Here is a 490,702-nt window from a genome sequence, read left to right as displayed (position 1 = left end):
AATGAATCTGTCAGACACTGGCAGAACCTCTCAGGAGACAGCTATATCAATCTCATGTCAGCAAGCACTTGTTGGCACCCACAACAGTGTCTGGGTTTGGGAACGGTATATGGGATGGATCCCCAGGAAGGGCAGTCACTCAATGGCCTTTCCTTCAGTTTCTGCTCCAAACTGTGTCTCTGTATCTCCTCTCATGGGTATTTTTATCTCCCCTCTAAGAAGGACCAAAGTGGTATTCCTTCTTATTAAGATTCATGTGCTCTGTAAATTGTTTCTTAAGTATTTCAAACTTCTGGCCTAATATCCACTTAATAGGGAGTGCATACCTTGTGTGTTCTCTTATTGGATTACCTCACTCAGGATGATATTTTCAACTTTCATCCATTTGCCAAAGAACTCCATGAATTCATTGTATTTAATAGCAGAGTAGTACTCCATTGTGTAAATGTACCACATTTTCTGTATCCATTCCTCTGTTGACGGACATCTGGGTTCTTTCCAGCTTCTGGCTATTATAATTAAGACTGCTATGAGCATAGTGGAGCATGTGTCCTTATTACATGTTGGAGCATTTTCTGGGTATATGTCCAGTAGTGGCATAGCTGGGTCCTCAGGTAGTACTATGTTAAATTTTCTGAGGAACCACCAAACTGACTTCCATAGTGGTTGTACCACCTTGCAATCCCACCAGCAACGGAGGAGTGTTATTCTTTCTCTACAACCTTGCCAACATCTGCTGTCACCAGATCATAAAGATCTTATCCATTCTGACTAGTGTGAGGTGGAATCTCAGGGTTGTTTTGATTTGCATTTACCTTATGACTGACGATGTTGAACATCTCTTTAGGTGCTTCTCAGCCATTTGGTATTTCTCAGTTGAGAATTCTTTGTTTAGCTCTGCACCCCATTTTTTTAGTAAGGTTATTTGGTTCTCTGGAGTCTAAGTTCTTGAGTTCTTTGTATATATTTGATTAGCCCTCTATCCGATGTAGGGTTGGTAAAGATCTTTTCCTAATCTGTTCATTGCCATTTTGTCCTATTGACAGTGGCCTTTGCCTTACAGAAGCTTTGCAATTTTTTCCATGGGGAAAGGGTTTATTGGAGGGGCAGGGAGGACAAAGTGGGGTGACGAAGAAGAAGAAGGAAAGAAAGTGAAGCTTTGCAATTTTATGAGGTCCCATTCATCAATTCTTTATCGTACAGCATAAGCTATTCGTGTTCTGTTTAGGAAAATTTTCCCCTGTGCCCATGTGCTCCAGACTCTTCCCCACATTCTTTTCTATCAGTTTCGCTGTGTCTGCTTTTATGCAGTGGTCCTTGATTCACTTGGACTGGAACTTGGTACAAGGAGATAATAATGGATTGATTTGCATTCTTTTAAATGTTAACCACCAGTTTAACCAGCAGCATTTGTTGAAAATGCTTTTGTTTTTGTTTGTTTGTTTTTGTTTTTGTTTTCTCCACTGGATGGTTTTAGCTCCTTTGCAAAAGATCAAATGACTATAGGTGTGTGGGTTCATTTCTGGGTTTTCAAATCTATTCCATTGATCTTCCTGCCTGCCAGTGTACCAATATCATTCAGTATTTATCACAATTGCTCTGTAGTACAGCTTGAGGTCAGGGATGGTGATTCCCCCATAAGTTCTTTTATTGTTGAGTATACTTTTCTCTATCGTGGGTTTTTTGTTATTCCAGATGAATTTGGAAATTGCTCTTTCCAATTCTATGGATAATTGATTTAGAAGTTTGATGGGGATTGCATTGAGTCTGTAGGTTTCTTTTGGCAAGATGGCCATTTTTACTGTATTAATCCTGCCAATGCGTGAGCATGGGAGATCTTTCCAAATACAAATACTCTTCAAATTATTCCACACAATACAAACAGAAGGAATGCTACCCACCACAAAATAGAAACAGAAAGAATGCTACCCAATTTGTTCAATTACTCTGAGACCTAAACCACACAAAGACCCAGCAAAGAATGTGAACTTCAGACCAATTTCCCTTATGAATATCGATGCAAAAACACTCAATAAAATTCTTGCAAACTAAATCCAAGAACACATCAAAATGATCATCCATCATGATCAAGTAGATTTCATCCCAGGTATATAGGGATTATTCAATATATGAAAATCCATCAATGTAATCCACTATATAAACAAACTCAAAGGGGAAAAAAAGCACATTATCATCTCATTAGATGCTGAGAAAGCATTTGACAAAATCCAACAGTCCTTCATGATAAAAGTCTTGGAAAGATCAGGAATTCAAGGAACACACATAAACATAGTAGAAGCAATATACAGCAAACCAGTAGTCAACACAAAACTAAATGGAGATAAACTTAAAGGAATCTCACTAATTTTAGGGACTAGACAAGGCTTCCCGCTCTCTCCCTACCTATTCAATATAGTATTTGGAGGTGCCCGCCCAGCTGGGGAGGCGGCCTAAGCCACAGCAGCAGCGGTCGCCATCTTGGTCCGGGACCCGCCGAACTTAGGAAATTAGTCTGAACAGGTGAGAGGGTGCGCCAGAGAACCTGACAGCCTCTGGAACAGGCAGAAGCACAGAGGGGCTGAGGCAGCACCCTGTGTGGGCCGGGGACAGCCGGCCACCTTCCGGACCGGAGGACAGGTGCCCGCCCGGCTGGGGAGGCGACCTAAGCCACAGCAGCAGCGGTCGCCATCTTGGTCCGGGACCCGCCGAACTTAGGAAATTAGTCTGAACAGGTGAGAGGGTGCGCCAGAGAACCTGACAGCTTCTGGAACAGGCAGAAGCACAGAGGCGCTGAGGCAGCACCCTGTGTGGGCCGGGGACAGCCGGCCACCTTCCGGACCTGAGGACAGGTGCCCACCTGGCTGGGGAGGCGGCCTAAGCCACAGCAGCAGCGGTCGCCATCTTGGTCCCGGGACTCCAAGGAACTTAGGAATTTAGTCTGCTTAGGTGAGAGTCTGTACCACCTGGGAACTGCCAAAGCAACACAGTGTCTGAGAAAGGTCCTGTTTTGGGCCTTCTTCTTCGGCCAGGAGGAGGTCCAAATACAAGATATCTGCGCACCTTCCCTGTAAGAGAGCTTGCCAGCAGAGAGTGCTCTGAGCACTGAAACTCAGAGGAGAGAATCTGTCTCCCAGGTCTGCTGATAGACGGTAACAGAATCACCAGAAGAACAATCTCTAAACAGAGTCAACTATAACTACTAACTCCAGAGATTACCAGATGGCGAAAGGTAAACGGAGGAATCTTACTAACAGGAACCAAGACCACTCACCATCACCAGAACCCAGCACACCCACTTCGCCCAGTCCAGGGAACCCCAACACACCTGAGAACCTAGACCTAGATTTAAAAGCATATCTCATGATGATGGTAGAGGACATCAAGAAGGACTTTAATAAATCACTTAAAGAAATACAGGAGAACACTGCTAAAGAGTTACAAGTCCTTAAAGAAAAACAGGAAAACACAATCAAACAGGTAGAAGTCCTTACAGAAAAAGAGGAAAAAACATACAAACAGGTGATGGAAATGAACAAAACCATACTAGACCTAAAAAGGGAAGTAGACACAATAAAGAAAACTCAAAGCGAGGCAACACTAGAGATAGAAACCCTAGGAAAGAAATCTGGAACCATAGATTTGAGCATCAGCAACAGAATACAAGAGATGGAAGAGAGAATCTCAGGTGCAGAAGATTCCATAGAGAACATCGGCACAACAATCAAAGAAAATGGAAAATGCAAAAAGATCCTAACTCAAAATATCCAGGAAATCCAGGACACAATAAGAAGACCAAACGTACGGATAATAGGAGTGGATGAGAATGAAGATTTTCAACTCAAAGGTCCAGCAAACATCTTCAACAAAATTATTGAAGAAAACTTCCCAAATCTAAAGAATGAGATGCATATGAACATACAAGAAGCCTACAGAACTCCAAATAGACTGGACCAGAAAAGAAATTCCTCCCGACACATAATAATCAGAACATCAAATGCACTAAATAAAGATAGAATACTAAAAGCAGTAAGGGAAAAAGGTCAAGTAACATATAAAGGCAAGCCTATCAGAATTACACCAGATTTTTCACCAGAGACTATGAAAGCCAGAAGAGCCTGGACAGATGTTATACAGACACTAAGAGAACACAAACTGCAGCCCAGGCTACTATACCCAGCCAAACTCTCAATTATCATAGAGGGAGAAACCAAAGTATTCCACGACAAAACCAAATTCACGCATTATCTCTCCACGAATCCAGCCCTTCAAAGGATAATAACAGAAAAAAACCAATACAAGAACGGGAACAACGCCCTAGAAAAAACAAGAAGGTAATCCCTCAACAAACCTAAAAGAAGACAGCCACAAGAACAGAATGCCACCTTTAACAACTAAAATAACAGGAAGCAACAATTACTTTTCCTTAATATCTCTTAACATCAATGGTCTCAACTCGCCAATAAAAAGACATAGACTAACAAACTGGCTACACAAACAAGACCCAACATTTTGCTGCTTACAGGAAACTCATCTCAGAGAAAAAGATAGACACTACCTCAGAATGAAAGGCTGGAAAACAATTTTCCAAGCAAATGGTATGAAGAAACAAGCAGGAGTAGCCATCCTAATATCTGATAAGATTGACTTCCAACCCAAAGTCATCAAAAAAGACAAGGAGGGACACTTCATTCTCATCAAAGGTAAAATCCTCCAAGAGGAACTCTCAATTCTGAATATCTATGCTCCAAATACAAGAGCAGCCACATTCACTAAAGAAACTTTAGTAAAGCTCAAAGCACACATTGCGCCTCACACAATAATAGTGGGAGACTTCAACACACCACTTTCACCAATGGACAGATCATGGAAACAGAAACTAAACAGGGACACACTGAAACTAACAGAAGTGATGAAACAAATGGATCTGACAGATATCTACAGAACATTTTATCCTAAAACAAAAGGATATACCTTCTTCTCAGCACCTCATGGTACCTTCTCCAAAATTGACCACATAATAGGTCACAAATCAGGCCTCAACAGATTCAAAAATATTGAAATTGTCCCATGTATCCTATCAGATCACCATGCACTAAGGCTGATCTTCAATAACAAAATAAATAACAGAAAGCCAACATTCACATGGAAACTGAACAACACTCTTCTCAATGATACCTTGGTCAAGGAAGGAATAAAGAAAGAAATTAAAGACTTTTTAGAGTCTAATGAAAATGAAGCCACAACGTACCCAAACCTTTGGGACACAATGAAAGCATTTCTAAGAGGGAAACTCATAGCTATGAGTGCCTTCAAGAAAAAACGGGAGAGAGCACATACTAGCAGCTTGACAACACATCTAAAAGCTCTAGAAAAAAAGGAAGCAAATTCACCCAAGAGGAGTAGACGGCAGGAAATAATCAAACTCAGGGGTGAAATCAACCAAGTGGAAACAAGAAGAACTATTCAAAGAATTAACCAAACGAGGAGTTGGTTCTTTGAGAAAATCAACAAGATAGATAAACCCTTAGCTAGACTCACTAAAGGGCACAGGGACAAAATCCTAATTAACAAAATCAGAAATGAAAAGGGAGACATAACAACAGATCCTGAAGAAATCCAAAACACTATCAGATCCTTCTACAAAAGGCTATACTCAACAAAACTGGAAAACCTGGACGAAATGGACAAATTTCTGGACAGATACCAGGTACCAAAGTTGAATCAGGATCAAGTTGACCTTCTAAACAGTCCCATATCCCCTAAAGAAATAGAAGCAGTTATTAATAGTCTCCCAGCCAAAAAAAGCCCAGGACCAGACGGGTTTAGTGCAGAGTTCTATCAGACCTTCAAAGAAGATCTAACTCCAGTTCTGCACAAACTTTTTCACAAGATAGAAGTAGAAGGTATTCTACCCAACTCATTTTATGAAGCCACTATTACTCTGATACCTAAACCACAGAAAGATCCAACAAAGATAGAGAACTTCAGACCAATTTCTCTTATGAACATCGATGCAAAAATTCTTAATAAAATTCTTGCTAACCGAATCCAAGAACACATTAAAGCAATCATCCATCCTGACCAAGTAGGTTTTATTCCAGGGATGCAGGGATGGTTTAATATACGAAAATCCATCAATGTAATCCATTATATAAACAAACTCAAAGACAAAAACCACATGATCATCTCGTTAGATGCAGAAAAAGCATTTGACAAGATCCAACACCCATTCATGATAAAAGTTCTGGAAAGATCAGGAATTCAAGGCCAATACCTAAACATGATAAAAGCAATCTACAGCAAACCAGTAGCCAACATCAAAGTAAATGGAGAGAAGCTGGAAGCAATCCCACTAAAATCAGGGACTAGACAAGGCTGCCCACTTTCTCCCTACCTTTTCAACATAGTACTTGAAGTATTAGCCAGAGCAATTCGACAACAAAAGGAGATCAAGGGGATACAAATTGGAAAAGAGGAAGTCAAAATATCACTTTTTGCAGATGATATGATAGTATATATAAGTGACCCTAAAAATTCCAACAGAGAACTCCTAAACCTGATAAACAGCTTCGGTGAAGTAGCTGGATATAAAATTAACTCAAACAAGTCAATGGCCTTTCTCTACACAAAGAATAAACAGGCTGAGAAAGAAATTAGGGAAACAACACCCTTCTCAATAGCCACAAATAATATAAAATATCTCGGCGTGACTCTAACGAAGGAAGTGAAAGATCTGTATGATAAAAACTTCAAGTCCCTAAAGAAAGAAATTAAAGAAGATCTCAGAAGATGGAAAGATCTCCCATGCTCATGGATTGGCAGGACCAACATTGTAAAAATGGCTATCTTGCCAAAAGCAATCTACAGATTCAATGCAATCCCCATTAAAATTCCAACTCAATTCTTCAAGGAACTAGAAGGAGCAATTTGCAAATTCATCTGGAATAACAAAAAACCGAGGATAGCAAAAACTCTTCTCAAGGATAAAAGAACCTCTGGTGGAATCACCATGCCTGACCTAAAGCTTTACTACAGAGCAATTGTGATAAAAACTGCATGGTACTGGTATAGAGACAGACAAGTGGACCAATGGAATAGAATTGAAGACCCAGAAATGAACCCACACACCTATGGTCACTTGATCTTCGACAAGGGAGCCAAAACCATCCAGTGGAAGAAAGACAGCATTTTCAACAATTGGTGCTGGCACAACTGGTTGTTATCATGTAGAAGAATGCGAATCGATCCATACTTATCTCCTTGTACTAAGGTCAAATCTAAGTGGATCAAGGAACTTCACATAAAACCAGAGACACTGAAACTTATAGAGGAGAAAGTGGGGAAAAGCCTTGAAGATATGGGCACAGGGGAAAAATTCCTGAACAGAACAGCAATGGCTTGTGCTGTAAGATCGAGAATTGACAAATGGGACCTAATGAAACTCCAAAGTTTCTGCAAGGCAAAAGACACTGTCTATAAGACAAAAAGACCACCAACAGACTGGGAAAGGATCTTTACCTATCCTAAATCAGATAGGGGACTAATATCCAACATATATAAAGAACTCAAGAAGGTGGACCTCAGAAAATCAAATAACCCCCTTAAAAAATGGGGCTCAGAACTGAACAAAGAATTCTCACCTGAGGAATACCGAATGGCAGAGAAGCACCTGAAAAAATGTTCAACATCCTTAATCATCAGGGAAATGCAAATCAAAACAACCCTGAGATTCCACCTCACACCAGTCAGAATGGCTAAGATCAAAAATTCAGGTGACAGCAGATGCTGGCGAGGATGTGGAGAAAGAGGAACACTCCTCCATTGTTGGTGGGATTGCAGGCTTGTACAACCACTCTGGAAATCAGTCTGGCGGTTCCTCAGAAAATTGGACATAGTACTACCGGAGGATCCAGCAATACCTCTCCTGGGCATATATCCAGAAGAAGCCCCAACTGGTAAGAAGGACACATGCTCCACTATGTTCATAGCAGCCTTATTTATAATAGCCAGAAACTGGAAAGAACCCAGATGCCCCTCAACAGAGGAATGGATACAGAAAATGTGGTACATCTACACAATGGAGTACTACTCAGCTATTAAAAAGAATGAATTTATGAAATTCCTAGCCAAATGGATGGACCTGGAGAGCATCATCCTGAGTGAGGTAACACAATCACAAAGGAACTCACACAATATGTACTCACTGATAAGTGGATACTAGCCCAAAACCTAGGATACCCACGATATAAGATACAATTTCCTAAACACATGAAACTCAAGAAAAATGAAGACTGAAGTGTGGACACTATGCCCCTCCTTAGAAGTGGGAACAAAACACCCATGGAAGGAGTTACAGAAACAAAGTATGGAGCTGAGATGAAAGGATGGACCATGTAGAGACTGCCATATCCAGGGATCCACCCCATAATCAGCTTCCAAATGCTGACACCATTGCATACACTAGCAAGATTTTACTGAAAGGACCCAGATGTAGCTGTCTCTTGTGAGACTATGCCGGGGCCTAGCAAACACAGAAGTGGATGCTCACAGTCAGCTAATGGATGGATCACAGGGCTCCCAATGGAGGAGCTAGAGAAAGTACCCAAGGAGCTAAAGGGATCTTCAACCCTATAGGTGGAACAACATTATGAACTAACCAGTACCCCTGAGCTCTTGACTCTAGCTGCATATGTATCAAAAGATGGCCTAGTCGGCCATCACTGGAAAGAGAGGCCCATTGGACACGCAGACTTTGTGTGCCCCGGTACAGGGGAACGCCAGGGCCAAAGGGGGGGAGTGGGTGGGTAGGGGAGTGGGGGTGGGTGGGTAAGGGGGTCTTTTGGTATAGCATTGGAAATGTAAATGAGCTAAATACCTAATAAAAAATGGAAAAAAAAATAAAAAAAAATAAAAATAAAATAAAATAAAAAAACATAAATCTGACTTCATAATAAAAAAAAAAAAATATAGTATTTGAAGTCCTAGCCAGAGCAGTTAGACAGCAAAAGGAGATCAAAGGGATACAAATTGGAAAGGAAGAAGTCAAAATATCACTATTGGCAGATGATATGATAGTGTATTTAAGTGACCCAAAAAATTCCACCAGAGAACTCCTAAACCTAATAACTTCTGCAAAGTGGGTGGATATAAAATTAACTCAAACAAATCAGTGCCTTTCCTATACTCTAAAGATAAACAGGTTAAGAAAGAAATTAGGGAAGTGACTCCTTGGACAATAGTCACAAAAAATATACAATATCTTCGTGTGACTCTAATTAAGCAAGTGGAAGATCTGTATGACAAGAACTTCAAGTCTCCGAAGAAAGAAATTCAAGATCTCAGAAGTTAGAATGCTCTACCTTGCACGTGGATTGGCATATTTAATATAGTAAAAATGTGTCATCTTAATAAGTATGGGTTTACTTTCTTTTAAAGAACCAACAAATCTCAATGTGACATATATACCAGCATCACATTTTCTTTTGAGAAAAGACGAAAAGATTAGATGACATTTTACAGATGTAATACAGGCAGGCTATGGATAACATTGATACAAGTTATGGAGAACATTGTCAAAAACATAACAGTTTAAGTCTAGACTCAAATTTGTATGTCATTTAAAGACTTATTTCATAAATTGTATAATTATACCCAATGCTAAACACCTTTTTAAAAAATATTTTTTATTATTACGTATTTTCCTCAATTACATTTAGAATGCTATCCCAAAAGTCCCCCATACCCTCCCCCCCACTTCCCTACCCAAAACATCTTAATTTAAATGTCTTCTTCTTTTTGTAGAGAGGCGACAGTTTTATCATGCTCTTGGTATGATGAATTTTGAGATTGACAATTTACCACTTTTCATTAAAAAGAAAAGTATCTCCAAAAACTTTTGAAATCCAATACATGGCATCTCACAGTCCTGACATAGACAGTAGCCAAAAACTTACCAAAAATCCATTTATAATTATGCAGCTCCAAATATCAAAGTTGAATAAACAAATCCCTGATGGGACAGTCTCTGCATGGTCCTTCCTTCCATCTCAGCTCCACACTTCATCTCTCTAACTCCTTACATGGGTATTTTGTTCCCCATTCTAAGGAGGGATGAAGTATCCACACTTTTGTCTTCTTTCTTCTTGAGTTTCATGTGTTTTCCAAATTGTATCTTGGGTATTCTAAGTTTCTGGGCTAATATCCACTTATCAGTGAGTGCATATCATGTGAGTTCTTTTGTGATTGGGTTACCTCACTCAGGATGATACCTTTCAGATCCATCCATTTGCCTAGGAGTTTCATAAATTCATTCTTTTTAATAGCTGAGTAGTATTCCATTGTGTAAATGTACCACATTTTCTGTATCCATTCCTCTGTTGAGGGACATCAGGGTTCTTTCCAGCTTCTGGCTATTATAAATAAGGCTGCTATGAATATAGTGGAGCATGTGTTCTTCTTACCGGTTGGGACATCTTCTGGATATATGCCCAGGAGAGGTATTGCGGGATCCTCCGGTAGTACTATGTCCAATTTTCTGAGGAACCACCAGACTGATTTCCAGAGTGGTTGTACAAGCTTGCAATCCCACCAGCAATGGGGATTTAATTATTTTTATGCAGTACTCTCTGTTATGCAAGATGAAAGCAGTAACTTCAACCATTGCATTTAACACAGAGCACTATGTTAAAATATTATAAAGGTATTAAGTAAAATTTATCAAGCAATGTGTTGAAATGGGGAAATAGTTTGCATTTGTGTGGGCAGAAGCATTCCAAAAGTCACATCCTAGAAAATGTTCATTACATGTATTACATTTTTCTTATCCCTAAAGAGAAAAACCATGTAAAGTGTTCTCATTAATATGGATATGCAAGTTGCATGGCTCAAGCATTTAAGTTTTCTGTAACATTCCCAAGGGAACAGAACAGAGAGTATAAACTATGAAAGAGAAATCATCTAGGAAACCTTTAGAACCATAGCAGGCTGTTTCTATTTCTACATACAACTTTAGGTTTATCACCATACCTACGATCCTTTAAGAGTGTTTTATTAAGAAAGTCTGATGAACGACTGTATATCTACTGCTTTATTAAAAACCTGCCTGGTTGGGTTGGTTCATATTATCCCTTTGCTTCTTTCATTGACTACATATATAATAACTATCCCTTGAAAAGTTGCCATGAGCCATGATGGGATTCCAGAAAGATTATCAACACACAGAATAAAATGACCAGACCTAAGTCTCAGCATGTGCTAATTCAACTATTAGCATATACAGTATTGATACTTGACATCAGTAGGCCATAGGCATTCCAGTTTAGATATGCCATTCTGCTATGTGCACAAGGAGCCTGAAATAGCAGTGCTCTTTGAACTTGTAAGGGCACTGAAAGAAAAGGCACACATGGAACAAATGGACTTTCTTGGTTTTAGCGGAGGAAAACAGCTTCCAATGTGCTACTGTAATGACTGGTCATTGTTCAGGACTTCATATTGGGTGGATAAATAGAAAAAAAAATCAGTCCTTGTCTTTGCAGCATTATTAGCTCACTGACTGACTTTACAGTCTGAAGAAGAGTTTTCATGCACCCAATAATTTAGTTCATAAAAATCCAGAGGTTACTTAGTTCCACACATACTGTTATGAAGCTTGTTATTTAAAAAAAATATGGGAATGAATCTACCTAGACTGTAGATATAAAACAAAATTTAATTTCTGCTCAAATTAAACCTATTGTTCAAAGGAATACAAATGTCACTATAGAAATGAAAATCATTAAGAAACCAAATTGTTGTAATTATTGCATTTTAGAGCAAGGGTTGGTGAGTATTGACAATGTAGAAGGCATTTGCCATTATTTGATTCAGTTTCAGATCTCCATGCAAATTTTTCTGTACTTTATGTTTTCAGAATTGTTGATTATGACATTGTTATTTTTGTGAATAAAATAGACATAGATTAAAACCTCACTAAAGTTAAACAATATCTTTAGCATGACCCAGTCCTCAACTATTTTGAAAAATCTCAAAGATATCTACGTGACTGATACCATCACAGGTTCAAGCCATTGTCTTACTCCTGATCTAGCTTTGTTTTAGACTTTGTGTTATCGCATGATGTTTTTTCTAGCTGCAAATTTTTATAATAAACAAAATATATTTAAAAATAAAGCTAAAAGTACACATTCTTTGTCCTTAAGATTCCAACAATATCTACAACAAAATTATACAAGTGTTGCAAAAGTTCCAAACACTTTATTATTTGGCTTAAATTTTTAACTGTTTCTATTACATATTGTTTGTACTCCGTTTACTATTTGATTTCTTGAGGGAGTTCTTTGTGGCAAAGCATTATGGTAAAACATATCTCTTACCTTCTAAGAGACTAAGAGTTTTGCAGGACTTCATATAATTAATAATATACTTTGAGGTCACTGAAGATTTAAGAATGCTATCCTCCTGTGTGCTCAGCCTGTTTGTTCAATATTCTCTGATCAATGTAACAACCAATTCCAATTGCCTTGAATTTCCCAAGTAATCAACTTTTGCAATCTATAATGCATAGCTGTAATCTTATGTACTCTTCCATGCCCTGACATAGAACAATGCCTTTGTATCATTTGCTGAAAGCAACAAATAGAGTTGTTGAAAAGAAATGAATATCCACCATGGATTTTGATCATAAATTTGGACATTGATTAAGAAATAATGTTGTAACCTCATCCCCACCCCCCAAAACCCTAAACAAACAGAAGAAGAAATAATGTTTACTTAGTACTGTTGTTTGACCAGTTGGGGTATGTTGAAGCCAGTGCCTTATTCCCTTGTAAAACCCTGATAAAGATTTCTGTAAAATATCCCTTATTCTTTCTCCATTAGATGTTTTCTATGCTGGTAAGTAAAGCAAACCAAATCCCTTTGGTAGACACAGAGACAGTTACACAAACAAACAGACACACTAGAGAGAATCACAAGACAGTCTTCAATCAGGGACAAATTCAGATTCACATAATGGAGAGACAGAAGCCAGAAGATACTGGGGAGCCCAGAGAGTTCAAATATGGACTCTTTCTTGGTTAAATGACTCCAAAGGGAAATGCTTTTATTTCTTTTCTTAGAAACGTGAGAAGGATACAATATTAGTAATCTCGAGTACATTTTGATGAGTATAATGTACTCAGTAATTTATTCTAACAGAATTAAAAATTGAAAAAGTTATTTTCTTTTTTAAAATATTTATTTATTTATTATATGTAAGTACACTGTATCTGTCCTCAGACACTCCAGAAGAGGGAGTCAGATCTCGTTATGGATAGTTGTGAGCCACCATGTGGTTGCTGGGATTTGAACTCCTGACCTTCGGAAGAGCAGTCGGGTGCTCTTACGCACTGAGCCATCTTACCAGCCCAAGTTGTTTTCTTTTAAGAATACAGTTCTGTCAAATATATTTATTTTATATAGGTCATCCATTGAGTTTGTAGGTGTTGGATGGGCTACATCTGAAAAACAAAGATGGTTTCTAGTGAAACATATTAAAAGTGCACAAGAACTTTATTTAAAGAAATTATTCTTTCCACCTTAGGCAGGAATGTTTCATCTTCTCTAATATTTGTATATTTGAAACAAAGAGAAATATATAATTCACTTTATTAAGATGCTACTTAGCATCTGACCACTTTATAATCCTTGAACAGAGTGTGAAGAGGTAAAACAGTATGTACTGAAGAAAATAGCCTTATACATGGCATAACTATTACTTCTTCTTTTTTTTTAAATTTTTTATTAGGTATTTAGCTCATTTACATTTCCAATGCTATACCAAAAGTCCCCCATACCCACCCACCCCCACTCCCCTACCCACCCACTCCCCCTTTCTGGCCCTGGCGTTCCCCTGTACTGGGGCATATAAATTTTGCGTGTCCAATGGGCCTCTCTTTCCAGTGATGGCCGACTAGGCCATCTTTTGATACATATGCAGCTAGAGTCAAGAGCTCCGGGGTACTGGTTAGTTCATAATGTTGTTCCACCTATATGGTTACAGATCCCTTTAGCTCCTTGGGTACTTTCTCTAGCTCCTCCGTTGGGAGCCCTGTGATCCATCCATTAGCTGACTGTGAGCATCCACTTCTGTGTTTGCTAGGCCCCGGCATAGTCTCACAAGAGACAGCTACATCTGGGTCCATTCGATAAAATCTTGCTAGTGTATGCAATGGTGTCAGCGTTTGGATGCTGATTATGGGGTGGATCCCTGGATATGGCAGTCTCTACATGGTCCATCCTTTCATCTCAGCTCCAAACTTTGTCTCTGTAACTCCTTCCAAGGGTGTTTTGTTCCCACTTCTAAGGAGGGGCACAGTGTCCACACTTCAGTCTTCATTTTTCTTGAGTTTCATGTGTTTAGGAAATTGTGTCTTAAATCTTGGGTATCCTAGGTTTTGGGCTAATATCCGCTTATCAGGGAGTACATATTGTGTGAGTTCCTTTGTGAATGTGTTACCTCACTCAGGATGATGCCCTCCAGGTCCATCCATTTGGCTAGGAATTTCATAAATTCATTCTTTTTAATAGCTGAGTAGTACTCCATTGTGTAGATGTACCATATTTTCTGTATCCATTCCTCTGTTGAGGGGCATCTGGGATCTTTCCAGCTTCTGGCTATTATAAATAAGGCTGCTATGAACATAGTGGAGCATGTGTCCTTCTTACCAGTTGGGGCATCTTCTGGATATATGCCCAGGAGAGGTATTGCTGGATCCTCCGGTAGTACTATGTCCAATTTTCTAAGGAACCGCCAGACTGATTTCCAGAGTGGTTGTACAAGCCTGCAATCCGACAACAATGGAGAAGTGTTCCTCTTTCTCCACATCCACGCCAGCATCTGCTGTCACCTGAATTTTTGATCTTAGCCATTCTGACTGGTGTGAGGTGGAATCTCAGGGTTGTTTTGATTTGCATTTCCCTGATGATTAAGGATGTTGAACATTTTTTCAGGTGCTTCTCTGCCATTCGGTATTCCTCAGGTGAGAATTCTTTGTTCAGTTCTGAGCCCCATTTTTTAATGGGGTTATTTGATTTTCTGAAGTCCACCTTCTTGAGTTCTTTATATATGTTGGATATTAGTCCCCTATCTGATTTAGGATAGGTAAAGATCCTTTCCCAATCTGTTGGTGGTCTCTTTGTCTCATTGACGGTGTCTTTTGCCTTGCAGAAACTTTGGAGTTTCATTAGGTCCCATTTGTCAATTCTCGATCTTACAGCACAAGCCATTGCTGTTCTGTTCAGGAATTTTTCCCCTGTGCCCATATCTTCAAGGCTTTTCCCCACTTTCTCCTCTATAAGTTTCAGTGTCTCTGGTTTTAAGTGAAGTTCCTTGATCCACTTAGATTTGACCTTAGTACAAGGAGATAAGTATGGATTGATTTGCATTCTTCTACATGATAACAACCAGTTGTGCCAGCACCAATTGTTGAAAATGCTGTCTTTCTTCCACTGGATGGTTTTAGCTCCCTTGTCGAAGATCAAGTGACCATAGGTGTGTGGGTTCATTTCTGGGTCTTCAATTCTGTTCCATTGGTCTACTTGTCTGTCTCTATACCAGTACCATGCAGTTTTTATCACAATTGCTCTGTAGTAAAGCTTTAGGTCAGGCATGGTGATTCCACCAGAGGTTCTTTTATCCTTGAGAAGAGTTTTTGCTATCCTAGGTTTTTTGTTATTCCAGATGAATTTGCAAATTGCTCCTTCTAATTCGTTGAAGAATTGAGTTGGAATTTTGATGGGGATTGCATTGAATCTGTAGATTGCTTTTGGCAAGATAGCCATGTTTACAATGTTGATCCTGCCAATCCATGAGCATGGGAGATCATTCCATCTTCTGAGATCTTCTTTAATTTCTTTCTTCAGAGACTTGAAGTTTTTATCATACAGATCTTTCACTTCCTTAGTTAGAGTCACGCCGAGATATTTTATATTATTTGGCACTATTGAGAAGGGTGTTGTTTCCCTAATTTCTTTCTCAGCCTGTTTATTCTTTGTATAGAGAAAGGCCATTGACTTGTTTGAGTTTATTTTATATCCAGCTACTTCACCGAAGCTGTTTATCAGGTTTAGGAGTTCTCTGGTGGAATTTTTGGGGTCACTTATATATACTATCATATCATCTGCAAAAAGTGATATTTTGACTTCCTCTTTTCCCATTTGTATCCCCTTGATCTCCTTTTGTTGTCGAATTGCTCTGGCTAATACTTCAAGTACTATGTTGAAAAGGTAGGGAGAAAGTGGGCAGCCTTGTCTAGTCCCTGATTTTAGTGGGATTGCTTCCAGCTTCTCTTCATTTACTTTGATGTTGGCTACTGGTTTGCTGTAGATTGCTTTTATCATGTTTAGGTATGGGCCTTGAATTCCTGATCTTTCCAAAGCTTTTATTATGAATGGGTGTTGGATCTTGTCAAATGCTTTTTCTGCATCTAACAAGATGATCATGTGGTTTTTGTCTTTGAGTTTGTTTATATAATGGATTACATTGATGGATTTTTGTATATTAAACCATCCCTGCATCCCTGGAATAAAACCTACTTGGTTAGGATGGATGATTGCTTTAATGTGTTCTTGGATTCGGTTAGCAAGAATTTTATTGAGGATTTTTGCATCGATATTCATAAGAGAAATTGGTCTGAAGTTCTCTATCTTTGTTGGATCTTTCTGTGGTTTAGGTATCAGAGTAATAGTGGCTTCATAAAATGAGTTGGGTAGAGTAACTTCTACTTCTATCTTGTGAAAAAGTTTGTGCAGAACTGGAATTAGATCTTCTTTGAAGGTCTGATAGAACTCTGCACTAAACCTGTCTGGTCCTGGGCTTTTTTTGGCTGGGAGACTATTTATAACTGCTTCTATTTCTTTAGGGGATATGGGACTGTTTAGAAGGTCAACTTGATCCTGATTCAACTTTGGTACCTGGTATCTGTCCAGAAATTTGTCCATTTCGTCCAGGTTTTCCAGTTTTGTTGAGTATAGCCTTTTGTAGAAGGATCTGATGGTGTTTTGGATTTCTTCAGGATCTGTTGTTATGTCTCCCTTTTCAGTTCTGATTTTGTTAATTAGGATTTTGTCCCTGTGCCCTCTAGTGAGTCTAGCTAATGGTTTATCTATCTTGTTGATTTTCTCAAAGAACCAACTCCTTGTTTGGTTAATTCTTTGAATAGTTCTTCTTGTTTCCACTTGGTTGATTTCACCCCTGAGTTTGATTATTTCCTGCCGTCTACTCCTCTTGGGTGAATTTGCTTCCTTTTTTTCTAGAGCTTTTAGATGTGTTGTCAAGCTGCTAGTATGTGCTCTCTCCTGTTTCTTCTTGGAGGCACTCAGAGCTATGAGTTTCCCTCTTAGAAATGCTTTCATTGTGTCCCAAAGGTTTGGGTACGTTGTGGCTTCATTTTCATTAAACTCTAAAAAGTCTTTAATTTCTTTCTTTATTCCTTCCTTGACCAAGGTATCATTGAGAAGAGTGTTGTTCAGTTTCCACGTGAGTGTTGGCTTTCTATTATTTTTTTTGTTATTGAAAATCAGCCTTAGTGCATGGTGATCTGATAGAATACATGGGACAATTTCAATATTTTTGAATCTGTTGAGGCCTGTTTTGTGACCTATTATGTGGTCAATTTTGGAGAAGGTACCATGAGGTGCTGAGAAGAAGGTATATCCTTTTGTTTTAGGATAAAATGTTCTGTAGATATCTGTCAGATCCATTTGTTTCATCACTTCTGTTAGTTTCAGTGTGTCCCTGTTTAGTTTCTGTTTCCATGATCTGTCCATTGGTGAAAGTGGTGTGTTGAAGTCTCCCACTATTATTGTGTGAGGTGCAATGTGTGCTTTGAGCTTTACTAAAGTTTCTTTAATGAATGTGGCTGCCCTTGTATTTGGAGCATAGATATTCATAATTGAGAGTTCCTCTTGGAGGATTTTAGCTTTGATGAGAACAAAGTGCCCCTCCTTGTCTTTTTTGATGACTTTGGGTTCGAAGTCAATCTTATCAGATATTAGGATGGCTACTCCAGCTTGTTTCTTCATACCATTTGCTTGGAAAATTGTTTTCCAACCTTTCATTCTGAGGTAGTGTCTATCTTTTTCTCTGAGATGTGTTTCCTGTAAGCAGCAAAATGTTGGGTCTTGTTTGTGTAGCCAGTTTGTTAGTCTATGTCTTTTTATTGGGGAGTTGAGACCATTGATGTTAAGAGATATTAAGGAAAAGTAATTGTTGCTTCCTGTTATTTTTGTTGTTAAAGTTGGCATTCTGTTCTTGTGGCTGTCTTCTTTTAGGTTTGTTGAGGGATTACCTTCCTGTTTTTTCTAGGGCGTTGTTCCTGTTCTTGTATTGGTTTTTTTCTGTTATTATCCTTTGAAGGGCTGGATTCGTGGAGAGATAATGTGTGAATTTGGTTTTGTCGTGGAATACTTTGGTTTCTCCATCTATGGTAATTGAGAGTTTGGCTGGATATAGTAGCCTTGGCTGGAATTTGTGTTCTCTTAGTGTCTATATAACATCTGTCCAGGCTCTTCTGGCTTTCATAGTCTCTGGTGAAAAATCTGGTTTAATTCTGATAGGCTTGCCTTTATATGTTACTTGACCTTTTTCCTTTACTGCTTTTAGTATTCTATCTTTATTTAGTGCATTTGTTGTTCTGATTATTATGTGTCGGGAGGAATTTCTTTTCTGGTCCAGTCTATTTGGAGTTCTGTAGGCTTCTTGTATGTTCATAGGCATCTCTTTCTTTAGATTTGGGAAGTTTTCTTCAATAATTTTGTTGAAGATGTTTGCTGGTCCTTTGAGTTGAAAATCTTCATTCTCATCCACTCCTATTATCCGTAGGTTTGGTCTTCTCATTGTGTCCTGGATTTCTTGGATATTTTGAGTTAGGATCTTTTTGCATTTTCCATTTTGTTTGATTGTTGTGCCTATGTTCTCTATGGAATCTTCTGCACCTGAGATTCTCTCTTCCATCTCTTGTATTCTGTTGCTGATGCTCAAATCTATGGTTCCAGATTTCTTTCCTAGGGTTTCTATCTCCAGCGTTGTCTCACTTTGAGTTTTCTTTATTGTATCTACTTCCCTTTTTAGGTCTAGTATGGTTTTGTTCATTTCCATCACCTGTTTGTATGTTTTTTCCTCTTTTTCTGTAAGGACTTCTACCTGTTTGATTGTGTTTTCCTGTTTTTCTGTAAGGACGTGGAACTCTTTAGCAGTGTTCTCCTGTATTTCTTTAAGTGATTTATTAAAGTCATTCTTGATGTCCTCTACCATCATCATGAGATATGCTTTTAAATCTAGGTCTAGGTTTTCAGGTGTGTTGGGGTGTCCTGGACTGGACAAAGTGGGAGTGCTGGGTTCTGATGATGGTGAGTGGTCTTGGTTCCTGTTAGTAAGATTCCTACATTTACCTTTCGCCATCTGGTAATCTCTGGAGTTAGTAGTTATAGTTGACTCTGTTTAGAGATTGTTCTTCTGGTGATTCTGTTACCGTCTATCAGCAGACCTGGGAGACAGATTCTCTCCTCTGAGTTTCAGTGCTCAGAGCACTCTCTGCTGGCAAGCTCTCTTACAGGGAAGGTGTGCAGATATCTTGTTTTTGGACCTCCTCCTGGCCGAAGAAGAAGGCCCAAAACAGGGCCTTTCTCAGAAGCTGTGTTGCTTTGGCAGTTCCCAGAAGCTGTCAGCTTCTGTGGTGCAGACTCTCACCTGTGCAGACTAAATTCCTAAGTTCCAGGGAGTCCCGGAATCAAGATGGCGACCACTGCTGCTGAGGCTGAGGCCGCCTCCCAAGCCAGGCGGACACCTGTCCTCTGGTCTGGACGGTGGCCGGCTGTCTGCGGCCCGCCAAGGGTGCTGCCTCAGCGGCTCTGTGCTTCCGCCTGTCTCAGAAGCTGTCCGGTTCTCTGGTGCACCCTCTCACCTGTTCAGACTAATTTCCTAAGTTCTGCTGAGTTCTGGAACCAAGATGGCGACCGCTGCTGCTGAGGCTGAGGCCGCCTCGACTTTTACTTCTTCATAGAAAATAATTGGATTAAGCAAGAGTTCAAATTCAGAAATTAGGATGATAAGAACCATCTACATTTATTTCAATAAATATCATTGAAAATAATTTCAGGAAGAAATATTAAGTAAAATGAAAACATTCAGCCTGACTTAAGAGTTAGTATTTTCCCAAATTTTCAATTTTTTATTGTGTGTTTGTGAATGTGTATATGTTTATGTGTTCAATCATTACCTTAATGTTTCTTTTTCTTTTCTTATACAGCCTATTAAATCAATGCAATGTTTCTCATTTAGTGGATAGTTTCTTCAAAATACAAACTACATTAAAATAAGTTAAGATCATCAAATATTAAGCAGGGGGCAAAGTACTGGTTCAGAGAGGATTAACTGTGAACACATGCACATGTATGTGTAGTTTTACTTCTATTTTTCTTTTATTGAAACATTTTTATACAATATATTCTGAATATAATTCCTCTCCCTTAGCTCCTCTGAGGTCTTTTCACCTCACCCTCCGTCTTAATCAGGATTCTTTCTGTATCTACTTAGAAAACCAGTAGGCATCTAAATAAATAAATAAATAATAATAATAATAATAATAATAATAATAATAATAATAAAATAAGATAAGATATAAAACAAAACAAAACAAGCTGGAATTGGACAAAATATCCAAACAACAGAAGAAAAAAGAGACAAAGAAAAAAGCATAAGAAACATATATAGATTCAGAGACACACCATGGTACATATAGGAAGCTTCATTTGGGATGAGAGATGTTGGAGCAACATCATTTAGATTGCCTTCATACATGTACATAGGTTTTTGATTTTTTTATTGGATATTTTATTTATTTACATATCAAATGTTTTCCACTTTTCTGGTTTCTCCTCTGCAAACCCCCTATCCCATCCCTCTCCCCCTGATTCTATGAAGATATTCCCTACCCACCCACTCCCAACTCACCACCCTGGTATTCCCATATATTGGGGCATCGAGGCTTCACAGGACCAAGTCCTCTCCTTCCATTGATGCCCGACAAGACTATCCTCTGCTTAGTATGCAGCTGGAGCCATGGGTCCCTCCTAGTGCACTCCATGTACATATTTTAAGAAGTATGTACTGTATTAGATTTCATATGGCCTTCAAATGGCCTCTAATTTTATTTGTCATTCCCCAAATTTCATCCATTGCCCTCTCTTTTCTTCCTCTTCCTGTTTAATACTCTCATTCCTGTGCCACTCTCCCTCATGCATCCGTAACTATCTATTTTATTTCCCTTGACAATCTGTCCCTTCTATTCCTGTACTACATGCCTAACTTCTGTGGTTATACATATTATAGCTTGTTTATTGAAGAGTTGGCTTAATTTGCTCCTTAACGCTTTGCATTGTCATTGTGTTTCTTTTCTTCTTCTTTTTTTTTTTTTTTTTCATTTCAGTCCTCAGTTTGATTTTCCTCCTTACCAACAAATCCTATTGGATTTCATTTTTTTTTTCTTTTGTTCTAGAGCTTTCATATATGCCATTAACTCACTATTATGAGATCTTTCCAATTTTTAGGTAGTCACTTAATTCTATAAATTTTTTTATAACCTTTACTGAATCCCATAAGTTTGGGTGTGTTGTATATTCATTTGCATTAAATTCTAAAACCATCTTTAATTTCTTTTCTAATTTCTGCCCTGCCCCATTTTTCATTAATTAGTGAGTTATTCATTTTCTATGAGCTTGTATGATTTCTGTTGTTTCTTTTGTTACTGATAGCTTTAATCCAAGGTGAACAGATAGAATACAGAGAGTTATTTCAATTTTCTTGTGTCTGATGAGACTTACTCTTTGTCGAGTTTGGAGAAATCACCATGAGCTTCTGAGAAGAAGGAAATTTTTGTGTGTTTGGGTAAAATCTGTAAATACTGGATATGTCCACTTGATTGATGATGTCATTTAGCTCAGGAATTTTCTATTAAGATTTTGTCTGGAAGACCTGTCTATTGGCAATAATGGGGTATTGAAATCAGCCACTATTATTGTATGAGGGTCAAAATGTTATTCTACCTGCACTAGTGCTTCTTTTCTTTCTCCATTAATTAATTATTTATTTTACATTCCCTTCACAGCTCTCTCCTCCAAGTTCCTCCTCACAGAGTTCTTACCTCCATTCCCACTTCCTTTCTTCTCTGAGAAGTTGGGACCTTCTGGATATTTGTCCACCATAGGGCATCAAATTTATTCAGAGTTAGGCACATCCCCTTTCACTGAGGCCAGACAAGGCAGCCCAGTTAGGGAATGGATTATACAGATAGAAAATGGCTTTAGGAATAGCCCCCATTCCATTCATCATGGGACCTACATGAAAACTGAGCTGATGTTCTGCTATTTATGTGCTGGGGAGGGGAATTCACTTTGGTCCAGCCCATGTATGCTCTTTGCTTGATGGCTCAGTCTCAGAGAACACACAAGGGTCAAGGTTAGTTGACTCCTCTTCTATCCTCTTCAGGGCTTCTGCAGGTACTTCCCCCCCCCCCCCAACTCTTCCATTAGCATTCTTAAGCTTTGTCCAATGTTTGGTTGTGAGTCTCTGTACACGTTTCAGTCAGCTACTGGGTGAAGATTCTAAGAGAAGAGTTATGTTAGACTCCTGACTGCAAGCATATCAGAATATCACAGATAGTGTCAGGGATTGGTGCTTGCCCATTGGATGGGTTTCAAGTTGGGCTAGTTATTTGTTAGCCATACCTGTAGTCTCTACTCCATATTTCTTGTAAACAGGACACATCTTTGGTCAAGGGTTTTAACTGTGGGTGGGGTCATCCCTATACTATAGATCCTGCCTGGCTACAGGATACCTCCTATTTCTTTTATGAACTTAGATGACCTTGTGTTTGGTTCATAGATGTTTAGAATTACAATATTCTCTTGATGAATTCTTCTTTCATTGAGTATATAGCACTTTCCTATCTCTTCTACTTAGTTTTTATTTGCAGTCTATTTTGTGAGACATGAAAATATCTACGCCTATTTCCATCTTGGTCAACTTTCTTAGATTTTTTTTTTTATCATTTTACCCTGAGAAGGTTTTTACCTTGATGTGAAGGTCTGTTTCTTGAGTGCAATGAAAGGATGAATTATGTTTTCAGATTCAATCTCTTAGTCTATGCCTTTTTGTTGGTGGATTAAGACCAATGATAAGTGTTGCCAGTGACCAGTGATTTTTTTATTATATTATTTTGTTGTGGTGGTGTGGGTTTCCCCCCTGTCTTTTGATTTACTGATCTGATTACTTATTCCTTGTGATTTTTCTTGGATGTGGTTTTTCTTTCTGATTAAAGTTTTCCTTGAGCATCTGTTGTAGAGCTGGATTATACATAAATACTTCTTGAATTTGGTTTTATTGGGAAATGTCATTCTTTCTCCATTTATTGTGATTGAATATTTTGCTGTATTATCTGAGCTGTGTAATCTGTGGTCTCTTAGAGTTTGTATAACGTCTGTACAGGCACTTTTGGCTTTTAAATTCTCCATTTTTAAAGTCTGATGTCATTCTAATATGGACAAAACGTGGAGCAGAGACCGAAGAAACGCCTTCCAGAGATTGCCCTACATAGGAATCCACCCCATCTGCAGACACCAAACCCAGACACTATTGCTGATGCCAAGAAGTGCTTGCTGAGAGGAACCTGGTATTGCTGTCCCCAGAGAAGGTCTGCTAGAGCCTGATCAATACAGATGCAGATGCTCAAAGCCAACCATCCACTGGACTGAACACAGGGACCCCAATGGAGGAGTTAGGTGAAAGTCTGAAGGAGCTGAAGGGGTTTACAACTCATAGGAAGAACAACAATATAAACTAACCAGAACACACAGAGCTCCCAGGGACTAAACCACTAACCAAAGAGTACACATGGAGGGACCCATGGTTCCAGCTGCATATGTAGCAGAGCCTTATCTGACATCAATCAATCAGAGGGGAGGCCCTTGGTCTTGGGGAGGCTCAATGCCCCAATGGAGGAGAATGCAAGAACAGTGAGGCAGGAGTGGATGAGTAGGTGGAGGAGCTCCTTCATAGAAGCAGGGGGCAGGGGGATGCAGTAGGGAGTTTGTGGAAGGGAAACTGGAAAGAGGGATAGCATTTGGAATGTAACTAAATAAAATAACCAATAAAAAATGTTATTCTGTCTTTTCTCCATACAGCTTTTTGTCCTGTATGTTTTGTATTTTGATTATTATTTGTCATGGGAAATTTCTTTTCTGGCCCAGCCTATTTGGTGTTCTGTATATTTCTAGTATCATGATAGGCATCTTCTTTTTTTGGTTGGTTTTGTTTTGTGATTTTTTTTTTTTGGAAATATTATTTGTGCCTTCGACTTGGATTTTGTCTCCTACCTGTATTCCTATCATTTATAGGTTTTGTGTTTTCATAGTGTCTTAGATTTCTTGAATGTTTTGTGCCTGGAATGTTTTTGGATTTAGCATTTTCTTTAAATGAATTTTACACTTCTCCTGTCTTGCCTATAATGGACATTTTTATTATGTTGGTTGGCTTGTCTCTGAGTATACTTCTTGAGTTCCTAAATTTTTCATTTCTAGCTTTCCCTATGATTAGGTTTCCCTTAGTGTTTCCATTTCAACTTTTATATCTTGAACAGCTTTCTTCATTTTATTCCTTGCTTTGTATTTTCATAGAGTTTATTATTGGATTTATTTATATCTTTCTGAAAGTCCATAAGCATATTCACAGTAACTTTCTTGAAGTCATTTTAAATGCCAGTTATGTTCCGTTTCTTAGAGCCTACTGCATAAGAGAAGCTAGGATCTAGTGGAAACATATTTTCCTGGCTGTTATTGATTGTGATTTTATACTGGTATGGGTTGTGTCTTGTGTGGGTTTGTTTGTGTGTGTGTGTGTGTGTGTGTGTTTATGTGTGTGTGTGTGTGTATGCTGAGTTCCTTGGTTTCTGTTACCTTTTCTGGTTCTTAGGACATGTGGTAACTATAGGTTGTCTGGTAAAATGTTTCTGATATTCTAACAGACTTGACCACTGAGGGTCACATGTAGAATGTGTTTCTATGCATTATGCACTGACACTAATGTATGGGATGGAATATAAGTGAGGAGACTGAAGTGGTCCTTAGGACTTGCTTGTTGCACAATCAGGACTTAGAAAGACTTCTTGAAATGGGGATGGAAAGGAGGGAGAGGCCACAGTCAGGGTCTGCTACAAACTGTATGTCAGTTTGGTAGATTATAATTGGAGAAGAGAAGGGAAAGGGAAGATAACATACCTTACTCATTCCCTGGCTAGTCTTACTGGCAGGATTCTAAGGAGTTCCTGTTGGAGTTGGTGGCAGAGATAAATGAAAAAGGTGATGGAAAAGGCTGAAGGAGATCTGTGTGACCTACTGGAAATAGGGCAGAGAGAAAGGGGAGGGTGCAGCAGGTGGTCTTCTGCAGAACAGGGAATAAGATTGTGAGTTTGGAATTGGATAGGAGGAAGAGTGCAAATAAAGATAGCCTATCTAATTTCCTGGCTCCAGTGTCTATCAAGTTTCCAAGGAATGCCTGCATTAATTAGTAGATTAGATAAACTTCTATATTCTTTTTTATTGTTTTACTTATTAATATTCCAAATGTTGTCCTTCTTCCTGGTCCCCCATTCAAGAGTTCTTTATTCCTCTGCCCTACCCTTGGCTTTGAGACGGTGCTCCCCACCAACCCCATCCATCCCCGTAACCCACCCAACCACTCCCACCTCATCCATTCCCCACCTCCTGCAAACTTGTATATTCTTGGAAGACAAGTTGGGTAATGAGATAAAATAAAACATTTAGCTAAATCTCTCTGTAAGATGTTTAATGACTTTATTTGACTCAAAACTAAGATTTTTTTTCATGTGTGGATTTTGAGATTATTAAGAATCAACACTGTCTGTGGGATTGCAAGCTTGTACAACCACTCTGGAAATCAGTCTGGCGGTTCCTTAGAAAATTGGACATAGTACTATCAGAGGATCCCACAATACCTCTCCTGGGCATATATCCAGAAGATGTTCCAACTGGTAAGAAGGACACATGCTCCACTATGTTCATAGCAGCCTTATTTATAATAGCCAGAAGCTGGAAAGAACCCAGATGTCCCTCAACAGAGGAATGGATACAGAAAATGTGGTACATTTACACAATGGAGTACTATTCAGCTATTAAAAAGAATGAATTTATGAAATTCCTAGGCAAATGGATGGACCTGGAGGGCATCATCCTGAGTGAGGTAACCCAATCACAAAAGAACTCACATGATATATACTCACTGATAAGTGGATATTAACCCAGAAACTTAGAATACCCAAGTTACAAGTTTTGAAACACATGAAACTCAAGAAGAACGAAGACCAAAGTGTGGTCACTTTGCCCCTTCTTAGAACTGGGAACAAAACACCCATGGAAGGAGTTAGAGAGACAAAGTTTGGAGCTGAGACGAAAGGATGGACCATCTAGAGACTGCGCACCTGGGGATCCATCCTATAATCAGCCTCCAAACGCAGACACCATCGCATTTGCCAGCAAGATTTTGCTGAAAGGACCCTAATATAGCTGTCTCTTGTGAGGCTATGCCAGTGCCTGGCAAACACAGAAGTGGGTGCTCACAGTCAGCTAATGGATGGAACACAGGGCACCCAATATCTAGAGAAAGTACTCAAGGAGATAAAGGGATCTGCAACCCTATAGGTGGAACAACAATATGAACTAACCAGTACCCTCAGAGCTTGTGTCTCTAGCTTCATTTGTATCAGAAGATGGCCTAGTCAGCCATCATTGGGAAGAGAGGCCCCTTGGTATTGCAAACTTTATATGCCCCAGTACAGAGGAATGCCAGGACCAAGAAGTGGGAGTGGGTGGTTAGGGGAGTGGGGTGGGGGAGGGTATGAGGGACTTTTAGCATAGCATTTGAAATGTAAATGAAGAAAATACCTAATAAAAATAACAAAAAAACAAAACAAAAAGAATCAACACTGTCTCAAGTACAAGTGGATCAAGGACCTACACATAAAAACAGATACACTGAATCTAATAGAACAGAAAGTGGGGAAAAAAACTTGAATACCTGGGAACAGGGGGAAATTTCCTGAACCTAACACCAATGTCTTATACTCTAAGAACAAAAATCAACAAATGGGAACTCATAAAATTGCAAAACTTCTGTAAGGCAAAGGACACTGTTAATAGGACAAACAGCAACCAACATATTGGAAAAAGATATTTACCAATCCTAAATCTGATAGAAGGCTAACATCCAACATATGCAACAAAGTAAAAAAGCTAGACTCCAGAGAACCAAGTAACCTTATTTAAAAATGAGAAACAGATCTAAACAGAGAATTCTCAACTGAGGAATACGGAATGGCAGAGAACCACCAAAAGAAATGTTCAACATCCTTAATCATCAGAGAAATGCAAATCAAAATAACCCTGAGATTCCACCTCACACCAGTCAGAATGGCTAAGATCAAAAATTCAGGTGACAGCAGATGTTGACGAGGATGTAGAGAAGGAGGAACACTACTCAGTTGCTGGTGTGATTGCAAGCTTGTACAACCACTCTGGAAATCAGTCTGGCGGTTCCTTAGAAAATTGGACATAGTACTACCAGATGAAATACCTCTCCTGGGCATATATCCAGAAGATGTTCCAACCAGTAAGAAGGACACATGCTCCACTATGTTCATAGCAGCCTTATTTATAATAGCCAGAAGCTGGAAAGAACCCAGATGCCCCTCAACAGAGGAATGGATACAGAAAATGTGGTACATTTACACTATGGAGTACTATTCAGCTATTAAAAACAATGACTTCATGAAATTCACAGGCAAATAGATGGAACTAGTAAATAGCATCCTGAGTGAGGTAACTCAGTCACAAAAGAACACACATGGTATGTACTCATTGATAGTGGATATTAGCCAAAAAAATAATAATAAAGCGCTGAATACACACCATACAACTCACAGTCCATATGAAGCTCAAGAAGAAGGAAGACCAAAGTGTGGATGATTGAGTCCTACTTAGAAGAGGAAACAAAATAATCACAGAAGGTAGAGGGAGGGGGAAACTTGGGAGGGAGAGAGGAAGCAGAAAAAAAGGTGGGGAGCAGGACCAGGTATGGGAGATGTACAGAGGGCCAGGAATTTGAACAGAGGTGTGTAGCAGTGGGAGATAGGGAACTGAAGTAGCCACTAGAATGTCCCAGATGTCAGGAAAGCAAGAGGCTCCCAGGACCCAACAGAGATGACACTAGCTGAAATACCACAAAGAGGAGTAAGAACCTATAGAGACCATATCCAGAGGTTAGGCACAGTGTCTGGTTGCAGGATTGGGCCACCCACTCATCTCAAAAATATTAACCCAGAATTGCTCTTGTATAAAAGAAATACAGGGACAAAGATTGGAGCAGAGACTGATAGAAGGGCTGTCCAGAAACTGTCCCACCTGGGCATCCATCCCACATGCAGCCACCAAACCAAGACACTATTGCTCATGCCAAGAAGTGCTTGCTGACAGGAGCTTGATATATCTGTTTCCTGAGAGGATCTGCCAGAGCCTGACCAATACAGATGTGGATGCTTGCAGCCAACCATCAGATTGCGCATTGTGACCTTAATGGAGGAGTTACTGAAGGACTGAAGGAGTTGAGATGTTTGCAACCCCATAGGAAGAACAACAATACAAACCAACCAGACCTGCAAAAGCACCCAAGGACTAAACCACCAACCAAAGAGTATACATGGAGGGAGCCAGGGCTCCAGCTGCATATGTAGTTGAGAATGTACTTATCTGGCATCAATGGAAGGAGAGGCATTTAGTCCTGTGAAGGCTAGGTTCCCCAGAGTAGGAGAATGTTTAGGAATGGATGGGTGAGTGGGAGAACACCCTCACAGAAACAGAGGGGAGGGGTATGGGATAGGAGATTCATGGCATGTACTTACTTATAAGTGGATATTACTATTCTATTCCTATACTGACACTATATTCTGCAGAATCAAAGAAGTTAACCAAGAAAGAAGACTCAAGCAAGAATGCTTGAATGTCACTTAGTAGGGGAAATAAAACAGTTATTAGAGGCAAATACATGGAGGGAACTATGTGGGAGAGAGAATGGAAATGTATGTTGGGGATCATGATTCAGGTACGTTTAGGATCAGGTGTGGGAAGAGAAAAGGAGAGAGGGACATGGGCTTGGAGAATGAATGGGAATTGGCTGTTGGTGTGGGGAGGGCTCCGGGGGGGGGCATCTCTAGGACATGCTAGCAACCTGGGATGGGGGAAGCTCCAGGAGTCTATGGGAGTGACTTTACCAGAGACCTAGCAGTAAGGATATGGAACCTAAAATGGTCACCTCCTATTGCCAGGCACGACCACTAGTGGAGGGATAAGGACACCAATCCACTCACAAAACATTTGATCCTAAATTTGTCCTGTCTACAAGAATTGCAGGGAGAAAGATGGAGCAGAAGAACGATCAAGCAAAAGCCAACTCAACTTGAGACCCACTGTGCAAGTACCAGTCGCAGAGACTATTAACGATATTCTGTTATGCTTGCAGGCAGGAACCTATCCCCTGAAAGGCTCCTCCCAGAAGCTGACTGAAACAGATTCAGGGACCCACAGTCAAGTATTAGTCAGATCTCAGGGACTCTCTTGGAAGAATTGGGGGAATGATTAAGGGCCCCAGAGTGTGAAGGAACTTTTCCCTAATGAATTTATATTACTAGAGGCCAATTACTGGGCGAGTAGGCAGGACTTCCCAGTTGGGAAGAGGAAGAGCGAATGCAGCAGAAAGGAACAGCTCTTTTGGACTGCAGGAGCAGGGAGGCAGGCACAGTGTAGGAACCTGGAGACTGTCAGTTCTAGTGGTGGATCCACCAGGATCCTCCATAGGAGGATTTATAACATAGATTAGTTTATAAAAGTAGGATGCTAGGTTCTGCGCCTAGCGAATGTGTTACCTGTTGATTCTAAACTAAGGTTGTGTTTTGTTTTCCTTTACACGGGTGACTCAACTGGGTTCCAGAGAGAAAGGTAACTGCAGCAGAGCCTAACTGTGCAAGAATGCACCCAAGCCAGCCATGGGAATTTGGAAGCATGGGGCAAGCGTGGCAACAGTCAGCCATGGGGACTTAGGGAGCCAGGAGGAGAGAGCGATTTCAGAGCACTGAGTCGGAGAGTCTGCTGGGCTGAGAACAGGCTGGGCTGCCTGTCAGTGCTTAGCCAATGATATCATGGTTGACTAAGATTCCAGATCCATTTGGCTCTGAAAGAAGTGGTACTAAACACATCTTATTATTTTCTTCTTCAGAAATTTAATCTCAGAGACTAAGTTGCTCATGGGCCGAGAGTAAGGAGAAAAATGACTAGAAAATGTGAATTATTGAAGTCTTAAATGAAGTCAAAAGTGATGAACTTGACTTTACTTATTTATTTTTTACTATAGAATAGGTTTGTTTTTTTCAAAATTAAGAAGACATATTATCTAATTTCTATCTCAAGTCTCGAGTGACAATGGGAGGGATCTAAGACAGCCAGGATCTCAAAGAGAGATTGTCAAAGATCTTATGTTTGAGATCTTTGGTGATTTGAAAATCATCATTCTTAGCATTTTACTTCTTTCCTTGCTATCCAAAAATAGTTCTCAGACTCCCTCTAAAACAGGACATGCTGGTATGATTGAGAAAGTGGTCATGCAGAAAATGTTCAGGTTTAGAGTTTTATATAGAGAACGATTAGTGTACACAGGAATCATGCTTAAAATTATTGTAATGAGAAGTTAATACCCTCATTATACTACATAATTTATACAATATGAAAATTAGTAGGGCTGCAGATTAATTACTGTATTAGGCACCAGTGACATAATTTTTTGAATTATGTATTGTTATTCTTCAGAAGCTTGTAGGGCCTTGTGAATCCCATACTCAGATGACTACTCACTAGGAGTTGTCAGACAAGTAGACTACAGAATTATTATAGATTGAGAAATGATTTTCTTAATAGTTTAGAAGAAACATGTTAATTTTAGGTAAAATGCACTGTTTTTAGAGGATAATATTACCAGGCTATTTTTTAGTTTAAGACTTTAAAAATAATTAAAAGGCCAGATTAAGAGAATGCATCTGTAATACTGATGACAAATTAAGGACTTAAAACAAAAGCAGGGATTCCTATATTATAATAAGTGACAAAAATCCAACTAGCAACAGTAAAAAGAAAATCCTGCGCTGTATATCAAATAGGCTATTCAAGTAATTAATACAGATGGTAGACTTCTTTAGATCACCAGTCATTGGGGAAACTAATTTAAGTAGATAATCGTGTTTATTTTTATACTCACATTAACGTTGGTTAAATAAGAGGCTAGTAAGTAATTGCAAAGGTGTCAAGGAATGGGAACTTTTACAGTATGCTAATTCAGTTTCACTAGGAACAACTAGTTAGAAAAAATTTTAAAAGTATAGGTGAGTATTGTCATACTTAAAATCATAGCAATTCCACACATATGTACAATGTCTTATTTACAGTAAATACAGCAAATACATTGATGTGTATCTTTAACATGTTATTTTAATAGACAAATATAGGAATAACCTAATTCCCACATAATAGATCATATAAATAATTCCTTTAGTAATCGAGACAATAATGAGGGATAAATTACTTGTATTTGCACTAAAATATATTTTTCTTTAATGTGTAATGTTAAGAAAGAAACTTGGCATAGAAACTACAATGTTTACTATTTTATGCATGTAAAAGTCAAATTTTATGCAGAGTAAATTCTATGATGATAGATACCAGGATGGTTGCCAAGGAGGCATGAGTAGAATACAAACAAGGCTTTGGATGTGCTATTAGTGTGCTATATTTTGCTCTGTCTGCAATTTCTTAGATGTGCATAGTTTTGTATTTGTAATGCTTACAAGATACTATGGACAGGAGACTAATCTGTACCCTTGTCTGTATTTCTCAATAAAGCACTGTATACACTTATATGGACATATAATCTAGTCCATATTGTTCAGAAAAGGAGGTAAATGTGTCTCTTAAATGGAATATTTTAGTAAGAAAATAGTAAGTATGCACTTGCACTTTGTGCAGCACTATAAAATGGAAACATGACTATAATCAGGACTAGCTGTAGGATTTAAAAAGACAAAACAGGGAATAGAGCCAGCAGGAACAGAATAACAGTGCTTAATCTTCATTTCTAAAACTATTTTGGTTTTAAAACAATGTATGTACTAGTTGCACTCTCCCTTCTTAAGACTATAGGAACTAGTTGGGTGTGGTAGGCATGTCTTTAACCCTAGCACTTGGGAGGCAGAGGCAGGTGGATCTCTGTGAGGTTGAGGACAGCCTGGTCTACAGAAAGTATTCCAGGACAGCCAAGACTACATAGAGAAACCCTATCTCTAAGAACTTAGTATGTCTCCTATTAGTAGAAAACATTGCCTGTAGTTTGAAGAGTACAACTTCTATATCAACTATATCCATGTTTATAATAAATATACAAAAAGATTAGCATTTAACTCCGTGTGTGTGTGTGTGTGTGTGTGTGTGTGTGTGTGTGTGTGTGTGTGTGTGTATGAGAGAGAGAGTAATACAGACAGACAGAGACAGAGATAGATTGAGACAGAGGAAGATACTGAGACTGAAAGGAGGAGGTTGGAGGATGATGTAACTTCTTTCTTAAGCAAAATAGAATGCTACAGATTCAGAGATTCTATAGATGGTATTTATTTCAGCCCTAACCTTTTGAACAGATGGTTGGAACAATCTGAGACCTATAATTTATTACTAAGTTTATGTCAGTGACTTTGGGCTATGTGAGTCCCTGTTCCATCTTAGCTTTTCATTCCAAGTGCTGATCAAATGGAGCGAACGATAATTCTGTTGCCATTGGTTTTATGCAATTCATGAGCACATAACAGCGATTACTTTAAAAAGAAAAACTGTTTACTAGTGGCAATGCTTCTATCTTTGTGTTTTACTCTAAACGTCCTGATTGTCACGTGTTACTCTTATTTATGTGACTTAGCTACACTAGGTTTTTAGAGCAGGGTAACATGTGGGTCAATAAAAAGTTGAAGAGTCTTAATAACAGCATCACTGCATAGAGTGCTTTCTTACCAAGAGATGAAGACATGGTGTGGTGGTGAGATTTTTCTTTTCATTTTGTATTGATACAGAGAAGCATAGAAGTTTAGTGATCAGTGTTGTTCTAGCATCAGAGTTGGTGGCCCCATATGTACAAGGGTTTGTGCCACAGCACTTTTGCAACCATTTGGGCTTTTCTATATCTACCACATTTCCTGAATGATGACAAAGAAGCTTATTTATTTATTAACTAATTAATGACTAGGCCTTATATTGACTTTTTCCCAACTACTCACAACTCAATAATCCTATTTATACTATTGTATGGCTGCCATATGGCCAGCTACACACACACTCACACACACACACACACACACACACACACACACACACACACACAATTTTGGTTTGAAGCAATGATTGGAATTTTGATTGAAATGACTAATAAGATTTTATATAGTTAAATAGCTTGTGGATGCTAAAGCTCTTTATTTTGTGTATAAAGGAAAGTTCCTCCAGGAATATCTGGATGTTTCTAAGCCTATTTGATTAATAAGGGTAAAGAAACTGTGGAACACAGACACAAAACTGAAAAAAAAAACTCAGCAAGAAGAATTCATAGAAAGTTGTGCTGAGTTCCCATGTCTTAAGGAATTTTCAAATAACAAAAAGAAACTCAGGTAACAAAAGGTTATAACATAACACAACATAACCTTCTGATAAGCAAGGTACCACTATTCTATTCCCTAGCTCCTCTAGGGTCCATTTTCTTTTTTTTTTACATAATGTAGAAGGAACATTGCTGACATTTCTCAGCTTTTGAGTAGAAAAAAGTAAGTCTTTGCAGAGTGGTTTACAACATTGATTATGATTCTAAAGATAAATTTGGAGGCTACTAGAAAAAACAGTCTGAATTTGTTATAAAAGCTGAAATGGCCAGAGAGGTGGTTAAATTGTTAGTTTATATGGTGCTCTTCCAGAGAAACAGAGGTTGGTGCCTGGTATCCACAATGTACAGCCCATGACATCCCATAATTTCAACTCTAGGGGATTTATACTCTGATTCTGTTTTCTACAGTACCTTTAATCCAGTTATACTACTTTATGCAAGTACATGGACAATGCAAATATAATTTTTAAGTAATATAAAAAATTTAAAAATACCCCAAGAACTAGGGAAGGACAATTAGAGTTAGCTAAGGTTCAAGTCCTAGCTATGAAGGTTCCAATAACTTCTACATGTTCCACAAAAATCCACAGTTATGTCTTCTTCTGAAGTCATGATTATGAAGGGTAGCCTCTCTTTTCAATTCTACTCACTATTAGTGTAATAGAAACTAGGCATGACTAGTTATTGAATACATTTCTCACATTGACCCATTTAAAAATGGTGATTTTTTAAAAAAATGTCATTTTATATCTCTTTGCATTTTCATTTCTTGAAGATATTAGCTGGAGTAGATGAGTTCTTAGTTTTCTACCAACAATATTTGTTATTCTTCTTGCCTTTTTATTCAGCAAGATTATTCAAGAAATAGGCAAAGTTCTTACATATACAGTAACAATTCTGAAATATTTCCCTGAAGAGTTTAGACAAGAATATATCAGAATGGGTCCACAGAGAGGTCCTTTTCATGAGGAAAACACAAAATAACTTTGGTTATATTTGAAAAATGATGAGCAGAAGTTACATAACTGTAGAGAACTAAGAAAACATGGGTTAAAATAAATGTTCTTATTGCTGAATATTTTCAAATACCAAGATGGTTAAAAGATGAGAGTACGCAGGAGTAGGGAGGACTCAATCCCACTAGACAAAGCAAAAATATTAAGCAGTTATTTACATATTTTGAACGATATGGAATAAACCACGAAAGAAATTTAAAATAAAAAATTAACTATTCATGCCTTTTCTTTTCAAGATACAAACCATTAAACTCAAGAGTCAGAAGTAGTTTACTAATGTAAAAATATAACAGAAAACAGTTTAGATAATTTTTTCAAATTAGACTAGTTATTCAAATTTTAGACAAATCTTAACAACTATTGTTAACTATTACATCATATTTTTTTCTCTAACTCACACCCAAATTTACAATAACATTTGTTATATTTTGTCAATTTGTTTCACAAAGAAAATAGATGATGATATTTAAAAGTTGGTAGAGATAAGATTAATGTAATCTCCAAAAACATAATTTCAAAGAATGCTTTCAAACAAACCCGTATTAAGACACTTTATCTAGCTACAGAGTAACTCTGTGAAGTGCTGAGCTGTTTGTTTTGATGGTTCTTTGAAACCTGGAGATACAGACCTAATACATATAATGCATTTTTTGAATGTTACTTACTGTGCCAGAATAACATGAAGTAGAATCTATTGCTGTACTATGTTTCATGGTCTATAACCTGAAACAGTATAGAAAGACTAAGTGCATAGTCATTGAAAGATAATAACTTAGTGGATAACCCATTTGGTAGTATGTGTTTTAAAACACATTTATTCTCTGTCCCATACTCAGGAAATTAGTGAAACTTCAACTAAGTAGAGCACTTTATCCACTGTTCTCCTTGTAAGTTTGAATTGTTGAATGAAGCTCTGGTCAATTATGTACTCCTTCCCCTCCAAATGGCTCCATTAATCTAGTTCATTGTAGTGTTGACATTTTTGGTGTGAATTCAGTCTGTCAGCATCTGGTTGAAGCTAACTTTCTTATAAAAGTCACCGATATCCCATCGTTAATGCTAAGTACATGGTCCATATCCTACCTGAATATTGATAAAATGGACTTTTGTCTTAGACCTCAAGAACTATGTTTGGCTGCAGTGTTTGAAACCAATCACACAGCTAGTTCACAAAGTCAGTAGCTCAGCATTGGCTGAGCTTATGATAGTGCCAGAAATGGTAACTCAAGTTGTTTTGTGAGTTAATTTGTCATAAGTTCAGCTGCAAGTAGAAACATGATGAAAAGATTCAATTATGTTTTCTAGATAAGAAAAGTTCATGAAAATCTAGTGTTTGTATTACCAAAAGGATGAACATTCTCAACAGTTATTTTCAGTGATGCATGGACAAGTAAGTTAAAAACTGCCATCATTTAACTGGCATTACTGTTCAATTAGCCAGAAGAAAGTAAGACATCTCATGAACATGTATGGACCCAAAATATCTCACTTAACGTTTTATGTCATTTGTATTGTTTCCATTTCAAAAAGAAAACATCTAATCTCACAGAAAGTATGTATTGAGAAATAACTGTTTGGATTGATCAACCATAGTTGTTGTTCTTTGAACTAAACCTTCATCCAGGTGATGGATTTAGTGAGGCACAATCTGGAGAGATGTGAAAATTTCATATCTCATTAACTTGCATATTAAACAAGTTATTTACCAAATGTGCTTAATTGCAATGTCCACAAGAGAGAATGTCTTAAGCATAGCCCAAGACAACCTCAGAGATAAGATCCAACAAGCACTTATTCTTTGTCATGTCCCATCTTTTAGATAGTCTGATCATTAAGAATATTGCAAGGGATTTAGAGCACTCTGGTGTAAGATATACCTATGTAGATCCTTGCCATAACTGAACTAGAAACAGACGTGAATATAATGATGCACATAGGTTTTTTTGGGTAAACTGAGTCTACCCACATGATGCAGAAGAATAACTTTTATATATGTTCCTGTGCTATTTAAAATTAGAACACAGTCTATGTTACCAATTTAGAAATTCCCTGCCTGAAATCATAAATCTCATTTTGTAATTGTGCCAATTATATTTAAAAGTAAACTTTAATGAACATACTACCTTATAACAGCTAGAAGGAGCTTAATGTAAGTATCCCTCCTATAGCAACAGACACAAATGAAGATTCTCAAGTATTAGACCCTGAACACAATTGCTTATTAGTCAATTCCTTTGTCTATGTCATCTCTTTATGCCAGGCAAAATGTTTACAATGGAATCTCAGCATCAGATAGTTTTGATTGCCTGTGCCACCGTGGACAAAAGAGAACATTCCACTTTCACCATGTAAAAGCAGTTGTCAGGGTCAGGCGTGGATGTCTATTGTTCTTGTTGCTTCTGTCCTGGAGAGTTTGTTTTGCCAGGGTTCTCTCCAGGTTGTTGGACAGGAGTGACAGGAAACTGAAACCCATAGCCATTGTACCCATTCAAGTACACACATTGGAAGAAGCTGATGGGACCTAAGGAAAAGAGTATGATTTTTGTTATAAACAATTAGTACTTGTATAGTAATACAGTAGGCTCACTGATGCTGTACACCACAGTAGACATAGTCCCTGACTACTGAAGAGAACTGTACTTCATTGTGACATGACTTCTTTATACAGAGAATCAAGACAACATAAATCATAATGGGATACTAAAGAAAGGAAATGAACCAACATAGAATGTTGTGTTCGTATGTATGTGTGTTCCTGAAGTAGTGAGTTATTCTATTTATCTTTATTCTGGAGGCATGAGATCTACTGAGGAAGTCTGTTTTCTTCTTGAGGCAATGCTCTAAGGCAGATGCTTCACATATAGAATAACACAGAAAAATAAGATGAATATGGCACAATGCCAGTGAGATGACTGTGTATAAAGGTATTCATTGTCAATACTGACTACCTAAGTGGAACAAGGGAATCAAATCCTAATATGGTGTCTTCTGAGATTGACAAACTAAGATTCCTCTTCCACACCTCCACATAAATAAATAAATAAATAAATAAATAAATAAATAAATAAATTTAATTATTTTTAGGGAGCATGGTGCAAAATATTATGGGCAGAACCTGAGCTGTGGATATTGAACCAGTATCCCTGGAGGCAGCTGTGTTCAAATACCTCTCCTATAACCACAAACACTTACTGACTCTATTATTTTCTATCGTATCCATGTACATTATTGCAAATAATCATAGACATTTTGCTGAAGGCCTACAGGAAAATGATAATTGAAGAGCATGATATATAGGAGATAGGAAGATGGCCACATTTGTATGAATGAAATGAAGTATGGTAAGGAAGCTTAAACAAGTATTAATAGTATTAATATTTCTTAGGCTGGTCTCACAAAATTTCTTTCTTCTCAATCTCTCAAGAACTGATATTATATGCATGAGTCACATTAAGGATATCTTCAGATTCAAGTGAAGAGACATTGCCTAGCCTTAATAACTGGCTAATAATTTTCAGAAATTAGCTGTTTTTCTGTTTTGTTGTACCTTTGTGGCACAAGTCCTCTTTCCCTAAAGCCTTTGAAACTGTAAGCACTAATATACATTAGTTGGAGGTAGCAAAAAGCTGCCAGAGTCAGGTAGAAATAAACAACTGTTGTTAAAATCAAGAGCATCATTATATATGTCCATCTAAGTTGAACCTTTGCAGATGAAGACACTGTCCTGGCATATGCATCTAACTCAAGTTGAAAGAGCTATTAGCAAAAATATCATTAGTTCTAAAAAATTTAGACCCTACTTAAAGATTCATGAAGAATAGGATGTAAAACTGCTATTTTAAGATGAAAATGTGAAAGAATGCTTGATGTAATAAATTCCACACGTGGAAAGTTTTACTAAACAATATTTCATAAATGTTTAATTTATTTTAATCACATTTTAATGTGAAATTTTTTCTTTGAGGAAAGATTTTTCTCTGTAACAATGGTTAGCCTGGGCTACTTACTGACTTGGCACAGTAAGTTTTGAACTCAAGGCAATATCATGCCTCAGTATCTGGAGTGATAGTAGAAACATGACCCATCGTGCCTGGAGACTTTTAATTACATTTCCTTTCATTTTGACCTAATTTATATTCACATAAGAAACAAAACAATGACTTTTCATGCATTTTTACCCAATTTCTCACACTAGTGATGTAGATTCAGCAGGAAAGTAGTATTGATACAATCTACACATTGCATTCTATTTTAAAGCTTATTACTGGAATAAGAGATTTCAGCTATTGATACAATCTAATTGAAATTATTAACAACAGTTTGTCCATTAAAAGAGCATGGCAGCTCATATCATAATTGTTTTTTCATGGATTTCATTGACATATAAAATAATTATGTGAAGATTGTTTATGCTCCTGTATCTCTCATAGTCTGATTGTATGAAGCATCACCAGCAACATTTACATCATAGTAGGAATCCAAGCCTCTCTATTAATAAGCCTCCTCAACAATTTCCTTCAGGAGGCATGTAGGAAACAATGCAAATACTACAGGAATTATTTTCTCAGATAAGTGGTTACTTATTTAAAGCATTATGGGTCGTGGTTTTATTGGATCTATTTAAAAAATTGTTTGCTCTAGTTAGTGATGATGATGATGATGACGACAGTGTTTGTGTGTGTGTGTGTGTGTGTGTGTGTGTGTGTGTGTTGTTTTACAATATGAACAAAATTTTCTCACTTGAAAGCCCTGGGATAATGATTATCTTGAGCACCAAGTTCTGGAACTCCATGTGAATACGGATTACATTCTAGGGAATCAATGATTACAGACACTGACACTTAAAAGTTTGCCAAATGTACAGGAACGTCAAAAGGAACTTTTAATTTTAGGAGTGAATCTAAACAACTGAATAGATAAAAATATTTTCACATTTTTTGTACTTTTTAAAGAATTTCAGCATTCCACTTCAACTAATCTGTTACATCGCAGACAGTAACAAACATTTAAGCAATATTCAGGTAGAGAACCCAGGATCAGAGCTGTGCCAAATAGCTTACAATAAATGGCACTTCAACCATTAGTTGGAGTTATTTCAATCCTGTGCCTCTTGACAGACAAAAATGACAAGTTTCTATTTGAAATATGAATAGTAAGCTTTAAGGTGATTCATCAGATCAGTGCTGAAAATCATTTTCTACTAATACTGTTTTTGAAGGCTCTAAAGTTTAATTATCTAATTAATATCATAATTATTGGGGGAGTTAGTTGTTTCTAATTTAATTATAAACTTACGTGTTTGCTTCTTTGGTGAAGATACATCATCAGTTACTTCTAACGATAAAACAGTAGAAGGGAATTATTAATACATGCAGAGGTCAGTAGCATACAATTGGCTTTGTGTCTTCTATATTTGAGCACAGTATTTTAGTGACAGAAAATACCATTTTTTTAAAATTTATTTTTTATTAGGTATTTTCCTCGTTTACATTTTCAATGCTATCCCAAAAGTCCCCCATACCCACCCACCCCAATCCCCTACCCACCCACTCCCCCTTTTTGGCCCTGGGGCTCCCCTTTACTGGGGCATATAAAGTTTGCATTCTTATACACTCCAAGTTTTTATTTAGATTAACTTCAGACTTTCTTTATAAAAACTGTGTATTACTCAGTATTACTGTGTATTAAACAGTATTACTCCAGGGTGTTATAGCAAACCAGAATTCTTCCTTTGTGAGTTTGGTTTTTTTTTTTTTTTTTTTTTTTTAGCTAACTCATTCTTTACTTCTCTTCTGTTGTCTCCAGTTTATTACAAATGTCCCATTTTTTTTCTTGCATGCAATTGAAATTTACTTTTAAAATCTTAGTGATGCTAGATGGCATTTGTCTTATTTCACTTAACATAGTTATCAGATTCCATGCTTTTGTTTGGTTGCTTCTTGTTTTGTTGATGTTGTTTTGTTTTTGGATAAATCATAATGCATTGTATATACATGACACAATTCCTTTACCTTTCACTAACAACCTAGTATTTTGATTCATATACTGGTATACTATAGCTATGTAATTAATATGGAAGTACAGGTATTATTTTGTAATAATGATTTGTCTCCTTTGTATATATATTCAGCAGTGGAACTGATAGAAGATGTCGTAGATCTATTTTTAGTTTTAAGGGGAATCCCTTTATCTTTAAACTGCTAAATCAATTGTCAGTCTTATCTATAATATATCCAATTTCCAGTAACACATCTCATTACAAGCTTCAATTCAAATTTGATTTTTGCAAGGCACAGATATCCATTTATCTGACCTTATCTTTACTCAAGGCAATGCTTCTCCCATTTTTAATGGAAACAATTACAGATCTTACACTTTCATAGCAAGAACAGTTTGTCACCCCTTACTATCCACAGAACACATTAGAAGAAGTGCTTGTGCTGTAGCAGTTCCAAAGTCAGAAGCTAAGAGCCCTTCAGCAAATGACACTGACAAAAATGGACAAGCTACTTTCAACTCTCATTTTTTCCTGAGACAGGCATTGGGAAATGTTTGGTTAATATTAAACACCTGGAGGTAGAACATTTCTTGGGTGTGTGTGTGTGTGTGTGTGTGTGTGTGTGTGTTCTATCCTTCCTTCTCTGTTTTCTTCTTTTAGAAGATGGCTTTTACCACAGGTGACTTTCTTAATAGGAATAATTATTGATGAAATAATAGTTTTGCACTCAATGAAGTGATAATTTGTTATCCTTAATATTATATATTTTTTAAAAATCTGAGTTCTTTCCAGCTTCTGGCTATTATAAATAAGGCTGCTATGAACATAGTGGATCATGTGTCCTTATTGCATGTTGGAGCATGTTCTGGGTATATGACCAGGAATGGTATTGCTGGGTCTTCCAGTAGTACTATATCCAATTTTCTGAGGAACCACCAAACTGATTTCCAGAGTTGTTGTACCACCTTTAAATCCCACCAGCAATTGAGGAGTGTTTCTCTTTCTCCACATCCTCATCAGCATCTGCTGTCACCTGAGTTTTTGATCTTAGCCATTCTGACTGGTGTGAGGTGGATATCTCAGTGTTGTTTTGATTTGCATTTCCCTGATGATTAAGAATACTGAACATTATTTAAGGTGCTTCTCAGCCATTTGGTATTCCTCAGTTGAGAATTCTTTATTTAGCTCTGTACCCCATTTTTAATAGGGTTGTTTAGTTTTCTGGAGTCCAACTTCTTGAGTTCTTTATATATATTGGATACTAGCCCCCTATCAGATTTAGGATTGGTAAATACCTTTTTCCAATTTGTTGGTAGCCTTTTGGTCTTATTGACCGTGTCCTTAGCCTTACAGAAGCTTTGCAAAAGGACACAAGCTCCGCTATGTTCATAGCAGCCTTATTTTTTTGGTAAGGTTTTTTTTTTTAATTTTTTAAAAATTTGGTATTTATTTCACTTACATTTCCAATGCTATCCCAAAAGTCCCCCACCCGCCCCCCCACCCACTTTCCCACCCACCCACTCCCACTTCTTGGCCCTGGTGTTCCCCTGTACTGAGACAGATAAAGTTTGCACGACCAATAAATAGCCAGAAGCTGGAAAGAACCCAGATGTCTCTCAACAGAGGAATGGATACAGAAAATATGGTACATTTACACAATGGAGTACTACGCAGCTGTTAAAAACAATGAATGTATGAAAATTTTAGACAAATGAATGGATCTGGATTATCATCTTGAGTGAGGTAATCCAATCACAAAAGAACACACATGATATGCAGTCAAAGGTAAGTGGATACTAGCCTCGAAGCTCAGAATTCTTTTTAGAAGGGGGAACAAAATACCCATTGAATGAGTTACAGAGACAGTTCAGAGCATAGCCTGAAGGAACAACCATCCAGCAACTGCCCCACTTGGGGATACATCCCATAAACAACCACCAAACCCAGATTCTAGGCAGATGCCAACAAGAGCTTGCTGACAGGAGATTGATATAGCTGTCTCCTGTGAGTCTCTGCCAGTGCTTGGCAAATGTAGAAGTGGATGCTCAGAGTCATCCATTGGATGGAGCACAAGGTCTACAATGAAGGAGCTAGAGAAAGTACCCAGAAAGATGAAGGGGTCTGAAGCCCCATAGGAGGAACATCAATATGAACTAACCAGTACTCCTAGAGCTCCTTGGAACTATACAACCAATCAAAGAAAACACATGGTGGCACTTGTGGCGCTAGCTGTATATGTAACAGAGGATGACCTAGTCTGTCATCAATGGGAGGAGAGACCCTTGGCCTGTGAACGCTCTATGTCCCATATAGGGGAATGCCAGTACCAGGAATGAAAGTGGGTGTGGGTTGGGTAGTAGGGGGAGGGGATAGGAAAATTTTGGAGGGTAAACGAGGAAAGACAATAACATTTGAAATGTAAATAAAGAAAATATCTAATAAAAAATTAACTAAAAATATAGGTAATAAATATACCTGATAAATATTGGTAACTAATGCTAACCTAGCTTTTCTTCAATATTCAAGGAGAATAATGATTTGTAAATAACGTAGAATTACTAAAAAGGAAATGTACCATATATAAAGTGCTCAAAAATGCCTACAATTATAGAAAGATCAAGAATATTAGACTAAAATACATAACAAAAGGCAGAACACAGAGTTATTGAGAGAAAGTGTATAAATGAGCAAAATGTAAGGAACACACCTTTATCTTTCTTTGAATGTGGGACATCTTTGGAGTCTTCTAAAAAGAACAAAAATGAAGAGTCAGTAGAAGAAAACATGTCAGAAAAAAAAAAGAAAAGAAAACATGTCAGAATGAATATTATATAAACAATGCTGAATAAGCAAGTACTTAGAGAAAAGGAAGCCTTTTTACTTTTTTGGATGGAAATTAAATTGGTTAATAACTCACCAGAGAAAAGTTATGGAGTTTTTCAAAATCATGAAGAATTTGTCTGTCATGCAATATTCAGCGGGTTCACTTAGGAGTACATGTTATCATGTGCTTAAACTTTTCTAAGACAGCAAATGGTAAGATTGTTCAGTTATTTAAGTGTGTGTAAGTACGAAGGCTTGTGTCTAGCTGGCAAGAATTAAGGTAGCATGACATGGTTCACAACTATAATCCTAACACTATAAATGAGGAAGCAGGGAGATTCCTGGAGCTGGCTGACAGCTAGTCTTCCCAAATCAATGAACACCTGCTCAAAAAATCACGGTGGAGAGCTATGCAGGAAAACACTGATATAGACATGGAGGTTCAACAAGCTTGTGCACACACCTGCAAGAACCTACACATGTGCACACAAAAGCAAACCTAAAGCCATAACACACACACACACACACACACACACACACACACACACACCACACACGATTCTCTAAGACAACTAATTATAAAGTTCTTAATATAAAGGTTTGCATTTAATAAATATATCTCAAGGAAACTAGAGGAAAAAAAGACATTTAATCTAAAGTGAAAAATCAGAGACACTATTTATGTAACAATATTACTATAAATAAGTTATATTATTAAAGTCAATTGGTCTTTTATACATTCTGACTTGCAGGCACATATGGACTCCTGTGGAAGTAATTTTAAATCAGAGATAACACTAACAAAATATACTTGAGCCATCTTTTATTTTCACTGCAAACTTTTAGTACTGTTTTATTTACTAAGAGTTTGCATACCATATTTTAACTGATAAGTTGAAAAGGGGAAAGATAGCTCAGTACGAGAATTTTTTCTGATACAAAGAAATGTGATCTTCAAATAGAAGTATTAGTGTGGGTGGTGTGTGTCCATGTGTGTGTGTGTGTTTGTGAATGGTGTATGTGTACACTGTGTATTTATATGTATGTGTGTGTGATATGTATGTATGGCTTATGTATATGTGTATATCTATTCTGTGTGTGGTGTGTATATGTTGTTAATATGTATATGTATTATGTATTTATGTATGTGTATGTATGTATGCATATGTATGGTTATATGTGTATATATATATATGTGTGTGTCCAGGTCCTATTCTGCCTTTTTTAATTCTCTGGTTTCTCCCTTTATGAGAGGGCTTTTACTATAGTTAACTTTTTTGAAAGCAGTTCCTGATAAAATAAGAGATTTTCACTTCTTGTTCAAGTTATCCTCATACATGATAATGTTAAAATAATGTTTCTGAATATTTGCCAATAAATGTATCTAATAACTACTTTTAAATAATGCCATCCTAGTAATTTCCTTATATACAAAGATATGTATAGTTTAGCAATTATGAAAGTGTCAAAGTATTTCTATCACATAAATGTTACTTAGAAATGTCAATAACTATACCAAGAGATCAAAAACATTAGACTAAAACAAACAAACCACATAATACAAAATATTTAATTTTTAAGAGAAAGTGTGTAATAACCAACATTTAACAAACTCACCTTTATCTTTCTTTGAAGTTGGTGCTTCTTTGGAATCTTCTAGAGAAAAATAAAAAATAAATCACAGTCTAAGTTCTTTTTGTTTTTTTCTAAAAGAATATTTTTTACTTTACTTAAAGGTTTTTTTTTGGGGGGGGAAGCAGTTAGAGGTCTCTCTAATCCTAAATAAAGTTTCCTCTTTTTTATATAAAAATTTAATTTTTATATTTAAACTATAGATTATACATGATTTTGCTAAGGAGACTGCACCAAACAATATCTTCTAAAAAGAACAAAAATGAAGAGTCAGTATAAGAAAACATGTCAGAATGAACATTATATAAACAATGCTGAATAAGCAAGTACTTAGAAAAAAAAGAAGCCTTTTTACTTTCTTGGGTGGAAATTAAGTTGGTTAATAACTCACCAGAGAAAAGTTATGGAGTTTTTCAAAATCATGAAGAATTTGTCTGTCATGCAATATTCAGCGGGTTCACTTAGGAGTACATGTTATCATGTGCTTAAACTTTTCTAAGACAGCAAATGGTAAGATTGTTCAGTTATTTAAGTGTGTATAAGTACGAAGGCTTGTGTCTAGCTGGCAAGAATTAAGGTAGCATGACATGGTGCCCAACTATAATCCTAACCCTATAAATGAGGAAGCAGGGAGATTCCTGGGGCTGGCTGACAGCCAGTCTTCCCAAATCAATGATCACCTGCTCAAAAAAATCACGGTGGAGAGCTATGCAGGAAAACACTGATATAGACATGGAGGTTCAACAAGCTTGTGCACACACCTGCAAGAACCTACACATGTGCACACAAAAGCAAACCTAAAGCCATAACACACACACACACACACACACACACGAGATTCTCTAAGACAACTAATTATAAAGTTCTTAATATAAAGGTTTGCATTTAATAAATATATCTCAAGGAAACTAGAGAAAAAAAGACATTTAATCTAAAGTGAAAAATCAGAGACACTATTTATGTAACAATATTACTATAAATAAGTTATATTATTAAAGTCAATTGGTCTTTTATACATTCTGACTTGCAGGCACATATGGACTCCTGTGGAAGTAATTTTAAATCAGAGATAACACTAACAAAATATACTTGAGCCATCTTTTATTTTCACTGCAAACTTTTAGTACTGTTTTATTTACTAAGAGTTTGCATACCATATTTTAACTGATAAGTAGAAAAGGGGAAAGATAGCTCAGTATTAGATTTTTTTTCTGATACAAAAGAAATGTGATCTTCAAATAGAAGCATTAGTGTGGGTCAGTGTGTATGTGTTTGTGAATTGTGTATGTATGTATACATTGTTTATTTATATGTATGTCTGTGTAATATGTGTGTATGGTTTATGTATATGTGTATATGTATGTGTGTTTGTGTGTATATGTTGCAAGTATGTGTATGTATGTATGTATGTATATGTGCATATGTGCATATGTATATGTGTCCAGGTCCTATTCTGTGTTTTTTAATTCTCTGGTTTCTCCCTTTATGAGAGGGCTTTTACTATAGTTAACTTTTTTGAAAGGAGTTCCTGATAAAATAAGAGATTTGCTCTACTTGTTCAAGTTATCCTTATACATGATAATGTTAAAATAATGTTTCTGAATATTTGCCAATAAATGTATCTAATAATTATTGTTAAATAATGTCATCCTAGTAATTTCCTTATATACAAAGATATGTATAGTTTAACAATTATGAAAGTGTCAAAATATTTCTATCACATGTTACTTAGAAATGTCAATAACTATACCAAGAGATCAAATCATTAGACTAAAACAAACAAACCACAAAATGCAAAATATTGCATCCTTAAGAGAAAGTCTATAATAACTAACAGGTAACAAACTCACCTTTATCTTTCTTTGAAGCTGGTGCTTCTTTGGAATCTTCTAGAGAAAAATAAAAAATAAATCAGAGTCTTAGTGTTTTTTGTTTTTTCTAACGGAAAATACTTAAAGGTTTTTGGGGGGCGGGGCAGTTAGAGGTCTCTCTAATCCTAAATGCAGCTTCCTCTTTTTATATATACAAAATTTAATTTTTATCTTTAAACTATAATACATGATTTGCAAAGGAGACTGCACCAAACAGTGATCACAGAAGAATCATCCGATCTAAGCCTTTTATTTTCTCTGGTCATTCAGAAAAATAATGTTATCAGCCATAATTGTTGTTGCTTGCCGCCTCCCATTGTTGTTTTCCATTTATTTACTATAGTCCACTTTCCCTAATATATTTCCTCAAATACAGGAGCCCCCGTTTTTCACATACTGATATGCCACATGTCTGAGACCTGATCAAAGCACTGATATTCTGTCCCATGCTGTGATTTTAAATGATGTCACACATTTGGTATACTGTACTGTCCCCTGATCACCACATCTCATTTGTTGCTAGAGAAAATATCGTGACTGGGTTTTTTCCTTCCTCCTGTCTCATGCCAGGGTCCTGACTTACTCAGCCAAATAAGTGAACACGATCATTAACGAACCAAACTGCTGGCTACTTCAGACCTATGTCTTGCAAAATGATGAAATACTTGTAACACAGGGCTTTGAAACATGGCTTCGGTTTTTCTTTTTCTTTTTCTTTTTTTTTTTCATTTTTTATTAGGTATTTAGCTCATTTACATTTCCAATGCTATACCAAAAGTCCCCCATACCCTCCCCCCCACTCCCCTACCCACCCACTCCCCCTTTTTGGCCCTGGCATTCCCCTGTACTGGGGCATATAAAATTTGCAAGTCCAATGGGCCTCTCTTTGCAGTGATGGCCGACTAGGCCATCTTTTGATACATATGCAGCTAGAGACAAGAGCTCCGGGGTACTGCTTAGTTCATATTGTTGTTCCACCTATAGGGTTGCAGTTCCCTTTAGTTCCTTGGGTGCTTTCTCTAGTTCCTCCATCGGTTTTTCTTACAAACTAGTCTTTAGGTGTTTCCTTTGTTCCAGTTAGCGCCAAGTTATCCCGGCTCCCATGCCTCGCTGTGGGGATAAGCAGGTGCTTTTCCCCCAAAGTGGAGCTTGCAGGCAGCACAGGGAACCATGAGGACACTAGGTCTCCTGCGAAGAGTCACATACCTCCTCCAGAGGCGCGCATACGCTCAAGCTCTCCAGGCATACAACTTTGTGTCCCTAAATGCAGTTCCTAAACGCAGTCAAGCATTCTGACTTGGGTAATGGATGTAGAGGGGGCAGCATTAAGCTTCTCTAAAACCAGAGGCATGAGAGACAGGAAGCATGATATTAAATGTTTCTAATATTCTGCTCCATCCCCCATGCCTGCATTTCTTATAGATAGGATAAATTTTGGGTTGAAAGTTTTGCGGGTGGATTGGTGCTTCTAATGCTCCACTGGGGTTCTTGCCTGGCTACAGAATATGGCCTCTTCAGGTTTCATATCCCTAGGATAGGGAGTCACAGCTAAGGTCACCCCCATTGATTCTTGCTCACCTGTCTTATCCCAGGTCTCTTTCCCCCACCCCACCTCCTCACCCTCATCACTTGCAGATTTTCATTCATTGTCATGACCATATAGCTTCTTTGGCCTCAGTGCTAGAGGGAACCCCGAGCCTCACAGAGACTTGAAGTGCCACTGGCCTGTTTTCTAGGGAAGAGAGGTAACCCCTGTTAAAGGGTTGTTCAACTCTCCAAAGGGGTCGTGATGCACAGGTTGAGAACCACAGCTCCAAGGGAAACTAGCAGAATCCCAATACTAAACAAATAGATTTGGCTTGTAAATTATGTCTGATACCGTAGATGTCAAAAAGGGAGAACCGTTCTAGAAAGGCAGTGAATCCACAGCAAAAAATGTTTCAGAACCGCTAGGCATGGTCACGGAGCATTGCAACTCCGAGTTCCATGATGAAATTTAAGCCATATATTAAAAAAAAAATGTAGAGTAAGGAGATCAAGAAGCAGGGAGTTAGAGCTGGTGGGATGGTAAGGAATTGTTGAGAAAATGCTTGTAGAAGAATGGTTATATGGAAGGTCCTGGAAGCTAGCAAGGCGCTAAGAATGATACAAAAGAATAGGTGTACATATATGAGTCCTGCTTACAAGATACACAGGACACAAAGAGACTGAGGGAATGGCCAACCAATGGCCGCCCTAAATTGAGACCCATCCCACGGGCAAGAACCAATCCCTGACACTATTAAAGGTACCCTCTTATGCTTGCAGACAGGAACCTACCATAACTATCCTCTGAAAGGCTCCACCTGCAGCCAATGGAAAAGGTGCACAGAACCATGGCCAAACGTTATCGGGAGATCTGGGAGTCTTAGGGAATAGTTGGGGGAAGGATTGAGGGACCCACAAGGACTCCACAGGAAGAACAACAGAGTCAACTAACCTGGACCTTGTGGGCTCCCAGAGACTGAATTAACAACCAAAGAGCAAGTGTGGGCTACACATAGGCTCCGTGCACATATATAGCAGATGAGCAGCTTGGTCTTCATGCAAGTTCCCCAGCAACAGGAGCAGAGGCTCTCCCTGAATCCGTTGCCTGCCTCTCTATGGATCCCATTCCCCTAAATGGACAGCCTTATCTGGCCTCAGTGGGTGAGGAAGGGATAGTCCTGCTAGGGAGTGGGGGGAGTAGTGGGGGTGATATCTAGAGGGGGCCTTTCTCTTCTCAAAGGAGAAGGAGAGTAGAATATGGGAAGGCTCTGTGTGAGGGGGTACTAGAAGGGGCTGCTTTAGGGTGTAAAGTAACAAATAAATTTAATAGAAAAAGACAGTGAAACTGAAAGAGATGATGGATAATAAGGAGATCATAGTGATGGTATGGATGGTTAATTTTGTCTTCCCTACTTTAAGTCAGATTTCTGTAGGGGGCACCAAAGTATACAGAGGACAACTTTAAAATATGAAATTTCAAAGCATTATCAGTTAGCCTTATTGTATCGGGCTTGAGTAAGATTGGACATCAGAGTAATATGGGCATATGACCAAGGATGGTCACTTTATGAGACAAGTGCCAGGAAAAAACAACGATATCTGTGCTGTGTCTCTCATTTCTATTCTTTACTTCATGTGTGCATCAAGCCTATCACATGATTCTGTTGATATTTTGAACATATCTTCCTTGTCTAGCTGATCCTCTCTAACTAAATTCACAGAGACATTGAGACACATGGTTCCCTAATCTTGAGACACATTCTAATCTAGTCAAGTTAGCAATCAATATTAACCATCACACATTTTTAAATATACAAATTTCCCCTGCGATGTTCATAACAGCTCTGATTATTCTTAGCAAACACAATAAATAAATAAAATCTAGCTAAATAATATATGCATTGCCTCCACAAAGTCTCTGTATCTTTTCTCTGCTAGCAATGTTTGAATTGCTGCAGTCCCACGAGATACTCATTATTAAGCATCTGGGAACCTTAGGCACAAACACAAAGGAAATTTAGCCTGGAGTTTTTTGTTTAGTTTTGTTTAGTTTTGTTTTTATTCTCCACTCCTGTTGTTTCGTTAGATTCAATGCAGCACTTTCTATTTCTAGAGATATTCAATGCTTCAAATTAGTCTTCAACTGACTTTCTGAATTGCTTAGAACAAGTTAATACAATAATATATTCTATGAATTTTTATTTTCCCAAGAAAGTCAATGCATCCACCATGGTCCAGAACTAGAGTTAGCAGCTAGTTTATCTTAGCCCTTAAGTGGGAGAGGCTCCTCTTATACATTCAATTATTCAAAATGATCATGAGATTTAAAGAAAATTAACTGCCAGACTAAAATAGACACAGCCTTCTTGAAAATGACTCCAGGGAATAAATAACAAAGTATGCAGAGGCACTCATATTGGGAATTGTGCACACATCACATAGTGAAGACAAAAATGATAAATAAGCTTATATAGTTCTTTCAGAGTATCCTTACAGTCACTGAGAATAAGATGACTGTCTTAAGGAGACTGTCAGAATAACTTAACATCACCCATAAATGAATGAGTTCCAGTTGCTGTGACCCAGAGACTAATAAGGAACAGTGGCAAACATTTCACCAAATGAATCTCTACATTGAGTTTCTCAGGATCAGCAAAGAGGAGAGTGTTCAGAATGATATTAGTGTAGCTGGTACACCAAAGACTTCAGTCAAAGGTGGATATTCCATGGATAACTTGTAGAGCAAAATGAATTTAATTACATTTGCTCCAAGGGTTAAGATGGTTTCAAACCAAACCTAAAAGACAGAAAAAAATATTCTCCCTAGTAATTTACTTTATAATTTTACTCGCATTAATACCAAAGTGGAATCTGCCCCTAGCATGGAAAGTAGCAGATCTACATGAATGGTCAGTGTCATAGTCCTTATTATTACCTTCAAACCCACTGGAACTAAATGATTAATAATCTTCATTATATATCAAACTATATATTTACATACACATGCTATTTTATGTTATTTAATGTTCCCAAATTTTAAACTAGATATCACTACAATGCATAAACTTAACAGAAACCTAGACATATTAAATAAGTTTTCCAAATTTATGGTGCTTTATTTGAAGATTTCTGAAGTTGTGACCCCTCAGTAGCAAGAGCCCTGACCCATTAAACAATTTGTAGAAATTTGATATTAATTTCATTACATCAAAATATTGATACTACTATTTTCAACATTCCATCCCACAAAAATCAGCCTCCAAGTAATTAAAATTTAAGATTTTATAATAGGATTCTCTAAATTTTTAGTTATACATTTAGCTATTAAAATAGTCCAAATCTCTGATTGATAATACTTCTCTTTTTAATTACAAGTGTGTGATAATGTTCAGTTAATATCAGGCTTAGAGAAAAATAAGAATGAATTTTCAGGCATTAGTAGTTTGGATGATATGCTCCATTGCACACCTGAGAGATTATTCACCAAACAAACAGCACAAAAGAGAAGACTCCATATTATTGAGGTTCTGAACTCAAAGATGATAAATATAATTTTATCTTATACTGGAGTGGGGCAGAAGACTTCAGCAGGTGAGACATGGGCCCCTGTGTTGTACAGGATTGTCCATTGTCAGTTAAAACTCACCACGTAGGGTACAGAGTCTGAGATGCTTTGTGATCATGGAATAGGGCAATGAAAATACATTTAGAGGATTCTGAAAATATAACAGCAATAAAATTTAAATATTCTCCATGCCTCTCAATGTAATAAAATAGATAAATACCAAAACACATACATTTAACAAAATTAAAGGAACCCACAAATATCTGTGAGTGGAAACAATGATTAAAACAAAGTGAATCAAATGCATGAAGGAAGAGTTGAGGCAAACAATCAGGAACGAGAGACTGGAGAACAGCAATTTCCAAAAGGTGGACAGACATCTTCCTGAGTGTATCACACTGTCTGCCATGAGACCATTCATTGACATTGGGCAGGAATCTTTCTCCAGTTCAAAAAGGCAAAACGGCTGCCTTCAGAGCTAAAACTACAGAAGCAAGCAGGGCACCTTTAACTTCTGGGAACTAGACAGCTGTAGTTCATTTACACAATGAACCTCACCAATGGTAAGAAAATTCTGAGCTTGTAATAAACATGTGGAAGACAGGACAATTGAAACAAAGACCAGCAAGAAAAATGAGAGGACACTGTCATTTTTAAATGTAATTTTCCAGTGGGATCTTAGTTTACTTTTCAACGATCCTACAGTAAATATGCTTGGATTTTAGCACAAATCTGTCAGGAACCATCAAAGGACAAGCTAGCAGGTGATCTTCCTGGGATGACTTCACCTTAGATTAAAATCTACAACAAAGCTCTGGTAGGCATGCCCCATGGGAAAATCATTTTAGATAAGATTCCTGCTATTAATATTATTTTACTGTTATTATTACATATATAACAATCACTAGGTATTAGCCCACCCCATTTTGAGCAGATCTCTGCAGAAATATGAAGATGTACTCTCTTGTAGTGATGATGTGTAGACCAATAAATGACATTTTAATTCTTAATGCTGATCCTGTAAGAATTTCTAAAATCGTATCAGTATTTATTAAGCTTTCTTTTTCTTTCTTTTTATATAATGGTACTGCTATTAGGTCCTTTTCTGATAGTCAAAACTGCAACTCTGCCAGTCTCCAATTGTGTCACAAGTTAATTAATTCTAGATAGTAACCAGACTGTTTACTACTTAGAACACATTCCAAAAGGTTATAAAATCATTAACCAAAGGTTATTAAAAGGAACTAACGATTTATTAGGTGCTAGGACAGAAGATAAAAATATTGACTGTGTTTACCTATACAAAACTTAACTAATAACTTAGTTATGGTTTTCAACTCTCAATGCACCTGTGGACCTGTGACAGGTAATGACTGTTACTCCTAATGGATATGGATGCAAAACATTCTATGCTGTAAACTTCTTATCTGATTTATGATTTGAATTTATGTAAACTTGTGATGAACCTTTTCCCGTGTGGTCATGTATTCTGAAAGACGTATAATTGGTGAGGACAAACAGAAGAGTCAGAACTGAGCTGAGGAGAGCTTTTTAGACAGAACAGTTTTTAGACAGATCTGAACAGAAGTTTTAAAAACAGAACTGAAATCTGGGCATGGTGGCACACGCCTTTAATCCCAGCAGTTGGGAGGCAGAAATCCTGTCTCAAAACAAAAAACAAAAACAAAAACAAAAACAAAACAGAACTGAAGATTTTTTTTCTAATGAGGACACAAGAGAACTTTTGAGACAGAACTGTTCTCAAGAACTTAGAGGTAAAGGCACAGTATTGGAGGTAAGAGCATTACCGTGAGATCAGAGCAGGAAGGGAGAGGAGCAAAACTGGAAGGAGAATACAGAGTGGAATAACTTAGAAACTATAAATAACATAAAAAACCAAGAGGGCTATATGCAAAATGCAGAGGGGAAGAAGAAGAAGAAGAAGAAGAAGAAGAAGAAGAAGAAGAAGAAGAAGAAGAAGAAGAAGAAGAAGAAGAAGAAGAAGAAGAAGAAGAAAGGAGAAGGAGAAGGGGAAGGGGAAGGGGAAGGGGAAGGGGACGGGGAAGGAGGAGGAGGAGGAGGAGGAGGAGGAGGAGGAGGAGGAGGAGGAGGAGGAGGAGGAGAAGAAGGAGAAGGAGAAGGAGAAGGAGAAGGAGAAGGAGAAGGAGAAGGAGAAGGAGAAGGAGAAGGAGAAGGAGAAGGAGAAGGAGAAGGAGAAGGAGAAGGAGAAGGAGAAGGAGAAGAAGAAGAAGAAGAAGAAGAAGAAGAAGAAGAAGAAGAAGAAGAAGAAGAAGAAGAAGAAGAAGAAGAAGAAACTGCAGAGAGCAGAAGGAACAGGCAGACATCTCCTTACCATGGGATAGGACAGGTCTTTTCTTAATAACAAGGCAGGCTTAGTTTCACTAAAAAGAACAAAGCTTTCCTTCTTACAAACTTGAGTTTAATGCATTTAGCATTAAACAGGTAAAAGCTTTTTCTTTCTCTATTCAAAAAAGATTGGAGCTCATTAATAGTGAGTTCTTTCTTCACTGGTGCTTGGTCTTTTGCTTTAAATGCTTATGTAAGTATGGGTGTGTGTGTGTGTGGTGTGTGTGTGTGTGTAAGTATGCAATTGTGAGAATGTATGCAAGCTGTGACCAATTGGTTGAATGGAAATGTATAAATGTGCATGTGTGAATCTGTATAAGAATTTATGTGAGTTTATGCCTATTTGCTTATGTAAAGGTTTTCCCTTCTGTAAGCATTATTCTCTTCTTGTTCAATAGAAGTTTATTGCCCCAAACTTCCCCCTAGCCTGACAAGCAAGAGGCATCTGGACCAAAGGGAAAAGGCTCTAGCAATTAATCCTTAATCTCCTTCTGTTTTAGGATGAGGTGCTAAATGCCAAACTGCAAAGAGAGGAGGGCTAATTTTTCCCTTACCTCTTTTAGGATCTTTCCATTTTCCCCCTTTTTCTAGAGCGCTTTTACAACTAAGAAATAAATGCTTTTTTTTTTTTACAACTAAGAAATAAATTCACTTCAAAGTTTCCCTTTTTCTTCCTGCAACTTATACTAGCAGCCGGAAAGTTAAAGCAGCGCGGTTACTGCTGAGATAGAACAAAGGCTACAGTTCTTTTTTTTTTTTTTTTCCATTTTTTATTAGGTATTTAGCTCATTTACATTTCCAATGCTATACCAAAAGTTCCCCCATACCCACCCACCCCCACTCCCCTACCCACCCACTCCCCCTTTTTGGCCCTGGCGTTCCCCTGTACTGGGGCATATAAAGTTTGTGTGTCCAATGGGCCTCTCTTTCCAGTGATGGCCGACTAGGCCATCTTTTGATACATATGCAGCTAGAGTCAAGAGCTCCGGGGTACTGGTTAGTTCATAATGTTGTTCCACCTATAAGGCTACAGTTCTTAATCACTCTCCCCCCAGTAGGCTATAGGTGTTAATGGCCTAAGCCAGCAACGTTTAACCCTCAGAATTAGCAAGAAAGTTTTTAGGACTTTTTAGAAGTTATAGCCAGACCAGAGTCCTATTCTGTGTTCTGTTTCAACATGCTCCAGGCCAGAAGCCTCCCAACACAAATCCTTTGTATTATTCTATCATGTAGCTGTACCTAAGGTGATGTATCTATTCTGTTGAAGGTGTGTGGTTCCAGTTTGGCCAGTTACTAGGTTAGTTCTATAAATATTCATGCATAGCCTTTTGAGAGAACATAAGTTTCCATTCCTTTCATCCTCCATAGAGGTAATAGTGGAGTTTTAATGTAAACCCGATATTATAAAACAAAACAAAAAACAAACAAACAAAAAACAAACAAACAAACAAAAAAATTATGATATCAGACCATTTTGCATTCCCAACAGCAATTATAAAAGTTCTGGTTGCTAAAAATCCTGTTTTTGTTTATATTTAAGTCTTTAAATTTTTCAAAAATTTGTAATTAAATTGTAATTATAAATATGTAATTGTAAACTATGTAATTAAGTTATAATTTAAAAATTACATATGAAATGCTATGTAATAGTGAACTAATCTATATTTTATTGATATCTAATGAAGTTTAATATTTTCTAACACTTAATGTTTGCTTATACATGCTCTTTGGCAATTAATGTTGAAATCTTTAATTCTGAATTTCTTAATATTAATTTGTAATCATATTAAGTCATATGTAATAGGTATTAATTCCTTTGTGACAATCATATATATATATAGTTTCATATATGGTCTGAGAAAGAAATTATGGAAACAACACCCTTCACAATAGTCACAAATAATATAAAATTGGGGTAACTTTGTCCAAACAAGTGTGGCAAGAACTCAAGTCTCTGAAGAAAGAAATCGAAGATGACCTCAAAAAATGGAGAGATCTCCCATGCTAACCGATTGGTAGAATTGACAGTAAAAATGGCCATCCTAACAAAAGTAATCTACAGGCTCAACACAATCCCTGTCAAAATTATGACACAATTCTTCAAAGACATGGAAAGAGAAATTCTCAAATTCATCTGGAAAAATAGAAAACCTAGAATAGCAAAAACAATTCTTACCTCAGTTGCTGCTTACCTATTCACCGAATCATTAATAGTAAAACTGTTATTTGAAATGTTATTTATTGCTTCAACCATAGATTAAATTCGCCTTCTGGATTGATGGAGATTTTGAAATATTTCAGTGTAGGGATGCTCATAAAATTATTAATGATTTAATGCCAAATGCTATATATTTGTTATATAGTTAATTCTATTCTTTAAAATAATTAATAGACAGCCATTTCAGAGGTGAATTTCCAGACCAATGTATATAAAAAATATACATTCAGGGAAAAGCATTATCATACTACCGAAAATCTTACTTAATTATGCCTGGAACTCTTAACACTTTGTGATAATTTCTAGGTAACTTGACACTGACAGCTTGGTAAATCATCCTACTCTAATATGGAAGCAAACTATTTATTTTACCACACTCGTAGAAGATGAAGATCTTAAATTTATATACTAAACAAAAACAAAACCCAGAACACATATGATTTAATGTGGGTCAAGTAGAACCATGTCACCAGACAGAAAAAAACTGGTAAGGTCAACCATATTAAGGAACTGTGGCAATTCTCATAATTGAAAACTGTAGGCATTTGTATCTGCCCCTTACCAGATTCCTATCCTGGAGCAGGTGACCACAAAATCCAACTAAGAAGACTATGATAACTGGTCACATAGCAGATTCCAGAGCTGTCCATGTTAACAAGTTATCTAAATGATCTTGCCGCAAGGGTTTAGCTAATAAATTTCCATTCCCAGACATTCCTTCCTGCAAAAGTATTTAATCTGTGTTCCACGCTTCGTAAATTAATTGTATGCACACTTTTCACCATGAATAAACAATTTGGACAAGCAAGGATTATCTTTTACATCAAGAATCACCATTGGTGGACTAGCCTTCCTTATGGAGCCTTACTACCTAAGTGTGTCCCACAGAAGGCCCCTCATGTCTTGTTGCCTCAGAGTTAGATAGAGAACCACAGCCTTAGTCCCAGTCTGGACCTTTCCTCACCCAGAGACACACAGACTGGTACCTCTATCTTAGGCTGCGTTATGTCTCTCCTGAGTGGGTTTTGGCATGCTACTTACAAGCACCTAGATGGTGGAATGGAAGGGACATAGCCTAGTACCCTACTTTTCATTTCTCTGGGCAGAGATCACACACCCCAGCTCCGAGATGAAATGCAGACCCATAGTTTACTCCATAATCCTGTTTGAGACCTGGAATACACCACTCTGGTGTGTAACCTGCATTGTTGCCTCCCCTCAGAATCTTTGCTATGCTATTATTGAAGCCCTGATTGTGAGAATGCAGACCACTGGGAAGTCTTCAGCCATGGCAGAATGAGCACTCTGAGGCAGTACAGTGCAGCTTGTGCTTGTTCTCAAACTATGTTTTTTTTTCAATTGGCTTAAAATTTATCTTGATAATTAACATGTCCATTACGATTGTCTCTACAAAAGGTTTTATATTTTCTTTTCAAACTATGAGAAATGTTTTTGTAGAACTTGTAAAGGGTCATAAATACAAAACTCTGGGTTCTATATTAGTCTTTTACAAACATTGTACATGACCTTGATCATGTCATCTTTCCTCATCTTAGCTATGTGTTTACAAAATAAAAATAATTTTAAGGCAACTCCTCCAGTCACAAATACCTATGATGATTAAATATATAATACAGTTTTCCTTATCCTATTAACACTCTCAAAGTTGGAAGGATTTTAACAAAAGAAGAAATATTGATTGTATCAATTGAATTGTCACAGTCACATCATACAATTAAAATTAATATAAAATTTCAATCATTCATATTAACATCAATTTGATGAAATGTGACAAATATGGAAGTCATCAATTAGTCATCAGCATATTAATAAAAAAGTTTCTTATGTACAGTGTTGATTAGATCTACACATGAAACAGCATTCTAAAATAGTGATTATCTTGCTTTATAAAAGCAATGCTTTTATGTATAGTTGCCTCACAAAATAAATTAAATATTCTACAGTATTATTTATTTTATATATATACAAATTCAGTCATGTCACAAGCCATGATATGAAAATGTGAAATACAATAAAAGCAAACTGATTTTCTTTTCACATTTATTTATTTATTTATTTATTTATTTATTTAGATATACAACATTGCCTAGTTGGTCATCAATGGGAGGAGAGGCCCTTGGTCCTGTGAAGGCTCTATGCCCCAGTATAGGGGAATGCCAGGACCAGGAATGGGAGTGGGTGGGTTGGAGAGTAGGGGGAGAGGGAAGGGGATAAGGGATTTTCGGAAAGGAAAAAAAAAAACTATGTATTTTTTTATTAGATAGTGTTTCTTTCCATCTTCAGCACTATGGACAGTTTTTATAAGTACTGAAACACAACAGAAAAAAGGGGACCTAATCTGTTAGTTTAGTTTGAGAACCTGATCCAAGCAGCAGACAAAAACTGTAGGTAATTATTTCAAACATCATTATTCCTTAGATCTCCTTTAGCAAGAGAGAAGTAATGACAAGTATATTAGTATACTTGTCATACTTAAAACATGGCCACCCTTATCTCAATATACTAAATAATATCAAGATTGACAGATACAGCAGTCATTGCTTGGTACAAGTGATAGTTACTGCACTCTGTCTTATAAATCTCCCACTTTGATCATTTACTCCAGTCCTACAGATCCTATCTATTCCTCAAGGCACTGCTAACTCTACAGCATGTGTTCTTGTGATCCTTGGCTTTAGGGGCTATAGAGACAGGGCTGCTATAGAGAAAGTAGCTTCCTAGGGCTCTTCTTGAGGATCAATAAATTTTGTCCTTATATCTGTGAAAAAATTCATTAGTCACATATTTTTAATTGCTGGTGACTATATGAGGTTTTATTAATTTCAGTCAAAGAATTTTTGAATGACATACTTGGTGAGTTTTATTTATTAATTATTCATTTATGTTCTCTTCTCTACTTATCCATTGGGTAAAATATTAAAAACATTTAGGCCCACACAGTCTATAGAGCAGGCACTGTGTACACAGGGTGTGAAGAACTGAAATGTGGGTGTGTAAATGTGTCATAAGTATAAAATACACATACAGTTTCAAAGTTGTAATTTAAAAGATGTGAACTTGTATGCTTATTACACATTTAAATGATATATGTATGTATTTAATTACACATCATATTAAAATTATTTTGCCTATTTTGATAAAACTTTGTTGTATAACTATTGAAAGTTACACATTCAGCTAACAGTATACATGTTTTTTAGTAATAGTAATTTTCAATGATTTGTTTTTCTTAAAATTGGAAACATAGAAGAGAACAAGTTTGATTATTTCAATGAATTCTCAAAACGTTAATAAATTTATAGCAGGTTTATACATACTTAGAATGCTCAGAAAACTCACCATGTTTATTATATTCAATTGAACAGGGAGGCAGGGTTATAGCATACATATACACAAGATATCAGAGCTATTATATTATCTGAACAGGAGGCAGGCTTCACTAATATCAGTAGGAGCAATCTCTGTGTGGGAGTATTCCTCAGTTCATAAACTTCCCAGGTTGGGAAGACAGCTATGATGGAATTTTTACTTACATACTATCAACACTTATGCAACTGACATTCATTCATTCAGGACCTTACTAACTCCAAGTAGATGAGTCCATAGTCGAATGAGTTATTAGTATGCAGGACTGAACTGGGAAACTGTATTACTAAGGTTGTCTCTCTGCATCTTAGCTGCCCCTGAGGAGAGCAGCCTCTTCCACCGCTTGTGTTCACTACCATGATGTTCCACCTTACCTCAGGCCCAAAGTGATGGAGCTGCTGACCACAGACTGAAATATATTTTATTCTTTAAATGCTGTTTCTCACATATATACCACAGCCACATACATGTACCAGAAAGAATTTGTTGCCAATACAAATTGTACTTACTTGGTATTTTTCCAGGTTTTTCTGCTAAAAAATAGAATAGACATTTTGTTTTACTATCATAATAAGTCAAGGAATTTATAGAATGCATCAATGGACTACGTTGATGTGTCTAATTGCTTTGGGTCTCTTCCCTACTAATACGTCTTCATGAACAAATACATCTCTCTATTGCCAACAAATGTGTTTTTTTCAATAACTCAGTCTCTTTTATAGAAGGTGTCTATTCATCTCAGTCTCTTCATCTCAGGTGTCAAATAACCTAAGTTTTTAAGCACTATTACTAAGATCAGATGGATCTTTTAAAAATTATTTTGAGTCCTTCTGGTCGGTGCCAGCTTCCGTCCACCTTGGGCATAAACTAGGCAGATGGTCCCATGGTCCCCAGTGATTTTTCTGTGACTCTCCACGCCACAGGAACACTAGCATGCCCAGGATCTTAGGATCACTGATGAGTGGAAAACAAAATCTGTTCCAAACCAATTGTGACAGGCCTATGACAGCAGGAGCAAGGACAAGGAAGCACTGTCTGTCCAGTTGCTCCCTTTCCTTCTGATCAGTGCTAGTATACTTTGGTTTCAAATATGCCAGACAGCCCCACAGTCCCCAGAAGAGACATCAGTTCCAGGCACTGTAACATGCCCAGGATCTTAAGATTTTAGGATCCGAGAATCCCAGGAGCTTGGTCACACCAGAATCTCAGGATCTCAGAGGAAGCTTGACTGCCAAGAACTCTGACACACCCAGAATCTCAGGTTCACAGGATCCCAGAATCACAGGATCACAGAGAAAGCTGGACTCTTAGGAGTTCTGAATCAAGTGGGATTATAGGCAGGACAGGCTCCAATCAGATATATTGAGGGCAGCAAGCACTTGAGATAATCAGATGACAGGAGGCAAGCATAAGAACAGAAACATCAGAAAGCAAGTTACTTGGCATCATCAGAACCCAACTCTCCCACCAAAGTAAGTACTGTATAAACAATCACACCAGAAAAACAAGTTATGGATCTAAAGTCACTTTTCATGATGATGATGGAGGACATTAAGAAGGAAATAAATAACTCCCTTAAAGAAATACAGGGGAACACAGGTAAACAGAAGCCTTTAAAGAGGAAACACAAAAATCCCTTAAAGAGTTACAGGAAAACACTACCAAACAGGTAAAAGAATTGAACAAAATCATCCAAGATCTAAAATGTAAGTAGAAACAATAAAGAAATCACAAAGGGAGAAAACTCTGGAGATAGAAATCCTAGGAAAGAAATCAGGAACCATAGATGCGAGCATCAGCAACAGAATACAAGAGATGGAAGAGAGAATCTCAGTTGCAGAAGATTCCATAGAGAACATCGGCACAACAATCAAAGAAAATGGAAAAGGCAAAAAGATTCTAACTCAAAACATCCAGGAAATCCAGGACACAATGAAAACACCAATCCTAAGGATAATAGGTATAGATGAGAATGAAGACTTTCAACTCAAAGGGCCAGTAAATATCTTCAACAAAATTATAGAAGAAAACTTCCCTAACCTAAAAAGACAAATGCCCATGAACATAAAAGAAGCGTACAGAACTCCAAATAGACTGAACCAGAAAAGAAATTCTTCCCAACACATAATAATCAGATCAACAAATGCACCAAATAAAGATAGAATATTAAAAGCAGTAAGGGAAAAGGGTCAAGTAACATATAAAGTAACATATTACACCAGACTTCTCACCAGAGACTATGAAAGCCTGTATATCCTGGACAGATGTTATACAGACCCTAAGAGAACACAAATGCCAGCCCAGGCTAATATACCCAGCAAAACTCTCAATCACCATAGATGGAGAAACGAAAGTATTCCATGACAAACCAAATTCACATAATATCTTTCCACAAATCCAGCCCTTCAAAGGATAACAAAGGGAAAACTCCAACATAAGGAGGGAAATGAGGCCCTAGAAAAATCAAGAAAGTAATTTTTCAACAAACCTAAAAGAAGATAGCCGCAAGAACAGAATCCCAATTCTAACAACAAAAATAAAGGGAAGTAACAATTAATTTTCCTTAATATCTCTTAATATCAATGGATTCAATTCCCCAATAAAAAGATATAGACTAAAAGACTGGCTACATAAACAGGACCCAACATTTTGCTGCATACAGAAAATACTCCTCAGGTAAAAAGAAAACACTACCTCCAGAGTAAAAGGCTGGAAGACAATTTTCCAATCAAAGGGTCCGAATAAACCAGATGGAGTAGCCATTCCAGTGTTGAATAAAATTGACTTTCAACCCAAAATTATCAAAAAAGACAAGAAGGGGCACTTTAGACTCATCAAAGGTAAATCTTCCAAGATGAACTCTCAATTCTGCATATCTATGCTCCAAATACAAGGGCATCCACATTCATTAAAGAAACTTTAGCAAAGCTCAAAGCACACATTGCACCTCACATAATAATAGTGGGAGACTTTAACACCCCACTCTCATCAATGGACAGATCATGGAAACAAAAACTAAACAGAGACACATTGAAACTAACAGAAGTTATGAAACCAATGAATTTAACAGATATCTACAGAACATTTTACCCTAAAACAAAAGGATATAACCGCTTCTCAGCACCTCATGGTACCTTCTCCAAAATTGACCATATATAATTGGTCACAAAACAAGCCTCAACAGATACAAAAATACTGAAGTTATCCCACGCATCCTTGCTGATCACCACGGAGTAAGTCTGATCTTCAATAACAATATAAATAATAGAAAGCCAACATTCACATGGAAGCTGAACAAAACTCTACTCAATGATAACTTGGTCAAGGAAGAAATAAAAAAATAAATCAAAGACTTTTTCGAGTTTAATGAAAATGAAGCCACAACATACCCAAACTTATGGGATACAATGAAAACAGTCCTAAGAGGAAAACTCATAGCTCTGAGTGCGGCCAAAAATAAACTAGAGAGAGCATAAACTAGCAGCTTGACAGCACACCTAAAAGCTCTAGAACAAAAGGAAGAAAATTCATCCAAGAGTAGTAGAAGGCAGGATATAATCAAACTCAGGGCTGAAATCAAGAAAGTAGAAACAAAAACTATAGGAAGAATCATCCAAACCAGGAGCTGTTTTTTTGAGAATTAAGATAAAATGAACTCTCATATTTTCTCAACTCACTGTGAGTTGGAGCTATGCTTTGGGAATTAACAGTTCTTCTATACTGAATGCCATGGTACTGTCATGGATATTAGTAGACCCACTGCCAATTAAAGCATCTAGGCACACCTTACCTTTTGACTATGGATGCTACAATAAGCAACAACAAAAATCTGTGGAAAACAGGGCTTGGTTTCCTCTTGATGAGAATTTACATGCTTATTTCACAGGAATATAATTGGCTTTGGTTTTACTTCTCCACCATCTTAATTGAGCTGGCCTGAAATTATGTCACCCCACTACTTAATTAGTAAAGTTTATTTGTAATTTTGTGATATCACTCAAACACATAAATTTATTTCAATTGCAACACTCTTCCCTAACATGTTGTCATTTGCAGTTTTTTGCAAGGTTAAGTTGGTTCTAAAAATCAATTTATAAATAAAATACTTGCATGACACTAATTTTCTTTTCTCACAAATAAATTTCAGTTGAAGTTGTTTTAAAATATTTTAAGTATATAACTTTGGATATTAGTTATTCAGCTAATGTTTTTTAATAGGACATTTTATTTTCTGGTATGAGTAAAATATTTCACTGAATGCAATCACTAATAATATTTCTTCATATTTTATAATATTTTGTTGAAGCATTATCTTTCTACAAGATTTTTTTGTCTGTGTCTCTCTCTCTAGTGTATTAGCAGAAAGGCATATTTACAAAACCTCTTTTAAAAATATTAGTTTTAATAGTGATATTATTGCATACCATGTGAATTTCCATAGCAACAGAGAATATGAATATTCATAAAGTTCAAGCTTACCTTTAGTCACATTGTACACCTGAAGATTTTCTTCTCTTGTTGGAACTGTTTGTTAAAAACACAAATTAAAATATGAAACTTTAAAATAACTGAATTAAATGAATGCCTCATTTTTTAAAATATAAAATGAAATAGTTGCATCGTTATAACTAGTTTCTTAAGGTAATTTTCAATTTAATTTTATATTGCATTAATAACTAACAAACATAAATGGTAACAAAAGGGTTGCTTTACTATTATAACGAATTACAATGATTTGGAGGGTAAGGAGGCATTGACTATAGGTCACCCTGATCACTCAAATTTGAATGAACATGCCTGTCATTATCGTTGTGATTGTTATTATTATTATTATTATTAATATTAGTAGTAGTAGTAGTAGTAAAAATAGTAAGAGTAGTAGTAGTAGTAGTAACCATGCTTTCTTTCTGGCCTAGTATGTATTTCTTACATAATTAAGGCCTCTGTAAGTTTTCCAAATTATTACAAAAAAAAAAAAAAACCCTACCCTAAATGTACAAGAGTAAATAGTTTACTAACATAAGTCTAATTTTAAAGAGAAAGAAAGGAGAACTGTCATACAGTTTCCAGATTGTCCACCAGTGGCAAAATAAATAAATGCTTAATTTCAACAACCGATCTTTCATTCATTAATCTCTTTATAATAGCATCAGTACATATTCAACAGTGACTTCTTCTAATCAAAATATTCAAGATGCATATATTAAATTTTACTTAAAGATGTATGAATAAATTATGACTCAAATAATTTGTGCTTCAAAATTTAGTAAAAAAAGTATATCTTACATAAATGCCTTTTTTAATTTTATTTTTTATTTTTTAATGCCTCTTTTGTTTTTTAATATTTTTATTAGGTATTTTCCTCATTTACATTTCCAATGCTATCCCAAAAGTCCCCCATACCCTCCCCCCCACTCCCCTACCCACCCACTCCCACTTTTTGGCCCTGGCGTTCCCCTGTGCTGGGGCATATAAATTTTGCATGTCCAATGGGCCTCTCTTTCCAGTGATGGCTGACTAGGCCATCTTTTGATACATATGCAGGAGAGGTATTGCGGGATCCTCAGGTAGTACTATGTCCAATTTTCTGAGGAACCGCCAAACTGATTTCCAGAGTGGTTGCACAAGCTTGCAGTCCCACCAACAATGGAGGAGTGTTCCTCTTTCTCCACATCCTCACCAGCATCTGCTGTCACCTGAGTTTTTGATCTTAGCCATTCTGACTGGTGTGAGGTGGAATCTCAGGGTTGTTTTGATTTGTTAATGCCTCTTTTAATATATTTTAAGTTTGGTAATAGATTCTGTGTCATCAATACCCACGATTAAATAGACATATGTATGAAATTCATTTATCAGTAGTAGTTAAAGTTTGCTTCAGGTTATAAATTTCTATTACCTTTATACTTAATAGTAATCGTGGGAAGCCTGGAGTAGTTGAATGTTGAACTGAAACTGATATATGCTATAATGTCAGCATCTGTATTTTCATAAATTGTTTTTTGTGTTTTGCTTATTGTTCATAAGACATACATGTATACATTTGTTACGCTTACCTTTACTTTCCTTTTCAGATTTTTCAATCTTCTTCTTCCCTAGCGAGAAAAAAAAAATAACACGATGAGATCAGCATATGAGGCACAATGTTCTCGTTCAGCCTTGGACCCTGAAGCTGAGACTTGAGCACATGTAAAGGGTAGGTGATCATGACTGAGCCATTTTGAGTAACACAGGTACATTCTGTATATGATAACTGTGCTTCTCATAGTTAGCTACCTGTATGTATAGTGACCTTGCCTTTTTTCATAAGTATTTTGAAAAACAAGACTATGAATTTAAGAGAAATTCAAAATGAAATACAAAAACAAAAACAAAAAAACCTAAGTTTTCATTGTCACCGCTAATTAGGATTTGACCTTGTCTAGTAGTTTCTCAAACATCAATGAAATCATACATTGCATAGACAAGTAGATTGTGGACATAGATTGGTGAGTCAGGGTTTTGATTGATGATTTCCTTTAGTGTAAGTGTCGAGAAGACAGAGAAATAATAAGGCTAACTAAATTTGGGAGGAAATGTGAAGAAGGCTTTTCGCTCACTCTTACAGAGGGTTTGAGAAGTCTTGGGCTTGTCTGCCTTTGAGGACACTGAGGATTTAAATATTTTGGCAACTTTATGCCTGCTATTGCTACACAGTTAGAGAAAGATTCAGGTTGAAACTGTTTTGCACAATTCAGCATTTATCCCAGAGGTGAAATATTTACCTGAGTCTGGAACTTCTGGTGCTCCCTCTTTAAAAGGAAAAAGAAAAATGTTAAAAGAGAAGAAAGATAGAAGATAATATTTATTTCAGTAGCTCATTGAACTTTATTTTCAGATATTCTTATCAAATCACAATAGATAAAATGCTCAAAATTACAATGAAATGTTCTAATAATTGGTGCTTATAAACTGTAATGAGACATCTACTGTAAAAATGGATTTAAGGTATGAAGTAGTTGCATACAATAGGCATACATTCCCAGGAGTTAATAAATACCAGTATCCCATGTCAATCAAAGTCTGTTTTTCCATAATAGTATAATGGTCTTTATATTAATAAGCCTATTTTTGAAATTTAATTTACCACTTATGCACATTGTAAATTCAAAATCTCATAATAAAATATTCTTTTTAAAAATTATTACCTAGGAATGTGTGAATGGTGTGTGTGTGTGTGTGTGTGTGTGTGTGTGTGTGTGTGTATGTGTGGTTGTGTGCATAATTATGTGCACTTGAATAAAGATCAGAGGACAACATTGTGAACTCAGTATTTTCTGTCCATTTTTAACTGGGTCCATGGGATTCAACTCACGTCACAAGGCCTGATGCAGCAAGTACATTTACTCTAGGAGCCATCTCATTAGCTCATATCCTAAAAGTTCTAAGTAATATACTCACTTGAAGATGGTTTAGGCTTATCTAAAAAAGAAAAAAGATAAGTAAAAATTTCTCCTAATATTTAGCATGTTAAATCTATAACTTCTATTTTTCTCTTAGAGTTAAAATTGAAAAAAATGAATGTATATTAAAATAAGTAATAGGGGAATATTTCATAAATCTTTAAACTATTTTCCAACAGGTTCCCATAGAACAGATATAGAACTTGGTAGTATTGAATTTCTTGGTTTTCTCTTCATATGCACAATTTCAGTCATTGTTCTTTCTGGGAATCCATTAATATTCACTAACAATTTGAATTCTCCGAAATAATAATGAAAACTGACATAAAATGTCAAAAAGAATAAATACATGGTAAATGAAAAATCTTCACTTTCTAAGTATATTTCCTCTTTCTCCAATGCACCATGTATCCTGAAATTATTGATTAAAATATTATTCAGCTTCATATGTAACATTTCCTTTTAAAAAACAATATTTCATTATTATTTGGGATAATTTAGGGTAATTGATTATATAGAGAAGAGAGGAAAGGAGAAAGACATTTTTTAAGTTATCATCCTTTATATCACATCATCTGAGCCTTATAAAGTAGTTCATATCATGAAATTAAGTAAAATTATGAAATAATAAGGTAATTGTTACATACTTAAGTGAATTTATTTTAAGAGGGCTGACTGAGAGGGGGATAATGACTGGATTGTAAAAATGATTAAATAATAATAATAGTAATAGTAATAATAATAATAAAAAATTATAATTCCTGCTGAAGTTTACACTCAGTCACATTTAACATGTATAATTTTAAATAATATTCTAAAGCCAAATAAAGGGATTCTAATCCATGAGAATGATAAATGTCAATAACTCTAATCTTGCCAAACACCAAATATTATGGAAAGAACCTGTACATCATGAAAGCAAATACAGGTTGCTAACGTCTCTGTGCTATGTAGCAAGCTTTGGTAATCTTTTGATTGTCTCTAATACCATAGACCTGCTATCAGATAATAAAGATTATAGTACAAAACCCAAAACTTAACAGTACTAATAAACAAACAAAAAGTGCCTACTTTATGTTTTTATGGTCAGACTTGATGAACGTGGTGAACAAAGACAGCCAAAGCAAAGGTCAAGAATACCTTTTTTTATAGATGGGTGGCCTTTTTCTTGGTGTTCAGCTTTTTCTAGAGAAAAAAATGAAAATTCACAGGAGATATAATCTTGGAGCAGGGAGTGTGTCAGCAGATGGTTTTCACTCGTACAAGATGCATGCTCCTAAAACTACGTCTATGCAACTTGTAACACAGAAGTGTATTGTCAAAGAACATATTATAGACAGGGTTAGGATAATCCTCAGATGTGTTTTCTAGCAAGATGAGGAACAGTATCGGGTCGTTTGTTCTCTTCATAACCAATAGTGTAAGAGCACAAGATGCCAAAGAAAATTAGAAGAGAAGCTACTTTCTTAATGAACGTTTCCATTTGGGGGAGGCGAAGCATTTGTCAAGTCTTTTACTTCCTCTCTGACCTTTCTGTTTTCAAATTTCCTTCCTTCCATTTCAGAAACCACTTAATTCATAACATTGACTCTTGTCTTTTTAAAATGTAATATAGATGTGCCTTACTCTGGAGTAGACCATATCTCATATCCTACACATCACTGTGCATTGCCAGGTCTAGTCAGAAGCATAACAGCTGAGTCTCAACTGGATCCAGGATGCCGCAAATGGAACCAAAATCTGTGAGCATAAGATACCTCTCTAAGCCCTTTGAATATATCCGGAGTAACACTGTTTTTGTTTTTGTTTTTCTGAATACTCCCTTCATAAAACTCAGAATTTCAGAATATCATGGTGGAATATTTTGGAGCAAAGTGAGAATATTTGGAAACTAAACAAAAACTAGAGCAGACTAGACAAAGGTTCCCACTATTGACCTTCAGAGTTAGCCTTTAGTGTTTCTAGTCTCTATCTAGACACAGAAACTTACATGGAAAACAAGATCACAAAAGAATTCCTTTACTTGTCTTTTCTGCTGTAATAGCTTTTACCTGCTTGGGAACTTTTTGTCTTGTGATAGGAGAAAACAGTAATACAAGGAGAAATTTAAAGCATATCAATAGAAAGCAATGAAGAATTTGAAGCCGGAACTTTGTTTAAAGCACAAAATAAAAAATTGGTATTTCCTCAATAAAGCAGCAAACTACAAGTTCCTTTAGATCAAATGAAAACTCAAAGAGAAAAGTTTTGTTTCAAAGCAAAGTGATAATTCCAACAATTCCATATAAAATTAAACACCAGAAATATTGTTGGTTGGAATGATCTTTCTAGTTAAATATCCTATGTATGACGTTTTGCTGGATTTGTAGTGAGCCATTGGACTGAGTGTGGGGTCCCCAGTTAGAGAAAGGACTGAAGGAGCTGAAGGGGTTTGCAACCCCACAGCAAGAAAAACAATATGAACTAGCCATTACCCCTGAGCTCCCAGGGACTCAGCCATCAACCAAGGAGTAGACATGGCTCCAGCTGAATATATAGCAGAGGATGGCCTTGTCAGGCATCCATGGGAGAAGAGGTCCTTGGTCCTATGATGGCTCAATAGATCCTCCAGTGTAGGGGAATACAGAGCAGGGAGGTGGAAGTGGGTGGGTGGATGGAAGAACACCCTCATAGAAGCAGGGGGAGGGAGGATGGGATAGGGAGTTTCTGGGAGAGGGGGGACCAGGAAAGGAGATAACATTTGAAACGTAAATAAAGAAAACATTCAATAAAAAAAAGAAGTTAAAATAAAAAAAGATTATTTATTTATTTATTTATTTATTTAGGATATTTTCTTTATTATATTTCAAATGTTTCTCCTTTTGAGGTTCCCCCTTCAGAATCCTCCTATCTCATCCCCCTCGCCCCGTCTCTGTGAGAGTGCTTCCCACCCATCCACCCACTAACGTCTTCCCACTCTGGAATTCCCCTAACTGGAGCATTGAACACCTTCAGACCCAAGTCCTCTCCTCTCACTGATGTCCAACAAAGCCATCCTCTGTCACATATAAGGCTGGAGCCATGGGTCCCTTCATGTGTACTCTTTAGTTGATGGTCCAGTCCCCTGGAGCTCCAGAGATCTGGCTGGTTGACACTGTTGCTTCCTCCATGGGGCTACAAACCCCCTCAGCTCCTTCAGTCCCTTCTCCAACTCCTAAATCAGGGACCCCACACTCAGTCTAGTGGTTGGCAGTGAGCATCTGCCTCTATTTGTCAGGCTCTGGCAGAGCCTCTTACAAGATGGCCATATCAGGCTTCCATAGGCAAGCGCTCTGTTCCGGTTTGGTGGCTGTATAAGGCTTGGATCTCTAAGTGGGGCAGTCTCTGGATGGCTTTCCTTCAGTCTCTGCCCCCCACTTTGTCTCCATATTTCCTCCTGTGAGTATTCACCTTTCTAAGAAGTACTGAAGCATCCACATTTTGGTCTTCCTTCTTCTTGAGCTTCATATGGTCTGTGAATTGTATCTTGGGTATTCTGAACTTTTGGGCTAATATCCACTTTTCAGTGAATACATAACATGTGTGCTCTTTTGTAATTGAGTTACCTCACTCAGGATGATATTTTCAAAAGGCATGAAGTTTGTATTAGATTGAGAACTATGGGAAGAAATCATGTGCTCGATATATACCCATTTCTGTGAATTTCTAAAAATGGCACATATTTAAGACAAATTAATGTTTCAGCACAGTTTTTAACTAGGATATTCTAAGATTGTATTGCTTGATTTCTGTCAATGAGACAGCCATTCTGATCTCTACATTCTATTGCCTTCATTTTACTACTCTTGTATTTTCTTATATTTCTCTCTCTCTCAAACACACACACACACACACACACACACACACACACACACACACACTTGTTTGTGACATGACATGGTCTCATGTAGTTCGGACTAGTTTTAAGCTTGCCAAATACCTGAGAATGCCATTGAACTAATTCTTGCTTCCAGCTACCAAGTATTGGAATTACAGGCATGTGCATATGTCACCACAGCCTGTGGGATTTCATATTTGAAAAAGTATAGATGCATCAGATCAAACTGACTCAAATCCACTACATATGAACTTTCTCACATACAATTTAAAAATGTAAGCAAATGTTTTCTTATGTTTTATTTAAACAAATTAATATTTTTAACTTTCCAACGAACTCTGCCTACCCATATTCACAAGATTGAATAGCACTTCATGGGATTGATGGGTAATTTTCTATGCAGTAACTGAAAATTAATTTCCTACTAAAAATTTCTACTCTTAAATAAAATCTAGCTATTAAGTTTTTCTGTAAATTCTACATCTTTATCATCATGCTTTATCATTTCACTTATAATTTCTGCATACCCCAAGGGAAGGAAGGTTAGAGTAGAAGAGAAGATGGGAGCCAAGGATGTAGGACATATGTGGATTTACTCAACATTCTTGGAATGGAGAACTTTAAGGGGATAGGAGGAAATCTAAAACACAATTTTAGATGCCTATCTTGTCTTAGGTAGTAGCAGGCAAATCCAAATGAAGAACCCATTTACCTCAGTGCTGACTGGATGCTCTTTGTGACTGATAAGCCCGGGTCTGCTGGGAAATGTAGGCAGGCTGTCTATTTGAATCCGACCATTAAACCCTCAGTTCAGTGAATAGTGAGATAATCACTTAGTGGGATAATAACTAAAATTGGAAAAAGGCCTTTAGAAGCTGATGACTTGAGGCAAGAGTTATGACAATTGGTTTTAGATCTGACTTCACAATCTTTCCTTTGAGATGACTCGGACAGTGTGAGACAACTGGATGCAGTAACACCACATGAGAAATACCTGGTTTAACATGAGGAATAACTTGCTCTGGTCTGGTGATGTTCTGTTCTGAAAGTAATAAAAAAGATGTTTCAGATATTTTTAAGTTTTCTAATATATTATACAATGAGTATTCTCTATGATTTAGGCCAATGATTTATAAAATTGAAAATAACAAATGTGACAATAGAAATAAAATATTTTAAAACTTCGGGCTATCCAGTCTCATAATAAAGGCTTTGTTTTGAAAAAAAAAACAGTATGCACAAAATTTGTATTTACATGGAACCTATAATTTTCAAGTCACAGGCTTTTTTTGTAAAGCAAAAGTGTTGAAGCAAGATTAAACTTTACAATTTTGGAAATGAAAAACACTTTCTAAAGAGATTATATTTGAAAATTACAGAGGAAACCTATGTACATACTGCGTGTTTGGCCTTTGTCAGATGATGCTGAAAGGATAAAAAGTTAATCAGTTAATTGATAAATACACTATATTAATACAACTAATGTAAGTTCTAAATGGTATTGTGTATAACTAGTCTTTAAAGGCTCTCTTTTTATTGCTGGATCAGTGATATGGTTCAACAGGTACAAGTGCTTACTCACCATCAAACCTAAGCTTGCTTCTCCTAACCCACAGGATGAAAGGAATTAGTCAATTCCAACAAGTTGTCTACTGACCTCAATGTGCTAATTGTGGCATAAGTATTTGCGTATACACTCTCTGTCTCTGTCTGTACCTCATCTCTCTCTAAAGAAATAAATGTAGTTGAAAAAATTAACATTAAAGTCTCATAAATAACACTTACCTCTAATAAACAAACAAACAAAAAACCACCAGAAAATAAATCATAAAAGGGTAGATGGACATTTATATGCTCTGTTGCATGAAAATATATTATTTACAAGAGCAGATACAAGTTATGACTAGCGGCAAGGTAAACTCTAGTGAGTATAGCAGCATGACAATGCTAGACATATATCTAGATTTGAATTCTTAGATTAGGTTAATAGGAAAGATTTGACTGTATCACTTCTCATAATGAAGGAATGCCTTCCATAGGGCTTGAGGGCTTTTGTTAACTTGCCTCAGGTCAGTAGCTAGTTGGTATCTCAATTAGGACTTAATAATGACATTATAACTTAAAAGAGCTCACTCTGATGTTTTGGTCAACATTATTTGGTTAATAAAATAATACAGTCAGTCTAGGATGATTTCTTTATATAATTACTGAGAGTTCAGAAAATAATTAGACACATTGTAGAATTTTAGTCCAAGATTTGTTAACTTGAAAATATCGAAGAGTTAATTGAATGGATTTGACCTTTTAAACCATCTGCATAACTACTGTATTGAGGATAGCACTTGCCGTGCTGTATGCCTGCATAATGATGAAAGTTAAAAGTGGTGTGCTCAATCGATACTTCACAGTGATCAGGATGTAAAATGAATGAATAAATAAACTAATGGAAGAAAAATAAAATACTGTCACCTAGTTTTGCTTCCTTTTTCACTTGTGGCTCTGAAAAGAGAAAGAAAAAAAAACAGAAAAAATAATTCTAAACCATAAACTAAACTATAGCAAAAATATATCATTTTCAATAATTTCTATTTATTTATCTCCATAAAATGGAGTTTGCTAATAATCCATTTCTATGGTGCTTTGTTAAAGAAAGATTATTAAGCACAGTAGTTAAAAACTCACTATACACTTGTTTGTTATTAAGCTGTTGTTTTTAAAATGTGCCTCAGGTGAACAGATACTTGAGAGTTTGTTTAAACCTAAATTGTCTCTTTAATTTCAAACTACTTATAACAAATTGTTCCAAAATAGCATTAGACAAATCATTTCAAGAACAAAATTGGAAGAAACTGTTTCAAATCTAACAGAGATCTGTGTAATTAAGAAATTCAGGTATATTATGGTTTGAAAGTATCCCCTAAAGACAGGTTGAGTCTTTATCTCAATACCTATGAAGTGACATTATTTAGAAATTGGGTCAGTGCAGATAAAATTAATTAAGATGGGATTCAAATGACATGAGATGTTAGGATAGGGTGAGTCCTCTTAAGAAATAGAGAGGGAGGAAGTGGATATGTGATAATGGTGGTAGAGAGTGACATCATGAGCTTAAATCCCAAGGAATTCATCTGGTTACCACTAAAGGAATGGCAAGGAAGGCATTTCTGCTAAGCTTGGTAAAGTAGTATTCAGCTTGCAGAACTATGGTGGAATATACACGTTGCTTTAAGAAACACTCTGAACTATTTTATTCTATGCATAGAAACTCACAGATTGCATTAGGTTGTGCAATACTGCTCTGCTGTAACAAGTAAAAATTTGGAAGTAGTCTGTGGAATACATACTAAGGAGATACTGCAACATTATCGGAAATATTTGATAAGAGCCTTGATTGCCTTGAGGAAATCAATACTTACTTACTACTGATACTTAAGACAGTTATATTAACAAATAGTTTATTGTACAAGTGTCCCAGTGAGCAAGTATGCCACATCTGCCTGTGACTTCTTGTGTTATCTTCAACTTCCTAGTCTCATTTGACCCTCCTCCTCTTCTGCCTTCCAAATTTGGACCTTGAAGAGATCTATATATAAAAAAAAATCTATCTCCTCCTCAGGTTTTGTTGTTATTGTTATTGGTGGTGGTGGTGGTGGTTGCTGTTTTGAGGGAGCTTTTTTCCCCTGGAATAGCAGACAATCACACAGTGGTTGTTTTATGTGGAATAAGGGCCCTTTTCACAGTATTGGAGTGAATAAAGTCCAAGACAAGAGCCAGTTACTGGCACATTTCAAAATTGTGTCTTGCTGCAGATAGGAGGGGTGTTGTGCCACTGCATGACAGAGGTAGAAATAGAGCAAGCATGCAAGCAGAAACTACATAAGAGCCTTGATCTCATTTTTAAAACAAGAAACTTCAGCGTCTAATCATCAATTTGTGGCCATGACCTAATCCTGTCATATAGATAATACCAGGGCTTTGAAAGAACACATCCAAACTAAAGCAAATTTACTGCTGTAAATTAAAAAAAAAAAAAAAAAAAACATGCTGCTTGGAACAGAGATGCTAAAGGAGACTCTTGCTTTATCTCATTAGAAAATGTGAAAATGTGACTATTGGATATTGAAGGAAAGAGGATGGGTCTTTTAAGGAATATACTCTTCTCCAAAGACAATACCCATTCTCAGGTGATTCTTCCACACAGGATACAAGATTCTTTCTACATAATATGGTCCAGAAAATAGCTGTGAGGTACTTTATCAATGATTATCATTGCAGATTGAATATAAGATGAATCAAACTATTGGAGCTTTTAAATTAAGAAATGGTAACATGCTTTTTCCCCAGCCACCACTGAGTTGTGTGGGGGTGGAGCTCGGGTGCATTCAAGTTTCATCGTCACCCATAATCCACCCCCATGGCAGGAGAGATGGTGAAGACTGCCTCATCATAATGGCCTAGCACGTGGCATACAAGCACCAATTCCATCTCTATGTACTTGTATTCAATTGTGATGAGCACCATATATGTCAAGCTGGTGGATGCACTATGTGCCAAGCACAAAATCAACCTGATTAAGGTTGATAGCAATAAGAAACTAGGGGAATGGGTAGGCCTCTGTAAAATCAATTGAGAAGGGAAGCCACAGAAAGTGGCTGGTTGCAGTTGTGTACTGGTTAAGGGCTATGTTAAAGAATCTTAGGCCAAGGATGTCATTGAGGAATACTTCTAATCCAAGAAATGGATACATGAAATTTTGACTTAATAATAATAATAATAATAATAATAATAATAATTTTTAAAAGCCAGAAAGAAAATGTAACACCACTAATGGGACAGAGATAAGATAAAATGAAGAGACAACTAAAAAGGGTGACACATTCCTCTTTAGGAAGGGTAAGGCCACTGTCCCATCAAGCCTAGAAGAAAAAAGACAGACCCAGAGAGAATATTCTTTAGACTTGAAATTAACCAGGATTGAAAACTTGTTTATGAAACACATCCTTATTTTTCCTTCTAATTTTTCCCCTTGAGATGAGAATGACTGTCTTATTTTATTTGGAAGCAGATCATTATAGACTCAGATGTACCCAGGTAAAGAATACTTTATATAATTTTTTTTTCTTTCCCCAAAGCTGATGTAGATCATCTAAAGTAATTAAGTGAAATTAAGTGTAAGTGAAATTAACAGGTAGAAATACAGTAGATGTTGTACTAACTAAGATTTGACATTGTAGGTATGGTATCAAGATATTTGCACATAGGAAAGATGTGAATTTTGGCAGGATATGGGGTAGACTTTAATAGAATCAACTGTGTACTCAAAAAATGTATGTTTAAGTCCTAACCTCTAAGATCTGAAAATGTTATCCTACTTTGAAATTGTTTTCTGCAGATGTAATTAGTTAGGGTATAACATCAGGGTTGTATGCCAGGGTGGTGCATGCCTTTAATCCCTGCACTTGGGAGGCAGAGCCAGGCAGATTTCTGAGTTCGAGGCCAGCCTGGTCTACAGAATGAGTTCCAGGATATGCAGGGCTACACAGAGAAACCCTGTCTCAAAACCCACATTGCCCCCCCCCCCAAAAAAAACAAACAACAACAACAAAAAAAAAATAAAACAAAAACAAACAAACAAAACCAAAAAAACCCATCAGGGGTGTAAGTAGGTCCTTCATTAACTGTGACTGGTCTTTTTAAGAGGAAAGCAACTGAGACAAAGATGCTTATGGAAAAGATGGCCATGTGCCTATGGAGATGGAGGTTAGTCTGTGGGGGGACAGGGGGCGGACACGGGGAGGGCGGGGGTGAGCACAGCAAGAACGAACGCTGGTAAGCATTAGCAGTTCAAAAAGGCAAGGATGGATATTTTTTCTCTGTGAGTTTCAGGAAAACATGGATCAACAAGCCCATTGATTTAGGATTTTTAGACTCCAGTAAGTAAAGGAGTAAAAATACATTAAAGTAAATTTATAAAATCTGGAGTAAAAAAAAATAAAATTAGAAATATTTATCCAGTTTGTGATATTTTATTGACAGCAATTCTACAGCATGAATGCAGTTGGCAAGAATGAAGTCTGTGGCTCCAAAGTTCAGAGAAGAGATTGTTTGAACCATAGAAACTTCTTATAGTTTCTCTCTCTCTCTCTCTCTCTCTCTCTCTCTCTCTCTCTACTAGTATGTTTTTCTGAAAATTGGTATCTTGGATGCATAGCATTATTGTTCTATATTTTCCCTCAACAAATAAATAATATGTCTTAGTAATTATTCAAGTACATTTTTAATGTATAAATGGATACCCTAGGACTGTAACAAAGTCAGGAAGACAGTTTCTCTTTAAAAACAGCAGCATAGTAAACTTTTCTATAAAAGACTGTTGTTTTTTTAATGTTGTTTTGGATAATATTTGTCATAACATTTCAAAGAGGTGTGTTATTATTCATTATGAATACAGAATGCATGCATAAGCTTAGACATGAAAATACATACTTGACTTCTCTTCGTTTTTTAGTTGTGGCTCTAAAAATGTAAGTAATAATGGTTACACAATGGTTTCAATCACTTTTTATCATCAATTATATTTTAATCTGTCATATTTTAACCAACTATGTTTTCCTTGTGATTATGTCTATGTAAGAGATACAGAGAAAAGACCCTTCTATCTCAATCTTAATATGAATTATTTTGAGAAAACATGGTAAAACAAGCAACCGCTTTTAGTGACAGTCTTACAAAATGCTGTTTCCAGTGAATAAAGGAATAAAGGAAAATTTCAGCATAGCATAGTGTCAGAAATATAGTTGGATAATATACATATATCAAGAAAGCAACCAGCTTGCTTTCAGCAAAATATTTAAAATGGGCTCAGAGAGATAGTAAAAACCATGCATTTAATATTTTTCTAAAATTGTTTTTACTTACTAATTGGATAGGGTCATAACATATGTGGTGGTTTAGGCTTTACATCTCTGCCCATGAAAAGTTGAAAAAATTATTTTAATCATGTAATGCTCACTGAATTGTTATTATTCAGTATCCTATATTGTCAGATATATCAATAAAAACAAAACAATATAGACTTCAGTTAACCTTCTTAACTGAGCTCCTATAAAGTTTTTATTTATTGCTTATGATAAAGATACTAATTGATGATTTATTTAAATCATAAAACTCTAAGTGTAGTCACATTAATTAATAACATTAGGATGTTCACCAACTCTTGTTCAAGTGTTAACTTTCTATATAAAGTTAAGGGGAAAAGCACACCCATTAATTTTTCAAAAAAAAAAATTAAATCATCATGGTGCTAGAAAAAGAATTCAAAGGGGAGAGGGGATAGGGTGGTTGTGGGATGGGGGGCTTGTTGAGGGATAACCAGGAAATGGGGTATCATTTGAGATGTAAGTGAATGGAATGATTAATAATAAAAATATAAATAAAATAGTTTCAGCTAAAACAATTGAACTAGAAAAATAAAATAAAATAAAAAGTGCCTTAAATGTAAGGAAAGGGGAATGTCAGGACTTGACAGGGGGATGGGGGAGAAAATAGGAGATTTTTGGAGGGGAAACTAGGGAAGGGGATAACATCTGAAATGTAAATAAAGAAAATATCTAATAAAAAATAAAATTTATTTTCTGCATGAAAAAAAAGGAAAGCTTTGCCATGTCAAGAACAGTAATATGCTAACTGTGGCAGGATTTTCCCTATTCAAAAAATTTAAATATTAGTGAGGCAGGAGGCCTGGGATTGGACAGGGTAAAAGGAGGCAGAGCAAGGAGTTACAGAGACAGAGAGAGAAGAGAAGGACAGGGAAAGGAGAAGGAAGCAAAATGGAGGACGAACAGGATGGTTCAGGTTCTGTGTGGTTATATAGAACCACAGGTAGATATAATATATAGGGATAGAATAACTGGAGTAATTTGTCGAATCTAGGTGAGCAGCTTGTACCATTATCAATTGGCCCTGATTTTATTGTGTGGGCACCCTGTGTATTGAGAATTTATTGATATGTAAATCTGATTAATTATAAGCTTCTAGAGTTTTGATTTTACCGGTTACAGTGAATTGTGATAGCTAACTGCAAAGTGGGTGGTCATTGCATTGAGACTGGCATGGCAACTACCCACCAAGGGAACTAGGGAACTCTGGGCCAGAGAATCTGCCAAGATGAGAACACCCCACTGGAGCCATGTGGCCTACTGGTGCCCAGCATAGCCCGAGAACTTGCCATTCTTTTTTTTTTTTTTAGGTATTTTCTTCATTTACATTTCAAATGCTATCCCAAAAGTCCCCCATACTCTCCCTGCCCACTCCCCTACCCACCCACTCCCACTTCTTGGCCCTGGCATTCCCCTGTACTGAGGCATATAAAGTTTGCAAGACCAAGGGGCCTGTCTACCCAATGATGGCCGACTAGGCAATCTTCTTATACATATGCAGCTAGAGACACGAGCTCTGGGGGTACTGGTTAGTTCATATTGTTGTTCCACCTATAGGGCTCCAGACCCCTTTAGCTCCTTGGGTACTTTCTCTAGCTCCTCCATTGGGGGCCCTGTGATCCATCCAATAGCTGACTGTGAGCCATTCTTTTTAATATCCTTGCAACAGCTAACAGGTATTATTATTATTATTATTATTATTATTATTGAAATCTAGAAATATTGTGTTATAAAATCAAATTCATGTAATGCAAGAATTATTTTTACAATAGAAATCATAGTAACTTTGATTCTTTCAAATAGGTAGTAATTGATATAATTATATAAGTATTTTTTAATGACCAATAGTCTAAGGATATACATGTTTGTAGTTTTGCTCATTTTACTAGTTGCTGCTGTATAATTTATTGTGTTTTTAAATTATTTTAGCTAATATAAAAATGTCAGTGCAATATTTCTCTTTTCTATTTCTAGTATAAGGACTAAGGTCACAAGGAACTAATTATAAAGTCAGTAGAAGATAATAGTTATGAATCAAAAAAATTTTAGACACACAAATTATGAGTTATAATGTGAAATTAGGGCCAAAAAAGTATACAGAGTCTACATTTGTATATTCAAATGTTGAAAGAATGATCAAATTGATAGTTTTTCACATAATATATTTAACAAATGATCTGGAATACACTAGCTGGCAGAAGCAACTGATAAGAACTTTCACCCCCGATGATTATCTACTGGCAGTTGACGCTTTCTGGGGAAGGGAGATTAGTTTGGGGGTCACTGGAAGGTTCACTTTGCAGCAACTAACAGTCCCATACACATGCCCATAAAGTTCAACATCAATTGTACGTAATGGGTTATTTTATAAAAACAAAGACACATAGAGTTGGGAGGGAAACACATAGAGGAACTATGGGAAGTGGAGGAGAGAAATGTGGCCTGGATATTATCATATTTCATTTATACATAAATGTATATCTCATGCAATACATTTTAATAACATTTTTGAAAGAAAAAGAATTAGGTTTTGTATCCAGTTCCCATTCAGAGACAAACTACAGATTGGGAAAAATATGAGCAAACCATATATCTTTAAAGGGACTGATATTATGTCCAATATTCCCTTATAAATATGGTATAAAAATGACACAATAACAAGAACAATATATCTGATTAAAATGTAAACAACGATGGGACTGACCTAGGCCCTCTGCCTATCTGCTAATGTTGTGTAGTTTGCTCTTCTTGGAGGATTCCTGACAGGGGACAATGGCTGTCTCTGACTCTGTTGTGAGCTTTTGGGACTGTCTCCCTCATCCTGGGTTGCCTCATCCAGCCCAGTATAAGGGATGGTGCTTAGTCTTACTGCAACTTGATGTGCCATGTTTGGTTGATATTTATGGGGGGAGGGCTTCCTTTTTCTGAATAGAAACAGAGGAGTAGAAGGAAATGGGGAAGGAACTGAGAGGAGAAATTGCATTTGGTGTAAAAACCAACAGTAAAAAATGTATGGATAAAAAGTAAGCAAAAGTCTGGGGAAACTGGGAAAGGGGATAACATTTGAAATGTAAATGAATTAAATATCCAAAAAGTAAGCAAAGTGTTTGAAAAGTATTTTCAAAAGAAGAGATATAAATGGTCAGAAAATATGTAGAAAAAAATGTTGTCTCTATCTATTCAGAAATGCGAATTAATACAACAATGCGATATCATCCCATACCTGTTAAAACAATGTCATTAAATGGCAAGTTACTAAGCCTGCCTGATTTACTTTTACCTAAAGTTTATTGTTTATTTAAACAATCTCTACTATGCCACGCTTAATTAGCTTGTAAAATGAATTGAAATCGGGAAATCAATTTTAATGTACTGTGTTAAGGAGTTGAACTTTTGTAATTATCACAAACTAATATTGTGTAAAACTTAAAAAATGTAGTTTGGCCTTCTAAGTAGAATTGAAGCATCCACACTTTCATCTTCCTGCTTGTTAAACTTCATGTGGTCTGTGAGTTGTATTGTGGGTATTCTGAGCTTTTGGGTTAATATTCACCTATCAGTGACTACATATCAAGTGTCTCCTTTTGGGTCAGAATGATATTTTCTAGTTCCATCCATTTGACTACAAATTTCATGAAGTCATCATTTTTAATAGCTGAGTAGTACTCCATTGTGTAAATGTAGCACATTTTTTAATCCATCCATTATTCCATTGAGGGACATCTGGGTTGTTTCTAGCTTCTGGCTATTATGAATAAGGCTACTATGAACATAATGGAGCAAGTGTCCTTGTTATATGTTGGAGTATCCCTTGGGTATATGCCCATCTGCAGACACCAAACCCCAAACTATTGCTGATGTCAAGAAGTGCTTGCTGACAGGAGCCTGGTATAGCTGTCCTCTGAGAGGCTCTGCCAGCACTTGATAACATAGATGCAGATATCCACAGCCAACCATTGGAATGAGCTGGGGAACCACAATGGAGATTACTACCTCATCAGAAGAACAATAATATCACCTAACTGTACCTCCTAGAACTCCCAGGGTCTAAACCACCAACCAAAGTGTATACATGGATAGGTACATGGCTCCAGCTACATATGTAGCAGAGGATTGCCTTATCTGACATCAATGGGAGGGGAGGCCCTTGATCCTGTGATGGCTTGATGCCTCAGAGTAGGGGGATATTAGAGGGGTGAGGCAGGAGTAGGTGGAGTGAGCACCCTCTTAGATGCAAATGGGGGGAGGAGGATGAGATAGGGCTTTGCTGAGGGGAGACTGGAAAGGGGGGACAACATTTAAAATGAAAAATAAATAAAATAACCAATAAAAATTGCAGTTTGGGAACCTGAAATTATGATACATGTATCTTCAGGGTTTTTGTTTTGTTTTGTTTTGTTTTGTTTTGTTTTGTTTTGTTTTTTGGTTGTAATTTTTTGGTGTGATTATCACTCCAGTCTGTGTCATTTAGATATTTTCTAATAGATACTGGCAACATGATATACACATTAAATTACAAAAATTATATTGTTCAACTATCTCTCCATATCTCTTAGAAAATGAGTTGTAAGATGTCATTTCTCACAATGTGTTCAACTGAATACTGTCTTCACACTAAAAGATGAACCATGATGTAATAATTTGTGGAAACATTAACTTAAATAAAAATCTGTTTCTTTATCACTACCTGATATCCTATGTAGGCTATATGATATATTTCAAAAGCTTTTGTCAAATTTACTTAACCTAAAGATTCTGGTATCAGTAATTAAAACTAGAATTCTAAGCATGGCATTATTTGAAATGTAAAGATCCAATTTAGCTTTGATCCTATAGAATATTCATCTTGTTCACAACAAAGTTAGTAGTTTATAATCCTAGTTGACCTATAAGATTCCCTATTAAAGGCATCTGAACTTAATAAAATGCTTTTCAATTAAAAGTGACATCACTGCGTTTTAAACAAACTATAGCCTTATACAGTTGAAAGAATTGTCCTTATTTCTGTTTGGATTAATCAAGAACCATTTGAAACTACAAGTTATTTTCTGCCTACTTCCATCACCATGTTTCTACTCCTTTTCCTTCTTGAGACTGATATTTTGTAAGAGTATCTTAACATGTATAAAAAATAAATTTTCTTCCATATTCTCTTCATTCAATTTTTGAAGTGGTGTCTCAAACCTGATAATTTAATATCTTCTTCTTTTATTAATTTAATATCTTTTTATTCAGCTCAAGGAACTTTCTCTAAGATTATTCATGGCTCCAATTTCTGCATTCCAATGAGTGCCTTGTAGTCATTATCTTTTCAGTAAGTTTCTGCTACATTTAACAGTTTAAAATTATTTCCTCCAGGATTCAAAACAATATTTTTAACTTTTAAGACACTCTGCCTTCCTGCTTCTTCATATCTTTTAAGTACGTTTATAGTCCAACACTTCTTTTTCTCTTTCCTAAATCATAATATCTTTCCTGGTTATTCACTCAGTCCTCGCTGCTTTCCCTCTTCACATGCACTGTGAAAAAATTAAGACTGTCTTGTAATCTTAGCCAGTATACCTGGGGTGGGATATTCCAGATCTAATGTGGTTTTTTCCCCTATATTTTTCATAAATGTACTTCCATGCATGTTACACAGAAACCTTTGCTTTAGGCTGTCATTATTCTCTTCATAGATATATTGTAATCTACAAGGACAGAGTTTTTGTATCCATTTTATGTCCCTATATCACTTTAAACAGTGAAAACTTGACATGTACAGGGTTAAACAGTCAAAATTTATTTGACAGAGAGATATGTAATTTCTTTTGTAAATTTGGATCATGCTATATAACATTGACAACCACAAATTTTCCTAACACAGAATATTGGAAGTGATCCTAGACTTCTCTTAGTAGTCTCTTCTATGTCCATATATGGAAACCTTTATAATTTTTCTACAACCTCTTTTTTACCTTACCTCACTAATGGTCTATAAAAACCTTACACTGTCTTGAAATGATAGTCTAAGAGTCTGTGCAGAATGTGATTTCCTTAATTCATTGTTCTCTGTTTTATTTCTAAATTTTATGTATCAACAGAAAGAGCAAATGGAAACTATTAGTTAAGCTGAATCTTGGTTTTCTTAGCAGCACTTGATCCTTCCAATTTCACTTAAGAATAAGAACAGAATCCTTGGGAACCCGAGGCTGATTCCACTGCTGATGATCTCTAATGTTACCCAATTTCATTTTCTACTTTATATTTGATGCTTAGCAGTGCTGAAACCTTGGTGACTCCTGGTTTACTCCACCGTTTCCTACCATGGGCTAGAGCTTTTGCACTCTCTTGAACATCTCTTCCTAATAATTACTCATTTTCTGAAGCTCTCATTTGAGTTGTTGGCCAGAGCTGTCTAAGAAACTCTCAAAATATAGAGCCTATTGTTGTTACACTTGGTTACCCCCAAGAGGTTGAACGAAAATCTCTATTGCTGAACATACTACACACTAGAAAAATAAATACCACAGGCCCTTGAGCTGGAAGTGACTTGAATGACCTCTCCCTGAGGACTAGCTTTACATGATCAGAATGAGCCATGCAAAGCTTCCAAAGGAGAAAATCAACCAACTGTCCCTTTCAGTAGATTATAGTAACCTAGTTACAAACCTCATTTGTTGGATATGTTGAGTTAAGATCTTTTTGCATTTTGCATTTTCTTTTATTGTTTTCATGTTTTCTATGGAATCTTCTGCACTTGAGATTCTGCACTTCCATCTCTTGTATTCTGTTGTTGATGCTCACATCAATGGCTCCTGATTTCTTTGTTAGGACTTCTATTTGGTGAGTTGTCTCCCTTTGGGTTTTCTTTATTGTTTCTACTTCCATTTTTATATCTTGGAGGATTTTGTTCAATTCCTTCTCCTGTTTTGTTATCTTTTCCTATAATTCTTTAAGGGATTTTTGTGTTTCCTCTTTAAGGGCTTCTAGCTCTTTACCTGAGTTCTCCTGTATTTCCTTAAGGGACTTTTTACTTCTAGTATAGATTACAATAGTTCTTCCATCTGGGACACTACCTCTAATTAATATTTTTCTCAATACATTATTACTATCCCTCTTCCTAAGATTTTTCTCTCCTAACAAGAAATATGAAAATAAAAATATTTCAAACTTTCCTTCTGTGGCAATCTCACTATTTCCCTTGGGGTACACTTAAAAACCAAAGTAATCTGTGCTCAGTTATAATAGATGAATTCCCCTGCTAACTCCTGTAGTAGAGTTTCTGTTCTCACGGCTCTTCTGAAAGCATTTTCTCAAAGGTCACAGAATGACAGCTTAATTTGTCAACTATAACAGCCCGTTTTCTGTCATCTTGCCTCTTCACCTTTCTAAGAGAGAGAAATACCCTGGGAATGTTTACTGCTTGGATTCCTGCTGAAGCACTTCCTGTTTCAATCCAGTTTCTATACTTTTCCAGGAGGTGGGTCTGTCAAGGTCCCCACCTTTTCTATTCTCAGTCTTCATTTCCTTTTGTCTAATGCTCTAAAGCCTTTAACATATGGCTACTATCCAAAACCATTATGTCTCATCTTTCAAGGTCTATAGACTCTTGTGTGAGTTGTCAAGGGCCAGCCCCAGCGTGGTGTTTCTTCTTTCTTGTCAGTTGTTCTTGAGGCAGTGGAGGGGGACAAGCATAGGCATAGCATAGAAGGTAAGATTTTGTCTTATGAGTTTCTGGGGTAAAACTTTGTCTTACGAGAAAGTTAAGGTTGCTGTATAATAAAAAGTTTACTTATCTAAGTCTAAGTTACTATGCTATTGTATCTGACCTGCCTTCCATGATCTTCTGAGACCAGAAACTTCAGTCTCTGGCACTTAGCTCATCCTAAAACAGCAGGAGATTAGGTAAAGGATCAATTGCTAGAGCCTTTTCCCTATTGTCCAGATGCCTCTTGCTTGTCAAGCTAGGGGGACGTTTGGAGAATATATACTTCTATTGAACCAGGAGAAGAGAATAACCCTTGCAGAAAGAAAACTTTTACATAAGCAAATATGCATAAGCTCACATAAATTCATATTCTGCTTCATTCATGCTCATTTATTCATTTTCATTCAAACCCAGTTGGGCCCAGCTTGCATGCATTCTCACAATTACATAATTACACACAAACACACACACACACACACACACGTATACATTCTCACAGTTACATAATTACACACACATACTTACATATGCATATGGAGCAAAAGACCAACCACTGGTGCAGAAAGAACTCACTCATTCTGGATGAAAAATGTGCTCCAATCTTTATTACATAGAAAAAAAAGGCTTCTTACCTTTTTAATGCTAAATGAATTAAACCCATGTTTGTAAGAAAAAAGCTTCTTTTTTTATTTCTGATATCTTCTTTTTTTAAAATTTATTAGGTATCTTCCTCATTTACATTTCCAATGCTATCCCAAAAGTCTCCCATACCCACCCCCCACTCCCCTACCCATCCACTCCCCCTTTTTGGCCCTGGCGTTACCCTGTACTGGGGCATATAAAGTTTGCAAGTCCAATGGGCCTCTCTTTCTAGTGATGGCCAACTAGGCCATCTTTTGATACATATGCAGCTAGAGACAAGAGCTCCGGGGTACTGGTTAGTTCATATTGTTGTTCCACCTATAGGGTTGCAGATCCCTTTAGCTCCTTGGGTACCTTGTCCTTACCATGGGACCTGTTCTGTCCCGTGGTAAGGAGAAGCCTGTCTGCTCGTTCTGCTCTCTGCAACATCTTCTTTTTTCCTCTTTCCCTCTGCATTCTGCACATTGCTCTCTGAGTATTTTATGTTACCTATAATTTCTAAGTTACTCCATTCTGCGTTCTTCTTCTAATCTAAAATGTGTTCTGTCTAAAAACTTCTCCTCAGCTTAGTTCCTCTCTCAGTTCAGTTCTTCTCATCTCTGTTCCTCTCACCCCAGTGTCTCAGTTCTGAATCTCCTCTTCATCCTCAGCCCTTAAACATCATTCAGAATACACGATCACATGTTAAAAAGTTCATCACAAGTTCACACAAAAAAATCAAATCATAAATCTAGATAGACGTTTACAACAGCGAATGTTTACATGCATATCCATTAGGAGTAGTTATCTAACTAAACATCCATCACTTATCACAGTTCCACAGGTTCACTGAAGGTTTAAAACGGTAACTAAGTTATAAGTGATGTTTTGTATAGATAAACACAGTCAATATTTTATCTTCCATCCTAGCACCTATAATAAATTGCTAGTTCCCCTTTTATGACCTTTGGTTAATTGTTTTCCAACCTCTTGGAATTCGCTCTGAGTAGGAGAAAGTCTGGTTACCATCTAAGAGTAATTAGCTGCTGACAGTTGAGTCTGGTGATTCCTCATTGCAGCTTTGATTATCAGAAAAGGACATAATAGCAGTCCCATTATAAAAAAAATTATATATATGTATATATATACATATATATATACACACATATATATATAATTAGTCACAGATATAATTTTAGGAATTCTTATAGGATCATCATTAAGACTTAAGTCTTAATGATTTATTTGTCTATATAATATCATTACAAGATAGTACATCTTCATTGATCTGCAGAAATCTGCTCAAATGGGATTTTTTACTACTTAGTGATAGTTATATATGTTTCATTATAACAGGAAAAGCATATTAATAGCAGAAATCATTCCTAAAATGAGTCCCTCACAGCCATGCTTAATGAGGGGGTCACCTGTCACCAATTATATCATAATCCGAGGCAGGCCACTTCAGGATGATCACCTGCTAGTTATTAGCTTGCCCTGTTATGGCTTCTGACAGTGAATATCCCACCTCTATCTACTGTATATTTGTAACTTGTATAAGTGGCAGCCATGGCAACATTTTCTGCTTGAGATTCTGAGGTTATAAAAATATTAAAGTTGCCTGCATCTATTCTCTGACCAGGAAAGATCTTGACAATGATGGAAGCAGCTATGGCACACTAGAAAAAGTTAAGATGCTGCCCTATCCACCTGCCCATTCACATTTCATCCCCATTCTTCATGTCCCTAGAGGAATTTATGACATACATCAGAGGTTTCCAATGTGTTCCAGGGATGAATGATTCCTAGAGAAACCCTACTGAACATGAATCATGGTTGTAAATAATATTGAAAGTAAATAATTAATTAATCATAAATATGTTAAGATCATTGTTGGTTTTTATTTTTAATACTCAGATTATTATAAGGGACTTGAGTTTGAATCCCCAGTTATAAGTATTTTCTACACAATGTTACTCCCCGTGATCTGGTAACTATCAGTGCCCCTCTTCTTTTCTCAGGTCCTCAGTTATTTCTGCTCCTCAGCTCCAAGGCCTGGGTTTCAAAGACCCCTTCTCATCAATGGACTTCATCTCATTGCTGCATTCTCTCCATCTTCCACTTTTCTCATGACATTTCTTGGAGTCTCTTGGAATGTTTGATTCTCTCCTCTTGCTTTCATGATAATATGAGACTCAACTTTGATTCTAGACCCCCTTCTAAATACAAGTATCACATACTAGGGCTGTCTCATATGACAAGCAACATATCTGTTGCTTATAACAACCTTGGTAAATGAGTATCATGACTTTCATGCATAAGATAAGGACATTGCAGTTTAGAAGCATTGAGTCAGTTAATTCACGTCAATGTCTTTCTAATATAAAGTCAACACTGCCTCCACCATTATTACAATGAGCTTCCTATCTCAAGAGCTTTTATGTATTCCAAAGGTAATAGTTTAAATTCCTCCTCACCATGAAGATTTTGCTGATGGTTATACGCTGTAGGAATTCCTTTACAACATAACAACCTAAAACACTCTTCAGTATTATCATACCAGGTCAAAACAGTTCACGTAGTTCTCATTATATGTTCTTTGAAAGAAAATATCACCTTTTCACATGTTTGTAAATTTTATATCAAAAACAATTGCAGACATATGATAGTAACATTAGCATGCTATATGTTCTCAATCATTTGCTGATTGGTTTTATTAAAATGCTTATTCATTTTTTTCTTTTTTCTTTTTCTTTTTCTTATTCTACAAATTTTTATTTATTATAAAATATTCCCTAGTTCTTCAGATCACAATGATACACATCATCAATAGAATTATGTGCATAAATTTAAGTTAAAATATTCTTTGTTATAATTAATAAGTTTTAAATGGTTAAGATATTCTTTATAATATAAGCCAGAACTCGGAAGACAGATATTCCATGTTTCCTCTTATCATCTGGGAGAAATACAATGAGATATTGGAAGACAAGAAAGAAGTAGTTTACCATAGCTGAATGGCAGTAAACATTTCTGATATACAGATTAGAAAGAAAAATATCACTTAAAATTCTTTCTGCTATTTACCTATTGCTAGTTCAAAATAATCTAAAGGTCATAAAGTTAAATAAAAAATATTTCTTTTAGTTTTTACAAGTTACCTTTCTTTAAAAAGTTAGAAATAAATATCTCATAGAGCAGAAGTAAATATTTAAAAAGATGTTAGTTAGGTAATAGGTAGGTGACAAAATGTATACTGCCTTTCGTTGTAGATACCAGTGTCACCATACAGGAGGAAACACAGCACTGTGCTTCCGGGAAGTAATGATGCACCTTTGCTTTCATGACTAACCAGGAAGAGTGCTGACAACACAGCATACTTTATACACAGTTCTTATTTTTTGCATTTATATCTGAAGTTTAGTGAAAACTTTTGATTTAAACATGGAAGAGGAACAGATCACTGCTTCTTGTCTACAATTTAAAAATGAAAACTTTCCACTGACTACAAAGCTGACGCTATCATCTTTGGTTCTCTCTTGGAGTCTTCCTGAGACCAAGAGTTTTAAGTTTACAAGTCACTTAAACTGGTTGCATTCACTCATCAAAAATTAGAAAATCACTACCTTTCTTTCCATGCTATGGTATTACTTTTATTAAAAGTTTCAATACTCTTTCAGGTTAAAACTAAATATTTGATGAAAAAGAGTATCATTTTTTTAAACTATTACATGATTATATGCTAAAATGTGTGCAATTTAGACTATGCTGATATTCCACCTATTCAATGTGTCTTCTTAAAACTCTACCAGTTGCTCTAAAGTACTCAGTTCATTTTGATTTTTATATATACTTGATATAGAATCGCCAAACACAAAAACTATTGTGGATTCCAAGAAGTGCTTGCTGACAGGAGACTGATATATCTGTCAGATCCTGACAAATACAGAGGAAGAAGGTCACAGCCAACCATTGAACTGAACATGGGGTCCCCAAAGGAGGAGTTAGAGAAAGGACTGAAGGAGCTGAAGGGTTTGGCAACCCAACACCAATATCAACCAAGCAGATCTCCCAGAGCTCCCAGGAACTAAACCACCAACCAAAGATTACACATGAAGGGACCCATAGCTCTGGCTGCATATATAGCAGAGGGCCTTGTAAGGCATCAATGGGAGGAAAGGCCCTTGGTCCTGTGAAGGCTTGATGCCCCAGTGTAGGGGAATGCCAGGGCAGAGAGGTGGGAGTGGTTGGGTAGGTGGGAGAACAGTCTTATAGAAGCAAGGATAGGGGTGGTGATATAGGGCGTTTCAGGGATGCAAACCGGGAAAGGGGATAACATTTGAAATGTAAATAAAGAAAACACACACACACACACACACACACACACACACACATATATGTGTAATTTTCTGGATTTTCTGGTTCATTATCTATATAATTGAGCTCTCCTGGGATTTATGGTTCCTATTCTGGAAACAGAAACTCCTTCTGACTAATTCACAGTACATAATAGTTGTCTTCCTTCAAAGAGCATAAAAGCCAACTTCATAATTGTGCAATTCATTGATCACAGACTACTTATAAAGTTCATATTAGTCATTTCTAATCAAGGTTTTTTCCAGTCGATTTCCCTTTCTTTCTTTTTTTCTTTTCTTTTCTTTTCTTTTCTTTTCTTTTCTTTTCTTTTCTTTCTTTCTTTCTTTCTTTCTTTTTTAGTAAAAAGAACTTCATTGTAAAGATTTTACAAATAAAAATTAACACTGAGATTAACTTAGTCACTCAAAAATGCATCCGTCCAAACCACGATTTTATGCATCTCAATATACCTCCCTACAGCTAGATAGCCATTCTCTACACAATAATTGTATAGTTACGTACATCATGCCTGTTAAACACTCAAATTTACATCATATAAAACTGTTATTGATACTAATGTTGAATTTCAGACACCTTCAGTGCATATTACTCTTCCTAAGTTGACACATTGGTTCTCTAGAGTCACAGAACTTATCAAATGTCTCCTGTCTTGAGGTCATTTATTATGATGATTTACAGTCTGTAGTCCAACTTCAATCCCACAAGGCTAGTTGTTTCAGCTGGTCTTCTGTAGAAGTAGATTCCAACAGATGTGCTTTAAGTAAATTCAAGTGGCGAAAAAGAGGGAATCTTCTTTTCTCCAATGTCCTTATGCAAGTCTCCAGCAGAATGTGTGGCCCAGATTAAAGGTGTGTACCACCATGACTGGATCTGGGACTTGTTTTGTCCTTTGCTGACCCTGAACTCCCCTTGAGATCTGCTTGTCTTTGCCTCCTGGGATTAAAGGCCTACACTACTTTGCCTGGGCCTAAGCTTTTCATAGTCATTATGCCTCAAGATCTCCATGCCAAGATCCAGGTCAGAAACTTGTGACTTCCAGCCCTGGGGCTAATTATATTTGATGTTAATTCAGTTCTCCAGTGAGTGGCTTTGAACAAGGAATGAATCAACACTCAAGTGATTTCCTGTAAACCTGCTTCCCACCTTAATTTGTAAAATAAAAGAGAGCTGATGATTGGGCAGATAAAAGGGAAGGTGGAGAGGAAAGTAAGGAGAGAGAAGGAGAAAATGGAAAAAGGAGAGGATGCAGAGGAGGAGGAAGACAAAGAAAAGCGGAGCAGAAGCACATGGCCTAGAGAAACCGCAAGTTCTAAGGAGACTCAAACTGTGGAAGATGGTAGTGTAGTGGTAGATCTGCCCAATCTAGGTGCACAGCATGTAATCATATTAACTGTGTTTGTATTCATTGCTGGGGCATATTTGCGTGGAGATGTACCATAACATACTACATTGCCTGGGCCTAAGCTTTTCATAGCCACTATGCTTCAAGATCTCCATGCCAAGATTCAGGTCAGAAACTTGTATCTTCCAGCCTCAAAATCTGTATCACAGGTGAGACTTCCAATTCTAGAATATAGTTCATTCTAGATATAGTCAAGTTGACAAGCAGAAATAGCCATTACACACATTCACATTATTTTGGGGAGCAAACATGATATTAATATTTATATGAGGAAATATCAATACAATTTTAAATAGTTTTATTAATATTTTATATCTGCTCTTGAGATATTTCTCCATCAGAGTAAAAACTTAACCTAGAAAACACAAGCTTCAGAATTTGATGATACATAAAATGTGTGGCAAATGATCAATGAATAGCATCTTAAAAATTTAAAATAACGGGTTTTTTCATACAATATATTTGAACAGTTTTTTTCCTCCCTCATCTTGTCCATGATATACCACACATCCCCACCCTTTAAGCTCCATATCTCTCTCTTGAGAGAACAAATAGGCAAATAGAAAAGACAAACAAGAATAAAAGAAAATGAACAAACAAATAAGAAAGTTCAGGAGAAACACACACACACACACAACATAGAATCACAAAATCAGAAACCATAATATATGCCCCCCTCCAAAGAAAACAATAAAATACAAGAAAAAATCTCCAAAGTACCTTTGAATCCATACTGTATTGGCCATTGCCTGCTGGTCATGGGACTTGCCCTTACTGTGGATTGCATACCCAGCGAGACATCTTTGGAGAACCTAAATATTTCATTCTGAGCGGTTGTTTATTGGAGCTAGCTTTTTAGTTGGGTGTGGGAACTCATGTCTATTTCCATATCTCAGATCTGGTCATATCTCATTTGAAACCCTTTGTATGATGATAGTAAGTTTCTGTTTTTGAAAGGAACAGTTACATATCTCATTGTACATGCAGAAGGCAAGCTGAAGCCTAACTAAAGCCTTCATTCCTACCCCGTAGAGATTGTGAGAAGTCATATAGGCTCCAGTCTTGTTGTGTGTAGAAATCAATATTCCCTTGGTATTATACTCCTCTTCTGGCTCTTATCATCATTACCCCTATTCTTCATAGTTCCATGAATGCTGAAGGGGGGATTTGGTGGAAACATTATGTTTAGAATTGAGTATTCCAAGAACTCTCACTCCCTGGACACTGAAGAGTTGTGGGTCTCTGTATTTCTTTTCACATACTAAAGGAAGAAGCTTCTATGATGATGTTGAGTGAGATCATGATCTATGAGTGTAGCAGAATGTCATTAGGAGTCATTTTGTTGTGTTTCTTTAGTATTAGAGAAATATTTGACTTTTGAATGAGTCTATGGTCCATCTAGCCTCAGATTCTTGGCCACCCAAGCAATGTTAATCATGGCATCTATCTCATGCACAGGGCCTTCAATTCAATCATATATGGTAGGTAACCCACACAAAATTGTGTCACTACAACACGAGTGCATCTTCCATGCAGCATACCATTGTATATCATAGTCTATCTATCTTTTTACCTGTCTCTGACTCTGACTCTGTCTCTGTCTCTCTATCTCTCTCTCTCTGTACAAATCAGGGTATTAGGATGTAGCTTCTAGCTGCTTCCTCAGCACCACGTCTGCCAGTTGTCATGATAATGAGCTAAGCATCTAAAACTTAAATACTTTCTTTTATCAAACTTGCCTTGGTCATGGTATCTCTTCACAACAACAGAACAGTGACTAAGACAGATGTTGGTACCAGGGACTGTTGTATTGCTATGACAGGAATGATCCTGGTATTTTTTTTTTTTGAAATCTATAGGACTTTGAAACAGAAAAGAAGTTGGACACTTTAATAAGGGATTACTAGGCCATCCATGTATGTATATGCAAAGCATTGCTGAGTATGATTTAAATGTGGCAAACATTAAGAAGTTTCAAAAGGGAAGAATGTTAGTAACTGTCGTAGAGACCATTCTTGAGAGATTTTGCAAAGAATATGCTGCTTTCCCCTCCCTGTCTTAAAAACCTGACTGAGGCTAAAGTGGAGTGTTTTAGATTAATAGTGATAGCAGAGAGGGTTCCAAGACAGCCTACTATTAATTTTGTCATGTGGTTATTAGTAATCACTCCTATGCATATCTATAATGAAAGGGAACAACTGGACAATGAAAAATGCAAAATAATGAGCACCAGGAAATGTTTGTTGAAGCCAAGTCTTGTGACCAAGGGAATAAAATGTTAAAAGAAAAGCCCAATACTAAATGGAATAAAGGGAGATATAACCTTACAACAAGACACCACCTCCCATCTGAGTTTCCCAATCGTGAAAATGGAATTAAAGGAAAGATTAAACAGTGAAAGAAACTATCGGAAAAAGAAAGCTGATGCAAATGTAGTTGAAAAAAAAAGGGGTCAAATTGCAGCCCTAAACAAAGGTGCTTGGCAGCTTTAACCATGTCCTCGTAATAGTATAGTAAGTAGTACTATAGTAGTAGTATAGTAGTAGTAGTAGTAGTAGTAGTAGTAGTAGTAGTAGTAGTAGTAGTAGTAGCAGCAGCAGCAGCAGCAACAACAGCTGCACAGCAGCAAGCAGCAGCAGTACGAGAAGTAGCAGTAGTAGTAGTTCCTAGTTCTGGCTTCATTGTCAAGAATACCAGAAAAAGTTATAGAATATCTTTCCAAGTCTTTTGACTGAGGAAAGCTGCTGAGGCCCAATCAGTGGCAATAGATGGAAGTCCAGAGAGGCCATCATATGAAACTTTGAAAGTGAACAGTGGATTGTGAAAACCTGGAATATCTGCTGAGGAACCTGCAGAATAGGTTTGGAACTAGTCTAAGAAACAGAAGTATGAGGCAGTCAACAGGAGTTGGAAATCATATGAGCACTTTGACATCAAACATTGAGATGCAGAGTTTGGAGTTTATCCTGCTGGTTTTTGGTTTTGTTTTATTCAAGTCCCTTTCTTCCCTTTTGGAATTCTAACATGCATTTTGTGCCATTGTATGTTGAAAGTATGTGATCCTTTTATTCGGATTTTACATGGGGTTACAATTAAGAGTTTGCCAGCAGTCTACAAAGAAAATTTGAACTTTAGATTTCTAAACAATGTTGAGACTGTAATAGACTATCAGGACTTTTGAAGTTGGCCGGAATGCATTTTGTTTTGCATTTTGATATAGCTACAAGCCTATAGGAGTCAGGGAGTGAAATGTGGAGGTTTGAATAAGATTATGAAGTGGAAATTTCCAGTTTCATTGGAGACCCATTTGTGATATGTGATGTTTTTCTGGAAACTGTCTTATGAGAGGATGTTTTGCTAAAGCAGACACATGAGAACAAACATGTGGTTGTTTTCTGGAAGCTGTCTTGTGAAAGGGGAGGTGTTGCTTGCTATAGCAGATGCTTAAGAGGACACATGATATTTGGAAAGGGTATTTTTAAATTTAATTACTTGTATCCTGATGAAAATTTTCTTGAGTTATTTATATTTTTAGATATTAATTATATCTCAGGTATATAATTGGTAAAAATATTTTTCTTTTATAGAGCCTGAAGTTTTGTCTACATGATAGGGTCCTTTGCCACACAAAAGCTATTTTATTGAGCAATTTTTGCCTCTATATTCATAAGAGAAATGGGTCTATAATTCTCTCTGCAGTACTCAAAGAACTGACTCTCCTTTCATTGATTTTTTGTTTTGTATTGTTTGTTTCTATTTTATTTTTTCAAAACTGACGTATATCATTTCTTGCCATCTGTTCCTCATGTGTGCTATTTATTTATTGTATTAGAAGTGTGCCATTAAGTTACTACTATAAAGTCTCACCATTTATTTTTATGTAGACAGTGCTATGACTTGCTTCTTAGAATCAACTTCACTGTGTCCCATAGGGTTGGGTACATTATATGTTTTTTATTCAATTCTAAAACACGTCTCTATCCCTTCCTAGTTTACACCTTCACCCATTTTTTTTAATGAGTAATGAGCTCTTCTGCTGCCATGAGTTTATAAACTTTCTTTGCTTTGTGGTGTTGCTTATGTCCAGCTTTAAACTATGTATGTCAGAAATAATGTGGCCAAATTTGGAAAAAGTTCCATGAGCTGCTTAGAAGAATGTATATTTTTGTTTTTTGCGTTTGGGTGAAATGTTCTGTGTAGGTCTATTAGGGCCATCTGATTGATAACATCATTTAACTCCAGCATTTCTCTGTTTAGACATGTTTCTTAGCAAGATAACATATTAAGGTCATTCACTATCAATGAGTGAGGAACAATATATGATTTTAAGCTGCAGTTGTATTTCTTTTATGAAATTGGACACTGTGTGGTTGGTGTATAATTGCAATATCCTCTTGGTGGATATTTCCTTTGATAAATATGTAGTGTTCTTCCCATCTCTTCTGACTTGTTTTGGTTTCAATTCTATTTTGCATGTATAAAATAGCTATTAAAATGTTTATGTTTACTTGCTTCCTGGGTTTATTTGCATGGAATATTGTCACCCTTGCATTTACCTTGAAGTGATGTTTATCCTTGACAATAAGGGGTGATTTTTGGATGCAGCAAAAATCTGGATTCTGTTTTCTAATCTATTCTGTTAGTCCTGAATTTTCAGTGAGTATTTGAGACCATTCTGGTCAATAGTTATCAGTGTGCAGTTTTTATTTATTCTTGTTATTTTGTAGTTATAGTAGAGTCTCCCCACACATGTCTCTTTGATTTGCTAGCCTGCTACTTTTTGTCCTTTGTCTTTTCTTGGGTATAGTTGAACTCTTTAGATTGTTCTTTCCCTTCTGATGCTGACTTCAGTGCTTGATTGGTAGATAGATACTGCTTTACTGCTTTAATTTGTTTTTTTGTCTTGAAAAGCTTTTTGTCCTCCATCAATTATGATTGATAATTTTGCTGACACTTGTAATCCCTTAGAGTTGTAGAACTAACCTCTCATAGCTTTTAGAGTTTCCACTGAGATATCAGGTGTTATTCTAATGGGCCAATCTTTATGTTAGTTGATTTTTCCCTTGAATTATTCTTTCTTTGTTCTCTCTCTCTCTCCCTCCATATATATGTTATATACATATATATATATATATATATATATATATATATATATATATATATATATATAAAACAGTTGATCTGAATCGATCACTGAATGACCAAATATTTTATTTGTTTAAAGGCTATATCATCAAAGTCATGTCTGGTACCCATAATTTACTGCAAAAATGGCAGCTAGTGCTTCTGGATCATTGTATGAATATCTCAGTCAGTGGCTAGGACTGTATCTTAACAAATATGCAGACTTCTGTTCCAGTCAGGTTGACTTCATAAACTGTTTTTTGCAGCAGTCCTGTGTAGGTTTAGGATGGAGCCAGGGCCTCCTGAAAATCTGGCTAGAGTGTCATATTATACATGACAGAGTAATCACCCTAGAAAGAGCCCTGAACTTGTCTTTGGCATCCTTCTACCTGTTCTATTGATGTTGGAGGCCATGGTGATGGTACCATGCAAGCTCATCTTTGAAAAATGAAATCATGCTTCAGATTGTGTTGAGGGAGTTCCAGTGATCAATCTCTCAGACCTAAAGCATGAGTTCAAATAGACTCCCCTGAATCCCCCAAAGAGGCCCAGGAGAGACAAGGTTTTCTAAACCACACCAAACCCACATAGGCAGTCAATGAAATTACCTGTTTGTTTTCTGTCAAAGAAACACAGAACAAAGAGGCCAGTAGGTCCAGAGGCACATGTCTAGAGCCCTGTGTATTTGAGAGGTAAAGACTGAGGTTCACCAGGAGTTCAAGGCTGGCCTGGGTAACAAAGCTGGACTGTATATAAAAAACTAAAACAAAACAAACTAAAAACCCATGAGCAAACGGAGAAATGAAGGGTGTATCGTGATTACAAAAATTATTCTAGAAATGTCTCCCTGCCAAGTAATTTCCACAGGTGGAATTCACAGAAACTATGTGAGAAAGGAGCCCCTTCATAGGACCGGGGCTGAGAAAGGAGGGGCTGAGAGCCATTTATTTAGTACTTGAGACCTCATCTGTTTATGTCTGGTGGGTGTCAGCAGCCCTTCTGTGTATTTGGGGGGTTGGGGAGGGGGGCTATGAAATTAAAGTGATTCTGAATACCAGAGAAGTCCAGTCCGCAATTACAGAACTGCAAAATCTTTAAGGGGAGGTCTCCAACATTAGGGATGGGGAGAGACAAAACAGATTAAGCCAACCACTGAAAAATAAGGCAGACTGTGGCTTTGGGTTTGAGACTGGCACAAGAGCCCACTGAGGAAAAGGAGGCAGCCAATGGCAAATCAGCGGAGGAGATGCAAATGGAGATGCAAAAGGAGATGTAAATCACAGTTAGTGGGATTGATGTAAGCAGGTGGTAAACCCTTGAAACAACACACAAGGTCCACGTTTTTGCATGTGCAGAGCACCACTCTATCAGAAATTTCTGGGTTTGGAGGTCTGTTACTTTTCCAACTTTTCCCACCCGCTAAAAGACATGAAAATGGAGCCCAGGAAGAGATGACATCAAGCTCTTCGGGCTGTGCAGGACAAGGGTCAGGTGACTTGTCTACTATCTCTGCTGTGGCTGCCTGGCCAAGTCCTACATATGCTTGTAGATACTTGGGAGTGCTTTGCAGTTGGAGCAGTAGTGGTCCACATCCCGCAGGGTGTCTATACAGAATGGATGAAGCAATGTCCAGCAGACACAGACTGCCAGAGGAGAGCCAGGTGAAGACTCCGGTATTGTAGGATAGCTGGGTCACGAACACCTTACTGCAGGAAGGACAGCACATCTGGACAGGGTAGTCATAGAAGGAGACAGGCTGCTGCTACACATAAACCGTCTGCACAGCAATTGCGTTGGCATTTGGAACAGGCACAGGCTGGGTGTAGTAAGGAGGTGGATTCATGCCCTTCCCATCTGGGCCTGTAAATGAGCCCTGTGGTTGGGGGCATTGGGTAGTAACTGTTGACACCCACTGTTTCTTCATAGGATAAGGGTGTAGTGGGTATTACAAAAGGACCTGCAGCTGCTTGGCAAGGACCTGGAGCAGACATTTTATCGCTGTCCCCGTGCTGCCAGTTGAGCCGGGAAGTCTGCGCTGGCCACGGGCACCTGTTCTGTATATTTAGTGTTTTAATTACTATGTGTCATGAAGAGTTTGTTTACTCGTGCTTTTTGGTGTTCTGTTCTTTTTGTATGTTTATAGGTACCTCTTTCTTTAGATAAGGGAAATTTTGTTTATGATTTTGTTGAAAATATTTTCCGTGTCTTTGACCTGGGTTTCTTCTCCTTTTTGTTGTTCTCCTATTACTTAAATTTGGTATGTTCATACTTCCCTAGATTTCCTGGATGTTTTGTGCCAGAATTAAAAACAAAATTAATGTTCCCTTTGTGTGAAGAATCCTCCTCCCCACTACCCTTTCCTTAGTGCCTGGGATTCTTTCTTCCATGTCCTGTACTTCCTGGTAATGTTTTCCTAGTGGATTTTTGTTTGATTTTCTAAATTTGCATTTGCAGTTGTATCCCAATTTGAAACTGCCTTAATGACTTTATCTCTACTTTCATGACTTGAGCTGTTTTTATCATTTCATTCCACTGTTTTGTTTTCACGGACTTCATTAAGGGACTTGTTCATATTGTTTCCAAGGTCCTTGAACACATTCATAATCTATACTTTAAGTCTTTTCCTTGTGTTTCTATGTTGAATCTCCCTGTCTTGATTGTTAAGGATTGTGTTCAGAGCAGTGGTTTCTGGTACAGTTGATGGATGTAAGTCTATGTCTTATTGTTATTGGGCAGAAACTGTGCCTTAGTTTCTTTTGCCCTTTCTGAACCTTTGGTAAGTGTTGAGGCTGTGGGATGCCTGGTAGGGAGTGTTTCTGCCAGCTGATGGGTAGCAGAGAGTGATAGGGGTGAGCTCTGAGATAAGCCTAACATAAGTTTTAAGAAAGATCTAAGTGAATCCTGTTCACACCTGATGGTGTCTTCCACAGAAAATTGGATATTTGGTGAGTAGAAGTAAGACAAATATTTATCTGGAAAGTCAGGGATGAAATGGTTAAGGGAACTCTGGTTCTGTAGTACCAAGAGTCAGAATTGCAAGTGGATGAAGTTGAGGTTTGCTGAGGAAAGCAGCTGCTATTTAGAGCCCTTTGTTGTTTTAGAGCTTAATGAATAAAAGCTCATTTTACAGATGACTTTTTCTATCATTCAGTAAATATGTTTTATGTTAGAATAAAGTGTAGTTTTTAAGTAGGTCTTGTGTGATCACTGAAATTAAATTAACCCCAAAATATTTATTAAAAATCAGTAATCAAAGGATACACTTTGAAGCTTCAAGAAGAAAGCATGGCTTGTGAAGGTATTAGGACTTGGATGCCAGAAAGCAGGGCCTTGCTTCTCTTTTCACCTTTTTTACTGTTTATTTTTCTCTCAAACTAAGTGATGCATAAGAATACAATATCTCATTTGGATAAACATTTGACACTGGATGTCTTCATTTTGAGCATTTTGGAAACTTAGAACCAGCCCTTTCATGCCAGGCATTCACTTTGCTAGTCTGTTGGTTTCCTTTATGAAATGTAAATTGCTGTTGGGCGTAGGGAGTAGAGCTGCATTAATGAGTTTTCAGCATCATCAACACTGTGTTCTGAGGTAGAACACACAGGCTATAACTTCAAAAATGCATTCCAGGAAAAGAAGAAACAAGACCAACTTTGTTTAGGAGTTTCTGCTTCAGCCACTTAACAAATCGGTGTATAAATTAAAGAATCTTCATTTGTAGAACCCTTCTATTTAAATACTTGCAAAACAAAACATTAGTATATTTGATAACTTTTATTATTTTGTTGATACCTAATAGTTTCTTTTAACTGCTTTAGCACACATAAGGCTTACATGTGAAATAAAGTGGAATAATGATCAATATCATAGTAGCCAGTGATATTTTGCATTTGGCACATAGTATTACCTCCCAAGTAAGTGTATTAAGTGCATTATCTATTTTATTTTATTTATATAATGTTAATTAGTAATCATTAGCACTTTACCCTCAATACCATGTGCCTTAGCTGTTGTGGGTGGATTTTTATTCTTTGTTGAAGAAATTGTCATGCTATATAATATTCAAATGTAGTCCGTTTAAGTAAAGAGTGAGCCACTTTACAAATGACAATATGAGGCTCAATGATCCAAACCCATTTTGCTGAGTAAAGAGAACAACTTTGATTCAAAGATAGATTATTTTTCTCTAATTCTAATGTTTTGAGGGGAAAATCTCACTTCTTTAGTATTATTGCTATATTAAAAGCAAGTCATGACAAATCTAAAACAATAATAATAGTAAGCTGAACTTTATATAGGTAAACTATATTACTTAGATTTTATTTAGAGTTAGGTAATTGCACATACTTGAGTCCAGCTACTGAGGTGTCTGTTTTGGAGTCAAATCATAAAATCACAATCTATGTTAGTTTGCTTGTTAAATTGAGTCGGTAAGAAGAAATAATTCTGAACACCAGTAGAAAATTGTTAGCAACCTCACATATTCAAGAGGTAATAATGCTTTGAGAACATTTTCTATTGAAACAATAGATTACAGAACTTACTTACAGAAAGGAGTATTATGTATTTACCATTTGTTCAGCATATTGACCTTTTGTCTGAGGCTTTAAGGAAGCGTGGTGGCTGAAGACACAAGTCTAGAGTGACTCTTACGATGAATTCTGAGTCCACTGGGATAATTGTGTAGGGGGCAAGGTATTCTTAGAATTTCCATTTTCACATTAAGAAAACCAGTATTTCTGTGAAAATGCAACTGAATGTTATGCATGAAGCCTTTCAAAGTTCCTGGGTACTAAGTAGTCAGTGTGCCTTTGCTATCTTACTAGTATTTGTTTTTCTGCACTCAGAAATTAATTTTAAAAAGTAAGTATTTAAGTTTATTTTAAGATAAATCGGTGGCACTTTTGTTTGAATTATATTGATGATATTCTCTAAACGCCTGGTTTCCACATCATCTGAGTAAGCATTCTCAAGCTGTTAGGTCAACATAGAAAAACAATTATTCTCTGTAAACCCAGATAGGCACAATTTTAATTGTTGTCTTTGTAACTGAAGTGCTAATATTTTATGCAGTCTTTTTCTGGGCAAGATACACAAGGAGTTTGGTGGTCAGATTGGTTTGTTGAGTAGACTGAAAACATATACTAAAGACAGAGGTGCAGCTCAGATTACATACACACATTGTTCCTGGTTCATTCAGTCATCACTTCATCCCCTGTCTTCTTTGTGTGCTTGTAAGGTACCATGTTTCTGATAGTGTCAGCCTGTCTTTATTTCTATTTTATTTTATGCCTTTTTATGTATAGGCTCATTAGTCTTTCTTTCCCTGAAGCTTCCAAAGTGTGAAGTATTTAAATAGATAAGATATAATTGGGACCCTGTCTTGAAAAACCAAAAAAAAAAAAAACCCTCAAAAAAAGATATAATTGGGGTTGGTTACACCCAATGCTTGTCAATAAGAGCAAGACCCTGAATTGTTTAAAGATGGAAGGAAAAATTGGATGTAGTGCAACCAATGATCCTTTTAAGACTTAAAGGATTCAGTAATTTTACAACAGTTACTTGCTAACGTGATAAACAAATACACTCTGTGAGTCCCTTTGGATTGTTTGTTTGTTTGTTTGGTTGGTTGGTTGGTTGATTCAATGGTATGAAAAAGTAAAGTCTCTAAATAAACTTGTCTTTCTTTCTCAGGATAGTGGCTTGAACTTAAGTGGGAGTAATTACCAATACGGATTTCTGGTATAAATATGCATCACCTCATATCTGGGTCATAATTGTAAGTACAGTATATGACCCTATATGAAAAATGATTCATTCAAAAAAGCTTAAATAACTAATTGGATTGATCTGACATTTAAAAATTACTTCAAAGAAAGGACCGTATGTGAGTGATGAGGACAGTATATTCACTAAGTAACAAGTAGTTTTCAGTTTCAGTTTACTCTCTCCATTTTAGTGAGGGCTTAAGTAGAAAATGTTTATATATATTTGTGTGTTCATGTGTGTATGTGTGTGTGTAGAATACAATGCTGTAAACATTTAAATGCTTACAACTATGTACATTTAATATATATAATGCTGCACATGCCACATATTTTCATTGTCAGCATGGCTCATGCTAAGTACAGAATTTAATTAAAATAATTTTATAATAAACAACCACACCTGAATAGACAAGTTCCCAATTAACTCATTGTCAAGACCCTTTCCTTCATTGTTGTTTTCCCTTACAAGGAAAATTTAGTAAATGCATTATGTTATATTTTAAAGCAATTTATTGCAATATATGTGTTACTTTAGAAGGAAATAATACATTGTCTTTAATTTTAAAATATATAAGTCACATTTTGTTTATTTATTTTGTGTACCTTTGTCAAGGACAAAGGAAAACTTACAGTTGTCTGTTCTCTTTTTCTACCATTTTGGTCCCAGGAATCAAATTAAAATTGTAAAGCTAGGCAGAAGGCATTTTCCAATACTAAGGCATCTTATAGGCTTAGAAAATGGTATATTCTAGATATAAAAATGTACCACCTATTACTTATTCCAGTTCTTTTTTATGCATTTTAGAAGTTGTTTCATGGTTTCTATGTAAAAGTGTTACAAATATATAGTTAAACTTATTCTTTATACATAGACATTTGTTTCTGTTGTTAATAGTATCAATTTAAATAATAAATATTTGTATTACCTATTGCTGGACTTATGCAATAGTTTGATTTTATACCTAGGAATTTTTTAAGGTTACCTTATGCTGGCTAAATCCTTATGAATATAAATGACATGTTCATGGGCATAACAATATACTCTGCAAAGGCAATTCCCCAATATTTCTATTTTCAGTTATGACCCATTTCTTCCATGGAGGCTTTGTGTGATACAATGTTCAAATTTAAATGACAGTTTTAGTGTATTCTTCACTGTTCTAGATATGCCTATGATAACAGAACTGTTTTTCAATCTTTGTCATCTTGATTGCTAATCATTGATAATGAAGCAATGCTGGAATTTTGTCAATTTTTTTATAAAAATAATTTAAATATCTGTGTTCATGTATATCTCAGGTATCTATAACTAGGCCGTTTTCATGTCCTTATTTGTTATGATTTAAGAAGTCATTATGTCTTACAAAAGTCTTATACAATTAACTCTTTTATTTATATAAATTTTGTGTTATATTGTTAAGTGGAAGCTTATATTCTGAAAATGTCCTTTTATGCCATTGACGAAGAAGACTATCATGGTGCTCATTTTGATCAAATATTTGAAATGATTTTTCCTAACAAAGTCCTGACTTCTGTTTGTCTAAGATAAATATACTTTAGAAATATTACAATGCCACCTTCTCCTTTCCTTTTGCAGTGTAGATAAATCTCCTGGCCTTGTACCAGCTTTGCAACTCAGGTATGTCTATGATTCACCCTTTTGTTACAAAACTATGGAGACAGGTAGGGCTTCTCTTCAAGTAGGAGTCTGATAACTGCCCATGTGAAAGAATATTGTGAGCGAATCACAGTTATTCTGCCTCCTGAAATCAATTCTATAGAACAGTAAAGTTGGTGTCAATAAAGTTGAACACAGTTTCTCTTTCCTAAGGCACTAGTCTCTCTTACATTTCATAATCATAGTGAATCAAGACTTCTAGCAAGTTAGACGCTGGTGTAGTTTTTCATTGATGTTATGATTGTCTCATAATAGAGCAACTTCATAATATTTCTCTCTAATTTTATCATCTGATGCAATTTTTTTAACATAAAAGAAACTGCCAACAAATCCATTGAGTGTCACTTTGAGAAAAGTGATTTCTTATTTATTCAAATTGTCTAAATTTTTTTAGTAAATCATTATTATTCACTTTGAGGAAAATTTCTTTTTCATTCAAATTATCCTCTTTTCAAATAATTTTTGTTATTTACACATATTTTCCAAACTGCCTTTCTTATCTAAACGTTAAATGTATTTACATAAATTTCAGTAACCTGTCTATCCATGATTTAAAACTTTGTTTTGTCTGAAAAGCATTACTGATTTTCTTCATCTCTCATCTGCAATCCCTCTCTTTGTTCCCTCCCTTTCTCCCTTAATCTCTTTCTGTTGCTTCTTTTCTGTGGTCAGTATTGCCAACGATTTTCTATTTCATTAATTCTTCAAAAATTTTCCCAATGACAGATGTTCATCAACACCATGGATAGATATTGTCACCTTCCACATGCTGGGTGAGGTAAAAAAAAATGAACAAATTATAAAAATTTGGCATATATAAAAATTGGAAGACTATTCAGTCCTATAGAAAATATTATCACAAAATACTCATGAAAATGAATGCACTTAGTATGAGGTCACCCACTCTCAAAAGGAAAAGGAGGAATATGCTTTTTCCATATGCTTAATATGGTCCATAATATATGTGTATTTGTATAAACAAGTGAGCATGTAGATACAGTATAACATGTAGAAAATAGACTAAGAAAGATTAAATATTCAGAGACACTGAAGAATTGAAGACAATGAACATTTTTTAAAAGAGAGTAATAGCTACTTGCTTTTCTAGTTATAACTCTACCTTGGATTTTTCATTTTGATGGTGAATATATTCATACAAATATATTTAATGGTCAAAAGATAAAATTCAATATGAATTTTCACAGCTTCTGTCTTGAATGGCTAGTCTAACTGTGTGGAAGATCATTTAGATGTATAGTTTTTTGTTTGGATTGGTTAATTTTCATTCTGATATAATATTATATATACATATATAATATCCCCCATGATAAAAACATAAAATATGTTTATGTATTTTAAAATAAACTTTAAAATTTATAAATATAACCCCTACCAACATTTTTCTGTTTATCACTTATGATAACATTTTAGGATTCTTTTTGATCTTAGATAATATGAAGGCTTCACAGGGAAATTTTATTGCTACATCCCTTTAGCAGAACATTGCTATTTGCATTTAATCTAGGCACCTGGCCTATCTAGTCTCAGGTTCTTGATTATCCAAGTAGTCTTGGGAATGGTTTTCATGAAGTAGATCTCAAATGAAATCAGATGTTAGTTGGATTTCTACTATCAGCTTTATGCCACTATTGTACTAGAGCATCTGGCAATCAGGTTACCATTGTAGATGGAAGTTTATAGCTGGGTTGGTAGTGTGAAGAGTAATTTCCAGTACTATGGACCCTAGACAGTGGATGTTAAATAAGGATTAATGCAGGTACCAACTCACGTTCTCCATGTTCAATGAATTTAGTAGGTATTATCTTCAGAAATAGGGCCTTATAATCCTTGGTTATTTTTATTTTCACTAAGCATAATGTCGTACAATCTATATTTGTTCATTTAAGAGAAGAGGTATTTGAAAGTATGAGAACATATTGATTTGTGATTTTTTTTTAAAACACTGGACCACAATACTTGAACACCTCCTCAAAGAATTTAATTAACACTAAATACATTTATGTCTTTTGAGTTTTGTTTATTTGTGCTTTGCTTAAAAGCAAAAATAAATGTTTAAGTAAAAAATTCTGTATTATGTAAGGAGCATCAAAGACCTAAAATGCAGCCCATTGTTGAAGAAAGATAAACAGGAAAATTAGCACTTTCCCCGACAAACTTTCATCCAGTATTTCATAAAATGCTGTGCACATAACTGTTGCTCCTCAACGACCTATACACACACGGAGGGTAAATCAATTTTTTCTCCAATATGAAGGCTCAATAAATCCTTTGCAGATTAAATAACTTTTTTGCAACAGAAATTGGAAAAGTATGAGACCTACCTTGGTTGTCCCTTTATTCTTTCTACCTCAGGGTTTGGGTTTGGCTTTAAAAGCACTATGGAGATGAACTCTACCCATGGCTTAGAATATTCTGATTCAAGGTGGCTAAAAGTATGTCAAGAATGAGTGAAATAAGCTAGGTACAGAATAAAGACAACACACCTCACTAACACATATAATCAAGGTCAACAAATATCTATTTTGTGATCTTTGATGCTATGGGAGAGGTGTCTGGTGGGACTGAGGGGGAGAATGGTGATAGCTAATAAAAGGTGGACAGTTTCAGTGAGGTGAGTGAAGTTAGCAGCACAGCTCTATTGCTCAGGGGAATGACTACAATAAATATAGGCACATCTTGTAGATTTTTTTAAAAATAGATTTTAATATTACTATGAAAGTAAATGCATGGCAACAAGTTTGCTACCAACTTTGATCTAATATTCCCCGTGATAAACACATATAAAATCGGAATATATCCAAAAATGTACATAATTTTTTCAACTAACAGAAAATTTGAAAATTGTCATGTCCTTCAAATCCAGAGTTTTCTGGGGCATAATCTAGACTTATAAATGACATACAAAAATTTTGAAAATTGATTGGTGACAGTGTCCATACTGCTATTTATAATGCTAAAAATAAGTAGACTCAGCTTTTATATTTATATTTCAATATGTAAAATTGATATCAAACACCCTGGATGAAAAAACGCACCAGATTTTTTTTCATTTTGGTTTGTTTTTCATTTATTTGTTTTTGTCAAAGATGGAGTAAGTCAGTGCTTGCAGATATATATATATATATATATATATATATATATACACACATATATATTAGAAATATATATATTTCTGCTATATATGATGTCTACTGTGGTGGTCTGAAGACTTCAAGGTCCATATTTTATTGTGTTGTTTGAAGGAGGCAAGTATATGTGTTTGTATGAAATTAAAGTAGTTATACAACATAAATTAGACAGAAACCTCAAAGATGACTGTCTTTACTGGAGAGAGAAGCAATGTATCAAAAATTGCAAGAAAACTAAATAATAACCATTATTACCAGCATTGGGCTTGTTTGGTTTGATTTGGTTTTGGTTTAAATGTACCAAGGCCACATAAACTTGTATGTCTTTTGAGGTTTTAGGAAAAATGCTTAAGTCTTGGATCTACCATTTTAGTAGCAAAACCAGCAACAAAAGGCAGCAATGTATGTTAATTTTCCTTGGCAAAAGCTTTTTACTTTTTCTTCCATAAAGACACAAGTCTAATGATACTATTCTCTAAATGCCTAATTTATTCATGCTATATGTCCTGTAAATGTGGTTGCCAATGTCTTTTCTGTAGTGATGCTGCTTTTAGAATTTTACTGTGATTCAACATGGGTTTGGACAATACATGTCAGAGGATCGATGTGATACTAGTAAATGCTGAAATTTCCTGCGTAATAGAAATAACTTCTGAAATACGAAGCCCTTTAACAAGTGAGATCCTTCATCCTTCTTCAGAGATATCTCCACAGCAGGCTTCAAAGAGATTCTCCAGGAAGAAAATTTTGACTGACACTTTCAAATTCCCAAATCTTATATGAAATATTACATTTTTCTTTGAGTATTTCTTAGTAATGAAAAGTTATGTCAAAAAATGAAAAAAATTATTTCTCTGAAATAAATATCTAAAAGACATTTTGGTGCTTTATTCTGAATTGTTTAAAAAACAAAGAGGTATAATTCTAAATGAATAAATATCAGCATCAAAATTATATATTTAAGTGTGTATAGATACATATATATTTATAGGATTTTCTAATTAGTGTGAAGATATTTGCAAAGAATAGATAATAGTAAACAATAATGCATGAGCTACACATTCCCATGACACAGATACCAAGTAAAATACAAGTATCTCAAACTGTATTAGAAGTAAAGCATAGTCTTTGTAGATCATGAATTGCAAAAGATGTGTTTGAAATCGCAGAGGCCTATATAAATACGTGTTGAGAGAAGATGATAGAAGGGAAGTAGAGATGGGGAAACAGGGGAAAGTAAAGATGAGGGGAGAGGAAGGAATGGAGTGAGACAGACAGATAGAGTGATAGAGAGACAGAGAGAAGAGAATGCTGAACCTATAAAAATATTACCCTGACTCTCCTGTTTTACCACCATGTGATGTTTTGGCAAAGAATGCAGCTTCTTTTTGCCATTATCCTAAAAAAGTTTCAGAGGCTAAATCGAAGAATTTTGCATTAATGGCATTGGCAGAGCAAATTTCAAGGCAGCCTAGTAATGATGGTCCTACTGTTGTTACTGACCACTCTTACACAGATCTATAATAAAAAGGAGAAAGTAGAACAAAGAAGAATGCAAAATGTACTGTTTGAAGATAGAAATCAACACCAGGAAATGTAATGTTGGAGCCAAGCCCTCTGCAGCAGGGGATAAAATGTTTAAAGGAAAACTCAACACTAAATGGACTAAAGGTAGTGGTGACCTCAGGCCAAGACTTTACACAGCTGAGCTTCAACTTGTAAAAGGGAATTTGAAGAATGACCATGCATAGACTGCTTACCTGAGGATCCATCCCATATACAACACCAAACCCAGACACTATTGTGGATGCCAACAAGAGCTTGCTGACAGGAGCCTGATATAGCTGTCTCCTGAGAGGATCTACCAGTGCCAAACTAATACAGAAGTGGATTCTCACAGATGTTCATTGGATGGAGCACAGGGTCTCCAATGAAGGAGCTAGAGAAAGTACCCAAAGTGCTGAAGGGGTTTTCAGCCCTGTAGGAGGAACAACAATATGAACTAACCAGTACCCCCAGAGCTACCTGGGACTAAACTACCAACAAAAGAAAACACACAGTGGGACTCATGGCTCTAGCTGCTTATATAGCAGAGGATGGCCTAGTCAGTCATCAATTGAAGGAGAGGCCCTTGGTCCTGTGATGGCTCTATGTCTCAGTATTGGGGAATGCCAGGGCCAGGATACAGGAGTGGGTGAGTTGGTGAGCAGGGAGTTGGGGGCAGGGAGAGGGGGTTTTCGGAGGGCAAACCAGGAAAGGGGATAACATTTGAAATGTAAATAAAGGAAATATCTAATGAAAAGGAAGAAAAAGGAAAAAAAGAGAAAAGAAAGCTTAAGCAGTGAAGGAAATCAAGATACTGGAAGTTTATGTAAATACAAGTCAAGGAGGGATCTAAGGTCCAGTCCCAGCAAACAGAACTTGGCAGAAGCTTTTGTTCATGTTGTTTTACTCTTATTATTAATGATAATAGAAAGATGGGGTAGAATTTTCCTACATGATTTTGGAGAAGCTAAACACCTACCTATGAAGTTATGAGGCTATGAAGCTATGAAGCTATGAAGCTATGAAGCTATGAGGCTATGAGGCTATGAGGCTATGAGGCTATGAGGCTATGAGGCTATGAGGCTATGAGGCTATGAGGCTATGAGGCTATGAGGCTATGAGGCTATGAGGCTATGAAGCTATGAAGCTATGAGGCTATGAGGCTATGAGGCTATGAGGCTATGAGGCTATGAGGCTATGAGGCTATGAAGCTATGAAGCTATGAAGCTATGAAGCTATGAAGATGATGAGCAGATTGCTTTGGAGATTCCAAGATGTTAGAGACACCAGAGTCATGGAATACATGCCATGACAAGCTATAGGCTCTGTGAGAAAGCAGCTCAAGTGAGAGAAGTATATTATACTTAACAAAGCTTAAAGGAGCTGTAGTTTTGAAAAGAAAATTTACATCAGACATGAAACTAGGAAATGTGGAGTTTTTACCACTGCTTTTCAGTCTTACTTTGGTCTCTTATTCTGTTCCCTTTTCTCACATTTTGGATATATAATATATATTCTGTACCAGTATATATTGAAAGTATATGATCTGATTTTGAATCACTATTTTACAGATGATCATGAAAATATTTTAAGTTAAACCAAATGTATTTTGCATTATGATATGACTAAACTCTATGGGGGATAGGGAGTGTAATATCGTGGTTTCAATAAGAATGTCCTCAGTAGGCTCTAATATTTTCATGTTTACTTCTCATTGATGAACTATTTGGAAGCATTAGGGAGTATGACCTTCTTGGAGTAGATATGTCTTTGTTGAAGAAGGTGTGTCCTTGTATAAGTAGATGAGTCATTGCGGTTAAACTTTGAAGTTACAAAAACCCATAGTAGGTCCATCTGTCTGCCTGCTGCCTGGGGATGAATGTATAAAACTCTCAGAAACCCTTCCATTATGATAATAGCCTAATCCTCTAAATTGTAACCAAGCCCCCAATTAACTACTTATTTTTATAAGAGTTGCCTGAGTCATAGTCTCTTTCCAGCAATAAAATCCCTACAAAAGGTATATTATATATCTAAGAAATGAAAATATTTGTGTATTAATTCTGAATATAGGTGACTGAGGTTAATATAGTTATATGAAGTCAATGCTTTATGAAGAAATTATTTTTTAAAAATAAGACTAGAATTGTGATGTGCAGAAAAGTAGCCTATCTATCATAAGATGGAAATCATGATGTTTAAATAAGGATTTTGTGTTTGCTATAGCAATATGAGTCTGACAAGGCTAAAACACACAGAATTAGCCTGTGAGTATTGAAAAGTAAGAGGACTCAGAGCTCCAATTACTATTTCCTGCTCTCTGTTCTTAGCTTTATCCTTTTTCTTTTTCAAAAGATTCTCAAGGATTTCAATAGTGTAGTTCGAGAGAGAGAGGGAGGGAGAGAGAGAGAGAGAGAGAGAGAGAGAGAGAGAGAGAGAGAGAGAGAGAGAGAGAGAGAGAGAGAGATTAGAGATTAGATGATATTAGATGTTAGAAAGGGGAGAGTTAGCGGCTGTAGAGACAAGACCCCATTAAGACTTTTTTTCTTATCTTATTATCCATAATACTTATTGTTAAGGAAATCCCTTCTATCCTTTATAACTGCCTTTCCCCTCTCCCACATCTTTACAAATGCTAGTATTTTAAAAGTATGATATTATAAACAGACTGTGTAATTATGGTTTGCAGAACTGTGAAGATAATGCCCCAAATGTACAAGGCACGTTTTCAGATACTCTCACTTAAAATTATGCTGGTATAGTAAATGAATTCTATTACCTTTATCTTTCAAATCTGAAGAACTCTTCCCAGACTTTTCTTTTTTCACTTCTAGAAGAGATCATGAGAAAGAAATCATAAAACAACATATTATTTTATCATAAGATTTTTTTTCCCAAGTTCTGTTTAGGAGAGGTTTAAATATTGGAGAACCTCTTCATTGATATTCAAAATCTAGCTATCTTCTGATCTACATTAGATTACATGGTTCTAACAGGTTATATTTAAGAATACATTTGTATGTATAAGTAGACACATGCATGAAATAATAATTACTAAAAAGGAGACTACATATTTGAAGGGGAGAGCACATGAGAGTTTTGAGAGGGAAGAAAGGGGAGGGAAAATATAATTAAATTATAACAAAAATAAAAGTTAAAAATACTACAGGTGATAGTATATGAAATCCAGCATCATATGTTAACTATGTATGAGATTATGTCAGGCTCTGTGTTGTCAGAAATCCTATAGGACACATATGTTTTCTTAATCCTTCTACTGCCATGAAAAGTTTAAACAATTTCTGTCCTTTATAATTGCCTTCCTCCTTCTCTCACATCCTTATAAATGCTAGTATTTTTAAAGTATGATATTATTAACAGACTGTGTAATTATGGTTTGCACAATTGTGAAGATAATTTGCCAAATGTACAAGGCACCTTTTCAGATACTCTCACTTACAATTATGCTGGTATAGTAAATGAATTCTATTACCTTTATCTTTCAAATCTGAAGAACTCTTCCCAGATTTTTCTTTTTTCACTTCTACAAGAGATCATGAGAAAGAAATCATAAAACAACATATTTTTTTATCATAAGATTTTTCCAAGTTCTGTTTATGAGAGCTTCAATTATCAGAGAACCTCTTCATTGATATTCAAAATCTAGCTATCTTCTGATCTACATTAGATTATATGGTCCTAACAGGTTATATTTAAGAATACATTTGTATGTATAAGTAGACACATTCATGAAATAATAATTACTAAAAAGGAGACTACATATTTGAAGGGGAGAGAGGAGGGGCACATGGGAGTTTTGAGAGGGAAGAAAGGGGAGGGAGAAATATAATTAAATTATAACAAAAATAAAAGTTAAAAAATACTATAGGTAATACTATATGAAATCCAGCATCATATATTAGCTATATAGGGGATAATGTCAGATTCTGTGTTGTCAGAAATCCTATAGGGCACATATGTTTTCTTAGTCCTTCTATTGCCATGAAAAGTTTAAACAATTTCCCCAGGCTTGTGAGTTAGGACTCCTGCCACTTAAACTAGCTTTCTTTGGCTTAACTTCAACATCAAAAATACTTAGGGCTTTAGACACATAGTGCAAAGGCAGATTTGGAGAATGACAGGTCTTAGAGTCAGAGTGATAACTTGGAAGATTTCTGCAATGAGATAATATGGAAAGATGAAGACATTTTAGATGAATAGGGAATCCTAGGCTGGACAGGTCCATCAGCAAGACTTTGGCTGTGTACGTTATTTGTAAGCAACAGAATGCTGTAAAAGTAATACTGTGCAACTGGAGAGCCAACTCTGACATGGCCATGCCATTTCCATCTTGAAAATCTAGAGACAGCAGCTCTGAGAATTTCAGCTAAATAAATTCAAGTTCTGACACTGTACTGATAAGTGTACATAAAGATGAGCAGGTGCTTTTTCTTATTGGAGTGTTAGAAACCAGCTAGCATCCATCGTCAGTTAATGACGGAAAATCTTGATACACACAATAGTGAGAAATTTCACAAAAGTTTTACAAACCTGATATCTAATTGCAATTTTATTAGTTACCTCAGTGAAAATCATTTAGTTTATCTTTTCCCAATTCTGATTAAATTACACACAAAATCAAGCAAATGTCAAAACAATTAAATTGTGTTCTCCACATACAGCTAGTGAATGGAATAATAGTTACTTGAGCAAAAAATATTGTATCATGTCTCTTTTTAGACATGGAAAGGATTTATTAAATCTACCTTTTTAAAGTGACAAATGAGAAAAATCCTTGCAAGTTTATCTTTAGGCAAGAAGAATTTTTCTGGACAGCAAATACTGTCTTAACTGTGTAACTGAAGGTAAATATATGCTGTCTTTTTAAGTTGAGAATGTTTCTTAGGTCTATAGTAATATAATATTCCAGTAAGTTAGATCCAAAACACAGGACTGAAAAATCCATAATTTTTGAAATATGTTAGCAAGATCCTGCAAAACAAGTAATTCAGAAGGGAACTGAAGACATGGGTTGGTGCAGCTTATATACAAAGGTTATTGTAGAGAAGCAAGTCCATCGATAAATGAAAATGTTAATATAACTACTATCATGTTATTTTTAATTATCAACAACCCAAAATCCTATTTGTTCTTCAAATAGATTGACTTTACTTAGTAGGCAAACTGAGTGAATAAAAGGACAATAAAACAAAAGTTAAAAATACTTCCCATAAAGATACATGCAGATTTTTATTAAAAAAGAAACACTATTGCCTTAAGATCTAAAATTTAGCTATATGTTTCATGCATACTAATAATCCATACTGACATACCATACATGGTATTAAGAGCAGTAATTTGAAATTATACATGCTATTGCTTTATATTTAAAGAAAATATTTATAGATTGTGATTTAAAAAAGTACATTGAGCAAAACGAATATGATTAAAGATTTTTCAGTTTGATCTAAAAACACTCAATTGCAGTGAATCCAGGAAATGTTTTATTGAGTCTGAACATGACTGAAAGAAGAAAACTGAAATTAGTTTTTCTTCTAACTCTATCCTGCGGGTCAAATGCATGCATATAAATAGTACTTCATTTTATTAGATTTAAAAACAATAAGGAATATCATCAGAGAGGAAAGGGACTTATCATTCCTCTGGGAAAAGTTTAACAATTTCCACTCCAAACAACCAGTATTCAAGTGTTTTAAAGGAAACAGCAATGATTTCATTATGTATTGCTCAAAAGGATCATTTTCAGTAAGGATTTGATACACATATTGAGTGCTCTCTAAAAATAGTTTTCAGATGTTAAAGAATAATTCAATCACAAATTTTTATTTGACTACATTCCCATCTTGTTGTATTTTGTTAGCCTTAGAACCTAATTTGGATTTATAAATCTTTGTGTTTTATGTTTTAAAAATAAAATTTTGCAACCTTGATCTGTGAATGACAATTCAATTAAAACTCATAGGAAAATTTACTTGACAAAATGTTCTCAGTCCTTGGAGACTGTGGTGATATGTTGTCTGACAGGTCCTTGTAAACAAAAGAAAATATAGTGGTTTCTGAAAGGTAGTCGATATAATCAGACTGGAGAGACAGTGAACTCTCAAACAGATGACTGTCCCAACATGGTGCAAACAAACCTGAAAAACTTCCTTTAAGCACTGGATATGTTCCAGGAACGCTGGGGTGCACTTGCGCTTTGGATATCCAACATACACTATAGTCTGAGAGTTTAAGCAGCTGATGAGTGTGAACCATATCTAAGGTATATTTGGCCACCCCAGATGAAAAAAAATTTTTTTTCTCAATCCACTTGACATTGTAAATCATATGACTAGCTCTTTTCTCTTATTAGATAGAACTCTTCAAATTGGTTTAGATTAGAGATGTCTCCTGAAGTAATTTGAGTGCTCAAGTTTTTTGACTAAATTCTCAGCCCCACAGACTAGAGCTCTCTTTGCACATGCTTATTGTGATGGCAGAATCACCTTTAGCAGAACACTTCTGGATCTGGCATGGCTGTGGAAGGGGAGTTGTGACAAAGTTCCTACCCCTGGAGCATCGACTGATTCTTGATCCCATGACCCAGACATATGCTGGTGGTTGCTGTTGCCCAAAAGTTGATTTGCTGTCTTTACTACTCTACCTTCTTTCTGCACCCCCCTTTTTAAAATTAGGTATTTTCTTCATTTACATTTCCAATGCTATCCCAAAAGTCCCCCGTGTGCTCCCCACCCTCTCATCTCCCCGCCCTCCACTCCCACTTCTTGGCCCTGGTGTTCCCCTGTACTGAGGCATATAAAGTTTGCAAGACCAATGGGCCTCTCTTTCCACTGATGGCCTACTAGGCCATCTTCTGATACATATGCAGCTAGAGACACTAGCTCTGGGGTACTGGTTAGGTACTGGGTAGTTCATATTGTTGTTCCACCTATAGGGTTGCAGACCCCTTTAGCTCCTTGGGTAATTTCTCTAGCTCCTCCATTGTGGGCCCTGTGTTCCATGCAATAGCTGAATTGTGAGCATTCACTTCTGTGTTTGCTAGGCCCATGAATAGCCTCACAAGAGACAGCTATATCAGGGTCCTTTCAGCAAAATCTTGCTAGTGTATGCAATGGTGTCAGCGTTTGGAGGCTGATTATGGGAACAAAACACCCATGGTAGGAGTTACAGAGACAAAGTTTGGAGCTGAGATGAAAGGATGGACCATCTAGAGACTGCCATACCCGGGGATCCATTCCATAATCAGCCTCCAAACGCTGACACCTTCTTTCTTTTTTAATTTTTATTTCAAATGATATCCCCTTTCCCAGTTTCCGCTCTGCAACTCTCCTATCTGATCCCCCAATACCCTGCTTCTATGAGGGTGCTTTCACAGCCACCTACCCACTCCTACCTCCCTCACTGCCCTAACATTCCTCTAAACTGGGGCATCAAGCCTTCAGAGGACCAAGGCCTTCCCCTCCCATTGATGCCAGATAAGGCTCCTTCAGCTCCTTCTGTCATTCCCTTAACTCCTCCACTGGCTCCACTGTGGGAGCATCCACATCTATATTGGCAGAGCCTCTCATGACACAGCTGTACCAGGCTCCTGTCAGCAAGCACTTCTTGGCATCTATAATAATTTCTGGGTTTGGTGTTTGCATGTAGGATGGATCCCCAGGTGGGGCAGTCACTGGATAGCTTTTCCTTCAGTCTCTGCTTCACTCTTTGTCCCTGTATTTCATATAGACAGGAGCAATTCTGGGTTAAAATTATGGAGATGAATGGGTGACCCCATCCCTCCACTGGGGAGTCATGCCTTGCCTCTGTATATGATCTTGACAGGTTCTCCCTCCCCTTTGTAAGGTATGCCATCCCCTTGGGGTCCTGGGAAGCTCTTGCTTTCCTGGCACCTGCGACATTCTGGTTGCTACCCTCAGTTCCCCACCCCCCATTGCTACGCACCTCTGTGCAATTTTCTGACCTTCTGTACATCTCCTCCATCTCTACCCATACATGATTCTGCCCCTCCTTTTCCCCTCCCTCTCTTCTCTTCCTCCCAAGTCCCTCCCACCCTCTACTTCCCTTGATTATTTTGTTTCTCCTTCTAAGTAGGACTGAAACGTCTACTCTTAAGTCTTCATTCCTCTTGAGTTTCATGTGGTCGATGAGTTGTGTTGTGGGTATTCCACACTCTTTGGCTAATGCCCACTTATCAGTGAGGCCATACAATGTGTAGACTTTTGTGACTGAGTTACCTCTATTAGGATGATATTTTCTAGATCCGTCCATTTGCCTGTGACTTTCATGAAGTCATTGTTTTTAATAGTTGAGTAAAATTCCATCGTGTAAATGTACTATATTTTCTGTATCTATTCCCCTGTTGAGGAACATCTGGTTTATTTCCAGCTTCTGGCTTTTATAAATAATAATGCCATGAACATAGTGGAGAATGTGTCCTTGTTACTCTGAGGTAGTGTCTGCGTTTGTCACTGGGGTGCATTTGCTGTATGCAGCAAAATACTGGGTCCTGTCTACATATCCAGTCTGTTAGTCTATGTCTTTTTATTGGGGAAATGAGTCCATTGATGTTAAGAGATGATAAGAAATATTGATTGTTGATTTCTGTTATTTTTGATGTTATTTTTATGTTTGTGTGACTATTGAAAGGAAAATACTTTCTTGCTTTTTGTAGGGTGTAGTTTCCCTCCTTGTATTGCCGTTTTCCATCTATTATCCTTTGTAGGGCTGGATTTGTGGAAAAATATTGTATAAATTTCTTTTTGTAATGTAATATCTAGGCTTCTCCATCTATGGTATTTGAGAGGATTATTGGGTATAGTAGTCTTGGGTGGAATTTGTGTTCTCTTAGGGTTTCTATAACATCTGCCCAGAATCTTTTAGCTTTCATAGTCTCTGGTGAGAAGTCCGGTGTAATTCTGATAGGTCTGCCTTTATATGTCACTTGATCTTTTTTCCCTTACTGTTTTTAATATTCTTTCTTTGTTTTGTGCATCTGTTGTTTTAACTATTATGTGATGGGAGAAATTTCTCTCCTGGTCCAATCTATTTGGAGTTCTGTAGCTTTCTTGTATGTTCATGGTCATCTCTTTATTTAGGGTAGGGAAGTTTTCATCTATAATGTTGAGATATTTTCTGGCCCTTTAAGTTGGGAATCTTCATGCACTTCTATACCAATTATCCTTAGGTTTGGTCTTCTTATTTTGTCCTGGATTTCCTGGATGTTTTGTGTTAGGACCTTTTTGCATTTTGCATTTTCTTTGACTGTTGTGTCAATGCTTTCTATGGTATCTTCTTTAATTGAGTTTTTCTCTTCTATCTTTTTTATTCTATTGGTGATGCTTGAATCTATGACTCCTGATCTCTTTCCTAGGTTTTCTATCTCCAGGTTATCTCCCTTTGTGATTTCTTTATTGTTTCTATTTCCATTTTTTAGATCCTGGGTGGTTTTGTTCAATTCTGTCACCTGATTGGTTGTGTTTTTCTGTAATTCTTTAAGGGATTTTTGTGTTTCCTCTTTAAGTGTGTCTAGCTCTTTACCTGTGTTCTCCTGTATTTCTTTAAGGGAGTTATTTATGTCCTTCTTAAAGTCCTCTATCATGAACGTGAGATGTGATTTTAAATCAAAGTCTTGCTTTTCTGGTGTCTTATGGTATCCAGAGCTTACTGTAGTGGAACTGGGTTCTAATGATGCCAAGCAGCCTTGGTTTCTGTTGCTTATGTTCTTGCTCTTGCCTCTAGCCATCTGGTTATTTGTGGTGTTAGCCAGTCTTGCTGTCTCTGACTGTGGCTTGTCCCTCCTGTAAGCCAGTTTGTCAGCACTCCTGGGAGACCAATTTTCTCCTGGAGGAATTTTGGTATGGAGAGCTGTGGCACAGAAGGAATCTGGAAGGATCCTGTCCCTTGCTTTTCCTTGGTTCCATTGTCTTGATGGCTCTTGGTGTGTACCTCTTGGGCCAGGAATTTGAGCAGAAGTAGTGGTCTCCTCTTTGTTATCAAGTTTGTCAGCATTCCTGGGAGACCAGGTCTCTCTAGAGGTGTCTAGGTATGGAGAGCTGTGCCCTCAGGTGTGTCAGCACTCCTGGGAGTCCTGCATTCTCCTGGAGGTGTGTGTGTATGGAGAGCTGTGGCACAGGGTCAGCTCTGGGTGCAGATTGAAAATGGAAGGATCACTACTCTATTTTCAATCTTTTTTTTTTCCCCTGGGTAGTTTACTTCCCCTAATTACTCAGAACTAATCATGTTGAATAATTGAAATAGGTGAGATTTTTCAGGAATGAGTAATGGATATGGTTAAGAGGATGTTGGGGATGAGGAACAGGCCCCCTGATGGGCCTTCAGGGTCAATGTGAAAGGATCTAGACAGCATAACCACAGAGGCCATAAAAGCCTACATGATCCTTTGTAAAAGTAGTTCATTGCAAAACTTGGCCTTGAATTTGCAATCATAAGGAGACACATGTACCCTAATGGTCCAATGACTGCCTCATTAATTATCCAGTATGAACTTGAGGTCATCAAGAATAGAAAGTTAAGTGGTTTCAGGAAAAAATAAAAGCATGTATATAAAAAGTAGAAATTTTGTCTCTGCAACTCCTTCCATGGATATTTTATTCTGTATTCTAGGGAGGAATGAAGTATACATACATTGGTCTTCCTTCTTGATTTTCTTGTGTTTTGGAAGTTGTATCTTGGGTATTCTAGGTTTCTGGGCTAATATCCACTTATCAGTGAGTGCATATCAAGTGACTTCTTTTGTGATTGGGTTACCTCACTCAGGATTATATACTCCAGATACATCCATTTGCCCAAGAATTTCATAAATTTATTGTTTTTAGTAGTTGAGTACTACCCCATTGTGTAAATGTACCACATTTTCGGTATCCATTCCCCTGTTGAGGGACATCTGGACTCTTTCCAGCTTCTACCTATTATAAATAGTGCTGCTATGAACATAGTGGAGCATGTGTTCTTATTACCAGTTGGAACATCTTCTGGGAATATGCCCAGGAGAGGCATTGCTGGATCTAGCATTAGTACTCTTTCCAGTTTTCTGAGGAACCGCCAGACTGATTTCCAGAGTGGTTGTACCAGATTGCAGTCCCACCAGCAATGGAGGATTGTTTCTCTCCCCGCCCACCCCCCATCATCTGCTGTCACCTGAATTTTTGACCCCAGCCATTCTGACTGGTGTGAGGTGGAATTTCAGGGTTGTTTTGATTTGCATTTCCCTGATGATTAAGGATGTTGAACATTTTTTTCAAGTGCTTCTCAGCCCTTTGTTATTATTCTTCAGTTGAGAGTTCTTTGTTTAGCTCTATACCCCATTTTTAATGGGGTTATTTGAATTTCTGGAGTTCAGCTTCTTTAGATCTTTGTATATATTGGATATTAGTCTCCTATCAGATTTAGGATTGGTAAAAATTCTTCCCCAATCTGTTGGTGGCCTTTTTGTCTAATTGACAGTATCTTTTGCCTTACAGAAGCTTTACAATTTTATAAGGTTCCATTTGTCAATTCTTGATTTTACTGCACAGGTGAAAGGATGGACTATCCAGAGACCCCACCTTGGAGTCCATCCCATAATCAGCCACCAAAAACAGACACTATTGCCTATGCCAGCAAGATTTTGCTGAAGGGTCCCTTATATAACTGTCTCCTGTGAGGCTTTGCCAGTGCCTGGAAAATACAGAAGTGGATGCTCACAGTATCTATAGGATGGAACATAGGGCCCCTAATATAGGAGCTAGAGAAAGTACCCAAGAGCTGAAGGGGTCTGCAACCCTATAGGTGGAACAATAATATGAGCTAATCAGTACCCCTGGAGCTCGTGTCTCTAGATACATATGTAGCAGAAGATGGCCTAGTCAGCCATCATTGGGAAGAGAGGCCCCTTGGTTTAGCAAACTTTATATGCCCCAGTACAGGGGAACGCCAGAGCCAAGAAATGGGAGTGAGTAGGTAGGGGAGCAAAGCAGGGGGAGGGTATAGGGGACTTTTGGGATAGCATTTGAAGTGTAAATGAAGAAAATATCTAGTAAAATAAACACTAATCTGTATGACAACTGAAAAACTAAATTTTAAAATAAAAAAGTAGAAATTTATATATAATTTAGAGATAAATATTATTAGAATGAGAGTACATGAGGCTATGAAATTGTTAGGATGAGGAAATGAAGATTAGAGAATTACAAGTTGATGTAGAAGCAAATAAAATCTTAGTATTCTGTTTTCCAGCTGATTGAAGAATTGAAGATAACAGTGCCTGAAAAGATGTTAGAGATAATTAACCAGTTTACCAACATAAATTTAAAATATTGTAAGAGCTCATTTTAATTTCAGTTGTTTGCCGTATTTCTATTTTTACATGGAAGTAGCTACTAAAGACTGCTGACTGCTATACCAGGATATTGCAAGTGCTCTGTTCTCTCAGGAAACAGGAGTTGGCACTATTGATCCAGGACTTAAATCTAAGAATTTTTGATGATTACTAACAATGATCAAAGCCTTGATGATGTAGTTTTAGTAAATAAAAACTGGGTTCAGACTCTCTAATTATTAAGCTTAAGTTGAAGTTGAAGAATAAAGAATATGGAGAATCATCAGGGAACAGAGCAAGTACCTGAACTAGCAGCTTACATCTACTACTGAGTCCAAGTCATTGAATCAGCAAAGTTTCCATTTGTACCTTTCTTAGGTCTCATCTTATGCTGATGCTGGATCTCAGCAGAATACCTATTAGAATTCTAGAAATCCTTATGGCATCATTTTTGTTCTCCTCTGCATCTCTTGCAGAAATTTAAGTAATATGTAATTGTATACAAATAAAATCAGGAAGGCTATTGTGTAAGGTTTTAGATAGCATATTAACTTCTACTTCAATCTTTAGAGAATTAAATCTACTTCAAAATATTTTTCAAGAAAACTTTATTATATATGTAATTTTCTTCCTTTCATGCTCTACCTCCAATATCAAATCCCTGTGTTGACAAACAATATAAGCCACAAATGGTCAAAGCAGTTCCTGAATCCTAAAGAAAAATCTTTGCTTTCCATGGTTATGTATTTACATAAAGTCTCTTTCATATCATGTATATGTACAGTGAGTTGAGTGATATTAATATGATAGCTAAAACTACGAGATCATGCATTCTGAAGTTTGTCCAAGATCACACCTAAGAAGAATTGATGTCAACCTGTTCTGCCCTGTAGCCTATCTGCTAATTGCATTGTTTGCTTTCCTAGTTTTAAGTTTTTGAGTTTATTGTATATTCTAGATACTAATCCATTATCATATGTAATCCTGTCAAATTATTTTCTTAAATATATATTTGTAGGCAAATTATTTACTTAATTGATGTTGTTCTTTGCTATATAGAAGCCCTTGTATTTCCTTTTTGTCAATTACTGGTCTCTTTCTCTATGCTACAAAAGTCCTAAAAAAAAAAAAAAAGCCAATATCTGTGGATACTATTTGAAATGTACCACCTATTTTTTTTTTCTTCTAAAAAATCAGAGTCTCAGGTCTTACATTGAGTTCTTAAAGTATTTGTGATTGTGTTTTTGAGGAGTGAAATTCAAGAATTTAGTTTTATTCTCCCACTTATAGCTTTTCAGTTTTGCTATCTCAATTTGTTAACTACACCATCATCACTCTAATGTGCATTTTTGTTCTCTTTGTCAGAAGTTGGGAGCTTTAAATACAAGAACATCTATTTGGACCCTCAATTTTACTCTATTGATTACTGTTTTCATGTTTTATTCAAGTACATCGCTGTTTATCATTTGGAGTATAACTTGAAATCAGGAGTAGTGGTGATACTGCAAGCAGAGATTTTATTGGTCAAGATTGTTTTGACTATCTGAGGCTTTTTGTGTTTCCTCATGAACTGACTTTTGAATTATTTTGACGAACAGAGTTGGAATTTTCCCAAGAATTGCATTGATTCTATATTGCTTTTAGTAGGTAGGCCATTTTCACAATGTTAGTCCTCTCAATCCACAATTATAAATAAGTTTTGTTCATCTTGTTTCTTCTTCAGCTTATTTTTTAGTATTTTTACAGTTTCAACTGTTAAAAGACTTTCATATCTTTGCTTACATTTAGTCTGAGAAGTTTTTCAATTCTTTGAGACTTTTATGAATTGGATAATATTCCTGATTTCTTTTCCAGTACATTTGTCATAGTACATAGAAAGGTACTGATATTTTGTATAGTAGTACTATATCCTGCCATTCTGGTACAATCTTTAGTGTTTTTTATGTATAGACTCTTTATGTATTTTCATTTTCCTTTCATATTTGCATCCCTAAAGTATACATCTCAACAAAATTTGACTCCTAAGAGATATAAATATAGTGCTTGAAGCCTATCTTATCTTGTTAGGCTTCCAGCCCTCTATTGAAAAAGAAATGGAGAAAGTGAATATTATTATCCTGTTACTGATTTTAGTGGAAATATATCAAGGTTTTTGTTTGTTTCTTTAGCATCATGTTAGATGTAGGTTTGTTCACAAGAAGAAATACAAATGACTAAGAAATATTTTTTTTTAAAAAAAGTCAACACCCTTATGAAGAAAATAAAAATTGAAATGACCTTGATATTTCATCATTCTTCAACTTAGCTACGATATGGAAAACAAATGACAACAAATACTGAAGAGGATACAGGAATGGAAAACCCCTTTTTCACTCTTGGAGGCCTATTAACTGGTACATTCTCTATGCAAATCACTGTGAAGACTCCTCAAGTAATAGAAATAGGTCCAGATATAGCATGTCTTTTGGCATATTCCCAAAAGATTCTCATCCATGCTCATCAATATTCATAATAGCTAGAAAATAGAACAGCCTAGATGTTCATCAATTGGTGACTAAGATAATGAAAATGTAGATCATATAGTATAAATACAGTTAAATTTTATTCAGAAGTAAAGAAAATTCTAATTCTGAATATTCCTTAAAAAATCATGGACATGGAAATAATCATAGTGAGTCAAGTAACTTAGGCCTGGAAAGACATACACCAAACAATGAAGAGTATAGGTTTGAGATTTTCTATGTGAATGTTCTAATTGGAGTACCTCTTCTGGTCAAAACATTAAATCAAGATTTTAGGGAAGAAGAATAGATCACAGGTGTTATAAAGATGAGGGAGGAGAATAATCAGAGTGACTGTTCAAGTGGGAAGTGTAATAGAAGGTGAGGGCACTCAACACACATAAACAGACACACACATACACAGATACACATCTAAATGAAGTGATCCTTTGTGGAGAGATAATGACTTTAAACAGATGTCATTTGTTATAAAAACAATCAAATCAACAACAACAACACCAACAACAACAACCCAGTGCCAGATGTAGGCCATCTTCCTTTTAGTGATTGATCAAGAGGTTCCATAGACCACCCAAACAATATAAGCCATTCCCATTGCTCTATGTTTTGCAACTAGAACTTGATCAGAGACACTATTGCTAAAGACAACACATACTTATGTCACATGACATGGAAGCATCTCAAGCTGGCACTGACCTCTAGGATTCTTTCTTACTAGCTATTTTTCATAGTACCAGAAAGTGTTGTGAAGGCTGCTGGGAAGAAAAGTAATCAATAGTAATCTAGATGTGAGGAGTGCAAGCTGCAATAATGAATGGTCTGGTGAGATAGACATATTATGCTATACTGGAATGGAGTATGCATAATCAATAGTTTTCTGATGAGACTTAAGGATTGATCCATTCTAATAAATTCATGGATAGCACTGTAACATGACCATAAACCCACAGCTGAGGAGATCATAGAACCTAGGGGAGAAACTACTGCTATTATTTTACCAGATGATAAAGTATTAAACTACCTTTTTGAGATTTATGTTTGTGTCCCTATGGGGTATGCATACACAATGAGAAATGTGAACCCAGAAGATTATGTAAAAGTATTATATCTACTGTGGCATAATGTGGCTCTGGGACAGGGTGGTCCCTCAGAATGACATTGAACATATTTGCATTGCTAGTATTTGCATTGCATGGCTTCTTTTCAGGGCTGCTAGTCAGCACATGCTTAAAGAAGTTGCTTTCAAACCAGTAATATGTTTTCTAGAACTAAGATTTTAGTAACTACCTTTTGAGTAAAATAATACATTCTCTTAATTAATTGATGACCATACTATATAAAAAAAAACCTGTACACAAAACCTTTATCATTATGATAATCTTTCATGATTGTTTTTTCCACTATTCATGCAGTCTGACAATGCTGTTTAGTAAAAAGAAATTATTAGTATTCAATAGTTTTTCTTCGGGCCATAAAAATAAATAGTATGTAGTATTTACTGAGAGTTTTACCCTTTTATCTAAAAAATGTTGAGTGAATTTCAAAGATAAAGTAAATTCAAAACTAAATGTTTTTATAATCAAAACACGATAGTTTTGCAATTGTTGTAGTTTTGCTTTCTATTGTAATAAAGTCCATGATTAAAAGCAACTTGAGGAAGAAAAGGATTTATTCTCCTTATAGTTTACAGCCCAGCCGGAACTCAGGGCATATACCTGGGGTCAGAAACAGAAGTAGAGACAACGGAGAAACTCTGCTTAAGGATTTGTCCTCTGGGTGTGCTCATCTAGTATATTAGGACTAAGTATCCAGGACTACCGAAGTAGGGATGGCACTGCTCATAGTAAGCTAGAATTTCATACATTAATTATTAATCGAGAAAACAACCCATAGACTTGCCCATAGGCCAATCTGATGGAGATAACTGGGCTCTCTCTTCCCAGATAACACTTTTTTTTCAAGTTGACAGAAGACTAACCACAACAGTTATAGTTAATAATCATTAACTCAAGGTAGTTCTAATATATACTTGCATTTTTATAATCATTTAGATGCTACTTGTATTCTGTATGGCCTCTGCAACTTTGTTTCTTTATTTAAAATCTTTTGCCACAACACATTTGTGTGTACTATCAAAACTAATCCTCATCAACATCTAAATACTAAATGAAATGCACTTTATGATATAACTAAAATTTGAAATTTATTGTTAGTGGGTTTGGATACAGGTAAATGTTAAGTTGAAAACTATTAATGTCATAAAATTAGGGTTCTTAAATATATTTTTTACCTTCTTAGTACAGAATTTCAAAATACAGTGTTTTAAAATTCATCTACTAGTCTAATTCATTAATATTTTTCTATACTGATTTAAAAGTTAATACTTTCATAAAATAGAAGATTTAGATTTATAGTAAATTTGAGCAGAAAGGAAAGTACCTATATTTTCCCTATGTTATTGAATGTGACAATTCCTCTAAAAGTAGTATTTTCAATCCTAACACTTAATGCAATGTATTTAAGTGAGTTTTTTTTAGAACATAACTAGATATTCTAGGTATAGTATGAAAGAAAATACTGCCCTCAAATAATCATAAAGTACCCTGTGTATTTGTAATAACTGTCATAAGGAAGACACCCTCCCCCAACACACAAAAACTTCCCTACCACTTTCTTCCTTCTGAAATTTAGGGCATTTAAGATTATTAATGAACTTCTATTTTATGTTATTAGAGGAAATATGTAGTTCACATATGAGTTTGTAATTGGTAGTTAATGATTTGCAAATTCTGATGTACTTATTTTCATCTATGTTCATCACTATAGTGTTGTATACAATCGATTCACTCACTGCCCTAGAGAATCCTCTAACTCTACATATACATCCATCTTTCTTCCATTCCTAAGAATCAATGAAATTTTCAAAAGCAATACACTATTTTAAGTAATTATTTGAGAATTTTATATAATGTATGTCAGAGAATAAATAACCTTTTAATGTTAATTTGCATCTAAAACTTTAGTTTTAAGATGTTTCCCTCTACTTTTGGGATTTTTCATCAAGACAATTATGATATATTTACACAGTTTCAATTGTTTCTTCTCAACTTTTATATATTTTAAGTTATTTTTCTGTTTTATTGCAATGAGGAAGGCAGACTTATGATACTAAATACATTTTGTGAAATGGTACATCTTTTTCTTCTTTCTTTATTATTTTTAATAGAATTTTAATTTCTCACCATTAAATATAATGTTGACTTTATTTTTCTAGACATTTTTAAAATATTTAAAGCATTTCTAACCTATCTTTTTATTTTAAAATTTTATTTATTTATTTATTATTAATTAATTAGTTAATTAATTAAATTTTTACACAACATATTTTATTCCCCCACCCCATCTCTGACTGTTCCACATCCCATACATCCTCCCCATCCCACTGTCTCCATGTGGATTACCCCCCCCCCCCCCCCCCCGCCCAACTCCACCTGACCTCTAAACTCCCTGTGGCTTCCTGTCTCTTGAGGGTTAGTTGCAACATCTATGAATAAACATAGACCCGGAAGTCCTCTAGTGTATGTGTGTTGGGGGCCTAATATCAGCTGATGTATGCTGCCTTGTTGGTGGCCCAGTGTTTGAGAGATCTCTGGGGTCCAGATTAACTGAGACTGCTGGTCCTCCTACAGGATCACCATTCTCAGATTCTTTCAGCCTTCCTTAATTCACCAACAGGGGCCAGCTGCTTCTTTCCATTGGTTGGGAGCAAATATCTGCATTTGACTCTTTGCTTATTGGGTCTTCTGGAGTGCAGTGATGCTAGGTCCCTTTTTGTGAGTGCTCCATAGCCTCTGTAATAGTGTCAGGCCTTGAGACCTCCCTTTGAACAGGATCCCACTTTGGGCCTGTCACTAGACCTTCTTTTCCTCAGGTTCCTTTCCATTTCCATTCCTGTAATACTTTCAGAAATGAACAATTATGGGTCAGAGTTGTGACTGTGGAATGGCAACCCCATCTCTCACTTGATGTCCTATCTTCCTGGTGGAGATGGACTCTCCCTACTGTCTGGCATTTCATCTAAGATCCCTCCCTTTGAGTTCTGAGAGTCTTTCACCTCCCAGGTCTCTGGTGCATTCTGGAGGGTCCCCCCAACCTCTTATCTCTCAAGGTTGCCTGTTTTCATTCTTTCTGCTGGCCCCCAGGACTTCAGTCCTTTCCCCTCACCCAATACCAGATCAGGTTTGCCTCTCCCCCCACTTCCCACTCCCCTTCCCCATCCATATTTTTCTCCCAGGTCCCTCCCTCTCTCCCTAATTGTGATTGCTTTCTTCTCTCTCCCAAGTGGGACTGAGGTGTCCTTACTTGGGTACTTCTACTTGTTGAGCTTTTTGAGTTCTGTGGACTGTCTTGGGTATTCTGTACTTTTTTTTTCTTTTTCTTTTTTGGCTACTATCCACACATTAGTGAGTACATACCATGCATGTCCTTCTGGGTCTGAGTTACCACACTCAGGATGAAACTTTCTAGTTCCATCCATTTGCCTACAAAAGTCAGGATGTCCTTATTCTTAATAGCTGAGTAGTATTCCATTGTGTAAATGAACCACATTTTCTGGATCTATGCTTCTGTCATGGGACATCTAGGTTGTTTCCAACTTCTGGCTATCACAAATAAGGCCACTATGAACATAGTGGAACACCTACCCTGTGGCATGGTGGGGTATATTTTGGGTATATTTCCAAGAGTGGCATAGCGTTAGCTTTATTTAATCTTTTTTTTTTTACATTCCAGATTTTATTCCTTCCTGGTCTGCCCTCTGACTGTTCCCCATACCATATTTCCTCCCAACCCCTCTGTCTCCAGCAGGATGTCCCTATCCTCCCAACCCACACCCCAACAGACTTCTAAACTCCCTGAGGCCTCCAGTCTCTTGAGGGTTAGGTACATATTTTCTGCCTGAACACAGACCCAGCAGTCCTCTGTTTTATATGTGTTGGGTTCCTTGTAACAGCTGGTGTATGCTACCTGGTTGGTAGTCCAGTGTTTGAGAGATCTTGGGGTTCCAGGTTAATTGAGACTACTGGTCCTCCTACAGGTTTGCTCTCCTCCTCAGCTTCTTCCACCTATTTCCTAATTTAACCATAGGGGTCAGCAGCTTCTGTCCATTGGGTACAAATATGTGCATCTGACTCTTTCAGCTGCTTGTTAGGGCTTTTGGAGGACAGTCATGATAGATCCCTTTTTGTGAGCGCTCCATAGCCTCAGTATTAGTCTCAGGCCTTGGGGCCTCCCCTTGAGCTGGGTCCCACTTTGGGCCTGTTGCTGGACCTCCTTTTTCTCAAGCTACTCTCCATTCCCATCCCTTCAGTTCTTTCAGACAGGAACAATTGTGGATCAGAGTTTTGACTGTGGGATGGCAATCCCATCTCTCAATTGAGGCTCTATTTTTTTTTTTCTGGATGTGGGCTCTACAAGTTCCTTTTTCTCAGTGTAGTGCATTTCATCTAAAGTTCTTCGCTTTGAGTCTTTAGAGTCTCTTACCTCCCAGCTCCCTGGTACATTCTGTAGGGTCCCCGCAACCTCCTACCGCCCAAGGTTACCTGTTTATATTATTTCTACTGGCCCTCAGGTCTTCAGTTCTTTTTCCCCATCCAATACCAGATCATATTCACCTCTTACTGCCCCCTGTTTCCTTTCCCTTCCAGGTCCCTCCCTCCTCCCATGTAATTGCTTTCTTCTCCCTCCCAAGTGGAATTAAAGCATCCTCACTTGATTCCTTCAACTTATTGACCTTTTTGAGTTCTGTGGACTGTATCTTGGGTATTCTGTACTTTTTTTTGGCTAAAATCCAACTACATACCATACATGTCCTTTTGGGTCTGAGTTACTTCACTTAGGATATTTTCTAGCTCCACACATTTGCCTGTTTTGATAAATTTTAAAATTATGAATGCGATTTTAGTTTAATTAAATAATGTTTGTGAACATCTTTAAAATTGCTCCTTTTTCTTCTTAAAGTCATATAAAACCATTCACTAGATCAGTTTGCATATTTCAATTAGATATTATTGTCTATATGTAATGCTTTTCAGAGTTGATATACTAATTATTTAGAGTTCTATAATTTTAATTCACCATTATAATATTTTAAACTTTGCATATATATATATATATATATATATATATATATATATATATATATAATGATGATATTTTAGATTTTTGGAAAAGACATGGTTAGAATGAATCAAAACCAAAACTATAAACCAAAACCACAGTTCTCCCACACACACACACTGGAATTTCTTCCTAGCAATATTAAGTGTAACAAACCAATTTTCTATGCAAGTCCCTGCAATATACTATTATGTTAAACATATAGTTTTTTAAAAATAGAAAACTAGATAGATTTAATATTTATTCAAGATCTCTTCTATCTTTTGAGTGAGAAAACATAAAAGAATGCATACAATCCATTCTATGCCATTACCTCACTGAAGGGAGAATGAAATAAGATTTCATTGAAATACTTTCATTTATGTTGAATACTGAAAGTGATATTAATTTTGTATTCAAAGAATAAATAGAAATCATCATAGGCATATGAAAAATATGTGAAATCTGAGGAATAAAAATTCCTGTTGCTTGTCCCTGGCTATAGAATAGTGGCAAAAGACTGTGAAATTAACACTGTGGTGTTGTGTTTAAAAGACCTAAAATTTACATCATTATACTGTTGAAAAATCTTTTTATTTTCTATTTTTATTATTTGAATCAATTTTTAAATTTACATATATTTTATTATATTTTCCTGTCCCCTTGTTCTTCCAGACCCTCTTCCCTTCCCTACCCACATAATTTTTTTTTCTAAAAGACCAACCAAACAAAAAAACATAACAACCGTAGAAACTCCCAAAACTAGTAAAATAAAACTATACCCAGAAAAACAAACAAACAAACAAACAAACAAACAAACAACAAAATGTACCCAAATAGAAGTACACACAAAATTTGTGAACAACCTCATTTGATGGTCAACTACTCCTGTGCCACGTACTTTGGTTCAGTCAGTTTGACAAAGCGAAAGCTGGGAAGCTGGCTCGTGAAGCAAAGAGTTCCAAGGAAACTCTCTTCCTGGAGTCTGGCACTCTCTTCCTAATCTATATAAACCACAAAATCAATTTTCTACTCCCGCGTTAGTCTAGTGTATGGATCCACGTGCTCTCTATTTAGTATTACCTTATTGTAAATGCCTTTTAAGATTGTATCCTGAATTAGCTAAAGCCTCTCCCAGTGTTCCAAGATCCCAGATAGCAGCAAGGAGCTTAACCTATTCAGTAACTAATTAAGCACTGCAATAAATCAAAGCCATTAACTCAGTTGTCTACAGTAAGAGACTAAAATTCTCACTGAGATAAAAATTTTATTACAGACTACATTCCATACCAAGAGTGAGTTTATATACTATCCTAATAATGAGGATTCTCCAGACAGGATAAAATTTAACAAGGCCTAGAGAATTTCGGTGTCAGTGACACTACATTATTCTTGAAGCTTGTCAAGAGTTAATAACCCCCTGGTGCTATTAACACTAAAGTGTAAAACTCTTGCTTGGCACAGGGCTGATCCGAGGCAGAGGCGCTAATCTCTAGTGTAAACATTTATCTGGTTCCTTTTGAAGTCACTCCTCTTGCATCTGGAAAACTTCAATATACCTTGCCTGTTATGATTTACAATTTATGATATTCGCTGTAATATAATTAGTCTAAAGCTCGATCAGAAGATTACATTCAGATTCTGCACAACCTCTCCTGTGTATGTCTGTTTGTCAAATTCATCCGACTCTTTGTCCACCTGCTCAAGAGACTTGTTTCACGCAGACAAAGGGGGGCCAGAGGGTCTGCGGCACTCCTGTTCATGAGATCTGTACTGTAGCAGTTTATATACACATGCATACCTCATATCTCTATTGGAAAGAACTGATTTTTCTTCTCTTAGTAGATATAACTGATAGTTCAGTTGTTAACTGTTCCCTTAGTGTCTAGGTTTTCCTTCCTTTCTTCCTTCCTTCCTTCCTTCCTTCCTTCCTTCCTTCCTTCCTTCTTTCATTCCTTCCCCAACTTTTAAAAAATAGAAATAAAAACTGTCAAATCAGGGTTGGACAAGACAGCATCAAGGGTAAGAAATGGTCAAAAAAATCCAAAGAAACAAGTCAATCATTTATTATTCAATCCAATCAATCAATCAATCAATCAATTAATCAGCCAGTCAACATATATTGTTTCACAGTGTGTTGGCACATGTAACTTTTTAATGTCCTACACTATTTCTAATTAAATATATCCATAATTTACCTTTATTTCTCATCTGCTTTCATAAAGAGAACTAATAGATATTATATACTTTCTCATAGTATTCTTTTCTTGTGTTTTCTTCCTGTTTTTGATAATGGCTTCTTATCTCACCTAATATATAATGATTATGGTGTTTTCTTTTTTTTTTTTTTTTTTTCATCCTTTGCCAGAGCAGCAGGTGCTCTTTTTTTTTTTTTTTTTTTTTAAAGATTTATTTATTTATTATATGTAAGTACACTGTAGTTGTCTTCAGATACACCAGAAGAGGGCACCAGATCTCATTACGGGTGGTTGTGAGCCACCATGTGGTTGCTGGGATTTGAACTTCAGACCTTCGGAAGAGCAGTCGGGTGCCCTTACCCACTGAGCCATCTCACCAGCCCCGATTATGGTGTTTTCTTTCCATACTCTTCTCAGTTCTTTCCCATTTCTCCTTCCATCTGGATCCACTCTTTTTCTCTTTCTTTCATTAGAAAATAACAGACTTCTAAAAATAATACTAATAAATATAACAAAATAAAATGTAAAACAAACAATATTACACTGAAGATGGACAGAATAAACCAGCAAAATAAAGAAAGCCTAATAAAAGATACAAGAATCAGAGACCTACTCAATAGCACCTTTTAAAAACATTAAATTGTAAGTCATAATCTATGTGCCAATGACCTGCTGCAGACCCACACAGGCCCCGTGCAAACTTCCTCAGTCTGTGTGTTCACATAAATTTTGCTTATGTTGATTTTTCTTGTTGTATTGGTGTCTTCCATTCCTCCTGGTTCTTAAACTCTTCAGGGTCTTTCCTTGAACTCTGTAAGGAGGAATTTGATGGATATGTCTCATTTAGGACTGAGCCTTCGAAGGTCTCTTACTTTATGCCTAATGTCTGTCTGTGGATCTCTGTATTTGTTTCTATCTGCTGCAGAAGGAAGCTTTTTTGATGATGGGTGAATTAAAAACTGATCCATGTGAATATCATTAGGAGTCATTTTATCACTGCATTTTTTCTTTCTTTTCTTTCTTTCCTTTCTTTTCTTTCCTTTCTTTCCTTTCTTTCTTTCTTTCTTTCTTTCTTTCTTTCTTTCTTTCTTTCTTTCTTTCTTTCTTTCTTTCTATTTTGGACCAGACTTATTTGGTTTTACCATATGACCCTGGGCTATATAGTCTCAGGTTCTTGTTCACCTAAGCAGTGGCAGGAATGGTTTCCATCTCTTAGGGTGAGCCTCGAGTCAAATTAGTTATTGGTTGGTTACTCCCAATAACAATGTGCCACCATTTCCCCAGCATATCTTGTAGGCAGTACACTGTTGTAGATAAAGTATTTGTGGGTGGCTTGATATTTACACTTCTCTTTTAAAAGCATCTTCAGTACCAAAGACAATGGGAAGTAGGAGATAGAGATTTATGTAGGCATCACCTCAACATCTTTATGCTTAATGAGTTGTCTGGGTATTATCTTAAACAATGAGCACTTTCAGTTTGTATAGAGCAATCTATAAACTTGGCAACATTCTGAGTTTGGGGGATTCATGTTGAGACTCTTTGGCCAACAACTTAATTAGATGTAACCCAATCCCAGTACTGGAAGTTTCATTTGGTGACAAGAAATGTCCAGTTGAGAATCATTCTCCTCCATTATTTGGTGATCGCATTTATATTTGCTTCATGTGTATATATTTTAGAAAGCTTCTAATGAATTAAGCCTCCACACTACCCCTCAATAGATACCTTTTAGCTGTCTCTCCCTGTATTCCATACAACTCATATCCTCCCCATTTGATCCTCCTAGTCTAGTCTCCGTTCATCCATAATTATCTGTTTTATTTTCCTATCTGTTCCCTTTACTTTCTTTCTCTATATCTATCCTGTTATTCTACAGATTGTAGATTGAATATTATTAAATTGGCAGCCATTATCTTCACATAAGTGAATGCATATGACATTCATCTTTTCGAGTCTGGTATACCTCACTCTGGAAGTTTTCCATCTGGTTCCATCCATTTGCCTACAGATTTCATGATGTAATTTTTTTAGCAATACTCAATTGTGCAAATATATTATTTTTTTATTCATTCCTCTGTTGAGTGACATCTAGCTTATTTGCAAATTCTGGTTATTGTGAATAGAGCAGCAATCAACATGGTTGTACAAGTGTCTCTATGGTAGGATGAAGCAGCTACCACAAGAGTCGTATAGGTGAATCTTGAGGTAGATTAATTCCCATCTTTCTGAGGAATCACCATACTAATTTTCATAGTGGGTGTGGTGTACAACTTTGCACTCCCACCAGCAAAGGATGAGTGTTCCTCTTATACCACATTCTATCCAGAATGAGCTGTCACTGTTTTTTGTTAATTTTAGCCATTCTCATTATGTGAGATGAATATTCAAAGTGCTTTTGATTTGCTTTTCCCTGAGAAAATAGAAGTTGACCATTGTTTTACTCTTTTTTTAATTAGATGTTTTGCTACATCCACTCCAGTGAAGTCTGTTTGACAGGTCGAGAGGCCTGGAAGCACTCACCAGGCAAAGAGTTTCAAGGAAACTCAACCTCCTGGAACCTTGGCATTCTCATAACCCATATACTCATACCCTATCCCCACGTTACTCTGGTATATGGATCCACATGCTCTCTTTCAGTATTGTTTTATTATAAATGCCTTCAAAGAAAGAATTCTGACATAGGTAAGGGTCCACCAGTGTTCAATGTACTAGAAAATCCTTGAAGCTCATGAGCTTGGAATTCAGTAGGAATTCAGTAAGAATGTTGCCTATTCAGTAACATTCAAATTTACTTCTAGTAGAGACAGTGAAACTAATTAGGCATTACAAAGAACTGAGCTAGAATATCTCAGGGCTAGTCTGCAGAGTGAGTACTTAGGACAGTAGCCAGTCTCACCCAAACAAAGGAATACACAATGGCCTAGTGAATGGGTAGGTTTACCATAAAAGAGTTAGGGAATCCCCCTGGGACAGATTTCTTCCCTAGGCCCAAAGAAACAGCATAAATCAGGCATTTACTAAGAACCCCTGGTGGTGGGCTTAACAATAGACTAGCATTTACTTAGTGGTAAATAGGACCTGGCCCCAGCCATCTTTTGATGTTTACATTCCTTTTGTATTGTGTCACTGTAACTCAGCTGATGAGTCTCTCCTTGTTTCTTGTTACTCTTCTGTATAAAAAATTTGATGCTCGATTTGAAAAATTACACTCAAATTCAACACGTTCTCTCATGTAGTATTTGGTTGTCATTCGCTGATTCCTTGCCCACCTGAAACTAGAGACCCGTTCCATGAAGATAGGAGACCCAAAAAAGGGGTAAGTCTCCAGCAATGTTTCTTGGTTTACATTTTAAATGCTATCCCCTTTCTTAGTTTCCTCTCTGAAATTCCCCTATACCCTCCCCCCTCCCCTGCTCCCCACCCACCCACTCCCACTGGCTGGCATTATCCTATACTGGGGCATGGAATCTTCACAAGACCATTTTAAAAAGTGTTTCTTAGATATTTTAAGTTTCCTCTATTGAGAATTTTGTTTAGAGTTGTTCTTCATTTTATAATAGGGCTACTTTCTTTAAATGTAGCTTCTTGTGTGCTTTATATGTTTTGGATGTTACCTACTATCAGATGTGTATTTGGTGAAAATCATTTTCCATTTTCTAGACTGCTGCTTTGTCCAATTGATACATCCTTTGCCATGTGGATTCTTCTAAGTTTCACGAGGTCTATTTAATAATTGATTATCTTAGTATCTATGCAAACCTATTCTGCTAAAAAAATTTAAAAAAAAAAGTTCTGTTCTTCTGTGCCAGTGAGCTCAAAGCTTGTTCCCATTTTTTTCATCTATTAGATTGAGTGTATATGGATTTATGTCTTTTATCCATTTAGAGTTCATTTATATGCAACCATCCAGGTTGGCCATCATTATTCATTGAATATACTCCTTCCTTCCAGAATGTATATGGCCTTCATATGAAAAATGAGGTGTCCATTGGTATATGGATTTCCATCTGGGTCTTGCATTCAGTTCCACTTATCAGTGTGTCTGATTTCCTGCTATTACACCTTTTTTAAAGCATGCTTTTTAGTGTAATTTGAAATTAGAGATGGTAATGCCTCCCATAGTTCTTTTATTATTCAGTATTGTTTTAGGTATATGGGGTTTTTGTGTTTTCATGTGAACCTAAAAATTTCCATGATTTGTGAAAATTTTGTTAGAATTTTAATAAGAATTTCAATGAAACTGTAGATTGCTTCTGGTATGATGACAATTTGAGGACTTGAGATCCTTCTATCTGCAGATATCTTCTTTCATTTATTTCACAGAGACTTGAAGTGTTTTCATCATACAAGTCTTTTACTTGTTTGTTTAGAGATACTCCCAAGAAACTTTATATTATTCAAGGCTATTGTGAAAGGTGTTATTTCCCTGATTTTCTTTTTTTGTTTGTTTTGGGTTTTTTTGTTTTTTTGGTTTTTTTTTTGTTTGTTTTTGTTTTGCTTTGTTTTGGTTTTTTTCGAGACAGGGTTTCTCTGTATAGCCCTGGCTGTCCTGGAACTCATTCTGTAGACCAGCCTGACCTTGAACTCAGAAATCTGCCTGCCTCTGCCTCCTAAGACACCTGGCTTCCCCCCACCCCCCGATTTTCGTTTGAGAATGTTTGTCATTTGTATATAGGAGGGCTACTGATATTTATTAGTTTGTTTTGTATCCAGAACCTTGCTGAATTTATTTGCTGTAGGAGTGTCCTGGCAGAACTTTTTGGCTCAGTTATGTATACAATCATATTCCAATCTTCCTTCTGTTCATAATATTAATTCAATACAATTTTGATGAAAGAATGTGGTACAAACTGACAAACTAGTAGTAATTCATTATTACATTCTTGCATAAGTAGTTACCTAATAATGGTTACATTGCTTACAGCCTTCTTCCTCCAGAGACAATATTTTTTTTGGCATTCTTTATTATTTTATTTTTTATATAATGAGTATGATATGTGCAATACAACTTATGTCATTATAACAGAACCTCATGCTTGAATTTGTGTTTTCAGGAATTTCATTTACTTTATTCAATATCTACTAGTATGTTTTTTTTTTTGTTTTCCTTTGAAATTAATTATAAGTGAAATATACCCAAATATTTTAGATATTAGGATTTTGATCAGATTATTTCCAGAATTGCCATTTATCCATTTGGAGTTCATTTCTATTCAGTGTGATAAGTATGAATGTAGTTAGTTAGATTCTTCTACAAGCACCATTCAGGTTGACCAGCATTGAGGATTCTCTTTTTTCCAATATATATATATGACCTTCATATGATGAGGTGTCCATTTTTATGTGGATTTCTATACCATGCTTTGTGTGCCTAAGCAAGAAGATAACTTTTGGAAGTAGAAAGCCTTTTTCCATCTTTACACAGGTTGAGGGGGTAAAACTCAGGTCTTCAAGCTTTCATAGAAATCCCCTTTATCCACAAAGCCATCTTGCAGGCCTTACAATATTTTTAAACTATTTTTATTTTGGAATCTGAATCTGACTTTGATACTTGTATTTCCCGTAGACTGTTCTTGGATCAATAATTCAGGATATTCTTTGGCATTTATGGAAAATATGAATGATTTAGATATAGGATATTTGTCTTTAAATTGAGAATTATATAATGTCATAGCTTTCTCATAAAATGAAATGAGAATTCATGAGATGATTAATAAAATAATTGATCTATAAAAGTAGCTAGAATAAGACTACCCAATGTCACAAAAGAAGTGACTAATAAGAATAGGCTAATGACAATTTCATTTTGAGGTAGCTTTATATTGAATTAGTATTTTACAACTATCAAAAAATTCCATAATTTTTTTCTTATAATCCATAAATCAAAAGTTCTAGTTCAGTAATTTTTCTCCATAAATATTATTTTCAGAGCTTTTGATGAGAATATAAAGCTGTTGGCGACTAATTATCCTTTATTTCAATTAAAAATCAAATGAATAAAATCAAAAGTTTCAAACTATAATGCTAAAAACCTTTCCTTTGAGCAAGATTTTGCCAATACAAGCTTGCACAGGAAACTGTGAATTGATTCTAAACATTTCAAGAAATCTCTAACAACCTTAGTCTATCAGTCTACCCAAAAGTAAAGTAAGAATACATTTTTTATGCTAGGAATCATACTAGTCCTTGACATACCTTAAAATGTGTAATTTCGTTATTCCAGATGAATTTGCAAATTGCCACAACTCTGTGAAGAATTGAGTTAGAGTTTTTATGGGGATTGCATTGAATCTATAGATTGCTTTCAGCAAGATTTTTACTATAATTAATCCTGCCAATCTATGAGTATGGGAGATTTTTCAGTCTTCTGAGATCTTCAATTTCTTTCTTCAGGTTTGAAGTTCTTATCATACAGATACTTTACTTCTTTAGTTAAAGTCACACCGTTTTAAAGGGTGTTATTTCCCTAATACTATTCTCAACAATAAAAGAATTTGTGATAGAATCACCATCCCCAAACTCAAGTTGTACTACAGAGAAATTGTGATTAAAAACTGCATGGTAGTGGTACAGTGACAGACAGGTAGATCAATGGAATAGAATTGAAGACCCAGAAATGAACCCACACACCTATGGTCACTTGATCTTTGACAAAGGAGCTAAAACCATTCAATGGAAAAAAAAGACAGCATTTTCAACAAATGGTGCTGGCTCAACTGTTGGTTACCCCGAAGAAGAATGTGAATTGAGCATTCTTATCTCCTTGTACAAAGCTCAAGTGTAAGTGGATCAAGGAACTCCACATAAAACCAGGGACACTGAAACTTATAGAGGAAATAGTGGGGAAGAGACTCAAGGATATTGCTACAGGGGAGAAATTCCAGATCAGAACAGCAATGGCTTATGCCGTAAGATCAAGAATCGTCAAATGGGACCTCATAAAATTGCAAGGCTTCTGTAAGGCAAAGGACACTGTCTATAGGAGAAAACACTAAATAACAGATTGGGAAAAGATCTTTACCAATCCTAAATCCGATAGGGGGCTGATATCCAATATATATAAAGAACTCAAGAAGTTTGACTCCAGAAAACCAAATAACCCTATTAAAAATGTGGTACAGAGCTAAACAAAGAATTCTAAACTGAGGAACACCGAGTGGCTGAGAAGCATGTAAAAAATGTTCAATATCCTTAATCATCAGGGAAATGCAAATCAAAACAACCCTGAGATTCTACCTCACACCAGTCAGAATAGCTAAGATCAAAAACTCAGATGACAACAGATGTTGGTGAGGATGTGGAGAAAGAGAAACACTCCTCCACTGCTGGTGGGATTGCAAGCTGGTACAAACTCTCTAAAAATCAGTTTGGCAGTTCCTCAGAAAATTGGACATAGTTCTACTGGAAGATATGGTAACTCCTGGGCATATACCTAGAAGATATTCCAACTTGTAATAAGGACACATGCTCCACTATGTCCATAGCAGCTTTATTTATAATAGCCAGAAGCTGGAAAGAACCCAGATGCCCCTCAACAGAGGAATGGATACAAAAAATGTGGTACATTTACACAATGGAGTACTACTCAGTTATTAAAAACAATTAATTCATGAAATTCTTAGACAAATGGATGGATCTGGAGGATATCATCCTGAGTGAGGTAACCCAATCACAAAAGAATACACATGATATGTACTCACTGATAAGCAGATATTAGCCCAGAAGCTCAGAATCCTTCTTAGAATGGGAAGCAAAGTATCCTTGGAAGGAGTTACAGAGACAAAGTTCATAGTATAGACTGAAGGTATGAACATCCACTAGCTGCCCCACCTGGAGATCCATCCTATAAACAACCACCAAACCCAGACACACTATTGCAGAGGCCAACAAGAGCTTGATAACAGGAGCCTGATATAGCTGTCTCCTAATAGGCTCTGCCAGTGCTTGACTAATACAGAATTGGATGGTCACAGTCATCCACTAGATGGAGCACAGGGTTCTCAATGAAGGAGCTAGAGTAAGTACCCAAGGAGCTGAAGGGGTTTGCAGCCCCAGAGGAGAAACAACAATATGAAATATCCAGTAACCCCAGAGCTCCGTGGAACTAAACCACCAATCAACGAAAACACATGGAGGAACTCTTGTCTCTAGCTGCATATGCAGTAGAGGATAACCTTATTGGTCATCAGTGGGAGGCAAGGCCTTTGGTACTGTGAAGGCTCTATGCCCCAGTATAGGGGAATGCCTGGGCCAGGAAGCAGGAGTGGGTGGGTTGGGGAGTAGGGGGAGTGGGGAGAGAATAGGGAATTTTTGGAGGGGAAACTAGGAAAGGGGATAACATTTGAAATCTAAAGAAAGAAAATAATTTTTTAAATATTCACTAAGAAAAAAATAAAATATTGTTTTAAAAAATATGTAATTTCCTTTAGTGTGATAAAGTAGAAGAGTTGAAAATTTCAGATGTCTTCTAAACATTGATTCTAGAAGATTATGCTAGTGATCTACAAATTTATACAAAGGTAAGTCATATAAGCTAAAGGCAAAAATATGGTGTATGGAAATTTATTTCTTTTTGTTATACTTAAGTCTTTAGTAGCAAACCAATATGTACATAAAAGAATTAAGAGAATATGTTAAAAAAATCAAAGATTTACCTTTGCCTAACCAATCAACTTTATAGGGCAGTCATTGTGCCATATTTTCTGTTCAAAGAATATAAGCAATATATGGGTTCAATTTATTGGCATGAAAGAAATAGATTTTTCATAGAAAAGAAAACATAAGAAGCAGTTGGATACTGCTCTTGAGACCATAAAGTAGCATTTATTTGCTGTTCTTTATGGTAAAGCCTACAGTCGATTTCTTCAGCCTTCCATACCACTCACTGTATAAAGGCAAAGAATATGCAAGGCTAAATTTTCTATGTGCACCTGAATCCTTTAATCTTCAGTTATCGATGTGAAATACTCAATACTTATGTGCCAAACTTTACCAATGGTTATCAAAATGATATTTGAGGGAAAATAGATATTTGTGGTGAAAAATGAAAACGAAACCTTCACCTGTGATGCACCTGATCCTGACCCTGAGGTTTGGGGGTAGACAATGATCAAAATCACTTACCTTTTTGCATTGATTAATTTTTTTAAAGTGTATTATCTAATGTCAAGGGAAATGTAAAATATTTTGTCATTAACTTAGGAGGTCACATGAAATTTCGCATCGTATTTATAATTAGATTCGACCTTGCAATAAGAAATGATTCATATTTGTAATCTTTAGTTTTCACATTTGGTCAAAGTGTAAGATTGATAAATGGTACAGGGACACACAATTAATACAGAATGTTTATAGCTTTTAGAACTGAAAACACTGAAATATTTTATCAAGAAACTGCTTTAGTGAACCACTGATGGAACAGAATGAAGGCAATGTACGACTGATGCTTTATTCATAATTGTGTTTCTTGCCCTGATAAACAATGTATCTAGTGCCATCTACTAACTATCTCCTCTCATATTTTTGTTACTGAGGTTCCTGGATGTACATAATAGTGCTTCACATAGTTAAGACAAGGCAAATGACCTAGAAAAATCTGATAAGTATAGAAATATCTTTTTGTTTTGAAAGAAATGAGTATCATTATCATAATCTCTAAACCTAATCATTGACTCAGGTGGGCAATTACCTGGGGGAAAATTGTCTTCAGTGTTGGGTAGTGATAATACCAATAAAAAAGTCACATACATCAAACATTGCATGACAGATAGTGTCACTTTGTGAGAAACAAACTCCTTTGAGTGATGTGCTATTCTGTGACATATGGAATTTAGACCTGATTATTTATTAAAGGAGTAATGAAGTAGAAAGGAGAAAAAGTGAGAGAGCAAGAACTGGAAAGGAATTTCTTACAAATCATGTCATTGTAAAAGTATCAAATAAGTATTAAATAAGTATAAGAGGTAAAATGTTTATATGAGCAGAGAAAATGATAAAATGCTAAGTATTCACAGTGGGTGGGTAGGGGATTGGGGGGTGGGTATGGGGGACCTTTGGGATAGCATTGAAAATGTAAACGAGGAAAATACCTAATTAAAAAAAAAGAAGTCATAAAAAATTGCTAAGTATTCTATCAACATACTTAAAAATATGATTAAAAAGTCATGATGGACTTATTTTCATGCGTTTCTGGGGTTGTTTGTAAGCCAGCTTCTCTCTTGAGTCCACCCATTGCCCCTTACATCCCTTACCCAGTGCCTGGCCTGTTGTGGGCACTCAATAAATATTAAACAATTGTGGTACAAACTGCTTTCAAACACGTGAAATTCACAGAAATCAATCATATTGTTCTTATCATTTAAAATTTATTGAGGGTCAACAACAAGACTTAATCTACATGTGCAAATTAATCACACATCACACAAATCATTAAACAAAGTTGGATCAAGTAGGCCTTTAGTTTTACTCTATTGAATTTTTAAAGGTTAAATTTGACATATCAGGAAATATAAATACAATTATTAAGATATGGAGGATTGTCTCAGAAATCACTGTTCTCAGATATCTTTAACAATCTCTTAAAACTACAGGATAAATCTACAATAATTTCACAAAGCAGATTAAAAAACAATATACACGCGTAGATAATGGAAGTCTACTGCAATAGAGGAAAGTAATGTACCACATACAAAGGACTTGTTTTCCATCTGCTCTGACAAATTTCCAAACGTTTACAATTATATGGTAACAGTATTTTCAGAATCACATCCAATCCAAAGAAAAACAGAAATCCTTCAGGTACTATATACAGATTAGATTACTCATGAGGGTTGCAATGTTTCCAAATCTATGGCAAAACTGAATTTCTTTTTAGAGGAAACTAAAAACGTTGATACAGTTTTGATCTATACTCTCCAATTTTACCCTTCATAAATTGAGTAATTTTGTTTAAATTCATATTCTTAGCTAATTAGATATCAAATGTTTTTTAAAAATAATTGTCATGTTTCAGATTAATTGGTTTGTAAAGTCATACTTATTTTCTTTCTTTTTTCTCATATTTATTTTCTTTCTTTTTTTCTCATATTTATTTTCTAAGAGGATAGAACACTATGCTTAATAACTCCGTGATCACTTTTAGACTATCTTTGAGGTATTGAACTGTTCATAAGCATTTAAGATTATAAAGTATGGTTTTCAATCAAATGTTATAATTAAAAAATAGGAGGTTTCCTTGACAAATTCTCCTAAAAATAACAATGTATTACTATAAAACATATATCATTTAATAGCTTTTGGTCAGATTATTTTCATGTGCAAAAAGTATTAGCCTTTTGTAGTTCCCAAACTTTGTAAATATGTTCTAAAAGCTAGGATAAGGCATACTTTCCTGAATATGGCATATCATTTGACCTAATTAAATAATTATTTAATTTTTCTTCCATTTGACATTGTTAATAAGTTCTTACTTAACTTATGTGCAGTTAGTAAACTTAACTATAATTTCCATATTCTTTCCATATACCATTCACCACACGGGACTTTTCCTTGATGATTTCTACTTTTAAATATATAAGGGAAAGGCTTAATCTAACTTCTGAAATAATTTCATACCTTCAGTGTTAGAACTTTGACTTGTAGACCATTCCTTTAGCTTCACACTGTGTTCGGCACAAGTTATTAAATTCTCAGTCAGCTAATATTCCTTTCTTGACATTTTTCTCTGTGTTTGCAATCAACTAACCTTTTGTAAAATTGAGTACTTGCTGTTTATAGGCCACAGTGATAGGCTCTTAGAACAAATTCTAAAGAAGACATCAATAATGTCATGGACCAAGTGAGTGAATAAATAACTACTTGTGAATGATTACTTCATAGCTATTTTTTCCACTTTTTCCCTGTTGCAGAGCAACATACTCCAAGCTTATCACTGAGACCCAGAAGAATTGTGTTAATTGGTCTCTTCTTGTACATCACAGCACTTCCTGAGAGTGGGTGTTTTGCCTCCCTCCACTAGTACTAAGAAAATCACATCCCTCTGTTCCTTCTGAAAAAGAATGAAGTGGTATTTAAGACTGTGGGTCTATTTTGAAAAAGAACACATTCAAAAAACCATATAATCTCAGTAAATTAAATTCAACAAACTAGTAATTTTCAGTAATGAGCATTACATCAATGAACTACAGTCCACTCTTTCAAATACATCATGAGAATTATAGTGACACAGAACATGTGTGATATTTTTATTTTTGGCATGCTGGTTCTCCCCGTAAGCACAGCCATATCAGGTGGAGGAAACATGTTGTAAGAACCATACTACATATAACCTTGTTATTGGTTTCCTAATCAAATGGCTTTTAAATGTAGCGATATACAAAATCTTTCTTAACTCTCAAATCTATTATGTATCCAACATAAGATCTGCATGAGAAAAATAAAAATAAACCACTATAAATTAAAATAAAAATCACATTTATTTTAGTTCTGTAGCTCTTAGGCCTTCAAGTGATCAAAGCTCTTCTTCTCAATTAGACTCACTGGAAATTAATTCTACCTTTTCCAAATAATGTACTTCCTATAATGTAAAGTAGTGCTGAGTTAATTTATTCATGCATAGCTGGGATGCATCTACATCAAGATGTTCAATGTGCACAAATAGATTGAGGCCATACTGCATATTGAAATCTGATAGGAATTAGAACAATCATGGTGTATTCAATAAAGATTTCCACAAGTTAAAACTTAAATGAGTGAAAAATGAATCTCTGATGATATTTAATTAAATATAAACTCATTTTGTATAATGAATATTTCCAAAGCTAGCTAAACCTACCCACATAAAAGTGAAAAGACAACAGAGTCTTAAAACATCCTCTTAGGAATAAATATTAGAATTCCATCATGAAACATAGAGCAAAGTAGGTTTGTTTTTGTTTTTTGTTTTTACATGGAATATCCTGGCTTTAATCATGTCTTAAAATACCTATTTTAATCATCAAGTATTTGTGTTAGCTATACCAACAAAGGAGCATTATATTTAAATATATTATTTTCTTTTATATTTGTACTTTAATATATGAGAGTGCACTGTCCCAATTAAAATCAAAATCTTTTATAAAAATTATAACAATAATTGTACTTCATTTTATATAAGCCAACAAACAAAAAACCCGAGTTTTCATAAGATTAAAAATGTAAGTTTAGGAAAATTATAGTAAAATTCACCTGAAATAATAAGTTCACAAACTAATGGGCCATTGTCCATTTGAGAAAACATCAATGAGTTAATAAAAGTGATACTTTCAGAAATAAACAGTCAGTATTCCTGTCAATCATGTTAGGTACCATTGTATTTATTGTGTTGTCTCTATTATTAGCCAGTGTACTTTTAACATGTTATAGTGATTTAAAACATCCTGCTAGGGTGGGGATGTTGCTTAATTTTGCGCTATTTGCCTGGCATGCTTTAGACCTTGATTAATAAAACAAACAAGCAACAAAAAGCAAAGCAAGTTCTGATAAATAATTTTTATGTCTAGAAGACAGAAAATCATGAAGCTTGGTGAATTAAAGTATGCTTTGACAACTTATCAAAATTGTTTTTATGAAAAAAGACCTAAATGTGAATATATACAATTTGGGCCTTTATAGTTTGTTTCACTCTTTATACATATAACTTTTTATTTGGGCTACATAATACCTAAGTGAGAAAAGCAGATTGGAAATGATTGTCTTCATTTTGGCTTAAGAAATTTACATTCTGAAAGCTGTATAAATGAGCAAGCCAAAACACAATGCTGTGTTTGTGCTCTATATTTCAAACACTAACAAAGACATTTTGTTTAGATCGAGCTGCTTGAAATATTGCATTGCCTCTTAAAATTGTGGATGGTAACCAGACACCAAAATAAGGACAAAAGCTTTAATGATATAACTATCATATTATTGTCATTTTTCAAAGCTCCCAAATCCTTAATATTTTTATTTAGTTGAGTTTTAAGAAAAGGCACAATATCATTTTCAATGATTTAAGACAGTGGTCAAGAGCATGTTTAAAGCATATTGTAGAGAGATAATGTGGTATTACGGTATAGTGATACATAGTGAGATATATGTGTGTGTGTGTGTGAGTGTGTGTGTGTGTGAGTGTGTGTGTGTGTGTAAATCTTTCATGACCTTACAATGTATCACAATAAATTTTCAGGCCTTTTGGGTGAATCAACCATCAAAGTCATCATAGCAACTCTAATAACTTTTATGCCCCAGTGTCTTAATACAACAAATTATTTTTAAAGCAATATAAATTATTTTTTCATAAATAGGATTGAATTGGACTGTTATCTCTGAGGTGGTATGAAAAAAAAAAAGCCAGACAGAAAAAAAAAGCGTCTACCAGTCATCTAGCTCATCTTCTTCTTATCACTCTTCAGCATGTCTGATGATGTAAGGAAGCAGTTTGTACAGATTTTCTGTTCTGAATTATACTCAAAGCTTGATGCACAATAGTAAAACAAGGTCAGATAGTTACCCCCATCCTCCCTGTACTGAGAAAAATGCAAGGAGTTTGCTATGGAGCAAGAGCTTTAAAGGTTATTGTCTTCTGCCTGTCTGAATCCAGTTTTCCTCCTCATGTAGTTTTCTTTCTAAAGAAGATAATGTCAACCTGCTTCACTTTTTTTTTTACCTTGCTCGACTGTCTTGGCTTTCTCTTCTTTCTTTCCATGCAGGGCTGCAAAGCAAAGATAAGGTTTAAATAAGGGTTCCAATCTGAAATGTTTATTCTACACATAAAAGCATTTGGGGAGGCATTCAATACCAAATATTGCTTCTAAACAAGCTATTCTCAAATACTTTTAAAAATACTTCTCATCTCTTTATAACATAATTTAAATCTGGGTTAAATCTAATCTTAAGGAATTAGAACAAAAGCAAAATGCAGAAATCCCTTCACTCTCGAGGCTAATTCTTCCACACTCTTTTCTATTTTATTCCTTTATTCTGTGCTTTGATAAACAAGCTACAAAGAATAGCACTTGACAGGACTATGATTGACTTAAACTCAGCTTATGGCTGTAGTCACTTAGTGTCATACAAATGTCACTAAGATACTTCTTAAAATTCAGATTTAGCATGTCTTAATCAACTGAAAGGACCATGTTGTTATGCTTGAAATGCATTAAAGTATTAAATAAACCCATTTTACATCACAAGTAGCCAAAGAGAGATCTGTGAAAGCATTACACTCTGATTCAAATTTTCTCTAAGATTTATGGCTCTCGGTGGAAGATTTGCAGTCTACCGAGTTAAATATGAAATAAGCAGAAATTTTCATATGAACTCAGTGCCTGCAGCTGAAGTAACTGATTTAAGAAAGAATCTTCAGAGAATTTGAGCAACAGCTAGATTTTATTTTTCATAAAAAAGAAACAAACACTTTGTATTAAAATTATCTTCCAACATGAGAATATTTTTATTAGATATTTTCTTTATTTACATTTCAAACGTTATCACCTTTCCTGGTTTCCCCTCTGAAAAACACCCTCCCCATATCCTAACCCCTTCCCCCGCTCACCAACATACCACTCCTGCTTCCTGGCCCTGGCATTCCCCCATACTGGGGCATAGAGCCTTCATAGGACAAAGAGCCTCTCCCACTATTAATGTAGGATTAGGCCATGCTCTGCTGCATAAGTAGCTGGAGCCATGTGTCCCACCATGTGTGCTTTTTGGTTGGTGGTTTAGTCCCTGGGATCTCTGGGAGAACTGATTAGTTCATATTGTTGCTCCTCCTATAGGGTTGCAAACCCTTTCAGCTCCTTAGGTCCTTTCTCTAGCTCCTTCATTGGGGATCTTATGCTCAGTCCAATGGATGGCTGTGAGCATCCACTTCCCTATTTGTCAGGCACTGGAAGAGACTCCCAGAAGAGAGCTATATCAGGCTCCTGTCAGCAAGCACTTGTTTACATCCACAACAGTGTTTGGGTTTGGTAATTGTACATAGGATGGATCCCCTGGTGAGTAAGCCTTCTTCAGTCTCTGCTCCACACTTTGTCTCTGTAACTCCTTCCATGGGTGTTTTGTTCCCTACTTCTAAGATGGATCGAAGTAACCACAAAATGGTCTTCCTTATTCTTGAGTGTCCTGTGATTTGTGAATTGTATCTTGAGTATTACGAGCTTCTGGGCTTGTAGGCTAATATCCACTTATCAGTGAGTGCATATCATGTGTGTTCTTTTGTGATTGGTTTACCTCACTCAGGATGGTATCCTCCAGATCTATCCATTTTACTATGAATTTCATAAATTCATTATTTTTAATAGCTGAGTAGTACTCCATTGTGTAAATATGCCACATTTTTGGTATCCATTCCTCTGCAGAGGGACATCTGGGCTCTTTCCAGCTTCTGGCTATTATGAACAAGGCTGCTATGAACATAATGGAACATGTGTCCTTATTACATGTTGGTGCATATTCTGGATATATGCCCAGGAGTGGTATTGCTGGGTCCCCAGGTAGTATTATGCCTCACTTTCTGAGGAACTGCCAAACCGATTTCCAGAGTGGTTGTACTAGCTTGCAATCCCAACAGCTAGATTAAGAACTGCTGTGGAATTGAATAACGGAATCTTGCACTATTCTACATAGAGTTGTAAAGGGGAAGTTCAACTTTAAAATGAATAAACACATCTCCCACTGGCTTTAGTAATTTTGCACACAGAAGTTTTTATTCATTAGACCATCTAGAGAGATGCTACTTCCTTTTGAGAGAGCATGTAATGTATTGAATATTCTGCAATGTTACTATCAAAAACATCTAAGTGTAATTAAGTTAAGCCAGAGGTCTGGCTTTCAACTTAATCAAATGCAGGGTGTTGTGAGCACATTAAACAATATTAGGAAGAAGCCATCAGGCGCATAAGTACATCATTGGTAACTTCCTCTAAATAAAGGAGAAAGGAAGAGTAGGAGAAAAGAATAGATAGAGGAAGAAAGGAGGTCCAAGTAAAGACTTAAATAATATAAGAAAAAATCAAAACAAAAACAAAGGAAATGTGATGAATTTCATCATTGCATGCATCTACTTCAAAAATACCCTAAAGTTTGTTACTGTTTATTAGAAATAAAAACAAGTAGGTTTTAAACAAACATTGTACTCTAACCTCCAAATGGAACTCTTAACTGAAGAAAACATTTAGCTCAAAGTAAATTAAGCTTTCTGACTTTCACAAATCCCACATGTACAGAAAGATATGAATAAGGGGAACTTACAGGCCTTTCAGGGGATATCAATGAAGTTATGATCTTATTTTCTGTTCCTATTAAACTGAAGTCAGTATTAGGTTAGGACCACTCAAGGAGGGGGTGTGACCTGGCTTCCATACAGGATAATGAGTGCTGCCATACTTCTACAGTAACCATTCCTACGCACTGAATTGCTCTAAGAAATGAAGGGCATGGTTTAGATTTTTGTCAAAAAATTGTTCAGGGGGTTATGAATCCCAGGAAACTAATCAAGGCTCTCAAGTGTACATTCCCATTTTTTTCATATAAATGCTGTTGCAATTACAGCACATTATCTAATCTTGAGCCTTAATATTTAAGTGATAAAGCAGGTAATTACTCTAGTTCTTGGTTCTAGCTGTCACTTCTTGTATTCCTTTATTTGTCCCCTTCTTCCCTCATTCTTCTTGCTTGGTCAATGTGTCTATCCATTTTTGTAGTTGGGACTGTGGCTATTGTTACTTCCATTCTTCACTGATTTCAAACTCTAATTTCTTTGACTTTCTAATAGAGACCTCCCTAGGAATTTTACATACTTTCTGAAGCAAATTGAGATTTCTGAGGTACCCATTATTATAAACCAGGCAGCTATTAGTTTCTCAGTGTCTCTCATATCTTCATGGCATTGTTGAACTCCCCAGTCCCTACCATATAACCTACTCTAGTGAATCTCCATTAATGACATGCATATTTTCAATTGGTTCTCTTTCTGTAGAAACTCCTGCACAATATGGATTGATACATCGTGAATGGCTTTAGAAGAATAGAGTTATAGGGACAAGCTTCTCTAACAAGCATTATGGTATCTGTAGCTGGCTCTCCAATTCAGCTATAAATAATGCTGATTGAAAAAAAATCTCTGGGTCTGGTGAGATGGCTCAGTGGGTTAGAGCACCCGACTGCTCTTCCGAAGGTCCAGAGTTCAAATCCCAGCAACCACATGGTGGCTCACAACCATCCGTAACAAGATCTGACCCCCTCTTCTGGAGAGTCTGAAGACAGCTACAATGTATTTACATATAATAAATAAATAAATAAATCTTAAAAAAAAAAAAAAAAAAAAAAAAGAAAAGAAAAAAAATCTCCTAGTATCAGAGACAACACTGATAATCCATGATGCGAATGGTTCAGTGGTCTACCATGAGTCTGTAAGTGTTTATTGCCCTTCTCCCCTGTTTGGCCCTTGTTTCATGGTTTTATCCCATCCTGATTTGTTTTTCTTTTTTGTATTTTATTTTATTTATTTTATTTTATTGTAGTTTAGTTTAGTTTAATTATTCCTTAGATGTCTGTTTTTTTTTCTCAGAAAATGTATTGATAATGATAGAATAGAGAGTTGCAAGATCTGAGAAGAGTAAGGGAAGAGAAAATGACAATCAAAATACATTGTATAAAACATTTTCAGTAAAAGAAAACAAAATACTTATCAATTGTTATATGTATTTATGATTAAATCTGGAAGGAGAGGGAATGAACATGATAAAAATATATATCCTATTAAATGGCACCGTGCAGAATGAAAAAGGATTTTCACCAATTCCACATCTTATAGATGACTAATATCCAAAATACGTAAAGAGCTCAAAAAGCCAGACATCAACAAACAAATCAGTTCAATTAAAAATAGGGTATAAATTTTAACAGAGAATTCTCAATAGAGGAATCTCATATAGTTGAGGAAAACTTAAGAAATGCGTAACATATTTAGCCATCAAGGAAATTCACACCAAAACTATTTTGAGACTCCTTCTTACACCTGTCAGGATCAACTCATAGTGCCAAGGATTTGGAGTAAAAGGAACACTTTTCCATTGTTGCTTGGAGTGCAAATCCATAGAGCCACTATGGAAATCAATATGGCAGTTCCTTGGAAAAATGGGAATCAATCTTCCTCAAAAACAAGCTATTCCACTCTTGGGAATATAACCAAAAGACACTCCATCCTATCAGAAAGACACTTGCTCAACTCTGCTATATTCATGCTAGCTTTATTAATAATAGACAGAAACTAGAAACAACCTAGGTGTTCCTCAACTGAAAAAAAAAGATATAAAAAATGTGGTATATTTACAAAATTGAGTATTATCCAGCAGTTAGGAAAAAAAAAAAAAAAAAAAAAAAAAAAACAAAGGGCATCATGAAATTTGAAGGCAAGGAGATACAAATAGATAAAAAATCTTCCTGTGTCAGGCAACACCAACCCAGACAGACAAACATGATGCATACTCACTTCTAGCTGCATATGTATCAAAAGATGGCCTAGTCAGCCATCACTGGGAAGAGAGGCCCATTGGACTTGCAAACTTTATATGCCCCAGTACAGGGGAATGCCAGGGCCAAAAAGGGGGAGTGGGTGGGTAGGGGATTGGGGGTGGGTGGGTATGGGGAACCTTTGGGAAAGCATTGAAAATGTAAACGAGGAAAATACCTAATTAAAAAAAAAATAAGTTGATACTATCTGATAAGTAAAGTTCAATTAAACTACAATCCACAGATTCAAAGAAATTAGATTAAAAGGAGAGGTTTAGGAAGGAAGAAGCATGGATCTCCTAAGGAAAGAAAAATTGAGTAGATTTCTTGGGTAGACTAGGAGTAAGTGAAGATGAGAACCAGAGGAATTGGGTAAGGGAGAGAGGGACAGAGGGAGAAACATAGGCCAGAAGATTGGAATAAGTGAGCTAGTGGAAACTTCCTGAAGCCTATGAGGGTAACCCTAGCTAGAACTTCTACTAATGCAGGATATGGAGCCTGAACAGGCCATCTTCTGTAACCAAGCTAGTCTTCCAGTGGTGGGACTAGGACACTAATCCAGTCACAAAGCCTTCCACCCACATCCTGTCCTTACTGAAAGATATGCTGGGGAAAAGGTGGTTCATAGCTTGGGGTAATGGTCAACCAATGATTTGTCTACATTGAGACATATGCCTGACATTGCCTGAGCCAGATAGCTCAGAGTAGAACAAAACATGACTGACAAAAAATTAAGTAAATAAGTAAATAAATAACATAAAAAGTAAATGAAATTCTTCTTTTTTTCTTTTTTTTCCTTTTTTCCAATTTTTATTAGATATTTTCTTCATTTACATTTCAAATGCTATCCTGAAAGTCCCCTATCCCCTTAACCCCCCCCCCCACTTCCCTATCCACCCACTCCCACTTCTTGGCCTTGGTGTTCTCCAATAATGGGGCATATAAAGTTTGCAAGACCAAGGGGCCTCTCTTCCCAATGATGGCTGACTAGGCCATCTTCTGCTACATATGAAGCTAGAGACATGAGCTCTGGGGGTACTGGTTAGTTCATATTGTTGTTCCCCCTATAGGGTTGCAGACCCCTTCAGCTCCTTGGGTACTTTCTCTAGCTCCTCCATTGGGGGCCCTGTGTTCCATCCAATAGATGACTGTGAGCATCCACTTCTGTATTTGCCAAATTATTCTTAATGATATTCTGTTATGTTCTTAGATAAGTGCCCAATAATCATCAGAGAGGCTTCTTAGCAGCCAATGCAGGTAGACGCAGAGACCCACACCCAAATGTTAGACAGAGTTTGGGAAACCCAGCAGTAGAGGTGGAGGAAGGATCACAGGAGCCGGGAAAGGGGGCTGAGGACATCAGAACACAGCCCACAAAATCACCTAAGCAGGGCTCACAGGGTCTCAAAGATGCTTACAGGACAATCATAGAACCTACATTTGTCTGTGCTAGGCTCTCTGCATACATGTTGTAGTTGTATTGGGATTTTTGTGGAACTCCAAAGCGTGGGAACAGGGGCTTTCTCTGATATTTTAAAACCCGTTTATGGAGTTCTTTTCCTCCTACTGGGTTGGCTCTTCTAGCCTTGATAGATAGGTTTATTTCTAGACTTTTTATATCTTTTTTATGCCATGTCTCACTGATATCATTGTGATGGCTGCCTTTTTAAAAAGTGAAATGGAAGAATAATGGGTCTAGGAAAGAGGGTAGGTGGAGTAGGGAACTGGGAGGAAGGGAAGAAGGGGCTGCAGTCAAGATGTAGTCTATGAGAGAAGAATAAAAAATTTAAAATAAAATAAAATTTGGAATACTTAAAAAAATCCTTAAAATTAATAGACTTATTTTCTTATTTTCTTTAATTTAAAATGTTCAAACGAATCCCAAGAGGAGGAAAAAGAGTCAGAGATATGCCCATGCCCAATGTTATGAGTCCCCCCATGAACAACAAGTTCAAAGTCTTAACACATATGCAGAAGACCCGCCCAGGCACTGTGCTTGAAGCTTCAGACTCTGATGTGCATCCCAATCTAAAGTGAATATTCAGCTTAATAGATAAGCCTGCCAAGGAGGAGAATACTTGGACAAAATGGCCAGGTGCGAAATTGTGAATTGTATTATGGTGAACAAACAAGTGTCTTGCCAAAGGATAATTCCTTTATAGGTTTGTTTATAGGTATTTAAGAAGTAAATAAAATACTTTTCTCTTAAAAAAAAAACAATGTGCATGATTAAATGCCTTTGATAATTCTGACATATCACTTGTGAGGAGCAAAAAATTGTGTGACACACACACACACACAGACACACACACACACACACACACACACACACACACACAGACACACACACAATATCCTAAGTCTAAGAAACATAATGATGTTGATCAACTACTTCTACTATGTACAGACAAAATAATAAAAATAATAAGCATAATAGAGATAAAACTTAATCTTTCGTGATATATATTTAAACAATGCAAAGACTTTTGCGTGTGACTTGAGAAAGAATCATCTCTCCCATAGTAATTAGGCTGAAGTATTTTAAAAAAAGTCTAAGAACAAGAACTGTAACTCCCCCAGAAATAAGTACAGCAATTTCTCATATGATTGGCTGAATTATAATACAAGTATATGCCCTAGCCTCAAAGAACATTCACAAAAAATAGGACCCAGTAACTTGAGGTGGAGCTTAAGGGCAGGATCTGTAGAGACTGAAGATACTGATCTCTGAGATTTTCATGGGTCATTTTGACTAAAGCAAGTTTTGTCTCTGTTCTATGCAGTATTCCAGTCTTGCCAGGGGGAATTAATCTACTGTCTATCAAGCCAGTAATGAAGTTTTCTAAATGTGATACAAAGCAAAATGGTGCTGATGCTTCACACACACACACACACACACACACACACACACACACACACAATCTCACGCACGTTCACGTGCCTCTGTGTGTGTGTGTGTGTATGTGTGTATGTATGTATGTAGTATATATCTGCCAGTGTATATTCATGTGTAATCATGCACACATGTGATATATGCTTGTGTACATATATATGTGGTTGTGTGACATGTGCATGAAGGTGCATATACACAGAAAAGATGTTAACATAAGTTGCCTTTCTCCATAGGTCTTCACTTTATTTTTTTAAAGCAGAATCATTCCCTGATGCAGGAGATGAATGGTGTGTTAGCACTACTGGGTAGTGGAAACCCAAATATCTTCCTGCTTCTGTCTCTCTAGCATTTGGAATATAGACACATGCACATCTAGTCATTCCACAGTTGATGGGATCCAAGCTCAGGAATTCTTTATTTTGTGGGAAGTATTGGTTCTAAGTAGAATATTTAATTGCTCTTTTTATGTCATATTTTATGGTGGGAGCCACCGCTGTTCAACTGAATAATTAAAATATAACAAATCTAATTGCATTTCACACTAGCAATGGATGGGTAATATAGGAAAACCATACAGGAGAACACAGGAAATGAAATCATTAAGATGTCTGGTTCACATATACCACTGGCTAATTCATCATGGTATTTCTAGAAGTAGATAGAGAGCTACTAAATGTATGCTCCATCTAGATAAGCAGAAAATTTTCAGGAGAAGTGAATTAAAGGCTGCTTTGAGTCAGAGCAACAAAAAAATCATGACTCTTGAACAAATTGAGCCAGTTTCTAGGCCCAGAATACTGAATATAAGAGTGGCTAAGTTCTATTAAGGAAACACCTTCTTATAATACTGAAAGTTTTGCTTTGAATATTTATCCTCAAAGAGACCTATTACTGGGGTAATTGTACATTGGTAAAATACAATAAACAGACCTCTAAGAGCCTGCTATAGACTGGCAACGAGTCAACATTAATTACAGACGACTGCACATAGTGTTGTATCCCCCCAGTTGATGCAAAATCATAAGGAGATCAGAGTCAGTTTAGCCAATATCTGACTAATAGTGCGTTCTTATGGTCTTCAAACTCAACCTGTGGTTATTTCTACAGTTACAGAGTGCATAATTTGTATAGATACAGTTTTAATTTGAAAAAAAAATGTTGGTTCCCTGATCTATTTTTGAAACAGCTAAGTAGAAGGCATTAAAAGAAAATCTATGAGAGAAAATAATGAACCATAAATTACCTTTCATCCTTAGAAAGTTTACACAAATTAGCATTATCATTAAAGACCTGAATCATAGTTTTCACCATGTATCCATTTATTTCTATTTATCTTGTATATAAAATGGATGGAGAATGATAGATGATCATATTGAACTTAATCAGATAGTGACTCCAGCTGAATCTCTTCTATTACATGGTGGTTACTAAGGAGATTAACATATCTCCTAGTATATCTGACATATATCTACTAATCTTGCATATACACTGTTTTCTTCATTCCTGTCCATGAGCAAACAAGCAATTTGCTTTCAGATGGAAAGACTGTATTTGACAACCTCAAGAATGTAGTAATTCTCTAGCCCTGCATCACTGCTTACTGCATAGGGATGTTGCTCCTCCATACCTTCAACAGGATATTACAATGGTCACTCATACTGATACTCAAGCAAGTAAACAGGGGTAGCAGCTACTATTTACTTGTTGATAAATCCCATGAGTGTCAAGAGGACTGGAAGAAAAGCCAACAAAATCCAAAAGCCAGCTATATTACTAAAATTTCTGGAGTTCCAGTGATATTCAGCATTTAAATGTTCATGTTCTTTTTAAGGTGAAGGATAAATTGTTGCATATGGGACCAGCTACCATCAGGAAGGAACTGCAGCATTTAAAAGGAGTATTTGAATTTTGAAGGAAGCACATGTTTCAATTTTGGGTGTTACGCTCCTCAATAAACCAAGAGACTCTAGATGTTTCTATTTTGTCATGTAGGCCCAGAAAAAGAGAAGCTCTGTAGCACATCCAAGCCACATCATACAATAGACCTGATAGTATTTGAGGTGCTAATGTCAGTTAGCAATGCTATTCAGGGAGTATAATTAACTTCTATAAGAAATACAAGTTGAGGCCAGTAGAATTTGCCAAAAAGGTTTGGTCATCATCTACAGAAAGCTAATCTCTCTCAAATAGACATTTCTTGAACTGCTTCTTGGTCTTAAAGGAAACCAAACATCTGAAAATAAGAAACAAGCCACCAGGTTAACATTCAATTAAAGTTGCCCCTTGTGAGCTCTGTGTTACCTGATCCACTAAGCTGTAACAGTGGATAAACACAACATCAAATATAAGTAGTATACATAATATGCCCTCAGTAGAATATGCAGTGAGTTGCATGGAGACTATTCAAATGTCTATTATGCATACTCCTGCTATGATGCCTTCTGTCCCCAGCCATACACCTATGGCCTCAGGATATATGTCTTAACAGATGATACTACATGTTCTGCAGGCACCACCCAGAAGTCGAGAGTGGTAGGAGTATACCCTCTTTCTAGGACAATCTTGAAGGTCATCAATGAAGAGAAATCAAGACACTGGGCAGGATATGACACTGGTCCATACATTTTTCTAACAAGGAAAAAAATCAGGTATGTGATTACATATTGATTTAAGAGTTGTAGTTAATTGTGTGGCTATATGGCTGAGGACATAAAAGAATGTGAAAATATTTGTGTATTGTGTAAATTCTCACCAAAAGGTGACCACAGCAAAGAGAGACTTTTTGGCTATCCTTAATTGTCCTATGGGCCTATCAGCAAAGTTGACATGTGTGGAGAGCCTTTTTGGGGTGCCTCTTGGCAGGAGTCTGACATTGGCCAAGGACAAGGAAATGGGATTCAGGCAAGACTCTGACATTGGCCATTGCAAGGAGTAAGCTCAGGTAGGAATCTGACTTTAAAGAATAACAACAAAGAAAGTTCAGGGAGGTACCTGACATTGGCCAAGGACAAGGAAGTAAGAATCTGGTTTTAGGTTAGAACAAAGAAGTAGGCTCAGATATCTTGATCATCCATAGAAACAGCTATCACTGGAGTGACCATGGGGTTTTGTGTTTATTGTCTTGCTTGTTCCATGACTATTGTCCTTTTAGTTTCTTATTGTACTGCTCTCCCTTAATACTTGCATGTAATTAAAATGGTATAAAAAGCGGAGTGGGAAAATTAAATTTGCCTTCAGTCTCAGAATTGACTGGGGTCACACTGCAGCATTGTCTAATTGTCTCTTTCTTTTCAATCCTTGCTCCTGAGCGGGCTTAGTCAGACATGATGGCAGGCAACATAGACTTCTACTCAGCAAAGAGCTGAACTGATGAATACTGCTGAGTGCCAAATCTGCCAGCAGCAAAGACTATATAATTAAGCCCCTAATGTGGTACTGTGTTCCAGGGTGAGCAGCCAGTGAAATGGTAATGGTTGATTGTATTGGACTTCTTCCATGATAGAAGTATTTTGTCATTTTAAAATATATTTAAATCTGGCATGAGTTTGCATTTCCTGCATGCAATGCTCCTGCAGAATTATTATCCATGGACTGACACTTCTGCAGGTAGGAGTGTCATTAAGAGTGGAGAAAATATGAAATGAATAGCTAAAATTAATAGTCAAAACTTCGAGTACCATATAGAAGCCTTTCAAGTCTTCAGGTTGAGGTTGGGTCTGCTGAGGCTATGAGCTTAAATGACTAACCATCTAAAGGGTCCTTTACCTCTAGATAGATGTCTATCACTGGACTATACAGTTCCTATAGTAGCTTCGAGTCTAGTGAATCATCTTTTGTATTATGCACATTCTACTGGTTCTGTCTCTCTAGAAAATTCTTGTCCAATACATTCAAACAATCTTACTGAAAATGCTGATATTCTGTATGGAAAAGAATGACATCTTGAATATCATGTTTATCTTTTAATTTCAAATTTTAATGGAAAATTCATCAAGCCTTGTTTTATGGTTAATAAACTTTAGAAATAAATGATTCATTTAAGTAAGAAGACTTTTCTCTCTGTCAGGTACCAAAAGAAAGACCTAATCAATCAAGTTTTCTTCATAAAACATAGAGTACCTCAAACTTTCTTTTCTGTTGAAAGAATACATTTACTTTTCTCTACTTTTGAAGATATTTATTGTAAGAAGGTGGGGAAAGTAGATTTGTATTATACAACTTCAGAAAAGTCAATCATTGTATTATAAAACATATAGAAATGCAATCAATGACAAAGAAACAAAAGCTTATTTTATGTTTATTTATTTATTACAGGGGCAGGGCATACGTAGCTCTGAGTGTTTGTAGAATATAATTTTGCCTGAATTGTTTTGTTCCTTCTTCCATGTGTGTTCCAAGGATCAAATCCCAGTTTCAAGACTTTTCAACAGGCACCTCTACCTGCTGTACAATCTTAATGGACAACTACCTTTACTCTTAGATGATAATAATGGATTTAGCTAGGCTTGAGCTGGAGTAGGAAGAAAAAAAGGTTTGCTTTATTTTCATTATTCATTGAATTTTATTATTGTTCTTTAAAGATACCTTAGACCTTAAATGTTCCCTATCTTCCTTTCTCACTCTATCACCCTCATAGTTTAATGTATGTCCTTAAAATCTCAGGCAATGAATATTATCTAAATGTGGAGGATGCTGGTAAGGAGGTGGTGAGTTGTATGTGACTTTAAAAGTACCTGATGCCACGTTTACATACCTGTCTAGGATGCAGTCCCCTAGCTTGGAATAATATAACACTATTTTGATGTATGTAATGTCACCAGTCAAAGGTCACTTGTATGTTAAAGGTACTATTTGAAAAGGACAGAAACAACAGAATGTATCAATATCTATAGAACAGAAAGTACTATTCATTAGATCCTTGCATGTATATGGTAGAAAGGTAGGAATGTCACTTTTCTAATCAATTCTCAGATGAACGTAAAATATTTAATAGTAAGTGCATCCATCTGCATTGAAATATAAATATACATCTAACAGATCTGTTTAGGAGTATGTGCAATATAGTGCATATATAAAACTGTATCATGTATAAAGGTCAATTTAAAAAACAATATGCAAGACAGATTATGGGGATTCTATTAGCCATTTTAATGAGGTTGGACCTTATGAATAGCTAGAAGAAAGAATTTCAAGTGATTTGTTCAGTGTTTTGGCTCTGGAGATTTCCTATGGCCTTTGCAAGTTTTAATATAAATATACGTATGTGAGGCCAGTCACAGATCAGAACAGTAATCCAGGAAGAAGACAATAAAGGTTTGACTGTACTGATAGGGTTATGAATACAAACACACACACAGGAAATATTTATGAAGTAAAAATGGGAATACATTAAGATTATATGAAAATAAGGACGTATTCGAAATAAAGAGAAAATGGAAAATTGTTCTCTCGTAAGGTAAAGAGTAGATAATGAAAAGCAAATGGGGAGGAAAGAGTAGCCAGTTTAAGATAACGAGGGAAGAGCCTTAAGTTGTTAATTAAACAGTTGAAAACAGAAGTCTGAAATGCATAGTAAAATCAGAAATGGAGACACAATTTGGATCTTCAGAATTTAGAGTAGATTTGTGATCTTGGCATATGTATACCACAAGTCAAGACAGAATTTAAAGCCTAAGTTAATAATAGAGTCTCTGGGATGCCAACTGTTAAGTATCTACACAGTAAAAGTACGTAAATATTTCATAAGTTCAGATTCTGATGAAAATTAAAGAATAGTTTGCCTTAGAAAATTCTCCCCAGACAAAGGTGCAGAGACAAAAAGTGAAATTTCATGCTGAGGAATTTAATTATTCACAAACTAACAGGTTTCCTTGCTTCAGAGAAAGAAAGAGCATTAGCATTCACCATAGCAGCTCTGTCATGCCACATCTTGAGACCAAGTTCTCCTCCTGAGTTATGGATCCTCATATATGTCCTGCAAAGCCCCACTGCCTTGCCTTGCTCTATTGCTGAGACCCAAGGTGCTCTCACAGATCATTCTTACCAGGATCACATTGCAAATACCTCTGTTATAGAAGGCTTGCTTCTGAAGTCACTGCAAAGAAAATCTTTTGATGATTTCAAGGAAAGAATAAATTATAAACTGCTATGTCTCTTTATCTGAATTTATCTCCCATTTGGACTTCAGCCTCGAGCTACAGCTATACTGGAACATTTTTTACTGATAGTAAAAATAGAGTACATATTTTTTGAGTATTTTAGATTCAAGGATAGCATTATCTCCCATGTTTTATTTTATACAGAAAATGATATCCATAAGTTTATGCTGAGTGACTGTGAAAATAAGTAGAGATTTTTAAAATTCAAAACAGATGGTGTCAAATGAGGATTTAATATTATTCCTCTTCAAATAAAACATTAAATTGAAGCAATTTATACAGATTTAAGTTAGTACATTATACCTTAATTAGTACATTATAACTGAATTATTTGTAACTTTGAAAACATTACAACAATCACAAAATCAACATCATGTACAGTCTTTTGTTCAAAGTCAACTTGGAGACAAAAACAACCACTATTCAATTTCTTGTTTTTGTTAACTGTGAGAGATTAGAAGGTGGCAAATGCATGAGACAACAATAAATGTGCTACCTATGAGAGGAATGGGAATGTGTACATTATTAACAGTTGAAAAAAATCAGGTTTAATGTTGTTTTTAAATTTGTCAGCTATATAATTCCCTAACTGAGTTTGTTTCTGAGAGCTTTGGAAGCAATTTTCACTCTGCTCATTCTTTTCATTATCTGTCAAACTAATATGCAGAACCATATTTAAACAATAACAGAGATATAAGATTAAGATAAGATGGCAAAGTAGTTGGTTATAATTCTTGTTTATAAATATATTTTTCCTCTGTCATTTTGACTCTAAGATTTACAAAGTAAGCTCATTCAAACAAAAATATTTGCTAAGTTAAAAATTCATGACATCCTTAGTTAAGGACTCTTATGAGGTCCATAATTGATTATACAGTTTTGATTTTATATCACTGTTTATTCTACTTTGACATAGTGAAACTGCAAACTATGAATGCTTATATTTATGCCATGTTCAAGGTAAAAAGATTCTATCCTGCAAAATTCATCATGTCTTTGTTATTTATTGGTTATTTTATTTATTTGTGTTTCAAATGTTATCTACCTTTTCAGTTTCCCTTCCATAAGCGCCTGACCCCCTACTCCCTCCGCCTGCCTCTATGAGGGTGCTTCCCCACCTGTCCACCCACTCCTGCCTCAGCAGCCTAGCTTTCCCCTATCCTCGGTCATCAAGCCTCCACAGGTCTAAGGAGTTCCCCTCCCAGTAATGCCAGATAAGGCAATCCTTTGATACATTGCTGGAGCCATGTACTCTTTGGTTGGTGGTTTAGTCCCTGGAAGCTTTGGTTGATATTGCTGTTTTTCCTTTGAGGCTGCAAACCCCTTCAGCTCTTACAGTCCTTGCCCTAACTTCTCCATTGGGGCCCCTGCACTCAGTCCAATGTTTGGCTTTGTACATCCGCAATGCTATTGGTCTGGCCCTGGCAGAGCCTCTCAGGTGACAGCTATAACAGGCTCCTGTGAGTAAGCAGTTACCTGACTTGTTATCCACTGTGTAGATGTATCACATTTTCTTTATCCACTCTTCAGTTGACAAACATCAAGGTTGTTTTCAGTTTCTGGCTATTATGAATAAAGCCACTATGAACATAGTAGAGAAAGTACCCCTGATGTATAGTGGGACATCTATTGGATGTATACCCAGGAGTGGTATAGGAAGGACTTGTCCTGGTTTTCTAAAAAACTACCAAATGATTTCCAAAGTAGTTGTACAAGTTTGCCCTTCCACCATCAATAGAGGTGTGTTCTTCTTGTGCAACATCCTCAGCATGTGCTATTACTTGAGTTTTCCCACTAATTTATTTATTCATTTTATATTCCAATCATAGCACTGCCCCATCCTCCCTGTCTCTCTTCTCACAGCCCCTCCCCTTACCCTTCTACTACAGCAAGGGGGTAGTCCCCACCTTCATACCAACCCACCCTGGCATGTCAAGTCTCTGCAGGACTAGACACATTCTCTCCCATTGAGACCAGGCAAGTCAGCCAAGTTAGGGGAGCAGGACCCAGAGACAGGCAACAGAGTCAGGGTAAGCCTCTGCTCCAGTTGTAGGGAGTCCCATGTGAAGACCATTTTGCACATCCACTACATATATGCAGAGCACCTACGTCTAGCCCACATATGCTTTTTAGTTGGTGATTCAGTCTCTAGAAGTCCCCAGGGGTAGAGGTGTTTTGACTACCTCTGAGGTAATTTATAATTTATTCTTTCCTTGAAAACATAAAAAGATTTTTGTCTGCATGTGAGAGGAAAGGGAGTGTGTACACACGTGTTAAGATGAGAAAAATCAGTTGAATGTTAGTCTTCTTTTGGAGGCCCTAACCCTCAAACATTCCACAAGGCTTCCCAGAGCTCAGTGTAATGTTTGGTTGTGGGTCTGTGTATCTGTTTCAGTCAGCTGCTGGATGGAACCTCTCAGAGGACAGTTATATTAAGCTTCTATCTGTGAATCCATGCTGAGAGAAAAATATAGCCCAAGGCTCTAATGTAGTTGAAAAAGAAAGGCAAGCCAGCAATGTGTCCATATAGATCTTTTCAACCTTTCCACCCACACATTCCCCACCCCCACCCCAGCCCAAAATTAGCAGGGACTGCTATTATATTCATCTATGTCTGTCTCAAACAGGGCAACTGTGTATGTAACAGTGACAAATATAGCTGTCAACAGTGTCTTCATATGTTGTATCATTGTAACAAGGTTTTGAAGAACAAACAGACATCAAAGTTTCATAGTCTATCCCTGTGAATCCACTACCCATGAGTTTTTGACCTGAGCCATTCTGACAGGTGTAAGATGGAATCTTAGGGTTCTTTTCATTTGTATTTCCTTGATGACTAAGGACATTGAACATTTCTTTAAGTACTTCTTGGCCATTTGAGATTCCCCTTTTTAGTTCTGTAACCTGTTTTTAGTTGGGTTACTTGGGTTCTTGGTACCTAATTTCTTGAGTTCTTTATATATTTTGGATAGATCTTTTCTCAATCTGTAGGCTATTGTTTTGTCCTATTAACAGTGTTATTTGCCTTACAGAAGGTTTGCAGTTTCATGAGGTCCTGTTTATCAGTTGGTGATCTTAGAGCCTGAGCTATTGGTTCAGGAAACTGTCTCCTGTACCAATGCATTCAAGTTATTTCTCCATTTTCTATTCTATTCTATTCTATTCTATTCTATTCTATTCTATTCTATTCTATTCTATTCTATTCTATTCTATTCAGAGTATCTGATTTTATGTTGAGGTATTTGACCCACTTGGGCTTGAGACTTGTACAAGGTGACAAATAGGGATTTATTTGCATTTGTATACAGGCAAACATCATGTTAGACCAGCAGCATTTATTGAAGACACTTTCTTTTTTTTTTCCATTGTAATGTTTTCTCTTCTTTATCAAAAATCAACTGTCCATGGGTATGTGAATTTATTTCTGGGTTTTTGATTCTATTCCATTGATAAATGTGTCTGTTTCTATACCAATACCATATAGTTTTTATCACTATTGCTTTGTAATACAGCTTGAAGTCAGGTATGTGGATTCATCCTGAAGTTCTTTTATTGGTCAGGATTGTTTTAGCTGTCCTGGGTTTTTTGTTTTCCATATGAAGTTGATAATTGCTCTTTTAAGGTCTCTAAAAATTGTGTCAGTATTTTGGTGCAAAATGCACTGAATCTGTAAATTGCTTTTCGTAAGATGGCCATTTTTACTATGTTAATCTTATTGAACCATGAGCATAGAAGATCTTTTCATCTTCTGATATCTTCCTTGATTTTTTCTTCAGAGATTTGATGTTCTTGTCATGCAGATATTTCACTTGCTTGATTAGAGTTACACCAAGATATTTTGTATTATTTGTGACTACTGTAAAAGGTGCAGTTTCTCTAATTACTTAGCTCATTTATCATTTTATATAAAGGAGAACAACTGATTTTTTTAAGTTAATTTTTATCCAGCTACTTTGATGAAAATATTTATCAGTTGTAGGAGTTCTATGATAAAATTTTTGTTCCCATATGTATACTATCATGTCATCTGTAAATAGCGATACTTTTACTTCTTTCTTTCCAATTTGTATACGCTTGATTTAGTTTTCTTGTTGCTCAGTGGATGGATATTGAGGATATTATCATGAATGAGGTAACCCCGAGCCAGAAAGACAAGAATAGCATGTACTAGCTTATAAGTGGACATTAGCATTAAGTAAAGGATAACTATGCTATAATCGACCAGCCCTAAGAAACTTGGGAAGCAAGGAAGGAGGCATTAGCCTCACTCAGAAGGGTAAACTATACAGGTATTACAGGTGGATAGAGAGAGGGAACTAGGTAGAAGAGGGGATGAGGAAGCAAACTAGGGTGGCAATCATGCATGAGGAGAAGGGCATAGAGTGGCTGGGAGGGAGAATGCCAATCAGTTGGGGGCATCTCTGGGACTAGCTGGAGGTCTGAGCCAATGATATAGGGAGTCTAGCTGAGATTTCTATCAGAGGGAGACAAAGAAACTGAAGTGGCCACCTTCTGTAGCCAAGAAGGACTTCTAGAAGAGGTCCCACAAAATCTTCAACTGAAAATTTGTCCTGCACACAAGATGTGCAAAGATAAAGATGGAGCAGAGACTGAGGGAAGAGCCAACCAATGACTGCCTCAACTTGAAGCTCATTCCATATGAGAGAGTCAACCTCTGACACTGTTTAAGATACTCTGCTATGCTTACAGACAGGAACCTAACATAACTCTATCTGGAGAGGCTTTATCTAGACCCAGATGGAGGCACATTCATAGACCCACAGCCAAATATCAGGCTGATCTTGGGAAGTCTTGTGGAAGAGTGGGGTATGGAATTAAGCTAGCCAGAGGGTCAAGTATACAACAAGAATACCTAGAAAGTCAAATAACTAGGGACCATTGGGTCTCAGAGACTGGGCTGGACATAGACCATTTATACATTTGTGGCAAATATGCAACCTGTTATTCATATGGGTCCCTTAATAAGTGGAGCAGAGGCTAATGCAGTTTCTGTTCCCTGCCATTGGATCCCTTTTTGGACTGGTTGGGCCCCAGTGGGATAGCATATGCCTAGTCCTGCTGGTACAGATGTCCTAGGGTAGGGTGGTACCCAAGAAGGGACTCCCCTTCTCTGAGAAGAAGGGAAAGGGGCCATGGGGAGAGGCATCTCTAAGAGTAAGACTGGGAGAGGGGGTGGAGGACTATGATTGTGATATAAAATGAATTTAAAAAAAATAATTTTTGAAGAGGAAAAAAGCCTCAATCCATACATGTATCCAATGTCAGTAGCTCAATATTTGCTTATATAGACATAATTCTACTCTTCTCCCCCATCATTAATTACCCAAAGAGGATTATCCATAATTAAATTGCACAACAAAGCATATACTGGTTTCTGGACACAGTGTTGGTGTCACTTTTAGCTACAGATATAAATGCAGCATGTCTTCATCTTCCTTCTTGATCTTAAATTTTATCAGTAACTTGATCTTATTGACAGCATGTGAGGCCCAAATACCAATTTCCAGATTAATGACTTTACCTTATTCTCTATTAATACTTCCAGCCTATTCACAATACTATGACATCTCTTATTATTTATATCAACAAAAATGTAACAAGCCATGCCAGCACCTGACTACTACAGATGCAGACACTCACAGACAACCATAAAACTGAGCCTGGGCACCTTAATGGAAGAGCTAGGGGAACTATTGAAGGAGATGAAGGGGATTGCAACCCACAGGAAGAACAATATCAACTAACCATAGCTCCCAGAGCTCCTAGGGACAAAACTAACCAAAGAGTATACATGAACAGATCCATGGCTCCAGCTATACACATAGCAGAGGATGGCCTTATCTGGAATCAGTGAAAGGGGAGGCCCTTGGTCATGTGAAGGCTTGGTGCCTCAGCATAGGGGGATGTTAGAATGGAGAGGGGAAGAGTGGGTGTGTGGGTAGAGGAGCAACCTCATAGAGGCAAAGAGGAAGGGGGATATGTTGGGAGTAATGTGGAGGGAAATCTGGGAAGGGAGACAACATTTAAAATGTAAATAAATAAAATAATTAAAAATAATATGATACAACATAAAGCTACTTTAATTTAGGCTTCTGTCACTTATGGTTAAATTACACCAATTAAACATAATATGTACCTACATAGCACCATATAATCATGCCAATATAAATCAACTAATAGTAATATATGGAACACATTAATGAATGTGGTACATATGTTTATACATATAATGTTAGAAGGAACATGTAAATTAATGCCATGCATATTTTTTCCTTTTTTTATTACGTATTTTCTTCAATTACATTTCCAATGCTATCCCAAAAGTCCCCCACACCCCCCTCCCCACTCCCCTACCCACCCATTCCCATTTTTTGGCCCTGGCGTTCCCCTGTACTGGGGCATATAAAGTTTGCAAGTCCAATGGGCCTCTCTTTCCAGTGATGGCCGACTAGGCCATCTTTTGATACGAGAAAGTATCCAAGGAGCTAAAGAGATCTGCAACCCTATCGGTGGAACAACATTATGAACTAACCAGTACCCCAGAGCTCTTGACTCTAGCTGCCATGCATATTTTATTAGCTTTAAATTTTTATGTGTGTTTTATTTTTATATGTATATAGTATAGTATATAGTCTTTTAAATCTATGTGTTGAATCCAAATTCCTTATGGATAAATGAAATCATACTGCATTTAAGCAGAATACTTATAAAATTTTTCAAAAACTGTATTTCAATTTAGATATAGTTACAAACATTAATTTATAGATCTAGTAGGCCAAAACTGACTACAACAATGAACTAACCACAAAACTTTGTTAATGCAGATGCAGTAATAATCATGCAAAGTTTGTTTTTGTGTCAGTAAAATAGCAAAATCAGCAAGCAGAGCTCCTCTAACTGCACTACATAGACAGTAGTTAAAAGCTTCAGGATCAAGTTATAGTCATGTCAGCTTTATTTTTTTTTTCAGCTGTGTTTACCCTTTTTTGTTGAGGCAGCAGCAATCTCTTCCTTGGCTTGTTCAGCTTCTGCAAATTCAGTTATTTAAAGAATAAGCAATGGCTATCAGAGTCTTCTGAACAATAGCATAAAGTATTATAGTCAGACTACAATGTATTTAATCAAAACAAAATGCATATAGTGCCTGAGACACACAGGGGGTGGGGGAGTGGAGATAGGAAAGAGAAAGAATAAAACATTTGTATCATGTTTTGCTTTTTAATAAATGAGCTCTAGGTAAAGTTCCTTCCATGGTATAACTTTATGATATCAAAATTGTATTCTTATGTACTCTTAGTGCCGATAAAAAGTGCCTTATTAAACAAAAATAGTTGTTAAAGTATTAGTATTTAATTACAGTGTAAGTGATTTACAAATTTTGGAGAAGACCTTATAAAGGCCTTCTTTGTTCAGTTTTTAATTAGGTAGATGGTCAAGAATATTTGACTTAGGAAGCTGAGTATGAGCAGTATTAAACATTAGTCATAATATTATTTTTTTAAAAAATTCCATTGCTTCTTTCAGAAATAATAACAATTTAAAAGGCAAAACCTTTGTCATGTGGGACGCTTTTTTGAATATCTAATAAAGAAAATAAGAAGGCTGCACTAAAGATAAAATATGGAATCTGAGCCTAGAACAAAGTATTTCATTTTGAAACAAAAATAGGTGAAGCTTTCTACAGTTTGTAGGGGGAAGAGAAAGCATTGATGAAGTAATAAATCTTTGTAATGTTTCTCTTCTCATTTTATAAACATTTCATTATTTGAGGTGATTTTTATTATCATATATTTATACTTTTAGTTTTATTAGCATTTGCATATTATAACTACTTGTTATAGCATTTATTGGCAAAGATCTTAATTTTAGCATAACAAAATACATAATCTTTTTAAACTTACAGCTTAGATATTTTCTTAGAAGGTTTAAACCTCTCCCTGTGTTTCAAGAAAAATGTCTTTGTACTTCTCTACATATATATTTTAATGGACTTTTCTCATCTGGGGTGACAGCACTCCCTCTAATAGCCAAACACCCCCTAACTTAAAGCTCCATACCAGACATGAGAGTCTTGTTTTGAGTTGTTGGCCAGAGGGATCTATGTAAGCCCCTAAAACCTATTGCTCATGTCATTGGCTACAGCCCAGAGGTGAAAGCTAAGTCACTACTGCAGAAGATGCTATGCACTTCAGAAACAGGGTCCAGAGTTCCCTGAGCTAAACTTTACCTGAATGCTCCCTCCCTGCTCTAGATTCCATAGTACCAGAAAGCGCCTGACAAGCTTCCAAGGAAGAGAAGCAATGAACTGTTCTATCTAGCTATGATGCCTACAAATCATATCAATGATCATCATGGCTGAACAACTGTACATATTGGACATAATACCCTTTCAACAAGAGACATACCATGTCTGGTACTGAAAACCTAGCTAACTTTTCTTAGGAAGTCATGGTTACTGCGGAAGACTCTACAACTACTAGTTTAGTAAACCAGAATAATACCATATCCCTTGTTCTTTCAGAAAAACTTCAGTGGTTTTCAAATAATATTCCAATCTCTTGCTGCTCTTCCAATGATAAATACATAAATTCAAAATTCCCTTACTGTTTCTTCAGCTCCTCATCTGGGGCTGCTCCAAAATAATTCTGAAGTACATTTTAATAGAGGAGGACACTGAAGTTACTAATGTTGGCTGAACATATGAAAATATGTGCAGGGCTAAAATCAGAGAATGAAAAAATGTTTGTTGGCATTTTAAGTGAATTGATATAGACAACAGTTCATTTTTTTCTGGCCTAATGTAAATATTTGGTAATAACTCAATTGACTGAAGGTTATTTGTAGATAGCGTAAACTATGTGATCTACACTCTAAGTACTCAGTGTGGAAAGAATTAAAAACAGCCGCATTTCCAAAGACCATCAGAGAACTGATGTGTGGTATAACCTTTCACAATAAAATAGAGATGATGCCATCATATTTTTAGTAAGTAGTGTGAACATATTGTCCTTTGAAGAACCACCATGGATAGTATTACATTTGTTACATAATCTATACTCTAAAATCCCAACTGTCTTGCCATCTTCCTATTTAGAGATAACTAGTCATACTATCAACCACAGTACCATTCTATCCCATGTTAAAAGTGACACATTGTGGGACCATGAAAGGCAGCCTGTTTTCTGAGCAAACTAGGTTTAAACCCTGGAGAACCAAAAGATGAATGTGCAAGGGATGGAAGAAAGTTTGCCATATGCTCCCTGACACTAGGCTCCTGATATGAGGCCTCAGCTCCAAAGTTCTGTGGCTATCAGTCAAGTAGGTTATCCAAACTCCACCCCCACAATTATCAGGCAACAGCCAGGTATGATCCTCCAAATGGTTACCTGGTAACAGCAAGCTGCTTGCCCCTTCCTTTCTCCCTTGCTCTCTTACCTCTTATTCTGTTGCTCCCTTGCTGTCTCTTTCTCCGCCTTTCCTCCCCCCACCTCCATATTTCCACATGACCATGGCTGCCCTCTACTTCTCTACACTTCTTCCTTTCTCCGGCTTTCTACAATAAATGCCTGAAAACCATGGACAATCTCTTTTCGTCGCAGTGCTGGGGCAATGGAGCAGGTTTCCCTCTAATGAGCCACACATCTAACCTTCCTCCAGGAAGCCTCCCTGCTTTCCAGCCACAGCTGCGACCAACCCAAGCTACCCACTGAGCAAGCTGCCTGAGCCAGCCAGACTCTCTAGTCCCCATAGCAACCACACGGAGCTCTCTCCCCTTACCCTTTGTCCTTTGTCCCCAAGACCAGAGTCTGCATGAGGGTCCCCACTTTGTTCTCAGCTCTTCTGAGACATGCAGTGGCATCTGGAATGTCCAAGAACAAGAACCTGTCTCCCCTAGCCTCCGTGCAGTTCGGGGACCCAAGAACCAGCTCTTTCATGGTGTCCAGAGGTCTGTGGTACCCAAGTGTGAGAGCCCTAGTCCAGCAGGTCTGCAGGGACCACAGATTATGCCCTTTCCTCACCTCCAGAACAGGATCCCATGGCTTCTCACACTCCAATGCGGTTCCATGGGGTCCATGGCACAGTCAAACTTCCCGTGTCTCACCCAGTGGCCCTAACTTCGAGCAGGCATTAGACCCAATTTTTTACCCCACATCTGGCGACCAACATGTGGTAGAACCAGCTAAAGTGTACCCTCAGTCCAATGCCTGCCCAACGGCCCCTAGCCCCAAGAGAATGAAGGGCCCCATCTTTTACCCCACAACACATACATTCAAGTGAATACTTGAGGTGAAAAATGGGTCTTTGGACACATTTTTGGCTTGTGCTTGAATAGAGAAAAGATTCTACATCAACTTGTGGACACTCTGATTCTAGGTTTGGCATTTTTTGCCTCACTGAGGAATCTTTCTCCATCAACTTCACTTCATGACATTGTAGGGGTACTAAGAGCGCTTCATTAGAACTGTATCATTGAAACATGGAGGGGTTCTATTTTTGTCAAGTAGTACCCATAAGAACCTTTACTTTAAACCAATAAATGTTTCTCCTACAGCGATATTAACTATTCTGCATTACCTGAGGTAAATGGTCCCCTCCCCAGTAGTTTAATCTACTTTCTAGCTATGAATCCAGTTTTCATGAATTTCTCTTTCCTGTCAATCCCACCTCTCATTTTAAATTCAATGCTATTACATTGACTCACATCCATAATTGACTAGTGTTAATTTATCTGGATATCTGTCTTATATACCATTGTGGTTTAAAATAATAGAAACCATATTACAGATAGTCAGGTAATACTTACAAATGCAAAATACAATATGGACAAGCTAGAGCATTTTCAAAACTAGCCATAGTATGCAACTTAAGGCCAGTTAATAGATAAATATGTAACTTATGAAATATTCTAAATTAATTTTGTAGTGAAGATTAATGTTCATGTCAAGCTCAATGCTCTCAATTGCATAAAGGATTGAATACTACCTCTTTGAATTTTAAGTAGGATTTAAATAATTTGACAAGCTAGTCTAAAAGCTTACTGCAAAAGATGCTTATCTCTTCAAAATGTGATTGGACAGTGTTTTACAGACGTATATAATTCCAGGCTCTTTCCTTGTAGATGAATATTTTTATCTGTGTGTCATATTTCCTCATGAGAAATGCTAAATTTTAGAGTGGTTTTCAATCTAAGGCTTTCTATGAGTGATGCAAAATTATCAGTTTCATTTTATACATTTTCTTGATTATGCATTTCTGTGGCTTAGCATACTAAACAATCTGTGGCACAAAGTTCCAGTTAGCCTTACATTCAACTTTTAAGTCCAGCTTTGTGTGAAAAATAAACAGAATTATAGGTAATGAATATCTTTTATTTTTTTAAAATTTTTATGTGTTTATATGTGAACATGTGTGAGGATGTATGTATGACTGTGTGTGTGTGTGTGTGTGTGTGTGTGTGTGTGTGCCTGTGCATGTGCATTTATGGTTTTGTATACCCATTGATGGCAAAGAAGGACATTGGAAGCCCTGGAACTGGAGTTATAGGCAACTGTAGACTGTCGCGAGTGTTGGAAACTGAACTCAAAAATTTAATTCTTATAGAAGAGCAGCAAAGAGCAGCAAGTATTCTTATCTGATGAATGAGCTCTCTAGCCTTAACCTAAGTTGCTCTTTTTTAAAAAAAAAATAATCTGTAGGTTTTTTAATGCCTTTGTGATAATCACAACTGCCATGTTCTATTTTTAAATAATATCAAGCTAACTAATATTTTCTAATTATTCTGTGATATATCCATCAACAATATACTGTTTCAAAATAAACCATTGAGCTCCTTTATGTATCATCACTAGGGTCAATATGTATGCATTTGTAACTCAAAACAGAAATACAAATGGTTTCTATAGTGTATTCTGCTTATTTTCTACTATTCGTCTTCTACATAAAGCATTAGAAAATTAGTAATAATGAAATTATATTATTGACCTCAATATTTATTAATAAGTATATTTATAAGTTACAGTATTGAAATAACTAATTTATCCAATAAAAATAATAAGCAAAAAATCAGTATTTCTCCCTAAGCATGAAAGCTGCTACTGATAACTTTTCAGTTATCAGAAAAAATTAATCTAAGGATACAAACATTAAAAAAGAATTGGAATTCTACAAAAAAATTTAATGAAGTTTTAGGATGTCTACATTTCATTAAAAATGAAATTTCATAGTAGACAAATTTACTATTCTATTCATTGGGATCCTTAAATTATTAGAAAATGCATACGACAATAAAACTATAGTTAATTCTGTGGGAGAAAAAAGATGAAGATAGGAATTACAAAGTAACTCAAAACTCACAAATTTAAGCTTTCTAGACAAATTCTCATAAGAACAAGCAGACAGGACAGAAGATGAGTTATTTTGTATGTTACTTCACCATAACAATTCATCATATAGAAATGCAGACAAGTGGGATTCAAAAATCAGCATTAAGAAGGTCTACAGAAGAACTTGTAAGCAAGTAGGCTGCTAAACCATGCTATTCTTATCAAGCGTTGTTCAACTTACTTGCTTTTTTGAGTTTTTCACTTGGACCTGCAATGACAAGAGAGAAACAGGCCTTCATTAATTAGTAGTCTACCTTCATTAAAAATAACTTTGAGGCCTTCTTGGTTGAAAGAAAGTATAATATTAGAAACTGAAGCAAATTATATCTGAGAAGGAAATGTAGCTTTGCAATTTTCTTTGCTATGCTCTAAAATGGATTTCACAGCCCACAGATTTGTCAGGAGAGTCCAAGCATCTTTCATTTACAGGGCTTTCAATAGTTATCAAGTGGCCTGATTGCTGCCATGTTTAGAGCAGTGCATCTTCCAGTCTATAACATTGCCCCAAAAGTATAAATTAAGTTGATAAGTGATCCAATAACATCATTTTAAAAAATATCTAAGTAGCTAGAGATGGTGGTGCACACCTTTAATCCAAGGCCTCATGAAGCAGAGCCAGGAGCATATCTGTGAGTTTGAGTCCAGCATGGTCTACATAGTGAGCTACAGGATAGCCAGAGCTACCTGGAAACAACTTGTGTCTAAAAACAAAGCAAAATAAAATGAAAATGCCCAAGTGTTAGAAAGCTGCTGTACTGTATTCAAACCTGAGGATGAATGTAACTCACAGTAATACTGATCTGCTAAACTCTTAAATTGCTCATATCAATACTTGTGTATAATTCTGCAGGTTTTCAATGACTTTCACTCTGTTTTAGCTTTCCTCATATGTGTATAAATAGGAGTATGTGTTGAGTCACTTACCGTGGGAATGTATTTCTACATAAATAGGCTTCACTGTATATTGTAGACAAAATATTCCCTTTCTGTGTTGCAGTAGCTTGACCATTGATGTGAAATAATAAAACATACTATTATTTCATCTCTTAAATTGTATATCTGAAAATTACTCAGTTTTTAAAAAAACTTTATAACCAATTATTCATTTAATATTCTTCTCTTCAACTAGTAAACTTAACTTATAGATAGGCTATAATTTAGCCACATATACTTGACTATTGGCATAATAGTAAATGAATGTTGTTTACATTTAATTATAATTAAATTTGATTGGAGCAGTTGGCAGACAATAATTGACACTACATCTGCCTGCACACATGCACACTCACTGTATGTATGCATAAGACTTAACACATATACTACCCAAAGGTTAAAGCTTACAGCCTGTACAAACATGTACAGTCACATATCTTACACACTTAGACACATTCACATATCCTACACATACATACATACACACACACACACATTCACATATCCTATGTGTGTGCGTATATATACGCAGAGACAAAGAGAGCACAGAAGCCTCAAAAACATTGAGTAATTTTCACTAAGAAAAAAATTATAGGTAGGGTTTAATGCAAGATCCAAAAAATGTATTTAGAAATTTTCATTTTAAATAACTTACTTGATCTGATTAAAGTTTAGAAACTTTGTGAAAATGATTTTTTGTCTATATTAACTATACTCTTTTCTGTTGTTTTATTTGTCTGGTCTGTTGGTTCTAATTTCAGTTTTCTAATCTTAGGATATTGAGAACAACACCACAGAGCAACAAAAAAATGTTATTATGTAACATTATGAATAGGGAGAGAGAATTTTTGGAGTTTAATATTTTATATTTCAAAAGTAAAACAATGTGAGATGCATTTACAGAAAAAGTTTTATTCTTACATTATTTTGTTAGCTTTAATTATAAATATATCTATCTATAAAGCAGTGTCTCTAATGGTTGTTCCTGATCACCAGCTTCATATAGACTCTAGAACCACTAAGGATACAAACCTTTGTGCATATCTGTGAGTCATGATCTAAGTCAGATGAGTGGAAATGGGACAGCACACACTAGCTGTGGGCATCCATGGGCTGTTGTACTGGATTGAGGAAAAGGAAAACCAGGCTAAAAACAACAGTCATTACTTTCTCATGACTGACTGTGGATATAATGTAACTTACTACCTTAAGGTCCTTTGCCTTGAACTGTGAGATAAATAAACATTCTTCTCTAAGTTGCTTTTGTCTGGGTGTATTTTCACCAACAGTGTTTCTCAGACACTCTATAAATAGATGCCCAATGATCTTACTAAGATGCAGATTTTTATTTAGTTGCTCTGGGGTAGAACCAGATACATGCACTACTGATGTCTCAGAGGATCTGTTACTGCCAATTCATAGACACATGTTTAGCAATGAGGAGACAACAAAACACTTGCTCTCCCTTTTCTCAAACTGTAGTGATATTGATTCTGGCAAGAGCTCAGAACACAGTCAGTGAAATGAAGAGATTTCCTGTCTTTATGTGGCATTGCATTTATAAGCCCATATCTTGCTTGCCTCCTGGGAAGATCAATTGATGTACACCAGTCTCACTCACCTGGATGTTCCTTTTTTGGTGTCTTTGCTGTGTGAAACAAAAAGAAAGTGGGGAGAGGGTGAATAAACAGTCTGTGACAGCCATTAAAATTCAGTATTCAGATATGAATTAAATAACATAAAAATTTAAAAATAGAACATTAAAATTGTTACCTGGTTCTATGTGCTTTTCTTTCTTTTCCTGTTCTAAAACAGATTATCATTGTTAACATAACTATAATTTATGTTTTCTAAATAATTTGTTTTAATACAGACAAACATGCATTGTTGATGCTAGACCACAGCAACCCAAGAGTGCCACAAAATGATAACTATCTCATCCCCAGGAGAGCCTTTTCTCCCGAGTTCAACGAGTGTGTTCTCTTAGCACAGCATTGAAATATTCTGAATAGTAAGACTTGTTGGGGGGGGGGATAGAAACCAGAAATATAATGTAAATCCCTTAAGGGAGGAAAACTTCAACTTGCCTTTATTTTATAATAACTTCAATGATAGTTTGGATAAAAAATAAGCACAAATTATAATTACTATAGTTGCCTTAAAATAAGTTACAAAAAGTTAAATCTGGATGCGTTTTATGTGTAATTCCTCTCCTAATCCTTTCCTTGGGGATTTATTTAGTGACAATAAGGACTTTGATGGTAATATTTAAGTGCTAAGATAGAGTAAGGAGGCAGGCGGGAACAAACAAAGACATTGCAGGATATATGTTAGACTAGAATCCTCTTTAGGTGGTATTCCCTTCAGAAACTCCCTTATCCACATTAAGAGAATATTAAGTCCTAGGTAACTGTTACCTGGCTAGCCTGCCATTATAAAAAAACTTTCTCATATTTTGTCTATGTTGTTACCAAAATGCTTTCTGATGGCCAAGTTGATTACTTATTGTGTTATGTGCCCCGGGAATAATAAGCTCGGCTCCAAAGCAACAAACCAGTAGCACTTCCTGCATCTGTGTATTAGCTTTTTATGATATTTGCTTTCACAAGTTGCCCCTGGGATGGACCCAAACATCAAAGAGCACCTGCATCAATGTAAGAAACTATTTTGTATAAGACTTCAATTTTGAGTTATTGTCAAGTAAAGTTTAAGCTCCCAAGACCTCCCTAGGAGCTGACATCCTATTTGGAAGAAAGAGACATGTATGTAGGTAACTTATTAGGCAAGACAAGTTCCATCCTCATAGAAAAGTTAAGACATGAGTATTAGACAAGGCAAGTCCCCTGCCACAGTTGAACATCCCAACCAATAGCAAGAGAATAAATATACAACAGAAACATGTTCTTAAGGAAATTCCCTATCCATAAATTCTGATTGGTAGAATAACTTGACACAGATATCTGTGGATTTTAGGCTTAAAAACCATGCAAGATCTTAACTCAATGTCACAATTTAGTTCCTGAATCTGGATTGTGGTCCTGATAAGTCCTGGGGCATATGCTCAACAAACTTCCCCTGTCTGACTGAGATCGGTGATTATGTGGTCTGTGAGATAATTCCTGGACCTAAACAATGAGATAATAGGAAAGAGTCTGGAAACCAATACTTAGTGTTTTTTAAGAATGGAGAAGTAACTAGACATCACCACTAAACTTACACAAACATTACATCATGGCATCAATGGAATGCAGGTATGGTAAAACATTCGAGGTTTTATTAGCTACTTCTATGAGTCAAATGGGTGTGAGAATGCTTGCTATGATTTATATGCTACTCTGATCTACAGTTTACACATTCTTATGGATGTAGAAAAATCAATAAATAACATAACCCCCCCCCTAAAATATTCAAAGCAAAACTCAAACAAAGTCCACATGTATTAAACACTGAAATTTGAAATCTAATTACACCAGCTGGCCAATTCTATATAGTGGAGGCAAGTTTGCACAAACTTTAGACTTTGCATGCATTTCCTTACTTTTTCCCTTGGGTTGTTCTGTTGAAAGAAAAGGATTTTGAGATACATTTACTACACAACAAAGGATAGAATGGAGTCTCCCCGAACTTTCCTCCCCATTAGTTCTTTTGAATTTCACAGTGTGTCCTGCTTTGAGGTATCACTAATTATCCCAGGTATTGACAGAAACATTTTTCAACAACGAAAAGGTCTAGAATTATACTGCTTAATAACCTGAGCGATTTATATCTGGTAGTCTTAGTGTACATGAATAAAGAGCTTCTACATGTATAAGTTCAGAAAACAGAGGGTAACTTGCCAAGTGGGTAATGATTGAAATCAAGAAAAAGAAGGTAAATTTCAATTACTAACTGAGTTGCTATGTTGAAAAGAAAACAAAGTAACTAAATTTATGTATTTAATATGTAATATTGTTCATTGTCTCATAAAATAATCATATTTTTGAAATAATTAAAAAGGTTCATGATAGGTGAATATAGCACTATATCATAGCTTGATATCATTATTATTATTGGTATTGTTTTATGTTTGCTAGAATGTGAGCAAACGTGATTGACAAGTATGCTTGTCCCTGAACTAAAGCACTCCCCTCTCTCTCTTTCTATCTCCTCTCTCACTCCCTTGTTCTTGCTCCTTTTCTTTTTTTCCTCTTTTCAATTCCATATAAAGATTTTTCTTCTAGCTGAATCATTAAGGGGTAAACATTCAACTTAAGGGCTCATTAAGTACCAAGTACTAGACATCCCTAACCCCCAAAAGAAAATATTTCAAGTATTTCTTTTACCTTCTGTAGGTTTTCTCATTTTCTTTGATTCTGAAAATTCAGAGATAAATGATTGATAATGTAAATATAATTAAATTAACAACTGAACAATTAACAAGATTTTATAACCTCAAAATATTTTAAATATTTTAAAATTAAACTAAATATACAAGTTACAATATATATATATATATATATACACACACATAATATGTATATGTTCATAATATATGCCTATACAATTGCTGAGTTTTGAACACAATTATTTTAGAATTTTGAACCTTAGTTAACATTTTTGTTTAAAGTATCTTGTTATTTTCTTTATTTTAACTATATTTTAAACTATATTTTAAATTTTTTTCTTACTGAACTTAAAAACTAATGATGAGCAACATTTTTTATTTAAAAGGGGTGACTACATTGTTTTCTGTATGATGTTTATTTGCATGAGAACCTAGAATATTAGACTGTCACAATCTTAGGACTTTGTGTGGTCTATGATAGTATCATAACTTTGTTCCAATGGCAAAGCAAGGGAATAGATATAATTGAAGGATGACAATTTACTTTTATCTTTTTATGAAAGGAATTTAGATGGTTCTTTCTATCTAAAGGACAGCCAATGCTGTTAACAATTTAGTATATTTTATAGGAATATGAGTTAGAAATACGTTTAAAAATGCAACAAAAGAAAGAACCCCACATCATAAAAATAACTTTCCTTTTAATACATAAATTTCTAGAAATCCAAAGAGAAAAAAGGAAGCATAAATTCACAAATGACTATGTGAGAAGATGCTCCTGGTATGACAGTGGGTTTAAAGTTCAGATTGTGGATATACTAAAACAGTAAGAGGAGGTGGTTGAAGACTTGTACTAAATTTGCATAACAGAAAAGGTGCAGATTGTCTAGATAACTCAATGCTGTCCCGAGGAAGGTAAAAAAATCATACAGTATGGAACCAATGCTACTTTTTATCTATCTTCCTTCTCAGTTCTGTGTATGAACGATGCATTATATTAAGTATAAATGGTATTAAGATGATAATATGAATAGAAAGTATTAGTCTTTTGAAAGAAATAAAGTATTTCAGAAATATATTGTAGAAAATGACATGTGATTTCACCAAGATTACTTTATGGAATGAATTGTTGTGGTAAAGTATACTTAAATTATTATTTGCTTAAATGCAATAGATGAAAATACTTACACATGATAACTATCTATGAAGCTAAAGTTATGTTCCTTTTATTGAAAGACCTCAGACTGACCTCAAAGGGTGGTGATCAGAGCTAGCTATTAATATTAATACTATTAAAACTCTTTATGTTTTCCTGTTATTCTTTTCTGTTGTCAGCTTAAAATACTTCCAAGGTTTATTTGGCAATCCTTCATCACTAAAGATCACCATGGTTGACCATGTTCTTAAGAATACTGAGGCTCTAGCCCCTGTGGTTTACAGTGATATTTTGCACTGTTTGCTCCATTACTCATCATCTTTAGTATTTGGTATACTGCCTAACATTTGTACTTAGGCCAGAAACACCCACATATTAAAAAATATTAGTATTAATTGTGGTATTATATCAACATTGGTCATGAAGTATTCCTCTTCTTGCCTAATTTACATATTGCTTCACTTATAGCTCCAAACATTTCACCTTTGTTCAGAAAGATTCTTCTTGAAAAATTACTTGTTGAGTGGCAGAAATGGAGGATTCTCATATGGATTCAAGCCTACATAAAATAATTCTGGTAAGCATTGAATCTCATTTGGCTAGCCCCTAGTGGAGTTCTGTACTTCAGAAGATAAAAAGTGATTATTAAAATTCTGATCTCAAGAATTTCACTAATTTCAGCCAAGTTTAAATGATGATATTGATCCTGACTTACTATTACAGCACACGTAGCAGCTAGTGGTTACACATATGCTTCGGCTGACATAGCACTTGGTAATGACTTCTCATAACAAAAACCCAGGATCATGAAAACTATTCTTAACAATAGGTAGGATACCCAGTAGTACCTCTAAAACAGCATCATGAAAGGATTGTGAGGAACTGGTGTGAGACCATTGTCCCAAACAATACTTCATTTCTTCTCTGTGACTGTGAAGACAGTTTTTCACCTCCACCAGAGTCACCTAGCCATGGACCCTAGGAACACAGCCCTAACTCACAAAATCATATTACCTTAGTGTGGAAGTAGTTCTTTGACGTATTTCTAAATTGTTTTCTGAAATTAATGTTTCACCTGGTTTGTTTTGGGGTAAGAGAAAAACAGAAGGCAGGCACCCTTGGCTAGTTTTATTTTTTATGTCTAGAAAGGCAATACTTTGTCTCAGTCTCAATGGACTTCCCATGCGTAACTCCTGAATTTTTCAGACTTTAGGTTTGGGCTTACCATGATCACTTGTGTGTCTGATAGCAAATACAAAAAGCAAGTGTGAATTTGAAATTGAAAAGTTTAGTTTCGGGTTAAGATTAGTATAGTATATTCTGTAGTAATGCTATAGTCATTCAGTATTTTAGACAGCTAATGATTTAACCTTTTTAATTAACATGGCTTAATACTTTATAATGAATAAGAACTATAGGCAGAATATATATTCCTGTTCAAAATTTTTCACTTCAGGATTCTTTTAAATTCCTAACAGCCATTAAAGACCACAATCAGCTTTTATTTATGTTTTAATTAATATTTGTAACCTTAAAAAAGTAAAGCTGAGAAAATATCAAAAATTGTTATGACTTATTACAAGTAATAGATTAAAATGAATATTACAATTATACGTTATAACATATTTACCTCTTTTGACAAAAATAGTGAGATGAATGATTTTGTTTCTGGAAATCTTGTTAATGTCTAGCCTAATTAAAATACATTTGATTTGTATATTTGCACAGCTATTTAGTCTGCTGCAAAGTCAGGCATCTTTTAACCACTGGAAAATTCCAGTAAAATTCACATAAGAAAGAGAAAGAAGAACACAAAAATGCGCGCACACACACACACACACACACACACACACATTTACACACAAATGTAGTATGTATATGTTTAAATATATAAATGTATACATAAATGCAGACACACAAATATGCGCGCGCGCGCACACACACACACACACACACCAGTTTTTGTCCAGGGGCCATACAAAAGGTCTCAGGCATTTTCTGAAGTCACTCTGCTACATTCTTTGTTGAGTTTTAGAAGTCACCATGCTAGTTGATCTGAGAAGTCAGATAGAAATACATGAAATCAAAGCAGCCATGTAGGCAGCAAGAGCATTTCTGGAGCCTGTACTTAAGACTATAGTTTTATTTTCTTTAGGAAGAATGAAGTCGACTCTGCTCAAGTGAGAGTGTGGACTGCAGAGACTGACAGCTTCTGCGACAGGCAGAGGCCACACAGCTTCTGGGTCAGATATCTATGCACCTTCACTGCAAGTGGAGAGCTTGCCTGTAGAGAGTACTTTGACCACTGAAACTCAGGAGAGATCTAGTCTCCCAGGTCTCCTGATAGAAGCTAACAGAATCACAGGAGGAAAAATCCCTAACCAGAGACAACTATAACAACTGACTCCAGAGTTTACCAGATGGCAAAAGGCAGACATAAGAATCTTACTAACAGAAACCAAGACCAATTACCATCATCAGAACCCAGCACTTCCACCTCAGCCAGGTGTGGGCACCCCAACACACCCGAAGAGCTAGACCCGGATTTAAAGGCATATCTCATGATGATGGTAGAGGACATCAAGAAGGACTTTAATAACTCACTTAAAGAAATACAGTAGAACACTTCTAAAGAGTTACAAGTCCTTAAAGAAAAACAGGAAAACACACATCCAAACAGGTGATGGAAATGAACAAAACCATACTAGACCTAAAAAGGGAAGTGGACACAATAAACAAAACCCAAAGTGAGGCAATCCTGGAGATAGAAAACCTAGGAAAGAAATCTGGAAGCATAGATGCAAGCATCAGCAACAGAATACAAGAGATGGAAGAGAGAATCTCAGGTGCAGAAGATTCCATAGAGAACATCAGCACAACAATCAAAGAAAATGCAAAATGCAAAAAGATCCTAACTCAAAACATCCAGGAAGTCCAGGACACAATGAGAAGACCAAACTTATGGATAATAGGAGTAGATGAGAATGAAGATTTTCAACTCAAAGGGCCAGCAAATATCTTCAACAAAATTATAGAAGAAATCTTCCCAAACCTAAAGAAAGACATGCCCATGAACATACAAGAAGCCTACAGACATCCAAATAGAATGGACCAGAAAAGAAATTCCACATAGTAATCAAAACAACAAATGCACTAAATAAAGACAGAATATTAAAAGCAGTAAGGGGAAAAGGTCAAGTAACATATAAAGGAAGGCCTATCAGAATTATACCAGATTTTTTTAACAGAGACTATGAAAGCCAGAAGATCCTGAACAGATGTTATACAGACACTAAGAGAAGACAAATGCCAGCCCAGGCCACTATACCCAGCCAAACTTTCAATTACCATAGATGGAGAAACCAAAGTATTCCACGACAAAACCAAATTCACACAATATCTTTCCACGAATCCAGCCCATCAAAGGATAATAACAGGAAAAAAACCAATACAAGGACGGAAACCACGTCCTACAAAAAACAAGAAATTAATCCTTCAACTAACCTAAAAAAAGACAGCCACAAGAACCAAATGCCAAATTTAACAACAAAAATAATAGGAAGCAACAATAACTTTTCCTTAATATCTTTTGATATCAATGGACTCAACTCCCCAATAAAAATGACATAGACTAAAAGACAGGCTACACAAACAGGACCCAACATTTTTGCTGCTTACAGGAAACCCATCCCAGGGAAAAAGACAGACACTACCTCACAATGAAAGGCTGGAAAACAATTTTCCAAGCAAATGGTCTGAATAAACAAGCTGGAGTAGCCAATCTAACATCTAATAAAATCGAGTTCCAACCCAAAGTCATCAAAAAAGACAAGGAGGGGCACTTCACACTCATCAAAGATAAAATCTTCCAAGAGGAACTCTCAATTCTGAATATCTATACTACAAATACTAGGGCAGCCACATTCATTAAATAAACTTTAGTAAAGTTCAAATCGCACATTGTACCTCACACAATAATAGTGGGAGACTTCAACACACCACTTTCATCAATGGATAGATAGTGGAAACAGGAACTAAACAGGAACACAGTGAAAATAACAGAAGCTATGAAACAAATGGATCTAACAGATATCTACAAAACATTTTATCCTAAAACAAAAGGATATACCTTCTTCTCAGCACCTCATGGTACCTTTTCCAAAACAGGCCTCAATAGATACAAAAATATTGAAATTGTCCCTTGCATCCTACTAGATCATCATGGACTAAGGCTGATCTTCAATAACAACATAAATAATAGAAAGCCAACATTCACGTGGAAACTGAACAATGCTCTGCTCAATGATACCTTGGTCAAGGAAGGAATAAAGAAAGAAATTAAAGACTATTTAGAGTTCAATGAAAATGAAGCCACAACATACCCAAACTTATGGGACACAATGAAAGCATTTCTAAGAGGAAAACTCATAGCTCTGAGTGCCTCCAGAAAGAAACTAAGGAGAGCACACACTAGGAACTTGACAACACACCTACAAGCTCTAGAACAAAAGGAAGCAAATTCATCCAAGAGGAGTATACAGCAGGAAGTAATCAAACTCAGGGGAAAAATCAACCAAGTGGAATCAAGAAGAACTATTCAAAGAATCAACCAAACCAGGAGCTGGTTCTTTAAAAAAATCAACACGATAGATAAACCCTTAGCCACACTCACTAGAGGGCACAGGGACAGCATCCTAGTTAACAAAATCAGAAATGAAAAGGGAGACAAAACAACAGATCCTGAAGACATCCAAAACACCATCAGATCGTTCTACAAAAGGCTATACTCAACAAAACTGGAGAACCTGGATGAAATGGACAAATTTCTAGACAGATCCAGGTACCAAAGTTAAATCAGGATCATATTAATGATCTAACCAAAAAAGGCCAGGACCAGAATGGTTTAGTGCAGAGTTCTGTCAGACCTTCAAAGAAGATCTAATTCCAGTTATTCACAAACTATTCCAAAAAATAGTAGCAGAAGGTACTCTATCCAATTCATTCTATGAAGCCACAATTACTCTGATACTTAAACCACAGAAAGACCTAACAAAGATAGAGATCTTCAGACCAATTTCCTTTATGAATATCGATGCAAATTAGTCAATAAAATTCTTCCTAACCGAATTCAAGAACACATCAAAACAATCATCCATCCTGAACAAGTAGGTTTCATTCCAGGGATGCAGGGACAGTTTAGTATATGGAAATCCATCAAAGTAATCTATTATATAAACAAACTCAAAGACAAAAGCCACATGATCATCTTGTTAGATGCTGAGAAAGTATTTGACAAAATCCAACACCCATTCATGATAAAAGTCTTGGAAAGATAAGGAATTTGAGGCCCATACCTAAACATGATAAAAGCAATCTACAGCAAACCAGTAGCCAACATCAAAATAAATGGTGAGAAGCTGGAAGCAATCCCACTAAAATCAGGTACTACACAAGGCTGCCCACTTTCTCCCTACCTATTCAACATAGTACTTGAAGTCCTAGCCAGAGCAATTCAACAACAAAAAGAGATCAAGGGGATACAAATTGGAAAGGAAGAAGTCAAAATATCACTTTTTGCATATGATATGATAGTATATATAAGTGACCCTAAAAATATCAGGAGAGAACTTCTAAACCTCATAAACAGCTTCACTGAAGTAGCTGGATATAAAATTAACTCAAACAAGTCAATGGCCCTTCTCTACACAAAGAATAAGCAGGATGAGAAAGAAATTAGGGAAACAACACCCTTCACAATAGTCACAAATCATATAAAATATCTTGGCATGACTCTAACTAAGGAAGTAAAAGATCTATATTATAAGAACATCAAGTTTCTGAAGAAAGAAATTATAGAAGATCTCAGAAGATGGAAAAATCTCCCATGCTTGTGGATTGGCAGGATCAATATAGTAAAAATGGCTATCTTGCCAAAAGCAATCTACAGATTCAATGCAATCCTCATCAAAATTCCAACTCAATTCTTCAACGAATTAGAAAGGGCAATTTGTAAATTCATCTGGAAAAACAAAAAAATCTAGGATAGCAAAAACTCTTCTCAATGATAAAAGAACCTCTGGTGGAACCACCATGCCTGACCTAAAGCTGTACTATAGACCAATTGTGATAAAAACTGCATGGTACTGGTATAGCGACAGACAAGTAAACCAATGGAATAGAATTGAAGACTCAGAAATGAGTCCACACACCTATTGCCCCTTGATCTTTGACAAGGGAGCTAAAACCTTCCAGTGGAAAAAAGACAGCATTTTCAACAAATGGTGCTGGCACAACTGGAGGTTATCATGTAGAAGAATGTGAATTGATCCATTCCTCTCTCTTTGTACTAAGGCCAAATCTAAGTGGATCAAGGAACTCCACATAAAACCAGAAATAGTGAAACGTATAGAGGAGAAAGTAGGGGAAAGTCTCGAAGATATGGGCACAAGGGAAAAAATTCCTGAATAGAGCAGCAATGGCTTGTGCTGTAAGATCGAGAATCCACAAATGGGACCTCATAAAATTAAAAGCTTCTATAAGGCAAAAGACACTGTTAATAAGACAAAAAGGTCGCCACCAGATTGGGAAAGTATCTTTACCAATCCTAAATCAGATAGGGGACTAAAATCCAACATATATAAAGAACTCAAGAAGGTGGACTCCAGAAAATCAAATAACCCCATTAAAAAAGTGGCTCAGAGCCAAACAAATTATTCTCACCTGAGGAATACTGAATGTCTGAGAAGCACCTGAAAAAATGTTCAGCATCCTTAATCATCAGGGAAATGCAAATCAAAACAACCCTGAGATTCCACCTCACACCAGTCAGAATGGCTAAGATCAAAAATTCAGGTGACAGCAGATGCTGGTGAGGATATGGAGATAGAGGAACACTCCTCCACTGTTGGTGGGATTGCAAGCTTGTACAACCACTCTGGAAATCAGTCTGGTGGTTCCTCAGAAAATTGGACATAGTACTATCGGAGGATCCCGCAATACCTCTCCTGGGCATATATCCAGAAGATGTTCCAACTGGTAAGAACGACACATGCTCCACTATGTTCATAGCAGCCTTATTTACAATAGCCAGAAGCTGGAAAGAATCCAGATGTCCCTCAACAGAGGAATGGATACAGAAAATGTGGTACATTTACACAATGGAGTAGTACTCAGTTATTAAAAAAACTGAATTTATGAAATTCCTAGGCAAATGGATGGATCTGGAGGGCATCATCCTGTGTGAGGTAACCTAATCACAAAAGAACTCACAGGATATGTACTCACTGTTAAGTGGATATTAGCCCAGAAACTTAGAATACCCAAGATACAAGATACATTCTGCAAAACACATGAAACTCCAGAAGAACAAATACCAATGTTTGGAAACTTTACCCCTTCTTAGAACTTGGAACAAAACACTCATGGAAGGAGTTACAGAGACAAAGTTTGGAGCTGAGTCGAATGAATGGACTATCCAGAGACTGCCATACCAGGGGATTCATCCGATAATCAGCCTCCAACCACTGACACCATTGCACACACCAGCAAGATTTTGCTGAAAGGACAGTGATATAGCTGTCTCTTGTGAGGCTATGCTGATGCCTGGCAAACTCAGAAGTGGATGCTCACAGTCAGATATTGGATGGAACAGAGTGCCCCCAATGGAGGAGCTAGAGACAATACCCAAGGAGCTTAAGGGGTCTGCAACCCTATAGGTGGAACAACAATATGAACTAACCAGTACCCCTGGAGCTCCTGTTTCTAGCTGCATATGTATCAGAAAATGGCCTAGTCAGACATCATTGGGAAGAGAGGCCCCTTGATCTTGCCAACTTTATGTGCCTCAGTAGGGTGGACCACCAGGGCCAAGAAGTGGGAGTGGGTGTGTAGGGGAGTGTGGTGGGGGGTGGTGGGGCCTTTTGGGATAGCATTTGAAATGTAAATGAGGAAAACACCTAATTTTAAAAAAAAAGAAAGAATGAAGTCAAGAAAAGGTAACTGAGACTGAAATGTATGGAAGAATAAATGTCAGTGTCCAATGGAAAATTGGATGGAACATAGGTTAGCAGAGTCTTTGAGTCCATAACAAGAGTTTTCTTTTTCCATGAGATATTTTCAAGCTATTCTAAGTACCATATAGTATATTTGGAGAAATTTTCAAGAATAGTGGCTTGAGGTATGCTAGTAAGCAAATTCAAAACTAAATAAATGTCCCGGTGGCATAACAATTGATGGAGTATAATTATTTGGCTTACATATATGAAATTATAATATGACTATGCTTTATATACCATAATTTTCTTAATATTTTGATTTTAGTGTTAATGAATTAAAATTACTTCTAAAAGTAAAAATCACTTCATCATAATGAGCTTACAGAAATACCACACAGATACATTTGTATGACTACCTAAAAATGTAGTTATTAAAATTACTTCTTTACCAAATTAAATGATAGATTGTATTTATTTGTGAGATCCTATAGAAGAGACAAACAAGTAAACATTTCTGAAGCTCTAGCATGTTGAAAATTGTGCTGGCAGCTTACTCCCTCATTGTTATCATGACATTTCTGACTCAAAGTGTTTACAACATAAATGACAATGATGGTTTACTACATGCATATGGAAAATTAATACTAATTGAAATGTCATTAAACATTCATTGTGTCTTAGTGGTCTTTATCATGACATTATGGCTCCATTATCTCTAAAATATTAAACAAGATTTTATATTTTGTTTATTTTTCTTTTTCATACACAATAACTCTTAGTTTTCTATTTAAAGGAAGCAAAATGCAGGCTTCAAGATATTGTGATAAGTTACTAAGGAAATTAGTCATAAAATATAACCCATACTTTCTTTTATCATTCTCTGATCAGATGTACACTAATTAGATTAGAGGTGTCATTCCTGCATTAAGAGTGTTTTCTTGTATTTACTGTCATGAAAAAAAGCTAAGATTAATTATCAGCAGTGCAGCCTTTTGCAAAGTTATATGAGAGTTCATTAGAAACATTTGTCAGAAGAAGATGATAGGAAATAGAGTAGTCTTCTTGAATCCTACACTTCTTGAAACATTGCCAGATTTCATCTTGGCTGTAATTTGTGTTCTCTTTTTTAGATATTTTACTTTAGATTTCTTATCACTGGAAATATCCTGACACCCTTTGTGAAATATGAACCCCTTACAGCCCTTTGGATTATAATAATTAAAATTAATACTAATGATGATGAGATAATGAAAAGATATCACCATTATCTCTTAATCTCTTGGCAAGAGAGGAGCCTGAGGCTGATAAGTACCTATTATGAGATACAAACGGCCTAATCTTACTGATCATTGATCAGTTTCTTCTAGTAGTTTTGGCCGACCAAAATACACAGAATATTCCAGTTCTGGATTTCTCTGGGGTTGTGTTCTTTATCATCCAGTTACTGTTACATATATACTTTAACTGGATTGCAGTATTTGTGAATGAAATTTTGGCTTTAATAGTTCATTCAGTGTAACATTATAAAGAAAATATATTTTATTCTATATTGTGGCAAAGTAAAATAGGGATGGACATGATATTCGAGGGACTGATTATTACATATTTGAAATTTAGTAGAAGAAAATAAAATCAGGGTATTTTATGTATAACATGAAAGGACTTAATATAGGAGAATGATATTTTAGAATTATATAAAACTTTATCAAGTTTCCAACCAAGAAGGAGGACTAAGATTTCAACAAACTATATTTTATTCTTTGTCTTGAAAACAACTATACTAAAATTATTTTAAGAGAAACTCATCACTTTTGGTGAGATGAAATAGAAAAGAGACATTCACAAAAAATGCCTGCACATAATAGACCCAGTAATTTAAAGGAATGTTGGTAGGAGAGCAGTCAAATACAGTTCTACATATTGGTAAATTGTTCTAGGAAAATGCACAATGATATTTTGCATAAAACATTAAAACATACCTTCTTTCTTCTCATCCTTTCTAGCTGCAGCTGAAATAAAGGAAAGCAAACGGTGTTCAAACATTAATTGAACATTCTTTAGAATAAACACCATAATATGGAAATCCATCCCAGGAACTCATAAATTCAGTGACCACCTATGAATTTCTTAACTCATAAAAAGCTATAAGGTTGTAACTATATATAGTGCTATGCATGAAGACTTCTTAAAATTCAGAAATAGGAATATAGTGAAAACAATACACATATTGAGTAACACAAACAAGAATACACACTTATGTTTAATGTAATTCATTTTTCATATTTTTCATGTAAGATTTACACATTGTTGTACCTGAGAAACTACAAGTATTCTTAGAAGGTCATAAAACATCTTTCATGTCTGTATATATCAAAAATGTAAATGATTCTCTACAAAAATATCTACACTGGTGATCTGGATGTTGGTGTTATTTTTCATTTGTAGTATAATATCTTAAATATACTATTTAGAAATTCTACATGAAAATGATAGTGCCTGAACTGAAGCTCTGATTGATGAGGTAGGAAAAGGAGAGATTTTGGAAAATATGCATGTGTACTCAGAGAATAAAATGGCAGATCCAAAGGCATGTTAAGAAAGAACATGGGATATATTAGGTATTAGGACAGAGCTGAATGCCTAGATTGCACAATGACACCTGAGGGGAAAAAGGGACATTAAATATGCATACAAGGGTGACATTTTGAGTAGCAATGGTTTGGGTCTAACTTTCTTGGGTTAAGATACAGGTGAATTAACATTCTCTGCCTGTTCACACATATTAGGAAGGAAATCAAGTGATAATGTCTATAATGGAAATTATTCTGTTAATGTGTTTGCAATATATTAATTATTATATAATAACTTAAGCAATTGAATATAAGTACTTTAAATGCTAAGTCCCTGACTTTTATTTTTAACTTCTTTTATTAGAAATTTTATTTACATTTCAAATGTTATCCTATTTCCTTGTTTCCCCTCCCACCCCACCTCCCATCTCCTCTACACCATTCCCCTGCTCACCAACTTACCTACTCCTGCTTCCTGGCCCTGACATCCCCCCTATACTGGGGCATAGAACCATCAAAGAAGTAAGGGCCACTCCTTCCCTTGGAGAACCTTCTGGGTATATGCCCAGGAGTGGTATTGCTGGATCTTCCACTAATACTATGACCAATTTCCTGAGGAACCAACAAACTGATTTCCATAGTGGTTATAACAGCTTGCAATCCTACCAGCAATGAAAGAGTGTTCCACTTTCTCCACCTCATCCCCAGCAACTGTTGTCACCTGAGTTTTTGATCTTAGCCATTCTGACTGGTATGAGGTGGAATCTCAGAGTTGTTCTGATTTGCATTTCCCTGATGACTAAGCAGGTTGAACATATTTTTTAGGTGCTTCTCAGCCATTCTGTATTCTTCAGACGAGAATTCTTTGCTTAGTTTTGTATCCAACTGTTTTTCCATTTTTTATTAGGTATTTAGCTCATTTACATTTCCAATGCTATACCAAAAGTCCCCCATACCCACCCACCCCCACTCCCCTGCCCACCCACTCCCACTTTTTGGCCCTGGTGTTCCCCTGTACTGGGGCATATAAAGTTTGCAAGTCCAATGGGCCTCTCTTTCCAGTGATGGCCGACTAGGCCATCTTTTGATATATATGCAGCTAGAGTCAAGAGCTCCGGGGTACTGGTTAGTTCATAATGTTGTTCTACCTATAGGGTTGCAGATCCCTTTAGCTCCTTGGGTACTTTCTCTAGCTCCTCCATTGGGAGCCCTGTGATCCATCCATTAGCTGACTGTGAGCATCCACTTCTGTGTTTGCTAGGCCCCTGCATAGTCTCACAAGAGACAGCTACATCTGGGACCTTTCAATAAAATCTTGCTAGTGTATGCAATGGTGTCAGCGTTTGGATGCTGATTATGGGGTGGATCCCTGGATATGGCAGTCTCTACATGGTCCATCCTTTAATCTCAGCTCCAAACTTTGTCTCTGTAACTCATTCCATGGGTGTTTTGTTCCCAATTCTAAGGAGGGGCATAGTGTCCACACTTCAGTCTTCATTCTTCTTGAGTTTCATGTGTTTAGCAAATTGTATCTTATATCTTGGGTATCCTAGGTTTGGGGCTAATATCCACTTACCAGTGAGTACATATTGTGTGAGTTTCTTTGTGAATGTGTTACCTCACTCAGGATGATGCCCTCCAGGTCCATCCATTTGGCTAGGAATTTCATAAATTCATTCTTTTTAATAGCTGAGTAGTACTCCATTGTGTAGATGTACCACATTTTCTGTATCCATTCCTCTGTTGAGGGGCATCTGGGTTCTTTCCAGCTTCTGGCTATTATAAACAAGGCTGCTATGAACATAGTGGAGCATGTGTCCTTCTTACCCGTTGGGGCATCTTCTGGATATATGCCCAGGAGAGGTATTGCTGGATCCTCCGGTAGTACTATGTCCAATTTTCTGAGGAACCACCAGACTGATTTCCAGAGTGGTTGTACAAGCCTGCAATCCCTGCAACAATGGAGGAGTGTTCCTCTTTCTCTACATCCTCGCCAGCATCTGCTGTCACCTGAATTTTTGATCTTAGCCATTCTGACTGGTGTGAGGTGGAATCTTAGGGTTGTTTTGATTTGCATTTCCCTGATGATTAAGGATGTTGAACATTTTTTCAGGTGTTTCTCTGCCATTCGGTATTCCTCAGGTGAGAATTCTTTGTTCAGTTCTGAGCCCCATTTTTTAATGGGGTTATTTGATTTTCTGAAGTCCACCTTCTTGAGTTCTTTATATATGTTGGATATTAGTCCCCTATCTGATTTAGGATAGGTAATGATCCTTTCCCAATCTGTTGGTGGTCTTTTTGTCTTACTGACGGTGTCTTTTGCCTTGCAGAAACTTTGGAGTTTCATTAGGACCCATTTGTCAATTCTCGATCTTACAGTACAAGCCATTGCTGTTCTGTTCAGGAATTTTTCCCCTGTGCCCATATCTTCAAGGCTTTTCCACACTTTCTCCTCTATAAGTTTCAGTGTCTCTGGTTTTATGTGAAGTTTCTTGATCCACTTAGATTTGATCTAGTAGAAGGAGATAAGTATGGATCGATTCGCATTCTTCTACACGATAACAACCAGTTGTGCCAGCACCAATTGTTGAAAATGCTGTCTTTCTTCCACTGGATGGTTTTAGCTCCCTTGTCGAAGATCAAGTGACCATAGGTGTGTGGGTTCATTTCTGGGTCTTCAATTCTATTCCATTGGTCTACTTGTCTGTCTCTATACCAGTACCATGCAGTTTTTATCACAATTGCTCTGTAGTAAAGCTTTAGGTCAGGCATGGTGATTCCACCAGAGGTTCTTTTATCCTTGAGAAGAGTTTTTGCTATCCTAGGTTTTTTGTTATTCCAGATGAATTTGCAAATTGCTCCTTCTAATTCGTTGAAGAATTGAGTTGGAATTTTGATGGGGATTGCATTGAATCTGTAGATTGCTTTTGGCAAGATAACCATTTTTACAATGTTGATCCTGCCAATCCATGAGCATGGGAAATCTTTCCATCTTCTGAGATCTTCTTTAATTTCTTTCTTCAGAGATTTGAAGTTTTTATCATACAGATCTTTCACTTCCTTAGTTAGAGTCACGCCAAGATATTTTATATTATTTGTGACTATTGAGAAGGGTGTTGTTTCCCTAATTTCTTTCTCAGCCTGTTTATTCTTTGTATAGAGAAAGGCCATTGACTTGTTTGAGTTTATTTTATATCCAGCTACTTCACCGAAGCTGTTTATCAGGTTTAGGAGTTCTCTGGTAGAATTTTTAGGGTCACTTATATATACTATCATATCATCTGCAAAAAGTGATATTTGACTTCCTCTTTTCCAATTTGTATCCCCTTGATCTCCTTTTGTTGTCGAATTGCTCTGGCTAATACTTCAAGTACTATGTTGAAAAGGTAGGGAGAAACTGGGCAGCCTTGTCTAGTCCCTGATTTTAGTGGGATTGCTTCCAGCTTCTCTCCATTTACTTTGATGTTGGCTACTGGTTTGCTGTAGATTGCTTTTATCATGTTTAGGTATGGGCCTTGAATTCCTGATCTTTCCAAAACTTTTATCATGAATGGGTGTTGGATCTTGTCAAATGCTTTTTCTGCATCTAACGAGATGATCATATGGTTTTTGTCTTTGAGTTTGTTTATATAATAGATTACATTGATGGATTTTCGTATATTAAACCATCCCTGCATCCCTGGAATAAAACCTACTTGGTCAGGATGGATGATTGCTTTAATATGTTCTTGGATTCGGTTAGCGAGAATTTTATTGAGGATTTTTGCATCGATATTCATAAGAGAAATTGGTCTGAAGTTCTCTATCTTTGTTGGGTCTTTCTGTGGTTTAGGTATCAGAGTAATAGTGGTTTCATAAAATGAGTTGGGTAGAGTACCTTCTACTTCTATTTTGTGAAATAGTTTGTGCAGAACTGGAATTAGATCTTCTTTGAAGGTCTGATAGAACTCTGCACTAAACCCGTCTGGTCCTGGCCTTTTTTTTGGCTGGGAGACTATTAATAACTGCTTCTATTTCTTTAGGTGATATGGGACTGTTTAGATGGTCAACTTGATCCTGATTCAACTTTGGTACCTGGTATCTGTCCAGAAATTTGTCCATTTCGTCCAGGTTTTCAAGTTTTGTTGAGTATAGCCTTTTGTAGAAGGATCTGATGGTGTTTTGGATTTCTTCCGGATCTGTTGTTATGTCTCCCTTTTCATTTCTGATTTTGCTATTTAGGATTTTGTCCCTGTGCCCTTTAGTGAGTCTAGCTAAGGGTTTATCTATCTTGTTGATTTTCTCAAAGAACCGACTCCTCATTTGGTTAATTCTTTGAATAATTCTTCTTGTTTCCACTTGGTTGATTTCACCCCTGAGTTTGATTATTTCCTGCCGTCTACTCCTCTTGGGTGAATTTGCTTCCTTTTTTTCTAGAGCTTTTAGATGTGTTGTCAAGCTGCTAGTATATGCTCTCTCCCGTTTCTTCTTGGAGGCACTCAGAGCTATGAGTTTCCCTCTTAGAAATGCTTTCATTGTGTCCCATAGGTTTGGGTATGTTGTGGCTTCATCTTCATTAAACTCTAAAAAGTCTTTAATTTCTTTCTTTATTCCTTCCTTGACCAAGGTATCATTGAGAAGAGTGTTGTTCAGTTTCCACGTGAATGTTGGCTTTCCGTTATTTGTGTTGTTATTGAAGATCAGTCTTAGGCCATGGTGGTCTGATAGGATACATGGGACAATTTCAATATTTTTGTATCTGTTGAGGCCTGTTTTGTGACCAATTATATGGTCAATTTTGGAGAAGGTCCCGTGAGGTGCTGAGAAGAAGGTATATCCTTTTGTTTTAGGATAAAATGTTCTGTAGATATCTGTCAGGTCCATTTGTTTCATAACTTCTGTTAGTTTCACTGTGTCCCTGTTTAGTTTCTGTTTCCACGATCTGTCCATTGATGAAAGTGGTTTGTTGAAGTCTCCCACTATTATTGTGTGAGGTGCAACGTGTGCTTTGAGCTTTACTAGGGTGTCTTTAATGAATGTGGCTGCCCTTGCATTTGGAGTGTAGATATTCAGAATTGTGAGTTCCTCTTGGAGGATTTTACCTTCGATGAGTATGAAGTGTCCCTCCTTGTCTTTTTTGATAACTTTGGGTTGGAAGTCGATTTTATCCGATATTAAAATGGCTACTCCAGCTTGTTTCTTCAGACCATTTGCTTGGAAAATTGTTTTCCAGCCTTTCACTCTGAGGTAGTGTCTGTCTTTTTCCCTGAAATGGGTTTCCTGTAAGCAGCAGAATGTTGGGTCCTGTTTGTGTAGCCAGTCTGTTAGTCTATGTCTTTTTATTGGGGAGTTGAGACCATTGATATTAAGAGATATTAAGGAAAAGTAATTGTTGCTTCCTGTTATTTTTGTTGTTAAAGTTGGCATTCTGTTCTTGTGGCTGTCTTCTTTTTGTTTTGTTGAGGGATTATCTTCTTGTTTTTTCTAGGGCGTGGTTCCTGTCCTTGTATTGCTTCTTTTCTGTTATTATCCTTTGAAGGGCTGGATTCGTGGAGAGATAATGGGTGAATTTAGTTTTGTTGTGGAATACTTTGGTTTCTCCATCTATGGTAATTGAGAGTTTGGCTGGGTATAGTAGCCTGGGCTGGAATTTGTGTTCTCTTAGTGTCTGTATAACATCTGTCCAGGCTCTTCTGGCTTTCATAGTCTCTGGTGAAAAATCTGGTGTAATTCTGATAGGCTTGCCTTTATATGTTACTTGACCTTTTTCCCTTACTGCTTTTAGTATTCTATCTTTATTTAGTGCATTTGTTGTTCTGATTATTATGTGTCGGGAGGAATTTCTTTTCTGGTCCAGTCTATTTGGAGTTCTGTAGGCTTCTTGTATGTTCATGGGCATCTCTTTCTTTAGATTTGGGAAGTTTTCTTCAATAATTTTGTTGAAGATGTTTGCTGGTCCTTTGAGTTGAAAATCTTCATTCTCATCCACTCCTATTATGCGTAGGTTTGGTCTTCTCATTGTGTCCTGGATTTCCTGGATGTTTTGAGTTAGGATCTTTTTGCATTTTGCATTTTCTTTGATTGTTGTGCTGATGTTCTCTATGGAATCTTCTGCACCTGAGATTCTCTCTTCCATCTCTTGTATTCTGTTGCTGATGCTGGCATCTATGGTTCCAGATTTCTTTCCTAGGGTTTCTATCTCCAGCGTTGCCTCACTTTGGGTTTTCTTTATTGTGTCTACTTCCCTTTTTAGGTCTAGTATGGTTTTTTTCATTTCTATCACCTGTTTGGATGTGTTTTCCTGTTTTTCTATAAGGACTTCTACTTGTTTGGTTGTGTTTTCCTGTTTTTCTTTAAGGACTTGTAACTCTTTAGCAGTGTTCTCCTGTATTTCCTTAAGTGAGTTATTAAATTCCTTCTTTATGTCCTCTACCATCATCATGAGAAATGCTTTTAAATCCAGGTCTACCTTTTCAGTTGTGTTAGGATGTCCTGAACTGGGCGAAGTGGGAGTGCTGGGTTCTGATGATGGTGAGTGGTCTTGGTTCCTGTTAGTAGGATTCTTACGTTTACCTTTCGCCATCTGGCAATCTCTGGAGTTAGTTGTTATAGTTGTCTTTGTTTAGAGATTGTTCCTCTGTTGCTTTTGTTACCCTCTATCAGCAGACGTGGGAGGCTAGCTCTCTCCTCTGAGTTTCAGTGGTCAGAGCAGTCTCTGCAGGCAAGCTCTCCTCTTTCAGGGAAGGTGCACAGTTATCTGGTGTTTGGACCTCCTCCTGGCTGAAGATGAAGGCCCAAAACAGGATCTTTCCCAGAAGCTGTGTTGCTTTGGCCAGGAAGGTGGCCGGTTGTCTGGAGCCGAAGATGGCGCCGCCTCAGAAGCTCTCTGGCTCTTGCCTTTCCCAGAAACGGCTGTCCTCTGTATTCCACACTGTCACCCATGCAGCCTGCCCTCCGCGGAGTCCTGGAGCCAAGGAGACTCCCGCTGCCAGGGCCTGAGGCTTGTATCCAATTTTTAATAGGGTTATTTGGTTCTCTGGAGTCTAACTTCTTGAGTTCTTTGTACATATTGGATATTAGCCCTTTATGGGATATAGGATAGGTAAATATCTTTTCCAAATCTATTGGTTGACTTTTTGTCTTATTGACAGTGTCCTTTGCCTTATGGAAGAGTTGTAATTTTATGAGGTCCCATTTGTCAATTATTGATCTTACAGCATAAGCCATTGCTGTTGTGTTCAGGAATTTTTCTCCTGGGAGACTCTTCCCCACTTTCTCCTCTATAAGTTTCAATGTCTCTGATTTTATGTGTAGGTTCCTGATCCACTTAGACTTGAGCTTTATACAAGAGATAAGAGTGGGTCAATTCTCATTCTTCTACATGCTTACCCCAAGATGAACCAGCACCATTTTTTGAAAATGCTATCTTTTTTTCCACTGGATGGTTTTAGCTCCTTTGTCAAAGATCAAATGACCATAGGTATGTGGGTTCATTTCTGGGTTCTACAGTTCTATTTGATTGATTTCCCTATCTGTCACTGTACCAGTACCATGCAGTTTTTTTTTTTAATCACAATTGTTCTGTAGTAGCTTGAGGTAAGGGATAGTGATTCCACCAGAAGTTCTATTATTGTTGAGGATAGTTATTGCTATCCTAGGATTTTTGTTATTCCAGATGAACTTGCAAATTGCCCTTTCTAACTCTGTGAAGAATTGAGTTGGAAATTTGATGATGATTGCATTTGATCTGTAGATTGCTTTCAGCAATATGGCCATTATTACTATATTAATCCTGCCAATCCATGAGCATGGGAGATCTTTCCATCTTCTGAGATTTCCTTTGATTTCTTTCTTCAGAGACTTGAAGTTCTTATCATACAGAGCTTTTACTTCGTTAGAGTCACACCAAGGTATTTTATATTATTTGCGAATATTTTGAAGAATGTTGTTTCAAGAATTTCTTTTATCCTTTGTGGAGAGAAAGGCCACTGATTTGTTTGAGTGAATTTCAGCTACTTGCTGAAGTTGTTCATCAGGTTTAAGAGTTCTGTGGTGGAGTTTTTGGGGCACCTAAGTATACTATCATATCATCTGCAAATAGTGATATTTTGACTTCTTCCTTTCCAATTTGTATTCCTTTGATCTAATTTTGTTGTCTAATTGCTCTGGCTAGAACTTCAAGTACTATATTTGATAGGAAGGGAGAGAATGGGTAGCCTTGGTAGTCCCTAGTTTTAGTGGGATTGCTTCAAGTTTCTCTCCATTTAGTTTGATGTTGGCTACTGATTTGCTGTAGATTGCTTTTATTATATTTAGGTATGGACCTTGTATTCCTGATATTTCCAAGAAGGGATGTTGGATTTTGACAAATGCTTTCTAAGCATCTAATGAGATGATCAGGTGTTTTTTTTTTTTTTTCTGAGTTTATTTATATAGTGGATTATGTTGAAGTATTTACATATGCTGAACCATCCCTGCATCCATGGAATGAAGCCTACCTGATCATGATCATGATGGATTATCATTTTTGATGTGCTCTTGGATTTAGTTTGTGAGAATTTTATTGAGTATTTTTGCATCGATATTCATAAGGAAATTGGTCTGAAGTTTTCCTTCTTTGTTGAGTATTTGTGTGGTTTAGGTATCAGAGAATTTGTGGCTTCATAGAGGCAATTGGGTAGAGTATCTTCTGTTTCTATTTTGTGAAATAGTTTAAGGAGTATTGGTATTAGTTCTTTGAAGGTCTGACAGAACTCTACACTAAACCCATTTTGTCTTGAGCTTTTTTGTTTGGGAGACTATTAATGACTGCTACAATTTCTTTAGGGAATATGGGACTGTTTAAATCATTATTGTCATCCTGATTTAACTTTGGTGCCTGGTATCTGTCTAGATAATTGTCCATTTCATCCAGGTTTTCCAGTTTTGTTGAGAATAGGCTTTTCTAATAGGATGTGATGATTTTTTTTTAATTTCCTCAGATTCTGTTGTTATGTCTCTGTTTTCATTTCAGATTTTGTTAATTAGGATACTGTCCCTGTGCCCTCTAGTTAGTCTGGCTAAGGGTTTATCTATTGTGTTGATTTTCTCAAAGAACCAGCTCCTGGTTTGGTTGATTCTTTGTGTAGTTCTTTTTGTTTCCACTTGGCTGATTTCAGCCCTGAGTTTGATCATTTCCTTCCTTCTACTTCTTTTGGGTGAGTTTGCATCTTTTTGTTCTAGATCTTTCAGGTGTGCTGTTAAGCTGCTAATGTATGCTCTCTCCAGTTTCTTTTTGGAGCCACTCATAGCTATGAGGTTTACTCTTAGGACTGCTTTCATTGCATCCCATATGTTGTGGCTTCATTATCATTAAACTCTAAAAGATCTTTAATTTCTTTATTTCTTCCTTGACCATGTCATCATTGAGTATAGTGCTGCTCAGCTTCCACGTGTATGTGGGCTCTCTGTTAGTTATATTGTTATTGAAGATCAGGCTTAGTCTGTGGTTATCTGATAGGATGCATGGGATTATTTCAATAATTTTTGTATCTGTTGAGACCTGTTTTGTGGCTGTATATGGTCATTTTTGGATAAGGAACTATAAGGTTATGAGAAAAACGTTTATCCTTTTGTTTTAGCATAAAATCTTATATAGATATCTGCTAAATCCATTTGTTTCATAACTTCTGTTATTTTCACTGTATCTCTGTTTAGTTTCTGTTTCCATGATCTGACCATTGATGTTAGTAGGATGTTGAGGTCTCCCACTTTCATTGTGTCCTGTGCAATGTGTGCTTTGAGCTTTAGTAAAGTTTCATTAATGAATATGGATGCCCTTTTATTTGGGGCATACATGTTCAAAATTGACAGTTCATCTTCATAGATTTTACCTTTGAAAAGTATGAAGTGTCCCTCCTCCTTTTTTGATAACTTTAGGTTGAAAGTCAATTTTATTCAATATTAGAATGGCTACTCCAGCTTGTTTCTTGGGGCCATGTGCTTGGAAAATTGTTTTCCAGCCTTTTACTCTGAGTTAGATTCTGTCTTTGTCCCAGAGGTGGGTTTCCTTTATGCAGCAAAATGTTGGGTCCTGTTTACATACCCAGTCTGTTAGTTTATATCTTTTTATTAGGGAATTGAGTCCATTGATATTAAGAGATATTAAGGAAAAGTAATTGTTACTTCCTGTTATTTTTGTTTTTAGAGTTCATGTGGCTATCTTCTTTTATGTTTCTTGAAAGATTATTTTCTTGCTTTTCCTAGGGCCTAGTTTCCCTCCTTGTGTTGTTCTCTTTATGGTCCTTTGAAGGGCTGGATTCATGGAGACATATTCAGTAAATTTGATTTTGTCATGGAATACTCTGGTTTCTCCATCTATTGTAATTGAGAGTTTTGCTGGGTATAGTAGTCTGTTCTGGCATTTGTGTTCTCTTAGGGTCTGTATGACATCCAGGATCTTCTGACTTTATAGTCTCTTGTGAGAAGTCTGGTGTAATTCTGATAGTTCTGCCTTTATATATTACTTGACCCTTTTCCCTTACTTCTTTTAATATCCTTTCTTTGTTTTGTGCATTTGGTGTTTTGATTTTTATGTGACAGGAGGAATTTCTTTTCTGATCAATCGATTTGGTGTTCTGTAGGCTTCTTGTATGTTCATGGGCATCTATTTCTTAAGGTTACAGAAGTTTTCTTCTATAAGTTTGTTGAAGATACTTACTGGACCTTTAAGTTGGAAATCTTCCTTCTCATCTATACCTACAATCCTTAGGTTTAGTCTTCTCATTCTGTCCTGGATTTCCTAGATGTTTTGGGTTAGGATTTTTTTGCATTTTATATTTTCTTTGACTGTTGTGTCTGTGTTTTGTATGGAATCTTTTGCACCTGAGCGTCTCTTTTATCTCTCTATTCTGTTGTGATGATTGCATCTGTGGCTCCTGATTTATTTTCTATGTTTTTTATCTCTAGAGTTATCTCCCTTTATGATTTCTTTATTGTTTCTACTTCCAGTTTTAGATCCTGGATGGTTTTGTTCTGTTCCTTCACATGTTTGGTTGGGTTTTCCTGTAATTCTTTAAAGGATTTTTTCATTTCCTCTTTAATGGTTTCTACAACTCCACCTCCTTTTTCTACTTGTTTATCTGTGTTCCCCTGCATTTCTTTAAGGGAGTTATTAATGTCCTTCTTTAAAAATGCTCTACCAGTACCATGAGATGTGATTTTTATCTGAATCTTGCTTTTCCAGTGTGTTGGGGTATCCAGGACTCATTGTGTTGGGAATACTGGGTTCTGATTATGCCAAAAAGTCTTGGTTTCTGTTGTTAAGATTCTTACATTTTCCTTTCACCATCTGGTTATCTCTGGTGTTAGATGTTCTTGCTGTCTCTGGGTGGAGCTTGTTACTCCCTTGAGTCTGTAAACCTGTGTCAGCACTCCTGGGAGTGGCACAGAGAGCTGTGGAACAGCCCCACCTTCTGGATGTAGATGTAGGCCCATAGGACCTTGTTCCAGATGCTCTTCACTTCTGTGGTCTGTGCCCTTCTCAGTGGTTCTACCTTAGAGTGTCCCTGGTGTGAAAATTGTGATCTCCCCTGAGTCCTGGGGTCAGAGAACTCTCTTGAAGCAAGCTCTCCTCTAGCAGGGAAAGTGCACAGAGGGCTGTGGAACAACTCCACCTCCTGGATGCAGGTGTAGGCCTGTAGGGCCCTGTCCCAGCTGCTCTGCCTGTGAGCTCCTGAGTGGTTATAATTTAGTTTTGTATCACATTTCATTTTCATTTTCAATTTGTTTACTTCAAAATTGTCTACTATGAACTTATTGGCACTTGTGCATAAACTTTGTCTTCTCATGTATTACTTGAAACACCAATTATATCTTATCTACTAAATGAAAGATCTATGGAAATTCTGCACTTCTGATTGTTCTCATTTTGCTATTTCTTACATTAGTGCATCACTGTCATTTCTTTGAATATACTCAACAGTATCTGACCCTGCTGAATCAACATGGGCAACCACTTTTCTAATGAGTAGGGCTCTCTAACATAAAGATGAAACTCTAGATTATTGGTCATTCATCAGTAAATAGTTTATTTGAAAGCAAAAATTTCAGATATCACTTTGTATACTGGCTGGTTCTGTGTGTCAACTTGCCACAAGCTGGAGTTATCACAGAGAAAGGAGACTCCCTTGAGTAAATGCCTCCATGAGATCCAGCTGTAAGATATTTTCTCAATTAGTGATCAAGGATGGGAGGGCCCATTGTAGGTGGTGCCCTCCATGGGCTGGAAGTCATGGGTTCTATAAGAAAGCAAGCAGACAAAGAGTGGAGCAGAGACTGAAGGAAAGGCTATCCAGAGACTGCCCCACCTGGGAATTCATCCCATATGCAGCCACCAAACACAGACACTACTGCTGATAACAAGAAGTGCTCGCTGACAGGAGTCTGATATAGTTGTCTGTTGAAAGACTGCCAGAGCCTTACCAACACAGATGCATATGCTTGCAGCCAACGAATGGACTGAGCAAGGGGACTCCAATGTGGAAGAACTGAAGGAGCTTAAGGGGTTTGCAACCCAGTAGGAAGAATAGCAATATCAACCAACCAGATTCCCCCCCCCCCCCATCCCCCAGAGCTCCTGGGGACTAAACCAACAACCAAAGAACACAAATGAAGGATCCCATGGCTGGCTCTAGCTGCATATGTAGCAGAGGATCGCCTTGTCTGGCATCATTGGGAGGGGAGGCCTTTGGTACTGGGAATAATGCTAGGGCATGGATGCAGGAGTGGAGGAGTGTGGGAGCACTCTCATGGAGGCAGGGAGAGGAGGTATGATGTCTTTTTCCCCCCATAAGGGAAATTAGGAGGGGGGGATAACATTTGAAATGTAAATAAACAATAATTTAAAAAAAAAAAAAAGCAATCTCAGCAAGCCAGGGCAAGCAAGCCAGTAAGCACCATTCCTTCATGGCCTCTGTATCATCCAAGTTCCCGCCCTATATGAGTTCCTGTCCTAACTTCTTTTGGTGATGAATAGCTATGTGGAAGTGTAAGCTGAATAAACCCTTTCCTCCACAACTTGCTTCTTGGTCATGATGTTTTGTGCAGGAATACAAACCCTGACTAAGACACCTTGCCTAATGTAGTTTAGTGTAAAAGCACTGAACCCATAGGCTTCAGTTGATATTTTAAGTGAATTGCCACATATATTTCAATGCTTCTGTTTCAACTTCATTAACATCAGGCTCAAGAAAATTTGATTCATGATTCAAATTGCACTTCAACTATTGTGTGGCTATCAAAACTTCCAGGTAAAATAGAAGGAAATAAAACCTTCGTACTTTTTATAAGAAAAGTAACACACTTTGATATGTCTATACATATCACATAGACACATCCATATATGAACACTATAATAACTCTTATTACAAAAAGTTATTTGCCTGTGGAATTTACCCTGATACTCATTTTCACATAGACTCACTATAGTTTTCTATCTCAGATAATATTTATTGCATTCCACGTCAAAACTTTCATAAAAGAAACAATTTTATTTCAGCAAGAAAACTTAAAACTAGCTCTATAATCTTTAACTATGCTAGCATAAATTGCTTATAAATAAGATTTTGGTCAGATGCAATGCATTCAGTTGTATCTCACAGTACTCTGTATGCTAATGAGTTTTCTGCAAGGCACTTCTACCCAGAAAAAATCATATCACTGTCCAAAGACATGTCTTTTATTGCTAAGTACTGCAGTACTGAATAATCTAGTGTAGAAGAGAAAATGGAAAACGTGTCCCCCATGTATTCCCCATCGTTTTCTAAAAGTGTTCTCTAACTATTCAGAGGTAACAATGGCAGAATACCTGTGATCCTGTTTTATGTTTTGTCAAATTGATTCTCCTATTTGAGAATATACTCCTTACACTGTGTAGGCCCCAAAGATGTCATTGACTGATGGAACTGATTTTCTTGCATGGTTCATAAAATTAAGGTAATTATTTTTGTAATATATCTAGATGCCAGCTTTTGGAATATGAGCATTTAGAAAGCAATATTGATTTTATAACATTCCAATAGTTTCTTCTAACATGAAACAAATCATAAAATAAAACCAGTTTAGCCAAACCATTAGAAATATTTGGGTTAATAGTGAATCTGTGTATTTTTATATACTTATCTGAGGTTTACTTTTTAAAATATATATTAAAGCATCATGAAATAAACTTGGAGACAATGCACTGATTTATTTTTTTTTTTTTATTTTGGAATGTAAAGTTAGCACCATTATCAATAGAACTTTTCCAATGGATAAGGAAATGCTTGCTTTTAAGACTTGCGTTTCTGGTACTGGAAGCTACTCTACAAGGTAATAGAGTAGAAAATAACCACCAACCCAGCCACTAACCCTGCAGTCTAAAATCGTGACCTTCCTACAAGATACTCTGGTGCAGTGGTGGCACAGAGCTTGTTGAAATAACCAACCAATATCTGACTGGATTTAAGTCCAGCCCATTAGATGAAACCTGCTTGAGGAGCCAAGAGCCTGAGACTAGATCAGCCAACTAATACTGCTTTGCTAAAGAACATACCAACAAGTCAACATTCTGCTACACTAACAAATCAGTAACTTGTTCAGCCACCATCAGCGAACTTTCCTCCTGCAGTAGATGCGGACAATACAAAGACACACAGGTAGACAATGTGAAAAACTTTAAAGCACTGCCCTAAATGTGACGCTTCTGATAACTCCTACCCCTTAACAGCTTAGGAAAGCCTGCAGGAAAGGAGGGAGAAAGATTGTAAGAGCCAGAGAGAATAGAGGACACCAAAGAATCAAAGCCAACCGTGAGGACACACAGGAAACCTATGAACTGATGCAGTCACAAAGACTGACAGTGTGCACAAGATCTACACAGGCTTGTAGCTTATGAGGTCCCAGTGCTGAAAAATGAGCTAAATACAAGATCACATCCTTAGCCTAGAAGCTTTCTCGAATTGGTTACTGCATGCAAATAAAAAAAAAGTTTTTCTTTTACAGAGTCTCACTGAGTATAAACACTACTCTTAGGACATGACCCCATCCCTAGCCATAGATGGCCAGCACAAACAATCAAAAACTTTAGTGGTATATTTGAGGGTACTTTTATATACAATGCTTTGGCCAGTTTTGTTTGTTTGTTTGTTTTTCTAACAGTTCTTTTACTTATAAGTTAAGGTTTCTGATTTTGTGTTTTGGGGGGATTTCTATGTGTGCCTATGTCTATATATATTTTCTTTTCTTTTCTTTTTTTCCTTTTCTTTTCTTTTCTTTTCTTTTCTTTTCTTTTCTTTTCTCTTTGCTCGTTGTTTTTCTGGTCATTAGTTTGCTTTGTCCCATCCAGATATGTTTCTTCTTATTTTATTTTACTTTATTTTATCACTATTTTTAGATGCATGTAAAAGAAAAAGAGTGTGGATTTAGGTGGATGAGGATGTGGGGAAGATCTGGTAAAAGTTGAGAAACATAGGAATCATAACCAGAATGTATGTTCTATTTTCAATAAAAATTAATACTTGAAAGTTTGTTTACTGAAGAAGAGTGGCCAGCAGATGGTGCCCTTCTGCAATAAACAGTTCTTTCTTTGTCAATAAAACGCTATGAAGTTACAAAAGGAAAAGGCAAGTAATATATTTAAAGAGTTGATTTCTTACCTTGTGTTGTGAGTTTGGCGGTCATTTGTTTGGTTTCAGGAGGTTTGCCTGGTTCTTCAAGGAAAAAAAAAGGATGAATAATTTACCATTCACAAGTGGTTCAAAACAATATAGAAAAAAGATGAAAAATTACACAATAATGATTATTAACTTTGATTTTTCATTTTTTTCTTTTGACAATCTCATACATGAGTATTGTATTTACATCCATCTTACTCTTCCCTTTATCCTCACCAGCTCCTCCTACACCAATACCCTCTCAACATCCATGGCATCTTTAGATTTAATTACTGTTGTTTTACACACACACACACACACACACACACACACACACACACACACACACACACCTACTGACTACATGTAGTATTGCTATTATGTTCACAGATTTATAGATGACCACTTGGAACTGAAGAATCTTATTGTATTGTCATGCCCACTGGTTTTATTGTTCAGGTGTTTTTAGGAAACATTGTTAAGATTTCATGGGGGCAGCTTTCCTGTCATATCTACATGACACTAATTCTCAGTTGGCATCCATTCCTCTGGCTCTTACATTTTTTTCTCCTCCCCTCTTCTGTGATGTTCCTTGAATATAGGGCTGCATTATTGATGTGTCAAATGGGACCTGGCTTATTCTATGAGTTTTTGACCCATTGTGTTTTTCTGTAATATTTCCTATCTGCTGCAAAATGAAACTTCTTTGTTGAGGCAAGGGTTATCTGTGGATATAAGGGCAGCTATTAAGAATACATGTGAAAATTATACATAGAAGCTTTGTTTTTAATACTCAGATTTTTTTCTTAATAAATTTAGTCATTAATGGAATTTCAGACATAAAAAAATTCATGAAATATATTAAAGCATAAGAGATTCTAAAAACTGTTCAACCTCATTGTTCTCTATTTAGCACCAAGAATCGAAGACTCTCAAACTCCTTTATGAATTATTTCTGTACGGCCAGCCTTTTATATTTAGATTAAAAACTGGTCCACTGAAAGTCACTGAAGATAATATAAGAATAATTCCAAGGACAATCATTTTTAATCTGGAGCCTGCCTGTATCACTAAGATGCCACTACCCACATTACTGTCCTTTCCATCACATTTACCATGGCCTTGAGCAAAAATATATATTATGAAGAGAGTAATTTGAGTCTTTCTTCCATGTTATATTAGAGATTTTTGTTGTCATTGCTTTTCTCCATTCCTTATTTAGCATTTTATAAACAAACATCATAGAGAACTCCACTTATTTGACAGACATATAAATATAGATTTTAGAATAAATAACAAAATTGAGCTTTCATAACACAGTTCATTTCACTTAGCATGTTAAATGATTGCCTTTATTAACATTTTTTTATAGAATCATTCAACAATATGGAGAGAAAGATTTATCCCTTCTGGTCAACTATCTTCATTCATCATTTAAGACTTAGAGTACATACTTTAGTCTATATGTAAATATCATATATTATTTACATATATGTAAATATCATATGGATGACACATATGTCTTCAGTCTTTCATTTTAGATCAAAATATTTAAAATTATACTAGTTAGAAGTATAAGAGCATCATCAGAAGATATGACTGAGTGATCAGGCACTGACAGTGAATGCTCAGCCTTATGTGGGGATTTGTTTTAATCTCTCCCGCACCCAAGGATCAGAGAACATTATGAAAGAGGGAGTAAAAGATAATAAGTGCCTGTGGATGGAGAGGAGATTTGGAAATGTTGACTTCTCTACAGGTTAGGTCCATCAGACTCATGAATGGCTGTACATGCCTGCACATAATTTGAATATGATCACACACATCAGTTGAAGCATGAGAGGACTGGGACCTTGAAGCTCATCATTGCTGAGAAACTATTATCAGTTTATAGCTTCTGGCAGAGGGAGATTAATTTTTCCCTGGGGATGTGGTTTCTGGTAAGCTACCCATTGCATGGCCCTGCTCACATGCATAAATGGACATCCTTATTGGACTCAGTAAATTACTAATTTAAAATCAAACAAATAGAGGTCAAAAAGATGGTTCAGGTGTGAGACCATCTATTGCTTTTCCAGGAAACTTGAGTTTTGTTCTCATAACCTAAATCAAGAAGATCACAGCTTTCTGTAGTTCCCCAGTGATTGGTTTACTCTGGGCTCTGAGAGTAATTGTTCATGTGGAACTGGAGTTAAGTTGAAGGAACAAATAGAATCAATATACAATGTAGATAATGATAAGCTAAACTCATCAATATAATAATAGCAATAATGTAATAATATAACATAATAATAGCAATAGCCAGGCATGGTAGCAATCACTTGTAACTGTAGCATTGACGGGACACAATCAGATCCCTAGGGCTTCCTATCCAGACAGTCTAGCCTACTTGGCAAGTTCCAAGCCAATGAGAGAACTTGTCTTGAAATCAAGTGAGCTGTGTTGCTATGAAAGGACACCTGAAATTGTCGTCTAGCCTCCACACACACATGAACACACATACATATTTATATAGGAACACACATGTGCAAACCTACATATACTAATTCTTTCCATCCTTCTCTCTCTCTCTCTCTCTCTCTCTCTCTCTCTCTCCTACTCTTGCCATAAATATACCCCTGAATCCCCGCATCAAAATGATGATGATGATGATGGTGATGATGAAAAAGGATTTTATATTCTGTGATAAATGAACTTGTTTTGTCTTTTGTTTCAGAGATAAGTTTTCATTTATATCAGAGTCATCATTACAAACATGCTAATACTTCAGTTTTTTTATATGAAGAATATTGCTTATTTATCATCATCATCATAGTTATAGTTACTTATTCAAGGCCTGGTTTCTGATTAATCATGCCTTATTCAAATGACATGTCTATCTGTAAGGTCAGTAACACATGAATGGAAAAATTTAAGACCATAGTCTCTGTCCCAGGCCCCTCTCTGAGATTTGCCTTCATCTGTTTCTTCACCAGAAAAGCACATTACCTTATCAATGCACATTGGTTTATTTTTAATACTTTCAGTGGATTGATGTTCATTTCTTTTAAGTTTTAAGTGTTCTTCTTGTATGTATGTATGTATGTATGTATGTATGTATGTATGTATGTACTACATCCATGCCTGAAGGTCTCTCAGACCAAAAAAGGGTGTTCAGTATCCTGGACACATACAGGTGTGAATTGTCATGTGGATGCTTGGAACTGATGAGGGGCCTCTGCATAAACATCAAATGTTTTAACAGCTGACTGAAGCATCTTTAAACATTCCCAAATTCATTTTGGAGAGAACAACTTTTAATGTCTACTTGTAAAGGGGCAATTTTAACAGAAGCAAATTTCAGGGTATAATGACAGCATGAGTCCCTCACAATATCATGTTGTCCTTCTCTGAGTAAACTCTTAAGTTAATACATGATAATTCACAACCTATTATGTGAACTGCATGCCAGGAGAAACTAACAACTTAAAATCAAAATGCCTTTTCAACAACTCTGACAATTTGCTTCCACTAGGCAGCAGTATCAGCCTCTGAGCAACCAAGAACACGTGCAAAGACTATCAGATTTGACATCTGGCCTGTACGTAGCACTTCTGTCTTCAAAACCATATGGTTTAAAGAGCAAGCTCAATCCTGAGACTATAAATTCACAAGAAAAGTGGCAATGAGTAATCCTTGAATAATATGTTAGATCTGTCACTTCAGCAAATAACAATAAAATAGAAAATAAAGAGTACACTAAATAAAAGAACAACCTGGCACAAGAAATGAAATAAACACGAGCAAGTGTGAGGCCAAGAAATGAGAATCAATACCATTGTCTACACATTCATCATTTCTCAATCCCAGTCTATTGAGCATGACAGTGAAAACTTGAGTCTCAGAGCAGTCATACATTTAAGTTACTTACACAAATGTTTCTTCACACTATCCTACACATCCCTTAGTATTACTAATTATTACTTACTCATCATTGTAACTCACACTTAGAAGACTACTGACAAGATTATCACTAATAAAGCCATAAAAATTGTATTTAAAAAATTAATGATAATAATGGGAAAAATCAACTGACCAGACTGATATAAAAATACAAAACAAAAATTCCTTTCTCATTCTATTAAATGTATATTATACAGAAATCCTTTTCATTTTAAAGTTCAGAACTTGATTTTCAATAGATTATGTAGGGACCGGAGAAAACTGGTGAATTTTCTACAACGAGACTATTAATGTCTCACTATTCCATAAAGAAACTAGTTCTTTATGAAGCTAATTATGAACCAAATTCCTTTTATTAATTTCTAAGAAAAGAAAATTCAAAGTCAGTATTTAGTTTTGCAATGCACATCTAGGTTAAGGTTAAATTTGAAAACTAAATACAGAGCCCCTCACTGGGTACTGGGTGGGTTGCTGTGGTCTTCTGGTTCATTCAGCCTACCTCAGCCACCAGCAGAAGGGGCTGCCACTATATAAGGCTTTATAAGTACACCATGCAAATGAACAAATACTGGTACTTTGCTTGTTTGTGGAGCACCTGGTTTGAAGAATATAAGAATGAGATAGATATGGCACAGGTATCACATCTACTGAGGGAGGCAGAAAAAAATCTGGAAAATTAGTATCCTCAGCCATATATCTTTCTTCAATCTGCTGGGGGCACCTCCTATGAGAGATAGGAGCGCTACAAGGTTCCAGAATGGTGCTTACATTTAGAACATCCTGATCACTTTGAGGAAGGTAGAAAGGGAAAAGGGAAGAAGGGAGGAAGGGAGGCAGCTACAGAGACTGAAACAGACAAAAGAGACAGGAAACAGAAGAAAGGGGTAATTGAGTGGAGAAAGCTGGGAGCAGAAGGTTAAGCAGAGGCAGGGGAAAACACCACTAGAAGGTTATATGCCTGAAGCTTTGCTTATTGCTAGAATGGACTTGCCTCCAATATGGTGGCATTTTTTGACCAAACCTCAGGAATAACTATGGTGTACACAGGCACCTCACTGCTTATATTTGCAAGTGAAAGAGATGGTGGAAAACATTTGTATTTGTATTAATAAAAATAAATAAACTTTGGGGTAGGAACTTTTATGTAAACTTCAAGAGAAATCCATAGTAATGAATACAACAGTTAAAGTTGGATCAACAATATAACATTTTTCAAACCCTCAAAGGGTACACATTCTTTTAAAATAAGATACTAGTTGTCCAATGAGCTGCTCAATCAAAGTCAGACTTGTTGTTCTCTCTACTTATAAAACTATAGTTTCCTATTTTCTTATAAAACTACTACCCAACTGGAGAAAGATTAAACATTAAAATAAGAATTGTATGCTGCAGGGGCGTGGTGGTGCACTCCTTTAATCCCAGCACTTGGGAGGCAGAGGCAGGCGGATTTCTGAGTTTGAGGCTAGCCTGGTCTACAGAGTGAGTTTCAGGACAGCCAAGTTACACAGAGAAAACCTGTCTCGAAAAAAGAAAAACAAAACAAAACAACAAAAAACAAACAAAAAAAAAAGAAAACAAACAAACAAACAAAGAATGTATATGCTTAAAAATTCTTAGGTAACACTTCTTGTACTTAGTGCTCTAGGAAAGCATATTTCTGAGATAATACTACATTTTAGTATAATAATCACCCTATTGAGATGAAACTAATAATGAAGCAGTCTTTCGCCACTCTCTCTGGCCAAGGGTGCTGAGGTCTGAAGGGATGGCCCATGTGCTGACAGATATGCAAATTATAAGACATACAGAAATATGAACAATTTATGAAAAACCATCTGTTATTGCTAAAGGTTACAAAAATCTAAATTGCCTGCCAGCACCATTTACAAAAGGTAATGCAGTTGAGCCAGAACTCCTTTTCTCCCCGCAGAGAATCCTCAACTAATTATTGTATTTTTCCTACTCTAAAAAGCTTTAGATGGGTTAACAGTGAACAGGTGAGAAAAAAAAATAAATATGTTCGATGTCTGTTAAAACAATTCCTATTATTTCTGTTATGACCCTCTAAGGAACCAAAACGATGTTCTTCTCACTGAAATCATCCTAAACATTTCTTGACTTGAGGGAAAGAAAAAGAACTTTGCTGTTTCAATTAAATATTAAGCAAAAAAATATCTACCCATAGATTGTGGAGAAAGCATCAGCCCTTCACAGCAGTACTGGAAAAAGCTAAGTATAGGAAGACAGATAATTGAAGAGCATCAGTCAGAACCCTATGCTTGAGGGTATCACCTAGCTGTCTGAATTGGACAAGTCGGGGGTGGTGCATTTTTAATCAATTACAATTTTAAATGAACTACATTTAAAGGATCAAACAAAGTTTTGTAATTAAATAGGAAGTTACCAAGGGACACAGAAACCCCTGCCCATCCAGAGGCACATTTTCCTTCTGGTTTACACCTGAGCCTGGAGTAGACCATGGGCTCTGGCTCTCTACCCACCCCACCCAACCAAACCCAGAGGCAGCTTGACTCTCAGGAGCCCTGACACACCCAGGGTCTGAGGATCAAAGGATAACAGGATCAGAGAGACCTGGAATCCCAGAAGTTCTGAAAACAAAACAAAACAAGACAAAACAAACAAACAAAGAAAAAACCCAAAAAACAGGATCATAGGTTAACAGGAGGGACAGATTCCAGTCAGAGAGAGGAAGGCCAGTTAGCATGAGATATAACCAGATGGCAAGAGGCAAGCACAAGAACATAAGCAACAGAAACCAATGCTTCTTGTCAACATCAGAACCAAGTTCTGAGGTTATTTCTGTTGTCATCAGAACCAAGTTCTTCCACCAAAGCAAGCCCTGGAAACACCAATACACCTGAAAAACTAGATTCAGACTTAAAATCCCATCTCATGAATATGATAGAGGACTTTAAGAAGGACATAAATAACTCCCTTAAAGAAATACAGGAGAACACAGGTAAACAAGTAGAAGGCCTTAAAGAGGAAAAACATAATTCTCTTAAAGAAATAAAGGAAAACACAACCAAACAATTGAAGGAATTGAACAAGACCATACAGCATTTAAAAATAGAAATAGAAACTTTAATGAAAACACAAATGGAGACAACCCCCAAGATGGAAAACCCAGTAAGGAGATCAGGAGTCACAAATTCAAGGATTACCAATAGAATACAAGAGATAGAAGAAAGAATCTCAGATATATAATATACCATAGAAGACATTGATACAACAGTCAAAGAAAATACAAAAAGCAAAAAGCTTCTAACTCAAACATTCAAGAAATCCAGAACACAATGAAAGGACCAATCCTAAGAAAAAAGAAAACAGATTCCTAAATAAATGGGCCAGTAAATATCTTCTACAAAATTGTAGAAAAAAACTTCCCTAACCTAAAGAAATAGATATCCATAAACATACAAGAAGCCTACAAAATGTGAAACACATTGGACAAGAAAAGAAATTCCTCCCATCCCCTAATAAAACCGCCAAATCTACAGAACAAAGAAAGGATATTAAAAGCAGTAAGGGAAAAAAGTCAAGTAACATATAAAAGCAGACCTATCAGAATTACACCAGACTTCTTACCAGAGACTCTAAAAGCCAGAAGAACAGGTGTCATACAGACCCTAAGATCAAAAATGTCAGTGAGGCTACTTTACCCCACAAAGCTATCAATTACCATAGGTGAAGAAACCAAGATATTCCATGACAAAAACAAATTTAAGCAATATCTTTCCACTGATACAGCCCTACAGAGGATAATGGAAAGAAAATTTCAAAGCAAGAAGGGGAATTACACCCAAGAAATAGCAAGAAATTAATCTTCTCAAACAAAAACAAAAGAAGAGAACAACTAAAACATAATTTCATAACAAAAATAGCAGAAAGCAACAATAATTGATCCTTAATATCTCTCAACATCAATGGACTCATTTCACCAATAAAAAGACATAGGATAAGAGACTGTATATGTAATAAAGACCCAAACTTTTGCTGCATACAGGAAACACACCTCAGTGACAAAGACAGACTTTAACAAAAAATAAACATCTGGAAAACATTTTTCCAAGCAAACAGTGCTAAGAAATAAACTAGTACAGCAATTTCAGTATCCAATAAAATAGACTTTCAATCAAAAATTTTCAAAACAAACAAACAAACAAAAAGTAGGGAAGGATACTACTTATCTCATTAAAGAAACAATCCATGAAGATGAACTCTCAATCCTGAACATCTATGTCCCAAATGCCAGGGCAGTCAAATTTGTAAAAGAAACATTCCTAAAGCTCAAAACACACACTGAACCTCACACAATAATAATGGTAAACTTCATTACCCCTCTCTCACCAATGGACAGATAAAGGAAACAGAAATTAAACAGAGCCACAGTGAAACTATGAGAACTTATGAATAAAATGGATTTGACAGATATCTACAGACCATTTTACCCTAAAACAAAGGAATATAACTTCTTCACAGCACCTCATGGTACCTTCTACAAAATTGACCATATAATTGGTCACAAAACAAGCGTCACCAGATACTAGAAGACTGAAATAATTCCATGCATCACTAAGGTCTAAGGCTTCTCTTCAATATCAGCAAAAACGACAGAAAGCCCACATACATATGGAAGCTGAACAACTCTCTACATATCTATAACTTTGTAAAGGAAGAAATGAAGAAAGATGTTAAAGATGTTTTAGAATTTAAGAAAAATGAAGGCACAACATACCAAAACTTACAGGACACAATGAAAGCCATGCTAAGAAAAAAACTCATAGCTCTGAGTGCCTCCATAAAGAAATTTGAGAGAACATACACTAGCAGTTTAAGAGAACACCTGGAAGCTCTAGAACAAAAAGAAGCAAATACACCCAAGAAGAGTAGAGGCAGGAAATAAATTAAGGGCTGAAATCAACCAAATGGAAACAAAAAGAATGATACAAAGAATCAACCAACCAAATCAGGAGTTGGTTCTTTGAGAAAATCAACAAAATAGATAAACCCTTAGCCAGACTAACCAGGGGCCAAGTGACAGTATCCAAATTAACAAAATCAGAAAAGGAGACATAACAACAGAAACTGAAGAAATTTTAAAAAAAAAGTATACTCAACAAAACTGGAAAAATCTACATGAAATGGATGATTTTCTAGACAGATTCCAGGTATCAAAGTTAAAATAGGATCAGACAAACCATCTAAACAGTCCCATAACCCAGGGCCAGATTGTTTTAGTGTAGAAAGTTATCAGACCTTCAAAGATGACCCAATACCAATATTTTTCAAGCTATTTCATAAAATAGAAACAAAAGGAACACTACCCCATATGTGCTATGATGCCATAGTTATACCTAAACCACACAAAGACCAAAGATAGAGAATTTCAGACCAAAACAATCATTCAACATGATCAAGTAGGATTTCTGCCAGAGATGCAGTGATGGTTCAATATATGGAAATCCATCAACATAGTCCATTATATAAACAAACACAAAGAAAAAAAAACACATGATCATCCCATTAGATGCTGTATAAGCCTTTGGCAAAGTATAACATCACTTCATGTTAAAAGTATTGGAGAGATAAGCAATTCAAGGTTCATACCTAAACATAATAAAAGTTATATATAGAAAACAAATAGCCAATATCAAACTAAAGGGAGAGAAAAATGAAGCAATACCACTAAAATCATAGACAAGGCAAGGCTATCCTCTCTCCACTATCTACTCTGTATAGTACATAAAGTTTGAGTCAGAGCAATTAGACAACAAAATGAAATCAACGGGACACAAATTAGAAAGGTGGAAGTCAAGTTATCACTATTTGCAGACAATATTATAAGCGACAACAAAAAATCCACCTGAGAACTCCTACAACTGATAAATAACTTCAGATGGATATAAAATTAACTCAAACAAATCAGTAGCCCCCTCTACTCAAAGGACAAACAGGCTGAAAAAAATCAGGGAAATGATACCCTTATAATAGTCACAAATAATATAAAATATTTTGGTGTGACTCTAATCAAGCAAGTAAAATCTCTATATGAGAAGAACTTCAAGTCTCTGAAGAAATAAATCTAAGAAGACCCCAGAAGATAAAAAGATCTCCCATGCTCATGAATCTGCAGGATTAACACTGTAAAAATGGTCATCTTACCAAAAGCAATCTACAGGTTAAATATAATCCTCAAAAAATCCCTACTCAATTCTTCACAGAGATATAAAGAGCAATTATCAAATTCATCTGGAATTAAAAAAAAATAAAACAGGATAAGGAAAACTATTCTCAACAATAAAAGGACATCTGGAGGATTCACCATCCCTGACCTCAAGCTGTATTACAGAGCAATAAGTGATTAAAAACCACACAGCAGTGGTACAGAGACAGGCAGGTAGATCAATGGAATAGAATAAAAAACCCAGAAATAAACATGCACACCTAGGTCACTTGATCTTTAAGCCAAAACCATCCAGTGAAACAGACAGCATTTTCAACAAATATTGTTGGTTCAACTTGTGGTCAGCAAGAAGAATGAAAATTGGTCCATTTCTATCTCCTTATACAAAGCTCAAATCCAAGTGGATAAAGGAACACCATGTAATACCAGATACACTGAATCTAATAAAAGAGAAAGTGGGAAAGAACCTCAAACATAGGGGCACAAGGGAAAATTTGCTGAACAAACCACCACTGGCTCATTGTCTATGATCAACAATTGACAAATGAAGCCTCATAAAATTGAAAAGGATCTGTAGGGCAAAGTATAATGTAAATAAGACAAAACAGCAACCAAATGATTGAGAAAAAAATCTTTACTAACCCTACATCAAACAGAGGACCCATATCCAACATATGCAAAGAGCTCAAGATGTTAAACTCCAGAGAACCAAATAACTCTATTAAAAATGGAGAACAGAGCTAACAAAGAATTCCCAACTTAGGAATCTCAAATGGCTGAAAAACACTTAAAGAAATGTACAATATCCTTAATCATCAGGGAAATGCAAATCAAAATGATGCTGAAATTCTACCTCACATCAATCATAATGACTAAGATCAAAAACTCAGGTAACAGCAGATGCTGAGGAGGATGTGGAGAAAGAGGAACACTCCTCCATTGGTTGCAGGACTGCAAGCTGATAAAGGCACTTTGGAAATCAATCTGGCATTTCCTCAGAAAACTGGAAATAGTTTTATCAGAAGACCCAGCTATACCACTACTGGACATATACCCAGAAGATGTTCCAACAAACAAGGACACATACTCCACTTTGTTTATAGCAGCCTTATTTATAATAGCCAGAAGCTGGAAACAACCCAGGTGTCCCTCAACAGAGGAATGGATACAGAAAATGTGGTACATTTACACAATAAAATACTACTCAGCTATTAAAACAATGACTTCATGAAATACTCAGGCAAATTGATGGAACTAGAAAATTTCATCCTGAGTGAGGTAATCCATACATAAAAGAACATACAATAAGTGTATTTTAGCCCAGAAGTTCAGAATACCCACAATACAACCCAAAAACCATATGCAGATTATCAAGAAGAAAGATCAATGTATAGATGTATCAATTCAACATAGTACGGGGAACAAAATAATCATAGGAGGTAGAAGAGGGTGGACCTAGGAGTGAGAGAGGAGGGGGAGAGAAAAAAGTGGGCCAGGAACAGGTATTGGAATGGACAGGAGGGAAGTAGAGAGGGTCAGAAAAGTTAATAAAAACATGTAGCACTGGAGGATGGGGAAATGGGGGCAGCCACTAGAAAGTACCAGAGTACAGGGAAGTGAGAGGCTTCCAAAAGTCAATGGAGATGACTTTACCTCAAATACCCAAGCAAGGGGAAATTCTGTAGAGACTACCTCCAGGAGATAGACATGGCCACAGGTTAAGGGATCTGACCACCCACCCATTTCAACATTTTAACCCAGAATTGTTTCTGTCCAAGGAGAGACGGGAACAAAAACTGGAGCAGAGAATAAAGGAAAGGTCAAGAGACGGCCCCATCTAGGGATCCATCTCATCTGCAAAAAATAAACCCCCACACTATTGCTTATGTCAAGAAGTGCTTGCTGACAAGTGCCTGATATACCTCTTCCCTGAGAGGTTCTACCAGCACTTAACCAATACAAATACTAGGGGGATACTAGAGCAATGGGGCAGAAGTGGTTGAATGTGTGGAGTAGCACCCTCATAGAGGCAACAGGGAGTGGAGGTGTGGGGAGATGACTTGGGGGGATTTTGGAGGGGTAACTGTGAAGGGGGTATCATTTGAAAGGTAAATGGATAAAATGATTAATAAAAATGTAATCAAACGGAAATGAAGATGTAATTTAAGATGCAATAACCTAGTTTAAAAAAAGTGAAAGACAAAAAACAATAATCATATCATTAGAAGGTGAGAAAACATTTGACAAAACTGAATACCCATTCATGATAAAAGTCTTGGAAAGTTCAGGAATTCAAGGCCCATACCTAAACATAATAAAAGCAATCTACAGCAAACCAGTAGCCAACATCAAAGTAAATGGTGAGAAGCTGGAAGCAACCCCACTAAAATCAGGCACTAGACAAGGCTGCCCACTTTCTCCCAAACTATAAAATATAGTACTCGAAGTCATAGTGAGAGTAGTTAGACAACAAAAAGAGATCAATGGGATACAAATTGGAAAGGAAACAACACCCTTAACAGTATTCACAAATAATATAAAATACCTTGGTGTGGCTCAAACTAAGGAAGTGAAAAATCTGTTTGATAAGATCTTCGAGTCTTTGAAGAAAGAAATTTAAGAAGATCCCAGAAGATGAAAAGATCTCCCCGCTCATGGATTTGCAGGATTAATATAGTAAAAATGGCCATCTTATTAAAAGCAATCTACAGATTCAATGCAATCCCCATCAAAATCCAACTCAATTTTTCACCAAGTTAGAATGGGCAATTTGCAAATTCATCTGGAAAAACAAAAACCTAGGATAAGCAAAAACAATTCTCAAGAATAAAAGAACCTGTGATAGAATCACCATGCCGGACTTCAAGCTGTACTACAGAGCAATTGTGATAAAAACTGTATGGTACAGGTACAGCGACAAACAGGTAGAGCAATAGAATAAATTGAAGACCCAGAAATGAATCCACACACCTATGGTCACTTGATCTTTGACAAAGGAGCTAAAATCATCCAGTGGGGGGGGAAAAAAACAAACAAACAAAACCCAGCATTTTCAGCAAATGGTGCTGGCACAACTGGTGGTTATCATGTAGAAGATTGTGAATTGATCCATTCTTATCACCATTTACAAAGCTCAAGTCTAAGTGGATCAAGGAACTCCATATAAAACCAGAGACACTGAAACTTATAGTGGAGAAAGTGGGGGAAAGCCTCAAATATATGGTCACAGAGGAAAAAAATTCCTGAACAGAACAGCAATGGCTTGTGCTGTATGACCAAGTATCTACCAATGGGGCCTCATAAAATTGCAAAGTTTCTGTAAGGCAAAAGACACTGTTAATAAGACAAAAAGCCCACCAAAAGAATGGGTAAGGATCTTTATCAATCCTAAATATGATAGGGGACTAAAATTAAGTATATATAAAGAACTCAAAAGATGGACTCCAGGAAATCAAATAACTTTATTAAAAGTGGGGTACAGAGCTAAACAAAGAATTCTCAACTGAGGAATACTGAATAGCTGACAAGCACCTGAAAAAATGTTCAACATCCCTAATCATCAGGGAAATGAAATTCAAAACCACTCTGAGATTATACCTCACACCATTCAGAATAGCTAAGATCAAAAATGCAGGTAAGAGCAGATTCTGGCAAGAATGTAGACAAAGAGGAACACTCCTCTATTGTTGGTGGGCTTTCAAGCTGGTAAAACCACTCTGGAAATCAGTCTGGTGGTCCCTCAGAAAATTGGACATAGTGTTACTGGAAGATCCAGCAATACCTCTCCTGGGCATATACCCAGAAGATGTTCCAACTACTAATAAGGACACATGCTCCACTTTGTTCATAGCAGCCTTATTTATAATAGCCAGAAACTGGAAATAATCCAGATGTCCCTCAACAGAGGAATGGATACAGAAAATGTGGTACATTTACACAATGGAGTACTATCAGCTTAAAAACAATGAATTTATAAAATTCTTAGGCAAATGGATGGATCTGGAGGATATCATCTTGATTGAGATTACCTAATCACAAAAGAACACACATGCTATGCACTCACTGATAAGTAGATATTAGCCCAGAAACTTAGACAACCCAAGATACAATTTTCAAAACCCATGAAATTCAAGAAGAAGGAAGAAGAGTGGAGCCTATCCTGAAGGAACGACCATCCAGAGACTACCCAACTTAGGGATCCATCCCATAAACATACATCAAACCCAGACACTAGGCAGATGCCAAAAAGAGCCTGCTGACACGTCTGATATAGCTGTCTCCTTTGAGGCTCTGCCAGTGTCTGGCAAATACAGAAGTATAGCTCACAGTCATCCATTGGACGGGGCATAGGTTCCCAATGAAAGAGTCAGAGAATGCACCCAAGGAGCTGATGGGGTCTGAAGCCCCATAGGAGGAACATCAATATGAACTAGCCAGTACTCCCAGAGCTCCTTGGAATTATACCACTAATCAAAGAAAACACATTGTGGAACTTGTAGCTCTAGCTATATATGTAGCAGAAGATGGCCTAGTCAGTCATCAATGGGAGGAGAGGCCCTTGGTCCTGTGAAGGCTCTATGCTCCAGTATTGGGGAATGCCAGGACCAGAAATGGAGTTGGTGGATTGGGGAGCAGTGGTAGGGGGTAGGGGATAGGGGATTTTCAAAAATTTTTATAATTAAATCAACAACAAAAAAGGGAAAAAAGTAGAGGAATTAAATCACACAAGCAAAGAATATGAATATATAAAAACACTGAAGGGAGCACGCAGTAACTGTGGGACAGCATGAAAAAACCAGTCTTCTAATTATAGGTATATAGGAAGGAGAAGAAAGCTAGGTCAGTGGTACAGATTAGATCTTCAAAAAGACCATAGGGGCAATCCTGTCTCAAAAGAAAGAGACAGTTCATAAGAAAAACTCTTCAATTTAACCTCTGGCCTTTACTCAAGTGCAAAATGTTCACTTATATTAGTATGCACTCACAGGGAGCTTATTCTGATAAAATCACATTAAGTTCTCTTTATTACAAGCTTGACCTTGGGCCCCCAATAACCCTATCACAGCAGGACAGGAAGGCAGAACCCTGAGCCTAGTTTTAGGCAAGCATTTACAGAGGCAAGAAGAGGGTATCTAGCCTGGCACACATCTAATTGGTGGACCACTATAGCCTTTAAAATAATTAGCTGGTACTGGGAACCAATCCATAAACTTAACTTCTGCTTTCCTCCTGATGGGTGGTTGTTAGTGTCAGGGGCAGCCTTGTAACCTGGAGATGCAGATTTGTTGGGGACAACCTGGAAACCAGTGCTAAACATAGGTTTTGTTGAGAGGTAGCCTGAAAACTTTTGCTAGATACTGAACTGTCAATTAACTTGAATTAATCCTTAGGTCACATTCTCTAAGATGGAGTCTAAACCCAAAAGATCTGTCTCTCATCAATAATTATATTATTATCATTACTACCATTGTTATTATTTTTTATTATTTAGAGCAAATTGGCTCAGCAGATGAAGGTGCCTGCTACCAAGGCTGACAGCTTAAGTTTAATCCACAGGATCCACAGGATGGAAGAAAAGAACCGTCTCCCAAAAGTAGTGTTCAACCTCACCATGTGCACCATGGCATGCCCATGTCCACACATACTCACCTACATTCGAATGAATAATAAAAGTAAATTGGAAAATTTCATGGAACATTATGTGCCATTTTACAACCTAGTTGAAGTTCACATCTCGGAAATTTATAATTTCTCAATGGAAACTAGGTAGCCCTTCATTTCTAAGTATGCAAAAGAGAAGTAATAGGGAATCATAATTAATTAATTACATTAAACACTTATTTTTACTTCATGAATAAGCCTTTGCAGATATGCCTAAATAAGTTTTCAAGGGTTTATTTGTAGAGAGTTCTTTCAGTTGCTATTGAGGTAAAAGTACATTAAAATTATTATCACTGAATAATAAGTCATAAGGTCTACACTTTTTTTTGAATGTACCTTAAAAGTTTTGGAGTTAAATAAAATATTTAATTCTGCCAATAAAAAAGGAAGTGGCTGTCCCATTAACTAGTGTGTAAGAACAATGTGATCTAAGTTCACCTCTTAGAAAAAGGGCTCTTGTTGTTCTACACTAGTAACCAGCATGTGTGGATAACATTGTGCTTTTTGCCTTTATAGAAAGTGGCAAGCAGTGCCCTTTTCATATTCTTCATTTAGATAAGTTATAAACCAATAAAAATTTAAATTTACCTTAATTTTCATGAAACTTCCAAGTAGTGGGAGATAGTTAAAAGAAATCCACAGGAAACATGATTTATTACCTGTATCTTGAAGTCTCTAACACAATATGTGGCACTGAGAAAGCCACTGGTAAGAGTTCTTTCATGAATAAATAAATGGAAGCTGATAAAAAGGCCAAGTGTTGCAAAGATCAGTGTCAGATATCTGACATCTCAATTGAGAACTGAGAAGCAATTATCCTCTCAAATTAATCAGACTGGGAGTAAAGTCTCCCATTTCACTCTACAGTTCTCAAATGCCAAAAATGAAAAAAAAAAAAAAATCAGATTCAAAGAGAATCTGAGCTTCCTGTAAAAAAAAAAAAAAAAAAAAAAAAAAAAAACTTTAGACTTATAAAAATGCAGATACACTGCTGTGCTTTGTTAAATTAGTTCCAAGGAAAAGGAACACAGAGTTATGTTAAGATTCTGAAGAATTTTGAGATGGTAATCACGTTCTGCAATACTTAGTCTGCAGGAAGAGCAAAAGGTTAAGGGAATAAATAGTCGACAGTGGTACATGGTCTGAAAAGTGCCTACTATAGTCTATCATACATTTCTCATTATTTACTGCACCAAAGCTCATTGCATTATTTTACTTAAACTTGTTAATGATGCCTATCCACTGTTGCATTAGAAGTGTCTCATGAAGGATGACTTCATGACTAGCTATTTTAAGGAAACAAGCTAGGCAAATAAGACTGAATGTAGAGACAAGATAAATCTTCACAAAAGGACAAGGGAAGAAAAACTGTTATCTAACTTAATGACAATTCATTCTCTCTGTTCTATGGATCAACTAACTCAGATAGAAGAGTCTTGGTAATAATTGAGGGAAGTTCAAATTGTTGGGTTAAATAAGCAGGAGAATATTGAACTGAGAATATCTTCAGAGCCTAGGTCTCTCCATTCCTGTGCAATGAGATACAACTTCTATGAGCTACAACTTCTGTCTTCTATGTGAATAGTTTGAATGAAACTTATCAACTTAGGAATTTTACAAGGATCTTGGGTGTTGACAGTTGTAAAAGCTGTCCTCCAGCCAATCACCAGTAAGTAGCTAATCAAACCATGTCCAAATAATACAAGTGCTACTATAACCTATCAGATTATTTCTGTCTGGGATGTCTATATCTGCTTGTTGACCACAGAGTTGAATGGAATTCTCTGAAATTCAGTTCTAAGTGGCATCCAATTTATGAACTAGTTTTTGCTTGAACACTTAAATTTAACTTAGATCAAATTATGCTAATATGCCTGTGAAATCTGAGCAAGTGTGGTACCTTTATGTCTGTGTTTATTTATTTGAGATGGGGTTTTGCTTACATAGCATTGGCTGGCCTGGCAATCACTTTATAGATTGAGCTGTATTTAACATTGTAGGGTTTCCTCACCTTTGTTCCAGATTATTGGGATTACGCATGTGGGTCAAAATGCCTGTCAAGGTCAACTATTTTTCCTATAACACTTAGAGTTATTACTTTTTAAACCTATGTTTTGAAGAAATAAAAAATGTCCACAATCATGTCTTTGAGTGTAAACAGTTTTCTCATTAGCACAGAAGTCCATAAAAGTCACAGGAATATGCTACCTGTAAAGTGATAATGCCTTAGAAAAGACAAATGTTCAGAAAAGCAATATTCCTTCCAGTCTGCCACCTGCAGCTGTGAGCTGAAGCTGTGCCACACACCGCTGTACAGAGGTCCTACCAGGAGAGAACGGTTCTCCCTGGAGTGGTTTTACTCCCAGGCTCAGAGGTGAGATAGCCAATTTTTCTCCAATAACTGTCTGGATCTGGGCAGCAAGGAGCACATGGGGTGCAAGAACAGTGCAGCAGCCAGGCCAGAATCCTTCCATTTGAAATCTGCACCCAGAGCTTAGGCTGTTCCAGGGCCCTCTATGCACAACTTCCTCCAGGAGAGAGCTGGTCCCCCAGGAGTGCTGACACAGGCTAACAGACCCACAGGAGGAACAAGCTCCAGGGAAAGATAGCAAGAACATCTAACTAACACCAGAGATAGCCAGATGGCGAAAGGCAAACAAAATAATATTACCATTATAAACCAAGACCACTTGGCACCCTTAGAACCAAGTTCTCCCACCACAGCAAGTCCTGGATTCCCCAGCACACCAGAGAAGCAAGATATGGATATAAAATCATATCTCATGATACTGATAGAGGACTTTAAGAAGAACATAAATAACTCCCTTAAAGAATTACAGGACAACACAGGAAAACAGATAGAAAGCTCTTAAAGAGGAAACACAAAAATCCCTTAAAGTATTACAGGAAAGTACAACCAAACACATGAAGAAACTGAACAAAACCATCCAGGATCTAAATATGGAAGTAGGAACAATAAAGAAATCACAAAGGGAGACAACTCTGGAGATAGAAGATCTAGGAAAGAGAACAAGAGCCATAGAGGCAAGCATCACCAACAGAATACAAGAGATAGTAGAGAGAATCTCAGGTGCAGAAGATACAATATAAAACATTGACACAACAATCAAAGAAAGTGCAAAATGCAAAAAGGTGCTAACACAAAACATCCAGGAAATGCAGAACACAATGAGAAGACCAAACCTAAGGACAATAAGTATAAAAGAGAGCAAAGATTACCACCTTAAAGGACAAGTAAATATCTTCAACAAAATAATAGAAGAAAATTTCCCTAATCTAAAAAAGAGATGCTCATGAATATACAAGAAGCCTATAGAACACTAAATAGATTGGATCAGAAGAGAAATTCCTCTTGTAACATAATAATCAAAAAACCAAATACACAAAACAAAGAAAGAATATTAAAAGCAGTAAGGGAAAAAGGACAAGTAACATATAAAGGCAGGCCTATGAGAATTACTCCAGATTTCTCATCAGAGACTATGAAAGCCAGAAGATCCTAGACAGATGTTATGCAAACACTAAGAGAACACAAATGCCAGCACAGGCTACTAAACCAAGCAAAACTCTTAATTACCATAGATGGAGAAACCAAGATATTCCATGACAAAACCAAACCTTTTTCCCTTACTGCTTTTAATATTATTTCTTTGTTAGAATTACATCAGACTTCTCGACAGAAACTATGAAAGCCAGAAGATCCTAGGTAAATGTCATACAGACTCTACAAGAATACAAATGTCAGAAAAGGCTACTATACCCAGCAAAACTTTCAATAACCAATGATGGAGACATGATATTCCATGACAAATACAAAATTACACAATATTTATCCACAAATCCAGCCCTTCAAAGGATAATAAATGGAAAATTCCAACACAAGGAGGGAAACTACACCATAGAAAAAGAAAGAAAATTATCTTCTTTTAATGAGCCAAAAAGAAGACAGCCACAAAAACACCTCTGACAACAAAAATACCAGGAAGCAACAATCCTGTTTTCTTAATATCTCTTAATATCAGTGGTCTCAATTCCCCAATAAAAAGATATAAACAAATTGACTGGATACGTAAACAGGACCCAACATTTTCCTGCATACAGGAAAGTTATAAATGGTGTATTAAGTCTTGGCTGTGGCTGTACTTAGGAGCATAAAGTAACATAGTGTGGTTCCCCTTCTTCTGCCAGCACCTCAAATCATGGCCATCAAACATACCATCACAAAAATTACCAAATAAATTCACAGCAAATTCTAAAGGGATGGTCACCAATACTCAAAATGAGGAGGCTGGGGAGATGGCCTAGCCAGAAATGTGCTTTACAGCACAAGTGTGGGAGGCTGAGTTTGATTTCCAAAACTGATAATAAAGTCCAGATGTGGCTTATAATAAAACTGCAAGGACAGCAGAGACTAACAGTGATCATTGATCAGGCAGCCTAGCCTAATTTGTGACTTGTAGATCACTCAGAGTCTTGGCCCCATCTCAGACAGTAAGGTCGGTGTTTCCTGAGGAAAAATTCCACACCATCCGAGTTTATCTTTTGGCATACATGTGCGTGCACACAAAAATATATTTCTACCTGTACATACACACACACACATACATAAACACACACACACATAGACTCATACACACACATGCACACATACACTCACACACATATACCCACAGAAACATGAATGTGTACACACAGTCGTGTGCACCAAGTGAAAATGTATCATTAACCAACTCTATCACACTTGTTATATATTTTCTTTTCATTTTATAGAATTGAAAATATAAATATATGTGTTAATTGTGCATTACACTGTGCAGCTGGAGAATTTATGCTAGCATCATAAACAAATCCATGGTCAGTGGAATGATGTGCTTACACTAATTAAAAGTGTCCTAATTTAGGCATAATTTTGCTTAAATGGTAGTGGGTAACTTCATTTATGTGAGGAGATAAATATCAATACTAAAATAGCATCAGAATTAAGGGTGAATTAAGACTTGTAATTAAGAGTAACTATAGATGATCTGTTTAATCTTTCTGAAGTTTGCAACCTCTATATCTTCCTCCTAATATGTTAATATAGCTCTAAATTCTACTTCAAAATCTTATATTAAAATGACACCTTTTGTCTCCTAACATCCTTCATCTGTCTTCATGCAGCATATTCATCCCAACAAAACTTCATGTTTTGATGCTTATTACACTAAATACTAATGTTATAGAGGTCCAAGTGGAATTGTTAATCAAAAGAGCATCTTGATTCTAGTTCATAATCAACATATAACGATGAGTTAAGTACCAACTGGCTTTTGATGAAGTTTTCTTCTGATACAGCGTATTGTATCAACTTCAGTAACTTCAACAATAAAAGAAAAATTTAGGCTAGTAATACAGACCATTGAGAAACAGATTTGTTTGACTGAAAGTGTTGAATGGAATTTTTTGTGGCCTTATAAAGTGAAGGATGTAGACAGAGGCCCACAACAAAGGCAATAGGGTATTAGAACTAGGCACACAGTTGAAAGTTCTGGGAGAAGAATAGCAGAACACAATCAGTGGACACTACAGAATATGACATTCATCATGCAGTCAGCACACCTGCAGATGTCCTCCAGTCCATAGAGTTCTATTTAGAAAAGTCTATCCTTTGTGCATATGATTTGTGTGAGTACATTTTGTGGAAATTAAACAGAGGCATGTGTAAGAAATAAAAGAACAGTATTAAGAGGATTAACAAAACAATCACAAACAAAGCCAACACCATAGAAGCAGGACTCACAGCCAAGATGGTGGTAAGCATATATAAGCCCCTGTAACGATGAAAAGGGCATCTGAAAGAGATAAACTTTGTAGCTATGGGTGAAAGCCAGTTTGTAATAGGTTATGAAACCACATAGTTAAATTCTCAGAAATGTTTCTGAATGTAAGCCATTGGGAAGAAATATGATAAGACAGAACTGATGACTTCAAAACATAGCAGAATTGGATTCTACAGCCTGATCCAAGGCCATTTATGGAAAAACATGCATCAATGGGAAGACTGATATTTGGTATAGCCAGACAGCAGGTGTGTATAGTTCCCAGCAAATATTCTCTTTATATTTTTCATTTTACCATATTCTTTATGAGATAAACAGTCATTTGAGAAGAAATACTAACAGTTTGGAAGTCAGCTCTCTACATTTCTCTACATTACCTCCAACTTCAATTATGTCATTAATTATATCAACTCCCTATGAGTAACATTTGTTATATTTTCCCATATTACTCGTCTGTACATGAACTAAATATGTAACTTCCATTATATTTCTTTTTATGTTGCCCAGCAAATATTCTTAAATGTGTTTTTCCAAGGGAAGCTGCAGAATTATTGACTTCAAAAATTAATTTGCCTATTACAGTAGCAAATGTGTCAAAAAATTAAGAAATCCTGAATGAGCTCATTCAATAGTAACAAACATAAATCATTTTTTAGAGTGACCAAATCCAAAGATTCTACAGATATGACAAAACTCACTACATACATCTCTGCCAGGTTAAGTAATGTTCATTATTAAATGTTGCTTAGGAGACATTTGAGAAGCTAATAATCTTCCCTTTAATTTAGTTCATTCTCCATATTAAATTTATGCTAATAGGATTCCTTATATATTCATCCAGCCTATATCATCTTTCATTTCAGTTTTTGTTGTTGTTTTTTTTTGTTTTATATATATATATATATATATATATATATATATATATATATATATATTACATTTTTTTTAGTTACATTTCAAATGTTTTCCCCTTTCCAGGCCTCCCCTTTGGGAACCCCTTATCCCATCCCCCTTCCCTCTGCCTCTATGAGGGTGGTCCCCCACTCACCTACCCACTCCCCACTTCCCTCCCTGGCATTCAGGGAGACACTCAGGTCCAAGGGCTCCTCCTCCCACTGATTGACAAGGTCATCCTCTGCCACTTGTGGCATGGGTCCTTCTATTTGTGTTCTTCGGTTGGTGGTCCAGTCCACAGGTGCTCCAGAGGGTCTGACCAATTGACACTGTTGCTCCCTCAATGATGCTGAAAACCCCCTCAGCTCCTTCAGTCCTTTCTCCAACTCCTTCATCAGGGACTTCCTGCTCAGACCAATGGTGGGCTGCAAGCATCCTCCTCTATTTGTCAGGCTCTGGCAAAGCCTCTTCGGAGACAGCCATATTTGGCTACTGTCAGGAAGCACTTCCTGGCATTGACAATAGCATCTGAGTTTGGTGACTGTATTCAGGATGGCTAATATCCAATTACAAATGTGTGTATACCCTGTGTGTTCCTTTGAGACTAAGTTGTCTCAGTCAGGATATTTTCAAGCCCCATTTGCCTGCAAATTTCATGAAATCATTGTTTTTAATAGCTGAGTAGTATTCCATTGTGTAAATGTACTACATTTTGTGCATCCATTCTTCTATTGAGGGGCATCTGGGCTGTTTACAGCTTCTGGCTATTGTGAATATGGCTGCTGTGAACACAGTGGAGTATATGTCCTCATTACATGTTGGAACAACTTCTGGGTATATGCCCAGGAGTAGAATGGCTGGGTCCTCAGGTAGTACTATGTCCAATGTTCTGAGAAACCACAGACTGAAATTCCATGGCGGTTGTACCAGCTTGCAGACCCACTAGCAATGGAGGAGTGTTCATCTTCCTCCACCTTCTCACCAGCATCTGCTGTCACCTGAGTTTTTGATCTTAGCCATTCTGACTGATGTGAGGTAGATTCTCAGGGTTGTTTTGATTTGCATTTCCCTGATGACTAAAAATGTTGAACATTTCTTTAGGTGCTTCTTGGCCATTCACATTTCCTCAGTTGAAAAATCTCTTTAGCTCTGTTCCCCATTTTTTTTTTTAGTTTTTTTAAAAATTAGATATTTTCTTTATTTACATATCAAATGCTATCTCAAAAGTTCCCTGTGCCATCCCCCCCTCCCCAGCTCCCCTAACCCACCCATTCCCACTTCTTGGCCCTGGCGTTCCCCTGTACTGGGGCATATAAAGTTTGCAAGACCAAGGGGCCTCTCTTTCTGATGATGGCTGACCAGGCCATCTTCTGCTACATATGCAGCTAGAGACACAAGCTCCGGGGGTACTAGTTAGTTCATAGTGTTGTTCCACCTATAAGATTGCAGACCCCTTTAGCTCCTTGGGTACTTTCTCTAGCTCCTCCATTGGGGGCCCTGTGTTCCATCCAATAGCTGACTGTGAACATCCACTTCTGTATTTGCCAGGCACTGGCATAGCCTCACACAGGACAGCTATATCAGGGTCCTGAGTTGTTTGTATATATTGGATATTAGGCCTCTATCACATGTAGGATTAGTAAAGATCTTTTCCTAATCTGTTGGTTAGTGTTTTCTACTATAGACAGTGTCATATGCCTTACAGAAGCTTTGCAATATTATGAGGTCCCATTTGTCAATTCTTTATCTTAGAGCATAAACCACTGGGGTTCTGTTCAGGAACTTTTCCCTCTGTCCATGTGTTCAAGGTTCTTCCCCATTTTCTCTTCTGTTAGACTCAGTGTATTTGGCAGCATGTGGAGGTCCTTGACCACTTGGACTTGAACTTTGTTCAGGGAGATAAGAATGAATCAATTTGCATTCTTCTACATGCTGACCACCAGTTGAACCAGCACCATTTGTTGAAAATGCTGTTTTTCCCTAGATGGTTTTAGTTCCTTTGTCAAATATCAAGTGACCATAGGTATGTGGGTTCATTTCAGGGTCTTCAATTCTATTCCATTGATCTACTTGACTGTCACTGTACCAATACCATGCAGTTTTTAATCATGATTGTTCTGTAGTATATAGCTTGAGATCAAGGATGGAGATTCCCCCAGAAGTTCTTTGACTGTTGAGAATAGTTTTCTCTTTCCTGGGTTTTTTGATATTCCAAATGAATTTGAGAATTGCTATTTCTAGCTAAATTGCTATTTCTAACTAAATAACTGAGTTGAAATTTTGGTGGGGATTGAATTGCATCTGTAGATTGCTTTTGGCAAAATGGTCATTTTCACTATATTAAACTACCAATTTATGAGCATGGGAGATCTTTCCATCTTTTGAGGTCTTCTTCAATAATTTTTTCCAGAGACTTGAAGTTCTTGTCATAGAGATCTTTCACTTGTTTGGTTAGAGATATATCCTTTGTTTATCCTTTGTTTGTCAGCTGTAGGTGTACTCTGGGATAATTTTTTGAGTCACCTAAGTACACTATGATATCATCTGCAAATGGTGATATTTTGATTTCTTTTCCAATTTGTATCACTTTGACCTCTTTTTGTTGTATAATTGCTCTAGATTGACCTTGAAGTCCTATATTGACTAGATAGGGAGAAAGTTTCTCTCTAAATAGCGTATTGCTGTATATTGCTTTCACTATGTTTAGGTATGGACATTGAATTCCTGATCTTTCTAAGACTTTTAACCTGGAGGGATGCTGAATTTTTCAAATGATTTTGCAGCATATAATGAAATGCTCATGTGTTTTTTCTTTGAGTTTGTTTATGAAGTTGAATTCACTGATAGATTTCCATGTATTGAACCATTCCCGCATGCCAGGGATAAAGCCTACTAGATCATGGTAAATGAACATTTTGATGAGTTCTTGGAATAGGATTGCAAGAATTTTATTTAGTATTTTTGCATTGATATTTATAAGGGAAATTGGTGTGATGTTCTTTCTTTGTTGGTTCTTTGTGTGGTTTTAGTATTAGCATAACTGTAGATTCATAGAACAAATTGGATAGAGATCCTTCTGTTTCCATTTTGTGGAATAGTTTGCATTAATAGATATATTTCCCTAACCATATGGTTATTACTAAAAACTTCAGAGTCACTAAGTAATGGTTTGGCATTTGGAAATAATGGGGAAATTTGTTTGGGAGACTATGATTGAATTTTTCTATTTCTTTGGGGGATATGGGACTGTTTAGATTTTTAATGTAACCCTGATTTGACTTTGGTACCTGGTATCTGTCTAGAAAATTATCAATTTCATCCAGGTTTTCCAGTTTTTGTTGAGATTTTATAGTAGGATCTGATGATTTTTTAGATTTCCTCAGAATCTGTTGTTATGTCTCCCTTTTCATTTCTGATTTTTAAAATTAGAATACTGTCCCTGTGCCCTCTAGTTAGTCTGGCTAAGGGTTTATCTATCTTGTTGGTTTTCTCAAAGAACCAGCTCCTGGTTTGGTTAATTCTTTGCATAGTTTCTTTTTGTTTCCACTTGGTTGGTTTCATCCTGTATTTCATTATTTTCTGCCTTCTACTTCTCTTTGGTGAATTTGTTTCTTTTTGTTCTAGAGCTTTCAGGTATGCTGTCAAGCTGCTAGTGTATGCTTTCTCCAGCTTCTTTTTGGAGGCACTAAGAGCATTGAGTTTTCCTCTCAGGACTGCTTTCATTGTGTCCCGTAAGTTTGGGTATATTGTGGCTTAATTTTCATTAAATTCTATAAAGTCTTTAATTTCTATCGTTATTTCTTCCTTGACAAGTTATCATTGAGTAGAGTGTTGTTCAGCTTCCACATGTATATGGGTTTTCTATCAATCTTTGACAAAGGAGCTAAAACCATCTAGTGGAGAAAAGACAGCATTTTCAACAAATAGTGATGGCTTAACTGGCAGTTAACATGTAGAAGAATGTGAATCTATCCATTCTTATCTCATTGTACAAAGCTCAAGTCCAAGTGGATCTAGGACTTCCATATAAAACCAGATACACAGTACCTTATAGAGGAGAAAGTGGGGAAGAGACTTGAACATATGGGCACAGGGGAAAATTCCTGAACAGAACACCAATGACTTGTCCTGTAAGATCAAGAGTTAACAAATGGGGCTTCATAAAATTGGAAAGCTTCTGTAAGGCAAAGGACACTTCTAATAATACAAAAAGGCAACCAACTGACTGGGGAAAGATCTGTACTGATCCTAAATCTGATAGGATAATATCCAATATATACAAAGAACTCAAGGAGTTAGACTCCAGAGAACCAAACAACCCTATTAAAAAATGGGGTACAGAGCTAAACAAAGAATTCTCAACTGAGGAATTATAAATGGTTTAGAAGCACCTAACTAAATGTTCAACATTCTCAGTCATCAGGGAAATGCAAATCAAAACAACCATGAGATTCTACCTCCCATCAGTCAGAATGACTAACATCAAAAATTCAGGTGACAGCAGATGCTGTTGAGGATGTGGGAAAAGAAGAACACTCCTCCATTGCTGATGGGATTGTAAATTGATACAACAACTCTGGAAATCAGTTTGGTGTTTCCTCAGAAAGGTGGACATAGTACTACTGGAGGTCCCACCAATACCACTTCTTGGCATATATCCAGAAGATGCTTCAACATGTAATAAGGACACATGCTTCATTAAGTTCATAGCAACCTTATTTATAATAGCCAGAAGTTGGAAAGAACCCAGATGTCCCTCAACAGAGGAATGGATACAGAAAATGTGGTACATTTACACAATGGAGTACTACTCAGCTATTAAAAACAATGAATTAAGAAATTTGTAGGCATTTTCTTCATTTACATTTCAAATGCTATTCTGAAAGTCCCCCATACCTTGCCTCCCACCCCCCTTCCTGCTCTCCTACCCACCCACTCCCACTTCGTGGCCCTGGTGTTCCCCTGTACTGGGGCATATAAAGTTTGCAAGACCAAGGGGCCCCTCTCCCCAATGACGAAGAAAATACCTAATAAAAATTGGAAAAAAAAAAGGAACAAAGTTATGTGAGGAAGACCTTTATATCAAGGTTATCATGAGTTAAATGTAGTCACTGTACAATTGGCAGGACGATGTACAAGGAAAAGAAAAGTGCAATCAGCAATTTCTTAATCAGGCTCCTGCAGAAGGAATGAGAACCTGGTTCCTTTGTAAAAGAAGTCAGTAAAAGGCAGGATCAAATCTGACAAAATTTGCTAATATTCCTTGCTTCCACAGATGATATTGTATATTTGCTTCAAATATTACTGATATCTGCAATAAAATAAAAGCCAAGTATCTCAAGTAAAACATTATTTTTGTTTTTTTTAAAAAGAAAAGAAAAGAAAAGAAATTCTTAGGCAAATGGATGGGTCTGGAGGATATCATCCTGAGTAAGATAACCCAATCACAAAAGAACACACATGATATGCACTCACTTATAAGTGGATATTAGCCCAGAAGCTCAAAATACCCAACACACAATTCATAAACCACATGAAACTCAAGAAGAAGTAAGGATACTTCAGTCCTTTTTAGAAGGGGGAACACAATAGCCATGGAAGGAGTTAGACAACGTGTGGAGCAGATACAGAAGGAATGACCATCCAGAGACTGCCCTTACATGGGGATCCATCTCATATACAACTACCAAACCCATATACTATTGTGGATGCCAACAAGTGCTTGCTGACAGGAAACTGATATAGTGTCTCCTGAGAGTCTCTTCCAGTTCATCTGATGTCATGTTCCTACCACTGTGGGCTGAGTGATATCTAAATGAATGGTGATTAGGGAGAAATTCATTCATCAAATTTATAAGATGAGAAGACAGAAAAGTTGAGGAGCAATCGTGATAACTACCTATTATCAAATTGACTCATCTGTTCTAGTTTTAGTCATTAGCTTTTCATTTGGCAGCAGCTGTTAATGTCTGGTATTGCTGTACTGTGTTCTGTGTGTTTTGAGTTACAAATACCACATGCTCTTCTTGCATATTATGGATAAGGTGGTTTTTAGCAGCTTTTTTTCCCACTACAAATTGATTATCCTGACCTTCTTTATTTTTTTAAATTTTTTTCCTCCAATTTTTATTAGGTATTTACTTCATTTGCATTTCAAATGCTATCCCAAAAGTCCCCTATACCCTCCCATCCCCAGCTAACCTACTTACCCACTACCACTTCTTGGCCCTGGTGTTTCCCCTGTCCTCGGGCACATAAAGTTTGTAAGACCAAGGGGCCTCTCTTCCCAATGATGGCTAACTAGGCCACCATCTGTTAAAAATGCAGCTAGACACACAAGCTCTGGGGGGCGGGGGTGGGGGTGGTAACTGGTTAGTTCATATTGTTGTTCCACCTACAGGGTTGCAAACCCCTTCAGCGCCTTGGGTACTTTCTCTTGCTCCTCCATTGGGGGCCCTCTGTTCCATCCAATAGCTGACTGTGTACATCCTTCCTTCATGGTGTTTTCCCCACCCTTATGCCTTCTTATTTTTCACTGAGACCATTTTAAAGCAAAGTTGAATGCATGCCTGTTTTACATATGCACTATGTTTTTCACTAACAGTATAAAAACAAGAAAATATAACTTATATATTATCTTTCTCTCTGGTGTTTCTTAGAACTTAATTGTTAAAAGATTTCAGATGTCAGTTTGATAACATTTGAATGAAGCTAAAATTTAGTTAAAATGACAAATTAAAACTTTCATGTGCTTTTGAAATCTAAATGCTGAAATTGAAGGTTCTGTTAGAAATGGAAGCAATTTGGTCAAATGATTGAATACTCCAAAAATGTGATTAGAACCTCAGCTAATGGCCTTACTGTAGGATAAAGGCTTTCTTGCTGGAATCTGTAATGGTATGCTCCATCAGCTCATGAATAGTCTTTTATATCAGCGTAGAAGAGAATTTATTTTGAGAGATATAGGAAGTGTCTATAAAGGGAGAAATGAAAATGAAGTGCTCACGTTGGCAGCAGGGGTCTCTCAGCCACATTGCCCAAGCAGTAGTGACATGTGGTGCTCAGACAAGAAACACACACCAAAGGAAGGCATAAAAGTAGGATAGGATTTGGGGGGAAATCTTACAACAAAAGAGAAAAGGGTTTGAAAAAGAATGGGAGTAAAAATGACTAAAATTTGTTATGTTTGAAATAAGTTCTGTTGTATTTGGAAATGTAAATTGCAAAAGCATAACATGGCTGTGGAGTGAAATTACAGAGGTGTCTAGCTGAGGTGATTCTTACCAGCCATAAAAAGATATCTGGTACATGGCATATTTCAAAGATGAAATTGAAAGGGTTTAAGAAATGTATTAATGAAGTGAAAATACTGGACCTGTATCTAGGAATTAGATAAAAGTAGTGTTAATCTGCTCGTTAAAGGAAAAGACTCTTTTGATAGTTGACAACATTCAAAAGAGAGTGTTTAAAAGGTTTATTTAAAACTCTGTGAACAGTGATGATGAATGGACATTTAAATAGAGATGATGACTAGTCAGTTGGGTATATAAGATTAAAGTTCAAAGTTAGTGACAGATATTTGTTATTTATTGTCACACAGATGGCACTAAACCCAGGAGATTATATGAGGTCACCAAGGAAGATATATAGAGAAAGAAGAGTCATTAATAAAATAAAGTCAACTCTTCTAGTGAATGCCTTCTGCTAGGGCAGAGCACCAGCTTGTCTGCTCCTCTGAAGACACTACAGTCTCAAGGCCTCCAGGAGGTCTGCTGCACTTAGGGCAACTGTTCTGCTGCAGGCAAGGCAACAGACCGCACAATCTGAAGGCCTCCTAGAACAGCTACACAAAAGTCAACAGCTTGACTGCTCCTCGGAAGACCCAACTGTCTGATGGCCTCCCAGGAGATCTGCTACAGCCAGGACAACAAATCAACAGCTTGTCTGCCCTTCTGAAGATTCCACTGTCTAAAGGTCTCACAGGAGGTCAGGAACACAAAAGGCAAGCACCAGACAGAGACACTCAGCTAACACCAGGAATAACCAGATGTCAAGAGGCAAGCCCAAGACCATAAGCAACAGAATCCAATATACTTCATCACCATCAGAACCTGGTTCTCCCACCACAGCAAGCCCTGGATACTGCAATGCACCTGAAAATTAGCCAGTTGACCACCCACATTCCTATCTTATGAAGATAATAGAGCATTTCAAAGAGGAAATAAATAACACACTGAAAGAAATACAGGAAAACACGGGTAAACAGGTACAAACCCAGGTGTCCCTCAACAGATGAATGGATACAGAAAATGTGATACATTTACACAATTGCGTACTATTCAGCTTAAAAACAATGAATTTATGAAATTCTTAGACAAATGGATGTATCTGGAGGATATGATCCTGAGTGAGGTAACTCAATCACAAAATAAGTCACTTGATATACACTCACTGATAAGGGGATATTAGCCCAGAAATCTAGAATACCCAAGATACAACTTCCAAAACACAAGAAAATCAAGAAGGAAGACCCACTCATGGATACTTCATTCCTCCCTAGAATAGGGAATAAAATATTCATAGAAGGAGTTGCAGAGATAATGTTTGGAGCTAAGATGAAAGGTTGGACCATCCAGAGACTGCCCCACCTAGGGATCCATCCCATAATCAGCCACCAAACACAGACACTATTGTATATGCTAGCAAGATTCTGCTGAAAGGACCCTGATATAGCTGTCTACTGTGAGGCTTTGCCAGTGCCTGGCAAATATAGAAGTGGATGCTCACATTCATCTATAGGATGGAACACAGGGCCACCAATGTAGGAGCTAGAGAAAGTACCCAAGAACTGAAGGGGTCTGCAACCCTATAGGTGGAACAACAATATGAACTAATCAGTATCCCCAGAACTCATATCTCTGGCTGCATATGTAGCAGAAGATGGCTTAGTTGACGATCATTGGGAAGAGAGGCCCCTTGGTCTAGCAAACTTTATATGCCCCAGTACAGGGGAGAGCCAGGGCCAAGAAGTTAGAGTGAGTGGGTAGGGGAGCAGGGTGGCAGGAGGGTATAGGGGACTTTTGGGATAACACTTGAAATGTAGATGAAGAAAATATCTAATAAAAATATGTCAAAAAGAGTTGGTAAATGTGATTGCATGAAACTTGAAACCTTCTGTAAAGCAAAGGACATATTCAATAGGACAAACCAGCAACCTACAGATTGGAAAAAAAATCTTTATTAACCCCACATCCAATAGGGTGCTATTATCCAAAATATATAAAGAATTCAAGAAACTAAACACCAGGAAACAAAGCAAGCCAATAAAAACTAGAACTAAACAGAGAATTCACAACAGGGGAATCGCGAAGGTCTGAGAAGCACTTAAAGAACTGTACAAAGTCCTTAGTGATCAGGGAAATGAAAACTAAAATGACCCTCAGATCCCACCTTACACCAATCAGAATGGCTAAGATGAAAACTCAGCAGATGCTGGCAAGGATTTGCAGAAAGAGGAGCACTCCTTCATTGCTGGTGGGATTGCAAGCTGGTACAACCACCATGGTAGTCAGTGTGATGGTTCCTCAGAAAATTAGACATAGTACTACCTGAGGACTCAGCTATACCACTCCTGGGCATATACCCAAAAGATTCCCCAACATATAACAAGTACATATACTACACTCTGTTCATAGCAGCCTTATTTATAATAGCCAGAAGCTGGAAAGAACCCAGATGTTCCTCAACAAAGGATTGGAAACCCGAAAATGTGGTACATTTACACAATGGAGTACTAGTCAGCTATTAAAGACAATGAATTCATGAAATTCTTAGGCAAATAGATGGAGCTAGAAAATATCATCCTGAGTAAGGTAACCCAATCACAAGAGAGCACACATGGTATGCACTCACTGACAAGTGGATATTAGCCCAAAAGCTCGGAATACCCAAGATACAATTCATAGACTACATGAAGCTCAAGAAGAAGGAAGATGAAAGTGTGGGTGCTTCAGTCCTTCTTAGAAAGGGGAACATCTTCATAGAAGTAGGGGAAGGGGGAGAATAGGTGGTTTCTGGGAGGTGGGGGGAAACCAGGAAAGGGGAAAGTGTTTGAAATGTAAATAAAGAAAATATACAATAAAAAAGTAGTGAATCATTAGCTAGTGCCATCTTACAGATCTACTCATTACATAGCACTTACTGCATAGGTATCTCCTATGTTCACTACACAATTCACAGGGAAGTAACTTCCCAGCAGTTTCCATTCTAGGGAAATTTGGTGTACATTAATACACTTAGAAACAGAAGGCTGTAGGGTCTGGAGAGATGGCTCAACAGTTAAAGGCACTAGTGCCTTGTCCAGAAGGCCTGGGTTAAGTACCCAGCCCCATACATGTTAGCTCACAACCATCTGAAAATCCAGTTCCAACGGATCTGATGCTTTCATCTGACCTCTGTGGACAGCAGTTATGTAATATACAGTGATACATGCAGGCAAAACATCCATAAGCATGAAAAATAAATGCACATTTAAATAAAAGAAAGAAAAGGCTGATTCTGTGGATAGCCTTACCACAGTCCCTATTACCATACATTTGTTTCTGTCCTCTGATTCATAGAACTTGAATGTGTAATACTTCGGTACCAAAATGGTCTTTGGGAACAATTACTTTATGTGCTTTTTGTCCTAATGGATTTTGTTGTAATTTTTCACATGTCCATACTTTTGATTGTACAGCATAAAATTAATACAGCTCAGAGAATATGAGTGGTGATCAATATAGCAGATAGTCTTAACACATATTTTGAAAAAAGGAAAGACTTCTATTAATAACAAAATTATGCATGTCCCTGAAAGTTTTCTACAAATACTTTAAATAGTCAAACTTAGCAAACTAATTAAAAATTTTAAATCTAAGATCTTTGCTTTTTGTAGGTTTTTTCGCCCTTGAGTTTCATAATTAATTACTAAACTTTTCTAAGCATTAACTTTTTAGTCACTGTGGTTTCTTGACTGAGATGGATCAAGACAATTTCTCACCTTGAGGACAATTAGCCACTCTTCCAAACACAAAACATTGTGCCATAATGTACTTGGTTTAGTCAGGCATAAAGTATGCTCTGCAGAGTTTCAGAACAATGTCTTATGCTAGAGTACACACTGAGGAGTGATAGTGAACTCAGGATGTATACTGTGGACACTTTTCATGACGTTACTTTCTGGAATCCATTCTTTTTTTATTGAAAATCCTTTTTAACACAATATATTGTTCTTATGGTTTCCCCTCCCCAAATCCTGTTAGATGCCCCATTATACCACTCCCATCCAGATCCAAACCCTTTCTATCTCTACTTAGGAAAAACAATCAGGAATCTAAGAAATAATAATAAAATACAATGAGACAAAACAAAACCAAACAAATCTGGATATGACAAAACAAACGGGAAAAAAAAACCCAAAAAGGCACAAAAAATCTCATATAAGCACAGAGGCACACATATTTGCCCACACAAGAATACCACAAAAATCTCAAAACCAGAAGCTATATAAGCAAACGACCTGTAAGATTTTTATATGCATATATGTACAACATATTTATTGTAAAATATATTTTGTAATATATAACACATGTGTGATATAACATAAAATATATTATATAACATATTATATAATATATGCAATATTATATGTGTATATGTGTATATTATTTTTATCAAAAATACATGTTTTGCCACTGAGACTTTGGTGCATATACATACATACATACACACATACATACATACATATATATAGATAGTTGAAAATTATATGCATATAGTATTAAAATGTTATATATGTGCAGAATATGTGTGATATATATGCATATTTAGAGGTATATGCATATGTATGTATATATACACACACATACACACACACTCACATTAAAGTTTGCCTATTTTTAAGAGTAGTTTGTTTCCCTAGTGAGACATCCTTTTAGAAAACTAAGTTTTCATTTGTAAGAGGTTATCAGTTGGAGACATCTTCTGAATTAGGAATGAGCACATGTGTCTACTTCTATTTTTGGTTGCACCTATCTGGAGCAGAGCCATATGGACCCTGTGTATGCTGCCTCAGTCTCTATGAGTTTGTATGTACATCAGTCCTATTATATTGAGAAGGCTTTGTGTTCTTGGTGTTCTTCCCCCCTCTGGGTCATATATTCTTTCAGTCTCTTCTTCTATAGAGTTCTGTGATCCTAAGCAGAGTGATTAGGTAAGAACATCCCATTTAGGGGTGATTGTTCCCAGGTCTCTCAATTTCTAAGAAATTGTTTGGCTGTGGGTTGTTTGTATGTGTTCGCATCTGCTGCATTAGGAATCAGATTTGTCTTCCTGGATATTTCTGGATCTAGATTATCTCACTCACTAGTTTTTTAATTTACCTGTGAATTTAATTATTTCATTTCTTAACAGCTAAATAATATTTCACTGTGTAAATGTACCACATTGCTTCGTCCATTGATAAGCATTATTCTATTTTGAGCCATGGCATCTAACACTCTTATTTTTTTTTCTGTAAACTAAATAATGAAAGAAATCACCTATATTCCATTTAAATAAAAATAATTGGTAGGCTGTTTAGGGACAGGGACTTTGATCAAAGTCCTCGGTCAAATGACAAAGATTCTATCCTAGCAATGCCCTTAGTGCTATCCTAGCTGTCTTAGTCAGGGTTTCTATTCCTGCACAAACATCATGACCAAGAAGCAAGTTGGGGAGGAAAGGGTTTATTCGGCTTATACTTCCATGCTGCTGTTCATCACCAAAGGAAGTCAGGACTGGAAGTCAAGCAGGTCAGGGAGCAGGAGCTGATGCAGAGGCCATGGAGGGATGTTCTTTACTGGCTTGCCCTCCCCTGGCTTGCTCAGCCTGCTCTCTTATAGAACCCAAGACTACCAGCCCAGAGATGGTCCCACCCACAAGGGGCCTTTCCCCCTTGATCACTAATTGAGAAAATGCCTTAGAGTTCGATCTCATGGAGGCATTTCCTCAACTGAAGCTCCTTTCTCTGTGATAACTCCAGCTGTGTCAAGTTGACACAAAACTAGACAGTACACTAGCCAAATGTCAGAAATACTAGGCAGTCTGGTTTCTTGATAAATTTCTTCTTTAAGAAAAGAAAAAGCCTAGGAATTTCATAAATTCATTCTTTTTAATAGCTAAGTAGTACTCCATTGTGTAATGTACCACATTTTATGTATCCATTCCTCTGTTGAGGGACATCTGGGTTCTTTCCAGCTTCTGGCTATTATAAATAAGGCTGCTATGAACATAGTGGAACATGTGTCCTTCTTACCGGTTGGAACATCTTCTGGATATATGCCCAGAAGAGGTATTGCAGGATCCTCCGGTAGTACTGTGTCCAATTATCTGAGAAACCACCAGACTGATTTCCAGATTGTGCTTGCAATCCCACCAACAATGGAGGACTGTTCCTCTTTCTCCAGAAAATTAAATAACCCCATTAAAAAATGGGGCTTAGGACTCAGCAGAACTTAGGAAATTAGTCTGAACAGGTTAGAAGGTGCGCCAGAGAACCGGACAGCTTCTGGGACGGGCAGAAGCACAGAGCCGCTGAGGCAGCAGCCTGGGCGGGCCACAGACAACCGGCCACCATCCTGACCAGAGGACAGGTGTCCGCCTGGCTCGGGAGACGGCCTCAGCCTCAGGAGCAGCGGTCACCATCTTGGTTCCAGGACTCCCTGGAACTTAGGATTTTAGTCTGCACAGGTGAGAGTCTGCACCACAGAAGCTGACAGCTTCTGGGAACTGCCAAAGCAACACAGCTTCTGAGAGAGGCCCTGTTTTGGGCCTTCTTCTTCGACCAGGAGGAGGTCCAAAAACAAGATATCTGCGCACCTTCCCTGTAAGAGAGCTTGCCAGCAGAGAGTGCTCTGAGCACTGAAACTCAGAGGAGAGAATCTGTCTCCCAGGTCTGCTGAGAGACAGTAACAGAATCACCAGAAGAACAATCTCTAAACAGAGTCAACTATAACTACTAACTCCAGAGATTACCAGATGGCGAAAGGTAAACGTAGGAATCCTACTAACAGGAACCAAGACCACTCACCATCATCAGAACCCAGCACTCCCACTTCGCCCAGTCCAGGGCACCCCAACACACCCGAAAACCTAGACCTAGATTTAAAAGCATATCTCATGATGATGGTAGAGGACATCAAGAAGGACTTTAATAAATCACTTAAAGAAATACAGGAGAACACTGCCAAAGAGTTACAAGTCCTTAAAGAAAAACAGGAAAACACAATCAAACAGGTAGAAGTCCTTACAGAAAAAGAGGAAAAAACATACAAACAGGTGATGGAAATGAACAAAACCATACTAGACCTAAAAAGGGAAGTAGAAACAATAAAGAAAACTCAAAGTGAGGCAACGCTGGAGATAGAAACCCTAGGAAAGAAATCTGGAACCATAGATTTGAGCATCAGCAACAGAATACAAGAGATGGAAGAGAGAATCTCAGGTGCAGAAGATTCCATAGAGAACATCGGCACAACAATCAAAGAAAATGGAAAATGCAAAAAGATCCTAACTCAAAATATCCAGGAAATCCAGGACACAATGAGAAGACCAAACCTACGGATAATAGGAGTGGATGAGAATGAAGATTTTCAACTCAAAGGACCAGCAAACATCTTCAACAAAATTATTGAAGAAAACTTCCCAAATATAAAGAAAGAGATACCTATGAACATACAAGAAGCCTACAGAACTCCAAATAGACTGGACCAGAAAAGAAATTCCTCCCGACACATAATAATCAGAACAACAAATGCACTAAATAAAGATAGAATACTAAAAGCAGTAAGGGAAAAAGGTCAAGTAACATACAAAGGCAAGCCTATCAGAATTACACCAGATTTTTCACCAGAGACTATGAAAGCCAGAAGAGCCTGGACAGATGTTATACAGACACTAAGAGAACACAAATTCCAGCCCAGGCTACTATACCCAGCCAAACCCTCAATTACCATAGATGGAGAAACCAAAGTATTCCACGACAAAACCAAATTCTCACATTATCTCTCCACGAATCCAGCCCTTCAAAGGTTAATAACAGAAAAAAACCAATACAAAAACGGGAACAATGCCCTAGAAAAAACAAGAAGGTAATCCCTCAACAAACCTAAAAGAAGACAGCCACAAGAACAGAATGCCAACTTTAACAACAAAAATAACAGGAAGCAACAATTACTTTTCCTTAATATCTCTTAACATCAATGGTCTCAACTCCCCAATAAAAAGACATAGACTAACAAACTGGCTACATAAACAAGACCCAACATTTTGCTGTTTACAGGAGACACATCTCAGAGAAAAAGATAGACACTACCTCAGAATAAAAGGCTGAAAAACAATTTTCCAAGCAAATGGTATGAAGAAACAAGCTGGTGTAGCCATCCTAATATCTGATAAGATTGACTTCCAACCCAAAGTCATCAAAAAAGACAAGGAGGGGCACTTTGTTCTCATCAAAGGTAAAATCCTCCAAGAGGAACTCTCAATTCTGAATATCTATGCGCCAAATACAAGGGCAGCCACATTCATTAAAGAAACTTTAGTAAAGCTCAAAGCACACATTGCACCTCACACAATAATAGTGGGAGACTTCAACACACCACTTTCACCAATGGACAGATCATGGAAACAGAAACTAAACAGGGACACACTGAAACTAACAGAAGTGATGAAACAAATGGATCTGACAGATATCTACAGAACATTTTATCCTAAAACAAAAGGATATACCTTCTTCTCAGCACCTCATGGTACCTTCTCCAAAATTGACCACATAATAGGTCACAAAACAGGCCTCAACAGATTCAAAAATATTGATATTGTCCCATGTATCCTATCAGATCACCATGCACTAAGGCTGATCTTCAATAACAAAAAAAAATAACAGAAAGCCAACACTCACGTGGAAACTGAACAACACTCTTCTCAATGATACCTTGGTCAAGGAAGGAATAAAGAAAGAAATTAAAGACTTTTTAGAGTTTAATGAAAATGAAGCCACAACGTACCCAAACCTTTGGGACACAATGAAAGCATTTCTAAGAGGGAAACTCATAGCTCTGAGTGCCTCCATGAAGAAACGGGAGAGAGCACATACTAGCAGCTTGACAACACATCTAAAAGCTCTAGAAAAAAAGGAAGCAAATTCACCCAAGAGGAGTAGACGGCAGGAAATAATCAAACTCAGGGGTGAAATCAACCAAGTGGAAACAAGAAGAACTATTCAAAGAATTAACCAAACGAGGAGTTGGTTCTTTGAGAAAATCAACAAGATAGATAAACCCTTAGCTATACTCACTAGAGGGCACAGAGACAAAATCCTAATTAACAAAATCAGAACTGAAAAGGGAGACATAACAAGAGATCCTGAAGAAATCATAAACACCATCAGATCCTTCTACAAAAGGCTATACTCAACAAAACTGGAAAACCTGGACGAAATGGACAAATTTCTGGACAGATACCAGGTACCAAAGTTGAATCAGGATCAAGTTGACCTTCTAAACAGTCCCATATGCCCTAAAGAAATAGAAGCAGTTATAAATAGTCTCCCAGCCAAAAAAAGCCCAGGACCAGACGGGTTTAGTGCAGAGTTCTATCAGACCTTCAAAGAAGATCTAATTCCAGTTCTGCACAAACTTTTTCACAAGATAGAAGTAGAAAGTACTCTACCCAACTCATTTTATGAAGCAACTATTACTCTGATACCTAAATCACAGAAAGATCCAACAAAGATAGAGAACTTCAGACCAATTTCTTTTATGAATATCGATGCAAAAATCCTCAATAAAATTCTCGCTAACCGAATCCAAGAACACATTAAAGCAATCATCCATCCTGACCAAGTAGGTTTTATTCCAGGAATGCAGGGATGGTTTAATATACGAAAATCCATCAATGTAATCCACTATATAAACAAACTCAAAGACAAAAACCACATGATCATCTCGTTGAATGCAGAAAAAGCATTTGACACGATCCAACACCCATTCATGATAAAAGTTCTGGAAAGATCAGGAATTCAAGGCCCATACCTAAACATGATAAAAGCAATCTACAGCAAACCAGTAGCCAACATCAAAGTAAATGGAGAGAAGCTGGAAGCAATCCCACTAAAATCAGGGACTAGACAAGGCTGCCCACTTTCTCCCTACCTTTTCAACATAGTACTTGAAGTATTAGCCAGAGCAATTCGACAACAAAAGGAGATCAAGGGGATACAAATTGGAAAAGAGGAAGTCAAAATATCACTTTTTGCAGATGATATGATAGTATATATAAGTGACCCTAAAAATTCCACCAGAGAACTCCTAAACCTGATAAACAGCTTCGGTGAAGTAGCTGGATATAAAATTAACTCAAAAAAGTCAATGGCCTTTCTCTACACAAAGAATAAACAGGCTGAGAAAGAAATTAGGGAAACAACACCCTTCTCAATAGTCACAAATAATATAAAATATCTCGGCGTGACTCTAACTAAGGAAGTGAAAGATCTGTATGATAAAAACTTCAAGTCTCTGAAGAAAGAAATTAAAGAAGATCTCAGAAGATGGAAAGATCTCCCATGCTCATGGATTGGCAGGATCAATATTGTAAAAATGGCTATCTTGCCAAAAGCAATGTACAGATTCAATGCAATCCCCATCAAAATTCCAACTCAATTCTTCAACGAATTAGAAGGAGCAATTTGCAAATTCATCTGGAATAACAAAAAACCTAAGATAGCAAAAAGTCTTCTCAAGGATAAAAGAACCTCTGGTGGAATCACTATGCCTGACCTAAAGCTTTACTACACAGCAATTGTGGTAAAAACTGCATGGTACTGGTATAGAGACAGACAAGTAGACCAATGGAATAGAATTGAAGACCCAGAAATGAACCCACACACCTATGGTCACTTGATCTTCGACAAGGGAGCTAAAACCATCCAGTGGAAGAAACACAGCATTTTCAACAAATGGTGCTGGCACAACTGGTTGTTATCATGTAGAAGAATGCGAATCGATCCATACTTATCTCCTTGTACTAAGGTCAAATCTAAATGGATCAAAGAACTTCACATAAAACCAGAGACACTGAAACTTATAGAGGAGAAAGTGGGGAAAAGCCTTGAAGATATGGGCACAGAGGAAAAATTCCTGAACAGAACAGCAATGGCTTGTGCTGTAAGATCGAGAATTGACAAATGGGACCTAATGAAACTCCAAAGTTTCTGCAAGGCAAAAGACACCGTCAATAAGACAAAGAGACCACCAACAGATTGGGAAAGGATCTTTACCTATCCTAAATCAGATAGGGGACTAATATCCAACATATATAAAGAACTCAAGAAGGTGGACTTCAGAAAATCAAACAACCCCATTAAAAAATGGGGCTCAGAACTGAACAAAGAATTCTCACCTGAGGAATACCGAATAGCAGAGAAGCACCTGAAAAAATGTTCAACATCCTTAATCATCAGGGAAATGCAAATCAAAACAACCCTGAGATTCCACCTCACACCAGTCAGAATGTCTAAGATCAAAAATTCAGGTGACAGCAGATGCTGGCGAGGATGTGGAGAAAGAGGAACACTCCTCCATTGTTGGTGGGATTGCAGGCTTGTACAACCACTCTGGAAATCAGTCTGGCGGTTCCTCAGAAAACTGGACATAGTACTACCGGAGGATCCAGCAATTCCTCTCCTGGGCATATCCAGAAGATGCCCCAACTGGTAAGAAGGACACATGCTCCACTATGTTCATAGCAGCCTTATTTATAATAGCCAGAAGCTGGAAAGAACCCAGATGCCCCTCAACAGAGGAATGGATACAGAAAATGTGGTACATCTACACAATGGAGTACTACTCAGCTATTAAAAAGAATGAATTTATGAAATTCCTAGCCAAATGGATGGACCTGGAGGGCATCATCCTGAGTGAGGTAACACATTCACAAAGGAACTCACACAATATGTACTCACTGATAAGTGGATATTAGCCCAGAACCTAGGATACCCAAGATATAAGATACAATTTCCTAAACACATGAAACTCAAGAAAAATGAAGACTGAAGTGTGGACACTATGCCCCTCCTTAGAAGTGGGAACAAAACACCCTTGGAAGGAGTTACAGAGACAAAGTTTGGAGCTGAGATGAAAGGATGGACCATGTAGAGACTGCCTTATCCAGGGATCCACCCCATAATCAGCATCCAAACGCTGACACCATTGCATACACTAGCAAGATTTTATCGAAAGGACCCAGATGTAGCTGTCTCTTGTGAGACTATGCCGGGGCCTAGCAAACACAGAAGTGGATGCCCACAGTCAGCTAATAGATGGATTACAGGGCTCCCAATGGAGGAGCTAGAGAAAGTACCCAAGGAGCTAAAGGGATCTGCAACCCTATAGGTGGATCAACATTATGAACTAACCAGTACCCCGGAGCTCTTGACTCTAGCTGCATATGTATCAAAAGATGGCCTAGTCGGCCATCACTGGAAAGAGAGGCCCATTGGATACACAAACTTTATATGCCCCAGAACAGGGGAACGCCAGGGCCAAAAAGGGGGAGTGGGCGGGTAGGGGAGTGGGGGTGGGTGGGTATGGGGGACTTTTGGTATAGCATTGGAAATGTAAATGAGCTAAATACCTAATAAAAAATGGAAAGAAAAAAAATGGGGCTTAGAGCTGAACAAAGAATTCTCACCTGAGGAATACCGAATGTCAGAGAAGCACCTGAAAAAATGTTCAACATCCTTAATCATCCGGGAAATGCAAATCAAAACAACCCTGAGATTCCACCTCACACCAGTCAGAATGGCTAAGATCAATAATTCAGGTGACAGCAGATGCTGGCAAGGATGTGGAGAAAGAGGAAACAGACCCACAAAAGAGATGAATGGCTCAGCAAATGAGAACATCAATACATCTCTGTCTTTCTCGCATTCTCTAGCCTAGGCAATAGTGGTTAAGAGAGCATTGTTCTCATTGCAGTTGGTTTTGGCCTGTTGTTTCATGATTCAGTAACAATTTCTGAATTCAAAATCTTCACATCCTCTGGACCACCCTGTGCAATATAGTTCACTTGTAGAATATCTTATGTTTGACCATGCAGAGTGGTACAGATGAATAATAACACCCACCCAAAGTTCTGTTTTCTTGTTGTTTTCAAAGTATTTCTTTAAGTAGGAATGTATTGTTTAACCATTGAAATATATCTTGATTTTTTATTATATACAACTTTGAGGGAGATTTTTCAGTAAGTAATGTAAAGTACCTACTATAGTTAACTATAGTAGATTTTCAAATTCTGAGGCTCAACTAATAACAAATGTTAAGCTGAGAATGTGGTATCATAGGAGCCACTGCTTGTATGCCAACACAGACCTCTAGTAAAGTCCACAGAATTCAAACCTTGGACTTTTTTTTTTAGTAAAAGAAAAGTAGTAAAGTGCATACAAAATAAATTATTATAGTTATATATTACATTATTTAATATATACTATATTTTAAATAAACTTGTGAGACATGTAAAAGTTAATTTAATTAATTTATATTTAGTAAAATATAATAATCATGTATTCAGTAGGTGTCTAAGGCTGGCTTCTGTCTTTTTTAACATCACTACTCTTTGTAGCTACAACTGTTATATTCATATCTTTATTTCCTTTACTATTTCAGAAATAAATGGCATAAGTATTTGGAATTAAGGTGGATTTTCAACTTAATTGGACTGAGAAGCACCTGAGAGATTAATAAGCATCTTAGTGTTTCTGTTATAGTATTTCCAGAAAGGATTAACTAAGAAAGGAAAATTTGCTGTGGCACTTTCCTGCAGTCAGGGAATGGGTAGAATAAAAAGGAAGAAGGATAGCTAACACATTCATCTTATCTCAGTGCTCCCTGATTTTAGTGGGTTACACAGTTCTAATCTGGCTTCACTCCACAATGTATTGAAACCTCTGAACACGCACGGCAAACAAAACCTCCCCTTTCTTTATGTCAGATGTTCATCATAGCTGGAAGGAAAGCAAAGAGTGCCAGCTCCTTAACAGCTCAAGCTATACTTCACTTTTTCATTAGTTCTATTGCATTTCTAGTGCAATAAGCCTAAGATGGACAAGGTGGTGGTGGCACACGCCTTTAATCACAGCACTCAGGAGGCTGGCGGATTTCTGAGTTCAAGGCCAGCCTGGTCTACAAAGTGAGTTCCAGAACAGCCAGGGCTACACAGAGAAACCTGTCTCGAAAAAAAAATAAAACAAACAAAAAGAAGAAGAAGAAGAAGAAGAAGAAGAAGAAGAAGAAGAAGAAGAAGAAGAAGAAGAAGAAGAAGAAGAAGAAGAAGAAGAAGAAAAAGCCTAAGATGGAATGTTTCCAAATTGTTTTCAAATCCTGAAAATTTTGAAATTATTATCCTATTGTAAGAAGAAATATTCATTTAGAAAGTAATCAAGTTATCCCTGTGTGAACGAACATACATGCATACACACACACACCCACACACACCATAAAAATTGAGTGTTAAGGACTTTTAAACACAATATCAAAAAATACATGTTTCCATCAAAGTTAGATTAATTTATAAGACTCAATGATATCTTATGTGACCAAAATAAATGAAAGCCTTCAACGTAAAAATGGTTTCAAAAGTGCAAATGTGTTTTATAATTCCATCAGAATAGGCTTATATTGTGTTCAGCAGTGGTTTAGTTTGGTTCAGCAGTGATTTAGTTTGGTCCTTGGCTTGCAGAAAGAAACTGCCATAGACAGTTGCTCTCAATGATGAAGAACTTCACCTTTATGCAAAAGGGAAACTAAAGTCATAGGTCTTCACACCACAGAGTTTAAGATTATTCCCATGAATAATTGTATATACATGTATTTCAGCCTTCAGCCTCAATTTAACTAAACAAAAGATGACACACAAAGTAAAGCAATAACACACACACACACACACAGAGGGAGAGACAGACAGAGAGACAGAGACAGACAGAGAGACAGAGATTGACTGACAGAGACAGACACAGAAGAACAAAGATACTGGCAGAGACAGAGAAACAAATGAAGAGACAGAAAGACAGACAGATAGAAACAAGTAGAAACAAAGAGTAAGGGGCTCACAGATATATAGAGACAGAATATAGACAGATAGAAACACACACACACACCCCACACATAAAGTCACCAGACCCTCCATCTTCGAGTTTTGTCTTAAATTTCCTGGACAAAACTCTGTCTCACTGAACCTCTGCCATCCCTTTTTGCTTGTCTTGTAAGCCATATGCAACCCTGGGTGTGATATATTTCACCCTGTTGATAGCCCAGTAGGAGAAATACTGTCAGTTCTATTTTCCATTCACAGGAGTCATTACTTAGTCAATACCATGATCTCCTTTTTAGACTCCATCCATAAAACTATTATTCCTATTTCTCGCTGAGAGCAGAAGGACTTTACTAACATCATCCTGTGCAGCCTGCCCTCCCTGCCTATGTCCCACCGTGGACCTCTCTTTGGCTGCCTCCTCACTTAAACCTAACTATTGTGTAAACTGTCAGAGAGTTGCATTCAGTTTATTGTTATCACAAGAGGATCTGGATATCTCATTAACTCACATTAACAGCTGAGAAGAATTTGGTTTTATCCCATTGAATAGACAGGTCCCTGGGGTGTTTGCATTTTAATGGAGGACAATTGCTACATAACTCACCAGAATGGAGTAGTTCTAAGCAGAATTTCAACCATCACTGATATGAGTAGAAGAAATATTTAGGATGAAATATTTGTCCCTAAACTGTAATAGTTGAGGTGACAACTTTCCATATATATGTATGTCCTATATGAATAGAAACCAGTGCTTATGTTTGTATACCATAAAATCAAAACTAAATGCAGAAATCTAAGCTGTGCAACAGTTGAATCATCAACTTCTTTTTTGTTAATTAATCATTTCATTTTTTTTACATCTAAAATGATACCCCCCCCCTTCCGGGTGATGCCTACACATATACACTCACACCACATCTGCCCTCCCTCCCTTCCTCTTTGCCTCAATGAGGATGCTCCTCCACCTACCCATTCACTCCTGCCCCACAATTCTAGCATTCCCCTACACTGGAGCATCAAACCTCCACAGAACCAAGGGCCTCCCCTCCCATTAATGTCAGGCAAGTCCATCCTCGGCTATATATGTATCTGGAGGCATAGAGCCTTCTCTGTACACTCCTGTGTTGGTGGTCTAGTCCCTAGGAGCCCTGGGTGGTCTGCCAGTGGACATTATTCTTCCTATGGTGTTGCAATCCCCCTCTGCTCCTTTAGTCCTTCCCTAGCTCCCACACTGTGATCCCTGAGCTCAGTCTGATGACTGGCTCTAAGCATCCTCATCTGTTTTGGTTAGTGCTGGCAGAAACTTCCAGGGAACAGCCACACCAGGTTCCTGTCAACAAGGTTGGCAACAGCAATAATATCTGGGTTTATTGTCTGCAGACAAGAAGGATCCCCAGGTGGGGAGGTCCCTGGATGGCCATTCCTTCAGACTCTGCTCTATTTTTTTGTCCCTGTCTTTCTTTTGGACAAGAACATTTATGGGTTAAAAACTTGGAGATGGATGGGCAGCCCAATCCCTCAGCTGGGGGCCATGCCTATATACTAAAGGTGGTCTCTACATTTCCTTAACACAACACCAATAGCTCATACTATAAGATCAATGATTGTCAAATGGGACCTCATAAAATTGAAAAGCTTCTATAAGGCAAAGGATACTGTCAATAGGAGAAAACAGTAACCCAGAATTGAGAAAAGATCTTTACCAACCCTACATCTGATAGAGGGCTAATATCCAAAATATCCAAAGAACTCAATAATCAAATAAAAAAAGGAGGGGGGTACAGGACTAAACAGAGAATTCTTAACTGAGGAATCTCAAATGGCTAAGAAATGCTCAAATCCTTAAAATCCTCAAATGACCCTTAAATTCCACTTCACACCAATCAGAATGACTAAGATCAGAAAACACAGGTGACGGCAGATGCTAATGAGGATGTGGAGAAATAGGAATAGTCCTCCATTGCTGACAGGACTGCAAGTTGGGAAAACAACTTTGGAAAACAATCTGTCAGATCCAGAGAAAATTGAAAATAGTTCTACCTGAAGACCCAGCCATATCACAAATAGCCTTGAATAATGTTCTTCCTGTAGATTTAAGTTTCTACCACACTTCTGTTTTGACATGCTACACATGGATAGATGTGAATACCGATATTCAAGCTGCATATTGATGCACTAATATTATTCATGAACTAAATTTTGGAAGGTGACAGGGGGAAGCAAAGAAAAGAACAGTACCTTTGCCTTTCCCATCAATGGTAGTTTCTTCACTTTTCTTTTTGACTTCTTTTTCTGCAGATAAAATAAGAAGATTATAAGCCTCTAACTAATTCATTCTTATATGTTTCAGAGAACAAATGACTACCATTATAGTGACCAGTTTACTTTGCCAAGAAAACTGTAAGTCTAAGCCAAAATCCTAAATAAGTGGGTTCTGTACTAGAACCTTCTAAACACACCGAAAGCTTAGGATTCCTGTCTATCTATAAAGGGATTTAATTTGATAAGGAAAACAAGTCTTTAACAAAGGTAGAGATATTAAATGCAGAACAAATGCTGTACAATTACTGAATAAACTCAAATATATTAAAAGTAATGAATTAAGTGTTCCTTCTGGTTTGGGTCACAGATATATATTTGGAATTTTGAAATTTCTGAACACATCTTGGTAATAATAGATTAATATGAATCAACAAGTGTCAAGAGAGGAATAAGAATAAGAATGGTATAGCAAACTATTCCATGTACTCTTCTCACAGTATAAAATAATTTGACATCTTGACAGTTTTAATAAAATTGAATAAACTAAATAATAATCTTTATTAGTCACATGTACACCTACACTCCACATACCTACTCCCTACTCTTTCTCACTTTCTCTCTGTCTATGTATATATGTATGTATGTATACTGCAAAATGCAGAATATCACAGTAGTATTTTAACAGATGTTAAGATGCCAGATGACTTGTCACAGCCTTGAAATTTCATGTTTCTGAGGCATGAGACTCATGATCAGCCTGAGCTAAACAGACAAATTTCAATTTTTAAATGAATACAGAAATAAAGGATTTTACATGTTTCCTTCAAATCCAATTTGGAACATTTAAAAATATTGAGTATTTTGACTAACAGTGACAATCAAACAAATGAATCCCTTTCTAGAAAACAGTTGCTTTCCCAGCAACACTATCAATTAGGACTGTTTGATTTAGGTGTTAGATAGATTTTCTAATCCTTACCTTTCTTTTTTGTATCAGAAGTATCTTTCTTCTCCATTTTCTTCTTCTCTTCTTTTTCTTTTTCTCTTTCTTTTTCTTTCCCTTTTTCTTTTTCTTTTTCTTTTTCTGGAGAAGAAATTGCAAATATGCCCATTATGGAAAGACAGGAAGGATGAAGCCGGTTGACAGAAAGGATTACTGCTGAGTGGGTTCTGTCCTAGGCAACCTTGTGGTTAATACCACCTTTTCCCCATTTAAAGAATGACAGTAACCCTCTCAAAGATGGATAGTGCTATCAGGAACTTTGTACATTGTCTTGCTCAGTTCTGGGTAAATTTCTTACAAACAATATTAAAAGTATACTAAATAGTCTACTTTGTATGACTATTTTATTACAAATAATGAGTTAGCCCAGAAGTTGTCAGCCTATGGGTCATAACCCCTTTGAAGTACTGAATGACCCTTTCACAGGGGTCACCTAAGACCATCAGAAAAAAAATGTAGAGATTTACATTATAATTCATAATAGTAGCAAATACGGTTATGAAGTCATAACAAAAATAATTCTATGGTTGGTGGTTACCACAACATGAGCAACTGCTATAAAAGGTCACAGCACTAGCAAGGTTAAGAACTACTGTGCTCCACCATTCTATTTTGAGTTAATTTTTTTTCTTTTTTATCTCTGGCTCTTGTCAACAGATATTTGGACCTGGTGACATTCATGTGGCAGTGTGGCAGGAATGTTACCTTCAATACCCTTTCTGAACAGTTTTATAAAGTAGAGTTCTTGGGTACACCAAGGTTGTAGTATGTCTGAATGCTATGCAAAATCATGTATGGTTCCATGAAGTTTCCTGGACGATTCCTCTTTCAGATATCTGAGCATGCCATGGTATGACTAGAGCCAAGAAAGATAGTCAAGTGCTGCCTAGCTATAAGCTTGGACTCCATGGGCATTTTTTTCTGGTAAGTCTAGTCATTTAGAATAATAATAACAAGTGCTTATATCTAATAGCTTAATAGAAAAGTCAGTGATTTTTGACCTGAAGCAGTAATATGAACTTTTATTGTTAGAAACTTTTATCTTCAATTCATAGAAATTTTTATTCTATATTTGAAATACCATTTCTCTGCCATTTGTCACTTTCCCAGACTAATGCCCTCTAAGTCTTTCATTTGCTAGAACTATTGTGAGATTTTTTTTTACCATGCTGAGAATATCCAATGTGAAATTCTAATGTGAATGCTTAAGTTGTCTACTAAGAACTGAATCTAATTAAATACAGGAATTAATTCATCCCCTTAGGTATAGAGCTTTTTTACGTACAAGATCAAATCTAACACTTTCTTTTTGTGCTAGAAGCATAATTTATAAACAGCCCCTTTCTACTACTCCCTGAGAAAATCTAGCACTGTAAGGAGACACTTTCTCACTTTGTCTAAATGTGTCTGCAGCTTGCTCAGTCTGAAGGAGAAAGTCCAGAAAGTAAATTTTTATCATTCCAGAGTCAGAGGTAAGACTGCTGAAATTCACTTTGTTCTTTTCTACAAGGTTTAGGCCTAAGCAAAATATATTTTAAAAATTAAATAAAGATATTTTAGAGTATTAATATATTCAGTTAGTTTACTGGGAGAAATTATATGTAATGGCATTTTCCATCTTTCTAAGTAAACAAAAATGCCAGGTCATTGAAAATGCTAAACACCATCATTTGGTATCATGAATCAGAAAGGCCCGAACTACATATGAGTACTTGCAAATATTTCTAGGACCATACTTATAATGCCACAGTTGCTATATAATTATGTTAGTAGCTGGATCAAAGTTTTCTACTGGAGAGGAATAAATATTTCATCGGAAAATCTGTGCCAATTATTTAATGGCACATTGAACTTCACAGTTAAAATAAATACTTGAGGCTGTGAGATGTAAGTCCTTCTTTTCAAGTTTTTAAAAGAGAATATTCTTGTACAATGAATCCCATGCTTTGACTTAATATAGCTGGGGTTTTATAATGGCAATACAGTATTCTTGAAAATTTCACATTGAATTAATGTTTCCATTATACACTCTGCATGTGATTATAGCCATAAGCAGTGAGAATCAGGAATAAGCGTAGAGGTCCACAAAAAAGTAGGTATAAACAATGTACTTTACTAATAATGTTTTTATGAATTAGAACTTTAAGCTGTCATTATGGGACTTACCGTATTCATAGAGAATTTTACTTAAAACATCAGCCTTTAAAGATTTTGTGTTTTTCCAGCAATGTTCTCTGTGTTCTGTAGGTGATCAGTACCAACGAAATTAAATTTCTCATTTATAAATGACATAGGAATTTAATTATGCATTACTCAGGCATATAAATAACCTATGTTTCTTTTATGAAAACTCTCCTTATTTGGAAACTTTCTCCCTTAATGTTCAACAATTCTCTTCTCAAGTGACTGTGCATTCACTTAGACATTTCAGCAGCCTTGTCTGCTAATGTGCTTGCTGTTTTGTTTGCAACACTTGGAGAAGGGTTATAGCCTTTAATGATATTGGATTCAGTCAGTTAGCAATTAAACACGTGTGAAGCAGCTGGACTTATCAGCACATTGTCCTTCTCTGACAAAATTGTACAAAGCCCAAAAATGATGGCTTTTTCATGAAGGAATCTTGGCTAAAACCTAAAGCTCTGACCCAAGAAAAATGTTATTAGCTTCTGCATAAAATAATATCAATGAAAGAAAAATGAGAAGTCTTAATTTTTACTTCCTAAGTCCTTACTCTGTGCTTTTCTCTTCCCTTTAAATGTTTATATGACTTCTCAAAACCAGAAAGCACACAACAGTTAATTATAGTTGTAAGGCTTTCTAAAACTCTGTTTCCAACAAAACTAAGAAACAAATGCAAGTAGGTCTAATTGGGCCTTTTGTTTTGTTGTCTCCAAGTCTTCGTACTATGGAGCTTATCCTAACTCTACATAGCAGAGGAATACTTTTCATTTCTATGGGGCCAGTGTTGGTGTATTTTTGTTGCCAGTTAAATCAGGTCCCAGTTGTTCCATGACACCACATTCCAGCATTCCACTTCACTGACACATTGTTTCTTTGGGGTGGTAGAAATTGGCCTGCAACCCATCACATTTCATGACTTTGGAAAATAGAGTAAAAATGAGATGAGGCCAATTATATGATCATTATTAAACCTTCCCATTGTTATCTATAGAGTGTAGGATAAGAAACAATGCATGTGCATCCTTAGTATAAATTTTGTTCCTGATCTTTTCTATGTGGGCAATGTTAAACATCTGCTTTGACATACTAAATTAGGCAGCTAACAAGCTGTACCAATTTAATTTTTACTTATTTTTTTCTGTGAGGTATAGAGATAATTAGACTAAAGTGTCTGGAACAAAGTAGTTATTAAAAGTACAATAAAATAGTAACCAGCATTTACTACATTTGGCAAATAATAAAAATGTGAGTACATATTATCTTTAGTATTTTTTTAGGTGTGAGTTCTACTGATTTCCATAAGTGCAAATTATTTATCTCTTTGCATCCAAGGAACATGTGTCTAGAATAAGTTTTCTTGCAAAACTTCAAGAAAAAGTGTGTACATGTAGAGGCAGATCTGCTTACAACACAGCTGTGTTACAATGAAGAAAAAATTTCTGGATGTTGCTTGGTTATGGTTTGTTAGCTACCATTTATATAGAGAGGAACTGAAATTTAAAGTGTCAAAACAGATGTCCAACATCACAAACCAGATAAGGTCAAGAACAGAATTCAGTCCAAGGACTCTGATAATTTCTTACCCCATACTGTGTAGATAACAAAAAAAGGAAATGTCAATAATTGCTCATTCTCTGATGCAACTGTTGAGGAATGGTAGCCCTTCCATCTTCAACCATAAGTTTTAGGGAGATGGCTGGAATGTATTTAAATGTACCACTATTTCATTCCTTAATCTAAACGGAATTCATATGATCTTTCACTTAGTAACCACTTTTATTGGGAATAGATTATTTCAAAAATCTTTAGAGTTGTAAATAGCCATAATATAGTGTCTATACTTCACAAAGTTTTAAAATAAGAGAAAGATCCATTTTATGTGCTTAAGATGTACATGTATAAAATGTTAGACAGTGAAGTTGATTAGAAATAATTGAAAAAAAAACCATAGTATCCTAGTTTGTGTTAATATTACTGTGATAAAACCACATGTAAATACAACTTGGGAGAGGGAAGTGTTTATTTATCTTACAAGTTATAATCCAGCATTGAGAAAATACACGGTAGGAACTTAAGTATGGACTACTGGGAAACTGCTTCTTAATTTGCTTCCAAGTTCATGTTCATCTGTTTTAGTTTTACAAAACCCAGGCCCACCTGCCTAGAGATTGTACCACTCACACTGTGTTGGGTTCTTTTATATCAATCAGTAACCAAAAAAAAAAAAAAAAAAAGTCTCACAGACATTCCTATAGCCATTTCACTAGGCAATTCTTTAAAGATAACTCTTCCAACATGCACCAATTTGACCTCCAAACTGGAGTATGGCACTTCTTTTAGCAGATTAGGGAATCAGAAGGTGGAAGAAAGTATTGTTTTGTTTTTATTAAGGTTAGACATGGGTAAATCATTCATAATAGGCAATATTAAGAAATCTATAGAAAAACTTTGGTTATCTTCACAAAACGGAACATTCCTGCCAAGACACTGAAACAGGAGCATACTAGATATGTAGAAAACAGCGAAAGAGTGAAGGCAGGGAGAGTGAAATACTCAGGGCAAGAGCTCTACTGTAGCACATTTGGTGAAATAGCATGGCTTAGTCTAAGAATTTTTCTTCTCACAGTAACATAGACTACGATAGTACAATAAGCTAATAAGTTCTTTGCTGCTTGGTGGTGTCAAATGCTCCACTGGATTATGTGATGAAATGATAGGGAAACCTTAGGAGAAAAATCGGTAAAAAGGTTCTTTTGTTGTTGTTCACCAATAAATTTTCCTCTCAATTTTATGTGGGGCTTTTCAATGAAGGAAATGTTATGCAACATAATGAAAGCCATTACTTTGCAATGTAATTTTTACTGTGACACCAAGGGTCTTTCTGTTGAGGGCTTCGCTTCTCTTCCATAACGAGGCTGGCTTTTTAGAACTCTAGTCCATTATTTTGCCTTCACTTTTCTTTAGTGGTGGCTGAGTTATCCAGGGAAATCAGTTCTCATTATTAGCTATTAACAATTAACTACCAAGCTGTAATTCCTTAACAGTTTCCAGTGACTACTCAGAGACTTTTAGCTACACAATTTAGTCACTGAAATCAACAAAACTTTAGTCTATGCTAAGCCAGCTGCAAGGACCAGGAATTTTTTAAAAGCTTTGACTCCTGATGTGAGAATCAAATTGAGAAGAGAAAGTTCACTGTGACATTAAGGCCTTTGAGAGAAAAGGTCAGAGGCTCAGCCCAGGAAGACTGAGTAAAAAAAGAAAACATTATCCTGAGGCTGGGTGCTTTGTGGAGCCTTGCCATCGCCTGAATATTTCAAGCCTTACAGTTCACACCTCTGCAGAACTGAAGATGTGCCGTGATGTATTGTGTGTTCAAGCTACAAGCAGGGAGCTCTAATTCTCATGGACTACATACCCAATTTTGTTCATGATATCATGACATGTTTCTTCTTTGAGCCTCCAAAGTATTGAATAAAGGAGTCTCAATTAATTACCTGTCTTATGATTAAGGAAAAGTAAAAATGTTGTAGTTTTGATTAGAATCAAGATAACCCCGAGATGACATGAAACTCCATTAAGGGAAAAAAGTAGATGATCTTGTGTACATTAGCATATACTTGGGCTCAAGAAAGCTTTCACGGGTTTCAAAATGTATTTAAATGAAAGAGTACAGATATGAATCTAAGGATGAGCATCAACTGCCTTTTGTGCCTTGTAATATGGAAAGTAAAATTTTTCATTGCCCTTGCACACTTGCAGAGGCAAAGGGTTGAGAAAAAGTGTTATCTTATACTTCCTTTGTTATCTAACTTGTATTTTTGTTCTATCTCAATGAAAAATCGTTGACATAATAAAAAATTTGTTTTCTTTTTTATTAGATATTTTCTTCATTTACATTTCAAATGCTAACCCCAAAGCCCCCTCTACCCTCCCCCCACCCTGATCTCCAACCCACCCACTCCCACTTTCCCTGTACTGGGGCATATGATCTTCGCAAGTCCAAGGGCCTCTCCTTGCATTGATGGCCAAATAGGCCATCCTCTGCTACATATGCAACTAGAGACACAACTCTGGGGGATACTGGTTAGTTCATATTGTTGTTCCTCCTATAGGGTTGCAGACCCCTTTAGCTCCTTGGGTACTTTCTCTAGCACCTTCATTAGGGGCCCTGTGTTCCATCCAATAGATGACTATGAGAATCCACTTCTGTATTTTCCAGGCACTGGCATAGCCTCACAAGGGAGAGCTATATCAGGGTCCTGTCAGCGAAATCTTTCTGGCATATCCAATAGTGTCTGGATTTGAGAACAAAACCAAAGTTTCTGGCTGCTTGTAAAAGAAAATTGTTTTTCATAACTGAAAATTTAATACAAGAAGAATTCAAGGGGAAGAATAATTTCAAATAGTTTAGTTCACAAAATATCATTAAAAACGTAATTTTTAAAATAAAAAGATATTTCCTAAACATTTTAAAATTATAGAGAGCTTTTAAATAACTGATTGTAATAATATTGGATGTGTTGTAATTATAAAAATGAAAGTTTCCACATTTGTTTGTTTGTTTGTTTGTAGACAATTATGAGTCAATAAAAGAAACTGGGTATGGAAAGTGACGCCCTAAATTTTACACTCCCCTTATGGGTTTTAAATATAAAAAGGAAAATGCTCAATTAAAATTTGTTTGATTTGTTCCAAAACACATAGCTGCCAGTAGAACTGCATATATTTTATCAAGCAACACTATAATGTCTGTTAGTTCCTTTTTTATTTGCTTCATAATGCTGTTATTCTGAGATTCTCTTTTTAAACAGTTTAGGTTTTATGCAGAATCATTACTTCCACAAGATGTGTTGTAAACATTGATGCTGTTTTGTTCTTTTGTTAGAAAATGAAAAATAAACACAACATACTTTCCTAACAGTGTTTCATTTTCACCATCATGTCACCTAAATGAGATTACTTTTTCTGAATTTCCTTATATGTTCTTCTACATTTTCCTGTACTTGCATGTGGACTGTGAATGTCCTTCATTGTGTTTGAAATCTTAAGAACACCAAGATGCATTAAAATTTTCAGTTTTTCCTTCTCATCACTAATGTGTTGCTTTTAAGGGTTAAAGTTGGTTATAACTAAAAGTAAAAATTCACAGATATTGTCAGTTTTATCAATAGAACCCTGAAAACTTTGGATTTGATTTATTCAAATATATTAGAGATTCAATAGTTATTTCCAATACAATAGAATTGACTGTAGAATTACCAAACAGTACCAGTAGGTTGGTCATATTTATAAGACTAGTTTGTAATTGAAGCCTTTCAATTTTTAAAAAATTCACATAATGGATATTACTTCTTAAAGTCGAGAATTGAAAGCCTATTGTAAGAACTCAAATTTTCATGTTATAGTATGTCTTAGTATGTCAAGTTCAACTCCATTTTACTTATAAGCTACATAACCTTCAACATCTCATATAATGTAAGTATGCTTGAGTAGGATTATAAATTTATATCTTTACCCTCTGGACATAAGATTTGTTCGAGTAGTGTCAAACATTCCCCCTTAGCTGAAATGCCCTGTATTTTTCACTGTGTAAACAGCTCCAAGCTTCTTTATTCTATTTTCCCAGAACAGAAATAATTTCAAAGGTAGTGCCACTTTTCTCCTTGATCATCAAGGAAAAATAAAATCATCTACCACCTGTTTACATAATAGAAAAAAGCATTTATATTAAACTAATACAAATAGCAAACACATGCCTTATCTTTTATTGTATATGCCAATAAGGACATTAAAAAATCGATATCTTTCCTCATAAGTTTTATGAGTAAAATTTGTTAGACCAAAAGTTTGAAATCTGAATTCTACAGAAATAAATGCCTAGAAAATTATATTCATTTTTTTAATAAAAACTATCTGTCCTATGGGAGTTTTTTTGTTTTGTTTTGTTTTTATTTTGTTTGTTTTCTATGACCAAACACTAACCAAAATTGATTTAAGGAGAAAATAATTTATTACTTCCTATAGCTTTCAGGTCACAGTTTATCCTCATGTAAGTCAGGTTGGGAACTGAACTCAGGAACCTAGAGTCTAGACCTCAAGAAGAGAACATGGGAGAAATGCTGCTTACTAGCTTATTCATTCTCAGCTTGTTTTCTTATATGTCCCAGGACTCCATGTACTAACCGCAGGCTGAAACTGCAAACATAAATTATTAGTCAAAGACATTTCACACAGGTATGTCTGTAGGCCCATCTGAAGGTTTACTTGTCAGATGATAAGATTCATTCTCTTTGGTAGTACTCAGTAGCCCACAGATTGCTTCATAGTGAAAGGGAGAGGTGAGGTGCAATAAACAATAAAAGTTTCAGGATGGAACAGACTTTCAATATAATTTAGTTTAAAATCATCACTATCCCCATAGTAGACACTGAGAAGTTAATATAACAAACCAGTGTTAAATTTGGACCTTCAGTTCACTCCTTTCTGTGCCCTCAAGTATATGTGGGAGAGGCAAACTTCGAGTCAAGTGTAGGTTACATCATCTCCTAGTAAGGACTTGTGTTTTGTGTTTGTTCTATCCATTTCTGCAGCACTTGTAACTATTGTAACTTTTCTTCCTTCACAAAATTTTATCCTTAACTTTTTCTTTGAGTTTTATTTTTCCCTTTCTTTTTCTGTATCTTCGTTTCACTTAGTATTATGATGTTGGATATGCACACAAGGCTCTGTGTATATTAGGCAAATATCTTTCTGAGTACTATTCATAGCCTTCCTCAGATTTCAGCCTTCTGATGATGCTCACAATGGTTAGTCAGATGTATTATTTTAGCAAAGCTAAGAGCCAATCTATTGCTTTCTATGATGGTAATGTTGAATTAGTAAACTGGGAAAAGTGATTCATCTTCTTTTTTTTTTTCATTTTTTTATTAGGTATTTAGCTCATTTACATTTCCAATGCTATACCAAAAGTCCCCCATACCCACCCACCCCACTCCCCTACCCACCCACTCCCCCTTTTTGGCCCTGGCGTTCCCCTGTACTGGGGCATATAAAGTTTGCAAGTCCAATGGGCCTCTCTTTCCAGTGATGGCCGACTAGGCTATCTCTTGATACATATGCAGCTAGAGAAAAGAGCTCCAGGGTACTGGTTAGTTCATATTGTTGTTCCACCTATAGGGTTGCAGTTCCCTTTAGTTCCTTGGGTGCTTTCTCTAGTTCCTCCATTGGGAGCCCTGTGGTCCATTCAATAGCTGACTGTGAGCATCCACTTCTGTGTTTGCTAGGCCCTGGCATAGTCTCACAAGAGACAGCTATATCTGGGTCCTTTCAGCAAAATCCTGCCAGTGTATGCAATGGTGTCAGCGCCCGGAAGCCGATCACGGGATGGATCCCCGGACATGGCAATCACCAGATGGTCCATCCCTTCGTCACCCTCCAAACCCTGTCTCTGCAACTCCCTCCATGGGTGTTCTGCTTCCCATTCCAAGAAGGGGCAAAGTGTCCACTCTTTGGTCTTCGTTCTCTTGAGTTTAATGTTTTTAGCAAATTATATCTTATATCTTGGGTATCCTAAGTTTCTGGGCTAATATCCACTTATCAGTGAGTACATATTGTGAGAGTTCCTTTGTGATTGGGTTACCTCACTCAGGACGATGCCCTCCAGGTCCATCCATTTGGCTAGGAATTTTATAAATTCATTCTTTTTAATAGCTGAGTAGTACTCCATTGTGTAAATGTACCACATTTTCTGTATCCATTCCTCTGTTGAGGGGCATCTGGGTTCTTTCCGGCTTCCTACTATTATAAATAAGGCTGCTATGAACATAGTAGAGCATGTGTCCTTCTTACCGGTTGGGGCATCTTCTGGATATATGCCCAGAAGAGGTATTGCTGGATCTTCCGGTAGTACTATGTCCAATTTTCTGAGGAACCGCCAGACTGATTTCCAGAGTGGTTGTACAAGCTTGCAATCCCACCAACAATGGAGGAGTGTTCCTCTTTCTCCACATCCTCGCCAACATCTGCTGTTACCTGAATTTTTGAATTTAGCCATTCTCACTGGTGTGAGGTGGAATCTCAGGGTTGTTTTGATTTGCATTTCCCTGATGATTAAGGATTTTGAACATTTTTTCAGGTGCTTCTCTGCCATTCAGTATTCCTCGGGTGAGAAATCTTTGTTCAGTTCTGAGCCCCATTTTTAATGGGGTTATTTGATTTTATGGAGTCTACCTTCTTGAGTTCTTTATATATATTGGATATTAGTCCCCTGTCTGATTTGGGATAGGTAAAGATCCTTTCCCAATCTGTTGGTGGTCTTTTTGTCTTATTGACGGTGTCTTTTGCCTTGCAGAAGCTTTGCAATTTTATGAGGTCCCATTTATCGATTCTTGATCTTACAGCACAAGCCATTGCTGTTCTATTCAGGAATTTTTCCCCTGTACCCATATCTTCGAGGCTTTCCCCTACTTTCTTCTCTATAAGTTTCAGTGTCTCTGGTTTTATTTGGAGTTCCTCAATCCACTTAGATGTGACCTTAGTACAAGGAGATAGTACTGGATCATTTTCGCAATCTTCTACATGATAACAGCCAGTTGTGCCAGCACCATTTGTTGAAAATGCTGTCCTTTTTCCACTGGATGGTTTTAGCTCCCTTGTCAAAGATCAAGTGACCATAGGTGTGTGGGTTCATTTCGGGGTCTTCAATTCTGTTCCATTGGTCTACTTGTCTGTCACTATACCAGTACCATGTAGTTTTTATCACAAATGCTCTGTAGTACAGCTTTAGGTCAGGCATGGTGATTCCACCAGAGGTTCTTTTATCCTTGAGAAGAGCTTTTGCTATCCTAGGTTTTTTGTTATTCCAGATGAATCTGCCGATTGCCCTTTCTAATTCGTTGAAGAATTGAGTTGGAATTTTGATAGGGATTGCATTGAATCTGTAGATTGCTTTTGGCAAGATAGCCATTTTTACTATATTGATCCTGCCTATCCATGAGGATGGGAGATTTTTCCATCTTCTGAGATCTTCTTTAATTTCTTTCTTCAGAGACTTGAAGTTCTTGTCATACAGATCTTTCACTTCCTTAGTTAGAGTCATGCCTAGGTATTTTATATTATTTGTGGCTATTGAGAAGGGTGTTGTTTCCCTAATTTCTTTCTCAGCCTGTTTGTCCTTTGTGTAGAGAAAGGCCATTGACTTGTTTGAGTTAATTTTATATCCAGCTACTTCACTGAAGCTGTTTATCAGGCTTAGGAGTTCTCTGGTGGAATTTTTAGGGTCACGTATATATACTATCATATCATCTGCAAAAAGTGATATTTTGACTTCTTCCTTTCCAATTTGTATCCCCTTGATCTCCTTTTGTGGTCTAATTGCTCTGGCTAGGACTTCAAGTACAATGTTGAATAGGTATGGAGAGAGTGGACAGCCTTGTCTAGTCCCTGATTTTAGTGGGATTGCTTCAGGCTTCTCACCATTTACTTTGATGCTGGCTACTGGTTTGCTGTAGATTGCTTTTATCATGTTTAGTTATGGGCCTTGAATTCCTGATCTTTCCAAGACTTTTATCATGAATGGGTGTTGCATTTTGTCAAATGCTTTCTCAGTATCTAACGAGATGATCATGTGGTTTTTGTCTTTGAGTTTGTTTATATAATGGATTACGTTGATGGATTTCCGTATATTGAATCATCCCTGCATCCCTGGGATGAAACCTACTTGGTCAGGATGCAAAACAGGTCTCAACAGATTCAAAAATATTGAAATTGTCCCATGCATCTTATCAGATCACCATGCACTAAGGCTGATCTTCAATAACAAAATAAATAATAGAAAGCCAACATTCACTTGGAAACTGAACAACACTCTTCTCAATGATACCTTGGTCAAGGAAGGAATAAAGAAAGAAATTAAGAACTTCTTAGAGCTCAATGAAAATGAAGCCACTTCATACCCAAACTTATGGGACACAATGAAAGCATTTCTCAGAGGAAAACTCATAGCTCTGAGTGCCTCCAAAAAGAAACTAGAGAGAGCATACATTAGCAGCTTGACAACACACCTAAAAACTCTAGAACAAAAGGAAGCAAATTCACCCAAGAGGAGTAGATGGCAGGAAATAATCAAACTCAGGGGCGAAATCAACCAAGTGGAAACAAGAAGAACTATTCAGAAAATCAACCAATTGAGGACCTGGTTCTTTGAGAAAATCAACAAGATAGACAATCCCTTAGCCAGACTCACTAGAGGGCACAGGGAAAGCATTCTAATTAACAAAATCAGAAATGAAAAGGGAGACATAACAACAGATCCTGAAGAAATCCAAAACACCATCAGATCCTTCTACAAAAGGCTATACTCAACAAAACTGGAGAACCTGGATGAAATGGAGAAGTTTCTAGACAGATACCAGGTACCAAAGCTGAATCAAGATCAGGTTAATGATCTAAACAGCCCGCTATCCCCCAAAGAAATAGAAGCAGTCATTAATAGTCTCCCAACCAAAAAAAGCCCAGGACCAGATGGGTTTAGTGCAGAGTTCTATCAGACCATCAAAGAAGATCTAATCCCAGTTCTTCACAAACTATTCCACAAAATAGAAACAGAAGGTACTCTACCCAACTCATTCTATGAAGCCACAATTACTCTGATACCTAAACCACAAAATGACCCCACAAAGATAGAGAACTTCAGACCAATATCCCTTATGAATATTGATGCAAAAATTCTCAATAAAGTTCTTGCTAACTGAATCCAAGAACACATCAAAACAATTATCCATCCTGACCAAGTAGGTTTCATCCCAGTGATTCATCTTCATAATGTGGATGAGATGGGTCTCTGCTTGTTCAATGAAAGTCTTGAAAAAAACATTTAAAGTCTCTTGAAGTAGGAATTTTATTGAAACACTCTTGTAGATTCAATGTTTAACATCAAGTTTCCCTGTATACCTAATCTGCCTAGAAGTGTTGTACACTTAGAACTTGCAATCACTCACAATTTCAAGAAGTAATGTCTTAAAATTAATCAGTGTCTCAATAAATATATAGCTAGGTTGATGGTAGATGACTGATAGATTAAATCGATAGATAGGTAGATAGATAGGTAGATAGATAGATAGATAGATAGACAGACAGACATATAGACAGACAGACATATAGATAGACAGACATATAGATAGACAGATGTTAGATTTAGTGCTATATAGATACATTTTCAATAGGATTCTTGGTTCTGCTTCTCTGGAGAATACCATGAAATCAACACTTTTCTTCATGTTTCCTTCCTAGGGTATACTCTGTTTACTCATAAGACTTATACCTGTGATTGACCTACTTTGAAGGTTCATGTGCAATTAAACTTTATATGATTTTTTGGAGATAATTCATTCCATGATGTTATTTGAAATACATGCTTGTCTAGAAAAATACATAGAGAATATCTGAAGTAAGTCATTAACTTCTATTATTTTTTTAATACATAGGGTTTGCGAAGAGGCAGAACAACAATGCTGTGCTCTCTAAAAGTATGTTGTCATGATCACATTGATCAGCCAATTCTGCCATAGCATTCTTCCAAGAAATGTGCTGAGTAAACTCCACTATCTGTACCATCTCTCTTTTTGCACACTCCTATAGTATATCATTTTCCAAAAGCTCCACTTCCTGCCCAACATAAAGAAAAGACTTCCTGTACTCTCCATGTCCAGACTCCACAGTGGCTCTTATATGTATGATGACAACCAATGCCCAAGTCCTCTGGATACAGGTAGTTCAGGACTCTTGCCAAGATATCAATTGATCCTAGAAATGACTGGTGGTACACACCTTTAATAACAGTTCTCTGGGATTAGAGGTAAGTGGATCTCTATGAGTGTAGGTCAGGCTGGTCTACCTTGTGAATTTCAAGACAACCTGGGTGATGCAAAGAAAACTTGTCTCAATAAAACAGAGGAAGTGATGTAGAAAGACCTTGTCTCCAAAAATCAAAGGGAGAAAGAGAGAGAAAGATATATAGAGAGACAGAGAGACATACCAAGAGAAACACAGGAGCAAAAAGAGTTCATATAAGAAAAGAGGGAGAGAAATAACTGGGCATTTATTCCTTTGCTTGTTCTCTTGTTTATTGAGATTATTACATTCATCGTTTGCCATGTTGATGGTCGTGTTCTCTTACTGAAGATAATAACATGCAGTTGTTCAAATTTCACAACTATTTTCTTATTTTTTTCACATCTATTTTTTATTTTATTTTATTTTATTTTATTTTATTTTATTTTATTTGGTTTTTAGAGACAGGGTTTCTCTGTAAAGAAGGCTGTCCTAGAACTCACTTTGTAGACCAGGCTGGCCTCGAACTCAGAAATCCACCTGCCTCTGCTTCCCAAGTGCTGGGATTAAAGGTGTGCACCACCACACCCGGCTCACATCTATTTTCTTGTCACACATTTTTCTGGTATTGTAAATACTTATATTCCACTGATTCTCTAGGCTAAAAGTTGAGAGAGAGAGAGAGAGAGATCGGGTGGGTAGAAATGCCAAAACAGTCTCCAAGTACCACTTAAGTCCAGTTTCCAAAGTTCGTAAGTGAAGATATGAAAGTCATAACATATTACTTGCTCTGTCAAGATCTTGCAAGTGATTAAAACTAGAACTGAGATGATGTTGTGTAACTTTCGTCTTCTCTCTATTATTTTTGGATCTACATACAAGTTACAGAGGTTATACTATTTTTATAGTGATAATATCAAAATTAATACTAATTTTATATCAAGACATAATGTAGATGTTTAATAGTTATCATTCTTGCTGTAGTTACTATCAAACTATATACTTTTAAAGAGATACACAAAAGTAAATCAAGTATAGTTTAATTCCTTCCTTCAACACTTATTCCACAATGTAGATGCCCTGGTAATTACACATTAAATGCCCATTATTTGTGTAATGTTATCTTTCCATTCTTCAGTTATCAATGATAAAAAAAAGAGGTTTCATAGAGCTGTGTTGAGTTAAACAAAAGAAGTAAATAACTCCAGTATAATTTAATAAAAAAATGAATGAGATTGTATCTTGTAATTTTGCTTATGCAAGGATGTTAGGAAACAGAGTTTCTATCATTGTTACTGGCTGGAGAATTGCAGAATAACTTTGTCTGAAGTTATCCTGCTTATTTACTATAGATTCTGTTAAAATGGAGAAAGGCTGAAACTTCTAGAGAAATAGTTTTCCTTGGAGAAGAGACTAATAGGAATGTTCAACAACATTTGAGAGTAAGAAATTTCTCAAGCTAAGATATAACACCACCTGAGATATAATATTACAAAATTTATTCTGAGTGGGAAAAGAGTTTTTCTGGATTGACTTTTATATTTTGTGAATAACTACAGTGATCGTTTGAATCTATAGGCTTCTCTGCTCCTGTGTGGACAACACTTAAGTTATTTTAAAAGAGTATAAAAATCAATATCATATTTTAGGTCCATTTTAAAATTATTTCTTGTTAAGCAATGTCAAGAATTAAATATAAAATGACTACAGTCACCAAAATGATTTAATTCATTAGTAGGTAAATTCATTTTAAATCTATTGTAACAAATATTTCCAATACCAATATATTATAAAGAACAAAAGAAAACACATAATTAGAAGTATAATTGGTTCCCTTTGCATTTAAAGATTCAAAATTTAAAAAATAGGTGTACAAAATATAAACCATAGAGAACAATGTAATCCTAGGAAGTCAATATACAACTTCAAGACACTAAAGTAGTGTCCTAAGACATGAGCTACAATAACTCTCCAGATAACAAGCACCTGCTACAAGAAACATACTGTCAAGTGCTATGAGATTACAAAAATGTATTTTTAGTAGTAGTAGTAGTAGTAGTAGTAGTAGTAGTAGTAGTAGTAGTAGTAAAAAGAGCTTTACAGATGTGTGGAGTTTCACCCACAAGGTTCCAAGCTTTTAGGTTTCTTTGATATAAAGTTCTAAGTTGTTTCCTTGAAACTCCTTGAACAAATGTAATGATCTACTATCTCTATAAAATGTACTACTTTAAAAAGATTAAAATATTAACAAGTTTACACTTCCACCATTAACCCATATTCTACAAAGCAAACTGTATACTTCAGGACTATATGCCAGTTTTCCTCTTTCACATAAAGCCATTTTCTTGCAATTTATACTTCAGGAAGTTACAGATCAGGATTGGTCTAAACAGTTTCAATAAAAAGAGCCTGATTGGGCTGGAGAGATGACTCAGCAGTTAAGGGCACTGACTGCTCTTCTGTGGATCTGAGTTCGATTCCAAGCAACTACGTGGTGGCTCACAACCATCTGTAATGAGATCTGATGCCCTCTTCTGGTGTCTGGAGACAGCTACAGTGTACTTATATATACTAAATAAATCTTTTTTTAAAAGCTTGATTAATAAATACTAAACATGTGCTAATGAAGTCATAGGCAGCACATTGGAAAAACCTGGCAAAGCTACTGAGCTCAGCCTAGCTGGATATTGTGTGCTTCTTGGGCCTTTCTCTGTTTTAAAAGACTCTATCAGAGGTCCCTGCTCTCCGCACATAGCAGTTCTTATTTGCAAAAGGCCCACAATCTTGAAACACCGTTAATATGCTCACTTAAATATAACAATGAATCCTGGGTTGAACTGTGAAATTAGTCATTCTTTAACTATGACAACAGAACTTCAGGATCCCATTTTTAAAATGACACCAAGTTTTTCAAGTGACAAAGTGAAAGGCAAGGAATTGGCTTCTTGTCATTTCATGAACTTCTGCCAGGAGATTAATTGAAGCCAACTCTATGAATAATCTTATCATAAAAGAGTGCCTTCAGTTAGGAAATTTGAATCATCTGATTTAGTTCCAACTCTTTAGACTCCATTGCATTTAAGACAATACTAAGATTTATAAGCTGTGTCTTGCCCTATTCACACTGGGCATGGACATGGTCACTTGGCAGTTTTTGTAAATTATCTCACCTCACTTGAACTACCAAAGTTCACATGTGAAAGAAAGAGTATACATTTTATTTTTCTCCCCTTTTTGGAGGGGAGGGGGCTGCATTTTGAGTTCTACAATATTTTTCTAGTCCTCTGTTTTACTTTTATTTAAAGATAAAAAATGATAGTCAAGATTATTCTAAGTTTGGTTGTCATTTAACTTCAATATAAACTGTTTTAAATGACACCAATGAAAATTATATACAGATAAATAATAAAAGTGCATAATTCATGTTGTTTCTAAAAATATATATGCTAGAAATAAAGCTTTTTATAACCACTTAAGCAACTCTAATTACAAGAGGTAGACATTCAAATTGTTTTCACTAATCAGAAAGTTTATCCATAGTTACAGATTGAATACATCATCATGCCTGTCAAGTTTTCATACTAAATTACCAAATCTCAATGTTTTAAAAGATAAAGTGTTTTAGAAAGATGATTATGGCTATATCAGTTCAAATGCACAAAATTAACAGTCCTGCCAAAACTGGAAAAAGACAGTCAAGCTTGCCTCATCTCTACATTGTAGACAAAGTACTGAGAAAGATGCTTTGAAGTCAATTTTCCTCTGAAATAGAAAATAGCAGGCTGATCTCCTAATCTTAGAATTCAAAACTCCACTATTATAAGAAAATAAGTTTCTACTGCTTAAGTTTACCAGTCTTCTGTGCTTTGGGAAGACTGCTCCTGGCATATAACAATGTAGGTCAGGCAACCTTATACATCACTATGAATAAACTTTACACATTTTCACTCACAAAGAAGAAATGTCTGGAGACAAGGTGACAAATGAGTGAGTAAATACACGGTAGTAGACACCACAATATTTTACTCAAGACAGAATATTCACACTGAAAACAAAAGGAAATAAAAGATCTATGTGGACTGAGAAGGGTAGGAAGTTCTATCCTTTTAAATGGATTTGTAGCATTCCCTAAACACTTGGGGATATCCCAGGAGTCTGAGCAAGATACTCAAGGACTTTTCACTAGGCCATGAATTGTAACAATCAAACAAAAACATTTTGTGTTTCCTAGTTTGTGATCAATGTATTGGTGACTTACAGTTTGCTTTGGAATTTTACTTAAAATTTGAAACTTATAATTTATTCAATTTGTTTAGATAACCAAACCAAAATATTTATATAAAACCTAACAGGTCATTGTAATTCAGAAGAGACATGTGACCCCTCCCTGTTTTCTGTCATCATTTATTTGGCTCTATAGCAAGAGAGTTGGATATTTAGCTTGAACTATTTGGTGTTTGTTTAGTCAATGAGAACTCAAACTGCACTCTGAATAAGTCAATTTGCCAAGGTTTTCAGATAACTCAATTAAATTAAAAGCATCATTACAGGGGAATGTCAGGGTGTGGAAGCAGGAGTGAGTGGGTTGGGGAGCAGGGCAGGGGGAGGGTATCGGGGACTTTCGGGATAGGATTTGAAATATAAATGAAGAAAATATCTAATAAAACAGCATATGCAGTTTTTAAAAAAGCATCATTATAAGCTCATGTCACATGATTTGACACACAAACATGTTCCTGGAATAACAACATCAGCAACACTTGACAGTTTGATAACAAAATTCTGGTCCCAATCTAGACTTACTAAATCACAAGTCACATGTGTTTTTACAGGCATTTAAGGCTATGTGTGTGAGCCTTCAATTCTGAGAATTGTTAAGGTATTCAGGCTACCATCCAAACACATTTTTTTTTTTTATGTATGAGAAAACCAAATGAAACTCAATAGCAAAACTAAACCATAAAACCCATACCCCCATATTTTAAAAAATATTAAAAAATAAAAAGTGTAATCTTCACTGTCAAGAGTATACACTATAACAAAAAACACCTCGGCATAGATCTCCAAACAGAAGGCAGCAATGCGAATCCTGCTACCTGCTATTTCTTTATTAGCGTAAATAAATTTTAAGTCTTCACTTGTTCATTGTTCATATTAGCAACAAATTCTACCTTCTTCTGAATTCAGAATACCAACCATAGAATGCATGTCATGTAAATATGTTGTCTAAATAAATATGAATTGATGAGAGCAAAGAACAAACATGGCATGGTCAGGATGGAGCTTCAAGTATATAACATATGCTCTTTTCAGACCATGTTTTAAGAAAATAATACCTATCATTAACTAAACTCTTTCTATTGAATGAATAAAATACATTTGTATAACCAAAATTTATTACTGTGTTCCTATTAATTGGAAAATGCATCCTTTTCTAAAGTATTCAGATTTGATGTGAAATATAAAAATACAGATAAAACAATTTATAGAGAGCTAAGAATGTCTAATAGTTGACATAAGATAGTTGGTTGTGATATATACTTTATACATATAATAGAACAATGACTCTCAAATTTTCAGAGATAAAGAATAAACTGAGATATTTGTTGAAAATGATGACTATTTTTAGCCAAGCATTGTAGTTCATCATGCCTATAACTCCAGACGTGAGGAAGGGAGGTTAAGTACAAGTTTAAAAATCACATTTGACTGCAAAGTGAGACTGAGTCTCAAGTAGTCAAAATGTATAGTAATAGAAATAGCAGGCATTTTCATTCCTTGATTGAGAAAACTTTATCATGGGCACATGGTATAATAAAAAAGTATTGACAATAAAAGTCAATCCTAGAAAATACTCTGCAATTTACGTTTTAAATGCCTTCCTTTCTTCCTACTCTGACCTCTTAAGTTCTGTGTAGGATGCTCTTTTCTTTCTTATGTCTGTGACTTTTATGATACAGCTCTTTCTATCTCTACTTTCCTGCCCTTCATTATCTATGTACCATACTCAAGTATGTCAGCTCTTTAGCTCTAACATGATTGCAGATTTCCCTGAGGTTCTCCTGCTCTTCCAGGACAGTCTATGCTCTCATTCTTCTAAGTTTACACTATTTTATGAGGACTTAGGTCTTGTATCATATTGCAATGATCAGAACATCTCCTACAACATCGAAGTTAAGTCCTCTCCAAAAGGAACTATGCTTTGTAGAGTTTTCCTTGGTTAGTCTTTTGTGGTCATCATTTATAAAGATGAGACTGGTGGGGCAGACAGAGTGGAGTAAGCTAGAGTCTCTTCTACCCCACAATCCAAAACCTGGGCTCTTGATATTTCTTTCCCTCTGTATATAAAGACCACCTCATTGATGAAATGTCATAAGTATGAGCATGTTATGGCTGTGTACAGAAATCAGAACCAATGGAGCAACTATTAGTTCATGTGGGCAGAATGTGAAAGTAGGATGGGATATCTGTGCACAAACAAAGACTCTTTCAGTATAGAGGAAATGAATGGTTGAAAGGAGCTGATGGGAAAGATTTCCATTGGCATTCTCATAAAACATTAGCCACGTACTAACTTTAATTACTTGTGCTTTTATATTTCTAAACTGAATTAGACTAGAGGGATGATATTTTTTAATTAAGTAGTGAATTTCCAACAATTTTCAAAATAAATCCCATTGTTGGAATTTACCCTATTTATATATTACTTTAAAATCACTGAAAGTAACAAATGGATAAGACTTGAAGATATGACTAAATCTCTAGCAAAACTAATTGCAGTGAATTTTTCTCCTCTTATTTGCTATGTTTTAAATGTTTGTTTGTTTGCAATCATGGTGGACAGATGAAGGGAGGGGCATGGTTGAGAGAGGGGAGGGGGAGAGTAAAAGGAGAACAACATAAGGTATTGGGTGGAGAAACAGGTATGAAGCCCTGAGGGCCAGCAGAATGAATGGAAACAGGAGGTAGGAGGACACTCTAGAATGTACCAAAGTCCTGGGAGACAAAAAATTCTCAGGACTGAAAGGGAAGGGACCTTTGAGTTGAAATGCCCAGCAGTGGGGAGAGGGAACTTGCAGAGTCCACCTCCAGTAGAAAGACGGGGCATCTGGCAATCACTAGATGGTCCATCCTTTCGTCACAGCTCCAAATTTTGTCTCTGTAACTCCTTCCATGGGTGTTTTGTTCCCATTTCTAAGAAAGGGTAAAGTGTCCATCCCATAATCAGCTTCCAAATGCTGACACCATTGCATACACTAGCAAGATTTTGCTGAAAGGACCCAGATATAGCTCTCTCTTGTAAGACTATGCCGGGGCCTAGCAAACACAGAAGTGGATGATCACAGTCAGCTATTGTATGGGTCACACGACCCCCAATGCAGGAGCTAGAGATATTACCCAAGGAGCTAAAGGGAACTGCAACCCTATAGGTGGAACAATATGAACTAACCAGTACCCAGGAGCTCTTGTCTTTAGCTGCATATGTATCAAAAGATGGCCTAGTCGGCCATCACTGCAAAGAGAGGCCCATTGGACTTGCAAACTTTATATGCCCCAGTACAGGGGAACGCCAGGGCCAAAAAGGGGGAGTGGGTGGGTAGGGGATTGGGGGGGTGGGTATGGGGGACCTTTGGGATAGCATTGAAAATGTAAACGAGGAAAATACCTAATAATAAAAAAAAAGGAAAAAAAAAGAAAAAAAGCTGTGGTTGAGAAAAAGAAAAAGGAAAAAATAAGATATATTAACTTTTAAAATGTAATAAAATTTAGGAAAGAAAAAAAAAAAAAAAAAAAGAAAGACTGGGCATCAAGTGGAGGGATAGGGTTGCCATACCAGAGTCTAAAAGTCTGACCCAGAATTATTCCTGTGTGAAAAAAACTAACGGGACAAAAATGGAAAAAAGACTGAGGGAAAGTAGTTCCAGTGACTGGCCAAAATTGTGACCCATCTCAAGGGGTGGCTCTAAGGCCTAACACTATTACTGATACTGTGGTTTGCTTACATACAGAAGCCTAGCATGGCTGTCCTCTGAGAGGTCCAATAAGCAGCTGACTGAGACAGAAAAAGATACTTACACACAACCAATGGACTGAAGTAGGAGATCCCTATGGTTGGATTGGAGAAAGGCTGTAAAAAGTGTGGAGGAGGGCAACCCCATAGGAATACTAGCAGTCTCAACTAAGCCAGACCCCTGAGTTCTCTCAGACATTGAGCCACCAACCAGGCACCATACACCAGCTGATATGAGGCCCCCAACACTTATTCAGCAGAGGTCTGCCTGATCTGGACTCAGTGAGAGAAGATGCACTTAACCTTCAAGAGACTTGAGGCCACAGAGAATAGGGAGGCCTGCCTGGGTGGGGTGGGATGGGATGGGGACATTCTCTTGGAGATGGGGAAAGAGCAATGGGATGAGGAACTGTTGGAGGGCAGACCAGAGGGGGGATAACAGCTAGACTGTAAAAAGGATTAATTTACAAGGGGGGAGGGGGAGGGGTGGGGGGAGGGGGAGGGGGAGGTGGAGAATCTCTGAGCTCTGGCTATCTGTTGCTAAGGTTCCTTAGCCATTATTGACCTGCCTTCTCATATTGTAGCAAAAATAAACTTTCTTCTGTGAAAAATATCTCATTTTGAAGAATTATAATTGGTAATAACTACTTGTTGCAACAGCACTTATAAACTAAATATGATTGTATCCTTTTCACACATGTAGTTTGCCCATGCTATTTTAATAAAATCTAGAAGGCAGCGCTCATGAGAAGTCAATTTAAATAATTTCAAAGTTTAGATAATTTGTAACATATGGAGCTCAAATTCAGATGCTGTCACCTGAGTCTTTAAATGCCATATTTTCTAAGTGATGTTAAAACTCTAGGATGGCAAGGCATACTGATTATTTGATAATTTTTGATGTTAGTTTCCTAGTAGTTCACTGGTCTTCCTCCAAGAAGATGGGGTTCAACCCTCGGACATCCTAAGAAAATTTTATATTCTAGAAAGAATTCAATTGAAATGTCAAGAAAACAAAACTTTAACTTATAAATACAATTGTGTAAGAAGATATTGGACATTTTATTAATGTTATTATTCTGTTTTATTGTTCTAGATTCATTTTTAAAATATGTAATGGAAATATTTATGTGGGAGAAAACACCACAAAACTAAGTACTTGCCTTCAAGGGCCGTTGTTGACAAAGCAGGTTTGGAAGGTGTCAATGATGGTGGTGGCATAACTGGGCTTTGTCCTGTACATGCAAAGCAGAAGATGGAAAAAAATGTTAATACATTTAACATCCAGAGCTAAAATAGGTACATCTAATCCCTGTATGCATCATTCATAATTCTGAGTTATAAATTAATATTGTTATGCAGTGAAAAAAAGGTTCTGAGATGACATCTTAGGGGTGATGCTCTCACAGAGTCTACCATATTTTGTGCTATTCCTGGACATACTATTTTTCACAGATGTATACACAATGCCAGATACCTTCATTGGATTGCATTAATAGAAAATATATGTGTGTTCATATAAAGCAAATTATTTTCAATGTGTGTTTTCAGTTATGGAAACTAAAATCATAGATGCTGAGGGGAATTCCGATCTGCAGAAAATTATCACTTTTTTATTTAACGTAATCTCTCAAATCATATAGTAGGGCAATAAAAGAATAGCCTTTTGATATTGAATAGGTACCTTTATTCTCTCAAAATAAATGACCTGCAGGTAACTAAATAATAAGCCAAAGTTAAAATATATTCACTTTCATAGGAACTTGAAAGGTTTTCTCAAGTCCCTGGGCTCATTATCAAGTGAAACCACCAAAGTCCATAACTGTTTACAAGTCATTTACCACCCTGGGTTATTTCTTTAACTAACCACTACCATTAAAGCCATTAACTGTAAATATTAACTATCACATGAAGCCATAAGAACTACTTGCACGAAGTTTTTATTATTAATTGCCAACTCATAAGCTCCTGATATATGGTTTTGATCTAGGAATTGACAGAGGCATGGATACTTTTGAAAATCTCACTGGCAACTAGATACTATCAAATATTAACAGACAAGCCTGCTTACTAAGAGGTTTTCAGTTTTGAAATTGTTGAAAATTAGTTCTGTGCAGTAAATTATGGTTTAACTCATGAAACAGAGTTTTGCACTTACCACATCCCATGTCTGCATATTCATATCAAATGGAATCTAGCCTTTATTCATTACAGCATTTTCTTTTATTTGTTACCTAAATACGGAATGACTTATGAATGTATTCAAGTAGGAAAAAGCAACACAGACCAGTGCATTACAGATCATATACCCAAAGAATATAAGACCATATTTTTTTTCTCATGGCATGGGGATAAAAACTGATACATAACATAAAAATTCCTAACCCATATTTTCTACATCTATATTTTCTATATCTGTACCTATCTACCTGTCTGTATATGTCTGTATGTAATGTTGCTCATAAGAGATTCTTCACAACAAAATACTTTAGTATTCTCTGCGAAATGGCTGACTACTTTTAGAATGAAGGCTCCGCAGGTAAAACCACTTTCGTGCAATCATAAGAACCAAAGTTTGATTTCCAGAACCCCCATGATTGATTCTTGATTCCAGCATTGCTATGATGAAATGGGATGATGTGCTAGCAATATTTCCTTTTGCCATTCTGACAGAAGTTAAGGATAGTGGGTAAAAGATGAATCTCAATTGAGAAAATGCACCTATCGGATTTCCTGTACACAAGTGTGTAGGGCATTTTCTTAATTAATGATTGATTCTGGAGGGCTCAATTCACTGGGTGTAATGCCACCCCTGACCTTCTGGTCCTGGATTATGTAAGATACAGTCTTTAGCAGAGAAGCTATGGGGAACAAGCCAGTAAGCATACCCTTCCATGGCTCCTGCTTCAGTTCCTACTTCCAGGTTCCTCCCATGAGTTCCTGTCCTGACTCTGCTCACTGATAATATGTGATCTGGAAATATAAGATTAAATAAGCCCTTTCTTCCCCAAGTTGTTTATGACCATGGTATTTTATCACAGTAAGAGAAAACCTAACTGAGACAGGAATTGGTATACGGACTAGGGCATTGCTGTTGCAGACCTGTTGATTTGTTTTTAGGATTACGCAACAACTTTTGAACTTTGAGCTAGAGAAACTACTGTGTGTTAAGAATTTAATCAGATATCAAGTGAACTTAGAATATATAAGAGCAGTGACGATAATGTAGGCTGGTTTTGTGAGGTTTTATCGGGAATTTGGAGGGTCCCTAAAGGACTCTATCAGCGTTTCTGGTTGAACTGGCTTTGATTAAGAAAGAACTGGGGCCAATGACATAAACTCTTCTGGGAAGTGTTTCCTCAGGGTCAGCACAGAAGCTGTGGTCCAGAGCTGTACCTTGTACGGGATACCAAACATGGTAATATGTAAGTATCCCCAAGTAGTATTAGTTTTTGAAGGCATGAAGGGTTATGAAGAAGAGATGAAGCTTGGCACTATGGAAGGCTGTGAGTGAAGTTTCAGCTACAGATGTGGTAAAAGCTAGAGGATTGAATGGACGGGGAAGAAAAGTTAAGGTTTTGTACCATGTAGCATGTAGAGTACCTAAAGATTACCTAGAAAAGGCTAGTATAAAGACAGCATGCTAGAAGTGAAGCACATTAATATAAGAGAAAACTGTGTTGTGGATACCAGAGCCAGAGAAGTGGAACTTTGAAAACCCTTTTGAGCCCCTTTGATCTGAGTGGGTACTAGATATTAAGCATTGAGCTTTCTACAATGTTGAATTTTGATTTATCTTTAGTCTAATACTGACAGCTATCTGGCATCTGGCACTGGTTCTTACTTTCAGGATAAAAAAGTATGTACATTATTTTAATTTTTTTCTATTTATTTTATGGGAGCCCACAGTTAAGTGACTGTGAAATATTAGAGAGAAATTTGAAAGAGATATTTGGATGTCTTAAAGGACTGAAGTTTTAAAACAATAATAACCAATCAAAGACAGATGTGAAGGAGTCAGCATCTCCTGATGTTCAGAGGTCAGTTTGCCTGACCTACATAGCAACAAATGGATTCTGTCTTAGACAATATGCAAGACAAGGACTGACAAGAGTTTTTCCCTATCCTTCAAACTCACTCTGTAGCCTGTGCACATATTCACTCAGATGAATGAGCATGTTTACATGTGAGTGTGTGTGCACACATTCATGCACATGCACACACACATTCATTCAAAATAATAAAATGGCTAACTGTTTAGTTACAATGCAGATAGCAATGGGAAAATACGACCACAAGAAAAATAATAGGAGATGCCAAATGGCTGCTTTCCTCCATTAGAGTAGGAATAGATAGCCCTAATAGGGAAATTATTAACCAAAAATACACTTGTTATAACAAACCCAAATTAATCAGCTAAGTGATACTAAAATTATAAATTAGAAGCTCAATACAGTCTTAAAGAAAAACTCTTTCTATGTTCAAATACTGTCAAAGAATTATATTGAAACCATACCCTTTATAGACATATGCTAATAATTAGGTATTATAAATATTTAACTATACTGCAATATTAGATGTATGATATAATTTTAAAATAAAGGTAAAGTTGTTTAGTATAGGGACAGCATGCTAAAGACTAGTATGAATTTAAGTGAGAGTTAAGATCTATGACTTATAGGCAGAGCAAACTTGAAAGTCTCACAACTTTGCCAATCCTTAGTTTGGGACATTATATGTGAGAATAGTCTTTAAGGTTGTTAAGAGGATTAAATTATGAAGTATCTAATTCATACAAAAGACTCAAAATGTTACTTCTTTGTCCCATAATGTATTTACAATTTAAGTCATATAATTATACAAGGGGATTTGAAGCTATCTCTTGAAGTAAGAAAACAAAAACAAAGATAAAATTGAATATGACAGATACTAGAATTCATTTATAGGAAAGGCTTATAATTTTATTAGATATGTATTCCTTTGGAGATTCTGACTATTGCTACTCTCCAAAGAAAACATTTAGATTCTTGAAATGTACATTGTGACTCTAAAGGTGCCCTTCAATTTAAAAGCATTTGCTTGAAAAATCTCAAACATGTTGAGTTGGCTTTATTTCTGTACCTTGCATGATTTTGGCTGGCTTATTTCCATAATACCTAAATGACCTGTTTATAAGCTGCTAATATTTCAGAATTGGTTGATTTTTTTATGTTTTTTTTTCTTGGTCACATAAGTCAATTTTATTGTTTTGGAATTAATCAGAGTCTGTAGGACATAGTTTACATATATTCAGCATCTAAGTGATTGACATTTTCTTTACTAAAATGAAGATTAGGATGAGCCAAGTTCTCAAGTAAACTGGGAAGTTAAGAGTTAAATTCAGATTTCTGGAAGGAAGATACAATTCACTGTATGAAAGTTTAGTCTTTCTACTTTATAGTGAAGCCAGTTCCATGCATTGTGTGCCAATGGTTAAGGAAAAGGATGCCTCTGAGGTCTTACAAAGACTTTATGCTGTAGTCCTTCACTGCATTTGACTTGAGGTATTGAGTGTTAAATTAGACTGGGGAATACTTTGGTAAGACTTCCAGTGCTACAGTCTATGGAGAACCATGAATTATGGATGGAAAACCTATAAGAATAACTACTCATTGAGTTAAAATTCACTTACATGTTTTAAAAATAAAAGGATTTAGATTAAAAAATCCCATTCTAATCAATTTGTGGGTTCACTGAAGACATTTATACATCTATGACTGAAAGCAAATGAAAACATTCTACACAAAAGGAAATAACAATAACTTATTTGAAAACAAAATTATATTACAAATTTGTATAAAGCAACTATTTTGTTACTTGTAAAAATAGTTATGAAGTCTACAGTTAGGATTAATTGAACACTAGTTTATATTTTCAGGTAGGACAGGTAATTATGGTAATAACACATGTTAATGGGTCAACATTGACTTTCCATACTGAGTGTTTCAATCCTCTACTCTGGATTGTTAGGGCATTTGCTTATAGAGGAAGCCACTGACCAGCATGCATTGGCAACTATGTCTTCCTATATCACCTTTCAACCCCAGGGTCACCCTTGTGGCTCTCAAAGCAGAAAGGTATACTATCGCACAAGAAGATAGGAGATTTGGAAGGACACCAGAGAGAAGTTGAGAGAATATTAAAAAGGAAAGGGGAAAAGAAAGAATAAGAAAAGAAGCTAAAATATGTGGAAGCTACACACCCAAAAGACAGTGACACAGAGACATATTTCATGGGAAAATAAGAAGAAAAATAGTGTCATGCAAGGAAAAGATACTTTCACTGTGAATTTGTTCCTTGCCCTACATCAAAATCATGCAATTTCAATTTCTTTACACTGATGTCTTCGGTTGTTTTAAAAAGTGATTTACTCCTTCATTTAGTGGCAAAGGATCTTAGTATTAAAAATGTGTTTCTGAGCTTATGATGTAAGTTATATAACTTGTTTTGCACATGATTTGTTGAATAGTCTCCAAGTTTTGTATTTCATAATTTCATATGTTGTGAATTCACAGCCATCTATTCATGGGACCCTTTCTTTTCATTTCACATAGCATGCTTAGGGTCTGCATGGATTTGTCCCATATATTGATATATGGGACAAGGCATGGATATAATGAGAGACTGAACACAGAATAGTGATGTTAGATGCTGGTCTGGCCAAGATAGGTTATAGAAATTCATTAATTCATAAAATACCTGGAAATGCCTGGCAGAAATTTCTTACAGAAGTTAGGCAACAAGCAAAAAAATATTTCCTTAACTTGGTGATAGGCAAATAAATGTGTTTAAAGTATTACGATTATTACATAAAGTCTACCTAGGTTTTGGAAACTTCTTATGAAGATTATAATAGCAATAACAATCATTGAATACAAACAAGCCCTATTAACATGAAGCTTATGTCAGTGCAAAAGCAAGGCTTGAGGTCAACAAGCAAAATGATTTTTTTCAGATCATGTAAATACATGGTAACCAACATAAGGTATTGAACCCGAGAGTGACTGGGGAATAGTTGAAACAAAGCTGACTTTAAGAGCTTAGTGTGAGTCCAAAACAAGCCTGCTGACCTGTATGGGGTTATGTGCAAATTTGATGGGCCTAGAGAAGTGTCTTTCTTCCTAAAAACCATATGACGCTCTTTTATAGTTTAGCAGGACTGGAACTTTGAAAAGATCACAGAATTCAGAAGTAAAGGAGTTGTTTTGTTTGTTTGTTTGTTTTTAGAAACAATAAGAGATGCTTCAGGAAGTCAAATGCATGACACTGAAAAGAACAAAGTAAGATGAGAGTTGATAGCCTAGAGCGGAAGGTCACACATTCATGCAGTAAATACTTAGTGCTTATTATTGACCAATAACTTCACAAAAACAAAACTATAGCATACAGACAAATTCATGGTTTGTAGGTCAGAAATGCTAGTTGTGCTAAATGAAATGAAAAAAAAACTATTCAATAGATAAATTATAAATAACTGCCTTACAATAAAAGTTACCATTTGATAATTATAGGGGATGGTTTTCACAGTCATGGGTTGATAATTTTGAGTGTATGGTCAAAGGAAATTAGTTGTAGAGAAGAAGGTAATTCCGAGTACGTTTCCAAATACATGTAATGGGGTTTTCTAATAAATGTAATATGGTATGTGAAAGAAAATGAGATTGATTCCTGATTTTATCATTGTTCCATATATTTTATGCCTTGTTAATGTCTCAATTACTGGTGTTCGGATGTAACCGAAACAGATGCAGATGGTAGGTGAGGAACATAAAGAAATGACTTCGCAATTATGCTTGAGCATCTAAGAGCAAATTGAGATACCAGTGGAGAAAGAAGAGCAGATTTTCCTTTTTCCAAGCTACTTGCTTTTATTAAAAACTAGTTTAGCCATCTCTACCCCCTTTCCAGTGTATATGCAAAGAGGTGCACTACAGGTCAATCTACACACATAATTTGTTAGGGGCAACCAATGATACAACTTGTGAGTCACTTCATTCTTAAGATACTTTACTTTTAGAATTTTGTTTTTGTCTCTTTGTTGTTGTTGTTAGTTTGTTTTGTCGTGGGTTTTTTGTTTTTTGTTTTTTGTTTTTTTTTTAGAAAATGTAATACTGATCCTAAATTGGCTGCACCATTCTACTCTCAGGCATGCAAAACCCCGAAAGCTTCACCTTTTTAAATAAAAGAGCATCACCAAAGAAAGCACTAATACTTTTTCTGTAGCTTCTTTGACCCCTGATAAAAGTCTTCTTTAATATATCCATGTGTTATTATATATTTGCCTATTCACTTTGATGGCAAGCAAGGAATGGGAACCACATACATATTTCATATATTCTTTTGATTAAAAATGATAAAGGTAATATTCATGGTTTTATGTTCTCATATCAAATATATGAAGTAAAAATAACTTCCCATGGAACAGCTAACTAATGAGAGAAAATGAGATTGATTCCCGATTTTATTATTGTTCTATTTATTTTATGCCTTGTTAATATCAGGATCCCTGGTGTTCTGATGTAACAGAAACAGATGCAGAGAATCATAATTGTAGAATCTAGGGTTATAAAGAGTACTTTGAAGTTAGCCATCCCAACTCCATAGATCTCAAGAGAGCTAGACAGTGGTCTCTTGAAGCATAATTACATAAACCAAGGACACATATTGAGTTCAAACTCAGTTTTAAATTAGAGAGGGTTTGTTTGTTTGTTTGTTTGTTTGTTTACTTTATGTTATTTTTTTGTTTCTCTAAGAAAGTCAGAGTAAATGACAGTTACCTTGATGCCATACATAATTCATTATACTTGAAAGATCTGTTTATGTTCTATAGTTATGTAGTTTTGGTGTTTTTCTTGAGCTAGCCTTATACATAGGCTTGTATTAAACCACAGAGGAGGTTCAGCAGCTTCTTTAAGTGATCTCCAGAAGACCTGACTCTTTCCACAGAAAAAAAAGGTGTTAAGTGGGCTGTTCTCAAGACTTCCAGCATTATTTCTTTACTTAGTGTCTAGGTATAAATGGATGTACCGGTGTGTCTCTATGAGGAACCCAGAAGCCAGCCTCATATTTGTTTCTCATGTGCCGAGGAAAAGAAAAGTTACAGGTAAGAAAAAAATGGTATTTATAATTTTCTTTCAGTGTAAAGGATAAGTGTAGAAGACAAACAGAGATAGTAATGAGCCAAATTAGATTGACTGCTTTCTCAACTAAAAATAATAATTAAGACAAGATCTGGGTCCTGCTGTGAACCTATATAAAATATGTAAATAAGTGAAACCTAGGTACATTGAGAATGGAAGGATCATTTGAGCCTTGGAGGTTGAATGTACTGTTGGCAACATAGTGGGAGCTAGTAACACACAAAAAAAGCTAACATTAATTTAATGACAACTTTTTTATATGTGCAGAACACATATGCCCCATTTACTACATAATCATTCAATGAATTCTTTTCACATCTGAAGAATTACAGCTTTTCAGTGATGAAACTGCTTATAACATAGTTAATTCCAGCCATTATTCAAAGATTGGTTCTATTTACAGTTTTTTTGATTTGACTCCATATTAATACACTCATGACAGTACTTGACTACTACTAACATAACATATGCTTTACTCCATGATTCATCAAGCATCATTGATTTTATTCATTTTCAATTTATTTTAAGTCTACAGTAGACTATACATATTGTGATCGTCAATGTCTATTAATTAAATAAAAATATTTATTAAAATGAAATGAATGGCTAAATGAAGGAGCAAATCAATGAATGTATGAAAGCTAATTGCTGAGTTAGCATGCTGTACTTAGAATATTTTATTATGTATAAACTGAATTTTACATTTTCAGTTCTTAATAGAATGGGAAATACTTTCAAAAACATATAAGAAAATTATTATTTCAATTACTTGCAAATCTAAATTGTTTAATCATTATTGGAGAAAGATTATTAATTGTTTAGCATTTAATATCCATCACTTCAGTGAGACATTAATATGTTTGTCTATAGGTTGTGGAAATGTCTAAGCTCAAGCTAAAAAATTAAGTATTCATGAAACAGTTCACACATAATATAACATTTTAATATATTCTAAATAACTAATGTTTTCCCCTAGCTGGCAAGAATATATGATTGTTGTGTGTTTTAATCTAAACACTTTCACCTCCATACATGTAACCCGAATATTTCTGAGCATAAAGGTGGTTCATGTTTTACGGAGAAAATCAAAGAATTTGGAGAACTTGAAATTTTCATGTGTTTTTTTTTTATAATAATGAGCCAAATGCACAGAATTGGAACATTTACATCTTTCTACAAACTCAAATTGCATTTGTGTATGACTATTTAAAAATAGCTGAAGGAACAGAGGATGAATAAAGTATTTAAAGCTATATAAATTAATCTTAAAAGAAGTGTAGAATACATTATTTGGATAAGACTTTTCAATTAATGAAAGATTCATATTATAGGAAAGTTATGTGTAATTATGGAGGAGAAATCTATTATATATATTATATCATATCAATTTAATAAAATATTGTACATTCTATATTCTACAATGTAATAAGATAATATTAATATTGGCCGTTTTACTATATTTCCCATGAGGGTGACTTAAAATACAAGTATCACACATCTTGACTATAGGTTGGAATTATTATCAAAAGATAGTAAATTCAAATTAAGACTCTCGAGTGTTTTTAAGTATAAAAATATCTATCAATCTTTATGGAATTGAGTGCGCAAATTTTCTGTGATATTAAATGTTAGGGGTGGTAATAGGATAAAATTTTCTGCTTGGAAAATATTTAATGTATGATGTTTGTAAGTAAGTGAGGAACACAATTACATTGAATTTTAATATATGTGATTTCAAATAAAACTATACCATGAAAATTGGAGTTAAATTTCTAATTACATTTATGTATTGAGGTATACCTCTTCTCATCAAGGCTAACATACTGACTAAATGCTACTAAGATACTATTCATTTTGTTATTAAGATACTATTCATTTTGTTCATTAATCAATAATATAGATAAATTGTTTATAATAATATTATTTACTAATCAAGTAATTGTTATAATTAGTAAGTGAATATTGGTAAATTTTGATCTTGTATCCCAGGCATCTCAAAGACCAGCCCACACAGGAGAGCACACTGGCTACAGAAGCAACAAGAGCTTCTTGGACAGGGTCCCTTCGGGGCTTCATCTTCAGCCAGGAGGCAGACTGAGACCCAGACCTCTGCACAGCTTCCCTGCCAAAGGAGAGTTCACTTCAGGGAGGGATCTGACCCCAGGGCTCAGGTGAGAACACCATCTTGTATCTCAGGTCTCTCAGAGACCAGTTCACAGGAGAGCATTTGGGATGCAGAAGCAACAGAGCTTTTTGGACAGGGTCCTTTCAGGCCTGGAGGAAGAGCTGAGCTCCAGACCTCTGTGTACCTTTGCTGCAAGAGAAGAGCTTGCCTGCAGAAGGTGCTCTGACCACTGGGACTCAAGAGAGAGTTGGACTCCCAGGAGTGCTGACAGAGGCTAAAAGAATCACAGGAGAAATAAGCTCTAGCCAGACACAGCTAGAACATCTAACACCAGAGATTACGAAATGGTAAAAAGCAAATGTAAGAATCTTATTAACAGAAACCAAGACCACGCGGCATCATCAGAATGCAGTACTTCCACCACAGTGAGTCCTGGATACACCAACACACCGGAAAAGCAAGATTCAGATTTACAATCATATCACATAGAGGATTTTAAATAGGGCACTAATAATTCAATTAAAGAAATACAGGAGAACACTACTTAAACAGGTAGAAGTCCTTGAAGAGGAAGCATAAAAATCCCTCAAAGAATTACAGGAAAACATTGCTAAACAGGTAGAAGTCCTTAAAGAGCATACACAAAAATTCCTTAAAGAATTACATAAAACACAGCGAAACAGGTGATGGAATTGAGCAAAAAACCATCCAAGATCTAAAAGGAAGGTAGAATCAATAAAAATTTAAAAATTGGGGTCACCTTGGACGTGGAGTCGGAGGACACCCCCAAGGTCCTCTAGAGGACTCTCCATGCAATCTTAGGACCACTGGTGAGTGGAACACAACTTCTGTTCCAACCCAATTGTGTGGGACCTGAGACAGCATCAGGAAAGCAGGAAACAGGGCCTGACTAGGGTCACAAGTCCCTCTGGTCAGCACCAGCAATGGGTCACCTGGGCACTGAGTCAGCAGACACCCCCAAGGTCCCTATAGGACAGTTTCTGAGACAGACCCCATTTCAAGCTCCAGACATCCGGGCATCTTCCCTGCAAAAGGAGAGGTGTCTGCCCTGCCTTCCTGGAAGGACTTTGCCTGAGCACCTGGGGTAGCCATCTTGGTTCCCGGATCCCTCCAAGACTAGTCTGTGTAGGTGAGAGTGTGGACTACAGAAGCTAACAGCTTCTGTGACAGGTCAAAGCAACACAGCTTCTGGGACAGGTCCTGTTTCAGGCCTTCATCTTCTGCCAGGAGGGAGCTCCGAACACCAGATATCTGTGCACCTTCCCTGTAAGAGGAGAGCTTGCCTGCAGATAGTGCTCTGACAACTGAAACTCAGAGGAGAGAGCTAGTTTCCCAGGTCTGCTGATAGAGGCTAACAGAATTACGATATGAACAATCTCTAACCAGAGACAACTATAACAACTAACTCCAGAGATTACCCAAAAAGCAAATGTAAGAATCTTACTAACAGAAACGAAGACCACTCACCATCATCAGAATGCAACACTCCCACCTTGCCCAGTCCTGGGCACCCCAACACACCTGAAAAGCTAGACCCAGATTTAAAAGCATATCTCATAATGATGGTAGAGGACATCAAGAAGGACTTTAATAACTCACTTAAAGAAATACAGGAGAACACTGCTAAAGAGTTACAAGTCCTTAAAGAAAATCAGGAAAATATAACGAAAGAGATAGAAGACGTTAAAGGAAAACAGGAAAACACATCCAAACAGGTGATGGAAAGGAACAAAACCATAGTAGACCTAAAAAGGGAAGTAGACACAATAAAGAAAAGCCAAAGTGAGGCAACGCTGGAGATACAAACCCTAGGAAAGAAATCTGGAACCATAGATGTGAGCATCAGCAACAGAATACAAGAGATGGAAGAAAGAATCTCAGTTGCAAAAGATAACATAGAAAACATGGACATAACAATCAAAGAAAATGCAAAATGCAAAAAGATCCTAACTCAAAACATCCAAAAATCTAAGACATCCAAAAAATCCAGGACATGATGAGAAGAGCAAACCTAAGGATAACAGGTATAGATGAGAATGAAGATTTTCAACGTGAAGGACCAGTAAATATCTTCAACAAAATTATAGAAGAAAACTTCCCTAACCTAAAGAAAGAGATGCCCATGAACATACAAGAATCCTACAAAACTGCAAATAGACTGGACCAGAAAAGAAATTCCTCCCAATATATAATAATCAGAACTACAAATGTACTAAATAAAGACAGAAGAGTAAAAGCAGAAAGGGAAAAAGGTCAAGAAAAATATACAGGCATACTTATTAGAATTATACCAAGCTGGGCATGGTGGTGCATAACATTAATCCCAGCACTTGGGAGGGAGAGGCAGGAGAATTTCTGATTTCGAGGCTAGCCTGGTTTACAGAGTCAGATCCAGGACAGCCAGGGCCACACAGAGAAACTCTGTCTCAAAAAACAAAAAAAAAAAAAGTTATACCAGACCTCTCTCTAGAGACTCTGAAAGCAAAAAGAACCTGGAAAGAGGTTATACAGACCCAGTCCCTAAGAGAACACAACTGCCAGCCCAGGCTACTATACACAACAAAACTCTCAATTACCATAGATGGAAAAACCAAAGTATTCCATGAGAAAACCAAATTCACACAATATCTATGCATGAATCCAGCCCTTCAAATGATAATAAAGGGAAAACTCCAACACAAGGAGGAAAATTATGCCCTAGAAAAAGCAAGAAAGTCATCCTTCAACAAACCTAAAAGAAGACAGCCACAAGAACATAATCCCAACTCTAACAACAAAAGTAACAGGTAGTAACAATTACTTTTCTTTAATATCTCTTAACATAAATGGACTCAATTCCCCAATAAAAAAGCATAGTCAACAGACTGGCTACATAAACAGGACCCAGTATTTTGCTGCATACAGGAAACCCACCTCAGGGAAAATGACAGATACTACCTCAGAGTAAAAGGCTAGAAAACAAATTTCCAAGCAAATGGTCTGAAGAAAAAAGCTGGAGTAGCCCTTCTAACATTGAATAAAATCAACTTCCACCCCAAAGTTATCAAAAAAGACAAGGAGAGGCATTTCATAGTCATCAAAGGTAAAATTTCCAAGATAAACACCCCACTCTCATCAATGGACAGATCCTGGAAACAGAAACTAAACAGAGATACAGTGAAACTAACAGAAGTTACAAAACAAAAGGTTTTAACAGATATCTACATAACATTTTCTCCTAAAACAATAGGATATACATTCTTCTCAGCACCTCATAATACCTTCTCGAAAATTGATCATAAAAAGTTGTCACAAAACAGGTCTCAACAGATACAAAAATATTGAAATTATCTCATGCATCCCATCAGATCACCATGGACTAAGGCTGATCTTCAATAACAACTTAAATAATGGAGAGCCAACAATCATGTGGAAGCTGAACAACACTCTCTTCAAAAATAACTTGGTCAAGGAAGAAATAAAGAAATTAAAGACTTTTTAGAGTTTAAGGAAAATGAAGCCACAACATACCCAAATTTATGGTCCACAATGAAAGCAGTCCTAAGAGGAAAACTCATAGCTCTGAGTTCCTCCAGAAATAAACTAGAGAGAGCATACACCAAAAAGCTCTAGAACAAAAGGAAGCAAATTCACCCAAGAGGAGTAGACGGCAGGAAATAATCAAACTCTGGGGCGAAATCAACCAAGTGGAAACAAAAAGAACTATACAAAGAATCAACCAAACCAGAAACTATTTTTTTTGAGAAAATCAATAAGATAGATAAACGCTTAGCCAGACTGACTAGAGGGCACAGGGACAGCATCCTAATTAACAAAATCATTAATGAAAGGGAAACATAACAACAGAATCCAAGGAAATTCAAAACATCATCAGATCCTACTACAAAAGGCTATACTCAACAAAACTGGAGAACCTGGATGAAATGCACAATTTCCTAGATAGATACCAGGTACCAAAGTTAAAACAGGATCAGATTAACAATCTAAACAGTCCCATTTCCACTAAAGAAATCATGCAGACATTAATAGTCTCCCAACCAAAAAAAGCCAAGGACCAGATGGGTTTAGTGCAGAGTTCTATCAGACCTTCAATAAGACCTAATTCCAATTCTCCTCAAACTAGTCCACAGAATAGAAACAGAAGGTACTCTACCGAATTCATTCTATGAAGCCACAATTACTCTGATACCTGAACCACATAAATGACCCAACAAAGAAAGAGAACTTCAGACCAATTTCCCTTATGAACATTGATGCTAAAATACTCAATAAAATTCTCACAAACCATGCAGGGTGGTGGAGGCGCACACCTTTAATACCAGCACTTTGGAGGCAGAGGCAGGTGGATTTCTGAGTTGAGACCAGCCTGTTATACAAAGTGAGTTCTAGAACAGTCAGGATTATACAGAGAAACCCTGTCTTAAACACCCCCCGCCACCAAAAAAAAAAAAAAAAAATCTCACAAACCGAATTCAAGAACACATCAAAACGATCATCCATCATGATCAAGTAGACTTCAACCAAGGGATGCAGTAATGGTTTAATATATGGAAATCCATCAACATATTCCACTATATAAACAAAATCAAAGACAAAAACCACATGATCTTCATGTTAGATACTGAGAAAGCATTTTACAAAATCTAACACCCATTCATGATAAAAGTCTTGGAAATGTCAGGATTTCAAGGCCCATGCCTAAACATAATAAAAGCAGCATACAGCAAACCAGTAGCCAAAAACAAACTAAATGGAGAGAAACTTGAAGCAGTCCCATTAAAAGCAGGGTCTAGACAAGGCTGCCCACTTTCACCCTACCTATTTAATATAGTATTTGAGGTCTTAGCCAGAGCAATTAGACAACAAAAGGAGAACAAGAGGATACAAATCAGAAAGGGAGGGGTCAAAATATCACTATTTGCAGATGATATGATAGTATATATAAGTGACCCTAAAAATTCCACCAGAGAACTCCTAAACCTGATAAACAGTTCAGCGCAGTAGCTGGATATAAAATTAACTCAAACAAGTCAGTGGCCTTCCTCTACACAAAGGATAAACAGGCTGAGAAAGATATTAGGGAAACAACATCATTCACAATAGTCACAAATAACATAAAATACCTTGGTATGATTCTAACTCAGGAAGTCAAAGATTTTATATGATAAGAACTTCAAGTCTCTAAAGAAAGAAACTGAAGAATATCTCAGAAGATGGAAAGATCTCCCATGCTCATGGATTGGCAGGACTAAGATAGTAAAAATGTTTATCTTGCTGAAAGCAATCTACAGTGCTTGGCAAATACAGATGTGGATTCTCATAGTCATCTATTTGATGGAACACAGGTCCCCCAATGAAGGAGCTAGAGAAAGTACCAAAGGAACTAAAGGTGTCTGCAACCCTATAGGAGGAAAAACAATATGAACTAACCAGTACCCTCCAGAGCTCATGTCTCTAGTTGCATATGAGGCAGAGGATGGTCTAGTCTCTCATCAATGGGAGGAGAGGCCATTGGTCTTGTGAAGATTATATGGCCCAGTACAGGGGAATGTCAAGGCCAGTAAGCGGGAGTGGCTGGGTTGGGGATCAGGGCAGGGGTCATAGGGGACTTTCAGAGAGGAAACTAGGAGAGGGGATAGCATTTGAAATATAAATGAAGAAAATACCTAGTTAAAAAAAAAGAAAAGAATATTGGTAAATTTAAGATATAATACTTCTTAAGCAAAAGGATTACAGTTCAAGTTCTCTCTCTTTTTTTTTTTTTTTTAGACCAAGTTGGCCTCGAACTCAGAAATCCACCTGCCTCTGCCTCCGGAGTGCCGGGATTAAAGGCGTGTACCACCACGCCCAGCTCAAGTTCTTAATGTGATATTTTATATTCTATATACAAAATTATTTTTCAGAAATCCAACACAATTTAATTACTTACTCAAAATTAGAAGACAAGTCCTGTTTAATTACTAATCTTAAGAATGCATGTGGAGACCAGGAAATAAGAGAATATATGTTTGCCAGAGGCAAAATCATTAAGTTTAGAAACTGCTTTTTAAATAAATTATTCAGAAGTAGAACAGCAAATTTACTTCATAGTAGGTAAGAGGCTTGACTTTCTTGTAAACTTTCAAAACATGAAAAATGAATGATGTTTCTTTATTTTCTTATCACATTGGGTTGACAGATAGCTGATGGCACAGTTGATTGCTAAGTCAGTTCCCAAACTACTTCAATCTTTTGTTTTCATTATCAATAATTTCAAGACCCACATTCACCCTAACAGACAATTTTAGTCCATGTTCTTTCTTATCATAATATGTTGTAACTATGGCACAAAGTTTAGAAATCTAATCATGATACAACATGATCTTCTATCAGATCACATTGCTGCCTTACTGTATACTCATAGAACATAATGTTAAATTACATGTGCTCTTACTCATGGTGTCATTGGTCTATTCCTTTGCAGGTTTTGCACCACATTCCTTTCCTTAGTATATTTACATAGGGCCATGAACATTACCAGCAAACTATACACTTTCTTTAGCAACTATATTGATAAGATTTAGAAGCACACATCTGATTTTCATTATAACAAAAACTATTTATTTGCTATAAACTGTGTAACTTAGCAAACTAAGTGACAGAAAAAGGAGAGTTGGTGATCATTTTAAAACGAGCCTTGTAATTCTGCTAGAGTCCTAGAAATAGAACACAGCCATCTGAACAAATTCTGAAGCTCCTTTCTCAGGGCAATTCTTACTTGACTGAGGTCAAGTTATAAGACCACTTACAGAGCTCTGTGAGAACCGAAGGAAATGACCTATGAGTCACCAGAGTCCCCTCAATACCATCACTGCTCAAGATCCTCACAATTATTAAAGGAACAGCTACCAGGTCTCTCCGTCAGATCCAGTTCTGCCTCACATAGAAAAGTTCTTAGTTGTTGTTGTTGTTGTTGTTGTTGTTGTTTTGTTTTCTTTTTTTTCATTTTCAATGGTAATGTGAAAAATATTTTTGCATGCCTGTATGTGTGTGCATATAAAAACATAGAGGCCCAAAATGACATTGGTAGCACTCCATGGAGATTTTTTTACTGTATTTATTAAGGCAAGGTCTCTCCAAGAACTGGAAACTGACCTGCTTCTCCTGGGGGAACGTCCTAGTCTTTTCACTTTGAGGTCTGGGTTTACAGGTAGTCATCACACACATGTGACCTTTATGCAAGTTCTAATCACCAGAATTCCCCTGACCTTATACATTTTATCTACTGAGCCATCCTTTTAACCAAACAGGAGAACTTTCTAATATGGTGTTTCAAAAACAGGGCTGTTTCTGTATTAGAAAAAGAATTAATTCATATGGAATTAAGCCATTTGTCACTTTTTCACAACCTGTTAAACAATTCCCACACCACCAAAGCCTCAGTAAAATGAAGGGTTTCTGCAGCGTCTTGTCCCAATATTTGTCTCTACAGTGGGGGAAAAGCCTCTCCTCTATTTTTTCTTTTCGACACATGAAACTATTCAGTTTCTAATCAAAACAGAGAAACTGGAAAAGCCTAAAGAGCCAATTAAAAATGAATCTTCCATCAAGAAGAGAAAGGAACTTAAAATATTTCCTTAGAGGAAAAAGTACTTTTACAGGATACTTGAGTAAAAATAGTATACTGCTGTATCTCTTCGACAATAGGCATGACGCTGAAATTTAAATGTGTCATTGATAAAGGATAAAGTGGTGGTATGTTAATAGTTAACAATGGTTATTTAATGGGCTCTATGTTTCAGTTAAATTCACAATTACATTCACAGATGAATGGAATATTTGGCAGCCAGCTAATCTTTCTTCCTGGTTTAAATTGAGTATAACTGGTAGTATTTTATGACTTGAAATAATATACATAATTTATCAATGTCTTCAGGAAATATAACATGAAATATCATGGTCCTCTGGGAAAACTCATGATTTATATAATCAGGTTCATGTACTATAGTGCATGGAACAGGATTAAGTGTTGTGTGACTACCATATAGAATATTAAGTCATTAGTTTGATTTTTCTAGGAAGTTTTGATTATCCACTGTTTTTTCAAATTACTCTGGATTTTTGTTCCTTTTCACATTATTTTAGAACAGACTTTAAATATTCTCAGTAGGTTACCTGGTGGTATATAGTGATATTGCTCTATTTTAACTCCGTCTGTAGAAAAGACACAAGTTTCTGTGCTACAAAATGCTAAATAACTAAACACTGGAAAATGAAGATAAAATGGAGTTGTTGGTGGCATTTCTTTATCCCTACAAACAACATATTAATCACCAAATAGAATTACTGAGTAAAATATATTGGTGAATATTTTCAAAGGGCAATAGAAATACTTGTAAATAATTTAGTGCAAAGGCAAAAGGCAGATGTTGGAGTAGAATATGTTCTAACTTAGAAGGAAGCATAGCCACATATGTCCTGCCCATAGGACTAGTTTAGTTTATTGTTTGCTACTTAGTTCACTTATTACAGTTTTATCTCTTCTATCAATTCTATCTACTCAAAAACTCATTCCTAAACCAAGAATAGTAGCACAAATTTGTAATTCCAATACTTGGAGAGGCTGACACAGGAGGATTGCTGTGAGTTTGAGGCAAACTTGGGCTCAGTAGTGAGTAAAAAGTTTAGCAGAGTTATTCAGAAAGACTTTGCCTTGAAGAACCAAAAATTTAAAAATAATAGTTTTCCACAATATTTTTTTCTTTTTGAGATCCAAGAAAAAAACAGGTATATCAGGGTAAATGCAGAACAAGTGTAATTAATGAATAACAACCACAGTACAGTGGTGTGCATGGATTTATAAATTGTACTATGGCTTCAGTTCTGCCTTGACCCAGATAAATAGAATGGTTTTGAATATATTCCCCTAGTACTGACGGAGGAATAAACATAAAAAATGTTGCCTCAAAATACTCATCACTCCAATGACAGTGGAATAGCATGACATTGCCTTAAAATAGTGCAGAAAACCAAAATGTAAAATGTACTGTCTCAAGAAGAAATTATAGATGTATGCAAAGAACAGTGAGCAGCTAGCTGAACAGTCTACCACCAGTAACATTAACTATTGACATTGGAGTTTGGGATGTTTAACATTTATAGAAAAATAAAAATTCTCCAAGGAGACAATGCTGCCAAACTTGTTTAGCAAAAAAGAGACTTTGGAAAGAGCTAATGAGGCCACTTAGTCACGAAGTAATTGTGGTGGCTATCTGAGTGGCTAGCTACAAAGATCCCCAGAGTCTTTTACTTTAGCCATTGTAACTAAGGCCAATCAAAGGGACATCCAATAGAATTGGTGGAATGTGTAAAGGACTAGAATTCTTCCTTAGCCCTCACCCTGGCATATTAGGGGAGAGATGAAACTATTAAAATATATGTCATGGTAATAAATAACATCTAGTTAGCTTGATAATTCTTTGGTTAAGACTTAACTTTCCTTACTTCTCACACAGTTATTCAAATTACTCTGCACTTTTTTTTGTTTCTTTTCACACTGTTTTATAACAGGCTGTAAACATACTCAGTAGATATTTTTATTTTTCTCTGACAGCATGTGAATGGCATGAATTTTACAAAACCGACCAATATCTGTATCTGTGCTTATATCTGAATATATGTGTATATGTGCATATGCATATGTATATGTACATATGTTTATGTATGTATGTGTTTGTGTGTGTGTGTGCATGCATTCATTTTCCTTATAATCTATCTATATCCACACATTCTGTTGAAAAGTTCTCTTGAGACAAGGAGAACCAGATGTTGAAGCAGATGACTCTTTTAAAAGTCTAGGAGATAAAGCTTTGAGGAGATTTTCCTGCCATGTTACAAGGTACTGTCAAAAGAAGCTTCAGTTAATCTCTACTTTATACCAGCCTTGGCAAAGCTGACTGGACAATGGCAAGAGCATCAGTAAAACTAGATCACCTCAGAAGGACTCTAGTGTCTTTATCTGTGCGAATCCTAGCCACTTATACTGACTGAAATCTTCAATGGATCCAGATATGACAATCTCATTCAAAACAGAAAGTCATTCTCTTGCTAGTATGGAGAATCCAGGGATTACACAACATTATAATTAAGCACAGACTCTCATCTTTTCCCTCATTTTCATCTACCTCTGTCTGCTGCCCACAGTTTACTGATAGATTCATTGAACCAGTTTTTATTAATTCTGAGTTACAGTCTCTAAAGGGACCAACAATAAGTCATCAAGAAATCTTTACACAAGCCTATTTACAGAGCTTAGAAACCTGTCACATTTTTAAATAGAAAGATTATTTCTTCAAACGAATAAAGAGACTGCTTTGGGGTAAACATTTTTTCATTGAGATAAATTGTGTAAGTTAAGAATTCAATTCAGAAAACATATCATATTGCTGACTAGGTATGCAGTAGGGAAGAATTAAAAGGCAAATGTTTTACAAAGGTGTACAAAAGGCAGTTCAAAAAGAAAGAACTTGCTAAGGGGACAATGGTAATAACAGGATAATTAAATGAGAAATACAAAAGAAGTAGAAATAAAGGAAGCTAGAAAAGTCCCAAGGCCCTGGAAATGTTTTCCGTTACAGTTACAGGTTTGCAGCCCCAGTATAGGTGCCTGATCTGAGCCACATCTCACAGATTTGTTATGCCATTTTATAGGTGAGAAACGATGCTCAGATAACAAGTGACTTGCCTTCTGGATTCAGGGGGATTGTTCGTAAACAGTTCATTCTTTTTTCTTTAAGGTTTTGATAAATAATTTATTTCTTATTGGTTCTTTTATTTAGTTACATTTCAAATGTTGTCCCCTTCCTATTCTCCCCTCTGCAATCCCCATCCCATTTCCCCTCCCCTTTGCCTTAATAAGTGTGAGCTCACCCACCCATCTACTCCTGCCTCATGCCTCTAGCATCCCCCTATGCTGGGGCAACAAGTCTTCACAGGACCAAGGGCCTCCCTCCCATTGATGCCAGACAAGGCAATCCTCTGCTACATATGTAGCTGGAGCCATGGACCCATTTATGGGTCAACTTAATATTTTTCATCTTCCCAACCTTTAGACGATAACTGAAATTCTTAACAATGGAATCTGAAAGCTTTTCATTTTAAAAAACTTTCACCGTGATTCAAACAGGAAATTCTGAGTGTTAACCAAGTGTGTAGTATTAAGGGAAAAAAAGTGGGACTTTCAGAATCACAATATATCTAACAACAAACTTATGAGAATTCCACATCTTGCATTATTATGTTATGCTTATTTAACTGATGAAGCTAGAGACAAATCAGAAGGCTAATGCTTCATGGGAATAGAACTTAAAACGAATTCAAATAAAAAATTTGTGTACTTGCAGACAGAAACCTGGTATGACTATCCTCTGAGAGGCTCTGCCAGCACCTAAGACAAATGAAGATATTGAGCCTGGGGATCCCAATGGAATAGTGAGGGGAAGGGCTGAAAGAGCTGAAAGGGATTGTAACCCCATAGGAAGAACAATAGTATCAACTAACTAGACCCTTTAGAGCTCTAAAGGATGAAACCACCAAACAAAGAGTATATATGTGTTGTTTCATGGCTACATATGTAGCAGAAGACTGCCTCATATGGCATTAGTGGAAGGGGATGTACTTTGTCCTGTAAAAATCCAATGCCCCAGAGAAGGGGTATGCTTGAGAGGAGAGGCAAGGAGTAGATTGCGGGGGGGGGGGGGGGGACCATACTGTTAGAGGCAAATGGCAAGGGGATAGGGTGGGATATTTGTGGAGGGAAGACAGGGAAGGGGGATAACATTTGAAATGTAAACAAAAAAATGATTAATAAAACAAATTTTTTTCACCATAATTCCAATGTATATCCTTTTAAACACCTTTCTTTTAGTCCAGAAGTTAAATTCCACAAAACTACATTCCACATATCGAATAAATAATATGTCATTGTAATGATGTCATTAGTGTGACATTTGTAATCTTGATGCATGCATCATTCATACTGTCCAAAAATAAGAGACTATTCCATTAATGCTGAAAGAATATATTTTAGAGAGTCAATGATAGATGAGGTAACAGGTTATAGATTTTAGACACTTTGTTATGATTATTCGATCACAGTTGTGGTTTTGCAGACTCAGTAATACGAAACTGCCAATTGGGATTAGTAACTTCTTGCATCAGCTCTTACAACTGTCCAATTTGTTCATAACAAAAATCATTAATTTTTTCTTGGAGAGAGGTGCTGAATATGTTTTTCCTGTTGAAATTTGTCTGCTGTCCTTAACTTGTTGCCACAACATTGCTGCATATGTGTCCTATCCCGTCAATAAATGCTGGGCCTCACTAGGACCAACAGTCTTTTCTTTTTTTTTTTTTTTTTTTTTTTTTTTTGAGACAGGGTTTCTCTTTATAGCTCTGGCTGTCCTGTCCTGGAGCACACTTTGTAGACCAGGCTAGCCTCGAACTCAGAAATCCGCCTGCCTCTGCCTCCCGAGTGCTGGGATCAAAGGCGTGTGCCACCACTCCCGGCAGGACCAACAGTCTTATGTCTCCTAAATGCATCCTTCACTTAATGGTCAACCAGGGCTTTAAGGTCCAGGGACAGAGCCCAATGTAGAGGCAAGATTTGCCTATATAAAGACCAGACTATTAAAAAATGCACCCCATGTGTGCTAGACCTCATTCTTTTTCAGCAATTGTGTTACTATTCTTTCTAGTCCTTCCTAGTCCAGGGGTTAAAAAAGAAATCAATCTCTTCTGAAATCTTTCAGTGCTTCTTTTTGTAGCTTGTTTTAGCTAAGAAATCCCAGGTCCCTGGGGTTTGTATTTTGTTTTGTTATGGTTGGTTATTTGATTTTGGTAAATTAAATTCTCTACTTGTGCCCAAATTAGAGATCTCTTTCAGGCCCCTTCTCTTGCAGCTGGAAAGGGGTGGGGATAAGATTTGTAGGAGCTAGAGAGGTCAAGGACATCAGAAGAACAAGGCCCACAACTATTGTCAACTAAGTGCAGCTCATAGGAGCTCACAGAGACTGAAGTAGAGATCATAGAGTCTGCATGGGTCTGTGCTAGGTCCCCTGCACATTTGTGATGGCTGTGTAGCTTGGTGTTCTTGTGGGACTCCTAACACTGGGAATGGGGGTAGGGGGTGTCTCTGATTCTTTCCTCACCTCCTAATACCTTTTGCTTCCTACTAGGTTCCTTGATCAGCCTTGATATCAGGGTTTATGTCTAGTCTTATTACATCTTGTTATGTCATATTCAGTGGATATTCTGGGGAGAGCTGTTGCTTTCAGAAGGAGTAGTAGATTTTGGAGATAGTGAAGGTCGAGGGGCCAATGGTGAGGAATGTGGGGAGTACTGGGAGGAGTAAAAGAAGGGGAACCTACATTCAGGATATATTGAGAACAAGCAAACTAATTGATTGATTGATTGATTGATTGATTGATTGACAGATAGATTGATTATTTTAAATAAAAGCTTTTTGTTCTAGATTCCATATAGTCAAAGGATAGGATTTGCCCTGTTAAGTGAATAAGGAATGCAAGTAGAATTATGGTAGACATGAGCCTTAATGTAATTTAGTGACCTAAACTGTAGTAAATGAACTTTTATCTCTTAGCATCTCTAAACATTCTGAGCTCTTTAGATTTTAAATGTGTTGCTTCACCACTGTTGTGTATGTTGTGCTACTTAAGGTAGCCTAATTGGAGATGTTCTTATCCTTTAGAAACCTAAAATATTTTATACTTAAAAAATTATTATTTCACTCTGTGTCTCACCTTATTTTTAAAGAGTGCATTGATAAGTTGGTGCAGAGCTGTAGTTACACAAGGGAGAGAACATCTGAAACAATCCTACACTGGATGTTTGTTTGTTTGTTTGTTTGTTTATGATGGGCTTTTCTATGTATCCCTGGCTGTCCTGGAACTTGATCTATAGACTAGGCTGGCTTCAAACTCAGAGATCTTCCTGACTCTGCCTCCCAGTACTGGGATTAAAGGCATGCACCACCACTGCCTGGTATATTTCTAATGTTTTAGCACAAAAGTGATGAACATTTGAGGAACAAGAATGCTTATACATACTTGGACATTAATGGACATATCCATTACTTGGATAACAATGTATCCATGTTTGTAAAAATAATACAGTATTCTATAAGTTTGAACAATTTCATGTTATAAATTTTAAATAAAAAATCATGAAAAAATATTTTTGATAATTAGTGAAAAAATCATTGTATTAACTAAAATTGCCATTTATCTGATTATTTTGATTCAATATGTGAAGACATGATTTTATTATGTTCCCCACATCCTATAAGTTTATACCATAATCATTACCTGGTACATGCAGTATAATTTTATATATCATAAAATCATATTTCAAGTATGTATAAACCACATAGTGTTTATATTATCATAAGTGTTTATAAAGCCAATTGCTTAATATTAATAAAATATAAGCTAGACTACAACTGTAAATATTGATCACATTTTATTTCTTTTTCAATAATAACAGGAACTGATTTTTTTCTGAGTGTTGCTGTATTGTAACTGAAAATATACTTTTTATAAAGTCCTTCTAAGCTTAATGGAATAGATGTCCATATATCAATATTTAGTTTACTGCAGTGATCTATAGAAACTACGTTTCCCTACAACTCAGAGAGACTTAATCAAATGAATTGTATGTGTTTACATAGTATATGACCCTTAGGCAATATTAAAATTCTGTATTTCCACTCATATTAAATACATACTAGAAAAAAAGCTATAAGTTATATAATGGTTAATACTGACCTGGTATGTAGTTTGTTTGCATGATTAGGAATAGTTGGTTTATTCTCTTTACCAAAATTCCACTTGTAATAATCTATAGATATATATTAAATACTAAAGAAGAGTTAACACTTAGAATGGTGTCTTAGTTAGGGTTCTAATGCTGTGAACAGACACCATGACCAAGGCAAGTCTTATAAAGGACAACATTTAATTGGGGCTGGCTTACAGGTTCAGAGGTTCAGTCCATTATCATCAAGGTGGGAGCATGGCAGTATCCAGGCAGGCATGGCACAGGCAGAGCTGAGAGTTCTATGTCTTCATCCAAAGGCTGCTAGTGGAAGACTGACTTCCAGGCAACTGGGGTGAGAGTATTAAGCCCACACCCACAGTGGCACACCTACTTCAACCAGGACACACCTATTCTGACAAGGCCACACCTGCAAATGGTGCTACTCCCTGGTCCAAGGATGTACAAAAAACCACAGATGGTATACTCAGGAAGTTCCCTTTTCCTAATTCTCTTTAATTCAACAACAACCCCCTTATTAATCTTGTATTTTAGAAGAGGAAAGGAGACCTAACCAATCCTCTGAAATTTGTGAGGACTAGAATATGTGCTATACAAATCAACTCTATGAATAAGCTTTTCTATTACTTAGTTTATTTCCTCCTACCACTCCTTTTATTAAAGAAAGCATGAATTTTTAGTATATTTTGTATTATAACACTTTAAAATTTTATCTGTGAATGTTAGATGTCAGAATATAAGAGTTAGCTCTGTGAGTCCTAGGAATCAACAGATAGTTAAGCTTTGCATGAGGCAACTTCACCAACTGATCTGTCTAACTCTTCCTTTAGTAATCCTAAACCCTTAATTGTGTTCAATCTGGGATTAATAAATAGCAAAAAAAAGTTCTCACAATTTTCTATTATGAATTATTCTACTATTATCCTAGACATTCCATTTCTTACATCACTTCTAAATTCCACACCATGGTTAACCACTTACTAATTAAAAAATTAAATGTATAAATAAATTATATACAATATGTGAAAATACATACAATGCTCCTTGCAATTTTACATGCACTAAGCAGGTTGTTTGGGATTGGAATCTTCACATGTTCCCCTCAACTACTGGATAGTAAGTGTACTCATTCTTCTACTCTGCATTACAGTGAGCTGAGATAGCTGATTCTTCAGTATCTGCCTACTCCAGACCCTAAATTGTTCTCTATGAATTTCCTGAACACATCATAATTTTCCCCATCCACCCTTTCAAACAAGACCTTTCCTTTTCTTCAACTTTCCTGACTGTTCTTTGCAGTTTCATTCTTTCAAAGAATCCAACATACACATTCTGCTTCATTTCCCATTTTAGGCTTCATAGTTCATGCATAAGGAGCCCTTGCAGCTACCCATCTCTATCAGACTTGATGCCAATCACAAGAACTTAGAAACAGGCCCAAATCTGAGTTCTCTCTCTCTCTCTCTCTCTCTCTCTCTCTCTGTGTGTGTGTGTGTGTGTGTGTGTGTGTGTGTGTGTGTGTGTGCTTGTGTGTGTGTGTGTGTGTGTGTGTGTGTGTGTGTGTGTGTGTGTGTGTGTGTGTCTGAGAGAGATATATATATAGAGAGAGATGATTTGATCAAGTCATTTGAATTCTATGCCTCCAGTTTTATGACAGGAATGATCTTACACATTTTATAAGTTATTTAAGGAATCCAGTAGAAAGTAAATTATCAAAACAAGTCAATGATGGGAAGACATTTTAAGATTTCACACAGCCTTGCTGTGACACCTTTGTAATCTTGTGTATCTTTCCTTCTAATTTGACAAACTCACTTGGAATGGTGACATGGATTACATTGAAAGTGATATGCATTGCCTGAGTTTTTTTCTGGTTCAATAAACTTCTATTTCAAAAAGAGAGAAAGAGAAGGAACAATATGCACATTAATTTTTTGATATTTTTAACAATTTTTTTGTGTTTGGTTCTTGCTACCTGTTTCCTGTGCTATTGAACTCATGTTCCTTCCATATCAATCCCATGGTTTCTAGATTGATAAACATGACCCAATGTGCCACAGGTTCATTTCAACAATCTTAGGAAGTAAGGTGCATAAAGAAATGGACTTTCAATCTGTACCCAGGAGCTTACCCTGTGCCACAGCACTCTGTATGTGGATTTCATCCAGAGAGTGCTGGCCTCCCAAGAGTGCAGACAAAATAAGATCAAAGGTAAGACCACCACCATTGCTCAAATACCTTGCCCAAGTGGGACCTGCCAGGAGCGCACAGGACAAAGGAAACACAAAGCAGCCTGGGACAAGAACCTTCCAGTTTCTATGCCACAGCTCTCTGTACCCAAATTCTACCAGGAGAGAGTTGTTCTTCCAGGAGTGCTGAGATGCCTAAGACCACAAACTAACAGTAGAGACAAGCTATAATTACAGCAAGACAAGCTAACACCAGAGATAACTATATAGCAAGAGGAAAGCACAAGAACATAAGCAACAGAAGTCAAGGCAACTTGTCATCATCAGAACCCAGTTCTTCCACCACAATAAGTCCTGGATACACTAAAACACTATAAAATCAAGATTCTAATTTAAAATCACATCTCATGGTGATGATAGAAGACTTTAAGAAAGGCATAAATAACTCCCTTAAAGAAACACAATAGAACACAGATACACAGGTAGAAGTCCTTAAAGAGGAAACATATAAATCCCTCAAAGAAATACAGAAAAACACAAACAGGTGAAGGAATTGAACAAAACCATATAGAAACTAAAAAAATTTCCATTTTAGAAAGAATAAAGAAATCACAAAGAGAGATGACCCTGGAAATAGAAAACCTAGGAAAGAGAACAGGAGTCATAGATACAAGCATCACCAACAGAATACAAGAGATAGAAGAGAGAATTTCAGGGGACAGCAGATGCTGGCAAGGATGTGGAGAAAGAGGAAAACTCCTCCATTGCTGGTGGGATTGCAAGCTGGTACAACCACTCTGGAAATTAGTTTGGCAGTTCCTCAGAAAATTGGACATAGTATTACCAGAAGATCCAGCAATACCTTTCCTGGGCAAAAGAATATAACTTCTCAGCACTTCATGGTACCTTCTCCAAAACTGACCAGGCCTCAACAGATACAAGAAGATTGAAAGAATTCCATGCATCCTATAGATCACCACAGTCTAAGGCTGGTCTTCAGCAACAATAAAAACAATAAAAAAGCCCACATACACCTGGAAGCTGAAGAATGCTCTACTCAATAATAACTTGGTCAGGGAAGAAATAAAGAAAGGGCTTAAAGACTTACTGGAATTCATTGAAAATGAAGGCACAAAATTCTCAGACTTAAAGTACACAAAGTAGGCAGTGCTAAGAGGAAAACTCAGTGCCTCCATAAAGAAACTGGAGAGAGTATACACTAGCAACTTAACAGTACATCTGAAAGTTCTAGAACAAAAAGAAGCAAATGCATCCAACAGGAGTAGACTGCAGGAAATGATCAAACTCAGGGTTGAAAAGAACTAAGTGGATACAAAGAGAACTATACAAAGAATCTCTAAAACCGGGAGCTGTTTTTTTGTAAAAAACCAACAGCGTAGATAAACAGTTAGCCAGACTAACCAGAGAGTACAGAGACAGTATACAAATTGACAAAATCAGAAATGAAAAGAAAGACATAACAACAGAAACATAGGAAATTAAAAAAACAAAATATCAGGTCCTAATATGAAAATCTATACGTAACAAAACTGGAAAATCTGGATGAAATGGACAATTTTCTAGAGAGATACCAGGTACCAAAGTTAAATCAGGATCAGGTAAACCATCTAAACAAATCCAATAACCCCCAAAGAAATAGAAGCATACATTAAAGTTTCCCAAACAAAAATGCCCAGGACTAGATGGTTTTAGTGTAAAACTCTATCAGACCTTCAGAGAAGACCTAATACCAATACTCTTCAAACTATTCCACAAATTAGAAACATAAGGAGCACTACTAATTCATTCTATAAAGCCACAGTTAAGCTTATATCTAAGCCACACAAAGAACCAACAAAGAAAGAGAATTTCAGACCAATTCACTTTATGAATTGATGTAAAAATATGCAATAAAATTCTCAAAAACTGAATCCAAGATCACATCAAAACAATCAGCTATCATTATCAATTAGGCTTCATCCCAGGGATGCAGGGAGGGTTCAATATAAGGAAATACATCAACGTAATCCACTATATAAACAAACTCAATGAAAAAACAAACAAACAAACACAGGACCATCTTATTAGATGCTGAAAAAGCATTTGGTAAAATTCATCACCAATTAATGTTAAAGTCTTGGAAAGACTGGGAATTCAAGTACTATACCTAAACATAGTAAAAGCAATATACAGCAAACCAGTAGACAACATCAAACTAAATGGTGAGAAACTTGAAGCAACCCCATTAAAACCAGGGACTAGACAAGGCTTTTCATTCTGTCCCTATCTATTCAATATAGTACTCAAAATTCTAGCCAGACCAATTAGACAATAAAATGAGGTCAAAGGGATAAAAATTGGAGAGGAAGAAGTCAAAATATCACTATTTTCAGATGACATCATAGTATATTTAAGTAACCCCAATTATTACACTAGAGAACTACTTCAGCTGATAAACAACTTCAGCAAAGTGGCTGCATATAAAATCAACTCAAACAAATCAGTAGCCTTCCCCTACTCAAAAGAAAAACAGGCTGAGAAAGAAATTAGGGACATGATACCCTTCACAATAGTCACAAATAATATAAAATGCCTTGGTGTGATTCTAACCAATTAAGTGTAAGACCTATATGACAAGAATATTAAGTAAGTCTCTGAAGAAAAAAATTGTAGGTCACAGAAGATGGAGATATCTCCCATGCTCATGCATTGACAGGATTAATATAGTAAAAAGACCATCTTGCTGAAAGCAATCTACAGATTCAATTCAACCCCATGAAAAGTCCAACTCAATTCTACATAGAGTTAGAAATAGCAATACTCAATTATATTTTGAATAACAAAAAACCCTGGATAGCGAAAGCCATTCTCAACAATAACTTCTGGGGGAATCACCATCCCTGATCTCAAGCTGTACTACAGAGCAATTTTGATAAAAACTGCATTATATTGGTACAGAGACAGGCAGGTAGATCAATGGAATAGAGTTAAAGACACAGAAATGAATCCACACACATATGGTCTATTGATATTTGACAAAGAAGCTAAAACAATCCAGTGGGGCAGGGGGAGGGGGGGTGGGAGAAAGACAGTATTTTCAACAAATGGTGCTGATTCAGCTAATGGTCAGCATTTAGAAGAATGCAAATTGATCCATTTTTATCTCCTTGTATAAAGATCAAATCCAAGTAGATCAAGGACCTTCACATAAAACCATATGCACTGAAACTAAAAGAAGTGAAAGTGGAGAAGAACCTTGAATACATGAGTAAAGGGGAAATTTTTTTCTGATCAGAACACCAATGCTCTAACTAAAATCAAGAATTGACAAATGGGACCTCATAAAATTGAAAAGCTTGTGTAAGGCAAAGGACTCTGTCAGTAGGACAAACTGGCAACCAACAGATTGGGAAAATATCTTTAACAATCCTAAATCTGATAGAGCTTTAATATCCAACATATACAAAGAACTCAAGAAATTAGACTCCAGAGAACCAAATAACCCTACAAAAAATGGGGTACGGAACTAAGCAAAGAATTCTCAACTGAGGAATATAAAATGTCCGTTAAGTACCTAAAGAAATATTCAACATCTATAGTCAACAGGGATGCAAAGCAAAACAACCCTGAGATTCTACTTATACCAGTCAGAATGGCTAATATCAAAAACTCAGGTGACAGTAGATGCTGGCGAGGATGTGGAGAAGTAGGAACACTCCTCCATTACTGGTGGGGATTCCAGCTCTGGAAATCAGTCTAATGGTTTCTCAGAAAATTGGACATACCTGAGGACTGAGATGTATCACTCCTGGGCACATACCCAAAAAGTGCTCCAACATATAATAAGGACACACACTGCACTATGTTCACAGCAGCCTTATTTATAATACCCAAAGGCTGTAAACAACCCAGATGTCCCTCAACCAAACAATGGATACAGAAAATATAGTACATTTACACAGTGGAATACTATTTAGCAATTAAAAACAATGACTTAATGAAATTCACAGGCAAATAGACAGAATTAGAAAATATCATTCTGAGTGAGGTAACCTGCTCCACCCACTCCAGTGAAGTTTGCTTGGCAGTTCGAGAGGCCTGGGAGCACTCATGAGGCAGGGAGTTTCAAGGAAACTCAACCTCCTGGAACGTTGGCATTCTCATAGCCCGTATACTCATACCCTATCCCCGTGTTAGTCTGGCGTATGGATGCACGTCCTTTAATATAATATTGTAGGGAACCTGTCTTACGGATTGGTCTGATCAGGTCTTGGCACAAAGTATTTGCGTTTTCCCAAGCCAATTGTTTTATTAATATATCAGTCCCTTCCGGGGAAGTATTGTGAATTCTACCTACTCGCTTCCAATCCTCCAATGTCAGGTTTCCCTCCTCTGGAAACCAGGGACTGATTTTTTTTTTACAGGAAATCATAAAATTCTTGTAAGGATTTATCCGAGACCTTTAGGCCTCTGACAGACAGCATGTGCTTAAAGACTGACAGAAACAATCTTTTCTCTTTCGATTCTGATTGTCCCATGATAAAACTTACTCGTCCTTAACTGATTTACCTATCAGCCCATCTGCAGCACTGCGACAAGATCCTATCCTTGCCTGAGAAAATAAAGAAGAGAAAGAAAAAGAGGAAAAAGAAATAAAGACTAGCCGGCCCCAGTGTCCCTGTTCAGGCGCCAAACTGTTGCAGACCCTTTTTGGTCCCTGTCTGTGTAGAACGGGTCTCTGGTTGAAGGTGGACAAGGAGTTGGTGAATGAATGACAAACAGAATCTACATTCAGAGTCTACAGAATCTCTCGTGTTGATTCTGTTCGTGTTGATTCTTGTTCTGTCACAAAAGAACACACATGTTATGTACTCACTGGTAAGTGGATATTTGACAAAAAATTGGGAATACCTAAGATGCAGCTCACAGACCACATGAAACTGAAAATAAGGAAGACCAAAGTGTGGATGCTTCAATTCTTCTTAGAAGGGAGAACAGAATACTCAATGGAGGAAATATGGAGACAAAGTGTGGAACAGAGACGGAAGGAAAGGCCATCCATAGACTGCCTCACCTGGGGATCCTTCCCATATACAACCACCAAATGCAGACACTATTGTGGAAGCCAAGAAGTGCTTGCCGGCAGGAGCCTGATATAACTTTTTTCCTGAGAGGCTGTGCCATAGCCTGAGAAACACAGAGACAGATACTCACAGCCAGTCATTGGACTGAGCACCAGGTCCCCAATGGAGGAGTTAGAGAAACAACTAAAGGAGCTGTAGGGGTTTGCAACCCTTGGGAGGTCCAACAATATCAACCAACCAGAACCCCTAGAGCTTCCAGGGACTAAACCACAAACAAAAGAGTATTCATGGAGGGACCCATGGCTCCAGCCACATATGTTGCAGAGGATGGCCTTGTGGGGCATCAATGGGAGGAGAGGCCCTTGGTCCTGTGAAGACCTGATGCTCTAGTGTAGGGGAAAGTGAGAGGGGGAAGTGAGTAGTGGGGGGGCTTCTGAACACCCTCATAGAATCAGGATGAGGGGAGATAGATTAGGGGGTTTCTGGAGGAGAAACTGGAAAAGGGGATACATTTGAAATGTACATAAAGAAAATATCCAAGAAAAGAAAAGAAAAAAACCTAAATCAGTTACTAGAATTAACTTAATGTTCTAGAGTGATAAGATTCTAAAAATCTTTTAAAATTTTAAGAACTAGATTATTACACACTTGCTTCAGCTATGATATGCTTGATTGTAAATGTATGTGCAAGTTATAATTAGCATTTTAGAAAGACTTTCACAAACCAGCTAAGGTAACAAAGTATAGTTGGTTTTAACAGTCAACTTTCATTCAGAGTAGTCTATGAGATTTTTAAATATTATATGAGTCATAGTACAAGGAATAAATTTATTCATCTTATTTAGGCTATCCTTATCATACTTTGTAGAAAAATTAAAGATATGAAGGAGTAGAGGTATATTGGTGTGATTAAAAACCTTTCTTCATTGCAGAGGTAGAAGCCAAAGTTAAGTAACTCCGTCAGTGTTTTTCTGGAATCACAAAAGACCATAAATAAGAAAATCTAAATATTTTAGAAAGATAAGACTCAGTATTTGAGAAGTGCTGTATGTTATTGTGAATTTTATCCACTATCTGAAAAACAAGAATATTTTTCTTTATTATAAGTCTTTTCTCCTAAATTTGCCAGGAATCATATAAAGTGACTCATTGCTTCACTCCAAGATATTATTACAAATATTTGCATTTTTATATATGAAGATATTAGCATCTTTAGGCTTTCAGTCGACTTCATTTTCAACAGGCCATGCAGCAAACGCAGGTAAAATTAAAGGGCCCAGCACCAGTTATCATTTCTGTATTTTATTGTCTTTATTCTAGGTATGCACATGCAGTATGCAAGTTTTTAAAGGAAAATACAGCTTAGTACAGACAAAGCTGACAGTTTTAGAAACAGAGGCTATTAAGACAGACAACAATAAGAATTGTTTGGAATACCTGGTTTTAAATCCCCATGGACAAACATGTCAATCATATATCGACAGAATGCATACTGATCTGACAGAATAGAGAGAAAGAAGAAGCAATGAAAGTATGTCATCACCATCTGTCTTTTCTACAAGAAGACACAATGTAACAGAACAAACAAAATGGCACACATCTATTTTGACTACTACTTATCTCTGTGAAGGAATAAATTGTGATTTTGTGAGCATGCAAATGAAAATATATAACATGCAAAATGTTCCACTCATTACCTATAAAACCTCTTAAATATGGAATCAGAATTATTCATGGTTATATTAGAGTAGGAAATATTTGATAATTCAAAATCCTTTCCTTGCTTTAAAGCAATTGTTCTCATGTATCCTTGTGAAATATTTGAGAAGGAAACATGAAAACTCTCTCCAACTAGAAATGCTTCCAGCTGCTGAACCCAGGACCTCTGTTGGCTATCCAAGTAAGACTACTGATAGTTCTGGAATAAGGCACAGAGGGCAAGTGCATTGTATCTGTTAGGGTCCTGTTCATAGAAGTTCTCCTTATCAGAAATGTGATCTGGAGAACTGATCAACAGCACCAAATGATATAAATAATTAACTAACTAATAAACTAATCATTCTTGCCATTGGCTAGTCTGTATTCTAGAAAAATAAGCCAACAAAGTAACCAGATGTTTGATGCAGGCACAGTACAAAATGGTTTCAGGAGTTGGATTTTTTTTTTCACTTTTTAATTACTTACAACCCATAGAAATACATATTATTGCAAACTCTGAATTCTTTCATGGTCAATCTAATTCTAATATCCACTGTAAAAGATTTCATAAACTTTATCACAACATCTTTAAAACTTACATTATTATGATCCTTGTACATAATGATCTACATATCAAAACTTTTTATTAGGCATTTTTATTAACTCACCAAATGCATACAAAGCTTTAGCACAAAGAAATTTTATTGCATTTATATAGTATGACACATTTTATTTTTATCAAACAGAAAAGAACTGTATTTATTTTATAGAAATAAATACCCAAGAATATTTATTTATGAAGCTCTGCTGGGTCTTTGTTTGTCTTTAAAATAATAAATGTACTTACTATAATAAATCTAAAAAATAGAATCCTTTTCATTAATACTTAAATAAAGGTGAGTCAAAACTTATAATGTTTCTAAAGTTTATATATATTCTGGTTGCTGAAATGAGGTAGTCCATTTTTAGAACAGCCTACAAATCTACTTGTTTGTTGAAGCACTTCCAAGGATGGTTTCTGCCTTATCCCAGGCTCTGAGATTTCTATGGTGTTAGACAAAAGTAACATTAAAATAGGTACTATTTTTTCCTTCCTAGACACGAGATTTTGCTATAAACCAGGCAAAGAATATTTTTTCTTTAAGTGGACAATATGGATTTTGGACCTCATCTAACATATGGTTATTCCTTCCTATAGCTCAAGAATATTTCACAAAAAGATAAGAAATATGCCAGAATGCATGTATAGGACCCATTACTCACAAAATTGTAACGCCATGGGTGTATTCATAGTATGTGTGTTTAACAATCCCCTACTTTGTATAGTTAGAGTGATGGCTAGGAATTAGATACTACACAGTGTCATGAATAGGAACAGGAACCTCAGATAATCAATATGGCTTCCTCCACACAGTTTAAAATTAGCTTGGCATCCTTTTTCTTCCTCCAATAGGGCCCCCTACTGGTAGACCAGTGTTCCAGGTTCACAGCCTGACTAGGCTTTGCTCAAAAGTTGTGAGCCTATCTGTCTTTGGTCAAATTGACCAATCCTAAATTAGGTGATAAAAACCTCTGAAGGACTCTTAAAACCCCTCAGTGCTAGAGTGATGAAACGGGCTTCCAGAGTTCCCTTCACCCTCTGTAGAACATCTCTCTTTGAGAGTGCTCTGCAGGGTGCTTGCTTCCTCACCTTAAACAAAAACATCACCTGATCATTCTAAGACTTCCCTACCCCACCCCGCTTCCACCTTGCACTCCAGATTTTTCTTAAATTTTCATTCTTCAACTGGCATTGATCAAGACACCTAGAGGGTAGCAATACCACACAGAGTATTACTCTCTACAACGCCCCCCTTTTCTTTTTTTTTTTTCTTTTTTTTTTTCTCCCCACAAAAATCACTATTTGTATTTTAAATTCCTGGAATAGCCTTTTTTTCCCCCTTTCTTTCTTTCTTTCTTTCTTTCTTTCTTTCTTTCTTTCTTTCTTTCTTTCTTTCTTTCTTCCCTTTTTTCTTTCTTTCTTTCTTTCTTTCTTTCTTTCTTTCTTTCTTTCTTTCTATTCTTATATGTCACCTCTGTCTGAAGTTTATAAGGAAGAAACTACTTATAATATAAAAGGTTTGTATACCTCCCTACACACAGATGAAATATTGCTTTCTAAGCACAAGCATAAAATGGAGGTTGCATCCTGGTTACATTCAAATCATGCTGAATGATTCTCTGAACTAACTAAAGATGCCCTTCAGATTTCCTCATTAATTGATGTGTTCATTAGTTTCATGTTACAATTTTCTTCCTTAAAGGGTGATCTGAATTTCATAGTATTTTAGAATCCAACTATCCACATAGTGAATTTTCCTGATTTGTATCACAGTGAAATGGTCATTTAAGTTATTTCTCATTATTATATCCTTTTATAGCATACACATTCATATGTAAAATTATTTTAAGAGATAATACTTTATATTTTCAATGTTCAAGATCCTGTAATCATCTTGAAAACAATATGTTCAAATTTCCAAATGTTTTAATCTGGAGAAGTATCTGTAAAATTAGATTGAAATGAATGAAATTTACATAAAGTTTATCACCCACACAAAAAAAAAAAAAAAGAAAAGAAAAAAAGTACTCCCTTATTTTCTTGTTTCTATACATGCACCTTTTCTTGTTTCTATACATGCACCTTTTGTTTCATAAATTAAAGTTTACATGCATTATGTACATATCAAAACTTATAAGCATTGTGATGTTGAAAAATAAGATAAAAATACAAAGAATGTGTAATTAATATTATGTAGTTTGTAAGAGAAAAAATGTTTCCAGTTTTACTATTAAAATAGTCTTCTTAGTAAAAAGTTTTAAAGTCACAATAAAGTTGTATAGACACCAATTTGTCCATTTTGGGTTTTTTTGTTTGTTTTGTTTTGTTTTGTTTTTGTCCATTTTAGTTTTGAAAAAAATTATTCAATTGCTTTTAGAGTCAAGGAAATTGTTATTTTGTAACATTCATAAGAAAAGGTACAACTTTCTCAGGAACAGATCACACAGAGCAGACCTTGTGTTCTATATGTGAAGATCTGGATTTGTAGTAACCATTGATTTGGGGATAGAAAACCCAAAAAGGTACCCTAGTGGTGGGACAAAGAGGCCCTTTGTGACCATTTTAAATTCACACAGCACCTTTCTGTAAAAAATTTCCTCTCTGTAAATGGTCTATATCTGAGAAGTGAGTTAATACACCATAGTTGGTGAAAAGAACATCTGTCTTATGCAAACTATCCTAAAGTTAATTTTTTTAAGAAGACTAAAAAATTGCCCAACAATTCTTTATCATATAAGAGGTTTTCTACCACAATGAAATGAATTTATAGTTTAATGTGCATATTCTGAATGGTATCATTGCAGCAGTATCGAGGAAGTAATATTTTTATTTTATTTTTTCCTGTATGATTTGTGCATTGACTCCTGGAGCAACTCCTGAAGAGATGCTGTTGTTGTCAATTTTTAAAACTATCTTTTCCAGAGTCTAACCCATACAACTATTTAACTGTTCTGCCAAATCCTCAAGATTTCAGCGTTCAGCCCCAAACTTAAATAACTCCAAGTGATCACTCAACACTCTTTAAAACACTTGAAAATGCATCTAGCTATTTGAATACATTTTATTATTTTAGTATGTTAATACCCAATGGTAGTACTTCCTTTCAGGCTTGTTGGCTTGGATCTCTTTTTACCCCATCTGAGGTTTAATTTTAGTCTTTTCAGTTGACTGCATCTGCTTCTTGCCCATTATTCTCTTTGGACCTCCTGCTGTCTCCTCCTCCTGGAATGTTTACCTTTCTGCTCATGCACAGCTGGCATCTCTTTGTCATCCTTCTTTCTGGCCTTTGGTGGTGTTTTCGGAGTTTCTTTGGCTTTTGCAGCTGTTGGTTTCACTTTCTCCTGTTTTCCAACTTTCATTTCCTTCTTAGCCTTTTCTTCAGTCTTTTCCTTAGTCTTAATTTTCTTGTCCTCTACAAGAAGTTAAGACAGTTATTTTTCTTCACTCACATAATTCTTCAAGTCTTATTCAAGTCCCATTTTAAAAGGCAAACAAGATAATCAATAGAAAATAAGTGTCCTATAAATACTATTGACAATACTAGGGTACTATAAGTTTATGAATATGTTGTATTTGACATACAAGTCATGGACAGGTGAGGAGACTGATGAGGATTTCTGTTGTGGTTACAGTTTGTTTGGATTTTGGCTTTGATAATCAAGAGCTTAAGCTGTCCACAATGATTCATTTGCTTGTGACTGGGAATTTTTAATAAGAAAAATGTCTTCACTAAAGAGCCTAGTTAAAGAATTTTCTTTTAAAGGAATGTGATCATTTTGTTCTATAATAGAAAAATCTTAAGTATTACTCAAAAATAATACAATATAATATTTTAAAGAAGATAAATGCAAACAATACAAATGAAACATTACCTGCATGGTACTGTATAACAAGATGAGACTGATGATACTTACCGGAGACCAACTGACAGACAGACATCCCTATCATGATATTTATTAGAAACTGACAGACAGACATCCCTAATGACTAGGCCTGCAAAGATTGATAATACAGAAACAGATACACTCTCTTACATATCAAAGCCAGAGATCATATTCCCAAATGTTTGTAAAACTTTTAAAATGTACTAGCAAAAAGTACTAGCAAGTAAAATGTAGAATGTGCATTCTATTCAAAACACATTAACTTAATAGGAATTTTTGAAGAGTGAACTGGCTCACAAATAAATCATTCTGTGGATTGTTCTTTCATATTTTTTAAATCACTGATAGTACGATTCAATTAGTTCTAATGGGAATTGCATATTTGACATCTTCTGTATGTGGGATCATATATTTAACATAGATTTGACACACAATGAAGAGATTTGTCTGGACACTTCCAATACATTGTAGATATTATTGACACACATGTTAAAGAGTTTGATGAAAATACTGGCCTCTGTTTACTTTGCTTTGATGTAAAGCTTGTATCTGCCAACACTTTTATTAAGACGTGACCTTTATTATCTATTGTATATTTTGTATTGTACAAGATTGTTTTCTTATTAGTTTCCCCTACCAGGCTGGGAACAACTTGAGTTCAGGAACTCAGTTTTTAGTTTTCTATTACCATTGTGTTCAGTACAATGTTTATTTTCAGAGAATATAGAACTAGTGAATCTGACTTTTGGTATAGCATTGGAAATGTAAATGAGCTAAATACCTAATAAAAAATGGAAAAAAAAAGAACTAGTGAATCTGAATTAAATAAGAGTAAATGGTTCGCTACCTGTGTGTCATTTATATGATGTAGCAATATGTACTCTGCACATGTAAATAAAATGTTTAGAATAAACATGCCTATATTTTGAAATTTTACTAGCTTTTTTTATGCTGTTTGCTTGCTTATGTCTGTGTGAAATTGTTATTGTAGCTATCTTAAATGCCATCTAACTTTGCAGTTCAAAATTGATTTTACCTCTATTTTGATTTTACCTCTATTTTGATTTTACCCCTATCTTGTTACTGTAGAATTAAAGATTAGTGAAAATCTGATCTGTTTTAATGCTATTGAATTTTATAACTAACAAAGTCAATTCTCTTAGAGATAGGACAACACATTTCACAGAAGCATTACAATAACGTTTTATATAAAACTGAAGGCTTCCCTTCTTCTACTGTCAACTCCTTAAAACAAGTAAATTTGCCTTTAACTAGAAAACAGCAGGGTTGTTCAAGAACCAGGCAGAATTTGGGTTCACACGTCTTGACTTCTTATCCCATTTTCTTTTCTTTCCTCTCTGTTATTTTGTGAACTACAAAAGATGGGCACCATGTGTAGAGGGTCTAATATAAGCACCAGGAACAGGATGAGAATGAATCTCCATGTTTCTTGCAAAAAGAATTTCTAGGATGGTCTGGAAAAATACTGCCCTTGAACACACTGTATTTTATACAGAACAGAAAACACACTGTGTCATGTGAAAGTGCCAGCAGGAGACACAGTGTTCTAAAGGAGTTCATTTTAGTTTCTAACTCAAATGTTACCTGCTTAGCTTGTGCCTTTCTAATCTTATTTTATATTCTTAGAAACCCACATATCATATAAAAAATACTATCAGGAGCCATTATGGGACAAGCTAATAACTAGCAGGTGATGAACTTGAAGTGGCCTGCTTCAGATTATTATACAATCTGCGACAGGTGAGCCCTCATTAAACAAGACTGTGAGGGACTCATTTTAGAAAAGGTTCCTGCTATTAATATGCTTTTCCTGTTGTTATTAAACATATATAACAATCACTAAGTAGTAGCACACCCCTTTGGAACAGATGTCTGCAGATCCATGAAGATGTACTATCTTGTAGTGATGGTATATAGACAAATAGATGACTTAAGTCTTAATGATGATCCTACAAGAATTCCTAAAATTATATCTGTGATTACTAAGCTCTTTTATAATCAGACTGCTATTAGGTCCTTTTCTGATAATCAAAGCTGCAATGAGAACTATGCCAGTCTCTCAAGTGTCACCGTTTATTTGCTCTTAAATGGTAACCAGACTTTCTCCTACTCAGAGCATATTTCAAGAGGTTGTAAAACAATTAACCAAAGGTCATAAAAAAGGAATTAATGATTTATTATAGGTGATAGGACAGAAGATAAAATATCAACTGGGTTTATCTATACAAAACTTCACTAATAACTTAGTTATGGTTTTAAACCTTCAGTGAACCTGTGGAGCTGAGAGAGGTGATGGATTTTTAGCTAGATAATTACTCCTAATGGATATGCATGTCAACATTTGCTGTTTTAAACTTCTATTTCAATTTATGATTTGATTTTTGTCTGGACTTGTGATGAGCTTTGTAACATGTGGTCATGTATTCTGAAAGATATAGAAGTACTGAGGACAAAGATATGAAGGGAGATAATAGAGGAGACTTTTTTGCCTTTCCCTACTTAGACTAGATTCTTTTCCCTCTTCCCACATAGAGAATTTTCCCCTTTCCCCACTTAGGATCTTTCTGCTTTTCCCCTTAGATAGCTTTCATATGAAACTTTTTTACAACTTGGTAATAAATTCTATAATCACTTCTTTAAGTGTCTTCTCTTCGTGAGACTTTACACTAGCAGGCTGAGAGTTAGAGCCCAGCAGTTCCTTCTGAGATAGAACAAAGGCTATTTACTTAATCCTTTGTGGCTTGAGAAAGAGGAGCTAAGTGCTAGAAATTATAGTTTCTGGCCCAGAGGATCACAAAAGGCAGGTCAGCTAGAATAGCATAGTACTTTAGGCTCAGATAAGAAAACTTTTTATTATACAGCAACCCTAAATATCTCGACAAAGTCCTACCCTCCACCTAAGCTATTCCCCTGCTGCTGCCTCAAGAAGAATAGACGAGAAAGAAAAACATCCCATGCCGGGGCTGGCCCCCGGCCAAAAATCATGTATTCATCTGCCATTCCTAATATAACCTATATAGATAGATTAAATAAAAACACACCTGAGAGCATTATATAAGTGTAAAATGTATATAATTTGTTTACATATATCTGTCAGTATTAACATATATAAATAGGAAGCATTGGTACTGGACAGACTTAAGATGACTTCCAACAGCTCCTACCTTCTACTCGCCTCCATTTTTTCTTAATTTTTTAAATCATTTAAATGGTGTTATACATCAAACATATTAATAATATTGAGAATTTTGAAAATCAAATAATATATAAAAATTTGTTCAACTTTTATATTCATATCCTTTCATACCCTAAAATGTCATTAATGAATATTTAATACTATCCATAACTGAGAACCTTATATCTAATGTTGAATACTAAATTGTTTGAAAACGTACAAAATGTTCTTTGGGAATTAAGCATAATAAAAGAGCATAAAATATTGAAAATGAATCATTAAGAAATATATTCAAAAGCCCTTATATGATACCATCTGACACAGTGAAAGAATATTTAAAATGCATTATATACCTGTGCACATTGTCTAACAATCAGTTTACATAAAAAGATTATCAGTGTTTCTAGAAGAGGAATTATTTTATCAATAAGTATATTTTAAAAATTTCAAAATACCAAAACGCGTTGAAGTTAAACATTAAAAAAAAACAACTAATTTCAAGCACAGTGAAAACATTTTCAGTAATATTTCTATGATGTTTGTAGAACATAATTTTAAAATTTTCAACTGATAATATTCAACAGACAGAATACTTATTTTAAGATGTATTTCATTGTTGTATTGCTTTTTATTTCTGATTTTATTAATTTGGATGCTGTCTCTGTACCCTCTGTTTAGTCTGGCTAAGGGTTTATTTATCTTGCTGATTTTCTCAAAGAACCAGCTACTGGTTTTGTTGATTTTTTTTTTTTTTGTATAGTTCTTTTTGGATGATTTCAGTCCTGAGTTTGATTATTTCCTGCCTCTACTCCTCTTGGGTGTATTTGCTTATTTTTATTCTAGAGCTTTCAAGTGTGCTGTCAAGCTGCTAATGTATGTTTTCTCCAATTTCTTTTTGGAGGCACTTAGAGCTATGAGTTTTTCTCTTACCACTGCTTTCATTGTACCCTATAAGTTTTGGTATGACATGTCCTCATTTTCATTAAATTCTAAAAAGCCTTTAATTTCTTTCATTATTTCTTCCTTGTCCAAGTTATCATTGAGTAGAGTGTTGTTCAGCTTCCATGTCTATGTGTGCTTCCCATTGTTTTTGTTCATATTTAAGACAAACCTTACTCCATGGTGATCTGATAGGGTGCATGGGATTATTTCAATGTTCTTGTATCTGCTAAAGTCTGTTTTGTGACCAAGTATATGGTCAATTTTGGAGAAGGTACCATGAGGTGCTGAGAAGAAGGTATATGGATGAAATGTTTTTAAAATATCTGTTAGATTTATTTGGCTGATAGCTTCTGTAAGATTCACTGTGCTAGCCCAGGCAAAACTCTTAATTACCATACACGGAGAAAACAAGATATTCTATGAAAAAAAAAACAAATTTACACATATTTTTTCATAAAATCCAGCCCTACAAAGGATAATAGATGGAAAACACCAACGCAAGGAAGGAAACGACACCTGAGAAAAGGCAAGAAAGTAATCTTTCAACAACCCCCCAAAAATGATAGCCACACAAACATAACTCCACCTCTAACAACAAAACTAGCAGGAAGTAACAATCACTTTTCCTAACTATCTCTTAACACCAATTGACTCAATTCCCCCAATAAAAAGACACAGACTAACAGACTGGATACATAAACAGGACCCAGCATTTTGCTGCATACAGGAAACACACCTCAGTGACAAAAACAGACACTACTTCAGAGTAAAGGGGTGGAACACAATTTTCCAAGCAAATGGTCCCAGGAGACAAGCTGGAGTAGCCATTCTAATATTGAATAAAATCAACTTTCAACCAAAACTTATCAAAAAAGATAGGAAGGACATTTCATACTGGTCAAAGGAAAAATCTACCAAGAAGAACTCTCAATTCTGAATCTATGATCCAAATGCAAGGGCATGGACATTCATAAAATAAACTTTCTCAAAGCTCAAAGCACACATCATATCCTACACAATAATAGTGGGAGACATCAACACTCCACTGTACCAATGGACATAACCTACCTTCTTCTCTTAGCGAATTATGACTAGTCTTGTAAAATGCTAACCAACAGACTATGGCAGAAGTAATTGGACTAAAATTTCATAGTAGTCAACGTTTACAACTTCACAATATAACAATTTCCATCCTGAGTTTTTTCTTTTTCTTTTTTTTTTTTTTTTCTGAGTTTTTTCTGTTGCTAGGTCTAGGGAAGTCAATTATCATGTCAGTGTGAATTTGTGACAAACAACAGAGGGTTAAAGAGAACCTCAATGAACTAGATGAGCCAAACCTGAACTATGCAGTGTCAGATAGTGCTATTCTAAGTAGGTGAGATAATTTATTGTTCTAGCAATATGAACTGACATACCTGCTTCTAATTTTTTACAAAGATGATACTTTGCATTTGGTTTCTGAATGTTCTACTTTCAAATTTTATTTAATGAATGCATCTCACATAATTTTACAAATTTGAAAGGATGCAGAGATTGTTTAGTTGGTAAATTGCTTGCCATAAAGTGTAAGGACTTGAAATCAATCCTAGCATTCACATAAAACAGTAAGTATTTTGACATGAGTCTGTAATCTCAGTGATAAATGTGAGACCAGATATGTATGTTTCCTATTGCTAGAATGATAGCTATCACAAAGTTTTCCTTTAGAACCTATTCTAAAAATTCAATTATTCTTATACAATATAAATATTTATTTGATAGTGATATATTCTTTCCCAAGAAAGGTAGTTTTTAATGATACTGGAATGAGATTGTTCCAGTATAACTTTCATATTGATATTATATTCATATCAAACATATATTTTTAAAATAAGAAGAAAACATTTACATTGAGGAGACAGAATTGTATTACTAATTAAGATGTATATTTTACTTCTACTTTATATTTTAGTTTTGGATTTTTTTATTTTTACATTTCAAATGTTTTCCTCTGTCCAGGTCACCCCTTAAGAAATGCCCTAATCCCATTCTGCCCTCCCCCTGACTCTATGAGGGTGATCCCCTAACAACCCACTCACTCCAGTTTTCCTACACTGGCATTCCCCTACACTGGGGCATCAAACGCCCTCAGGCCCAAGGGCATTTCTTCCCACTGATGTCCAACAAGGCCATCCACTGCCACATATGTAGCTGGAGCCATGGGTCCTTTCATGTGTATTCCTTGGTTGGTGGTCCAGTCCCTGAGATTTCCTGGGGGTCTGGCCTGTTGACACTGTTTCTCCCTCCATGGGGCACTGAAGAAGTTAGACTTAGAGAACCAAATAACCCTATTAAAAATGTAGAACAGAGCTAAACAGAATTTTCAACTAAGGAAAATTGAACTGCCGAGAAGCACCTAAAGAAATGTTCAACATTCTTGGTCATCAGGGAAATGCAAATCAAAAACAAACCTGAGATTCTACCTCAAATCAGTCAGAATGGCTAAGATCAAAATTTAGGTGATAGCAGATGCTAGCAAGGATGTGGAGAAAGAGGAACACTCCACCATTGCTGGTCATATTGCATGCTGGTACAACCACTCTGGAAATCAGTTTGTCAGTTCCTCAGAAAATTGGACATAGTACTACTTGAGGACCCATCTATACCACTCCTGGGCATATACCCAGAAGATGCTTCAACATGTCATAAGGACATATGCATCGCTATGTTCATAGCAGCCTTACTTATAATAGCTAGAAGCTGGAAAGAACCCAGATGTCCCTCAACAGAGGAATGGATACAGAAAGTGTGGGACATTTATACAATGGAGTACTACTCAGCCATTAAAAACAACTTCATGAAATTCACAGGCAAATGAATGGAACTAGAAAATATCATCTTGAATGAGGTAACTCAGTCACAAAAGAACACTCATGGTAATTACTCACAGATAAGTGGATATTAGCTGTTGGGAGCTATTAAGACAATACTCTTGTCCTGATCTCTGAATTGGGCCTCTCCCCCCAAGATGAAAAGGGGGTCAAAAGCGGTCCGCCAACACACTGCTCGGAGAACAACCACAGACTGTTCCAGCCCTAAGTCAGCACCGGATGTTCTGACCTCAAGATGTACCCTGATACCACCAAGTTCCTGCTTCCCCGTGTAGTCGCCAAAAGAAAAATTTCTGCTGCCCCATCCCTCCTGCTGAGAAGTACTTCCACTGCCCCATCCCTCCTGCTGAGGTGCATTTCCGATGCCCCATTCCTCCTGCTGAGAAGTACTTCCCCTTTTGCTTGTGCATTTAAACCTTGAGCCTTGCTAATACAGTGAGACCTTGATGCTACTCAGACTGCTTATGTGTGTCGTTCATTGCACAAGGTTCTCATCTCTCTCTACCCCCATTTGGTTCTTAGGAGAAGGTCCCCTCAAGACCCTCGAATAGCTGGACCTGCTGGATGGGTCAATTAGCCCAAAATTTTGGAATACCCAAAATTCAATTCATAGACCATATGAAGCCCAAGAAGAAGGAAGACCAAAATGTGGATACTTCAGTGCTTCTTAGAAAGGTGAACAAAATACTCACAGGAGGAAATATGGAGGCAGTGTGGAACAGAGACTGAATGAAAGGCCAGCCAGAGGATGGCCCACCTGGGGATCCATCCCATATACAGCCATCAAATACAGATGCTATTGTGGATGCCAGGAAGTGCTTGCTAAAGGAAGCCTGATATAGCTATCTCCTGAGAGGCTCTGCCAGAGCAGACAAATACAAAGGCATATGCTTACACCCACCATTGGACTGAGTGCAGGGTCCCCGTAGAGGAGTTGGAGAAAATGTGTATTTTAAAACACTTAAAACAGTAGGTAGACCTGCTTAGGGTAGACAAATATAGGTCAATCAACCTTCCAAAATAAGGAAGTGATGACTTTATGGATTTGAAATATAAAAATGCTTTTTGTGTACGAATTCTTATTTCCTCGCAGGGCTCACAAGACCAAAATGAGTCATCAATCTACTTTGCCCTTTATTGGATTTCCTTAGAAAAACTAGCTTCCACATTTTTTCAACATAAAGTCAGGATTCACTTTATTTTCATGCTTCCCCTGTGGCCCTCATAATATTCATGGTAACCATGGAGGATGAAATGACACCCTTCAAAACTTGCTACTTCCTGTGATATGTCTATGCTTCTAAATAATTTGGATCTGTATACTGAATGTAGACAGTTGCATCAGGGTCATTTTTATATTGTTAGATCAAACTTGCCTACCTCTCCCAGTGTCAAGGGGATGAGACAATGAGATAAAAGTCAGACAGACCAAAATTATGTCACTCACATCTGAGGACACTTTATCTTCCTTACATGTTTTGATATTTTTTTAAAACTGTATTTTGGTTTTATCAGCCTTTAGATATCTAATTTTAAATCATTACATTTAAATGAAATGTAAAATGATTACAAATGTTCAAATTTCTCTCCATATATATACTCTCATCATCAAAAGTCAAGAATGTAGATATTCAATTTTAAATCATTGTATTTAAGTGAAATGGAAAATTATTATAAAACTTCAAATCCATCCCCCCAACCCCCCCGCAAATGTATACTCTCACCATCATCAAAAGTCAAGAATGAAGATAATAAAGGGGAAGGGTACCTTTTGCCATCATCTTCGTCTCTGGTCTTTCTTTTTTCTCAAGTTTCTCTTTGTGAGTTGCTTAAACAGAAAAGTAACATTAGGAAATTATAAATTACACATAGTTTTAATAGATTAAAAAGCCAATTTCCTTCTGACTATAGTTCTATAGAGAAACTGAGGATTTATGACACTATTGAATCCATCCATATATTGAATATATCTTAATATAGTAATTAGTGGTTAATAGTGTATAGAATCCAAAATAAGCTTTGGCACTATAATTCAGAATGTAGCCAGGGGATGATGGCACACACTTTTAGCCCTAGCACTTGAGAGGCAGTTTCAGGTGAATCTTTGTGAGTCCCAGGCCAGCTTGGTCTATAGAACTACTTTCAGGAAAGTGAGAATCCCTGTCTTGAATATCCAATTAATTAATTAAATTATTAATTAATTAAAAATTTTAGAAAACAGGCAGGTATGGTAGTAAATGGTTTCAATTTCAGTACTCAGAAGGCAAAGGCAGGAAGATCTTTGTGAAATTGGGTCTATTCTGGACTACATAGTGAATTTTAGGACAGACAGGGCTAAGTAGATCTTGACCAAAACAAATGGAAAACCCAATCACACAAGTAGATGGTATGATGAAAGCTAGTTCTGTCACCTTTCTTTTGTAGATTCTACTCCAAATATATGAAGTTTGCAGGAAAAAACAAAACAAAACAAAACTGAGGAATTTTTTAAAACCAAATAAAATGCACATATACACTGTGAAAATAACTTTTTTTTAGCAGTAGTAACAGGAGACATCTACATTATGGCTGAAGAATGATTAACCAAAGTGTTCCTCAGCAGGAACACCATTGACATTTGGGAAAGAACAATGTTCTGATATGATCTGAGCATCACAAAGATGCTGAACCTTTCTAGTGCCTGCTCACTGGTTGTACATCAACATCATTCTCACATACAAAACATTATCAATGATTTGCTAAAGTGTTGTACACTTTTCTGGAATCAACAATTCTGTATAAGATAATTAAAATGATTATTAAAATAATAAATATTTCTACATGATACCTGAGAAATATCTTACCAATATTTATTTAACAATGTAATGAATCAACATTAGTTTATTTAACATGTCTTTGTTCTGTAAATAGTAAGAAAATGTTAGGTCTTAGTGTTAAGGTTAAGATAACACCAGAGTTCCAATAGCATGTGCAATATAGTTCTACATTTCAAATAAACAGTTCATTTATAGGAGGTGCCAATATTTCAAAAATGTATATTAAACGTAAACATCTTTAACTGGCATGTGTAAACAAACAGAGGAAGACTTACAGAAAGCATTCTATCTCTGATTTTTATTTTGAGTAAATTCTCTACGTGTATATTTTAAGGGCAGTCTTTTAATTATTAAAAGAAAACATTTAGTAATATTGAAGCTTGAAACTTAATAAGAACCAAAAAAAAATAATTTGATTTTGTCAAGATATAGAATCTTATGTTCATAATTCACTATCTCACCATCATATGAGAAGTACACAAATATGCCTGAGACAGACCAAGATGAAAAGACCTGAAAAATTCAAGGAAATTACTACTAGATAAATATTAATAAAAGTGCAGTATTTAATTCTAATGTTCAAGTATGAATATCCAATAATTCATACTGAAACATGTTTCTACTGCTCTGGTTCATAAATATCACATTCATTCTACATATTCTACCTAAGCTGCAGTGTTCCTGAAGCCAGAAAACTCAGCCAGCTTTGATATTGCAGATGCAAATGTGATCCAAACAACAGCAAAACATCAACACAATCTTACTTCACATAAAAGTGAGGCAGAGTGGGATGTATCAAAAAATGTAAACCAAGGAATATTTTTCATAACTTAAGGAAACTATTAGTATAGACTTACTTTCTAATAAATGTCCTAATGTAGTTCCTGAAGTAGAAATACCACAGTGCATATGCACGCATGCATGCGCGCACACACACACACACACACGGCAATAAATGGGAAAAAAATATGAACTGTCACCCAGAAAAAAATGTGCAACACTAAAATCACATTAAGGTAAATTCTACAAATAACAATAAACTGACACACATGATGTGGGATCTCTTCCTCTCTCAAATGCTACAAAACCTTGTAAAAACAGGTACGGAAATCTCTCTAGGACGTATTTTTGATTTAGGAAACTCAGAATATAAGACATACTAGATTTTGAGAAAAAATGGAGAGAACAATAATATCAATTACTAATATGATAGGAAATAACTTCATGATTTAAACAGTGAAATTTTGTTAACTATCCTTTCTCAATAAATTAGCAATAGCAAACAAATAAGTTAATACAAAAGGCATTTATAGTTAAAATGACAAAGATGGCCTATTACCTATAAAAATGACCAGTTTTTTATTCTTCTCTCAAGTAATATTCTCTAAGGGAGGCTCAAAACTACCAGAGGAAAGGCTGACATATTTCTTAAAAGTAGCATGGGGACAAGAGCCTAACATACTTTATTCTCCTTAGCTCAGAGATTTCTTTTTTATGGTTATTTTCCATGAATATGACCAAAGTGCAACTTTTAGAAGTAGAAGCCAACATTTTCAATATCTAAATATAATGAAGATAAATGCCAAAGGGAAAAATTATTTAATGTTAAAGTGGTACAAAAAATAACTACACATACCTGTCTTCTCAGGTTTTTCTCCTTTTAATTTTTCTTTTCCTTTCTCCCTTTCTCTGTGTGAAGCTGGAAAGAAGCAGACAACACTTTTAATTTAAATCAACAGAATAAGTTATAGGATAATTTCATGAGAGTTCAGTTTATAAAGAACTTGCAGAAATCACCAATTGGCTGTCATGAATGTTTGTTTATATACTTAGATTAAACTTTAAAATAATTACTTTTACTTCACATCCGAGTATAAGCAGACTAAAATATATCTGACTGAAAAAATTAAAATGTCCCTAAATTTTTCAGCATTTAAATCAATAAATTCAAAGATCTCTCTCTCTCCCTCCCTCCCTCTCTCTCTCTCTCTCTCTCCCTCCCTCTCTCTCTCTCTCTCTCTCTCTCTCTCTCTCTCGTGCACACACACACACAGTGCACACACACACACACACACACACACACACACAGTATGTTAAAAAAGTCCAGTTTTGATTTTGAATGAATGTTAGAAATATCTACACAAGAGTGTATGTAGTCTCCTGAACTAAAAGCAAAGAGCAATGACTAAAACCCACATATGTTAAATCTTTACAGAAATAATTCACATTAAATGGTTTTAAACAAATGAGACTGTAATGCTCTCTCATTTTTCTAAAGGAAACAAAATTTAGTGAGCTATGATCCAGTAAATTTATTCCAAGAGGATTCAAATTTAAGAGAAATCTTTACCTTATTATTTATCGATAGTGTATATAATCACCAACCTAGAAATATAGAAACTAACCCATTGCCTTTCTCTCTCTTCTGCTTAACTATAATTCATCATTAAGCTCTTTCAAAGTAAGCATTTTGATAATCTCCTACACATGTTCTCTTTTCCCCTACCTAACCTATATTTATACCAGAATATACAGAGAACACCTGTCAAGTGCTGAAGATTCTCTTTGGCAAGACAAATACCTTCCCTTTCAATGGAATGCCAACATACTAATAGATGGCAAATGCTAAACAAATAATTGCAGAGGTAGTTAATTGCATTTAGTGCAACTCCTGCAGAGAAAATAAGCAAAATGGCGTGTCGGCATGGATAATGGGACCTGTTCTCGTCTACATGTTTGGAGAAGATACCTTTGTACAGGTGGCATTAAGGGATGTGGACAAAAATTGAAGAAATTAACCTAGTCAGAGACTGTGAGGACATGAAGAAACCCATTTCCAAATGTCTGAGCAGGGTACCTGCTATAGATGTGACATCACCGATTCTTTCAATACAATAATATCTGGTTTGAGAGTGTAAGACTTTTTGTTTATCCATTTACCTATCATTTGTCATTGTTGCTGTTGTCTCAACATTGCTCCCAACAAAGCATGTATAGATACCTAATCTAAGTGTCTTGCCCATTGTTTAGTAAAGCATCTGTCACAAATAGGAACTATCACAATTTAGAAACATTTAATTGTCATGGTAATCTGATGAGAAATTTTACTTTAAATGCTACATTCTGTTGTCACAAGAGTTTTTGAACTCCAGAGAACAATATTGTCTCCTGTGTGCCACTCTCCTCTCTGCTTCTTTGTGTCTTTCATTTTATATTCTCTAAACCACATGTCCTCATCTTTTTTTTAAATTTTTATTAGGTATTTTCTTCATTTACATTTCCAATGCTATCCCAAAAGTCCCCCATGCCCTCCCCCTCACCCACTCCCCTACGCACACACTCCCACTTCTTGGCCCTGGCTTTCCCCTGTACTGAAGCATATAAAGTTTGCAAGACCAATGGGCCTCTCTTTCCAATGATGACCGACTAGGCCATCTTCTGATACATATGCAGCTAGAGACATGAGCTCCAGGCGGGGGTGGGGGGTGGGTTACTGATTAGTTCATATTGTTGTCCCACCTATGGGGTTTCAGACTCCTTTAGCTCCTTGGGTACTTTCTCTAGCTCCTCCATTGGGGGTCCTGTGATCCATCCAATAGCTGACTGTGAGCATCCACTTCTGTGTTTGCTAGGCCCCGGCATAGCCTCACAAGAGACAGCTATATCTGGGTCCTTTCAGCAAAATCTTGCTAGTGTATGCAATGGTGTCAGCCTTTGGAGGCTGATTATGGTATGGATCCCCAGGTATGGCAGTCTCTAGATGGTCCATCCTTTCACCTCAGCTCAAAACTTTGTCCCTGTAACTACTTCCATGGGTGTTTTGTTCCCAATTCTAAGAAGGGGCAAAGTGTCCACACTTTGGTCTTCATTCTTCTTGATTTTCATGTGTTTTGCATATTGTAACTTATATCTTGATGGATTTCCATATATTAAACCATCCCTGCATTCCTGGAATGAAACTACTTGGTCAGGATGGATGATTGTTTTGATGTGTTCTTGGATTCGGGTACTGAGAATTTTATTGAGTACTTTTGCATCAATATTCATAAGGGAAATTGGTCTGAAGTTCTCTATCTTTGTTGGGTCTCACTGTGGTTTAGGTATCAGAGTAATTGTGGCTTCATAGAATGAATTGGGTAGAGTACCTTCTGCTTCTATTTTGTGGAATAGTTTGTGCAGAACTGGAATTAGATCTTCTTTGAAGGTCTGATAGAACTCTCCACTAAACCCATCTGATCCTGGGCTTTTTTTGGTTGGGAGACTATTAATGACTGCTTCTATTTCTTTTTTTAAAATTTATTTATTTATTTTTAGGTATTTTCCTCACTTACATTTCCAATGCTATCCCAAAAGTCCCCCATACCCTCCCACCCACCAACCCCCACTTTTTGGCCCTGGTGTTCCCCTGTACTGGGGCATATAAAGTTTGCAAGTCCAATGGGCCTCTCTTTCCAGTGATGGTCGACTAGGCCATCTTTTGATACATATGCAGCTAGAGTCTTCATCTTTTATCTACTGCTCCATGAAAGTTTCCTCATTTTTGGGTCAAGTGATGCTCTGTAAAATTGTATCCTATTTATTTAGTTTGGACAGCAATTACACCATCTATTAATTATTTATTAATAGGAAATAATGTTGCTATTGTTTGTATTTGACTTCTAAGTAGATAAAGTCTTTTAAGTATGTACCACATTATACATTTGAAGACTCTGTTCAAGTCAATATCTCTCATGCTGTTAATAATATTTTAGAATATATGAATTTGCTATTTTTTGTAAGAACACCTAATATGCTTTTGCTCTCAATTTCTGATCACTTTCAATTTCTGGACAGTTTTGTGGTTTATGAAAATTTCATAAATATAATCTAGAAGCAGAATTGGGAGTCCCACCTCAGAACATCTAGATACCACATTATTTTCCCCTTTTATATTTAATGGAAATTTAGGTGCTTCGAGAAACAAATTTTAATAATAATAATAAAAACTCACTAAATAAGGGTAGGAAATCAGCCCTTACAGAGACCACAAAGAGCTCATTTTTCTTTCTTTGCATCATTGTTAATTAAATCAACATCCAAAAGAAGTTCTTGGCAAAAACAAAACGTCTTTTAAGTTTCTCTAGGGGGAACCAAGTTTCTGAGAGATAAGCTGTGCATTCAGAGTCCTGACTATAAAGACCCCCAAGGGAACAACTAATCTGTGGTTCTGCCTCTGCACCTCAGACAGCTGGCTGTCACCAGCAGATTCTCAGATTGACATGTGCACAGGCATAAATGGGAGAATTAATACAAAAGCCAAGAGCAAAGGGGCTAAATTAGCATATTAGCTCCTCATTCCTGATATCCCAAGGGAAAAAAATGGTTCCTCAATCAAAAATGTTGATTTACAGACACAGTGGTACACACTGGGATTTCATTATCTCCCTTCAGAATTAACTCCACAATACAGTTTAGTGTAACAGCTGGACCTGGGGGCCCTAGGGAGCTGTGCAAAATGGCAGAAAGCCACCAAAAATATTTGGACAGAAACATCAAACTTTGCCAAGTGAGTTCTCAAATGCCAAGTACTGAAATGACTTTAGACCCAGAAATGCAAGACTAAGGACTTTTGAAATAAAAATACTTTGTCCCTGACGTAGGTGTAAAGGGAGCCCAGGGTAAAAATAAGTGTTTGCACCTGTTAGAGCTTAGGTTGTTTGCCATTCTTATTTACATGAAACAAAAGTCCCCTTGATAGGCTCATAATTAAGAGCAAATGGAATTCACCAGTTGGAGTGGATCTGTGGCTTGGCATCTGAGTTGGCATGGCTGTGCCATCTCTGCTCTGGTCAAGGCTGACCTTTCTTTGACCAGAACACTCAGCATAACTCAACTCTGAAGTGTATGGCTCCCTCACATGGCTCCTCTCCAGCTCTCCTGCATGCTTCTGCTTTTGATCTTAGCAGCCATCAGCAACACATATATTTCCTGGGGATTTCAAAGATTATACTATCTCATGATTTCTAGATCTTAGTAGCGACAACCTTCTCTGAGGGCCTTTTCTCACAGTTCATAACCAAATCTTTGGTGCAAAACTGTTTAAGTGCAGCTGGTTATAGGCTACTAAATTTTCCAAGTGACAGGTGTCCATTAACTAAGTAAAACAACTGAAGATTATATTTGACTTCATAACTACTTAGTAACACTACTGTGAACAATACACATGATGCCTTTTAAGGTATATACTTTGAGGTACATGATTTTACTTTATAGAGTTTTCTGACATTTATTTTAATACATTTTCTATGTTTCGAGATTTTTTTAGTGTTATAATTGTGGGAGGTTTTAGTAAATAATTCTGAAAAATTGAATATTCCTACTGACTTACAGTACTTTGCATATTGTTTCAATGTCTTAAGTGATTCGTTCATACCAAATGATCCTCCCTAAAAACATGCATGCTAGCAACAGAAGATTGCTAAGATGGCTGAACATGTTACATCTAGAAATATGTATGTACACATTATAAAATCCCAGACTTTCATAGTGAGTAGTAAAATCCAATCCGTTAGGATCCCCGAGTCCAGCTTTTCTTCTGGGGCTCTAGATACAGACCCAACACATCTGGAAAGATTAATAAGATACAGTTTGAGGATAAAACTTTCAACATTAGTAGGTAGTACGTGCTGTCAGGAATACAAATCCAAGCGGCGAGACAACCGGCCACCATCCGGACCAGAGGACAGGTGTCCGCCTGGCTTGGGAGGCGGCCTCAGCCTCAGCAGCAGCGGTCGCCATCTTGGTTCCGGGACTCAGCAGAACTTAGGAAATTAGTCTGAACAGGTTAGAGGGTGCGCCAGAGAACCGGACAGCTTCTGGGACGGGCGGAAGCACAGAGCCGCTGAGGCAGCAGCCTGGGCGGGCAGCAGACAACCGGCCACCATCCGGACCAGAGGATAATAGATTTATATTACCAGGTTTATTCTTTAACTCAATGAAACTCTGCTATTCCCCCCACCCCTACCTCCAAAAGGCATCAAAGTAACAAAGGAGCAAAATAGAAGAGTTAAAATCTTATAAAGTTAAATCATCTAGCATAAATTTAAAAATTATCTTATTTTCTATGCATAATAGTCAGAATTGAAGTCATTTATGTTCCTCTTTAATATGAACACCTTAACATATTTGAGTAGACTGGATTTTAGAACTCTTTGTTCTCTGTCATTTCATATTGTTTACTTTTCTTATTTATTTGATGACTAAGTATTGCAATCATAAACTCATCATGTATTATTAAAGTCTATATGAGTCAGAAGAAGTTTTGTTTTTTCTTTGTTTTGTTTTTTTAAAAGGGAGAATTTAGCTGAAGGAGGGCAAGAAGGAAGGAAAGAAAAATACAAAAGAAAAGAAAATGAAATAGCACATATAACCTAGTTTTATTTACCACCAAAACTCTTATCTAGCCATAAAATACATCAGCATTAGTATTCTCAAAAATTTTAGCTAAGGCATTTGTTTGTAAGACTTGTTTATAATGATCATATTTTAGAAGTGTTGTACACTTTTTTAAAAGAGCAACAATTGTTTTAATGGCAATGTAAACCACAAAAAGCCATCACATTTATCCACAGTCAAACTGGAATGTAACTTAGAGACCATTTCATTTATCTACTATATATACAAACAGGTCTAAGAGTGTTTGTAAAAAAGTTATTATTTTTACATTTTCAGTAAATTATTGAGGAACAACATACAGACATTATTCTATCTCAGTTATGGAGAGGACACTAGAAAGCAAATGAAATATTCCACTTATGTTCCCATAGAGGGGAAAAGTAGGTTAAAATATTAATTTATCGTTGCACTCTATTTATCTCTTTCTCTCTATCTACTTAGCTCTCACCTATCATGCGTCTGTCTGTCTATCTGTCTTCTACCTTTCTTTGTCTCTTTTTCTCTCAGAATTATTCATTTTATTCTGATGTTCTACTCAAGAAACATATTCAGGTGACTAATCTCCAACACAGCCTTTGACGAATTTATTTTAAACTTCAGCCAAATCCAATGTTTTAATTACATGAGATTCACTAGTTTAATAAACCCACTGCACAGCTTGCTGTCTAAAAGTTTTGACAGCAGGATTCTGAGAGCTAGATTCAAAATGCAAAAGTTCTCATGTACATTACTGTACTCACTCCTGGAGCCTGACAGCTAAATAAGAATGGGGTTCACAAAATAAAGCTGAGGAGACCTTCACCAATTGGAACCAGTTGCATTCCTCTTTAATTCAGGCAGAGAGAAGCAGCCAGATTAGTCATGGTTCCCTTAACCACTCCCTACCCAAGAGCAATGTCCAATTTTCCTGGTCAAAAGAGTTAAAAAACCAAAAGTGAATATATACAGCAAGAAGACATTAGTCCTTAAATATCAGCTTAGACAATTTCAGGTGAATAGGCATCAGTGTTTTGATTGTGTAAGTTTTGGCTGTCCAATCCTGACTTTAAAGATTATGGTTATGTATATAATATCTAAAATATTATCTGGATATATCACAAAAATTCATACATAAGGTGTACTTATAAGCAACAGTATAGTGTCCCAACATAGACAAACATGAAATCATAAGCTAATAGATGTTTCAATTATTTAAAACTTAATATTTTCAACTGTTCTACCAATAACAGCTAATTTTTAATATAATACATATTTAACTACATTCACTTTTTAAAATTCTGCATAAGGATGTGCTTTTAATTGAACTTAGCATACCCATGTTTTCTAACCATTAATTTTTATTTACAGGGAACTTTTATTATTTTCCTCTGTATTCCATAAATATGATAATGGTGATAATCTTTCACCCCCTAGAACATATTCAAAATTATGCATAACTATCCTTTTGGAAAAAAATGGTCATGTTTAGAAATTTGTTCATATTGAAATCCATTGCTTGTTATAAACTTACTGAAATTTTTTAGCTTCATGGATCACTCACAGAGAAATATCACTTGCCAGATGAGCAAGGTCAGGTTGGTTTTATTGAAATGCTTTTACTATATGCTCATAGTTTATGGATTCAGACTTATACTGGCAGAAGAGACTATTTATTATTATGTTGTCACTGTCTATCTATGTCTTGAGGCTGTGAAGAGAGCAGGAGACCAGTGATGTAATCTAATGATTCTACCTATATGCACCAATAATTTTAAAGTCATTCAATGTTATATAAAGTCTGTGTTTAAACTGTGAATTCCAAATCATTATAGGAAGTGATGAAAAGAAAAACACATATTTGTTAAGTGAAATAATATTAAATAATGCTATTTATTAAAGAAAAAGTTATAAGTAAAGATTTTCACCGATTTTTAAGCTACTTTGATTTTTTTTTGTTTTTTTGTTTTTGTTTGTCTGTTTTGTTGTTGTTGTTTTGGTTTTTTTTTTTTTTCAAGACAGGATTTCTCTATGTAGCCCTGGCTGTCCTGGAACTCACTCTGTAGACCAGGCTGGTCTCGAACTCAGAAATCCGCATGTGTCTGCCTCCCAAATGCTGGGATTAAAGGCGGACACTCAATGAATGTTACACATTCACACTTGGAGTTAACTGAATAAGAAAATATTTATGTGAAGACTATCATAAAAATTAAAAGTAAAAATCTTAATCATGGAAATGTTATGTTATTCAAATGTAGCAAAAGTGTACACCCTCAAAACCAGGGCGAAGAGGAGGAAGGGGGATGAGAAGAAGGGAGAGGAAAAGGACGAGGGAGAAGCATAAGAGGGGCAGGAGCAGGAGCTGTAAAAGGAGGAGACAAAGGAGCATCAACATCATAAAATGAAACTTGTACCTTTAGTTTGTATTTTCTTCTCAGGTTTCTCCTCTTTTTCAGCCTTTTCTTGGTGTATTTCTATGGAAACAGAATATGTATTTTAAAAACTGGAAAAAAGTATACATTTTAAACCATATCAGTAACTAAACTTATAAATTCCATAACAAAGTATATAATTTTCTCAGAAGCATGTGTTAATCCCAAAGATGGGAGGAGAAAGCCCACCAACCCAAATCATCATGGCCAAATTACTTAAAGGTAGCTATTAATATTTTTTATTTGTTTGCTTGTTTTTGTTTTTGTTTTTCGAGGCAGGGTTTCTCTGTGTAGCCCTGGCTGTCCTGGAACTCACTCTGTAGACCACGCTGGCCTCGAACTCAGAAATCTGCTTGCCTCTGCCTCCCAAATGCAGGGATTAAAGGCATGCACTACCATGCTTGGCAAGCTAGCTGTTAATTAACACAAGCTTTATACCTGTGCTCATGAGCTGTCTGTACCTAAGGGTGGGCTCTGAGGAGTCAGCATTGGACACATGGAAAACAATGCTTTTATAACTCAAGATTAGTCTGAGTAGGGTAGTGTATTGCTTTGCTTAAGCTTTACCCACAGGGAGTGGTTCTATTGAGAGGTATGGTCTTGTTGGGAGAGGTGTGTCACTATGGGGATGAGTTTTGATGCTCTGCCCAGGACAGAAATCTTCTCCTCCTTTCCTTTAGAACAAGATGTAGAACTTTCAACTCAGCTACTCCTCCACCATGCCTGTCTGGACACTGCCATTCTTTCTGCCGTGATGATAATGGACTAGACCTCAGAACCTAAAAGTCAGCTCCAATTAAATGTCATTTCTAAGAGGTGTCTTGATCGTGGTGTCTCTTTACAGCAATGGACACCCTAAGACAGATAGATACTAAGAACTGGGAATGGTGCTAGGATGAAGAGAAAAATAAATGCATATGATTTATATTGCATGCACAAATGTATTGTTCTGTACTCTATTATAAAGTGTGTTAATTCTTTTCTAAAAAGAATAACACTCAAGAATTCAGAAAGACGTTTGAGCAAGTATTCTCTTTCCAAGCTTCCTTAAGGAGATAACTCTAAAGAAGTAGGGAGATACTTGCGGGTGATATACCTGATTACTTAAAAACAAAAGTAAATAAATTTGACATATAGTCCTCTGATGGAAAAAAAAACTAGAAACATTTCAGAAAGTTTAGTTCATTGTTCTTCCTTTTTTTTCTGTGACAAATAGAGAAGACGAAACCTAATTATATAGCTCAGAATACATGTTCAGTATTTTATTTTTCTAATTCTGTACTTCAGCCTTACACTAATGAAGAGAATGTCATAGATATGACAGGTATACTCAGTCTTCCTGCAAGATGTTAAAAAGAATCTCTACAGTTTACAGACATATACTGATTACTTTCTTAGATTCTCTTTTGTAGAACATCGTCAACTAAATTTTAGGCTTCATGTTCAATTTAATCTGCTAGTAAATTTTTTTGGAGACATCTCTGTACAGTACAGCTAAGTTTGTATAGGCCTACATATACCTTTGTTTCTTTGCTCACAGGACAATGATGGGTATCTCATGATTCAAATTCAAAGAGAACCTAAATATCTCTCTGCCACTTTGTTGCTGGGCTTCATTCTCCATACTGATTGGATCACAGCACTAATATTGCTGCTTTTGGCTAACAGCTCTCAAAAGATCCATTGACACTTCTTCAGTGTGCCAGTCTGTCTTCTTATACTTTAGCCAGGTAAATATGACCATCCTGGCTCCTGTTCAATTGAGTAATAACATGCTACCAATTTGGATTTCGCAAAGATATCTTTCTCACAGGTGGTCTGATTAATTATCTTCGACTGCATTTTTCAGCCAAAAATACTGGAAAGTTTAATTTAAAAGATTCAAGGTATTAAACGTAGAAATCTAATGCCCTATGGTTTTAAACTTTCTTCTTCAAACAGGAAAAACCCTCTCTGTTATTAATACTTTCATTTAGTTGTTTAACAATTTCTGTAGACATGCAAAGGCCTCTACTTTTTGTGACATGATACTGATGCATGTTTACTCAAAACTCCATCAAAGATCATGACATTCTTTCAGGAACAGTTTCTAAGAAGTATATGAGGAACAATGAGGAAAGTTAGGGAAGTCACTAATACTTCCAAAGTAAGGGATTTATAAATTGATACACGTCAAATGCCTCTGAGAAGGTATTGACTCTCAACAAAAAATCGAATCATAATTCCCCTTTGTAACCAGAGAATCCTAGAACTTTCGGTTTAGGAGGTTACAGAGGTCAAGGTATTTTAACCCAGGCATCTGACATAGCACAAAAAAGGATGAAATGCAAAAGAATGATGATTATCTCAATGGACTGAGAAGCAATGAAAGATGATCTTTTGTTCTCCTAGGTCCCTGGTAGCACTGATTAGTAACAAGTGGCTTCCCTGCTTGTGTCCCTGTGTCAGAAATCCTGTCAGAGAAAGGCAAGTGAAGTCCACAGAGAGAGTGTGCTGTTTCCTAATTCTTTTACTCCTATTAATTGTCCTCAAATTCTTTTCTGTATTTTAGCGTGAAGTACAAAAACGATGAAAAAAGAACAGAGCCAGTATTTACCTCACATTCTTGTACATACTTGCACTCTAAATAAATTAGAAAGAAACATAATGACCTTTGTTTATTAATGAATTTAATTAAAGAACTCTAATTATTTAAACTCTAGTTTTGGTGTTGTGTTATTTAGTAGAATTGACAAAATGTAATATCCTCAATCAGATTTTTTTCAGAATTTTTCTAATGAATAATGTCAAACAGTATGAGAGATTTTAAACTGACAGAAAATAGATAAGCAGACACAATAATTTATTAGACTGCTGACAATAAATACAAATTAGTGTAATAATTCTTTGGTATTATAATATATTATAAAGTAATTTAAAATGTATTTTGATAAGAAATGTAGACACAGAAGTCTATTAAAAGAATCTCCATAATATATTTTAGCTCCTGGCATTTATTAAATGCAGGTAACTCTTGAAGATAATTAACATTGGAGTCAATATGCCAAATTAAAATCTGATTCCGATCACTGCTATATGAATTTTATTTTCTGATCCATGAAATAAGAAACAACAAATCTACTTCACAGGTTTCCTTGAACATTAAAATGAGTCAAGATTTAAAGGACATTACCTGATATTATATGATTATCATATGATTGCATTGATTTTATTGTCTTTGTTTCTTATCAAATAATATATTTGATGACAGCTATAGTGAAAATTGTGGAATCTTGGTTTCTTTAAAAAACACAGAAATAGGGCTGGAGAGATGGCTCAGCAGTTAAGAACAGTTAAAAACGTTCTTCCCGAGATCCTGAGTTCAATAGGAAGCAACCACATGGTGGATCACAACCATATGTAATGGGATCCATTGTCCTCTTACGTGTCTGAAGACACCTACAGTGTAGTCATTAAAATTAATAATAATAATTTATAAGAAATTAATCTTTTGAAACAGAACTATTTTAAGAATATATTTTCATTTTAAGCCCATTTGTGGAGATGTAGCGCTCCTTTAGAGTGTCTGCAACAGCTGACTAAAACTTGCCTCATTCTCTAGCAGAGGCATGGTTTTGCCAGCTACAGATAGTTTCTGCAATAATGTAACATTTGGAATTCTAGGAACTTTTCAGAAGGCATGTAAATTCAAGGGCCTTGAAAGGCAGTCAGTGAGTTGTTGCTTATTGATAGAGGTTGGATGTGGTTTGTTTTAGTAGTCATGCTATAAGAAGAAACAAAAAAGAAATAAATTAGATTCAAGAATCTCTGTCTCTGTCTCTGTCTCTCCTATCCTTTCCCTCCAATGTAGTGATAGAAAATGAAACCTGCAGTGGAGGGATAAGGGAAAGAACTCACAAAGTAGCAAAAAACAGCTACAGATGGCCCAATATTTTGTTCCACAACAAAATTCCAAGAGTTAACAGTATGTGTAACATACTAAATAATAGCTTGAGAAACATATGTACTATGTAAAAATTGTCTTAAGAAAACAAATTTACTTTTCAAAATATGTTTTAGGAATGGGGATATAGCTCGCTGATACAGTGCTTGGTTTGTGCCACAACAATATATATATGCATATGTGTATACATATGTGTATGTGTGTATATATATACATATATGTAGTAACATATTTTTTCTTATATATATATGCATTCTTAGCATTTGTAATATACACATTATATATTATATTAAATATTATAAAGCTGGGAAAATTTATAGAAATATAAATATATATTTATTATATATAGTGCAAATATATACTTTACAAATACTGAAAAATCCTACAAAATTGTACTGTTTATGGACATAAAGTGAAGTAACTGAAAGTAAAGTTAAACACTTTTTCAAAAGTATTTCCTACAATATAGAATTTTAACATTTTTATTTGTAATGAGTACATACATTAATAAAATTAAGGACATACATTTTTCATAATACTGTAGTGACTGTAAATTTATATAAATTATTATATAAATAATAAAATGTTAAATATTGGAATAGCATGTCCACTCAACAGAAAAATAAAAAAAAAAAGACTAAAAGTAGAGACAAAGTTTTAAAATAAAACTTGTCTATTCACCAAGTTTAAAAGAAGGGGCACTAAATTTTAAACGCCTCCAAATCTTTCTTCTTTTTATGCTCTGGATTTTGTTACTAGTGAATTTTATTTATTTTATTTTATTTCATTTTATTTCATTTCATTTTATTTTATTTGCTTAGTCATTTTTTATTGGATATTTTATTTACATTTCAAATATTATCCCCTTCCCTGATGGCTCCCCGAGAAACCCCTTATCCCATACCCCCACCTCTTGCTTCTATGAGGGCGTGTCCCCACCCTCCTACCCACTCCTACCTTCCGGTCCTCACATTCTCCTACACTGGGGCATCGAGCCTTCATGGGACCAAGGGTCTCTTCTGCCACTGATGCTCGACAAGGCCATCCTCTGCTGCTACGTGTGCAGCAGACATTATTTCGGATGCCAAGAAGTGCTTGCTGACAGGATCCTGATAAAGCTTTCTCTTGAGAGGCTCTACCAGTGCCTGACAAATACAGAGGTCGATGATATCAGGAAACCATTGGACTGAGCACAGGGTCACCAATGGAGGAGTTAGAGTAAGGATCCAAGGATCTCAAAGGGTTTGTAGCCTCATAGGAGGAACAACAATATGAACCAACCAGTAAACCTAGAGCTCCCAGGAACGAAACCACCAACCAACGAGTACATGTGGAGGGACCCATAGCTCCAGCCTCATATGTAGCAGAGGATGGCTTTTTTGGGAGGAGGGTCTCTTGGTTCTGTGAAGGCTCGATGCCCAGTGTAAGGAATATGAGGGCAAGGAGACAGGAGTGGGTGTGGGTGGGGAGCACCCTCATAGAAGCAGGGGGAGAGGGGATGGGATATGGGGTTTCCACAGAGGAACCTCAAAAGGGGATAACATTTGAAATGTAAATAAATATAATATCCATTTAGAAAAAAAAAAGAAGTATCCATTTCACAATATTGCTAGGTCATAATTTGTAACAAGATTCCAATTTCTACTTCCTTTCCTGGTGCCCTAGATTTTTGACACTTAATCTTTAATCTAGTGTAAACTCACAATCTACTAATAAACATGTACACAGTTTAAGTGACAAGTTAACTTTTATGGCTATCTTATTACCAACATTGAAATACAGTCTTCTAAATAGTGGAACCATAATGTCTTCATGTTGGTGTTTTTAGGATCCTTTTCATGTATTCTGACATCAAATCACTATTGTGTATATCATTTTTTAAAAAAAGACAGTAAATGAACTAAGTTTTAGCCTAGTGGGTAGCTCTCTTCAATTTGGGGGCTTTAGGACAATTTGTACAGAAAATGTAACATTTCTCTAAACACAAGGGTCTCCTTATGATTCCTCGCTGTGGATGCAGCCACCTCTCACTACCACCATGATGCTCTCATTACCACTTCCCTGCTGATGGTCTGCATCACTTTAAGTACCTCCCTCTCACAAATGGAATCTTGCCATGTATTTGTGACAACACTGAGGAAAGTAAACAATACACATATCAGGGAAATTGTACAAAACTTTGAGGGTTGCTGTTGCTCTCTCTGAATGTGAACAATGAGTGTGTGCTCCATAACGTCAGTGCTCCTAAAAGCAAAGACCAGTTTTGGCTTTACAGAACTGTGAACATGCTTAGCTCTGAAAGAATATAATTATCCTTTCCCAACCTTAAAGCTAGATGTCAAGGAAATGCAATAAAAATGTAACTTCCTGTCAAAAAATTATCATTATTTTCTAAAATTACATATTTGAAAAGACATAAATAGTATAATGATCACTATTATATGCAGATGTATTATAGACAAAGGTTTAAGCAAGAATGAACTGAAAAGGGAGATAAATGTTTCTATTAGATTGTGCTTAGAAGTGTTAGTACAAAATTTAAAACTGAGCATGCTAAAGAGTTATATTTTTTTGTTTAATTAATCTAGTCAGTAAAACCTTAAACATTAGTTCAGGAATATGAAAAATTCTATTAGCTATAAAACAATAATTCTATTAGCTATAAAACTTTTGAAAAATGTGGAGAATTACTAAGGTACCAATTCCTTATGATGACTGGACTCTTCTTCCTCCTCTCCCTCCTTCTCCTCTTCATTCTCTGCCCAACACTCCCCATATCTGTATCATATGGTATGATTTTAACTTGGACTTAGAGATGTTCCCTTGGTCCTGTGTAGGCTTGATACCCCAGTGTAGAGGAATGGTAGGGAGAAGTGGGTGGGTAAGGAAGTTCTTCTTTCATAGAAGCAGGGTAAGGCGGGAATGGGATAGGGGGTTTGCAGAGGAGAAACTAGGAAAGAGGATAGCATTTGGAATGTAAACAAATAAAAAATCCAATTTAAGAGAGAGAGAGAAGAAAGCCACCATTGGTTAGGGGAATCAAAAAATAATGGCCACGTGGGGTGGGTAATTGGAGTTAAAGGCAGCAACCCATATGAAACATGGCAAATCATATGACAGGATTATTAATAGCATAGAGGACAGATATTTGCCAACCTCTTGTGCTGATTAAGAGTTATTATAAATATAAAATTAAAAACTAAAGTATTAAAATATTTGCACAAAAATAGTCCAATAAGACAAACCCTTGACTGCATCAATGTGAATCATGCAACTCTAAATACTCTATCTCAATTACAATCTATTTTTTCCACTTATTCAGCAATCCCTGCAACATGGTCTTTTGGGGTATTGTAAAAGTAAGTACTAGTTTCATGTCACTGGTTAATAAGATATATTGAATTCTATTGGACTGCCTATTTGTAAGGCATACTTATCTATTTGTAAAAACACAAAATACAGATACAGAAATTTTTAAGAAATTTTCTACACTAACTTTTGAAGATACTGTAAAGAAGCAGACAAATGGGCTTGTAACCTAGCCTATTGCTTGAAATATTGACAACACCTGAAAAAACAATATTGAAAGTTAAATTTGATGACTAGCTTTATCACAGGTTATCAGTGCTCTGTAATAATGACTATGAATAGAGACAGTATACCATGTTGTGGTATGTGGAGTCCTCTCAGAACTCTAGGGTGCTGTAGGAAGCTAGACACCTATATGCCACTATACTCGTCTTCTCTTTTTGTTTTCCTTTAAAATTGTAGAATGCCTTTAAAGACTGCATTCCTGCCCATACTTAGAAGGCACTTAAAAGTTACATGTATTGCAATGTAATGATTAATGCAAATGTTGAGCTTTAAAATAAAATTCCAGTGAGAGGAGGCTGTTGGCCATGTGTCTATCATCTGAGCATCATGAAAGTAGAGATGGGAGCAGCGATGAGGTCATGCTCAACTAAACAGTAAGAAATAGTCTAAGAAAATTTCCAGATATTAAAATGTAAATAAAATTACTGTGCTACTGCCTTTAAAACTTAATTAATGATCTCTAAGTGTTAAATGTTATATTTGTAAAATATAATTTTAAAAATACTTTTTAACACATGGAAATTTCTTTCATATTCTTTTCATCTATACTCAAAGAATTTTATTGAATAGCATTAGAATTTAATTTTTTGAAAATTTAAAGATTACATCATAAATTTTACAAATATGTATATATAATAAATTATTTAATTTATTTCCTATAGAACATCAAGTATATTAACCTCCATAGATAAAATATATTGCTAATATTTATGGTTTTGTATTGAAAATAAAATATCAAATACTGTTTCCTTATGAGGTTAATGGGACTGTAAAATTAGATCACAAGAAACTTTAAAGATGAATCAGCAGTGAGTGAGCATTAAATGCTTTTACACAGGAATCTAGTTTACTTCCAAGTACCTGTGCCAGACAGCTCAGAAGCAAGTATAACTCTAGCCTCAAGAGATCAGAAACCCTCTTCTCATCTCTAAGGATACAATTTCTCTCTCTCTCCCTCTCTCTTTCTCTCAATCTCACATATACACATATAAACACTCACAAACACACACACAACATCATACACATACAACACATATAATTTTTTAAACTAAAATTTAAAAGTAAAACATTTTTAAATATACCACATGATTTTATGGATTAAATATTATCTATGGTTTATAGTTTAAATGGAATGTCTTATCAATAAATGTAAACCTTTGTCTTTACTTTTAAAACTATAGATAAGAATCCTTATGTGCGCCCTTCCAGTTGGCACCAGCCCCAGGCCACCTTGGGTGCTAACTCAGTAGACAGTCCCATGTCCCCAGAGGACTCTCCACCCCACAAGGTGCCCTAGCACGCCCAGGATCTTAGGATCACTGGTGAGTGGAACAACATCGGTTCCAACACAACTGAGAGTGAATGGGGCCAGCAGGAGCAGGGAAACAGGAGTCCCGCCCGACCAGTGGCTCAGGTTCCTTCTGGTCTGTACTGGTCTACCTTGGTTTCAAACACAGCAGATGGAGGTCCCCAGAGGAGGTACAATTTCCAGGCACTCTAACACTCCCAGCATCTTAGGATTCCAGGATCCCAGGAACTTGCTCACACCAGGATCTCAGGGTCTCAGAGGAAGATAGATTCCCAAGAACTCTGGCACACCGAGAATCTCAGATTCACAGGATCCAGGAATGACAGATCACAGAGAAAGGTGGACTCGGGATTTCTGACTCAACCAGGATTGCACGAAGGACAGGCTCCAAACAGATATATTGAGGATAGCAAGCACTTGAGATAATCAGATGGCAGGAGGCAAGCATAAGAACAGATGCAACAGAAACGAAGGTTCCTTGGCATCATTAGGACCAAACTCTCCAACCATAACAAGTCCTGGATACACCATTGCACCAGAAAAGCAACATGTGGATTTAAACTTTTCATAATGATGATGGAGGACAATAAGAAGAAAGTAAATAATTCCCTTAAAGAAATACAGGAGAACACAATCAAACAGGTGAAAGAATTGAACAAAACCATCAAAGATCTAAAAATGCAAGTAGAAACAATAAAGAAATCACAATGGGAGACCAATCTGGAAATAGAAAAACCTAGGAAAGAAGTTAGGAGTCATTGATGCAAGCATAACCAACAGAATACAAGAGATAGAAGGGAGAATCTTAGTTGCAGAAGATACGATAGAAAACATTGACACAACAATCAAAGAAAATGCAAATGCAAAAAGACCCTCACCCAAAACATCCAGAAAACCCAGGACATGATGAGAAGACCAAACCTAAAGATAATAGGTATAGACAAGACGGAAGATTTACAACTTAAAGGGTCAGTAAATATCTTCAACAAAATTATAGAAGAAAACTTCCCCAATCAAAAGAAAGAGATATACAAGAACATAAAAGAAGCCTACAGAACTCCAAATAGTTTGGATCAGAAAAGAAATTCCTCCTTTCACATATTAATAAAAACACAAAATGCACAAAACAAAGAAAGAATATTAAAAGCAGTAAGGGAAAAAGGTCAAATAACATGTAAAGGCTGATCTATCAGAATTGCAACTGACTTCTCCCCAGAGTCTATGAAAGAGAGAAGATCCTGGGCAGATGTTCATACAGACTCTAAGAGAACACAAATGCCAGCCCAGGCTACTATACCCAGCAAAACTCTAAATTACCATACATGGAGAAACCAAGGTTTTCCATAACAAAACCAAATTTACACAATATCTTTCCCAAATCCAGCCCTTCGAAGGATAATAAAGGAAAACTCCAATACAAAGAGGGAAACTAAGCTAGAGAAAAAGCAAGAAAGTAACCTTTCAGCAAACCTAAAGAAGACAACCATATGAACAGAATTCCAACTCTAACAACAAAAATAACAGGAAGCAACAGTTACTTTTCCTTAATATCTATGGATATCAATGAACTCAATTATCAATGAAAAAACATAAACTAACAGACTGGCTATGTAAACAGGATCCAACATTTTGCTGCATACAGGAAACACAATTCAGGGACAAAGAAAGACACTATCTTGAGTAAAAGGCTGGAAAACAATTTTTCAAGCAAATGGTCTGAAGAAACAAGCTGGAGTAGCCATTCTAATATCGAATAAAATCGACTTTCAAACTAAAGTTCTCAAAAAAGTTAAGAAGGGGCACTTCTTACTCATCAAAGGTAAAATTTACCAACATGAACTCTCAGCTCTGAACATCTATGCTCCAAATGCAAGGGCATCTATACTCATTTAAAAAACTTTGCTAAAACTCAAAGCACATATTACACCTCACACAGTAATAGTTGGAGTCTTCAACACCTGACTCTCATCAATGGACAGATCTTGGAAACAGAAACTAAACAGAGACACAGTGAAACTAACAGAACTTAGAAACAAATTCATTTAACAGATATCTATAGAACATTTTTTCCTAAAAAAAAAAGAATATACCTTTTTCTTAGCACCTCATAGTAACTTCTCCAAAACTGGCCATATAATCGGTCGCCAAGCAGGCCTCAACAGATACAAAAATATTGAAATAATTTCATGAACCCTATCAGATCACTACAGACTAAGGCTGATCTTCAATAACAAAATAAATAATAGAAAGCCCACAGACACATGGAAGCTGAACAACACTCTTCTCAATGATAACTTGATCAAGGAACAAATAAAGAAAGAAATTGAAGACTTTTTAGAGTTTAATAAAAATAAAGGCACAATATACCCAAAATTATGGGACACAAGGAAAGCAGTCCTGAGAGGAAAACTCATAATTCTGAGTGCCTCCAAAAAGAAACTGGAGAGAGCATACACTAGCAGCTTGACAGCACACCTAAAAGCTCTAGAACAAAAGGAAATAAATTCACCAGAGAGAAGTGGAAGGCAGGAAATAATCAAACTTAGGGCTGAAGTCAACCAAGTGGAAACAAAAAGAACTATACAAAGAATCAACCAAACCAGGAGCTGGTTCTTTGAGAAAATCAACAAGATAGATAAACCCTTAGCCAGACTAACTAGAGGGCACTGAACAGTATCTTAAATAAATAAATAAATAAATAAGCCCAGGACCAGATGGGTTTAGGGCAGAGGTCTATCAGACCTTCAAAGAAAACCTAATTCCAATACTCATCAAACTATTCCACAAAATAGAAACAAAAGGAACTCTACCCAATTTGTTCTATGAAGCTAATAGTACCCTGATAACTAAACCAAACAAAGACCTAACAAAGAAAGAGAACTTCAAACCAATTTCCCTTATGAACATCGATGCAAAAATACTCAATAAAATTCTTGCAAATCGACCAAGAACACATCAAAACAATTATCCAACATATTCAAGTAGGCTTCATCTCAGGAATGCGAGGGTGGTTCTATATATGGAAATTCATCACCGTAATCCATTATACAAACAAACTTAAAGACAAAAACGGCATGATTATCTCATTAGATGCTGAGAAAGCATTCGACAAAGTCCAACAACACTTCATGATAAAAGTCTTCGGAAAATCAGGAATTCAAGGTCCATACGTAAGCATAATAAAAGCAATATACAGCAAACCAGTAGCCAGCATCAAACTGAATGGTGAGAAACTGGGAGCAAGCCCTCTAAAATCAGGGACTCGACAAAGCTGCCACTCTCTCCCTACCTACTCAATTTAGTACTTGAAGTCCTAGCCAAAGCAATTAGACAACAAAAAGAGATCAAAGGAATACAAATTGGAAAGGAAGAAGTCAAATTATCACTATTTGCAGATGATATGATAGTATATATAAGTGACCCCAATAATTCCATCAAAGAACTCGTAAACCTGATAAACAACTTCAGCAAAGTAGCTAGATATAAAATTAACAAAAGTAAATCAGTGGCCTTCTTCTAAGAAAGGCCTTTAACAAAGATAAACAGACTGGGAAAGCAATTAGGGAAACACCATTCACAATAGTCACAAATAATATAAGATGCCTTAGTGTGACTCTAACTAAGGAAGTGAAAGATCTGTATGATATGAACTTCAAGTCCCTAAAGAAAGAAATTGAAGAAGATCTCAAAAGATGGAAAGATCTCCCATGCTCATCAATTGCCAGGATTAATATAGTAAAAATGGCTATTATACCGATAGCAATCTACAGAGTCAATGCAATCCTCATCAAAATACCATCTCAATTCTTCACAGAGTTAGAAAAAGCAGTTTGCAAATTCATTTTGAATAGCAAAAATCCTAGGATAGCAAAAAATATTCTCAACAATAAAGACCTTCTGGTGGAATCACAATCCCTGACCTCAAGCTGTACTACAGAACAATTGTGATGAAACTGCATGGTGCTGGTACAGTGACAGACAAGTATATCAATGGAACAGAATTGAAAACCCAGAAATGAAGCCACACACCTATTGTCACTTGATCTTTGACAAAGGAGCTAAAACTCTCCAGTGGAAAGAAGACAGCATTTTTAACAAATTGTGCTGGCTCAGCTGGCGGTTGGCATATAGAAGAATGTGAGTTGATCCATTTTTATCTCCTTGTACAAAGCTCAAGTCTAAGTGTATCAAAGAACTCCACATAAAACCAGAGAAACTGAAACTTATAGAGAGGAAAGTGGGGGAAGTGTCTCAAAGATATGGGCACAAGGGAAAGATTCCTGAACAGAACACCAATGGCTTGTGCTATAAGACCAAGAATGGACAAATGGGACCTCATACTATTACAAAGCTTCCATAATGCAAAGGACACTATCAATAAGACCAAAAGGCAACCAGTAGATTGGGAATAGATCTTTGCAAATCCTAAATCTGAAAGGGGGCTAAATCCAATATATATGAAGAACTCAAGAAGTTGGACTCCAGAAAACCAAACAATGCTATTTAAAAACTGAGTACAGAGCTAAATAAAGAATTCTCAACTGAGGAATATTGAATGGCTGAGAAGCACCTAAAAAAATGTCCATCCTTAATCATCAGGGAAATGCATATCAAAACAACCCTGAGATTCCACCTCACATAAGTCAGAACGGCTAAGATCAAAAATTCAGGTGAGGGCAGATGCTTGTGAGGATGTGGAGATAGAGGAATACCCATTCATTGCTGGTAGGACTGCAAGCTTGTCCAAGCACTCTGGAAATAAGTTTGGCAGTTCCTCAGAAAATTGGAGATAGGTCTACTGGGAGATTCAGCAATACCACTCCTGTGCGTATACCCAGAAGATGCTCCGACATGTAGTAAGGACACATGCTCCACTGTGTTCATAGAAGCCTTATTTATATTAGCCAGAAGCTGAAAAGTATCTAGATGTCCCTCATCAGAGGACTGGGTACAGAAAGTGTGGTACATGTACACAATGGAGTACTACACAGCTGTTAAAAACAATGAATTTATGAAATTCTTAGAAAAATGGATGGATCTAGAGGATATCATCCTCATTGAGGTAACCCAATCACAAAAGAACACACATGATATGCACTCACTGATAAGCGGATATTAGCTCCGAAGCTCAGAATCCTTCTTAGAAAGGGGAACAAAATATCCATGGAAGGAGTTCCAGAGACAAAGTTCAGAGCAGAGACTGAAGGAAAGATCATCCAAAGACTGCCCCACTTGGGGATCCATCCCATAAACAACCAAAAAACCCAGACAGTATGGAAGATGCCAAGAAGAACTTGCTGACAGGAGCCTGATATAGCTGTCTCCTGAGGGGCTCTACCAGTGCCTGGCAAATACAGAAGTGGATGCTCACAATCATTTATTGGACACAACACAAGGTCCCCAATGCAGGAGTTAGAGAAAGGATCTGTGATGATTTGTATATTCTTGGACCAGGGAGTGGCACCATTTGGAGGTGTGGCCTTGTTGGAATAGGTGTGACCTGGTTGGAGTAGGTGTGTCATTGTGGGTGTGGGCATAAGATCCTCACCCTAGTTGCCTGAAAGTCTGTCTTTCACTAGCAGCCTTTGGATGAAGATGTAGAGCTCTCAGCTCTGCCTGCACCATGCCTGCTTGGATACTGCCATGCTCACACCTAGATGATAATGGACTGAATCTCTGAACCTGTAAGCCAGCCCCCATTAAATGTTGTTTTTTATAAGACTTGCCTTGGTCATGGTGTCCGTTCACAACAGTAAAACACTAACTAAGACAGACTCAAGGAGCTAAAGGGGGTTGATGCCTCATAGGAGGAACATCAATATGAACTAACCAGTAAACCCAGAGCTCCTTGGAACTAAACCACCAATCAAAGAAAACACATGGTGGAACTTGTGGGTCTAGCTATATATGTAACAGAGGATGGCCTAGTCAGTCATCAATTGTAGGAGAGGGCCTAGGTCCTGTGAAGGTTCTATGCCCCAGTATAGGGGAATGTCAGGACCAGGAATGGGAGTGGGAGGGTTGGTGAACAAGGGAAGGGGGGAGGGATAGGGGATTTTTGGAGGGGAAACTAGGAAAGGGGATAACATTTGAAATGTAAATAAAGTAAATACCTAATTAAAAAAGAGATAAAAAAGAATCCTTATATACATCTAATTTTATATGCCTGTAATTTTATATATGTCTACATATTTATACCCATAAATATCTATAGACATTTAAGCATATAACAAATCATTTCTATTTATAGCATTTTGATCTCTTTTCTAGCAATATCAAGATGACATTAAAAATAACAATAACTTTATTTAATTATTTATCTTAGTTTTTGGGACTATCTCCCTGTCTCAAAATCAGAGTTGGTTAGAACTGAAAATTTCCCCAACACCAGAGAGCCAGGTATACAGCTATATGTTAAAACCTCTGGCTAAGAAATTAATCATATCTAAGTAATTGCACATGATTTTCAATGTATTTGTGATATTGGCTCCAGAATCATTATTTTGTGGATATTTGGAAAACAAGTCAACTTTATAATTCTCTCCATTTGTCTATCAGATATGATTAATGCTTTCCCACAATTGAACCTTCTATAATAAGCTCAGTAATGGAAGTAAATGTATTGTGAATTTTTAATACTAATGTATGTTCATTTGTGTTATTTAATATGCTTTCTTTAATTATATTTATTTTTATTTTAGAGTTGAAGATCAGTCATTAGGAATATTTTCCATGTTAGCTAATGGGTAAAGACATTTTTACCAATAAAACTATTGCTGAAATTAATTTTGCATTTTGTGAAAATATGCATATATGTAATTTTATTTTGTTCATAATTATAAATGTTTTAATTTAAAACTTTAGAAAAATTAGAGAGCAGTATTCTTGTAATTCATATAGAAATAGAACACTGATATACAAATATTATAGTCATGTGGATCTACTATGGTAATTTTATTTTCACATATGTTACAAAATAAGACAAACCAAATCAATATTCAATTTTTTGTTCTTTTTCTGACACAAGCAACTGGGCATAGTGGTGTATGTCTCTACTCTCAGCACTGAAAATATACAAAAATATTTCTTTATCATGTAAAATTGATATATTGCTAATAGAACCATTATTATATTTTCAGATTGACAAGCTTTAAGAAAGTATATGCACGGCACTGATTCCTTTTATAGCTCTCTGCAATTGCATGCTCCTATGAAAGCAAAGTGTGGCCATATCCACAATTCACACTCCCAAGTGAGAAAACTGCTGAACAGAACAACAGTTCTAGAGAATTAAGGTCCAGAAAATTTATCTGTATGTACTATTTGGCTCCATAGGTAAAATTTTTAGAGAACTTCATAATAAAAAAGAAGGAGGGGGGAGGGAGAGAGAGAGAGAGAGAGAGAGAGAGAGAGAGAGAGAGAGAGAGAGAGAGAGAGAGAGAGAAAGAGAGACTCACAGAGAGAGACAGAGAGACAGAGACAGAAAGAGAAAGAGAGAGAGAGAAGGAAGGAAGGAAGGAAGGAAGGAAGGAAGGAAGGAAGGAAGGAAGGAAGGAAAGAAAGAGAAAGAAATACTCTAATGAGAAAGGTTCTTAGTTAAAAATGCCAAGGAACATACAGGGTGGATGTGTTTTTATTAACAGCCAATTAAAATAGAGAAAAGGACATATGTCATATAATAGATTACTTGAGACAGAGAGGCAGAGACAGGGATGGTGGGCACATAAAGAGGCATGGCAATGATGATGATGATGATGGCTCACGTCAGGGAGATTATCAGTCTAAGTTACCAAACAACTTTTGAATCTAAAGTTAATTATCTTACACATCTTGAATATGGATTTCTTTAAAATGTTAGTAAATATGGCATACAATTCCCTTAGATTGTCCTGACTAAGGCTTTACCTATATTTGGAAATATATCCTAAACAACTACTGGGCAGGTTTTTGGGTTGATTTGTGGAATTAGGGCAGCAATGAGAGGAAAGATACTTAAACAACTTTATGGTTCTTTTATACAAGCTGATAATTTCACAAAAGTTTGTATTAAAACAATCACAAGGTGAAGTCAAATTAGAAAGAAGAGATGTTTTACTAAAAAGTGAATATATTAGCCCAGAAACTTAGAATACCCAAGATACAAGATACAATTTGCAAAACACATGAAACTCAAGAAGAACTAAGACCAAAGTGTGGACACTTTGCCCCTTCTTAGAATTTGGAACAAAACACGCATGGAAGGAGTTACAGAGACAAAGTTTGGAGCTGAAACAAAAGGATGGACCATCTAGAGACTGCCATACCCGGGGATCCATCCCATAATCGGCCTTCAAACGTGGACATATAATGGGCATCATCAAATTTTGGACTCTTTTCACAGCCACAGAATTCTCTGTCATGGAAAAATTCCCAACTCACTTTGGTCTGTTTGTAGACAGAGGTACACAAAAGGACTGCCAAAGTCCTTCAATAAAAATGCAACTGAAAGATATTTAGATCAGCTCACTAGAAGAGGTGCAGTAGGCCTTTCTGATTATAAGCTTTCCACACTCTCATTGTTAAAACAAATGTCTTTTTTTTTTCTGAAACATGTTAACTGACAGTACAAATGAAAGACACATAAATTATGCTCAAAATCAGTATTATAGAAAAGGAAAGAAAACACTGAAAAATGAATCAAACTAACCTTTTCTTTTTAAGGGAGGTTCTTCTATTTCTCCTAAACCAAGAGGGAAAAAAGGTAAGTTAGCATAACCTCTCGTGGGGATTTGCTATTTTCTCATGTTGTATTAATTTTTTTCCAAGCTACTACTTTTTGTTAATCATGATCTTTGCTTTACTTTGCTAAGGAACTTTCACAGTACACACCCTGTTTATATATATTCACTTAAGATTATTTCACTTTACAAATTCAATAAATGTGTTGCAGTGCTCCAAATTACTGCATTATAGCTCATATATTATATTAATTTCAATTTTTTGTTTGTTTTGCCTCCTTACAGGACCAAATCAGAAATCAGTTTCCAAAATAGTCATAAAAGGGGTTTTAATAGTCAGAATTGTGCTGTTGGGTAAGACTGAGTGAATAATCTTGGATGACTCACAGTTACCATTAATTTGTTTTAAATATTATATAACAAACTGGAACGCCAGGCTTTCTTCTTTGCAAACCCTCTAAATGCCAATTTATATACAGCTCGTTTTTCCATTTACTTTTATTCATTAAATGTGAGCTGCTAACTTATATAATACTTAAAATGTATCTTTCAATTTCATGTCTCCATTTGATTCCATCAATATATGCTTTAACTAGGCTTTTTATGATTAGTTATTACTATTCTATAATTAATGTGGCTTATAGGTAGAAACACTTGATTGTTAGTTTTAATGTTTTTGTTTCACTACCTCTAGAGATGAATTTGAAAAATAGCTACTCTGTATCAAATAACCATGTAAGTTGGTAATCTATTGTGGTTTTATAATCATTTATATCAAGAATTTCTGCTATAATGCCACTCTAAATGCTTCACTTAGTTTTGATAGCTTTTCCACATGGCAGATAAACTATAGGACTAAACCCAAACAGAGAGCAATTCACTCTATTTGGGAACTTATTGGAGTGATTTTTGTACTAGTAAGTATCCTCATTTTAGTTTAGTTTGTTCAATTGCTCACTAGGTCTGAACCCTCAGCAAGTCAGTGTCAAGAGTGTCCAATACCCTGTCATAGCTGTTAGATACAACTGTATAAAACTCTATATATGACAGATAAAACTTTGCACTTTTGGTACCTTTATCAATGTCTTCATCTGCATCCTCATCATCTTCGTCACCTTCAGATGAGATGATGTCAGATAGCAAAGAGAAGAAGCCATAGATCCAGTCTGTTGTCTCCTCCACAGCATCATTCACTAGTTTTAGAGGATCTGAGCCAATCTTGGCAATGGAGCTTGCTAAAAGACATGGAAACCAAGGAAAAACTTCAGCAGCCATTACCAGAGAACCTAAGGAAATTTGTTTCCCAGACTATAAATATCTCTAGGCTAATATTTTGTTCAGATATGTAAAATATATCCTGCTCTAGTATGTATATAAAGTAGTATATAAATATATTACATATATATCAGTGTATATTATGAAATTATCATATTAGTGTATAAATACATATAAAACAGTACTGAGGGGGGATGCAGAGCACAAAGACTGCACAATATACCAAAGTTTGTAAAATGTAAAAATCAGAAAAACTATGTGGTGATTACCCTTGTGTCTCCATTCCTTCTATTTTATTTTGTTACATTCATGTGTAGCTACATTATATCATCTAAAAATGTTGGCTGAAGTGCTCAGATTGAAAGGAAAGGTCTGTCTGGAGCAGACCTTGGGTGCTGACTCTGCACCTACTCCTACAACACCCAAAGGGAGCCTGAACTCTAAATCCCAAAGCCTAGCTTTAGAAACTCAACTATCTTTCTTTGGTGAAATGTCTAATAATCAAGTCTCATCTTCAAACTCCAATGCCTACCTGTGATTACACAAGTCCTTCACAAGATTGTACTAAAGTAGATTCTAATCCCACATAAAACACACAAGGACCAGGTCACAAAATCACAGGCAAAATGAATGAATAACACAGGATGCCTCCTCATAAAGTCTTAAAGAAATGTTCTTTAAAAATTGTCTTGAAGTATCCAAAGATAAAGCAGATAACTTCCTAACAGTCATAAACTTCGTAAAATAATTTAAGGAATTCAGTTCAATGAACTTAAAAGTGATAGCCTGAGTCCTGTACAAGAAAAGACAAATATATGGTTAAATGGAAAATGCAAAGACAAATCAGAATATCAAAATTGACATCAGTCAATAGATAGAACTATTGAAGAGAACTTGAGATGACAGTGGATGGAAAACTCAGCTGGTGGCTTAGAAAATAGGCTTACCAGTATAAGAATCAAGGAGAAAGGAGAACGCCAGTGATTAAAGATAGAGTAGGCTAACTGAACTACTTAAGCAAAGAATATTGTAATAATTAAAAACAGAGCATTCACACTAAAGAAACATACAGCAATCATGGCAAATATGGAACATTTAAGAGAAAGAGATCATTGGTACACTCTGATTACTAATTATCTTTAAGAAAATTTAACAGTAGAGTTAACCAAACAGATAAAAGACTTCTATAGTTAAAACTTTTAAGTCTCTGAAGAAAGAAAGTGTGGAAGACACTAAAGGGAAAGCTTTCCCATAGTCAGATATTGGTAAAAGTAATATTGTGAAAAGTTATCCTATCAAGAGCACGTTAGAATTTCAATGCAATTCCAACCAAAATACTCACAATACTTTTCACTGCCGTAGATAATGGCATCCTAATACTGGAATAGAACCACAGGATACTTCAAACAGGTAAGAAAATCCTGAGCTACAAGTCTGGGGGTGGGAGGGTTATTACTGTACCAGATTTTCATATATATATATATATATAATTTTGTAATATATATTACAAAATGATAGTAATAAAATCATTAAGGTGATATCAAAAAGATACACATGTCAATCAATAGACCAAAATAAAAAAAATTCTAAAGATGAATACATTTAACTATAACCACCTGAAGTTTGAAAACAAAAATGCCAGAAAAGTACACTAGAAAAAAGCCATCATCTTTGATAAATGATACTGGGAACACTACATGCTCAAGAATGAAATTATAACAATATCTATTACCACGATCAATACTGCAAATGGATCAAAGACCTCAATGTTAAAATTTGAAATGCTGAAACATTGAGCAGAGTACATAGGCAGCACCCAACAAAATATATGTGCAGGAAAGGAGTTTTTGGAAAGTGATCATTTACTCAGGAATCAATGTCATTGACAAAGGAGACCACATAAAACTCTAATGATTTTTATATATCAAAAGAAATAATCAATAGATTGAATATGAATCCTTGCTAGTTAAACTTCTGATAAAAGATTAATATCCAGAATACAGAAAGAATTAAAAAAACCAAAGGATTAATACAACAAAAGGCTTTATTTAAAAATGGTATGACCGTATGCGAACTATATTTCCAAGGAACCAGAACAATGATCAAAATGGCAAGATATTCTAAAATGTCATGGAGTACCACTTGTATTCTGAGGTACAAAAACAGAGGTCTGATTCAAATGAAGGACCAGTTTAGATGATGCCTGTCTCAAGAGATTAGCCAATTATTTGTCACTGGCAAGGTCTTTGAACTTAGAGGAGACTTAAACTTCCAATTTCCTAAACCAGTATATCCCTGACTGCATTCTAAATACTTATTCCTATATCTACAAATACGTGAAATTCTTACACCTCATTTAAAAAGCCATTTTATGCATCAATAGATACTATTACAGAACTCAGCAACTGGTCAAAATTCAGGTAACAACTAGCTATGCTGTGCCCAGCCACAACTGTTGTGTCTACAACATAGCATCTACACATATGGCTCAGAGAACTGTTTGGAAAAGAGTGGATAGAAAGGCTACAAACAAACAAAAACCAGAGAACCAGGTTGCCTTCTATCTATGACAAAGAAGCCGAGACCATTAAATTTTAAGACTATTGTTCTATAAACAATATCTGGACAGCAACAGCACAGTCGCATGAGGGAAATTTTATAAGGCAGGAGATGAAAAGCTATGGGCAACTGTTGCCAGCTGGAAGTGGAAGAATCAGTCAACACTAGGAAGAAGCCCCCTGATGAGTTATCCAATCTCAACTGGTCTGCCCTAATCATATACGCATACAAGCAACACTAAATGTATTAAGCAAGCTGTATTTATGTATACCTATTTGAGTGTGTGTGAATGTGACTGTGTGTATAATAACAACTAATGAAGAAGTTATGAATTTTTGAGGGAGTAGTATATAGAAGATTTAGAAGAGGAATTGGAGGGGTGGAAATGCTGTAGCTATAATATTCATACATGATTCTCAAATAAATTTAAAAGATATAAGGAAATGTGAACAATTTTTAATAAAACACAGTTAAATTAAATGCCCTTCTCATGAATTCAGTTGTCTCATGAGAAATTGGGCCCTGAAATTTTTAGTATTGACAATATTATGCTTAAATATTTAATAAAATGTATATAGAAAATTATGCATTTACATTCACTATCAAAACTTGTCTTTAGCAATGTGATATTCAGCCAAGGGGGTGTTTTGTAAGCTTTTTACATGTAATAATTTAGTTATAATTTCTCACACCACAGATCACTAATCTTGTGTATCCTTGTTGATTATTGCCATTGATTGCCATTGCTATAGTAGAGTCAAACAACTTTTTAATGGTTTTCTGATTTTCTATTTCTGTATAAATTGAAAATTAAGCACAAATGGTAGAAATCAGCAATATGCTTATGGAGTTTGTGATGCTGTAATACTTTTCTTTTCTACTTTATTTCTCAGATTAATTTTTTCCCCTCCAGTAGCAGTCTCGGGCTATCCCAGAATAAAGTCCATATCACTGCATTCTGTTGTTTGAATTTCTGTTCTAGCACAGTCTTGAGTATTTCATTTACTAAAAAGTAATTTTGTATACATATTGAATTTCTTTGGAGTACATTATCTGTACCCCCCAAAAACACACTTTTTCAGACATAGTTCAATAAAATTGATTAAAATATTTTTCATTTTAACATTATTAAGAAGATTCATTTTATAAAAAACTTAATGGACATATGACATTTTTTGTGTACTCAATCAGATCAAACAGGAATATTAAATATTATTGTACTTGTTTAGCAATTTTAAAAATTACTCAAGAGCAATAGGGACAATTAAATAAAAACAGAAGAGTATTTTCTCTTACAAGACTCATAAAGTATAAGATAAACATATCTATAAAACAGAAAGACATAGAATTTTGGTAGGAGAGCAGAGAAATGTACTTGCTAAATCTTGGAAAAAATCAGAAAATTAAATATGTAATATACCTCTTAAAATCAGCTAAAGGATTTTAAGATTGACACTGTCATCTAGGCCAGATCAATTTAATCATTGCTTGAGGGGAAAATTTTAGTTAGCGGGTATAACTGTGCCAGGTACTTGTACAACTCGACTAAGGTTAGAGTCCTCAGAAAGAAAAAAAAAATCACAATTAACAAAATCCCTCTATAAGATCCAGCTGTGGGGATCCACCTGGCTGTAGCCCACCAGCACTGGATTATAGGCGTTTGCCTCCATGTCTGGCTTTTACCGAGTTCTGGGGACCCAAACTTAGGGCATTTTCTTAATTATCAATTAATAGGGGAAAGGTCCAGACCATTGTGGGTGGTGCCATCCTAGGGGCTTGTGGTCCTGAGTTCTCTAAGAAAACAAACTGAGCAACCCATGATAACCAAGCCAGCAAGCAGCACCCCTGTATGGCTTATGCACCAGCCCGTGCCTCCAGGTTCTAGCCCTCTTTAAATTATTGCCCTGACTTTCTTCATTGATGAACTAGTATGTGGAAATATAAGACAAATAAACCCCTTCCTCCCTAACTTGCTTTTGGTCATGGTTTTTTATTACACCAGTAGTATCCCTAACTATGACAATTGAAGTAGATAACAAAATAAATTTTGCTTCTCTGCTTAAGAATTCACTAGTCTACAATGGAGGATGATAGATTATTAGGCAAAATCCAGTGTTATTTATATATCATATATAAATTATACATTGTCTTATGTTTTACTCAATCTTCTAATTTTGTTATCAGGTGGCCAGGCATTACTAATAATACACAGTGGCTAGATTAGAGGGATTTGTGATTAATATAGAAAGCAAATCTATAATTAAAGAATAATATGATAAAAAGAGAAGACAGTAGATGAAAAATATTATGTTCAAAAGCAAGTTAAAAACCCAAAAAAATAAAAATAAATCCTATATGCCAAAATAAATAATCAGCTATCAAGGCAATTTTCAAATACAGACAAGAGTGGATTGAATATTACATATAATCATTTACTTTACCAGAATATCATTTGAGGTTTGAGTAGAAAAGCAAGATGACCATGCATCAAAGATAAGGGTTGTCCTATTTGAATTTGATTTTATATAATTCACAAAGTCTATGAGAGGTTTAGATGTCTGCATGACAACTAGAGGGAAGAATGATGGGATAGGCAATTTCAACTTGCAAGTGATGAGATGAAATTCATGACCATATACTCTCATTTGCTCCTCTTCTAAGACCTTCAAGTTTGCATGTTGCTTTTAGCTTTTGCTAATCTGCCTAAGCTCCTGAAACAAGACATCCTACCAGGCCCCACCCAGCTTCCCTTGAGTTCAAAGATAAGACACAGACATACACATTATTCATTTTCAACTTACCTTCTTGGAAAAATTGCTGGACATTATTAAACTCCTCTGGCTAGTGTACCTTTATCAATACTCTTAGCTCTGCACCTCCTAACCTAAACTTTAGTTACTCAGTTACATCTAGTCCTTGCGAAGCACTTCCAACCTCCTGCCTGTAGGAATTCCTGCCTATTTCTTTCACCCAGCAATTGGTCCATGGCTTTTTTACTGGCAAATCAAGAACCAATTAAGAAATAGGACCTTAGCTTCAGAACCACCCATACATCTGCATTATTGTGATGGTAATAGTTTAAGAATAAGTTTCTGTCTCTCTCTGCATTAGCACCTTACCCAGGAATGGGAAAAACCAATGGAAAATGTGGTGGAGCAGTCATTTTTGTCAAGCATGAAAGTCAAGAAATCAGTAACAATATTTATTCAGAATAATACTGGAACTGCAATGACTGTCTTTTCTCTTTCCTTTTCTTTTTCTTTTTTCCTTTTTTTTTTTTTTAAATCCTCTTGGAAACAGGGGAGAGGTATGGGATAAGGAACAGTAAGTGGCTGGACTAAGGGAGAGATAGTGACTGGACTGTATAAAATGATTCTCATAGTCATCTATTAGATGGAGGAGCTAGAGAAAGCACCCAGATTGCTGAAGGGGTCTGCAACCCTGTAGGTGGAACAAAAATATGAACTAACCAGTAACCCCCCAGAGCTGTGTCTCTAGCTGCATATGTAGCAGAAGATGTCCTAGTCGGCCATCATTTGGAAGAGAGGCCGCTTGGTCTTACAAACTTTATATGCCTCAGTACAGGGAACGCCAGAGCCAAGAAGTGGGAGTGGGTGGGTAGGGGAGCAGGGTGGGGGGAGGGTATAGGGGGCTTTCAGGATAGCATTTGAAATGTAAATGAAGAAAATAAAATATTGAAAAAAATTTCAAGCATCCAAGACTTCGTGAACATTTTACCTTCATAATTAAAAGTATTCACTTGGGGTAGAGCATTTATCTCACTGATAAATCAACTTGTCTCCTAAGTATGCACTGTAATGACCTTCTAATGGCGAAAAATTCACTCCTATGCTTGCCTCCTGCCTTTCAGAGTTGGCATTTGCTTCCTTTCTCTCACACTATGCTCAAACTAGGGAAGAGAAAGAACTGTAAACATCTATTTCTACCTGTTGAAACTGACAACGTGTAATATGACTGTTCTGCATTCCCGTGAACTTCAACATTTACCAATTTTAGATTTTTTCCTTTCTTTTGAAAATTCCATCTCCTTTTTTCCCTAATATATCAAATATTCAAACACAAATCATAGGTATTAAGTCTTATTCCCAGATCCTTATGCACATAGATACAGAAGCTTAACCCTTTTGGATTTTATATTCTACTGATTTTTTGAAAACTTTATTTATTTTATGAGTATGAGATTTTTTTCTAGACACATGGAGGTTCATGACTTGAATGCCTAGTGTCCTTGGAGATAAAAGGAAGCTGTTGGATACCCTCAAACTTTATTGATGGGATAGCTGTGAGCCACCAAGAGTTTATGCAGACCAAAACTGGAGTTTTCTATAAGAGAATCAGATGACATAATTAGAGAGACAGAGAGAGAGAGAGACAGAGTGAGAGAGACAGAGAGAGACAGAGAGACAGAGAGAGACAGAGTCAGAGACAGAGAGAAAGAGAAACAGAGAGAATAATATATATTATATTACATTATATTATATTATATTATATTATATTATATTATATTATATTATATTATATTTTAAAGCTAATACACGTAGGAAAGGCATTCCTGCACCAAGTTGTCATATCCTCGAAGCTTTTTAGAGAAATAGAAGTATAGAACAAGAAATACCAACAAGCTACATGTTCACCTATTTCTAAATGAAGTTTTGAACACAGGATTTGTCATCTTTGTTTTTAATGTTCACAGCTCTTTCTCTTGTGTTAACTATGTTGGCCCTCGATCAGACCAATTTCATCTTTGTTCTCATTGTATTGGGTTGCAAATTTATCCAAAATGTCAAATTTACTACTTATAATAGAGTGACAGATGTTTTACATATGTTTTTTCACTATGCTTGAAACTGAAGTATGTTGCACTAAAGGCAGGGTCAGGATCATGACTGAAAAACATTGAAAATCATTGTTTTTCTGTGCTTATAAAGATAATATTATGTAAATTGATTTCAATATGACTCCAAATGTTAGTTCTTACTGCTAAATCATATTTTGGGGGATGATAGTTACCATAAAATTGATTTATTTAGATGGTAAATTATAAATGTTAATAGTTATGACTTAAATGTTTTTCACTCAATATATGTTTTAGTTATGATTTCTATTAATGAAATAAATACCAGGACCAAAGGGAGAAAAAAAACCAGCCTCCTAGAGTTAATAAACATCTTCAACATAGTAGTAAGATACACAGTCGGAAAAAAAAAATCAACAGCTTCAATATACACCAATAACAAACATACTAATAAAGATATTAAAATAAAAAAACACCCTATTCACAGTTATCTAATGTGTTATCTAAGAATAAATCTAAGAAAAAAAGGTAAAAACTTTACCAAGCAAAATTTAGAAACACTAAAGAAAGAAACAGAAAAAGATACCAGAAGATAAGTAAAGATCTCCCATACTCATGCATTGGCAGAATTATTTTTGTAAAAAAATACACATACACACACATACATATATGTGTACAAAAACATATGTTGTATGTATACATTATTTAAGTGTATATATGAATGATGTGTATATATGTATGTATACATTATGTATATATGTATGTACACATAATGTATATAAATATATATGTAAAGGGAAAATATGCAGTAATAAAACCCATTACTTTTCATGCTATATTTCAAAAACAAATATAAAATTTAACAAAAGTAAAACATAAACCAAAGTAACTAACATATAACCTAAAACTTTAAAACCACTAGAAAAAGCATGTTAACATGTAAGGTTAGCCATAAAGACATGTAAGACCTCAAGATAATAACAAGAATTAATAAATGAGATTGGGTGAACTATTAAAAATCTGTACAAAACGAAGGAAACAGTGAAGGAAGAGACAACAAATAAAATGGAAGAAAACTTCTCTCAGCTCTACAACTGAAAGGAGAGTAACAGCAGGAATACATAAAGAATTAAAAAATAACCACCAAAACTCCCATCAATGAAGGAGCAGATGAAGTGGATACTAGACTACAATATACAAATGGCCAAAACATGTATGAAAATTGTTTCAACATTCTTAGACATCAAAGAAATTCAATTGAATTTAAATCAAAGCTACACTGATATTTTATTGTAATGGATTTGCATAGCTATCAGAGAAATCACAGACAGCAAGATGTGTGAATGGGAAAATGGAAGAATTCCTAACACACTGCTGCTGAGAGTAGAGTAGTATATATTACATAATAGTATAGTTGCATAATGTATCCACTATGTTGTTTTGATTTGTTTTGCTTTGGGGGTGGGGGGGCAGTTTCGAAATAGGGTTTCTCTATGTAGCCCTGGCTGTCCTGAAACTCACTCTGTAGACCAGGCTGGCCTTGAACTCAGAAATCTGCCTGCCTCTGCCTCCCAAGTACTGGGATTAATGGAGTGTGCCATCACAGCCTGGCTGTTTTGATTTGCTTTGTCAGACTGAAAGCTCTTCAAGGATCCTAGCAGATCAATGGTGATGACTATGATTTCACATCACAAAGAATTGAAACCCACAACTTGCATCAACTTACTTCATATTAGTAAATGGTAGGTAGTAAAATGACTCAGTAGATAGGATCACTTACCGCTAGGGCATCTACTGACTCCAGTTCTAGAACCTATTTCATAGAAACAGAACCTGCCACAGATTGTCTTTTGACCTCCATATTGCACGCTGTGGCTTATATGTTATCACACACACACACACACACACACACACACACACACACACACACACACAAATTTTAGAAATTATGATGGACACATTTGTTAAAGATATGGAAAGAGTTCACTAAAGACATGAATTTAAACACCAGATGATTTTTGACAGCTAGACTTCCAAAATAAGTCTCAGTATATGGTATGGTATGGTATGGTATGGTATGGTATGGTATGGTATGGTATGGTATAGTATGGTGTGGTGAGGATAATATTTATCCTCAAAAACTCTTAATGTTTGAGGTGGGCATGGTATCACATGCCTTTAATCCCAGAATTGGAAGGCAGAGGATCTCTGTGAGTTTGAGTCCATCCTGGTTTATATGATGAGTTTCAGGACAGACAGTGCTACAAAGTGAGACTCTGTCTCAAAGAAACAAAATACAACAAAACAAAATAAAACAAAAAACAACAAATGTTTCACTCCGCTGGATACTTTGACTCTGCAACCAACCATCTAGGAAACATACAATTTTCAACTTTTCCTTTAAAAAATAATAATGTAGTTTTATCATAACTCCAATAAAAAACTAAGACCAAAATTAAGAATTTTTACAAGCTTATGCTTAAGAGATCATTCCAATTAGAAATGAACACAATTTTCTTTATCTATTTCCTCATTTTATGAAGGACCATTAAATTTTTGTCTAATAATGACTGAACTATAGAACCCTCTTCTTCTTAGGTATACTTCTAAGCATAGGGAACTGGGTAAAAACACAAACCCTTTTAGTCTTATTGCCCTAAAGAATCCGATAGCCTGGGACATTTATGAAAAATGTGGACTTTGAGATAAGATTTGAATTACAAAAAGAAGCACACAAAATGTCTGCTATTCTATAAATCCCAGTTCACATGAGAATTTATAAAAAAAATTGTTATATTCACTGTAATCTCTGAACTTTCCTCAAATATAATGACATAATCACATATATAATGAATATATACATCTACAGACAAATGCTTTCCTATGCACAGCTGCAAATAGGTAGGCAGGTATGTAGAAAATGAACAGATAAGTAGTAGATAGATGGAGAGAGAGAGAGAGAGAGAGAGAGAGAGAGAGAGAGAATAAGTTGGAGATTTCCCCCAAAATAATTTCACTCTGTTAAACTCAACATCCCAATAAGCAGTGCACCTGCTTAACTAGGATAAGTGCCAAGAAAAGAAAAAAAAATAGGGAGTTAATTTCCAAAGCAATAGATAAATGGCACATCTCATTAGAAACTCTATTTAAAAGAAATATCTGTGGGCTGTCTGCAAGAATTTTGTAATAAATTGATGCTTATACCATCACATCATTGTCATCTTTCTTTTCCGATTACTGATCTTATTTCCCCCTAACAGAGTTCAAATTCAATCTACATTTTATGAGTGATTGCCTCCTTATGCCAATCATATATTCTTTTCAGAGATCATTGTCTTCTAATGATCACTAAGCTAGGTTTGATTACAATATGTTTTGTGGGACATTTGGGAAATTTTCTAAACAGTAATAGACACCCTGATCCAATGTATGCTAACACTTTCCCATTATCAACAAGGATATTAGTAAATTATGACCTTGCTTTTGTGCAAGAAATACTACAATTATGGCAGTCTTGCATATATGCGCTGAGGAAGATGAAAACCGTAAGAAATTTCTTAACAAACAGGATTTGTGTACATTTGTTTTTGCTAAAGTGAAACCTGTCCATTTGTTAACAACTGAAGGTAAGGAATTTCTATCAAGAGGACTAATTTGTGTCCTCAGAAAACAGCACATCAGCCAACTCTCTGTTTTCCGTAAGAGCTTCTTTTGAAGCTTGAGTCATAGAGTCAGTTGCTTCCATGAGAACGTAGCCTCTGTTACTAAGAGACTTGTTTGATTTTTCTCCCTAAATGCTTCTGTTGGCATTTATTTTCCAAGAGAGATATAAGAGCAATGAGCATAACAATGGGGTGATGCTTTGTCTTGAATTCTGAGTTTTCTCCTCTTTTAACTTCATTTTTCTCTCAAAAGCATCCTGTTTTGAATGACTAAACTATATAGACATCCCACATGTATATGCTGTATCCCCTATAATATTATCAAAGTATTAAAATTTTCTCAAATGCTCCTAGATAGAAATTCCCAGGTAACTGTTGGGAAAGGGGAAGACAGATTGTAGGAGCTAATGCAGCAATTGTCTGTCCTCTGAAGGTGGGTTCTGGGTGTATTCTTGCATCCTTTCACATTTCCCCCAGTATCTTGGCCATGCTTGTGTAGCAACATCCTCCTTGGTCTCTAGTTTCTGCTGGGATTTCTGCTTCATGCATCTCTAAAGCATGGCATAGACCTTCATGACCAATAACTCACCTAAACACTTAAGGTGTTAAGAAACAAATGAAGGTCACAGTCTGTCCTTACTCTCCTCTATTTTATTTCCATCTGCCCTCTCAGTTCTCAGCATGACTTTCCACTCAACAGCAGGTACATTCAACATGACTAGTCAGCTCCCAGGAATTCATGAGCTATGGGTGTTGTTAATCCTATTCTGTAACAGGCAAAGTGCTTCTGCTATTTTCAACACTGACAGATAGACCCAATATTTTTCGAATATTTTTCAGCTGTTGCATTTGGCAGGGAATCAAGAAAACTGAAATACTTTCCCAATCTATTTATATTTAGTGTCCTAAAATTTGTCTTCATTATTCTGAATAATCCAAATTAAAAATTCTAAAGAAAAGAAATGGAGATATATCTATCACAGACAAGGAAAAAGAAATTCCTACTCATGTTAGTGTCAGGGTTATTTTTGTGTGTTCCATGAGTAGGATACATGGTAAATCATAAAAAATTTTGAGAATGAGAAGTTATGAAAGTTGCTAGCTTAAAATCCTCATCCTAAAGTCAGTATAGTATGTATTTAATGGAAATAAAGTTTCTTTTTGAATGAACCTATTCTAAAGGTTTCACTGTATTTATCAAATGTTACAAACTACCAGATAGTAATTTGATACAGGGCCAACCATGCTGGCCTTCAACATATAAGCTTCAACATGTTTCCATAGGCTGTTACTTCTGTTTTGAAGATATTAATAATTACATATTCAAAATCTGTTGGGGGTGTTATAAAAGACTCATCATGTATGTATTCTAACTTCAAGTAAATGTTTAAATTATATCAATTAAAAACAGTATTGAAAATGCAGTTTTCATTCTCTAAATCTCTTTAAGTAAAATTGTGGTGAATCATTAAAATGTCTCATTAGTAACTCACTAAAGAGATGAATGAAAATAAGATTTTACATGTAAATGAGTATGCCTAATCTACAAGGAGATTGATATGAGGTCCATGAGGTTTTGCTACAATTGTGCCAAGTCTTTGAACATATATTCCTTTAGACTCTAAATGGATCATTTGGACTTTAATAAGCAAAAAGCTTTTGGATAGTTTGTGTTTTTTAAATATTTGTTTTCAAATTTTAATTTTGTAATTTTTTCATTTCTAGTCCACTTATGAAACCTATCTTATTATGACATGTGTTTCTGAGTGCCTATTTTTGTTGTAATATCCATTTGTCAACTAGAGTAGTGCATGTTCTTATCTTATATCTGAATATTTGCCAAACATGTACAATTTGGGAATATAGGCTTTATGAGAATGATATGTGTGACAACCAGACACCAACACCTCATCTCGCCTCCCAGTCCAGTAATATTCTCTGTTTTGTACTCTTACTTCTAAAGGCTTTTCAAAACAATAGTGGAGTTATCCTGTAAATCTAAAAGAATTTTCAGAAATGAAATCAGATTCCAAAGACTAGAACATGAGGCCAATGTGGCTTTGGATCTATTCTTTTTGATCTAGGAGGATCGACCCCCCCCCCCCTCATGCTGTGGGGACATACAGGTGCTAAGTAGCTGATGAGGAGACACTTTATAAATAGTTTCATTAACCTCAATCTTTCATCAAGTGCTGTCTCTGCCAATCTTTTAAGTGAAATCTCCGGATGAAACTTGAGTCACATATATAAACCATTTCCAAATTTCTGACCTACAGATACTATGGAACTACAAATATTGCTATAGTAAGCCTCTTACTTTTGAAGTAATTTCTTAGTCATGGATAACTGTTCAGAACAGGTAATATTTCATTGTATAATCACTTTCATTCTCTTTTTTCACTCTTTTCTTAATTCCTAGGGCCAAGCTTAATAAAGTTTCAATTAAATGAAATAAAATTATATATGTACATTTCTTCATAAATTAAGAGGTAGTTTAAATCTCAAAATGTTAAAGTTATGCATTTTTAAATACTATACCGCCAAAGACTTTATATGTGTCTGATATTCATAGATAGAGATGAATAAAACAATTTTTCCTTGAAAAGTTTGTTTCTGCATGATACAGTCAAGTCAACCGATAGCTCTAACACATTCCACTAATGCTTTTTAATAGATGTGTCAATAAGTACTATAAGTAAGAGAATATATTATACCACAGCATGTTATTTTATGTATTACCAAAGGCATCATAGATGAAAGAATATGTCAGGAAACATGAATAATTCTTACTATTAACTTGTTACTCTAACTCTACCAGATTCTAGAGCTGGGGAAATACCGTTGTATATGGACAGCAAGAAAGAAAATTTTGCATTTGCCTAGGATGAGCAGGTAATAACTGAAATAAATATGGTTGAGAAATTAGATATATTCACTAAATTATAAGATTAAAAACAAAGAGCTAAGCAAGTTCCATGAATTTCAATGTATTTTTTATACTTAAGCAATAGTAAAAGCATTACTTTTTTCAGATGTTTTATGAATATGCCTTTAGAACTATATTAATAGGTAGGAATTGATGCCGATAGTACAAAATGTCATAAATTCCCTGAAAAGAGAATGGAATGGTGAAGTATCATAACCTATATGATGTCACTGATAAAACAGCTCAGATTTATGTCATTTTTGTTTACAAAGCTTAGGCTATGATGAATTCTCCAGCTCCAAAGAGACTTTAAAACTGACTGTAGGATCATTTTGAGGGGATACAGTGATTTTATCATTAATAAATGTGGGTATCATAGGAAGGAAATTCACAGAGGATCTGTGCTTTGTATGGAAGACTAACTGAAATACTTACCATCAGATAATGTGACTGTGACTCATAACAATTCATAGCACTTGATGACAGTAGCTCCATGGGAAAGTTTATCTAATCTTTATGTAATCTAGGCAAAGGACATTGTCAATAGGACAAATGACAACCAACAGATTTGGAGAAGATCTTGACCAATCCTACATCCAATAGGGGGCTATTGTATATCCAATATATACAAAGAATTCAAGAAGTTAGATTCCAGAGAATCAAATAACCCTATTAAAAATGGGGTGCAAAGCTAAACAAAGAATTTTCAACTGAGGAATATAGAATGGCCCAGAAGCATCTAAAGAAATGTTCAACATCCTTAGTCATCAGGGAAATGCAAATCAACACAACCCTGAGATTCCATCTCACACCAGTCAGGATGGCTAGGATCAAAAACTCAGGTAACAGCAGATGCTGGAAAGCATGCAGAGGAAGGAATATTCCTCCATTGTTGGTGGGGTTGCACTGATATAACCATTCTGAAATCAGTCTTGCAGTTCCTCAGAAAATTGGACATAGTATTTATTACCAGAGTACTCATGTATATCACTCCTGGGCATATACCCAAAAGATGTTTAACATATAACAAGGGCACATGCTCCACTATGTTCATAGCAGCCTTATTTGTAATTGGCTGAAGCTACAAAGAATCCATTCAAGAGAGGAATGGATACAGAAAATGTGGTACATTTACACAATGGAGTACTACTCCGCTATTAAAAAAAAAACAAAGAAATCATGAAATTTTTTGGCAAATGATGGAACTAGAAAATATCCTGAATGAGGTAACCCAATCACAAAAGAACACACATTGTATATATTCACTGATAAGTGGAAATTATCCCAAAATCTCATAATAGCCAAGATACAATTCATAGATCACATAAAGCTCAAGAAGAAAGAAGACCATAGTGTGGGTGCTTCAGTCCTTCTTAGAAGGGGGAACAAAATACTCACTAGAGGAAATACAGAGACAAAGTATGGAGCAGAGACTGAAGAAAATGCCATTCAGAAACTTGCTTTCCTGGGAATCTATCCTATATACAGTCACTGTCTTAGTCAGGGTTTCTATTCCTGCACAAAAATCATGACCAAGAAGCAAGTTGGGGAGTAAAGGGTTTATTCAGCTTACACTTCCAGGTTGCTGTTCACCACCGAAGGAAGTCAGGACTGGAACTCAAGCATGTCAGGAAGCAGGAACTGATGCTAAGACAGTCACCAAATACATACACTATTTTGGATGCCAAGAAATGCATGCTGATAGGAGTCTGATATAGTTGTCTCCTGGGAAGCTTTTCCAGAGCCTGACAAATACTGAGGCAGATACTCACAGCCAAATGTCTGACTGAGCATTGGGACCCCAATGCAGGAGTTAGAGGAAGGGCTGAAAGAGCCGAAGTAGCTTGCAACTCCTTGAAAGAACAACTAGTATCAATCAACCATAGACCCCAGAGCTCCCAGGAATTAAATCACCAATCAAGGGGTAGACATGGAGGGACCCATGGCTCCAGCTGCATATGTAGCAGAGCCTTATTTGTCATCAATGGGAGGGGAGGCTCTTGTTCCAGTGAAGGCTGGAGACTCCAGTATAGCAGAATGCGATGGCAGGGAGGCAGGAGTGGGTGGGTGTGTGGTGGAACACCCTCATAGAAGCATGGCAATGGGGATGGGATAGGGGGCTTCCAGGAGTGAAACCTGGAAAGGGGATAACATTTGAAATGTAAATAAATACCCAAAAACAAAACAGAAAGAAGCAAAAAAAAATAAATAAATAAAATAAAAATAAAAGTAAACCGAAGGTAGTTTTGCAGTTTATAGAATAAATTTCTATGCCCTCTTACAAAATTAACTTAGAGATAGTAGATTGACATATAGCTCTCTAGAATATGTATAACAAAATAATTTAAGAATATTTCATGGCCATTTTTATTTTTGAGGTTATAGTAAATAAAATAATATTTTAATGGAAAGGAAATGCAAAATTCTGTAATCCATTAGACTTAGTAAAAATGTGGTTTTCTAGAGTAACATAACCAAACTTTTTTCAGTTAAAATTCTGTCATTTTATATTATAGAAAATGCAACTACATTTTCTTTCAAGAGTCCATCTAAGAATACAGTAAAATGCATTACCTATTACAGCAGAAATCTAAGACTATTTAGTTGACATTTTGTTCTTGTCTCTGTCTAGTAAATGATGCTAGATATAGTTCAACTAGCAAAGATAATAGCTAGCAGAAGTCATGTCAATAATGCCTCTGCATCCACAAACTGAAATAATAGACATCTATTCCTTTATTGTATTTACATTACAGTTTTGACTCCTGGAAAATATCAATTGTCTGGTACATACAATAGGTTCTTGATCAGTAGTTGGTAAATGACTAAAGTCCTATGAGAAGAGAGAATTCCTGAATAGGCAGACTCCAATACTTTATGTCTAGATGCTAAAGATCCTATTGTCACTGGAGATAAGAAGAAATTGAGGGAGAAAATAATGTGGATGAAGAGTACATAAAGATGATAATGAAATATTTTTGCTACTTTTAAATAATGATGGGCATAGATTTACTTACTCATCTAAGCATTGAATGTGCATTGATTACTCAAGTAATTAATTTCCTCCAAAAACTCAGTAGATAATGTATGATAAGTGTCTCTTTTGAAAAAAGAGACAATGATCCTTGAGATTGAATTACCCTTAATAAAAAATTTATCCTTTCTCACTTGCATTATTCCTGTATGTGCCAAACCCATATGGACACTCAATATGTAATAACTCATTATGAATAATCTGAGAAAATCCTCTTTATACCTTCTATTTTCTAAAATGAAAAATAGGCAGGGTTCGTAGAAGGAACAGAGTATGCGTGGAAAAAAAACTTGAGACCACATGTCAGTGAACCTTAGAAATAATTCAAATATCTTTTGTTTGTCTAAAATTGTTTAATCTAGTTTGTGTGTTATTTTGTCAAATATAAAGCCCATAAGTTATTCTTCCTTCATATCTGAATAATTCAGCTCCAAAGATAAATTTCTATCAGGCTTTTTAATCATTGTTTTTTATAAGGCTTCATAAAGTTTTTAAGATGAGGACGTTGATTGCATTTTCAAAACAGGGAACACAATAGACCAAGAAAGTGAATAGAAACAACCAACTCCAGAGCTGCCCAGCACCTCTTTCTGTTTTTTATTCTTACACTAAGCTGTGGTGGAGAGAAACAATGCTGCACCTTGGGAGAATATTTTCCCATTGACTTTAAATCCAAATATAATGCTTCTTACCTGAAAAGTTTTTATAATCCACTAAATCAAACATCACGATAGCAACAGCTGACCATGTGATAATCAGAGCGATGACAAGAAGCCAGGCTGCAGGGGAGCTGAATGTTGTCACAATGTCTTCGGTGACAGACCTCTTCAGCACCTTTCCAGGGGATTTAGGAATACATCCATTTTTGTTGTCTATCACCGTTGTGGTTGTCGATGCATTTCCTAGTTGCGCACCCAGAAAATAAAATACAATTCATAAATTAACTTCAAATATAAGAAACCAAATAACACAGACTCTATGAGTCTAGCAGACTGTTGATGCTAGTTTCTATAGTAGAATACACCCATGCAATGCAGGACAATAGGCCATAGCCCATCACCACATTAGCTGAATTTCACCGTTTTACCCTGACCCCAAAATCCAGGACCTTAAATGAAAAGTGATCTTCATCTCCTGTAAACTTTCCTATTCTCACGATTCGAAGCAGCAGTGAGTTTCTTTTGGGTCTAGATGTATTTTATTAGATTGACCTCCATTTAGACTCTCCTGCAGCTCAGAAAGCAAGCAAAAGAAGCATCACTTATGGAAAGAATAAAAAGTTGTAATGAAGTAGTTCAAATGAATGAAATATTTCTTGATATCCGGAACATATTGTGCAATGTGTCCCCATGGAGATCATTACATTTCAGTAGGTAACTAAGACTATCTTACATTATCACATACAGATGATCAGAACTAGGAGATTTTATATTATCAGTTAAATTACTTATCCTTGATTTTAAGAATTTATAGCTCATGCACAATGCACAAAATATATAAAAAAACAGAGTTATAAGCAGATAAGTCACATGTATCATTTTAAATCTCACCATTTTTTAAAAAACAACTCGTGTTAAAACCTTATTTTTTCTAATCTTCTCCATATGTAAATATGTTTAATTTGCTCGTAGCTAAGAAATATATAATAAGTGGTACAAATATTTCAGTATAAGAAATTCTTTAAATCAGGAACTAAAGTTTGGGCTCTTGAAAGAGATGTGTACAAAGAGATGCTTCTGGTATAATTTTAGTTTATAAGGTATTTTTTAAGTACTAGTTGAATATTTGCATGCAAAGTAAATTTCTGGTTATTGAAGTCTGAATATATTTTTCTTCCATAAAGTGACAATTTATCTTCATAGAAATAAGATAAAAGGCATACATTTCTTTGACCACCCAGAGATAAGAAAAGCCAGCCTATATCAATAGGTAGTAGTTCAAATAGAACGCAGCTACACAAGTAATTTTTAAGATAAAATGGCAAATACAGTCTTAGATTTTCAAAAGACAAAAATGTTAACCAGGGCACCATTGGCAAGATGTTTTAAATAAGACTTCTAAGTAGCTTTTGATAGGTATTAGCAATAATAATGCCAGACTTTCTTTTTCAAAAAATGAAAAGGGCTCTATGGAGATTCATGCTTCAAGTTCATGAACTCAATTTAGTGGAAATGATAGCAAGATGGAATACTACTTTTAAAAATGGATTTCCTGAACTATATTTGAAGTGGTACTCAAAGAAGAAAAAATTAGAAAGAATTCACATCATATCTTCTCATTGATTTTCGTGCTAAATTCCCATCACTCCTAATGGTAGTTCTGAAATGGATGATTGACTGCAGTGCTTTGAAATAAGATTTAAGACCCAAGTGAGGCCACAAGTGGATCACATCTATCGAATAATGATTTTCAGGAGAGTAAATGAATTATGAGTGTTTAGGAGTAGCCTACCTGAAAGTTGATATGTTGCTGATCCCCAGTATTTTGACATCTAGAAAGTTTTCTACTAATCACAAAGAATTGCCTCTATACTCCAGAGGCACTTGAGTGTGTCAAGTAGTTGAGCTGCAGACAACACTGCATCACCTGTGATGTCTTCCAATTGTACATGAAATTTTAACAAGATTTGACTCAAATTTCTAGAGTCATGACCTCATGTTTAGAAAGTAGAAAACTTTAAATGCAACATTTTTTAAATCATTTTATTCAGGGAAGAAAATAGAAAATGCAAAGTCAAGAAAGTATGCAAGTTCACAGTTTAAATAGTAATATCATGTTTTTTAATATCATGGGTTTTTTTTAGAGACTTGATGGAAGTTATGAATCTTAATGTACTTTTTGTACTTAATGACAAGAAAACTATGGCAGAATTTTAAAACCAATGAAAATGGTAAAATGAACACTAATTTACTAATTTCATTGCCCTCTTTAATTTATTTTTACCTTCACACTGCAAAATTTTGCACATATAAATTAATCAAGGCTCAAGTGATATAGAAATACACACTGAGAATTCAACTAGAAAACAACAAATAAATGAAAAGTACTCAGAAGGTGATCTTCCGTTTTCCACAAAGCACACAAAACTGTACCTTTCATTTTCCATTCACATTTGCTACTGAAGTTGCCCAAAGCCAAGAGACAGAAAATTGAGAGGGCATAAAATTGCCTTCCTTGACAAGATAAATGCAAGGAACAGAGTGCGTAATCTGAGACTACATTATGTTTTAGAAGCACTTTAAACATGACAGGATCAGGTTATTGATATTCTGGAAAGAATGAGGGGTAAATGTTACTGGACAGTTTGACACAGGCTTTGCTTCTTGAAACGTTGCTCTTCAGAACTGGACCAGAGACATCAGGCATACTTTTAAATTCTATTCATTTTGATTATTTTGATTGCTATATAGAATCATGTACAAAAGAAGCGGGGATCTGACTGCACAGCCATGCAGCTCTGCATTGTTAAAGTAGAAAAAGGAGCAGCTGTACAATGCTTCTAAAGATGGCTTCACAATCAAACCATGCAGGGCAGTAAAATCAGAAGCCTCAGGCAGAAATTACTTAACCTCACTATCCCTTATTGATCACTCAAAAACACTGCCAACTATACTAGCCCACTTTTATTCCTGTGAAGAACCAATATGAGGCTGGACAAGAATCTCCAGGGAGACAAGCCTAGATTACAGATTGATATCAGTAAAACAACACATTTTATCTAATAAGTATTATGAGTTTTGCATTTCAGCATGGGATGTAGTTTGTGAAATACATTGTATTTCAACATTTGGAGAGCAGTGGAGAGAGATGGTTGTTTATACCATCAGCATCATATGTGTACTACACACACACACACACACACACACACAAATGAATTTTCTATGAGGTTTCTTAAAAAGATGTTTGTGCAAGTACAAAGTTGAAAAGGTTACAAATATCTGTCTTTTAACAATGTAATTGGTATTTGTAGAATGTCTATGTATCATATAGAGAGTCAGGATGAATTTATGCTTTTCTGTAAGTATATAAAAGCTAAAAGATATTAACAGAAAATATATAAAAGCAACCAATAGTGACCTTTGTTAAAATAGTCATATATTCTTATCAATATATGAGAAATTTCTGACCCATCAGAAATCATGTAATTTTTTTAAAGAATGCAAATTCTAGATATTTGAAATATACACGAAATCACTATCCCCTCTCTAAGGATTAAAATAACTTTTGTTAACAATCTGGAACCTGATTCTCTGCCAAATTCAATTAAAGTCTCACATTTACAATAATATCATATTTCTAAAATTTTGGGTGGGTATGATAATTATAATGAAGTTATAGAGGACATTTTGGTTACTTGTCTAGTGAAAATGCAATATGTAGTTATGCTTAAATTTTTTGATACAATATATTTTATCATAGTCTTTGGCTTTCTCCAACTCCTCTAAGATCCTCCAATAGCTTTCCCCCTACCCACCCAACTTCATGGTTTTTTTTTTTTCGCCATTTCTCTCTCTCTCTCTCTCTCTCTCTCTCTCTCTCTCTCTCTCTCTCTCTCTCAAAAACAAAAAATAAAATAAAAGCAATATAACCCTAATCACCTTACATCTACTTCTTCTACTCTTCCAGTGAGTGAATTTTTTTTCTCTAATGTTGAGTCCAGAATGAAGGCCAATTCTTCATCATCTATCATAAGAACAACTTCTAAACAGCTTTGGTCATTCAGATCACCATATTATTCATAACAGTGAGGGGGTTATAACTTCAATAACTCATTTTTCTGTGAAAAAATTGAAAGGAATTATTTTTCTGTTGGCAGATAGTGAGTACAGGCTATTTGTGACTCTCAGGTCCACCACAAAGAATCAGCTACAAGATGGAAAGAGCATCAAGATTCTGTGCCTGAGACGAAAAGATGGACCATCTAGGGACTGCCACACCTGGGGATCAGCATAATCAGCCTCCAAACGCTGACACCATTGCATACACTAGCAAGAGCTTGCTGAAAAGACCCTGAAATAGCTGTCTCTTGTGAGGCTATGCTGGTGCCTGGCAAACACAGAAGTGGATGTTCATAGTCAGCTATTGGATGGATCACAGGGGCCCCAATGGAGGAGCTAGAGAAAGTACCCAAGGAGCTAAAAGGGTCTGCAACCCTATAGGTGGAACAACAATATGAACTACCCAGTACCCCCCCCCCCCCAGCTCATGTCTCTAGCTGCATATGTAGCAGAAGATGGCCTAGTCGGCCATCATTGGGAAGAGAGGCCCCTTGGTCTTGCAAACTTTATATGCCTCAGTACAGGGGAACGGCAGGGCCAAGAAGTGGGAGTGGGTGGGTAGGAGAGTGGGGGGAGGGTATGGGGGACTTTTGGGATAGCATTTGAAATGTAAATGAAGAAAATACCTAATTTTTAAAAAAGACAAAAAAAAAAAAGATTCTGTGCCTGTTATTTCTTCATCTGGTTGCATCATAATAATGGATCACTCAGAACATTCTGAAACCCAGAACTTTTATAAAAATAACTTATGGGTTTAAAAGGAATTAGATTTAGTCAACTCTGGATGACATAATAAGATCCATAGATGCACTACATGTGACTGTTCTGGGGTTAGTGCTCTGATGACATGGTAGGATCACTATAAAGGCTCCATTCCTGACTGACAGCTGGCTGACTTCTTAAGATGTTTCCAAACAGTAGACAAAAAGCAGTACCTCTGAGTGTCTGCTGCTATAAAAACATTAATTGTACTCCAAATTTATCAGACTAATTACTTTTTCTAAACCTAATTTCCTCACAACTATTTAATTTCCTAGACCTAATAATATCAGGTGAAGATTAATACTTTAGCCATTGATTAAATGGGGGAAGAGATAGAATTCCACCTTTGTTTTTCTTTTTAATATTAAAAATACTAAAATATCTTAAGCCTAATAAGCATAGCTATTTGATAGAACTGTATCTTTCATTTTAAAATAACAGAAATCATAGTTGGTACCCTTAACTATATGCCCTGAAGTAGTAACTGACAGTAGCCACTATATATAATGACACACTACAGAATTGGAACTTAATAGGTTGTAGTAGTTATGTGGCTGGATTCATGTCAAGATGTGCTGAGATAATGGCACAAAACTTGTGGAACTGACCAACCAGTGACTGGTCCAACTTGAGGTCCACTCCAATGTTTGACACTGCCGGAGTGGTCAGGAACCAGAGATAGGACAGCCAACAGCTCCAAGCTAGAACTAAACATGACTGTTAAAAAAAGGTCAATGAAATGATTCCTAGTAATATTCTGTGATACTCATAAATTGGTGCTTCCCCCAGTTGTCATGAGAAAAACATCATCCAACAACTGATGGATTCAAATGAACAACTAAACACTAGCCAAACACTTGTTGGAGTGTTGGAAAGAAGAGGGTGATAAAGGATTGTAGGAGCCAGAAGGGTTGAGGATACTCCCACCGACTAAACTAAGCAGGGTTCTAGAGACAGAAGTGACAAACACAGACTCTGTAGGCTCTCAGTTAGGTCCTCTGCATGCACATTATGATTGTGTAACTTGATATTCTTGTAACACTTCAGAAAGTAAAAGCAGAAAGTGTCACTGACTCTTCTGCTTGCACTTGGGATCCTTTTTCTCCTGCTGGTTTGTCTCTTGCAGCCTTAATTTGAGGGTTTGTAACTTGTTAACCCATGTTCTGTATGTATCCCTGGGAGGCCTGATTTCTTTTGGGGGTAGTGGTCATGGAGGAGTTCTGGAGGAGACATGTAAGGGGTGGGAGGTGGCTAGAAGGAATGAAGGGAGAAGATATTGCTGTAGGGATATAATATATGAGGCAAGAAAAAATGAGAGGAGGAAGAAGAAAAACTAGAAATTAACCAATATGACTCATGTTAATCAGGGTCATTTTAGGCAGTTCTATGCTCAGTTCTTGAATCTAGAAGTCTCAGAAAAGAAGATACATTTTTCTATATATGTCAGATGTTTGGGGGTTGATCTATAGAAAATCTTCCAAATTCCCTGAAATTCCATTTCAGAGAAGCAGTAGCAGATTTTTTTTTCTTCTTAGCAACCTCATTTGAATAATATAAATGTATAATCATTTTTGTTGATGAATTAATTTTCTAGTACTTTCTAGAGCCTCAAGTAATGACATTTTATTTCATTTCCAAAGAATACCAAGCTGAAGATTGCAAAGTCATTCGCTCTTTGTATGAGTTTTTTATTCTCATGGGTTTTTTTGTTTTGTTTTGTTTTCTTTTTCTTCCCCAGTTGAATTTGCATAAATGACTTGATTCACAGAGCCCTGACAGTCTACTTACAAGATTATCCATTGTGGTTTAATTGCAAATCCATAGAAACAAACAAACAAACAAACAAAAAGCCTCAAGTAATGACATTTTATTTCATTTCCAAAGAATACCAAGCTGAAGATTGCAAAGTCATTCGCTCTTTGTATGAGTTTTTTATTCTCATGGGTTTTTTGTTTTGTTTTGTTTTGTTTTCTTTTTCTTTTCTTTTTTTTTTTTTTTCTGAAAGACATTTTTTATGGAAACACAGTCTTCCTTAAGAATTAAGCATCCCCTACTGTGTTAGTCCAGTAAATTCATGTGACATTAAAATTTAACAACAGGTGTTGTTTAGATCCAGTGCTAGGATGTTACCTCCTGTCAAAGCTTGTAAAAACATTCACATCCTTTTTATTAGTGAAAATGAGGCTTTCTAAAACTTCTGTTTCAAACAACGGTTGCAGGAAAATGGTTAGTGAGGTCTATGCATTGCCATGATTAACTTTTAGAAACATAAGGAAATGTAAAAACTATATGTAGCCTACTCCTTTTGTAGGTGACAACATAACACCAAATCTTCTTTATCTAATGCAGTCAAAAAATGCATAGCCATTTACTTATTTACTTTTTATTATCTACTTATTTTTTATTACATATTTTCTTCATTTACATTTCAACTGTCATCCCTTTTCTTCCTTTCCCCTCTGAAAGTCCCCTATCCCATCCCCCCTACCCCTGCTCACCATCTCACCCACTCCCACTTCCCTGTCCTGGCATTCCCCTACACTGGAACATAGAGCCTTCACAGGATCAAGTGCCTCTCCTCCCATTGAAGTCCAACAAGGCCACCCTCTGCTCCAGTGGTTGGCTGAGAGCATCCATGTCTGTATTTGCTGGGAACTGGTAGAACCTCTGAGGACACAGATATGTCAGGCTCCTCTCAGAAAGCATTATTGGCATCCATGATAAAGTCTGGGTTTGGTAACTGTATATGGGATGGATCCAAATTTAGAGCACTCTCTGGATGCCCTCTCCTTCAGTCTTTGGTCCACATTTTGTCTCTGTAATTCCTTCCTTGGGTATGTTTTCCCCTTCTAAGAAGGACCAAAGTATTTATGCTTTGGTGTTCCTTCTTCTTGAACTTCATTTGGTCTGTGATTTGTTTCCTGGGTATTCTGAGATTCTGGACTAATATCCACTTATCAATGAGTGTATACCATGTGTGTTCTTTTGTGATTGGGTTACCTTACTCAGGATGATATTTTCTACTTACATCTATTTGCCCAATAATTTCATGAATTCTTTGTTTTTAATAGCTGAGTATTATTCCACATTGTCTGTATCCATTCCTCTGTTGAGGGTCATCTGGGTTCTTTCCTGCTTCAGGCTATTATAAATAAGGCTGCTATGAAAATAGTGGAATATGTGTCCTTATTACATGTTGGAGCATTTTCTAGATATATGCCCAGGAGTGGTACAGCTGAGTCTTCAGGTAGTATTATGTCCAGTTTTCTGAGGAACCACCAAACTGATTTCCAAAGTGGTTGTACCAGCTTGCAATCCCACCAGCAATGGAGGAGTGTTCCTCTTTCTCCACATCCTCATCAGCATCTGCTTTTACCTGTTTTTGATCTTAGCTATTCTGACTTGTGTGAGGTGGAATCTCAGAGTTGTTTTGATTTGCATTTCCCTGAAAACCAAGGATGTTGAACATTTCTTTATGTGCTTCTCAGCCACTGGGTATTCCACAGTTGAGAATTCATTGTTTAGCTTTGTATATAGAGTTATTTATATAGAGTTATTTGGTTCTTTAGAGTCTAACTTCTTGAGTTCTTTGTATATATATTGGATATTAGCCCTCTATCAGATGTAAGATTGGTAAAGATCTTTTCTTTATCTGTTGGTGGCTGTTTTGTCCTATGGACAGTGTCATTTGCCTTATAGAATCTTTGCAACTTTCTGGGGTTCCATTTGTCAATTCTTGATATTAGAGCATAAGCTACTGGTGTTATGTTCAAGAAATTTTCCCCTGTGACAATGAGTTCAAGGCTCTTCACTACTTTCTCTTCTATTAACTTCAGTGTATTGGTTTTATGTGGAGGTCCTTGATCCACTTGGACCTGAACTTTGTAGAAGAAGATAATAGTGGATTCTTCTACATGCTGACTGCCAGTTGAACCAGCACCATTTGTTGAAAATGCTATCTTCTTCCACTGGATGGCTTTACCTCCCTTTTAAAAGATCAAGAGACCATATGTGTGTGTGGGTTCATTTCTGGGTCTTCAATTTTATTTCACTGATATACTTGCCTGTCACTGTACAAATACAGTGCAGTTTTTATCACTATTCCTCTGTAGTACAGCTTGAGGTCAAGCATGGTTATTTTATCAAATGTTCCTTTATTTTTGAGAAGAGTTTTCATTATCCTGGATTTTTTGTTATTCCAGATGATTTTGCAAATTGCACTTTCTAACTCTATGAAGAATTGAGTTGGAATTTTGATGGTGATTGCCTTGAATCTGTACATTGTTTTTGGCCAGATGACCAATTTTTGCCGTATTAATCCTGCCAATCTATGAGTATGGGAGATCTTTCCATCTTCTGAGATCTTTGATTTCTTTCTTAAGAGACTTGAAGTTCTTGCCATACATATATTTCACTTGCTTAGTTAGAGTCAAACCAAGGTATTTTATATTATTTGTGACTATTGTGAAGGGTATTGTTTCCCTAATTTCTTCTTCGTCTGTTTACCCTTTGAGTAGAGGAAGGCCACTGTTTTGTTTGAGTTAATTTTATATTCAGCTATGTTGCTGAAGTTGTTTATCAGTTTCTTTTACTGTTGTGTCAATATTTTCTATGGTATCTTCTGAACCTGATATTCTTTTTTCTATCTATTATATTCTGTTGGTGATGCTTGCAACCATGACTCATGATCTCTTTTCTATGTTTTTCTATCTCCAGAGTTGTCTCTCTTTGTGATTTTTTTATTGTTTCTACTTCCATTTTTAGATCCTTGATTGTTTTGTTCAACTCCTTCATCTGTTTGGTTGTATTTTCTTGGAATTTTTTAAGGGGATTTTTTTGTGTTTCCTCTTTAAAAGCTTCTACCTCTTTAACTCTGTTCTGTATTTCTTTATGGAAGTTATTTAGATCCTTCTTAAAGTCCTCTATCAGCATCATGAGATGTGATTGTAAATCCAAATCTTGCTTTTTCAGTGTGTTAGGTTATCCAGGGCTTGCTATAGTGGGATAACTGGATTCTGATAATGCCACGTAGCCTTCATTTTTGTTGGTAAGGTTTTTGTGCTTGCCTTTCACTATCTGGTTATCTCTGGTGTTAGTTGGTCTTGCTGTCTCTGGCTGGAGCTTGTCCCTCTTGTGGGCCTGTAAGCCTGTGTCAGCACTTCTGAGAGACCAGCTCTCTTCTGGAGGAACCTGTGTACAGTGGGCTATGGAATAGCCTTAACTCCCAGGTGCAGATGATGACTGGCCATGCTTTCTACTTATAAACAACAACAACAACAAAATCCCTATTTTGTCAGAAAAACACGAAATTTAAAGTTGCAATTTATTCATATTACATACATGTGAGAAAAGAGGATAGAGTGCATAACCCTAAACAATGAGATGACAAATTTTATTCTCTTTGGGGTTTTTTTGCAAAACAATTACAGTAAATCTTTTTCATACATCTTTAACTATATATAATATAAACTTTATTGTCAACAGCATAAATAATACATTCTATACTTAATCTACAACTATTGGGATTGAAAACAGAACCATAGGATTTTAACTCTCCAGTGAAGTAGAATTTAATACTTTTGAAGCTAATATGCTTATTATTGAACACAATTGTAATAGCAGATTAGCAGTTTAGTTAAACTGGAACCAAAATCAACATCAAATTATCTGAAAAGTATACAGTATACCTAAACATGTAGCCTAAATTTTGATCCCCTGCCCAGATACAAAAAAAAATAAATAAATTATGAATTGAAGAGTTTCTGGTGTGAGAGAGAGAGAGAAAGAGATAGAGAAAGAGAGAGAGAAATAGAGAGAGAGAGAGAGAGAGAGAGAGAGAGAGAGAGAGAGAGAGAAAGTTAGTTATAATCACTTCATCTACAGAGAAAAGAACACAGTTTCTTGTGCCTATCCAAGAATTTCTAATTAAGTTTGAAGCTCCTTTTTGCATTTCTGAAAAAAAAAAAACAGGAAGATGTTCATGCCCATATTTCAATAAAGCAAACAATTGAGTAGAAATATTCTCTGCTTTTTTCAATGAGCTCCTATAGCTGGAAGCAGGATGCTCAAATGGCACACATATGGGTAGTTTATTCAGCTCTGATGTAGCAGGAAACTGAAACACTGTTTAAAAGAGTTTCTAAAGTCTCCTCACTATTTGATCTTTGAAAGTGCTGAATATTGCTTAGCCTCCAACATTGCTATCCTCTGTTTTTCCAAGTAGATGGCTCATAAATTCTATGTCAAGAAAATATGTAACTCCTTCTCAATTAAAAATAGACTTTTCCTAGAGCAATTATAGCTGTTAACATACAACATTTTAAATGAAAGCAATAATTCCAATGAGAAGTGATTGATTTTTTTCTTTTTTTGATCTGTCCAGCCCCTACATTCTTCATAGAATTTCAGCTTTGTATCAGCAGATTAATGGTTGATTTATTGAATAATCTGGGGAAACTATATATTTGCATATCAATGGAGTGAAAAGTAGGCACATGTTTTTTATAAATTTAGAAAACATTTTTTTTTAATAAGTAGACCAGAAATACAAATTCTCTCATTGCTAGAAACTAGGAGAAAGATATGTTTTCTAGAGTCAATCCTGGTCAACTCTTGTCATTGTCACAGATTACATGGAACATTGACATCTTATATCATTTCACATATCTCTGAATAGGTTTTCCTGAAGAAAAAAGAATCGTAACCTCACACTGCTGACATTTAAATTAGTCAGAGTGGCTATTTCTATGAGGTGTGCAGTTTTATAAGCCTTATTTGATTAGGCTTCCTCAAGCATTGCAACTGCAGTAGTATCACCAAGCCATAGCTGACTACACATAAACAAGCTTTAGAAATCCAGTTGCCTTAGAGATTTTGCCTGAAGAAAGTATCAAGCAGTTTTCCTCTGGATAATACAGGTCTAGGGTTATGGTCTGCAAAATGTTTGGCAACCAGAGTCTGTTACTAGTTTGTATGTGTGTGTGTGTGTGTGTGTGTGTGTGTGTGTGTGTGTGTGTGTGTGTGTGTGTATGTGTGTCTGACATATGAACATCTGGAGTGGGAAGAGTTAAGAATATTTCCTCTTTTATTTTGTAACAAAATATAAACATATTACCGACATTTGTATATGAAATCAACTGGTTTACTTTTAGAGAAGCCTCTTTAAACCTAGAATCCATTTTTCTCCAAATCTCACTGTTGATTAATTAGACCTTCTTTAACATAATTTATGGATCACAGAAGTAGTCAGATCATGAAAAATATGCTTTGTTTGGGTATTTTTCATGAAGAGATCATAATGGTTCATATCCTAGCCTCGAAAATGATCATAATTACATCACTTTAAGTCCATGCACCATTCCTGGACTGGGGAAATTGTTAAACCCAAACAGAACAGACTGAATGATGTCATACAACATGCCTTCACTGAACATATGCAGAATTCTGGGATTTAAAATCAACCTACAAATGGAGTTTTTCCTAGCAGTTTTGCTCTAAGAATTTCTTTTTAGGAAACTATTGTATTTAGTAATATTTATCTTATTTTCACATGACTGCCTCTACAAGACCCTATCTTGAAATAAGTTCCCACCCCAGGCTCCATTACAATAATAACAAAACCTTGACTAAAGCTTGGAGATGGGCCCTCTGAAAATGCATGAAATGAAATCCATTATTCTCACCGTTTATAATAGAGAAATCCTTTAGTGCTGAAATCTGAATTCAGGTACAAGACTCATTTTGGCATGGAATCAATAGATTATAAAACTAATGCCTTGCATTTTGAGATTCTGTGCTCTAGCAAGACTGAATCTAAACAATGTACAAACCAAAGAATAATATAAGGAATTACAGACATGATGTGTTAGTCAATCCTGTCACTCATTTCTGCCAGCTGTGTATACAAGCAATTCAAAATCTCCAAGTCCTGAAATCTTCTATTCCTATATGGGCAGTCTGAAGCCTGAAACCAAAAGGAGTTCACTGATCATTAATCTCCCCTCTTCTTCCAGTTCAGGATTTAGTTTTATTGAAAAACAACCATTACCACAGTAGTAAACACTATGTTTGGCTTACGTCTATAATTGCAGGCTAAAGTAGTAGAGATAAACACCAGACACTTAGGCTACATGATTTCTCAGTCTCAAAATATTGACTATTTGGGGCTTTACAAAAACAGTTTGCCAGTCCCTGTACTTGAGTCTAGAGAAGAAACTGACACAGTAGTGATAACTGAAAATTATGTAAGTGGCTTTCAAATTGGCAAATGGTAATTTAACTTGGCATTTATGACTGTTAATCAGACACAGGACAGGCACATGGCAGAGTGAAGTAAATGTGTTCAGATGGGACAAAGCTAAATTTATGTTGGATTTTTGATCCTTTGTAACAGGATGTTCTTTGTTCCCTGAAGTTTATCTATAAAACCAAGGCAACAAAACCACCACATACCTTAGGGAAATCAACTATTTAGGGGTTTGTCATGCACTATAGACATCAGCTCCCTTTGTATCTACTACAAACCTGATCCATTTTGATTTAGTAATTGATGGTGGTAATAAAAATTCATCCATACAAACATAGCTGTTTCAAAATGTCACTCTAAGGGAAAATTTCCTTTTGCTCTATCCATTCATTAATTTGCTGTGTACATAGAATTCAGAAATGCTGAGATTAAGCCACTTTTTCATTCCAATGATAATTGGGGTTACATAGGAGACTATAAGCTCTGGAGGCCTGAAGGTTTATTTCTTTACACAAGACTTTACATTGTAAAGTACACAACCAATGCTCAGCTCATTCACAACTACCATTAAAATAAAGCTAGTAAATGTAAATTATTTAGAACTGAATTCTCAAAACTATGTTTGGAATGTCTAATGGGAAAATATGTATTTTTATTCATAAAACTCATAGTGGTTTAATGCATTTACAACCAATTACAAAAAGCTATCTCATGAATTCCTTCCACGATTTAGTGCTATTCTTCATAATAAACAGGCATTAGGTCCCAAAGGGGTTCTTTTTTTAAGGTGTTTATTCAGAACACAGACATATTTCCCTATTTTAATTAAAGAATGTTATGAAGATTGGTTATGATCTCAGAATGCCTATCAAAATCTTTTCAATGATATGAAGCTGAATTGTCATACAAAAAATATTGTAGAACACCTCATGCCTTTACACAGTTTTGAATATTGTCTACATAAAGAATAATAGACAGAAGCAAGCCCTGGGTAATTCAAATCTCAGCTCTTTCAGGAGACATTGGGTATAGCCTCTGGGAGGAATTCAGTGTCTGTTTCACATATTTTCAGGGAATCGCTTTTCACTGAACTTAGGTATGCCATATTTTGCTAAAATTGCCTGGGAAAGTAAGAGCTATCTTCTGGGAGTTGTACCTAGGCTATATAAATGACTGTAAGCTCTGTGCCTGTATACACACACACACACACACACACACACACACACACACACGTTGTCTAACACCACAATGATTTTTTTGTGTTCTTAGTTCCATGTTGCCTTTCTGAGAACACTGCTTGTATGTGACTCCATAGGACCAGATGATTATAGGAACTCAAGGTATTAGCCTATAAAAAACAACAGTCTCTGAACAATAAGATCTCCAATAGGAACCAGGAATTACATATATGGAAATATGGAGAAAACATCTAATATTTAGACATCAGAAGGCAATATTCATAGTGTTTGGAAATGCTTAGAAGCACAAGAATGAATCTGTTTTCCAGTTTTTGGGTTCTCCACTTAAGCTCTAGAAAGTAAGATTCTTAATTCAGCACAATTGAAGTTATACAAGGTATTGTACTTATGGTTCTTCCTAAAAATTTAAAAGGACTATAACAATCCATTAATTATATTGAATTTAGTTAACTAGTTGAAGTCTATTGGAAAGTTTCAAGTATAGAAATATTTTTTTAATTTTAAAAAATGGGTTGAATTCATTTAACTCATTCTTGTCTCGTACTCTCTGTGAGACACACAGAACAATTTATTTATATTAATGAACAAGCCTTTGCAAAAGATCTGTGAGACTTAATGTAATCAAATTTAAATATTAAAGACACTATAATTTTCATAGTAATTTTAATTAAAATTAGGTGTTAAATGTTTTATATTTTCCTAGCCATGCAGGCAAAAAACAATTTCATAATTTTAGATAATAAAATTTCTACCACTAGGGCTGGAAAAATGGCTCAGTGGTTAAGAACCCTGACTGATGTTCCAGAGGTCCTGAGTTCAATTCCCAGAAATCACATGGTGGCTCACAGCTATCTGTAATGGGATCCTATGCCCTCTTCTGGAGTGTCTGAAGACAGCTACTGTGTACTTATTAAAATAAATAAATCTTAAAACACAAAACAAAACAAAACTTTTTTCTACCAGTGGAAAATTAAGTAATATGGCCCACAGTTAACCAATGATGAAAAATAATCTCAAATATCTATGAATACTATCTAAAGACCCATTCCTGCTTGCAAAAAATTACTGTAGAGAGAATCTTTATGTACTGTGTAGAAGCATCACCTGTCAATAAAAAGCTGTTGGCGTCTGAGCTGAGGCATGATTAGAAATTGAAACATTCAGCAGAGAGAGAGAGAGAGAGAGAGAGAGAGAGAGAGAGAGAGAGAGAGAGAGAGAGGAGAATTTTGAGAGTCCAAGGTGAGAGATTTGTTACCCAGACACTGAGAAATAAGCACTCCAAGACTAAAGGAGAGGTAACTACCAAATCATGTTGCTGAACTCAGATTCGAGTAAATGGGTTATATAAGTTATGAGCTAGTCAGGAAATGAGCCAAACCTTATGGCCCAGACATTTGTCCATAAATAATTAAGTCTTAAAACTATTACTCTGGGGACAAAAAGGTTGTGTAGAAAAGCCCGAGGCTACAGATTACACACTCAGAAAGGCAGTGATAGTTAAGTCTGTCTTCCCTGGTTGAGGGATGGAGCCACCCATCCATCTCCAAAATTTTAACCCAGAATTGCTCCTGTCTAAATGAAATACAGGGACAAAGAGTGGAGCAGCTACTAAAAGGAAAGACCATCCAGAGACAACCCCACCCAAGGATCCATCCTACATGCAGACACCAAACTCAGACATTATTGCAGATGCCAAGAAGTGCTTGCTGACAGGAGCCTGATACAGCTATCTCCTGAGAGGCTCTGACAGATCCTGACCTATACAGATGGCTCACAGCCAACCATCAGACCAGGGACCTCAATGGAGGAGATAGGGGAAGGACTGAAGGAGCTGAAGAGACCTTATCTGGCATCAATATGAAGAGAGGCTCTTGGTCCTGTGAAGGCTTGAGGCCCAAGAGAAGAGGAATGCTAGGGAAGTGAGGCAGGAGTGGCTCAGTGGGTGGGAAATAACCCTTATAGAAGCAGGGCAAGTGGGGATGGGATAGGGGTTTTACAGAGGAGAAACCAGGAAGGGGGATAACATTTGAAATGTAAATAAAATAAAACAAAATAAGTATCTAAAAGACAAGTGTTTCCAGTTGAACAGCTCTTTAAGTTTTCCAGCTCTGCTGACACTGTAGGTTATCATTTATCAAAGGAACACCAAATAAAGGAATATAAGTGCATGATAAAGAAAGTCTGAGTTGCATGAAAATCACTTGCAGTGAATTTCTTTCCCTGCAGCTTTGGTAAGTCAGGCTTTGGAAGGGTCACCTTTCAGAATGAATTTCATATCCACATGACTGTGGACTGACAGGTACAGAACAGCATAAAACTGCAGAATGGTGTCAAAGGCAAGACAACCTCATATTGGTGTTACTCACTATTAACAATGACATCATACTACTACTACTCTAGCCAACCTAAACTTGATGTTATTATTCAATTTGGATTTGCAAAATTATAGAAAAGCTCTAAATTAATTTTGATTCTGGAGGGGCTATTTAATCTGAAATCACTTCTTATTTAAATATCAGATATTTAAGACTCTGGTATTTATCATTATAATGCTAATGTATAGCAAATGAATAGCTCAAGAAGCTGTTGAAATCTAATCACAACCTTATTACTATTCTTTTGAACTCAGTCTGTATGGTAAACTAATATAATCAGCACAAAAGAAGTTAGGAAGGCATTATGGGAAGAAGGCTTTTATGTTTCTGTCCAAAGTTGTTTTTATGAATTGTAAACAAAAGTAGAGCTAAGACCACAGGCACACAGTTGAAAGCAGAAAGGAAGAACCTGATTTATTACCTCGGATGTCACTAGAAAAAATGCAAACTCTTGGCTTTATCTTTCCAGGATAACTCATTGTGTATGATTCAATTTTAAGACCATGAATAATAGAGTGGGTTATACTCCTCTCTTCCCAGTGTTTCCCATCTTGTGCACCTGTCTTCTCTGCATTGATGACTTTAATAACTTTCTTACCAAGACCCGGGCCACCTTGGGTATGAAATCATCTGACGGTCCCATGGACCCCAGAGCACTCTCCATGCCTCATACTCCCTAGCACACCTCGGATCTTAGGATCACTGGTGAGTCAAATGGAGCTTCTGTTCAAAAACAACCATGAGGGGCCTGTGCCAGCAGGAGCAGGGACACAGGAAACCCACCAGACCTTGCTCAGTTCCTTCCATTCAGCACCAGCCCCCAGGCCACCATGGTCATGAACTCTGCTGAGAGTCCTATGGTCCCCAGAGGAATGTCCACACCACAGGCACCCTAGCATGCCCAGAATCCTAGGATCACTGGGGAATGGAATGCAACATCTGTCCCAAAACAATCATGAGGGGCCTGTGACAGCAAAAACAGGGATAAATGAGCCTCGCCTGACCAGTTGTGTGGGTTCCTTCTGGTCAGTGCTGGTCTACTCTGGTTTTGAACACAGCAGAGAGCACCATGATCCCCAGAGGAGGTACCACTTCCAGGTGCTGTAACATGCCCAGGATGTTAGGATTCCAGGATCCCAGCATCCCAGGAGCTTAGTCACACCAGAATTTCAGGGTCTCAGAGGAAGCTTGACTGCCAAGAACTCTGACACACCCAGAATCCCAGGTTCACAGTATCCCAAAATCACAGGAACACAGAGAAAGTTGGACTCCGAGAATTTCTGAATCAGCCAGGATTACAGGAAGGACAAGATTCAATTAGATATATTGAGGGCAGTGAGATTTGAGATAATCAGATGGTATGAGGCAAGCAAAAGAACAGAAGCAACAGAAAACAAGGTTACTTGGCATCATCAGAACAAAACTCTCCCAACCATAGCAAGTCCTGGATACACCATCACACCAGAAAAGCAAGATATGGATCTAAAGTCGATCCTCCTGATGATGATGGAAGACTATGGGAAGGAAATAAATTAACTCCCTTAAAGAAATACAGGAGAACAAATTCAATCAGGTGGAAAAAATTGAACAAGACCATACAGAATCTAAAAATGGAAGTACAAACAATAAAGAAATCACAAAGGGAGACTACTCTGGAAATAGAAAACCAGGAAATAAGTCAGGAGCCATTGATACAATCATAACCAACAGAATACAAGAGATAGAAGAGAGAATCTCAGGTGCAGAAGATACCATAGAAAACATTGACCCAACAATCAAAGAAAATGCAAAACACAAAAAGGTCCTAACCCAAAGTATTCAGGAAATCCAAAACACAATGAGAAGACCAAACCTAAGGATAATAGGTATAGATGAGAAGGAAGATTTCGAACTTAAAGGGCCAGTAAATATCTTCAACAAAATTATGGAAGAAAATTTCCCCAACCTAAAGAAAGAGATGCTCATGAACATACAAGAAGCCTACAGAACTCCAAATAGGTTGGACCAGAAAAGAAATTCCTCCCATCACATAATAATCAAAACACCAAATGCACAAAACAAAGAATATTAAAAGCAGTAAGGGAAAAAGGTCAAGGCAAACCTATCAGAATTACACCTGACTTCTCCCCAGAAACTATGAAAGCCAGAAGATCCTGGGCAGATGTCCTAGAAACCTTAGGAGAAAACAAATGCCAGCTCAGGCTACTATATCCAATAAAACTCTCAATTATCATAGGTGGAGAAAACAAAGTATTCCATGACAAAACCAAATTTATACAATATCTTTCCATGAATCCAGCCATTCAAAGGACAATAAAGGGAAAATTTCAACACATAGAGGGAAACTAAGCTAAAGAAAAAGCAAGGAAGTAATCTTTCAACAAACCTGAAGAAGATAGCCACATAAACAGAATTCTAACTCTAACAACAAAAATAACAGGAAGCAGCAACAGCTATTCCTTAATATCTCTTAATATCAATGGTCTCAATTGACATAGACTAACATACTGGTTATGTAAACAGGACCCAAATTTTTGCTGCATATAGGAAACTCACCTCAAGGACAAAGACAGGCACTATTTTAGAGTAAAATGCTGGAAACCAATTTTCCAAGCAAATGGTCCCAAGAAATAAATTGGAGTATCAAATATCAAATAAAATTGACTTTCAACCTAAAGTTCTCAAAAAAGATAAAGAGGGACATTCTTACTCATCAAAGGTAAAATTTACCAAGATGAACTTTCAATTTTGAACATCTATGCTCCAAATGCAAGGGTATCCACATTCATTAAAGAAACTTTGCTAAAACTCAAAGCACACACTATACCTCACACAATAATAGTGGGAGACTTCAACATCCCACTCTCATCAATGGGCAAATCCTTGAAGCAGAAACTAAACAGAGACAAAGTGAAACTTATAGAAGTTATGATCAAATGCATTTAACAGGTATCTATAGAACATTTCATCCTAAAACAAAAGGATATATTTTCTTCTCAGCACCTCAGGGTATGTTCTCCAATATTGACCATATAATCAGTCACAAAACAGGCACTAGCAGATACAAAAATATTGAAATAATCCCATGTACCCTATCATTTCCCACGGACTAAGTTTGATCTTCAATAACAACATAAATAATAAAAAACCCACATAAACGTGGAAGCTGACCGACAATCTATCCAATAATAACTTCGTCAAGGAAGAAATAAAGAAATTAAAGACTTTTTAGAGTTTAATGAAAATGAAGCCAAAACATTCCCAAACTTATGGGACACAATGAAAGCAGTCCTAAGAGGAAAACTCATACAGAGGAGTGCCTTCAAAAACATACTGGAGAGAGCATACACTAGCAGCTTGAAAGCACACCTAAAAGCACTAGAACAAAAGGAAGCAAATTCACCCAAGAGGAGTAGACTGCAGGAAATAATCAAACTCAAGACTGAAATCTACCAAGTGGAAACAAAAACAACTATACAAAGAATCAACCAAACTAGGAGCTGGTTCTTTGAGAAAATCAACAAGGTAGATAAATCCCTAGCCAGACTAACCAGTGGTTACAGGTACAGTATCTTAATTAACAAAATCAGAAATGAGAAGGGAGACATAACAACAGAATCTGACGAAATAAAAAAACATGAGAGATCCTACTACAAAAGTCTATACTCTACAAAACTGGAAAACCTGGATAAAATGCAAAATTTTCTAGACAGATGCCAGGTGCAAAGTTATATTACGATTAGATTAACTATCTACACACTCCAATATCTCCTGAAGAAATAGAAGCAGTCATTAATAGTCTCACAACCAAAAAAAAAAGCCCAGGACCAGATGGGTTTAGTGCAGAGTTCTATCAGACCTTCAAAGAAGACCTAAGTCCAATACTCCTCAAACTATTCCACAAAATAGAAACAGAAGGTACTTTACCCAACTTGTTCTATAAACCACAATTACTCTGATATCTAAAAACACATAAAGACCCAACAAAGAAAGAGAACTTCAGACCAATTTCCCTTATGAATATCGATGCAAAAATACTCAATAAAATTCTTTCAAGGCAAATCCAAGAAAACATCAAAATGATCATCCATCATAATCAAGTAGGCTTCATCTCAGGGATTCAGGGATGTTTCAATATATGGAAATACACCAATTTAATTCATTATATAACAAACTCAAAGACAAAAACAACATGATCATCTCGTTAGATGCTGAGAAAGCATTCAACAAAATCCAACACCCCTTCATGATCAAAGTCTTTGAAAGTTCAGGAATTTAAAGACCACACCTAAATATAATAAAAGCAATATACAGCAAACCAGTAGCCAACATCAAAGTAAATGGTGAGAGACTTGAAATAATCCCACTAAAATCAGGAACTAGAAAAGGCTGCCCACCCTCTCCCTACATATTCAATATAGTAATTGAAGTCCTAGCCAGAGCAATGAGACAACAACAGGACATCAAGGGAATACAAATTGGAAAGGAAGAAGATAAAATATCACTATTTGCCGATGATAAGTTAGTATATATAAGTGATCCTAAAACTTCCTCCAGAGAACTCCTCAACCTGATAAACAGCTTCAGTGAAGTAGCTGGATATAAAATTAACTCAAACCTATCCATGGCCTTTCTCTCTTCACAAAGGATAAACAGGTTGAGAAAGAAATTAGGAAATAAAACCCTTCAAAATAGTCACAAATAACATACAATACCTTAAAGGTCTGTATGATAAGAACTTCAAGTATTTGAAGAAAGAAATCGAAGGTCTCACTCAGAAGATGAAAAGTTCTCTCATGCTCATGGATTGGCAGGATTAATATAGTAAAAATGCCTATCTTGCCAATAGCAATCTACAGATTCACACAATCCCCATCAAAATTCCAACTCAATTCTTCACAGAGTTAGAAAGGGCAGTTTGCAAATTCATCTGGAATAACAAAAACCTAGGATAGCAAAAAATCTTCTCAAGGATAAAAGAACCTCTGGTGGAATCACCAAGCCTGACCTCAAGCTATATGTATTACAGAGCAATTGTAAAAACTTTATGGTAATGGTACAGCGGCAGACAGGTAGATCAATGGAACAAAATTGAATACCAAGAAATGAATCCACACAACTATGGTCACTTGATCTTTGACAAAGGAGCTATAACCATCCAGTGAAAAAAAAAGATAGCATTTTCAACAAATGGTGCTGGTTCAGCTTGGGGTGAGCATGTAGAAGAATACGAATTGATCCATTCTTATCTCCTTGTACAAAGCTCAAGTCTAAGTGGATCAAAGAACTCCACATAAAACCAGACACACTGAAACTTATAGAGGAGAAAGTGGGGAAGAGCCTTGAAGATATGGGCACAGGGGAAAGATTCCTGAACAGAACAGCAATGGCTTGTGCTAAAAGATCAAGAATCGACAAATGGGACCTCATAAAATTGCAAAGCTTTTGTAAGGCAAAGGACATTGTCAATAACCCAAAAGGGCACCAAAAGATTGTGAAAAGTTCTTTACCAATCCTAAACCTGACAGGGGCTATTATCCAATATATATAAGAGCTCAAGAAGTTGGACTCCAGAAAACGAAATAACCCTATTTAAAATGGGGTACAGTGCTAAAAAAAAGAATTCTCAACTGATGAATACCGAATGGCTGAGAAGCACCTAAAAAATGTTCATCATCCTTAATCATCAGGGAAATGCAAATCAAAACAACCCTGAGATTCCACCTCACACCATTCAGAATGGCAAAGATCAAAAATTCAGGTGACAGCAGATGCGGGTGAGGATGTGGTGAAAGAGAAACACTCCTCCTCCATTGCTGGTGGGACTGCCAGCTGGAATAACCACTCTGGAAATCAGTTTGGCTGTTCCTCAGAAATTTAGACATAGTTCTACCGGCAGATCCAGCAACAAGACTCCTGGGCATATACCCAGAAGATGCTCCAACATGTAATAAGGACACATGCTCCACTATATTCATAGCAACCTTATTTATAATAGCCAGAAGCTGGAAAGAACCCAGATGTCCCTCAGCAGAGGGATGGATACAGAAAATATGGTATAGTTACACAATGGAGTACTACTCAGCTATTTTTTTAATTATTATTTTTATTAGGTATTTTCATTTACATTTCCAATGCTATCCCAAAAGTCCCCCATAACCTCCCCACTCCTATTCCCCTACCCACCCACTCCCACTTCTTGGCCCTGGCGTTCCCCTGTACTGAGGCTGAAATTCTTTGACAAGTGAATGGATCTGGAGGATATCTTTTTTTTTTTTTTTTTGGTTTTGGTTTTTGGTTTTTGGAGACAGGGTTTCTCTGTGTAGCCCTGGCTGTCCTGGAACTCACTCTGTAGGCCAAGCTGGCCTTGAACTCAGAATCCACCTGCCTCTGCCTCCCAAGGGCTGAAATTTAAGGCGTGTGCAACCACTTCCTGGCCTTGGAGGATATCATCCTGAGTGAGGTAACCCAATCCTAAAAGAACACACATGATATGCACTCACTGATAAGCGGATATTAGCTCCGAAGCTCAGAATCCTTCTTAGAAGGGGGAACAAAATACCCATGGAAGGAGTTACAGAGACAAAGTTCGGAGAAGTGACTTAAGGAACGACATTCAGAGAGTGCCCCACTTGGGGATCCATCCCATAAACAACACCCTAACCCAGACATTATGGCAGATGCCAACAAGAGTCTGCTGACAGGAGCCTGATATAGCTGTCTCCTGCGAGGCTCTGCAAGTGCCTGGCAAATGCTGAAATGGATGCTCTCAATCATCCACTGGACAGAGCACAAGTTCCCCAATGAAGGACCTAGAAAAAGTAACCAAGGAGCTGAAGGGGTCTGAAGCCTCATAGGAGGAACATCAATATGAACTAACCAGTACCCTCAGAGCTCATCGGAACTAAACCACCGATGAAAGAAAACACATGGTAGAACTTGTGGCTCTAGTTGTATTTGTAGCAGAGGATGGCCTAGTTGGCCATCAATGGGAGGAGAGGACCTTGGTCATATGAAGGTTCTATGCCTCAGTATAGGGGAATGCCAGGACTGGGAATGGTACTGGTGGGTTGGGGAGCAGGGGGAAGGGTGGGTAGGGGATAATGGGTTTCAGAGGGGAAACTAGGAAAGGGGATAACATTTGAAATGTAAATAAAGAAAATATGTAATTAAAAAATAACTTTCCTACCATCTTTTAATGCACCTAGAAATAATTCATTCATTTATTCATTTTTTTGTTTCAGTACATCCCTTTTCATTAATGCATTTATTCATATGTACACGTATTATCAAATCCATAAATCGAGCACTGATCATGTTCCGGGCATGTTCCTATGTCATGAGATTGAACAGATGGGCCTGTATTCTGATCTCCCTTGTTTTTCAAAATAGATTTGAGGATTCTTGAAACCTCTAGGGTGACCTTAATCATTTTTAATAGATATTAAACCTTTTGCTAAAGTTGTAACTAGGAACTTTCCTGAATATTTGCTTGCCTTGAAACATTTTACGAAGTGAAGTTGGATTATCTGGAAATCTTTCCTGGGAAAACTAATCAACTTCTTTTTCAAAAGTTTTAAGTCTCCTTTTTATTTTTTATTTTATGTTTATTTTACTATCATTGAGTAAATATTTTCATTTTCAATTCTTGTGGCACAAACAGAAGCATGACTTTCTTATCTCCATGGAAGAATAAACAACAAAATGCTTGCCAAGGTGCACTCCTAGGAATTAGAAAATTGAACTCTGTGGTCCTTCAGTGTGATAAAATTGAACGTTACCAACTTTTTTTCTTGTTTTTGTTTTGTTTTGTTTTGTTTTGTTTTCTGCTCCTTTTGGGGGACAGGATTTCTCTTTGCAGCCCTAGTTGTCCTGGAACTAGCTGTGTACACCATGCTGGAACTGAACTCAGAGATGCACATTCCTCTATCTTCTGACTGCTGGGATTAAAGACATGGGCCACCACTGCCCAGCTACTTAATTTTCTTTTTTTTTTTAATTTTATTTTAATTAGGTATTTTCTTCGTTTACATTTCCAATGCTATCCCGAAAGTCCCCCATACGCTCCCCCGCAACTCCCCTACCCACCCACTCCCACTTCTTGGCCCTGGGGTTCCCCTGTACTGAGGCATATAAAGTTTGCAAGAGCAATGGGCCCTTTCCTCCCAGTGATGGCCGAATAGGCCAACTTCTGCTACCTATGCAGCTAGAGACATGAGCTTGGGGGTGGGGGTGGGGGGGTACTGGTTAGTTCATATTGTTGTTCCACCTATAGGGTTGCAGACCCCTTTAGCTCCTTGGGTACTTTCTCTAGCTCCTCCATTGGGGGCCCTGTGATCCATCCAATAGCTGAGTGTGGGCATCCACTTTTGTGTTTGCTAGGCCCCAGCATAGTCTCACAAGAGACAGCTATATCAGGATCCTTTCAGCAAAATCTTGCTAGTGTATGCAATGGTGTCAGCGTTTGGAGGCTAATTATGGGATGGATCCCCGGGTATGGCAGTCTCCAGATGGTCCATCCTTTCCTCTCAGCTCCAAACTTTGTCTCTGTAACTCATTCCATGGGTGTTTTGTTCCCAATTCTAAGAAGGGGCAAAGTGTCCACACTTTGGTCTTCGTTCTTCTTCTGTTTCATGTGTTTTGCAAATTGTATCTTATATCTTGGGTATTCTAAGTTTCTGGGCTAATATCCACTTATTCGTGAGTACATATCATGTGAGTTCTTTTGTGATTGTGTTACCTCACTCAGGATGATGCCCTCTAGGTCCAACCATTTGCCTAGGAATTTCATAAATTCATTCTTTTTAATAGCTGAGTAGTACTTCATTGTGTAAATGTACTATATTTTCTGTATCGATTCCTCTGTTGAGGGGCATCTGGGTTCTTTCCAGCTTCTGGCTATTATAAATAAGGCTGCTATGAACATAGTAGAGCATGTGTCCTGCTTACCAGTTGGAACATCTTCTGGATATATGCCCAGGAGAGGTATTGCTAGATCCTCTGATAGTACTATGTCCAATATTCTGAGGAACCACCAAACTGATTTCCAGAGTGGTTGTACAAGCTTGCAATCCCACCAACAATAGAGGAGTGTTCTTCTTTCTCCACATCCTCTCCAGCATCTGCTGTCACCTGAATTTTTGATCTTAGCCATTCTGACTGGTGTGAGGTGGAATCTCAGGGTTGTTTTGATTTGCATTTCCCTGATGATTAAGGATGGTGAACATTTTTTTCAGGTGTTTCTCAGCCATTCATTATTCCTCAGGTGAGAATTCTTTGTTTAGCTCTGAGCCCCATTTTTCAATGGGGTTATTTCATTTTTCTGGAGTCCACCTTCTTGAGTTCTTTATATATATTGGATATTAGTCCCCTATCTGATTTAGGATAGGTAAAGAACCTTTCCCAATCTGTTGGTGGTCTTTTTGTCTTATTGACAGTGTCTTTTGCCTTACAGAAGCTTTGCAATTTTATGAGGTCCTATTTGTCGATTATTAAATTCTGAAAAACATTTTACTTTAATGTTATAATCCATAAATGCATATACATCAATTTATCATAACTTCTAGCACACCTTTGACCAAGTGTCAATTCTTATTGAATGCAATGAGGCTTTGCCTTCATTGTTTTTATTTTTCTATTTACTTTGCTTATAGTGTCATGTATTATTTCCTCCATTTATGTTTGTGTAAGTAAATGTTCATCCTTTTAAGAGATTCTCTATCTTTAGTTCTAGGACATTGCTTTGTACTGGGCAGTATACATATAATATACATACCACTTTTTCAGTCAATGTTTATAATTTTAATTTAATGAATTTACAAATAAGATATCACACAGCTGGATAAGGTAAACATGCAAACACAAGTCCAGTTCTAAGCTCTCTGCATCACAGTGAATTTCTATGCAGTAAGACAGACACTTTTGAAGACATGGCCTTTGCTCATAATTAATGACATTGTTGTGAACTTACTTGTTATCCACTATAAAATAAGAAAAACTGTGACATGGTTGAAACTAGAAAAATAATTAGTCCTCTTCCTTCTTTTCACAATTCATATTTCCCTTTATCAATAACTCTTTCTTTCTTTCTTTCCTTCTTTCTTTCTTTCTTTCTTTCCTTCTTTCTTTCTTTCTTTCCTCCTTCCTTTCTTTTCTTTCTTTCTTTTTTTTTTTTTTTTTTCCGTTTTCAAGACAGGGTTTCTCTGTATAGCCCTGGATGTCCTGCAACTCACTCTGTAGACCAGGCTGGCCTTGAACTCAGAAATCCACCTGCCTCTGCCTCCCAAGTGCTGGGATTAAACCCACTCTTTCTTTCTTTTCTTTTTTTTTTTTTTCATTATGTATTTTCTTCATTTACATTTCCAATGCTATTCCAAAAGTCCCCCCATCCCATAATCAGTCTCCAAACGCTGATACCATTGCATACAATGGCAAGATTTTGCTGAAAGGATCCTGATATAGCTGTCTCTTGTGAGACTATGCCGGGGCCTAGCAAACACAGAAGTGGATGCTCACAGTCAGCTATTGGATGGAACACAAGGCCCCCAATGGAGGAGCTTAAGAAAGAAACCCATTCTTTCTTACCATCTTATTTTACCTGTTGTCCTGTAGGCTCCTTGCTAAATGCAATCCTGCAACTACATTTACAGGTATTTACATGCATAAATGTATATATTATAAGAAAGGATCTTATATGAAAAAGATAACGTTATTTGTCTTTTATTCAGTCACTATTTTAATGCTTAATTTTTTTATTTAGTTCTTTAGTTAACCTATAATTTACTGTCGTGTGTTAAATATTGAGGATTTTTTATTTTTCTTTTATGTTCATTATGAATTCAATGGATACTTATTAAATATTAGTTTATCCTAATATACATTAAAGAATCAATTCAATTTTGTGGTATACTAAGAAAATAATAAATTAGTATTTCATAATATCACTTGCAAAATCTATCTTTGATTAGCTGTGGAAATTTATAACTTTTCTCTTCTCTTCTCTTCTCTTCTCTTCTCTTCTCTTCTCTTCTCTTCTCTTCTCTTCTTTTAAATTTCTTTTCTTTTCTTTTCTTTCCTTTTCTTTTCTTTTCTTTTCTTTTCTTTCCTTCCTTCCTTCTCCTTCCTTCCTTCCTTCCTTCCTTCCTTCCTTCCTTCCTTCCTTCCTCTCTCTCTCTCTCTCTCTCTCTCTCTCTCTCTCTCTTTCTTTCTTTCTTTCTTTCTTTCTTTCTTTCTTTCTTTCTTTCTTTCTTTCTGTGTAGGGGATTGAACCTCATACTTGCCAGGCATTCTTTAACACTGAGTGTACTGGCTGGTTTTGAGTGTCAACTTGACACAGCTGGAGTTATCACAGAGAAAGTAGCTTCAGTTGAGAAAATGACTCCATGAGATCCAACTGTAAGGCATTTTCTCAATTAGTGATCAAGGGGGAAAGGCCCCTTGTGGGTGGGACCATCTCTGGGCTGGTAGTCTTGGTTCTATAAGAGAGCAGACTGAGCAAGCCAGGGGAAGCAAGCCAGTAAAAAACATCCCTCCATGGCTCTGCATCAATCAGTTCCTGCTTTCTGATCTGTTTGAGTTCCAGTCCTGACTTCCTGGGTGATGAACAGCAGTACAGAAGTGTAAGCCAAATAAACCCTTTCCTCCCCAACTTGCTTCTTGGTCATGATGTTTGTGCAGTAATAGAAACCCTGACTAAGACACTGAGATATTCTGAATCCCTAAAATTTATATTTCTTTAAACTAATAAAGTTTATAATTTTTAATAAATCACAGATTAAACTTACTATCAATTTTGTTTGTAATATTTTTTCAAGATTTTTATTATTTTCTTCATTTATATTTCAAATGCTATCCCAAAAGTCCCCTATACCCTCGCCCCGTCCTGCTTTCCTACACACCCACTCCCACTTCTTGGCCCTGGTGTTCCCCTATACTGGGCCATATAAAGTTTGCAAGACCAAGGGGCCTCTCTTGGTCCAACTAGGCCATCTTTTGCTTCATATGGAGCTAGAAACACAAGCTTTGGGGGGTACTGGTTAGCTCATATTGTTGTTCCACGTATAGGGTTGCAGACCCCTTCAGCTCCTTGGGTACTTTCTCTAGCTCAAAATCAAATATATATAATTTATCTTTATGTTGCACACAATCATTTTCCATGAATCCTACACATACCACAGAGTAAACATAACTGCATTATATTATTCTTGAAGTCCTGGTACTTCTAGGGACAACAGCTTCTTCAGCTTCTGTTGTTACCTGAAATGAAAGTGTCTTAGAGGGTCTCTTACCAAAGATTTGAAAATGTGAAATTTTTTTCAGAAATGACATTATGTTACTCTTTAAAATGAACTGAATTTGCTCACAGTACTGTTGATTTATGAGGATTGAATTATTGATTCCTTTTTATACATTGTTTTGTAATGTATAATGTATCTCTCCATCTGTTGAGATGTAGTCTTTAAACATTTTAAATATTCCAGTTAGTAAATATGAAGTAAACATTGCTTACCTACTAAGAAGGATTTACTATAGGGGCAATATTGCTGTGTGGATACAAGGTAAAATAGGTTCTAAAATGTTGAAATTTGCTTATGCAGAAACTTTGAAGGAACTTAAAGACTAATAATTTTAAAACTACGGTCATATACGTATGCACATTTTCTGTATATAGAAATTATGTTACTAACAATACTTCTGAGCCTCAAGTTGTATAAACTATGCTTACAGCTCTTTGCTCTGCTGTATGAATGTATGATAGAGGCTCCTATAGAGCTGGCAATCTCTGAATTGTGTCTGAGTCTACAAACATGTTGAAGGTCTTGTTTCAGCAAGACTTTTTAAAACAGATGTGTTCATATAAAATACGGCAAGTTATAAAATAATACTTATTTTATATGTTCTATTATCTTAATTTCCATTTATAAATTGTGGAGATTTGAATTACGAGACATTTGAATGTTCTTTTTTGACTACTGTAAAGTTATCCCATGGTTTTACAGCATCCTGTTAAATGTATAAGTTCATTAGTAATACATTCAGGCTTGTGTTTTTGTTCTTTAATTTTTGAAATTAAAATATACTTACAAAATTTCTTCCTTTTCTTTCCTCTCTCAAACCCTTTATTGTTCTGTTTCAAAATCATGGCTTCTTTTTTCACTCATTGTTGCTGCTGCTGTTGTTGTTGTTGTTGTGTGTCTGTGTATAAGTCTGTATAATGTTACTTGCAACTCACAGGTATCTTTTTGAAGCTGATCTTCTGGTATTAGATTACTAATTGATCGCTTTTTTTACTAGATTTTTTTTTTTTTTTTACATTTCTAATGTTATCCCCTTTCCTAGTTTCCCCTCTGAAAATCCCCTATCCCCTTCCCCCTTCCCCTGCTTCCCAACCCACCCACTCCCATTACTGGTCCTGGCCTTCCCTTATACTGGAGTATAGAGCCTTCATAGGACCAAGGGCCTCTCCTTCCATTGATAACCAACTAGACCATCCTCTGCTACATATATAGCTAGAGCCACAAGTTCTGCCAAATGTTTTCTTTGATTGGTGGTATAGTTCCAAGGAGCTTGGGAGTACTGGTTAGTTCATATTGATGTTCCTCCTATGGAGCTTCAGACTCCTTCAGCTCCCTGGATATTTCTCTTTTGTTCTAGAGCTTTTAGGTATGCTGTCAAGCTGCCAGTGAGTGCTCTCTCTAGTTTTTTTTTGGTGGCACTCAGAGCTATAATTGATCTCTTTTCAATATTCCTTAGTTTTCAGGCCTATACTTTAAATTAGTTTTGGGGCTAGACAGATTATTCAGTGGTTAAGAGCACTAGTTGCTCTTGAAGACCACCTTGCATCATTTCTAGCATACGCACAGAAGCTCACAACTATCTCTAACTCATCTGACACCCACTTTTAGTCTTTGCAAGCACCAGACATGCATGCTGTGCAAAATCACATGTAGGAAAACACTCATACACATAAAGACTTACTACAAAATGTAATGAGCAATGAAGAATAACTTTTATTAACTGAATGTGAAGATAGTGAAATTGATAAAGTGAAATTGATAGCTAAATATAATACTAAAATATGCAGAGTTTCAGCACTTATGAATTTAAAACAAAGACAGTAGCAATTATCCATATAAATTTTGTAAGGACTAAATGAGACAATAACTGGCAAGTTAATTGAAACAGTATTTATTCTCAGAATACTCTTGTTATTATCATTTTGGATTGCCAGACATTTAATTAGTATGAGGTCTAGGTCACTCCTCTTCAAAAAAAAAAAAATCAAAATAAATTTTAAAGCATTAAAAATTCATTTTCACTTTGGAAAAATATCCTCTTAATAGTTTGCATCATGAGTCAAAAGGAGACTTACATAGGAAAATATTGAGGCTGCTAAAATGTACACACTATTTAAGTTATTAGCACTACATAGCAGTGAGTGACATTTACTGGATGAGGATCACTTTGTATTTGTCCACTAGACCATAAGATAGCATTGGCATGTGTCCAACTACTTCCTGAACTTTTTCCCATCTATTTTTCACAAAGGACTAATGCCCAATGATGCATGTGCAGCAATCCATCTTTCTTAACACAACTTACTCACCAGGAAGTACACAAACATGATTTTTGAAACACACAATTTTGAACAAGTTTGGTTAACATCAGAAGAATCACAAGGGCAGCAAGCTTGGGGGAAATATAAAAAACGGGATCATTTCTTTCCCAGGAGGTGGAAAAGAATATCATTCTAGCCAAGTCAGGGTTCATTTTGCAGAGTCTTACTTCTCATTTAAGAAATAACAAAAAAGTCACACTCAATCCTGAAACCTATCTATGACTACCACAGCAATTCAAGCATATTGCTAGAAGCTAAAAAGTTAATGTGTGAGGTCCTTATGATGAAAGAGAATGAAGGGCTCCTTTTGTAGAACTGATAAAATTGTAATTTCAAACAGTGAAAATGACCAATAATCAGTGTATGGAAGTCCTTCATGTGTACCACAGAAAAAACCCTCAAAGGCATTTTTTTTATAGATGTGTTACATTATCAAACTTCATAAAGAGGAAAGAAAGAGAATTATTTATGTAGATGCATATGCACTTCTTACATGTATATAAGTACAATGCATATACAATGTGAATGAATGTATGTGTTACTCTTCACCAGGCACTGTACTATGTGCTTTCCAACTCCTCTTACTTTTAACCCACAGTATTTCCTATAATTTGTAAGGTCATGTCACATATGATGAAATTGCGAAGCATAGAGGATATGTAACTTTTCAAGAGCATGAAATATATGAAAACCAACAGGAAAAAGTACGTTCACTCGTTTTCCCCTTTAACTGGAATAATTTTCTAATATCATCCCATTTAGGTTTGAATATGAAATGTTTCCCAGTGGCTCATGTGTTTGAATACTTAGATTAAAGTTGGCATTACTAATCTGGAATGTTGAGAACTTTGGGGGTATGAAACCTCATCAAGAATAAAAGGCTGAGAGATGGCCTTTGGGAACTCATAGCCATCCCCTCCTCTACTCAACAGAAAACACTAGAGAAGACGGATTGGCCAGTTACCTTTTTTGTATTGCCACAGCTGCAACCCATTTCTGCCACCATAAATTCTACTACTGTATGCTACAAACTCTCAAATATTGACAAAAATATGTATTTCTTCCCTTGACTCCGTTTTGTCAGTGGTTCTGTGATGAGAAAGGCAATCGTTATACTGCTTACGTGCTATCATGACACATATGCATAAATTTCCTTATATCAAGTTAATAAATCTGATTCAACATGAAAATTCCACTCTTCCCATTCTCTGTATTTATTATATACATATACACACATACATGTATGTATATATGCATGTATGTATGTGTACATATACATAATTTATTTCTACGTTCATTTATTAACACACATACAAACACACACACACACACACACACACACACACACATAACCAACTAGACAAAATATCCCTAAAGGTGCAAGAGAGCCCTAAAATGTTGTAGCAACTGACAGGTGTCTAATTATACTTAAGGGCCATTTAGCAGGAGAAAAATCATTCATGTTACTGGAAACCTAGGCAATTACACAGGATTAGTGAGGTCATAGATCTGAGAAAAGAGCCTTCTAGTACCACTTTATCAAACCTGCATAGCTTCTCATGTTATACACACTGACTCTTATACCCACAGACAAGTCTAGGACCCAGCTACACAAAGATATTTCTCTTCCCAACAAATGCTGTTAAAAACCTAATCAAAATGTGAAGAACAATTAACTGTGAGATGCAAAAAATAGATAAATCCACAAATCCTGTAATAATATCAGGGAAGAGGAAGCAGAAAGACTGTAGATGTCAGAGCAACAGGAAATCTGCTGTCTGCTGTGAGAATGATGTGTCTTCTAAAACCAACAGTGAACCCATTCAACCATTCAACTGCAAATATTTAGCTAACTAAACAAGGCCTGAAATATAACATCACTAAAAGGTATGCTAATATGAAAGGGGGAAATATCATTAGTGTTCAACCATGGAAAAGACCCTGACTTGGTTATCCAATACTAAAAGATCAGATCTCAAATCAAGTGCCTGCTACACTGAATGGACTCAGCACTTGTTATATAATAAATGTATTTAACAATAACAGTTAAAGAGGCAAGGAATTTGAAAGGGACTGAAGTTAGGCATGGGAGGAGATGAAGGAATGAAAGGAAGTGGAATGATGTGATATAATTATATTTTGACTTTAAATCTTGATTAAAAACAAGAACTCAGAATAACTACAACACTTGATAAAAGAAAGGAGGAGAGAAGGAAGGAAGGAGTACTTATTGATTATGGATGGGAAAAAAAAAACAAGAAAGTTTCCAAACACTTGGGAAGAATTCCACGTTAGAAATCCTCTGCTTAGAATGAATGCCCACTTGCCATTGTGCAGCACTGCTTATGAGGCCTTAGGAGAGCTCCAGGATCTATTCACTCTGATCCCACATATATCTATTTGCTCTGGATAAGTAAGTTCCCGATGTGCTCTGGACATTGTTAGCTATTTCTATTAAAAGGGCAAGGAAATTTCCTTGCTCTATTGTCTGGAGCCCAAACCATCAAATGACAGATACAGTCAACTATATAACAATACAGAGAAACACTTTGACCTGACAATGAAGATTGGAATCACCTCCAAAGAACTACTTCTAAACAGGTTCACATCCTCCTTTGTCCTATTAACCAGCTTCCTCCCCTACCTCTGATCAGTGGGCCATAGGGAGGCTAAAGCATTAAGAATCCTTATTAAAGTAGGTTTTTAACAATCTAAGACTATAATACCTATACTCTGTCTCAGTGGAAAAAAAATCTCCTGTTATATGTATACTACTGTAAGTTAATAAACTACCTATAATGCAGCCACATAACAATAGAAAGACAGTACAACACATTCTAAGCTAAACACTAGCCTCGCAAAGACTCTGTTTACAACAGATGTAGGTGTATGCACTTAGAACTGAAAGGAAGAGTTAATTTACTGAACGGTTTAGAACAGCTGAAACATAATGCAATAGGATTAAATGTGAATGAAAAATGAAAATTAAACATATGTAAGAGGTTTCACAATAGATTACAAACTCTATAAGTGAAACTGCTAGTGATTTTAGAATAACCAAGACAATTAAACTAAACTAGGTAGAACAACAACAACAACAACAACAAAAAGATACGATAGCCAGAGATATGGACCACGAGAACAGTGAAACCACTAGATGCTACTCAGCTTCATACAGGGTAACCTGAAAATCTTTAGTAATGGGCAAAGAAAAAAATCAGATAATTTTTCATTATTCATTACATATAGGTGGACTGGCTATTTAAACAAAACTTGCAAAAATATGATTTTTTTCCAGCTCCAAGTGTTTAGTCAGCATTAAACAAAGCAATTAATGTTTATATTCACGATATGTGTTTCAGCGAGTGCTAGTAATTTAGGTATATACTGTATGAACTGTTATTATAAGGACATTTCAAGAAGATATAAGATAATATTGGTAAGTTACTTTGAAAATATAAAGGCCTGCAATTTTAAACTCTGCCTTTCTGACCTTATACAGTTTTACCTATGAAATATTCTTTAGGTACAGAGATAACATTTAGTCAGCAACATAGTACAAGTCAGATAAGTAGTACACACCTATCACATGGCATGGATAGACAGAAGCAACAAGAGTTAAAAAGCCATCCCCAGCTGCATAGCAAGTTCAAAGCCAGCCTGAGTTAAGTCATCCTATTTCAAAAAACAAAAGTGTCCACAAGTACAAAACTAAGCATGATGCTCTTTTTGGTCAAAACCTGCACCTTATCTGTTATAAAACCTTGCAATAATATAGACAACCTCAAAATATTAAATTATTTGAAATTTGCAGATAAGAGGATAATATGACTGAAAACTTAAAGGAAAATATAGCTGGTAAAAACTTTTTTTTTCTTTTTCTTTTTCTTTTTAAAGATTTAATTTGCTTTATTTATATCATTATAGCTGTTTTCATGCACACCAGAAGAGGGCCTTGTATCCCATGCCAGACGATTGTGAGCCACCATGTGGTTGCTGGGAATTGAACTCAGGACCTCTGGAAGAACAACCATTGCTCTTAACCACTGAGCCATCTCTTCACCACCCCTGCTCCTTTTTTCTTTTTCTATTTCTTTTTATTTTTCCTTTCCTTTTTCTTTTTGCTCTTTTCTTTTTCATTTTGGCTTTCTCTATTTTTTTTTAAGAACATTAGAATGATTAAAAAGTCAATGTGTTCTGGGTCACTACAAAAAAAATTGCCTCCTACACTTTTCATGTTCAAAAATAATGCAGGAAATTATGTTGAACATTAACCGGAGAGAGTTAGCTGAAAACATCTTAAACACAAATAGTTTTCTAAACAAAGTGTTAAAGTATCTTTAGATTGAAATATTTAGCCACGAGGAAGATAGTCATTTTTGACACCTCTTATAGTTTAAGAATAGGAACAAGGAAAAAAAGAGACAAAAGTGCTTTCTACATATGCAATTTATAATACTCAATAACTTTTGTATTTTAACATAAAATTGCTTGAAATGAACTTGACCCTATTCCAATTCTACTTTCCTATGGTTTCACTTATAAAGTTAGGTAATTTCCTTCTGAAAAAAAAATACAGAAATAAAATATTTGGGGGTTGCAGAGATGGCTCAGTGGTTAAGAGCATTGACTGCACTTCCAGAGGTCCTGAGCTCAATTCCCAGCAACTACATGGTAGTTCACAAACATCTGTAATGGGATCTGATGCCCTCTTCTGGTGTGTCTGAAGACAGCTGCAGTGTATTCATAGAAAATAAATAAATAAATAAATAAATAAATAAATAAATAAATAAATAAATGTTTTTAAATGAAATAAAATATTTAAATATAATATAATGGTAAAATGAGATATGTTGGATTTCATGAAAAATGGAACAATGTGTGATTAACAGTCTAAAATAAGTACAAAAAGTAAATCTGCCATTCTTTGTGTACCCATTCTTTGTGCCATAGTTTAGGTCATATGGTAACTCAATATCTATATTCAAAAATACACTTGTGATTTCAATATTATACCAGACTTTCTATAAACAAACTCACATGTAAGTTTACACTATAAGCAGATTTTTCCAATGCAAAGTACCTTAAAGATTCAATAATTACTTGGTGAATAAATATATTTAAGGATATATTAAAAAGTATTTATAGTTCTCAACTGTCAGTCATGCAAAATTTATCATCAGTCTTGAAAACTGAGTATTGTAGTTTTCCATTTTACTTAGTCATCAACATTATTAATAAATTAATAATTCTATTTTGATAAATACTCATTTACTTAGCACTGGTTTGAAACTGGCAGGTATCTCTGGAGAGCTGCTGGCCACAACACTCAGTGAAACAGGTAGGTGATGGTCATCTCCCCTCATCCTCCAATTCCAATTCCCCTGTTTTATGCCCACCTTTAGAACAGACTAGCTGTTTAGGCCTTTCCTTCCTTTCTGCTTCTACTCTCAGGAATTAAGCAGATTTTCCCCTCCAGCCTTCCTTCCTTATCCCATCCTTTGTCTTGGCCTCCAATATATCAGACATGCTCTCCCTGCAAACCCACTGCCCATTCTAACCCACTACAATTTCCCAGGCTGATACCCAGAGCTGTATGTAGCAGATCACCTGCAGGGACCTGTCTTCCTCTCTTCTTCCATTTTCTTGGGAATCCACACATTCTCAAGGCAGGCCCAGCTTTCATTCCTCCTCGGACCTTCTCACTCCTTTTAACTCATTTAGCCCATCCTCATTCTGTCTTGTATGACCCTAGTACCTAGAAACCAGTTCTATGAGGACCTCAACTGGCAATACATGGTAGAACTCAGAAACACTCCTTATCAGAAAACCCAAACCAGTTCATGCTCCTAATATCAAGAAAGAACAACAGAAACTAAGGAACAGAACACCCACCCAAAAAAAATCCAAGATCATATATCAACACATAGCATACAATTAGCCCCAGTCCAGATGCCTGGAAGAATGTTAATTAATTAATTAATTAATTACCTAATTAATTAATTTAAAAAAACAGAAACAATAACACCCAGCCACAATGTCTCCATTAGAGACCAGCAACCTTTCTACAGTAGGTCTTAAAAATTATAATATACCTGAATCACAATACAAGGACCTCAAAATAGTTTTCTGAATATGTTCAGGAACTAGAAAGAGGATATGAGTAAAACCATTAATGATATCTAGGAAAACACACACAAAATTAGTGAATAAAATGAAGAAAACAGTTCAGCATATGATAGTAAAGAAGAAATCATACAGAAAACTCAGAGAGAACATGGGAGATAAAACATTTAGAAAGTCAAACAAAAAACATTATAGGTAAACCTAAACTATAGGCTATAAGAAATAGATAATGAAGAAATGGATAGATGAGCCTAAGAAAAATGTTCAATCTTAAAAAATACTGAGGTGCAAAACAGCCAGAAAATCTAGAAAACAATGCAAAGACCAAATCTGAGAGTAATAGGGAAAGAAGAAGGAGAGTAATAGTATTCTAGAGTAAAAGCATTACTACAAGCTTCAAAGTTAAAAATACTACTGTACTTTAAATGAGATGTTTTCAAAATTGTGTTTCATGTATGCTGGCCAAGGAATATTTTCAGTATTACTATCTCTTGTAAGATATTGAAATACATTTAAAAATAAATAATAATAATGAACTGGGCATTGTAGTGCACCCAACCTTATCTCAACACTTGGTCAGCAGGGGCAGAATGATTGAAGTGAATTACAGGAAAACTTTGTCTATGTAAATTCTTCCAACAGCAACAACAACAACAACAACAAAAAGAAAGAAAGAAAGAAAGAAAGAAAGAAAGAAAGAAAGAAAGAAAGAAAGAAAATAGCTGGGCGATGGTGGCACACACCTTTAATCCCAGTACTCTGGAGGCAGAGGCAGGCAGATTTCGGAGTTCGAGGCCAGCCTGGTCTACAAAGTGAGTTCCAGGACAGCCAGGGCTGCACAGAGAAATCCTATCTGGAAAACAAAAACAAACAAACAAACAATAAAAAAAAGAAAGAAAATTGAAAATTGAAAATTATATCAAATATTTTCTCTTCATGCATTCTACATACTGTTTAATAAAGAAACTCAATATTTTAAAAAATTATTTATTTTTGCATTTTGTTTTTTAAGCCAACAATATGTGTGACTCACATAATCATTTTGCTAAGTGGATTTTATGAATATATATTGTGTGTATATGATTTTTCATCATGTGTACTTCTGCTCTATTCCTTATGGTTTTGAATTCTGTATTAGCTTTCAATATTCATTATCAAAATTCTAAGCATTCTGTCACAAACTTCTGAAGTTTTCAGATAAACTTAGCAGAATTTTGGCTTTCTTTCAAATTTAACTTTATTTGTATTTAACTACAACTTTTTTCTAACTTTTATTACATCAACAACTATACTTTACCATGTGTCCCAGATACTAATTGGAAAGTGTTTAAGCTATGCTTAAAGTTGAAAATCTGTAGGAAGTTCATATGAGAATAGTTTGGAAATTCTACAGGAAAGAATGTCTCCTACTTTGAATATAAAAGACAGGCATATTTATTTTGGGTTGAACAGCAAACAGAGTGATCACACATCCCTCACCAACCTCCAACAGATCACATTTTGCTGACATGTCTGTGGGTTCCATGAAATTCATCTCTGACCTGATTTTTTTTTTAACTACAGCAGAGTCAGATTTCAATTAATAGGCTGTCCTCAAAAGGAAAATGTTCATAGCTTCCTGCTATGTAGAAGCTGCAGGAGATGAAGAATACCTACTTGAAAGAAGTACAAAATGTCCTGGAATGAGAACTAAGAGCCTTTTAGGGAAGTATAATTTATAATCTAGGTTGGGTGAACAGTGTATATTACATATTGTGTGTCTCATTGTAGAACAGGCTTCAGTTTGCAGTTAAGAAATATTCATTAAATCAAATGAATTCATGCTAACTTTCTGGAAATTTTAAAAAGAATAATAAGTATGCACAAGCTACAACCTGCCCTTTTAAAGTATTCAAATATCTGTAGGTGGAACTCATATACACATTCATGAACTTGCACACATACACACCTTAAAGCAACTCTTTCCACTAATTATTACCAACCATTGTAAGTTACTGAGTAATCCTATATCTTACAAGAAAATGAAACATACATTTCTGCAGAACCATCCTGATTAATGAAGACTATCATTAGCTACCCAGTGATGAGCCCTGTGACCATGAAAAAGGGACTCCTTTTTTTGTGTCAGCTTTCTCAGCATCCTGTCTAAACTAAGCCAGATACACATGCTACATATTTTCACTTACATATAGAATTCAAAACAACTGAACACATATAAGGGAAGAAAGGAATGGCAATAAGAGAGGCTTGTGGACTAAAGGAAGGTGATGGGCAGAAGCTCCCAAATCTCCTGGGGACACCAGGAACTGTTCTTTTCTTTTAAGGTCTACTTAACAGCATCAGGAAGATAGTTAATAATAATAAAGTATTGCATACTTCAAGATTTTTGAGAGTAAGTGGAATTATTTATATAAATATTTTAAACTATTTGATGTGATGGGCAATTCTATAAACTTGATTTAATCACATAATTTTATACTAGTCTATATTAAATATTTTTCTTGTTTACATTTAAATTTTGTAACATTATATATTACATTATATTTAATTGAAAATTATTGACACAAGAATAAAAATATATATTCATTAAAAAATTATAGAAGGAAAATTGGCCCTTCTGGTTTCCATTTGTGCCTGGGAGCTGACTCTGTGCCCCAGCCCTCTGTACCCCAATCTCACCCTGAGAAAACTGGTACCCCAGGAGTATTGACACACCCAAGATCACAAGTGAGACCACAACTACCACCCCAAGACCTGGCCTAGGTGGGACCTTCCTGGGGCCCAGTGGACTTAGGAATCTCAGAGCAGACAGGGACACTATCCTTCAGGTTTCTCTCTGTGATCAGCAGCTGACCCTGGACTATATCTCACACTAATCCTATCAAGAGAAAGCTTGACCACCAAGAATGGTGACACCCAGGCTCACAGGAATGTCAAGTTCCAGTGGAAGACAGCAAGGCCAGCTAACACCAGAGATAACCAGATGTTGAGAGGCAAGCACAAGAACATAGCAACAAAAACCAATGCTACTTGGCATTATCAAAACCAAGTTCTCCCACCACAGCAAGCCCTGGATGCCCCAACAAACCTAAAAATAAATCAAGATTCTGATCAAAACTTATGTCTTATGAAGACTATAGAAGACTTTCAGGAGGACATAAAAAATTCCCTTAAAGAAATACAGAAGAACACAGGTAAACAGATTGAAGGTGTTAAAGAGCAAAAAACAAAAATCCCTTAAAAAAAAAATACAGGAAAACACAACTACACAGGCAAAGGAATGGAACAAAACTATCTAAGATCTAAAAATGGAAATAGAAAAATAAAGAAATCAGAAAGGGAGACAACCTTGGAGCTAGAAAACCTAGGAAAGAAATCAGGAGTCATAGATGCAAGCATCACCAAGAGAATACAAGACATAGAAGAGAGAATCTCAGGTGCAGAAGATACCATAGAAAACATTGACACAGCAGTCAAATAAAATGTAAAATGCAAAAGTACAAAAAGGTCCTAACCCAAAACATCCAGGAAGTCCTGGACACAAGGAGAAGATAGGGATAATAGGTATAAAAGAGAGTGAAGATTCCCAACTTAAAGGGCAAGTAAATATCTTCAACAAAATTATAGAAGAAAACTTCCATAACCTAAAGAGAGAGATGACCATAAACATATAAGAAGCCTACAGAATGCTTAATAGATTGGACCAGAAAAGACATTGCTCCTGACACATAATAATCAAAACTCCAACTATACTGAACACAGGAAGAATATTTAAAGTGGTCAGGGAAAAATGTCAAGTAACATAAAAGTCTGACCTATCAGAATTACACCAGGCTTCTCAACAGAGACTCTAAAAGACAGAAGATGCTGGGCAGATGTCATACAGGCCCAAAGAGAACAAAAATGGAAGCCCAGGCTACTATACACAGCAAAACTCTCAATTACCATAAATGGAGAAACCAAGATATTCCATGACAAAACAAAATTTAAACAATATCTTTCCACAAATTCTGTGCTTTGAAGGATACTACATGGAAAACTCAAACACAGGAAGGATACTAAACCCAAGAAAAAAGCAAAAATTAATCCTCTTACAATAAAACCAAGAAAGCCACACTAACATAATTTCACTTCTAACAACAAAAATAAAAGGAAGCAACAATCCTTAGTCCCTAATATCTCTTAACATCAATGGACTAAATTCCCCAATAAAACAACCTAGATTACCAGACTTAATATATAACAAGGACTGAGCATTTTTCTGCATACAGAAAACTTACCTCAATGACAAAGGAAGACACTACCCCATAGTAAAAGGCTGAAAAAACCATTTCCAAGCAAATGGTCCCAAGACACAAGCAGAAGAAGCCATTCAAATATCAAATAAAATCGACTTTAAATCAAAAGTTATCAAAAAAAATGTGAGGAATATACTTGAATTCTTAGCCAGAGCAATTAGATGAGAGAGAGAGAGAGAGAGAGAGAGAGAGAGAGAGAGAGAGAGATCACAGGGATACAAATTGGATCAGAAGAAGTCAACATATCACTATTTGCAGATAATAGGATAGTATACATACATACATGACCTGAAAAATTCCACCAGAGACCTCTCAAACTGATAAACAACTTCAGTGAAGAAGCTTAACTCAAACAAATCAGTGGTCTTTCTCTACACAGAGGATAAACAGCCTGAAAAAGAAATTAGGGAAACAACAGCCTTCACATTATTCACAAATAATATAAAATACCTTGGTGTGACTCTAACTAAGGAAGTGAAAGATCTGTATGATAAAAACTTAAAGTCTCTGAAGAAAGAATCCAGAGAATATCTCAGAAGATGGAAGATTTCTCATGCTCATGGTTTGGCAGGATTAATATAGTAAAAAAGGCCATCTTGCCAAAAGCAATCTACAGATTCAATGCAATCCCCATCAAAATTCCAACTCAATTCTTCACAGAGCTAGAAAGAACAATTTGCAAATTCATCTGGGATAACAAAAACTATTCTCAACAATAAAAGAATTTCTGGTGGAATCACTGTCCCTGACCTCAAGCTATACTACAGAGCAATTGGGATAAAAAACGGCATGGTAGAGGGACAGTGACAGACAAGGAGATCAATGGAATAGAACTGAAGACCAAGAAATGAACTCACATACTGGAATAGAACTGAAGACCCAGAAATGAACTCACATACCTTTGGTCACTTGATCTTTGACAAAGGAGCTAAAAATATCCAGGGGAAAAAAGACAGCATTTTCAACAAATGGTGCTGGCTCAACTTGCTGTTAGCACAGAGAAGAATGTGAATCAATCCATTCTTATCTCCTTGTACAAAGCTCAAGTCCTAGTGGATCAAGGACCTCCACATAAAACCAGAAACACTGAAACTTATACAGGAGAAAATGGGCACAGGGGAAAAATTTCTGAAAGTAATACCAATGGTTTGTGCTGTAAGACCAAGAATTGACAAATGGGTCCTCATAAAACTACAAAGCTTCTGTAAGGCAAAGGACACTGTCAATAAGACAAAAAGACCCCCAACAGTTTGGGAAATGATCTTGAACAATCCTAAATCTGATAGAGGGCTAATATCCAACATATACAAAGAATTAAAAAAGTTAGACTCCAGAGAACCAAGTAACCCTATTAAAAAATGGAGTACAGAGCACAAAGAATTCTCAGCTGAGGAATACTGAATGGCTGAGAAGCACCTAAAAATGTTCAACATCCTTAGTCATCAGGGAAATGCAAGCAAAAAAACCTTGAGATTTCACCTCACATCAGTCAGAATGGCTAATATCAAAGACTCAGGTGAGAGCTCCATTGCTCGCAGAATTGCAATCTGGTACAACCACTCTGGAAATCAGTCTGGTGGTTCATCAAAAAACTGGACATAGTACTACCGGAGGATCCAGCAATACCACTCCTGGCCATATACCCAGAAAATGCTCCAACATGTAATAAAGACAGATGCTTCACTATGTTCATAGCAGCCTTATTTATAATATCCAGAAGCTGGAATGGACCCAGATATCCCTCAACTAGACTAGGAAAATGTGTTACATTTACACAATGGAGTACTACTCAGCTATTAAAAACAATGAATTTATAAAATACACAAATGGATGGATCTGGAGGATAACATCCTGAGTGAGGCAACCCAATCACAAAAAAACACATATGATATGCACTCACTGATAAGTGAATATTAGTCAAGAAGCTCGAAATACCCAAGATACAATTTGCAAAAACACATGAAACTCAGAAGGAAGACCAAAGTGTGGATACCTCGTTCCTTCTTAGTAGGGGGAACAAAACACCCATAGAAGTAGTTACAGAGACAAAGTGTGGAGCAGAGTCGGAAGGAATAACCATCAAGAGACTGCCCCACTTGCAGATCCATCCCATATAAAATCACCAAACCCAGACATTTTTGTGGATGCCAACAAGAGCTTGCTGACAGGAGCCTTACATAGCTCCGTCCTGAGAGGCTCTGTCAGTGCCTGACAAAATACAGAAGTGGATGATCACAGACATCCATTGGACTGAGCACAGGGTCCCCATTGCAGGAGCTAGAGGAAGTACCCAAGGTGCTGTAGAGGTTTGCAGCCCCATAGGAGGAACAACAATATGAACTAACCGGTACCCCTAGAGCTCCCTGAGACTAAACAACCTAAGTTGATACTGACTGTTGGTTGAATGCTCTGTAGGGTACATGGTCCAAAATTCTGGTGTTTTCACATAGGCATCTTTAGAAGTTATTTGACCTTGTAAAGGTATTATTTCAGAAGCAAATGCTCTAGGAAAGCAATACGTAGACATGCTTACATTTTTACATTCTTTAGAGTATAGCCTTGGAATAAATTTTACTCTAATTTGCTTTTCAAAGTTGTGACACAGATCTTCCCAAATTTCTGAAGAAGGAAAGTATATCGTTCAATATAGAAGAGAAAAATGCCATTTTGTGAGAGATGAGAAAATGAAGTGGAAAATTTTGCTGCAGCCATTTTTGAAAAATATGTCATATACAGATGTCCAAATATGATTTTATAGAAGTTTAAACTAGACTAGGAAAAATTTTAATTGAGAGTAAATAATGCAAAAATATAATCTAAACGTTACATAGTCTAAAATAGTACTCTGGGACAGAAAAGGAAGTGTTGATTTGAGAAATCTAATCAGATTCCGTGTGCATGTATTGAACTCTTGGGTTTGTGTTCCTTCCTCTTCTCCAAAAGAAAAGTTCTAAGCTTTTTGTTTATATTTTCTCATATTGGTCATCTTCAGAGTCTCACTGTTCATGGAAAAAGAATTATTACTGTAGGTAGTAATAAATCCATTGTGAAATTTTCTATCAATGTCATAGGTGAATTTTAACCCTTTTACTATGAGCAAGATTTGAATTCTCACTGAAAATATCACTACTTTTCTTTATCTATAGGAATTTCTTCCAGAAGTACATACCCAGCTACCCCATATATAGCAAAATTGATGAAGGATGGGCCCTCATATGACTGGACATAATGTTTGCATTCAGCATGCAAGCATTCATATAATTCATTAATCTAAAAGTTGCTTATAATACCTAATGAAATGTAAATACTATGTGTATTGTTGTCCTATTTTAAAGTCAGTGATGAGAAGACAAAAAAATCTGTGTATATTCAAGATCTTTGTAGTTATTATTGTAATATCTTCCAATTATGTTTGGCCTTACCCATGTAAATCTGATTCATAGGCGAATAAATTTACTTTATACTAGTCTCTAGCTCCATTGTTTCTGCTTATTCTGCTCTCCTGGGGGTTATGCTTTTTGACTCTCTAATCAAGAAGATTATATATTACTTATAATTTTCTAGTGTTGTTCTAACCATAAGTTATACATGCATTATAACAATTGCATCTCAATTGAACACCTACCCACCCTCAAAGCTCTTATACTTCAAAACATCACTTTTTTTCACTTTAATATTTTTCTTTAGTTTTAAAAACAATGAAAATTATTACTATCTCATTTATTCCTCCCTTTCTCAGGCAGTTGAACATTTTGCCTCAAAAAGACATCCTTTAACATAGACACAGGATTGTCCATTTGAAAGTTAAAGCTAACAAAATGACCAGAGAAAGGGTTATATGAAGCTTCTGATGTTGGCAACTAGGAGAAGAGAGGGGGTGGAAACTGAGTAACTGTTGTCTGGCTGTGAATGAGGGTCACATTGTATTTGAAGGTCACATTGTAATAAGTAGCTCTGAATTCTAGTTAAATTAGTGGGTAGATCAAGAGAAAGCAATAAAATATGGAAGTGGTGGGCTACAGTCATCAACCAGGAATGGTGGCATATGCAGAAACCAAGAACATGAGAGATTTTATCCTTAGAAAGCTGTGTTTCAACTGCAGCTGGAAGGGCCTGAGAGTAGGGCTTGTTTCCTTACTGTTGGTGGCCCAGCTTTAAGCACAATGCTAGTCAGCAATTAACAAGGTTACTATTAAATGTTGAATGATCTGAATCTAGTCTTATGCCTTCTATATGGCAATGGTTGAGTTGCTGCATAAAAAGCCTCTGTGAGGAGTCATTACTATAAAGATTAATTCTTCATCTCTGAGATGTTGTTTACATTATATTGTTCTCTCCATGTTCCTCCAAACATCCATTTTTGAATATACAGTAGGAATAAGTTAGTTTTTTTTTTCTGACACTTCATTGGGGCATTACTAGTAGATAGGACCAAAATCATCCTTTCCCAGTGTTTTTCAATGAGATCTTAATGATAATATATAGGCTTGATTTAAGTATGCAAAGTGACAATTTCTTCCCTCTACTGAATGCACTCCTTTATCATTGGACAAATCACCATGAAAGAAATAAATTAATGAAATAATCATGGCAAACCAAATGAATAAAAGAAAAGAGAAGAAAAAGAAAAGAAAAGAAAAGAAAAGAAAAGAAAAGGAAGGGAAGAGAAGAGAAGAGAAGAGAAGAGAAGAGAAGAGAAGAGAAGAGAAGAAAAGAAAAGAAAAGAAAAGAAAAGAAAAGAAAATAATGGGAATATCAGCATTGTTCATTAAAATGGCTACCTCCACCTAAAAAGAAAGTTTAATGGATGGATTGTGAATTTTATAAGCAAGAAAAAGACACTAACTATAACTGCACACAAAGTGCATGACTCTTAATACCAGCATTGAGTTAAGAGAGGGTTAAGGAAACAGAACCTGGATTCATAAGTGGCTCCGAGGTAAGAGGCAATGTGTGGTCAGACACCTAAAAATAAATTTTCAGACATGCTAGACATAGTGTCTTGACAGAGCTACTGGCAATGTGCCTGTCCACCTCAACACTGCTTAATGAATAATATATTTGATTAATTTAAAGGTTTGTGCCTATACCATTCACAAATGTTTTAAAATAGGGATTTTAATATTTTCACCATACAGAAAGGATAAATAATGATATATGCATGTGTGTATATGTGTTAATTGACTTAAATAAGTTATACATGTATTTAGATACTTCCTTGTATACCATTAATATGATTATTGTTTGCTGTACATAATTTTAAAACACATCTAGTTTAAATGAAGAAATAAAGCTATACTGACTAATACTTCTGAACTTACAACAAGTGCTTTTTTACCTATATTTTTATAGAGCTATAACTGAAAGAAATAAATTATTTTTTTTTTATTTTACAATGAAGATTTAACACACTATGTAGCCAAAGCCCACAGAAAAATAATTTCCCATGTCATTCTCTAAGAAAGCACTGCAGTTACTGAGAAGAGGCTAAGAGGCAAAGAAAGAACAAAGTCAAAAGGAATACTCTGCCTAGTTTCTAGGCGTCACAAGACTTGTTAGTCTATGTACACGGATCTAATGTGCAGAAGTGCTAGAAGTGTGTATATATGTATCCTATCTGCATTTGGTCATTTTATAGGATTGACAGTGTGTGGAGCTGAGACTAGAAGTGAGAAAATACTTTGGCAGCACCCAAGAAAGCAGATGTTTCCATAGTTTGACAGCAATATAATAATAATATTTGGGTAATTAGTAACTTTAGGCAGACTAAAAAAGTTCTTTTGAACTAAGTGATACCTGCTAAGGATGCTTAACAACACTATTTGTCAAAGGTTGTCAGCCTTTTGTTTTTCAAAAGCACTGAGCTGAATTATATGGGGCTAGCAATCCAAGCCCCCAGTGTTCTGTAATTCGTCTACATAGTCAGCAGCAGCTCTCCCAAGCATTTGAAATGGTAACTCTCTCATAACCTACATCTCCTTATGTGGTCCTTATGTGGATGGTCCCAATGAAGTATAAAAGAGGATGTTAGTCACTGAAGACTTCACAGAAGCCATACATGTAGAAACTCCATGATTATTACCATAAATCATTGTTTCTCCCTGGGTTTCACAATAGGCATGTAATGGTTTCTATCCAGCACTCAGGAGTGATGTGAAACCAAAAAAAAAAAAAAAAAAAAAAAAAAGCTATATTTCTTCAAAGTTTTCTTTGGACCAATAACAACTGTGACAGGTCAAGACGTTCTAACGATAAATCTACTGACGTATGTATGTACCAACAATCACAACAAATTCTTTTACCCTTAAGTGTCAGTGCATTTTGATCTCTAACACAGTGTTACCTAATGCTTGATTTAACTGAGTTTCTCTATGCTTTTACTGCACATTTCTTAATGTGGTTATATTTCAAAGATAAAGGAGACTGTGGTCAAAAAAAGGTAATTGTCCCTCAACTGTGTTGGTTAGCTTCTGTAAAACTATAGCAGGAAATCCTGCAGTCTTCTTTCTCTGTTTATCAAGCACAGCTGTTTCCTCCTATGCTTCTTTTCAAATTATGTTATCACCTCCCAAGTCATTAGCTCAAGGGCACAGAAAGTAAGCCATCACCTTTCACTGCTTTTTTTTTTCCTCTAGGGCAAAATGTGCCATTTCCTTTAGCTTGTGAATCTTGTTGCCTGTGTTTCTTTACAGGTAACATTTTTGTTTGCTGTTCACCACTATAAAGTTTTCAATAACAAATGAAAGAAGATAAATCATTTATATTTTAGAAAAATTTTATTCTATCCAATTGCCTAATCTTTAAAATAGATGTCTGTATTTGTATAATGGCTTTGATGTTGCTAATATTATATCTTTATAACATTTCTAACATTCTAATCCTTTGAAATGACTTTAAAGCAATCTTTTGCATCAACATGGGGGAGGAATTAAGGTTGGCGTTTTTTATAGTTGAATAGTTTGATTCAAGTTTCCTTAAAGCTATGAGCAACTATTCTTATTTCCATTATATGTTCTTCTTTTAGATATTTTAAAACAGTGATTCTTAATTTGTGGATTGTCAATTCCTTCGGGTTGAAAGATGCTTTCACAGGCATCAGAAAACACAGACATTACATTGTATTTATAACAATAGTAAAATTACGATTATGAAGTAGCAACAAAATAATTTATGGTTGGGGGTTACTTGAACATGAATTGTATTAAAGGCTTGCATCATTAGGAATGTTGTAAACCACTGTTTAAAAGAACTTTTATGAAGTCAAATTCATGGTGAAGTTTCTGATCGGGTACTCATTATCCTAAACCTGTGACAGAATGTCCTATGACAAATGTTTTTACTTCAGTTGCCAACGAAAATGCATCTCCTCTAGCTGTCCATAAAATTCATGACCAAGATTCAATGAAAAGTATCAACTCAGCAGTAAGTGAATTATCCTAAAATGTCAAAGATCTGTAGATGGAATTATTTATCTTCTATTTTCAATTAAGAACATCAAGTTTTAATCATAACTTTTCTCTTTTTTTGGCAGTCACTGATCCTTGTCCATGAACTTTGGTTTTATATTGCTTTTTGGATTCTTCTGACCATCAGGAAGGAGAACAATTGAGTTATATAGCTGTATATATTGATTCTCAAGATTGGCAGTTAACCAAACTGTAGTCACTTACCGTTGATGTAGTGTGCTCTTATTTTCCCAGCCAATTATGTGTGTTAAAGAAAAGTTCTGGTCAAAAGTATTAGCCCTAATGATGATGCCAACACACTACTTTGTATTTGAATCTTCAATCCAGATTATATCATGAGTTTTACCTCAAACAAAATGTTCTCTCACTGACAAGATGTGTGGGACCATGAAAGGCAGTCTGTTTTCTAGTCGAGCTAGGTTAAACCCCAGAGACCCAGCAGATTAATCTGCAAGGGACAGAAGGAAGTTTGACACATGTTCCTAGACACTAGGCTCCTGACAGGAGGACCCAGCTCCAAAATTCTGTGGCCATCAGTCACATAGGCAATGTCCGAAGCTCCTGGTATTCTGTCTGACTCTCCCCCCACAGTTATCTGGCAACAACAGCCATGTAGGCACAGCCCATTATAAAAAGGGCTGTTCGCCCCCTCCTCCCTCTCTTACTCTCTTACTCCTGGTTCCCCCTTGCTCTTCTCTACTTCTCTACTCTCACCTTCTCTATGTCTTTCTACAATAAACACTTTAAAACCATGGACTGTCTCATTGGGATCCACTGTGCTGGAGCAATGGCCTAACCTCCCGCCAGAGGCCTCTCTCTGATCCCAGATGTGGGATCACAAACCAAGCAAGACAAGGACTCTCCTCCCTGAGGGACCCAGCCAGAGCTCTCTCCTCCTGCTCTTTTCTTTGACCCTAGGCAAAAGTGCACTTCCCCACCTCCTGAGCAGAGTCCTGGCTTCTCACAGCCAGATGCCCGCACGCTGGGGTGGCATGGGGAACTCCCAGTCAAACTTTGCTGAGCCCTGGGCCGAACGTGGGACACCACTTTTGACCCACAAAGATGGATTTATTTTATTTTAAAAGGCAGTAATAAAGATTTTCTGGGACGCCTTGTCAAAAATACATTGTCTGTCAACGTCTTTATATTAGTAAGTCTTCAACATTAGTAAAGTGCAGATCTTCCACTTTGTTTAAATTTTCTCCACTTAGCATTAACAAATGTCAGAAAAGGGGGAGGGAGAAGGTTACTAGGAGGAAGCACCACATACAAAACTATTCAAGATGGGTCTAGCCTCATGCTTCTGAACAAATGTAGTTTTATCTTGCAAAGTGTGGATTGCTGGATGCATATTGTCATTCTCCACATGAATGAAAAGATTATAGCCTAACCTGCAACAGATAATGAGCACATTGTGATGTGGGCTGTGCAGTTTGTGAGGAAATAGTTCATTTACATACCAAAGCATTGAGCAAGATCATAAATTCTGTGTCTCTGGCATACTGACTTCAGGCAGAGAGGTGTGGAGCTGTTTGATCTTTACAGAGAACAGCTCAGATCCTGGGGACAGGACTGCATCCATCATGTGCTTACAAAGAAACTCAGCTTCCTTTGAATATGGAAATTACTATCTTTCTGGACTAGCAACTACACCTATCTCTGCTTAACCCACTTGGGGCAATGCAACTTTTCCTATCAGAAGCTGAATGTCAATTATATCAGCCAAAGCAGGCAGCAGAGCAAAATTACCTTAACTTTGATAGATCCTCCTAGAACTTTAAGTCAGGGAGCCAATTTCAAAATTCTCATTGATTTGTGATGTCAGATGCCAGAAAAAGAATTTTCTCTCGAGTGTGCTTTAAAACTGTGTTATGTCTAACATATGCATTTTTTGTTCATTTGTCCCCAAAGGATTTCTCTTTATTGAAAGGGAAAAAAGAAATAATAGTGTTATAATATTCTCACTAAGCTCCAAATAAGCAGAACTAAGTTCAACATTAAAATTTTAACTGAAAAATGATAACCACCTGTGAATTCTCCTTTCAAATTGATATCACTAACCCACATGTCAACATAGACCAGTGGTTCTCAACCTGTGGGTTGTGACCCTGAGAGGGGTCATCTATCAGATATCCTGTATATACTACATTACAATTCCTAACAGTAGCAAAATTACAGTTAAAAAGTAGAAATGAAAATTTTATGGCTGAGGGTCATCACAACATAAAGACACTGTACTAAAGGGTCTCAGCATTAGGAAGGTTGAAAACCACTGCCATAGACTATGTTAAACATAGCCCCAGCCTGACCATTCTGCTCTACTTGTAGGAACAATACACATGGGTATGTATGCGACCTACCCCATGCCTAGTTAAACCACCCAAAACAAACTGTAACTTCCAAACTGACTTCCTGGTATCTAGCTCTGTATAAATAGATGTCCCTCATCCTCTCTCACTGAGTTCAGTCTTTATACCCTTAGAAAGATTTGAGCTCCTCCCTGTTCCAATAAAGCAGTTTCAGCCAACTGAACTAAGTCAGTCTGCCTTACTGCATCAGTTACCTTCTTACAAAAGGAAGTAAACTTTTATTAAAAGTTATATTACTAAACACATTAACTCTTCATCTAAATTCCTTATTTTTGAAATAATTATATATTCACAGAATTAGAACAATGAGATTAATTTTTTCTGCATATATTCTGTCTTAACACACTGACATTCACATTTTGCCTAAGGAGTACTGTTTGGAACTACAAATAGCATCTACATCAATAAAATTTATCCTGCATCTCCAAATAATAATAGTTTAAAATCATATCCTGATGTGGTCATCTCACTTGGCACAGAAAAGCATTTCCTTAAGTTTCAGCAAGCAGCTAGTTCGTCAAATAATCAATACTCCCACCACAAGCTTTTTTTTTTTTAAGATTGCCTCATTCATATTATGCTAGTGCCACACAATCTAAGAATTGATTGGCCCTTGTTTCAATGCCATTTTCTCCTTAGTATCTCTTTCTATTGGCTTGTACTATGGTGGTTCATATAATATCAATTATGAACTTTCCTAATCTGTCTATTTATCTACTTATTGAAGCTGATTTATTTTCTTTCTTTTCTGTTTTTCTTCTTTCCAATTATCTGTTTTTAAATCCCTCTCTTCCAGGGAGAGTAGGCAGTGGACTGTAAACAGATGAATAAAAATAATAAATAAATAAATATTAAATTAAATTAAAAATAAAAGTAGTAAAAATTTATAAAAGGCTCAAATCTAGCTATTGTTTCATCTGTCAGTTGTTTGGGTTTGTCAACCATTTGTTTTGAGGCTTTGATATTTCTTTCTTTCTTTTGCCTTCAAGTACAGGATGAGAGAAATAAGAAATTTAACATCTCATTACACAACTTGAGAGGAAACCTTTACCTAAATACTGAATCTTCAGTGCCCAATTGAAAATTCATATGGTCTACACAAGAGGGCAGCTAACATTGGTACTTGCCTGTGAATCTCTGGGTTTCTCCAAAGTGAAGAGAGTCCTATTTAAAGACTCTGATCTGATCTGAGCACTGGTTCGTTCGGCTCTGGTCTGAGCCTAATCTCAGCTACTCAATATACCTAGTGTAGACACCCAAGAGCCACCCAATATCAAACTAACTCTGAGTCTCACACAATGAGAAGGCAGATTCAACTTCACTGTTTTCAGACATGAATTGAAGTTGTATCAGTCCTTGCATAGTTCTTAATCTTCCTAAACCTTAGCTTCAAACTTTATAAATAGCAATAAAACTGTTTCACATCGATGTTGAGAGGGTTAAGTGGGCATTTAAGAAGTCTGATATCTTAAGACTCCAGACAATAAATTGACTCAGTATTATCACTACCATCTTTATCATGGCTAGAATAAAAGTTGTTGTTTCCATAAAGTCCTTTGGGGTTCAACTTTGATTTCTGTTTTACCTAGTGCCTATGCCTGGAACACATTTGACATGGAACATGGTTTTCTTTTTTTTCATTGAATGAATTATCCAAGTTGAAGTATCAATAGAAAAATATATGTGAAAGAGTCAGTAAGTTTGGTAGTTGTGGCATGTATTAGAAGTAAATAAGCCAAGGTGTCAACCTGTGAACTTCCAAAATTAGCAATGGCCAAAGACTTAGAGTTATTATGATACCAGGCATCCAATGAATCACCCTTGTTCTTCCTTGGTCTAAATCTTCAAAATGTTTGCTTTTCATATTCAGTGAGTAAAAGATGAGATAGATAAATGCTATGAGGCTACTCCTGCAGTGTTTATACTTCAGGGATTTGCACAAAAGTGGTGGTAAGTGAAATACAGCAGAAGAAAGAAAAGACAACTGAAGGCTGAAAGAACAATGAGAAACAAGACCTTTACAAAACATCTCTTTAATGAAAGGCAAACAAGAAAGAATGAAGAAAGGTTGTTATAGATGAGAAACAAAGAGTGGGAATCACAAGGTAAAGAAAAAGTGTCAAATCCTTTGGAAAACTGAGGAGACTGACTATGGTAATAACCACAGATAACACAAATTCATTGAGCTGGCAATCTAAGTTTCTCCTGACAAATAAACAGATCATTGCAAAGAAGGAATAAGTACAACACTCATGATCACATGGTAGAGACCCTACCTACTCCGAAGACCAGACTATGGGAAATGATGATTATCCAGAAAATTATATGCTGTGCTCACGTAGTCAACTCAGATTTTCTCAGTTGCTGTTTTATGGGCCCTACCACAGAGGCTTCACAACATCTTCAACTCCCTATGGGTACAAATAATTCTATTTCAAAACAACAGTCCTTTAATAAAACGTGCTATGGATCAAGTGCAAATGCATGTAGGACATGCACTGTAATCAAGGAGCACGATTGGCCAGCAATGTCTGAAATTAGTGGCAGCCTAGGTTCCAAGCACAGGCTGACAGGAATGCCCAGAGGTTTCTTAATACCTTGTACAGGAATAAGCAGAACACTTTTATAGACAGATCTTTTCAAGGCCAACATAAGGGCGACATGACACAGAATGTCCAAAGTATAGAAAAAAAAATTATAATATTATTTACATTCAGTTAGCAAATTCTGAACTAAAACTGGCAAACAGTAAATTTTATATCCTCTAATGGAAAAGAGAAAACACAGGCTGGCTTCAAGGAGCTGATACCCAATCTTGACTACAATTTGGTAATGGGAAGTCATGGAATATCTGAGTAACAGGGTTTTTTGTGTGTGAAATAGACATCAAATTGCTACTTAGTGGAATGGTGTGAGGTCTCACAAACGAAATGTGCATAAGTTTCTAAACAAAATACCTAATAAATGGAAATCTCTCAGTAATATTGTTATTAATTTGTGGTGACAGGCTATCTCTGTAACTAATACAAGCAAGGCATTTTTTTTCCTCACAGATATTGCCTAAATCTTCAGGGAAAATTATTTTCTTTACATAGATTTCTACCCACACAAAAGATAAAACAAATAGATTTCTATTTTACAGTCTCGTTAAAAACAAAATGACATTTAACTTGGAAACTGTCAAAAGTACCACCTGCCTTATGTACTTATTGCTGTCAGAGAGAATGTTAAGCGTATCTTCCATAGTTTTACCTCAACTAAAGCCAGACTGTATTATTTTTAAAGAATTACTTCATTAGTAAGACGGGTGTGAGTGTTTGTAGATTTATTATAAGTGTATAAATAGAAAATATGTTAATATAAATATAAAACACACTACTTATAGAGAAACAAGAAATGAGTTTACAAAATAACTAGATTTCTAAGAGTTAAATGCTTTATTTTTAAAAGTTAGACTTCTCTGACTTTCTGAAATTTCTAACTTTGTCTTTGAGCATTTGTCAATGGTAAAATGACTATGATTCTTCAGGGCACTTCTATCTGCGATGCATATAAGCAAGCTGTGCACCCTAGCTGGAAAGAGAAGACATTTAAGAATTCAAATTTTAAATACTATAAAGAAAAGATGCTCCAGATCATATTTCTAAACTGACACATCACACATAATATTCTGATTTTTTTCCATCTCCATCCTCACATGTCTTATAATTTTTGTCTTAAATTTTTTGCCACCATGTCCTCAGCTATTTATAGAGGTGAGGTGATAACGGAGAGGGTAGTGGGGCCTCTAGCATAGCAGAAAATACTTTCCACACGTAAAATTCCCGATAAATCTCCCCTTGCTCCCTCAAACACACAAATCTGGCAACCGCTCAGCTTCCAATTTCATTTTGCAGATCCTGTGTAGACTCACAGAACTAATTAACTAGAAGCCAGCTGAAGCCTATAGCGTCCCTGAGGCTGTTGATTTACATAATGTCCCCAGGCAACAGTACCTTCAGCAGTGATCTCAGTCATGGTGGGTGCAGAAATCAAGCAGGTGAAGAGTTCCAGTCAAGTGGCACTTTGCAGAATAAGGTAGGATTAGAGAACTCTGGTAGAGGGGTATGACAAGGGCTCTTCCTTTTCCTGGATTTTCTGGCTGATTTTTGTTGTCTTGTTGAACTTTGCCTCTTCTCTGCAGAGTTCTCCCCCTGGAAACAACCTAAGCCCTTTCCAAGCAGTACTTGTGGCTCAGCTAAAAGTATCAGCTTCAAACAAAAATAGCCTCATCTGCCTTGGACTCTTCAGCACTTTTTTTTTTTTTTTTGGCACTCTGGAGGAACACACACACACACACACACACACACACCAACTCTCAAGCCCTAAAGATACAGGCAAATATAAGTAAGTAAATAAATAAAAGCAAATAAATAAAAGAGGAAAACAAAGCCAGAGTATCTAGAAAGTGCTGTCTAAGCCCCCGCAGTGTCTCTGATATAATTACAGATTGGGGATTGGTGTCAGAAAACATAAAATAAAGAGTTGAAAGTAATCTTACCCTAGATAGCTCAGATTTATTCTTAGTGCCTCTAATACTCAGAACATTCCTCTCTCCCTTATTTGGCTAGGGGAGGATCATGTAATGTCTACCACAGGCAGAGGGGAGGGCAGTTGTTAGTAATTTTTCTGTGTTGGTTTGTTGTTGTCCCAAATCCTCTAGTCAAGTGCACTTATATAGGGCTACACTCAGAACTGAAATTTGTAACTCCTGGCCATTCTTTTAAGCTAGTCATGTTGTAAAAAATTAATATTTTTAAATATTAGTCAATAAGAAGCATGTAATGTGACAATAAAAATCAATCTCTGAGAAGTATGCCGTCTCAGGGTTTTATTCCAACACCTTATTAAAAACAAAATATCTGAATTCATTTCAGCAGTGAAAGAAAGAGAAGGTGAAATAAAGTTTAGAAATCCACTGTTCACATTTTAGAAATGGATTTCACCATTTCCCTTTCCGAACTTGAAAGAAAGGAAGAAAAAAAAATCCTAGCAGCAGCTAACAATTAGCTAAATTGCCTGATTAGCATTTCACCTTCCCACTTCTAGACAGGTGTTAATGAGAAGAGAAATATTCAGTAGTTGGTGGTTGGAAGGGGAAGGAGAATCAAAGGGCATTGATGATCATAAACTTTAACCAATCTGAGAATTATCAAGGGCTGGCTTTCCTTATCTTTTATTTTCATCTCACATTCAACTTAATAAAAGCTTGCAGTTTTGTCTCTTTGCCTTAACTCACTGCCATTGGCTGACAGAATCTCTTGAATCTGTAGGCAATTCTTAGTTTACAAAGCACAGCTCTATCTTCTGTTTTAAAATGAGGCTCAGAAGAATGATGTGACAGCTATTTGCATAGACAATGACATCCTACATGTCACCAGCTGTCTTCATTGGCTGCCTCAATTTCATGGCACAACAGAAATTGCATAGAAATCAGCTGAATAAACAAGTCAGAACTCTTAGTTCAGACGGGAGGAAAAGATTCCAGGTAGACTCTTAATGTTATACAGAGCCCACAACTAGCAGCTGGGACTGGACTGAGATGATTAACATTGATTACAGTGCTCATACATTACCTGAGAGCTAATGTCCTCTTGCAGGCAGTACTGATTCCAAATTAAAGGAATCACTGCAAATAAAGACCATCCAAAAGGCAAAATGATGCCTTTGGAATACTGGGTTAATCTAGAAGTGTTCCCTGAAAGCAGAGTTCACCTCACTGTGGTTCTCTCCTGTGGTTATTTGATAACAATAGCTCCCAAAGGCTATGTATTTGAATGCTTTGCTCCTAGTTGATGGAACTATTTGGGATGTATTTGAATGTGTGGCCTTGTGGGAGGAGGCATGTCACCATGGACAGGCTCTCAAAAGACCACCTGTTCCCAGATAGCTCTTTTTCCCTCTCTCTTTCTGCCACATGGTGTAATCTCAATAGCTAATTCCTCAGCTACTGATCTCACAAAACACTAATCTACTCACTGTTCCCCACCATGATAGTCATAGACTCTATTCATTCCTTAGAACCATAAGCAAGCCCTCAATTAAAGATTTTTCATATATTGTCTTAATCATGATACCTCCTCAGAACAGTAGAAACATAGCTATGATACCCCAAATAATATGTCCATTTGTTACCAACACAATGCTATAGTTTCTAAAAAGCATAACACTTCATGATCCTTGGCCATAGTTAACTGAAGAAATAATTTTGCTATACAACCTACAAACACTTTCAAGAGCAAAGACCTTAATAAAATTTGAAAAGGGGAAAAAAAACTAGTTTCAAACTCTAATTTAATGTTAGGTAAAAATAAGATGAGGATGCTGTTTTAAGTGATTGATGCTACACTCAGGCTCTCACAATTAATTTCATTCTGTAATGTTAAAATGAAAAGAAAAAAGCAAAACAAAACAAAATCCCTCAAAGTTATTGTAGCTAAACAATGTAGGATAATAGTCTCTTACTTCCATCTGTAAGAAGAACCAATGATTTGATGGGCAATTGAAATTAGAGCATTTCTTATTTTGGAAAGTTATTGGAATTCGTTCAACTTTGAAAGCTGGTTTATGAGGCATGTCTTACATCTGACAAGATGTTTGGATCCAACTTCCTAACACTTCCAAATAAGTAGGTCCCAGCTTTCAGAGAATTCAATGAACATAGTATGACACACAAGGAATTAACTTCTCTTATTTTAAAAGTACTGGTCTTGAACAGATGTCACTCATCTGTTGAACTCTTCCAGTGTGATGCAGGAGGTACAGTTCCTTCCTCAGTATGACATCTATTCATCTCACAGTGGCCATTTCCATCTACCAACTATTGCATAGAATAGTGTTTATGAGAGTAGGGCATTAATAACTGACCTTTTCTACATACTCATTGATGAATTAAAATAGAGGTGTTCTCAACTAAGTGATACATTTAGCTTAACATGCCTCTTCTCTCTGATCAAACAAATCATTAGCTACTGTGATTTTTCACTTACTATTCTATATACTCACAGAGGTGAGTAGCAGAGTCACCCCTTAAAGTGATCTTTTCAAACTAGTTGCTTGGTCTCTTACTATCATAAGCTAACAGCCAATAATAACACATAATGTGCATTAGCCTCATTAGATTTTTCTCATCCATCTTGAATTTCAAATTGTAAAAAGACACAGAAAGTAATGCCAGAAGTTGTGTTGACTTCTGGCTTCCAACTCTAAACTAGACTAACATTTTCAGACATGATTTTAAAATCTTAATTGTCAAATTCTTTTTATAGAATGATAAGAAGAATCAAAACTAAAAACAATAGCAACTGATATTTTTAAAGTAAAGTGGAAATGTAAAGTTTTAAAGTTATTCTCTAAGCCCTCTATTTTTATTGTACTCACAGTTAAGGTGTGAGCATCAATGGTTGTATGTCGGTGGTTATATACACATGTATGTGTGATTAATGAAAATAATGTAATATTTTAAAAAGTTTTTGAATAAAATACAACTAGACACCCCAAAAATATTAGGATAATCAACTAAGAACGCTTCCCTTGAATCTTCTAAGAATAATTGGCATATGTATCTTTTTCTATAAACCCAAGTTTTCATGTTGAACAGGAGCCATGCATAAATAACTGAACTGTATGGTTTTTATTGAAAATAAATTCTTTTATACAGTACATTCCCACCACAGTTTCACCTCCTTTCACTCCTCCTAGCTCTTCCCAACCTCCTTTCTTCAACAGATTCATTCCCTACCCATCTCCCTTTAGAAAAGAAGAGACCTCCAAGAGACACCAACCAACCATGATAAAACACAATAAAATAAGTCAAAGCAAAACTTCTTTATACCTGGGCTGGACAAGAAAATTAAACAAGAAGAAAAGAGCTCCACGAGCAGGCAAAAGACTGTTCCAAAAAAAAAAAATATTTATTCTGATTTTCCTTTTCCAGGCCCAGCTCCCAAAATGATGATGCTGAGACTATTTATTAATAAGTGCTAGACCAAAAACTTTGGCTCATTTTAACTATTATATGCCCAACATCTTGTTTGTTACCTCTCTTCAGTCCAGGCTCACTTCATTCTGTATGCCTCCTTAGCATCTCCCTCAGTGTCTCTGTTTTTTCTATCCTGAGTTCTGTTATCTGCTGGCTTATGTCTGTCTCCTCCAAGCTTCTGAGTGAATCTCTTCTATACTCACTATTTGCTAGACTTCTCTCTTCCTGCCAGTGTTGTACCTCTTATTTCTTGCCTCAGTTCATTGTCCATTGCCTTTCTTAATGACAGATGTTGCTTTTAAGAGATTCTCTTTACATCTGCCCCCACAGTTAGGAGTCTCATAAAAATACCAAACAAATATGTTACAATGTATACAAAGAGAACCTGGTCCAGACCTGTGCAGGCTCCATGTTGCTTCAGTCTCTGTGAGCCCATATGCAGGCTGCTTATTTGATTGATTGAGACATGTTCTTCTGGTGTCCTGAATTCCATCTAATAGCACAATCTCTCCTCCTCTTCAATGAAATTTCCAGAGTTCTGAGGAGAGGGACCAAATAAAGACCACCAATTTATACTGTCCCTGGCTGGTGGGTTTCTACACCTGCTCCCATCTGGTGCTAGAGGAAGCCTTTCTGATAAAGACTATACAAGGCACTTATCTATGAATATAGCAGAATATCATTAGAATCACTTCATTAATTTTTTTTTAATACCAGTAGTATTTGGTTTTACCCCATGTCTATCTAGTCTCCAGTCCCTGGTCATTCAGTCAGTGTTAGGTATGGGCTCCCTCTCATGGAGTAGGCTTCAAGTTAAATCAGACATTGGTAGGCTACTCCTACAAGTTCTGTATCTATGTCTACAAGACAGATTTTAGGTTAAAGCTTTTGTTGGTATCCACATTTCTCTTTACGTAGCTTGCAGAATGCCTTTCTCAAACCAAAAACACTGGAGCTTAGGGTTTAAAGTTCAACCTTTACACACTGTATGCATGTTGTTATTGGAGAACCATGGTATGTCCTACCAGGAGCCTGGGTTCTTTGGGGGATTCCACAGGATTAACTCAGACAATAACTCAATTGAATGTAACCCAGTACCAGCACAGGGAAACTTGCCTGGCTTTAAGAGACAGCAAGTTCAGATTCTATATTCTTATTACTAGGAGTTCTCCCTAGGGTGACCCTCATAGACTCCAGGAACTTTCATTACATTAGGTCTCCACACTGTCCCCCAATTGCTGCTGTCTTTTTCATCATTTTCCCCTCCATCCCATCTCACTATGCCTGATCCCTCCTGCTTCCATCTCTACCAGCTCCCAGTCTACCAGTAATATCTATTTTATTTCCCTTTCTCTGGAGAAATCCATGGTTTCTTACCTGCTAAAGACTTTCTTTTTACCTAACCTGCCTGAGTCTAAAAATTGTGCTTGATTATCATTACTTAATGGCTAACATCCACTTATAAGTGAATACATAGTATATATTTTTTTTCCTAGTATCCATTTGTCTTCAAATTTCGGGACTTCTTTCTCTTTCTTTCTTTCTTTCTTTCTTTCTTTCTTTCTTTCTTTCTTTCTTTCTTTCTTTCTTTCTTTCTTTCTTTCTTCCTTTCTTTCTTTTTCCCAACAGCTGAGTTGCCAAGTCCTGCAAGGTCCTTGGCAGTTAGCGCCTGAACCTGGTTCAACCTCTACTTGGAGTAAGAGGTGTTTGGGAGCAGTGGAAGGATTCTGCTTGAGACACCTCTCTAGATAGCTCATCTAGACAGCTTAGCTCTAGTAAACCAAATTCTAGTCCCTTATTTTCATATCAATTTAGCCATGTACCCCAGGTTCCCTTTTGGTCATTCCATGAATCAGCATTTTATTGCCTTAGTCACTTGATTCTTAAAAAAAGACAAGAACTTTTTTTTTTTTTTTTAACATAGCAAATGAACTCTGAGACCTGCCTGACTTTGTAATCACAAACAATAAGCTTTGCTGAGTGGAATTCTAATCTGAGACCACTACTACCACCATGCCTAGACCTAAACTCTGTCTCAGTCTGACCTTGAACTCAGAAATCTGCCTGCCTTTGTAAACCCAAACAATAAGTTTAGCTGGGTGGTATCCTGTCCTGAGATCACTACTTCCTCATTTCCTAGTACCCCTTTATTATTTGAACCATGAGCTTTGGTTTTTTGTTTTGTTTTTTTAAAACTATTCCTTTCCTTTTATCAACTCATTAGTGCAGCTGTCTCTGTTCTTTCAGGTTCATGAAGCCCCTCATACAATTCATATTGCCTCCTTATGTTTTGCATAGTTGAGAAATCCTGCTGATATTTTCTTGAACTCGGGCTTTTATAGTTCTTTACCCACAGTCTTATGGGCTGCCCTGAAGGTTTCAATGTTCACCGCTTTGCTAAAGAACACCAGACACACTCTCCTGTCCTGGACTTGTGTTGTTTCAAATTATCATGAAATCATTAAGCTTGGCAGGGAGAACATTCCCAGATAAATTTGGCAGAGAGATTATTTCCTGAAGGAGAGACATGAAATTATATATATATATATATATATATATGTATGTATGTATATACCAACAAGCATTATGCCTAGCAACCATCAGTTTTGCTGGTTCTGCTCCATTGTCAGGAACTATGTCATGCCATCCCTTCTGCAGTCATGTAGGACTTGGCACTGACTAATGCTCCTTTATGTAAATGTACCATATATTTTAAATCCATTCTTTTCTTGGGGGACATATAGTTTGTTTCCATTTTCTGGGTATTATGAATAATACTATAGTAAACATCGTTAAGCAAGTGATTTTATGGTAGGATAGAGTATCCTTTTGATATTTGCCTAAGGAAGGATAACCAAGTCTAGCATTAAGGTTGGTTCCCAATTTTCTGAAGCATCACTGTATTGATTTCGATAGTGGCTATATGAGTTTGCACTCCCATCAGCAATGAAGGAGTGTTTCAATTGCTACACATCCTCCTCACCATGAGCTGTTATTTGTATTATTGATCTTGACCATTTTGACAGTTGTTAAGATGGAATCTCAGAGTAGTTTTGATTTGCATTTTCCTGATGAACATGTATTTAAGTGTTTCACAGACATTTGAAATTCCTCAGTTGAGAATTTTCTGTTTTCATCTATATCACAATTTAATTGGACTATTTGAGTTGAGATTTTTAAAAAAAAATTGGATATTAATCCTCTGTTAGATGTGGAGTTGGTAAAAATCTTTCCCTTATTATGTAGGCTGCTACTTTTTTCAATTGACAGTGTGAACTTTGCATTTTCATGAAGTCCTATTCATTATTTTTTTATTATTATTATCATAGGGCAGGCATTATTAGTGTTCTGCTCAGGAAGTTTTCTCCTGTGCCAGTGTATTTCAGGCTATTCTCCATGTCATTCAAGTTCAGTGTATTTGGTTTTCTTGAGATCTTTGATTCACTTGGTTTGTATAGGGAGATAGATATGGTTCTATTTGCATTCCTCTACATGCAGACATCCAGTTAGAGCAGCACCATTTTTGGAAGATACTTTCTTTATTCAGTGTGTATATCTGGCTTCTTTATCATTAGTTAAGATCCAAAAGGTGTGTGGTTTTTATCTGGGTCTTTGATTCCATTGATCAATATGTCCACTTTTATGACAATACCATGTAGTTTTTATCATATGAGCTCTGTGATAGAACTTGAAATCATGGATGGTGATACATCCCAATTATTTTTATTGTTCAGGATGGATTCAGTTATCCTGGGTTTTTTTTTTGTTTGTTTGTTTGTTTTTATCCATATGAAATTGAAAATTATCTTGCCAAAGTCTGTAAACAATTGTGTGGGGAATTTGATGGGGATTGCATTGAACCTGTTAAGTTCTTTTGGTAGGACAGCCATTTTCATTATATTAACCTCAGAGAATTATGCACATGGGAGATCTTTCCATATTCTGAAGTTTGTTTGTTTGTTTGTTTGTTTGTTTTTTAATTTCTTTCTTCAGAGACTTAAAGTTCTTGTCATACAGGTCTTTCACCTACTTGGGTAGAGTTAGTCCCAAGATATTTTATATCTTTGTAGATATTGTAAGGGGTGTTATTTCCTTGATTTCTTTCTCAATCCATTTGTCATTTGTATTTAGGTGGGCTACCATTTTCTTTGAGTTAATAACCTTGTATGCAGCCACTTCTCTGCAAGTATTTATCAGCTGTAGGAGTTTCCTGATAGAAATGTAGGACCACGTTTGTGTACAAAATGAATAAAGAAATAAAAAAAAAACATAATTGTTCCTAGGTATAGTAGAGGAGAAAATTTATTATGAAAAAAAGGAAGAACAGAGTCAGAGGCAAGGGAATCTGGGAGAGTACAAAATGAACATGACCAGACTAAGCCAGACCATGTGAAGAGTGGGGGAGAAAAGAGAAAGACTGGTAGAAATGAGATACAGAGTATACAAAATGACCAGGTACCACAATGGTTGTATACGGAAGGGCAACTGGTTGGTGGGCAAGGAGAGCCCAGTCTCTCCAGTATCTCTGCTGAAGAATTTTAGGGTAAGGGTGGGGTATGGCAGTCAAATGACAATGTAAAAGGCAGGGATTAAGGGATGTTGGCAGCCAGATCTGCTTTGATATGTGAAATAAGCAACTCAGTCTTTTGTGTCAAGTTTGGGACCTAACATAGAGTATCTGTAAACAAACATGCTTTGACTTCTTTCTATCCAATTTGTACCTCCTTGATTTCCTTCAGTTGTCATACTGCTCTAGCTAAAACTTCAAGTAGGATATTGCATAGGTATGGAGATAGTAGACAAGTTTGTGTTGTGTGTGATTTTAGTGGAATTGCTTTAAGATTATCTCCATTTAAATTGATGTTGTCTATAGGCTTGCTGTAAATTGTCTTTATTATGTTTTCGAGTGTTCCTTGTATCCCTAATTTCTTCAGGACTTTGATAATAATCAGATGTTGATTTCGTCATAGGCCCTTTCTGTATATAATTAAATGATCACATGGGGTTTTTTTGAGGGGGGGTTCCTTCAGTTTTTTTTTTAATATGGTAAATTATATTCACTGATTTTTGTATATTGAACTATCTCTGGTAGGAAGCCTATTTGATCATGGTGGATGTTCTTTTTGAGGGTTTCTTGGATTCAGTTTACAAGTATTTTTTGCCTGCATTAAACCAAACAATTTTTTTTTAACTTTTTACTTATACTTTGTGAATTTCACATCGTGTATCTCAAACATACTCATCCCCCATCCCTTTATCTGCCCTTGCAACCTCTACCCCCCCCCCCAACAAAAAAAAATAAAAATAAAACAGAAACAAAGCATCTATTGTGAAAGCTGCACTGTGTCCCACAATATATACCCTTTTACACAAAGAGTTTTACTTCTGCTTCACTGTTAATACTGGATCCTCACAGGAACTACTCTTGGACATAATGTTGTTGGCCTGTGTCATGAGATCCTATAGCTTTGAATCTGCCGGTCAGGCACCATTATGTGCTCCAGAAGTTCATAAATGGAGTTAATGTTGGAGTGAGACAACTCATAACCCTGAATCTGTGCCTGGCTGGTAACTGATCTTTCCCATGCCATAACACACCATGGCAGATAGGGGCAGGAACCAAACAAGAGCAGGGGGTTGGGAGGGGAGGAAAAAAGGAAAGGAAAGGAAAGGAAAGGAAAGGAAAGGAAAGGAAAGGAAAGGAAAGGAAAGGAAAGGAAAGGAAAGGAAAGGAAAGGAAAGGAAAGGAAAGGAAAGGAGAAGAGAGAGTGAACTTTTCCCTCTTGGCCTCAGTTGAAGAAATTGAAGTGTCTTACCAGAAAGAGGTGACAGGAAGAAAAACAGGCAGACACCAACTATATTTGGTAAGAACACATTTGGCCTTTTAAGTCTCCTTAAAGAAACTAGGAACATTAGAAATGATCTCAAGAACGTAAATTGTATCTGACTTAATTTGATTTTAAAATCTTATCACATGAACTAGAAATTCCTTTGAGGTTTCCAGTTGATATTCCTTGTCTTCAGAATCACAAGAGGGAAAAAGATTAATGCAATGATTAGTTCTTTAATATTTCTCAACTTGAGCATTTCTGTTCACATCATTTTAAATTGGTTTGTGTTCTACTGGTATTATGGAAACTTTTTCTGCCTTCATTTTCTGAGTTTCTTTCTTTAATCATAGGTTAAAGGCCATCCCATATACTTAATTTGCCATAAGGTTATTTCAGAAGCTGTGTAATGCAGATCACTCTTCAGTTTGGAAGGCATTCCTGAGCAATTATAAACTTTCCCCTCTTTGATTCTGACTCATAAAGAGTTTGGTCTCTGATATCAGGTTCCTTCCCTCACACACATTTGACATTGTCAAACATTCCCTTGCAAACTTGCCTAGTCAGTCCAGCATCCATCGGGCTAGCAGAGGCGGGGGAGGGATTACTGTTCCTGGCATCTTTCCTCCTCTGCTGCTATCCCTGTTGGGATCTTCAGTGTCCTGAACTGAGAGGCCCCATGGAGACCATAAATTCATCTAGCTGCTTTCGATTCTACAGCCTTTTATATGTGACTTTCATTGTGAATCTTTGGTTGCTGCTCAAATGTAATTTATGCCTTTTCATTTCTTTATAAAAGCATAAATACCATTCTTACGAAAAATAAAATATCTGGTGACTAATTTTAGATACAAATTTATTTTTTTTCTTTTAGATACATTGAACAGAGATTTCTGGTTCCTAATATTGAAAGAAAATTACAATGTCATCCTGTTCTTTGCATTTTGATGTTTGACTTTATCAACAGTTGCTTTGTTTTGTCTGGTTTATTGTTGCTAAACACCAGCTAGATTCCCCAACCTTGTGTGCCTACCTATCAATAAGGGAATATACCTATTAGTCACAAGGAACAAAAGAGAGATAATGGTGGTAGGAGTATGAAGACAAAGGCTCACATCAGATACTGCAAATACCAAACAGAGATAGTGAACCAGAAATTGCTTGAATCTATACATCTTAAAGCCTTCTTTGTATGGTGTGAGCCAGGCTAGATTTCAGTGCTAACAAGACAAGGAAGACAAGAGCTTTAACTGCAAACAGCTCATTCTATTAAAATAATGAAAAATAAAACCAAGAGTCACACCACAAACCAAGGAACATAGTGTAAATGTGGGCATTGAGAGCAGAAATGTGGTTTTAAAAGAACAGAAAATAAACTAAAGGAAATAATTGAGTTGGATCTTTATGTGTACAACTTGATAATATAAGAGGTGGTTGAAGACAAATCATCCAAGTAGTTCAAATATCTCAGGAGGAAAAAAAAATGAACTTTAATTCAATAGGACTTGACCAAAAGTGATCATAATAACCACAAAAAGAAACTGAAGAAAGATACAAAGATTGTAGCAGTTTGAATGAGATGTGTCCAGTCTCAGACATTTGGTATTTGGTCCCATGTAGAATGAATTGTTTGGAGCTTTGGAAGAAACTTAGTCTATGGAAGTAGGCTTTGAGAGTATATAGACTCAAGCCATTTTTGGTTCACTATCTCTGTTTGGTATCTGCAGCATAAGATATAAGCCCTCATGTCTCTGCTCAGCCTTCTCGGACTATAATCTTCTGGAGCTAGAAGCCTTAGTCATGATATTTTATCACTGTTGGTATCAGGAACTGATGTGGACGATTGTTTCTGAACCCAGTGGCATTACACATAGACGGCAGGGACAGAACATCTGTTGTCATGGCAGCCGCCATACAGTCCCATAATTTACTTGGCTCACTTCCCACCTTTACCTGAGAGTGGCTATGTCACAACCCAAATATAAGGCAGACCCTTCTAGATCCCTCTTTCTCTGTGTTTACTTTTTGTCTTCATCACTACCTTTGCCCTCTTCCCTGACAATAAACCCCACATAGAGCTATATTCACCTGGTGTGATCTGTCGGGACATTAGTTGGGATTCTAAGAATTCTAACACAACTTTGGTGCTGAAACCCGGGAATCGCTACCCAGGAGTGCTGCAGAAACTGGCCATGACAGATCAACTGTGACTGTGTCACTTGGACTGCTGCTGCTGCTGCCACTGCCACCACTGCCTGCCGTCACCACCCGCACCTTGTGGATTTCAACTGCAGCTGCAGATCACTGACACCTGCCGCTGCAAGACTCAGGCTGCTACCGTGTGATCTATGTCAGTGTGATCCACCACGTAGAGCTAGCCACTGTCACCTGGGTTACACATTCGGATGGACCCACACCAACCATAGAGTTCCACGTTTCCTGCATCCAAATTTCAAAAACCCTCAAACATACAGTGGTATATTGTAAGTGGTAAGGTGTTTCTTCCAGTCGTTGGGAAGAACCCTAAATGCCCAGGTAGGTCCTGGACAGCCTTTTTTGGGGCTAAGGGGTTGGCATTTCATAACAATGGTCCTTATGATCAGCCTTCTAGCTGACGTACAAGATAGGACTTTGACCCTTGGGTGACTTCCCTTCTCAGAAAGCAGTTTATAAACCTCTTGCAACCATTCAGAGATTCCTAGATGTAAGTTGAAATGCTTTCTATTGAATCTGGGATTCTGCCATAGCCTCTAGATGTTCACATGAAGACCTGGCTATTGAGCCTGGCTGTATACTTGTAACTCATTACTGAACTCTTTTCAGGACACCAGTACAAATAGTTCAATAACATCCCCATCACCCAATGTGTGCTACATTGTCTTCGAATGTATCCCCAGACCCCCACTGGGTTGTCTCCTAGAAAAATCTCAAATCTTCATGGTTAATGTCTGACTTAAGGGCATTAAAACTAGTACATCTCTACAATAAGGTCTAGATTCAGTACCCATTAGACAATGGCTCCAAGAGGCCACTTAATGGCACACTAGATCCAATTATTTTAAGGGATCCCTGTACATACGGCCAGCAGTCTAGCAAATGGATGGAGGTTTCCTATGCTCAAGCATTTATCTATCATTGCTCCAAGCAATCTATGTGTTCTTTTTGTTCCCAACTCAGCTTCTCTTAGCCATGAAAGCTACACTGCCTACACCAGATGATGCTATAATAATCGTCCCAGCTAACAAACTGTCTTCTTTCCACTGCAGACCTGTTTCCATGCCTCCAAAAATCCAAACTGCTGCCTCAGTTTCTCCACACCAGGATACCTCACAGCCTAATATCTTGATCCCTGAAGACCTCTCCCTTCATCTTGTGCCAGCTGCAGGTCGCTCAATTTCCCTGTATTGGCACCGAACTTCACCCTTCCTATCACTTGCTCTGAGGCCACAGCCAAACCCCAAGTCCTTTTCTCCAGGGACACCTGACCCAGCATCGGTCCTTCCTCTAAGGGAAGTTGCTTGATTCGATGGCCTTGTCAGAGTACATGTTCCTTTCTTGTTGAGTGACCTTTCTCAAATAGAAAGCAGATTGAGTTTCTATACCTCTAACTCCTCCATCTTTATTAAAGAGTTCCAGTACATTACTCAGTCTTACAACTTGACTTTCCATGATGTACATATGATCATTGCTAATAATTTACTTCCTGACAAAACACAGGCAAGTTTGGGAACAGGCAAGTACATTTTGAAAAACTCCAAGAGATCATCCAGGACAAACAGGAAAGCCCATTTCAATTTTTAGAATGGCTCACAAAGGCTTTATTGCAATGCACTAATCTGGACCCTGAAAATCCAAAAGGCAAGCAACTTCTGATGACCTACCTTTTTCCACAGAGCTAACCCAGACATAAAGCTAAACTTAAGTGGTTGGAAAAAGGGCTACTAACTCCATAGGCAGAAATTTTGGTACTGGCATTCAAGGTATAGAATGAGAGAGATGAGAAAGTCTGCAAACAGAAAATGCCATGCGCTGGCAAAGGTTGTCTGACCAGCCCCAGCCACTGCCATGGACTCCTGGTTTTCTAAGGCTCAGAGACCACCAGGCCCCTGCTATAGATGTGGTAAACAAGGGAGAGGGCTTGAAATACACACCACAAGCCAAATGGGCCATGTCCTACTTGCCATCAGGAGGGTCTTTGGTCTGATTGCCCTCACATCACACAGAACATAGAGGTATTACTCCCAGGTAACCTTCAAGCTAATCTCCTAGGCTTGGCTATGGACAACTGCAGAGGCCAAGCTCTCTAGAGCTGATCACAGCCTTCATTAGCAGAGAGCCCCAAGTAGCCATCATAGTATGTGGGTGGGCCATCTCCTTCCTCTTGTATACTGGGGCCACTTACTTGGTCCTGATGGAGTTTTGGGGATCTACTTCCCCTTCTTGTTTTCCTATCGTTAGGGTACCTTACCTTCCTCACCAGAACCCACCAATTAGGTGCATTTTTAGGGGTGTACCCTCCACCCATTCCTTTTTGGTAGTGCTGACATGTCCTGTCCCCTTATTGGGAAAGGATCTTTTAGCTAAGCTTGGAGCCTCTATTTCCTTTGCTCCTTCCATTCACCTAAACCCAAGCTTGTCAGCAGTTTCTATGCTCCTTTTTCTAGCCAGTCAGCCTACTGACACTAACATGTTTCCTTTATGAGCTTCTTATGTGGGCCCCTGACTTTGGGACATCCAGAACCCCTCTGTTGCTAAACATCATTCTCCTGTTGTCATCCACTTACTGGACTCTACCAGGTGCATCATCCAAGCTCAATAACACCCCCCTCCAGAGCCTCAGGGGACTTAAGCCATTTCTAAATTCTTAAGGAAAAAACACCTTCACCCCACCTCTTCCCCATTTAACACCCCTAAACCAGCAATTAAGAAACCTAATGGAACCTATCAGCTGGTTCAAGACCTCAGATGCATTAATTCTGCACTGGTTCTCCTACATCCTGTTGTGGCTAATCCTTATACACTTCTTTTCACTATCCCCTCATGGACTTCTCGTTTCTTAGTCCTAGATCTCAAGGATGTATTTTTCTCTATCCCCCTAGACACACAGTCACAGAACATATTTGCCTTTACCTGGAGAGATCCTGACACCCACTTCTCTACCCAACTTACCTGAACTTTTTTTTACCTCAAGGACTCTGGGACAGCCCACATCTATTTGGCCAAACCCTGGCTTCTGACTTACTGTCTCTATCTCTCCTTAAATTTAAGGTTGTGCATTGCATAAATGGCATCCTTCTCTGCAGCCCTTCTCTAGATATTAGCCAATCTGATACCTCTGCTCTTCTAAATTCCCCTTTCACTAGGGACTACAGGTTTCACCTTCTAAAGTCCAACTGTGAACTCCTCAGGTCACTCTCTCCTCCCAGACTTTCTACTTTCCCCATTCCTTTGTCACCTTTGTTTTCTCCTATGAAACTTTGCTGACCACCATCTACTGTGGCCACACACTGTCTCCTGTCCACTGCCTGGCAACATTGGAGACCAAGCCCTTCTATCCCCTATAGACCATCTACCTTCACCCCTCTCTCCCAAATGGCAGGGCATTTTTAAGGTTATTCTCATGAGCCCTAGAGCTGCTAAACTTGAAGGACTCTCTCATTGAGTCCACTCTTGCGCATGCCCGACTGGCCAGGAAGAACGACGCTGCAACAGGATCCTTCCGCACACGTTTATTGGGAGAGCTTGATTGCAGAGGTGAAGTGACCCCAAGCCCAGAACTGGTGCTGCTTATATAGGCCTAGGAGAGGCGTTCTCTCTCATCTGATTGGTTAACTTGTCTCTTATCTGATTGGTTAACTTGTCTCTTATCTGATTGGCTAACTTTGGTCAATTTTCAAAACCTCATCTTGGCAAAAGAACCTTTACTACCTATGTATGTGTGGTGGCCAGCAGTAGCCAACTGCCACTCTGCAACTGCCACTCTGTAACTGCCACTCTGTAACTGCCACTCTGCAACTGCTTCCCACAGTCCACCTTTCTCACCTCAAACCTTTTATCCCTCCACCTAAAAATGACTCTTCTTCCTACATGTCGACCCAAACAGAATCCTGCTCTGTTAAGCTCCACAGGACATTGAAACCACCCACCTTGCCACTATTCCCAGAACATGAGACTTCAATATGGCAGCCAAGCTCAACCTCACTGGATTAGAAATGCCTTTCTCGTTGTTCCCCTGTTGATCTTTTCCATCCAGATTAACCCTTACATTTAGAGATTTGAAGTATTAAAAAAAAAAAAAAAAAAAAAACCTCAGATAACAAAGAGTCCTTCTAAATAGGATCAGAAATCTGCTTTATAACTAGATGCCAGGAACCGATCCAAGTTGCTGTCATCTCTGTATCTGTTATCACATCTAAATATTATGATCTCTTTACTTGCTTTCTCTTTGGTCAGACAAAAGATGATTATAAAAAAATGGCCAGATGAATATAGGGGATGGCCATATTGGTACTGAATCACAGACCAATTATTTCTTCTATCAACACCACAAGACATTCTTTTCTATATACAAGACCCATGGGATCCCAGGTGAGAGACAGGAATTGTTGGTAAGCTCTACCATAAAAATCATCCTAGGTCCTATAAGAAGCTGGGTTGTACCAAGTAAGTACTATCCATATCCAGAAAAACTGTGTCTCAATTGCCCAACCTCTAGATATTGGAAAAGCAGGGGAAGTGATGAAACACTCCTCTGAGGTCCTTACCTCTTTGACATCATCCCTCATGAATGGCACTAACTTGTCATCTAGCCTTTTGTTTCAGACCTTGACTTCAGCATACCAAGTCCTTAATGTCACCAGACCTGTTCATTTTGAAGATTGCTGGCTGTGTGTACCCCCTGAAACTAACTCACAATTGCAAATTACAGCCTCTATGGTGATACTGCCATGTAACCTTACCTCACCCTTTATCAGCTGCCCTAACTCTGCTGTTGCTATGACTCCATACCTTTCCTCTATCCCTCTTTTTGGCATGACAAATGGTTTTAAGACTTGCAGGACACATTCTGTAGGAATGCTTAGCTCCCTAGACTGCAATAGAACCACAACTCTTGATAACTCATCTCTGCCACAATGCCCTGCAGTCCAAAACATGTCAATTCTTTGTGGCACTAAGGTATATCATAGCCTACTTTCTGGCCAGGAGTTTGCAGGTTGGTACTCCTTTTCCCTGATCTAGGAGTAATCCAGGGAAACAAGCCCTGCCAATCCCAGTTGTAGATATGATAGCTGCCCAACATAAGAGGACAGTTTAGGCTGTGCCACTCTTGGTCACTGTAGGAATATCCATGAGTGCTGGTACTGGAATTGCAGGGATAATGATTTCCATGAGCAAATATAATAAACTCACTTTGGAGCTTGACTGTTTTTCAAAAAAATGTCTGAAACCATGCTTACTATCCAGAAACAGATTGATTCTTTGGCGGCTGTGGTGCTTCAGGACAGACAGGGGCTAGATATCCTGACAGCTAAAGAAGATAGTCTTTGCCTGTTTCTCCAAGAAGAATGCTGTTTCTGTGTCAACCAATGCAGGATTGTGAGAAATAAAATACAGGAGCTACAATCAGACATATAGAATTTCATGCAACGTGAGACCTCCAGTTCTGGAGATTTTGAAAACCCTATATGGATGAGGATACTTCATTTTATAATGCCTTTCCTAGTCATCTTCCTGGTGTTATTATTCACTCCCTGCCTCATTAATCTTGTTTCTACAGTCCTTCTACAACAAATACAAAAACTTACCAACCAAACAACTAAACAGTTTCTGTTACAGGATTACCAGCCTCTTTCCACAGAGGAGCCTGATAGGAACATTTACTGAGTGGATGCCAATGGTGAAAGTCAGCTACATCCCAAAATTGAGGATGCCCCTAGACCACAGGAAGCAGTTAAAGAGACAGGATACCTCTACTCCCTTTTCACCATTGGCTTCCCTCTCCTCTTTAATTCCCTTCTCTTTATTATAAGAAAAAGGAAGGTATGTTGGTATCAGGAACTGCTGTGGCAGATTGTCTGCAAACCCAGTGACATCATACATAGGTAACAGAGACTTGTGCATCTGTTGCCATGGCAACTACCATACATTCCCAGGATCTAGTTGGCTCATTTCCCACCTTTCCCTGTGAGCATCTACATCACAACCCAAATAAAAAGCAGATTCTACTGAGCCCCCTGTGTCCCCCTTTGTTTCCGTAGTCACCTTTGCCCTCTTCCCCCACAATAAACCCCATGTGGAACTGTATTGGCCTGATATGGTCTGTCCCAATATGAGCTGTGATTCAAACACCACAATCATGGTAATAGAAAAGTAACTAACATTACATATTGGTTATATTGTGGTGTTTGGATTTAGCTCAGATTTTGTATTAAATTGCATTAAAGTATTTTAGGCTGTAATAAGAAATTACATTCACTATTTTTTTGAAAACTACTGCAGATAAAACATCAAAGTAGGTATTACAATCACATGATACACTTTCAATGGAACATTAGAAATGGAAGCCAGATTGTAGGACACCAGGCAATTGAGACATATAATGTAGGATGAACATAAACTATTATTTACAGAGCTGTATTGAAAAACAAAGGAATGAACTGAATAGAATTAGAGGTTGGTGTGGCTATAGAAATGGCTCAGTGGCTCAGCAGCAGCACTAAGACCTAAGGGGGTTGGAATCTTGAGTTCAAGCACTTTGCAAGGGAATAGGCATATCGCCAAAGCTCTCTAGTGAGGCTAGGGAATGATGTTTAGATTCAATGAAAGACTGTACCACAAACATTAAGGTAGAAAGGGACACTGTTAAACTTTAGCATTCACATGTACAGCCAAGGCATGCACAACTGCATGCTTGGGCCTATGCATGTGCTGAGCTCCCCAACACACACTCACTCCCACATACAAGAGATACATGACAAATTTAAAACTAAATCAGATAATCTTCATATGATTACCTTTGGAGGAAGAAACGAATGAAGGGATGAGAGAAGAGATTAGTAATACAGGAGAGTAGAAGACTGAAGTAAATACTTAAAAAACTAATAAAGTTTTTGGTACAAGAGTTAATATAAAGAATAAAGAGATGGAAGCTTCTTACTAAAACTGGCAGAAAAGTTAGGAATAAATAGGGAAATGGTTTGGATGTCAAGAAGAAGATTCAAAGAAGTCATTCTTCATGCCATTATTTTCTCTGTAGCAAAATCAACTGATGAGAAGGGTTAAGGTGGGTGTGACATCTTATAGAAAACTATAGAAAACTGCAGAAGAAGAACAAACCATCATAAAGATTGCAGGGTGCAGCAAGAGAACAGCTGGGTATCCAAATCGTAAGTGTGCAACAACAAAGTGTGTAGTGTTAATTGACACAACAAAAGTAGCAAGACCAAAGGGCCTCCAAATTTATTTCTGAAGTAAAACAACTTCTGTCCTTTCCATGCTGACACACCGGGGAGCTACCTCATCTTAGTGGTCAGCCATTCTATACAAGATCATGTAGAGATCTATATTCCCACAATCTTTATGTGGCAGCAGAAACTCCAGTCAGGCAGAAACTGGGGAGGCCTAGAACTGGCATGGACTGAATTTCTGATATTGTCAGAGTTAGAACTTAATTTTTGTCAGATCTTATTTCAGGACATGTAGAGTTTTGACATGGCAGTGACATCACATTCAAATCCCATTCTTAGGACTGTTTGGGTCTTACACGCATTCCCGACTGGCCAGGAAAGACGCAACAAACCGGAAGCTTCTGCGGCAAAGCTTTATTGCTTACATCTTCAGGAGCCAGAGAGCAAGAGAGCAAGAGAGAGAATGGCGAAACCCCATCCCTTTTAAGGAGAATTATCCTCCGCCTAGGACGTGTCACTCCCTGATTGGCTGCAGCCCATCGGCCGAGTTGTCGTCACGGGGAAGGCAGAGCACATGGGGTGGAGAACTACCCTTGGCACATGCACAGATTATTTGTTTACCACTTAGAACACAGGATGTCAGCGCCATCTTGTAATGGCGAATGTGAGGGCGGCTCCCCACATTTGGGAATTATTGCATATCTATGTCAACAAGTTCTATATAAGATCTGGAGAGGTGGTAGGATATTGAAATCTTGATCTAGATGCAGCCTTCAAAAACATAATTTCACAAAGTTCAACAGAGGCAATGATAAAGAATATGCAGGACCAGGATGAGAGTTTTGGAGAAAATATGTGTTGTTCACTGGAAGGTATGCCTAATGATCTCAGTGCATATTTATAGATTGATCATTTTCACATTCCTAATGTGAATTAGCTTTAACATCTTAGCGCATGAAAAGCTGTTGCATTCCATGAATGATTATGTAAATGTAAAGCAAAAACATATCTCCTTCATTCTTAATATTTTCCATGACTTGGTACCTAGGCATTTGCAGTTCAGTTTTACAAGCTAATTTAGCCTATCTTTATTCATATCTCCTTTTTCTTCTTTTTTTTGGAGGAGAGGAGATTATGAACCCCTGAGGGCATGCCTAAACAGTATTTCATCAGTTCAAATTAAAGATGCATTTTGTAGTCTTTGAGAATATGTACAGATGTTAAATGTTCAAATACTCATGAAAATCACATTTCACCCCAGAGCCAAGTTTCTTTGGCTATTTGTAATTCAATTGAAGTTGGAATTTTTCCATTTTCAATATTATGATGAATTTTAGTATTATTGAATGTTGTCAATCTTCCTTAACCTCTTAATGTGTGTTCAATATTATTTCAAATAGTTCACCTTAATCGTCTTAAATCAACCCTCTTGTTCTTTGTATTTAAATTTTTGGTTAGTAAAATAAGTCCGTTTATCTTTTTTTCTCTCTCTCTCTCCATACCCTTTTATTTAGCTGGAGTTATTTTCTGTCATGTGTGCCCCAAGAGTGTTGACCAAACTACGTGAAAGTGAATGACTGCAGGATTTGCACTGGGGAAGAAGCATGTGTTTTGTCAACTTTACATCCCACACAGAAATTGTAGGATCTAAGCTTAGAATAGAATTTCAAACTAATATAAGGTGATACTGTATGCTGGGAATAAATTGGAGTTGTGAGAGACACCGGGGATATAAATCTATAAATCTATGCTGTTATATTACATGGTCAGAAAGTAAAAGAGATGGTTGGGTATGTTACATACAAATCAAAGGCTCTCTACTGTAATTTTGAAATTGAATATAAAAACTCTCTGTTTAAATGCAAATAGCCTTTCAAATATAAATCTGGTTTGTATCCCCCCCCCCCCCCCCAAGCTCTTTTTCCTAGGTTCTGAGCTCTTGCAGATTCCGTTTAGTTTTAAGGATGCTCTGCCTCATAAGTCAGGACAGTTGGAAATCCCCCTCCTTAGCCCACCTTCAGTGACAGGGGCCACATCATCACCAACTGCCAATATTTGACACATTTTTCACCATCGCATTGTGCTGCTTATTCTCTCTATGCACATGTGCTACATCCCTTAATAAAAGCCAGGGCCTCCACAGAACCCCCCCCTTTTTTTTACCTTCCACTCTCCCCCAAAGGCAGCCTCTTTATATTCTTCCCACACCATCCCCAGGAAACCTTTCATGTGAGATATATTACATGGTGTGTTTTTTTGCGGCATACCTTGGCCCCAACCTGACAAGGTACTCTGTAGCCCCAGAAACCCTAACACTGCCAAATCCCCCTGTACTTACAAACACTACAACCTGTCCCAATTGTCCCTTAGAATGTTACCCAGTACATTAATCTTAAGAAATCTCACTGAAATGGCAAACAGGTGTATGATCAATGCCAAATCCTAAGGATGTCAACATTAAGGTGGGGCTGCTGGATGTCTGTGCCTGAAGAGTTCTGCATTCTAATCTACAGAGACAATCAAGTCCAACAGCTTTCTATTTCACTGAAACTGAAAATCAGTGGTTGCTTCAGATAGCAAATTAGAAGGATCTATAATTTTGTTTTTGCTGTGGAAGTGTTGTGAACGACAGACATATTTGACTTAGGCACTGATTACATTTACATTTCACTGGATTAATCCACAAGCATCAGGCTTTTTTTTTTTTTTTTTTTTTATTCAAGCTAAAAGCTTATAAGGAAGGGAATGTAAAAGAAAAAGATTATCAAAAAAGTAAATTACAAACCACCTATCTATGCACAGATTGGCAGATATTTCAATATGGGTAGAATTGTTTAGGATACATACTTTTATGATTTTTTTAAACTATCACTGGAAAAGCAGAAGGTAATTTTGCATTTCAGAAGTGACAACTAAAGCTTAGACAAGCTGAATAACTTCCTCTAGTTTCAGGGATTACTGAGAAACCCATGTTAAGGAATCAATCAACTGCTTTTAACTTCCTATGATTCTTTCTCCTGCAATTTAGTTCTTCAGGATTTGAACAAAAACACTGTTTGTCATGAATTTGAATCTATTTTGTATACTAAAAACACGTGGATGGTTTTAAACCAGGAATGTGAAATAGATATATAGTACTATCTTTATTTTTCTATGTATTTAACTCTTTTCTATGTATTTGTTTTATTCATTCCCACTTTTGAAAAACATTTGTCATGACAAACTTTGGGCCTGGCTGTAGATAGTCCCACTTTCACTCACATAAAACAATATTACATCCCCAGATGAAAGCATTTGTCTTTTCTCAACATTTGAACAGAAAACTTACAAAGATGAGCTTATTGTTCAATTTACACACTAAATAATTCTTCTGAAGACCCATTATTCTGATGACAATTGGGGCAAGTTGTAGTGCCTGTAAGGACAGGAGAGTTTGGCAAGAGAATGGACCATTGATTGCCTTTGGATCAAAGCCATAATTTTATGGCCAGGCAAGACTCAGTGCAACAATTGGCAGATTCTAGAAGCCTGCTACATGGGTAGGGAGGTAGGGAGGCTGGGGCGGGATCCCAGCTGCCTAGGGTAGAGATTGTTATCACCAGATGATGATGAAAGAGGAAATCAATCCAATAAAACAGATTAGTTCTCTTCATTTCAGATGTGTCCAAATGTATAGCACCATGATGAATACTTTTTCCCAGGAGCACATTCATGTATATCTGGAGGGTCTTTACTCACTAACATAATTATCCCCCATACAAGCTAAAAGGCATTCACCTTCTTCCTAAAGCAACTAAGCACAAAGTCAAGTCAGTTGATCCTTCTCCACATATTGGACAAAGCTCTTTATCTGGTATAGATACTATTTAATTTTTCATAATTCTAAACCTAAAGTAAGGTGTTAAATTATTTACATAATCTTTCATATTTGAATGTATCACTATAAAAGGAAAGTCATATCTTTAGTATGATGAATGAAACGTAGTGGTGTTACAACTGCAGTCCCAGCGTTTCATTGGTGTAGGCCAATATTGGGGGAAGGTTCTGTCTACTATCTATTCAGATGCTGATTTCTACGCCAAGACATCTAGTTGTGGTGCTGGACAATGGCATGGGCCATGCCTTTCTGGTAAGTATATTATATAACAATTTGTTTTTAACATTTATGACTGGTTAATAAAAAAGCTGATCAGTCAATTAGATAAGCAGAAGAGAATAGGGTTGAACCTCCACTCTCAGTCTGGAGGAGTTGTCTCCAAGGAAGTAGTAGGGAAGAGCCATGAGGAAGAGAACGTGTGGAGAAATGACAAGGAGAGAACAAGATTTGCCTCGAGGTCACTATGAGACAGCAGCAATGAGGACACACATAGATCAGAATAAGCCAGGGCAAGACTCAGAATGACAGTAATGGGGCATTTGGCTGGGAAATGGGTAGCCATAGAAGGTTAGATATTTCAGAACCTGTCTAGCTTAGGTTTGCAACTTGATAACAGATGCACAGGTCTTCATTTGGGAGCTAAAATGGGCTAGAGTGAGAGTAGAAATACCCTGCAAAAGTACTGGAGCAAAAGGAGTTAAGACAACGTAAGTATTACAAAAAGTATTTAACAAAAAGTATTGGGAGGAAAAGGAGTTAAGACAACTCCCAGAAAGGGGTTACATTTACAGGCAACAGGATCAAGTGAATGTCAGCCCTAGTTTTGTTTTCTGGGGCTTCAGTGTCAGAGGTCAGAGATCATAAGGAGAAGGAGATGATGGAGAGAAGAGAAGATACCTTGGGGTAACACATCATGAGACCTGGCCATGAAGGTCGGCCAGTCAGAATAAGGGTAGCCCAAGCGGAACATGGCAAGTCATTTCTTGGGGTTCTTGATAGGGAAGTAGATATTAGTAAATGTCAACCGCATGCCTCTCTATTACTTAAATGTTTACCATTGTTTATCCCATAATTCTATCCAAGAAAGATGGCTCCACAGGTTCAGGACTGTGAGGTGTTGGGAAACACACACACACACACACACACACACACACACACACACACACACAAACACAGGGTAAGAGAAAGAGAGAGAGAGAGAGAGGTAGAGAGAGAGAGAGAGAGTATCTGAGAGAGTTTTTGAATTCAGTACTTTCCCAGGGATAAGAACTTTTCACACATAATATGTAATTCTGAATCTCTTCCTCACTTCTCACCAAATTTTATTAAACAAGGTTTTATCAATCTGTTCACGCTTTCATATTGCAGCAGACTCTTGACAAGAGTTATAGGAGTATTAATGTAAATATTTAAATAGACGTGGAAATGAACCTGTACTTTAAAACTTCAAATGACATATTTCCCCCAAGTACTTGTCTGAACTTTTAAAGACTTAGATAGTTTTGAATGATTTTATGTTTGCAAGAAAACTTTCCAAGTTAAGTTAGATTTTTCTGTTAAATAAACAGTTCTCAAGAAATTAGACTCAGGAGCATGTTTAATGGCTCAGCAGTTAGGAGCATTTGTTGCTTTTGCAGAGGAACCAGGTTCAATTTCTAGAACCTAAATGGCCTCTCCCATCCAGCTGTAACTCTCTTTTCCAGACATCAGGCAGTCAGTGAGTATACAGACAAACATGGAAACAATATTTCCATACATATAGAATGGAATCAGATGATGTTTCAATGGTGTAAAAATTACAGGGAAATGTTTCCAAAGGTCTTGTACAGGAAAAGTAATTACACATATAGCAATGTCAGATAATATATTTGTTTCAATTGTTCTATCCAAGATGGGAATATTGTTGGCAACAAAGACAAAATGTTATTCAAATGTATTTCAGAATTTATAAAGAGTGAAAATTAGTCATTCATGAGTGGGTGAGTTATTGATTTTTGTCTGGTGATCAGTTGTTATTTCAAAAGAACAACTGTCATTTAAAAGCCTGAGCTGTACTTTTCGTAATCACTGATATGAGAATGGGAATTTGGAATATTTCACAGGTCCTAACTAAAGGACATGGGCCTTCTGAAACACACCTCACTGAACACCTATACTCTATGATTAAGTATCCTTTCAAAATAGACTAGATCTTGAGATACAGGGGACCCTAAATGCCCATCAGTGGATCAATGGGAAAAGGCAACATGATATAGACAGACAGTAAAAATTATTCTTTTTTGTCCAAAAAAAGCAAACATGTTATTTACAACATCTAGATAAGCTAAAGGACATCATGTTAAATAGTAATGTAGCCCAGATTGTAAAGATAAAGCAATCTTTCACTTATATGTGAACACCATAACTTCAAGTATATAGAAACAAAAATTAAACAGTGACTATAATGGGGAACTGGAATGAAAAGATTTCGTAAGTAGAAATAAAGGAATATTCCTGTATGATAAGTATGTTTAGATGTATACTACATTGTATGGAGACTATAAATAATGATATTTTATTGTGTACTGGTAATTTCCCTTCTATAACATGATATTTATGTTGACTACACTGTTAATATCTATATATATACATTAATATATATATATATAGATATATAGATATATACACACATGTTTACTTTGTCAATAAAACAAATGTAAGAAAACAAAATAGACTCATGCAAAGATGGCATTTCTAATGCAGAAACTGTCCTGAGATGGTTCTCTAAAGTAGTTTCAATAACATACTTCATCTAAAGATGGAGAGGAAAAATTAACTCAGTTTCTCCCACATTAATAACATTTCTGTGTTATTATATATAGTATACTGCTGTGGTTCATTAAATGGTGGAAATTTTCAATTTAATTTAAAGCAATTAATTTATTCTGAAGCACATGAATCTCCATGCCCTCTAATTCTTGTTCAGTTTGATTTTACTTACCTAGGTATTATAAGAAATCCCATAATTTGAGGTGTCAGTTCTACCAGAATCCTCTATTTCAGATGCTGGTCTCAAATTTGAACTCTGGAACATCTGCCCATCTGGCTACTAGCTGAAGCTTTCATGATTTCCTCCTTGCCCTTCATTAACTAGCTATGATAGCTTTAGGCCCAGGTGACATACTTTCTGGTTTGTTATAAAAGATATTTTAAATAATACAAACAATAGAGCAGATATAAATCTATATAGAACAAGGTCTGGAAGAGTCCCAATAAATAAATTTCTATTTTCTTGCAGTGCACTCTATTCCAAGCGCATGGGTTCGTCAATTTTGTATATCCTTTAATTCATTTAAATGCACATTAACTCTCTGAACCCAATTCACTGGGTTTTGTGGATTCTTTGTTGCATAGGCATGACTGAAGTATAGAAATCTAGGGCTGCAATGCATAAGTCTAATGCAAACTGGGATGAATTTAGGAAGTCCATAAAAGCCTTCGGTTGCTATTGCCTCCTTTGGCAAGTACAGGACACAACATCTAAATAAGAAATGCATGAAATAATAATAATAATAAAGACAGCCACTCAGCTTTCCAAGATTTGGCTCTCAAGCCAAGGATACCCAACATTATAATAAAACCATCTCACATTTACTACTCTGAAGTTGTTTCAAGAGCAAAGGACAAATGGGTAAAAACACTTATATATGATATGCTTAATTTCTTAGTTCTTTAGGAAACAATAAGAACTCTGGAAGTATTGAGCAAGGAACTGTGCTGAAAACCAAAATGTTTGTGTCATAATGTCACATGTGTCTATGGCTGTAACAATATTGATTAAAAAGTCACTTTCTCCAGGGGAAATTAACACACTGAATTGGGCTTTACTTTTGTCAATTGTTGGCAAATAGAGGTTGAAGGCTCAATTCAACACATCAGGCAGAAAAAGACCCAAGATAACATGAACCAACAGAAGTGGTGAGTTGAGAAAAGAAACAAAATCCTGTGAATTAAAGATACCTGATGTTGTCTTTACTATGGTCCAGGAGATAAAATAAACAAAGACAGACTGAAAATTTAAGACTCAGGTGCATGCTGTATTTAAATAGTCATATGAAATTCACAGACTATATAAAATAAAAACAAAAACAAAAACAAAAAATTAACTGATGTTGTTACATTTTCTGTATCAACAAATTACATGAGGCATGTCTCTATTAGTATTAGCAAAAGATTACTTTTGGGCAAAAAACATTTCTAAGTACTGTTAAAAATTGAAGTAAAGCAGAAAGACAAAGTATCAAATTCACACTTCTCACTACCTAATTAAATTAAAGGAAGAGAGACAGACAGAGAGAGAGAGACAGACAGACAGACAGAGAGAGACAGAGAGAGACAGAGAGAGACAGAGAGAGACAGAGACAGAGAGAGACAGAGGCAGAGAGAGAGGAAGAGAGAGAGAGACAGAGAGAGACAGAGAGAGACAGAGAGAGATTGATTTAAGCAACATAGACACCACAGTTGTAAAATTCAGTGTAGATGAGCTGCCGAAAACCATCCTGTTAAAAACAAAGTACATAGAAAGAGTTGGTTCATGTGCTAAATTCTAGAGTTAATATTAAAATACTTAAGGGAACTAAAAGTTACATAAAATGTATTTTTTGGTCATGATACAATTTGTAAGAAATCAACATGGAGAAATACTAGAATATTTCTCATATATTAAAAAGGTAAGAAACATAAATAACTATGTTAACAAATATCAATGAAAGAATAAATTATCTTAAACTAAAGAAAATTGTATATCAGCAAGTAGAAACTTAATGCATGGAATTATACTTGAAAGGAGTATAAGTTAGTGCAGAAAAAGTGTAATTCATAAAATTTTAAACATGAAAGTGGATAAAAATGAAGTGAATATCTGTTTTCTTTCAAATGAATAGGATGAATAACCCCTTAATAAAACTGGTAAGCAAGTTTTAAAATGAAGATAAGAGAGGAGATGGTAGAAAAGAAGGGGACAAGTGATAGTGGACAGGTCACTTAGACTGACTAAGATTAAAAACTCAGGTGAGAGCAGATGCTGGCGAGCATGTGGAGAAAGAGGAACATGCCTCCAGTGCTGGTGGGATTGCAAGTTGGTACAACCAATCTGGAAATAAGTCTGGCAGTTCCTCAGAAAATTGGACATAGTACTATCTGAAGATCCAGCTATACCACTCCTGGGTATATATCCAAAAGATGCTCCAACAAAGACTCATGTTCCACTGTGTCCATAGCAGCCTTATTTATCATAGTCAGAAGCTGGAAACAACCCAGATGTCCCTCAATAGAGGAATGGATACAATGTGGTATATTTACACAATGGAGTACTACTCAGCTATTAGAAACAATGACTTCATAAACTTTGCAGGCAAATGGATGGAACCAGAAAATATCATCCTGGGTGAGGTTACACAATCACAAAAGAACACACATGGAATGTACTCACTGTTAAGTGGATATTAGGAAAAAAACTCAGAATACCTGATAAAAATTATAGATTACATGAAGCCCAAGAAAAAGGAAGACCAAAGTGTGTATACTTCAGTCCTACTCAGGAGGGGGAACAAGATAATCTCAGGAGGTAAAAGGGTAGGGGGAACTTGGGAGGAGAAGAATGGGGGGAGGAAAAGGGGGAGCAGGATTAGGTATATGAAGAGGTGAGAGAGATGGACAGAGGCTCAGGAAATTGAACAGAAGTGTGTAGTAATGGGGAATAGGAAACTTGGGGTAGCCAACCGAAAGTCCCAGAGGCTTAGAAAGCAAGAGACTCCCAGAACGCAATGAGGATGATATTATCTGAAATACCCAATAAAGGGGAGAGAGAACCTGTAGAGAGTATTTCCAGAGGATAGGCAAAGCCCCCGGTTGAGGGATGGGGACATCCACCATTCTCAAAATTTAACTCAGATTTGCTCCTGTCTAAAGAAAATACAGGGACAAAGAGTGGAGCAGAGACTGAAGGAAAGGCCATCCAGAGACTGCCCCACCTGGGGATCTATCCTATATGCAGCCACCAAACCCAGTCACTATTGCTGATGCCAAGAAGTGCTTGCTGACAAGAACCTGATATGAATGTCTCCTAAGAGGCTCTGACAGAGTCTTACTGATATAGATGTGGATGCTTGCAGTCAACCATCAGACTGAGCACGGAGACCACAATGGAGTAGTTAGAGAAAAGATAGAAGGATCTGAAGGGATTTGCAAGTCCATAGGAAGAATAACAATATCAACCTACCAGACCCTCCAGATCACTCACAAACTAAACCACCAACCAAAGAGTACATGTGCAGGGACCCATTGCTCCAGCTCCCTTATCTGGTATCAGTGGGTGTGGAGGCTCTTGGTCCTGTGAAGGCTTAATGCCCCAGTGTAGGGAAAAGCTAGGGTGGTGAGGTAGGAGTGTGTGGGTGGGTGGGGAAGCACCCTCATAGAAGCAGGGGTGGGTCCGATAGGAGACTTGTGGAGGGGAAACCAGGAAAGGGGCTAACATTTGAAATGTAAATAAATAAAATGCCCAATAAAATAACTTAAAATGTTAGGATAGCCATTGCAATAATAAGTTGACACCTTGTGTCTTTTCTTCCTCATTATCTTTTGAAAAAAAAAAAGGTAATTCTGACTTAGTGTTTTTATGCAAACACCTTTGATTGTTAGAGTCCAAAATGGATTTGTCAGAGCTGTCAATATCTTCCCAAGTTTCAGTTCTCTGCCTTCTATACCTGACATAAAAATGTAGAGTTTATGTGTTTAGCTGTTTTATTTTTCGTGTGAGTATAGATTCCAGAGAAATGGGACTAAGAACAGCAGCTACAACTGTTTTGGCAAATAAATAATTAACAACAACAATATTGAAAGAGAACCAAATTTGAAAAGAAGAATGCTGTTTATTGCATTTGAAGGTTGTCACTAGTCCAGTGTTTCTCTATTTAGAATTGATGAATTCTTTCCCAATATTGTAAATCATCACCATTTCTGAAATGCTTTGTCCTTTCATTTGAATCTCCAAATGTAAAACACAACACATACACACATACACACACACACACACACACACACACACAAACACAAACACACACCTGACAAATGCCTTTCAATACAATTCTTTGAAAGTACTTTAATTTTTCTTAAGTATTTTGTTGCTGCTATTGTTTCTAGAATGGGGATCTGTGTAAATTGGACACATGAGCCTAACATCTAGTCAGGTTTCAAGAAGGAAAACTTAAATTTTACAAGGAGACCTAGTAATTCATTCTTCTGGTTGGGAGACTGTAGTGAGCTCTGGACCACTGTTTTAGGAAAATGAATTATGGACATTGTGCCTACAAAATAGTTCCATGAAGAAAATCTACCATCTCAAGTACCAAATGGGCAGAATGTTAAAGTTCTCTATTTTCCCTCCATAAATGCCCTTCTTCAACTACAATTGCTGAATTCAGTACTGAACTAAAACTTGGAAGGTTGGTGATAAAGTTACCATTTAAAAGAACACTTAGCTAGCAATGGTCTTCACTAAGACTGAGAGGGAGTATGGTTGGCAGAGCCTTTGTATTGCACTGCATCATTCCTAGAAAGGAGGATGGGGAGGAGGAAGAGGGGGAGGAGGAGGAGGAGGAGAAGGAGGAGGGGGAGGGGGAGGAGGAGGAGGAGGAGGAGGAGAAAGAAGGAGGAGAAAGAAGGAGGAGGAGGGGAGGAGGAGGAGGAGGAGGAGGGGAGGAGGAGGAGGAAGAGGAGGAGGAAGAGGAAGAAGAAAGAAGAAGAAGAAAGAAGAAGAAGAAGAAGAAGAAGAAGAAGAAGAAGAAGAAGAAGAAGAAGAAGAAGAAGAAGAAGAAGAAGAAGAAGAAGAAGAAGAAGAAGAAGAAGAGGCAGCGGCAGCGGCAGCGGCAGCGGCAGCGGCAGCGGCAGCAGCAGGCAGCTTGGCCGTTAGCTATTCTACCTCTAAGACTCTGGTAGACCTGAGTCCTCTTACTAGTTGATTGTTTGAAGAGCTGAGTTTATGAGACTATGGGCCTCCCTCACCTCTAGAAACTGTGCTGTCAAAACACCTTGATCTATCAAACCCAACACCAACTGGAATAAAAACCAAACTCCTTCTATGTCTCTAGTATATTCATCAAAAGACCATATACATCTCTCCAATTTCTTTGCATCACAAGAACCTCATTTCCGTTGTCAAATATGTTCTTACATAGTGGTTTGGGAAATTCTTTTGTCCAGATCATTATACACACAGCTGCTTTTTCCTTACCCTGTAGTCCACTTTGATTTCCTCAACAACCCCATTGACAACTCTTGCTGCCTCACTTCAGCCTTCAATTCTGTTTAATCTGCCATATTGTCCTGGTTGATTCCTGGTTGAGCACTTGTTTATATCATAGCATCGGCATGTGTTTGTGTGTGTAGTTTTTGTTTGTTTATTTGTTTTGTGAAGGCCTTACCATCCTATGAACAATGTACATTTTTTAGTTTGGGGATTTTTTACTTTGTGGGAATAAGTATTACCTGGCAAAAGTTTCTTACATTTTTATTTGCTGATGACACCATGACTCACTTAAAGGATTTTCAGAAATATTGGTGGGAAAATGAACAGTATACATTTCATATATAACAGCTGTTGGTAGAAGCAGTACATGAGTATTAATGACATTATGTTAAAGATATTTATGAGATGATTGAATAAAAGAGTCACTCTGTTTAAGATAATGTATGCTGGAAATGGAAAATTCAGAGTTCAAGAGGTGAAAAATATCTCTGAGTAATATTTCAAAGCCCCAATCTATGGGTATAATGGATATGGGTGGATTCTAGAAAAATGTGGAAAAGCACTAAATATAAAGTTAATAAACTTCACAGGTTTGCAATAAAGACAAATCTATTATAATTTTCACAGTGTGAAATGCAGACCAGTGTCATTGTTTTTTGTGCTATGAGTAAGCCAGAAAATTGGATGTGAAAGGTGTTGAGGAAACTTAAGAATAAAATCATGAGCTTTAGGTAGCAACGTTTTATGAGGATATGAGACTGAGCTAGTACAGATGGGTGACTATGGATAGGCTTGGATACCCTTGCCCTGATTCTTCTCCTGATCACCTAAGATTTGACAGATGCTGCCACAAGTTCTCGTAACCATGCTGCTTTAGTTACCATATATCTCCTGCCATCACATTCTTTTAAACTGCATGCAAACTATGTAATATGTGAGTTACAGACAGACTCCTATGCCATATGACATGTTGTTCTTAATCAGTCTGGGGAGTTCCTCAGAAATTTAGGCATAGTACTACCAGCAATTCCTCTCCTGGGCATATACCCAGAAGATGTTCCAACTTGTAATAAGGACACATGTCCCACTATGTTCATAGCAGCCTTATTTATAATACTCAGAAGCTTGAAAGAACCCAGATGTCCCTGAAATGGGAAACAGAGAAATGGACACAGAAAATGTGATACATTTACACAATGGAGTACTACTCAGCTATTAAAAACAATGAATTCATAAAATTTTTAGGCAAATGGATGCATCTGGAGGATATCATCCTGAGTGAGGTAACCCAATTACAAAAGAACACATATGCATTCACTGTTAAGCAGATATTAGGCCAGAAACTCAGAATATCCAAGATAAAATTTGCAAAACACATGAAACTCAGGAAGAAGGAAGACAAAAGCGTGCAACGCTCCTTCTTAGAATGGGGAACAAAATACCCATGGAAGGAGTTACAGAGACAAAGTTCAGAGCTGAGACTGAAGGAAAGACCATCCAAAGACTGCCCCACCCGGGGATCCATCCCATATACAACCACAGACAGTATTGCATATACCAGAAAGATTTTGCTGACAGGACCCTGACATCCCTCTCTCTTGTGAGGCTATGCCAATGCCTGGCAAATACAGAAGTGGATGCTCACAGTCATCTATTGGATGGAACACAGGGCCCGTAATGAAGAAGCTAGAGAAAGTACCCAAGGAGCTAAAGAGGTCTGTAACCGTATAGGAGAAACAACAATATCAACTAACCAGTACCCCCCAGAGCTGTGTCTCTAGTTGCATATGTGGCAGAGGATGGCCTAGTGGGCCATCAATGGTATGAGAGGCCCTTGGTATTGTGAAGATCATATGCCCCAGTACAGGGGAATGCCAGGGCCAGGAAGCGGGAGTGGTTGGGTTTGGGAGAAGAGCGGGGGCAGGGTATAGAGGGCTTTGGAGATAGCATTTGAAATGTAAATGAAGAAAATATCTAATAAAAATGCATTAAAATATTTTGGTACCCATTCTCCAAGCCTTTTATATTCCTGTGACTCATAATCTCTAGTGACAATTAATGCATATTCTACTTCTATGAGATAAAATGCTTAGTATCTGGATATGAGTAAAACCATATAATAGTTTTCTTTTATGACCTGGGTTATTTTATATGAAAATATCTCCTAGTCCTATCTATGTTCCACGTGTGATAGAATTTCAGTCTTTTTCCCCCCTGGCCAAACAGTATTTCATTGTTCTTACATCTATTTCTTTATTCATTATCCATTAATGCAGATGTCAGCTGATTTTACTTTTATTTTTATGATATTAAAACACAATATACATGGATGATAGATAGGGATAGGTACATCTTGATATAGAAATTTGATTTCAAAAGAGAATGCATTATTAAGAGAAACTCTGTAACAAGGCCATGCACTAGAGAGAAAATTTAAAAATTGAATTAAGTGTACAGAGTTGATAATAATATTCATTGAAGATTTTAGTTACAATCACGGGGAAATTTTATTGGGACTATGAATCTGAATATAATTCTTAGAATGAATTAAAAATGAGTGGCAAAACCTGGCCCTACATGTTCTTTAAAGAATTTTTGCCATGGGTATGATAAGTACAACAGAATGGAGGAAGAGGAGAGAAAGAATAAATTTAAGAAAGAAAGTGACTGTGGATATGCAAATATTGGTTTCAAACAATAATGAAGAAAATTAAAAAGATAAGAGAAAAAGAACAGAGAGTGATGGAGCAACACTAGAAGATGGAGAAAGAAGAGAATGTTGGAACAAGACCACCGAGAAAATGGGAAAATCACTTGTTAACTATGAGATCATAAATTTTAAGAAGAAATACTTCTTGAAAATTTATTACATATATTATATATATACAAACATATATCTGCACATGTATGTTGGGCATACATTTTCTCCTTTAACAAGCATTCAACCTCTCCTCTAGCACAGCACCCATGGGAGGAAGTAGAAGTGAAAGGTTACTAGGATACAAGAGCAATAGACCTGAGAATCGCCAATCAGCCCGAGTCCACTGAAGTGACAGGAACCTCATGAGTTCTTTGGTGAGTTCCTCTCTATGAAGTCACCACAAGTGAAGCTCAGCAATGCCACATAAGGCAAACCAATACAAGTGTGTCATCAGTGAAGACCAGCAAGACAGAGCAAGGCAAACAAATACTCTAGCTCACACTGTCCGTGGGCTCATATTTATATTCTTTCTAAGCATCACATGCCCTTTCACTAAAACATCATTTGACTTTCCAAAGAAACAAGAATTCTCCATTTCATGTACGTATGTGTATGTCTATAATAAAGTTATGTCTAAAATAAAGAAAGAACTGTATAGTCCAAGGAAATTATGGATGTGTGGTATGGAAGAGAACATAGGATGAATGACAGACAGTATAAAGTATCCAGATTTTTTTAAGGCACTAGTCCAAGTAACTTAAATGGCATTTTTTCAAATATAAAAAGATGAATAGTGGCAGATAGAGGTCAAAATTTGGGGCTTTGAGGCAGTGAATTCATCTTTGTGGTAGAATCAATTCAATCTCTAGTATATACACATGAATGTTTGTGGTAGATTGGTCATCAAGTGACAAGGAATGATACAGAGGGAACTAACTCCATTTGAAATTTTCATCATAGAAACAAACGAGTGGGAAATAAGAGAGAAAACTTGCAAGTGCTAAGAGAATTTCATATCCTCCTCAGTTTTCATGTCTCTCTCCCTCTCTTTTTAACTCATTGCAGAAATTTTCATCTCCAGTACTTTGTAGAATTTGTCCCATGAGAACGTACTCTTAATTGCTTTCTTGCCAAGTAACAATGAATATTTCTCAGTTCTCCTCTTCCTTGATCCTCTGAGGTATTTGATAGAATACTTCACTCTTTCTAGGATATTCCCCTCCTGTCTGTCTGTCAATGCTTCTCTCTCTCTCTCTCTCTCTCTCTCTCTCTCTCTCTCTCTCTCTCTCTCTCACACACACACACACACACACACACACACACACACACACACACACACATCTCACATCTCTCTCTGTCTTTCTCACACACATCTATGTCTATCTTTGTTTCTCTCTCTTCCTCCCTGACACACGAGCATGCACATGCCCTCCCCCAACATACCATACATCTTTTGCTATCTCTGTCTATTCTTTCTTTCATTCCGCTAATTCTGAATCACCACACATTTGTTAATCCTCCCTTCTACCCACTCCTGAACCTCACCTTTATCCCAAACTCTTTTGGAAGATTGATTTTGAATATATCTATGGTTAAATCATCAAGCATCTATTTCTTAATTACCTCAGTAATTTTACCCAATCACAAGTGTTAAATATCCTTTCACAGGATGTTAAAAACATCTATTTCCTGTTGACTTTAAAATATGACAGCAATTTACTCCATTTCTACTTAACATCTCTTATTCAGGCTTCTAAAAACCTCTAAAATTTAGGTTATAGATATAAGGAATAAATGGCACTTAAAATATTTAAAACAGATACATTATTTTATGTTTACTTAAAACTATATGTGGTATGTATAAGTATATGTATATAAATAGATATTATAAATTAAGTAATAGCCCTTGGGCTGTCAATGCTCCTGTCAAAAGACATAGACTAACAAAAATTATAGTAGACATCAGAAGAGATCTCTGTTGAAGTTATTGGTTAGAGAAGTCCAAGTGACTCTCTGTAAATGTAACTCTTGGTGGCTTTCTATGCCCTGTTTTTTCCCCCAAACTGCAAGGCATTTCTATGCCTACTCTAGACCATTTTAGTTCTGCCCCAAAGACACAAACCTGTTTTTTTTAAAGCAATAAGCTGCAAGCATTAATATCTGAGCAGACTGATATATTCTTACTTGAATAGGCTGCTACTAAAGAGCTAAATGGTCCTTTACTTGCATCTGAGCCTTGCCTTGGTGCACTCTGGTCCATGTGTGTCCTCATGGCTGCTCTCTCATTTCCATATCATGATGAATCCTCCTATTTCATCCACATAGTCTCTTCACACCTTCTTCTGCCCTTGTTCCTTCTCTACTTTCTAGTCTCCTTTGAGACTCTGACTGTGATTGGGAGTCCTGCCCTATTCTCTTCTGCCCAGGTAACAAATCAGCTCTTTTATTAATCAATGAGAGGTGATGGAAAACAATTATTAGGTATTTTCTTTATTTACATTTCAACTGTTATCCCCATTCTTGGTTTCCCCTTCGAAAACCCCCTAGCCCATCCCCCTCCTGATAACCAACCCATCCAATCCTGCTTCCTGGTCCTGGCATTTCCTTACACTGGGGCATCAAGCCTTCATTGGAACAATCAATGACCAACAAAGCCATCCTTTGCTACATATGCAGCTAGGGTCATGGGTTCTTACATGTATATACTTTGGTTGGTGGTTTAGTCCCTGGGAACTCTGGAGGGAACTGGTTGGTTCATGTTGTAATTCCTCCTATGGGGCTGCAATCCCCTTCAGCTCCTTTGGTCCTTTCTCTAGCTCCTCAACTGGGGACCCTGTAAGGCAGTCTAATGGGTACCTGAGAGTATTCCAACTGTGTGTTTGTCAAGCACTGGTAGAGCCTCTCAGGAAACAGCTATATCAGGCTTCTGTCAGCAAGCACTTCCTGGCATCCACAATAGTGTCTAGGTTTGGAGACAGTGTATGGGATGGATGCCCTGGTGGAACAGTTTCTGAATGGCCTTTACCTCAGTCTCTGTTCCATACTTTGTCTCTGGATCTCCTCCCATTGGTATTTCTTCCCCCTTTTAAGAAGAATGGGAACCACCCACACTTTGTTCTTCCTTCCTCTTGGTCTGTGAATTATATCTTGGGTATTCTGAATCTGGGCTGATAACTACCTATCAGAGAGTGCATACTGTGTGTTCTCTTGTGATTGGGTTACCTCACTCAGGATGATATTTTCTAGTTCCATACATTTACCTAAAAATTTTATAAATTCATTGTTTTAATAGCTGAATAGTACTCTGTTGTATAACTGTACCACACTTTGTGTATCTGTTCCTATGTTGAGGGAAATCTGGGTATTTCCAACTTCTGGCTATTATAAATAAGGCTGCTATGAACATAGTGGAGCATATGTTCTTATTATATGTTGGAGCATTTTCTGGGTATATGCCCAGGAGAGGTATTGCTGGGTCCTCAGGTAGTACTATGTCAAATTTTCTGAGGAACCACCACACTGATTTCTAGAATTGTTGTACCAGCTTACAATCCCACCAGCAATGGAGGAGTGTTCCTCTTTCTCCACATCCTCACCAGCATCTGCTGATATCTGAGTTTTTGATCTTAGCCATTCTGATTGGTGTGAGGTGGAATCTCAGGGTTGTTTTGATTTGCATTTCCCTGATGACTAAGGATGTTGAACATTTTTAAAGGTGCTTCTTAGCCACTTGTTATTCCTCAGTTGAGAATTCTTTGTTTAGCTCTGTACCTCATGTAATTTGGTTCTCTGGTTTCTAACTACTTGAGTTCTTTGTATATGTTGGATATTAGCCTTCTATCGAATGTAGGATTGGTAAAGATATTTTCCCAGTCTGTTGGTTGCCATTTGTCCTTTTAACAGTGCCCTTTGCCTTACAGGGGATCAGTAGTGATCTATAGGATGCATGGGATTATTTTAATCTTCTTGTATCTGTTAAGGCCTGTTTTGTGATCAATTATATGGTGAGTTTTGGAGAAGGTACCAAGATGTACTGAGAAGAAGGTATATTCTTTTGTTTTAGGATAAAATGTTCTATAGATATTTGTTAAACCCATTTGCTTCATAACTTCTGTTATTTTCACTGTGTCTCTGTTTAGTTTCTGTTTCCACGATGTGTCCATTGATGAGAGAAGGGTGTTGAATTCTCCCACTTTTATTTTGTAAGGTGCAATGTCTACATTGAACTTTAGTAAAGTTTTTTGTTTGTTTGTTTGTTTGTTTGTTTGTTGTTTTTTTAAATGTATGTGGGTACCCTTGTATTAGGAGCATCCATGTTCAGAATCGAGAGTTCATCTTGGTAGATTTTTCCTTTGACATGTATGAAGTATCCTTTGTTACCTTTTTTGATAACTTTAGGTTGAAAATCTATTTTATTCAATATTATAATTGCTATTCCAGCTTGTTCCTTAGGATTTGCTTGGAAATTTGTTTTCCGGCCTTTTACTCAGATGTAGTGTCTTTCTTTGTCACTGAGGTGGGTTTCCTGCAGGCAGTCAAATGTTGGGTACTGTTTATGTGTCCAGTTTATTAGCATATGTGCTTTTATTGTGGAATTGGTCCACAATTCCCTTAATTGATATTAAGGGAAAAGTATTGTTGCTTTTTGTTATTTTTGTTGTTGTTGTTGTTGTTAGAGGTAGATTTATGTTTATGTGGCTATCTTCTTTTTGTTTATTAAAAGATTATTTCCCTGATTTTTCTAGGGTGTAGTTTCCCTTCTTGTGTTGGAGTTTTCCATTTATTATCTTTTGAAGGGCTGTATTTGTGGAAAGATATTTTTTAAATTTGTTTTTGTCATGGAATATCTTGATTTCTCCATCTATGGTAATTGAGAGTTTTGCTGTGTATAGTAGCCTGGGCTTGCATTTGTGTTCTTTTAGGGTTTGTATGATGTTTGTCCAGGATCTTCTGTCTTTTATTGTCTCTGTCAAGAAGTCTGGTGTAATTCTGATAGGTCTGCCTTTATATGTTACTTGACCTTTCCCCCTTACTGCTTTTAATATTCTTTCTTTGTTTTGTGCATTGGGTGTTTTGATTATTATGTGACAGGAGGAATTTCTTTTCTGAGCTAATCTATTTGGTGTTCTACTGGCTTCTTGTATATTTGTGGATAGCTCTTTCTTTATGTTTGTGATGTTTTCTTCTATAATTTTGTTAAAGATATTTACTGGCCTTTTAAGTTGGGAATCTTCACTCTCATCTATACCTATTATCCTTAGATTTGGTCTTCTCATTGTGTCCTGGATATCTTGGATGTTTTAGGTTAGGACCTCTTTGCATTTTGCATTTTCTTTGACTGTTGTGTCACTGCTTTCAATGGTATTTTCTGAACCTAAGTTTCTCACTTCTATTGTATTCTGTTAGTGATGCTTGCATCTATGACTCATGATCTCTTTCCTAGGTTTTCTGTCTCTAGAGTTGTTTCCTTTTGTGATTCCTCTATTGTTTCTAATTCCATTTTTAAATTCTGGAAGCATCTTGTCCCAGCTGCTCCACTGTTCCTGTGCCGTGTGAGCTACTTGCAGGTTCTGCCCTGGGCATATATTTAATTCATTTACCTGTTTGGTTGTGTTTTCCTATAATTCTTTAAGGGATTTTGTGTTTCCTCTTTAAGGGCTTCTACCTGTTTACCTGTGTTCTCCTGTATTTTTTTGAGGAAGTTATTTAAGTCCTTCTTATAAATCCTCTATCAGGGTTAGGGTTCATGAGATATGACTTTAAATCCAAATCTTGCTTTTCCGGTCTATTTGGGTATCCAGGACTTGCTGTGATGGGAGAACTAGGTTCTAATGATGCCAAGTAGCCTTGGCTTTTGTTGTCTTTCTTCTTGTGCTTGCCTTTCACCATGTGGTTATCTCTGGTCTTAGTTGGTCTTACTGCTTCTAGCTGGAGCTTGTCCCTCCTATGAGCCTGTAAGCCTGTGTCAGCACTTCTGGGAGACAAGCTCTCTCCTGGTAGAACTTGTGTACAGAGGGCTGTGGAACAGCCCAAACTCCAGGTGCTGATGTTGAATGAAAGGGTTCTTTGCCAGCTGCTCCACTGTTCCTGTGACCCGTGAGCTCCCAGCCAGCTCTGCTGCAGACAGTTATTAGAGAGAAATTGGAGCTCTCCCCTTTTGCTCAGGAGTGAGAGCACTCCTGGGACACCAGCTCTCTCCTGGTAGGACCCGTGCACAGAGGGCTGTGGAACAGCCTCAGCTTCCCAGTACAGATGGTGATCAGGGGAAACATTTTATACAGCATTGAGAATGGGATGATTAACCATGCTATCATCTGGATTGCAACCAGATACTTGGGCACAGAAATTAGCATCTGAATATACAATGTGCAAAACAATCTTACAACAAATGCCCAACAATAAAGATGCCCTACGTTGGCTCTGAGAGTTTAAAGTTAAAGCTCCCATTGCTTAAACCAACAAGAGTTTCAGACACAGGATCCAGAAGCTTCATGCTAGATTTGCCTTAAAGCCTCATTCTGTGAGGTCGAGCATACATATGTCTAGGAGTTGCTATGCAACTTTATAAGTCAGAAGAACAAGCAATCATTCTACCCATCTATGATACAAGATACAGCTGTCTAATTGGATTTATATCCTGCTTACCAAAAAGGAAATTGTGTTTTGAAAACCTAACCAACAAGCCAGGGCTAGTGAGTTCATGGACTTTGAGGAGAACCTATAGTTGCTACTTAACTAATATAATTCTTACCTACATTCTAAGTATATATCTTTATATCCTCAAATAGGTGTAGCCCTCTCCCTTCCTCAAAACAGCTCCAGTTTATAGCAGACAATATTACATATAACCATAACTACTGAAAGTACAAAGAACAACTCTTAATGGGGTGCCTAGACATAAGGAATACATTTTAAAAACAACTTTTGCACCTATTATTCAGGAAGCATTATAGAAGCCAGGTGTTCTCTAATGGGTCTCTATGTTTTTTTGTTTGGTTTTGTTTTATTTTTTTTATATACTCTTTATTAATATTTCAAATGCTATCCTGAAAGTCCCCTATACTCTCCTGGAGCCATGCTCCCCTACCCACCCACTCCCACTTCTTGGCCCTTGCGTTCCCTTGTCCTGGGACATATAAAGATTGCAAGACCAAGGGGCCTCTCTTCCCAATGATGGCCGACTCTGCCAACTTCTGCTACATATGCAGCTAGAGACATGAGCTCTGGGGATATTGGTTAGTTCATATTGTTGTTCCACCTATAGGCTTGCAGACCCCTTCAGCTCCTTGGGTACTTTCTCTAGCTCCTCCATTGGGGGCCCTGTGTTCCACCCTAAAGATAACTGTGAATATCTACTTCTGTATTTGCCAGGCACTGGCATAGCCTCACAAGAGACAGCTACGTCAGTGTCCTTTCAGCATAATCTTGCTGGCATATGCAATGATGTCTTCATTTGGTGGCTGATTATGGGATGGATCCCCGGGTGGGGCAGTCTCTGGATGGTCCATTCTTTCATCTTAGCTCTAAACTTTTCTGTAACTCCTTCCATAGGTATTTTATTCCCTATTCTAAGGAGGAATGAAGTATCCATGCATTGGTCTTCTTTCTTCTTGATTTTCTTGTGTTTTAGAAATTGTATATTCCATATTTTAAGTTTCTGGGCTAATATCCACTTATCAGTGAGTACATATCAAGTGACTTCTTTTGTGATTGGGTTATGTCACTCAGGATGATACCCTCCAGGTCCATCTATTTGCCTAAGGATTTCATGAATTCATTGTTTTCAATAGCTGAGTAGTACTCCATTGTGTAAATATACCACATTTTCTGTATCCATTCCTCTGTTGAGGGACTTCTGGCTTCTTTCCAGCTTCTGGCTATTACAAATAAGGCTGCTATGAACATAATGGAGCATGTGTCCTTGTTACAAGTTATAACATCTTCTGGGTATATGTCCAGGAGAGGTATTGCTGGATCTTCAAGTACTACTATGTCCACTTTTCTGAGGAAGTGCCAAACTGATTTCCAGAGTGGTTGTACAAGCTTGCAACCTCACCAGCAATGGAGGAGTGTTCCTCTTTCTCCACATCCTTGCCAGCATCTGCTGTCACCTGAATTTTTGATCTTAGCCTTTCTGACTGGTGTAAATTGGAATCTCAGGGTTGTTTTGATTTGCATTTCCCTGATGATTAAGGATGTTGAACATTTTTTCAAGTGCTTCACAGCCCTTCAGTATTCGCCAGTTGAGAATTCTTTATTTAGCTTTGTACCCCATTTTTAATGGGGTTATTTGTAGTTCAGCTTCTTGAGCTCTTTGTATATATTGGATATTAGTCCTGTATCAGATTTAGGATGGATAAAATCCTTTCCCAAACTGTTGGTGGACTAATTGTCTTATTGACAGTATCTTTTGCCTTACAGAAGCTTTGCAATTTTATGAGGACCCATTTGTCAATTCTTGATCTTACAGCACAAGCCACTGCTGTTCTGTATAGAAAATTTTCCCCTGTGCCCATATCGTCTAGGCTTTTCCCTACTTTATCCTCTATAAATTTCAGTGTCTCTGGTTTTATATGGAGTTCTTTGATACACTTAGACTTGAGCTTTGTATGAGGAGATAAGAATAGATCAATTCGCATTCTTCTGCATGATGTCTGCCAGTTGTGCCAGCACCATTTGTTGAAAATGCTGTCTTTTTTCCACTGGATGGTTTTAGCACCTTTGTCAAAGATCAAGTGACCATAGGTGTGTGGATTCAGTTCTGGGTCTTCAATTCTATTCCATTGATCTGCCTGTCTGTCACTGTGCCAGTACCATGTAGTTTTTATCACAGTTGCTCTGTAGTACAGCTTGGGGGCAGACATGGTGATTCCACCAGAGGTTCTTTTATTGTTGAGAAGAGTTTTTGCTATCTTAGGTTGTTTATTATTCCAGATGAATTTGCAAATTGCCCTTTCTAACTCAGTGAAGTTGAGTTGGAATTTTGATGGGGATTGCATTGAATCTGTAGATTGCTTTTGGCAGGATAGCCATTTTTACTATATTAATCTTGCCAATCTTTGAGCATGGGAGATCTTTTCATCTTCTGAGATCTTCAATTACTTTCTTCAGAGTCTTGACATTCTCATCATACAGATCTTTCACTTCCTTAGTTAGCATCACACCAAGGTATTTAATATTTTTTGTGACTATTGTGAAGGGCGTTGTTTCCCTAATTTCTTTCTAATCCTGTTTATCCTTCATGTAGAGAAAGGCCACTCATTTGTTTGAATTAATTTTACATCCAGCTTCTGCACTGTAGCTGTTTATCAGGTTTAGGAGTTCTCTGGTGGAATTTTTAGGGGCACTTATATATACTATTATATCATCTGCAAGTAATGATATTTTGACTTCTCTTTTTTCCAATTTGTACCCCCTTGATCTCCTTTTGTTGTCAAATTGTTCTGGCTAGTACTTAAAGTACTATATTGAATAGGTAGGGAGAAAGTGGGCAGCTTTGTCTAGTCCATGATTTTAGTGGGATTGCTTTGAGTTTCTCTCCATTTTGTTTGATGTTGGCGACTGTTTTGCTGTATATTGCTTTTATTATATTTAGGGATGGGCCTTGAATTCCTGATCTTTCCATGACTTTTATCATGAAGGTGTGTTGGTTTTTTGTCAAATGCTTCCTCATTATCTAAGGGGATGATCATGTGATTTTTGTATTTAAGTTTGTTTATATAGTGGATTACCTTGATGGATTTCCATATATTAAACCATCCCTGCATCTCTGCAATGACCCCTACTTGGTCATGACGTATGATTGTTTTGATGTGTTCTTAGATTCCATTTGCAAGAATTTTATTGAGTATTTTTGCTTTGATATTCATAAGGGAAATTGGTCTGAAGTTCTCTTTCATTGTTGGATCTTTGTGTGTTTTAGGTATCAGAGAAATTTTGGCTTCATAGAATGAACTGGGTATAGTACCTTCTGTTTATATTTTGTGGAATAGTTTGAGGAGAATTGGAATTAGGTATTCTTTGAAGGTCTGATAGAACTCTGCACTAAACCCATCTGGTCCTGGGCTTTTTTGGTTTGGAGACTATTACTGACTGCTTCTATTTCTTTAGGGGAATCAGGACTGTTAAGATCGTTAATCTGGTTCTGATTTAACTTTGGTACCTGGTGTCTGCCTAGGAAGTTGTCCATTTCATCCAGGTTTTCCAGTTTTGTTGAATATAGCCTTTTGTACTAGAATCTGATGATGTTTTGGATTTTCTCAGGTTCTGTTTTTGTCTCCCTTTTCATTTCTGATTTTGTTAATTAGGATACTATCCTTGTGCCCTCTAGTTAGTCTTGCTAAGGACTTATCTGATTTTCTCAAAGAACTACCTATTGGTTCAATTGATTCTTTGAATGGTTCTTTTGTTACCACTTGGTTGATTTCAGCCCTAAATTTGATTATTTCCTCCTTTCTACTCCTCTTGGGTGAATTTGCTTCCTTTCATTCTAGAGCTTCTAGTGTGGTCAGGCTGCTAGTGTATGCTCTCTCTAGTTTCCTTTTGGAGTCACTCAGGGCTATGAGTTTTCCTCTTAGGACTGCTCTCATTGTGTGCTATAAGTTTGGGTATGTTGTGGCTTCGTTTACATTAAACTCTAAAATGCCTTTAATTTCTTTCTTTATTTCTTCCTTGACCAAGTTATTTTTGAGGAGAGTGTTGTTCAGCTTAAATAAATGTCAGCTCTCTATTATATATGTTGTTATTGAAGACTAGCCTTATCCTTGGTGATCTGATGGGGTGCATGAGATAATTTCTATATTTTTGTATCTGTTGAGGCCTGTTTTGTGACCGATTATATGGTCAGTTTTGGAGGAAGTACCATGAAGTGCTGAAAAGAAGGTATACTCTTTTATTTTAGGGTAAAATGTTCTGTAGATATCTGTTAAATCCATTTGTTTCATAACTTCTGTTAGTATCCATGTATCTCTGTTTAGTTTCTGTTTCCAGGATTTGTCCATTGGTGAGAGTGGGGTGTTGAAGTTTCCCACTATTATTGTGTGAGGTGCAATGTGTGCTTTCAGCTTTACTAAAGTTTCTTTAATGAATATGGCTGCCCTTGCATTTGAAGCATAGATATTTAGAATTGAGAATTCATCTTGGTAGATTTTAACTTTGATTAGTATGAAGTGCCCCTTCTTGTCTTTTTTGATAATGTTGGGTTGGAAGTGAATTTTATTCGATATTAGAATGGCTACTCCAGCTTGTTTCTGCTGACAATTTACTTAGAAAATTGTTTTCTGACCTTTTACTCTGAGGTAGTGTTTGTCTTTTTCTCTGACGTGTGTTTCCTATAAGCAGCAAAAAAATTGGGTCCTATTTATTTAGCCAGTTTGTTAGTCTATGTCTTTTATTTGGGAATTGAGTCCATTGATATTAATATATATTAAGGAAGAGTAATTGTTTCTTCCTGCTATTTTTGTTGTTAGAGTTGGGATTCTGTTCTTCTGCCTGTCTTCCTTTAGGTTTGATGAAGGACTACTTTCTTGCTTTTTCTAGGGTGTAGTTTCCATCTTTGTGTTGTGTTTTCCCTTTATTATCCTTTGAAGGGTGGAATTCGTGGAAAGATATTGTTTGAATTTGGTTTTTGTCATGGAATACTTTGGTTTTCCATCTATGGTAATTGAAAGTTTTGCTTGGTTTAGTAGCCTGTGCTGGCATTTGTGTTCTTTTAGTGTCTGTATAACATCTATCCAGGATCTTCTGGCTTTCTTAGTCTCTGGTGAGAAATCTGGAGTAATTCTAATAGACCTTCCTTTATGTTACTTGATCTTTTTCCCTTACTGCTTTTAATATTCTGTCTTTATTTAGTGCATTCATTTGTTGCTCTGATTATTATGTGTTGGAGGGAATTTCATTTCTGGTCCAGTCTATTTGGAGTTCTGTAGGTTTCTCGTATGTTCATGAGCATCTCTTTCTTTATGTTTGTGAAGTTTTCTTCTATAATTTTGTTTAAGATATTTGCTTGCCCTTTAAGTTGAAAATCTTCATTCTCACCTACTCTTATTATCTGTAGGTTTGGTCTTCTCATTGTGTCCTGCATTTCTTGGATGTTTTGAGTTAGAATCTTTTTGCATTTTGCATTCTTTGATTGTTGTGCCGATGCTCTCTATGGAATCTTCTGCCCCTGAGATTCTCTCTTCCATCTCTTGTATTCTGTTGCTGATGCTCGCAATTATGGTTCCTGATTTCTTTCCTAGGGTTTCTATCTCCAGAGTTGTCTCCCTTTGGTTTTCTTTTTCCTTTTTTTCTTTTTTTTAATGTTTCTACTTCTCTTCTTAGATCTTGGATGGTTTTGTTCAATTCCCTCACCTGTTTGATTGTGTTATCCTGTTATTCTTTAAAGGATTTTTTTGTTTCCTCTTTAAAAACTTCTACCTGTTTAGCAGTATTTTCCTGTAATTCTTTAAGGCCTTCTATCTGTTTAGCAGTGTTCTCCTGTATTTCTGTAAGTGAGTTATTAATGCCCTTCTTAAAATCTTCTACCACCATCATGAGATATGATTTTCAATCTGAGTCTTGCTTTTCAGGTGTGTGGGGTTATCCAGGACACACTGTGGTGGGAGTCCTGGGTTCTGGTGATGCCCATTGTTCTTGATTTCTGTTAGTAAGATTCTTACATTTGCCTTTAGCCATCTGGTAATCTCTTGTGTTAATGTTCTAGTTGTCTTTGGCTGGAGCTTGATCCTCCTGTGATTCTGTTAGCCTCTGTCAGCACTCCTTGGAGTCCAACTCTCACCTGAGTCCCAGTGGTCAGAGCACTCTCTACAGGCAAGCTCTCCTCTTGCAGTGCAGGTGTCCAGAAGTCTGGAGCTCTGATCCACTTCCTAAGTCCTGGGGTCAGAACCCTCCCTGTAGACCGACTCTCCTCTGGCAAGGAAGGTACCCAGGGGTCTGGGTCTCAGCTCTGCCTCCTGGCTGAGGATGAAGGCCCAAAGGAACCCTGTCCAAGAAGCTCTGTTGCTTCTGTCGCCGACATACTCTCCAGTGATCATAAGGTCCTGGTTGTGCTAGGTGTCCTGCGCTGTGAAGAGTCCTCTGGGGACTGGATGCCCTTGATGCCCTCTGCCTGGTTCACAGGGAAAATGGTGAGGAGGGCCCCCTACCAGAACAGATCACAGCCTCTGGTCGGAAGCAATTCTTTTGTCCCTGTTCCTGCTGGTACAAGACCCTTGTCGATTCTTTGGAGTTGATGTTGTGTTCCACTCACCTGTGATCCTGAGATCCTGCTGCGTAGAGAGCCCTCTGGGGCTCTTGGCAGCCTCTGCTGGCCTTAGGCAGAAGATGGTGGGGCTCATGAGTCTCTTTGTAACTTGGTCTTTTTCTTTTGAAGCTACTGGAATTCTTTGTTTTGTACACTCAGTTTTAATTATTATGTGCAAGGTAGAGTTTCTCTTCTTGCCTGCTCTACTTGGTGTTCTTGTATGTATCTTATATCATTTTTTTCGGTTAGGGAATTTTTTTTCCTATCATTTTGTTGGAAATATTTTCTGTGCCGTTAACCTGGGTATATCTCTTTTCTCTCTTCCTATTACTTATAAACTTGCTATTCCCATAGTATATCAGTTGTACTGGACATTTTATACCTGGATTTATTTGGATTTAAAATGTTCTCTGACTGTTTTCACTGAGTAATCCACTTTGTTAGCTTATCTTAAATGGCACAAGTTGTCTCTTCCATGTCTTGTACCAAGGCTCAAAACACAACTATCCAATTGGTCTCTCTTCTTTATTCATTATATTTATAATGAAAGCAACTTCCATGTGTAGCTGCTGATATAAATAGAGTGAATACTTATAGATAATCAGTTGGCCCAACCTATATCAAAGAGCCAAAGAAAGACTAAATTGCTAAACCCCATCCAACCTGAGGGGACTTTTATTGCAGCACACTGAACTATTGAAGTTGCTTTTTTTTGTTTTGTTTTGTTTGATTGCACATCTGATTTTTAAAATTTTTTCATTAGATATTTTCTTCATTTACATTTCAAATGCTATCCCCAAAGCCCCCTATACCCTTTCTCCGCCCTGCTCCCCAACCCACCCACTCCCACTTCCTGACCCTGGCATTCCCCTGTACTGGGGCATATTGAAGTTGCTTTTTAAAACAGAATCACTGTGAAAAGAACGGACTCTTTCTATTAAAGAGCTACCAGTAGTCTATTTATTTCTAAACAAAACAAAGAATATTTTTGATAGCATTCCCCATCTTTTAAATTTTTAATTACTTAAGAAAGTAGGCTATGCATTTTATTTTACCTCTTGCTCCCAGTGCCCAGAATGTACAGTACTGAGAGCATTCACAGATGTGTGTAATGGAAAGACTGCCAACGTAGAGGAATCTAGACACGAAAGGTCATGATAAAGTTCAAAGATTTATTGTTGGAGTTAAGAAAATGAGTAAGATGAATGTTAGAAGGATGAACCCCACCAGCTTTATGATGAATTTGAGATTCCAGAGGTAGAGCACATCTGTGTTCACAGATCAGATGAAAGAAAGTGTGGGTATAGCTAACATCACTGAAGAAATGAAATGAAGTACCCCAACCTTTATCTTATCTATGTATTATCTTCAGGTATTTTGTGGAAAATAGAATATAACAGGAAGGAAAAAACAATCTTTTCAAAGATTTAGTGTCAATTGAAACAGTAACATAATAGATACATGGAGAAATACTTTTAAAGAGAAGGGGAACACTTGAAACTAGAAGAGCTGTACTAAGATTATCTGAGTTTTCTCATTAATGTTGACAAGTAATTGCATTTTGAAAAGATTTCCACTTCTTAAATATTAGCCTTTTAAGACATTAGTATCTCAAAACATCTGTCCCCTTAATGTGTCTTCCAGTGCTCTTCAATTAAATGTCAACTATCAGGCAACATTTAGCATTTTATAAAGCTCTAAAACTTGAATTTTGTTCATTGTTTCTCCATGCAAGTCATGTGTGTATGTGTGTGTGTGGGGGGGGTAATAATTTCCTGGATTCATGCATTATTAAAGTAACTATTTTCATTGTGGAACTATCTGTTTGACTGAGGCTGTTCTATTAATAGCCAGACTTGGGATACGTGTTTAATATCACAGTAATATGAAATCTATTAAACCTGACAATGCCACCTAACCATTTTTATATTAGTTCAATTGAAAGTACACTGAAAAAATTTGAAAGCGGATTGGAGTATTTATCCTAAGAATTAGTATAGAGATATCTGAGTGGGGTTGCAGATATATAATGCATTTTCAGGTAGTAAATTATCTTTTGTTTTGTTGGGAGATCACAGTAGTTACAAATATGTTTAGACTGCTCATTGTCTTACACATTATAGAAAATAATTTTTCAATGTATACCTTAAAGTATTTGGTTTTGATAGAAATTGGACATAACATTGACTAAATTTAACAGAAAGCAAAACTGTTCTATCTAAATCTGCTCTTCTAATCTAAGAAAAAACAAAACAAAACAAAATGAAAACAAACAAACAAACAAAAGAAACATCTAAGAAACAGGACCTTTCAAATGTCAGAGTCAAGGATAGTTCTAGAACTGAACTTGATTCCTAAACTCTGACTGGGGATAGAATTAATATGCTGTAAGAAGTTTCTGCATACTGTATACCTTGATGTTGCAAAGTAGAGGAGCCAATCACCCACTCTTTAATCGATTGTCTGCATAGTAGGAATAAACAGGATTAGACTACACACATTAAATAGAGGAGCCCTTAAAATGATGGGGTATACTGCAGTGAAAGCTGAGAGCTGGATTCTTGTAGACTCATGGAATAATTATTCCAGGAACAGGGAAAAACTAGCCTTCCAAAAAGCTCCTTTCCTGACACCTTATATGCTTTCTCCTCGTGATGGCCAGCAGAATCATAATCTTCTTGATAAAGTATGCAACAATTGGTATCATTTCCAACCCAACAAATTACAGAATATTTTTTTACTTACAACATTTAATGAATATAACTAACTACTTGAGATAACTAAAATAATTTCCTGGATTCATGCATTATTAAAGGAACAGAAACATTCTTATAAACTCAGACCTGGTGATCCAGAATGCAACCCTCAGCTATTTAGGAGACTGATGTAGAAGGATCAACACTTTAAAGCCTGCTCAGGTTATAGAGTAAATTCTAGGTAAGCCTAGGTAACGTATTCCCTTTTTCAAAGTAAAAGGCAAAAAGAGCACTGGTTTGGAGCTCAGTGGAAGGACACTTGGTTAGCATGCTCAAGGATTTAAGATCAATTCCCAGGACCAAGAGAGAGAGAAAGAGAGAAAAAAAAGGGGAGGTGTGTTTGTTTTGTTTGGTTTTGTATTTTAAAGATGTAGAACAGGCACCTTAGGCTCCTTCCAGTCAGCACCAGCCTCCAGGCCACCTTGGACATAAAGTCGGCTGACAGTCCCAAAGTCCCCATAGGACTCTCCACTTGCCAGGTACTCTAGCTTGCCCAGGATCTTAGGATCACTGGTGAGTGGAGCACAACATCTGTTCCAACACAACTGGGAGTGCCTAGGGACAGCAGGAGCAGGGACACAGGAGCTCCACCAGTGGCTCAATTTCCTTCTGCTTGGTACTGGTCTACTTTGGTTTCCAACTCAATGGACAGCCCCACAATCCACAGAGGAGGTACCACTTCCAAGTGTTCTAACACACCCAGGATCTTAGGATCCCTGGATCCCAGGAGCTTGGTCACAACAGGATCTCAGGGATGCAGAGGAAGCTTGACTGCCAAGAGCTCTGACACACCCAGAATCTCTAGATCACAGGATCACAGAATCAAAGGATCACAAAGAAAGCTGGACTCTGAGGAGTTCTGACTTAATGGGATTACATGAAGAACAGGCTCCAATAAGATATATTGAGGGCAGAGAACACTTGAGATAAGCAGATGATGGGAGGCAAGCATAAGAACAGAAGCAACAGAATCCAAGGTTACCTGGCATCATCAGAATCCAACTCTCCCACCATAGCAAGTCTTGGATATACCATCACACCAGAAAAGCAAGATATGGATCTAAAAGTACATCTCATGAGGGTGATGGAGGACTATAAGAAGGACATAAATAACTCCCTTAAAGTAATACAGGAGAACACAGGTAAAGAGGTAGAAGCTCTTAAAGAGGAAACACAAAAATCTCTTAAAGAATTACAGGAAAACACATCCAAACAGATGAAAAAATTGAACAAAACCATCCAGAAACTAAAAATGGAAATAGGATCAATAAGGAAATCACAAAGGAAGACAATTTTGAAATAAAACAACAACAACAACAAAAAAAAAAAACAAAACAAAAAAACTAGCAAAGAAGTCAGTGACCATAGATGCAAACATCACCAACAGAATAAAAGAGATAGAAGAGAGAATCTCAGGAGCAGAAGATACCATGGAAAACATTGACAACAATAATCAAAGAAAATGCGAAATGCAAAAAGATCCTAACCCAAAACATCCAGGAAATCCAGGACACAATGAGGCCAAACCTAAGGATAATAGATGAGAAGGAAGGTTTCCAACTTAAAGGGCCAGTAAATACCTTTAACAAAGTTATAGAGGAAAACTTCCCATACCTAAAGAAAGAGATGTGATGAACATACAAGAAGCCTGCAGAACTCCAAATAGGTTGGACCAGAAAAGAAATTCCTCCCGTCACATAATAATCAAAACACCATATGCACAAAAGAAAGAAAGAATATTAATAGCAGTAAGAGAAAAAGGTCAAGTAACACACAAAGGCAGACCTATCAGAATTATACCTGACTTCTCTCCAGAGACTATGAAAGCCAGAAGATCCTGGACAGATGTCATACAGACCCTAAGAGAACACAAATGCTAGCCAAGGCTACTATACACAGCAAAACTCTCAATTACCATAGATGGAAAAACCAAGGTATTCCATGACAAGACCAAATTTACACAATATCTTTCCATAAACCCAGCCCTTCAAAGGATAATAAAGGGAAAACTCTAACACAAGGAGCGAAACTATGCTCTAGAAAAAGCAAGAAAGTAATCTTTCAACAAACCTAAAAGAAGATAGCCACATGAACAGAATTCCAATTCTAACAATGAAAATAACAAGAAGCAAAAATTACTTTTCCTCAATATCTGTTAATATTAATGGTCTCAAATCCCCCATAAAAAGACACAGACTAATAGATTGGTTACATAAACAGGATCCAACATTTTGTTGCATACAGGACCCCTCCCCCCCTCAGTGACAAAGAGAGATGCTACCTCAGAGTAAAAGGCTGGAAAACAAATTTCCAAGCAAATGATCATAAGGAACAAGCTGGAGTAGCCATTCTAATATAGAATAAAATAGATTTTCAAACTAAAGTTATCAAAAAAGATAAGGAGGGACACTTCATTCTCATTATAGTTAAAATTTATCAAGATGAACTCTCAATTCTGAATATCTATGCTCCAAATGCAAGGGCATCCACATTAATTGAAGAAACTTTATTAAATCTCAAAACACACATACCACCACACACAATAATAGTGGGAGACTTCAACAACCCATTCTCATCAATGGACAGTTCATGGAAACAGAATCTAAACAAAGACACAGTGAAACTAACAGAATTTATGAAACAAATGGATTTAACAGATATTTATAGAACATTTTATACTAAAACTAAAGGACATACCTTCTTCTCAGAAACTCATGGTACCTTCTCCAAAATTGACCATATAATAGGTCACAAAACAGACTTCAACAGATACAAAAATATTGAAATAATTCCATGCATCCTATCAGATCATCACAGACTAAGGCTGACCCTTAATAACACCATAAATAGTAGAAAGCACACATACATGTGGACGCTGAACAGCAATCTACTCAATGATAACTTGGTCAAGGAAGAAATAAAGAAAGAAATTAAAGACTTTCTAGAGTTTAATGAAGCCACAACTTACCCAAACTTATGGGACATAATGAAATCAGTCCTAAGAGGAAAACACATAGCCCTGAGTGCGTCCAAACAGAAACTGGTGAGAGCATACACCAGAGTCTTGACAGGCACACCTGAAAGCTCTAGAAGAAAAAAGAAGCAAATTCACCCAAGAGGACTGGTTGGCAGGAAATCATCAAAATCAGGGCTGAAATCAACCAAGTGGAAACAAAAAGAACCATACAAAGAATCAACCAAAGCAGGAGCTGGGTTTTTTGTTGTTGTTTGTTTTGTTTTGTTTGTTTTGTTTTGTTTTTTGTTTATTTGTTTTTGAGAAAATCAACAAAATACATACACCCTTAGCCAGATTAACTAGAGGGCACAGAGACAGCATCCTAATTAACAAAATGAGAAATTAAAAGGGAGACATAACAAGAGAAACTGAGGAAATAAAAAAAAAATCATCAAATTTTAGTGCAAAAGTCTTTACTTGATAAAACTGGAAAACCTGGATGAAATGGACAATTTCCTAGAAAGACACCAGGTACCAAATTTAAATCAGAATCAGATAAATGATCTAAACACTTCCATAACCCTGAAAGAAATAGAAGCAGCCATCATTATTCTCCTATTAAAAAAAAAGCCCAGGACCAATTAAACATCAGAAAGAAATAAAAAGAATATGAATTGGAAAGGGAGAAATCAAAATATCACTGCGTGTAGATGATATGATAGTATATATAAGTGACTCCAAAAATTCCACCTGAGAACACCTAAGCCTGATAAACAACTTTAGTGAAGTAGTTGGATATAAAATTAACGCAAACAAATCAATGGCCTTTTTCTACACAAAGGATAATCAGGCTGAGAAAGAAATTAGGGAAACAACACCCTTTACAGTAGTCACAAATACTATAAAATGTCTTGGTGTGAATCTAACTAACCAAGTGAAAGATCTTTATGATAAGAATTTCAAGTCTCTGAATAAAGAAATCAAAGATCTCAGAAGATGGAAAGATCTACCATGTTTATGGATTGGCAGGATTAATATACTAAAAATGGCCTTCTTGCCAAAAGCTATCTGCTTATTCAATGCAACCCCCATCAAAATTTCAACTCAATTTTTTATAGATTTAGCAAGAACAATTTGCAAATTCGTCTGAAATAAAAAAAAAACCAGGATAGCAAAAACTATCCTCAACAATAAAAGAACTTCTGGGGGAATCAACATTTATTGTAGGAAATAAAAGGGGGCAGGGAAAAGGGGGAAAGGGAGGATAGCCCATGCTTTCCACGCGGCCCCGGGTGGGCATTTGGCTGTGTTAGGCCACTGACCCCACACAGCGGGTAGTGGACACGGGGCAGCCCCAGGTACAAGGTTCTCAGCATCTGCCATCCCACACTGGATACAGTTGGGGAGCTGAGAACAGATAGGGAAGAGAGCAGAGGGAGAAGGGGGCGCTGGGTGGTTCCCAAGCAGGTGAGAGTCCTTAGTCTGGTCATGGGCAGCATAGAAAAGCCTTCTGTCGGGAGATTAGACCTGGCTCCTTAGGAGAAAGCATGGCGGGCCTTGATGTTCAGAAACAGTCTTTGGTTTTAGAGCTTTATTGTAGAAAGGCCGGGAAAAGAGAGAAGGTAGAAAGAGAGAGAGGCCAGTCATGGCCATGAGGGGGCGGGGGTGAGGGAAAGAGAGAAGAAAGGCTAGAGAGTAAGAGAGGTGAAAGCTGAGAGAGAGAGAGAGAGAGAGAGAGAGAGAGAGAGAGAGAGAGAGAGAGAGAGAGAGGTGGGAAGGGAAAGAGAGAGGAGGAGGGCTAAAGAGCAAGAAAGCTTAAAGATAGTGAGGAGAAAGTGGGCTGCTATCTTGCTGTTGCTAGGTAACTGTGGGGAGGAGTCTAGCCAGAATGCCAGAAGCTTGGAACATTGTCTACATGACTGAAAGGCACACGCCTCTCCTGTGGGGGCTGTGGGGCTGTCGGGGCAGTAACTTTGACAGGAGCCAGGGGTCCAGGAGACATGAGCAAATGCCTACTTTCCCATGTAGGTGGAAATAACAAGCCATCAGGTCCCACTGGGGTTCAAGACCTCAGCTCGCCTGGAAACCAGGTTGTCTTGCATTGCCCATTGCCCCACACATACTTACATACATATATACATACATACACGCACACACCTACACATACACACACGCATACAGATACACACATACATACACACACATGCACACACATACTTAGCTATTTGCTTAATATTTTTATGGTACTTCTGAGTGTGAGGAGTGGGTTTCTGGCTCTTGCCCCTGCTCTTAGGACTCTTCCTTCTGTGGGTTTGTCATGTCTAACTTTGACAACATAGTTTTTGTATTATCTTATTATAGCTTATTTTGTTATGTTTGTTATCTCTTAGAAGCCTGTTCTTTTTTCATGATAGACAAAAAAAAGAGTAGATCCAGAAGGGAAGGAGGTGGGACAGAACTGGGAGGAGTAGATGGATGAGAAACTATAATCAGGATATTTTTGTATGAGAAAATAATTTACTTTCAATAAAAGAAAAAATAAATAAAATGTTATACTTCACAAACATTCATAAAGATTATTTCTAAAAGTAAAGGTTTCTAATAATGTTCTTAACAACCAAGTCCAGTAATAACAATCCTCTGATATATGAGAGAACTGAAAAATAATCCAGTATTATTTGTTTTGTATTTATGTAATTTCTTTTATTGTGAAAATAAACTCACTTATAGAAAAACTATTTCTATTACTTAAAATAACAATCATTCTTATCTAAATACCCAACTACTTTATATTATACACTATAAAAATTTCTAAATGTATTTTAGTCTGTTATACATCCCATAGGTTCTTCATCTCAGTATATCTAAGTAACAAAGGAATTAATATTTTTGTATATGTACGAAGTCTGCATAGCTTTGCTTATCAGAAAGAGGTTTGGTACCTTACTATTACACAGACCTTCACTTTGAAAGGTCTATTGACATAGAAATGTCTAGTTTCTTTGGAAAGTCAGTTATATAAAATGATGCTTTGCTGGGGCACATAGGTGAAAGGAGGTTTGGCTGGAACAGACATGGGAAAGAATGTTTTCCTGAAGCAGGCACAGATGAAAAGATGTTTTGATATATCAAACAAACAATCACGTGAAAGAACCTGTGATGAAGGAGTATAAATATGACCCCACACACTGGGAGATGAGCACTGAGGCTGGGTTTGGTTAGCTCTGCCTTGCTATTCTTCACTAAATTGGGTCACCTTACATAGTGTTGTTGAGCTTAACTTGTGGTAATGCTGTCATTGAGAGAAACTCACAGGAGAGCTGTTCCTGAAAATCCTGCAACAGCTTGCTGCTTCTGACGCCTAGCCTTGGGTGTAGTTGGCAAGTCTGGCACTTACTTCAGGGTTGAAGGACAGGTGCTGGTTCATGTCTGGTGTCTGGTTGCCTAGAGGACTGGTCTGCAGCTGCTGAGTCATATCTGAGGTTTGCTACGGAACTGAACTGCCAAACGAGATCGAGCTCGCTCCCAAAGAACTATTGATAAATAGGTCCACTTCCCCCATAAACCAATAACTTTAACCTATGGTAGGTAGTGGGCAAGAGGAGAGGTTGAACCCTTACTAAAAGTAGGTTGCAAAGGAATCTATGCCTACAGTCTATGCTCTGGGTATCCTTCTAACCCAAAAGAAACAAAAGAGGTTGTAAACTTTGTCACCACTACTCTCAAACATCTCAGTGGTTTTCTTTTATAAATGCTACAGCAAAAGAGGTATAAAGTGCATAACATTTTGAAAACATAATAGCTTTTTTTTCTGAAAAAAAAAAAAAAAAGAAAGTAAGTCTATTATATAGACAACAGCAGGTCCAATCTGAAAAAGTTACTTTCCTCTCCTTTTTCTCTCCTTCCCAGAAATATTGGAAGTATCTTGGGAATAAATCCTGAAGATCAAAAGTGCAGATGATGCAGTCAGCTTAGGTACAGAAGCAAAGTTTCAGAATAACAACAGACTCTGGTTCTTGGCCCAATAGTTTGTGTTTCAGTTTTCCTTTCTGAATATTTCCTCTTTGTATGTGTTTGTGTGTGTGTGTGTGTGTGTGTGTGTGTGTCTGTCTGTCTGTCTGTCTGTCTGCTGTCTGTCCTTCTAAACCTTAGCAGACCTGCAGAGAAGAGCAGGAAATAATGGAGGTGGAAGGGTGATTTTAAAAGGTAGGAATCAGGAAGCAGAATGTACTATACATAGGAGAAAATTGTCGATAAATTTAATCAATTAAACAAAACATATCTGTTTCTTGATATTTCTAAGACAATGTCCATATTCACCTTGTAGACCTTTTCCCAATACAACCAGGCATTTTCTGACATTTTTACTTCAGAGGTTTGGAATTGCAGAAAGTTGGCATCTATGTGAGTTCTGATACCTGAAAAAATATATGTTTTTAAATGTTTCTTTTGTATGTCAAATTATTTCATTAATTAATTTAATGACATATTTAATCATATTTTCCTTCATGATAATGGTAAGAATCAAAAAACTGGTCTTTTGAGATACAATTTTTGACATAAATCAAATCCCATAAGTTGATAGCTTTTATTGAAAATATATTCTTATACACTACATTCCATTTGTGTTTTTTTCCTCTCTAATATCCTTCCCTATCTTCCCTATCTTTGCTACCCATCTAATTCAATTTCTCCTTTTCTCTCTTTTTAGAAACTAAACAGAAAAGAGAAACACTAAAAACAAAAACAAAGAAGTGGAAGAGATTAATACAGAAAGAATGAAAGAGAGAGAGAGAGAGAGAGAGAGAGAGAGAGAGAGAGAGAGAGAGAGGAAGGAAGGAAGGAAGGAAGGAAGGAAGGAAGGAAGAAAGAAAGAAAGAAAGAAAGAAAGAAAGAAAGAAAGAAAGAAAGAAAGAAAGAAAGAAAGAAAGAAAGAAAGGAGAAAAATAAAGGCACAAGAAGCACATATAGAATACAAAGACAAATGCACACACTGAAAACAAAAATCAAGAACCATAAAATATTAGCCAAAGATAAGTAAGATTATGTCCTGACAAAGCATTATTAGACCAAACAATGAAACAAAGAAAACCAAAAATCTCCCCCAAAACTATTGACTTCATTTTGAGTACACCATCAATTGCAACATGTGGTGTCTACACTTCAGTGTGGTTTGTTTACCTGTTGAAACTCCATTGGAAAAATTAATCCTATCTTTTTGAGACGTTTTCAATTGGAAATAGCTTCTTGATTAGGGATGGAAGATCATGTCCACTTACCCTTTCAGTGTTGGGAACTCACCTGGCTTAGACCTGTGTAGATTCTATATATGCTGCTACCATCTCTGTGAATTCCTATGTGCAGCAGTACTGTTGTGTCTAGGAGGTCTTGTTTCCTTGCTAAGTTCTACTCCTATAATCTCTCTGCCTCCTCTTCCTCAAAGTTCCCTGAGCCCTGAGAAGAGGGATTTGATGGAGAAACTCCATAGGAAACTGTGTGATCCAAGGTCTCTAATTCTCTATATATTGTCCAGTAGTGGTTCTCTGTATGTTTTTCCCTATTTACTACAGGTAGAAATTTTCCTGAGGACAGCTGAGGGAGATATTGATATATGGGTATATAGCATGATATCAGCAGAAGTCCTTATTAGAGATACTGATCTATGAGTATATAGCAGGATGTCATTAAGAGTCATCATATTGTTACATTTCTTTTCATTCTTTGAAATTTTTTATTAGATTTTTTTATTTACATTTCAAATGTTATCCCCTTTCCCGGTTTCCCCTCTGAAAAACCCACTATCCTATCCCCCTCCCTCTGCTTCTATGAAGGTGTTTTCCCATCTACCCAACCTGTCCCACTTCCCCATTCTGGCATTCCTCTACACTGGAACATCAAGCCTTCATAGGACAAAGGGCCTCTCCCCACACTGAAGTCCCATAAGACCATCCTATGCTATGTATGCAGCTGGAGCCATGGTTCCCTCCATGTGTATTCCTTGGTTGGTGGTCTGGAAGGTCTGATTGGTTGATATTGTTGTTCTTCCTGTGGGGTTGCAAACACCTTCAACTCCTTCAGTTCTTTCTCTAACTCCTTTATTGGGGACCCCGTGCTTAGTCCAATGGTTGGCTGTGAGCATTCACCTCTGTATTTGTCAGGCTCTGGCAGAGCCTCTCAGGATACAGCTGTACCGGGCTCCTGTCAGTAAGTACTTCTTGGCATCCACAATAGTGTCTGGGTTTGGTAACTGTATATGGGATATATCCTGAGGTAGGGCAGTGTCTAGATGGCCTTTCCTTCAGTCTGTGTTCCACCCTTTGTCTCTGTATCTCTTCTCATCGATATTTTGTTCCCCACTTCTAAGAAGGACTGAACAAAGTATCCATACTTTGTTCTTCCTTCTTCTTGACCTTCATGTGGTCTGTGAATTGTATTTTGGGCAATCTGAGCTTTTGGGCTAATATCCACTTATCAGTGAGTGTGTACCATGTGTGTCCTTTTGTGATTGGGTTACCACACTCTGGATGATATTTTCTAGTTCCATTCATTTGCCTAAGAATTTTATGAATTCATTTTTTAATAGCTTAGTACTACTCCATTGTGTAAACGTACCACAGTTTCTGTATCCATTCCTCTATTGAAGGATATATGGGTTCTTCCAGCATCTGGCTATTATAAATAAGGCTGCTATAAACATAGTGGAGCATGTGTCTTTGTTATATGATGGAGCATCTTTGGGTATATTCCCAACAGTGAAGGAATGTTCCTCTTTCTCCACATGCTCGCCAGCATCTGCTGTCACCTGAATTTTTGATCTTAGCCATTCTGACTGGTGTCAGGTGGACTCTCAGTGTTGTTTTGATTTGCATTTTCCTGATGACTAAGGATGTTGAACATTTCTTTAGGTGCTTCTCAGCCATTAGATATTCCTCAGTTGAGAATTCTTTGTATAGCTCTGTACCCCATTTTTAATGGGATTATTTGGTCCTCTGGAGTCTAACTTCTTGAAAATTTTTTAGATATTGGATATTAGCCCTCTATGTGAGGCAGGGTTGATAAAGAACTTTTTCCAATCTGTTGGCTGCCTTTTGTCCTATTGATAGTGTTTTTTGCCTCACAGAAACTTTGCAATTTTATGGGTCGTATTTGTCAATTCTTGATCTTAGAGCATAAGACATTGGTATTCTGTTCAGGAAATTTTCCTGTAAGCCCATGTGTTTGAGGGTCTTCCCCATTTTCTCTTTCATTAGTTTTAGTGTATCTGGTTTTTTTGTGGAGGCCCTTGTTCCAATTGGACTTGAACTTGAGAACAACAGTTTTTGGTTTTCCTCTAGGTCCAAAGGTTATCTAATCCTAGGATTCTCAGCACCTGAGCAGTGCCAGACATGGGTTACATCTCATGAAATGGACCTGAAATCCAAGCAGATATTTGGTTAGTTATTCCTACATTTTTTGTTACTATTGCATAAGTGTATCATGCAGTAGGCTCACCATTATAGGTCATCAATGATTTTGTAACTGGATTGTAGTTTAACTTTTTCCTCTGGTACCATGAAAGATACTGTCCAGTAGCATAAAAAGTAGTCAGAAGGGGTGAAGGCTCTAGTTAGGCACCAGTTTTCCCATATCCAATGAGATATATATTGTCCAAGCTTACCTTCAGCTTGTGGAGAGCTATCAATAGATTGGAAAAAAAAGCCTGGGTTATTTGGGGGGTTCCTAGGGGCCCCACTAACCAACAACTCTATTAGATGTAACCCAATTCTGGCACTGATGGTTCCATTTAGTGGAAAGAGAGGTTTAATTGAGGCTTTGTCTCCTGGTATTGGGTGATCCCATTTAAATTTCTTTTCTTTATGGGTATACTGTGACACTTTTAATGATACTCTTATGCTTGCAGACAGGAATCTAGCATAACTGTCCTCTGAGTGGCTCCACCCAATAGCCAATGGAAAGAGCTGCAAAGACTCATGCCCAAACGTGAGGTGGAGCTCAGGAGACTTATGGAATAGTTAGGAGAAAGATTGAGGGACCCAAAGAGAGCAGGGACTCCACAGTGAGACCAACACAGTCAACTAACCTGGACACTTGGAGGACTCCCAGAATCACCAACCAAGGAGTGTGAATGGGTTGCACCTATGCCCCTCACACATATGTAGCAGATTAGTAGCTTGGTCTTCATGTGGGTTCCCCAACAACTGAAACAGGAACACCTGTTCCATCTGTCGCACCTGTTGCTTGTCTGACTGCTTGTGGATACTCCACCCACAAATGGACAGCCATTTTTGACCTCGGTGTGAGAGATGTGCCTAGTCCAACAGTGACTTGATGTTTGATATATGGGGTGGGGGGTGTTGAGTGTGTGTGTGTGGGGGGGTGACACCCAGAGAGAGAAAGGGAAAGGACTTGGGTCAGGGGGTACTAGGAAGAGAGGAGGGGCTGATGTTGGGTTGTAAAGTGAATAAACAAAATTTAAAATTAAGAAATTTCAATTCTGTATGTGCCCTCAGATGGTTCTTAGTTTTAGCTGTCCTTTCCACATACCGTCCCTTACTGCCCATTTCTTGTCCTGGACCATTAGATCTTCCTGATCTAGACTACCTAACCTGGTCTCCATATATATTGTCCCTTTCTCAGGAAATCCTTCCCTCCGCAATAGTACCTTATTCTATACGTAACTTCTGAAAAAGATTGTACATTGCTATCTAAGGCTAAAAAGCTAATATCCATATATAAGTGAATATATACCATATTTTCATTTTGGGCTTTAGTTACCTCAGGATGATAACTTCTAAATCTATTTATTTTCCTGTTGCACTACAGAAACAGGACTTAAAGTATTTATATGTGGGATTTATTAGAATAATTTACACTCTGTGGTCTAGCTAATCCAACAATGGCTGCCTATGTATGAAATGTCCAGGAATCCACAAGTCTGGATGTCTCAGCTAGTCACTAGTATTAGCCAGAATCCTTAATAATTAGATTCTAATGCCCATGAAGAAATTGAATTGCTAGCAAGGATGGGGAAAAGCATGCAAAAGAAGTGCTTCCTTCCTGCATGTTTGTTTGTTTTTGTTTGTTTGTTTGTTTGTTTTGTTTTTTTGTATAGGTTTCCAGTGATTAGAAGTGAATCTTTCCACTTCAAGTGTTCCAATTAAGGTAAACAATCCATCACAGGTATGTGTAGCCATTTTGAAATTTTAGTAATTCCAGGTGTAGTCAAGTTAACAACCAAAAATAGCCATCACAACTGGGATTTCATGATTTCGTTTTTTAAATAACTGAGAAATATTCCATTTCCATTATCTGTTTATGTGTTGATGAGCATCAAAGTGTTTCCAGTTTCTGTTTATTCTGAGTAGAGCAACAATGAATGCAATGAGAAAGTGGCTCTGTAGTAGGATGTAGAATGCTTTGAGTATATGACTAAGAGTAGTATAGCTGGATTTTCAGATGGGTCTATTTCCATTTCATGAGGAACACCCACACAGATTTCCATGTTGACTGTACAAATTTATACTCCCTCTAGCAATGGATGAATCTTCTCTTACTTCACATTCTTGCCACCATGAGCTGGCTTTTGTTTTATTGATGTTTGTCATTCTGAGTTT

At 36.5% G+C, this 490,702-nt stretch overlaps 1 protein-coding gene, 1 long non-coding RNA gene and 3 pseudogenes across 4 annotated transcripts; 2 read left to right on the top strand and 3 right to left on the bottom strand.

Moving 5' to 3' along the window:
• Positions 1-35,047: 35,047 nt before the first annotated feature.
• Positions 35,048-428,274, bottom strand: Trdn (triadin). Of its 3 annotated transcripts, NM_029726.2 has the most exons (38): positions 428,012-428,274; positions 372,474-372,683; positions 354,583-354,744; positions 353,479-353,511; positions 335,929-335,988; positions 327,741-327,803; positions 325,057-325,116; positions 315,632-315,808; positions 311,535-311,594; positions 277,831-277,902; positions 254,620-254,682; positions 253,617-253,670; positions 206,667-206,720; positions 190,423-190,452; positions 179,292-179,321; positions 178,508-178,525; positions 176,743-176,775; positions 176,591-176,617; positions 174,218-174,244; positions 168,634-168,681; positions 147,735-147,779; positions 113,326-113,376; positions 112,612-112,662; positions 78,027-78,056; positions 74,010-74,039; positions 72,939-72,965; positions 72,535-72,582; positions 68,825-68,869; positions 67,683-67,703; positions 67,007-67,033; positions 66,299-66,337; positions 64,725-64,769; positions 60,755-60,778; positions 47,161-47,199; positions 45,296-45,334; positions 43,563-43,601; positions 40,153-40,191; positions 35,048-37,378 (listed from the first exon to the last, which is right to left on the bottom strand). In NM_029726.2, exons 1-38 carry the CDS (start codon positions 428,031-428,033, stop codon positions 37,239-37,241), a joined length of 2,082 nt encoding a protein of 693 aa, NP_084002.2. In that variant the 5' UTR covers positions 428,034-428,274; the 3' UTR covers positions 35,048-37,238. The 3 variants fall into 3 exon arrangements, with proteins under 3 accessions (NP_084002.2, NP_001351626.1, NP_001351625.1); NM_001364697.1 differs by lacking the exons at positions 35,048-37,378; positions 40,153-40,191; positions 43,563-43,601; ... (24 more) ...; positions 254,620-254,682; positions 277,831-277,902 and having other exon boundaries at positions 311,384-311,594; positions 428,012-428,251; NM_001364696.1 differs by lacking the exons at positions 35,048-37,378; positions 40,153-40,191; positions 43,563-43,601; ... (25 more) ...; positions 277,831-277,902; positions 311,535-311,594 and having other exon boundaries at positions 315,440-315,808; positions 428,012-428,251.
• Positions 47,422-47,870, bottom strand: Gm20304 (annotated as a pseudogene).
• Gm29884 lies at positions 99,226-99,683 on the bottom strand (annotated as a pseudogene).
• On the top strand, positions 211,099-211,634 carry Gm19073 (predicted gene, 19073; annotated as a pseudogene).
• On the top strand, positions 255,400-289,412 carry D830005E20Rik (RIKEN cDNA D830005E20 gene). The gene is made up of 3 exons (NR_040657.1): positions 255,400-255,567; positions 285,711-285,809; positions 287,836-289,412. It is a non-coding gene; the product is annotated as an RIKEN cDNA D830005E20 gene (long non-coding RNA).
• Positions 428,275-490,702: the final 62,428 nt, after the last annotated feature.

Source organism: Mus musculus, chromosome 10 (genome assembly GCF_000001635.26).
Source record: "Mus musculus strain C57BL/6J chromosome 10, GRCm38.p6 C57BL/6J".
Taxonomy (NCBI): Eukaryota; Metazoa; Chordata; class Mammalia; order Rodentia; family Muridae; genus Mus; species Mus musculus.
Note: the sequence above shows the minus strand (reverse complement) of the source record. Positions and strands in the feature narration are given on the sequence as shown.

Coding starts and splice junctions, on each gene's coding strand:
- Trdn (NM_029726.2), bottom strand. CDS start 428,033: ATGACTGAGATCACTGCTGAAG. Junction 353,512..354,582: donor AGATGAAGACATTGATAAAG/GTACCAAAAGTG, acceptor CTCTTGGTTTAG/GAGAAATAGAAGAACCTCCC. Junction 37,379..40,152: donor TTCACCAAAGAAGCAAACAC/GTAAGTTTATAA, acceptor TCTTTTCCTTAG/GTCCCATCAGCTTCTTCCAA.